This window comes from Aptenodytes patagonicus, chromosome 27 (genome assembly GCF_965638725.1).
Source record: "Aptenodytes patagonicus chromosome 27, bAptPat1.pri.cur, whole genome shotgun sequence".
In the NCBI taxonomy this organism is placed as follows: Eukaryota; Metazoa; Chordata; class Aves; order Sphenisciformes; family Spheniscidae; genus Aptenodytes; species Aptenodytes patagonicus.
In genome coordinates, this window is record NC_134975.1 from 1,238,590 (window position 1) to 1,740,304 (window position 501,715).

At 49.2% G+C, this 501,715-nt stretch overlaps 18 protein-coding genes, 2 long non-coding RNA genes and 1 pseudogene across 49 annotated transcripts; 11 read left to right on the forward strand and 10 right to left on the reverse strand.

Annotated features, from left to right (window-relative positions):
- Positions 1-5,268: 5,268 nt before the first annotated feature.
- LOC143171430 (twist-related protein 2-like) lies at positions 5,269-12,306 on the forward strand. Its single transcript, XM_076360399.1, has 2 exons — positions 5,269-5,773; positions 12,208-12,306. Exon 1 carries the CDS (start codon positions 5,282-5,284, stop codon positions 5,765-5,767), a length of 486 nt encoding a protein of 161 aa, XP_076216514.1. The 5' UTR covers positions 5,269-5,281; the 3' UTR covers positions 5,768-5,773; positions 12,208-12,306.
- A 3,769-nt stretch (positions 12,307-16,075) lies between these two features.
- On the reverse strand, positions 16,076-106,790 carry HDAC7 (histone deacetylase 7). 13 transcript variants are annotated; one of them, XM_076360378.1, is made up of 25 exons: positions 106,727-106,790; positions 32,966-33,162; positions 31,166-31,256; positions 28,974-29,085; positions 28,364-28,479; positions 28,074-28,196; positions 27,456-27,565; positions 26,911-27,027; positions 26,502-26,700; positions 25,395-25,603; positions 24,876-25,085; positions 23,838-24,063; positions 23,377-23,510; positions 22,628-22,748; positions 22,319-22,368; positions 21,051-21,158; positions 20,765-20,820; positions 20,442-20,529; positions 20,015-20,134; positions 19,461-19,558; positions 19,248-19,366; positions 18,917-19,050; positions 18,724-18,808; positions 18,338-18,476; positions 16,076-17,718 (listed from the first exon to the last, which is right to left on the reverse strand). In XM_076360378.1, exons 1-25 carry the CDS (start codon positions 106,743-106,745, stop codon positions 17,673-17,675), a joined length of 3,027 nt encoding a protein of 1,008 aa, XP_076216493.1. In that variant the 5' UTR covers positions 106,746-106,790; the 3' UTR covers positions 16,076-17,672. The 13 variants fall into 13 exon arrangements, with proteins under 13 accessions (XP_076216493.1, XP_076216504.1, XP_076216495.1 ...); XM_076360389.1 differs by lacking the exon at positions 106,727-106,790 and adding an exon at positions 72,681-72,739; XM_076360380.1 differs by lacking the exon at positions 106,727-106,790 and adding an exon at positions 71,134-71,153.
- Positions 106,791-133,984: 27,194 nt separating this feature from the next.
- RACGAP1 (Rac GTPase activating protein 1) lies at positions 133,985-143,827 on the reverse strand. 2 transcript variants are annotated; one of them, XM_076360394.1, is made up of 17 exons: positions 143,683-143,827; positions 141,117-141,201; positions 140,466-140,668; positions 139,956-140,092; positions 139,681-139,750; positions 139,408-139,461; positions 138,627-138,704; positions 138,373-138,490; positions 138,047-138,177; positions 137,649-137,813; positions 137,126-137,221; positions 136,690-136,888; positions 136,240-136,345; positions 135,895-136,027; positions 135,623-135,758; positions 135,254-135,362; positions 133,985-134,933 (listed from the first exon to the last, which is right to left on the reverse strand). In XM_076360394.1, exons 1-17 carry the CDS (start codon positions 143,713-143,715, stop codon positions 134,858-134,860), a joined length of 1,929 nt encoding a protein of 642 aa, XP_076216509.1. In that variant the 5' UTR covers positions 143,716-143,827; the 3' UTR covers positions 133,985-134,857. The 2 variants fall into 2 exon arrangements, with proteins under 2 accessions (XP_076216509.1, XP_076216508.1); XM_076360393.1 differs by having other exon boundaries at positions 135,623-135,754; positions 135,891-136,027.
- Positions 143,828-156,409: 12,582 nt separating this feature from the next.
- ASIC1 (acid sensing ion channel subunit 1) lies at positions 156,410-177,415 on the forward strand. Its single transcript, XM_076360396.1, has 12 exons — positions 156,410-157,025; positions 157,472-157,866; positions 158,986-159,181; positions 172,769-172,919; positions 173,404-173,531; positions 173,756-173,906; positions 173,998-174,054; positions 174,135-174,288; positions 174,375-174,466; positions 174,715-174,794; positions 174,922-175,026; positions 175,234-177,415. The coding sequence occupies exons 2-12, from the start codon at positions 157,502-157,504 to the stop codon at positions 175,336-175,338; spliced, it is 1,584 nt and encodes a 527-aa protein (XP_076216511.1). The 5' UTR covers positions 156,410-157,025; positions 157,472-157,501; the 3' UTR covers positions 175,339-177,415.
- On the forward strand, positions 170,414-172,443 carry LOC143171461 (uncharacterized; annotated as a pseudogene).
- A 346-nt stretch (positions 177,416-177,761) lies between the features above and the next one.
- LOC143171432 (uncharacterized) lies at positions 177,762-181,127 on the reverse strand. The gene is made up of 3 exons (XR_012997191.1): positions 181,098-181,127; positions 180,348-180,493; positions 177,762-178,920 (listed from the first exon to the last, which is right to left on the reverse strand). It is a non-coding gene; the product is annotated as an uncharacterized LOC143171432 (long non-coding RNA).
- Positions 181,128-181,233: 106 nt separating this feature from the next.
- SMARCD1 (SWI/SNF related BAF chromatin remodeling complex subunit D1) lies at positions 181,234-188,161 on the forward strand. The gene is made up of 13 exons (XM_076360397.1): positions 181,234-181,395; positions 181,522-181,709; positions 182,671-182,713; positions 182,808-182,930; positions 183,234-183,356; positions 183,834-183,950; positions 184,274-184,375; positions 184,460-184,621; positions 184,732-184,829; positions 185,262-185,397; positions 185,756-185,878; positions 186,117-186,218; positions 186,448-188,161. Exons 1-13 carry the CDS (start codon positions 181,234-181,236, stop codon positions 186,499-186,501), a joined length of 1,533 nt encoding a protein of 510 aa, XP_076216512.1. The 3' UTR covers positions 186,502-188,161.
- Positions 188,162-188,878: 717 nt separating this feature from the next.
- Positions 188,879-194,703, forward strand: GPD1 (glycerol-3-phosphate dehydrogenase 1). Its single transcript, XM_076360287.1, is given in 9 exon segments — positions 188,879-189,037; positions 189,039-189,259; positions 189,453-189,630; positions 190,273-190,413; positions 190,798-190,936; positions 191,892-192,004; positions 192,328-192,561; positions 192,752-192,858; positions 193,144-194,703. Coding segments are annotated over 9 exon segments (1,389 nt in total). The 3' UTR covers positions 193,241-194,703.
- A 1,818-nt stretch (positions 194,704-196,521) lies between these two features.
- COX14 (cytochrome c oxidase assembly factor COX14) lies at positions 196,522-196,969 on the forward strand. The gene is made up of 2 exons (XM_076360306.1): positions 196,522-196,577; positions 196,679-196,969. Exon 2 carries the CDS (start codon positions 196,687-196,689, stop codon positions 196,843-196,845), a length of 159 nt encoding a protein of 52 aa, XP_076216421.1. The 5' UTR covers positions 196,522-196,577; positions 196,679-196,686; the 3' UTR covers positions 196,846-196,969.
- A 172-nt stretch (positions 196,970-197,141) lies between these two features.
- CERS5 (ceramide synthase 5) lies at positions 197,142-217,170 on the reverse strand. 5 transcript variants are annotated; one of them, XM_076360305.1, is made up of 11 exons: positions 216,965-217,165; positions 210,880-210,985; positions 208,615-208,745; positions 206,755-206,812; positions 206,092-206,142; positions 205,295-205,387; positions 203,785-203,913; positions 203,393-203,499; positions 201,361-201,517; positions 200,177-200,206; positions 197,142-198,438 (listed from the first exon to the last, which is right to left on the reverse strand). In XM_076360305.1, the coding sequence occupies exons 1-11, from the start codon at positions 217,162-217,164 to the stop codon at positions 198,286-198,288; spliced, it is 1,215 nt and encodes a 404-aa protein (XP_076216420.1). In that variant the 5' UTR covers position 217,165; the 3' UTR covers positions 197,142-198,285. The 5 variants fall into 5 exon arrangements, with proteins under 5 accessions (XP_076216420.1, XP_076216419.1, XP_076216418.1 ...); XM_076360304.1 differs by lacking the exon at positions 200,177-200,206 and having other exon boundaries at positions 216,965-217,170; XM_076360303.1 differs by lacking the exons at positions 200,177-200,206; positions 216,965-217,165 and adding an exon at positions 207,947-207,974 and having other exon boundaries at positions 210,880-210,948.
- Positions 217,171-219,297: 2,127 nt separating this feature from the next.
- On the reverse strand, positions 219,298-247,002 carry LIMA1 (LIM domain and actin binding 1). 2 transcript variants are annotated; one of them, XM_076360294.1, is made up of 11 exons: positions 246,948-247,002; positions 243,013-243,148; positions 240,311-240,356; positions 237,810-238,268; positions 232,314-232,422; positions 230,766-230,926; positions 228,286-228,393; positions 225,894-225,951; positions 225,037-225,152; positions 221,943-222,076; positions 219,298-221,521 (listed from the first exon to the last, which is right to left on the reverse strand). In XM_076360294.1, exons 2-11 carry the CDS (start codon positions 243,129-243,131, stop codon positions 220,519-220,521), a joined length of 2,313 nt encoding a protein of 770 aa, XP_076216409.1. In that variant the 5' UTR covers positions 243,132-243,148; positions 246,948-247,002; the 3' UTR covers positions 219,298-220,518. The 2 variants fall into 2 exon arrangements, with proteins under 2 accessions (XP_076216409.1, XP_076216408.1); XM_076360293.1 differs by having other exon boundaries at positions 230,766-230,938.
- A 142-nt stretch (positions 247,003-247,144) lies between these two features.
- On the forward strand, positions 247,145-257,291 carry LOC143171377 (uncharacterized). Of its 4 annotated transcripts, none has more exons than XR_012997184.1 (6): positions 247,145-247,284; positions 251,235-251,445; positions 251,527-251,624; positions 254,986-255,185; positions 255,471-255,651; positions 257,036-257,291. It is a non-coding gene; the product is annotated as an uncharacterized LOC143171377 (long non-coding RNA). The 4 variants fall into 4 exon arrangements; XR_012997185.1 differs by lacking the exon at positions 247,145-247,284 and adding an exon at positions 250,676-250,771; XR_012997183.1 differs by lacking the exons at positions 251,235-251,445; positions 251,527-251,624 and having other exon boundaries at positions 247,145-247,301.
- Positions 257,292-258,306: 1,015 nt separating this feature from the next.
- On the forward strand, positions 258,307-282,708 carry LARP4 (La ribonucleoprotein 4). The gene is given in 18 exon segments (XM_076360346.1): positions 258,307-258,369; positions 264,175-264,319; positions 265,931-266,089; positions 266,425-266,500; positions 267,049-267,185; positions 267,965-268,068; positions 269,115-269,225; positions 269,612-269,665; positions 270,319-270,528; positions 271,018-271,121; positions 274,860-275,093; positions 275,903-275,951; positions 276,152-276,310; positions 276,903-277,024; positions 277,307-277,475; positions 277,703-277,931; positions 277,934-278,055; positions 278,058-282,708. Coding segments are annotated over 18 exon segments (2,337 nt in total). The 5' UTR covers positions 258,307-258,351; the 3' UTR covers positions 278,193-282,708.
- A 905-nt stretch (positions 282,709-283,613) lies between these two features.
- DIP2B (disco interacting protein 2 homolog B) lies at positions 283,614-355,202 on the forward strand. 3 transcript variants are annotated; one of them, XM_076360596.1, is made up of 38 exons: positions 283,614-283,799; positions 314,059-314,130; positions 321,232-321,369; positions 322,771-322,896; positions 324,667-324,879; positions 327,223-327,366; positions 328,193-328,312; positions 328,916-329,113; positions 329,359-329,450; positions 329,954-330,064; positions 331,545-331,668; positions 332,199-332,308; positions 333,052-333,154; positions 334,203-334,267; positions 334,529-334,622; positions 335,208-335,327; positions 336,055-336,169; positions 336,802-336,941; positions 337,161-337,297; positions 337,612-337,692; positions 338,173-338,300; positions 339,080-339,194; positions 340,170-340,371; positions 340,788-340,897; positions 341,038-341,118; positions 341,657-341,780; positions 342,838-342,959; positions 343,583-343,694; positions 344,167-344,276; positions 344,928-345,058; positions 345,634-345,802; positions 346,842-347,012; positions 347,533-347,594; positions 347,721-347,778; positions 349,557-349,631; positions 350,224-350,401; positions 350,587-350,710; positions 351,196-355,202. In XM_076360596.1, exons 1-38 carry the CDS (start codon positions 283,712-283,714, stop codon positions 351,446-351,448), a joined length of 4,716 nt encoding a protein of 1,571 aa, XP_076216711.1. In that variant the 5' UTR covers positions 283,614-283,711; the 3' UTR covers positions 351,449-355,202. The 3 variants fall into 3 exon arrangements, with proteins under 3 accessions (XP_076216711.1, XP_076216712.1, XP_076216713.1); XM_076360597.1 differs by having other exon boundaries at positions 329,954-330,046; XM_076360598.1 differs by lacking the exon at positions 324,667-324,879.
- Positions 355,203-357,344: 2,142 nt separating this feature from the next.
- Positions 357,345-373,287, forward strand: ATF1 (activating transcription factor 1). Of its 4 annotated transcripts, none has more exons than XM_076360424.1 (8): positions 357,345-357,569; positions 362,676-362,792; positions 364,757-364,885; positions 366,735-366,835; positions 368,422-368,552; positions 369,420-369,599; positions 369,702-369,861; positions 370,272-373,287. In XM_076360424.1, the coding sequence occupies exons 2-8, from the start codon at positions 362,682-362,684 to the stop codon at positions 370,414-370,416; spliced, it is 957 nt and encodes a 318-aa protein (XP_076216539.1). In that variant the 5' UTR covers positions 357,345-357,569; positions 362,676-362,681; the 3' UTR covers positions 370,417-373,287. The 4 variants fall into 4 exon arrangements, with proteins under 4 accessions (XP_076216539.1, XP_076216537.1, XP_076216538.1 ...); XM_076360422.1 differs by lacking the exon at positions 357,345-357,569 and adding an exon at positions 357,753-357,950; XM_076360423.1 differs by lacking the exon at positions 357,345-357,569 and adding an exon at positions 358,363-358,395.
- On the reverse strand, positions 373,288-378,758 carry TMPRSS12 (transmembrane serine protease 12). The gene is made up of 5 exons (XM_076360427.1): positions 378,662-378,758; positions 377,986-378,184; positions 376,217-376,488; positions 375,268-375,410; positions 373,288-374,199 (listed from the first exon to the last, which is right to left on the reverse strand). The coding sequence occupies exons 1-5, from the start codon at positions 378,756-378,758 to the stop codon at positions 373,963-373,965; spliced, it is 948 nt and encodes a 315-aa protein (XP_076216542.1). The 3' UTR covers positions 373,288-373,962.
- A 126-nt stretch (positions 378,759-378,884) lies between these two features.
- Positions 378,885-381,569, reverse strand: TMT1A (thiol methyltransferase 1A). Its single transcript, XM_076360280.1, has 2 exons — positions 380,800-381,569; positions 378,885-379,834 (listed from the first exon to the last, which is right to left on the reverse strand). The coding sequence occupies exons 1-2, from the start codon at positions 381,301-381,303 to the stop codon at positions 379,598-379,600; spliced, it is 741 nt and encodes a 246-aa protein (XP_076216395.1). The 5' UTR covers positions 381,304-381,569; the 3' UTR covers positions 378,885-379,597.
- A 2,037-nt stretch (positions 381,570-383,606) lies between these two features.
- LOC143171337 (uncharacterized) lies at positions 383,607-386,473 on the reverse strand. Its single transcript, XM_076360266.1, has 3 exons — positions 385,870-386,473; positions 385,467-385,743; positions 383,607-383,810 (listed from the first exon to the last, which is right to left on the reverse strand). The coding sequence occupies exons 1-3, from the start codon at positions 386,471-386,473 to the stop codon at positions 383,696-383,698; spliced, it is 996 nt and encodes a 331-aa protein (XP_076216381.1). The 3' UTR covers positions 383,607-383,695.
- Positions 386,474-389,582: 3,109 nt separating this feature from the next.
- SCN8A (sodium voltage-gated channel alpha subunit 8) lies at positions 389,583-450,148 on the forward strand. Of its 4 annotated transcripts, XM_076360507.1 has the most exons (27): positions 389,583-389,681; positions 400,939-401,268; positions 409,442-409,560; positions 411,049-411,138; positions 411,355-411,483; positions 413,724-413,815; positions 417,706-417,927; positions 418,687-418,750; positions 419,405-419,546; positions 420,247-420,453; positions 421,018-421,305; positions 421,698-422,057; positions 423,866-424,001; positions 425,956-426,194; positions 426,620-426,793; positions 427,744-428,100; positions 429,230-429,700; positions 430,084-430,201; positions 430,889-431,043; positions 432,001-432,174; positions 436,276-436,398; positions 439,752-440,036; positions 441,282-441,335; positions 442,309-442,446; positions 443,161-443,265; positions 444,059-444,329; positions 445,263-450,148. In XM_076360507.1, exons 2-27 carry the CDS (start codon positions 400,993-400,995, stop codon positions 446,408-446,410), a joined length of 5,937 nt encoding a protein of 1,978 aa, XP_076216622.1. In that variant the 5' UTR covers positions 389,583-389,681; positions 400,939-400,992; the 3' UTR covers positions 446,411-450,148. The 4 variants fall into 4 exon arrangements, with proteins under 4 accessions (XP_076216622.1, XP_076216619.1, XP_076216621.1 ...); XM_076360504.1 differs by lacking the exons at positions 389,583-389,681; positions 400,939-401,268; positions 409,442-409,560 and adding an exon at positions 413,495-413,586 and having other exon boundaries at positions 410,940-411,138; positions 413,735-413,815; XM_076360506.1 differs by lacking the exons at positions 389,583-389,681; positions 400,939-401,268; positions 409,442-409,560; positions 413,724-413,815 and adding an exon at positions 413,495-413,586 and having other exon boundaries at positions 410,940-411,138.
- A 3,915-nt stretch (positions 450,149-454,063) lies between these two features.
- Positions 454,064-454,768, reverse strand: TMDD1 (transmembrane and death domain 1). The gene has a single exon (XM_076360315.1). The coding sequence runs from the start codon at positions 454,766-454,768 to the stop codon at positions 454,064-454,066; it is 705 nt and encodes a 234-aa protein (XP_076216430.1).
- A 7,008-nt stretch (positions 454,769-461,776) lies between these two features.
- FIGNL2 (fidgetin like 2) lies at positions 461,777-463,978 on the reverse strand. Its single transcript, XM_076360411.1, has one exon. The coding sequence runs from the start codon at positions 463,976-463,978 to the stop codon at positions 461,777-461,779; it is 2,202 nt and encodes a 733-aa protein (XP_076216526.1).
- Between the last annotated feature and the right edge of the window lie 37,737 nt (positions 463,979-501,715).

Below are 501,715 nucleotides of genomic sequence, written 5' to 3' on the forward strand. Positions count from 1 at the left end.
CCTTTAATGTTCTCAATTTATTAGCGTTATCCTCCTTTTTTTCACGCAGGATGAAATAGAGATTATTTTTGTCCTTTCTAACAAAGAAAAGGAGCTTGCAAAAAAAAAACCCCACCACCAAACCCTCTGCATCGAGGCTGGGCCTCTGATTTTGTGCCCAGAATTATTTGCAGGCGTAATCAGGTCCTCGGCCATCAAAGCGATGCTATCGACGGCACCGGGCTCACACATGGACCGTGTTATCCCTGCGCAGCCCCAGCTCTTCGCAGCGGCGGGCAGGTTTGCAGCCCCGTTTTACCAGCGAGCAAACTGAGGGTGGAGCTGGGGGGTGGCACTTTCTCAGCTTCTCTGGCCCGAAACGGCATTTGCACACAGACCGTGATGTATGTCCTGTCCCAGCCCCACTCTGCCCACCAAGGGCAAGTCGTTGCATCTGTGGAGGTTGTTCGGGTTGAGCCCAGCTCTCTCAGCCACTCCTCTTTACACTGTTAGAGCAGATGCAGCCCTGGTTTACGCCACACAACACAAGAAAAATCATGGGTTCAACCTCCCCACCAGAACCCAAGGATGCAGAAACCTTCTGTCCACCATCCTTATACCCATGGTGGTGGAGCATCAGCTCCATACCGAGCTCTTCCCCAGCGTGCATTAACGCAAAGACCCCGTCTACCCCGTGAGACCTCCTCCCATCACAGCCACCCAGCTCGGTGTGTCTGACAAGGTCAGGGCAGGTCCTCATACTCCAGATCCAACTCAGAAAAGCCAAAAGATGTGACATCACCAGTGAATAAGAAGCAAATTGCTAAAATAAATGTTTTCTATTTGAGATATTAAGTGGTTCCTCTGCGCTCCCGTGGGGTGTCCTGAGTGGGACGGAGCTGGACCTGGAGGCATGGCAGTGCCACACTGTCCTTCAGACCATGCAGAGAGGTCCACCTCTTGCTCTGGTGGACCATCCCTGCAGACCTGTGGCAGACGGAGAGAGGCCAGGACGTCCCAGGACAACAGTCTGACGTTTGTGAGAGCCGGTGAGTTGTCCTGAAAGGAGGTGAGTAAGGATTTGTGCCAACGCTCAGCTCTCCTGGGACTGAGACGAAAGCCTGGTCCCCCACGGGGACAGCACGGAGTGGAGCTGGGGTCACCAGGGGTTTTGGAGACCTGCTTACGGTGAAGAGACCAAAAGGGCTTGGCTTGTTTTGCAGCCAAGCAGATGGCAGAGGGGGGTCAGACAGATCCAGGACTGAAGGCTCGTGACGAGCACCTACAGGCGGTGTGAGGCTCAGAGACAGAAATGGGCTCAGGTTGACCAAGATGTGCTTTCAGCCCACCAAAGGATGCGGTTTGGTTTTTGAGGGGGACACCTCAACCCCTTTCTAAAGAAACCTTGGCTCCCACCTCAACCCCACAAAAGAACTCCCATTTGAGGTCCTACAGCCTCTGTGAAGTTGTTGGTGTGCCTCAGCCCTGGTTTTCCGGGCGACGGGCTCCCTGCTCCCTCGCTCTCTGCCCGTGTGTGGTTTGGTAGTGTCCTTGCTTTCTTTTTTCACCTTTTCTTTCTTTCCAAAGCGCTAACTGGCCCCGCAGGAGCCCTGCAAACCATCTTCCAGGCTCAGATCTGCTGAGGACACCCCAACGCCGGGGACATTTCCTACCTAAACCAAAAAAAACCCTGCTCAGGAAAGATGGATGTGAGTGGTGAGAGGGCAGAGGAGGACCAGGAGGAGAGGTGGGCAGAGGGGCTGGGACACGGTGGGAATTCAAATCTTCCATCTGGTGGCTTCTCACTGAATTAAGCGAGCTAGGCTTTTTTTTTTTTTTCCCTCTGCATATTTAAGGTCTGAAATTTTCACTGATCTGTCAAAACGAGCGCTATAAAATCCCCAGCTAGCTGGAAAAGCAACGTTATTGAAACCAGTTTGGTGACTCGTGACCTTTCCATGAAAAGTTTATATTAATATTCCTCCAAAAAACACTCACTGAAAGAACAAATTGAAATGTTTAAAGGCAAATAGTCTTGCCACAAAACATCCAGATCTGGGTAAAAAAGCCCGCTTGAGCAGTTCGGGGTGCTTAGCTGATCCTTCCCGCAGATCAAAGCTCATTGTATTTCTCCTTTTGCTCAAGGATATCAGCAACAATACCGAACTTCACTTCCTTCGTCCAAAACCATTCGCCAGCGAAATTGAATTAAACGTATTTTTTTTAAAAAGGAAAACAATAATAAAAAAAAATTAATAAAAAAATAAAAGCCAGGCACAAGCCCGTGCCCCAGCTGGTGTTAATTGGCAGCTCCCCAGCCCTCGGCAGCGCTGAGCCAGCTCCTCCAAGCGCGGGATCAGAGGACCCTGGCTCCTGCCTAAATCCTGCCCTCCCTGGGGTATTTTTTCCTCGCCCTTTGTTTTCTCTCGCTTTCCCAGGCCCCTGTGATCTATTGTCTTTCCGCATTATGAACATCTGATATTAGTCGCTGTCTTGACAACGCTCGCGTGTGAGTAATGCGTTGAGCCGATGCCCTGCCGGCACCGCGGGCTTCGGTGAGGAGGAAGGAGGAAAGTCACTGGGCTCCATCCCAGCAGGTCTGAGTATCAACCTGTTTCTGAGCATCTTTTACTTCCTTAAGCAATCTTCGGCATTTTTCAAACGTTGGCTCTCTGCTAGCTCCCATCCGTGGCCACTGCCATCCCTGACAAGTTGACGCGAGCGCAGGGAGGATGGGGCTGAGCCAAAGCCCTCTCAGATCCAAAATCATTGTCCTGCGTCGCTCAGGTCTCCCTGGGACAGGGGCCGAGGTGGCTCTTTGAGGTTGCTATTTCACTTGGGCCCCCGCCCAGCGTGAAGGATGTTCGAGAGAAACCCGTGGAAGAATGTGAAAACACACAATGTCCTTAAAATAGAGAAAAGCATCTGTACGGTGCCTGCCTCCCGAGTGGAAAAGCAGCATCTGGGCGGGTGTAATGAGGAAGGCAAAGGGGTTGGAAAGGGTTTTGCTGTGAGCGCTGATGGACAACGGGGTGCGTGTCTGGTCAGCAAGGCTACAGATGCTTGGCAGGTCTATGGAGCTTGTTTTTACGAAATACCTTGTCGCTGAGCTTGAATTGAGGGGTTTTTTTTCTACTGGAAACGGGTGTAGCTTGCTTGAGCAAAGTTGGCCAAGTCGCTTGCTTTTATTCAGCCCCACCTCAAAGAGCAGAGAGGACATCCTCCTCCTCCTCCTCCTCCTCTTCAGGCTGTAGGGAGCGGGTCAGAGGTTCAGGAGAAGACTGCAGTACAACAGTACAGGTTATTCAGGATGAAGATAATACTGACAAGATGAGAATATTAATTTGTTATATGCAGCAAGACAAAAAAAAAAAAAAAGGTTGTTGTCTTTTAAAGGACTTTCTCCTGCAGCCTCCTGGTCGTGCTCAGCCTGAGTTGCCGCATCCCCATCACCGCCAGTCTGGGGGTAGGTGGGAATCCCGCTACGGCACGGTGCAGGCTCATCAGCGTAGGAGAACTCTGTACTACGTTATATATTTCTGTTAGTAAAATATATTATATATGGAAACTTGTTGTGTGTTATAAAAAGGAGCTAATTTTAAAAATACCTATACAGATACAGGCATGCCAACTCAACCATTTATGTTTTATTGATATTATTTTAATTACTTTGATGAATCACTGACGCTGTTTTAAACTATATTGTTCCCATAATACCCCTTTGTGCTCTCATTATCAGACAGAGCAGCAAAGCAAGATTTCAGCAAGGGTTATGGAGCTCTGCTGGGGGTAGACTCCAATATCCCCAAGAAACGTCGTGCCAGGACTTCAGTGTCCCCCCAAAGAGACTCAGGGTGAGAGCTCCCGATGACCAGGAGCAGGGAGCAATGCCGGGAGAGCGTGATGAGCAGAGACAGCTTGGACGGGGTCAACAGGCACTGGAGAAGAAACACCTTGGAGAGGCAGAGAGGGCACAGGCAGGAGACGGGAAGGTTATAGGGGTTCCCAAAGGTGTAGGACTTTTTTGGGAGCGGGTGGCTGGGCATAGGAGGATGGTGGGTCACCAGTGGCCTCCAGTTTCATGTGTTGATTCTACTGGTGTGATAACAGAGGGTTGAAAACTATTCAATGTAAGGAGGGACCTGGGCAGAATATTTTATGCCTTGGTGGGCTGAATCCGGACCTCCAACCTTGGCTAAAAGAGGATGCAACGCTCCCAGCATTTCTGCAGGGAGGAGAAAGAGGGTTTATTTGTAGGCAAGCTCAGGAGCGGAGTAAGGAAGCAATACTGCTTATAGTGCTTGATTTCCTGGGGAAATCAGGGGCAGAACTGGCTGTGGATCCAGCCAGGAACTGGACCTGGACCTGTTCCACCCTCTCTATCTGCAATAGCAGCCATATTTATTTGAAAAGACTTTTGATGGTGGAGGAGTATTGGCTTCCATCTGTATAATAAAGGCTATCGTAGCCTGCCAGAAACGTAGACAGAGGAAGGGAGATGGATGGATGGATGGATGGATGGATGGATGGATGGATGGATGGATGGATGGATGACTGAGTGGATGAGCGGGTGGATGGATGAACGGATGCAAACTCAAGTTCATTTTGTATTATGCCATTTCTCGAGAGCAGTATGGATGCCTATCACTGTTGCTTCTTCCTTTGGACTCAGAGAATACCCTGTATTGCTCATTGAAACATCCATTGCTCCACATTTCCACTTGAATCTCTCATAGATAAAAGTCTCCTATTCCAAACTGGGCAAGTGAATATTTCTGGCTGGCTTTTGCAGGGTCAACTGGGCTTAAAAAAGAAAAAAAAAAAAAGACTAAAACCCAAAAGAGCCTCCCCTGAACTCCCTGGCTGGTGCTGACATTAGCATAGGCAATGTCCCCTGACATCCGGGCAGCAGGCAGGAGCATCTGTGCCGGAGGGCTTGGGGGTGTCGGTGGAGGAGGGAGGGAGGAAATCTGGAACCCATAAGCTCCACTGATGTTTGCATTACCTTGCACGGCTGCATTGGTCTGTGTCTGGTCCGCCCACGGTCCCCCTCGCCCTATCAGCAAGAGCCATTCCCCAAAGTTATTCGAACGCCCTCCTCTCTGTAGCCCAAAGGAAAAACCAACCGAGCTCCTTGGAGGGCTCCGCAAGGCTTGGGAAGTCCGGGGAGGCTGAAGGGTTGATGCTCCAGGCTGCACTTCTTGAGTGGGCGCTGGCTGCTCTCCAGGCCGCCTCGCCGATGTGCTGTGGCCGTCGCATCTCGTGAGACCCCAGAGCCCTTCGCCTGCAAGGTGCCGAGAAGATGAAAGAGGAAAGCATGTGCCCGGACTCCCCCGAAGGCAGCCTGGTCACCAGCGAGGAGGAAGGCGAGCGGCTGCACAAGAAATGCCTCCGCAAGCGTGGCCAGGGGGGCAAGCCGGCAGAGGACTGCGGTGCTCCCTCACCGCAGGGCAAGCGGAGCAAGCGCAGCCCCGTCCCGCAGTCCTTTGAGGACGTGCACACGCAGCGCGTGATCGCCAACGTGCGTGAACGCCAGCGGACCCAGTCGCTCAACGACGCCTTCGCGGAGCTGCGGAAGATCATCCCGACGCTGCCCTCCGACAAGCTGAGCAAGATCCAAACCCTCAAGCTGGCCGCCCGCTACATAGACTTCTTGTACCAGGTCCTGCAGAGCGATGAGCTGGACCACAAGATCACCAGCTGCAACTACCTGGCCCACGAGAGGCTCAGCTACGCCTTCTCCGTCTGGAGGATGGAAGGGGCTTGGTCCATGTCTGCATCCCACTGAGCCGGGGTATGTATCGCCACCTCCCCGCCGACACCTCCGCACATCCCTCGTTCCTGCATCCTCCATGCATCTCCCCAGCTCGGTCCTGCGGGGGAAACGCACAGCAGCCGCCCCCTCCTCACGCTCCACGTGCAAGCGATTTGCTTTAACAAACCCCAGAAGCTGCCAAGGCTGGCGGTCGGAGGAGGTGGTGATTCCCAACCTCGCCGGGGCCGGTAGGACGTTGCAGGGAGCCGAGCAGCGGAGCCCTAAAGCAACTGATCTCATTTAGCGGGGTCTGGTCCGGGGCAGGCTAGTGAAAGGTTTAAAACGAGGGCTTAAAAAATCTGATTTATCCTCCCACGGTAACCCAGGAGGGCGCGTAAATCAGCAGACACCCTCCTGAATGTGCTTGGGTTACCGAGGTGTCAAAACTGCACGAGCAAGACCAGCGGCCGCCCCGCAGCCATCGGCCGACGGCTGCTGTTGCTCCCACTGCGCGAAGAGCCCAGCCTTGTCCTCGCCGCCCGGGCAAAACCTGGCAGCCGTTTCCTGAAGCCGTTGGGTGGCCCTGGGGCCTCCAGCCTGCCGGGCTTTCTCCTACCCCTCTCCTAAAGCGCTGAAGATAAGACGGGATCCGTAATCCCTTCGGATCTGTAGGCATCCTACACTGCAGGGAATAAAATATCGAGTGAGGATGCTGGGGCAGCGAGGTTTGCCCACTCGTTGCACCGCACCTCTTGTTTGATGTGCTCAGCACCATCCAGCCACCGCCTGAGCATCCTTTCAATCACTGGCAAAGCTGCTGAGAGGAGAGGGGAATAATCCTGTTTTCAGTGCTTTAGGTCTCATTGGGCTGGGAGAAAGGGGGAACGGGGGGAGAAGGCTCAGCTACGTGCTAACGTTTCCTGCAGCTCATGAGCAGGAGCAGAAAGCTCCGGAGGACATTCCCAAGCCATGGACTTTGGGGACACTTCATGGGAGCCCAGCCCAGCTCCCGAGAGTCCCCTTTGTCCCCTAAACAGGATCAGGGCTTCTGACTTTCCTCGAGCACTGACTCATTAACCCCTGTCTTGTGTCGGCCCCGGCGCTGGGGGTTAGAGACCGCCGGGCCCTCTGGGGAAGCCAACTGCAAAAGGACTCTTATTTTTCCTGCACCCACCACTAAGGGCTGCAACGTGGAAAACCCTTTTATTCTGATTTTCTGCCAGCTATTGGGGTCAGCCTTGTGCAACCTCCTTACGTGCCATTTCTCCTCCTGGCTGGTCTTACTGAAGCCCCAGTTCAGTGCAGGGACCCACGTGCCCAGCCGTGGTCTCCCTGCGGGCAGAAGCAGCATATCTATAACGTGAGACAATCCAGACCCTGTGACGAGAAGTGCCGAGCGGGTGCAAGACCCTAATTAAAGCCGTGCTGACCCCCAGCTGGGGCAGGGAGCTGGTGCGATGCTGCAGCCCGATGTGAGACCGCCGGTGCCCGCCTCGTCATGGGTGCAGCCTGGTGAGGACGACGGGCTCCCCGGTGCCTTCGCCTTTAGGGTATGTCTGGGGGAAGCCACAGTGCAAAAAAAAAGTAATCCGCTCTCCACCCTGGTCTTGCGTTCCGAAAGGCCGGAGGGAGTGGGAAAGGGAGGAAAGCGGCCTTTCTGAGACAAAATAAATCATAGCAAATTCCTGCAAAGTGGCCCAAATGATGCCCGGGCGGTCAGGAACCTTCTGCCACGGCCGGTGTCCCCCCCCATGAGCACCGCTGACCCTCCTGCCTTTGGGTTTTGCCACGTAACAGCCCTGAATTTCAGGCCAGATCAGCAGATATAGGTGCAGCCACTGGCTAAAGATGTTGACCGGCTCCCAGGGGGATTTCATTTAAGGGTGTGCCACATTTAAACTCTCGTTTTCCTGCAAACCTTGCTAAGATCGCTTCTAACCAACAGAAAAACTGCCAGTTTTCTAAATCCGTGTATAGATTTCAATTATTTGGGGCAGACCTGGTTGTTTAAAAACTGATGAGAAAGACTGTCCTTGCTGGAAGCAGGATAGCTGCCCCTTAGCCGTGGCTGGGTGCCGCCGGGGACACCTTCCCCTTCGGGACAGCCAGAAGCGAAGCGTGTGGTTACTTGTTCTTACTTTGAGAAGCCAAAAAGCTGCCAGGGACTGTCTGGATGCTGAGCCCCCTGAGCAGATCAAGCCCGTATCCCGCCCAGCGCCTCCCTCACCCTCTTCCGGGCATCACATTTTTGCAGCCCTGTGAGTTTTGCAGTTTGCAGCGGGGTTATCCTCTTTCGGAGGATGCGGGGTGCTCCGTGCATGCTCCCAAAAGACGGGGGCTGCCCGTCGCGGCTTTGCCCTGCTCCTAGGTTCTCAAGAGAGGTGGAATCAGCAGGAGCGTGGGTTTCTTTGGTGGATGGTTTTTCAGAGCTTCAGCACTGTGCTGACGAAGCCCGCGCTGACGAGCTGCGCGCTTTGTTAAAGCCCAGCTAAAGGCGTTTTCGCTCTGGGGAGGCGTGGGGTTTTTGAGTCCCCTCGCCATCGCCCCCAGACCCGGGGCCGTTGCTCTCGGCACACGCGTGTCTGCTCCCTGTTGCGTGTGTGGGCTGACGTGCAGCTCTGCGTCCGGTCATTGACTTGTAGACCTGTTTATTTAAGCTGAGTGCTTGGCAGGAATTGTGCTCCCATGATAAACAGAGGAATTAAAGACACTTAGTGATCTTAAAGACGTCTCTGCTAAATGACAAAGCCTCCGTGTAAAACCCCTCATGTCCTGTGAGCGTGGTACTCTCAGTGTGCTTATCATTGCTGGTTAATATTCATCCCAAGCGGCTCCGGTGCTTGCCTTGAGGCGAAGCATCCTTCAGCTGAATAGATAATAATCTGCTTTGTGCCGACCTGCAGCGGTATTCGGGTACCAATTAGCAACTCCCAGCTGGGCAGGGAAGTAACGGGAGGAGGATTTGCTAAGCAAAGACCAAAAAGAGGGAACAGCCACAGGGGAAGCGATGCTGGCGTTGGAAAGGCTGCGTCTCTTTCCTGTAAGTGAATTAACCCAGCACTTGCAATGGGACTGTAATTTTATAATGTAAAGCAGCTAATGGCTGCTGCGCGCCCCGGCATACTGGTCTCCACTGGAACTCAGCCTATTAAATATCAAAGGGCGCTGGAATAGCTGGATGTGGATATGCCCTTGTTAACCAGGAGACATCATCCGGGGAAAGAGGGATTGAGCCCTCAGGCAAGAAAAATAATGTTTGAAGTCCCCCAAGCTCACGGTTTTTCAGCACAGTCTTGAGCACATTAAAATGGTTTCTTTTCCTGCTGGAGGAGAAAATGAGGCTGGAAGCTGAAACTGCTGGGGGGGAAAGACTGGTGGAGTTGTAAGGGGTGATATTTCTTGCCCTTCATTTGTCTCCCTGGATTTATTGTCTTTCTCGCGTTGCCCTCACTTAATTGTCTATCCTGAAAGACCTTGGATAAATCTTCCCTTTGGGGACTGTTGCTCTTGCTTGGAGTCTGCTTTGTTGGGTGGATGTTTCATTTTCTTTTATTTATAAATATGTCTCATTGCACAGTATTAAAGCACCAGGGTATTAAAGGAGCTTGGGGAGAGCTCTCTTCCCTATTCAGATCTGCTCAGAAAATGCATTTAAAGCAGCATCTGCTTCAAAAAGCTGAGATCCCTCTGCAGCCTGGCAAGAAAGCACAATCCCCGCTGGCTGAGCTGTCTTGCCACCCTGGATCAGTCCTTTAAAAGCAGCGAGAAGTGGGTCCATTCACCCACTGCTGGTTAAACTGGCCAAGGTGGCCCAGGAGCCCCGGGCTGGGTTAGAGCAAGCCCAGGCGCTGGGCTCCTCCTTAGCCAGGTCCAGCGTGCGAGGAGTCGCGCTGGCAGGAACCACCTCGCTTTCACTTTTGGTTTGAGCTCCCAGAAGAGACGAAGAGTTCCCCAAATCCTGGCAAATCTGTGCCTGGGTGATTTTTTTCCTCCTTCCATTCGGTGAAGGGCTATGTTAAGCACCAGCCGTGCTCTGTGCTCCTATCCACGCGCTCTGGCAGGATGCTTCTGGGGTTTGCTCCTTGCTCTGGCGTGGAGCGGGTTTAGAGGTCAGAATTTTCCCCCAAAGGCTGCTGTCTTCTCCCACGAGCGCAGAGCTGGGGGTAGAAGAGATGTTTGGTGCCTTGAAGGCTCCAGCTTTGGTGCCCCGAGGCAGGAGGAGCTGCCCTAGATGAGGGATGTGGGACATCCCCCAAAATCCCAGGGCTGATCTCACGCGTTGGCTCTGGGTAAGGATGCAGGACCAGATGGGGCTGGGGATGCTCAGTCTGACCACAACCAGCCCACACCGTGCCGGGGCTGTCGGGGGACGCCCCGACTGCTGTGTAGCAGCAAGGGATGGCATCACCTTGATGTCCCGGAGCTGCTCTGCTGCAGTTCCTGGAGCCCAGCCCGGAGCAGGGAGAGCTGCAGGCTGTCCGGCCATCCCTCTCCAGGTCCCTTGGCATGAGAGCATCCAGCACAAGGACATGTCAAAGGGCGGCTGGGGCTGCCATTAATTTCACTGTTAGAAAAGCCTTTTTCCAGCAAAAACTTCCACTTTTCTATTAAAGATGGAAGAACTCAACACCAAACCTGCCTGGGGGGGGCCGGGCTCTTCTCCATCGCAGGAAGGCAGGTTCTCAGCACTACTCAGGATTAGTTAAAATTAAAACAGAGATAAAATTACAGAGCCAGCCCTCACGAGCATTAAAATGTCTGCCGGTTTACGATCCCCGCGAGGAGATGGGCTCGCTAGATCTCAGCTGCGTTCGCTTAGCCCAGAGGAATGCCTTTGAAACGAGCCTGTATTTCATTGCCGAATGTCACGGGAATGCACCTGGGATCTGAGGGGGAACGAAGGAGATGCGTTAACGAGACGGGCTTTGCATTTAATTTCCTTTTATAGGGCTGTACCTGAGCAGAGACGAGGGTGCTAATGCAGTGGAGGGAGGGAAGGACAGTCGTCAGCCGGGGCGTTGAGGACAGGCTCGCAGAGCGATGTGTCTCCCTGGCTCTGTGGTCTGGTCCATGCCAGCCCCGTGAACGTCCGTCCCCAAGCCCTGCACGCTCAGAGCAGGGCTGGTCTCCTCTGGAGGGTCCCGCAGTCCTTCGGCAGCCTTCAAAATCGTGCCGTGAATGCGTTATTTGGCGTTAGACCTTGTTGGCTTGAGACATGGCTGTGCCGCGAGGCAAGCGGAGATTATTAACGTTTATATGGGCTGGGTTGAGATGCTCGTGCCTGTGCTTCCCACAACCCAGGACATCCCTGTGCCGTGCCGGTTGGACGCCAGCCTTTTTGGCTGCCTATTGTGCCAGGCACCGTTGCCCTTGAGCGCCGTGGATGCGCACAGCGCCCATCACAGACCTTTCGGACCACGGTCCCAAAGGGACAGCAATGGGACACATGGGGCTTTGGGGATTTTTTCTCTCTCTGCCACCTGGCTCGGGCAGGCTCTGTCCTGTCTGCAAGCCCCGAGGGCAGCCCTGCCTGCAGAGAGGGTGGGCAGGGGCTGCCCCCAGCAGCCTGCTGGCCCCCGTCTGCATTATCTCAGCTGGTGCCCAGGGGTGAATTACTGGAGGGTTTGATTTATTCCTCTCCAGGCTCCTCTCCAGAGAGTTAAAGGTCTCAGCTATTGTGCAAGGAGGGACTAGAAAAGCAGGAGGCAAAGGGCGGAGGGGATGAAATAAAACCAGAGACCTAGGGGCGATGGGGAGGAAGCCCAGAGAGCACCAGGGCCAGCAAAATGAAGCCATTGCCCCACGGGGCTTGAGTCCCCTTGCACCCCCATGCCCGGGCCCTCAAGACCTGCTGGAGCCATTCCTAATCTCCTCCAGCCCTTGCAGGAGACGTTTCCCCCTGCCCAAGGTCCAGATCAGGCTGCCGGCTCGGCTTGCCCTGCTTTTGCTCTCGGTTCACCCACACCGCGGCCCCTGGCTCCAGGCTGGCGTCCGGCGTCGGCTGGAGGCGCCCGGCAGCTCCGCGGGGTCCCCTCCAATGTCACCCACCCTGGGAACAGCCTGTCATCTTCCGGGCTGGAGAGGGAACAGTTCATCACGGGATAACGCCGGTCCTCCTCACGGAGGGGAGGGAAGGGGAGATGAGCGGTTCGGCTGCTTTCCTTCTCCATCCTCCCAGAGAAGCATATGTGGGGTAAAAGCTGTGATTTTTTTTTTTTGGAACGCTCACGGTCCTGGGCTCAGGTGCGGGGGCATTTCCCAGCGCGTCCCATGCAAACGCTTGTGGCTATGGGAAAGTCTGCGAATGTGAAGCACGAAGGCTCAGGAGCCAGCAACCGAACGCGGCTCTTCCCCCCGCTGGCTTCCCAGCCAAGCGCCGGATTTTGCATGATTTTGGGAAGCCTGGGCTGGCCGTGCCGAGCCAAAACCTCGGTGACTTGGCAGCCAGGCTGACCCTGCCTGTCTCCCCTTAGGTCTTACGCCTCCGCCTCGATGGAAACAAGCAGCAGCTCGCCAGCACCCGGGCACCCAGACCCAGCCACCCCACTCTCCTCCACCACCCGAAAAACGACAGCAGCCTCCCCAGCGAGCAGGAGAGGACGTGCCCTGTCCCGCCCCACCAGCCCCCTCACCCGGGGCTGCTCTGACCCCCTCCAAACCCCAGGGCTGGGGCAGAGGGACCTGAACCAGGACCCAGGTGGTTTTGCTTGGAACGAGCTTGGTTGGATGCTGCGTATGCAACTCTTTAGGGTGTAATTTATTTTTGACTCGCAGGTAAGAAATAGTCGAGTTACCTACTCCAGTACTAGCCGCCTGCTTCCCGAGCCTGCAGGGAAGCCGATGTCCCCGGCTCAGCGGCATCTGTCCTCCCCGCATCCCCCCACCGCCTGCAGCCAGCCTGGGCAGCCCCGCAGCCAGGACGTGCAGGCAGCTGCCTTCTGCCAGGACCAGGCAGGACAACAACTCCACTCGGGATGATGGGAAGGGCTCGAGCTGTCCCTCGCTGGTCTGGTCCTCACTGCTTTCCCCCCCCCAGGGACGTGAAAATGCAGCGACCGAGGGTTTGACCAAGGACCGAGCAGGGAGCCCAGCACGGCTCCACTTTTATCCTGCTCTGGAGGTCTGCACCGTAATGACACCACGGTCTGTACCGCTGCCTGGCATGCCGAGCGGATTTTGGGGGGGCTGCTGAACCCCTCAACGAACCCCGAGGCTCGCCACGCCCTCCGCTCACTCGTACCCCGTGGACGTGTCTCAAAATCCCCCGCTCTGTTGGAACAACCCAATTTCTTTGAAATTATCGGAAAACAAGGCTGGAGACGTTGCGCACAGCCCTTCCCTCTTCCCCGCAAGAGTGGGAGAGTTTGGGGACATCTCGGGAGCGGTGCTGCTCTGGGGGGGGGATTCAGGCTCTTTTGGGGGGATGCAGAGATGCTGGGGGGGGTGTGTGTGTGACAAAGGGGTGTCGGGGTTTCCGGACGATCCCAATAAAGTCCAGGGGGAATTTTCCAGGGTTCAATCTTCCTGGTTCCTAAGGAAATGGTGCTGTCGTAAGCACGAGGCGGCACGGCCGCATGCCCACCCCTGCACCCTCCATCAGCGCTGGTGCTCCGCCAGCTTTATTTAAATTGGGCAAAAGAGAATCAGGTATTTTTGCTCGTTGTAGCAGAGAAAGGGGGAAAAAAAGTCCCCGTAAGTGAGGCTGCAACGAGCGTGCAACCCAAAATAATCCATGTGGGAGAGAGGTGTTACGAATGACTCAACAGCAGAGTTTCAATTAGTGATCACACTTTATTACACGCCAGAGAATCCAACGAGAAGCGACAGCAAGGCTCAGACTACCTTTTTCTATATAATCCTCAATTTTTATGTACACTGTGAGTGGATTCCCTGCTCCGGGGAGCTGACCACAGCCTTTAAAAAGATCTGAATGTGCTTAAAAAAATAAAAATTCCATTAAAAATAGGGTTGTGGATGGCTCCGTTAACTGCATCAGAGGAAGTACTTTACACATGAAAAATGAAACCACCTTTAGAAATATAAACTTTCTTTCAAAAAAATAAAATGTGCTTTAAAAATAAAGGGGAAATACCTCTTTGTGAAGCAGAGACTCAGGCTTCCAACCCTAATTTTTTAAAAATAGGGTAAAGTATCTTTTAAAAAATTATTTTAAAAGTAACATTTTGTTGAGCCTTTTAAAAAAAAAATCCTTATATTGACTTGTTTTAAAATGAGCAAAACATCAGCCCTAAGGAAAGAACAGTCATTTGAACCAAGGTCTTGGGGTTTTTCAGTGCTCGCAGTCACGACCCTGGCGGTTGTCACCAAAGACACAGAAAGTTTGGGGGGGGAAAAGGTGTTTGTTTGGGGCAAGGAGGGGCGGACCTGGAGATGTTCCGGCCCTTTGCATCGTCACGAGCCTTGGAGGAAAACCCCCAACAAACCCTGTCCCCGAGGGGTGGCCGCCCCGGCACGGCGCCGGCCGTCCCACAGCACCCCCTGCGCAGGCAGCCACGATGCCGCATGGCTTTTCTTGCCACGCCAACAAACCATCCCGCCAGCTGGGAAGTGCGAGGGACTTTTGTGGGACCCGGTGCCCGTTTTGGAGGTCCCGTTCGCCGCTTGCAATGGGATGGAGCGCGCTCATCTGGGATGCATGGGCGCGGCAACAGGGATGGCTGCAGAGGGGAACTCCTCCCTGGAGCTAAAGGAGATGTCCGCCGTCGGCTTCACGGTGGGACTCCTCTGCCTGATGTTCAGCTGTTAAAAATCAGGCAGACGGGAGCTCGGCGAGGTCCCTCCCTCCATCCTAACCGAGAAGCGGTGGGAGCACCCAGGCAGTGACGCACCCACCCAGACCTGGGCTTCAGCATCACCATGGCAGGACCTCCACCCATGGGACCCCCACCACCACCTCCTCCAGCCTCCACGCTCAGCGGACACCACTGAAAGGGGTGTTTAGGGGGGGGACCTGGGGATGAGGAGGTGCCACCCCACAGGGAGGGGGGGCCCTTCCAAGCAAGCATGTAAGTCTGCTAGAAAAAAAAAAAAATAATGTACTTGCACGAACGCCCGCGCTTCGCCGCCACGTTATTTGGCCCCGTCTTCGGGGTTGAAACCACAAGCGACGGGTTGGCAGATGGGGCCGGCGTTTCCCGTGAGCCGTTTGGCGTATCGGCCGGGGTGACACAACAGGGGAGCGAATGCAGAGGGGCTGCTCGGGGTTTCGGCTCCAGTTTGGGGTGACCTACCACGTAGGGTGCAAAGGATGAATCACTTCTTGGCCACCCACCCCAGTCCAGGCTGGGTGAGGCTCATGAAGGTCTTGCTGGGTGCTCCTAGCCAGACCTGCCAGGCTGGAGGCTGGGAAGGGCCAGCCCTTGAATTCATGAGCTTAATTAATCACAGCTTTTTTTCCTTTGGTGTCTTGCCCTGATAGACCCAGAGGAAACCTGAAAACGTTAAATACTAAAGAAGGTAAGAAGTGAGGAAAGAGGCCACCTGCTTGGGGCATGTCCCTCTGTAACAGCTTCCACAGCTGAGCTCACGCAGTCGCAACCACAGCTTTCTCCTGGAGGAAACTGGGGCACCAACTCTCCCTCGATGTTGAGCTTTGGGCTTCCTCGGAGGCGAGGAGCGGCCGTGGGCCACGTCGCATCAGGTCTCCTCCTGCATGGCACAAGCCCAGCTGGGACACACTGGGAGAAACGGGAGCGAGGTTGGGACTGAGCAGGGAAGGGAAACTGAGACCGACGGAGGGAAAGGTGGTGGCACCGGAGGAGCCACGACATGGGGGCTGTGGGGTGCCCAGCTCAGCCGAGGGGATGGAGCAGTGTGGGGGGGGGGCAGTGGTTGGCACTGGGGGAGAGGGGTGGCAGCACCAGCCTTAGCTCGGGGACACCAGAAACGTTCAAGTGTCCCAAGGCTGGAGAAGCAGCCGGTCCTTCCCACCACCCCACAGCCCACCTGTGTGTGTGTGTGGGAGACCCACAGGGTGGAGGGACAGCATTTACAAATGCCAGGCTCTGGAGAAGACACAGAGAGGTTTTGGGGTGTTCTTTTAACCCCTTCCTGCCCAAGCTGTCACACTGCAATGTGACGCCCTCTCTCCTGTCCAAGCAAGAGGCTGCGGTGGAGGGGCCCCATCCCAGGACCACCTTGCAGCGTAAGCACAGGTACCCAAGCCCTGGCAGCAAGGAGGCAGCCGTCAGGGAGGTATGGGCAGTGCTGCAGTGTGGCCACGATGACTTCTCTGCGTGTCACCCGGCCGTAAGGGAACTCACACCCTCCCTGGTGTCTGTGCCACGGGACGGCGCTGCTGGACCCCAGCTTTGGGCAGTCTGAGACACAGAAATGTTTTATTCTTCCAAGGTCCTTTTTTTTTTTTGTTTTCTTTCTCCTTCTTTGTTACTTTTTTGGGGGTTTTTTTTGGTGGTTTTTTTTTGGTTTTTTTTTTTTACAAAATCTCTTCCTTGTGCCTGCAGACAGACCTGGCCACCCCCCGAGCTCAGCCAGGTCTCAGTGTCCCGTCCACCCCCTCCGCCCCAGCCCAGCTGTCCCCCAAACCCCGCTGCAGCCCAGCACCATGACACCCGAGCGGTGACCTGTCCTTGTGGGGCAACCCATGGGACACAGGGAAGACATGGGGAAGGCTCTCGGAGTGAGGAGCCACACGATGCCCTATTGCAGTACGAGATGGGAAGAAGGCAAATCTAAACGGACACCTCATTTTAGGGGGCCTGACCCTGCCTCTGTCACCCCAAGATAGCCTGGACAGAGACAGGCGCTGTATTGCTGGGGCTTCGGGCATCCCTGGGGGAGCTGAGCACCAAGCAGAGGGCGACAGGACTCGATTTGATCTCAGCTGGAGAAGAGGAGCCCATCGGGGTGCTGGGGCTGGGCTGGGGTGCAGCTGCAGGGTGGGCTCGGGGGGGTGACTGGAAGACAGCTGGGCTGCCCCTGCTTTAGGGATTACAGGGGTCTACGTTGATACAGATCCTCAGGTCAGCGGGTTGCTGAAAAGGGCTCAAGGCACCTTGGTAATGTCCACACGAAGAGGTGTTTGTTCCCAAAATTCCCATGGAAAGAAGAGTACGTAAGGTTCACATTAGCACACGTCAATTGTATATAGTGCAAATCAGAGCCCCAGCACCAGAGGGTTCACGCTCTGGTTAGTGGTTAGGATGTCCCACGGGTGCAATCCTGGGCACTGCAGACACTCCAGCCCTTGCTCTTCCCCAGCTGCAAGGCGATCAGCGCATCACGCACGGCTGTCCAAAACCTTCTCATGCAGAACGAGGTCATACCCCATCTCACCGTCACACTCGCTTCCTCCTTGTGCCCTACCAGAGGAAGGGGAGCCAGGAAGCCTTCGCGAGAAGACACGGAGAGCCTGTCCCTCCCGAGCAAAACACAGAGCTGCTTCTCAAAGGCATCGCTGCCCGGCCGGAGAGGAGCTCTGGGTGCAGTCCCGAAGGCAGCTCCAACCACCCGCAGCACTGCCACAACATCCATCCCAACACCCACCCCTTCCCCAAAGGTGAGGAAGATCCCAGGAGAAGGGCAGGTCTGCGTCCGGCTGCCACCGCAGCCAGAGGGGTGGAGGCCTCTCACACATGTCCCCAGAGGGGTTTCAGGTCCCAAAGGTTGGGGACTGATTGCAGGCACGGTCTAGGTTTGCAAGGCCACGCCGTGCAGAGGGAGTTTGTGGTTTTTTCCATCGGTCCCAAGCAGGAGGACGTCTTCCAGGTAGCTGCAGGAGCATCCTTTCTGGGAGACCTGCAGAGGCGGCAGCCAAAGGTCCAGGCCATTTCAGGACCGTGACTCGGGGAGTGAGGATGACGTGGCAAACGGGAAGCCAGGAGTGAAGAGCGAGCGCTGGGCTCAGGAGAGTCCAGCCACATCCTGGAAGCAGGGGAGCAGAGAACGTCACCGCTCATCACTGGTTCATGGGCTCCTCTTCCTCCATCGGCTCATCTTGTGGCCTGAAATGGAGAAATACAACACATGAGATGAGGAGGAGACCTGTGTGACGACGCATCCCTCTCAGCATCGAGCAGCCTTCTGGCAAGTCCAGCATCTACACAACAAGCCTCCGAGAGCTTCCAGCTCCACTGAGACCTACATAGACTCTGGCTGAGTCCTGGTGAGGATGAGAAAAGGTGGTGGGCAGGTCGGGACCGTGCTGAAAGGAGGTGATGAACCCCCACACCTCCAGCCTCCAAGGAAGGAAAGAGGATTTGGTCTCGGTTTCATCTTGTTTGGGAAGAGCCCAGCACTGAATCCCCCAGAAGCCAATCCAGGTCCTGACCACGTGGATGCAGCACCTCACCCCACCACCCACCGATGCTGAACGCTGGGGCCAAATCTGCCGGGACGTGAGGGCTGCAGGATCAGAGCCCTCGGTGGGGAGGACGGTTATAATTTCTATCTCCCACAGCCCAAGACCTGCTTAAAGCCAGCAATGTCCTGACCTCCCAGAAGCCCATCTGGCTGTAGGACATGGCCCTTCTCTGCTGCCACCCCTGTGACAGCGAGGCTTAGACCCAGGCACACAGGGAGTGAGGGGCACCCACATCTCCCAGGATCAATTAAGAGCATCACCTCTTCTCCACCATCACGGCCACCGAGAGGGAGGCCAAGGCTGTGACTGTCTCCACCTCTTCTGCCTCGTGGTGCTGCGCCTCCAGGAAGGAGCAGCCCAGCTTGGAGGCAAAGCGCTGCACGGCCACCCAATATTTACCTGCAGGAGAAGCAAAAATCAGGAGGTGCCAGGACAGGGGTGTCCAAGGTCTCTGGCCTTCCCTTGCAGTGAGTGCACACATGGGGCATCACTCTCCCATGAGGAGGATGATGACGGAGGGCTCCACTGGGGTCTTTTATGCCAAGTGTCCCTTTGGAGGTCATGGGGTTTACTGGAGAGGGGAGGAAATGCTAACACTTGGCCCTTCCACGTTAACTAACTGAGCCCCCGGCCCTGGGACACTCACTCTGGACCTGGATCACTGTTTCCAAGGAGCGCACAGCATTGGGGTTTGGTTTCTGCCTCATGCTTTCTTCTGGGAGAGGGTCCAGCTGCCGAAGGAAGACATGGGGGGTCAACAGGAGGGAGCTGTGCCCAGGGCTCGGCTCGCAGCATCAGTACAGCCCCACAGCCACAACTCGCTGACCCCAAGCTCTCACCTCGTTGCCCAGCAAAGCTGACACGCAGGCCTCGGATGCATCGCAGATGGCCGTAAGGTCATGGCCACCTTCTAGCGCGAGGACGATGGCTCCGCCAGCCAGGCTCATCAGCTGCTTTGTCATATAGCCAAAGCCTGGAGAAGAAGTCCGAGGGGTGGTTGTCAGCCTTCCTGCCCGAAACGCTGGGGCCCTGGCCCTTGATGGGCTGGTACAACCCCAAAGATCTTCCCCAGCTCCCTGGAGAGCTGCCACCCCTATGCCACAGTCCCAGCCTGGGTGGGCAGCGAGAACAACCTGCCCTGAGCTAGCGGCGCTGCTTCCACCTCCTTACATTTAGCAGAGACTTTGTAGCCGCCCAGGGGCGGTGGGTGGCCGTCAGCCGCATCGAAGCCAGCTGACACCAGCACCACGTCGGGGGAGAATTCGTGTGCAATTGGCATCACCACCGTCCTGCGTGGGTAAAAAACAAATAAGAGGTGTTAAGTGCTGGCTCATCCCGACACTGAAGGAAAGGGGAGATGAGCAGAAACACAAGGCACAGTACCTGAAAGCAGCCAGATACTCAGGGTCACCCATGGGGGGGTCGAGCCCTCCAGTCCAGGCTACGTTGACATTAAATCCCTCGCCAGGGCCAGCACCAACCTGTGAGAGAGTAAGGACAGCAGTGAAAGCCTGGATGTGGCCTGCAGGGATGCTGGGGCAGTGCCCTGAGCAGGCTCCATCGCTGCCAGGCTCCGGGGAGGCAGGGCTGGGTGTCCCGGCCCCCCTGCCCTGTGTCAGGGCCATGGGAGCCAGCTGGGTTTGCAATGCTTGCTGAAGAACAGCAGAAGCTGTGGCGTTTTCCTGACATTTCCCAGAACCTCGCAGTCATCAGTCACCATCCCCGCGACGCTGGCTGCAGGCTGGGACAAAGCCTCGGCTCTGCAGCCAGCTGGGTGAACTACGCAGGATCAGGCATCAACGGGCAAGACGCTGACACAAAACTACCCTCTCCTCAAACCCGGCAGCGCCCTGTTCTGCTGGCTGGCACCTTCGCCACCAGCGCTGCCGTCCCTGGGCAGAGCTGCACAGACCTCGCAGCCTGTTGGTGCTTTTTACCTCATCAGCGGCCCCACTACCGGGGAAGAAGTTGCCATCATCGTGACGATGCAGAGAGATGTAAAGAACGTCAGGGTCTCTGTAGAAGACCTGCTGGGTCCCATTGCCATGGTGAACATCCTAGAGGGAGAGAGAGATTGGGAGAGCACTCTTTTATTCAGCCTTGAGGGTGGCCCAATAGCCTAACGGAGCTAAAAGCAACTGGATCTCTACCCTGCTCCAGGGCTTGGTCCCCCATCCCCAGGATCTGCTCCTGCTCCCCCATCCTGACACGCCGGGGGGTTCCCAGCCATGCTCCTGCAGCTGGTCCCCGAAGGAGGAGGTTTCGCTGCTCTCAGGTCTAGCTCCAAACCAGAGCTGGGAGGAGGTGCAGACACCCGCTCCTGGGGACGTCCTGGGGAGGAGCTGGGGGACAGAGGGGACTTACCCAGTCCACAATGAGGATCTTGCTGAGTTTCCCTTTCTGCTGCAGCTGCCTGGCGGCAATGGCCACCGAGTTAAAGAAGCAGAATCCCCTGCAAAGAGGGAGTTGGAGCTGGTTAACGCTCAGGCCCTTCCTGAGCACCCTTTCCTCCTGGCTCATGTGCTCCCCAAAGGGTGGGCTCTCCCTCCCCTCTCCCTCCGGCCTGAATACGGATGGGTCCCGGGGGAGGTTAGTCTGGAGCGATCAGTGATTTTGAGCCAAGGAGATGTTTTTTGGGGCTTCCCATGTGCCAGCCCAAAGCCCTGTGGCTTGGGAAGGGCCCTTACATGGCGGTGGAAGGATCCGCGTGATGTCCGGGTGGCCGCACCACAGCGAAGCCGTTCTGGGGACAAAACAGAGGCAAGGTGGTCAGAGCTGCTGCCCCCCAGCATCACGCACCACCTCCACAGCCCGGCTGGCCGGTCCTGCCGCATGGGGACAGCCAGGGACAGAGCCCGCAGCAGCGCAGGGCTGGGAGCACCCAGTGCCAGCTTGGCGAGACCCCACAGCCCCCCTCTTGCCCGGCCATGGGGCAATGCACAGCTCTGGGACCTCCACACGAAGCCAGCCTACCTTCAGCTCCCTGGTGGCCACCTTGAAGGCCAGCTCGGTGACGCTGCCCGCGGCCCAGCGGGCAGCGTTAGAGGAATGCAGCTCGTTCCAGATGGTATCACTGTCCACCTGGAAGGAAGGGGATCGGTCAGACAGGGACAAGGCACCGGTGGAGGAGATCTCAGTCACGGGACCCACGCTCTCTGCCAGCCGCCCTGCTCGGGGCCAGAGGTTGAAGTCCTGTGCAGGCTGAAGGGCTGGGCACCATGAAGCCGGACCACCTCGCACGCAATGGGGCAAGCTCCCCAGCGGCTCCCTGGTGCTGCTGGCCAGGATGGCAGCTCCCTCTGCCTGCTGTCAGCCCCAGCCCCCAGCTGAGCTCTGCGCAGAGCATCTCACCCTGCATTCAGGGGCTGGAAGGAGTGACTGAGAAAACGCTCGTTACCTTCTTTATCTTATTTTATTGTTTAACCAAACATCTTGGTTTGATCAGGATCACGTCAAGGGCCGAGCCAGAGCCGGAAAACTCAAGTCTCTTCTGATCAACGCCATGTGTGCAACTCAAAGGCTCCCCTCTGCCCACAGAGAGGGGCAGCTCCAGCCCCCCCGCCTTCGGGGCACGGGCGAGAGGAGGGCAGGGAGGGGGAGGCAGAGCGGGGAAAGTAGATGCAAACGGGGCTGAGAAGAGCTGGTGCCCAGCAGCAGGGGCAAGGAGAGGAGAAGAACCAGAAGAGGCAGCAGGAAGGCATGGAGTGAGACCCTTCCTGAAAGAGAGAGAGAAGGACAGAGACAGGGGAGAGAGAGGAAGAGAGGAGAACGCAATGAATGGAGAGAAACCAGGACGGCAAGCTGTGAAAGGAGAGGCCACAGAAGTGTCTGGAGAGAAGTGGCGAGCTGCTGTCCCCACGACACCGCTCCCCTCCCTCAACGAAGACCACAGCTTGCAGCTTCCCCCGGCCGTCCCGCCAGCTTGCTCCCTTCTAATTCCCCGGGCTCTTAGAAATGGCTGTGAGGGGCTTCTGGTTCCTGGGCCCCTTAGAGTAAGGAGGCATAAAGGATCCCCTTTCAAGGGTGGGATGCTTAGGACCATCCCAAGGACAGGGGGAAGCTCTGATACAATGACATCTTGCCCACAGATGGAGTGCTCCCACCTGAGGCTACCCAACCTTGGCAGCCCAAAGGCTTCGGGAACTCCCTCTCCACTCAAGCCCATGAGGAGGCCCTCGCTGGGGACAGAAGAAAGGAACAACCCCGTCCAAAACCAGCCAGAGCAGAGATCGAGCACTTACCCCCACCCCTCCACAGGGCAGCATGACGAACGTCCGCTGTGACAGGATCCCTGCAGAGAGAGGGGACAGCGAGGACTTCAGAGCTGAGAAACTGGGGAATAGTGGGGGACAGGGTGCATGGCACAGGGGTACCAAGGAGGGAGGTTTGGCCTGGCTGCTTGGCCAGAATTAGGACCAGCCTCCAGGGGAGCTGCTTGGTGCGGTCCCCACGGCTGAGGGTGCTCCAAGACCTGGTGTGGATGTGCGGGCAGGGACGGGCAGAAAGCAAGGGCACGGCCGCCCAAGGGAGCGGTGTGGATGTGGACTCACCTGCCAGCTTCCCGTTGTCCAGTTTCAGGCGGTTGAGGGGATTGGTGCCATAGAGGAAGACGTGGCGCTCGATATGGACACACTGCAGCTCTTCCAGGGTGGCCTTGCGTCCCCGCAGACACTGTGGCAGACAGGGCCTGTGACCAAGCTGCTCCAGGTGGGAGACGCGGGCTCTCCCACCCACGCACACCAGCCTCCAAGGGTGGAGGTGGCACGTCTTGATGCACGAGTACAGCCACACCTCATGTCACCACAGCTGGGAAGGCAGCTGCAAGGCTGAGTGCCGTGCTTCTTGCATTGCATTTGAACTTGAGCACCCCCCATTTGCAGAGATCAGGCAGGAAATGCCAGCACCACCTTCCTACCACTGCAGAGCCCTGCGTGGACCAGTCAGCCCAGGGCAAGGTTTCTAACAGGCTGGAACTGACACTGATGTTCCCTGAGTTAGCAAAACACCCTGTTTCAGTAGGGATCACGCCTCTCCCTACGCCCATCTTCCAGCACAGCAGACTCCTGCTGCCGTCCGAAGCTGGAGATGGTCAGAGCAGCATGCTCCAACTTGGCACTGCCAGCAATGGACAAGTCCAAGCCCTCTGGATAATGGTGGTAAACAGGCTGAGAAGATCTGGGAGCAAAAGGGATGGAGGTGGGAGCAGGATACCCTAGCACACCATTAGCACGAGATCTGCTCGTACCAGCATCCCCCTCCTGGATAGGTGTCCGGCTCCCACCCTGCCGCTCGCGCTCACCTCGCACTGGCTGCGCAGCCCTCTCTCCTGCAGACGGGACCAGATGCTCTGGATCCTGCCCGCATGCTCTGGGTGGTTGCTGTTGTCGCCGCAGGAGCACTGGTGTTTGAGCATCACCGAGTCGTAAACCAGCCCTGCAATGCACAAGGAGAGCTGCTGTCCCGAGACAGAATGTAAGAGAGCTGAACCTTGCCAGCATCGCTGGACCAGGATGGCAGTCAAGGGGCCAGATGGGCAAGTCCTGCTTGGAGAAGCCACCTTAGATAAGAAGAAGGGGCCCCTCATGGCTTGCTCTGCTGTTTTTGCAGCCAGCCAGAGCACTCCCAAGCATTTATCAATCCGGGAGTGACTGGGACTGATGCTAAGCTGCCCCTGGGCATCCTCACCTCCCTTTTAGTTCTTGTCCCCAGCCCCTGCTGCTGCTCCAGCTGTGACAGCCCCACACAGGGGCCAGGCCATACCTGTTGTGAAGTGCGGCTTGGCTGGCTGCTCCTGCACAGGCAGGGAGAGCGTCTTGGAGGCCGTGTCCTGGGCAGGAAGGGAGACAGTCGCGGTGGCAGGAGATGACTGGGCCCTGGAGAGGGGCCTGTGCCCTGCATGGATGGTGGGGACCATGGGGGAGTCAGCCAAGGGCTGCCGCTTGAGGAGCTGCTGCTGCACGCGCTGGTAGGAATCCCAGAGATAGGCCTGATGGAGAGAGGCGGCGGTGAGCACGGCATCCAGAGCAAGGCACCAGAGCGGTGAGAGCAGTATCACCCAGCCCAGGGAAGGGAGCCCTGCACTGTGCACCCTCCCAGGGTCTGGATACGACAGTCCCCTCCATGCTGGGAGGCTCAGTGCCGGTTTGCAGGAGCTGGGACACGTCACACAGCATCTGCTGCTCTCTGCTGGCTCAGCCCCGCAGTGCTGGGCAGCCCTGCTGCAAGGCGCAGCAATTTGGGGACGATACCCAGCGATCTGGGGACAATGCCCAGCCTTGCTGACACCAGGGGTGGCTGCAGATCTCGTCCCTGTCCTAGCAAACTGCCCCAGGCTCGAGGAAGGTACAGACGTGGTGCCTGTGTCCTTACCCACACAGCACCCATTTACGGAGGTGGCTCTCAGGGTCTGATCTGAATCTTCCCAGGCTCAGGATGCTACCAGCTTTGCTGCGTTTGTGCAAAGCCTCAAACAGGAGACACCAAGGGATGAATTAAAAATTGCTCCGAATAGCAGGGCAGGGATCTCTGCACACTGCCTGCACAGGACTAACGCTCAAAGCAATTAAGCCACGACTGGAGACAGGGACAAGGCTGGGAACTCCACCTCTTACAGCCCACTCCTGAGCCTGTGTGAAGGCTTCAAACCACCCCATGGGCTCCAGGCAGCTTGAGACAGCCAGAGGAGCCATCGTCCCTTTTCCCCATGGGCTCCTTGTGCCCAGAAGGGAGAGGGCTGCTTCAGGCTGGCAGCCCACACCCCTCCCCAGGGCTCTCCCATCCCTGCCAGCCCTTGGGTACCTGCTGTAGGATAAGCTCCTCTTGAGGCTGCATCATCTTCTGCATCCTCTCGGGCTCCTTCACGCTGCTCCCCGGCCGTGTGGGCTCCACGCGTGCCCTTGCCGGGTCGCTGCTCTCAGCCCCGGCCTCTGGGAGCGTCCCCTCGGCCTCCATGTCCTCCGAGGAGGGGATCTGCCGCAGACGGGGCTTCTCGCTGGATTTAGCCATGCGCTGCGGCAGGAGGGGTCACGAATGAGCACAGAGAGGTGGCAGGGGACAGGCCAGGCTGAGGAGGTCATGGGGAGTGGCAGGGCATCTCGGAGCAGGAGCACCGATGGATGTGGGAGCCAAGGAAGCTGAGCAGGTATCCTCAGCTTGCTGCTACGAGTCTGGGCAAGGCAGCGTCTCGCATGCCTGCCTCTGGCTTGGCCCTGGACATCTGGTACTTACTGCCCAGCAGGTAGGGTTGCCATCTTGCACCCTTCTAGCGTCTGTCTCCCACTGCCTCCTACACACCTGGGCTGGGCCTCCATAACTTACCTTGCCCAGATGCGTCTGCTGCTTGAGTCTCTCCAGGAACTGGGTGTGATGCTGCTGGTACACCAGTTGCTGCTGGATAGCCTTGGGGTTCTGGGGCAGGGGCTCCGAGCGGGTCCTGCCCAGTGGTTTATGGTGGCCTGGGAGCGACAGACGCTCTGCTGAGATGAGTGAGGGGGCGAAGGAGAAGGGGACCGTTCCCAGACCTGGCACTGCAGGGGAGACGAAGGAGAGGTGAGGGGTGGCACTGTCTGCTGGGCAGACACGACACCCTGCAGAGCTGGGCATGGCAAGCAGCAGTGCTGTCTGTACCCATGCAGACTATCTCCAGACAGCCCTAAAAAATGACACTGATCCAGCCCTGGAGCCCAGTATCTGGCAGGCTAGGATGGATGAGCTGTGTCTTTATGGCTCCCCTCCTTCTGTCCCCATCGCTTTGGCATCACACAGCCCACAGGGGTCTGGGGACAGGATCTGGCTGACCTCAATCATCTCAGTCCCCCCTCAGCTTCATCCTCAATGGGAGAAGCTTCCTTCACTGCAGGTATCACAGGGCAGGGAGAGATGGAACCAGGAACCAGCACAAAGGAGACAGTTCTCCTTCTGCTACAATTAGCGGATTACCTAGAGGGACTGGGGGAAATAAGGCAGCTAGAGGCACAGCCAAGAGGTCTGAGCTGCCCTGCTCAACGCAGGGTCTGTAGTGAAATCTGCTGCCACAATCAGCCTAGGAAGAGGCAGGAAAGACCCCTCGGAGGGGGGCTTCTGGGCTGCAGGAAAGGTGAACGGCTCCACACCAGCCCAGCTCAGGCCGAGCAAGGGGCAGCCGGAGGGGAGAGCCAAAGCTATGGCACTCTCTGCATTGTTGAGGCCATGGTGCATGCAGAACTCCGGTTTCATCCATGGCAAGGACATGCTTGCTGGCTAGCCAGAACCAGGGTCAACATCTTCCATTCCCTTGGCCCCAGCTCCCAAAAGAGTAATGGAAAAAATCAAGGCCACTGGGCTTTCCTGGCACCCAAAAAACCTGCCTGCCCCGAGCGAAGCTCCATGCTGAGCCCTGCCAGCGCTGACACGGCCTCAGTGCCTGTCACCGAGCTCGACACTTACCCGCCACCAGCGGAGTGTGGGTGACCGAGGGCTCGAGGATGATGACAGGCTGGAGCCGAGGGGATAAGGGGCTCCCAGCCTCGTGCTGCTCCAAGCCAGCTGGTATGAACATGGGCGAGTGCGTGCCCGTGAGGACAGGTCCATTCAGCACAGGCACCCGGTGTGCCAGGCTGGAGAGGGGGCGGCGATCTCCCTCTCCCTGCAGAGAGGAGGAGGACTGGGTTAGCAACCCACCAGGACACAGCACGGCGAGGGGATGGCATATCCTCACCGTGCCCACGGGCAGCGCCTGTGAATACTCAGAGCCAGTGCACGCCTGCCATTACCCCAGGCCCAAGGGAAAGGGCTTCCCCTGCCCCGCGGGGACCCTCTGCCCAGTTCTGGGACTACCTACAACCTGGCCACCTACCCTGGCACTAGTGGTAGCCGGCAATCCCAGCGTGATGGCCGGAAGGGAGGCTGCACTCTGCAGGGCAAACTGGGCCAGTGAGCTCTCCTGCATCATCAAGCGCTGGGCCAGGGGCGTCTGCACCAAACACAATTCATTAGTCTCCTGCTCTGGCAGTGGCAGAGCTCAGTGTGGGACAAGCAGCTTGGGCACGGGCAGCAGAAGAGGGTGGCTGAGCCCCAGCTGCCTGGAGGAAAGCTCGGGCCAGGGCAAGGGGCACTGGGGCCCAGTGAGGAGAGTACATACACTAGGAGACAAGAAATGCACACTGCGAAGGAGGGCAGTGTGTCAGGAGCAGCACTGGGCCGGACAGAAGATCCCACCATGCAGGGAGAGCAGGGCTAAGGGCAGTTCCTGGCCAGCGGGGTTCAGGGCTGGGGTCCCCGGGGGGTGGATGCTACCTTTGCCTGAGCCTAGGATGGGAGTGGGAGATCAGGGCACCAAACCCTGGGGTCAGGAAGCCCCAACCCGCAAGATCTCTGGGCTCCGAGGCCGTGGGAGCTCACCTCGTGGGCCATGCCAGAGGCAGCGGGGAGGGCTCCATGCTCGGCGGGGAGGCTGTCATTGGGAGAGCTGCAGCCGGACACAGGGGTGCTGCTACTGCTCGGGGAGGAGTCTGCACAAGGAAGAGAAATGGGGTTGATGGGCACAAGCACCCAGAGAAGGTCTGCACAGCCCCAGCCCTTCATAGCCCTCCCTCCCTCCCTCTAACAGCTGCCCACCGCCCTCCGAGGGCCAAACCTCCCTTTGACTGCACGGCACAGAGGAGACAGAGCCGCCCTGCCAGCATGGGAGGCACCACATCACAGCGAGGAAGCCTGATCAGCCACATTTGCTCATGGCCTTGGACCCTTTCAGCCTTGTAGGTCCATCCTGGGGCCGAAAAGCAGCAGGGTACAGCTGCAGCAACATCCTCTCCTGGCTCATCTATCCCTGCACCATCATGGCAGAGAGCTCCCTCCATGGGCTGTCCCTCAAGGAGGGCACCAAGAACATGCCGAGCCCTGGAGACACGAACCCCAAGCAGATATGGCACAGGATCCCGGGCAGACTGCAGCTGCTCCAGCCTGGCCCCAAGGTCTCTCCAAACCCCCGAGGTATCACCGTCCAGGCAAAGCCCTCACCGATTGCCTCGGGCGGCCGCCTCTTCAACGAGGGGGGAGCACTCTCCTTCCGCGTCAAGGGATTCTTGCGTCGGTCAAGGCACTTCCTGGGCTTGCAACGCACCTTCAGGTTGGGCTCAGATGCTGCGAACAGACAAGGTGGTTAGTCCCAGCCTCACTGCCGATACGGGCAAAGCTGGACTGGCTTCGTGGGGCCAGGCCACCCCGCTTCTTGGCTCCAGCCACCCCCTGCAAACGGGCCACGAGGGTGTCATGGCGGGAGGGAGATGCCATTGTCCCCAAGGCCTTACCTGTCTTCCGAAGCGGAAAATGCTCTGGGGGGTCAAGAGAAGTGCTGGGGACAGGGGGCAGGAAGGTGCTGAGCACAGGAGGGGAAGGGCCCTCGGGATCCAGAGGCTCCAGAGACCTATGGGGAGAAGCCACCTTGTTAGAGACCTTTCCCAGTTGGCAGCCACGTGCCACCCATACTATGCCCTCCAACGCAAGGGTGGCCCATGGGGCATTGCCTTTCCTGGGCGTGTGCTAGCTCTTCTGCCAGTGGCCAGAAAGGCTTGTCCTGTCCACTACCACAAGCACCTACAGAAGGGATCCAGCTGCTGGTTTTGCCTTGTCTTGGGACAAAAGACAAGAAGCCTGACAGTACTTTTTGGGTTAGGAGTGGGACAAGCCATCAAAGTCCAACAAGGTCAGGGAAAACAACGTGGGAGCTTCATCCATCTCCTGCAAGCACTTAACACAGAACCAAGCTACCTCACCCCAACAGACGTTAGCTAAACAATATCTCTAAAGACCAGGAAGCAGAAGATAATGGCAAGATCTTGCCCAAGATAAACAGCCACCTTTTCTGGGTCCTGAGCAGATGTCCTGCTCAGAGCAGGCCAGAGGATACCCTTGTTTTACCTGTACGGCATGGCTGAAGAGTTGGGGTTGCTGGTCCTCTCCAAAGCCGCCTGCTGCTTCTTCAGGATGACCTCAGCCAGCTTCTGCTTCACCACCGTGCTGGCCACAGCACCTGCAGAAAGACCACACAGGGCTGAGAGCCGACACAGAGCACTTCAAAGGATCCCTGCAGATATGAGCGTGGCCCCACGGCTCCGCAAGTAATGCCAGGATGGCTGGAGACCCCCTACAAGCACACAGACGCTGAGAAAACCCTGCGGAGATGCTTGGTGCAGTTCTCAGGTCAAGGTTGGCTCAGGGAGAGAAAGGCCAGCTGGGGCAACCGGAGTTTCCCAGACGGTCAGGGAAGCATCCCTGTCCCACCCTCAGCTCTCCCACATCATCTCGGGAGCCTGATCTTTTTGAGTGCGCATCGCTGAGCACTGGGAGCGCGGCTGTTGAGAGGCAGAGCATCGCTAGAGGCGAGTCTCAGCTGCAGATCTGCCTGTTTCATCCGAGCCAGAGAAAGCAGGTATAAGCTGACACCCACAGAATAAAGAGGGCATGAAAGCACAACGTGGCTCGTACAGCAGTGACAAAACTCCCACGGGTGCATGGCAACCTTCTGAAGCCTCTCCAGAGACACTGTGCCCTGGGGCTCTTTGAGCCTGTGTTACACGCTGATAATTTCCAGTTGATGGCATATCAGCCTGACCTGCATCTCAGCCCCCCACGCAGCCATACTCTGCCCCTCAAAACGGGGACAGCTTGTATGAGAGACAGCAAGAAAAAGAAAGCACCTCCAAACAGTTCAGGGGATAGCTTTAAGGCTCCTGAATCTCTTGGTGGAGCTGCACTCTTCCAGAAGAGCACGAGACTTACCACAACCTGCTGGCAAACAGACAGCAGCGACCCACGTTCAACACCTGGCTCCACTGCGGTGGTGAAACACCCCCACGCAGAGGTCTGACTGCTGCAGGGTGCTGCAATCGCCAGTCCCCGGCTGCCGTGAGCCTCCCATGTGGTTTCTCACCTTGGACTAGGGCCCGTTCCCATGCTCCTACCCGTGCCAGGCCATATCCCCATCTGTCCGTTCCGGCAGGAACGCTCTGTGGTTACAACGGGGATGCTCCACGCTTCTGTGCCAGCATTTGGCACCTCCGAGCACAAGTTAATTAATTAATTTGTATGATTAACTCCCAGATTGCATAAAGGGGCTGTGTGTAGGCTGTCACACTCAGCCATGCCGAGCTGACCGCGTTCGCAGCAGCTGTTTGCTCAGGAATGGCACAGAAAGGGCAGGCACTGTGTTTTCAGCATCGCAATTAGCCCCGTCAACCCTGTGAACCGCGGCAGAGAAGCCTGTGCTCTGCAGCCACGTGGGAGCTAAGGGAAGGTATCAGTATCCCGACAGAGCTCAGACTGGACGGGCAGGTGGACAGTAGGCTCACGGACACTGGGACGGGCGCAGTGGATCCGATGCATGCTGCAGCTGCATCTTTGGGTTGCGATGCAGAGCTCTGCACATCCAAAAGCTCAGAGCAAGCTCCCTGCAGCGACTGGCACTAGATGGCGCAGGGAGATCGCAGCCAGACAGGGTTTGCAAACCTTTCTGCCCAGCACAGGGTTTAACCTCTCCCCACTGCCACGGGTGCTCCAGCCTGGGGCTTGCAAGTTCAAGAGGCAAATTCACGCCCTGCCTAGCGCAGTCACAAGCACCGTCAGCTCGGGTAGCACCGCTGCAGTGGCCGTAGGGCACGATGCAACGTTAGCATGGAGATCTGTTATGACCACCTGGTTGGCATCGCTAGGAAGGACATGAAGGACAAACACCAGCCAGGCCAGGGCTAAAACCAATCTCTTGCCAGTTGCTAAGTGCAACCTGCTGGCATCACTGCTTGCTGCTCAGAAGGATCACACTTCCCCGCGGACACTAAGTTGTTCTCTTGGCCCCAGGCAGGCACAGAGCACGGCTCAGTTTGATGCACAGGACAGAGGTGCTCAGGGGCATGGACGCTATCACACGCCTTTAGACCAAGAGAAGGCAGAGCTCGGTCTGGGTAAGGGCAGAACCACCTGCTGCGCCCCCTTCTAAAAGCCACTCTGATCTCACTCCTTCTGTGAGCCAAGTCCCCCGGTTTTGGGGGCACGGCTCCTCGGGCAGAGATGCGGTGCCCAGTGCCGCGTGCCAGCAGACACGCGGAGGCTCTTACTTCGCTTGCTCTTGTCCTTATTGAGGATCTGCCGCAGCTCCTGCTCCTGCTGCCCAGGCTCGGCTTCGCGGTGTGGGGACTCCATGGTCACCTGCGAGAGGAGCAACACATCAGCACCAGGAGACCCCAGCCTTGCCCAGTGCAGACCAAAGCCCTCTCACCCCCTCCCCAAGCCCAAGGCACAACTACACGGTAATGGAGCATGTCTGAAACGGTCCGTTATGTCATTTTTGGAAACCTGATGGGCCGACCTGGCCAACAAGAACGTGTTAAGTTGTTTCATCACAGCAAACCGGATGCATCTTTGTCTCCAGGGACGCTCTCCCCAGGGACATCGTAAAACTCAAACCAGTCTGTTTCAACTTGCTGCCTTTCATGGTGTTTTGACATATCTGTAGCTAGTGCATGTTGTAATACAACAAAAAATAAAAATCATAGTTGACTAAAAAGGGGAAAAAAGAAAAAAACCCTATTCTACTAGTCTTAAAAGTTTGGATCTTGGTGTTTTCCAGAGCTGAGGTTTTCAGAGATGAGCCCATTTCACAGGGAGGTCAAAAAGCATCACGTCTGCACAAATGCCTCTAAGCACCCATCAGTCGTGGCAGCAGCAGCATCTCAAACTCTCCTTGTATGGACCAAGCTGATGCTCAGCCGCTCCCAGAAAGCCTCAGTGTGATTTCCCCAGGGCTTCCAGACAAGGTTACAGGGACCAGCGAGCCCGTGCCAGCCACCGAGAGTGGGGCTGGTGCTCAGGGGCAGAGCACATGGCATGTAAGAGAAGCAGATGAGGCTGGGCTTGTTCAGTCCAGAGCACAGGGGGTACAACTGCATCCTCCACCACCCAAAGCGCATTACACAGCAGATGGAGCCAGGGTCCTCCGAGGAGCTCAGCAAAAGGATGAGCAGCAACAGGACAGACGTGCCATGAGGGAAATCCCATCTGGACATATGGAACTGATTCCTGCCATGAGCACGGTGCAGCCCTGTGACGGGGACATGCAGGGGGTGATCTCTGTGCTTAGAGATGGTCACAACTCGCCTGGATGTGGTCCTCCGCAACCTGCCCTACCTCTGAAGTTGGCCCTGCTCTCAGCAGGGGCCTCCAGAGGAACCATCCAAGCTAAATCTTGCTGTAATTTTGTGACAATGCAGAGTCTGGCAAAGAGGCTGTGCAGGGCAGGGGTGCTATTCCGGGTGACACTAGAGAATTTCAGTGAAGACTTCCCAGAAAAGCAAATTAGCTTGTAAAGTGAGTAAGCCGTGCCTTTAGGGCAGAGAAACAGCGGTGGCCAAGCGGAGTGGCAGATCACAGACACCAGGCATCCTGTCCAGTCGCTCTGGCTCCTCGCTCAGCACACATGGTATGCAGCTGAAAACATTTCCCTGCTTCGCACATCCCAGGAGGCCCCAGCCCTCCCGCTGGCCTTGGCAGGACAGAGATTTGGCCTGAAAGTAAGACACGAAAACCCCCCACCTGACTCCCTAACTGGCCTCCTTGTGTCAGAGAGGTCTCCGTGCTGGCTAAAAAGCACTATAGACTCTCCAGCTCAGGGGAAAGAAGGAATTCACCTGGGAAGGTTATTTTGGGGTTGGGATTTCCAGCCTCTTCCTCTTAATCCCTGCCAGAGACGGGAGCTCAGACAAAGCCAGCCCCGACGCAGGGCACTGCTGGCAGACACGCATGGCGCCATGAGCTACATGCTTTGGGGGCAAAATTAATTCTTCAAAGTGCCCAGTCCTCACCCAGCCGCTACCGAAAGCGGGTGCAGGTCCCCCCCCTGCACCCCGGGGTGCCCGTACCCTCACGTGCTGGTGGGCGAGCTGCTCCACTTGCTGCTGGTGCAGGCTGGCGAGGAAGAGCTGGTGCTGCAGCTGCTGCGTGTGCTTCAGGGCCAGCAAGGTGGTGTCAGAGCCGGGCTTGACGACGCGCTGCCCGATCCGCAGGTCCATGGGGGCGGTCTGGGGCACCCGTGGGGAGGTGCACGGGTTCACAGCAGCTGTTGAGACACAAAGAGGGGCACAGCTCAGTCCCTGTCTGGCTCAGACCACCCTGCTAGGTAGGCAGGGAAAGCATCAGGACGGGGCCCGGGTATACCCCAATGCACGGGTGGGCACTGCGAGGAACATGCCCTGCCATTGAGAAGGGCTTGCCACACACCATCTACTGCCTGCAAAAGCCTCTTCCATCATCTGGGAAAAAAAATTCAGTAAATCATACACCCTTGGAGAGTCTCCAAGGTGCTGCAGGCATCTCCCCTTGACACCACGGCTGAGAATTGCTTTGCAAATATAAGACACTCCCGCCCTGCCTGGATACAGAGTCTTTCCGCGTGGTGAATCCCCCATCCTCATGGGAACACCTAAAATAGTCCCAATTACACAGAGCATTGGAGCACCCACTGCAGCAGGCAATTTTCACCAACCAGCTCCTAAAGCCTTGCTTAATTTATCCTGCATGTGCCACGGGCCAGTGCAAAGCAGAGCCGGTCGCCTCCAGCTGCAACAAACAGAAGACAAACCTGCAGAAGAGCCACCCAGCCAAGGGATGCCCGCAGCTGCAGCGCTCCTCCTGCATCTCTGCAGTGGGATGCTCCAAACAGCACAGCGAGAAGGCAGCGAGCCAGCCAGGCGCAGGCAGAAAGGGGATGAGCGAGCACGACAGCAACTGAAGGACGCACGGACAAGCCCCGTGATGTCCCACAAACCAAACGCAGCCAGGTGCAAGGCAGCCATGGCCGCTGCAGCTTCGCGCTTCGACACGGGCATTGCAGCACGGGGGAAGCTGGAAACAGGCAGGTGGACAGAAAATTCAGCATGAGAAGACGCTGCAAGGGGGAAGCTCTTGCAGGATGCAGGGCCAAGGCCACTGCAGCCTGAGCGCTAATTGTTTTCCAAAAGCAGTTTCAATTAAAAAAAAAAAATGCAAATGTTGTTTTCTAGACAGAGAACCACACCCTGCGTTGTTCAAACCTCAGCCTGAACGGCATCAGGGAGCTTGTGCTGACGACTGCAATATTGCAGGAGAAATCTCTGCAGGCTCCTGCCCCGTAATGCAGCATTTACACAGCAATTCCAGGGGGAAACCCAGCAAGCTCCCGCCCCAGCCCGCACCTCCCTGCAAGGCAAAGGAGCACGAGCATGTTCACCCAAAGAGGGCACAGGGACTATTAATAACCGCAGGCGCACATCTGTGCAGACGATGGGGTGCGTGGCCCTGCTGAAATGGGGCCAGGTCTGGCTTTCCTGCATGGCCCAGGCAGGAAAAATTCCCTCTGGTCAAGGGCAAACACTTCTCGGCACCAGCTCAATTCTCCAGGACAGAAATGTCCCTGACCTCAGCCCATGTCGGAAAAGGACCTGATGTTCCCACGAAACCCCATCGCAGGGTTTATCCCGTTCTCTCTCCATCTCACTGATAACTGCCTGGGATTTAATTTGTCTCTGGCTAATTGGCTCTAATTGCTACACCCTGCCTGCCCCACCATAACCGGCATGATCCGGAGGTTGAGGAAGATTAACAGCCACAGCCTAAAAGCCGCTGAGCTCCTCTGCCCCATTATCACTGAGGCCTCGGGGCTGGACATGGCGCGATGCCACAGGATGGGCAGGATGAGCCCCACAGCCCCCTTTGAGGGTCAGGCACGGCAAAAGCACACGAGCACCTTTCAGCTGCATTTTTATGAGCAAACAAGAGTCCAAGTAAAGTTACCCTAAGCAAGAAGATCTCAAGTCTTCTCTCTATGTGCCCTTCACACCCGCAAGAAGCCAGTGGTCCCAAAAAGGCTGACGTCCGCCACAGGGCTGACAATTCACCCCAGCGCTACCCAAGCGGCTGCAGCGCTTGGTCCCGTCTCCTTGCTGCATGGTGCCAGCACCAGCGCCTTGGGAGGCCGTACCTGCCTGCTGCTCCAGAAACCTCCTGGCTTCAGCAATCCCCAAAGGGCCTCGGATCTTGCTAAACATCAGTGATTTTGAAGGATGCAAGCGATAAGCTGGGCTGTCACCTCCCTCTTCCCAGCTCATGTGTGTTCCCACCTCCCACTGAGGAGGAGGAGGATGCCAGAGGGACGGGTGCTGGCCAAGCCCCTTGGGGATGCTCAGCGGGAGGAAGGCTGGAGGGAGGCAGCGGCACAGCGTGCGTAGTGCTACCCGATGTGCCGGGCTGTTGGCAGCCAGACAAGGACAGACTGTAACGAGCAAATCTCAGGATGGGAAACGGGGACTTCTGACAGCTCCCAACCAAGCCAAATCCCCACCACGTGACGCTGTCTATCTGCAGGAACTTGCTAAAGCTCAGCCATCCCTCGGTCCCCTCCAGGCAAATGTCACTGTCCTGCTATATACCACGAAGGAGCAGGAGCTGGGAAACGCAGTGGGGCTGCCGGGGGACCACAGCCATCGGGCTCAGCTTTGAGACACTGAGAAGGGCTGCTTAGACACAGAAGCATCATTCGGAGGGGAAAGCGGGGGTACGAGGAGGAAGGGACCAGCCCACCAAGCCACAGCCTCCATCCTCAGAGCTGACGGCATCCAGAGAAGAGTTGTCACAGCCTTCCTCTGCTTGCAATGCTAAAAATGCCCACGGGGAGCTCCCACCAGCCAACGCTCAGCAGCAGCTGTCTTGTTCTCACCTCCCCATCAGCAGCATCCTCAAGCCCGAGGCTGCCCCTCCAGCACCTCCCCGGGGCAAAAAGGGGCGAGAAGGTCTTGGGGGCAACCGCAGGCGGAGGAGGAGGTATTACAGGCACCTCTGGGGACGGAGGGGGAGACACAGACGGCGGCACAGAGCCGAGGGGGAAAGACGCTGGCGGGGTCTCTGGGAATCTCTCTACCTCATTTGTTTTAGTCTTTTTAAAAACAAACCCCAAAGCAGCGGAAGAGGAGAAGTGGGAGGGAACGCGTGTGCTGGGGGAGAGGGAGGACGGGCAGGCCAGCAGCCAGCAGCCAGAAAAACAACTCCTCACTGCTCGCCCAGAGCCAGGAAAAAGGCTGTCGAGCATCCCCGCGGCCAAAAGGCACCAGAGCCAGGGAGAGTGGCCGCCGGCAGAGGCTGCGCGGACCCTCCTCCCACCGCGGCCCCCCAGCTCTGCCCACGGATGGCGCATGGAGCACCCCGCTCACCAGGCCCTGCTCAGCTGGGGACGTTTTGGCAAAACGGGGCTGTTCAGGAGGTGGGAGAGAGGGAAGACGGGATGGAAAAAAAGTACCATGGGAGCACGGACTGGCCTGAAGTGCCCCAGGGCGACACGGGCATCCCAGCCTGTGCAAAGCCCCAACTTACAGCTTCGCACCCGGCCAGCACGGGCTAAAGCCACAAAACTCAGGGCGGTTTTCCAGAGCTTAGAAACACGATGCTTTACATCCCGAGTGCCAGGGAGGTGAGGGACGAGGACCAGCCGGGGGCAGCAACGTTGGGAGTGAAGCCCAGCCCCTGGGCAGGAGCCTCGAACACTGTTGCCATGCCGGGACCCCTCCGGCGCGTGGCAGCTCCCCGGGGATGCCCCGCATCCCTCCCTCCCTGGACCCCTTCGCAAAGCCCTTCCTGCCCTGGGAGCTGTTTGTTTCAGCCGTGACCTCCTGCTGCAGCTTGAATTCATTTGGGGTTTCATGCCGGGACCTCCGCCAAGAGTTACAGTAAACAACTCCCCTCCCCGGCAGCCTCCGATGCTCACACATGATTCAGGGGGCAGGCAGCCAGGCGAGCAGCTCCTCCTCTTCCCCTCACCCGAAGAAGGCCAAAAGCACAGCCCCATGACGGCTCCTGGGGGGTCTGCCCCTTTCCCCAACCCAGTCCGGGTCCCGCCGGTTCCTAGTGGACCCTCGTAAGCCACCAGCACTGCGACACGTGGCCACAGAGGGGCTGGGACAGGGATGCACAGGCTGAGACGGGGATGCTCCGCTGGCCCCATGCAGCCTCAGGGGGCCGAATCCATCATCCTTCCCTCCTCACCCGCATGACCAGGAGCAGGGCCGAGTGCCGGGACAGGGAGAAGCAAGCTGGGTGCACCTACCCAGGGAAGAGGCGGAAGGTTTCTGGGACAGGCTCCTCTCCCGGCTGGATGTCCGGCTGCCAACATTTTTGCAAATTATTTTTAGTTCGCAAGAACATTCGCACGGGAAGGCCGGCGCTGGTGGCAAGCTCGTCTTCACACAAGTGCTGGGGCTGGCAGGGGCTCAGCAGCCGCCATGTCACCAGCAGCAGCATGGTGGGACCAGGGCAGCACTCACAGGGCAAATGGCTTTGCAAACGACCCTGCCATTAAAACACAGCAAAACTCAGCCTCTTTGCAAAGACATCCCTCTCCTCCCTGCTTCTGCCAAATAAATCATGAACTGCAAAGCTTATCTGCTCAGCCCAAACAACTCAGGATGTATTTGGGGTGTGAAGCAAGGCAGCATCAGCCCCTCTCCTGGACAGGGGGTGAAGGTGGCCGCGGGGATCACTTGCTGCCTTGTCCCCACTTGCACCATGTGGCCCGGCAGTAAAGCAGAAGCACGGGGGCCGTCACGTCACTGTGTCACCAAGCGGTTGTTTTTCTGGGTCACCTTGTGCAGCCAGATCACCGGTAGGAAAACACACCGCTACGCCAGCGTGCCAGGAGGAAGCCGAGGGGAACCGTGCCGCGGTCCCGGCGCATGGAGGCAACTGCCCAGGGCTGCCGAGCTCATTGCACAAACCATTGCACCTGGGCAGGTAGCAGCCGCTGCAGCTCCACCCTTCCTCCACAGGAAGGGGAGATTGCAACACAGCGAGAGGAGCTTCGGTGCAGAGTCTCTCCCCGGCGTGCCCCGGGAAAGCCTTCGGCGGTACGAGCATGAATGCAAGCTCTGTGCTCAACAACCCGGCATGGGTTACCAGCATTTTCCAGGCTGCCGGCACGGCACAGCGCAAGGAAAACAGCCGAAGCGCTCCAAGGGCCTGCGTGCTCGCCGGCGAGGCGGGGAGAGACACGGAGCAAGCGTGCAGACGGTGACGGGCTCCCCACTTTGCAAACAGTCAAGCACCTCTCGGGCTCCTGCTAAGCTTTTGGCCAGGGTGAAATCTGGTGGCAGCGAGTTTCCCAGGCTGGTGATGGTAATCCGGTGCTTGTGTCGCTCACTCCCCAAGGGGGAAATCACTGGTCACGCTGCTGCTCTCAGACAGACAGCCGTGTCCCCCCCAAAAAAAAGCAGCACAGAAATCTTTGCTTTGGCATTTCCTGATTTTTTTTTTTTTTTTAAAGAGGCAAGATCAGCCGTCAGCAAAGAGCTGCACTTATATAAGAGGGAAATAAAGCAAGAAGCAAACAAACCAGGGCAGGCAGATTATTAAGGAGCAAACCAGTCGCATCTGAGCTACGCCTTTCCGTGCATCCCTGCCTTCAGCCCTGCCTGCCATGAAGGGCAGGCTGCCGGGCTTTGTGGCGCGGTGCAGCCGAGCCGTGTGCCAGCACTGCCCGCGAGGCGATCGCACACAGCGAAGAGCTTTGTCTGAGGCTGAGCAGCAGGTAAAGGCAGGTTTTTTTAAAAACTGTTTCCCATCTTATGTTGATTAGCTGTGAAAGGTTCAGAGTTCAGCCGGGTTGAAGAATGCATGTGATTAAAAACATTCTTCTTTAATAAAAGGAAAAGGTCTTCTCCAGAGCCACGCACAAGTAACAAAAATTAGCTGGAGGGAATTTGTTCAAATTAAAAACACTTAAATAAGAAACCACACAAAAAGGACTATGTTGAAATAACATTAAGATCACAAAGCCAGAACTCGAGAAATAGGAAATCCCGGAGTCGGGGTACCTCACATAACCTTACCCTGGCCCCTGGGGTGTGTGCACCAAGATGCTGGTTTTAATTATGGGACCAAACACTATGCTCCCCTCAAGGACAAGCAAAAAGTGACAAAACCAGAATCACCCCAGTATCAGGAGATACAGATCAGGAGAGGGGACACAGGCACTGCTGTTGGGTCTCGCAGCTCTTGGGGGGGATAACGGGAACCCCGAGCCGGTGCTCCACGCGCCCCTCTGCTCCCCCTACCTCCATCTGCTCCTGCGTCCCCGGGGGGCTTCCTCGCAGGACCCCGTGAAATCTGAGCGTTTGGGGCATTTTCCTCCTTCCTCGCCTTGCCGGGCGGCAGCCGGGGGAGCGCAGGGGAGCCGCTGCGCAGCTCCGGGGAAGGCAGCTCCGGGGAAAGCCCTGCGCCGCCGCAGCTGTCCCCGAGCGGAGAGGCCGTACGCAGCGTCCCGCATGAGCCATAAGAGAACAGATGATGCTCAGGGAAGATGTAATGTTTGGAGCGGTCGGTTGCCAAATTCTGATAACTCTTTATGGAGCATGTTAACTGCGAGTTTCAAGGGCTTTATGAATTGGCCAGATGTGGGTGGATCCCTCTCCTCCCTACCAGACATCAAATTCCTGCTCCAAAACAAGAAGAGGCTGATGCTTCTCTGTGAAAAGCCCCCGAGAGTTTTTCCACAAGGGTAAAACCATATTTTTCTACTCTGACTCTTGTGAACTTTCTTCTGTAGAAAGTTTCCAGAAAAAATTTGAGACAGATGATGATTAAAGCTCGGCAAAGTCACACATGCATCACAAAACCCTTCCCGCAACCAAAGTCACAAACCAGGATTAAAAGCAACACACCTGAAACCACCCAGACTACGCACATACACCTGTGAGCAAAGCACATTATTTAGGTATTTCAAGCACATAAATCAGAAAATTCTCTGTTCGAGCCTGTAAACGAGATCCACATCAGGCCTCGGGAAGCGGATCAGGGCGAGATACTTCCCCTGATTACTCTCGCTGGTTATTTGCGGCTCGTGACCTTTGAGTCAGACATTTAATAGCCCTCCCTGGAATTTTCTCCCCACAAATGTGCGTAGTTACATGTTGAAACTCATGACTCTGGGACCCAAAAATCTCACGGTGCACTGAGGCCAGCCTGCGCTACAGGGACACGGAGCAAAAAGCTTTGTACCTGGATTGCTGCTATTTTTAATGCTCTGTGTTTCAACCCACACCCCAATATCGGTGTTCCCATCCAGGCTCATCAGAGACACGGGACCACGCTATACATTCCCACAGCACCCATACAGAGCAGAAGGCAGGACTCCACTGCCGAAGGAAGAGGTATGGTGAACCCTTCAGGACTAAATAAAACATTCACGGAAGCGGTCCAGCTTCATCCGCAGTGGAAATACGGGTGCTTGTGCTCTCCCTGAACAGCAAGCCCTTCCTTGCTGGCCCAGGTCTGCGTGCGGGCCCTGGGCTGCCCCGCGGATGCCGTCGGTGGGGCGAGCAGATCCACACAGGTGTGTTTAGGTGCCTGTTTCAAGGCAGGTCTTCCACGTGCTCTCAAATCCACATGTTCAGATTGGCCTTGCAAGCATTTTGCCTGCAGGGCAAAGCTGGTCAAGAGGATCCCAAAGCAACCCTGCATCACGCTAAATTACCCCAAAGCCCCGAACCTTAATACCGGACCCGAACTTCACCACAAGCGGTACTTAAACCACCAAACAACTTCCTTCATGCACACGTACAGCTCCCGGAGGAGCTGGAGCAACTTGCAAACGTGCCAGGGGCTGAGCTCCCTGGATGCTGCCCCTCTCCCAGAGATGAGTTTTTAAAGCCTTAAAGGCACCCAACCGAGAATGTGCAGAGGCAAAACCTGGCGATAGGTTTCGAGTCTAAATTTGAGATCGTTCGGTCACAGGGAGACACAGGTATTAAGCCACAGAAAGAGCTGGGCACAGGCAGGACTGAATCACGCCACAGGCAGGCAACACAGCGGCTGCGGTTTCACAAATAGCTGCTTACAATTCCAGTGTAAGGCATCCCCGTCCCTGCCGGCTGTTCCTCAGTCGTGCCCTGATATGTGGCACCATCAGCCATGCCTACGTGGGCAGGTATATGTGTGCTTGTGCGCGTCTAAAGCAAGTAAGTAAATAAACAGTGTTTTTACCAGTTTCTTTGCAGAAGGATCAGGTCCCCGCACCACACAGTTTGAGCGTGGGCAGCACGAGGCGCAAGGTGGGACCAAAGAGCTCATCTCCTGCAACCGCAGCCAGGACACAGGACCAGAGGAACAGCAAGTGGGCTCCATCCCCACCACGGCTCTGGCACAGCTGGAAACCTCTGGCAGTCATTTCCTGCCAACAGTTGCATCCTGCCACCCCCGCCGGTCGTAAACCCCATCCCAAATAGCAGCACAAGGCCCCTGGGGGAGGATGCTGTGCGGAGGAGTGCAAGGTATCCCCAGGAAACCTCGCAACAACCGCCGTTTCCTCTAAACAGAGGGAAATTCATGACCAAAGGGCTCTGTTGAAGGAAAGCCAAGGTTGCCTGGCGGCACCTTGTGCTCCCCAGAACAGCGTAGGCAGCTTCTGCTCCTGGAAACTCCCAAGATTCAGGAAAAGTCCTCCCCTCCCAGAAGGGAAACATCCCCCATAGCACAGCCCACCCTGTTGGATTCCTTCCCCTCCAACCACCCTCACCTGGTCGCACAGCCCGGACGGGGTCTGCCGGCTACTCCCTGCTCAAGAGCCACCAGGGGCAGGTCGGCATAGCCCCGCACATCGTGCTATCCCGAGTCATGCGATGGAGAGCCAGTGCCGTTCCTCCTGGTCCTCCCCCGAAGCCTTTCTCCGCAGCGGGCTGACGCTGAGCTCCACCGCTCCTCCTGCCCCACCAGCCCTGCAAATGCACCCCGCGGAGGGCTGCTACGCATCTTCACCGCCCATGTCCTCTCCTTGCGGACACAGCTACAGGAGCAGCTGGAGAAGGGGCGAGGGTTTGCGGTGTGCGCCTGAAAGCGTAAATAATGCCAAGGCCCACAGGCAAAGACGAATGTGGATGATAGGCAGCACCTCCATGCAAGCAAATCCCCTAGCTCTGCCTGCACTGGAGCAGCCCGGTGTCTTCTAACAGCCCCATCTTCTCCCTCGACCAGGCTTCTGGCAAGAGGCAAACAATCCAGCCTAGAGCCTCAGCATCATCTCCCTCCCTACAGCCAACACAGATCTTCTTTAGAGAGGCTTTGGCACTGGTCCTGGCAAGATAAGCTCCTCCGGGTCTCTGTTCTCCAAGCAGGTAGATGCCAACAGACACAGAACCGTGCGGCAGCCCTGCAGACACAGCCAAGCGCTCCCGGGAAGCGAGCGAGCACCTTCTCGGCGCAGGACGCCTCGTCTTCCCGCACTGGGTTTGATTACATCAGCACGAGAGGATGCAGCCTCCGTGCCAAGGGAAGCAGAGGAGAGATCAAACGATTATACGAACCTCTCCTCAATTACCAGCCGTTTGCATAAGCGCAGGACAGCGTTCCCAACTGGTTTGGACAGCACACCGATGGGCTCATCAGCACCTCTGCCCTGCACCACGCTGCTGCCCGCAGCCCGTCCGGGAGCCGTTGCAAAGGCGTCCTCGCTGCTGTCACCCCCTGCACGCACGAAGCCGCTGTTGGGAGCATCCCGCTGTGGCACGGAACACCTCACGGGCACGGCACGGAGCAATGCCTCCATCCACTTGCCTCAAACCCACAACTTGCTTCGCCTCGCGCCGCCTGCGAAGGGTCACCAGTGCACAGGGGCTGCTGTCACCAGCACTACAGCTCAGCCTACATATTTATTTTTTTAATTGCTGCGTGCAACACAGCAAGAGCCCAGCTTGACTCATAAGCCCCCGGGGAAGAGCTCAGGGCTCCAAAGCGGTGTCTTGCTTGATCTGGAAGTGCTGAGACAAAAAGCCTAGACTCCCACAATACCCACTCTCAGCAAGTGACTACTCAAGGGGACCTGCCCATTAATTGGAGCCTTTCTGCGTGCTGCAGAGAAGGAAATCCCTTTGGCAAATGCTGGCTGAGGTCCAAGGCTGGGCTGGAAGGCAGATTCGGTCATGAAAAGAAAATGAAAAAAAAACCAAAACAAAAACCTCAGGCCCAATACAATGCAGAGAGCAGGAGGACAAGGAGCTGGGAGAAACACCGGCAGCCTCAGCTCTGTGGGAGTAAGATGCATCCCAGGGAAAGAGGCACAAATGAAATTCCCCGTGCAGATCTACAGACTGCTCAACCACCATCAGCAAGGGCACAACCGGAGTTCACCCCAAGCCTTGCTCCAGTGCCAACCGTCAGCTGTTTGAGCAAGGAGACTTTCGGACAAAGCCGGGGAGACCCAGCTTTGCCCTGCGAGGCCAGGGGACAGCACGTGGCAGTCCCCGACCACTGCCCACCCCGTCTCAGCATCCCCTTGAGCCAGTGCCGGAGATTACCAGCACGCAGAGCGGAGACTCGGGTTTTAGGGCGAGAGCTATTTATGTCAGAGGAAGGAAGCCGCAACATTTTCAGTTTCCTGCACAAGCACACTTCTGGTATCCTTCGCTGTGGGGCTGTCTGGCACTGCCTCCCATACCTGGGTGCTCATGAAGAAGCTAGGAAAGCACAGCCTTTGGTTCAAAGTTGGCATCTGTGCAGCTGGGCGAGGCGCAGGCATCAAATCCTTAATGCAGAGGAGGCTGAAACGTGCCTGGATCCAACAAGCCCTTCTGCCACACCATGGGGACACCAGTGACAGCAGCCCTGGGGGGTAAATCTGGGTTAGCGCTGGTGCGTGCAAGCATCTGGGGGAGATGCTGGGAAGAGATCCACAATGCTGAAGCCGGGGAATGCCACCAGGGCTGGAAAAGCTACAAGAAACGGCACGGCCAAGCGTTCAGGCAGGATTTCTGGGTCTCCACAAGAGCTTTACTGGGGGTAAAGAAATGCAAGGACCCGGTGTCCTACACACAGCCGGAGCCTGCCCAGGGAAAAGCGGGAGCAAACAGCAGTCGGCAGGGAGAAACCCTGGAAGAGGACGCAGGCTAGCTCCCAGCTGATGGCTGCAGAACGTGGGTGCCCCGAGGCAGCCAAAGCGCCTGGCGGGGACGGAGGGTGTGGTGGGGTGTGTGTGCTCCGCACTCATGTAGCAACACTGCCCAGGGTGTTTAACCCAGAAAGCAGGGCTAATCGGGCCGCTGAGCCGCTCAAGCATGGGGGAAAAGAGGAAAATAAGCAAACAAACAAACAAACAAACCGGTGAGCCCAGTGCAGCAGCGTTAACCTCAGACACTGAGGAATCAGTGCACGTCTTGGGATTTGAGCCCTCGGCACCTCTCAAGATCAGACCTGGTGTCAACTCAGCAAAATCACATACCCAACCAGGACCCTAAAACTCACTTGACAATCAAACAAGCAACGGCGCCTGGCTGGGTGCACACTGCGGAGCTGAACTGGACCCAGCTCCAGGTGAAAGGGTGCTCAAGGTGCAGCTGATACAAACCCATCTTTACAAGACCCCTGTAATGTCTGCAAGGGATATTTCCCACCCGCTTGGCACACTCACCTATAGATGTCATCGTTTTCCTCCGAGTCCTTGGGGGTCAACGCGTGCATAGAGCTGAGCCCTGCAACGCGGGCTGGGCTGATGGCATCGGACGAGAGGCACAACGAATGCGGCGAAGGGTGGCGGGAGCTCTCAGATCTTTTCTCCCAGCGGTTGCAAAGCCAGGCGCGGCCGCGCACCACACCCTTGCAGTTCTCACGGGCAAGTACGAACCTTGGCAAAGCCCTCGGCTTGCTGGCAGCCAGCCCCATCAGACTCATTAAATGCAATTAAGCCAGAGTGGGCATGTCCCCCCCCCCCCTGCTTTGGGGGATACTGCTTTTAGACAAAATAAACAGGGCGGCTTTGCGTGGGCTCGGGCAGGTGGCTGGCACCCAGGCCCCACGCAGCAGCAGGTGGAAACACAGAGGTCTTTGTCGGGGAAGCAAAAGCCACAGTGGAGCGGAGAGGATGGTCCACGATGCCAGCGCTGCTCCTGCTCCCGCGCGTGCCCACTCCAACTCCCTTCGCCGTGGCAGCCGCTGGAGATGAACACAAGACCCTCTCTGCTTTGCAAACGGGAACACGCAGCAGTTTGAACATGCAAGAGTTCATTATGATAGACCATAATGAAGCTTACAGCCCATCTTGCTCATATTTTTAAAAAACAGGGAAAAACTTCTGCCTCAGCCTAAAGGGATATTTTATTGCATCAGCTCCTCCAGCATCATTTCTAAGCTGGTTTACAGAAGAACTGCTATTCTGCTGCGTTCTCCATGCTCACAGCCTCCCTACAACCACAAAACCACGGAGGAGGAAGGAGACAAACTGAACTGTGCGTCTCCTCCTCCTTCCACGCAACCTCTCCTCCCTCGCGTACCCCACCGCAGGGCGGCCAAGGCCAACACACGCAACGGGACATGCGTGGCCAAAACGTCAGGAAGGCTTAAACCGCTGAGGACACGCAGGCGAGGTCGTTACCCCGACCCCCCGGGGACAAACAGTACTTTCACAAGCCTGCAGATCGTTCACATTTTTCGCTAATGCAAAGAGCTGGCTCTGACAGCCGCCAAGTAATTGCTCCATCGCCCTGGCACTGCCGGACACCTCCTGTCAGCAGCGAAATCCGGGAGCTCCCGGTATTCCTGGCAGGTTACGCGGGCTGGCCCCAACCCTGGGCTTTGTCAGAAACATTTGGCAGCTCCAAAGTGGGGTATGGAGGGTGTCCCTAAGAATGGCACGTGATGGGTACCACGCACGGCGGATGCTGTTTGAGGAGCACAAAACAGTCGCGCTGCGTCCCGATCCACTTTGGAACGAGCAAGTAAAAAAAAAGGGATAATGGAATCCTTAAAGCTTTCTGCTCCCCTATGGAAAAAATCAGCAGTGCTGCTAAGCCCTGGGGCTGTCCCAGGACAGATTCAACGCCAGCACACGTGAGATTTGAATTTGGACTCTTCTGGCTGTCCTGGGGTGATCCTAGCTGAGCTGGGATCCAGTTCAGTAAGAGATGGGCTTTTCCCAGTTTGGCTGCTACCAGGAAGCGACAATCACCCCAGTAAAACTGGTAAAACTCTCCCATACAGTCAAACCCTCAGACATGTGTCACGGGCGATTTCTCCACCTCTAAATGACGGGAGAGGTGTGGTCGCATTCTAACCAAGATCTTTGCTTCAAATGTTTGGGGTTTACTGGTGCTAAAGGGATTTAGCCAGAGCAAATTAAGATCATTTCCCATCTTAATTAATTCTGCTTTCACTTCCTGGCACGTGGGAGCCCGGCCTCCTCCAGCGCAGCGAGGAGCCTCAACTTTGCATGGCCACAGCAGTTGGAGCTGTGCAAAAACACAGGAAGGACTTTGCAGCGTTTCTTTGTCATCATCAGAGCCCTCTCCACAAGATGAAGAACTAAAAACATCCCCAAAAAAGCCAGAACCCCCTTTCATGGCCATATTTCTCCATCACAAGCAAAGAGGTGACCTTCCCCATTCCCTTTCCCCACCGCACGCTTCTTCTAATGCTTTCAGAGGCACCTGAAACCATCCCCACCGAGGGGCCAGGGGATTATCCTCCCACCCCCTGCAGCCCCACCACGACACCTCCACGCACACATCCCCACCACGACACGGCGCTCAAGGCATTTATAACATTAGGATCCCACTTTGCCTTCCCAAAATACCTTACGTTGAACGCCAGCAACCTCACGACAGCCTCGCGCCACTGCTGGGAGTAAGGGATGTGGAGGCAGCAGCATCTCCCCTGGCATTGCTGAGCACCACGAGTCTGACCACGTCTGCGTGTCCACTAAAAGCCACGTTGCAGAAGCATCTCCTCCGATGGAGCTCCGAGCCCCCACCTTGCACAAAAGGACGCGCCTGAGCCCACTGGCTGCCAGCGGGGACGCGGGACGAGATGCATCTCCACTGCCAAGACTGTGCGGAGGAGGGGGGACCTCGGGGACGTCTCAGACCAAGATGCATCACCCCCTTGACCTGGGCGGAGCAGGACGGTGCTTCAAATAGCAGTAATTGTGCCTATTACACAACTGCCAGCGAGAAAAATCCTCTCCCCTCCCCTCCCCGCCCACCCCACATCCCTTTGAGGCAAAAAGGAAGAAGGCTGGAAACATCCTTCCTCTCCTCCGGACAATGAGATGGAAATAGCAAGGGAGGAGCGGCGGCGGAGGCAGCCTCGGCTCCGCGAGGATGCGGTGCCTGGCCAGCGGCGAGGAGCTGCGCGCGGCTCCCGGCTTCCTGCCATTGTCCCAGCCGGGGGCCGAGCCCCACGCAGCTGCACGCCCAGTCCGGCAAAACCAAAATTGCCTCTTTGCCCCAAAGGACCAGCCCCAAAATGCAAACCTGCTGCGTTGTCCAGGAGGGGCGGCCGCAGGCACAGACTCCACCTTCACCCGGATCCCCCAGGCACAACGGCCAGGTCTCGGATTTAATCCGAAATCCACTGGCAGCCACCAGCTGCCGTGGAAACACGGCGATTGCTGTGCATGGTCCCGCAGAGGGGCTGGAAACCAGAGTCTTTGCAACAGGCGCAAACACCGCGATAAAATCCACTCCTGAGACCGGTGGGATTTTCCACTGCAGGGAAAAAAAACCACCAAGACGGCAGAAGACACTTTCTCTGGACCCAGCCCGGAGGGCGAAACAAAGCCCCCAGGGAGCAAGTTCCACCCTAAATTCCTATTTTCTCCTCCAAATGGGAGGTGCACGTGTTCAGGCTCCTCCAGCACGCACGTCAGCAGTCAGAAAACCCTGCAAGGACCAACGCAAGCCCGTCCTGCCGGAGGGCGGCTGCTGACGGCAGCCTGAGCAGATGAGGGTGGCAGAAGGACCTGGCCAGGGCAGAACCACTCAAAGTTAAGAATCAGTCCCCAAACTTGGGATTGCGACTCAAGTCGGTGCCAGTTTTGTTATTCACCTCCCGTTTTGGAGGGCTTTGCAGGTTATCGCTTGCAGCCCTTTTTCACGATCAAGGTGGTAACAGAAACTCTTTTTCTCAAAAAAACCAAAAACCCCCCAAAACCCCAAACTAACTCTCTCTCTCAAAGGCTTGAGATGCTTTCAGGACCTGAGCCGGGATTTCAGGACTGGCACCACCCAAACAAGCGTGTCGGAGTCAGTGACAGAGCCAGACCCACAAACCCGTCAGTGCTCCCCACCACCTCCGCAGCCTCGAAGGGCCTCTGCAGGGAGAGAAACAGGAGGAAGAGAAGGACGGATGATGCCACATGTCCCTGCTCCTCCCTACCACTGCCCAGCCCTGTGACCCTGAAGCACAGGCTCCTCTGAGCCCACCGGAGCAGGGAGACAAGCCCTGTGCAGACTGGCTTCTCTTTACCTGCCAAAAAGTGGGGCCAGGCACTCTTAAAGCCCAGGCTGCTCGCTGAGCTGCTGGCGTCGCTCCCGAAGCCCGGCCGTGCAGGCAGCACTATGAGCAGAGCTGCTCTGCTCCCTGAAAGTTCCCAAGTGCATTTTTGCCCCGCTGATGTGTTAAAAATAGAAAGCATCAGCAGCATTGTCCTGCAAGCAAATATAGAAGGATTACATGCTCGCTGTTAAAAATCTATGCAACAGAGACTTATTCTAATACAGACACATAGGAAAGCTCTATTTCTGGAGCAAGTAACTTGGGAAGTTAGCGCAACATCCTTAAAGAGTATTCGTTATATTGACGCACTGCGGCATTAAACACCAGTGGTAAACTTGCCTTCCCCCCTCCTCTCCTCACTTCCCTGGGATTTTTTTTCCAGGCTTTTACTCATCTGCCACAGGCCGCCTGCCTGTGCTGGCCTCCGAGAAGGGTGCACAGGCTTGCACGACACTCCCACAGAAGAACATACTGCCCCGGTGCTGCCCTCGCAGATGAGAAAGCAAGCGTGATCCAATTTGGGAGTGGTCTTGTCACCGTCCTCACTTAACACTTTCCAGCTCTAGAGGAAGCATTGCTGCAGGAAAGCGGGGAACGCCGTCCCTACGGCACGGGGAGAGGGGCTCCGCAGAGCGGGGAGCCGGAGGCAGCCAGACTCTCCATCCCAACTCTGGTTCCCAACAGGTAAAAGCAGTTTGCGTGCTCCTTTTGCAAAAGCAGTCTGCACGCTTCCCCCTAAAGGGAAAAGCCACCGGTGACCTCGGTGGCAGCAGACCTGCTGAGCTTCCCCGTCCCCCCCTTCCCCGCTCCCATCTGTCATTCCTGCTGACTCCGGAGGGAGAGGGGCCTCAGCCTGAACCTCATTCTTGGAAAGGGAAGATTTCTACGCAAGCTCGGCCTTTCCATGAGTGTTTGTGCTAACGCACTGGACCACTCCCACCCAGCTGGGACTGGGCTCTAGATCCAATTTCGTTTCTCAGGAAATCACACGGGAGATGAGAGGAATGTGTCGGGTCACTTCCAGCTCCAGGCGGGAACCCTGGCTTCTGCAAAAGCAGCCCTAGGAGAGAAAAAAAGCAGCCCTAGGAGAGAAAAAAACCCCCATCGGCAAGGGCATGTCTGTCCTTCCAGCAGCTCCCTGGAGAGGTGCCTAACGTGGAGACGCACCACCAGGACCCACCATCCAACACCAAGCCGGCTCTGCAGGCCACCACGCTCCGGACTCGGCAGGCAGGAGCCACATCCAGCAGTGCTCGCCCCACAGGCGCCCAGATGCTGACCCACGTGCAGCGCTGCAGGCATTGCTCAAGGGACCGCTCAACTCCCAAACAAAACAGCCTCCGGCTTCCAGCCTTTACCCACCTCGCCGGGGGCAGCAGCACCCCGCGGGAGGGCCTGGGAGAAGGCTGGGGTTGAGAGGTCACACCATCATCCCCAACACACGGCAAATGTGTCCCACTCATCACCGCTGAGGCAGCGAGGCTGTAAATACACTCCTGCAGACGCAGCGAATAGAGCAAGCATAACTCACTTCACCCCCCTCCCCTACTCCCCAAAACAAAACACACACCCAGAAACAGAAGGAAACCAGTCAGGAAAAACCCGACAGTAATTCAACAACTATTTCAAGCGTTTCCATTCCCAGGAGGAGGCTGCTCTGCCCTCTGCCACATCCCCCCTGCCTTACCGGAGCAGCCCGGCACCCCTTTGCGACCCTGTGCCAGGTGCCAGTGGGCCAGCCTGCCGGGGCCATTCTCTCCTCATTTAACACTGTGCGCATCTCAGCTGGCATTTCAGCGCGAAGGCAATGCCAGATTTCTCTCTGCTGAGCCAATGCACTTGGAAATGCATGACGACTTCAGCAGATTAATTGGAAACACAGCCTGGGTGTTGCAATCCCAGGAATGACTCCAATTTCAGGAACAAATGTTTTCATCTCTAACTGGGAGCAGTCACCCAAGTGGAAGGGCGCATTTTTGTTGCTGTAGCTCACTCCTCCCCTGGTGCGCGGGCGGGGGGAAGAGCGCTGCATCTCACCCCGACGGGGCTGCTGCGCTGGCGCTTGCGTCACCAGGGAGCTGCTGCTGCAGGGATTCCTTATGCTCCCAGCCGGCACCAGAGAGGGAGAGCCCGAGGTTTTCCTACATCGATCTCCTTTTGCAGCACTGCGTCATTCCTGCATTCCTGACGGGGTCTGCAGCCTCCTCTGCCAACAGCAAGAGGTGGGAGAACAGGAGGGGACATGGGGGTCCCCTGCTGCAAGTCATCAGCTCCCCAGGGATGGCCGTGGGGCCAGCGGAGCCAGCACTGCAGCTCTAGAGATCAGTGGCTAGCTATTCCGCAAGGTCCCGCTGCAAATCCACACACATCACGACGGCAATATTTCCAGCTCTTGCACAGGTGGTTTCCCAAAAGGCTACTGCCCCTACCCAAAGCCCCAGGAGGACCAGCTCCACTGCTCCCTCCATCAAGGCTGGAAAAGATGTCCTTTCACTGCATGACTCTTGCATCTTCCATACTCACACATGGAAACTCTCACCCCAAAGAGTCCCAAACTTTGCTTCTGCTGAAGGACATGGGCTTCGAGAGCTCAAGGATTCAATTTCTGTGCCCGCAATATCTGGAGGTGACTCTTCCGCTCTACGTCCAATGGGTGGTGACAGCCCAGACCACCGCGCCACACACACCTCAGCAGTGCTGGAGGAGATGCTGATGGCCAGCTCAACTCAGCTCCCCAAAGTCAAGTCCAGCAGTTTGAGGAAGAAGGGACCTATTCCCACAGCAAAGGTCCCGGACTGAACTTGCCAGAGGCTGAAGATAAATCCCCGTAAGACCATTCGCTCCATCTAGTGGCAAGCCATTCCCATGCTTCCATATTATTTCCCCCCCCTGTACAGCAACAACTCTTCCCTTTCCAGGAGTTTCAACATCAGCTGCCATTTCTTTGCTCAGCCGTGTTTGCTGCCAACCTCCCATGCGCTCTTAGGTGGTCTCTCTGCAGCCATCACAACTCTTGATGTTCTCCCTTTGCTGCCAAAACCAAAAAGCTCTTCCACGGCTCGGCAGCTGTGCAGCAGCTTCCCCGCTCCCGAAGCTTAAGGTGATAAGGGAAGGAGAAAAGCTGGTCTATCTACCCTCAGAGCCCTGGCAGGGAAGTCTGCTCTGATATCCTGCTGCCAGGGCTCCTGCAACCCAAGAAAAACTGCGTGGGCTGTGGAAAGGGCATGTGGCTGCTGCTGGAGGAAAAAAAACCGGCAAGCTGGGAGCCAAGGGACAGGCTCAGGGAGCCGCCAGCTCGCTCGGCTCCGGCAAGCCTGCACATGTGGGTCAGCAAGCACCCAAAAGGGAAGGAGGGACTGGCTCCGGAGGTGCTGCGGCTGCTTTTACCGATCCCCGTCTCTGCTGCAGACAGACATGGAGCAATGCCTGGGTAAATTCCTGATTTGGCAGAGCTGCAGCAGGAGACTCTCTCCTACAGCGAGCGGCAGGGATCTGGAGCTAACAGCGAGCAAGCACAGCCCCTGCCTTGCAGAGCCTAGACGGAGGCCATGATTTCAGCTAGATAAAAAGTATTTTAATCTTCCCAGATAAATCGGCTCCTGCAGGCCTCATTTCTGCCAGCTTCACCTCCTCTCCCAGCTGTTTGGCCTCCCCTTTCAGCAAAGCCCTGCCAGAGCTGAAGCCTGACCCAGGAGTGGGTGCATCCAGCGGCACAGACAGCCCTGAGCTGCGCAAACCCTTCCTGCAACCCCCCTGCCCTGCTCCAGGCTTAAATCCATCAACCCCAGCCCCAAATCCAACTCCCTTCTTAGTCTGTGCCTCGCAGAGCTCTTTTTTTCTGCATGAAAGCCACAACTCCCAGGCAGGCCTTTGGGTTGTGATTTCTATTCCCAGCCATAAAGTTCCTAACCCTTTCCTTATTCAGTGAAATAAGAATTTCTAGACACGGAGGAGCGGCAAACACCACCTCTCACTAAGACACCGCCGTTTGCTGCTCGTGACCGTACGCACTGTGCGGTGCCGCTCGCTGCTCTCACCCAGGTCTCCTGCTTCCCACGTCAGCCACGGCAATTTCAGCGCACTCTTCAATCAAGACTCTTGAAGACGACATGTCAAATGGCTTCCTAAAACACAAATCTGCTGGAAACTATTCACCCGTGACCAAACCCTTGCCTCACAGTCACGTAAGTCATAGCCTTTCTGCCATTAATTTAGATATTCTGACAAAATAAAACCACCAGGTTTTGTAATGAGATGCCACTTAGGGAGCTTTGCTCATCCCAGAGCCTGCTGTGAGATCTTTATTTGGGGTATCCCTATCTCTCCAACCAGGAGATCTGTATGCTAATGCTAAGTACATCAGAAAAGCAACCAGCGGCATGCAACTGGGAACCTCTCTTCTGAACGGGGCTATCGGTATCAGACTGGTCGGTAGGTGGGTGAGCTCTGGCAAAGTCTCATCTCTCATTCCAGGGTCAGGAATGCGCAAGAGCTGCTGCGAAGAGATGAACAAGGCAGCCACATGGACAGAGGGGAAAGCCGTGGGGTTTTGCAAGGATCTCCTCTAGCAGGCAGCACTGTTGGGAGGCCTCCCCCACCGAGCCAGAAGATAAGACAGCAGAAGGGAGGACATGCAGATTTGTGCAGATACAGCACACGCCCAAGCTCAGACCAGGCCTAACCCACAAATCCTTCCGCAAGTTTCTCTGTCCCACCTCCAGATGTGCCAGCACCCCATCCTACACCCTGCACCCCTCCCAGGCTTCTCCTCAGACACACCCTCCACCTTCTTTGCTCGCTTGGCACATTGTCCCAGACACGTCCGCACGGTGTGAAACGGCCTCTCCGTGCCAGCTTCCCAACCTCTCCAGCAGGGAAGCAGCCAAGCGCTATCACTTGTTCCCATCGCCGTCACAGGCTCTCATCCAGTCTGGGCTCCTGCAGAAGAGAGAGTGAACCTCCACCCAACCAGCACAGTTACTCATGAGTAAGCTAGACCCAACAAGACATCACAACCTGACAGCAAGGTCCCACCAAGGAAAAAAAAAAAAAGTCCTCCCAGTTCCTTGATCTTGACAGATCTTTCAAGGGTTCGTCATCATCACTGTTACAAATCCACACCTCAAAACACAAACAAAGAAGGCAGCTAATAAAACTGACAGGAACTGCAAACAAGACTTGTAGATCTTTGGCCAGGGAAGGAGCAGACTCCAGACATTTCCCCAAGGACTCCTTTCTGCTGTGATTTGACGTGAGAAGAGATCAGATGTGGCATTGCTAGGGTTGTTCACAGAAGATGGACAGGGCCAACACAGAAACCGCAAGCTAACCCCTGCCTCCAACAGATCATTGTTTTGGTCCATCAGCCAAAGGAGCTGATGCCTCGAGTCTCCTTTGCTGAGGTAACCAACCTGAACTTCATCATCATCTCTCCCTGCAAGGCAGATCCTACATTTTTGTAGTTTTGAGCATTTTCCGTTGAGTCACTGCCCTTTCTGAAGTCGACAGCACAGTGCTGGCCACAGCATTAAGACCACTCAAGAGTCACGAGCTACAGAGGCGATGACATCTCCTTACTCCTACTTGATGCTTCTTGGCATCACTCAAGAAACACAGACTCGGTGGAGCCTTCAACCCTGTTCAGTTATTTTTGAGGACTTGGAGCACAGCCACCATGGCATTGCCTGAGTGGGACCAGCATCATCTCTCTCCTGACAGCTCAGTTCCTACTCATGGATATGGATGCTGTTGATCCATGACAAATAAACCTCTGCCAGCAAAACCAGCAAAAAGTACACACAGTCCCGCACGCGTAGGGAGACAGGGAGCAAAGGATGCCCAGTAGAGACAAGCTGCAGGCACATCTTTACTGCTCGGTTGCATCCACATCAGGAGCACTTTGCAGCTACAGACCACCAATACAGTGCTCCTAGTCTTCAAAGTCTAAAGACTAGTTTATCCTCCCAAGGAAGAAGGTTAACATTCACCTGCAGTATTTACCAAGATAACAAGAAGCACAGAGCTGATGTCTAGCTCCCCGACTCTCTGCAAGGCTCCTACCTGTCAGTACAGGGTTCCTCAGGTTGCTGCTTGCCCCAGAATTGGGGGTGCATTGCAGCAAGCTCTCTCAGTGACAGATGAGACACAGAACCACCACCCCCTGCTTGGTTACAACCCACTACTGGTATTTATTTTAATCAGAGTAACCACATGGTGCGACCGGAGTGCCAAAGCATGTCTCAAGAGCCCCTCAATTAGCACGGCAAGCTGGGCGGGGGCAGAAACGGCCTCTGCAGGATATGCTGGGAGGTGTCTGCAGACAGCACGCGCAGGGCTGACCACCACCAGAACTCCCCAGCCCCCTTATCTCATCTGGGATATACGTGACGGTGCCCTCACTACTTCCCAGTCAGTCCTGAAAAATAAAACGCTGGAGTCTGACTTCGGGGTAAGATCCAAATCCACCAGCTACAGCTGTGATTCATCTGCCAGAGTCGACATTTCAAGCGCAGACGTCTGAGCTGGCTGCAGAGACACCAGCAATAATCCCGTCATGGACATCCTAAAACGGTGCGGTTTGTCTGCCCCAGCAGCTCTTCCGCCTGTCCGGAGTGCGGCAACATGTGGTTCAGGCTCAGATGTAAATGCCATCACTGCAGACACCTAAAACTCAGGGAGTTAAACCCATCCCACGTGCTGCTCCCAAGAAGCGAGCTGCAGCTCTCTCAGCTGCGCGGATCTGCTCTTCCCCGAATCTAAGTGAAGCCCAGACAACCGGTTCAGCTCCCTGTACAGGAGCCAGAAAGCAGGGTCCCCGAAACGTGTGTTGAAATCCCCCGCGAAGCATTCCCACAGCGGTGAGGCTGCGCCAGTGACGCTTTCATTTGTGCCAATTTCACTTCTCTGAGACACGAGGAGTTTAACAAACACCCTTCCCGCAATTTAAAGGAACTTTTTAAGGCTCCGCGTTGCGCATGGAGGCTACCCGAGAGCTACTGGAAAACTGAACTCATAGCCTAAAGATGACAGCATCCTCCAGGCACGCAAAACCCTGGGGTGTAACAGCACTTTGGGGTCTGAGCAGAAAGATGCTCTGACCATCTTTGAAAGCTGCAGCCAACTCAACCTACAGACGACACCAAGCTCCGCCTGTTCTCTCTCCCTGAGCATCCCCAGATTTTGGGGCACTGCACAGCCCTACGCGTGATTTTCTAGCACAAAACCAGGTCCGGTGCTGGTCCGGCAAGTGCCAAACACCCGCCTGGCTCAGCTGTACCACCCCGGCAGGACAGGCACAGCCACGAGGCGGGTGTTTGCAGGTGCTCCGTGTCCGTACAGGTGTATGACTTGGACGTTTGCCTTCCTGGGTGTTTATCTCCGGGCTGTGTCTGCACACAAACTTATCTCCGAGGGGAGGGGTGTGTTGCTCCTGCACACACTTATCTCGAGGGATGTGGGCCTTCCTCCAAGGTGAACGCCGCATGGGTGAGCTTACCCGCAGGCCCCGTGGCTTGGTACCCATGCCGGCCTCGGCTCCCCGGCTGCTGTCAGCGGTGTTGGGGCCTGCAGGAGCGCTCCTGCTCCTCTCCATCCCTCCTGCCCTCTCCCCAGCTCAGCTCCAGTCCCCTTTTTACCACCCAAGCAGGTGGCACTGGAAAATGCAGCAGCTTTTACAAGGAGGGGAAGGGAGGGAGACATGGGAAGGGCAGAGCAGGGAGGAAGGAGGGATGGTGGGGTCTTAACGGAGGAGCGCTGATCCCATCTGGATGCATTTGGGGTCTCCCCACAACTTCTCTTGACAGAACAACCTCAGGAAGAGCCCCATTTCTATGCAAATGCCTCATCTCTTCATCACCTCCAGTTCACAGAGGGGACAATTAACTCAACCGTTCCTAACCTTCATCTGATGTGGCCAAACCCCCCAGAGAAACCTCCCAGCACGTCCTCACCGCTGGACCTGTCCGGGCCCAGAGGTCTGCCTGCTGCAGTCCAAGGCCATCACCTGTCCTGGGAAGGGAATAACTTGCTCTCACATCACCGCAGCATCATTTGGAGTCTCCTGTGCATGCACTGGCACTGCTTGGCTTCACAGGGTCCAGCCCTACCACACGTGCTCTGTGGTCCCTCTGGCACTTCTCAATCACTCCACAACTTTCCAAAACGCCCAGAACAAGCTGTGGCAGAGGCTCCTGCAGCACAGTGGGGGGAAGGATGGCTCCGAGCCTCTCAGACAGCCCTCTCGGCGGTGCCCCGGGACGTTTGGTTTTTTCACAACACCAGGATATTGAGTCACGGTCAGCCTCCCTGTAGCCTGCGCTCGCCCATGCAATCGCCCAGCTGCTGGGGCACGCGTCAGCGCTCATCTTACCCAGAACACGGCTCCGTCTCCAGGCTCCCCCTGCGCACACTCGACCCTCTCCCTGGGCTCAGTGGCTCTGAACCTGCCGAAACAGGGAAGCTGGGAAACTCCTCTTCTGGCAGAGCTCCCGAGCAAACACTGCTTGTGTATTCATTGCCTCAGATCTACCCGGACTCCTCTAATTTGCCCAAGAGCCCTTGGCCTCTTACGCCCGCAAGTTCAGCTGTCACGGGCTGTGGGAAACCTCAGCTTTGGAAATGCTGCATTTACAGTGATGCAACTTGGGAGACATTCATCATCTGAAGTTGTTTTTAAGGGGGTGAGGTAGATTAACCAGCCTGGTTTAGGAATTGACCCTTGATGCAGACGGCGGTGGCCAACGGCCCGCGTTGCAGCCTACAGGAGTTGTAACCCTACCTCCCTTCCTCTCCCTCCCCCACTGCCCCGGTCCCTTTGCTCACACAGTTCCTGCAATTCCTGGCCCTCGGCTTCGATGTGTTGCACAGCTTCCGCCACCATCTGGGCTCCATTTAGGGGAGCTGATGTTTTTCACAGGGCTGTAATCTAAACTTTGGTATTGAGTTTACATCTTGCATACCAGCGTCTCACCACTGAGCCTGGCCACGCAGAAGGGGCGTCTCGGCTACCAGGCTCTGTCCTACCACAGGAGGATGCGGCATGTCAGCAGCTCCGTGTACCTGGGAATCACGCTGCCATGAATGCAGAAGACAGACTGAGAACCGGGGATCCATATGCGCAGACTGCCTACAGATCCAGTGAGGCACTGACCCTGCCGGTAGGCGTGAGCTGGGAGATCCCAGCAAGCTGGGAATCAGGTCAGCTTCCCCTGGGAGCCTGGGGAGGCTACAGATGGGAGTCAAAGCCCTAAATCAGCATTATCCAGGCTCCATCTCTAGCAGCAGGAAATTCTCCTAATTTTTGGCCTTAAACCCTACCCTTATCTCCATCCAGACACTGCAGAGTCTTTCAGAAGTGTCAGGTCCTGCAAGCGGTGATGGAGGTTGCTCTTTGGAGGAGGGCTTCTTTTGTGGAGGCAGGGAACGGACACCAAGAGCCATTGGGAGCAGACAAGTGTCCAGTGTAGCACCACAGGCCTGCTGCTGCTCTGCTTGACCCAGACCGAGCAGATAAAGCCTTGGAAGCCAAGTTCTACCTCTATCTCCACCAGCAGCAATCCCAGACTGCCCACAGGCTGCTGCGCGAGCCCCTGCAAGCCATGCCTGTGGAGCGGGCAAGGAAGATGAGACGCAAAGGGACGGTCCATTCCCACCACCATCTCTGACCAGATGGCAAACGGACAACCCAGAGCATGGCTCCCAACCTCTTTTGAAGCAAAGTTTGATTATAAACTTGGCCAAGTTAAAGAGGTTTGAAAAACCACGTGTGTCCCCCAGTTATGCATCACATCAGATCACGCTATGAGCAAGTCAGTTGTGTTAAAGCAAACAACACATCACCTACCTCTTCACTGGGAGATGGGGGTTGGACATCCCCTTGCTACTGCCACCTCCCTAGCACCCTGCCTCCTCTCCCCATCACGATTTCTCGCCTCCCATACCATAGGTTCCTCAGCTTTGTCCCTACAGCCCTAGCCAGACAGCAGGAGTCCAGGCTCGTGCTGAGCTCCTGTGGGTCCCAAGTCTCACTTGCCGAGACAGCTGGACCCATGCACCATCTCTAAGGGCTGGAGCTTATGGAGGAAGAGAGCAGATATCCATTTTATGTTATCTCTGCTGGCCAACTGGGAAACCAAGTCTTGCAAGGGCTATTCTGGGTGGAGAAGAAGAGAAGTACACTTGGGAAAGCCTGGGGAGCTGGAGATGGGAGCATAGGAAGCAGAGCAAGGGCAGGGATGTGCAGTGGCTTCTGCATTGCCCGGTCCATCACTGCTTGCATTCAAAGCGCAGCACAGATGCAATCAGACCAAGCAAGCCACAAGCTGCTGTGCTGTTTAGAGAAGGAAGTGGTCTCTGCTGGGCCAGGGCCCAGAGCCAGGGGTCTTTCAGCAGCACCGCTGAGTTTGTAGGCACCTGCTCCCACAGGAGGATATACTGCAGAGGTGAGACATGTTGGATGTTTCGGGCAGCAAGATCTACACTCCCAGGAGTGCTCTAGGACACCTAGTTAGAGTGGGCTACTACTAGACTGCTCTCCACCCTCTTAGGCTCCTGCTCCAGCATATATTAAACAGACATCAAAATGCACAAAGAGTCTTTAGCACCGAGCTGCTCAAAGCTCTCCTTTCCCAGACCAGTGCCCTATTAAACATTAGCGTCTCGCATCTCATATCCACCTATTCCCTATGAACTGATAGCAGAGTCAATCAGCCAGGTTGTGACAGGATGACGGTCCTACCACGCAGTTCAACAAGGCTCCTGACCCAGCTCCAGGCAGGCAGGGCTGCCTGCAAGCAGGCGATGACCGGCTACCGTCCCAACACGGGATGCTGGAGCTGCGAGCAAACGAGGGCAGCACACAGAAACCCCAGCTGCACACAGGCCCCCGCCGTGGAAGCTCACAGGAGAGAAAAGCCAGCTTAAAAAGCCAAAACACGCAGGCAAGGTGCTGCATTTGCACAGGGGCTGGCACAACAGCTCCTCTACGAGACACCGGCCCGGCTCTCCAGCCCCCACAGTTATTTATGAACTGCGAGGGCTTGCAGCCACAGCACCGCCCTCCAGCCCTCCTGCCAACACACTTTGCCAATGGGCACAATCATTTTTGCAAGAGCGCTGCTAGCAGATCCTGGGCTGTAAGGCTGGTCCAAGCGCCACTGGGGCAGCAGCAGCCCCCAGGCACCTCCCCGCACCCCAGGCCCCCGCCTGCCCCCCGACACGTCCGCACCAGCCTTCCTCCACCCTCCTCCGCCAGCTGCAAGGTGGGCAGAGCCCCAGCCAGCATCCACAGGGGCGGCTCTGCTATCCCGCCAGGCAGCCAAGATGGCTCGATCCCAGCAATCCACGAGGCTCAGCCAAAACCAAAAAATAATGTTTTCATACTTTGACTTTTCAGGCAGGATTTAGTCATTTGTGGACACGAGGGCTTGGCAGGACCACGCTGCCTCCACTTACCTACTCCAGTAAGCAGCTGTTTGTGACGGCAGAGCCTTGAAGATGGAAGGAGTGAGAAGACTTGTGATTTAATCCAGGTGAATTATTCCTGCTCTCTTTATGGAGCGTCTAGCTGATGAGAAAGGGGGGGATTCAGCACCCGTGTACGCTCATTCGGCACCCGGTGCATGGCCAGGGACGGACCCGCCGCACAAGACAAGGCGTCGCAACACAACCAACCTCCAATGGCTTCGCAATGAGCTGCCTGGACAAATCCAGCAGGGACTTTTACCCCGTCTACCTAATGGCTAAAAAATTAGTTACAGGCAGAAAAGCCAAACCCTCTCTGAGTACACTTGCTTTAAAGAGGCAGAGTGGCTGAGACCGGGTCTGTCATACTAGAAAAGCAGGTTCCAGCCCTGGCTTTGTAAGGGTTGTACAAGCCCTGTTTGCTTACCCCCACACTGGGGCACTCAGGAGTCTGCCCGACACGGGCAGGGAGACCAGAAGTTAAGCGGTAATCGATACAGGCTCATGGTGGCTAGCTGGGGGTATCCCTCAGAAATCCTCCGTGCAATGGATCCCAGGGTTTGGCCCCAAACTGCCCCAGCCCGGGCCTGACGGGCAGGTTACAGAGCCAGCCTAATGCACACGAAGCTTTCAGAAAGGCTGAGAAAATTCAGGTTTAAACAGAAACTGCGTTGGCTGAGGAGTCGGTGCTGCTGTGTCCCCCTGCCCTGGCTTTCCCCTCTCTAGCACCACGTGCTCGGTGCTACCTTTGTGCTCTCCTCCTCCAGGCCGTAGCTCTTCGGGCTCAGAGCAAGACCTCCCCATGTCTCGGGAGCCAGTCTTTGTGTTCGCAATAGCGAGGTTTGCCTCCCTACCCCCGCTTTCAAGACCCCTCTCCCACCAAGTCCCTGGGTCCACCCATCCCGTGCTGGAAACCGAAGCATGGAAGAAGAGCCTCCTGCCGATGACCGAGCTTGATGTGCCACCTCCACGCCAGACGAAGATACAGATAATAGCCAAGCTCACCATGCACGCCATGGCTGTCCCATCTCAGCGTCCTGCGGCCCCCCTCTGAAATTCCGTATTTAAGGTGGAAAGGGTCTCTGGGTTATTCTCCCCAACCCCAGATACACAGCCCTGCATGTCCCCACTCTACTTGAGCTCCCAGGCTAGGTCACAAGCGCAGCCAGGTGCCTCCAAGCTCCGGAGAAGAAAGGGATGCAGTTTATCCATCGGGGTTTGCAGGAAAGAACTCGTGGAACTAAGGAGACAGTTTCTGCCATGATGTAACCTTATTCTGCCACCACTGTTACGAGCACCTGTTTGGTTCCTCACCCAGGACCTTACCTTAGTCCTAAAATCACCTTCCAAGCATCCCAAGAGCCTTGGCCATCACTGCTTCAGAGCAAGTCCAGCTCCAAGGAGCGCTAGGGAAGTCACTGCCAAGGCAGGAGACCTTGCTGACAACCCACAATCCTCTGTACACCTCAATACACTCTGCTGGGGCTACAAGCCCAGCTCTGAGCAGCCAGGACAGCCTACAGATCTTCTATAGAGGAGTCAAAGTGCCAAGAGCCCTTGCACTCAGGAGCCAAGGTCTGCTTTAATCTCCTAATTCTTCTTATTGAGTCAACAGTAAGGCGTGCAACTGGTACCATGCAAAGGGCAGAGCCATCTTCACCTTCCAAGGCCTGGCCCACTGGAAAGGATGGACTTCTGTCTCGCAAACATGTCTTCAATGCCTTGCAGGACCAAAGCCACCAAGACACCACGTCTCTCTCTCGGTGTCAACACACGGCCTTGGGCGTGGGATGAGACAAACTGGGAAGGCAGCTTACAAACGCACGAAGGAACCTCCACCAACGGCTCCAGTTTGCAAGAGTGCGGTGGCTCCCAGCATCGCAACAGGCAAATGGTTTATCCAGCTGCAGAGCCAAACCACTCTGCAGCGTCTGTGGAGGGTGCAGAGATGGGCAGGCTCTGCAGCACATATTCTCTGAAGAATTTAAAAAAAAAAAAAAAGGGAAATTGCAAGAAGCTACAAGGAGTTTGCCACCACTGTGTCACATGTCTAAGCCTGCTTCTTCTTCTGATGAGCTCTGACGACAGGAGGACACGAGCTGGGAGAAGGACTAGGCTGCAGGAGGGCGGGCAAGGCTCACCACGCGCCGGCACTTCCTCCAAACCCCTAAACAACGCCAGATCTGTTGACGAGACCTTCATTACGGTTAGACAGGGTGCCTCTCTTAAAGAAGATAAACCAAGTCTAATCTAGAGTGCCAGAAGATGCGACAGCAGGAGGAGGAGGGAAAGGGAGAAAAAACTGTCCTGTTCATCTCAGCAAAATATTAGCTCTGGTGCAACTCCCCACCTTAGTGTCAGATTAAAACTTTTCAGGCACGAGCCCAAGGCTTATCTGCTGCTCCCCTCCCTTCTCCCACATTTCTGTTATTAAACCAACTAACACTGCTTATCTACAAATCCTGCCTCTTACACCAGCGAAGCCACACCACGGTTCCTGCAGTGTTGACACTCCGCCGTGTCCCTTTGCTTAAGTAGAGAGCCCAAGGGGATGCCAACAGCTCGCTCCCCACGAACCACGCACTGTCTCTCTTCAAAGCTTATACACTACGCGGGTCCCACCACACGAGCAGCCAGCATCCGCATTTTCACGCGGTGATCAAACCACTCAAAGCATCCCAAAGGGCGAATTTCCGCAGGAGCCTATAGCAAAGCCAGCATGGAGCAAGTCTTCAAGGAAAGGGAGTTATTCCAGAATTGTGCTTCATAACCGAGCGTGGGATAAAGCTTGGAGAGGCACGCAGAATTCACCCAGGCAGCGCACAGATCAGCAACAAACCCATTAAGCCCTGGCCACTGGCAAGAGAAGTTCTTCGCCGAGGAGCCTCTGTGCCCTCCAGGCAGACTCCACACAGCAGTTGTACAGCTGTCCCGAATTTGAAAGACAGATAAGGCTCAAATGATTCATTCAGCGTAAACCTTTATTTGTTCTTGCTTACCCAGAAGGAGCCAGCAGCTGCTAATGCTAAACTGGGCCAGCTCCCAAGCGCAGACAAAGGCCTGCAAAAATGGGTTTAAGGAGGAACTGATTGTTCAAAAAGCAATCCTAGAAGAGGGAGTTAGAAAGAGGGAGTGCAGTACAGCACAAGAGGAAGAGGAAGCCAGAGAGCACCTAAAAATAAATTTTAAAAAAAGCAGTCAGGCACAGGACAAAGGCCTCGTCTGCACGTGACCGTTACCCACAGTGTAGGCAGGATGTGAACTTGGTACACAACACTCACTCCCCAGCAACCCCACGTACAGAGCCTCAACCACCTCGCAGCACACAGCAAAAGCCACGGCCAGCACCTTTCGCCCCCAGGACGGGCTCATTTCTCCTGTGCCATAAATCCCTCAGGTGCAGGATGCTGCTCCTGCCCATGCCCTAACCCCAGCACGCTGTGCCTGATCCACTCCTGGGTGGAAATCCGTCTAAGCCCAGCAGAGCTGGCATCAGACAGCTTCAACAATAGTTTGAAAAAGTTAAAGGAATTTAAATGAAGTCTGGAAAACAAGATCTCTTCCCAAACACACTGTCAAAAATAGCTGAGTCCTGCTGAAGGACTAGCGAGGGGCCCCTCTGCATCCATCTAGGCAGCACCTTCATCAGATCTGAGCAAGAGCGGGTGGGTAAATGGTGAGTTCCCAATGAAACAGCCAGAAATGGCTGAGCAGATAACAGATGAACCTGCCCTGTGCTTGCCGGTACAACGGGGACTGATGCTGTCTGCTCCTCTCCTGTGGCTACGAGCTGGGACCCTGCGTACAGGCGGATCAAAACCACAAAGCCCTTAACCTGCCCCAGTGGTGGCTGTGTCCACCAGACGCAGATTAGAGCTTCGGTTCAGGCCCATGTGCGAACCATTCTCCATGTGCCGTACAGAGGGATGCTCTCGTGTACACCTTTAGCCAGACCACCCGACTAGTCAGGATTCACCCGTGCAAGGAAGGAAAAAGTCCCACAGGGATGGGAAAGGCACTTACAGGACGGGCTGAACATCAGCGCAGCAGGTATCTTCAGCCTCAGTGCAACACTCTGAGAACATCCAGCTAGTTCCACTCCCAGGAAGCCACCGCTCCGCATCCCACATTCACTTCTACTTCACTCCTGCCATGCACGTATCTGGTCATCAGTGCAGCAGTAAGATGCATCTGATAAGGCTGCTCATAGATGGGTCAGATGCAATACGCCACTTAACAGACTCTCTTATACTGAGTCATCCCGTCTCCTGAGCCGTCTGCCTCCTCCGGAGTACGTACCAGCTCCGGCAACTCTTACTTCGTACTCACAGACATGTGGCTCTCTTTTTGTGCACACAAGTCTGAGGCTGCTGGGTAGGGCTCTGCCCAAGCCGTCCCTTCAAAGCTGCCATGAAACGCAAACAAAACTCCTGCATGGCATAAGTTTGCTAGTCTTTACCCTACGGTCCTTGAACTCATGACTACTGAGTAACGCGGCTTGCTCAGCTAACCAGCAAGCTAAGAATAGAGACCTTGAAGTGAAACCTACTGGGATTGGCAGCTATTTTGAGCGCACTCAGCCGGCGGGGCAGCGTGACATAAGAGGATATAAAGAGGAAACTCTGCACAACAACTCTCACCTCACCAAGAAAGATTTGGGTAACAGAAGGTAGAGCCACCGCGCGTGCTTTTGAGGCAAAGTAAACGCTGTGATAAATCCCCAAGTCCATCTCCACACCGCTGTGCCAGCTCATTCCTCCAGTTCCTCCAAAACCCAAGACACAGCATCGGTGTTTGCAGCAGCATGATACCAAGCGGGTCGTCCCCGGCACAGCACCAGCTCCGCGGTGCCCCGAGCATCCCCAGGACCAGCTGAACACCCCAAGAACCGTACAGCTGGACCCCAACGGGCACCAGCCCAGCATGGCCATTGCTTCTGCCCGCCTGGGATCCGGCAAAACCCCAGCAGACCGCCTCCCGTGCTGCCCGCACCTCTGCCACGCAGCCCACGTTGAGCAGAGCGTGTTGCCACAGGTTCAGCCTGCCCAGGCACCTTTGTGGAGCAGGGCTGCCGGAGATACTGCTGCGACCAAGCACTCACACGTGGCCGAGCCGAGCCTTAAAGGAAGCCAACACGACCAAAGCCAACAGAGAGCACCCACAAACCCCAAACCTTGTCTTTGCTTTCTAACCTCAAGCAGACCCTTGCAGCTCTTCAGTGTAGCACACCCTTAGAAGAAAGGGTTGCGATCGTGCCCATTCGCCAAATGTGTTTAGGAAAGATCTGGTCTCAGTTAGCAACCAACATTAAGGTTAATGTAGGGAAATTTAAATGGCAATACTTGGAGTGTATTTGATTTCAACCCTTAAATACTGGGAAAACAAACATACAAGCTACGGTTTCTGGAAATCAAACTCACCACCTGAAACCGGTCCCTGCAGCAGCTCTCTGCCAGTTCATAGTGCACCCACCTCATCAGCATGTGCATTTGAATACTCATGATGCCAGTATATTCTGCCAGCTTACTCAAACCCTAAAAATATATTTTTTACTGTTTTTTGGACAGGAGTAAGTCATAAGCAGGGACTGACAGTCTACAGTGCTACATAACTGAATTCCCCAAACCCACCAGCTTAGTCTGTTATAAAAACATCCTCCAAAACTTACACAGGGCATCCGAGGGAAAACGGCACCTCCAATTCCAGTCGCCATCCAGACAGCAACTGCTTATTAAGGCCTCTGTCAGACCGCCTGTATTAAACCACTGTTTCAAAGAGGCTGAGCACTCTGAATAAAGATCACAAGCCGCAGATTTGCTTAACGCTGCAGTTCAATTATTACAGTGGCGTGAGCCAGCGCTGCTGTCCTCTCTGCCCACCCCATGCCAGCAGGTGACAGCCACGTGGCTGCAGGGACCCAGACAAAACCCAACCACCCTGACACTGTGGCAGGGACTGTCCCCCAGCGTGGGGAACCCCTCTTCTGGGACACTGCCACCTCCAGCTGGTGGCAGCTCTGTTCTGCAACCGTGTTGTGGGGACAGAAGTGCCACCAACAAGGGCAGGGAGGATCCAGCCTGTCTCAGCCCCAGCGCAGAGGGAAGTGGCAAGGCCACGAAGGAGGGCAGAGCGCAGGCTCACGAGGAGTGCCCAGTAGTTTCATCAGGCTTCGGTGCATCCCTGAGCCATGGAGAACTGCATCTGCTCTCAGGCTTGGTCTCTGTGGAAGCAATTGTCAAGGGAAATGGACCATACTGCAAGTCTGCCCACCAGCACCTCCACACCTTCACTTGGGGACCCCTCTACTGCTGCAGCGAGGTGTTGGTGCTGTCTTGGAAGAAGGAAAAGAAGGAGGCAGGCATGATCCTGAGCTCAGCAGAAGCCAGGAGATGACCCCCAAGAGAAGCGGAGGTTCCTGCATCCAGGTGCTCTGTAGTGTCTGCAGAAACAGTCAACCCTCCATCCTCAACAGCCCTGGGGCAGCAAGGAGCCATGTGCCAGTCCCTGCCTCAGCCCTGGGACAAGGACAGCGAGGCCAGAGGACCAAGGGTGAGCCCACACGGATGGCAGAAAGGACATGGCAAAACCTGGGTCTGAGCAAAGCAAGGGAAGTGGTAGAATGGAGCTTCTCCTCTGCTCTGGGCTGTCAAGGGGAGGGAAGGAGCAGGGACACACTCCCACCCCAGAGACAGCCTCTCTGCTGTGAGTATTCCCACCCTACAGCCACTAGAAGATAATACTGGAAAGCGGACACTTTCACTGGCCTCTTAAGTGTTGCTGAAGGCAGCTAGATGAAGAAAAGAGTCTATGGCAGGAACAGAAGAGACTGTTTTCACTTGGTAGTTGCACCCTCAGGCTACGTATGGAAACATATCCTCTGCAACGTAAGCGCATCAAGCCGTGAGCAAACCTGGAGAATTTACATAAGCCTTGAAGTTTAGGATACGCATAAAGGAAGAAATTCAGAGAGCAATCCTCACTTTGTCTTGAGCGATCGCTAGGAAGTGACATTCTCCACATTTTCTGTGCTGCCCAAGGCTTTGCTCTTACACAACAGCGGCTTTTGAAAAAGCAGCCTCAGCATCAACTCTGTTTTCCCCTCCCTTGCTTAAGAGATTCGACTTCCGTGAAGGCTCAAGAACATCCCCCAGTGAACCGCTCCCAGCACCACATCCCAACTCCTTCCTGCAGCCCTGCAGCATCAGGGAGTCCACTCCTCCCCAGAGGCTGCCCCGGTGCCCCGCTTCCACCCTCCGTGGAGCTGAACTCCAAGGCACTTGCAGGACTGCAGGATGCTCCGGAGGCTCTTTGGACACGCTGCTCTCTTTTGGAGAAGCAGATGACCCAAGCGACAGGCTGATATCCTTCCAGCTACAACTGGAACACAAACCCGATCAGGACACCTTCCTATTTTATTTCTGTCAACGCCTACCACACTCCTTGCAGAGGGGGAGTTGCGGGAGAACTGGGTGTACTCGAGTAAAAGGGAAGGTGGAGAAAAGAAATAAAAGAGGCAAAGCAGGAGAGGAAGGTGGGAGAGCAGATGGATGAAAAGTCCAGGATCACCTAACGTGACCCAATGAATCAGTAGAGGCGAGAGCAATCTTGTCAAGAAGCCCAAATGCACCGGGAAGCCCTACCTGCTTATTTCGTGCCTTATAACATCAACTGAGTCATTTCTAAAATAAGCAAAGGTTTGGGTCTTGGTTTTGAGGTATTACTTTAGGATAGCTGCAGTAAACCAGTAGGGCTTTTTTGATCCTAAGTTACACACTGCGATGCACAAACAGCCCAGAAGAGCAATCAGCTAACAGTGCCAAAAGCTAGGAGCCACGTACGGCCGGCAGCGACTCCCGCTGCTGTCCCACTCGCCGGGTAAATGCTGGGAGGATGCTCCAGGCAGGCACCACTGACGGAGACACCCTGCACATGTGAAAAATTTCTCCATCAAGAGAAATGAGTTTCTTCTGGAGGCCAGTGTGAGAGACTCTCAGTTTCCAGCTCTTCCCCCAACTACTTTATCTCCTTCCTCCTGCTCCCTACCTTTGGCACCCACCTTTCCGGCGCAGAGCCTCCGTCCCCCTGAAACACACGCCGTCATTTACTGTGGCACAGAGAGGCCACGGGGTGAGCGTGACCACGCGCCAGGCCAGGAGCAGTGTTTGTTTTGCACTGATGCGAGCAGTATTTTGATCCAACTGTGCGATGCAACCCCATGGAAGAGCTAATTCTCCTGCTGGCATGCGTTCCTACTCCTGCATACAAACACCTCATGGGATGAAGCCTAACGTATCCGCCTGTGAGCGAGCGGTGCGGTTTGCTACTGTGCTGAGGTGCAAAAATCCAGCCAGCCACCAAGGAAGACTCCATCCTTAGAGACACCTTCATAATTCTTGCACTGACAATAGAGAGCACCATCCACCACACTTAGCCTCGAACGTGGATGGACTAAACTTTTAGGATGAGGGAAGACAGAGATACACACGATGGATGTGCTAAGGTGTTGAAGTGTAACAGGTAACCGCTATCTTGCTCCAGCCCCTCCTGGGGGCCAGGACCTCCGTGGAGATCCTCACTTAGGACATTCCCTCCCTGCTTAAGACCTCTCTGGGTGACAGCGTAGCACTGACTCAAGGCTCTTTCCTCAGCATCCTCAGATATTGCCCAACAGGGATCACAGTGACATGGACATATGGCACTCATACGAACTCTGCCACCTCATCGACTCGCTTACGGGCACTTCTGCATCATGCTGAGCATTCACTGCCTTCAGCCCCTCTCTGCCAAGGGCTGATGTGCCTTGGCACGGATTCCTCCTCCAAGGTGAGTCTGGGGAATTTCCAAAGTCAGTTCAACAAGCGCTTGGGCTCCGTTTGCTATTTATAGTTTGACAACTGGGACAATGCCACCCAAGCATACCAGCTTCGCTTGCTCTGGCTAAACTCAAACCCAAACGATGGAATCCTGCACAACATACAGCAGCCTCAGAGCTGCCTAAATTCAGCACGCATTCATTCAGTGTTAGCAACTGCTGCTATATCTGGAAGACAGTTTCAAGGGAAGACAGAGCTCTCCAAGGCAGAGAAAGAAAACAAATCCTTTGCATACATTCTGCAGGACAGCACTGCTCTCCTAAACTTCCTCGGCTTGGTTTAACAAGACCCAAGTTTTTCTGCTAAAAAGTCAACATTAGCAGCGCTAGCAACTCACACCGCACCCCACCAGCCCTTGCACGCCTCCTGAACACTGTACATCCCCACGAAAGCTTCACGACACCGTCACGTCGTACAGCAAATGTACCAACTCAGACCTTCTTTGATTGACAAAATTACCCCTAACACACGTCAGGCCCAGCCCTGCTCTTCGAGGGAAGGCAATTCAGCAGAGCAGCCCGTATATGTCCAAAGAGGTGGGAGCGGGGTGGCCAGAAACAAACCACATATATTAAGGCACTAACAAAGGCAGGAAAACATTCCAGCCATTCAGCAAGGCTGCTAGGTTGCAAGCAGCAGGGGTTTCTGCAGTATTTTTAGGGCAGTCTCACAGTCAGAGCGGCAGACGAGAGACCAGCCGTGCCAGCCGGGAGCTGAACCGCGCGGGGCTCTCAAAGCCTCAGTCACAGAGGGCTGCTCAAGTCTGACACAAGCCAACCCAGCTGCAACCAGACCGTTCAAACTCAGCAAGGCCAGGACACGCTTCTCCGGCCGTCTGTCATCTCCCCCATTTTACCAACGACACAAAAGTCAGCGAAGAAGCTGCTAATAGGAAGCCGGCAAAGCCTGAACCAGGGAAGGATGCATTCATGCCTTCAGGGAGCATAGCAAGGCAATGAGACACAGACATCGGGGAGGACTCAGCAGCTCACAGGACTGACTCACCTACCCATCCTGTGCTGTCCCGTCCCTCTGTAGCAGAGAGCAGCTATGGGGCTGGATGGAGATCAAAAGGTAATAAATCAGATCAGAAGAACTAAGGTCTTGATGTTTGAACCAGAGATCGAGGAGGAGATTTGCGCACCTCCCCTGCGAGAGTCAGGCAACAGGGCAGAAGGAGCTGCCTTGTTTCGGAGCATTGCCAACACACTTGTTTGTTTTTTTCCCTGCCCAAGGTCCCAGCTGTTAAATACATGACTGCAGGATCTCCCAGACTCTCTTAAAAGAGCACGTATGCTATTGTGTCCCACTATTTGAACAGGAAAAAGCCTGAAAATCTGAGCCACAGACTCCAAATACACAAAAACTCCTTACTACTGACATTTTCTAACCTCATTTTTCTTTCAACGGTTTCTAAACAGCTAGGGTTTTGCAGCACTGGCTTTCAGCTTCCCAAGTTGTTCCTACCCCAGTGCCCCATGGTGGGAGAACTGTTTGGCTTAAGCCGTGTATCCCAAAGCCACTGGTGCGGCCACACGCATCCCTGGAGCCACCTGCCTCAAAAGACTTTAAGCAACCAGCCTCCCTTCCCAGCGCCAGATAAAACCTCGGTCTTTACTCCAATCCACAGCCCAGTGAAGTGTGAACACAGAAACCAGGGCCAGAGTTGACACACGCATGCTCCAGCCGCCGCAGGCCTGAATTCCCCATCTCTGCCAGAGGCACAAGACAAACCCAGACCCACAATCTCATGAGGACACGAAGTTTATCACTTTGCTAGCCCAGGTATAACACTGTGTCGCATTGAAACGCCTCTACCGGATCAGAACTGCACTGGACAGCACCCAGCACAAACCCAAAGCACAAGCCTCTCCCTGCCCTGGGGAGGTTCCCGTCTGAGCCCTAGCAGGATGCCCCAAAACTGTTTAATAAACTACAGGAAAAGACACACTCACATGCACTCGTGCAGCACCTCCACCTTCCTGCTGTCCCAGGACAAGATACGTGCCTGCAAAGACTGGTCCTAGCACTGGGACTTGTCCATTACCAAATGACGTGTCCACAAGGTTTAGGACCCTGTTCAGGACAGGTCTAACCTCATTACCACCCCACACGCTTACGCCTGCTGAGCTTCCAGCCTCGCTGCAAGCACTTTTGCTGCCATTTTCATGCTCCCACTTCCTGCTCACATCAGGCAGCCGAGTAGGAAGTGCTGAAATCCTCCGATCCTCACTGCAAACCAGGAAGCGCTGGAGATCTCCTGAGAAAGGCTGTGATTTCCAGGCTGCAAATCCTCTGCAAACATCTGGTCAGAGGTATCGCATCCGGACCCTCAGAGAGCGGGGCCCAACCTCCCCATCCTCCCAGAGCGTGCTGCTTTGACCGTCTGCTAGAACAAACACGGGGCAGAAACCACTTACAGATCATCCAGTTGGGCAAAAAATACTGCACAGTCCAAATCCTCGGGCCATTCTCTTCCCTTCCTCTCCCACGGCAAGCGACACCTCATCTCTCCTGCACACCCGCCACCGAGCCAAGTCCAGCGCGGGTGCGTATCTCAGCACCGCCTCTGCAGGAGCCTCCTGACGTCCCATTACTCGGCAGAGCCTCATAACATGCCCAAACCCCGGATAATACCTTTACCATGGAAAAAGGTGTGGGAAGATCTGCTTTTTGGGAGCCTGGGGATTGCCAGCAAAGGGCAAATCTTGGACGACTCACAGATCTGTGGGCTGCATTGGCTCATATGCTCAGTCTCAGACAGATCCAGGCTACTTGGGGTATTGACAGCTCTTTTCCCAGCACAGCTGCTCACATCCTTTCTCAACAAGGTATTTAGCAAGAAAGAGAGATGCCGTTTCAGTAAATACACCCAAGGAGGATGCAACCCAGCAGAGCTGTTAGTGCCGTTGCTCCTCTGCCCTTAAAGCCTCGCTTCCTGCAGGCGCCAGCTGGCCTTCAGAAGGGAAAGGCGACAGGATTAGAACAAAAACGTTCCAGCAAACAACAGGCTCGGGTTTACCATATCTAAACACCCGCTCTCGAAGGCGGCCACAGGTCTGCGGACCTTGTTTGACCCGCCGAATTGGGGACTCATGAGCCTGAAGTCTCTCTCTCGGCTCCAGCAGCTTGTCCGGGCTCACACCCACAGCCACACTCACACATTCGCGTGGGACACTGTTTCCTCCTGGGGTGGATCAGCTGCTCTCGAAGCCACCGGCACCTGATGCTTCCCTAGGCACCGGCACCAGCTCAGGCTCTCCGCTGTGGCCGGGGCCACCTGTGTGCCGGGCCATCGGATGCTCCCTCGCCCGGAACCTGGCACGCCACACGCCAGCTTGTGCTACATATGCCAATACCGAGGGCGAAAGCACTGCCAGCATCTCTCCATCGATACGGGGTGCACCACCACCCCCAGCCCAGCCCTGGCTGGAGGCTGTACACCCTGAGGCAGGTGCTGCAGGGCTCCAACACCCCCAGGAGTGAAACCACCACCACCCCCCCTGATCCAGACCAGCTAGCTCCCTGCTGCGGAGGGGGCTCGTCGATCCCGGTGCAACGCAGGGCCTGGCTTCAGGGCACCCCTTCACAGGAGCCTGCCAGCCCCAGGGGGCTTTGGGGAGCAGGGGACGCAAGGCCTGGGGAGGGGGGCGAGCAGAGCCCTTCGGGGGCTTGGCCGGGGCTGCCCCGGGGGTAGGCATCTTCCCCCTGCGAGCGTGGGGGAAATGGGGCCAGGCCTGGCCCAGGGGAGGCCCCTCCTGCACGGGGATGGGGGGTTCGGCCCGGGGGAGGTCTCTAACCCCCGCCGGCGAAGCGGGATCCGGCCCGAGGGAGGCCTCTTACCCCCCCGGGGATGGGGGGGCCCAGCCCGGGGGAGGCCTCTTACCCCCGCCGGGGGTGACAGACCCGCGCCCGCCCCAGGCCGCGGTGGAAACGTCCCCGCCGCCGCCGCCGCTCCGGTGCCTACCTCGGGCGGGGGCCGGGCTGAGGCCGGCGGCGGGGCCAGGCGGGGACAAAGGCGAGGCCGGTGCGTCCGCGGGTTCAGGCGGCGGCGGAGGCGGCGGAGCGGGGGGCGGCCCCCGGCCGGGCCGCGCTGGGCGGCGGGGCGCGGGGCGCCATGGGCTGGGCGGCGGGCGCGGGGCTCCGCTGGCGGCTCGGCTCCACCTGCGCCGCCGCCGCCGCACCGGAACCGGGCGGGGAGGAGCGGCCCGGCCCGGCCCGGCCCACGGCGCGTTGTCTGCGGGCGGCGCCGCCCCGCGGCCGCGGCCAATGGCGCCGCCGCCGCCCCCCGGGCTGGGCCGGGCCGGGCCGGGCCGAACCCGCGCCCGCCGCCGGCATCGCCCCCCGGGGCCGCCGAGCTGCGCCCGCGGGGCCGAACCGGGGCCGGAGCGGGTCCGCAGAGCTGGGAACCGGGGTGCACGCGTGGGGCAAGGGGGGGGGGGGTGCGTGCGCTTAGGACCAGCCTGGGTTCAAACCCTTAGGACCAGACTGGGGATTCAAGCACTTGGACCAACTTGGGGATCCTGCACCCGGGACCAGCCTGGGGCTCCCGCACTTCTGGGCGGAACCGGGATTCACCTGCTTGAGCCAAAACGGGGCTCCTTGAGCTGTCCTGCGCAGCCTGGCGTGGGTGTGCAGAGCTCCTCAGCCGGTCCCGTTGCACAGCTGGGCTGGGAGAGCACCTCCTGTGCACTGAGATCCCCACGGCCTCAGCCTTGCGCCAGATCCGGCCACTGCCGCTCATGGCGGTGCTGTGGGATGCTCCGTGGTGCCCGGCCACCGCTGCTCCCGCGGCCATCCAGGCCCCCCCAACAGCCTTCCCCGGTGCTCCTCCTGCGGTACCTGAGGCGCACACGTGCACGGGGCAGGTGCCATCGCAGAGTGCAGCAAGCTGATGCAGGGCAAAGAGAAAAGCATAATCTGTGCCACGAGGAAGAGCGGTGCAGAGCCCCAGCGATAGCACCCACCACCGAAATGCCTAAAAGCATTTGCAGGTGGCGGCTTTAGCTGCTGGGGCTGCTGCCCTTGGAGGGTGACTCAGTCTGAGCTGTGTTTTGCTTGGGCATGCGATGCCATCCATGGTTTACATGCTTGCTTCAAATGGAGACTATTTCAGTTTTGTCTTAACATCTTTTTTTTGTTTTTTTTAAACATCGCAAAGAGGTCACACAGCAAGGCGCTTGCTGAATTTAACCTCTGCGGGTTGAACGGCTCCTCCTCACCAACCATACCGTGTTTGGTCCTACCAAACTGATCCCGCTGAGATCAGTGAGCCGCAAGAGAAGCTTTGCTACATCTTATAAATCCCAGATACATAAGATGTAAGGGTCAGGCTGGTGACATGCGGGAACTTAAGAAACTCGCCTCTTGCAGCAAGAGCTCTTCGGTAAGAAGCTCTGCCGTTACCGCAGTTTTTTATCTCGCTTCCCAAACCTGCCGGCTTGGGCAGGGTGCTGCTCTTTGCTAAAGAGAGTTGCGTATGATTCACAGACACATTTAGAGAGGAAAACTAGGAATTGCACATTTAAAATCTCTTGCAGCTGGACCCTGAGCCCAGACTTACTCACTTAATTAAGTTTTGGAAAAGACTTTTCCACCGCGGATTTACTTACAAAATCTGAAATCCAGCAAAGTCTGCAGCGAGAGCGGTATGGCAGCGCGGAGGACGCAAAGCCGAGAACACAGGGCTGTCTTTGGCAGATTGGTGCCGTTTCCTGCCCATTTCCTTAGGACTCGGTCGCCAACGACAAGTTCTTTCAAGTGGCCGCATCATTTGGATTTGATGCATCCGGCTGGTAAAAATAAGGGTGGCTCCAGAAAGATATGGGATGTGCAAGCAGGAAGGAACCATGAAGCTTGCCAGCCTTTTCTAATGCTATTTATATTAGTCTTAAGTGTATTCTCTTTGAAAATTAAATGCTATTAATCCAGACTATTACGTGGATCACAGTCTGCCTTAAATTTAAGGAGCGTAGCAGCTCTTTAATTGAAGTTGAGCCAAACATTCCTTTTCAGAGCAGTACTTTCAGGTGCTCTAAAATCCGCATGAATATTTAGGTTGTCTTTCAAACATCCAGCATGTAGCATCCCGGTCAGGCTTCAGTACCTCCCACCTCTACGTCCCATTGGGACTGGGTGATGTTTTCTTTTTAAAAACGCCAGTCCTACAGCCACCCTGGGACAGGCAGATGTCTCAGGGCTTGGCGTGCTGGTGGGAAGGGGCCTCTGGATGCTCCAGTCCAGCCTTCTCCTCAGAGCAGCACCCTCCCCACCACCACAGCAGGGTGGTCATGGCTTTGCCTCGCTCAGGCTGGTCATCTCCAAGGATGGAGACCTTCCACCTCTCCGCCTGCCCACCCCAGGGCTGCGAAACATCTCCGCTTGTCCAGCCTGTACCAGCCAACCGCAAACTGTCCCAGCTGCCTTCTGTTGTATCCTGTGGCACCCCTGGGAATAGGCTGACTCTGCTGTCTTGTACTTGCCCTCAGGTTGCTGTAGGCTGTGGTCAGACCTCTCCTTCATCTCCTCTTCCCCACCCTAAAAGCAACCAGCTCCCCTCACCTGTCCTTGTAGCCCCCATGCTCTCGACCCTGACCATCTCAGCAGCTGTACTGCAAATGCAGTGACCATTAGAGCAAGACCCAAAACTCAGGTTGCTCACCCATGGGAGCACCCTCATCTCCAGGAGGAGGGAGCCGCATTCTCTCCTACCCAATAAATAACAGTATTATACAGAGCAGACCTGCTTCAGCAGGAGGGACCGCGAGCAGCTTGTTCCAGCAATTCCTCAGCTGTGGTTAGAAAGACCCAGGGCAGGTGGGAATACGGTTCAAATCCTTGTCGCTAGTAGCCAAACTTGACCCTGAGTCCCCTCCATCCTGGGTGAATGTCCAAGCCACCAAACTGCTGAGAAAAGGGGCAGCAAGGCCCTAACCTGAGGAGAGCTTTGCAATCCTAACTGGAGATAGGCGCTTCCGCATAGCCCCGAGTAAAACTCCTAAATTACATAAAATTGCAGGCTTGAGACACACCTTTCTCCTGCGTGTTTCCCAGTGACTCGCTCTGCTGTCGGGGCTCTCCCGTCACCCCGCTGTGGGAGCTCACCCACAGACCCTCCCAGGGAGGATCGGGGCCGGGCCGGGGCAGCTCCCGTTGCAGTCGGACACAACGGGATGAGGAGGGGATGAGCTGAGGGCAGGACAGCGGAAGCATCCCCACGCAATGCACGGTGGAGACCTAGCACCTCAAAGAAAGAAAACGAGCCAAATTCAGAGCAAAGGAGGTGGTGCTCAGGGGCTTCAAATCCCGCTCAAAGGCAGGGCGATATCACCCGAGATTTCCTTACTGACTGTGGGGTGAGCAGCCTGCGACAGCGGTTATTTGGCCGCAGCTCCTCTGCAAGAGGACAGCTGCACTTCCAGGAAATCCAGTGCGTGGGGGATTCTCTGACCACCGAATTACACTTCTCTTTTCCAAAGAAGAAATCACTTCAGATGCAGAGCAAAGCCCTGCCTTGTCCCAGAGCGAGGAGACCTGGAGGAGCCGCCGCTCAGCTGCAGCGCCCTGCATCTCCGGAGGTCAATCAGTGCAGATGCAGCGAGATATAAACACTGAAACACGAGTGGGCAGTGGCTGTGTTTTTGCTGAGCTATTTTGCTCACTCTTACAATACCAGAACAGAATATGGGAAGTTACATATCAAGCATGCATGCACGCACACAGGCTGGCACACGGTTGTAAGCCCCAGTTACCAAGCGGTTATTTTTGGCACTCTCTGAAGCTGGGAGGCTCAAACTGCAGCCGCTTACGGTGCATCTCACCTTTGGGGCTTTTTCTTTCCCTTTCATTTATGCCGGTTTTCTTCTGCATCGGCCTTTCCCTCCCTTTCATTTCCAAACTTTCAAAACCTCGTTGATCCACAGTTTCATCTTGGAAATACTTGGCGAAAGCTCCTCTGAGAAGATGCATGACCCTCAAACAGCACCTGATAGAGGTTCAGTCGGTAGTAAAGACAGAGGGAGGAGACAAAGGCTTTTTTACTAACTCATAATTACGGGGGTTACACTTAATGCCTCTCTGGTTTGGAAAGTAACACCGGAACAGAAGTGCTAGTCATTTAAGATGGTTGCAAATGAATCCCAAACTGAAGCCGGGGGAGATAACAGGGAAACCTCAGCGTCGGTGTCAGTGGAGGAAGCGAACCGGTGGGGGAAGAAGCATTGATATCCTCGATTTCGTGAGCTGCAAAAGCGCTGGCCATTTCCCAGGCTGATGAAGAAGCCAGCGCATGGCTGGGGGCTGCTGGAGGCTCAGAACCCCGCCGGGAAGGGGGTCCACGTGTGCGCCAGCCTGAGCTGCGCTTTGGGACCACGGGAGGACCACGCCGCAAAGCAAAGCGGGGACAAGAGGGACACAATGAGGAGTAAAGCCTCTCCGGCTGCGTGAGCAACGGGAAAGCAGGAATATGGGGTGGGTGAGCTGCCTTGACCCCGCTGGCGAGCACCAAGTGGACCCACAGACATCCCAGGGCTGCAAGGGCTCGCCTGAGCATCGCCCGCCCGGCTGGGGCGTCCGCATTTCGAGCCCACCCTGTCCTTGCCTCAGGCAGCCTCGTGGGGTGGGACGTTGATGTGCTCCCAGAGCCCCAACACCACCAGAATTGCCATGGCAATGTTTTTATGACTAACTGCTCATTCTGAGAACAGTCAATAACTTCACAACGTGAGTCCCAGCAGGCCCAACTCTGCATAAATTTGCATATTAGTCAGTGGAGCCAACCAAAGGTGTGATTGGTGGGGACCGTTCTCTATGGTTTGTGTTGGGCAGCAGCAGGAAAAAGGGTTTCATTCTCCCCATCTAGCTCTTTCCCCTGTTCAGTGCTCTAAATTCCCCTAAGTTCATCCTTCAAAAAGGCTCAAACACACTGGGAAGGGCGAGCTGGGGGTTGGTCCTCCCGAGCTCAGCCAGCCCCTTCGTTCCTGCAGATCGCTCCCCATTCCGGTGTAACCCATGGAAATCTACCCCGGGGCATCCTGGAGGAAGCTGGTGGTTTTTCTCTTACAAAATAACAGCTCAAATAAAAGGTTCGATTTGGGATGGGCTGGAAAACCAGCGTTTCTTTGGTCTTTGTATTCAGCTTCGAAATTTGTGATTTTTTTTTCCATGTTCACATTTTGAAAAAGCAGCAGCAGCAGCCTGGCTTCTCCCGTTAAAACCCCATTCAGAAATTACCGGCACACAAAGACTAAAACCCATCTCCAACAGCAAAGAGATCCCACCGAGACCTTCCTCCATCCAGATGGCCAAAGCTCAGACTGAAGTTATTGGGGAATTGAACCAGCCTTGGAGCCTGGGGTCAACTGAGATCATTCAACCAAGATTATTTTGGAAGTGCAGCCAGTATTTTTAGCCTGGAAAGCAAGGTGCCGCTTCCCTTTCTTAAGTCTCTCCTCCCTTACAGACCATTGCCAGCAAGGCTGTGGCTCTGCTGTGGCCGGGCGGGGGGACATGTGCAGAACCCGCTGCCGGTTGTGAAAGAAACGTGCTATTTTGATCGGCAGAGATGAATGCGCTTCACCCCCACGGGTTGTGCAACCCTCAGACTGCCGCTGAAGGAGACAAAGACGCCCAAGGCTGCCCGGGCTCGTCCGAGCTCCCCAGCAACCGGCTCACGGCAAGCAGGGAGGCTTCCCGCAGCATCCCCGCGCTGGCTCAGCCCCGATGCTCGGGGTGGAGGAAAGCCAGAAGACGGTTCTGGTCTGCCTGGGAGGGGGAAGGAGGGTGGGCAACGGTGGCGGTTCCCCACTGAAGCCCTTCCTCAGCAGCCGGGCGTGCTTTTCTAGTTCCCACCCATCACACCATACTCCCAAGTCACGCAGCAAGCCAGAGAGCTGGAAAACGCGAGGGTAAGGCTGGGAACGTCTCCAGGGCTGGGGGTGCACTCCTGGCCCCCCAAATGGCAGGAGCCACAAGGCTGGGCATATGCCCCGGGAAGACCTGTGCGTGGGGGGCACAGGCAGCCCTATTCTCGGCAGCTCTCCCAGCCTCCGTCCCCCATACAGGGGCATCTCGGAGACCCCCGGCTGCCACCTCCTGCCCGCCCGAGCTCAGGACCGCCACGCTCCCCTTCCCACGCCTGCTGCCTCTCTGCCCGCTGCAAGCGGGAACATCTGGAACAGCAAGAGGCCGTGTAGGTGGTGGCTGCGGCAGGTGATGAGTGACTGCGGTTTCGATCAGACGAGAGCAACGCTCCCCGGAGGAGAGCGTCCTCTGACGTGCACTCAGCTCCCCGGCCCGCCCCGGTTTATGGAGCCACGCTGGGAACCTGGGCTGCAGCCAGCTTTCTCCTGGCACAGGGCTGCCCTAACTGGAGCCCTGGGAACAGAAAGCTCCCTGGTGTCTCCGTGGTGGTGTGCAGTGGCGACCGGGCAAACACCTGGCTGTTGCTGGCATCGGGAGGGCTGTGTTCAAGCGTGGGGATCCTGCTGATCGTTCAGAAGAACCTGGTAAAGTTAGGGACACAGCAGTCAGCATTCCCCCCCTGGGACTGATTGCATCCTCATGGCTCCATAATTACCTGAGCAGAACAAGGGTTGAGTGAGCATAAGAGGGGAGTGCACAGAGCTGCAGGTGGGACCCACAGCCCAGCCTCCTCTCCCCCTGGCTTTGTGCTGATCTGCGTCCTCCTCCTTCCATCCACAAACTTGCCATCCCAAAAACATAGCTCCTTCCACCTGCCTGTCCTGCAACCACAAAGCTCTGCTCTCATTAGGGCTGGTCCAGGGCTGTGCATGGTCTGGGCCTCCTGGGTCGCCTGTGGGCCTCACAAAATACGAAAAAAAAAAATAAAAAATGAAGGTTTCTCCTCCTTTCCAGAGGAAAATGGGGTTGTGCTTGTTTCAGATATATTTTGGCCTCCCTGGGCTGCAGCAGGAACTCACAGTCTGGCAGTAGGATGCTTTAGCCTCATTATAAAATGCTGAAAATCACCGTTTGCTCCCACTCAGTAGCTGCTGATCTCCTGCTAATGCTCCAGCACGCAGCATCTGCTCCAAGCATGCCCTTATCTTCCACCTACCAACCAAGGCAGGGACATTACCTACCCCACCGGGGTGCGCGGCAGGGGAGATAAAGCTGCCTCTGCTCCCCAAATCTGCACGAGCCCTGTCATGCCAGAGCGGGGCCACGGCTAACACGGCACCCAAGGCAGCATGTCTCGGCCCTGGTAGGTTTGGAGATGCGATTGAAAAGGAAACCTGCTCCGTTTCCTCAAATCCTATCTAAAAACCTCCCTCCTGCTGGCCTCAGCTCCAGCCTCACGCCAGTGACACCGGAGAGCCCTGCACGGCGCTACCCGGCATCCCTCTGCAAACGGCTTGACCAAAGCCACCCGCAGCTGCAAATGCAGCGGGGAGCCTGCTTGGTGCACAAGCAGGGATTAAAGCATTCCTCCCAACCCCTACCTTTCAATCACAGGCTTTCTCTTTCCCCCCATCCCATTTCTTCTCTGCTGGGGATTGAATTTGGGATGCTTGGGAGGGTTTGAGGCCAACCCGTTGAGCCTGCCAGCAGCAGCGGGACTGGCTGACCCAGCAAGCAGGTGGGTGAGTTGCTGACTCGGGCACAAGAGTGCTTGATGCCTTTTTTATTTGCTGATGTAGGATACGAGAGCAGCAGCTCACACCCTGCGTTGGGCAACGCGCAGCTGGGCTGGGAAGGAGGCGGCGAGCGGGGCTTTGGGTAAACAGGCGGTGGGCGATCGATCGGGTCTTCGGGATGCGTCCTGGGCACCGAAGGGTTTGCGTTTCGTATCTCAGGGTCTTAGCTATACAAGTGAAGGAAGCGGGGCCAGACCAGGGGCTGAGCAGGTCCTGGCCACACTGGGCAAGTGTTAGCCCACTCCCAGTGCAATTTTGGCCCCAGTTGCATCCTGCCTGGAAACGCCGGGCACGGCTGGAGCAGCTCGGCAGAGCTGCTGCTCAGCATTTAAACTTCTTGACTTCCATTCAGTAAATGTAAAACTATTCATATTTAAATGCAAAATGCTGGGAGCGTGCAGACACTCTACATACAGGAACTTGTATAATAAATAGTTTTTTTCCTCCACAGGCTCTTGTCTTGCACCACCGTGGTGGGTGCACCCTCTGTACAGATTCAACTGGGACTCGGGCTCCGAGGACCGTCAGAGACCTCACAGCACCCATCAGACAGCCGAAGTGGCAGAAGCCCTCAAAGTCGGCCACCAGCCAACCCCTTTCCCCACAAGCCCCGTCCTCTGCCTGTGCTTTTAACTGAACAATGACATTTGCTTGGCAGCCCAGAAGTTTGTTTTAAATAGACACTCCTTGAATAAGACCGACAAAAATACCTTCACCGTCCTGCTGCTGAGCATGAAACCACAGCGCAGTAAAGAGGAACCATCGACTTTAAAAAAAAAAAATTAAAAAACGAAAAATAATCACACTTCTGCCTGCCTGTTCCACCCTCCCGTTGTTGTTAGCGCTGCCGCGCATTGCGCAAAGCGAACGGCAATTAGAGGGAAGGGGCGATGCCGGTGGGTGGGTTTGCTCCAGGTCTGCAGCCCCGGGGCGCAGCACAGTCCTGCGGCCACCTTCCCCTGCTGCTCTTGTGGGGCTTTCGTACAGCCCCAGGGAAGAGAAAAACATTTGTTTTAAAAACAGGAAAATGTGATTGTAAAACCACAACAATGGGCTGGGGAAGGAGCCGGAGCAGCTCTGAATTTAGCTTTCGAAACAGCCTTCGAGTTGACTAAATGTTTCTGTAGCAAACCCCGTCCGCAGCCCTGCGCCGCACGCCCTCTCCTGACTCTGGGAACAAACGCAGTAACTCGGTGCCTTCGTTGTTCCCCTTATAGCCGGGTGCCAAATCCGCACCTCCAATTTCAAGCCTCTCCGATGGGATTTGCAGGCACAGAGACAACCTGGTGGGTTCCTCACTGCACGTTCCCCGTGAAGCAAGGCACAGCCCAACTTATACGGGAGTTTCTATAGACCTCTGCCTTTTTAATATATCCTTAAAAGCAACTCCAATGGGGCAATCACATGAAAGCCCATCGCATGTATACGTCGACCGCTACCTGCTCTTCCTTGCCTTTTTCATTAGAGAAGCTCAGGCCAAACAGTTTCACAGAAAGGGGCCACATAAGTTTACAGCAGTTTGCAAATGTCACCACCTGAGTGACTGGAAATTGTTTATTTCCCTTTAAAATGCCCAGAGGATTTGTATCCAGATAAAGAAATAATAGCCGGCAAAGCTGTGTTTTCCTAAACGCCAGGAGAATGAACAAAAGCCTCTGGCACGCTCAGCGCGCTGAGCTGCTGGGCACGTTGGCATCAGAGGCTGTAACCCCCCCGTTACGGCACAACCTCCTTGGCCACCGGTCCAGAGTCCGCCCTGGGTCCCCACTGCCAGCCTGTCCCGCACCTACAGCAAAAAAATGGCTCCTCTTCTACCCTCGGGGTGGGTTTGGGGACCACCCGAGCATCCTGCGCTCTAAAGGTTAAAGCCTTAAAGGCTTGCTCGGGGGTTAAAGCCAGCCGGGAAGGGTTCGGGGTCCTACTGCTGCGGGTCCTGCCCTTCCCACCTCCCCTGGCCCCTGCCACCCACGTGCCCCCTGCAAAAGGCTGGGGCCAGGGGGTTCCCCAGCAGAGAGGGGGTTTGGGTGGCTCACTGGGCTCTGCGGGTGCCTTTTCTTCTCCAAACCCTTCAGGCATATAAAGCAGATCTTTGACTATCGGGGCACAAAAAAAAAAAAAAAAGACAGTTGCACCTCATCTTAAAGCTCTTCAGAGCCAGCCTGGGCACAGGAACCACCCGAGTTTACTTAAACTTGGCAGCGACTGCTAAAAGAGAAGTGGCAGGTTCTTAACCTGGCCCAGGCAGTTGTGATTTTCTCATCAAACCAGTTAGAAAAAGGAAATATTGATCTGAAGCTAGCAGCTTGCCATAGGGTGGCTGATAGAAAACACAACCAAACTGACCTAGGAAGGCAACTTTCCATGGGCACCGTATCAGTCACACAAGTGAAAAACCACACGTGAAATCCCTGGGCAGAGCAGGTACACTTCATCTCCAAAATAGCCCAGATGACTCATGCCCTAGAAAAGCTGTTCCCCTCCATCGACTTTGAAGTGATGCTCAGGTGAAGACATCTAAAGGTAGGTGAGATGAATTCACTCCTTCAGGAAAGTCCCACTGTCAAATCTACATGCTCGGCTTCTCCAAAGCCTAACACACCTCTGAAGGCACAAGGACGGACCCTGGCTCTGGCACATGCCCTCGAAGAAGGGTGGTAAAACATCACAGCAGGTCAGTAAATATTCAGAGTCCGTATCTCCTGCCGTGTAATGAGAGGCTGAAGAGCATTGTGTGCATCCAGGGGAAGGTTACGGGATGAAGGAACTGCTGTCAGAGGATAGCAGTTGCCCCCCCTGCAAGGGGCAATATTTCTCAGTGCAGAAGGCTCTTTCTTGTCCAACAGCAGAGCAAGATCCAAATGGAGATAAACAGATTTCAATGAGAAATAAGGAGCATTTAAGGGATGTTATAATCCATCCGGGGGCAAGGTAGTTTCTCCACCAGTTCAACAGCTTGAATCAATACCTGCTCTCTTATTAATAAGAATGCGGAGCTCGCCCAAGCACTCCAGTCCTGGGATAGGAAAGACTGTGAGATTGGATTGGACTAGAAAGGAAAGACCAATATGTTTTAAAGCTTCATGACAGCAACCGCACCGTCCCCTTCCTGGACAGGGTCTACCTGAATGGCCAGAGAGCCGTCTCCAGACTTAGCAAAGCAGCCGCGCCACCAGACTAGGCGGGTCTGCAGGGGAAGGTGGATTCCTGCCTTTCAAAAGGGCTCAGAAAACACACCAGGAACGACTGTGCTGGTAAATCTTTCCATCCAGCAAGCTATGACCTCAGCTCCCAGCCTGCCTGCAGAGGCCGGAGGCAACGCTCAAGTCCTTGGTGCCGATTCACCAGCGAACACGTCGGCAGCGCAAACAGACGACGTGGAACAGATTGTATCATGCTCAGAGCTTGCTGGGAGAGACACACTGAGAAAGCCAGGAGCTGGACACCCTGATGGTCAAGGAGGTAGGTGGGAGGAGGACGTGCCAGCTGCTGCCAGCAGATGGGTTGAGATGCGAGAGCATAAGCAGCAAAGTTCCTACTATGGCCAGAAGAGTTGTCAGGGGATCATAGGATAATTCAAGTTGGAAGGGACTTCTGGAAGTCTCTAGTTCAACCTCCTGCTTGAAACATGGACAGCTATGAGATCAGAGTAGGTTGCTTGGGGCTTTGGTCTTGAAAGGCTCAAGGATGGAGCCCACACAACCTATTCCAATGCTCGGCCATCCTCACAGGGAAAAAGTTCCTCCTCGTATCCAGCCAGAACCGCTCTTATTTCAATTCATGCTCATTGCTCCTCCTGCCACGCACCATGGCGAAGAGCCTGGCTGCAGCCACGCAGCGCAGGGACCCAGAGCATCACTGCTACGACTGACACCGGGTCACTCCCTGTAGCATAACCTAATCCGAGGATCTGAAAGCATCTTCCAAAAGCGGGTCAGGCGCCTCACCTGCAGGACCCAAGGCAGACACAGTGCCACCAAGTGGACACAGATGCCCTTGCAAGTGGCTCAGAAACATCCAGAGCTCACGGTCCCTGTCAGAGAACGTGAAGAGAAGTGCCTGATCCAAGATTAATTCAGCAAGGCAGATAAACCCAGCAGCTCCTGACAGCCTGGGTACCCCAGGGGTTGCTTTCGCCCAACCAGTCCACCTTCTGAAGCCCGTTTGGCCACCAGCTCTCCTCCTCTTCTCCCCCAAGTCCCACAAGGTCTGACAGCAAAACTTCTGTCAGTGCTTCAGCACCTCTGAAAGCCACAGTGGAGCCCAAACTGGCCTCTGACAACTGCAGAACGAGCACATTCGGAGAACTAAAGAGACCAAAAAGAGGCAAATATAAAGAGTTGTGAGGATGGAGATGTCTAAAGCCCCTGGGAAAGGATGCGTCCAAAGGCTGCTGAGCAGCCACATCCTACCCACAGCCTGGCCAGTCCTGGTGGCTTCTGCTTTTACCTGACCCAGATGTCCCTTGTGAGGGAGACTGTTGAGAAGAACAGCTCAGGCTGGCCAACACGGCACTGCCAGCGAGCCTCCTGGCATCACGAGCTCCCCGGGACCGCCACAAGTGGGGCCGAGGTGGCAGCCCCACCAGCAGCCTCACTGCAGAAGTGGCCAGACCTCCAAGCAAAGGGGAGTTTTCCTCTCAGGCTGAGGTCATGTTTCCATTTAATGCTCAGCAGCACTGCTGGCAGCCTTTCCACGGCCTCCCAGCCCTCTGGATGCCACGGCAGATGGGCCAGGTCTGCCAGGGACTCCCCAGCCGGCTCACAGCCTGCTCCAGGCTGCCTCCTTGGCTCAGCCCTCCCTTCTTCCAAGACAAGCCCATGTCACTGCCATCCCAAAGGAGACCTTCTCTGCTGTGGCATTGCTCAAAGTCGCTTCCAGCAGTGGTGGAAAGTGGGTGCGAAGGCAAAATCTCTGAGCGTGGGGACATCTCTTATGGCTTGGTTTTCCTCCTGGAGCTGGCACCTGGACCAGCCGTGGTAGGATCAGGGAGGATTTCTGGGTGCAGCTACACAAAGTGCTCTGGAGGTGCCGGTGAAACCCCCCTGTGATGGGGTAGGATGGAGGCAGATGCCAGCAGGTCCAAGGATGTCTAGATGAGCAACCCAGTGTTGCTCATACCACAGATCACAGAAATCCCAAGAGAGTGAGGGGACAACCCAAGACGTGCGTGTCCCCTGGCCCAGGGCTGGCAGGGAAGGTGGCCAGGAGACAGCTGAGGCTGCTCTGCAGCGGCTGGCAGGGACCCAAGCCTGCCTCTGGCCAGCTCCCTTCCTCCAGAGAGTTTCCGGGACAGACATTAACACTTTGCTGGCTAAGCCGTGGCTTCGGTTGTGGTCGATGGCATCTTTGAAACGGAGCTAATAACTCTGATGGGTTTTTATCTTACAAGAGGGGTACATAAAAGTTGGAGGAAGGAGGCTCTGGGAGAGGCATCACAGCCAAACGCCTATGAATTTTTCTTGGGAGAGACATCAGCTGGATCCCACCAAAGAGCTCCTCATCATTCACATCAGCCTCTTCAAGGGCCACCTTCCCTTACGAGACAAACCACTGAGGTCTCAGCCCAGCTCAGAGTTGCTCGCCTTGGGAGCAGCTCCTGGGCTACAGCCCCACGCTGCCTACTCACCCTTCCCACCGCTGCTGCCCGCACCCTGAGCCCTTTGTAGCCTCTTCAGCTTTGACTCAGGGTCCGTTTCCTCTCCACCTCCTCTCGCCGAGAACCGAAGGTTTCTTTTCCTCTCCTACAGAGCTATCCCAAAAACAAGGAGCAGAAAACCCTGCCCATGCACGCTCCCATTTCCAGCACACATCCCTGTAGCTGCCTGGATTTTCTCTCCCAAACTTCTCTGCTGCAGTTGCCCACGATGGATATGAACATTTCCAACAGAGCTATTTTTAAAAGCCAATGCTTATACAATAAGCAGTCTAGTTTGAGGTTTCATTGAGCAACGTTTCAGCACATTGTGGTCCCCATTACACGGGTGCTGCCCTCGCGTGAGCTTTGAACATGACACTTGACAATTTTTAAGGCTTCCTTTTAACAATTGTAACCTCACCATCCCCATGACTGCACGATTACTCATCCTTCAGATTCAAAGTAATCGGTTGGTAATCATCCTGTTTTGGTTTAAAAAAAGGCCCCCCCCCCCCTCCTCCCAACCTCCTAATAATAAGATGTGGCTCATTCTTTGCCATTGCCACAGGGGTTTGGCTCTGCCTGCGATTGCAGGGCGAGGAGCTGGGTTCGCCAGTGAGGCTTTTTCTAAACACCAAGAACAGTTTATCCAAACCCATCATTTCCCAGGAAACACGGAGAAAGACCAGGTGAACGCGGGCTGGGCATAAAGTTCTGAAATTACCGCCAAAAGAGCTTTTATTTGTCAAGTCTGCACCTTTTCAGGTTTTCTTTGCCCAATGTCAGCTCAAAGCTCTAAGCTCATGCTTGGCCCTAGAAGGGCTTTCTCTGACACGTGGGATATCAGCCCGTCAAGAAACAGTAAGAGAGACCTTTTATCCTTTTTATCCTACCAGTTAGGATCTCTCAGGTTTTCGATACAGAGCTCACAAACACCCATGGTAAGAATGACCCCATCCGTGTGGTGTAAGCTTTAACCACCGGGCTTCCTCGCTTTACTTCTGTAAGTCAAGTGGTTTAAACAACACTAAGTACAACAGCCTAGCCACTGTGCATGGCTCTGCCTTCAACTGCCCTGTGACTTAACCCTCTTCAGCATGCAGAATAGGTAAATTCCGCTTCTTTTAGGTATTTTCAGTCATTAGTTAAAGGCATTTGCAGTTTTCCTCCCTGAGGAGGCAGCAGCTCTGCCGTGGGTGCCTGTGCTCTCTCCTGCTGCGTGAAGCCTTCCCGGCCGCTTCTTATCAGCTCCCCGTTTGCATTTTCACAGTCCCATCCCTGGACTTCTCATTTTTTCCTTATTTTTCTCATCTCAGGCTGTCACTCATGGGCTGCTCGCCCAGTGGCATTGCCTCAATTCCCCACCAAAGCCCAAGACCCGGCCAGTTCTCTCTTGTCCCCGCTCAGAGTTTTACTGCTTGAATCAAGACACACACCCCCAAGGGTTTTTTCCCGCCAAGGTCTCATCTCTGGTCCCCATTACAGTCTGGCCATGAACTACAGAGTCCACAAGGCCTCCAGAATTGCCCATCGGGCTCAGCACAATCCAAACTGTTATAAATGCCACAAAAGAGCCTCATTTTTGAGTTCTTACCTGAAACTAATATCCTTCAAAAGTTTCAGTCCTTCTAGGACTGCGCTGTTATCTAAGAGTTTGCACCAGCATCCGATAACTCAAGTGCAGCCTGTTAAAAAAGCTTATGACCTCTAATACAAAAGGATTTTAAGCAGCTACCTCTCGCTCATTTTGTCCCTGCAGCTTTCCTTGAAGCCTTCAATTACCCTGGAGCATCCTCAGTGGCTTGGTGCACTTTGGCACCTGCCTTGCAAGCATCTCCAGCTGCTTTTCTCACTCAGTTCCTTCCCTCTCTCCTCCAAAGAAGCATTCGGCCTCACTGCCGTAGGCGGGGAACAAAGACAACCCTGAACCAGAGCTCGTAACTGATGAAGCTTTAATACAAGAGGAAAGCAACAGAGGAAAGAGTGGGTGAAAGAGGAGAGGGTCTGCTGCATCTCTCTCCTGCTCCTTGCTAACCGACTCCAATTGGCTCTAATTAGCACTAATTGTTGACCACAATCAGGTGGTGCCACCTCCAGCTGCAGAGAACAGCCCTGAAGGTGCTGCCTTGGCCTGGAAGTGGTTGTAGGAAGCCTGGGATTGAAACCCCTCCTGCTGCACGGGGTCTATGAAGTTCCTTCACTTTCTTCCCCACTTCTCAACAACGTCCCATCACGTGTAGGGCTCAATTTTCCTTAGTGCTGTGTCCTCTCGCTCTTCTTTCTTTCTCACTATCCCCTGCTGTCCTGGTTTCGGCTGGGATAGAGTTAATTTTCTTCCTCGTAGCTGGTACAGTGCTGTGTGTTGGATTTAGCATGAGAATAATGTGATAACACACCGATGTTTTAGTTGTTGCTGAGCAGTGCTTACACTAAGTCAAGGAGTTTTCAGCTTCCCATGCTCTGCCAGCGAGGAGGTGCACAAGAAGCTGGGAGGGGGCACAGCCAGGACAGCTGACCCAAACTGGCCAAAGGGACATTCCATACCATGGGACGTCATGCTCAGTACATAAACTGGGGGGACTTGGCTGGGGGGCGGTGACCGCCGCTCGGGGACTGGCTGGGCATCAGTCGGCACGTGGTAAGCGGTTGCATCACTTATTTTTCCTGGGTTTTGTTCCTCTCTTTCTCTCATTGTTTTCCTTTTCATTACAATTTATTATTATTATTATTATTATTATTATTATTATTATTATTATTATTATTATTCAATTATTAAACTGTTCTTATCTCAATCCATGAGTTTTCTCACTTTTGCTCTTCCAATTCTCTCCCCCATCCCACCAGGGGAGGAGAGTGAGCAAGCGGCTGGGTGGTGCTTGGTTGCTGACTGGGGTTAAACCACGACACCCTCAAAGCCAGGGGACAGGGTGCTTGAAACACACTTGCTGTGCTGCCAAGCTCAACCATCCAAAAGTCACGTCAGATGCCTATAGATCGTGAGATTTAGCTTTAAGGGGCCTGATGCTTTAAAAGTGCCAGCTCTTCCAATTTGCGTCCTGTTTTCTGAAACATCTAGGGCACCCTGAGCACGTGCTCGGCTTTCTTTACAGCCCAGAGAAGCAAAACCAGTTGGTTTTAGTTGGAAATTCCCAGGCTGGAGTGTGGGAGCGTTACACCAATTTCAGCACTTTTGAGGTAAGACAAAGCTCAACAAGTTCTTCCATCACAGCTTCCCTCCTCCTAACCATGGCGTCATGACCTGCACATTTCTATCTTGATGCAATTTCCCAACCTATTCACAGAAAGAGAGCAAGAAAGTACCAGGGGGTGGCAAGAGAAGAGAGAAGAGCTGTAATACCTGTCTTGGGATGAAGAAAGTGGAGAGATGCTCCCCATGTCCTGGCTCCAGTCACTTGGTCCAGGCCAGGGCTCTGCAAGGCGAATACTGATGTATGGAGAATAAGTCATTCATGTAATGTAAGCAAATGCTGCAGCTATCGTATATCATCGTGGTTCAGCACCACAGAGCTAGAGTCCCAGGTTAGCTCATGTCCAATAAAGCCATCCACGCCGTGGGTCACACAGCAACGCGGTGTCCACAGTGCAGCGCACACAGGAGGGTCCTGAGGAGCAGCAATGACAACTTCATGCTTTGAAGGTGAAAACCTGTAACTGAGCATCTAGCCTGGAAGAAGGAGAGCTCTGGTGTCCCACAAGAGCCAGTGCTGCTTTTTAGCATGCTAAACCTAACGCAATGCCTGCCTTTCTCGCCTGAAAGAGGGGACCTATCCCCACCTGCTAGGAGATTTTCGTGTGCTGTATGGTGAGCAACCGATGGTGAACATGAGCAAGAACTACCCGTGATGGCCCTTCCCTTCCTGGCTGATGTCCACCAGGAGATGCTCTGTATTAAGCCCTTTACTACGGCCCATCCATCAGAGCATCTCTCAGCTACTTAAGATACAAGAGGCTGTACCAGCTGAGGGGATGGAGATGCTGACCGAGGGCTATCCAGGCAAGAGCAGTCAGGAATAACACAGCACGCACCACACCAAAACGGGTCAACCGGACTAAAAATCCCTAACTCCCTGCGTGCTCTTGGGCAGGGTACGGTCTGGGTCACAAGGCGCCAGAGCTACGAACACCGTACGCACCGACTGTATTTCCTCATAAACACTACCCAGGCTCTTGAGCAGGCTGGCAGCTCGCTCAGCAGTAACCAAGATGCAAACGCACGCTTTAACAACCGATCGGAGCCTCCTCTTCTCCGTGCCTCGCCATTCACTCGCCTCCACCTCCACGTCTCCTCGTCCTCCCGAGCAGCTCAGGCCAGGGGGTGCCTAAAACCACCCATGCAGCGATGGTGGCAATCACAGCAACACGACAGGGATGTTCAGCAAAGAGCAGAGGATAAAGAAAGCCCAAAGACACATTTAAACACAAAAGATGGGTGGGATGAGAGTAGCCCGGAAAGGACGAGAGTACCTTTGTTGTCAGTGCTCATCTGCCCGGTCAGAGCTGCCTGCTGCCCTTTAGGTTTCTGTCTCTCTTTTGCCCCAGTGCATGTGACAGTCCCTAGGCAGAGCAGCTCTTTAGTGTGGTCTGCACCGTGTGTGGCGAGGAGCCCGAGCCCTGCTCTCTAGCTTTCTTCTCGGTGCAGTTTCCATGCTCGGTTTCAGAATGACGACCTCTGATGCTGCGCTGCCTCGGGCAGCAGCTCACTCTCTCGCACAAGTGGGTTTATCTCGCATCCTTTCATTTTAGTCTCACACCCAGCTGGGGGCCAACCGGTTTCAAAATAAAATGAAGCTGCCAGAAGCTCTTGGGACTCTATCAACCTTTTGCAAACACTTTGAGCCGTCGCAGAAAATGGCCTGTTTCCATGAATGCTCCTGCTGGCATAATTGGTCACCCGGGGATTCCCGGACAATGAATATCCCAGGACCAGATGCAGCAAGATGCCCAGTTTTATATCTGGGTGGTGCGGGGAGACTAAAATTGGAGCAGCTTCAGAGCCACCCACACTCACCCCGGAAGGGAAAAATTCCTCCCTTTGAGAATTTACAACCTAAAGCTCAGATTTCCAAATGGCAGCAGACACCCACGCGAACGAAGGGCCTGTCCCAATTAACAAGGCAGACGAAAAGAGAAAGGAGACGCTGTCTCCTCCTGTCCCCCGTTCTGCAAGCAGGGCGAGCCGATGCCCAGGCAGGTAATGGGCTTGCTCAAGGGCACCAGGGGAGTCTGTAACAAAAGCAGGAATTGCCCCAACCCTCCGTTCAGCATCTCAGAGCACCAATATCGTCCTCCCTGTGCTTGGCAGCCTCCGAGTGCAATATTTGCTCTGAGCCGGCTGTTTCCGCAGTCATCCCTGCCGGGCTACGGCTCTGCTTCTGCACTGGTCGAGAGCAGATGGAGGAGCCTGGTCCTCCACTGAGCAAATGAAGCTTTTTACATGGGCGGTTGTCGATGGGAAGGCCTGGAGGTATTGCTGCTGCCGTAGCAGCGAGACAGCCCGTGGTGGGACTCCAAGAAGGAGGCCAAGAACAAGAGGACGAGTTCACAAACTATCGTCATTTGAAATAGCTGGAGGCAGAGAACCTGGACTGGTTCTTCTGCTGGGAAGGACACCGTGGCTCAGACAATGTAACAGTGTCTTTCCCCCACCATGCTGGTGGAAATTAGTTTTCTCCCTGTAATTGTCCTTCTGTTCACAAATCGCTAATGTGCGCTTTTAGTCTAAATAACTTTTATTTTAGGTTAAAGGCAAATGGCAAATCAGGAGAGAGCCCGAGTGAAGTTTCCATGAGGCAGAAGACTTCTGTCTGTCTCCCCTGCCATGAAATGAATTGACTCCCACTAAGTGATAGCTCTTACCTAGGAAGGACCACGGGACTGGAAGTGGTCCCCAGGGCCATTAAGTCCAGGGCCAACGTCTACATGAGCTAAGTAACATGGTGCAAAATTGTCCACAGCAGTCCGCTCCCTCCGTCTGCACTCCTGGAATATTCCCCACTGCTGTATTTATTGCTTAAGATCAAAAGCCACCAACTATAACTCGGTACACGAAGAGAGCAGGAGAAATTGAGGGCACACGCAGCACTGTAGACACCATTATTTTGAGAGGGGCTACAACTAGCAAGGAAAAGTGGGCAGCCCCCTGGGTAAAGCTCAGGAAGACCCAAATCCCACACTGCCTCTGAGAGAACTCAGGGATTCACTCTCATGACTAAGGTAACCTGAGCCATATAATTTTCCTTCGCTTTACATCGTCAAGGTATCAGGCATGCAAGAGGCAGATAAAAGAGTAGATGTTCCCCAACAGAAAAAGTTTATAAGAAATATAGGGTCAAATTATCTTCTTATGCAACACCCCTGCAACTTATAAAATCTAAAGCTGTAGGACATAAATCAACCACTAACTGCCTGGGGTTAAAGAGAAACTTCCTCTTGTAGCAACCTGTTGCGTAAGTGCCTTTTAACGGGAGCTCCTATCTTCTGAAATCTCTGGTAGAGGGAGGTTGACTGGACTGTAGGGCTGTTGGGCGTAGTCTTCACGATCCTTTCTGTGCCCTTTTGCTCTGATCCATCTTATTGTCTCTTCCTCAAGCCGGCGAGCGTCGAGGATGAGGTGCAAAGCCTCTGCTTTTCGCTGGGGCTACCGCAACCCGCAGCTCAGCTCAAGCTGAGGTTGGTCCCACCACCATCGCGTCCCCATTTTCTGAGCCCCGCTCTAAGGACCAGGCACTTTAGCACCTTCCCCTTCCCTAACTCTGACTCAGGTCCTGGAAAATTTCATAAGGGATTAGTGAGCGCCGTTGACTCTTTTTCACGTGCAATCTGTTCCTGCCGGCCACTTTGTTGGTGCTGTGCTGGAGAAAGGCTGGAAAAAGGCTCTCGGGTCAGGCACTTGCTTACCCTGGGGGTGCAAGTGAGAAACCACAGCGGGACCCCACTTGGAAACGCACAACAGCGTTACTGAGACCACCCTGCGGCTGCCACCGCTCCACTGTCCATGGGGAGCTGAGCGGTGCCGCAGGGGCTGGTTCCCCCCAGCTATTGTGAGCGTTTGCTAGTGGGGGGTCCCAGTGGGAGACGTCTTCCCAGTACAGGCTTGAGATGAGAAGTAGCAGCTTGTGCCGCTCCCTGAGGCTGTTCAGCATCCCCTGGAGCCGGCCGCGATGACACATGCCCACCCAGCTGCTGAACACCGGCTCCAGGTCCAGAGCCGGCCAGCAAAGTCCCCATCCTCATGGAGGCTGTTCCTGCTTTGCTCCCCATCCTCCGTGGCTTCCCCCAGCCCATCAGCAGGCTAAACTGATTTCCACCAGCCATTTCTGGCTGAAATTTGGTTTGTTTGTATTTTAACCCTTGCCTTACTCCCCTCTCCCACTAAATAATCCAGAAACAAAGAGAAATCACTGCAAGTGGCAGCCATCAGCCTTTGTGGCACCATGTTACGCCAGAAAAACCCCGCGGGGGTAGGGGAAGCTGGTGCTTTCAGTGCCCCTCCGCCTGCTGCTCCCCCCGTGCCATGGGATGTGTGAGAGCTCGGTGCCGGGTCTGGTGTTAACACGCTGTTTGTTTGGTGACTGTTCTGCTACGGTTATTTTTAGCCGGTGACGCCTGGGGTATTTCGCTTCAGGATGTCCGGTCTGAGCCTCTTTCTGGGAATCCCATGTTCTCTAATTGTAAACAGCCCCATTCAGTTGCTCGCAAGCGCGAGAGGCCCCGACTTATGCAGCGGGGCTGTCAGGTGTGAGTCAAACAGGAAGCCGCTGCTGCGCAGGCAAGCGAGGTATTAGCCATGAAAAAGTGCCCTCGATTAACTCGTGGGTCCTGGTCCCACAGCCCACCCCTGGCCAAGCCGATTTAGCCGGGCGGTGCGAGGCTGGGGCGTTCAGGATACTGCCCGTGGGATGCTGCCCGCGCTGGGTTTTGGCTCTGCACCTCCTCCACATCAAGGTTTATTTGGAGGCTCGGTGTTGCCTGTGCCATCCCTTCTGAAAAACGAGGCTTGGGTAATTTTGAGGCCCCAGCCGCTGGTTTTGAAAATGTTGTCACTGTGGGAAAAGGGCTCCAGAGCATCGGAAACCTCCTTGTGCGCAGACGCGTCGCTTCAGGGACACGAAGGCATTGGGGTCTGGATGGTGCCGGGAGTCTCTGGGTGCCTGGGATGGGACTCAGGAGGGGAAAGGCTGGAGCCAGTGGATGGTTTCAGTCCTGTCCCCCTCCCCGTGGGGCTGAGACAAGGCACTCCATCAACCTAACCTCAGAAACCCTGCAACCGAGTGATTTGATCTTTTGCTAAAAGCAGCAGCATGCTGCTGCCCTTGTGCACTATAACCAGCCTGGGGTGACTCAAACACATCTCCCATGTGTCTCAATGCCAGGGCAGAGGCTGCAGCTAAGTCTCCATCACCCCCAGTGAAGCTGGTACCGGGCAGAGGGCAACACAGGGTCTGGGTGACCAAGATGAGCCTCTAACCCTGTGAAAACCTGGGCCGGTGCCTTGATGATTGTCAAGAGACAGTGGAAAGGCAAAGGACATAAAGACAGTGTCCCATGCCTTTATGTTCAGGCATCACTGGATGATGCACATCAACAGAGGTCCTAAAAGCGGCACCAAAAAGGTACCGTTTCTGTTCCCAGCGGCGTGGGTCAGCCCTCCCCGCCGCATGGTGCCGGCGGGCTCCGAGCACCCAGGTTGGACACATGGGTCCAAACAGCGGTAATGACACAGTAACTCCCACTCTCCTCCCTTTACAGCTGCTATAAAGGTCACAAATGTTAGCGATGTAACGGCAGTCACAAGCGCTCTGTTTATCCCATTAGCAGTTTATCCCTATTTTCCACCCCCTTACGTTTGGGAACCCAAAAAAACCTTGCACCAGTAGTTTTGTTCATACAATCAAACTTTACCAGTGCTTGTTCAGCTGAAAGAACCTGGGACCCCTCCGGCATTTCCAGAGCATGGACTTTGCTACCTGCAACCCCCCCTGCACGTGGGAGCCCAGCTGCCTGGAGAACAGGGACAGCGAAATCCTCGGGGACAGCGAAATCCTCACTTGTGCTTCTCTAAAATCCAAGGATTACAGAGCTTAAGTTATGCAACCTCTGCATCAGAAGCAATTTTTTTGCATGTGGTAGAAAAGTTGGGGCGACGCCTGACCGGCCCTGCGAGGTGCAGTTGCATCCCAGGCAGCTGGGATGCCAGCAGAGGCTGGTGCCTTGCAGCCACGCAGGTCCGCTCAGGACACCCGTGCTCCGCTGCCATCCCCACCGCTCACTCCTCCCCTGCTACCCCTTCGCGTGAGCTCAAAATACGAGTAGGAATTGAGCCAGGTTAGAAAATAACTCCTTCATGGCCGAGGCACGATGGATTAATGGCAGAGAGTAATGTTTTCAAAAGGGGCTGAGGGTAGGATGCTGCAAAGTATCTAAATCTGGTAGGAACATGAGTCATATTGAGCATCCATAGGGACTGCGGCTTCCAAGGCACCTCGGCACGTAGAAAAAGTTCCCCAGAACGGCCCGTGCGTGGAGCAGCGTTGCCAGCACCAGTGAAGTAGGGCATGTGCATAGTTGTGCCCATCTCTTATCTGACTCATTTCAGTGTCTCAGGGGAAACCCTGGCATTGATAAACAGCTCTCTGCTCCCTGCCTCCGCATTTACTAACCGAAATCTGGAGTCTATTTTTAACCCCGAAACACCCACTGCAAGCAGGGGGGAGCCTGCAGCGTGGTGCAGTGGCCGGCCGGCACCATCAGGTCGGGACCGTGTCACTGCCAGCCCGTCTCTGAGTCTGAGCTGGCTCGTGCTGTTGTTTACCAGGGTAATTTGACTGTGGCATTGGCAAGTTATCAAGCAAAGTGAGACCAAAACAAGTCACGCAGGCAATTTCCATGCTCGGTGCCGGCACCGTGCCCCCGGATGGGGTATGCAAAACCAAAAGGCTCCAACTTTTTATTTTCCAGCACATCCCCTGAATGAGCGTGCCGTTTAACCGGCTCATCACCGCTGTTTTCTGGGGGACTGGTTCAAGGGGACAGCGCGGCAGAGGGGCGAGCGAGCTGGAAAAAGCCCCCAGGTTCGCGATGAGCTTGCACTAGGGAGCGGAAACCAGATTCAGGCCGTGCCGCTGTTTGAGGGTCATTTTCTTCTTGGTATTTACTTCCCTTGTGCTCAGGGCTGCGATGTACGTGGGCACACACCAATCAGGACTACTGCAAACATGCACAGCGGTGCACGTGTGTGCAGACAAACACATGCCCGCGTGCACCGCCCGGCGCAGCAACATGAAATGGCGAGACCTTGAGGCTCTTTGGGTCTCAGACTCTCACGTTACAGCTCGTCTGCCCGGAGACGCTCAGCCGCTCTGTCTGGAAACAGCAAGAGAAGCAGCATTTTCGTTTCCCAGCCAAAGTGAGAGCAGGAAGGGCAGGGGAAAGACAAACCGTGTCAAAGCCCAAGCTGCTGCAGAGCCGTTGCATCTGAGGTGACGCACGTCCGAGCCCGGGTGACGATCTGAGGGCTGGCCCTGCCGCAAATTTGGAAGGGAAGTTGAAGCCGGGGTTGGCAAAGCCACTGGCTGCTTCAGGTGTTCATGGGAGCTTTTTACGGTCCTTCTGCCTGGAGGGAGCGGATCCAGCCTGGCTTTGTGGTCAGGGCAGGACACTTTGTGCTTTCTCTGGCCTGGTTTTGGAGGATCCGGGGGTAAGGCTTCCAGCTCTCCCTCGGGGAAACACCTCCACTCCCAAACATTGCAGGAGAGAAGAGAGTCTGGTTGTAATTCCTGCCTAAACAAAGGCTGCCTTTAACAGCAGCGTCCCATCCCTGCCACGGGACGACACCTGACGTTTCCTTTCCAAAGCCCCCACACCGTCTGCGAGGTCTTTGGTAATCATCAATTCAGGGGCAGTTTTTCCTGGCTTTAGGAAAATTTCTGTGGCCAAGACTCCCAAATGCCTTTGCTTTTCTCCCTGCACATCGCAGCCCCTCCAAAGGCAGCATGAGCCTGCAGCTCAGGTGGGAGATGCATTTGATCACCTCTGACTACTCCACCTGACCAGGAGCCCCTAGGGACCATTTTCTCCCATTTTCCCCCTCTGCTCAGAGCCTCATCCAGACTTTCTGCCTTCTCTCCGGGCACTGGCTTAAATGCTTCAGGTTGCCTCTCCTCCGGGGCATTTCAGACCAAAGCAGAAAGCTCAGCAGCCCAGAAATAACTCAGGAGACATAAATCAGCCTTGCAACCCCAAGAAATAGGTCCCCATTTCCCCATCGGAGAGGCCACCGGGGAGTCACACGCCAGGCGGCCCGCAGTGAGGGTGGGTTGTGCGCCCTGTCCCCAGGCTGCGGTTCCTGCTCCGGCTGTTTCTGCTCCATTGCAGAGATGTACTATAAAACCTTCATTTCCTGACACACATGGGATGAGGCCAAGGGGTCGTGTTTTGGACAACCTGGCTTTTCCATGGCAACCGGCAATGATGTCACCGACATGCAATGATCGGAAGGGGCCTGGGGAATGGAGAGCTCTCCAGGAACGGGGCGGGAGAGGAGGCTGAGATGGCGGGGGACGCGCTCGCCGAGGGCCGGGGCCGTGTGAGAGCAGCCCGGGCAGTGTTTTCCTTGGATGGCCCCGAGCACAAGCCGTGGCCAAAGTGCACAGAGGCTGGAGCCCGGCGCAGTGGCTGTAGCAGAGACCATCCTGCCCTCTCCTTCCTCCAGCTCCCATCCCTCTGTGCATCCCCCCAGCGTTTCATATCCCTGCGGCCAAACGGCCCCAGCCAGCTGCTCTTACACAACACTGGCTAAAACATCTGACCATCTTCTCTCCCGTGCACGGGCATTTGCAGGATTAATCCCCCCCTGCCCTTCGCCTCCGGGGCTCTGAGCTGTCCTGCTCCTCCTTCCCCTGCCATTTCTCTCCCCGCTTTGTTCCGACAGCCGCTCTTCTTCCCGTCACAAATTCCCTCCCTGCAGGGGAGCCCCTTTACGACAGCAAAATAATTAAAAACTTGGCCAGACAAGTATGCGCGGCCCTGACGGTCGGCATCTGTCGCCGTGGGGCAGTTTGAAAGCTCTCATGCAGCGGTGTCCGTCTGTCTGTCCGGGCTTCCCGTGGCTGAAGCCATCTGATACCGCAGTGCTTCACCTCTGGGCATCGTGCTGCAGTGAAGCCCTCTCTGGGTTAGCTCCTAGATGCTACCAGGATAAACACACTGAGTAAAAACATCCCCGTGTGCATAGAGCTACCAAGGAACCGCTGTTCTGCCTGTTTGTGATATGACAGAAAATCCTAAGCATCTCTTTTCCACCCCAGAAGCACCGACGCAGGTATGACGCATCGGCTCTAACCCCATCCCTGACTCCTGCTTCATGGGACTGACCCGGACACGCCGTTGTAGCCAAGGAGGGAACAAGGCCGGTGGGGTATTGCAGAGAGGAGAAATGAGCTGCCTGCACTTACAGAGCAGCTGGGAAATGCCATCCATTTCAGCCACGGTGGGCAGAGACGGAGAAGAGCAATCTATCACAGATTTAATTGGTAATAAAATTTTCACCTGCGGCATCCTCAGAGTATTCATCTGCCCAAAGGTCCTTCTAGCACAGCAAGCACATAAGCAGGCAAACCCGGCAGATTTGATCCAGGTCTCAGTTTTAACTCCTTGCTCTTGTGCTGAGTCTTTATGTGATACTGGACAAGTCATTTAAATGACCCGTTACAAATACACCTTCCTCAACAGTAAATGAAATAGTGTCCCGTAAAAAAACCCAAAAAAACCAAACCCACAAACATTTCACTGCAAGGCACACGTCAACAAAACAGCAGTTAGAGACCAGTGAGACCTGCAAAGAAATCGGGTGCTTGTGGACGTGGATCTGCACTGAGTGGGGTCCACAAAAGCACGAGGAAGAGACACTTGTGCTGCCCGTGGTAACACATGCTATTGTCAAATAACTGCCAAAACAAAACATGTTCAGTAGCGGGAGGCTTGGCGGCGGCGTGAAGACAGCACAGCAACTGTCTTCCCTGTGTTTTGGAGCTCACCAAAAGATTTCAGCCTAAACGGAACCATTTTCAGCAAATAGCATCATCCAGCACGCTCAGCCCGGCGCGTGTTGACTCAGGGCTGTCTCTACACATCCTTCCTACGGAGACCCAACACCACCAGCACCACTTGGGGGGGGGGGGGGGGAAGAAAAGAGAAAACAAAACAACAACACGAAAGACTTTCCAAAAGTGTTGCATGAAAAGTGAACACTCAGCAGAGCGAGGTTTCCTGCGCAGTGAGAGTTGGCCAGCGAACGAACAGGAAATCACTGCTTCCTGCCTGCAGAGGAAGCGCCTATCTAATGCCTGCGATCAAAAACAAACAGCACTTCAATTAAACAAACAAAGGACCTAAAACTTCAACAGCTCACAGCCTGGGTCAGCTCCAGCGGCAGGGAAACGCATCCAAAAATAAGAGGCTTGTAACCTTGAACAAGGCCCTCATCCTCTTCCCCTTGCAGCGCGCGCGCGCTGCATGGGCAGAAAGCAGAAGGGATTAGGCAACCTCCTGGCCACAGCCCTGGGAGGGGGCTGCCATCCCAGGAACCGGCCGCGCCGCCCCGGGGAAGGGGGAACGGTGGCCTCCAGAGACGTCCCCGACTCCTGGGTTTGGTGAAGGACCACTGCCAACAGCCAGAGCTGCGTCTGAGCTCAGCCCCACACATCCCCAGCGCCCGATGCCGCAGGTGAGGCAGGAATCCCAACGTCATTAAAAAAACCTTCTGCTCCAGCCTTACGGCTCCGAAGAGAAGTTTGAGAAGCATTTGCACAAGGACAGCAGCAGTAGCCCTGTGTCTTCTGACCCTCTGCAGATGGGAACCGACCTCGCATCTCCCGCAGCATTAGGGGCCGTTTAAATCACTAAGCTGGCAGATAGCACCTCAGTCCTGCCCCAGACTCATCTCAGATGCCTGTGACTTCGTATGGCTTTAAGCCAGGTCCCTGCGTCTGGTCTCTGCTTGTCTCAGTTTTGGTTTGAGATTTAGTTTCATGTATAGGAATGTTTCCTTTCTGATCTGCTACAGAGGGTTTTTTTGTTGTTGTTCTAACACAGATTCACTTGTCTTAAAAATAACGAATTCAGGAAGCGTGAAGAGGGATCCTTTCTTATTACATCTGAACAGAGCAGGATTTATAGTCCCTGGACTATAAATCATTCCCAGGAGTCGCACAGAACTATGATCTTGAGCCTCTCATGATTTCAGGGCTTCACCTCCAGTAAAGGGGCCAGAGGATGCTGAGGGCTGTGGAATGCCCAGGAATCTCGCAGTGTTTTCCAACTTGCTCAACACCTTTTGTCTAGACAAATCACAGTGAAGAGAGAGAGAGATCCGAAATGTCAGCAGGATTCCACAGCCAGGTCCTCCCCGTCCCGGTGTGTGCTGTCAGCGCTCAGATCAGCCACTGCGCCTGGGAGAAGCGGAGTCTGCTGCAGAATTTATCGAGTGAGCTATAGGGCCTGGGTCTCACCGAATGAATGACCAACACTGAACACGTGCCGTTTACCAGATTTAAAGCACAGGCACAAAGAGATGGAGGAAGTAGTTTTGCTTCAAACCCAAAGCCTCAGGATGTCTTCAACTCAAAATCCATCTCTGGAAAGCTGTATTCCCTTCAAAGCCGCGCTCTCTCCCCAAAACCCAGAACGAGCCCTTTCCTCCCCTGTGAGACTACCCGCCTGCTTACAGGTCCTCCAGCCTGGTGCCCAACCGCCCAGCCTGCTGTCCCTCCAGCCCGGGGTCCTCCAGGCTGAGCCCCAACGCTCCGGCATTGCTCATTCTGCACATGTCCGGTGCTCTGGGCTTTTCCAAAGCCAGGCTGGCTGGAAAAACTGCTCTCCCAGCATGAAAGCGAGCACAGAAAAAAAAAGAGAAACAAAAAGGCCAGGGCTGTCCTGGGACTTTGTGTTTGAAAGGGAGCGCTTTTCTCCGTCTCACTGAGCGTGCTTGACGACGTGGTGAGAAATATGGTTCAAGAACAAAGGACAGCAAGCAGTTACCAGGGAGGAGCAGGCTGGCGTGAAAAAAAAAAAGGCTGAAGCAGGCTGAACCGCAGTGTTACCTGTCTCCCAGCCTGCTGGGGACTAGCAGAAGCCACAGACTGGCAGCCCAGGGTTGCAGCAGCGCCAGAGGGACCTGGTGACCTTAGAGAGAGGCTCCGTCTCCTCCTATTCCACCCTCCCTTCCAGGGGTGGAAGCTGCAGCACCTCGAGTCCCGTCACACTCGCTCTGCTGTAGGTTTGCACCAGTGCTGCAGAGCTCAGGATGGGTTTTACAGACCCGCACGTCTGTGAAGACACGTGCCAGACACGGCACAAAGCAGAGCACAATGATGATTATTTTTTTTTCTTCTCCAGTGCATTTTGCATTTGAAGGATGCCAAGGCAGCAGCAAACTAGATCTGACTACGGGCTGATGGAATAACTATTCCAGAGTCACCGATAGCCCTGCAATGGTCTTGGACAGCAGATTTCAAGGATGGGAGAATGTGTGTGGCCACAAGGGTCTTCCTGTGTGGCCACCACACAAAACCCCATTCTTCAGCAGTTTGTCTGGTGATATCGTAACCATCAGGTGCAGCCATCACAAATTTGCTAAATGCTTGCAGCTCAGGCAAGATTTTTTTTTGCCTCACCCGCCTGGTTTGTTCGGGGGGGGGGGGGGGGGGGGGGGGGGAAGGTTTACCTGTTTCCTGGCATTATAGCTGCTCACTGGTTTTATTTGCTTTTAAAGTAAACTTCTTGATGAATTAACCAAGCCCAATTAATACATATTTAAAGCGCATCTTCCTGATGACACAAACAATGCATGGCTGTGTCTGTCCGGGAGAGATAGCAAGGGGTAAGTGTCACTGGAAATAAGGTCACAGCGGGGTACCTGTCACTTCCTATCCCTGCGCGCCATGAGGGTGGTCAAACACATCGTATCACCTCAATCCCAATTTCCCAACTGTTCCAGGTGGCCATTTCCAAGCGCTTTGTCCCAGTTTCCCTCCACTGTGTGACAGCCCCCACCGAGCGACCCCAAGCTCAGCTTCACCAAGGGAACGGGGCCATAAAGCCAGGACGATGGGTGCCAAAAAAAAGTCTCTTACAGTCTGTCAAGATGCCAAGAAGGTACCTCAAGTGGGACAAGTGCCTACAGAGCAGCGCTGCCGCCCCACCGGTCCCTCCCGCCTTTGCCCAGTCGCCTGCTGCTGTGACACTGGGGCTGTCAGAGGGAACGGCTGGGGCAGGGCGCAGCGCCGGTGATGGCAGCAGCCGCCGCGCCTTGCCAAAACATCCCAGCGGGGACAATAAGTGAGGGCCAAGCACCAGGACACGGTCTGAATACAGAGCTCCTGTGCTGAAGGAACGGCCTCCCTGGACGTTTGCACTCTGAAAGCTCTCGTCTGAGTCTTTTTAAACAATGTCTGGTCCTTTCTACTGCAGAATTGCAGCCCTGGCCTGGCGGATAAAAGGGTTGCTGATGCTGTTCCATCCCTTGCTGGAAAATACATGCAACATCCCTGGAAAGTTGATTGCTAATATGGAAATGCTGGCCAATTTCCTCATTGTGTAAGTGCCAAGAACACAGATGAGCTCCTGGAGGCTGCTACGGAGGGGACTATGGGCACAGAGGTGGGGAAGACTTTCAGTGGCAGAAGTGGCAGTAAAGTTCTCATCTCCTCCTGAAAAATCAAGGGAACACAATTATGCATCCGAAAAGCTCCATTAAATCTGAAGGTTTCATCTCATTTATATTAACACATGTCAGCTCCTGCTGGAAAAGTGCCTGTCCCAGGCAGTAGCACAACAGCTTTGGAGGTTTCCTCCTGCCGCAGATCTGAGATCTGTTCAATATCAAGTCTGGAGATGCTCATTTCACCTCCCTCATTCTGCTACTTTAAAGCCCAATTTTATCCAAACTCCTTCAACTTAGTCAACGGGATTTAAGGTGAACGTGACTGCTTCCCTAATGTTGATAGGCTCTGATCCTCCCTGGAGTAATCCTGTTCACGTCCATCTAGCCTAGTGTCCGTTCCTGAGCCATCTCTAACTGCAACTCCTAGTCCATTTTCAGAGATACCAGAGTGCCGCCCAAAGTTGCTGGATTTAGTAGAGGTCTCTGGCTAAGAGCAAATGGCACAAATACAGCTGCACTGGGATGAAGGGAAAACACCTGATGTTGTGTTGGACTAGAAATGTGATTTTAAGGAGAGAAAAGCTCAAAAAAAAAATATATCTAGCCTACTCTGACTTTCTGCACAACGGACTACACAGGCTCTCTAGATGATTTTTGCACAAGTTACAAGTTCTGCAGGTCTCCTAGAAAACTTCCAGCCATGTTTTGAACAGTTTATATGTTGCAGAATACAGGACAACTTTTACGTTGTTTATAGCATAAGAACACACCATGCTGCAACAGCTACCTGAACCGATGCAGAACCCCAGATGGTCTCAGTAATGCTTTAATGAGTAATAAAAGTGTTCTTTTATACCTTCTTTGATCGTTCCCCGTTTATAAGGCCCAAGATCACGCTTGGTTTTTCAACTGCCATATTATACCAGAAACAGTACCAGCAGGTTTCTTCCTTCAAAGCCTCCTATAGCCTCTTCAAGCGTTGCTTCCTAAAATACAGCTCCCCATTGCAACTATGCCCTATTTCCATGCCGGGCAGCATCAACATTCCTGTTTTCCAGAAGAATCAACTCCAGTCAGATTAAAACATAGTAAGGACACAGCTGTTAATTTTATCTGCCTAGGTATCACATTGGGCCTTATGGGAGAAGTGGGGCACGTCCTCCTGATTGCCCAGATGGTGGCCAAATCCCGTCCAGAGTCCGTTTCCTAGAATAGATCCAGCAGTCAGCACCTGACCTACTTTCTCTGTTCTCAGCTGTAGTCTTCCAGTGTTTTCTAACACAAAAATCACATTGTTTACACGTGCCCAGGTTTACCCTGTTAATCTGAATTTCCCTTTATCAGCTGTCTTTCCTCTGTCTGTTTTTCCTGTCTTTTCCATGCGCAAGTCATCAGCTGCTTCTCCTAAAGCCCCTACCGGAAGGATTCAACTTATCCAGATTAGAAGCGCACATCAAATATCTACTTTTAGCTGAGATGAACAGTGCCCAGAAGAGCTGCCTCCTGCCCTCTGCCTGCAAAGGGAGCCAAGCCTGAGCAGCTCAGCTGGGCTCGTCCACCTTAACTTGCATGAATTCCACCTGACAAGCCCATACATGGGATGAAGGAGACCAATAAAGCCATTGGAAACCTTCCTAATGGTAGTTATCCCAGACTTTCTTTCCTGCTCTAGGGCAGAAGACAGAAATTTGGGAAACTCACCTGAAATAAAGCTTTTAGGAGAATTTATCTGAGGATCAGTCATTATGGCGTGGAGGCTTGCTGGGGACTTTCAGGGACCAATCTTCTCCATGCCCCATCCCAAGGACCTCAGATACCCTGTGGTATTTCCTAGACTAGGATACTATTTCCTATGAATCGTATTTCAGCGCAGACAGCAGATACTGGAGACAGATGGAAATGAAGAGGAGAAACTCCAAGGGGGGGTACCGAGACATGGGGTCATCAGATAACAGCATCTGGGCTGTATTTAGTTGCATGCAATCGACTCCTCAACCTGGGAGTCATCCCACTTCACGGTGTCTTTGGCAGTGAAGCCTCAAGGACTTCCCACCAAGGCCATTTGATCCCACCAGCACGTCGCAGCTCACGGCCCCTCTCAGTGGCAGCACTACTGTCGCTTGTGGCCTTGTATTGTTAACCAGATCACTGAGCTAACACCGAGCAACTGAGGTTAAAAATAAACCCTTAGGGCCCGGTTTAACGACACTGACGTTGAACTCGTGCGATTACAGAAGTGAAGGGGCAGCTGAGAGATGGGAAAAGCGGCAGAACTACTGGAGCACCTTCCCTCCCCAAAGCAGCTACTGCTACATCTCGCCAGTTTTCCCTCCTCTGCTTTTTCAAACTCGGGTGGTTACCAGTCTAAGGAACATGCCGTAACACAGCAACGTTTCTCTTAAGCACGCAGCATTTCCCGTTTGCCGAAGTACATCTAGTACCACTGTCCTCAGCCCATATCGTACTGCAGGTTCCCGCACCGCCATGCGGCCCATATGCACCACCTATACCATGCATCACCAGCAGTTTTCCCCCAGTTCCCCTAAGTAACATGAAGGTAGGGAACGCATTGCAAGTTATTCAGCAAATAGAGGAGCCGATACAAGTGAGAGAGGGGACTTTTTGACCTCGGACATCCTTCAGAGTCACGGGCCCTTCTCCTTTGTTCCCATTGTCACCTCGGCACTGCAAGCAAAATAAGTTTGCATCAACGGTGGGGGCAAAGAGAGGGACTGCTACACCAGTGAGTACATCAGAGCATGCGAAAGCTCAGGGAATGCAAACACCTTGAAAGGAAGATTTCATGAGATGAGCGTATTTTAGCTGTTTGCAAAGGCCTGCCAGAAAGAGCAGCGGGGAAGTGCCAGGAACACAGAGCTGTTTTGGTGCACATCGAACGGAGCAAGTGTCCTGGGAAGCTGCTCTGGAGGAGGAGCTGGCAGGTTTACAATGTGCTTTTTTGCAGCGTGCAATCCCTTGGGAAGATCTTAAAGATTTATCTGGGATAGGCCTTCTTGTCCATCACAGTCTCCCACATGAATCGGTTACAGTTTCCTGGCAGGGTAAGACTGGGACCCCGTATTGGAAGTTGCACGTTAGGCAGCAGCTTCGTCACTTGTCCTGAATTCCATTAATTAATGCACATCACACCGCTGCTGAGATGTCCTGGATTTTGCCTCCTGCTTTTTGTGCACGAAACAATTTAAAACAGATCACTCAGGCAAAACTAGACTCCAGATAACACTCTTTACAAGAACACCACACACTGCGCCTCTGCCTGCTTTCTGCGGTCCCCAGCACGGACCGCAGTGAGCCCCACCGGCCACTCTCTGCCTGGGACGCAGCGGTTGCGAGTCATCAATCCCCTGCGCTGAGCAGAAGTTCCCCTGTGCTCCAGCCCATCTCTCGCTTCGCCATTTAAAACAGACTGGAAAATTCCTACGAGGCTGTTGAAGGCAAGAGAGCAGAAATGCCAGGGGCACCGGCAGGAAGGTCTGCAGCATCGGCACGACGCAGCCCTCGCCTCTGAAACCAAGCGCCCCTGGATCGTGGAGGTGTCTCCCACCCGGTGCCTTTACAAGCTTCTCTTTTAGTGTCACCCCTGGACTGCACAGCCCCAAAGCTGCGGGGGAGATCTCCCTCCCGCAGCCCAGCTCAGAGTCATGCTTGATTGCATCATATTTATTTTTCTTTGCCTTTGAGATCAGGATTCCTCCCACCTTGCTGAGAGCCAGGTTTTGCCCAGTCTCACAAGGAGGGGAGCCAGCGGGTGACCCACACCCAGGCACACAGCTGGGTGGCAAAGCCTTCTCCAGTGCGCGTGTCCGATGGGGACAGCGTTAGCGCTTTCTCGGGCGGCGCTGGTTGGGTTTCGAAAGTTTTAACATTTACAGCATCTGCTCTTGTGCTATTTGATACCTCCGCAGCCCGAGAGCGGCGAGCGGAGGACCCCGGCGCTGCGGGGACGGACACGAGCACCCACCGGGAACGGCCGCATTTGCAGATGCAGTGACCGGCAGAGTCACTAGCAGGCTACTCACCCTGGCTTTGTCCTTGCATCCAGAGGAATTAAAGCCCTTGGAGATGAGGTCTCATTGTTCAAGATGTGCTTGAGGGAGGCAGCTGCTTTCTTTATATCTCAAGATTCACTAAAGTTCAGGAAGAGAGAGAGAAAGAGAGGGGACGGCAAAAGGGGAGGGACTGAGAGAAGGGCCCAGAGGCCGTATAGAATGACAATGGAAGGAAATGCTTTATCAAACCTAGAAAGCCAACCCTGTCCTGGGAACACAGAGGGAGAAAAAAAAAAAACTTGCAGAAGAAAAGCGAGTTCAGCTGCCCTGGGTTCCTCCCTTGGCAGCACAAGCCCTCCTCCCCCAGCCCCTCTCTCCCAAACACAATGCAAGCCGGTGAAAGCCGTCAGGCTCAAACACTTTTTTTTTCATTAAACAGAGAGAAGTTTCAGTTCTTTTGGGGGGGGGGGGGGGGGGGGGGGAACCAAAAATTCCAACAACCAAACCCTGCCCGGGAATGGGAATGTGACGCTCTTCCCCCTCCCCCGGCTCCAGCCTTCCAAGTTTCTATGAGTCAAACGTTTGCAATGTGTTACCGAAATGTTACCAAGCTGGAATGCAGCATCTGAGAGGGTTTAGCTAATAAAACTTTTGTTTGTTGGCTGGGAGAAAGTGTCACCGGCAGAGAATTCGGTGGTTGTTCTTCTTCTTCCTTTTGTTTTTCCCATCTATGTCTTATCCGGCGAGGGTTAACTGGTTGTGCAATGCTGACACCCTACGAGGGTGGCATTAACCCAGCGCTCCTGTCCCAAATGGAAAGGGAAATTGCACTGTTAAGCAAGAGACCAACGGAAAGAGTCAATCTGATAGAGCAGGTGGGAAACAGAGGGCCAGAGAAATTAAATTGTACAGACAACCTAGGGCACAGCTAGGGACAGACCTCAGCTACCGAAGCACGACTTCGCAGACACAGGCTTTGAGATTTTGGGGGTCAGAAAAGCACTATTTCCTCATCTGACAGTCCTCAGGTTTGTCCCAAGGAGCTTTCATCCGAGACAACCAGTTACTGGGCCCAAAGTCTACAGTGTTTTCTAGAAGCATCTGCTCCGGATTTGCACACATCGAGCTTCTCAATTTTTTCCTCAATAATTTAACAGCCTAACAAGGAACACTTTCTCAATGATGTTAAGTCACCACCAAAACCAGTGTCTTTTTTTCTTGTTTGCGCCTGGCTTTAACCCCTGGAAATTGATTATTGTTATGCATTTTATCACTTTCAAATCTAGTCGAATCCAGTATTTTCTAGTGTCGCTAAACACAGCGGAATAACGGATTGAGAGGCTGTTGAGTTTTGATGTACTGAACAGATTAAGTCCCTTCAATAGCTTGCTGCAAGCCATGCTCCCTCCTGTTCCCACTCCTGTGGGACGAGCTGATCTCTGCCCTGCCCGAAGCCATCCTTCCTTTCAAGGATTTGTCTAGGGAAAAACATACAGATCTCGAACACGAAGTCAGCTGCAATCAGGAAAAAAGGTCCAATCTGAGGATTTTATTCTGAATTTGTTCAGAAAAGTTAAGCCAGCTGCACTCTAAGGTGCTAAACACTGTTATAATGCTGGGTAAAAGTTTCAGAAGCACAGAACTCATTTAGGTGGCTATATCTAATTTTCACTAAAAAGTTTTTGGCACTTACAAAGAAAAGTTATGGGAGCTGAAGAGAGAGCTTCCTCTCCGGTCACTCGAGAGAAGCTCTCCAGGGTGAGATTCCGTTGTATGCCTGTTCTTAGCTCCATTCCCACTGCTGTCTCCCCAGTCCTCGAGGATCTTGGCCACATCATTACCTGCCCTTCACTCCTCAGTCCTCCTCCTTGAGGAGGAGCCACTGGTGTTTGTGCAGGAGGCCAGTGAGGCCTCCTACATGCTGAGGGACACAGATGTGGCATCTTCCAGTAGGTCCGTAGGGGAATTCGGGCCATAGCACAGTAGTTTTGCAGCTCTGAGCTTTTGAGCATCTCACTCTCATGGTGGGAGCACAGCCTAGTCCAAGAAGAGTGCATGAGGATGACGAGTGCAAGAAGGAAAGCAGGAGAGTAGGGGAGAAGCTGAGGGACTGTCCCTCTTCAGTGCTTGCAAGCCTTAGTCTTTCCAGGAGGTGGCTCCTTCCACCTGGGATTCCTAGCCCCAAACCACTTCCAAGGCTTGTAGCCTTCACCCTTCTGAAGGACCTTGTTTTCAGGGTTCAGGCTCCAGGAGGAAGATAGTAACGCTCTTCCTGCCTCACCCATTGCCACCCCAAGTGTCCCTTTCAATAATAGCAGTTGGCCTAACATAAGGAGGCCTGGCTTCAGGTTTTGCCTCTGTCTGAGGGAAGGAAAATCTCCATCAGCCAGGAGAATCCTCCCAGGAGCCTTGCAAAGGGATGGACTCCACCTCTTCCGCTGAAGTTGCCCTGCTTTGTGCAAGACACCACACAAAGCACGCAAATTCTCCCGAGAGTGGAGTTTGGGCTCCCTGCCCTGCTCCTGGATTGGAGAATCATAGTCAACCTGTCCTGGCTATTTCCAGCCCAAGCACAAATTATCCTTTAACGCCAACTGGAGCAGTGTCAGTAGAAAAGAGGGAGCATGGTGGCCCTTCTCCCACCTCTAAAAAATCAAGCGATGCCAGTCCTGCGCGAGCAGGTAGATGTGAATTTCTGAGACTAGAAACAGCTGAAGTCTTCTCAAAAGCAAAAGTTTAGTTTCGCTGTCACAAAGATGAGAGAGAAAAATCGCTTATTTGTCCTCACAATTGGCAGCAGCAAAAATTCACATTCATGGCAACAGCAGGGCAAGTTCTGGAAGGGGGCTGGGAGGGATCCATCAGACTGCAGAAAGCCACGACTGAGGGCTGCTTTCTCCCCCAAGTGACAAGTCACATCCTGGGGTGTCCCAGGCAGTCCCGTCCAGGTAAAAAACTGTTCTTGGGATTTTTCTGTTCTCAGATAAAAGAACCTGATATCCCGACAGAGGAAAAAAGGAAAAATAAAAATAAAGATCATGGGGAAAGCTCTGAGGGGAAAGGAAATGGCGGTGGTAGAGATGTGCTTAGGAGAGAGTTTGACAATCGGCCACGCAGAATGGAGTGCCCCCAAACAGGGTCACTCCTGCTCCGGGTCTGAGCCAAGTTGTTATAACAAGTTACAAACTTTTACCTAGTTGGACATTTGCATCATTTGCACGTTAGGTGTAAGGACACAGAAGGAACTGCCAAAAGCAGAGTTGTTTAAAGGCCAGGCAGAGATAAGAGATACTGCCTTGTTTAACAAAGAGACATTTCCATATCTAAGGAAGTGAGGCAATCCTGTCTAATTAAGAAGACTGACCAAAGTCTCCCAGGAGGAAGAAAGAGGGTGAAAGATTAAAATCTTTGTGTTTCAAAGGCGGAGGAGACCAGCCAGGAAAGCTCATGTTCTGCCAACTGGAGAACCCAAAAGATGTTGTGTGGCAGCTTGAGCACTGGAAGTGGTTATGATGGTGGATCTAAGGAGGTTCCTGAAGGTGTTCATGATGGGAGGTGTGTCTGAAGGGTTTGGGATGGCCACCCAAAAGAAGTTCTGTCTCTATCAGAGGCACCTGAGGCCAAAGGCAAGCTCTGAACACTACCCTGCAGGACAGTCAGACAGTCAGCTGGATAGGAGAGAGAAGGATTTTGTGCACGTCTGCACCCCAGCAGCCAGAGGGAGCATTTCCCACAGTTGCTGGTTGGAAGGACCCTCGTCCGAGGACCTGAGGTGCACGTAGCTGCTTTGGCACAGGAGCAGTTGGAGTTTCCTGGAAGGGTCAGTTCTGCCCTGAAAGAAGAACACGGGCAGTCAAGGAGAGCAGGAGGAAACAGAGGCCTTATAGAGCTTTTGGGGTAGACCAGCTGCGGTACGCGTGTGCACATGGGGACTGTGAGCACATATAGACACCCCCTTATGGCAAGCGTGGGTGGTGGGTTCATGCTGTAGAAGGAGTTGGAAAGTGGCACCCAGTGGACTTCGAGGTGGGAATGCAGAGACCCAGGAATGGAGCAGGCAGTGAGCAGGGCTTTCAGAACCCATGCCGTGACCCATCTTCTGAAGGAAAGCATATGCCTAGCTCCTTTGAACTTCCGCAGTTGTGCAAATGCTAAGCCCCAGTGCTCTAATCTGTGCTGGCATTTTCCAAGAGCACTTCTTCAAGGCTTTATCATGAAAAAAACCAAACCTCTACGCATTCCAGTGGGCTCCTGAAATCCCTAGCTATGTACATAGCTCCCTCAAAGGAAAGCCTTCACGTAGTCCACAAGCGCTTATTCGCCATTCACGCAGCTGCCTTGTGGGTACGCCCTGCTGCATTTAAAGATGTACACGGAGAGGAGGAATTTCAAAATTTCAGGGGAACTGTAGGCTAGCACAGAGGAATGTAAAGACATACATGGAGAATGCTCACACCATGTGGGAACGATGTTCCAGGACACTCCCAGAAGATGCTGTGCCCATGCACAGGCATCCTGCAAGCTTTCTGCAAACTTGCAATCTGCACAGCAGATTGCTTTGGGGCCGGGAATGAAATAGCTCTGGCAGACCTACTTTGGCCTTGTTCTGTGCTATCCCTCTTTTCTGCAGAAGATGGTCCCAGTTAAGCCTCCTCTCAGACTGTACCTGACATTGACAGTCCCCTTCCTGAGCCCTGTGTGGCCCAGCACACCACATGCGGTGGCTCAGCATGGACTAACCTGTGCAGTTCTCCTACAGTGCAAGATTTCCCCTTGCTGCCATCCCCCGGTGCTGGTACAGCAGCCCAGTAAAGAAGTCCCAATGTCCTCATCAGTGGGAGATTTGGGGGCACGGCAGAAAGGCGTGGTGGCATGGCCATGCCACATTGCCCTCTGGGGTTGTGTGGCAGAAGACCTGAGCAGCTCCAGGGGCAGTGTTTGTTGGCAGATGCCGTGACATCTGCCAGCACTGGCTTCTCCCCTGCTGTCCTCTCAAGTGCGGCATGGTCACATCAGTGTGGATATGTGGAGTTCGTTTAGGGTTGGGAAAGCTGAGGCAGCGTAGAGAGGAGAGGAGGGGTTCTTTAAATTGCATAGATACAGCCAGGTATTTCAGCAGCCTTGTCGGCTAGAAACTACTCAAAGGATGAATAGTATTCTGTTCATATGCTGGAAAACTACAGGCTGCTATTTCTGTAACTAATGAGGCTGGAGCAGGTCTGAGATGGTGTTTAGGAGCATAAAGAAGCAGATAGATTTTCAAAAATCTTTGGGTAATAAGCAGTATGAGCTTTGCTGAAAATCCTGCTAGGTGCCTGTCACTCTGTGTTGAACATGCCTTCAGCACCTCGTCTTTTCCAGTCAAAGCACGAAGACCTAAGCTGTGCTGCTGGGTCCCAGGGTCTTGAGCTAAGTCAGATGCACCCCACCAGCCCTGGCATGCTTACGAGAGCTCGGCCTTTGCTTCCAGCAGCCACGAGCCTGCTCTCGCATCACCCAAGATCCACCTCCCTGCCTGAAAGGTGAGTGGAGAGCGGGACTGCCAGAATTGTCCTTGGACGCTAAGCAGGCCATCAGTGGCTTAAAAGCTGGAGGAGCAGCAGCGTGGGTGCAGGCGGTGGATGTGCGAGGCAGGGGGAGGAGAGCTGCCTGGAGCCACATCTCTCCATAGAAGGCAGGAAACGAGCAGGTTTGTTTCTTCAGGAGGAGAAGAGTTATGTCTGCAAGGCACGCCGGCTAAAAATACTCCGAGCTGTTGAGGACCAGGGCGTACGAGAGAGGTTGCTTGGGAGAGCATGCCACAGGGTGCTGGTGCCCTGGGTCTGAAGGAAAGGCGGCGATGCCACATGTGTGGCACTGTGGCCTTCCTTACAGCCTCTGCAGGGGAGACCCTGGGGTGATGTTCAGCAAACCCAAGGGGCAGGATTGGGGCATCCGAGACCCACAAAACTGGATGCTCTCCGAATCCTGCCCAGGTACTTTGGCCCTTGTTTTAGGCTCTGAAGTGAACACAGCAGCCTGGCTCAGCCTATTTGTTAATAGTTAGTACACAAAGCAATCTGAACCCCAGCTACGCTCTGCAGGTTCTTCACATCAATATTGTGATTGTGCAGGGAACAGAGACATGAGCCGCCCCCAGGCGGGTCACCCCAGGGGGACTCGGTGCCCCTGCACAGCACAGAGCAGCACTCAACACAGGGACACCAATGAGGCTAAAACCCCTCAGGAAAGGGGACAGCTGTACCCAGTCTCTGTCCACGTGACAAACAGGCAAGACATCCAACACCAAGAACATTTTGGACACCTGGCATGAAATAGGTAGGGGACACAGACTGACAGACCCTCACACCTCTAACCCCAGAGTAGACCTTCCCACCGGGATGCACTTCTTGACTGAGAGCAACTCTAACAACTGTATTCCTCCTGGGGTGTTTCTGTTAGCAACTGTTCAGCCACCACAAGCCCCGGTGAAGAACAAGGGCCAGGTTAAACTCACCCATTCTCCTGGCTCTGAGCTTCTAAGGATGGAGACGGTGGCACATCAGCATGCACGATGCCCCTCCACGGCACACCAGCATCTCCCTGGAGACCTCATCCAACAGCAGACCTGCTTGAATCATTTCACATCTTCTTGAGCTTCAGCTAGCAAAAAGGCATTTCAAATAATTTTTCCCCTTTTGAAAAGGCTGGTCCCTTGTGGACGACTCCACAGCAAGGGCGTGAGGAGGAACTTGCCTGGCCTCAGTCCCAGTAAATCACAGTTCAAAGACAGCTGAACTCCATTTTGTGATTATTAACCCCAGCCCTGCTCCATTTGTTTGGCCTGTCTGAGGCTATATATAGTGATGGGAGCAGGCATGGCTAGCGGAGAATTGTGTGCAGCTGTTAAGCACAGCCCCCACCTTTCCAAAAAAATTATAAAAAAAAAAAAAAAAAAAAAAATATCCAGCAAAACAGGAAGACTATGGCTGGGAAATGAGAAGCAGCTGTGAAGAGGAGGGATGAGATGTCATACAGGGAGGCCTGACTTCAAAACTTGCAGGAAATGTATGAGAAATTTCACAGCCACTTTTCTAATCCATCATCCCACCCGTGTCCCGCAGTGGCCCTTGGCTGCGGTAGCAGGCTGTGAGTGCCAGAGGTAGGAGCATCTCCAGGGTGGACTCAGCAGGAAGACCTACGAAAATGGCTGTTTGTTCTCATATTGCCATCAACAATGTCTTGCTGTGCCTTCGTGACAGATCCTAATCACTACAGATAGATTGAATGCCAAGAACAGGCAGGTGCTGAACCAAGGGAGCTCCAGTATTGATTCTGTGCATACCTGGTAATGAAACGCTTAGAACAGTAGTGGTGAAAAACTCTGAACATAACACATATCTAATATGCAACCTAGGTGCTAAGGGAGTGAAGGAGAGGACCAGGATGAAAAAGGAGAGGTGGAGAAACGCGGAGGTGCCTTGCTGAGACCACTGTCCTCTTCCCGCACTCTCACGAGCCAGAGGCCTCTCGGCATAGATCAGCAGAAGATGCTGCTGTTCCTCATCGTGCTTCATTTTGGAGCTGCCAAAGAGGTATACACCAGGCCAGGTGATGCTGCATTAGCAGTCTGCACACAAAAGCTTCCCTTTGGCCTCTGCATCGGCCTGAAAAAACACCTAATGATTAAAAAGAAATGCTTATAATAGCATCCAGGGCTCTGAACTTTTCGTGTCGGGCATAGGAAGGTTGCTTCTCAGTGTGCACATGCAGCAAAAACCTGCTGGAGCTGTAGATGCATTTAGTTTGGATAGACCCTGCTCTTACATCGGTGCTGGCATTTTTACAGAAGTATAACCTGCCTGGCTTTCGCTGGGTGCATGTTTCCTGAGGCATTTGTACCATTTAATATCAATTTATTTAAACTGATCGTTTTCCCCTCTGGACTTTCCCTAGGCAGATATTTCCACAGTCAAGCGTATCTCACTGCAAAACAGCTTTTATCTGACTCAGTCATGTTTCCCCGGGCACATGCTTGCTCCTGTCCTCTTTCCATCAACGTACAGATAGACAATCCCTGTCTCCTGTGACAACAAATTGCAATAAAGGAGCCTCACAGACTTGAGCCTGAACCCCCTTAGCCGGGGGCACGACGAGGTGGCCATCCCTCCTAGATGGACTTATTCCACGTTCATGGAGGAGTTCAGAGGTGGAAAGAGCATCGTGGGGGAGGAAAGACCCTCCCTCTCCAAGGGAGGCTGACTTGCTCTGAAGACCTGGTACCAGCTAGCGTGGTACTGGCACGGAGGAGACTCATTGCTGGCCACTAATCTCTTGGCTCTTCATCAGTTTTTTTTCCCTGGCTATAACGGCAGCTCTGGCAACAGCCCCTTGCACCTGAACTGCTGCTCTGGCAGATGGTGCATCAGTTTAACGTTTCATCTGAAGACAAAGCTCAGGGAGGGGAATGCAAATGCTCAACTCATCCCCTATTTTGGATACAGATGTCAGTGTATCAGCTGGTCAGGTGAACCCAGATGCGTGTGTTTACCTGGAAAGCTTTTCTTTCACTTCACGGCAGGTGGTGTCTGGGGTATGTTCCTGGTGTTACCCAAGAGCCTGTAAACTTGCTCTTCCACCCTTGCTCGTAGCTTCCTGTTTGCCAGGAGAGTTTAGGGTGAGAACAGCCTGATTCAGTCTGTTGTCGTGCAGCACAGCCTCCTCTTGAGCAAGGGAGAGGAAGGCTGCCTTCATTCAAGCTGTGGTTTCAGCAGCTGCTGGCACCAGGCACCCCGCAGTCAGGTGTGCTGCTCTCGAGCGACCGCACAGGGCTGATTCGGTGAGAAGGAGAAGACGGGGGAGCTGAGATCAAGGTGTTCATCTGCAAAGGAAGGAGCTTCCAACCGAAGTGCTGCCTGTGTGGTAGGCTTGTGGCTAGCTAGTTCACCCCTCCCTGTCAAGGCTCAGAGAGCTTCAAACTCGACCTGACGCTCTTGTTCTGCACCTGCGGCCGCTGAACCACTCACCCGATGGAGGGGTCTCTTTTTCTTCTTTTCAGTGAAACCCAGGCAAAGGTCTGGGATGAAAACGGGAGACCGGTATCTCTCTTTAGAACACGTCTCAGGCTTACCATATATTTCACTCTTCCAGGATGATAGGAAGTGTCCGTCTCCCTCCCATGGGCCCTAGGGAAAGGGTGCTGCAGTGTGCAGCAGATGTGCAGCCCACATCTCTAGCCAGGACCCCAGTGACCTGCTTCGAGTCTCCAAGTCCAGGTGATTTTCCTAAAGAGGAAGGGATGAGCAGAACACTCAGAAAAGCCACCCACCCCAGGCAAGCATGTTTCATGCTCTTTGAGCTGTTCACTCCATCCCTCTTAATGTGCTGCTCAGACACAGCACAGAGCAGTTCATTGGAAAACAACCCAGAGAAGCTAATTCAGGCATGAGAGCTGCCAGGAATTCCTGAAAATTACCCCCTTCACACTCAGTTTTGCCCCTGGCTTTGTTGTGCCAGCTTTAAGCCAAGTGCTGTGTCCCATCGGAGCTGCTCAGTCCAACATGCCGGAGAACAATGCTTCTCAAGCTTTCTTCTACCAGCAACCTCTGCTCTCACCAAACCATTGTGCCAACCCCATCATAAATTACTGCTCCAAAAATGACTAATTCCTCTTGTGAAACCGGGATAATGGGGACTCTCCCGAGCATCTTCATCACCCACAGGGGAAGCTTCATGCCTGTAGGGTCACTGGATGGCTTGGTAATGGGACGTTTCTCTTTTGAAACCTCAAGTCCTGTACCATGTACTCTCTGCAGAGGGGGCATTAAAACTTCTCTCCCTGTTCTGCCTGCTTCAGTAACGGGCGTTTTTCCGGCTTCCTCTGAGTCCTGAGAGCTGCCACATGGGCACAGGCATCTAGTGGGATGCAGAAAATATAGGACAAAACCTGGGTGGTAACAGGATTGTGGACACAACAGAAGGAGTGAGAGGGCAGAGAAAGGGAAGGCTCTCGGGAGAGGCCTCCATGAGGTCCTGCTGGACCCGCTGTCCCCTGAGAGACACTGGTTTTGATCACTCACAGATTGAAATCTGACCATTAATAGCTCATATTTTCCCTATCAACCACCACTTCTTCAGGGCTCATTTTCTGCCAGCTGCTCTTCACCCATCTCAGGCCCTTGGAGAGCCGGGACAGTGGCACAGACCTTGAGAAACTCTGGCTCTGTGCAAATGCATTTGAAACCCAGAACTTCTTTTCCGGTCCCCAATTTGCACCAGCCAGTAGGGATTTAACCCCTTGTTGTTTTGTCGCTTCCACCTCCATCCTGTGTGCAGGCAGGAGAGGGAGAATGGGGGGAGAGCGTCTTGATTGATTGTGCAAATCCCTAGTCAGGAGAAGAAGTCTGATTTACTGAGGCCAGAGGTACTAAAGAGCCCGGACAGGAATTTGCACTAAACCTTTGACACACAAGACATTTCCCTTTCTGGCCAAGACAAACAAAGGAAGGAAGTGTCTGGGACTTTTAAAGCGACCTAGTGGAGACAGGTAAGGGCAGATAAGGGCTGAAGGAAGAGTGGGTTGGGTAAGGGAAGTATCTAGTTTTAAAGATTTGTTTGAGTCCTTAGTATTCTGCAAATCAGACTTCGAGGAGGCGAAGCTGCCTGGGGAAGAACTGCTTGCAGTGGGAGAAACAGGCTAAACATCCCTGAAGTGCTGAGCACAGGGTTTCTATTCGCCCTCCACTTTTTCTCTTTTTCCACATACTTTGCAAAGTTCTCTGTGTCCAATGCTTATCCCATGACTAAGGCTTACAGGATTTCGATACTCTTTAGCTGACCACCATCAGGCTCTGTAAAGTCTCCTGTCAAACGATGCTGGGCTCAGGTGTCTGGGTGATGTCTGCCTGTACCGTTCCTGTCGGATCCTACAATTTCTCAGCCTTATTGCTCGGTGTAAAAGATTATTTGCCCCTTTCCAGCACCTGTTCAGATCCTCTAATAAAAAGAACAGCTGGAGCTGTTCCTGCCCTGCAAAAGGGAGAAAAACACTATGTGATGGAGGGATTGAAAAAAAAAAACCACCACATGATTAATGGAAGGATCAGCTCTTCGTTAATGCTGTTCTCTGTCCCCCTGCCACTTGTATGGGGGACGCAGAGGATCCTCATGTTTCTAGTGCTGGGAATGGGACCAGCAAGGAGTCTCCTGTGGGGCAGCAGTCAGGATGAGGCCTGGCTCCTCCTTCGCCACGGCATCTCTGCCTGACTCCGAGAGGGCATCCTGCACCATCGGCTGCTATGGGAAGCCAGGCATCTCTCCAGCCTGGAAGCAAAAAATCAGTACCTTTCCCAATTTAACGTCACTGATTCCTCATCTCTGCAGCAAACGATTGCTAGAAGACTGTCCCTGCTGGCAGACTTAAAATGCAAGGGTTAACCTTGCCTGTATAGGGTTAGTTTTCCTCTCAGGGTTCCAGTTTCTCCTTGGAGTCACCTGTGTGGTGACTCCACAGGTCCCCTGCATGAATCCTTCCATTAACATTTCGCTCTTTGACCTCAACTCTTTCCATTCTCCACAAAATTGCTCCAGTTTCTTTTTAACCCTTTTTCTCACTCAGGATGCAACACAGCAATATCGAGTCGCAGCATGGGGAGGCTGCTGACGTTTCTCTCCACAGTACCGCAAAACACAGTATGGATGGAGGATATATTTTGGCAAGATCCAGGGGCCAGAGGGAGCAGGAAGGTCCTCAGTGCTGTGCCCACAGCAATCCCATGCCACAGAGTCACAGATCCTGCTCCTTGGTCTTATTCTGTTGGGGTATTTTGCATGCGGTGAGTCATTAAATAAAATGCCTGTCCAGGGACCCCAGGGCTGCCAGGGTTGGGACAGGCACTCTGCTGAGGTTCCTCCGCATGTCCAGTCCAAGATCATGAAAACAAAGCTGCTGCTTTCTGGGTTATTTATAAAGCAAGCTGGACAAATAAACTTTTCCTACCCAGAATGGTCAAGGTTATGAATCCATAGTTCTCCTTTCCTATGGGGACCTTGTTTGTGACTCATTCCCAGCAGCCGCTTGGGGGCTTCCAGTCCATGAGCTGGAAGCGATGAGCCTTTCAAAGCGAGGAATGGCTTGGCAGAGGCAGCTGAAGGCTCCCTGCAAGGACTGAGCCCGGTCCACCGTCGTTTGTTGCTATTAAGCAAAGACCTGCACAGAAAAGCCATCTGTAATGCAAGCAAATTCTTTTAAAACCCCAGAAAATTGGTTGGAGCACCATCTTGAGGCAGTTTCTGGAAGCTGTGGGCAGACCATCTCTTGTAACACATTTCACTGGGCTGGGGAGGATGAAGATGTGGGTGTCCCTCTGTGAGCAGTGCTTGAGGTGACACGCACACATCATCGGGGAGCACCGCGCAGCCTCCGGACTGCAGCTGGATCCAGCCCGGCTGAAGAGCTCCCATCCCACCAATAACAACCAGGATACAGCATGACCTTGCGATTGAAGGTCTTTGAATAGCAGGTCATTATCCTATTCTCCCCTTCTTCAGCCGGGTACCTTTGGACAAAGTCTCTGTTACTGGATACTCTGCCATGTCATCAGCTAATCTGGCAGGTGGCCCCGACATGAGGTTTTGCCACAGTCAGTCTCTCCTCTGTCCCTAGAAGCCAGGAGGGAGTCCCTTGAGTCATACTTTTTTCCTCTGCTGACTCTAATCTGTGCATTTATGTCATCTGTGTCCATGGTGTAACTTCTTGCCTATGTTTCTCTGCTCTTCATTAGTGCTTGTCGCTGGAGCGCAGGTGGGTCCACCTGAGATTAGGAAATGCTTCTCCGTCACTTTTCCAGAAATACTTGGTTTGTTATTACTGTGCTTGAGTTGTTATCGATTGTTGTAAGATTTTCTTTCAAGAACCAGGCTGCCTAAGAGTCTGCCTGTATCTTCTGCTGGTTTTGACCACAACTTTGTTATCCCACTATATCTTTTTGATAGTATTTGGATAGTGCAGAGTGCTGCTTCTGTTTGCTCTCTGAAAGTGGAGACTATTATATTTTTTAATTCTGCTGATGCTGAAAAGAGCTGCGATTTCTAAAAAGTGATCTTGTGCCGGCCCTGACATGTTTCACAACTCAACACCAAGCAAACTGGGCTCTGCAGCCTTCAGTGAAGAGGCTGGAATTGGTTTTTTTTGCAGGGATTTACTTTCTGTAATCTGACCATTTGGGTTGTTCACAAAGATGACTTGATTTTTCAATACGCGCAAGTCCGTGATCAGCTTTCTCCACGGCTGATCAAGGTTTCCTGCACAATGAGTCAACTCTTTGTTGCCAATTCCTGAGGAATTCTTACCAAACACTGCACAGGCTTAGAAAACCTTTAGCCTCGCTGCGTGTGTCCTAAGCTCCAAGGCCGCTTTGGGGATGCTCACCCTTGGCAGCAGTGGGTTAACAGCTCAGGGCGTATGTTTAAGGGTGATGCATCTTGAAGTGTTGTTTTTCTCTAGATGTCCTACGCTCACAATATTAAATAGTTCCTTCCCCTTTGGCCCTGGAGGCTGTTCTGAAAGCTGGAAGCCCAGTGTCTGTTTGAGCAGGGCCCCTCTATCACCAGAATCTGCTTATCTGCAGCTCAAAGGAAATTCTGCTTGGCTGATGTGTTCCAGCTCCGGATGAAACGCCTCCTGCCTGCACACGCGGAGAGTTTCATAAGCGAGGGGCTGAGATGCTGTGAGCTGCTGCGAGGCTGCTTCTCAGGAACTCCGTCTGTGAAAATAATCAGGGGTTCTCATTTCACGCCGTCAGCAATTGCGGGGCCAAAGTCGCCGCTGGGATCATCCGAGCGCCACGGGACTCGTTCAAAGCCTTTAGGGCAAGAGGTTTCAGGACTTCAGCGCTTTAGAGAGAGGGGGTTGAGGGACTCGATAAATACTTACATGGGGAGCAATGTCTCGAAAATGAAACATCAAATAAAATCCCATCGAATGAAATCTGATCACAAGGACCGAATTAAGCCACTAGAAAGTCTGGGCAGGTTTAAGAGCTCACGTCTGTTGAAAAGGGGGTGTTTTGTATTTTCAAGTGTCTTCGCATCACCTAACGGCATGCCTCAGGGCACAGAGTGTGCTCTTGATGCCGTGCTAAAAATAAACCACTCGGGAAGGCTCTGACAGCCTTCTCCGTACTTCAGGTACTTTGAACTGAAAAAGGAAAAAAACACGTAAGAGAAAGTCTTTGTGGGCCACCTGGGTGCCACGTGACCCTGGAGAAGAGTTTGGCCAAGCAGCAGACAGCAGATACAAAGCCAGTGTCCACCGTGGCTGTATCAAGTTGTGTCCCCAAATGTGGGCTACAAAGATGCTATAAACAACACGAGTACCACACGTTTCTTCTTGTTTAATTCAACATGTATTTGAAGCCACTAAAACAGCCGGTGGGATGGTACTGGCAGATATACGGAGCACCGCGTCTTTGCCATGCACCAGTGACAGTTGTTGGCTGAGATATGTCCTGGATGAGAACGAGCGGAGGAAGCAGCAGCGAAGCTTCCAGGAGATGCTGTTGTGAGCGGCTGAAAGCACGTGGGAAAACCTGCCGTCCTGGTGAGATGTCTCATACCGGATTAGGCCATTGGACTTGTCTGGGTGAGAAACGGCCAACTTCAGCTCCACTGGATAGAGAAGTGAGCAGGGAGCTGTCTTCTCACTGGGTGGAAATTATAGCTTATATAAAACAATTTCACCTCTGTCACTTGGTTTCCTGAAAGCTGATGGAGGAAGAGTCAGAATTAGGGAGCGATAGAGTTTGTTTTCTTTTTCTAGATGACACTGTATATTTTTATTCTCCCCCTTCTTTTTTTTTGTGGTTAGATAAAAGTTAGGACAAAAAGACTTTGCTGAATTGGCTCCAAGTTAAAGCCCAAGAAAACAAGCTTCAACCTTCAAGGCTGAGAGGTTCAGTGGGTTGTCAAACCCAGTTTTTCTCGCACAGGAAATCACATCATGTAACATCTTGTTTGTGACTTTGGCCAAGGGTAAAATCCTTCTCAGCAAGGGTGTACTGACATTTCAGAGAGTTAAGTCCCAAGAGAAACACAGCGTTTGAAGGCACAGAGATTTTTGAGGAACAAACAATACAGCGGAGATCTGTTTGCAGAAATATCCAGGCTCCGTTTGAGCTATTTCTTCATGAATTAACAGTTTTAGAAGCAGCTTTCTGTCTGTAGCCACTTTGCACTACATTTTTCTTATCTTTAATTAGTTAAAATTCCTGACAGCTTCTTGTTTCAAGGTGTATTTTAGTTTCCTGCTTGCAAAAAAAAAAAAAAAGTAGTAATTTTTTTAGTTTCACAGCAATTAAAATTACATTCTTTTCCAAAATATCTACAGAAGCCTCCATCAGTAGAGGTGAGAGAGAAATATCCTCCTGCCCAATCAAGGACCAGTTACATCCTTCCCGACCCATTTCTTTAACCTGCTCTTAAAAACTTGCTTTACTTCTATCCTTCCACTTTGCAAGGAAACCACTGAAATTTCTCCTCTGCACAGGGCTCGTCACTCAGTCTTGGATCCACCCTGGAGTGATTTTATCTGAACTGTGTTTCTTTAGCTTGCTCATGTACCATGTGGAACAGTGTCAAAAGCCATAAAACTCTATTTACTGCCTCTTCTTGGAGTGCAGCACTCATAACATCATTGTCGAAGTAAATTATCTTAGCTTGGGATGGTTGGATCTTGCCAAATTAGTATTGCCTGTTACTCATTTTCTTTGGTGTTCTTCTTTAGGTGCTGACAAATAACGTGTTTAACTGCTTGTTCCACTGTTTTCCCAGATCCCAACACCACATAATTCTCTCCTGATCTTCACTCTCCTTTTTAAGAGAAACCTTTGGCATTTTTCTTGACCGTTTTCCATCCTCCCCAGGTTAGTGGAGGCTCCCTTCTCAGCTTTTTCCCACCTGTTGAGTGAATTTAATCTTGCCCAGATAACCTGAAAGTATATAATGTACGTAAGTGCTTTCTAGCCTGTTCTTTCCTTACTGTATTAAGATTCCTTCCCTCTTTACCACTCACGTCAATTATGATGCTTATCTGATCAATCACCCTTTGAAGTTAGACTGACATATTTCGACCTTCTTGGCATTACCCGCTATTAGCTTCTTCTCTTGAGAAAGACTTAGATCTGCTGTTTCCTTGGTCTCTCCTCTCCACGTACAGAAATTTCTTTGTTACTTACCAGTGAAATAATCTCCTACCCAAGGAAGAATCCAAGGAATTGTAGAATCAGCTATGGTTCATCTCGGATACACCCGGAATAATAGCTTGTCCTGAACTGATTAGTCACAGATGTCCGACGGCCCTTTTATTTTGTTTCCGTAGGACTTTCTATAAGCTCAGCCACATTTTGGAACTTTTACATTCTTTAAACCCATGCAAAGCACCTAAACATTTCACTGGGGAGGATCTTCTCGCCTACTCTTACCCACAGCTGCTGTTAACTAGTCTAAGTGTACCATGTTCTAGTTGTTTCTAAATTGTGCAGGAAACAGATTCGTCCTTCAATATCTATATTATTTTAATTAACACATTGTTTAAATCATCCACTGACTATTATTCATTCTTTCTACACGTTATGTTGGGTTGTCATCACTTCAGCTTCTCTTCTTTTCCCATTGCTCTCTGAGAGTTTGGCTCAGAACTTTGCATATTACTGCTGCAATCTTATCAAAATCTTAACACCACGATTTCTCGTTACTTTTACGCCACGATAGTAGGACCACGTGCCTTTGGACCAGCAGTTGGCTGCTGGAATCAGAGGATCTGATTTTCTCTCATGCTCTGGCTTTCATTAGTTAACAACCCTGCACATCCCACGGATCCTCTTGTACCCCTTCCTGTGGTCTGGAACTGGGATTCAGCCCCAGCCCTTTTGCCAGAGTTAGGGCCATTTGCTGCCTCCTTCGGCAGCCACGAACGCTCTCAACACAGGAGGCTGCCAGTCCTGGTCATCTCAAATGCAAGTCACTGCTCACCTCAGCAGCTCTGCTGTCCCACTCCCTCTGCTGACCTGCAACGCACTCCAAATCCAGAAAACAAGGAGAGACACCCCCCACCATAGCCACAGAAGACAGATTCCAAATCCAGTGAGAGAAATACAGAATTAGAAAAATAGTTGGTTTGGAATAAAGAAGGCTGGAACATTGTGTCCCCTGCCCCAGGCGGTCCTTGCTGTGGGAAGAGTTAGGACCCGATAGGAACTGAGATTTCTGCAATGCCTCGGCTTCTGAGAAGTGTAGGATTTGGTCTTACTTCTGAGCTATTGCAGCCAGCTGTCTTCCCCACATGTCCTTCTCCCACCTCCTCATCAATCGTTTCTAAAGAACGAACCAGACACACTCTCCATGCCCCTATTACACTCCCAGCTGAACCATCCTCAGTCCCCTTGAACGATACGAGTGGGTCCTGGCCATTCCCACCCCTGGAAAAACCTCTGCTCCCCAAAGCTCACATTCTTCACTAGCATTGAGCCATCTGAATTAAGCGCCAGCTACTGCACGCAGCACAAGGAGCACGTCAGTAAAAGCCACTTTCGGCTTTTACTGCCCGTGCTTGCAAGGTAGCTCTGCACTACCCTGTCCTGGGAGATGGCACGAAGGCTACAGCCCCTTGCGGGGAACGAGCTGGGTCAAAATGGAGGAGGAATTGTTAATAGCTCTCTGGATCTGAACTATTCTGCGTGCTTACAGCGGGGCAGGGTTTTTGCTGCTCTCCGTTGCCAAGCTGCCTGCCCTAGATCAGACCCTGGTGCTCTGGAGTTTCCCAGCCTTGCTGAGTAGCAAATGCTCTGGGCTTATCACAGCATCAGAGCAGTTGGAAGACAGTTGAGTGTCTCTCTAAGTGCCGATGGAAGGGAAGGCTTTGCTCTTGGAGATAAGAAGCCCTCCCTGAGGAGCCAGGGGAGTTCGTTGGTATCAGAGCGTCTTCCAGCACTTTGCAGATGTACCCTTTGTACGTGCGAGATGGTGAGGCGGTCACGTAGACAGCAGACATTGAGGGCTGTGTTTTTGAGGTCAGTTAACTGAACCCCTCACTATCATCTATTTTCTTTTCCCTAGAATTATTTTTCTCTTGTTGATCAAGCCTTTGCGGTGACCTCATTGGCTCACCAAGCTGTAAACAGACAGTCAAATCCTCGTATTTTTGGAGATAGATTAATTCAGGAGAGATAGGCACTTCAGGAAGGTATTTCAGCCTAAGATTTTGAAATGCTTAACAGCTCCCTTTTTCTGCTCTCTGTGCATGCTTGAGAAGCTGCCCAGCTCTTGCTGCAGGTTATAGAAGACACAGTTTCGTAAGCATCCCCTGTCCAGTTTGGGGAGAACCAGGAGCGTCTGGAGTGAAACTACTCACTGCCATCTCCAGATGACGCATCCCTGCATCATCCCATGGCAGCAAATCCAGTCTCTGGTGGTTACATCTCATCTGACGCGCATGTATCAGTAAAGCAGAATGTCTAGGCCGCCTTTATCTGGAGGAATTCAATAGATCTAATTTCCAGTATCAAGTAATTCGGGTGAGTGTAAGAATCAGGGCATGCACGGAGAGGCTGTTCTCTGCTGTACATTCAAAGCACTTGAAAACAAGGAAGTCAAATATTTTGGTGAGGCAGAGGCTGTTTTTACACAATGTTGCTCTCACAGTTTCAGTATATATTATATGGAAAACATATTTCCTTTTTCATTTTAAACTGGCTGCCCAGTCATTTTCTTGGGCCTTTCATAGCTCAATTGTGCAGAAGGATGAATGCCCTCCCCAGGCAGCCCACGCTCTCTAAGGTCCTGGTCTGTTTTCCCTCCCTGTTTACACCCAAGGGAAACTGCCACGTTTCCAAATATAGGTCTTTTCATCCAAATAAGGGGGCGGGGAGGGAAATCGGAATATTGTTAAAAAATAATCCAGCTGCAAAGCAGAAATCTAAAAGTGGTGCAAAAGCATAGCTGCTTACTCACAGGCTGGAGAGAGAATGGCAATGCAGACACCCCCACCTCCTGTCTTACAGCTCATTGATGGAAATCCTCTGCCATCTGCTGGTACAAATTACTAACGCAAAGTCTGTGTTTAGAAGCAATTGCCTTATACCGTAGGAGAAAATAGGCATCTTTGAAGTATGTAAGCCCTTGTCTAGGAGAAAGGTTACCTATTTTGGTCTAGTAAAAGATACTGCAAACCTCTGCCTATCCTCTAGCTTCTGAGCAGGTGGGGGACCACAGGCTTTTGGCTGCATAGCTCTTGGCCGGGGATTTGTCCAGTGACCAAAGCTGTATGAATCAAATGCCTCTGTGCAAGTACTGACACACTGGCAAAACTCTGCTTTTGCCACCGTCTTTCCCTGGAGGAGCGTGTACATCCACATGCAGAACTGCAAGTAGCGCAGCCTGGAGCAGCAGAGTCAATACGATCTGAAAAGGTGCAACAGAAACTAAAACGACCTTTTTATTGCCTGTCTTCTTACTCATAGAAGCCTCACCTGTATTTCAATGCCAATAAGGAAGTTAAGTGCTATTAACAAGAGAAAGGTTTTAAATATTCAGCTAGGACTCAAACTTTGTCAGGGAAATCCTGCTGCCACACTTCAATGTATTTTTAGTTTCGGCCTTTGCTACGCAGCTGAATCTCCTTGAAATGTCCTAACCCCGCAGGCACTGTTTTCAGGAGAACAGCATTTCCAGGCCCTGTCTTTCCTGCTTCATGTTGCAGACCACTGTGGGGGCTCAGAGCCCCCCCGTTGTGTCCAAGAAGAATCAGGCTAAGAGTCTGGATTTTTGTTCTTCCTTTTCCGGCTTGATGAAGGACTCTGAACCTGCTGGCCTGTCTGCATTTCCTAACCAGTTCATTTGGTCCTATAAAGATTATTTATTCCTACAGACCATGCCACATCTCTAACTCGTAGAATATCACAAGTACAATAGCTATTACAAAGGAAGACAGCCAGGGCTCAGCCGTAGTCTTGCCCCGTGACAGCAGCAGACTGCTGTGGGTAAAGGAACAAACAAGAGAAAGAAAAGCAGATTCATTTCCAAGGCATGGAGGGGGTTAGAGTAGCAAGCAGGTTCAAGCCTTCTCCGTTCCTGAGTAGGCAGCAGAGGAACTTTATGACAGACGAGTGTTTTTCCAAACTCAGGAAATGTCTGGGCCAATAAACCAGGATTTCCTTTCAATCAGCTCAGAGAATTCGATCAGCGTTATTTCATAGAATGATTTGGGTTGGAAGAGACCTTAAAGATCATCTAGTTCCAACCCCCCCTGCCACGGGCAGGGACACCTTCCGCTAGACCAGGTTGCTCAAAGCCCCATCCAACCTGGGCTCGGAACACTTCCAGGGATGGGGCATCCACAACTTCTCTGGGCAACCTGTGCCAGTGCCTCACCACCCTCACAGGGAAGAATTTCTTCCTTATATCTAATCTAAATCTCCCCTCCTTCAGTTTAAAGCCGTTACCCCTTGTCCTATCGCTACAGGCCCCTGTAAAAAGTCCCTCTCCAGCTTTCTTGTAGGCCCCTTCAGGTACTGGAAGGCTGCTGTAAGGTCTCCCCGGAGCCTTCTCTTCTCCAGGCTGAACAACCCCGGCTCTCTCAGCCTGTCTTCAGAGGAGAGGTGCTCCAGCCCTCTGATCACCTTTGTGGCCCTCCTCTGAACCCCCTCCCAACAGGCCCATGTCCTTCTTATGTTGGGGGCCCCAGAGCTGAACGCAGTACCTCCAGGTGGGGTCTCAAGAGAGCAGAGTAGAGGGGGAGAATCACCTCCCTCGACCTGCTGGCCACGCTTCTTTTGATGCGGCCCAGGATATGGTTGGCCTTCTGGGCTGCAAGCGCACATTGCCAGGTCATGTTGAGCTTCTCGTCAACCAACGCCCCCAAGTCCTTCTCCTCGGGGCTGCTCTCAATCCATTCTCCACCCAGCCTGTATTTGGGCTTGGGATTGTCCCGACCCAGGTGCAGGACCTTGCACTTGGCCTTGTTGAACTTCATGAGGTTCGCACGGGCCCACCTCTCAAGCCTGTCAAGGTCCCTCTGGATGGCATCGCTTCCCTCCAGCGCGTCGACCGCACCACACAGCTTGGTGTCATTGGCAAACTTGCCAAGGGTGCACTCAATCCCATTGTCCATGTCGCCAACAAAGATGTTAAACAGCGCTGGTCCCAGTACCGACCCCTGAGGAACACCACTTGTCACTGGTCTCCGCTTGGACGTCGAGCCGTTGACTGCAACTCTGAGTGCGACCAGCCAGCCAATTCCTTATCCACCGAGTGGTCCGTCAAATCCATATCTCTGCAGTTTAGAGATAAGGATGTCATGTGGGATAGCGCCAAATGCTTTACACAAGTCCAGGTAGATACCATCAGTTGCTCTTCCCTTATCCACCAATGCTGTAACCCCGTCATAGAAGGCCACCAAATTTGTAAGGCACGATTTGCCCTCAGTGAAGCCATGTTGGCTGTCACCAATCACCTCCTTATTTTCCATGTGCCTGAGCATAGTTTCCAGGAGGATCTGCTCCATGATCTTGCTGGGCACAGAGGTGAGACTGACTGGCCTGTAGTTCCCCGGGTCTTCCTTTTTTCCCTTTTTAAAAATGGGGGTTATGTTTCCCCTTTTCCAGTCAGTGGGAACTTCACCGGACTGCCACGACTTCTCAAATATGATGGATAGTGGCTTAGCAACTTCATCCATCAGTTCCTTCAGGACCCGTGGATGCATCTCATCAGGTACCATGGACTTGTGCACCTTCAGGTTCTTTAGATAGTCTCAAACTTGATCTTCTCCTGCAGTGGGTGGTTCTTCATTCTGCCAGTCCCCGCCTTTGCCTTCTGTGACTTGGGTGGTGAGGCTCGAGCGCTTGCCGGTGAAGACTGAAACAAAAAATTCATTGAGTGCCTCAGCTTTCTCCATATCCCAGGTAACCGTGTCTCCCATTTCCCTCCAGAGAGGGCCCACATTTTCCCTAGTCTTCCTTTTGTCGTCAATGTACCTGTAGAAGCTTTTCTTATTGCCCTTAACGTTCCTGGCCAGATTTAATTCTGTCAGGGCTTTAGCTTTCCTAACCTGATCCCTGGCTGCTCGGACAATTTCTCTGTGTTCCTCCCAGGCTCCCTGCCCTTGCTTCCACCCTCTGTAGGCTTCCTTTTTGTGTTTGAGTGTGTCCAGGAGCTCCTTGTTCATCCACGCAGGCCTCCTGGCGGTTTTGCCTGACTTCCTCTTTGTTGGGATGCATCGCTCCTGAGCTTGGAGGAGGTGATCCTTGAATATTACCCGACTTTCTTGGGCCCCTCTTCCCTCCAGGGCTTTGTCCCATGGCACTCTGCCAAGCAGATCCCTGAAGAGGCCAAAGTCTGCTCTCCTGAAGCCCAGGGTAGTGAGCTTGCTGCGCGCCCTCCTCGGTGCCCTAAGGATCTTGAACTCCACCATTTCATGGTCACTACAGCCCAGGCTGCCCTTGAGCTTCACTTTCCCCACCAGCCCCTCCTTGTTGGTGAGAACAAGGTCCAGCATAGCACCTCACCTCGTTGGCTCCTTTACCACTTGGGGAAGGAATTCATCATCAATGCATTCCAGGAAGCTCCCGGATTGCTTATGCCCTGCTGTGTTGTCCCTCCAGCAGGTATCAGGGTGGTTGAAGTCCCCCGTGAGGACCAGGGCTTGTGAGCGTGAGGCTGCTCTTATCTATCTATAGAGGGCCTCATCCGCTTGGTCTTCCTGGTCAGGTGGAAGCCAACAGACAGGGTCTTCTGTAGCAGACCCCCACCGTAATGTCACCTGTCCCCGCCTTCCCTTTAATCCTGACCCATAAGCTCTCAGTCGGCTCCTCATCCATCCCTGGGCAGAGCTCTGTGCACTCCAGCTGGTCATTGACATAGAGGGTGACACCCCCTCCTCATCTCCCCTGCCTGTCCTTCCTAAAGAGCCTGTATCCCTCCATCCCAGCACTCCAGTCACAGGAGCCATCCCACCACGTCTCCGTGATGCCAGTAAGTTCAGAGGCGTGCGCACGTCTCTAAGTCCTCTTGTTTATTCCCCATGCTACGTGCGTTTGCATAGAGGCATTTAAGTTGGGCCCCCGATGAAGCTGACACTGGCTGGAGTTCCTTTGTGCTGCTCTTCGGGTGCTCTCCTGCTGACCTGTGATCCTTCTCCGGGCTCTGGGCATCTATTGATGTAAAACCTATTTCCATCTATTTGGTGTAAAATAACTATTTTCAAGCTATCTCCAAAGCTATTTGTATTTTTCTTCTCTGCATCTTATTGCACCCTTTTTGCTGTTCCTTCCCACCGTTTCTCTTTCACAACCCCAAGCCTTGCCTGCACTTCCTGTTTGGCTGGGTGGTTAGCAATTTTCTCATTTGCTGTTATTTTTGACGTCCATCCAAGGTTTGTATGATATTAATAGCTATTTCACAGAACCGTAATCTTCCTCAAACCAGTCCTAATATTAGCAGGAGAAAGAGCCAAGAACCACTGCCGGGGCCCGAGGGATTTGAGCTCTGAATTTCTCCTCCGTTCTGCCAGCGCTGCCCACAGCCCAGCTCAGCCCCTGCTCCAGGGAGCCAAAACATCTGTCCGTCACCCAACTCACACAGCCCCGTCCTGGCCACGGAGAAGCAGCTTGTGCAAGCCAAAGCACACAGAAAGAAGATGCTTACGTGAGGATTCAAGAATTAGAACTTGTTGGTAGTCTAATTAATGCCTCAGTCTAATCAAGAAAGAGCAATCACTCACCATTCATCCAGTTACAGCAGTGCTAACAACTAATATCCAAATCACTCCCTTTCTATTAAAGGTTGTCAGTAATAGGAAAAAAAATAAACGCAGTAGACAAAAGTATCTACCCCATTCCTCTAATGACAAATTCTCCCTGCTTCCTTTGCGTTGCTGCGGTGACTCATCAGCGTCCTGAGGGGGGAAAGTGGCATTGATAGGTTTTTCCTTTCTTCTTGGCTGGGAGGAATATGATGAGGTCGATGGTTTCTTCCTCCTCAAGTTTAGGGTCTACTTGGTGCTATTTTTTTTTGTTTTTAAATGAATTTTCTATTACTCTCTATACTTGAATCTGTCTTCACAGAGCTGCAACTCCATATTACAGCCAGATATACTATGCATCCTGTGTTTTACCTATATTTTTTCTGTTGCCCCCAAGACCGGTTTCTGTCACCTGCCAAAACTGTGTTTTTCATTGATCAGTAATGGATCACTGATGAGTTGCCAATAGCCCTGGGGCCATCCTCTGCTCGGTGACTGCAGGCTGACCCTTTGTTAGCACTACCCGCTCCTTAAGGAAATACATCAGCTTTATCACGGGCACAGCCATCATCCCTCAGTTACACAAAACTATGCAAATTCAATCACTAAAAATCAATCAGGTAACAGCCGCCTTGTTGCTGGGCAGTTGCCGTTACAGGTAAACGAGCTAAAACTACAGCAAAGTTTCAGGCAGGTCAGGGCAGATCCAGACAAAACCAAACCGACAAGCCCCAGTGCCAAGGTCTGACAGTCACACGGAGCCTTTGGCCTTTTAACGACAACGGCAACGCCGTATTTACATTCTGTAGCCCAGTATCTTTCTCTGTCACCTTAGCCCTGTTGCTTTCTAAAAGCTCTAATGCTAACAAAGCCCTTTTCAGTGGGGAGAAGGTCTCCAGGGGCGAGATCAGATCCTGCTGCTCTGACCGCTGGGTTTCCTTTCTTGTTTATCCAGACCCCAGTCCCATTTTGTGAAGGGAAGGCAGTGGCTTCAAGACAGGGAGACCAGGACACTTTCTTTCCTGATTTAAGCTTTTCTTTTTCAGTTTTGCTTCCTCTGAGACAAATTGTTTAATCAGACCCTGCCCAGAAGGAAGTCCTTTCTCTGTTTAAGGACCAGGCAGTAAATTAGACTGTACTGCCCAGTGTATCTGCTGCAGTGTGGAAGAGGCACAGCCTGAGCCATTGCTCCCTGACGGTGACACTACACCCACAGCAAAAGCTAGTAAGTGCACAGCATCCATTCTTGTAGCGGCTCCCAGAAAGAGTGGCTTTGGGTTGACAAGGCTCAGCACAGTGTCCTTGCTCAGAACCCCAGAATGGTTGAGGTTGGACGGGATCCAGCCTCCACCTTCTCTGCCAAGCCTTGGCCAAGTGCTATAAGATACAGTGGCTTAACGCAAAGAAGGAAGACAAGAATAATATATTGGAGGCAGCCATCAAAGACCTCAAGCGAATTCTTCAGAAACATCCAGACCTTGACCTTGTCTTTGTAAAGCTGCAATTAGCAGAGTTCTATGGCGCAAAAGACCCAGCACAGGAAGAGAAGGTCTACAAAGAGCTGCAGGAGAGAAAGGACACTGTGAGCCCCAAAGGTCATCAAACCCTTAGTCTCTACTGGGGAAAGTTCTTCCTCTACAAGAAGAAATCACTTCATGAAGCAGAAGCAAAAGCAAGGTTTATGGATGGTTACAAAATTCCCATGCTGACAGAAGAGAGGAAGGAGTGCGCACAAAGGCCGACAGAGATGCCACAGTGGCAATGCTGATGCTATCCACCGCTTCATCCAAGAGACCAACTGCCACTTGGCCACAGAATTTGCTGGTGGTGGGAGCCCCAGTCTGGAGAAAGCAGGGTATCCTTTTTGCAAAGCTAGAAGGCATCAAGGGCTAGTGTCTGTCTTCCAACAGCAGGCCCATCACCTCATATAGATACGAGGGTTCTGTCAGCTTCTCGGACCATCCCCATTGCTCATCCCTTAAATACAGGCCTACCCACAGATAATTGACTGCCCAAAATGTACACACCCTGCCCTCAGTCCTGCTTCTCCGAGCAGAGGGAATGAAAACAGAAGGTGAAGAATCTGGCTTACGGGGTCTAAGCACAGTCCTTTGCAGGTGTAGACTTGTGTCATGCCCCTGGAGTTGCTGTAGATCAGAACTAAGTGCTGATTAGGGTAGCGTGAGAAATTAACTCCCTCCAATTATCAGAATTCTATCATTTGCAACAAATAAGAAGGTGGCCTCCTCCATAAGATCACTAACTGCTGAGGGGTCTTGATGAGGGTGAAGCACTTGCATACAAGACAGATGTGGTCTCTGGCCTGTCCAATTGCATTAAATGCAAACAGAGCAAGAGCTGGCTGCTGATTAAGGAGCATATAGTTGTGACTGTATCTGCGTTAATCCTTTGAAGTGTGTGTGCACTTGCCCCTGCCTGAACATAAACAGGGGTTTGCTTTCCTGCACTGGTACCCACTCAAGTATGTTGTTCCTAGTAATTCCTCTTATCGCTGTTTCTGGGGCCAGTGAGGCTTTTAATGTTCTTTGATCAATAAATATTTCAAATTCTTTTCCACATGATTTCTCCTGTGCAACAGCTGGTGTCTCCTTGCAGCCTAAAGCAACCAGAGCATGGACTGCCAGAGACACGCCCTTTCTTCAGTTTTCACTATCCATTCCCCGCAGGCTCATGTTAGGTACGGCTCTTTCTCTGCCGTGTCCTATCTACTTGCATCATCCCACTGTGGAACTTGTGTCCTTCCCTGCAGGAACGGGTGGGCACACACCACCCCCCCCCATCCCAGCACTGCAGCCACGTTTCCAAGCACTGGCAGGGCCACCTCTGTGCCCAGCAGTAAGCAAGTGGTGGCTTGCTAGGGCGTCCCCAAGCCCCATCTGTCCCCACAGAGTGGAGCCATGGGGACCAGGGTAGATGTCCCCCAGTTTCTGCTCCAACAAGGCACAGGCAAGGACCCAGTGTGGGAGAGGATGCTCCAGAAAAGGACCAAGCCAAGTGTGTCCGAGACACAGGATTTGGGGAACATACCTTAGTGCCCCCCACACACACATCTGGTGTGCATGAAAACACCAGAGGCCAGAAACACCCACCTGCCCTGGGGCCCCAGCCCCACTGAAGCAGCAGCCCCCAGATGCCCCATCTCCTGCAGTGGGTCAGAGCTAGGGTGCAGACACAGCAGGAGAGGACTTCACCCTCCAGACCCTGCAACCAAGGGGAAGAGAGACAACCCAGGCCACCACGTTCAGCCCAGGCTATTTCACCTCCCGATACAATGTTGGGGACCAAAACTGTTCTTCTCCTTCCTCCTCTGGACCCATGAGCCACAGCCCAGTGCATGATCCCACACCCCAGCAGCAAAGCCTGCCAGGTTCATTAATGCTTGGGGCAGGAGCTCCTCGAGCACAGCACCTCAGCATCACAACCTCCTGTAATGCTACACAGGCCCTGGTTAAAATTCTATAGCACAAGTAGAAAGCATTAGCCAGAGTACAGAATCATAGGTCACATAAACATCATGATTTACTTAACTGCACAGATCAGGACAGTTTTCCAGAGCTCAATAAAAACAGCCACTTTTTAAACTTCTGTACGTGTTCCACAAGTCTTTTCACACAGCACTGAGCAAGGTCACCATATCCCAATTTGGGAAAGCAGGGACTCCCAAAAGCAAGGGTGCTATTAAGCTACCCTCATTCCCCTCACCAGTATGAGCAGCACTAGTAATTCATTTAGACTACCCAGGAATCCTTTGGGTTTGCATCTACGGACAGTCCTCTACAAAGTTTTCCCCTTGGAAACACAGTTCTCGGGAAACATTTCTTTAGAAAAAAGTCACAGTCCCTCCGGCAGTTAAACAGAGCTGTTTTGCCCACGAGACAAATGCAACACTGCCATCCTCAGGATTACAGGCTGCACGACCACAGCGCAAGTCAAGAGTTACAGACCCGCGTGCGGATTCTGACAGAGTTCAACTGGGGTGTCACTGCTGTGTGAAGAACAACCTATGGAGTTTTTCAAAAAACACAAACAAACCCTTACGATCCTTGTATGACTGTTCCACTTCATAGGGGTAGAAGACTGGATGCTATTGAGAAGTGTCACTGAGTTCCTCTAGCAGTTTTTTTTTTATTAACACTTTGAACAAATCCTGCTAGTTACTGTCTTCACCAATACTAAATTCAGCACAGCATTAGCTAATAAAAATACATTGCACAATAAAATCCCATTAAAAGTCTCAGTTAAGCTGAAAGTTAAAAGGAAAAAAGATCTTATTACATAAGCTGCCAAGGGCCACGGAGAGGACTTGCTTTTACTGTACTTATGCATGTTGGTGTGCAAATGCTAGGATGATGCTAACTCCCAGGTCCACTTCACTTCAGCATAGGAGAGGCAAAGAAGTTGCCCTGATGCCCAAGCTGGGTTGTTGACTTGCTTTTGCTCCCAAATCTAGTTCAAGAGAAGTAGAAAATATCAGTTTTGGATTTGGGATATAGAGGTCTAACACCATCCCCTTCCCAGGGGTCATTCACCCGAATTTTACCCACCTCCCAAACAAAGCGTTTCTCTCCCTACCGTAAGATGACACTCGTTTAACCATTATGCAGCTTGCGCTGTTACTACAGCACTGATTAAGTGAGAGCTGACTGAGTAGTGAGTCCAGGCTGTTCCCAGAACTGGGTCCAAAAGTCTATTTTTAGTTCTCCTTGAACACCCGAACCACCTGCAGTCAACCCAACATCTCCATGATAACCCCCATTGGCACTTACTTGGGGGTGGTTTTGCTGAAGGTAGACCGGACCCTCTGGGACAGGGAGCTAGATGATGGCGTCTTGGAGAGCTGCTGTTCCGGAGTAGTGAGGGGGCCAAGCATGCTCACTGTCAAAAAAGAGGCAGCGAAGTGAGCAACATGAGGACAGCTGAAGTTTTCATTGCCATGTAAGGAACATTAGACATTCCCTAGCATCTGTCAAAAATACTAGACAAATCTGGTATTTCCTGGCACGCTTTTCTTCCCTCTTCCTCCATAAAGCGTGCAGGAATGGCTAGCTCCAACAGTCTCACAAGCAGCTTTGATTAAGGGTCGTTATTTTTAATACAGCAGCTGCACAGCCAGTGGAGCAGAACCCAGGGGTTACCTTTAACATCTGGTGTCTGTGGAGTGGAGTAGGCATTGACGTTCTCAATTATGTGCGCTGGGTCAATGTTTTCTTGATCCACCATCATCAGCTGGCTCCAGTAGTCCATAGGCAGCAGCAGAAGGCGCTCCACTACCTACAGAGACACCCAGCACACAGCTTTGACACAGTGACACCAGACAGGCATCGCCTCAGCTCCCTCCAGCAATTCATTTGAATTCTTTAAGTGGGATGGATACATTCACCCAAGTCAGACCTTTCTGCTGACCTACCTTGGGCTGCCGCTTAGTGTCTTGTAGGAGTGTCATAGGGTCAGGATCAGGTACCGCATGGGCAACAATTGTGGGGCCAAAGACTTTGGCCAAGTTGGTAATGTCCATTTTAGTCTCCGGGCTCTGAGCCACCCTGTATTAAAAAAATTATTAAGAAAGAGAGAATGTAGCTTCTCCCCTTCACTTGTCATGCAACTCCCTCATCCCACACACACTTCAGCCTCTGAATAAGCAGGTTTTTTCCAGAATGAAGATTTTATGCTCACAAGCAGTAACAAGAGCCAATTAGAGAAAGCGCCAGTGGCGACATCCCCCTTTCAGAACTACCAGTCCATCTGAACATACCTCTGCAGGTGGATCATGAGGAAAGCTAGGGTGTCCCTATTGGCCTGAGGAAGTTCACCAACTGCTTGGTACATAGCAGCGACACTGTTGTCCTCATCCAAGATTTCTTGGGGGGGGCAAAATAAAAATTAAAAAATACGTTTAGACCTCAGAAAGTGGTCCCAGAGGCACAGCTGTAACAGTCCCCTCACAGTAAGAGCTAGCCTGAGAAACAAGGAAGCCATAAACTTCACATGCCGTTGTAATAATTTTGTATCCCGCCCAAGCACTAGAACTTGTTTATTTCTTCTTCCAAAACAGTACAGCAGAAGAGAGATCTTCCCATCACCAACACAGCTGCAAGCATGAGGGCTCCACAGAGCACTGCAGTCTGCCAGTTCACGCGACAGCTAAACCTGTGACCATCAAGCCTAGGGAAAGAGTTGGAGATGTCATTTAGTAACTCCTTACCTGCAGCTTCCATAAAAGTCTTGTTTAACCGGAAAGTGAGAAGGGGTTCTTTCAGGCTGCGTAGAAAGTCCTTGAGAAGGCCACAGATAGCATGGATATCATCCACTTTACTGAGCAAAGGAATATTTTTTGCTCTAAGAAACTTCTCTTTCAGTTCCCTCACTGTCTTGTCACAGCCAGATATCCTGTAAAGGCCCGTCTGTTAACAGAAACCATTGCTTAGAAGCAAAATATCAACTGCAGGCATAAAGCTGACGTTCTTCCGCTCCCACTTTCTCTCCACACCTGAGCACTGTACGCAGACACCATTGCTCAGAGTCACCCACTGAGCAACACTATACACACCATGAATAAGAGGTATTTGGGTTAACAATTTGTTTCCCTAACACCACGACCCATTTCATTAGCGCTGTTCCACACCTCATTTTCTTTTTACCTCATGCAGCCCTCGCTGCTCGATCTCATTAACGCAGTGCACTATGATGGAAGGGATCATTGGCGGAGTAGAAGGGACAAAGTCCATCAAGGTGCCCTAAGAGGCAGAAAGGGGGAGGGGAAAAAAAAGTATTGAAAAAGAGATACCCAGTCTTCAAGACACGGAAAATACTCTCTCAGGAATTCACAGTGATGTCTGGGCTTAAAATACAAGCATTGTTTCTTCTTCATCAGCCCAGAGAAGAGCAGCACTACATCCATCAGCACAATGCTGCAGGATTGCTTACCCAGAGCTGCCATGTTCACAACTCAACACCCTCCTAACATTGCATCTCTACCACCCACTACCCTGGTTACTGAATGATAGATTAGCAAGCTCGTTTGCATTTTATTATGCAGCTCTGAGCAACAGCTCTTCTGTAGAAGGCAGACTTGTTGGAGCCTAAGCACATTCTAACTCTAACCAAATGTTAGCTCACTCGCGTTGGCAGCTGTACTGCCCCGAGCTCGCCCTACAGGCTTACCTCTCCAATTCTGACAGGAGTCCCTGTCAAGGTGGGGATACAGGGAAGAGGACAGCGGTCCCGACACTCTGGATGAGTGACCACACGGCAGTCTCTGCACTTCAGAGAGATTTTTCCAAATTTTACTCTCTTTCCACATGGAACACATGATTCTGGCTTGATAACCTAATGATTCAGAGCATACAGATGGGAAGAGATTAGTGCAATGTAGTAACTCAGGAGGACTTAAACTGGATAACCATATAGGATAACATATTCCCTGATCCATGCAGGTAACCGGTACAGTTAATATTGACTTGAGACATAATGGCTGGTAGCCTCTTACCAATAGCTTGACAACACACACATTTAAAATGGAAGGAGATGCTTTTTCAAGTTCTTCCTGTCTGTAGGCCTACCGTCTTTGAAACAAATTCATGCAGCCTCACTCCCCCATTGTTCTGCGGGGTGCCAGAGCCATCAGTCTCCGATTTGGATTCCAGCTGCTTACTGCCCACGCTTGACTCGCTGCTCCAAGGCTGCAAAGGACCTGAAAGACAGAAGAGGAGGAGTGTTGACTGAATGGAATCACACCCCTGCGTAACCTTTGCTTCAAAGCAAGTGCATTATAAACCACAGGCAGCTGCCTGGGTCCTGGGGGGAGGTAAATGTTACATTTCAGGATAGCCTCCGGCCTACAGAGTAGTTGCTTCAGGACTAGGACAAGCAGAGACGTGACACCTACCACTCTTCCTCCGGCTTCTCAGACTATAAGGCACAGTCTGGATAGTAGAGATAGCTTCAATTGGGCCGCCATCGTTGGGGACCATGAGAGTTGTCTTTGCTACTATGGATTCATTTCCCTGTAATAAGAAATATACAGTTAGTGACAGCGATACTGACAGGACATGGGATTTTCTAGTTTGTTGGCCCTAGAAACAGGTGTGCAATATGACCAGCTACAATGCACACAAACCCAGCTGGAACCAACCACCATACCTGATCCACTGTGGAGCCAATTGATCTGGTTTTCTTCTGAGGACCTGGTGGGCCTTCAATGAACTGCCTGGAAGACCGCTGGAAAGATACAGTATACTTTTGTCTGAGGCAGGTATGCTGTTAACTTGGCGTTATATTTGTTCAGTATAACTAGAAGGACTGAACAATTGTACACACACACCGTAGATACATTAAGTTCTTCCACGGTACCTGTTCTTTATGGCAACCCTGAAGAGCATCAGGCGGCCTCAATATACTGCTCTTTCAAATAATTTTCCTAGCCAGCTTTATAATCCAATTCAGAGAAAAGAAAAAAAGAAAAAAGGGACAACTAAGTGAATCCCAGACTCTTCCCAACTCTGCTAGTGATGATTTCAGGCTGTCCTTTCCCACCTGTGCCCACTGCATACTAACAGCAGACCAGAACAAGCACAAGCTCCTTTACAGAACAGAAATATATTAACTTCCTACACTATTTTCCCTAATCTGGTAGCTGTCAATAATCTTCAAGTGCTTTCTTGCAAACTCTAGGCCATAACAGAACAAGATATGCGGAACTCCACTCCAGTCATTTTCAGTAGACAAACAACGACATCAGAATTAACTTTCAATCTAAATCCACACAGCAGGTCTGAATTATAGTAGAAGCACATTCATCTGAAGTTTGATTGTGATTAGTAGCTCAGACATCATTATAGGTGGCTGTGAGACGACAGATGGTGACATTGTGTCAGCTAAGGCTAACAATGGAATCTATTTGAAGGGGAAGAATTGAACATACCCGCTTCTCTCTCCTTTTCAGTCTGACAGCTTTCACCACAGAGGAATCCCAGTCCTGTGGGAAATACACAACGCTGGTTAGCTCAGTGTAAATACCATACAGCCTCTGGCCAGGACTTTCATTAAGTTTTAGCCAATAGCACATCAGAGAAATGCAAATCAGCTCTACCAGTTTAATACCAGAGTAATCTAAACACAAGGGGTCTCTAGAGATTACCCCACACCCCTAAGGTTTTACAGTGGAAGAAAACTTTAGAACTTGGTGTTACATTACCAGTGACTCATCAGTCTTGTCAAAGCTGATGTCTGACAGAATTGAGCCAGATTCATCTATTGTAGACAGCCTAAAAATCAAAAATTAGAAGAAACTCATATCAGTTTGGCTTTCAGTCAGCAATGGTTCCAGAACAATCTTACTGACTCAGAAGAGCTGTATTTCAAACTGGAATAAGAAGTAAGACTCTGTTGATATGGGTGCAGCAGGTATCACAGAGGTACACGGCTAGATTGATATCTGACACTTACGTTGCTCAGACATATGGTGCCTACCTTTTGTTGCCTGAACCCCCTAGAGAAACCTGTGGCCTGTTAAGAAAGGCGAGGGCAGACTTCTGTTCTTCACTCAGCTGAATACTCCCAGATGCATCACACATGAGCAGCTCTCGAATCAGTTGTATTTGCCGCTCCTGAAAAGGTAGATAATATCAGAAGCTGCCACAGGACAAACTGCATTTAATTACTGTATGAACCAATCTGAAGTGTTCGAGATACCACACAGATAGGCTCTCAGAACTTGTGTCAATAGACTGCTAATGGCTGCAAAGCCCCTGCTCTGACAGGTAATGGCAGCTCAGCTCCAAACAGCAGCCCGTCGCCTTTTTCCAGATCAAAGCAGAAGGCTACTACAAGGAGCCAAGCCAATCTGTTGTTGTTGAGATTTTTCCTCCCCAGGAAAAAAGTTATCATGAGTGCCAGTCCTTATTTTCCATAGATCAATGCAGTTTAATCACCTTGTCTCCACACTCTAAAGAGCTAACTAGTAATAAAGGAATTACTCACCAGCTTTTCACAGTCCGTTTCAGCTTTTTGCCTTCGTTTGATCTCCACATCCACTTGATTGCGAGCATGTTTCAGCTTGACATCCAAAGCACTACGTTCAGCTTCAGTTTTCATGAGAAGATCTTTGTACCTGCCAAGCTCATGCTCCGTTTTCTGCAATTTTCTCCGATACTCTTCAAAGTTCTTTGCTAACTGAATAAACTCTGGAGAGAAGACATACACACCTTTAGCTACCCAGGCAAGCAGACGAGACGCAGCAGCCCTCCTTTCACCGACAGTAGATATCTATTAATATAACCTGCTCCTGACTGAAGAGTGGAGAAGCCGGCCTTTCGGCAAACCCACCTACACTCTAGATGTTCATGAGATCTTGCAGTTTTTCAGACCAAGTCGCTCATGTCAGCATCAACCAGAAGGGCTAGAACATGAGACCCTGTGTGGATGAAATCAGCTTGCTACAAGCAGAATGTGGCCCTGCCTGTGACCTCATATTTCTTGACAATGAAAAAACCCTCAAATCTGACTACCCGTAGCAGTCTTATTACCTATAACATCATCGACAGATTCTTCAATAACAACTAATAATGTTTGTTTGCATGTTTATATTCTTACAGCAAACACAGCACAACCCACTTCAGAAACAGAACTTACGGCATTCATTTCCTTCACTTAAAACTTCAGCCTGGCGCATAAGCTGATCATACAGACTCCGTAAGTTCAGCATTGCAGTTTCCATCTTCCTGCCAAGAAACCAGAGCTAAATAAACAGCCCAGCCCTTTCTTCCCACCTCCAAACAGAAAATGTGTTACCAGCCCAAAGAAAAGAGAATCCGCTTCAGAATTAATGATTTTTTTTTTTTAAGGCGAGTTTTAGAAGCTGCACAAACAAAAATACGTTAAGAGTTATGTTCTATGGAGATATATGCATCTAAGTTCTTTCCTAGGGAATGAAGATCCTCACCCCTCCACAGTTTATGGATAGCAGAGCCATAAAGAGAGGCAGTATAGCTCCCCACCTTATTGCTTCAAATAATCTCCAGTATACTACAGAGGCTCAGAATCCAAGGGAAGACAAGGGATCCCAAATCATTCTCCTTCTGGAAGGCTGCAGAACACGGCTCATGCCCTGTCTACAAATAACTTGGTACTATATAGGCCACTAAAAATCTGCAAGTTTTCAGAGCTTTGTAAGATAAAAATAGGAGCAACGTTCTGGGGAATTTTAATACAGTTTTAAATTTAGCTGCATTTTAAGTTACAGCTCCTACTGCAAATAGCTATTAAAATTCAGACAGTCAGCACATTTTCCTCAAACAGTAGCAACAATGGCATAAACAGAAGCAATGAAGAGGAAAGTCTCCAACTCAGCAACACAGAAATTACTTCGCTAATGCAAGAGGTTGCTGGGGCACACAGGACAGCCTTGACTAATAAATTAGCACTAGAAGCAGGTGCAGACATAGTTGGGAGAGGTGCCAGGAGACAGTACAACACACCAGCTTAACCCTTAGGAGGCGACCGTGGAAAGCTTTGAAGTACTCTATTCACAGTTACAGACTCCACAGACACACAGGTATCTCGGAACTTTCTATATTACGTGGACTACAAGGTGTTGAAAAGCTCGCTACTAAGACCCTCCTCTCTTCCTTGTAGTCTGCTTAATTCACGGCAAGGGGCACTTCAATAGCTTCGCGCCTTGATTACCAGCACCACGATCATTAGCCCCGCGCCCAACTCGACGGCAGAAGCTGGGGAAGGCCAAGGACCAAGGCCAGCCCGTAAAGCGCCCGCCGCCGCCGCCCCCCGAGGCGCGACCCCTGCCTGGGTGGCAGCGAGGGAAAAGGCCTCTGAGGAAACCGGCGCCGGGCCCGCCCAGGGCGCCGGCCCGCGCTGCGCCAGGAAGGCTGCTCCCCTCGGCCGGTGAGGGGGGCCCCGCGGCCTGGGCGAGATCCGGTAGCGAGGGCCCGCGGCCTAGGCCCGGTACCGGGGGGGCCCGGTACCGGGGGGGCCCCACCGCTTTCCCTCAGCCACCCTCACGCTCCCGCGCACTCACCTGGGCCGCCGGCCCGGCGCGAGCTCCGGCTCCGACTCCAACCGCCCAGCCTAACCGCCCCGCACTCCGGTTTGAATCCCTGCTGCCAGCCAATCCCAGCGTGCTCCCCACCCTCCCGGCCTCTCATTGGCTCTGTTCACTGAGCGTCTGAAGCCAAGCTGGCGCCATGTCTGTTGAGGGCGTGGCCTCTCTGCTCCACTCCCCGGCGCGAGGGCGGCCGGGGGCCCGAACGGCCGCGTGCTGAAGCCGGCCGGGCGCCATATTTACTGTTGGTTGCTGGCTCCAGCCCGTGTTGCTTAGCAACAGAGCGGGCCGGCGACGCCGGCAGGGCCTAGGCCCCCCCGAAACCGAGGGCAGCTTCTTCCCTGAGGGCCCAAGCGCAGCCGTTGGCACCGGAGGGGCTGTTTTGGGGAGAAAAAACTGCTCTCAGGCCGAGCCCCGGTTGCGATTTTAAGCAACGCCTAAGCCCACCCCCGCACTGGTTCTGCAGAGCGCAGTAAGGCCCGTGCAAGGTGCTGGGTGCGACCCACAGCAGGTTCAGAGCGGTGATACTTCACCGGGAGGCCGTTTATTACGTGTTCTCGCTTGAGAAATGATGCCTCGACTGATTTTTGTCTTTGAAACCTTGCTCTGAGTAACAGCCGGCAATCTGTCCCCCGTGCCAAAAGGCGAAACCCCATTGCAAGCCACGTACAAGCCTTCCATTCGCAGACATTTAACATGCAAACCGATAAAGCACAAACCAAAACCCAACAATTACAAGAAGCGAAATCACATAATCATAAAATAACAATGCGTTTTAATCTTTTAAATCTGAAACAAAACAGCGGGTAATTGAAGAATGGATATTAGCAATTAGAAAGCGGAACTAAATGCTTAAAATTGCTAAGTGGAAAAGTGAGTTCGTAAAGCAGATTGCTCTCTCACATCCAGCTGCTTTTCAGAACTGCTTTATTTAGGTTATATAGTCTGCTTTAACTTAATTAATAATAATTAATTCATAATAGATTGTAAAAAGCCTCAAGGTCCTCTGAAAAGTAAACATTAATGAGGCTTCCTTGAGGAAGACAGTCAAAATTTTATACATTTTATAGGGGAACGGAGGCCCAGAAGAGACACGACTCACCCTCTGAGTCAGTGGTGAAGCAAAAGAAAGGCACTGACCTCGATATTTGACCTCGTGGCACGGAAAATCATCCACAAGCCCAGTTTGCCCCAGTCTGGAAAGCAAGTTGAAGGCTGATGGTTACGCCTGGCTCTGCTGAGAGCCTCCTGTGCGTGCACATCCCATCCTGGCACCTCTTGCACACCCATTTCTGAGGAGGTTCAGCTGTTTCGCTGTCAGCCCCCGGGCCTCCTGCAGCTCCTGCCTGTAATTAAATCTTCACAGCTAAGATGTCTCTATCGGCAGATCATATTTATAGGCAGGCGAGTTGTTTTAGTGTCATTCTTAAGAATTAAGGAGGCTTTTGCTCATAAGCAAATTCTCTTCTCTTTTAAATTGTCATCCGCAATCTCGTGCCCATAAAAAGGCACATTATTTTAGATTATTGCCCCCATGGTGCTTGTAGTGAGTTACTGCGTTAGGTACTGGGTTTCAGTGTTAAGCAAATTAGATTTCTTCCATATGCGTTCAGATGTCGTACTTCCAAATCCTCCTCTGAAACATGATGGGTGAGAGCTCCAAGGGCATCAGGAACCAAAAAAAGTCACCAGTACCCCAAAAAAGCTTCTCGGAAACCCCCTCGCCTGCTGCTACGATGTGGACATGGCAAATGGGCCATGTCCTACGGCACACGCCACTTGCTTGGTCCCAGCCCCGGTCCCTAAAAGCTTTGTAGTTTTTCTTCCTCCTTCTTGACTGATGCATGATGAGAGCAGAGAGGTCAGAAGTACCTTTCATATATAGCTTTATTTCAAGGGAGAAGAAAAGGCGAAAGGATTGAGGGCCTTTTCAGGAGCTGCCTTATTGCAAAGTAATTATATTCTCTTTTGTTTGTGTCGGGGAGGGGAGGGAGAAGCCTTGAAATGTCTCATCTGGGAAACCGTTAATAGAATTTATGCTAATTTGATGATTCCGGCGATTACTGGCGGAAGCACTTCACATTTTCAGGCAGCAGAAGTTCTCCTCCAGTTCCTCCTGGAGTCTCGCTCCGTTTGGTCTTTAGCCCGTTTGCCTCCTCTAGCCGCCGGAGACTCCCTTGCTGGGCAGGGCTTGCGGACCCCATGATGTGGCCGGGATTTTTGCTCATGATGATGCTGATGGGCTCACTGGTGACCCCATGCCTTGATCTTTTTGGGGCAGGATGCAAAGAAATCTGCCCTGGTGCCTTGCTGTGCTAGCAAGCAGCCCTGCAGTTACAAACCTTTCCCTCCCAGCCTCATCCTCTGGTGGAGCTTCGCAAACACAAATCTCTGCCTGGCTCCTGCCTAATTAACTCCAGAATTGCAAACCCATTTGTGCAGCTTTGTGCTCAGGGAAAACCTTTATTAAGTTCCTTTTAATCCAAAACCAGTTAGAACATGATGATCTTCATGAACAGTCATTCAAAAAAAAAGGGGGAAAGACAGCGGAACTAGAACCTTTAAGACAGAAACCTTTCTCCAGGGGGAGAAAAAAAACCCCGAAAAAATTCTCTTAGGTGCATTTCTCTTGCTGCGCTAATACAGCACTGGTTTCAAAACGGAATGATTCAGTAGCGTGAGGAAAATACCTGGCAGGCTGAGCGGGGAGGGCAGCCTGGGTTTAGCCGGACGAAGCTGGACATTTTGGGGAATTAATTTCTAATTTCTCACGCCTGGCCCGAGCCGCAGGCCGGCAGATGGCATCACGCTCATGCCGTTGGGTGGGAGCAGGAGCTGCGAGGCCTCAGCCATCACTCGGCTGTGCAAAATACTGCTCAGCGTGTCGCCCGTGCGGTCTGCGAGGAGGGTACCAAAGGAGCCGCGTTTGCGCCGTCGGCCCGAACGACGAACCAGGTTTATCTGTGATCTCCTGCCTGTGTGAACCCCGGATAATTCCTCCAGCGGTGACTGGCATCAGGGTAAAGAGCACTTGGATGGGATCAGCCAAGCCTGTCTGCAGCGACATGCGGTCCATCCTCTCTGCTCCTCGTAGCGAAACGGTGCATTAGCGTCAGCAGAGAAGCCACGGCCTTATCTTGAACTCGTTAAAAAACAATGGGAGTCTCTATTGCCTTCATCTGGCTTTTAATGAATGACCTCTTGTCACCGGGAGCTGCGTGCAGTGACAAAGGACCTTTGTGGGCTGATATTTATGATTTCACTTAAGTCAGGGAGTAAGCTAAGGGAGAGGGCTGGAAAATAAGAGCTGAGCTGATGTTTCCTGCTTTAAACTCAAGGGATCTTTATCTAGTTTTTGTATTAATACAGTTGTCATCTCTTAAATATTTAAGCAACTCGCAGCCGTGAATGCTCCCATGCTGGAAGGACACGCAGGTCACGCTCGGTGGCAGGGCAGGGAACGACTCCTGCTCTCGAGACCCACACATTCCTCTGGGCCCTAACACTGCAGCGAGGGGAAGGTTTTGCATTTTCCTAGTGCCCCCCCAAAATTGCACACACATCAAGCATGCCGAGCCCTGCTGTGAGAGCCCGCGACCTGCTTGCAGGGGGCCGGTGTGCAGCCCCAGGCTCAGCGCAGCCACTGGGTCCGAACACCCCTCCCCGCACCAGCAACTTGCCAACACTGATAAATTTTTCCTTTTCCTTCGGCAGGCCTCGGCGGCGGATTAAGCAGCTGGGAGTCTAGAGTGAGAGTGCATCCCCTCTCCTTTGCCATGCAAACAGAGAAAATTAATCTTCCAGCTTTCTCTGATATTTGGGCTGAATTACAAGCTGGGAGTGGAGATAAAGCGCGGGCAAAAGGAAGGTACAGGTACAGCGGAGAGCCGGGCTGCCTGGCATAGGCCTTTGTCCATGCAGATAACGGCTCTCCTCCCTGTGTCATGCATAATTCACCAGCACTGCCTCCCTCCGTCCCGGTCATCCCACTCTCTGCTTTCACTGCTCTTCTCCTACAGAAACTGGAAGTCTTCCGTCCAAGCGAGCCTGTGCGTGATGGCTGCATGTGTGGGTGCAGAAGCACACTCATGCATGGGGAGCAAGCACACATCTGCCCAGAGACACAGCAGCAACGTGCAAATCTCAGCTGCAGCGTAGCTCTCTTTGCAGGTTTGCCCTGGGACGAGGCACGGGGACATTGTCCCCTCTGCCCGGAGGCTGACGGAGCCGGGGTACAACGCTGCTGCAGCCTGTGCTGGGACGGGGACCGGTGTCCTGCACGCAGCCCGGCAATACCCGACACCAATCCAGCCAAGCCAAACCAAACCAGCACATCAACTTCTGCAAGGAAGGATGTGCTTTTGTATGCCCATCACATTTCAGCTTCGCTAACCATGCTATCTGCCTAAATCCATCTGATGTTATAGTTGGATAGAGGTTACATCCTTTGGGATACCAACCCCAGCATTAACAGACACCAGCTGCATTTTATTTGGTCGATCCGGCGGCTTCTCTCTACTGTTCTTGACAGAACTGTGCCACACAGAGCGGAAAAGCCATGGAGGTTTTCCATAGCCGCCAAGAGTTTCTTTCCCAGAACAAAGCAGAAATAACCCCGGTCACTCCCAGCCAAACAGAGAACATAGACACCTGCTTAATTATTTTTGCTTTGTAAATGAAAGCAGTGCCGTGAGTTTAATAACCACTGCTCGGGAGTAATTGGGGCGATTATTGTATGGCCCAGGGGGAAAATTGCAGCTTGTTATCTCCAGGGAGTAGCATTAGGATCCAGCAGATAATCAGAGGGTTATTTGTTGCACTTTAGATGACATTTCTTACGGATTTAGAAGTGATAGTGATCAAACTGTGTTGTCACAGCCACCCTCGAACTGGGGAATCCAGAGACCTGTGAGGTAAATAGCATCCGAAGCTGCCTGGGACGGCTGCTCTTCCAGCAGGACAGCACAAATAACAGACATACGTGCCACATTTGAGCTCAAATACTTCCAGATCTGAGCGTCACTCATCTCTTTTTTAATTTGATCTTCTCATAAGAGAGATGACACTCAGGATGCTGCATGAGAGGATGCAAAGGGGGGATATCAGCTCTAACAGATGCTGCCAACCAGATCTATATGCAGCGATAAGGTTGCCTGAGACCTTCCCTCCTCTGTTTCTCCCTCGTCACTCCAATCGATAGCCTCTGCCTGTCCTCTCGCCTACAGCAGCCCTGAAATTTGAGGCTCGGTCAGGAGCAACGCTCACACATTGCTGCAGCATCAGGACTTTTGTCTGCGTGGTCTCACGGAGACCACCAGCGCTGGGCATCCTCCCCATGCATTCCACAATCGCTCCCCATCGCACAGCTGAGCAGCTCTCATCGGTGTTGCACTCTCTACAAGACATTTGTGCACCGTCAGGTAGCACCTTTCAGCTTCTGGAAGGTTTCTGGGCCTGGGGAGCCAGTTCCAGCAAACCCAGACACAGTGGGTGGGCAAGATGCAGCACAGCTCCCAGCGATGCCTCTCAAACACTAGCCCTTCTCTTGGCACCCCAAATTGTGCTCATCCAGCCTGGCCACAGGGGTAGAAGGAGGATTTTTAGCAAGGCTAAGCCCAGTCAGAGCTTCTGGTGGTCTCTCTTTTGTAGGTTTGCTGCACAGGAGTGTCCCCAAATCCTGGTTTGGGCTCTGCTCCCAGGGACGGGCTCGTGGATGACACAGTGGCACCTCAGCACCCGCACGACACCAGCGAAGAGGATCCTGCCAGGCCCGGGAGAGCGCTGAGCCAAGGCAGGCTCCGCTGTTGATCCCCCAGTCAATGACAATTCAAGGCCTGGAAATGACAGTGTCCTTTCTTAGTCCTCAGTTCCCACCCAAGGCTGGGCACGGGGAGGAGGGAGCTCACTCAGAGGTTTAGCAATAATCTGAAGCAGGAGCAGAGGCGGGAAGAGCCTCTCTTGCAGCAGGTGGGTTGTTTAACAAATTGGAGACATAACGAGACAAAAGGTACAGAGGAAGGAGATCTGGCGGGACTGGACCTTTATCTCCAGCATGTTGGCAGCCAAATCTTTGTGCAATATTTATCAAGGGTGAACGGGCAGGAGAATTGGCAGTCAATGCATAAGTGAGGAATTAAAGCCACTGCCATCCTTATCTTCCAGGCAGATACGCAAGGGGAGGGGTGGATGGGGGCTGTGAGCCAGCCCAGGGCAATCGAGTTTGAAACCGTTTGAGGATTTAACGAGTCCAAACTTTATTAGCTCAGCTGGTGGGGAGCAGAGCAGAAGCACCAAGGAGGGCAAACCAGCACATCCACATCCTCCGGCTGCCAGAGCCGAGCACGCTGTCTCCAGGCAGGCATTTCGGCTGGAAAGTCCCTCACATCACTGGGCAGGCATTGCACGGCCAGGGGCACATGGCAAAGCTGCCCCAAAGGCACCAGCGGTCTTTCAAGCCCAGTTAAAGTTCACTTTTAAACCAGGGAGTTTAGGAGCTGCTACTCTTTCTCTCCCAACTTTGCTCCGCAGTGAGACAAAGGTAAAAGATGCTCTGCCCTGGGGTATATTTGTATTTTCACAGTCAGAGCCACAACTGTCTTGTGGAGAGCAGACACTGCCTGGCACTTTGCAGCCACCCCATGAATACACCTCATGAGACACAGCCAGGAAAACCACAGGGGAAGGGACAGGTACGACCTCGATAATATCTGCAGAGCTCTGAGTCAGTCCACCGAGTGTTTTTGCAGGCGAGCTGTCCCCAGGGAGAGCAGCTCGGCTCCCTTGGTGGCCAGCCAGGTCCCCTGGCCCCTCCGGCACGCGCGGCTCCCGCAGCTGCGGATGGCGAGCGAAGGGCTGCTTCATCTCCACAATCCCCTGGGAATCCCCAGCTCTCACATAACACGCTGGTAATTAACTCGCTTATTGGCTTTGCTTTCGCTGAGATTGCACGTTCAAGATGGGCTCCATCTGCTCCTTGCATGGGCTTGGCTGCCAGGGGGAGGATAGCAAACCCCCCGTTTATAATGAGAGAAACATGTCATTTCTGTAAACGGGGGACAACGATAAGGCCATGCCAGGGTCCGGCAGCAGCCCTCCCACAACGGCTGCAGGTCCAGGCTGCCCAACTCCACCAGCCCTTTCACCACACACCAAACTTGTGCCAACCAGCCTCCTCCCCCAGGTACCACCAACCCTGGACCTGGCTCTCCCAGGGCCACCGCAGCCACCGGCTTCATTAAATTGTTTTAGGGGATTTGCATCTCTCCGTTTAATTTCTCTTCAAGCTATATAAGGGCACAAGAAGCCAAGTGGGACCTCATTCTTGGAGATGCTGGACTGCTGTGTGTCAGGAGGCTGCTGGGAAGAAGATGCACTGATCTATACGCCTGGAGCATATAGTGCTATATTCCCTCCCTGCACAACACGGTTCCTCCTGGAGAAATGGGACACGAACACTGAGGAGCAGCAATACTGGAATATCTCCCAGCTACAGCCCTCCCCAGGCAGGTTCCCCCTTTGGCCCTGATGTGGTTCCCATAAATCCTCCCCAGGTTATTCCAGCCGCTGTCACGGAGCTGTAGCAGCAAATCTCAGCTTAGCTCCAAGCAAAGCAGCGCAGAGCACGTGGCGCTCGCCGGGTCCCCCAGCACCCATCTGCACTGCCTTTGTCTCCTCAGCCTTTGAGCGGTGCTTTTCCTCCTCTCTGCTGCAAAGAAACGCATTAGTTGCAACATTGCTCTAATTTGTTTGCCAGCTTTCGGAGAGCGGAGAGGCTCGCTGTTCCCATCGGTGCTGTTTGGAGGATGTTTGCACACCAGCAGTGTTAACCCTTTGGCTCCTGCGTGATCGCTCAGGCTGCTGGAGCGTGTTTCCATGCCCAAGACGCATGAGCTGCCTTCATCACGGCTCCGCAGTGCTCGGGGCCACAGCAAGCATGTGCCGCTGGCCCGACCTGGCACTTACCAGATGGGGGGATCCATTTCCCCTTCCAGCTATCCTCAGCGTTTCCTTAATGACATGAGTTTTGTTGTGACCACAACCGGTGTCAGAGGGAATAAAAGAAAATGTGATCTGAACGGGCTCTATGGCAGCGACAAGGACATGGGGACAAGAAGCCGCTAGCAAAGCCAGGGTAGCACAGGCAGCGAAATGGTATCGGATGAGCGGGGCAGCACAGGGGGACAGGCTGGATCTGCACCCGGGGACGAGCTGGGGGATCCTGTTGCCCTGCGCTGCACATTGCACATCCCAGCATCTCACCTCCACGCGCACACACACAATGCCTGTACCCGTGTGCGTCCTGGGACTGCAGCAAGGTGTTTGCCTTTGCTGGACACATCTGCAGGAACACCAGCGCGGCCACCGACAGCACGGCGTGTTTCTTCTCATGTAGCTCCAAAACAGCTTCAGCTTCTGATATGGAAATCAGAGTGGCAAAGAGAGCAAGGAGCCAGGAGGGATGGCCTCGGGCAGCGCTGCAGGACCGCAGGCAACTGCACAGATCCCTGCTTGACCCAGCCATGGCCCCAGCATCCTGTGATGTGAGTTTGTTTGGTCTCTGCCCCACACTTCCAGATATGGGTCCTGTCCAGCCTGAGTATCTTCAGACCCTCCGGTCCAGTGGAAGAGCTGCTGGGCTGTGTGTGTCCCAGGTGAGAGGCTTTTTCTGGACACAGGGTAAAACAAGTGAGGATGGCAGGGGCCAGCCAAGGTGGAGCTGGTGCATGGGGAAAGTGTTTCAGGACAGTCATTGAGCAGTAGCCAGTGGTTTTGCGTTGCCTTACGCTAATTGCTAGAGCTAATGAAGCTGCACGCTCAGCTCAGTGACTTTCTGCAGGGTTTCCATCCGCCTTCGGTTTGCGATGTGCTGTTCACAACTCTGGAAAAGCTGTGGCTGATCAATCGCAAGATTTCCAGGATGGCAAAAGAGTAGAAACAGCCCTGAAGGGACTGTAAAAAACCCAGCAGATCCGAGGGCGACGAGCAGCAAGAGGAGGAAATCCCAGATATTCGGACCCAGGTGTGCAATGTCGGTGCAACATAGATGCAGCGATACGGTTCTCCCCGAGGCTGCTGGTGAGGAGGTGTACCTGCCTTCCTGCAGGAGACGGGCCCCGTGGAGTTTGTCTCCTGGCCCTTGGGGATGGTTCCTGCTGCCAAAATCCCAGGGCAGCCCGAGCCACCTTCCCCATCGCTCTCTGTGTCTCCAGGTCCTCCGCACCCGCGCTGCAAGATGCCTGGTTGTTAAGCTATTCAGCCTCCTTTTTATCCTGAGCGCTGTTCTGAAGGTTTAAATAGAAAGATATCAAAATAAAAGATAATTGTTGAGAAAGATGAATAGGGGGGAGGAAAAAAAAAAGCCATCAGCACGGAGGAACTCTTGTCTAATTTCTCACCCACGCAGAGCACAGCGATATTAGTGCCTTCAACTCTTGCTTTCATGGCTTTATTACCAGCTCCACGAACAGCTTGTCCTTTTAATAAGCCAAGGCCTCCAGATAGCATATCTGCCCACGGGAGATCCCATCAGGATGTGGGTAATCTGGGCAGAAATAGCACAGAGCATCATTGCACTCACCTGACCAAGGAAGCCCTTGTCTGAGGCAGGAAAAGGTTAAAAAACACCCCAAAATGCAAGGGGGAGAGGGGATGGCGGGAGAGAGGAGCCACCTCTCTGCTGGGGCCTCGCAGCCGTGGCAGTGGCACCCGATTAATCGGTGCTGCCGGGTGTCCTCGCCTTCCCCATCAGCCCTGCTCTCCACAGCCACTGGCTTTGGCCACGGAGGCCTTTAATTATCCAAACTGCTGCCCCTCACAAAATTAAATGCCGCTGAGGATGACTCAGTGTTTAATGGACTGGCTGCTCCTCGCGCCGGGAGAGCCAAGCGGGTGCAAGCGAGAGCACAGCACAACACAGCATAAATCAGACAGAGACACTCTGCACAGGGGCGAGTGACCCAGCAGCTCGGAGCAGGGAGGCAGGCAAACTGCTGATTTTAAACAGTTGCATTTTTACTCAGGATAACCCCATTGGTAACTCCTGCAGGCAGCAGCTCCGGGTGCTGCGGCTTGACCCTCCGCCCAGGCTGTCTTTGACCCTTAGCATCTACTGCCACTTGGGTGACGGAGATGTGCTTGATTTAGAAATCCCACGGTATCACCGAGCTGCTCGTGCTGGGTTCTCTTTTCTCAGGATTTAGATACGGGGGTTTCCTTTGGAAAGGTCTCAGAAATGGTCAGGCGTGGTTTAAACGGCAAGAGCAAATAGGAGCCAAAAGATGCAACACAAGGTTTATCTCTTCCTCTGTTTGCCGACCCAGGATGGCAACGTGCTCCAGGCCAGCCAGAGCCAGCAGTGGCAAGAAGCAGCTCTGCTAATAGCCTCGTTAGTCTCACCGAGATGCTGAGGCTTTGGCTTCCAGCAGATAATTAACGATGTGCTCATGAATTAGGAAGCCCTGGACCTCTACCAGGGCCTATGTGGAGGCAACCGAGCTGCTCTTGGTTCAGAGCTGGAGCAAAGCGATGCCTCGAGGAGCAGCCCGGAGCGATGGGGACAGCCGATGGGGACTGGCTCTTGGGGCTGGGAGAAGTGATATCCAGCCCCGTGCGGATGCAACAGCCCCCTAATGCTGGAGCTACCCCACCAGTGAGGAAGGCACATGTAAAAAGTCCTAGTAAGGCCCCACGGTGCCTCAATTTGAATACAATTTACTGTTGCTAATGATGCTGATGGTTATTTCCCCAAGCTAGGAAGTGTTTGGCCCCAAAATGGGCTCCTGGAAGCAATTTCAGATGAGCAATCTGTAATACCGGAGCTGATGGAAGCAATTTGCAACCCATTAGCAGGGATCGGCTGTGAAGATATTTTACATGTCACTCAGCGCACCTTCGAGGGGGGCTTGAATTTTTCCCACTCTCCCCTGGAATTTCTGGCGTGGATGGGATGGGGTGGCAGGAAGGGCTGCGAGGCTGGACACCGCACCAGCCTTGCAACACCCACCGACATCAAGGGTTAGAGCAACACCAGGCACACAGCACAGGGCAGACAACGGCACCGTCCTCCCAACGAGCACCTGAACACCAAAGCACTGCCTCCGTGGCCCCGGCAGCGAGCAGAAAGGGCTTTGTGGCATGCCACGTTGGTGGCCTTTCAATTAAAACTCTCACCTTAAATACACGATGCAATCCTGGAGGTTGCAGGGCCAGTCACCCCCAGAGCCATCACACCCTGGAAAGGGAAGCAGCAGTGCCCGGCACCTCCAGCGCCCACAGTACTTGATAGACCATTATGAATTAAATTGCCTCCTGTACAGCAGCTGGGCGGCGGGTGCAGATAAAGAAGCAATTTGCAAGCCAGGGCTGCCTTGACGGAGGGAGCGATAACAGGGCATAACCCCCAAAAAAGCATAGAAAAGCATCTCTTACCCGTCCTTGCAAACCCATCCCTGCCCTGGGGATGCTCCTGCCCTGCGGATGCTCTTCCAAGAAGCAGATTGGAAGTTTGTTCTCGTAACAAAGGTGTGCATGGCGGAACAGAGACAAACATTGCTCGGAAGGCAAGAAAAATAGCCCCGGGGCTTGAGTTATCCTTTGGCCCAAGCTCCCGGGGTGTTCCCAAGACAGTGCCTGTCTGCTGAAGCCTGCGCTGGGAGCCTCAGCACTGCAGCACCTTCCCTTAATTACTTTTTCATGCTAATTGGATCTGTGGGCATGCCTGAGGGGAGCCCTGGCTACTGGATCCGAGCTGGGACTGAGCACCCATTTTGCACAGGAAGGATATGGCCACAGCAGCTCACCTCCTCTTCTTCACACCCCACTGCCCATCACTCTCAGGTCCCAGTCCACCCCTTGGCTACCGGCCTTTAAGCCTTTGTGCCTGGTGTCTTGCTGTTATCAATTATCATCTGGGGCTAATTGTTAGCTCCTCACCCATCCCACAGCCCTCAGCTGGTCCCGCTGCCTCTCTCGGCAGGAATTAATACAACCCTCACGTGGCTCCCCCGAAAAATAACGCGGAAATGCTCGCGCTCCCCGTGCTCCACTCGACTCCAAGGATGCAGCTGCATCCTTCCTGGCCGGGGGCCAGCGGTGAGGAAGTTTCCTCCGACCGCTCGCCTCCTCCCCGGCTCCCACAGGAAGGGGTTCCGGGGCGTTTGGGAGGCCCCGCCGGCCCCGCGAGGCCCCCCAGGAAACGCGCTTTCCAGCCAGGGTGGCTTGGAGATGCAGAGCTTCTTCACTGGGGTTTTCCACTGGGTGGAAAGCAAGGGCTTGCACGTACGTCCACGTGCGCCTCTGCTCTGGCCTGAAACCCCATCCCTCCCTGCATGCAGCCCTGCCGCTGCTGGTGGATTTACTGTCAATAAAACCACTGCAGAGAATGACTTGTCATCTTGAAGAAAAAAAAGGAGGGGGGGGGAACAACAACCCCTTTTTAAATGTTCTTATCCCTTATCCAAGCAGCACATCCTTCTCCGGGCTTCTATCAGGAGCCCTAATGGAGAGACGGCTATCAGCAGGCAGTTGTCGTCCAGGCAAGGAGCAATGCCGACTCGCTGCAGAATGGAGTGGGGAAGGGAAAGGCAGAGCTGGTGCCAACTGGAAACGCTAATGCCGTTCTCCCGGCCTTGCAGCCGCGTTTCCAAGCACTGGAGGGGTCGTCCCTGTGCCCAGCGGTGAGCAAGGCAGGACACTGGCTCACGGGGGTGTCCCTGGGCCCCATCTCTGTCCCCCCCAGATGTCCCTGAGCAGGTCCCACTGCAAAACTCCGGGTTCCTGCTCGGGCAAGGACCCAGTTTGGGAGAGGATGCTCCAGAAAAGGACCAAACCAAGTGTGTCCAAGACACGGGATTTGGGGACAGGGTACCCATGCCTGACCCTGCTGTACCCCAAACTGCCCATGCTCCCATTAGCCGCAGTTCAGGCAGGGACAGCGTGCTGGGAAGGCACCTTTGGGCAGGGACACAGCTTGTTGGGATGACCCTGAGGTCTGGCTGTCCCTTTCCAACATCACACTTGTAAAGGACATTGAAACCTATTTTCCATTTGACTGCAGTCACCTTACTGGGAGCAGTGGGCAGGCGCCTGCTGCAGCCTCTGCTCCCTGCACTGCTGCCGGGCGGAGGTCTGCAGCGGGGTGTGCGTCCCTCAGCTCGGCTCGGGTGATGAGGGCACCCCGCTCTCCGGGGCAGTCATGGGGAGCAGATGGAGGTGAGGCAGGGCTGGAGATGCAGTGGTGCTGGGGGGAAGCTGGGCAGCACTGCGCAACCCTCTTACTCTGCCCTGGGAGGAGGAGAGTACCCAGCACCCAGTGCCTTCTGCCCCGGGGAGCGGGGAGCACCCTGGGGACAACGGCACCTTTCTGATTACTCTGTAAATGGCAGAAGGCGAATAGCTGGGAAAGGGGCAGCACGTCTTGCGCGGGGCAGGGGCAGGAGCCCAGCACCTCCGGCAGAGTCTTGTCCCCATCACAGCAAGCATCATACCGGGGACCATGCCGGCAGGCAGCGAGGAGCAGGGCTGCACCAGGCAAGCCCGGGACAGATGCTCGAGGCACCGTGGTGCCCTGCTGCCGCCCCGAGCAGGCAGCCGGAAAGGGCTGGAAGGCGCCCACCTTCAGTCCTCCCGAAAAGGACCAACCCAAGCATGTCCGAGCACCCACCCCGGTGCTGGGGCCGCCCGTGGGTGAAGCCTGTGAGGGCGGTGGAGGCCGTGGCAGGGAGAGCCGGGTCAGGGCTGCATGGGGGGGGCCGGGGGGGGCTCCAGCAGAGCGAGAAGCCGGAGCATCGCTGGCAGGCGCTGGGGGATGGGAGCGGCACACGCACGCACACGCACACACACATTACCCACATGCACACGCCAGCAGCACCAACAGCCCCTGCCAGCAGCCTGCAATCGCTGGAGCGCCCCGCTCCTCCGCCTCTCCCTCCTCCTCCTCCTCCTCCTTCTCCTCCTCCTCCTCCTCCTCGCTGCCCACCGGCCTGCGGCACCCCTTCGCGGCCTCCAGCCCCACCAGCGCACAGACAATGACTTCATGCGGATTATGCATCTGAAGAAATCACCAGCTCCCAGATAGCCACAGGGGGAGGTATCCATGTGTTTGGCAGGGAAGCAGCCTCCTGCTCTCCTTCCTTCTCCCCCTCTTTTCTCCTCGCACCCGGCAGCTGCCTCCTCTCCGGCGATGGTCCCCTCCGGTCCCCCTGCACCGTGCTGAGGCCCCGGCGCATCCCCGCTCCCACGCTTGCACCAAGGTACCGCCGAGGCTATTTTTATTCCCCCCCTTCTTTTCCGGTTCGCCTGCCACTGCCGGGCTCGGTGCCTCTCGCACCCTCCGTGCCTGCTCGTCTCCCGCTCCCGTCTTCCCACCCAACGGCGAGAGGTGGAGGGAGGCTCGTCCCAGCCCCGGCACCCGCGTCGCAGCGGCAGCCGCCGTCGCGGAGCAGAACGAGCCCAGCTCCGGCTGCGGCCGCCAGCCCTGATTCCAGGTTTGCATCCTCGATTCCTTCATCTATTTGTCGATGCGCCGGTGCCATTTGGGGGAGGCAGAGGGGGACCGGGGGGTGGGGGGCAGGTGGGAGGGGTGGATATGACGGGGTGCTGGGGGGGCACGGCACCCCAGTCCTGCCATGGAATGGGGAGGACAGAGACGAGGTGGGAGGGGAGGAAATGCAAGAGGCTGCACCGAAATAAATATATATATATATATATATATATATATATATATATACGCGCACACACACGTATATGTGTGTGTGTGTGTATATATATATAGGCTTGGGGGGAAGAGCAGGGCACAGCAAAGCATCTGCCCCATGCGAGGGCTGCTGGGTGCATCCCCAGCATCCCTGTGTGGGGATGCCGCGGGCCGGGCAGCAGCAGCACCCACGAGGCTGCCGCGGCACTGAGCACCCACTGGCTCCCCTCTCGGCAGAGTGGCCACCCCAGGGTGCCGGCGCGGACCATGATGGACCTGAAGGTGGACGAGGAGGAGGTGGACAGCGGGCAGCCGGTGAGCATCCAGGCCTTCGCCAGCAGCTCCACCCTCCACGGGCTCTCGCACATCTTCTCGTACGAGCGGCTGTCGCTGAAGCGCGTGGTCTGGGCTCTGTGCTTCCTGGGCTCGCTGGCGCTGCTCGCCCTCGTCTGCACCAACCGCATCCAGTACTACTTCCTCTACCCCCACGTCACCAAGCTGGACGAGGTGGCAGCCACCAGGCTCACCTTCCCCGCCGTCACCTTCTGCAACCTCAACGAGTTTCGTTTCAGCCGGGTGACCAAGAATGACCTGTACCACGCCGGCGAGCTCCTCGCCCTGCTCAATAACAGGTGGGTGCTGGTGCTTTGAGGTGGCCCCAGGTGATGTCTCTGTGTGCCAGGGCAGGCCACCGCGCGTGGCTCCAGCCACCACACCAGCCCCGCACCACGTGGGGCAGCGAGTGCTGGAGAGGTGCACTCCATGACTGGCATGGGCGGCATCTCCTTAGTCTCCGTGAGGAAGCGGATCCTGAGTTAGTTTGGCTCTGCAGCTGGATGCGGCCACTATGTGGTAACACCGGCAGCTGAGAGCCGCCAGGTCCTGCTACTGCTCCTGGGTATGTGGCTCCCACGCTGGGCTGCCCTGGATGGATCCGGCACGCATGGCGCCCATCCCCGGTGCGCGGCACATGCAGCAAGGCCAGGGCCACCCTGGGATGCCTGCGGGGCGGATCCAGCATGCATGGCTCCGACATCATGTCCTGGGTGTCTGACACATGCAGTGAGGCCAGGGATGCCAGCAGGTGAAGCCACTGAGCATCACCCATGCACCAGGACTGGAGGTCGGTGCCATTCCTTGGGCCGCGGGACTCTGCGGTGGCAGGGTTCACAGGGAAGCCCCTCGCCCACCCTTCCCGGCCCATCTCCATGGCTGTAGTGGCTCCTTGGTGCTGCCAAGCCACTGCCGTGAGTCTGGTGCCGGCAGCAAGGCGCACTCCCTGCCTGTGCCGTTTGCCAAGGGGCTTCACCGCTGCCTTGACTCGTGCCCTGGGGAGGGGTTTGCAGCCATGAGACCGGGGGCTGAGACCCAGCACACTCAGCCCACGTCCCGGCCAGGCCACCACCTGCAGCCGTGATGCCACCAAAGACACAGGGCAGGCGGCTGGGCTGGCCTCAACCAGGGCCGGTGCTGCGGGACCAGCTCTGGGGCAAGTGGGACGGGTTTGGTACGTGGCCGCTGCCGCTGCCCAGCTTATCCTCCTTGCCCATCCTCCTGCCGCCTCTCATGTGCCTCTGGGCCACTTTGTGCTGTTGAATGCTCTGAAAATGCCACATGCAAAGTGCCTGGGACTTTGCTGAGCCCACGCCGGGGTCGGGACAGAAGTAGCTCATGTGAAGCCCAAATGGCTTTCGCTGGCGGGAGCAGCTGCCGTGGTCAGGCCTGAGCTTCTGCCTGCTCTTTCCCCTAAGATATGAGATCCCAGACACCCAGACCGCCGACGAAAAGCAGCTGGAAATCCTGCAGGACAAGGCGAACTTCCGAAACTTCAAGCCCAAACCTTTTAACATGCTGGAGTTTTATGACCGGGCTGGCCACGACATCCGGGAGATGCTGCTGTCCTGCTTCTTCCGTGGGGAGCAATGCACCCCCGAAGACTTCAAAGTGGTGAGTGCCCCCGCGGCCCCGGCCCAATGCCACGTTCCCCCCCCCCATGCAAGGAGGGGGTTTGTCCGTCTATAGCTGCTCCTGCCTCCTTTCAGCTTGGAAAGGACCGGCAGCATCTTCATTAAGGGGATGCCAGGGGATGCCGGTGGGTTTTAGAGGTCCAGGTGCTCCCCAGGAGCGCGTGCTGCTCAGTGCAGCTACACGGGGTGCTCCCGCATGGGCAAAGATCCCCAGGATCACCTGGGCTCTGCAAAGCTGGGTTGTGCATGGCGGGCTGGAAACCTCGCACTGGAAACTGCTGTGTGGTGAGGAGGCACCAGTGGAAAAGCAGGGAGAGCCACAGCGATGGCCGGCGGGGACCCGAGGGAGCCCCGCAATCCCTCGGGAAAAGCAGGTCCCTGTGGCATGGCACAGCGTTGTGCCCCACCACAGAGGTTGCGTCTCGCACTGGTGCACGGATCCAACACACAATAAAGCCTTTATCCCCCTGCGGCTGCCTCTCCCCGGTCCAGCTGGGAATTAAACAGTGCCGGCTATTCGGGTGCTGCCTAATAAATTCGGCAGCCGGCGTGGCTGTTCCTGAGCCGGCTCCAGCGTGGAGCATGCAGCTCAGTGCTGTTCAGGGTCCCCGTCCTCGTCCCCAGCCTAGGGATGTCCCACTCGCATCCCATGCCGAGCGAGGACGAAGCCGCCGAGCACGCCAAGGCACCGGCTGGGCATCCGCGGAGCTGCTGCCCAGGTCCCAGCACAATTCGGGTGATTTTAATCATCTGCATTAAATTCCCTTGACAGGCTCTTTACATAGAACAGTTCTCTGTTGTCAACCATCAGGCGTTTTATTTGTTAAATGGAGGCAAGTTGCAGCCCGGAGGGGGCTGGATCCTCTCCAGCGGGGCTGGCGAGCGGGGCTGGGTCCCAGCCTGCGTGTGGCCACCGGCCGGTTTTGGCGCCGGGCTCTTCCCAGTGCACGGTCGTGTTTTCTGCACCAAAGCATCCTCAGGGACCCTCGTCCCGGTTCCCTGCCTTCATCTGTTGGGGTCCAAATCCATGCTTTCTGCATCCCCTCCAACCAGCAAAAGCAAAATAGACTCGCAGCTGGTTTGTTATTCCTGTCTGGATTATTCCTTGCAAGCAGGTTGGGATGATTTAATGGATTTGATTAGAAAAAGCTGGCTCTGTGCTATATTTATGTTGCTCTTTGGATTCCCCTTGCAGCCTTGCACAGGCAGGTCTGCGTGTGGCGGGGCTGGGGGTGGTGGTGCCCGCACGCGGGGTCCCGGCAGCCGCCCCGTCTTGCTGAGCTGTTTAGGAAACCTTTGCCCCGTCCCTGCGCAGGGGTCCCAGGGCTCGCAGAAGCTTTTAGAGGGGTTTGTCTGACAGGTTAATTCCTGCCGCCTCGCTGCTCCCTCCTCCCAGCTCGGACCGCGTTCGCCCAGGCTGAGCCAGGCTCGGTGCTGCTCTGGGCCTGGTGGCACCGGTCAAGGCTGGTGGGTGCCAGGGACCATCACCCAGTGATGCACCATCATTCTCTCCAGCCCATGCCGCCCCGATGGGGCTCCCACCGCCCCGTGCAGGGGCTGTGTTCACCTCATTTCGGGAAGCCCCTTGCACCGTCCAGGCTAGTGGGATGCACCGAGCGGGTGCTTTTGCAGCCGGCGCTGCCCCTCTCCTCTCGCTGATACAGAGATGCTGTGTCCGGAGAGGGGCCTCGCCAGGGAGGATTTCTGGGCTGCCCAGACACCACAGGCTGGGGGGAGCTGCCTGCATGCAGGCAGGGATGCATGTCGGTCCTCTCCCTGCGCCTGTCCCCTTTGCAACCGTTTAACTTCGGTGCTGTGGGCCGGTGGGGAGAGCCGGGGGGCCGATGGGGACAGCTGGGGGGTGAGTGGCCGCCCGGGTGATGCTGGCTGCATGCCGATGCTGGCCGACGCAGGAGGCGATGGGAAGAACCACAGCTCTGCCGCCAGCGCCGCGGCCCCAACATGCCGCGGCCGCTGCGTTATCTGTCCCCGGCAGAAGGGAGGGCTCGGGGGAGACGCGGCGAATGCAAATGAGGGGCTGCTTGTAACCGAAACATCCGGGGTGACAATAAGGTGGCAGGAGCTGCCTCCTGCCTGCGTTCCCCCTCGCACTGCCAGACGGTGGGAGAGCATCGCTGGGGGGCAGGCACAGCAGCCCAGGGTCCCCCCCAGTGCTGAGAGCACTGCCCGTGTGCCCCTGTGATGCACCCACCCAGGAGCATCCCAGGGGGGCTGTGGGCTGGGTCTCAGCCCGCCCGCCCCAGCCCACGGCATCGCCCTGCAGCCAGGACAGGATCCCCCAGCACACAGGGCTCGTGCCGGATGCCGTGGGGAAGCCCATCCTGGGATTACACGGGCTTTTCCCACCTCCTCTTTCATCCTGGATCATCACCAGGCCACATCAGAGGGTCCCTGGCATTGTTCATCCCCCTCCACCTCCACCCACCCTGGCCAGTGCACCATGGGGGCTGGGTGCTCCCCAGCAGCAGCAGCAGCAGCGTGCAGGATGCAGGGATGCTTCAGGGACAGAGGTGGAGCTGACCGGGCTTGGACTCATTCCATACAGGGGTTTGAACCCTCCAAGAAGACCCAGGGGGAAACAATTGGCCCACCCCAGCTCTGCCCTGGCTCTTCACAGCCCCTCCAGCACCACGGAGGTGTCTGGCATCCACCAAAGCTCCCCCACTGCAGCGGTCCAGGGTGGGGAGAAGGACGCACACAGGGAGGTGCAGCCATCTCCTCTCCCCAGCCCCAAAATCCTGGCATGGCCTTAAAGCCCAGAGGGGCAAACACAAGGCTGAGGGGCAAGTCCTGACCCCCCTCAGGGCACAGCCCTGAGAGACACAGGCTGAGGATGGCCCCATCACCGGGGCTGTGCCCAGACCCTCGCACCCACAGGGCCGTGCATGGGGTGGGCAGGGGGCGGCTGCCCGGTTCCCCTTTGCAGGGAAGGGTGAATTGCCCTCGCTGTTGCCTCCATTTCGGGACTGTGCTCCCCAATGTGCTCATTAGCAGCAGAGATCAATGTTTCACACTTGCTACTTCATTATTTATAAGTTCGAGCCCTCACTCCTCTGCGGGAACGCACGGCCCCGCCAGCTCCCAGCTTGCGTTTCCTCTCCCTCCCCGCGCTGGCAAAGGGCCCCCGGAGCCCTGCTCATCTCCCATGGATCTGCTCCTCGCCCAGCAAGGGAAAGGCCCAGGATTCCTGTCTCTGGGCTCTAAACCCCATTAATTTTCTCTCCATCCCAGAGAAAAAGGAGAAACCCGGAGGATAAGCTTCCTCTCCACGCCCCAGTATGGCCCGTGGGACGGGAATTGGGGCTGCCCCATGTAAAACCAGCATTAAATCTCGGGACGGTGCCCCATGCTCGTGAAGCCCCTTTTTGGGGGTCGGTGCAGCCTGGGGTGATGCGAGCAGCCGTGCCTGGCACGGTGCAATGTGCATTTGCAGCTTTTCCTTCTCACACCCCGTGAGTGAGCCATGTCCTCAACTCCTCGTCATCGCCCTGCTTCAGGGCACAGTGGCTGAGCCTGGCATGGGAGCTGGGAGCCCTGGGGCAGAGCGCACGGGACATTCTCGATAAACTGCAGAGGATTAAGTCCTCTGGACCATTTCCATGAGGCTCCGGGGCTGAGCTGGCACTTGGGAGAATTGAGTTTGACACAGAGATCATGCTGCTGCCTTTTTCATTGGATTCTGCATCTTCTGCCCTGGAAATATTGAGTGCACGGAGGAAGAGCAAGGGAGGTAACAGGAAAGGTCTGGAGCAGCCCCGGCAAACCCCAGCCACACTCCTCCTCTCCTTCCTCCCATCTCCGGAGCAATGCAGGGGCTGCTGTGATGGAGAACGAATCCAGTGGCATCTTATTCTACCCCACTGCACCCCGTTGCACCCTGCTGAGCCTCCCCATTGCCCTTCTGAACTCCACTCCACCTTGGTGAACCCCACTGGACCCCACCAGATCCCGCTGTGCCCCTCTGCACCCCGCTGTGCCCCCCGTACCCTGCTAAACCCCAATGCATGCCCCACTGCACCCCCAAAGCCTCTCTGCACCCCCCTGAACCCCCTGCTTAGCCCACCTCACTTCAGCTGGTGTGCGTTGGGGGTCAGCTCCCGCCACCCCAGGAGCACCGTGGCTTTTCCTCCTGCAAGAAAACCCTTGTGTCGTTCAAACCTGCCCCATCGGTGGGTGCCGGGATGTCCTCCAGCACCTGTGGGAGCTCGGAGGGAGGGGTGCAATGGGGCACGCTCAGGCTGCTGGTCTCAGGGTACTCAACCAGAAGATGCTGCTGGTCTCCCTGCTCTACCTCGACCCTCAGCCCCACAGGACCCGCGGCCCAGCACCCACCGGGGGACCCAGGCATCTGGCCCACAGCACCCCATGGCCCCACATAGAGCTGCAGCAGTCACAAGCCCGGGAGCCACACGGTGAGCGGAGCTCCCCCACAGCGCAGCATTAGTGGATAATCATAGAGCCGGAGTGAAAAGCATCTCCAACACAGCTGGAGAGACCGGGCACGGGAATTACTGATACCCAGATATTTCCTGGAGCTTTAGGCAGTTAATAAACAAACCGCATGGGCCAATCTGGCTCTGGAAAAACAAGTTGGGGGCCACATGTGGGCAGCAGGGACGGCCACTGGCCCGAAATAGCACCGTCGTCCTGGTTTGGGGCCGGTCCCCGGCGGCACGCTGAGCTCCGGCAGCTCCCACCACAGTGCCCGATGGACCCGGCACGTTTACAAATTCTGTAAGACTTTCAAGTGATTTACGTAAATCACTTTTTAAAGCAGCACATGGTTCTTCTAAATAACTTACAAGCATTTGAAACTGCTCGCGTGTATCCGTTATTTCTGAGTGGCGATTCACCTCCGGCATCCTGGCGGTTCTCCCCGGGGCCCGGCCGTGCCATCCCCACCTGCATGCATCATCTGCAAACTCCCGGCCAGGCTCACCCTCCGCATCGGCCTCTGCTGTCAAACAGCAGCATCATTAGACCCCAGAGGTTGCATCATTTTCCAGACAAACGAAGGAAACCCAGTGGGACGTGGGCTGCCTGGTGCAAGATAATTGGAGGTGATGGAGCAGAGGAGCAGCCACGCATGGGACCGCGGACGGGACCGCAGCCGTTTGCTGGTGGTGACTCGGCTCTCCCGGGAAGCACAGCAGGTCAGGAGTGCCCCGACTCTGTTGGCTCATCTGCAGCTCGGAGACTTTCAAGTATCATGGTATTTCGCTCAAAGCAAATCCTCCAGAAAGCAGCCGTGAGCTGTTTAGCCCTCAGGCGCGGAGCAGAAACGCCGGCGAGCGTTGCTCCTCAGCTGCCTCCTTTCCCCAGCTTCATCCAAGCTTTTCCAGACACGGCTGCTCGTGGGGTGCAGGCAGGAGGATTGGGGATCCCTCGGCTGCTTGTGGCTTTGCTCACCCCATGCTGACGCTAACGTGGAGATGGCAACTCTTGTTCGAAGCCAGTTGCATTTCACACTCATTCTGCAGCGGGACAGTGATGCCGCGGTGCAACCCCGGCGACGTTGCTGCAGGGGAGCAGTGCCACTGAACCCACCATGATCTTGGCCGAGCCGGCGCAGAAGAGAGTCAGGAACAAGTGGACTGAGGACATCGGCGCTGGGCACGGCACGGCGGGAGGCCGACACGTGCCTGTGCCTCACAGCCGCTTCATTAGCAGCTCTGCAACAGAGCAGGTAAATCATTTAGCGCCTTGAACCTCTAAGCAGTGAACAACATCACTCCCACCTGCCCCGGCAGGTGATTAGGAAAGGAGAGAGAAGGACACGCAGGATCAGGATCAGGCCCAGCCAGGGGTCATTTAGTCCCTGGCCCTGCCCAGGGGCAACGTCCAGCCCCAGCAGCATGCACAGCCATGCCTAGAGCCACGGTGCACAGCAGCGCACCCCGCACAGGAGCGCTGTGCACATTCGGAGGTGTCATGCCCACCCAGATATACCATGCACACACGGAGGTGTCACGCACACCCAAAGCACTTTGCACACCCGGAGGCGTCATGCACACCTGGGAGCACCATGCACACGCAGAAGTGTCATGCCACGAGCTCGGAGCAACTCAGATGCACCTCAGGCCATTCCTGCTCCTCTTGCGATGCCTTTGCACATAAAGAATCATTAATAAATGAATTATTAATTATTATTAACAAGCTTTAATGGCATCTGTGGCTGCTGGAAGAGATGAGTAAGCTTTCAAGTGCTATCGGGCCGCAAAGGAGGCAAGGATGTCTCAGCCGCGGATGGGGTACCCTGGGCACATATGCCCCATGGGTGCCGGCCTCCAAGGGAGCCGCAGGCTGGAAACGCAGCCCTGGACCACCACCAGCTTATGGTATTTTTCCAAATTGTTCCCCCTTAATCTCCCTTCGGTCTTTATCTGAGGCCCAGGCTGAGCGGCAGCGAGGCACGTGGCGCCTTTGCCGACTGTGGGTATTTCAAACAATCTGCCCAGGAAACCTCCTGGTGCCATTTTCCCTCTCTCCCCCCAATGTCAGGTGGGGAGAAGCCAGGACAGAGGAGGGCAGGTCTCCTGAGCACACGGAGCTGCGCAGAAGGCAGAGATCTCCACAGGGAGGTCCAGGAAATTAACTGTCTCACAGCCTTTTGCCTTGGTTTTAATTTATCTGGCTTTTTATAGATGCCTTTGTTTTATCGCCTGCAGAGTTTGGCCTGAGCCAGGGCTTCTCTAAGCAGCAGACATCACTGCAATTCCTGCAACAACCATGACTGGAGAAGCTCCTCACCATCTCAGGCTCTTATTTATTTATACATGCCCCAAAATTTGGATATTATAACCTTTTATTTATTTTTGGGGAATTTTTTTTTTTCCTGTATGGTGGGTTTGGTGCATTTGGTGCATTTGCATCCAGGCTTTTATCATAAGGACAGAGATGGGGCACAGGATGGTGCTGGGGCAGGGTGCTTCCCACTCACCCTCCAGTTTGTCAGGGATTTTAAGCCCCCTGCTCCTTGCTCTCCCGGCAGCCTCATGGCCCAGTAAAGCAACAGGGAGACCCATCCAGAGCAGCCGCACGCCGGGGCTGCGTAACCACCCTGCTCGGATTAGATTAGATTTGAAAACCATGATGTGTGCAGAGCCAGAGCGAGTGAGCACAGCAAGAAAACCAGATAGGAATACAATTTTTTTTTCTCCCCACGAATGAAACCAGCGGCTTGAATCTGCTTGCACGAACTGTTTAAGCAATTGTGAAGGATGTCGGAAAAAATTGCAACCTGCTTATGGGCAATTTGTGATGGGCAGGAAACACGGAAAGGCATTGGGATAAGCGTCCACACAGAACAATCCCAGCCGCCCAGGAATTAGTGGCACCTCGACAGCATCCTCCGCATCCCGCCAGGGCAGGAGCCGGCAGTCTCGGTGACCCCTCCATGGCACAAAGGGACACCACCAACGGGTAAATCACCCGGGAAGCTCTCAGCATTACAAACTGTTTCAATTATAGGAGCGTAAATAGATCCCCGGCAAGAAGGATAAGGTGGCTGTGGGAGCCGTCACATCAGATACATGGCGAAGGGCCTGGCCACAAGTACATGCTCGACTGCCTGCAGAGCTGCAGGGGGTCCCAGCTGAGCCCCCAAGAGACCCCGAGCCAGCGGGGCTGCAAGTGGCCTCTGCCTGGGGCAGCAGCACTGGCACCCAGCTGGGCTGGCTGGGAAGCGCTCAGCAGCGCTGGCCCAGGGAAGCTTTGAAAGATTAATGGAGTTTAAATGGAGGTGTTTGGAGAGGAGATAAGGCTCATCTGATATGAAATCATATGGAACAACGGGAGCCAGGGAGGCCCCGGGTCCATAATGAAGTCCACTTAGTGCTTTACTCACCATAATGTGCTTTTTATTAAAGTCCTGTGCTGCAGAGGCTGGGTCTGCAGCCAATAACACGGGGTAGGATGGCACAGGGACCTGGAGCACCCGGCCCCTCCACCAAAAGCAGCTGGGACGGAGTGCGCCAGCCCTGCACAGTCCCACAAAGGGACCTTTGGTTTCCCATTCCCTGTGCGAGCCAGGGACAGGGCTCCCGCATCACCCAGCGCCGCAGCATCACCAGTCCCTACGGCTGGGGCTGGGCTGCCTGGGCCCGCGGGGACGGGGTGGAGAGGAGGCGGAGGTGGGGAATAATACAGAGGAAAAACTCCTTTTTAATCATCAATTTTTCTGCATTAGAATGTGACATGCTAATCCACTGTGAAGCGTCTAATCTGGGGGATAAAGGGCTGGATAACACGAGCTGCGCCCGGCTTGGCTGGTGGAGCGAGCGGAGGCAAGGTGGCAGCATCTGATAAGGGGCAGCAGGATTAATCCCAGCAGAGATCCTGGCTGCCCAGGCAATCCCACCTTGCTTGGCTGCCCCGACTCTGCCTCTCACCAGGGTCGGGGAGGGGATCTGCAGCCACGAAGCCATCCCAAAGCAGCTCATCCTGCCCAGACCAGCGATGGAGGCACTGCGGGTGCCACCACCAACATCTTGGCAGCTCTGGGAGCTGCAAAGCACCTTCATGGTCCAAAGCACATTGCAAACCTGATTCTTCTCCCCTCCAATGCAATGTACCCAGCTGTGTCACGGGAGCAGGATAGCCCAGCTGCAGGGTGCCCATCTGCCCCATCAAATATCCATCCCCCATCAAATATCCATCCCCCAAATCCTGCTCCCAGCTGCTGTGGGGTTGCACCCTGTCTCATCCCTTCCCACCAGTCAGTTCTGACCTCCAGGCACCCTCAGGGATGATGCAGGCAGCTCGGCCCCGGCTCAGCCGGTCCTTGGCAGGGACAGGCAGCACCCCGTTACAAAACCAAGTGGGTCCAGCTCCCGGGGTGCTTTCTGCGACAACCTCCCCAGGGCTGGGCTGCCTCTTGCAGGCCTGGGATAACAGAGCTTGCAATGTTGTTTTCTCCTCGCCTCCTCGGGGATTGGTTTATCTCTATGAATAACTCCATCCCAGCTTTGATCTCCTCTGCCATTAAAGCATGACAGGCTGTGAAATGTGCGGTTGCTGCCGTCAGATCCCCCTCCCGCTTCCCCCCTCCCGCCGCCTCCGTGCTCCCCCGCTCCGGGGAACCTCCTTTCCCAGGCCCGTGACAAGCTGCAAAGCAGCAAGTGGGGCTGAACTGCCCCAGGACAGTGGCCAAACACTATGCCAGAGCCAGGAAAAAACAGGCTACTTCCACCATCCCGCGTCCCTCGCTGCGGCAGGGAGGAGGGCATCGAGCATCCCTGGTCCCCAGCGGTGGGTCGGGGTGTGGCAGCATCATCCCAGCACGCGCCGCCACGGGGGCTGATGTCACGACTAATTATAGCATCCCCCGTCCCTCTCCCCCACCAAAGCTTTACCTGAGAGAGGGTAAAAATAACTCCTGGCGAGGGAGGAGCTGGAACGAGCCCAAGGACTCCTCCAGCATCTCCAAAACTTGCACAAACCAGGACAGCACCCCCCTGCCTGTATCATGGGGACACAGCCACAGTTTGTCCCCAATCATGGAGTCAGGACACACTCCCCTGAGCGCCAGCGCCACCGTGCTCCTGGCTGTGACCATCCCCGGTCACCTTCACCCCGGCTCGAGTGTCAGCTCTGGGACAGGCGATGGTAACCGGAGCCGGGGCAGCGCTCATCCTCACCGCCCCACACGGCTGCTGGGAACCAGCCCTGGCACTCTCCGCAAGCTGTTTAAGCCAAGCAAGGCAGGTTAATGGCCCCAGCTGATGATGGAGTGTTTTCATTACAGCATCTCCCTCTCCCTGCTGCAATTGCTCCCAGGAAGACACGTTAAACCTCCCCATGCCATAGGATCGGATCAGCCCCTCACTCACACCATCAGGGACTGTCCCACAGGGTCCCAGGCAGCACCACTCACCTGTCAGTGCCCTGCCAGGGCTAAACAAACCCCCTCAGGCTTCTCTTCCATCTTTCTTCTTCTCCTCTCCCTCCTACAGACATTGCACAGAAACTCCCTGTCCCAGAGCTGGGGAACACCAGAAATCCCACCCCAACCTCAGCCAGTACCTGCTTGCTCTCTGCCAAAAGCATCCTCTAGCACCGGTCTGTGTGTGATCCTCCCAGCTTGCTCCCACCGGGCTAAGCCAGCCCAATGCCCCCAAACCCCCACCCAGGTGAAGCCCTGATGCCTTTATAGCCCAGCCCTGCCCACGGTGCAGCTGCAGCTCGTCTCCATCAAAGGCAAAGGGCCGGGATGTGACCTGGTCCCCATGGCATGGTGGCTCCCAGCCACCCAATCCGCCTCCCTGGTCCCATTTCCCAGGACGAGTTTCCAGCTCAGACTCTCTGGGTTGCTCCCAAAAGGCACGACCTTGCTCTCAGCTTTATGAAATTTCATCCTGTGGCTCTGGTGCTCGTCCCCAAGGTCACCCACCCTTTCTCCCAGGTGCTGACAGCGTCCCCAGCTTTGTGGCAACTGCCAGCATCCCTCTTACACAAGAGCTCTATTGGGAATATTGAGCTTGGGGAACCCCAGGATGGCCTCTCAAGGGACAACCCCCTGTCACGTCATCGGTCATCATCTTGGCTGAGTCTGCCCTGGCAGGGATCCCCAGTGCCCACCCTGCCCATTACACCGGCGTCACTTGCTCAGGAAGAGCAGATAACTTTGCACGGTATCAGATCAGATTTGTACAATTTTCCTGGTTGCATTTGTTCGCCTGGTTTGGTGGTGCCCATATCCGTGAGCCGGGATGTGGTCAGGGACCGGGGCCCTGCACTGCATGCGGGGAGGGAGCCACAGCAGCCAAAGCAGCAGGCTAGGGCATGCTCATCGCACCCGGGCATTGGCCAAAACCTCCCATCCAGCTCTTGTGCATCAAAGTGCTGCCATATTTAGATGCTCCCTGTCCCCTTGGGCCGGCGATGGCGGCTGCGGTGCTGGGATGGGGCTGGAGATTGCTCTGTGGTCGCATCAGATGCTTTTATGAAGTGCTGAGTGCAGGAAAATAGCAAACCGCAAGAAGGGGCTGTGCTGCTGCAGGGCTGCAGGGAGGAGACGCCTTTGCTCCCGGCAGCCAGTCTGGCCGCCGGCTCCATCCCACCACCCTGCATCAGGGCTGCCTCCCCAGGACCCCCAACCCCAGCCAGCTCAGCAGCACGAGGCCTGGACGCCATCCCCTGGGGGAAGCGGTGGCTCCCTGTGCCCCACAGGGATCGGAAGCACGAGGTGACACACCGCACAGTGGCTGGGTTCTGCAGAAAGAATCATCACCTGAGCCATGGCAGCGCCCAAATCCTGCCAAAAGCAGCCCTGGCTTGGAGGAGGACGGACCTCGCACCACGCAGGACATAGCCTTCGCCGGGTGCCCCTGTGCACATGCTCCTGCCCCGCGGCACGGGGAGATGAGCCTGCAGGGACGGGTGCTGCCAGGGCAGGATGAGCACCGTGAGAGCTTGGGGACATCACAGAATCCTTCCGCCCTCACTGGCACCGCCTGGGCGGGCGCTGCAGCAGGACGGTGTCACAAGCATTTTGGGAAAACCTCTGGCTCCAGCTGCCCTGATGAAGAGCCCAGAGAGCCCGGCATATGGTGGCTCCGGAAACAGCCTGGCACCCGGCGGGGAGGGCCTGGCTGGAGCAGCCAGTCGGGCTGCCAGGGCCGTGCTGCCCCACAGTGAGGATGGAGGATGCGGTGTGGGTATGCAGCACACCGAGTGCCTGCACACACACCCGTGCACACCCGTGTTCGCCAGACCCGGCAGCCCCTCAGGCCCCCCAGGCAGCACCAGGAGCTCCCAACGCATCGGTGCTTCTGGAGCCGGCGACGTCTCTGCTCCGTCCTGCCAGCAGCAGCTGGCTGGTCCCGGGGGACCTGGGGAGCCCGCAGAACCGCCCCTCGCTCCTCCTCTCTTCCTCCCTGCTCCTGATATACCCTCCTCTCTCCGTCCCCTCTGAGCATCCCTCTGCTCTTCTCCCTCACTCCCGCTTGCCTCTCGCTCCTTTTCCCTTCTCCGTTTCTCTTCTCTGAACTTGCCCCTTCCTCCTTCCCTGCTCTCCCCCAGCCCCTCTCACTCACACCCCGAGGAACCGACCCACCGTCGAAGACCCCCAGGCTGTGGCAGGGTGGGGGTCAGGACCCCCACGCCAGAGCTGGGACCCCCACGCTGGACAATGCCTCTCCAGATATTCTGCACCATCTCCTTCTCCAGCGAGGAAGGACCAAGAGATGCTGCAGCCACTGGGAGGGGAGAGGATGGAGCAGATGAGTTTCTGTATGGGCAGGAGGAGGATGAAGAGGAGGAAGAGGATGCGGGGGCAGCCACGGACTTTGTGGCCTTTGCCAGCAGCTGCACGCTGCACGGGCTGAGCCACATCTTTGTGGAGGGCAGCCTGGGCGCTCGGCAGGCGCTCTGGGCGCTGGCCTTCCTCCTCTCCCTCTCCGTCTTCCTCTACCAGGTGGCTGACCGCATTGTCTACTACCTGGAGTACCACCACATCACGCTGCTCAGCGAGGAGGACAGCCCCAAGATGACCTTCCCCGCTATCACCTTCTGCAACATCAACCGTGTGCGGGTCTCACAGCTTAGCCACGAGGACCTGCTCTACCTGGCCCCCCTGGTCGACTACGAGCCTGGGATGGAGCTGGGCTTCATCCCAGCCCAGCCCAGCCCCGGGGATGAGGACAAGCCCCTAAATTTGTACAGGTTTTTTAACCGCACTTGCCACCAGCTGGAGGACATGCTGCTGAGCTGCAGCTACCGGGGCGAGCAGTGTGGCCCCGGCGACTTCGCGGCGGTGAGTAGCCCCAAGGTGGCCAGGCATGGGGAGCAGCTCCGGCCGGCATCGTGTCAGATCAGGCATGGTGGGCGATGCTGTCCTTGCCCGCTCGCTCAGGGACAAGCTGATATTTCAGCCCTGTCCACCGGCACCTGGGCGTCTCGCTGGCGTTGGGGACGGCACCGGCTGCGGAGACCCGCTGGCAGGACATGGAGAACAGCCCCAGGGCTGTGCTTGCAGAGGAGGTGCCTGGCTCCTCCATCCCAGCATCACCACCGCCCGCGGGGCACCGTGCAGTCTGCAGCCCACTGGCCTCACATGCCCCTTGCCCAGGCTGGCAGCAGCTCAGCGGCGTGGAGACATGCCAGCTGCCGGAGGCGTTAGCTGGAATGGCCGAGGAGCGACGGGGGGGTTCAGGATCCCATCCAGCCCCGTCCTCTGCAGGGATGGAGGGGGGCTTGGAGGAGGCGCTGGTGCAGGCGTAGGGCTGAGCGCCACCGTCTCAGGGAACTGGGGCTGCCACGGGGTCTGTGGGGTCGAGGTGCTGTAAATCTGCGAAGTGTCTCCTCCGAGTCCATGCCATCCCTGTGCCTTCGTGGGGAACATTTCCTCCTCTACTGGAGCAAAGATGGGCAGTTCCAACAGTGAGAGACACCCCGAAGGACAGGAGCCTGGGTCGGATCGTACCCCCAGGCTGGGGACGGCTGTGTTTGGGGCTGGTGATGCCGTCCTGGCTCCATGCTGTGGCGCTGGCAGCAGTTTGGTGCCGGCAGAGGGGCCCCAGTCTCAGCCCCATGTCCTCTCCTGCAGGTCTTCACCCGCTATGGGAAGTGCTACACCTTCAATGCGGGGCAGGACGGGAAGCCCCGGCTCATCACCATGAAGGGGGGCACCGGCAACGGCCTGGAGATCATGCTGGACATTCAGCAGGACGAGTACCTGCCAGTGTGGGGGGAAACAGGTAACCCGCTGCCCCAGCGGCTCTGCCAGCAGGTCCGCTTGGTCACCAGCAGCTCCCAGGGTGCTTCCCAGCCCCTTCCCAGCTCCCCACCCCACGGGTCCACATCCCTCAGGCTCCCTCCTCTTCCCTCCTTCCATTTCTCATTACTTCGGGTCCTTTTCTTTCCTTTTTCCTCCTTGTCTTTGCTCTTTGCCATGGCAACTCCCCATCGGTTTAGACAAGCAGCCATCACTTGTTTATAAATAGAGGCAAACACTTTCCCTGCTGCTCTCCCCGGGTGCTGGAGCAGGAGGGTCAGAGGCGGAGGGGACAAGGACATGGCGTAGCAAACAGATGGATGGATGGATGGACATGTGAACAAATGAATTTGCCCAGGGGAAGGGTGGGAGACAGGAGAAGTTTTGGTCCCTCTTGCAGCAGGGCTCGGCGCAGCCCTGCAGAGCAGGGTACAGCACCATGCTCACCCCGCTTCTCTCTGCCGCAGACGAGACCTCGTTCGAAGCCGGGATCAAGGTGCAGATCCACAGCCAGGACGAGCCCCCGCTGATTGACCAGCTGGGCTTCGGAGTGGCTCCCGGCTTCCAGACCTTCGTGTCCTGCCAGGAGCAGCGGGTAGGGACTGGGGGGGGTCTGGGGTGCTCCCTCCCACCCTGCGCTGTGGGCTAGACCCGCTGTGGGACGCTGAGCCTCCTCCTCGTGCCCCTGTCCCCTGCCCCCATGTCAGATGGAGAGGGGGACCCGGCCCTGGGGACCAGTGCAGCGAGGGTGTTTGTCCCCCCGCCATGCCGGGGGCCGGTGAGCTTCTCTTCTCACTCCTGGCTTCTGCCCCCTCCTAGCTCATCTACCTGCCGCCTCCCTGGGGTGACTGCAAGGCCGTGGCGGGCGACTCGGAGTTTTACGACACCTACAGCATCACTGCCTGCCGCATCGACTGCGAGACCCGCTACCTGGTGGAGAACTGCAACTGCCGCATGGTGCACATGCCGGGTGAGCCCCACGCGTGGCAGGGTCCGGCCCCTGCCAGGCTCAGCCTGCCGAGACAGTCCCACGGGGAAAACCTGCTTTCTCTCTCCTCCAGGCGATGCCCCTTACTGCACCCCGGAGCAGTACAAGGAGTGCGCGGATCCAGCCTTAGGTGAGGCTGCCCGGCTCTGTGGATCTGAGCTGTGGGTCTTGGGTTTCTCCATCTCTCCATCTCCCTCTCTCCCTGCCCAGATTTCCTGGTGGAGAAGGACAATGAGTACTGCGTCTGCGAGATGCCCTGCAACGTGACCCGCTACGGCAAAGAGCTCTCCATGGTGAAGATCCCCAGCAAGGCCTCTGCCAAGTACTTGGCCAAGAAGTACAACAAGTCGGAGCAGTACATTGGGTAATGTGCTGCGGCCACGGTGATGGGGCGGTATCTTGTCCCTCCATCCCAAATCTCAGCCTGACACCATTTATGTCCTTGCACAGGGAGAACATCCTGGTGCTGGATATCTTCTTTGAAGCCCTGAACTACGAGACAATTGAGCAGAAGAAGGCATACGAGGTGGCCGGCTTGCTGGGTGAGTGTTGGTGGCTGTGCCGGGGGCCCTGCAGCAGCGCCCAGCCGGCATCCTCCAACAGGGTGGTCTCATGCTGGCCCCGTGCACCATGGCCCTGTTCCTGAGGCACCGGGGTGTGCCAACTGCGTGGATGCAGAGCGGGGCACCCTGCTGGTGACACCAGCGGTGACAAGTTCTGCCCTTTCTCTGCTCCCTCTGCCACTGGACGCCGACTCGCGCCACCCTGATGGCTTCCCTCTCCTCTGCAGGTGACATTGGAGGGCAGATGGGGCTGTTCATTGGGGCCAGTATCCTCACAGTACTGGAGCTGTTCGACTACGCCTACGAGGTGAGTGTCTCTGCCGTCCCACGGCTGCCAGGGGTCCCAGGTTATCCTGGAGCACTGAAATGCTCATGTGGGACACAGGGAAGAGTCGCCCATGAGCCCCCACGGTACTGAAATCTGGCTCTCGCAGGTGATAAAGCACCGGCTGTGCCGGCGGGGCAAGTGCCGCAAGAACCACAAGAGGAACAACACGGACAAGGGCGTCGCGCTGAGCATGGACGACGTGAAACGCCATGTAAGTGCCGAGCATGCCATGGGAGCTGCTGGTCCCCTCTTGCAGCTCGGAGGCTGCCCCAGATGTGTCGTGGGGTGAGGGGGGTCACCATTTCGGGGACCACTTGGGAAAGGAGCAGAGGCACCTGCGGGGAGACAGGGCTCACTCTCTGCGGGGGTCTGGGTGAAACCAGTGACCCCAGCATCCCATCCATCCTCTGCCCCGCAGAATCCCTGTGAAAGCATACGGGGCCACCCGGCAGGCATGACGTACGCAGCCAACATCCTACCTCATCACCCAGCCCGGGGCACCTTTGAGGACTTCACCTGCTAACCGACGTCTGGATGTACAACCTGAGCTACCAAAGCCCTCCAGAGAGCTGCCCTTCTCCCTGCGAGCGCCAGCAGAGAGACACATCTAGGGGACCTCGCTCCTCGCCACGGTGGGACACGGACAAGAGCGACGGCCTCGGATTTCGGGGCAGGTCGTCGGGTCGGGTCATGCTCGAACCCGGCGCGCAGCCCCCGCGGCAGCTGCTCCGCGCCTGCCCCGCTAGTTCAGAGACTCGAGGACGCTCCAGCCCGGCCATCCTCGCGGCGCGGGGAGCAAGACGCACAGCGGGCTGGGGCACGGGCCTGCCCCGTCTCCTCCCCTCGGCTCCCCTCGGCCTTTTTAACTAGAAACCCAGAAGCCAAGAAGAAGCAGCCGTTCGGCCGCAGAGTCTCCATCCACAGCCCTGTTCGTCTGTCTGTCCATTGTCTCCATGCCCATCCTGCTCCAACACCTTGGCCGGTGCTTGCTGGGACCCCCGTGCCTGGCAGGAGGGATCATCGAGGAGCCCCATGGCGTGCCCAGCAGGCATGGCAGCGGGTTCAGCAGTCCCAAGAGAGCCTCGCTGTCCCCTGGGACCACGGTGGCCCGCAGCCCACCCTTGCCTGGGCACTCCTGGCCACTCCATGCGCATGAAGACGGGGCACCTGCACCTCTCCAAAACGTCTTCCTCGGTACCCTGCCCCAGGAACAGTGGTGCCCAGCCACCGAGCTCGCTGGCCGGCTGCGAGCACCAGAGGGGACTCAGCTGGGGGGTGCCACCTCGTCATTGAAGACCCCGCCACCCGGCACTCTCCCTTGGCCACGTTGGGTCAGGCGACGGTGTGGTCTCCCTGCCCGTCTCTCCTGGGGTCCACGCAGCCTGGCCAGTGCCAGCCTTGCCCCACAGTCCCTCCTGTTCCCAGGGAACCTGGGGCTACCCCGTGCGGCCCCCAAAAACAGCCATCCTTGGGGAGAAAGGTAGAAGGAAAACTCCTGGCCCCCATTTCAGCTGCAGCCACCGGCCCAGCTCGGCCAGGGGCACCATGAGGGACAGCCCCTTGGCACCACTTCGGCCAGGCGGGCATAGGAGCCCCAACACCAACAGGGTTCATAGGTTGAGGGACACCCCATGGCACAGGGTGCTCTGGTCCACGGGACCGCAGGCTCCCACCCCGCTGAACCCCCCGACAGCAGCTGTCCCCGGGCACTTCGAGCTCTGGGCATCTTTGGGGTGCCTGCCGGCTCGCTGCCCCAGGACCGCCGCTGCTCCTCCCGTCGCTGCCCTCTCCCCGGCACGCAGAGACCTGCCCTGGCAGCCGGGGTCCGGCTGTCCAGCACTGGCCGAGCCTCTGCTCCCCGGGCCCGCAAGCGCACCGCCGTTTCCCTCTAGGGTCAGTGGAAATTGGCCTCCCCCAGCCCCTGCCAGCCCCCAGGCCCCACACATCAAGCAAGAGCCCTCCCAGGGCCGAAGTGCTACTTATCTTTAAGAGCTTTTGCAATAAGTCTTTTCAGTAATTATTATTTCTAAACTGCAGTTTTGTTTTTATTGTTGTCATTATTATAACTATTTGCTTCCTGACCAAAATTAGGAACTGGGGGTCAGTCCTTTGTATCCAGCGATCGCCCAAAGATGACGGGTCGGCCACATCCATAAATTTTCTTATGGATTTTTCCTAATGTTTCATTGCATTTCACTTATTTATTTTCTTTCTTTCTCTTTCCCATTAAAGCTTTTAAAGATGGGGCTGGGATTTGACCTTGACGCTCACCTGTCGAAGCATACACTTTTTTGTTTGTTTCTATTATGTCATCTGCATTTTATATTTCTTATATATAATATATATGACTATATATATGTGTACATATATATATATCTATATATGCATCATATCAGTGTAGATACCCATCTAGTAGCATTTAGGCCTTGTTCTTGTGCCATTTTTTTTTCTGTTACTGATCTCTGAATGCCTTCAAGTGTATAAAGTGTTGAATTCTCTCTGGTATCTGTACTATGTACACACATTTTCATAGGAAGCACAATAAGATGACAGATGCATTGTACATCAATACCTGCTACTCTTAACGATGATATAAAGAATGATATAACTCATGAACACTGAGCCTTTCTCTCTTGCTGAGCTGCTGGAAATGCTCCCCAAGGAGGCAGGTGGGGACGGCATCATCCCAGGATGTTCTTGAAGGCATCACTGAAATCCTGGAGCCAAGACCAAAAGGAAGGGAGGGAGGATAAAGCTTTGGTCCAGACTTCCAGTACCGTCTTTAAATGCGCACACGAATACCAGCAACATCAGAGCTGAAGTTGAACAGAGTCACATTAAAGCGTCCCTTTGCTAAGTGCTATGCTAATGTGGCGATTGCTCTGGGTACCTAAGCGAGCTCCAGCATCGCTGCCTGGTCCTGCACTGCCATGTGAACACACCCTGAAGGACGCTGACTTTTGCTCTCAAGCAGGGGGAGGAGAATTAACACATGCATAGCCGCTAATCTTTGACAACTCTAACACTTCTGTGGTGTGGGACAGACAGCTGAGATTCAGCAGAAATGAGTCACTAGCTTGAATATCACCTGGTTTTAATTTCACCAAGTTAGTAGCAGTTGCAGCACAAGCCATATGCAAACACACTTTTTGTCCTAAAGATTTCCAGCTACAAAGAGCAAAAGTAACGTGCCAGATCCAACAGTGGGCATCCAAAAAAGCCCTCAGGACCCCATGGAGACTGAATAATAGCGAGTGGGCAGGAAATACTGAAATGCCAAACTCCCCCTGGTCACTTGGCTCTGGCCATGTCCCTGTTGCTCCTGGAAATGGCAGACGGGTGTTTTGCATTTAAACTACAACAGTCTTACTGCTATTCTGGTCCTTTTCTGCCAGAGCTGGTGCTACAAAGGCCACAGGGTGGGCTTTGAATAGGAACAAGATAATATAGCTAAGCCCAGAAGGGAGTCAATGAACCTAAATTAATTGCAGCCAGCCACTGTGAGTAGCCAGAGCAGCTGACGATGCCTGCTCCCTCCACAGTGGCATTCAGAGCAGCTCCTGTTGCAAGGTGCAGGCAGTGACCCCGTCTCTGCAAGCTGTAATCTCTTCCACAGCTCCCCATTAACCTGCTGGGCTGTGCTGGGAGCAGGTCACCCCATCCATCTGTCACAGCCTCGCGTCGCATAGGCGCATCCCCAGCCTCAGCACGGCTGTCTGAGGTTTCTGTGGCTGCTGGACATGGTATCTGTGAGCCGTAGCCTGGAATGGACTCGCAGAGGAGGTGCCTGGACCCCAAAGTCAGCACAGCTGATGCAATTCCCCTGGGTGTACAGCGGGTAGCCAGACAGGACACCAACGTGAGCAGCTCTCAGATACGAAGTGGAAAAGCTGCACATTTTCAGACTCAAGGCTCTACCATGCACGCGATCCGTGCACAGCAGGGCAGCATACGCGGGCCGGGGAGCTTCAGCCTGTTTGGGATTACGGCGGCTCACGGATGGGCGCACCGTGTGTAGGCTGCGCAGGGCTGGCAGTCTGCAAGGTGTGTGGTGCAGGCAGCGTGTGTGCATCCGCGTCTGTCACTCGGTGGTGCGAGACTCACGCTGTGCACAAGACAAGGAGTTAATTACATTTCAAGGGAAGCTTCTCCAATGATCCCCGTGAGGATGGGGTGTGACACACCTAGACCTGAGATGCTGGGAAGCACCTGCTTGCACGCTGCTGTGTTTACCTTGCGGATTGTGAGGCTGCTGAAACCCTACAGAGCAAGGATTAATCATGCAACATGCATATAACCATGGCAGAGATAGCATCACCTCTTCTCCTCCCTGGCAATAATTCCCAGTTACCACTTGCTCACTGCTAAAGCTGCCAGCAGAAACAGGCGCTGAGATATAATTACACAGTCCTGGATGCTGTTCGGCTGCCTGGAGCCAGAGCCATACTGGTTGGGGAAGGTGGTTTCAGAGGAGCTGCCTTGTGCCAGCAGGTGCAGTAAAATGAAGGTGCACGGGGTAGCGTTTCGCAAACCATTTCCACTGGGAGGAGTGAACCAACCAAACCCTCAGGGCAGAGGAAAGGAGAAAGGACAAGTGTAAGGAGACACTAAGCCAAGGGAGCTGGGGTTATTTTATCCCTGTGTTTCTTAAAAAATGCAGCTAGTATCAGGAGACAAAGAGGACTGGTCAGAGAGCATCCCTGGGGACAGAGGGCTAGGGTCGCTCTCAGCTCGGCTCATGCAATGTAGGGTCTCTCGAGACCCTGCAGCTCACCTGCTCCCTGTGCCAAGCTGAGCAGCTCTCCGAGTCTCACTTCCCTCCCTCCACTTCTCAGGTTTGCCTGCTTTCTCTCACTCTCACCCCGCCTCACTCTGTGTCTCCCTCCCAGGAGAGCCAGGCAGCTTTCCAGCCTGCCCAAAAGGCTCCTGCCAGGCTTTAAGTCTCAGTCAAAGTTGCATCTGAACAATACGGAACAGATAAGTTCCACTGCTTTTCTTCCCCATAAGAAAAGCCTTTTCATAAGGCTGCTGGGCGCCAAGCCTGTCGGAGGTGGCATTAAATTAACTGCACGGACACATGGATGCTGAGACAACAGTAAATGGCTGTGCTCAAAGCTTCATGTTTTTCATTGAGGATAGGAAATGCCGTATCTGGCAGAAAAGGTGCCAACACATCCCCACTTCTTTGCTCAGTCAACAGTGCCATGCACGGTACAGGACAGCCTCTGAAATGACCCATGATCATCATTAATTGTTTAATAAATACTTGTGGTGTGACTGCTCACTTGGCTTTTTTTCCACAGATTAATGCTGGCTGGATTTGTGTCCCTTTTTCTCCCTGAGCAACCTCAAGGGTAAGTGCTCTGGGGAATAGGGAACTTCATGCTAATACTTGCAGAAAGTGGCCTTTAATTCTAACATCGTGCTTTCTGCAGCAACCCAAGTCACTGTCAAGGGAGATAGGAATCCTCTTCCTGGGTGCTCAGCCTAAACCTGAACAAACTGACTCCATTTATGCCCCCATAAGCTTACTTCTTAAGATGTTAAGGACGGCAGTTCTGGTGAGAGGTGTTACTGCCAGGTCTGCACGTTGGAGTCCTCCGTCCCCAGGGCAGGCAAAGCCGCCTTCCTCTGAGCACATCCCAGAGCAAGGAGGGAGGCTTCAGGACCAGCATCTCCTGCAATAGACACATATTTATAACAGTGAGTGCTACAGTTATGGCCTGGCAAGCGTGGGACTGACACCCCAACCCTCCTCGACTCCAGAGCAGCTCTGACTGTAACAACTCTTGTGCAGCAACTCTGACGGCTGCAGTGAAAATCAGCCAGGCCAAATTAGGACAGGAGAGATCAGAACGAGCGCGATGCCAGCTGAAGTAGGTAGATGAGTCCCTGAGCATGCCTGAAGGGAGCTTGATAGCTGCCAGCCCGAGGATTCAAGGGCTGCAAATTCTCTTAGAGGCGGTTTTGCACAGAGATGAGAGCCCCTAGCACACACCCCGCTGCCTCTCCCACCCTGCTCCTAACACCACAGGACTCCCCACTCCCCCTTGCATCCCCCACAGGCTCCCCATGAACATTGTCCCCTGCACCCCCAAGAGCAACCCTCACGGTGCCTGTACCCTTCCCTAATCCCCCAGCACCCTCCCATACCCCCCAGGACCTTGCCCCAAGACCCTGCACCCTCCCATATAAGCTCAGACCCCCCTGAGGGCCCTGCACTCTCCCATATACCCCCATGGCCCCAGGACCCGGCTCCAGGAACCCCAAAACCCTCCATACCCCCTCCCGCCCCCTAGCGTGGGCCTCCAGCCGGCAGAGGGCGGCGGTTGCGGGCGGCGCCTCTCTAGCGCGGCACCCGCGCGGGCTCTCTATGGCCGGCGTCCGGTTCCGGCCCGCTCCCTTTGTGCTGGAGAAGATGGCGGCGCGGGCGGGATTCCAGTCGGTGACTCCCAGCGGCGGCGGCGGTGGGGCCGCTGCCGGGGCGCTGGGACCGGGCACGCCGGGCGGGCCGGTGCGCATGGGCCCGGCTCCGGGACAGGGCCTGTACCGCTCGCCGCTGCCGGGAGCCGCCTACCCGGTGAGGCGGGGGAGGGGCCGGCGGGGGCGCGCGGATCGGCGCTGCGCGGGGCGGGGCGGGAGGGAGCGGGGGCGACGGGGACGGCCCCTCCCGGTGGGCACTGGACCGGTTTTCTTCTCTCCGCAGCGCCCCGGAATGTTACCGGGTAGCCGGCTGGCGCCACAGGGCCCCTCCATGGGGCCGCCCGGTTACGGCGGGAGCCCGGCGGTGCGGCCCGGGATGGCGCAGGCCAGCCTGGACCAGGCCCGCAAGAGGCCGGCGCCGCAGCAGCTACAGCAGGTGCAGCCGCAGGCCGTGCCCAACCGCAACCACAAGTAAGGGCCGGCATCCCCGGGCAGCGGGGACATCCCCGGGGCATCCCCGGGCAGCGGGGTGTCCCAGGTCATCCCGGGCATCAGGGCATCCCCAGGCGGGAGCACAGACGCATCGCCTCTCTCCCCAAAGGCCCCACGGGGAGAGGCCGGGTTTGGGGGTGCGGGCAGGCACCCCCCGAAATCAGAGAGCGAGCGGTGAGTCCTCGCTGAAGCGGGGACTGTGCCGGGCAGCGGGAAGCGTCAGTCACTGACTTGGTGTAATCGGCTGGCTGCGCTTAGCAGCACAAAGCTTTTCTGTTCGGCTGTGCGCGAGGCGCTCTGCCTTCGTGCTGTGCTTGGGCTTCTCATGGCTGCTGCTCGCCGGGTGGCTGAAAGGGACATCAGCCTTCTCGCGCAGCTCCTTCTCTGGGAGAGGGGAGCTTCCAGCGGACCAAAGACTAACGTGCAGCTGCTAGGCAAGAGCAAGTTTATGTAACATTTCTGGCAGTATAATGTGATTCCCCCATAACACTGGTAATTCATCCCTTGATTTAAAATGCATCTCCTAGAAAAGTCAATCTAATGCTAATTGAGGCTAGAGAGTCACTTTGATTAGGCGTTATGTCAGTACGCCCTTTCCAACTTGATGTCACCCGGCTTTCTAAGCTCTCGTAGGGGATGTGAAACATTCAGGTAATCAGTTAGTCACACTGCTGCAGGGTTCGTCAGCTCTGCAGTGCTGGAGGCCTGGCAGGGGCTGTGGGGAATAAAGAGCCTGACTCTGCGCAGGCGGTAACGATAAGTGCCTCTGAAAATGAGAGCCTGGGCCCGAGACTGGCATCCAGGCTGAGGGCACTGCTAATGCCGCAGTACTAAAACAGAGAATAAGCTGTCGTCTTGCTCCCTTCGTGAATGTCTACAGTTAATTTGCACAAAGTGGTTGCCATTTTAATGCCTGTGTGTGCATCTCCTTCCTTAACAGCGCTAAAAAGAAGAAGATGGCTGACAAAATTCTACCTCAGAGGGTGAGTGGCACATGCAGTTGCAGCATGTTGATACGAAGTAGACCGCAGAAGTGCGGGCGAGCTGACGGTGATTTGCATTCTTGATTGGCTGTAGATTCGTGAGCTTGTACCCGAGTCTCAGGCCTATATGGACTTGCTGGCCTTTGAAAGGAAATTGGACCAGACGATCATGAGGAAACGCTTGGATATCCAGGAGGCTTTGAAGCGACCCATTAAGGTAGCGGAGGGCTGCGTTCGTGGTTGTCATAAGCAAGGTTTGGTTGGAGGCTCTTACTTTAGTTAAGACAGCAGGAGGGCACTGAAGCTTGGGTCATGTCCCTGTAAGCGTGGCGTATCAGGAATCTTAATGCTCCAGACATAACCAAGGAGTGGAACCAGAAATGCCTGTTTCCTTGCTGTCTGCCCTGGGAGAGGGGGAATGAGGCAGCTAAAAACATTAAGCTTAGTTTTAGCAAAACATAAGCAAGATAGTCAGCCCTTTATTTCAGAACTAACACGGAGCTGATGCTTTTTCTCTTAGCAAAAACGAAAGCTACGTATTTTTATCTCCAATACCTTCAATCCAGCCAAGTCGGATGCAGAGGATGGTGAAGGAACAGTCGCCTCCTGGGAGCTTCGGGTGGAAGGACGGCTGCTGGAAGATGTAAGTGTGAAATACCCAACCACAGAGGTGACTTTATGGATCTGGAATTGGCAATGAAACCCGTCTGAGAGCATAGCTAGGGGCTTGATATCCTCCTTCATCTCTGTTTTCCAAGGAGTCTGATGGTGATGAGACCGAGCCCAACTTGGAGACCAATGGGTATTCCCATGGCAGGACACGAGTTACACAAAGTTCTTATAGCTATAAGAATTAATCGTGAGAGCAGATCAGTGGCACTTGTGTACCCTGGCTCTGAGAACCAGGGCACTTGCATTGTATGTAATTGCTGAGTGATTTAATTCCTGCAAGCTCGTCTTTAACTCCAGTCTTTCACTTTCTGACTTGGAACTTGATTTTCAAGCACATGTTGGTGAATGTAGGTATTCAGAACTTAAAGGAACACTGTTGTGCACGGTGGCTGCGCTTGAGTGCTGAGACTTGCTGTCCTAACACTTTTCCTTCCTGTGTTGCTTGCAGTCTGCTTTGTCCAAATATGATGCCACCAAGCAGAAAAGAAAGTTCTCATCCTTCTTTAAATCTCTGGTCATTGAACTTGATAAAGACCTGTATGGCCCTGACAATCACCTAGTAGAGGTGAGCTGCTTTTTGCTGTGTTACCTCTAAAAATGGGTTGGTGTTTCAGCAGACAGAGTTTGTATATCACTTGAGAGGTGGAGATACTTAAGGCTTGAACAAGTGGCTGGGAGCCAGGAGCTCTTGAATTCTTACCTTAGCTTTTCCTCTGACTTGCCGAGGGTCTGGACAAATGTATTAACTCTTGTTTCAAGCTCTAAGTGGGAATAAGGTGATCTTTCTCTAGGTGGGTGGGATTTACTGGCAAGCTTGTTGGGTGCCAAGCAGCAGGAGCAAAGGGAACCAAGTGTGGGGGTGCTTCTAAATGCCCTCTCCTGTTCCAGTGGCACAGGACTGCTACAACTCAGGAGACAGATGGCTTCCAGGTGAAGAGGCCAGGAGATGTAAATGTGCGCTGTACTGTCCTTCTGATGCTGGATTACCAGGTAAGATGTTGGGGGTAACAGTGCTGGGCATGTTCTGTTAGCTGTGTCTGTGGCCATCTCACCTTTCTGTGCTTCTTGTTTCAGCCTCCCCAGTTCAAATTGGATCCCCGCTTGGCTCGTCTCTTGGGGATTCACACTCAGACCCGTCCGGTGATCATCCAGGCATTGTGGCAATATATTAAGACCCACAAGCTCCAGGACCCCCACGAACGGGAGTATGTCATCTGTGACAAATACCTCCAGCAGGTAACGGTGGGGCTGGAACAAATGACTGTTTCAGGTTTTCTTTGTCAGCAGCCAGTGATCGCTGGCACTGAGCTCCCATTCCTTTCCTTAGCCCTGTGTTTCTGTCACAGATATTTGAATCTCAGCGGATGAAGTTCTCTGAAATCCCACAAAGACTTCATGCATTGCTTATGCCCCCAGAACCGATCATCATTAATCATGTGATCAGGTAAGACTGGTCCACTTGACTTCATATTTCTAGGAAGAAGAGTGGAAAGGATGGATGAGGCTGGCACAGGAAGACGATGTAATATGTTCTGATTTTCAGCAGCAGTTCCTGTGTTGCTGTCATTGTTTCTTTGTACAAGAACAGCCGCCTCTTTCGTTTACCACATCCCTCTTTTCCACAAGGCACTCCCACGTTCATGCTGTCCTTTGCATTACACTTTTGCAGATAGAAATCTGCTCGGAGCAATTACTTGATCCTTGTGCTGCAAAGCCGTCAGTGGAGCTTTGCTGCTTGGTGTTAGAACTGAAGCTAACACTAGCATGGCTTGTCCCTGCCTGCAGTCCATATGCTGCGTCATCCTAGAGGAGCTACAATTTGGTGCTTTCTTGAGCTACTCGCTTATTTTGGCTTCTTTCTTGTGGATGCCCCTAGTGTTGACCCAAATGACCAGAAGAAAACAGCTTGCTATGACATTGATGTGGAGGTGGATGATACCTTGAAAACTCAGATGAATTCCTTTCTGCTATCCACAGCCAGTCAACAGGAAATTGCTGCTCTGGATAACAAGGTAGGAAGAGCTCCTTCAGGTCTGCCCTCCTCATTGCTGGGTAGGAATGTGTCTCTGGAGCAGGTGAGCCCTGAACAGGACAGGAGTTCAGCTTTGCTCTGTTGTGCATTTGGAAGCTGGAGTGGGGTCAGCCACGCGTAAAAACAGGTGGCTTTACCTGGAAGCGTAGTTTTAAAGCAAATGGTCAGTGGGAAAATTGGTAATATTTAGAGCAGGAAACGGAATTGAAAATCCTATCTGACAGGTATATGTCAACCAGGGGGTATAAGAATTCGCCTTCATGTGTTGGGTCTCTTGATGTTTCTGTCTGACTTTTTCCCCTGTTCAGCAGTTCAGTTGCTGTGCTTATCTCCTTCAGATTCATGAAACAATAGAGACAATTAACCAGCTGAAGACCCAGCGTGAGTTCATGCTGAGCTTTGCCCGAGATCCTCAGGGCTTCATCAACGACTGGCTACAGTCCCAGTGCCGGGATTTAAAGGTAAAACCTTTGTCTTGTGTGGAAGGTGGATCCAGTCACACGCTTCCCTCGTTATAACCAGCTCCCACAGAGAGAGAGAGGCAATTTCCTGCTCAGAAAGCAAGACTTGGAGTCAAGTGTAAGAACCTGACCTGACTGTACTGAAATGTCTTTGAGGAAAGGGGAGGGGGTGTGGGCTTGCTCAGCACAGCCAGAGCTTTTGCACTCCCTGAACTGTTTTGTCCTTTGTGCTCTCCAGACAATGACTGATGTTGTTGGGAATCCTGAAGAGGAGCGCAGGGCTGAGTTCTACTTCCAGCCGTGGGCTCAGGAAGCCGTGTGCAGATACTTCTACTCCAAGGTGAGCGTCCCCGAGCAGGGGTCCCTCTCCATACCCAGTGGCTCAGAGTACCTGTCACTCCTTACTGAGGGTGGAAAGTGGCAGTGCTAAGCTTCACTTGTAGACACTGCTGATGCATCTTGGTCCCAGTTTGAGCTCACCCTTTTCCAGCTGGGTCCTGTGTTACTCAGATGCTGCGGTGCTGCACTATCCGAGTACGTTAATGCTGCAGTTCTGGCTTCTCTTGCAGGTGCAGCAAAGACGGCAGGAATTGGAGCAGGCCCTGGGAATCCGTAACACATAGGCTGCTCCGCTCCTCCCCAACCAGAAGGCATCACAGCTATTTGTGGAGACAGAGAGCTGCAGAGTACGCTGTTAAGGCTCACATAATCCCACTCCAGCAGCGAGGCCTGCATCATTGTTCATCCTGGTATTGTCCCTGTTGGGGCAACTCCAGGACATCTGGGGTGTGGCAAGCAGACAGGCTCCAATGAGCACACATTTCTACCTGGTTTTCTTCCTGACTGTTGCCTTGTCAGTCCCAAGGCTTCCGAGAGCCTCCCCTTGACTCCGCACTGCCTGTAGCGTCCCCAGTAGCCAGTACGACTGCTGACTTGGAGCCTTTCTCAAGTTCAGAAACCACAGCCCATTCCTCCCCAACTAGCATCTAGTTGTGGCACACGTGAGACCTGGATCTGGGAAGCCTGGACCTGCTGTAAGGGTGGAGTTCTGTGGCTAGTCTCTTCCCTGCCTCGTTTTACAGCAAGGTGCCAGGAGACGTAGTGGGCAGGATGCCATGAGCTGACATACCTCCCTGCCCTTACTCCCTCGCTTGGAGGGTGCTGCTGCACTGGGCTGCCTCATAGGTCACTCTCCTCCTTGAGGAAGTTACTGGACTGCGTAGAGAATTGCTTCTTCCCTTGTCCCTTTTTCCCCGCCCTGTTCCCTTCGTGTTCTTTGACAGACTGTCCTAGGCCAGGATCACAGGGGAGATGAGGCATTGGCTTACTGCAGGGATGTGGAAGCATTGGAGTGGTGAGACTTCTCTGCACTTCAAAAGACCTACACTTGCGGTTCCAGCAAGCCATCTGGTTGCTTGTTTTCCCTGTAGCAGGGAGAGGGGATGCAACTGCCTGGTGGAATTGTGCAGGGGTGCAGTGTTGTAGGCTCATTCCTTTGGGACAGTTATCCTGTGTCACTTGCTGTGGGGACCAGAGGCTCCTTCGTGTGGATCTGAGGGTATAACAGGACAGTCCTTGGGAACGGACGTAGCTCCAAGCATAGGCGAGTTAGCAGGTGTTTCCATGCTGAAGCTCCTGTGGTTTTTAGTCAAGTTTTAGGTTCTGGAGCTGCCATAAGGCCCAGCATGGTTCAGGAATGTACAAGTAGATTTTCTCTACTGTAGGGAGTAGCAGCCCAGATGCCTCTTCATGGAATGAATTACTAGTGAACTAGTGGTCAGGCGTAAGAGAATGGCTTCTCTTAACCCGGATCTTACTTTCTGCTCGGGACTGTAATGCAAACGGACTTGAAAGTTGGTCACGTTCTCTTGGAATAGCTGCAAAATCATGTTACTGACAAACCCCCTTCATCCCCACACCCAGCTTTGGTGTGGTTGGGAAGGTTGCTATGAATTTGGGAGCCTGGGTGGCCCTACTCCTTGTGTCTGTGTTACTACATGTCTGTGAGTAATAGACTCTCGACTTCCCCTCTCCTTTGTCCCCTTATGAAATGGCTCCTCTGTGGTACTGGGGTGAAGGTCTTGGTGCTGATGAAGCAGCCCACTGACTCCTCAGGGTAATCACACATGAAGGATGCCGAGTACTGCGTAGGCAAACATAGCTGTTGCAGAATAACTGCTTTTCTTAACTGAATAATATGGTTTTTTCCATGGACCAAAATTTTTTTTTGTACTGTATCCTTGTAGACGTCACCCAGTTTTAATAAAAGCCTCCGTGAAGGAAGCTGTCCTCCCTCCTTCTGTGCTGACGGCATGCTTTCTCTCAGCAGCTGCCTTGGTGGATGACACTTCATGTACTTGCCTGGGAAGGGACAGGATTATCTCCACTTTTTTTTTCTTTCTTTTTTTTTTTTTTTTTAAACAAAGCCAGTTGGGGTAAGAGACTGGAGAGAAGATGTTCTTCATATTTTGGCCTTTTATAGAGAGCCTTTCATGTAAGGATCTCCTGACTTACAGAGTCTTCTAAGCCTTTGCAAAGTGTTTTTGTGGTAAACAAAGTAACTTGAGCAAAACTGGAAATCCAGTGGCCAAGCTGCTGATAAAATCTAGACAGCCCAGTTCCCACACTGCTGCCTTGCAGAATTGTGACAGCCTGTTACTAGCCCCATGGGAGTCGGGCATAATTTTGAGGAAACTGTTACATACAAGGGTTTAAAACTGCAAAAGGGGCATTACTCTCTTCACTCTGCCTTGTTTATAAAAGTAGAAATGTAATGCTTTACAGGAAACCTGTAAGCCCTTGTTGCAAGGGAAAGAGATCCTCTGTGTATAGAAGAAAGGGCTGTTTGCCTAAGGTCAGGCAGTTAGTGCTGCTGCTTAAGGCTGTGAGACCAGGGCAGGAGTTGTGTCCTGGGTCTGCAACCAGATGGTTCTTATTTCTTACTTAAGGCGGGGGGGGGGATGGCACTTCTTAGGAAGAGGGGGAAAATAAAATGCTTTTATGCAGAAAAAGGGGGAGAGAGGCTCAGCAGTCAGGACTCCCAGTTCTGCTGAGATTTGGGATCTGAGCTATTTCACCTTTGCTTCAGGGGAGCAATTTGCACTTCCAGTGCAGCCCTGCATTGCCGCCCACCGAGCTGCGAGCCCCAGCTGTGGGAAAGTTTCCTGCGGCCTGGGAACGTGGCCGGCTCTGCCGCCCCGGGCCATGGGTGCCCGGTTCCCCTCGGGGGTGAGGCGGGGCCAGAGGCGGGACGGGGCCGCCCCGGGCCGCCCCCGCTCTGGGTGGCCTTGAAATACCAGCAGAGGGCTCAGCACTGCGCAGTGCCCCGGTTCCCTGCACCATGGGTGGCAAGAAAGTCTGCATCGTGGGCTCTGGCAACTGGTGAGCACCTGCTGCCTGGGCACCCGGGTCCCCTCTTCGAGCACAGCGTGGTCCCCGTCCCCCCCGGTGCCCCACGGTACCCGTGCAAGCCGTCCCCGTTTCACCAGGACCCCTAGTGACCTGTGGTGCACTGGGCTCCCTGGTGCCAGCGGCCTCAGTGCCCACTGCCTACAGCTCTGCTCTGCCCACGCAGGGGCTCGGCCATCGCCAAGATCGCTGGCAGCAATGCGGCGCGGCTGAGCACCTTCGAGAACCAGGTGAACATGTGGGTGCTGGAGGAGGAGGTGGGCGGCCAGCGGCTCACCGACATCATCAACAAGGAGCACGAAAATGTCAAGTACCTGCCAGGGCACAAGCTGCCCCCCAACGTGGTGAGTGTGGCCTGCCAGCAGCCTCTCCGCTAAGCGCAAGGTCCGGTGCTGACAGCTGGGCTCTATGGTGAGAGGTAATAAATAGCTGTGCTGGGAGCTCCTGAAGCCCTGGTGTCCTGGACACTGGGTGTGTGAAGGTAGGGGATGCACCGGGCTGCACGGGACTCTGTTACACCCTCCCGGTGACCTTGATCTGTGCTTGGACAAGCTGCAGCCCTGGCTGCTCTTGCTGCCCATCTTTGCCCCCCCCTCTGCCATCCCACAGGCTGGGCTTGAGGCTATGTGGCTGCCTCCGAGCTGGCGTCGGCAGCATGCAGAGAGCCCATGGGGCCTGCTGCCCCATGGCTGTACGCTCAGCCCCTCGGCTGGCACCAGCCTGTTGAGGTTCCCAGAATGACCCCGGCTCTTTGCACCACCTTTGTGGGACCAGCTCAGGCTGCTTTTGCCCTGCTTTGCTCCAGCCCCTCTGCCCTGTCAGCCCTGGAAGGGGACCTCAGGGCAACGACTTTGTGCCCTTCCTTCCCTTACAGGGAAGCCCCCGGCAGTTGCTCTCAAGCCACTGCTCCCGTCGTCCTGGATTCAGGACACGCTCACTGCACAACTACAGACACAAGTCTCTGATGACAGTCACACTCTCTTCAGGTAGCAGAGCCAGACCTGCTGAAAGCCTGTGCTGGGGCTGACATCCTCCTGTTCGTGGTGCCCCATCAGTTTATCGGCAAAGTCTGTGACCAGCTCAAGGGCCATGTGAAGAAAGATGCTGTTGGGGTGTCGCTCATCAAGGTGTGAGCAGGAGGAGCGCTGCCCAGGCAGCTCGCTGGGGCACTGGGCCAAGGGGGCTTAGCTGGAAGCAGCCTGGCTCGGAGAGGCTGCAAAGGGAATCCTGGGATTTTGGAGCAGAAACTGGGCTCCAGGGTTAGGGAGGGCATGGGGAGAGTGGGAAGTGGGGGCAGAGTCTTCATGGGGATTTGGAGGTGTATTGGTGGAGAAGGGTGAGGGCATGTAGGGGATCTCAAGCGCTGTGAGGAGTGGGGTGCAGCTGAGCACCGGGGGGGCTGTTGGGATGAGAGTCAGAGCATTGCAGCACAGGGAATGACAGGATTGGGGCAGGTGGGTCCAGGTCTCCAGGGGGGCAGATGCTCATCTCTGCCCCTGGTTGTCTCCCAGGGGGTGGATGAAGGACCAGGTGGGCTGAGGCTGATCTCGGACATCATCCATGAAAAACTGGGAATAGAGATGAGCGTCCTCATGGGGGCCAACATTGCTAATGAAGTGGCAGAAGAGAAGTTCTGTGAAACAACCATCGGTAAGGAGCCAACATCCCTCCTCATTAGCAGCCCTCATTTCTGATGAGCAGGAAGAGGCAAAGGGGTGAGCATGGTGCAGCTTAAACTACTGCTGCCTCGGGTGAGCTGGCCCTTTTTCCCTGTGGAGACAGTGAGACTCCACAGGAGCTGGATGAACTCATTCACAGGGTTTACAATGTGATTGCTCGCTTCATTAAAAACAGAGTTGTGTGTCTAAAAGTTCCTGCCAGCACGGACTCTGAGCATCAGGCAGTCTGCCTGGCACAAATTAAAGGGGTGGAGACGAAGAAGCCCTTTAGAAATAGAGTTCCTACCTTCACTTCCTTGGGCTTCAAGGGACGCTCACCTGGATCTCATGTTATTGCCAGCCAGGGCTGCTTGAAAATTCATCTGGTGACTGTTCCCAACATCCTCCACGCTGTTTGTGAATCATGCACAGCAGCCAAAACCAACAGAACAGTTTGTTGGGTTAGAAGTTACAGGATTCAAAGTGTCTGTATTTTAAACAAAAGCAAACATGCTGTGCAGGGGGCTGCAGAGACTGGAGAGGTATAAGCAGAGCGTGCTAATGCGGCGAGCACACAGAAACACTCTCGTGCAGGACGCTGCAGGAACAGGGAGAACAGCAGTCTCCAAACCCAAATTTGCAACCTTTGAATATGCCTTTAATCTACTGGGCATGTCATTTCTGTCTTGCTTGACACAGGAGTAGGGATTGTCCCCATCTTCTGGGAATTCCAAGGTTGAACCTTGCTTATCTGCCAGGCAATGTGTGCTTGGCACTTTGTGGACCTGCAAATGTTTAGCAACGTCCATCAGTTGGGCAATAGGTTCCTCTCGCTGCACTAGCTGTAAAGGCTATGCTGCAGGAATGCACCACTGGGCAGGAGAGCAGCACAGTCCCACCTTAGGGTCTCCCCCGTCATCTTCCTCCTTCTCCCTTTGTCTCATCAGGCTGCCAGAACATGCAGCATGGGCAGACACTGAAGGAGCTGATGCAGACACCGAACTTCCGGGTGACGGTGGTGCAGGAAGCTGACACCGTAGAGATCTGCGGGGCTCTCAAGGTGGGTGAGCTGCTCACCGGGGTTTGCAGGTCTTGGTTAGCAGAGCCTGTGGGCTCTGCAGGGAGCTCTGGGGAGGAGGCTGCCAGTTGAATGAACCCCACTGGATATTGCACTGTGGCTCGCTGAGACCTTTGGGTCAAAGGCCAGACTTTGGAGGGAACTGTGGATGTGTCCTGTTCAGCTGCTTGGAGGGATGATGATCACTGGCATAGGCAGGGGCTGGCAGGAGCCTGTGCTTGTGATAACACAGGCAGCTCATGGACACAGCAAAGCCCTGAGCTCCGCTGGGAACAGATCCCTCCACGCTGCTGTTTGTTTTCCAGAACATTGTGGCTGTAGGAGCTGGTTTCTGTGATGGGCTCGGCTATGGAGACAACACAAAGGCTGCCGTAATCCGCCTGGGACTGATGGAGATGATTGGCTTCGCCAAACTCTTCTGTAAAGGCCCCGTCACCTCCTCCACCTTCCTGGAGAGCTGCGGGGTCGCTGACCTCATCACTACCTGCTATGGTGGCCGCAACCGCAAGGTGGCTGAGGCTTTTGCCAAGACTGGGAAGGTAAGTAGAACGGGGAGCAGGCAACATTGATACCTGCATCAAGCTGCTGAGCTGGCAGCAGGATGGACCCAACTAGAACCACGGCAACCTGCCTTCACTTGCCGAGGGCCACAGCATGGCTCCAGGGAAGGAACGTGGGGCAGTGGATGGGGTTGCAGGGTCCAGCTCCCTCACTGTTGGGTTGTTTCAGTCTATTGAGCAGCTGGAGAAGGAGATGTTGAATGGGCAGAAGCTGCAGGGTCCCCAGACGTCTGCTGAGCTGTATCGCATCCTTAAAAGCAAGAACGTAGTGGAGAAGTGAGTGCTCCCATCTCCCTTGCCTGCTCTTTTTGGGGTGGGGCTGGGATCTTTCCTGCAGCTGTGGAGGGGAAACCCACCCATAGTGTCTCTGCTGTTCAGGTCAATCTCTGCACTGCCCACGTCAAACCAGCTGGGCAGGAATGGCCTGTTGGATGAGGCACCATACCACTGTCCTACCTGCTCCTGCCCAGTGGTCCTGCATGTTGCAATAGAAGTTGAGGTGCTGTGACTCTGCCAGCTGTGGTGAGAGGGCAAGGGGTGACTTTGTTCATCTGCCCACAGGTTCCCCCTCTTCACAGCTGTGTATCGGATCTGCTATGAGGGCAAACCTGTTACTGATATCATCAAGTGTCTCCAGAACCACCCTGAGCACATGTAAGTGGGCTCTGCCTGCAAAACCACTGATCCTGCCGAGATGAGCGGAGAGCTCCTGCCCACACCAACTTGCTCTGCTGCTACAGTTTTGTAACGAGTCCGGATTTCCTGGGATCCCTTGCAGAGTGCTGGAAGGGCAGAGGTTCCCTTTCTCAGCCCTGGACACTGCCAGCCTGAGCCTGGCATCTGCACAGAGGTACCTGCTGATCTCCCTGTCTCTTTGAAGGGCTCATTTAGCTTCTGCTGCTGTCTAGGGTCTGCCCTGAGTGGGGCTGAGAGTCTTCCTCCTTTCACTTTCTCTTGCCATGATGGATTCAGTTCTCAGAGCGACTCTGCCAGGTCATCTTGATCGATAAGGGCTGTGCAGGAGGCACTGCCTGGGAGAACAAGCTTTGCTATTAGCCCTGTGGGGCCACTTTGCATGATACCAGCCTTTTCCTGCTTGCTGCTGTTGCTTTCAGCTTAACTGTCTCGTGGAGAGGGCACAGTTCCCTGCCAGGCTCCACCAGGGTGAGTGAAGCTCCTCAGGACTTTCAAAGGGGCTGAGAATCACTCTTCTTTCTGAGAAGCACCAGCACAGAAAATAGCATTCTTTGCCACCCTGCCATGTGCTGCTTCCCCAGCCACCACCAGCTGCTCCTGCCGAACGGTATGGCCAATGCTTTGTGTGTGAGGGCAGCCCCAGAGTGAGACTTCAGAGCTTGTTTATTTTGTTTTTTAGCTCTCGCACTCAAACCTGGCCCCTGCACCTGGGGAACTCCCCTGTTGTCACAGATTTGCCTGTGCTAATTCCATGCCCGCTGACTGTCCCCAGACAGCCTTTCTCCCTCGTATCGGTTTGTCCTCTGGCTGGCTTTGGCGATGCAGGGACCAACTGCCCCACAGTTTTTCTGAGCAGCTGGCAGGCTGTGTAGCCCTTGGCAGTGTACCTGACAAAGCAGTTGGGTCACGTTGCTTTTAGATGAATGATCCACAGCAGCTTTTTGCCTTCTCTCTGGCTTGCTCTAGTCTGTGCCTTAGCCCGGCCTTTGCTTCTACATGGCTTTACAGGAGCTAAGAAAGAAGGTTCCACACTTTCCCTGCTGCCCCTCCTGCGAGGGTGCTGGAAACTGCCCGCTAGCACAAGGGGCAGCAATGGACATGTGATCCACAAGAGGTACAAGGAGACCTCCAACATCACAGGAGAGGACAGAGGTCTCATGTCTCGTGCTGTGCCTTTGAAACTTGCCCCTTGTCCATCTGGGTGCTACGTGCCTCTCTGGTCCTCTGAAGCTGGCTCACTCCGCTCGTGTTTGCTCAGGCCAGCGTGTCCAGCGGTTCACTGATCCCTGTCGGGGCTGGCAAGCCGGAGCTGCTGCAGGTCTCACTGTCCACCCCCATTCTGGGTCCTAGTGCCGCTGGGTCTCTGACTAGCAGTGTACTTTACAAATGTTTAAAATAATAATAAACTTGGGAGAGGAGAGGGGAGACATGCTCTTTGCTCTGTGGCTCCAGTGCATCATTGTCTTTGGGTTGGTGCCTGCTGGACTTGCTAAGAGTGCAGAACAGGGCACTGTCAGTTCCCTCCTGGCTCTGCACCTTTGTGTGCTGTCCCAGAAACAGCAAGAATGCCCCTGCAGGTCACTGTTCAGTCACAACATAACACAGTGTCCCATTTGCTTTTTCTCAGCAGTGGTTCCACTGTTAATGTTTGGCTGTGGGACCGAAGAGGGTTGAGATTGCAATGCTGAACTGGGTACAGAATCCTCTGTATTCTACCTGGGGCCTGCAGGAGCCGGGCCAGGACCCCACTGTGCCCCACTGTACCCCAGGCTTCCCCTTCTCTGATGTCTTGGCTTCTTGGGACATGCTGTGTTGTTTTATTCATCTCTTCCCAACTGCTTTTCCCGGACTTGCCTTGTCCGCCTTTCTTTGAAATGCATCTCGTACTGAGTGACCTTTCCAGGACTGTTAGCCCTCCACTCAGCCTCTTGCTAGGGGAATTTAATCTGCTGGCACTGCAGTTGTTTCTGTGCCTTTTATTAGACACGCTTTCCCACTAGGCGTTCTACGACCTTTAAATTCAACTGAGCTATCGTACAGAAAGTAGCCAGCATCAGCTTCCTCTAATGAGGAACTTTATTGAGGTTGGAGGGAGGATAAAGAAAGTCCAGCGTGTTCCTGCAGGGCTGGCACAACTTCTAGTTCCCTTTGTCTTGAAGTGCTTCAGGAATCCCAGCTCAAGTGTTTGGACATGAGGCTCCATATAGGAGAGAGGGTCTCTGAGCTCTCCCTCCCTCGACACATGGCAGTCTTTCACCTTGGCTTGCTAAACTCTTGCCAGCACCTGCCTGGAGCTGCAGCAGGATCTGGAATTGTGTTTTGGACTTGCATTTAGCTGTTAGCTCCTCAGCCGTGGAAGTGCTTTGTGCGTCCCTCCTTGTGTGGGTTTCTTTGACACTACGTGCTGCTGGCAGGGCCGAGTCCCTGCAGGCCCTCCCAGCATTTGCTGAAGGTCCCAAGTCTCACCTGGGGGTGGCCAGTGCACAAGTCTCTTGCTTTTAAATACCGCATGCCTTGCACTAGTGCTGGAGTTCATGAGCTATAAAAAGTCTTCCCTTTGCCATTTGGAGTTATGTTCTGCAGCCTCAGCACATCCAGGCACTGCAGGACTCCGCAGCCTCGGGAGCTGCTGCTGTGCAGCGGACTGGGGAAAGGACAAGGGAGAGCAGGGGTGGCCTGACTCTTGCAGCCTCAGTGCTGAGCAGAGCAGTGCTGTGACAGCAGCATTCAAATGCTAGCAAGGAGCTCTGGGAAGGGAGCACCCCTCGGTGCCAACAGCGGCCCTACTGCTTTTGGAGGAGCACAGCCTCCTAAAGTGCTCTTGAAGGAGGCTCTCTGGCTGTGAGCACAGGCGGGGCCCTCAGGAAGGGCGGCGAGGCCTCTGAGCGCCCCAGTGCTGGAGGGGGGCTTGCGCGGCCTTTGCTCCGTCCCGTGTGCAGCTGCGGACCGTCCCCTCAGGGCTGCCGGCGCCTCAGCCTCAGGCAGGGCGGCCTGTGGCGTGCCTCATGGCGAAAGGCCGGTATCGAGGGACGTGCTGAGGAGAGCGGGACCTGCGGCGGCTGCGATGGGCGCCGAGCGCCTGAGGCGACGCCTGAGGTGACAGGGCGGCGGCGCCGCCGCCCCCCGCGAGGGGGCGCCGCAGCTCCCGCGTGAGCTTCCCGCTCCCGCGGACCACACTTCCCAGCAGGCAGCGCGGCGGCGGCCCCCGCGCCCCCACGTGACGGGCGGAGGCGGGGCGCTGGCCGGAAGCGCACCGCAGCGGAACCGCGCGCCGGTGGTACCGGAGCCCGACGGCGCAGGTACGGGGCCGGGGGGGGGGGGGGGGGGGGGGGCGATCCCGGCGGGATGGGGCGGGGGAGGGAGCGCTCCCGGCCCCGCTGACCGCCGCCTTGTGTTGCAGGCGCAGCCATGGTGTCCGGCAAGCAGCTGGCCGACTTCGGCTACAAGGCCTTCTCCGGTTCTATGATGCTGCTGACGGTCTACGGCGGATACCTGTGCGGCACCCGCGCCTACCGCCTCCTCCAGCGCCGCCGGGAGCGGCAGGCCGCGGCCGACCCTGACAGCTGAGGGCGGCCTGGGACCCGGTACCGCGTTTCCCGGCTGGGGGGGGGGGAAGCAGGAGAACGGCCCCAACGGCCTCCCCGGGCTGGGGGAGGGAGACGGAGCGTAATAAAAACCTGTGAAAAGGCCAGAGCGCGGCCCTGCGTGGTGTCTGCCCAAAACGGTTCCCCGTTAGTCTTAAAAAGGTGCTTCTCGGAGGCAGCCCCCGGCCTAGCATCAAACAGCGGTCCAGCTGCTCAGAATCCCAGAAAAGGGGCATACAGCGTCCTCGATTTTATTTTCTCGAGATGAAACATGTCAGCCAAGTTTCTGAAGCATCTTTTAATCGGAGATAAGAGTAAACAATGGTATAAAATGGTAACAACTCAAGAAGTTTCCAAAATTCTGCTCACGATTGACACACGGGTCTTCCATTGCCCCCAAGTACCATTGAGTAAAAAAAAGAAGCAAAGCCTGTGGGTGCGGCTGCTTTTCCAGCCTAGTGATTCCTCCACACAGTTGCAAAATCTGAGCAGCAACATTCACTTCTGTCTTGGAGTACAGACAAGCAGGACTGAAACATCTTATTTCGTGGGAAGTTAAACACAGCCCACCAGTACTGGTCCGCCCTCAAGTCCTAGCTTAGCCAACCATACCCAGTAGGTCTAGAAACATCTTCAAAACCACAACTTGCAACAGAAAAAAATTTTAAAAGGCATGTATTGTGATAGTTGTCTCAGGGGCAATAAACAACCCCCCTCCCCCATTTCAGAAGGCCGTAGTCAAGACTTCAGAGGGGCTTGCAGCACCAAAATAGGCAGCAAACGCTGGCCTGGTCCCTCGTAACAGCAGAGATACAAGCTATAACCTCCTTAGCATACAGCACCCCGATGGCAAGTTAGAACACCGTTTCTGTTGTAGCACAGTCCAATTCAAAGCTTGGCTGTAGTCCAGAGCGCTCACAGCAGGACTGAGAAAAGGAGTCTCTGCTACAGCCAGGGTAGCTTGGACGTGGAACCAAGGGACCCTGCGTTCCCCACGCTCTTAAGCGGCTTCTGGAGTGCATCAAGGAGATCTGCTGAACCTGCACTGGAGCAAACCGTCACTGAAATGGCACCGTAACCCTCCTGCGGTCAGCAGCCAGCCTAGTCCAAACTTGTTCTGCCTTGAGTTGATCCTAGTAAAAACCAGTTTGTCACAAAGACACCTCTGCAAATATCGATGGGACTAAGATTTAAGTACAAAATGGCTTAAAGTGAAATCTGCAGCTTTGTTTTTGCCCTAGTCATTGGCTTTATCCCTTCTGTTGTGCAAAGCCTCTGACTGGTCTGGATCGCGCCCATTTCAGATTTGCTGGAGGTTTCTGGGGAAGGGGTATCTTGATTAAAGATCACTTGGGAATGTGGAGCTCAACACATCTAGGTATTTAAAGATAAGTTCGTGTTTGCTCAAGGCCAACCCACAGCCTTACTCCTCTTCTGTCCACTGGCCACTAGCCACGTGGCCATTAATGCGGTTGGAGCCGTTACTCGAAGTGCTGAAAACTCCTTTTGTGCTGTTGGAAGTCACATCCTCCTCTTCAGAGCTGCTCTCTACATCACTGCGGTCATCTTTTGATACCTAAACATTTCAAATGAAATTCGGTGGTGGAAAGGGGAGAAGCGAAGTTGAAAAAAATTCACAGAAAACAGTAGTTAGAAGGTTGTGTCCATGTGATTAAGCAGCTTCAGTCAGTTACATTTACCTTCTACATTTGATCTTGAATCACTTCAAACTCACAAGGAGGAACCTGTCATCACATACAGAATGCAAGACAGACATTGAAAATGACAATTTGGAAATAGGAGTTCCATTTTCCAAATACTCTGTACATCTGTGAAAGCACTACACTTTTTTTTGCTCTCACCAGATCAGAGGACACTATAGATCTTTGGTTGTTCTTGTCTTCCAAGAGCTGCATTCCAAATTGGTTAAAGGCCGCTCTTCCAAACAACAAATTTGTTTTGAATCAAAAAACTTCTCACACCATAATCATCGGTGGGTATGATGACCAAAACACACATACGTATCAGTTTTAGAGAGAACGTTTTGTCCTACAGGGAGTGGCTTTGATATTTTAAAAATTAACCAGCTATATTTATCACATCACTGTCTGCAAAAAGTGCCTCCCGTTTTCACAGCTTATGGTTCATACATGAGAACTCATCTACGAGCAAAAGCCTGTTTGGACAGCGGGCTGTAGAACAACGACAACTATCTAATCCAGCAAACACCCGTTCAGGAACAGAAGGAGCACCTCAGCCCAGAGATCTAGATCTGCTTTACAGAGTCATGCGTTTAGTTAAAAGACTGACTGCAAATCCAGTCATTTGCACGTGGGATTTTGAACCTTTTGAAGCAGATCCAGGCGCACTTTGCTGCCAGCTGCCCTGAGTGCCGCAGGAGGGCACTGTACCAGCACCGCAGAGCCAACCGCACCAGAAGCTGAAGGGAAGAGATCATAAGCCCGGCCCTAACTGCAAACAAGCACCTTGGCTGGTGGCGGGGTGCCAGAGCCATAAACTCACCGGTGCCGAGCAGTGACCGCGTGAACGGCCCGTGCTTTGCATACCCCAAGGCAAGCTCTCCACACTTCTGCCTCTGCAACTAATAGCCCTCATTTACTTCATGTGCAAGCACTTTGCGGCTAGCGCCTTTCCAAGGATTTCAGGATTTCATTCTACTCTGCTTGCTTCGAGTCAGGGTTAGGGCTTTCGAACAGCACCAGGCAGGAAGTTTTGGAACTCAAGGGAAGATCTGGCAGAAAGCCAGGTAAAGTTAATGATCTCCAGGATTGGTTTTGACAGGCCTGTTGGATGTACTGGCTTCTGACTGTTGCCAGAACTTCTGGTATCTTTCCCCACTCTCCTGCTATGTTGGAAGTTCAAAGGGTCACTGGAAGGAAGCAGAAATCCCTTGAAATTTTTCCCATTATTTGGGGGACAAGTGACTGTTCTACTCCTTCTCGCAAAAGGATTTTGCATTGTATTTCTCCTGTCCTCTTCCACTCAGCACAGTGTTAATGAGCACTAAAGACAGGTATCAGAGTCTCTGTGGGCATATAAAAGCAGAAGGGTGAAGGTCATGCACCCAGCTGACAGCAGATAAGAACAAACCCCAGGACACTGCTTTGACCTTTGGAAAAAGCTGAATTTTAGCATACTGTCAGAACCAGCACTGTATCAACCAGGGAGAGAAACATTTTAAGAGAAGGCACCAGCCATCTAAAGCCCCAAGACCATAGCTTTGCTTTTGTCTTAGCCTTGAAACAGACACAGATGTGTTTCAGTGAACAAAGAGAAGCACAGATCACACTTACATGCAAAGGATGAAACTGTCCAGCTCCAATCTGGCACAGAGAAAAGGAGAAAAGAATGAAGAAGACAGAGCTTAGAGTCCTTTCTCTGGCTAGGTCACCTGGACAGGAGAGAACCAAGGAAAGGAAAAAGGTGTAGACCTCAGGATACAGAAACAGCTGCACAGACAGAAAATAAGACATTTGCAGTAGCAGCTGTGGGGAACAGATGAAAAGATCATGTGCATACTCTGAAACATGCCTTCCCCTGACAATCACTGTCACAGACAACTACGATATAAATATTTTTCAAGGTTATGTTCCATGTGTAGGGGCAGCTAAGAAGTCAAACAAAATAAAGTAGAGCCATGAGAGAAACTCAGATCAGAATACCAAATATCTGATTAAAAAAAAAAAAGCATTTGTGCTGTGAAATCAGCTGCTGCTCTCTGGTAGCTGCAAAGGAGGTGGCTTCTCTTGATGGGTAGGCTGGGTGTCAAATTAGTTCCTAGATTGCCTTGCCCTGTCTCATGCCACTTCAGTTGAACTACGCCTTTTTGCTGAAAGTCAGCATTGTTCACTCTTAGGGCAATATCTGTTGCTAACCAGCTGCTGTAGTTTCACCCTCCCTCTCCCTAAGATTCCCAACACAAGTTAGAGTACTCAGGACTGAAACTAGACTGCACCCCATTAACCCAGTGACAACCAGCAAACTCCACCGCATTTCTGATAACCCTTTCTCCTCTGCATGCTGCAGCTCAATGCCTGGCCTGCACTGACAGCCAGAAGCCTGCGTTAGTGTTAACAAGTGGAAGATGCATAACCCCCATCACATCCCAAGAACCAGCTGAAGTTGGAAAACATCCTATATGATTGTTCAAAAAAGAGCCTACTACCACCTTAAACTCCAAACAAAGTATATAACAAGTCTGTCATCACCACTATTATTACAACATCTGAATGTACTGGAAAATGGTGTTATTTCCCCACATGACCAGAACAGAGAGGAAAGCATCCCTGCCTTCGTATACACCTGGCAACTCAAGTCTGCAGAGCGACCAAGGTAAAAAACCTACTGTTCTACAAAGCACTCCTGATGCAAGTCCCTCAAGAACTAGTACCAGCCCTCACTGAAGGGCCCAGTTTCTCATGATTGCTTAATAGGGCTTGTAGGAAAGAGGACCCAAAACAGTCACCAGCAATCTTACCTTTCCCCGCACGAGGGCCTTGTAGGCAGTGCGAATGATGAGATAAGACCAGATGATATGCAAGATCTGCAAGGTTATCAAAAGCCCATTGAATAGCCACCATGAAGGGTAAGGACCAATCAATTCCCAGCTTTCAAATAGGGTTGTATTCAAAATCCTAAAAGAGATCCAGAAACACATTACAGATCGGCTGTGCTGGTAACATGGCTTCCAGCTCTAAATTAAGATAACTGGCCAGATGCACAACAGTTTGTATCTCATTTAAGCATCTGTTGCTTTCTCCTGTCAGAGCAGCGATGCAGCTAGTCTCTTGCCAGAGTTAGGAGACAGACTAAAGCTAATTAGAAACATTTGAACAGAGCAACAAACAGGAGAAGATGTGAATGTTCTGCAGTTTGGTTACACATACAGATCTGCTGCCAATTTCCTTCTCAAAAGCATGAGCATTTATAACAACTTTACAGGAAGTGATGTCAAGCTGCGCTGGTCATCAAAACAGCTGTTAACACATTCATACCCGGGCAGTCTTCACCCATATTTAAAGATCAAGAAGGAATTTTGTTCCCAGTACGCCTCCCTCCCTGTGCGCTACTCTCTTCCCTCAGATTTGTATAGATTCCTCCTGCCAAGCTGGAGGACTAGAAACTGCTTTATGGACCAAGCTTTGTGCTTTCTTTCATTACTGTTTTGCTGTTCTTGTCGCTGGGAGTTATTGCCAGTACTTAAGTAATTTAATAAACACTTTAGATTTTATGAAGTAGAGAGGTATGGAGAGACCTTTGAAGACGTCATTAAGTTCACATAGCTTTTAACATTTCACAAGAAAAGAAAAACAAGCGTTTCAAAGAACCCAAGTCCCCCAGATGCAGCTACAGAAATATCTAACTCACAGCCAGTTTATGGATGAATTAAATGCAATTCCAGAGATCTGCTGATGTTTTATACTGCTAATTAGGGAAGGGAATATATGTGAAGTGAAATAGCATAGGGTCTGCAATACTGCCGCAAGCTTGCCAGATTTCTCCACAAAGTTGAGGAATTACATTACAGCCAGTGGAAAATACATAAAAGATTTACAGGACTGCTGAGCAATAGCATGATGCAAGAGCATCACCTCATGACAGACAGCAGCAATAAGAACAACGACAACTATCTCATCTGTCACCAGAAGGAGCCTATGAAGACATAAGAATGAAAGCTCTTCCTTATTCAGACTCCTTTGATGCATTTACTGGAAAACAAGCAAGAGCTTTAATTGCAACCCTGATAAAGCGTATTGTTTCTGCCTACCGTCAAGGCACCCAAAAAGAATCGGAATGCAAGCTGTCCATTGCCTAGGAAATAAATGTATGAAGTAAAACTGAAATAAACTGAGTAATCATCAGGTGTAACCAAATTTTCACCACACTCTTTCAACAGAAAGAAGAAGTGGAAAACAGCTCATCAACAGAAGAACCTCACCAAGCCTGACCTATTGAGGTGAGATGGAATCTCAGTATAGGATGATTAGCTATAAGCCATTTAGCCAGGGGTTTACCTCCCAAGAAACCTAAGACCTATTTCAGGCTCTGAACAGTCACGACACAAGGACAGGACACGAGCGTCCTAAGAATCAGAAACTGCAACGATGACTAAGCCAGATACTCAAAAATCAAATTTACCTCAAGAGACCATGCCTCATTTGTAACTATTTCCAAAACTTCTTAGGAGAGGCAAACAACCCTTCAAGTCTTTCAGAGCAGATACTGGCTGACTTGGCTCCAGCTAATAAGCACTGTCATCACTTTGCAGTAAGAGGAGAGGGGCCAGCTGTGCATTAGGATTCTAGTCACTTTTCACACTCCCTCAGCTGACTGTTGAGAGGTTTCTTCATATGCCTAGTTGAACGTACTGCTCCAAACAGTACTTGGGTTGTCTGCAACTTCAGGCTGCCTTGAGGGACAGGCTGGAACGCTTGCAAGAAGTCTAAATACAAAGGCTTTGCTTAAAGGATTGGAAGAACAAACAAGACCTTACAGCTCAAGGTGCTTACCAGAAAGGATAAATGCCCAACCGTGTAACAATGAATACGACACCAAAGAGCATGAAGAAAGCATCACATAGACGTTGGTACTTGGCATAATTGGCTAGCTTTGCAGCCTAAAAGAGACAAGAAACATGAGAGTATTATTCCCTTTGTGCACTCATGTGATTACCAGGCTGTAGAGCTTCAAAAACCCTCAAGCCGTCACATTTGTAAGGAGTTTGGAACATTTAGGGATTATTCTCAGCACTAAAGCAGTTATGAGGAAAAGCTGACAAGGCAGGATCAGCAGCACAAGTTTTATGGCGTATTTAATGCAGTTTATCAAGAATAGGAACGTCAGCTTGCTCCCCTGAGACCACACTAGCATTAGGTATGCAAAGATTTGAAAAGAAACTCACCTCTAAAAGGAAATCTGATGCATCATGCAGGCACAGCACCAGAGTTCCAACCCGCACCATATTATTCATATAAGAGAATGTAATGAGTCCAATTGTAGCCAAATGATGGACGAACATGATCAGGAAGTCCTGGAAACAGAAAAAAAAAATGAATGAAGACTCTTTGGCTGTCAAACAAATACAAAGGTTTGGAACAGAGCCACAAAACTGACTAACTGGGGTCATAGGATTACTTCAGTTCAGACTCTGACTCCACTTTATATAAAGCACAGCTCATCACACAACATCAACCATCATCACTAAAGGTTCCAGAAAGGTCTCTCCTAGCATTTGTGCTCCTGCAAAGTCAGAACTCTGCATACACCGGCACAGCACAGTCTCTTTGGCACACACATGCAAAGTAAAGATAAGTATGCCTGCAGACCCCACTGAAAAGACTGACGGGACAACATATGGCCCTTATTTTTGGCTCCTTTTGGTTTTACAGTCATATCGCTAGTCCTTTCAGCTCTTGGCACAAATTTTAAGTACGCTGCTGTGTCGTGGTTTAACCACTGTTGTCAGTGTGCAAAAGCCTGCCAGCGCATAGCAGGCACAGAACACAAGAAAACCCAACAGCAAGAACTAGGCCACTTCATTAAAAAAAAGTTTACAATGCACATACATTCAGGGCTGTTTTCCAGTTTAGCCCCCTGGGTACAACACTTCCACATCAATGTACCTTACCATGCTTGCAGTGGGGAATGTAATCCACTTTGTTAAAGTCAGAGTACAAAATTAAACATTATAAACAGTATCACAGATGCTGTTAATCACTCCCTTTCTGCAGCTCCAAGATATTCTGTAGTGCCTCACCTGCTAATATTTCAGTACAGAAAAAAAATCCCAGGCAAACTTTTCTTTTTGAACAGTCAATGCAAGGATTGGGATAATTTGCTACTTTGCAGTTTGTATAACAGAAGCAATAAACCATGATTTACTATGAACTGTTTTCCAACAGCAACAATAAGCCAAATCCTAGAACGTAGCGCAATGGAATTAGATTTCGGCAATCGCAACCAGTCATCATTCCGCTACACACACAGATGAAAAATTAACTTTCAAAAAACCATTTACTATTGCTTTAGTGTTTGCCATTTTCTCACCCGGCTCAGCAAGGTACTGCTTTGAGCATCTCATTTTCATGTTTTCTTGCAAGCCTTCTAATTAAATCTATTTTTATGCAATGATTTGATAACTTTTTATTGGGAGATATTGAGTGATTCTGTTCTTTCCCCTGGAAGGTGAAAGGGACTCTCAAGTATATATGAGGTTGCATATCAGGCTTGCTCCTCCCTTTTCCCCAGGACTGGGTAGTGATTACAGAAGGAGGTAGGCTACACAAAGATGTGAATGAGGAAGAAAAATACAGTTATTACTATGCTTTAGCTTTACTGGCCAGGCACACTGACATTTTTTGTTAGTCCTATCTACTTAGCAAAGTGGTTAGTGCAATTCTGGTTAATCTCACCTTCCGTTTAATGTCTGTAAACTGAGAAAACATGAGAGACCAATAGAAGGCCAGCTCCAAGATATAGTAATAATAAAGCCTGGATGTTAGAGGCTGGAAAACAAACAAAGATAGCACAGTTAGAAGACAAAGTACTTTAAAATTTACATTAAAATCGACTTCTTCCTTCCTTCCTTCCCATCCCACTCTGTTCCTCCAGAATGCTGAGGCGTAAGTTAAAAGATCCAGAATTAAGGTTTAGTAAAAACAAGCTTAAGCAACAGACATCTTACTCTAGGCTTAGTCACACAAACATACTTGTGTGTTTGAGCTTTATTCAAAAGGAGTAAGATTCCCTTGTCAATATTTACAACTCATACTGCAGCCTCTTGGATTAGGAAAACCAGGCACTGAAACAGACTGGTTGACCTCCATACAATCATACTTGCTGCATAATGAAAACAACACTGTAAAGAAGTTACCGGTATAATTTTATGCATAATTTTTTTTCACTTTTAATAATCTCAGCAGCAAGTAAACATAAAATGAACTGAGGCAGTTCTATCTGAGGAAACACTGCTGTTGACAAATCTAACCAGGATCTGAAGACATGAAGAGTAAATGCCACCTTTGTGCTGTCCAAAAGGGATGGCCATTCGCTCACTAGAAAGCTTACCAGGTTGCAGCCTGTGCAGCATCCACCCCGCAGAATAAGGAGAAGCACTCAAGTCTACTGAGTTTCAATCTGCTATCATTAACAAAAAATAAAAACTGAAATTGTGCAAAAAGTTAGAATCTAGTAAGTGTTTATCTCGTACCTGAAAAGGGTAGTTGTACCAGCACTGTCGTGTGTCCCAAAACCAGGGTGCCTAAAGGGAAAAAGATAAGCCATTATTCTACTGGGTTTTTTCTTCCCTATCATCTAAGGCAGTTGACCACTACAGTACTGTTTCACTGAAGTTTTATCTTGATTCTACCATTCAAGCTAAGTTTATTGTAAAACATCCTAGTGATTTAAAATATTCCCTCTGCAGTCAAAGGCAAGTTATACTGCAATGGAAATTCAAAGAACAATCATACAGTTCTAATAATAATAAAGACCTAAAGAGATGAAACTGTATCCGTTCAAGAAGGAGATGAGGAAAAAAATAAGCAGCTCTTCATAGCAAAAAACCCCAAAATAGTTCTGTCCCATTCTGGGGTAACAGGACAAATAAAGTTTCTAATATTTCCATAATGACAGATCTGTATAGAAGCTTTCCTATAGTGTAAAGAAGGTCCTTAAACAGAAACCCCAGGATCCCAAATAAGGGAACATAAAGACAACTATCACCACTAACCCCCCCTTGTTTTAAGCTAGGTGCAAGGACTGAAGAAGTGACACAAGTAGTTAAACCCCCTATATTTCAGCAGGACAGCCATAACCCAGCTGCATGCCACACAGAACAACAAGGGGGGGGGGGGGTGACACACCAACTCACCGTCCAGAGAAACCTGATTCCATAAAAAAATATACTTAAATAAAATGTAAATCTCCACCTGGAAAAAGAAGCAAAAATTAAACTTATGAAATAGAAATACCTTCTGGTTAACATTTGTAACAAAAACTGCAATAATTGTGAGAAAACCCAATTCTGACACCTGAAAGATTTTCACCCACCAAATGGTAATCCTTCTTTTGTAAACATTTCATGTAAGGATAAACCTATTTAAGAGTTTTCACACCACACACAAGTTTGCATCAACAGCCAAGTTTGAAATAAAGTTCAGAGTGAACATGCGAGAAGTGGGCCCGTGTGAACCTCATGAAGTTCAACGAGGCCAAGTGCAGGGTCCTGCACCTGGGTCGGGGCAACCCCCAGTATCACTACAGGCAGGCAATGAAGGGATGGAGAGCAGCCCTGCCGAGAAGGACCTGGGGGTACTGGTGGATGAAAAGCTGGGCATAAGGCAACAATATGCGCTCGCAGCCCAGAAGGCCAACCGTATCCTGGGCTGCATCCAAAGCAGCGTGGCCAGCAGGTCGAGGGAGGGGATTCTGCCCCTCTACTCCGCTCTGGTGAGACCCCCCTGGAGCACTGCCTCCAGCTCTGGAGCCCTCAGCACAGGAAAGACACGGACCTGTTGGAGCAGGTCCAGAGGAGGGACACAAAAATGATCCGAGGGATGGAACCCCCTTCCTGTGAGGGCAGGCTGGGAGAGTTGGGGTTGTTCAGCCTGGAGAAGAGAAGGCTCCGGGGAGACCTTATTGCGGCCTTTCAGTACTTAAAGGGGGCTTATAAGAAAGATGGGGACAAACTTTTTAGCAGGGCCTGTTGCGACAGGACAAGGGGATATGGCTTTAAACTAAAAGAGGGTAGATTTAGAAGAGATACAAGGAAGAAATGTTTTACACTGAGGGTGGTGAAGCACTGGCACAGGTTGCCCAGAGAGGTGGTGGATGCCCCATCCCTGGAAACTTTCAAGGTCAGGTTGGACGGGGCTCTGAGCAACCTGATCTAGTTGGGGATGTCCCTGCTCATTGCAGGGGGGTTGGACTAGATGGCCTTTAAAGGTGCCTTCCAACCCAAACTATCCTATAGTTCGTATGCTTTAATACACAATAACAAGATAACAAGATAAGTCATTGTTATCCAGAAGGTATCCTAATATATATATATTTGTCCCTCTTACCTTCTGGCTTTAAGTAGACAAAACCATACTGGGGGGAAGAATTAATATGAAGAAAGTTACTGGAAAGGAAAGAAACCAGCACAGAAGAAATAACAAGTCAGGAAAAAATATTCAGATGCTACTACGCTAACAGAGGTAACTGCAAGCATTCAGAAAGAAACAAAGAACAAAAGAATGAACTGAAATGAAAAGAACAGGAATCCAAGAAGTGTTTGTATAAAAGTATATACATCATTGTGTAAGCATAAGGTCATTCTGCCTGGGAACAAACGCTGGTCTGCAACGTAATTCTGCAGACAGCAGGCTTGTCTTCAGTATAATTACTCAAGTTGTGCACATGCATATGCATACATGCACACACATGCACACTTAAGTGCTACATTTGCATTAAGGACCTGGTCCACTATCTAAAGCTGCTCATCATTGACAGGAATAACTCCTGCACATGTGTTCTGGTCTCTCATGCACATATACAAAATATTTTAGAATACTGAATTCTAAAAAGCCCTCCTAACTTTTTTCATTTGCCTATATAAGAATTTATCTTCCACCAGCCAACCCCAAGACACTACTTTAAATTAGCAGCTGACCACAGTTTCAGTTAGAAAAGAGAACATACAGCTGGAGCTTTAAGATGAAGCCACATCTTGGCCTCTGCACAAACATACATGCTCTCACAAAATTTAGTGAGGGTGGTGGGTTTGTCCTGGTTCCTCCGATGACGAAACCAGCGCTGGATCTTTCGAACATCCCAGTCTAGCTGCTTTGACAAGCCTTCTAACCTTTTTCCATCTGGAGACTGAAGGAAAATGAAACAAGCGTCATTTCTCCTACTTCTCAACCTACTTTCAGTCTGAGATCCCCTCTGTACTGTGATAGAAATGATGCATGGATAACAAAAAACACACACTAGGAAAGCACTACGCATAGACTAGAAGCAGGAACCCGTTGCCACAAATGTTCATTCAAGTTTAACCTTCATAAGCCACTAATTACTTAATTATTCAGAATGCTTTTGGTTTAACGTTTCCTCATCTATTTCATCATTTGACAGCACATTATGACAAAGAATGCATTTGTTCTGTTTCTTAATTTGGGGGGAGGCGCTTTTAAAATGTCCTGTCCTACCTGTTAAAACTTGCACATCAATTCAAACAGTCCAGGACTCAGGAAGATCAAAGCTGAACACAGTTAAGGGTTGCTACTCACTGCAAGTTTAGGGAAACTTTAAACTAAGAGTTGGTTTAACACACTAGATATTTGTATATTCCAAAAGGGCATCGTAGAGATAGCGTTATTTCCGTTATCAAAGTTTATAAATAAAATTAAATTTGAAAACTGTAATTATTGTATGATAAAGAATATATCACTGTTCTCTGACTGGAAACTCTACTGGCAATTTATTTGTTTGAATAATGACATAAATGGATTTATAAGAGAAAGTGAACAAAACCTGATAACTACCTCTAAAATGGCCCAGTGGTGAGATAAGCCACGTTAGTTTCAGACCAGTGTCCTTTTAACAAGCTCTGCCAGGGAGCTCTTACAACTGAAAGATGATAAACACATTTTACTACTTCAGCTACATACAAACCCAAAAAACTATGCAGAATGCTGATTTAATAAAGAGTCACCAGACTGTTCAACTGAAAAGCAAAATCATTTGTCATTTGATTTTCAGTATTGAGACCATGACTTTCCTGTAATTCCATCACAACCAGATCTCTCTGCACTTTATTAGGCTTTAATGGTTCGGGCTACCTGACACTTCTGCATTGGAAGTGAACCTGCCTCAAAGGAGAATTTACAGAGCTCCGATTTCAGAACAGCAATGAAATCTTTCCCCTGCATCAGTGCCACCCTACATTCTGATTCTCCAAATCCCAACGGCAGACACAAGCATACTGGTACAGCTAAATGCAGCTCTGTTTTCATAAGCTAGATAAATTTTGCACAGAATGCATCCTCATGGGTTTCCTAAACATTAATTTCAAGGACATCCCCTACATAAAAGTCCTCCCCACAAACGGCATCAAATCATAGGGACTTTTCAGTTCACACGTCATTCCAAATACCTCAGAACTTTAACGTTCCCATGAGGCGAGTTTTAGTAAGGTTTTTATAGAATTTCCCTTCCATTCACCGAGCACTTTATCTGCTCCGCTCATAATGAAGTTCAGCTTCACCAAATCAGAATATAAAACCTTCCATTTCATTATCTTTAATGAAAATCTATCATGCTGTCTGCGCGGATTTCACTGTCAACATTCAATAGAGCACAGACTGTGGAATTCTGTAATTCTGAAGTGAAGGAGCACTGTCAGCTTAAGTGAAAGAAAGGCCATGAAACAATCAAAAGAAACACCTACTGTCAACATTAGATGTCCTACCCTTTATCAGGGCACACTTCCATTAACTGAACGCTTTCCTTAACTAACTGACTTCCACTGTGACAGCTGTTGTCCAATTCCACAGTAAATGGCAAAAATAAGAGGAAGGCATTCAACACAACTGGCCGGTAAAACCAGCAAAGGAACAGATCTCAAGGAAAAGAGTAGTACTTTTCCAATAGAAAGTGAAAGATACTGGGAAAGTTCTTGTTAAACCAAGAATTACCACCTCTTACAGGAGTTACAATTTGGACAAGGGCAGGGAACTAGAAGAAGAAGCCTCGTACCTTTCTAAAAAGAGAGTATTTTTTTATTAAAAAAAAAAAGATTCTTCTGTGCACAAAAGAATAGGTCAGGCATAAAGAGAATTTACTTTGCTACAAGAAGGACGTGCCAGAGGCAAAGCAAAATAAGAAAGAGCACACTCATTGTGCATGCACAGTGTGAAAAGCATTTCTCTCAAATAGAAAAGTGGAAGCAAAAAGCCCCCCCCCCCCTTACTTACAGGACTCCATTTCAAGCAGAATTTGAAGCATGACTCACCTTAGTGATGGATGTAAACACTTTCTCTAAAATTGCATTGGGCTGGGCTCTGTGAGGTCCACTGTCTTGAATGCCAAGGTTTATGGCACATGGCTTGGCAATAAACCTGAAAGAGTGCCGAAGAAAGAGCTAGATTAAAACAAGATATCTATTTCCCTCCTCTGCCTAAATCACAAGGACCCTGACTTGTCACCAGCTGCAAAACCCATCCAAAAAGCTTTTGAAGATCGCCACTCGCTTTGCTTAAAGAAACTTCACAGGTGAAGTAATCTTTTATTAGTCCAAATGGTAATTGCAGACAGCAGCACATACAGTACACACATGTAAAATGAAAAATCAAATCTTAATGTCCTTGGCTTGTAAGGATCAGAATGTGTTTCCCCAGGGTGATTCTCATTACTCGGAAATAAAATAACAGATCACTGATAGGAGTCCTCCGCAAACATAAATGCTAGAGCCCTTGTAGCCCTATAAACAAAATACCTTATTTCCAGAATGCCCCTTGGTGTCACATAGCTCAGAAAAAAGGGAAGTTCAAGTGACACAGTTCCTAAAAGACACAGAGTTTTTTATTTTTCCCCAAAACAAACAAACAAACAAAACCAAAGTGGCTTGTTTCCTTTGAGAGAGTGAGGAAGACGAAAGAAGTCACTCAGTGTGAAAGACCCAAGATCTCAGTATCCCACTCAGTCCTGTATGCACCACGTATTCCAAAAGCTGATCTAACACTTTGTGAATTTTATAGCACAGACACTCTGAAAACAAGCCTGGTTTTGCAACTAAAATGCACAAATACATGTTCAAAAAATTAGGTTTTGCTGTACCTTTGTGTCAAAACAGGCACAGGATTCTAAGGAAAATGCATGTGTTACCTGAACACGTGAATTGTTTTCTCTCCTGTTGGTGGGCAAGAGAGGGGGGTTTCAAGGAGCAATCTTTATTATCTTTTTAATCAATTATTTTGAGAGACAGAGAGAGCACGAGCAAAGAACCTGTTTCTCAAAACTGATTTTGAAAAGGACCCAACGTTTGCATCATTAAATCTATTTTGCTTCAAAACAGAGAGTGTTTCAGAGACAACTGAATTAAGACAACCAATCGCACATATGTATTCCATTTAGCAGACTCAGAGTGCCATCAAGCAGAAAATGCTGCTTTTTCCAACCACTACATTTGTTACCATTTCTCCTTGTGTTTAAAAGGAGAGATTAAAATTCAGGAGAATCACGACTATAAGTGTTCCAACAGCAATCACTCTTGGGAGTACGTTGTTAGTAACAAAGAGCTATGACTGCATTTAAGAACAGACACAGGTTGTGGGGTTTCCCCCTTGAGAAATTACAGATTAGCTCATGACTAATCGTAAAGGAACTCCCCTGCTCTTAGAAAATACTAAAGAAGTAACAGACACTGTGGCCCCAGGTTTCACTGTCCTGCCCCATTTCTTCATAGGTCCTGTTCATTTCAACAGTCACAGCTTTAAAAAAAAAATTAAAAAAAAGGAAAGGGTGATTTCCTTTTAGCTTTGCTCAAAAGGCTCACTGCTTCCTCTATAATCTAGACCACCAGCCAGAAATCATGTTCTGATGTTATGAAACATTTGGCTAGACCCCCATAAAAGTGTACATCTTTATACTCTTCTTTCCTACAGGATATACCACAACAACAGCAAAGAAGTACACATGTGCAATTACAGGATGCCAAATATTTTTATTTCATTTTCTGGGGGACAGTACTAACAGCTCTATAAAAAAATCCTGGCCTGAAGATACTCAGTTTGGGTCAGTTTCCTCACGTAAGAGGAAACCTGAAAGATCTCGAAGTCTGCACATTCAATTAATTTATTATTCAGGAAAGTCTTCTTTTGTTTTAAGAACAAGTAAAGAAGAGAAGGAATGGTTAACAAAGCTCATAGTGATCCATACAAAGTTTTGGCATTATTCTAGAACTCAAAACCTGAAGCATCAAGGAAAGAAGAAACAGCATCTCCTCAGAAAAAAAGATGCAGAAATAATTCACTTTGGGACCTAAAGATTGCAAAAAACCCCCCAAACCTCAAAACTTTGCATGAAACTATTCCTGAGTAGTAGGCTTCCTTAACTAGCAGGCATAGGGAAAAAATACAGATGTTTCCAGAAATCATGGGGGGGGGGGGGGGGGGGAATCAAGAGTAAGCCACAGGCTACAGATACAGTGCAGGACTCAAGTTACTCAGTCAAGCATGCAGGTGACCAAAGAGCAAACCAAAAAAACCCACAAACATTTCTAGGTGCACAGAAGCAGACAGACATCAACACAAGCAAACAGACAAGTCACAGCAATGGAGGCAACGGAGGTAGTCCCAGTCACAGAAACAGGAAGGAAAAAGGATGGCAGCAACGGATTTCATCACTTTTAAGGAAGTCTAACCCAACACCATAACGTAGCTTCTCTAACTCCGCAAGTAGTTCATGCAATGAACTGCAAATGACAACTGTCCTTCTGCAGGGCTTCCTGACTAGCCGTACAAGGTGTTTTTACCTGGGCCGGGGACAACTGGCTCACACTCATGAATCCACTGAACAGCCACGGTCCAATTGCTTTAACCAATTAGTACCTTGCAGGTGGAATATGAAGTGAATGATCAATCCTGTTGTCAGTCAAAAAAATATCAAGATGACACACTATTTCCTTTAGGTGTCCGTTAAGGAAAACTCACACTTAAAACCTCTGTGGTGTTTTATTTTGTATTTTTGGTCCCAGAATAGGCTTTCAGATGTGCAAGTTTTGCACTGTATCCCACAGAGAAAAAGTTCTGCATAGCAATAGCAGTTAAGTACCAAAAAAAAAAAAAAAAAAGGCTGCCCAGACAGTAGGATTTCTATTCTTGGGGATATTCAAAACTGAACAGCACAAGACCATGAGCAACCTGACTTGACTAAAACGTTGGCCTTGCTTTGAGGAGAGGATTGGACAAGGTGACCTCCAGAGGTCCCTTTTAATCTAAATTATTTTATGATTCCACAGAAATCTTAACTGCAGCAACTATTCCCAAGGTCAACTTACTGCCACACCTTCCCAGCAAGGAATTATCATCATTTAATTACTTATATTACACCTTTCTGAACAGGTATCTGCTCATCGGCTTAAGTCATACCTACCAAGCTACCTTTTTCACACTAGTTATTACAATAGACTGATTTTGAAACCAACACCAATTTTCAAGTACACAGACTCATACGTTACAACAAATATTTCTCAGGCATGTTGTACTTCACAAACCCAAAGGCAGAATCCTTCTTTATGGAACATTCAAGTTTGTCTGATGATTCTCTATTACAGCTCTGAAAAGGAAGAACAATCTAGAAAATAGTAAGATTTATAAAGTACGCACTCAAAGTAAGAGTTCATCTTTCCATAATCTCTCAGTTTCACTGTGTTATGATTAAACCACTTCATTCCACAACTGTCCCTAGTTTTCCAGACAGACCTGATGAAGTAGCATCTAAAATCACTTTTTTCTCCCCCCCAGCTTGAGCACAAGCTGTAGATCCTTCCTCAGACCTGTAGAGTAACAAGCATACCTGTTACCGAAGGGCATTCCAGTGTAACTATAAACACATCATATGAATAAAAGGCTCCAGGTTTTCGCAAATACCTGGGAATTTTTTTTGTGCCTGCAGTGGGACAAGATGCGTAAGGAGAAGTAACAGCAAGTATAACTAAGGGAAAAAAAAAAAAACCACCCGAACTTGCGGGCAGAAGTTCTTCTTTGTCTTGCCTGCACAAAAATCCCACCACCGAGTCAGGACTGTACCTTCCTCTATGAGTCTTGCCTCATCTCTATAGTCATATACTTCCCACAGACAGTCAGCCTAATTAATATTTTACCAACACCGTGATGCAAAGGTTTATAGGAGCATTCACTAATAGAAATATGTGTCAGCGTTACACGCGTCAGTGTCACAAAAGCACTTCCTTACACTGAAGAGATTCAGCAAAAGGAGAAAAGAAAGACATTAAAAGAAACTTAAACAAAAGAGCTGCACAAGTATATAATTCAAGTTCTGAGTCATCAAGTGTGATTGCCAATTGTGTGGCAAGGAAGACATTGGACACAGTCATCCCCAAAGCCTGAATCAGGGTATATGCACAATAGGATTTTATTAAGACAAATCTGAACTTTTATGACATGTTCAAAGTGGCAGGAGGAAAGAGAAAAGCATTTCTTAAAAAATACGGTCTTTTAAAATAAACATACTAGAAACTGCCCTGGATGTTGCTCTCACAATCTGCTTTCACTGCAGGATACCACCATTAAGACACACTATAGCAAAGACACAGCTGAAAAAAAAGAACAACCCTCTCAGGAACCAGGCCACAGTCTCTAGGTTTTACTGTGTAGGTGGAGGACTTAATTTGTCATTTGACTCCTCCCTAAATTAACACTGCAAAAGAAATTTCACAAACCAGGTAGATATTATCAGGATAAAGTAATTGCTACCAGGAGGACTGTGTTACTAGGTGTGGTAGGATGCACTGTATCTCTCCTAACATCTCATACTCCAGAGAAAAGAGAATCTTTTGCACTTCTTCCCCAGACTGAGACACCTGGACTAAAGAGGGTTTGGAAAGCGAGAAGACCTTCCTACAATATCCCTTTCTACAATATCCCTTTCAGGGGTATCGTTCTGTCTCACAACTTCCTTTCCTTGTCTGCTGGCAAGTGTGAACATTTGGCCCAGACTAGCAGTAGCATGCCAAGCTGAGATGAGATTTTGGCACTGCCATGTGTGTTGCTGGGTCCTCTGCACTGGTTTGAACTGCCAGTAGTTTTCTCAAGCTTTTTTTTTTTGGAGGGCAGAAAGATAAGATGGAGAAAAAAAGAGCCTCCCAAATTTCTCTTCTACTCTGCTGACCTGCTTCATTTTTCTCCACTGTTCGCCTATCTTTTTACTTCACCCCAGTCTCCTCTTCTTGTTTAATTTCTGAAAGCTCAAGAAAATTCACTTCTTGCAGAAAACCCACAAAACAAAACCAACTCGATTCCCACACACTTTAGTCCTACAGCCCTTTTCATGCCTAGTAATACTTCTGCCCTTTCAATGTAGAAATTTAAGATTAAATCAATCTTTAATGAACTACTTGAACAGGAATACAAGGTGTCTTGGTCTACTTCACCTAACGGTTTTCCTAAATAAGCCACTTTACTAATTAGTATCTATGTCACCCACACAGTCCGCCCCACGTGTAGCTGTAAGAGATGTTCATCGCGGAAAGGATAAACCTCTGCCCCAGGGAAGAGTTAATATCACACGTTTATGGATACTCAAGTAAATGAGAAATGCTGTATTACACCTGTTTATGGGCAGATACGATGAGCTGCACGCACTTACACCATGCCCAAGATGCAGAGGATCCACAAATTGTTTAATAATATGCTAGGCCATGTGAACAAGTCCTATTTCCTCATCCAGGAACTCACAAGGAAAGTACAATAAAGGCAGAGTCCAGCAACACAAGCAAACTAACTGCAAAGCAGCAGCAGCCAGTTGTCTCTCACTCGCCCAGCCGAGGTTCTCCTGGACAGGAGGAGAAATAAAAGTGAATTCCCCAGACTTTTTTCTTGCACCACCTCAGCATAAGGTACCGCTAGCACTGGAGGAGCCTCTCGGGATCCAAAGCCAAGGGAGAGAAGAGCCCCACGGGCTTGTGTGTGTCGTGACAGACACGGAGGAGGTTCCCGGGACAGGTTTTCCAGGGTTACACAATATTCTCTTTCCACACAAAAAGAGCCTCGGAAGACGCGGCGGGCGGAAAGCCCGCCACGGCCTCCGCGGAAGGCCTCCGCGCTCCCGAGAGGCGAGCGGGGAGCCCATCCGAGCTGCCCCGCGGAGCTCGGCCCGCCCCGCCTCGCCGCCGGCCCGGCCCCAGGGCCGCCCGCCGCTCCCCCCGGGGCGCTCCACAGCCCGTTGCTAAGAGACACCAGCGGCCTCGCCGCGAGCTCGCCCCCGAGGCGGGAGCGGGCGGCGTCCCGGCCGCCTCAGCCGCCTGAGGGCCCCGCCGCCCTAGGGGCGCCCCGCGGCGGGGGCGGTCCCGCGCTTACCTCTCGAAGAGCAGCCGCACGGCGAAGATGCCGAGCGCCAACGGGAAGGCGGAGAGGACGTGGCCCGCCCGCGGGTACTGCAGCCCGCTGCCCGGCGGGCCCGGCTCCCCGGCCAGGTCCGCCCACGTCACGTTGTGCGGCAGCCAGAACCGCTCATTCCAGAACCAGGCCCGCAGCGCCGCCGCCGCGGCCGCCGCCATCTTCCGCCGCCGCCTGCCTCCCCCCGCCTCCCTCCCGGCGGCCGCAGCTGAGGCGGCCACCGCAGCCGACAGCGGGGCGGAGCTGGCACGCGGCTCCGCCCCCCCCCCCCCCCCCCTTTCCCGGAGGCGAGGACGCATGCGCAGGCCGGGCACGGGTGAGCGGGGCTTCGCCGGGCCACGCCCCCGCCGCGGACCGTTAGCTCGGAGCAGGCGCAGTGCGGGGCCCGCGCGCCCGCCTCTAGACACGGTGCCGGGCGGGCTCGTGAGGGAGCGGTGCGCGCGCCCGCCCTCCCCTCAGCGCGCGCTGAGGGGACGCGGCGTTAGGGCGGCCTGTGACGCGCTTCCGAGCCCTCGGGGGGTTTTCCACGAACAGAGACGAGTTGTTCTGACTGAAAAAAGTCCTCGAGACAGTCTTTAATGGGGCCCAAAGCACGCGCTCCTGATAGAAGTCCGGCCTCTTCCCCCACGAAGGCCCCAGCTGAGGCAGGCGCGGAGCCCAGCCTGAACACTGTGGAAGCGGTTGGTACTCAGCTCCGGTAGATAAACCACCTCCCACTCACCCCCGAGGGGCAAGGTTCCTCAGACGGGCTCATAGCTCGTTTCACTCACCTCTGAAGGGAAGGGCCCCAGAGCTGCAAGCAGGACAGTGCCACTTCTCATGGGAAGAGTTTATGGTAAGATACCGAGGATTAGTTTTACTAATATTAATAGCAATATGGTTTAACGCTTAAGCACAAACAGAGAGCGAGAGGTACACTGGTTGGCAAAGTTTAAGATACTCCTTATAGCTTTTAAAACATTCAGAAAAATTTGTGTTTTGGCTTGATAGTCTTGGGATGAGGGTTACCAAGTAAAAAAGCCTAGTCTTTGTGTAAGCCTTTCAATTAGGTTCTCAAACTCTCCATAAAGGTGGGCAGCATCAGCTTGCTTGTACATTGTGGCAAATGTTCCATCTTTCATATAATAGCTCTTTTGGCATCTGTCCAGTTGAGAGCAAATTAAATGGCCCATTAAGCACTCAAATACTATGATAACTAATAGATTCAAGGACAGGCTAGTTCATGAGCTGTTCACTTTTTTTTTAATCAATGACTTTATTTAAAAGTACCACTTTGCTAATTTCTCCTTGAGGATGTTCAGCCAGTCTGAGTGAACAATAAGGGTCCTTCTATCTCAGAGACTCACAGATGCCTCAGATTTAACTAGAACTAACGATATATAACATTAAGGTCTCTGGTAACTGCAGCCAGTATTGCTTTAGTATCACGTAACTGGGGATGCATTGTAAAATTTGTGTTTCCTCAGAAATAAATAAATCCAAGTCCACAATAAATATTCTTCCCTTCCTTTTCAAATACACTTAGCATAATTTCCAGTCAGAGATATCTCCAATTGCTTAGTAATTTGAGGAAATCTGATACCAAATGGATTTTGTTAGGAAGCAATAAAGATTACAGAAAGCAGCATGTGCTTGCACATCGACTTTCTTAGTTTTGCAATACCTCTGTCTGTACAAATCAAGTCTTACTTCTCCCTTAAAAAGAAAGAAAAATTAGCAGTAGGTTGTACACCTCATGATGTGCAACTGCTAATACCTTCCAGCTAGATAGCAGGCTGCTTTTCCCTTCTCTCTCTCTCCCCTTCCCCTATATACATGTCATACACACGTGGATTTTCTCATGCTGCTGCAGGACACTGCATTTCTTCTAGGTCTTAGCCCCTGTCTATCCCAACCAAACCCACCTCAGGCTTAAGTGAAGATAACTGCAATACAAAGATGCTTATAGGAAGGGGGGAAAAAAGAAAACCTCTCAGTTGTCCTCAGCTACCATGCCTGAGAACCACCTGAAGCCAGAAATGGAAGTGTAAAATACCTGCACGTCCTCATTTCTTTTGCCCATCCTGTTCTAATCCCTCTTCCACAGGCTCTTGCGTATGAGAGCACAGTCTGCCCATTCGACTGTCAACCAGAAAAAAAGTGGACACACAGTGTCACCTAGTGGCACCAGAAAAATCACTGTCTGGTCTCCAGCTTCCAGTGAGATCACTGGTATTTCACCCATCTTTTCTCATGGTCTTTTTAAAACGCCGCCTCTTTGTGAAACGAGTATGAATCCAGTCTTCAGACCTAAATTTTAACGTAAATGACTGAACTTTATTGAAGGTTTTGTAGTTAACAGGACTGTTAAGAGAGCAGAATATTTTACACCTTATAGTTAAGAGCTAATTCTCATGAGAATACAGTACAATTAAAAGCTAATATAAAAGGGCATCCTCCTTCCACCATTCAAGATTTCATTATTTGTAAAATAAATGAAGTCAAGTTTAAAAATGTACTAAGCTTCAATGCTAGCAATCAGAAAGTTTCACGGTTCAGATGATTTTATTCCAGACATTTTTGCAATGCAGCATAATTTCACAGCCACAATGAAAAGATTTATGGCAGCTTGATACAAGTAGGATTTCAAAGTTGTCAAAAGGCCTTAAAAATATTATCTGCAGTTTAAAATGAATGATGATGAACTCCAAGTAAAAAAAAAAAAAAATACAACAAAAAACACCCACTTCAAATGCATATGAAATGCAAAAGTAATGCCCTGCAGGCTACTGCAAAAGTGTTGACTTGTCCTCAAAGAGATCTGTCAGTCAGCACAGCTTCTGGATAAGCACCAAAATACATATGTTCCAGCAACGGGCACACCATTCCAGTTGCACAGAGGAAAATAAAGAGAGTAGGGAGTCTTCAATTGATCATAGGCAGTTTTGAGAAAGAAAATCATGTTGCACTCAGTTTAAGATGCTTTAGTTGTTGGATACGAAGCACAAACACAAATGTTTTTATTATTAAAAAAAAAAATCCCAGTTGTGCCCTTTACATGTATTAAAGTGCATTAAGTCACCATTTTTAAAGCAGGCCAGAAAGTCCCTTTGAAGTTGGTCCCTAAGCACTGCAGTAGCATTTGTAGTGGTAAAAGTAGTGTATTACAGAAAGCCTGTTTCACACCACTCACACCTGTGAGTATAGTGAAATTCTGTAAATTGTTAGTGAAATATGTATTGAAGCTCAAAAAGGATAAGACAGTAGGAGTACAGAACAGCTTTGTTCTTGTGCTGTGGACAGAGATTACCTGTTGAAACTATCCCGCAGCCAGATACTTGTTTCCATGCACCTAAATATACTCTTTGCAGGCTTCCAGAGTATTTTCTGGTTGAGATAATTTGTACATAGGATTCCCTTAATGTCGATGTGCAGTATAGCATCGCTTTAATGGAGGACAGCTGTTTGTTAAAGCTAAAAACACCAATTTAAAAAGGCCCAGCACCTTGCAGCAAGTTTTCTAGTAAAAGGCCAATTTATTCTTCATCATCTTCTTCATAGTAACGATTCCTTTTGATCTGTTCTTCCACAGATAGATCTTCCATATCTTCACCCTCCCAGAAACCAACATCTTGGGATTTGCGATTCTGGTTAGGAGATGATTCCTTAGCAGTCACAACATTGGCTAAGCTGGAATGCTTAGGAGAATTTGGTTCAAGGAATTCTTCATTTGGAATTTCTTGCTCTTCCATAGCATGTTCTTCCTCATCTGTCTCTGCATTCACCTGGCCATTTTCTACAAAGTTATGCTCTACCGTTTTGATACCAGACAATTCCCGTTCTTCCTCTACATTTCTCTCTTCAGCACTCTGGATGTTTCTATTCTCAACCTTCTTTTCCTTTTGCTTTTTGTCTACCACGATCTCTCTCTCCAGTTCCTCGCTTCTTTTCGACGTGTCTCTCTCTGCCTTAGAAGGAGAAGATGAATTCTCTGTTTTATGGCCTTTAACAGATACTGTTCTAAACGAGGCTGCTACTGTAAAGGGACGACTTCTTTCCTTCAGTGAGGAAGTTCTTCTTAACTTTTTGAGATCCAGATCCACATCCTCCAGCACATCTGGCTTGGAAATCTCTTCTTCCGGGGGCCATTTGGGTTTGAATACTTTGATGCCCTCATCTAAGGCACTTCCTTGAATACCTTGGTCAGATGGAGGCGGCCAGGCAATCCTGAGCTTTTTTGTTTCTGCTGGTCTCTCTTCTCTTTCAGGCAAAGCTGAAGCTTTTGCTTCCATGCTTGCTGCCAGAACTCCTACTTTTGCAATTGGGGCATCCTCCACGCCTGGGCTTTGCGGACTTTCTGTTGCATATACACCGTGGACAGATTTCTCCAGGGATTCTTCACGTTCAGTTTTGCCTGCCCATAATTCCTTATGCTGTTTGTGTCCAAAGCCTTCATCATAATTGCCTTTAGATTTGAAGAGCTGATTGAAGTGAGGCTTGCAGTAAATATTCCCACGCAGAGATGCATATGTCCCAAGACTGTTCAGGAAAATACGAAGTCAAATGTTAGCATTCTGTGTCTCAGCCACCGAGATGGGTGTATATTTTAGTTACGTTACTGAAGAGATTCAATTTCCGTCTTCCAACATGTTTAGAAAAAGACAAGCTTACAGCTTTCATGAGTTTGTATGGCCCTCTTTTCAAATGTCAGGAGTTCTTCACAAAATTTGGACATTACATTTTTCCCCACATAAAATCACATTAAGAGTTTAAAAATAGACTGCATCAAGTGCAAAAGCCACCGGCAGAACTAGGACTATATTACCACTCCTACGCTCCTCTCCAATTCGCCGGATTATGGTTGCCTTCAGCTCAGCTAAGCCTGAACAGCATCCTACTCAGCTGCTGAAGAGGAAAGCTACACTTCCTAGACGGCAGCCAAATGGAGTGGTGTGTTTACCTGAGTTTACTGTTGCAATAGGAACAGCGGAAACAGCTGATGTGAAACACCTGCTGGTTGGCAAAGAGCCTTTCCATTGGGTACACAGTCTTCTGACACCCAACACAGGTTTCCTTCATTGGCAACTGAAATTTCTATGGGAAGAAGAGAAAGCTTGTTAACTGGAAAACTAATCAACTGCTAGGGGACTTGGCTTGCGTTCATGCACGGCTTCCAGAGTTCTCAGAAAAATTGCAGTGATTCACTTTCTGCAACTCAGTGCTAATTATGGCAGAGTGGGTTCTGGTGGGCAACGAGTGAGGAAGAGGCTATGGCAGGCCTACAGGATTGCTGTGGCTTGACAGTGAGCCAAGATTTTGCCCCAGTGAATTCCACAGCTGAAGCATCACAAGTTGAGCAATGGTTGAGAAGGAACAATGAAAATACTAGAACTTAGTTATAACTTTGACTGAGCCAGTTCCCAAAAAGCCATCTAATCTATTTCTGCAACCTCGATTTTTCTTTATAGGAAAATTATGAAGAAATATTCAGGTAGATTGCAGTCAGTATGGACTTACCAAAATAAAAAAAAAGCGTAGAAAAAGAGCTGAAATAACCTCAAAATAAAAGGTAGAGGGTGGGAGAGGAAAGGAGTGAAACAGGCTGCTCAACAGTTTGAAATGATCCACTTTTGCTAAATGCTCTCCTCTTAAAGAGGAGGAAATAGTCTCAGCACAGATGCAGGCAGCAGGAAACACTTCTGACTTCATTTGTAAGCAATTCCAGTTCTATCGCAAAGAAACTATACTCAGGTTTCAAGACACACAGCCCTCAAACTTTCTCAAGACTTAAAGTGAGCAGGGCTTTGAGGTTAAACAGCTAAAATTGTTTATGTGCTCACTAAGAGAATTTCCTGAGCATTTAGTGCAAGGGTAAGCTTAAACGCTAAGGAGTCAAGTGTCACTGCTGCACTGTATGGGAACGATTTCAGATTTTGTTTTCCGACAGCATCAAGGAAGCAAGTACATTGTCCATGAAAAAAGGTCACTTGATGCCATTCACTTCTTGGAATCTATTAAGCTTGGCCAATAGGGAAGACACTTTAAAGGAAAAATTAAATAACTTACAGTTGAAAAATTGGCAGTCTCAGGCTGCATGTTGATTACAACTACTTTAGCGGCAGGGTAAAAGACTGCCTAGGCTCTGTACCGTGGGTCTGCATAGACACATTGATACTGTACCTTTTCTTTGACAAAGAATTACCTGCTACAAACGTACTAAAAAGCTTTAAGGAAAAATATGATGGCTAAAGAAAAAACAGGAAGGTCACAGGAAGACATAATTACAGCAATTTATTTATAACAGACTAGAAACAATGGTCAGGCAATGAAACTTGCAATACGAGAGGGACAGATTGCTGAAGACAGAGCCAGCTGAAGTCAGTGTGTCACAACCATAAAGTTTGCCGCCAATTTAATTCCAGTTTAATAGGTATTTCAATTTTTTTAAGGCATTGCTTGAAGTTATAGTAGATTAAAGTTCTAATTATGATGACAGCTTGACCAACAAAAGTTCAGAGTTCCTTTTGAAAAAAAATCCACAATTTCTAGGTGCTGCCAAAACTGCATATGAATTCTGAATTTTAAGTCACTAAATGAAATATCAAAAAATGAGACTTTACTGATGCAAACAAAAATCTAATCATCCATGCTTGCCACAGGGAGCAAGGCAGCAACAATTTGCTTGCCCATCAAAAAGTAACTCTCCCTGGAAGCTTAGTTTAGCAAGATGACATTACCGTGCTGGCATGTGCTTCTGCAATGCACATCCCCATCTAAGAGGAGGAACTTACTTGCATAACAATGAGCCCTATGTCTGATGGAGAGGCGTTTCAGGGCGTGAAGAGAAAGAAATTCCTTTCCAGGCATACTACAGATAGGAGCTACAGGAGGAAGGTGAGGCCCAATAAATATAAAAAAACTTGAGAGAAAGCTGAGAGTTGAGCTCACATTAGGAGGGAAGCAGAAGGCAGGAGTAGAGGTTAGGAACCAAGAACAGGAAACAGAAGCTGGAAGAGACAAATAGGAACCTTACATGAATAAACAGCATCTGGGTTTCTATCTCAGCAGTACAGCATCTAAAGCAGTAACAAGGCAGAGGACTAAAATGGTTCTAATAATACAGAGAGCACAGAGGACCAAGACACACAGGTTGTGTGTATCTTGTACGCTGCAACAGATTGAGATTACAAAAGTGTTATAGGCAGCTCTAATTTCACATACTGGCATTTATACTCCAGAACACTAGGAAGCCACATCTCACTGGTCTTCGTGAGGCCAGCGCTGTTCCTCTCAAAGATGGGGAAAACAACAAAAGCACAGTTGTTTCCTCAGGAGTGAGCCAGGAAGTCTGTGGCAGCCCAGGGAATAGGCATCCTAACTCCAGACAGCACACGTGACAAGAAAGTACAGTGTAATCAAAATGCTCAGCACTGCCGTTTCTGTGTCTAATAAGATTAGCAAATACATTCCTATCCAAGAAGTTCTCCATCTGCTTTATAGCTCCCGCTAAAGAAAATGTAACATTAAGGACTTGCTATTCAGAATGCCAAACTCAGTCTTTGTAGAGTCAGTCACCGCAGTGCCCTTACTAGAAAGTTGCTACCAACTGCAGTTACCTTGGGAACAGCTGGAAGAGGAGGGTGGAAAGCCAAGTCCCAGCCTACAATCAGGACCGCAGTGCCAGTCTCTAGGAGCAGTGACTTTACAAGAGGCATAGACAAGCCCTGATACGATCCCCTGCTCAAACCCCTTTTCCCACACTGAAGAGAAACTGCCTCTGCCACAGAGGCACGCTGTTGTAACAGCAGCAGGGCAACTCCCAGCAAGCAACTCAAACTTAGTCTTTGAAGAAAACCTGACAGTTTTGAGATGCTTTTCCATTCTGAATTCAAGTTCCCTCATGAACACAGTCTGATGAAGACAGATCAGATATTGATACAGTTACTGCCAGACCCTTTGTGACACATTGGTTGCATTAAGGCTTTTCAATATTAAAGAGAGAAGTTAGTTGTTTTTAACCATCACCATTGTTTGAGAATAAATAGCTGCTTTACCTTCACTCCTTTTGACAGAGATGCATCTGTCTGGCCAGCAGGTTTAGAACCAAAGTTTTGCTGCTTTGTGCTGACAGGTTTCTGAACTTCTGTCTTGCTCTCCAAGTTTTGTCCAACTAAGGGAACACAGGAGGAAGAAAAGGTAATTACAATGACTTTTAAACCATGGAAAGCTTATGCTCATAAGACCGAACAGCAATCCTACCAGCTAAGGGCTAACACATTTTTTTTCTTGAACATCTGCTACTAAACCTTTAGATCTAGATACTTAAACATGATCATTCTACTTTTCTGATTTACCAGGAAAGTTAAGTTGATATGTAAAAGAAACTAATATACGGGGATCCAACATCTAACTTCCAGGAACTGTTCTTCATTTCTGCAAAGTGCTCACGTGTGGGCTTCAATTCAGGTGTAAAGCTAAGGCAACATGAGAACATGCTTACGTCCTTTACTGAATAGGAACTTGTCTATGTCTGGACAACACCAAAGACACTTGGTAATTGTCCTGCATTAACAAGTACTTCAGCCTATTGATTGATGTAGTAGCTGCCAGAGCTCTAAGTTTAAGTCCCAAATGGTGAGGAAGCTACACTTAAATACGTTCAATCAGAGCAAACAAGAGTTACAGATGTCTTAGAATTACAATTGCAAATGAACTGCTAAACCTGAAAGAAATTCTTACAAAGTTTGAGCTAGGCACAGGACGGATTTTTAGTACAAGACAGGTTTTTATTGGGTCAAATTCATCATTTGACAGGACTGATCTTAAGCATCCTACACACAACTGGGCAGAGTTAGTGCTTTTCCTCAGCCATGTGCTTTACTCCCGTTGAGGCAGGAGAACAAGTGCTTACCACTGCCATCCTCTAGAAGACCAGAGTGGAAAGACAAGCTGTTCTCACCTACAGAAGCCTGCAAGAGAATATTAGACCATGAGCACCTTTGACCTTCTGAAGTCTGAATAATCATGGCCTAAGTAACACAACAGGCAGTTTGACACTGTAAGTACTTAAACAGGAAGACACTGGCCACTCTGAGGTGCACATGGAGCTACTTTCTGTTTTGTAGGGCACAAGGCAGAGTCCAGCTGACTGCCAAGAATGTTAGTCCTTGCTACAAGGTAGACATCCTCATAATTTTACAGCTCTTGCAATATTCAGATCATCTGCCATAGTATTCACACACACAAATATCATATTTTTGTCTTCCCAAACACCTGCAGCTTGTACACCTTTATCTGTTAGTCTTCAGAAATCCTTGTTGATTTCGTTGATGTACCTCCCAGGTTTTCTTACTTAGAAATCCCTTGACACCAAGCACTACACATTTACTGGAAATCTCATGGCTTCCTCCAACATTTGATAAATCTATGACATTTAAACATTCAGCAAAGACAGTACTTTTGGGAGAAAAAAAAAAAAGGAAAAAATAACAGCTGAATTTTAAAAAAAGCTTTTGTGGAACTCAAAGTCTGCTGTTCCCAGGTTGGGACAAACATGCCTGGACCTATGCTGTTCATCCTCCTTCAGAAACATTCATATTTAAAAACAAAACAAAACTTTTTAGAAAAGTTGGATATAAACCAGTTTCAGATACTAAACATGTTACAGATAAAGCTCTTGATGTATATTTCTTTATTAAACTTGGCACTATTGCTATTAAATCAAATAGTTGTAAATAGCTACACTGAGAAACTAAAGTACTGTAACAAGATTAACTGCAAATCATCACTAATTCACTTTAATGATTGGAAGGTCCATTGCAAGCAACTGAAGTTTGCAAATTAATAAGGTAATGAGGAAGCAAGTTACATATATTAACATACTCTGGTCTACTGAAAAAAAAAACTATAACACTAGTATACTGGGAAGTGGATCAGCATGTTCTGTGGCTGTTAAAGAGTCACACTTGTCTGGCTACTAGATCTTTCACGGATTCAGTGTGAAAAATGACAGAGAAGGTTAGCAAGTTTCTTTTGTTTCCTTTTTGCCAGAGGATTCCCATTTCTGACATTTACCACTAGTAGTTTTAATTAGGCTTATTTCCAAAGTTCATCATGTCATTTCAAAAGGACAATCCTGGCTCTCAAACAATGTTCTATTCAGGTTCTTTATTGCACCTGGACACCTCAACAAGTAACTTCACAATTACAGCTGAATACAAGAAATTTTATTCAAATCTTCCATTCAACAACAGAGAAGTATTCTGATTTAACAGGTGTTCTTTTAATTAACTCACCTTTTAGCAAAAAGCAGCCTCCACCAGTTAAACATGAAGCTGCTCAGCTGTCAGCGAGGAACAGCTGAAAGCAACAATTTGGCCCCTTGCCCAAGGAAGGCTGGAAAGCTCTAAAAGCCCTCCTGGCATTAGGCTGCCACGTGTTCAAAATGGCTGGAATACACAGTACCCCATTATTATTCAGCTACTTTTATCCTGTGTGCTGTCCCCAGTTTAGTATACAAATGCATGAGCATGCTTTATTATCTCTGATTCCCAGAGTAATTTAGTCTCAATTTACAGCTGAAGCTCAAACCCAGGAACAGACCCAAACTGGCATTTTCAGTTACCTTAATCAAAATTTAGCCACTAAATGCAGAAGAAACAGTGATAAACTCCTTTTACGTGTCTCACACAACTCTTGTCATGGGGTTTTTTCCTGGTGTGGTTTCTTTTTTCTTTTATTTTCTTTTATTAAAAAAGAAACAAAAAACACCAGAACCCACAAACAAGACATATACCTAGCTATGAATCATCTTTTTACAGTTAGGGAACACGACACAAAAAAGTTTAGGTGGCTTCATCATAGTTGTCAAAAACTAATGGCAGAGTAAAAAAAAAAAAAAGAACAAAAAAACCCCACAAAACCATCAGAGGTTTCAGCCCTAGTCAGCTACTGAAGCCATCAGAAAATACACAAGTATGATAGTGAAGGATTGTGCCACACTACAGGCATGTCATTAATGAGAAGACAGGGGAACTCTCCAAGAAAACATAAAATTTGTCTCTAGGTATTCTCTACAACTGCTTAAAAGTCTTCCACAGAGATGTGCTAACTTATAATTCAGATACAGTCTAAGAAAATAATTTAAAAAAAAAAAAATCAGGAATTCTGCAGCATGTAAACAATCTATCAGCTGCTCATATTCAATTTCTAGATGGCATGTGGAACAAGTATATCAGCTGTGCTTCTACAACTAGTTCCACTTAAAGTGAAGTCCTTGATCTTCACCAGCATAAGCATCTTACCTTCTCCCCATCCTGATAGGAAATGGAGTCCTCAAGACTTGGTGGCATATTCTCCTTCTGCTCAGATTTGTAATTCTTGAGTTCACTTTCACTGGCTTGAATCTCATTCTATAGAATAAAGCACTTGAAAGTTGACAGGTTCTTTTCCCCTAGGAAAATACTTGCTTTCTATTTTTCTTAAAATCTTTTTTAAACTGTTTTCCTAGTATATTCAGTGACAATTAAGGGAAGGGGCCTAAAAATCTATACAAACTTGGTAAGTGATACATTCGAATGAAGAAATTACTCTATGGAGGTAATGCCAGCATTTTTCTAAACAACGCCTTTTCTTTACTTCCAGATTCCTGTTTAAAATCAACTCTCACTTCCCCTGCTCAATCCACATCTTCCTTTTCCCGAAATGTTACCTTTTCATTTGAAATTACAAGTATTTCAAGCCAAGCACTATCTAAAGCACTGTGTAATTGAAAAATACAGTTCAACATAAAAGCAAATCCTACCCTTGCTTCAATACTAGTCAAAAACCTAATTCTGTTATTTACCAAGATTTTTGTTCTTGACAAACTGACGTAAGATTTTCACAGAAGAATCTTTCAGACTAAAAAAAAAAAAAAATCCAGTGAAACCTTGTGTTTCTTTCATTGCCACAGGATACAAGACAATTGGAGAAAGACTCGTGCCTTTCACAAGGCATCTTCTCTGTAACATGAAAGAGAAACAGCCAAATGCCAGCACCAGCATCTTACCAGATTTTGTAAACAAGCCTGCACAAAACCAAACATGTCTAATAGGTATGTAATTGAATGTTAGAATTTTAATGTATAGATCTCTAAATATGCTGTCCATCATCTCTCCCTCCCCTTCCTGTATCACTTGCAATGCATAGAAATGATTGCTTCTCACCCTTACTCTAACCAACTGTAAAAGTGTCTATCAGTTTTAATCCAGGCCTAATTACACCACAATGCCTTCAAAATAGTTGTTCCCAAGAGAGATTATGGCTTTTCTTTGTAGCACAGATGTGACACATTTTAAGAGAAGGGAAGTACAAATACCACACTACCATATCAAAAGAGCCCTAGTTGCTTTGTCAGCAGGGAAGGAGAACATCCAAGAGTTACGGCTGCTATTGGAACACAGAAGTACTGCAAACATTGGCCTCAGAAACTGTTGTTTGCTCCATCTTATGTGCTGCCCTTTTTCGATTTTGGTCTGGCACATCGACGAGATTCTGCCAAATGGGACATCCTAAGAGCATCAGGCTGGACCGACACTCAAACTGGTAGCGTTGGGGATTTGCAAACAAGAGTCTCAAGAGACATCTATGGTAAATCTCTTGCCATTAGGACATAGTTTAGTGGATCAGCTACCATTCTGAGCCACAAACTGGAAAAGGCAATCTAGCAAACTGAATCCAGGCGAGAAACAGGATGCAGAAATCAGCAATTAGCAGTTAGTCAGATTTGTTGCACTGGCTGCAATTACTTTCCATTCATGCAGTGAAGTTTACTCGACTTTCCTCCCAAGGGTTGGAGAATTAGACCCACTCTGCATATGAAATTCAGAAATCATTTCAGCTGGGTAGAGACTTGCCTGTCTACAAAGATAGCCAGGAAGCATGCACTCTTCCAAAGCTTAGAACCATCATTTTTGGCTTTTATTTCCAGTGCAAGTTTCCTAACTTAACAAGGCCTATCCTCTTAAAATTTACTACTCTGGTTAATAAAAAAAAAACCCAAAAAAAACCCCATACTTAAGCACTAAAAGTTCCCATCATTAAGCAAAAGTATCTAACAGTTCCAGCAAATGTACTTCAGCACTTTTTAACAAAAGCTTAGATTCTTGCAATCTCTTCAGCTGCAATGCTTTACCATGTTTCATTAATTGCTCATTTCCTGATCAAATATCTGCAAAATTGGCACGGGTTCATTCACTGCAAGAGTCTAATTGGATTCAGATAATGGGTGAGAAGACTTGAAGGGATGTGAAAAGCAAAAGGGAGGAAAGCTGACTGGAGATCCCAAAGCTGCAGGCCAAGAGATCCAGGTTCTGTGCACTGTATGACACAAAGTCACTCCATCTTACTGTGCCTCAGTTTCCCCTAGCTTATAGCTAATGTACAATACAGAATTGAGTTTGGGTTTTTAGTTTTTTAAAAAACAACAACAACAAACATGCAAAGAGCTACAGACACGCAGAAAGAAAAAGAATGTCAGCTATTTTTCAGAAGGACCTCAGTCAGGGTGCCAGCAATTAATTCCTTGGAAAACTTTCAAGATTATTCCAGGAAGATGCAAATACTTATTTCTTTCTGCAGTATGTAGAGGCAACTCTTCATTAGAAATTACTGCTATGGGCACAAAGTTATTTTCAAAAGAAGATGGCATTATCTTCAAAAAGCCTGGTTTCCATAAGATCTTCTTTCCAGTCTCAGGTTGGGACAAAAATTCACTTCTACACAAGCCAAAGAACATACTTACTGTGGTAATGAGGCCTGTGGAACTGCCCTGCTTGGACACAGCTGCCTGATACTTCGCCAGCCTATCCTTTATTGAAGTTTCTGTTAAGCGAGGCATCTCCAGGCTTTTCTTGGTCTCTGCCTTATCTGGGCTGAGTGCTGGACTAGTATCTACAAGATGCCCTGGAAAAAGAACTACATGAATAAAGGGTAACTTTCAGGAACACCAGTAGACCTGTCTACAGAAAGATTTACAAATCCCATCCCTTCACCACTCCCAAGACCACTGAAATTCCAGATCTGAAGAGCGCAGAAATGCTTCAGTCAAAGGTTTATGCTCCAAGTCTCATAATTAATCCAGCTAGTTTCAGAAGTAGCGTATTCACCAGATGCAGCGTCCAGCCAGTGGTCTCAGAAGTAATGAGAGCAAACAGTTTTAACACTGAAGATTGTTTCGCTGTTATTGTCAAATGAAAGCAGCTGCTACAGTGGCTAAATGGAAACATACATCATTCCTGTAGTGGAATAGTTGTCAAAGTCTTTTGGGGAAAACATGGGAAGCGAGGAAGGTAGTCTCACCTGCCACTTCCACCTTCTCCATGAAAATAATTTATCGCATGACATGTTACAGATGAGGATCTCGAGAACAAACATGTTATGAAATAATTCAGTTTAGTCTCGCAGGAACATTTGAAGCATCTGTTTTTATCTCAAGAGGAAAGAAACATTTGGGAGCTTAAGTCTTTGCATAGGTACAGATCTCCTGACTCTCAGAACTATGCCCCATTACTTGCCATCCATCTTTCGCTTTTGCTGTCAGATGTTAGCCAAACAGGTTTAAAAAGCCAGCTCCTGTGACCGTTCTGCTATCTAACTTCCTTGTATAATGGTCAGGTCTTCAGTAATAAGCTTAATTGTTCAATAAAGAATGATAAAAAAACGACCTTTCACTAGCTAGTGGCCTTGAATGACTAGTAAGTTGTATGAATCATTAAGGTGCCTCGTGGGGACAATAAACAAATGTAAGTAGTTCTTGCCATTCTCTCCAGTATTGCTCAAATAAGGACACAATGTGCATCACGAAGTAGTGAGATATATTAGCCATAGGCTGAAAACACAAAAGATTGTAAATGCTTTGTTAGAAAACAGTCTCCAAACATACAAAAAATACCTAATTTTGCTCAAGTCATAAGGCTAGCTGTAGTTACCTGTGTCTGGACAAGGTAGGAGGGATGAGAATTAAAGCAAGAAGGAAGAAGGCATTTTGTCTTGTCTGTTAACTACTTTCTAAATTAGTTTGACTATTAAAAGTAGTTCTAGGATTGTCCTAGAGGGTTCCATTCCTTAACTTGCTAGTTATCGCCTTGGTTTCCCGCACTTAAGAGTATAACGGTTTAAAATTCACAGCAAGACTTAATTCATTAAATGTAATGCTCGCATGGACTTTACAGATGGAAGATGGCTGCACTTCCTTCCATTTCTGAAAGGCAAAAGTTATTTCCATTGTTTTGTATAAAGTAGTTTTATTTTACAAACAAAAACCACAACAGAAAGCATGAGGTTTACTGACCTGATGTACTATGGCTCTTCTCTCCTTGGCCAACATCAAAGTCCTCTGAAGAGAGGCTGTTTTCAGAAATCCTCCTACCGACTGCTGTCTTCCTCTGGTCTCTAGGGACCTGTTAGAGACAAGACCCACCTATCAGCTGCCTGGGCAAACAAAGATTGTTGCGTATAATCCTTTAAGATGCACAGGTGTCACTAGCAAATCTGCTTTACTGGAATAAGCAAGTCTAGCAGGTGACATCTTATTTAACCAATATAAAGTTCGATCACAGAATACCTGATCCTCTGTAACCTGGAAAACACTTTCTTGAAGAGGTCAGTAGATGCCCTTTGACTAGTTATCTTTGTTGAAAAGTCAGAGAACCACAAAGATCAGATTTTTAGGCATTTACGACTGCAAATACAAAAGTTCAGTCTAGATTTTGCATTTCATACAATTTCTTTTGAAGCTAATGTTCAAGGTCATTTTATGAAGATTTAAAATCAGAAAAAGGATTAAAGGAGTGAGCTATCAAAAATTTGCACTGATTTTCAGCAACAGAAAGAAGAATAAATACTACTGTAAATAAAGTTATCTAAAGTTACTTGTTTTGATTTGGATAGCTCATGCCTTTGCTACCAAATAATTCCCTAATTAGGTCTGATAAGGCTTGAAGCTTAAGCAGGAGAGTGCTAGAGATAAATATTCTCAGATATCCAGGATAATCGCTATCGGCAAGGCTGCAGTGCTGGACAGGGTGTTCTGTAGCACTACCACACAGATGCTCTGGCTGGCTCAATCAGATTTGATACTCATTTGTTGAGACCAACTCCCCCAAATATAACACTCAATAAAAGAAATTGTGAAAAGAAATTTCACCAGCTTTGATAAATGCTCATGAAGTGCAGAGTTTAATTTGACTTCATCAAGATAGGATGTTTTCACAGCTGAAAGTCAACCTATAAAATACTAGAAGGTGATAGATCTTTGTTCCCTCCCTAGGAAGAGTTAAATCACAGAGCCAGTTGGAAATTAAGATTGAGACTAACGTAGGGAAAAAGGCAGGTTTGGCAAGATGCTCCAACCACACATTCCCCCCCAACCACCCCCAACTTCCAACAAGTTTCTTACTTGCTGGTCACCAAACTGAAGGAAATTCCAAAGTTTTATTTTAACAGAACTGCACTGTAAGATAATCACTGTGAAAAATCAGGCTGCTTTGGCATACAAAACAGCAACTTTACCAGGAAAGGAAAATGCAGCTGGAAAACCTCTTTTTCCATTAGCATGGGAAATATTTTCTATTTCTGTGGTTTAAGATTGGTAACTTTTCTTAACTGGAAAAGAGCTCAGCTATGACAAGTCTTTTCCTTTCATTGAGTGTGTTGATAGGTTCAGTTTGGGAGTGTCTGCACACTTGTAAGGACTTGCAGATTCCTCATTCTGTGCAAACTATCCTTAGATGATTCTTATTCAGCCTATGTCTGCTTTAATGTCACCTTGAGCCCACAAGTCTGAAGTTCTTACCACTCAGAAATTTGTCGTTCAAAAGGTCTAGCTTTTAACTAGTATACAAAGAAGATCATTATAGACAGAATACACTTGAAGACAAGATCCTTTGAGGACACAGAAGAGAAAACATGTTTATTGGCCCGCTTGAAACCCCTGACTATTTTATCGCTGCCCTGGGTTTGTTTTTTTAATTTTTTAATTTTTTTTGTTTTGTTTTGTTTTTTGTTTTTTAATAATATGGCACCACACACATTTTCTTGCACACAGCAGGAGTGACGAAGCTACAAATGAAAAAACAAGTTTGCAGTATAGACACATGGGAAGTTTAACTGGCAGCAGAATGTATAAGGAAGTTTTCACTACTATGGAACAAAGGTCTTAATTCAAATAATTTAGATCCAGCATCTGGGATCCCAACCTCACTGAACAAAACCATCAGCACTTTTCAGGAGAAAAAGACAGTTAGAAATCAAGATTGGAAACTTGTTTGGGTTGCCTCTTCTCATTGTCCTTTGTTTCAGAATCTCATTTCAATTTATTTTCACTGTAGTCTCTCTCCAGTAACATCATGCTGAACTGCCCTCACGTTGAAAAGAAAGAATTCTCAATTCTCACTGAAATTAATTATTAAATAAATTAAACCTCTAAATAAGAGTTGGCAAGGGGCCAGTGTGTTGTCAAACAATTATGACAAGTGTTCAGTCAGCTACCACCAACAGGAATTCTGGATCATGGTCCAGCATCTCATCTAGACACATGCACAAAATCAAGGTTTTCTTCCAAGCAGCCAAAAACCTCCATATTTTTACCAGCAGCGAAGGATTCAATATCCATCAGAAACAGACTCTTCTGCTTGACTTCATGAAGGCTGGCGAGTTCTGACTTAAGAGCAAAGAGCTTTCCCTCCATTGTACCAGCTTGCTGTGGAGTCCACGGCAGCAGGAAAAGTTCAATCATCAGAGGTAGCCATCTCATAACCAGCTAAAACACACTGACTTAATGAGTACTCCAACTGTCAACTGAATCACCTCCACAGTCCTGCCAGCTCCTCTCCTCCTGTCCTCTTTTCCACCTCAGACATCTACAGGTATTACAATTTCACCTGAAGAACTTTCCTGTAGATAAGTTGTATAACACAATTAGCCTAGGTCTTGAGAGTAAAAATCCAGAACACCAAAATACAAAAGCTTTAGTTAGAGTTCAGAGATACTGCTGTACATGTCCCAGTACTAAAGCCTACAGATATAAAGTCAATGTTGTGTAGATTTTATACCAACATTTTTATATTGTGGGGAAAAAAAGCACAGTAATAGGGGGGAAAAAAAAAGTTTAACAAAGGTAAGATGAGGGGCTTTCCCCATTACAATCAATAGACTGACCAACCATAAGTAAGTAGGGTGATTACGGCTCATGGAAGGTAATACCTTTCACATGAAGGAATCCTTGACTCCCAACCTTACGCCTATGCCACTCAGTTCCTTTTACAGCCCCCTGGGCCACAATTCCCATGCCACAGCTTCTGCTACTCGCAAAATGAGATAAAATGTTCATCATGTCTGGAAAACCTCAAGGTTCTCAGACAAGAGAGGTGAGTGCGAGGTACCACAGAATTAACAGCATTTCGCCTGGGGCATGAAGAGTTGTTGGGCAAAAGACCAAATAAAAGTTACACCTATTTCATTATATACTGTGTCAAATGTGACCCTGCACATAAGGTTAGCTACACAAGACAGTAAGTTTTTGCCTTAAAGAAAAAAACACAAACCAACTTGGAGACAACTTTAAGAAGTATTGCAGATCTGCTTGCTCTTTCTTTTCTTCTGATCTTCCTTGTGTATGCTTTTGCTATCACTTACAGGAAGAATTTTTTGAAATTGATGAAAGACTTGATGTTCAGTCTTTGCTTAGTGCTGAACCAATCTAGACTGACATGCCTGCCTCTAACGTGGTTAGAGCATTTTTTTCCATGAAGATGCAATAAAAAAAGATCTGCTTTGTATCTAAATTGCAGAAGACAGAGCAAGGTCTGAATGGATAAATGAATAAACTAGGAGGTTTTGCTTATAACCCTGAAAATGAGAATAAGTTTGTTTAGAGTGGGTGATTGAGTCAGGAAATCCAGGCTCTAATCTGGATTCTTGCCAGAGACTTGCCCAGCAATCAGGCAAGTCATTTTATCTTTACTGCTATGAAGTTACAGCCATGTTGCTACTTAGCTTATACAGATGTGTTGTCAGCAAAGCTCCAACAGCACTTACACCTTAGGACTGAAGTAAATACCAAGGAAAATTGCCGTGTCTCAGCTGAAGCCTTGCTTGCACTTAAACCAGGGGTTTATCAATGGCCAGTTCAGGAAAAGCATAAATGGAAGAGGCAGTTGCAGAGCTTGCAGTTAGCCAAACTTACACTATTGCTGTAGTTGCTTCCTACCTTAGTGAAAAAGATCTGTGTCCCCATAGCGCCTACTTATCTTCATTGTACGTGACTGCATGACATCATCCTCCAGTCCTCAGATAAATTCCCAGAACCAGAAATCTTACAATAGTGCTTTCTAATTACAAAGACACCCCCTCCCCCCATACACTTAAACTTTAGAGCACTTCGTGCCTTTTCCCTTCTAAAATTAAAAAGTAACCAGATGAACTTGGAATAGGAATACAATGTGAACCTAACCTGAATAGTTTCATACCTACTGTATGGTATTTACTGTGTTCAATCAGTTTTCAACAATATTTGACTTACTAAGCTTGACAGGAGTATCAGTTCCAGATTCAGTCAGCTCCGAAACAATTTATTCCCCAGGCTAAGATAAAGTTACTTGAAGCCCATCTGCAAAACGGTACTTTCCTGTGGAATCCTGACTGATTAATCCTACAGAGGGAGTTCAGAGAAGTGCTATCGGGAGATCACCCTCCGCAGCCCGCCCTTTCAATGGATGGGATAATATGGGCAGCTCTTACATGACAAAGACTACAAAAATCTAAGTTGTGAAATTACTATATACAGACCCAAAACTCACTTTAACACAGAGGTGCTCCTCTGAAGTCCTTAATTGTTACATATTTAAACAACTTTTGTACAAAATTTGTTTGTTTTACTCAATACTGCAAGAAAACCACCCACAGTAAAACAAAGCCAGAAGTATAGGAAACTATGAGAAAACTGGAAAATCCACCAGCATCAAGGCCTCAGGACTGTGTTGCAAGTCACTAGCATATGCAACTCATTTTCTAGTTAAGCAATTCTCCCTGGGGACACACAGTCTGCAGTCCACATGCAGGATCAGATTTCATGAGCAGATGTAGGAAAATGCAAGCCCCGTGCATTTGCAAGTCAAAACTAGTGAAGGCAGGAGCTTGTCTGGCTATCTCTGCTTATTTTTCCCCGTGAGGGCTTTTTTTCGATAAGAAACATTTGTTAAGATACAAAGATGAGAGAACAGCAAGGAAAAGAAGGCAGTGTTTCACAGGACTTCTATATCTCTCTGTAAGTGCATATGTGTGACTCACATACTGATACGTATATAAAAAAAACCTCTTAACTCTGGCAGTACTTCCATCTCAACTGCAACCGCCCGAGACTGTTGAGTTCACTTCAAACAGTTACTTTTTCTTTTATATATATACACATATATTTTTACACAATTCATGTTTGCATAGCTCACCTTAATCTAAAGATATAAACAATCCCAACTTGCTTTAAAAAAAAAAATCTCTTAATAAATTCCATACTTATTTTTCTCTCTTAAGTTGTACCCTTTTCACAAGCAAATTCATTTTACGTCTCCAGTGAGCAATCACAAATAGCTACAAATCCAAGCACTCTGAAGATATTTCTGTAGCTCAAATAAGTTATTAACACCAGCTACGTTATGTTTCAACTAAAACAATGAATACAATTATTTGCAGAGTCAATAGTTCGGAGCCACTCCCTCCAGGGACTTTTCCTGATGCCCAAGAGGCAGCAGAGTTTTAGTTTCTCTTAAGATTTGAAGGGACAGATCCTTACCTTGGTCTGAGTCGCTTCACCCTTTTCAAACATCATCTTGAGCTTGTTCAGCGGAACGCTGTATTTCTCGATCTTCCCCGAAGAGTCCGTGTTTTCGCTGGCTTCAGGCTTTTCCACTTCTCTGGACTCTCTCAGACAGTTTTCCATTTTACCGCTCTCTGGTGAGTGGCTTTTAAACTTTCTGCTGTCACCACCAGGACGCTGCAGCTGGCCAGGGGTGCTGGAAGGGGCCTGGGCGTCAGATGTAGCACCAGCCCCCGGGGTTTGCTCCGCGTCTGGGGAAGAAGCAGGGCTGCTCCCGACTCCGAGCCCAGGGCTGGCGACCTTGTGCCTAACCTCAGCACAGCTGCTTCGTAGCGTTTCCTTCTGAGACTCCGTTCCCAGCACTGGATTCTCCCACTTCTTCTTCAGTATGCTCAGATTCCCCCTTTTAAAATGAGGGGGAAGATTTTCTGTGTTCTACAAAGAACAAGAAGTTAATTCCAGTTATATGCCTGATGAAGCATTAAAGCACTTCCTTTCTATGCAAAAGGAAGCTAAAGGCTCAGGACTGATCTCAGCTCTCTGCTTTTTCAGACAGCTGTGAATAGTTACAACTGTGCCACATGGAGAAAGCATCCAGGATAGGAAAGGAAGGAGGGGGGAGAAAAGTCAGGAGCTAAAGCAGGAAGTGAGCAAACAGGATGGCCTTATAAGGAAAAAGGGAGTCAAGCTCTAATGAGTTAAATGACACACAAAAGGCTTGAATCCACACATGAAGGAAAGGGGACCAAAATCCACACAACAAGGGTCTCTAGTCCTAGAACAAGCAAACAATAGCAAAAGCAGCCATATGAGAGATAGGTGGTGTGCCAAATGTTGCAATGTCTTCCAGCTGGTTCAGAAGACAACAATTAGTAGGCCTTCCAAAAAGCTACAGATTAGCTTTCAGAAACCAATACTTTTTTGGAGTTGTGTATTTCTACTATCAGTTAACCGTAGCGTTTTAGTTACAAGAGATCTGTCTTCAGTATTTTATAACATGCAGTGTAAGGCTCAAGCTAAGCACTGACAACAAACGTCTTTTTGCTCCTATTTATAAATACCAGTTCATTTGCTGGAATTTTTCTTCTATTTCACTCAACACATTGAAAGCTTTCGGATGGAAACATGCACACAAGTCACAAATGCTGCCTTACTACTGTGAGTTAGATGGTAATACATGGAGCAGTAGTACCCCTCATATTCAAGTGCTTTTCAGACTAGTTTTGCTTACAAGTAGTTACCTCTCCCCAGAGTAACAGACCAGCCCTTGTTGATCCATTCAAATCTAATACCTGCCACCACTGCATTTTTGCTGTCTCTCCCTTATGGAGACCACTGTGGATCAAAATCATTGCAAGTGGAACAGGTCTGCAAGGCTTACAGGAATTAAACAGGATTAGCAGCTATATTAGGATTTAAGTCTCTCACCCTATTACTCTTCTGGTCACATTTTGAACACTGCTTTGCAAATTAACTTGAATCCACCTAGACTCAAAAAAGGTCAGCTTGCTTGCTGACTGTGTTTAAAAGAAAGTACTAAAGTTATAAGGCAAATGTTGTAATGTAACAGAAGTACTGAAAATTGCACAGCAGGTTTCCACAGAACACCTCTGGACACGATGCCTACGCAGTCCCAGCATACTTCATAAACACAAGTCATTCTTGCTTGGGACTTGCCTGTTCCCTGATCACACAAGCAATGAAGAAAATTTAAGGCTGGAGAGTAATTTTTGGAATGCTTCTTTTACCACACCTATATCGTGAACAGAAAAAGAATGACTCCCCAAGCATTAAAGAGATCAAGGCAGCATGGTCTAACAAAGACTTACCTATATATCCTGAAAATATTGCCAGTCTTTTTAAATAAAAATTAAACTGAGGATCTGCTTATACAAAGACCTGCAATCTTAGTGCCTGGTATTTCAGCCAGGGTCCCCAGCCCCAGAACGGTAAGTGCAATGTAGTTTACAGGAGGGAATGCGAGGCTGTAACAGAGCCAAAAAGGATGCCTCCCCCTCATCCAGGGGCATTTTGAACCCTGTAAGCCACTTCAGAGAAGATCCCCCTTAATGGATTCTACAGCTATCAAAGATACACACATTAGATTTCAGAGAGGCTGGTAGCTTCTTTTAAGCAGACTTTTAAATTTAGTTAAGAAAGGAAGAGGTACCACACAACTGCCTCCAGCTAAGAACAAAGAGGTGGATATTCATGTGTTGTGGTTTTGCCTTTTGCTTAGGAGGGAATTGGTGATTCAACATATAGCTTTGGGCAAGGCACTTGATTTTCTTTCATTCACACTGGGAAAGGGTAGGGGGAATGAGTCAAAAGCAAACACTATGTCTAAGCCAAGTTTTCTGTAGGACACATGGCAGCAACTTTGATATTCCAAAAATCAACTGTCACAGAAACATTGCATGTAGGTGATCTGTTCTGATTGCAGGCTATTGTTTATTGCCTAGGAAACAAATACTTACACTTCTTTTCTTCTCAGCAGTGGCTTCTTCAGCCGCTTTCTGATACCTTTGAGAAAGAGGAAAGAGAGGGAAAAAAAAACCCCAACAAACGGTTTTTAACCAGAATACTGAATGCTCTTGAAGACAGCTGAGATTTTTTTTCCCCTCCAAGGATTCTGTGCACTTCCCAGACTTATCAAATAAAACCAGAGGCTGGAAAAACAGTAGCAAATAGTACCAGAAAAATGCAAAGTGATAGACACAATTTAAGTCATTCAGTTTACAATAAAAGCATACATTAATATTTTTCATTACCTAAGCACTCTGATTCTCAAATATAAACCGTTTACCTTGGAATAGCTGTATTGTTTCCACCACCCAGCTGTCTGCTGTGCCCCCTTGGAGGAATAACTCAGCTATTTATACAGCAGCTGCTGAACCATAACAAATTACAGCTTGGCATACGCAGAAAATCTACATAAGTGCCAGTTTATTTTACTATGCTGCGTTGTAAACGGCACCAATTCAGCAGTTGCTTCATGAGCAGCTGAACCATCCCAGCAGTGGAAACAGTAATCACAGCCCTCTGAAGATAAGCCACCCTGGATCATGAATCAAAGTCCTTTAAGAAGCTATAGAAAACTCGCAGCAAACTGCACAACTGCACACCACTCCACTGGGCATAAGTACATCCACAGCTAGGAGTGCACAGACCGTGCTGATTACTATACCGCACAAGGTGACTGCGCTTTCCTTTTGAAATGCACAAATGAGTCAGATGTGACAAATTTTGCCATTTTTAAGTAGAGCTCTGCTTTTCAAAGAGAAGAAACGTCACCCAACGTCTGCTTGGGCAAATGATGCTTCTGTCTTTCTTATCTGTGGAATTCTACTTTTGATACAACTGTGAATATGTTACAGGCAGTAAATGAGACACTAATATCATAATAGTCATCAGCCTCAGACTTTAAATAATTGCTGGTATCAAACCAATAACTAATGTATATCACGGGCTCAGTTCCTTCTAAGAAAAAAATTCTTACGTGCAGATACCTGCTCTATTACTCATTTTTTCATTATAACAATTGGGTTTTTTTCCTGCTGTGAATGGTGTGCTCCTATGTAGATTTCTCCTCTTGTTACACTAGAGAATAGACAAATTGTACCCTTACTTATTTCTGCTCTGCAAGCTGCATTTACTGTACAGACTGAAAGCTGCTAAAGGAGTGCAGCCAGCCCTCTTTAATCAATACAAACACACTAACCTATGTCTCTATACTATAAAGGTTCCCAAATTTGAACGAGACATGCTGAGAAAGTAAGTTTATGGACAAAGAGATCAACACTGGAAGAAGCAACAAAGAGAGATATGGGGATGAAAGTCAAGTACCACACTGGAAAACAAACAAGGATTGAAGAGTCCCAGACAGCAGTCGCTCTCTAAGTTAGCCCACCTCAGCACACTGTTGCAATTTGCATGTCTCTGACCTGACAAAACTGATAATCTAAACACTATATGGAATGAAAAAAATGTTTTCACATAGAAATATTTAGGGAACAGCAATTTAGAAAAATTATGCTACTCACTGTGAGTGTCAGTGTTGGCAAAGCCAGGAAGTAGGACTGTGTTTTTCCAAGGAACTGACACTGCTTATGTAGAGGGACCCGACTTAATCTTAAGGAATAGCAGTTTGTATTACTTCCAGTAAGCCCTTTTCAAAGGATTATCAACATTTAGCAAGATGCCCAGGTTTTGTAATCAAGCTTCAATGGGTGAACAGATTACCTGAAAGCAAGCAGCTTCTCCCTAGGACAGAGTACTTAAAGAGTAACTTGAAGAGCTATGTTTGTGTGAAGTCCAGATTGCAATTATCCTTCCCCTACAGACTCCATAAAGTTTCTCCCACACTCAAGATTTAAATACTCCAAAACCTTGCTACGGTATTAATGCAATAGCCTAGGAGACTCGTTTGCCCAAATCCCATTGAAAATCCAAGCTGTAGTCTATGTATTTCCTTAAGGAAATAAAAGCTTTTCCAGAAAACATGTACAGGCTACCACCACTCAGCTTTCTCAGTGTATAAATTACTACTTTAGGATTTGACTGTAATCCATCTCTCGGAGAAAAGGGAAGGGTAACACTCCTTTTCTACACGAGTTTTGTGAGACATCTGGAAGGGGACATCTGTGAAGAACATAGCTACTGTGAAATTCTCTGACAGAACTCTTACTAGGGGGTTACATCTATCACCCGCAGTTGACAGAACTACTGTTTCTAACTGGTCTCCAATTAACTGATAAAGGATTACTGCTACTTTTTATAGTACCAGGCAGGAAATGCCATGTTAGCAGAGAAACCTATGTAGTTCATGCTTAAGCAGTTAAGGACCATTTCTGATGAAGTAAAACCCTAATGGCAACAGCCGCCTACATTCCAATACTCTGCCCTCAAAAACAAATTGCAATTTGTAGTTTGACAGGAAACGTTCTACTTTATTTTCTGGCAGCAGAAAAAAGATATTATAATTCTGATTGCTGAAGCAATATAATGTCAGCAATTAGAAAAACTGTTGCCTGGCACATATTAAACCAGAAACTTAAATGCCTACAGAGCTATACTATTTTTAAGAAGCAAAGCAACTGTCAGCGAAGCAGTCATTGTTCAGGGTACCAGCTGTCAACCTACACACACGGCTTGTGTTCAGCAGCCTCACAGCACTTACTTGGAGAACCTCTCCACAAGAGCTGATGACTTATTCTTGTTGACTAGAGAAAGCTCTTTCGCAGTGATTTTCAGAGACTGTGAAGTCCATTGTCTTCTATTAAACGGGGAAGGCTCCATCTTATCACCACAAATACCTGCTCAGGAAGAAAGTACAGCGTCAGTCAATAGGAATTATGTGAGTAGAAAAGTAGTTTCACAAAGTGATTCGATACTAAGTCACCGTTCAGGTGCTCCCAGCGTACTCGTGCCACTAAGTCCTGATCATTCAGGATCTTGTCCATCAACTGACATAAAAAAAAGGCATCAGATTAAAATTGTAATTTCCTCTGCAGATGCCATTGAGATGGTGCCCTTGATAAAAACCCTAGCCACAATGAAAGGGGTGAGAGATAAGCCATAAGCCAGAACAGGAGTAAGAAGCAAGCTGTGATTGAAGAGGATGCTAATGTGAAGCTCTGTATTTCCTATACGCACACGGGCTCCAGGCAGCCCTAATATGCACTCTCTTGCTCTGGTTTCTAAACCAAACATGCTGGCATTTATGTAAGAAGGCTTGAGTTATGAAACCTAAGAGGATGTAGTTCCTATGCAAACATTTCTCATTCACTTTTGTGGCATTCATTCTTAACGCAGCAGCCGTTTCCTCCGTGAGCTGAAACAAGTCTTCTGTTCACGGAGGCAGCTGTAAACCTCATGTTGCAATAGCTATCAGTTACCTAAAGGAATAGTTTTAACTACCCTGTCCAGCTGTAAACGGGAAGAGATTTTTGTACAGCTTTTCACCACAGAAGCCAACAAGACTATATCAGATTTTTTTTTACATACTTAGTTTTCTTTTGTGGAGGAGGAAAGGAGGGGAGATTAATTTAAAAAGTTCTCTGATAAGACGAAAATAAAGCTTGTAGGGCAACGCCTTTCCTTTTTTCCTCTTTTCTTTTATCCCTGGTCTCATGTCACACAATGCCTGTAGCAAGTGCACTAACTGATCCTACAGTGCTCACATCAGGCAGCCTGATCTCTTTCTCCTATTTTCCATCAGTTTCTTTAACTGATTTGCACCGTTAGGTCACAGAACTCTGGAAGTCTGAGTACAGGTGCGCTTGGCCACTAGTTACGCTGTAAATGGAAGCACCTTAAGACAACTTGATATAAACAGTCAATCAAATGTAGGAAAGAAATCCTCATAGGCATATAATGCAACTGCTTAAAAATGATGAAGACTCTGAATTCTGCAACGCCTCAGTCCAAAAGAATTCAGCTGCAGCAAGCGGAATCTCGCTGATTTTGTGAGTCTCAGCAATTTCCAGCACTGAAAGGGGAGCTCTGGGTCTGTGAAGTGCCAAGTTGGTGCTGGAACCAGAGGAACCTCTCTAGTGCTGCACCCTGCTGCTGCGTAGAGATAAAACAGGCAGCAGATGAACACGTTGCTGTCTTGGATATAGTCAGGAAGAACGGGACTTTCTCTAACATTCCTTAATTCACCTGATGTAATGGAGAGAATGACATACCATGCCAGTACGTGTTTTTTCAGGATAGTGATTTAGATGGTGCTTTTAGATGTACAGGTTGAACTATTGTGGCAAACAAGAAAAGTTACGCTGTTTTTGTTGTGATGTTGAAACACACTGAAACTACTTATCAATGTTACGCTTCCAGTTGCGGCTTACTGCAGCTTCAGACTGGCATCTCCCCGTTAGGCAGTCTCTGAAATGCATCCATTGCCCCTTCCAACTGGCAAGAGAAGCTCGGACTGCAGAGCTACTTTCTGAAATCTGTGCTTTCTTGAAAACATTTTGCATCTCCACGTTACCCTCTATCTGTTAACTTGTCAACTTTTGTCCAGACTGGACTAAGAGAAGGATGCTCTCCGTTTGGCTGGCTTAAAATAGTTACCAGTCTTTGGCAACTGCAGAAACGATCATCCACAAAGAAAAAGGATCTAATTAGAATACAAGAGGAGCACTCAATTTTCTCCCTTTTTAAAAAGCATATTGCATGTGCAAATAAATACGCATTTCTGTGATTACAGGATGTAGTCCCCTGGTGCTGATGCCCAGTAGCAAACATTTAGTGTATAGATTTAATGAAGCCACGGAATACATATGCAGAGATTAGAGATAGAATTTACTCCTGAAAAATATAAGTCCATGTTAAAAAAGAATTCTGAATCAGCCGTGTAATACTACAGTTTAAATTTTGTTTTATGATTAATCTGGAGCCAAAGGAGATCATCTGGAGCCAAAGGAGATCACCTGAAGCCCTGCGTTGCAGTTTAAATCGTCCTTCACAAAGCAGTGAGTTTTGCCCAGGAAACAGTAGCAGGGCATTCATTAGAAGCCTCCCTTGGCAGAGATAACAGGCTGCTCATTGACACGCACCTTACACGGAAGGACAGTTTCAGTAAAATACTAAGAAAACAAAATCCAGTTTAATTGTGCAGAAAATAAGCCCGGTTTTGATGCCCAAGCAATCCATTGCAGCGTGTAGCGATCACTGTTCGTGGATGCATTTTCTCCCCTGTTGTGTTTTTGTTCCGTTTCCCTACCATTTTCCCCATGAAAGCCACAGGTACGGTAAGACAATCAGGCCTGTTTTGGCAAGAATCTCTTTACAAAGGCAGTAGCTGCTGCTAGGGTGTTCAAATGGAAAGTTAAGAAGCATATTTGGAATCTCAGCTGCTAGAAAAGACATAAAGCAGAACACTAAGATGCCCTGAAACTTGCGCTCCCACATTTTTAACGCCATTCCACATTCTTAGCACTTGCCCACACGTTTATAGTTGCATCGTGTTCAAGCGTCTCTGTACTTTTTTTGCTGCTCCTTCTGAGTAATTTATTCCAAGTCATTTCAGGAAATAGTCCTCTATTGTACGTACTAAAGTTTAAACAAGATCGTGAGCGTTCTGCATATTGCAATAGAGACGGGTTATGCTGAAGATAGCGTGGAGTCCAGAGGAGATGGAGGGGGGGACGGGGAATCTAGAGTCATGCAACATGCTGAGGAAGGGAAGGACTGTGATTTAGCCACTGTAATGCACCAAATCTACCTCCAATAACTCCAACTAAGAGTTTAACAATAGAATAAAAATCCATACATCCGGAAAGGTCCTGAAAGAAAACCTTTTTGTTAACACCTGCCCCAAAGTGGAACTGGTTGACTTATTACAGGTGGTTAAAGTGTCTGCAGAACGGGACATCTGCTGAAACAACTCATTACCTAAGAGCAGCTTGGGCATCCGAGCAGGACACAAAACCGCCAACAGCAAGAAGGGGAGAGCAGAGGTGGGCGCGCATCCCTCACCTCAGGATCTTTATAACCGCCCGCACGCCCCTCTGGAGCTGCGCGCCCCTAAAACACCTTTTCCTGACGATAACCTACACCAAGCTGTGAGCAGCAGCGGTGTGGCAGGACCGGGCTCTTCCCGCTTCCCGCACTGCTGCCGCTGCCCTCCCGCTTGAGCGGGGCACCGCTCCCCCGCGCCCCGGAGGCGGCGTTGGGCCGAGCAGCTGAACTCCCGAGGGCCCGCTGCACAACGCCGGCAGCGTGCCGCCGCCAGACCAGCCCGTTCAGCCCCAGACCGTGCGAGCCGACAGAGCCCCGGTGCCTCCCGCGGGCGCTGCCGGCGGGGCCGGGCACCGGAGGGGAAGCCCGAAGGGACGCACTCGAGCCTGCCTCCGAGCCTGCCTCTGGGGCGGCTAACGGGCTCCGGGCACCGACACAGCCCCGCACGGCTCGCACCCCACCGCCGGGCTGCCGCGGCCCAGCGCCCGGCGGGAGCCCCCGGAGCGGGTCCCGCTCCGGGCAGCCCCACGGCGGCCGCCGCCCCCCGCCGGCAGGGCCCCCACCGCCCCGGCCCCGCTGACAGGGCCGCCGGCGGGAGCGCGCCCCCCGCCGGCCCGGTGGTCCTGCCTCCCCCCCCCCCGCCCCACGCACCTGCGGCGGCCGCGAGGCGGGTCCCGCGCGCACACCTGTCGCGGCTGAGGCGGCGACTGCACCTCCGCGCCGGCGGCGGCGCCGGGCAGCCGCGCCGGCCCCGCCCGCGGCCCCGCCCCGTCGCCTCGGGGCACGCCCCCTCTCCGGGGGTCTTCCCCAGCGCATGCGCACCGCCCTCCCCGCCCGGACCCACAGACTCTTTCCTGCGCGCGTGTGCTTCCCGCCTTTCGCCCGGCGGTGCGGAGGGTGCGGGCGGCTGCTCGATGGCCTCCGCCCTTGAGGGAGAACGGGGCTTTTCCGTGTTTCCCGGCCCCCCTTCTGGGCTGCTGTCCACCAGGTGTGTCCCGGTAGCTGGTACGTGCAGTCCTGAGCACCACAAGGGTGGGTTGGGGGGCCCACAGGCTCCTCTCGAGTCTGGCGAGGCGAGGGTGGGACGAAGGGCCTCGGAGCCACGGCTTGTCACCTTCTCTGGAAACGACCCCACGCGCCGTGATTCGCTGGTGTCTGGAAGGTGCTAGGTTGTAAGGAAGGGCTGTGTGCCGAGAGGGAGGGGTGCCTGTGGTAGGTGTTGGGGTCCCCTGCTGACGCGGTTTGTCTGAAAACAAGAAAAAGGGTTTTCAGCAGCCAAACTAGATAACCTGCATTCCTGAGACGCTGGAAAGCTTGTGTATCCTCATTAGCATGACACGAGTGCTCACTCTCCAGCCAGCGCAGTGGCTCCTCAAGATGTTTATCTGAACAATGTACTTTCAGGAATAGCTGTAGCTGTTTCTTTCTCTTTCTCTCCATGTTATTCTTCATAATGTGTAAAGTACCGAATTCCTGAGTTAAAAAAAGAAATAATTGCATGTAGTCAGTGCTATAGCTCTGTCTCCTCCCTGCTGCTGTTAATCAGGCCAAGAGTTTAATGTGGCCTTTGTCATACCCACAGCTCGCTTGTACTTCGAGCTGTCCCATATTCCCAGCCGCCTTGTTCAGTGCTTGCGCAGCAGCTCCTGAGCCTCCGCCAGATCCCTGGCCATTAGGATAGGAAGTGACTAGTTAAAATTAATGTGCTGGTGTTACTTTTACGGCAATCTCAGCACTGACATGTGAAATTTACTCATTCTAGTAAAAAGCCTGAATTATGGCCCAGAAAATACATACATGTTGTAAATTACAGGCTTTCATAGCTTAAACAAACGGCATAGCGATCTGTGCACTGGAGGGTTGGAGGTATGTCCAGGTGGAGCAGATGTGACACTGTTATTAGAGCATGTCAGATAAACTTACACGTGCTGTTATTAAATGTATGACTCGTACAGGAAACTGCATGTTTATCTAGGTTATGTGAGCAGGACATTTCAAGCTTGATTCAGTTGCCTAAGCAGAGGTATTTGCTGCCATTTCAGGCACCCCCAGCTGTCTGAGACATCAACACAGGGCTGGCCAGTACAACACCAGAACACTACAGACTTGCGCCTCTCTGGACTGGCTTGCCCCCTTTTTCTGGTGATGGGAACGCCGTGGGGCATTTCAGATGACACCAGATGCCAATGTTTAGGCACCTTTAGCAAGCCATTTCCGCTTTACCAATGTGCGGCCTCATCCATAGAAATGCTGTAGTGATTTGTTTTGACTAAGGGTTATACAGAAAACAATACTATTTCAATAGACTTAAAGATTTTCAAAGTGAGAAATCATCATCCTTCTCTATGAATATATACTTACAAAAGTGATTATTCTGAGAGTTACATACATATGATGGAGTAATTATTTGGAAATGTTGGGAATACAAAATATACTGCAGTAGTGCCTGTAAGTTTAATTATCCAAGTATCAAGGATAAAACGATGCATCTCACAACTTACATTACAGCAGCTCACAGATTGCTAATCAAAATCAGTGACCAATAATAACATAGGAAAAAAAGAAAATCAAACTGTGCATCAAAGATAGTCTAAAGCCTCAGCCTTGGTGCCTGTGCCACATGTGGAGCTTCCTCTCCCCAGCAGTGTCTGGCTGCGCTGATTTCAGGAGAGCTCCGTGTGGCAAAGGGATCTGCCTGTAGGATTAGTGTCTAAATGAGGCCACGTTGGAACGTGAGGCATTGCACACAACAGCAAAGATGGGCTGAGAAGCAGATGAGAGTAGCAGTTAGAAGATACCACGTTGCCTTAATTAGTTGTGCGAAAGGTTTTCAGGATTTAATTTAGAACGTTAAAAACATCCTCCTGGGTCAGACCAATAACACTTGTAGCCCAGTAGCCTGTCTCCAGTGGTGGCAACAGGAGATGCTGTTTGGGCAAGCATGTGAGCCAGGATACTTGCTGCTGTCCATTTCCCTCTCCGGCATCCTGAATGTAGTAGAGATGTTACAGGGTGCATCTTTGCCCTTTTAGCAGCCGTTAATGGACCTGTTGCTTGTGAATTTATGTAATCCCTTTTAAACTTGTTGATATTGTCTCCAGAGTCTTCTGCGGCACCGGGTTCCAGACTTGTGTCAGAAAATACTTCTGTCTGATTTAGACTAATCTTGTAGTTTCAAAGTGTGCCTCCTTGTTCTTCTATAGCAGGATTCCGTGAATATCAAGTCTGCATTCACTTGTTCTACTGCCTTCATGACTTTGTAGACCTCAATAAGATCCTTCTCAGCCGCCTTCTCTCTTAATTGAAGAGTCCCAGCCTTTTTGATCGTTCCTTATTAAGGCTGCTCATCCCTCCCCTCCTCTGGACCCTCTGTAACTCCATCGCATTCTTCTTGAGCAGTTGAGGCCAGCACTGCACTCCAGATGCGAGTGCTCCCAGGATTTCTGTAACAGCAAACCGAGGGCTTTGGCCTCACCTCAGTATCCTTCCTGAAAGCAGCCAACGTTCAGCTGGCTTTTTTGGCTGCTGTTGCACCCTCAGCCAGTGGCTTCAGAGGACTGTCAATGTCAATGCCGCGATCTGTTTCCTGAGTTGCAGCTCACAGCTCCGAGCTCAGCATTGATTTAAAATGTGTTTTCTAGTGTTTTGGTAAGAGGTGGTTGTGAAGTGCAGGTATAAAGGGTGACAAGTCAGTAAGATATGAACAACCTGTTCCAGGAAAATAGTCTCAGGTGTAATTATTAACATGTTTACGGTGCTTGTTTCTTTCAAGGGATGGCATCTTTCCTAGGGTTACTCTTAGAGCAGTAGAATGCAACTCCACTAGTAGATTTATACCAGAGACGAGAGTCCAAAGAAATATTTTCTGTCTTCTCACTCCTCCCTTTTTGATATTTCATTGAAGTGTCTAGCTTTTGGTGTAGCAGCGCTTTCTGAGGGAGTCTGCATTCTCGGACTGATTCTCTGATTGCAGGGGCTGCCGAACTTCCTACAGAAGAGGCCCAGCACCAGCAGATAGGGTAAGGCAGCTGCTGAAGAAACACCCAGTGCTATGGACAACGCTCGGACACCCACATGGCTTTTTTTTGTTTTTGAGATCTCCACCCAACCAGTGAACTTCATGTGACCCCTCCCAACAGCACCACTGGTTTGTTTAATCAGTGATTAAACTGGAATTTTGCTTCCATTTCCAAACATACTCTGTCAGTCCTTACATTCCCTTTTTGTTTTTTAATAAAGCCAAGGCAATAGAAAAATACAACAATCATTAAAGTACCATGGCATAACTGTACTAAGGAGGCATCATACATCTGTATTAGATGTGGTGACTTTGGGGCTGAAGAACAGAAGCTTTAAGCCCTACGAAAAGCCACTATTCCAGAAAGCGAGAAGATATGGCCTGGTATCTCTTAAACCTAAGTTACTGTGCAAGTGCCCCTGCCAGGTCCCGGAGCCCTTTCTCAGCTCGCATTCAGGTAGGCAGTTTAGGACTCCAGGATTGCTTCTTCGAATAGCACGTGTGTCACCTCGACCAAGAAAAACAAACCTTAGCTCTGAGAGTGAAGTACAATAAAAAACTGTGTGATAGTATCCTACAAGATCAGCACAGGTTTTTTTTCCATGTTGTGTTCCTTTTACAAAAATATTTCTTGTTTTCTAACCATCAGTGAGTGCAGCTGAATAGCCCATAATGATTCCCTGAGCTCTTTCCTGAGCGGGAGTAGCTAACTTGGACCCCATCACTGTGTAATTATAGTTAGGCTTGCTTTGCCCCTGCATCTTTGTATTTGTTAGCATTTTGTTTTGCCAGCAGTTTGAATGCCCAAGTACTTGGTGTCGTGAGATCCTTCACTAGCTCTTCCCACTCAGTTTGAGTATCCTGAATATTTTTGTATCATGGGTAAACTTTGTCACTTAATTGTTTACCTCTTTTTCCAGCTCACTGATGACTATATTGTACAAGTCACCTCTCAGCACAGATGCATGCTTTATTATAGCGGTACACATTGGAGGCTTATAAAGCAAAAGCTGCTCTTCATGATGAAAGAATCCCAACCTCCCTGCAGTCCAGCATCACCGTTTCCTAGCGGTACCGGCAGGACAGCTTCATCTCTCCCCCAGTGTGGTGCAAGCCCCTTTTTGCCTGCAGGTAACTTTAACCACGGGGTTGCTTACTGTGAGCTCTTTCATTCTCAGGCACTCAGAGTTGCTTCTTTTTCTTGAATTACAGAATTCATGCTCACTCAGCCCTCTCGGGGAACTGAGGAAGACATTGGATCTACCTGATGAACACAGTTGTGGATTTCTTCCCTTTTGTACACGTTTCAGGTTATTGCAAAGGCAACAAACAGAAGGGATGAATAGATTCCCTGCAGGATGTATGTTCTCTGTGGGACAAAGCCAGAACCGCTGAATAGTTCTGTAGAGCCCTTTCCTGGCAGCTCATGGCTGTACTTGGCATCAGCGGTTGGAGCTCTAGCCTTTGGAGCATGTAAACCTGGGTTCCCATCCGAGAGGCTCCATTAAGCAGTCCTCTAAACAAGTGAGGTTTTGATAACCACTAATCTAGTGATTTGGTTTTGGATCTTCCTAATTAGCACTCATTAGGTGACTCCTGCATTACTAGAAGTTCAGGAAGCACCATCCCCACTTTACAGTGGGCGAAGTGAGGAACAGGAATCTGAAATGGCTGTTGAGTAACCAGTACCAGAGCTGGGATTAAAGCCTAGGGTCCTAGCCCTACCTTTTAGGCATTATATGCTCTTTCTTACAGAGACAGTCATGTAAAGATTTAAATGCCATTGGGAAGAAGAACGAGAGATGGAGAAAGAGAGGAGAGCAAAAAGGCTGGCGCCTCTGCAATGCTCCTTTGGAGATCATTGATAACAGTATTTCCCAAACAACTAATGAGCTTTTCCTTATTTATGGTGTCAATCTATCTTCCTGAGTTGGTGTTCTCAGCAAAGTGCAGGGCTGGGGAGATGAACTGATTAATGCCATTGGTTTTATCCATCTCTTTCCTGGAGCTTATCGGATGTTGTGAGGCCCTTTGGACTTAATTGCCTTTTGAAAGGCACAGTTGCTGACCTGACCGCTGAGGTACTGTCACCAGCACAGCTCCTGGCGAAGCAAAAGGTCTCCTGCCAGAAGCCAATGAGTCTCGGATGCCTTTTGCTAAATAGGGGACTTTTGGTGGAGTTAAACATTAACATCCTTCACAGCTCCCATCTGTTCAAGGTTCAAGAGGGAAGCCATGCTGACTCAGCCTGGCAGCTGTATTTCCTGCTCCAGCTCTCTCCTCCTTCTGCATGATTCACTCGCTTCTCCTCTCTGCCAGGAAGTCTTAGTCCTGGATGAAACAACAAGAAGGCAGCAGAGGGATACATCAGCTATCTTGCACCACGTCATTGGAGATCAGCTCCTGATAACTTGATACCCTGGTGGGTTTCCTGGCTGGCCTACAAGTAATCTTGGTGCAACAAGAAGGGAAACTCATGGGTACCAAAAGACCCCCCTGAGCTGCAGAAGGATTTCCTTCAGCTGTTAGCAGTGCCATGCTCATGCCACACAGCAGGGCCGTGCTCCTTCCAGGCAGTGCTGCGTAATGGGCTGTGAATTCATAGGGCAGCTTATTCTTGTCTAGCTGTTCCCTGCGTGGCTTGCTTTTATAGGGGCACTTCAAATAAAAAGGTAAATACTTTTAACTGTGGCAGTTTCAAGAAAGTGGCCTGGTAGCAGGGAAGGAGGGCAGGCAGCTGTGAAGAGCTGTTTTATTTAATATTATTGCCACAGTAGATACGCTCCAGCACTGCCAAGTCTTTGGGCGTAGTCAGAGTCTGACATGGGAAATTGATTGTTCAGTGCTGTTGCCTGGCTGCCTCTTGGAGCTGGAGCTCTGTGCTGTTTGCCTCGCGCTGAAGTGTGTTGGAATAAGACCCAGCAATTGCTGCTCATCAGCTCAGAGGCTGCCCAAGGCACCTCTCCCATGCTGGTGGGACTTAGTTTTGCCTGGAAAGCAAATCGTTTACTTCAGCATCGATGGAAGTTTGTGAAAATGCAACTGCACAATCTCTGCTGAGCTCAGACTTAGAAACGGAGCCAAAAGTCTCGCTGGCTTTGGATAAAACTTCGCTGTGGTTACAGGCGTCATGGGATCATGTGATGGTGCAGCTGATCTTTCCAACATCCAGCATTCTTGCTTTAGGCCTCTTCTCCTGCACAATAACACATTTAGAGTTCAAAACATCGTCTCCTTGCTAGGGTTGTTGTTTATTGATACCAGAATTATCGGTCAAGAGTTGTTGAGAAAACTCCTCTACCTCTGCTTGTGTTCCTGATTCTCCCAGGCTTCTTCCCAGCATGCCAGCCCATCCACAAAGCCTTCAGCATCCTCAGCTAAGGGATTTCTAAATAGACACAGCTTCTCCCTCCAGCACACAGGCACTCTCTTTCCTGCTCAGGACAACATGCCACGTCTATCTGTTCCTCAAGTGCTTGAGTTCTCAGTCCAGTGAATTAAGGGGGAAATCAGGTCTAAGCTGGACTCTACGTCCCTTTGAGACATGTTGACAGAGAAATGTATGCCTTGAAACAAGTTGAAAAGAACTCTAGAGAGGGAGAAGAGCAGGAAAGTGTCAGTTGTGAGCTGCCACCCTCTCCCGAGATCTCTCCCCCTGCGAAGAGCACGGCCCTGGCTCTTCTGTGACCTCTTTCTTCCTGCAGGATAATGCAGGGTAATGGCAGGCAGAAAGTCAGCTGCTCTGCCACAGGGTTAGTCCTCCAGATAGATGAAAGGAAAGTGGTTTGATGTCCAAATGAATGTCATGGCTTTAAAGAAGAATTAAAGCCAGATGTTTCCAACAGGCCTGCTGAGACCAGCCTTTTCTGACATATTTACCAAGCCACCAAGGAGGCCCAGCCAGTGTCTGCAGAGCTCCATGTTGGGAACACCCTGTAATCCCAAAGGCTCCACTGTAGTTGCTGGAGGCACCCTGGCTGGCTGCAAGGACAGCACACAAGAGCTGAGGCAGAGATAGTGCTGCCAGCTCAATATTTATTCAGTGTTTGTTTATTCCTTGCTGATAACGGTGATGGTAGCGAGGGTATAGTAACCAGGCCAGATCTGGCACCTTTGGACAAAACACCGGGGCCAAAAGGTGGTCTAGCTGTGCTGGCATCGGCGCTGATTTCAGCGGGGGGCTTGCAGGCACAAGGCAGTGTATCGTGGTTAACGGAGTCCAGAACATATCCCTGTCTCAGGGACTGACCTCAGACCCCCTCGGACAGGCTGATGTTCAGCCGAACAGACAGGTAAAGCTTTTGCTGTGCAGGGACTTCATCAGAATGAGGGAGAATGCATTTTATTCTTGCATCACACATGTGGCATTTGTATTCAGCTGTGACTGAAGCTAACGATCATTCCAGTGTGGGTAGAACAGAGGTAAAATACTAGGAAAAGGGAAACTGAATCCTTGCCTTAGCACAATCAGGGAGAGAGCAGTGTTTCCTACTTTGCTAGGGAGTAACCAAAACCTCAGGACTGCTGGGTGTGCGGTTCCAGCTCACACCCAGAAGTAATTAATCTTTTTGCCAGCATAGCTGCTCCAGGCTTCTGACTACGATAGGTATTGCTCTTTTGCATTCGTCAGTCTGCCCCGTGGTTATAACATTCAACTTCTGGCCTCTTAAGGACAAATTCCTCATGCTGTGCCCTCAGCGCTACCTTGAGGTGGAGTTTCCTCTTGCGAAATCAGCGGGTGCTGAAAATGTCCTGTTGGCTCTGATGACTGGGAAAGGCTTTGCTCGCTGTTTGAGATGTACGTGTCACGGTCTTCATCTTCCTCCTGCCCCATCCCGACTGCTGGGATGCTTACTGCGCTAGAATAGCAGGTAAGATGCCCTTGAGATCCAGCGTGCCACCAGATCGCTGTCTTCTGCTGGGGAATAAATGATAAATTCAGAAGGTGCACCCAAAGCAAGCAAAATTAAGTAGAGCAGAGGAAAGTTAGGTGGCAGGAAATCCCAGTTTTTCCTGGCACCCGCTCATATCAGATAATTTGACCTATAACAAAAAATAAATCCCTCTGTAGTCCAATTCCACAAATGACTGCCATAAAAAAAGGAGCTTTCTGCCACGCCCTTCATTTGTTCTCACAACATGACATCTCATTTCAGTGTGTGCATCAGCTCATTCTGCTCTGTAACATCATGGACAGAAGGCACAATTGTTTCTGCTGTGATTCCAAAACCAACTGTCGAGAGAAGGCCTTTGGGAGAAGAGCAGTGAGCCAGACAGCATGCTCCCTGGCAGCGCTGGATGGAGTTCAAGGAAAATTGTTTGCCTCACCGCCCTCCTGTAAGTTAACAGTAGATGGTGACTAACAGGAAAGAAACTTCCCTATGGTGTAAACACAAAAATGTTTGTATTTGCCTTCCAGATAGGTATTAACATTATCTGATTACAGTGTGTTCTGTTTCTTGAATTGTGTCGCTTCTGCATCGCTCCCTTAGAAGACAGAGAATTATTGTTACAAAGCATGAATTATTTACTAGCTCTATAGACCGGGCCTGTTTTTCCACCCCATCTGCACTTAAAGCCAATGAGGTTGTAAGTGTAAGTGTCTTGACGGACGTCCGTGGCACTGACTGCTTTACCAGCCAGGCATTTCAGTTAAATGGGGAGATCTTGCAGGAGTAGGGCAGACCCAGCTTCCGGAAAATGATCTAATTTGAGCATTAGCGATAATTTGCATCCCGTCAAGGCCTGGTTTCAGAATCCTGAGCTCCTGTAGGATATCCAGGTACTCAGCAGGTTTGAAAATGAGGCTCGGAAGCATTTTGTGCTGCGATTTCTCTGTTGCTTTGATATCTCAGTTTAAAGCGATGAGCACACTAAAAATTAATGAGCAGATTTGGAGATAAAGAGGTCCGTAAAACAGGGATAATACTTAACTGCTTCACAGGGGGCATAAGGATTAATGAGTTAATGTTTGCAAAGTGCTTTGAAGATGAAAAGCGCTAAGTCTGATTACATCTGGTGGGTGAAGTAGATGAGAACGAAGAAGAGGTTCTCAATTCCATGCTGTAACTACCGGGAACAAGGTCTGGCTAAACGTCGTAGTAAATAACGATCTGAAGACGGTTTGCTCTCGCGCTGTCCCTGTGGTTTGTAGTCGGGTAGCCCCTGGCAGAAGATGGGTTTCCAGAACGGATTCCGCAGTCTGTAAATAGTCACTTCTCATTTATTCTGCTCGAAGTTACTTGGTTTCTCCTGCTTTAGCTTGCTTTTCTTTCATTCCTGTGTGCCTCGGAGAGGCTGGTCAGTGCAAAGCCCACAGAACCCGCCAGCTGGACCGTCAGTTTGCGGTACAGCGTGTGCTACCGTTTCTAATCTCTTTGGTGGACCCTGATGATTTCGCTGGCTCTAACTTAAACACCCCCGGTTTGCTAGACCGTAATTGCAGGTAACAGCGTTAAGCGGGGTCTGGGTTCCCTTGCAGGGCAAGCGGCACAGTGATTCATGGTGACATCCTACTGACAGGGACCCCAAGGGCTGAAAACTGTATCCTTCACCCAAACCCAACCCACTACAGCGTGTGTCAGTTCTTTAGTAGAATACTACTTGATCACCTAAGATCCCCAGAACAGCCCTTGTTCCCCTAAATTGCCTGTAATAAGTTTTGTGGGTCTTTCCCTCTTGCTCTAAAGCAAAATGGTTTCAAAGTGTTTTTTCCTTGCAGGAACCCCCTCCGTGGCATCGTTCTCCACTGCTACCCCCCGTGGGTCTGCGTAACGCCAGTCAGCCGAGGCGCACGCGAGCAGGATTCTTGTGCTCGGGGCTTTCCGTAGGTGAGATCTGGCCCTTCCTGGGTCAGTCGGACACTCTCATCTCAGGTGTGTCATCTCTGCAGTGTGAATATTAAATGTGCAACGCACGGAATAAACGATTCGGGCTCCAGTGGGCTCAGCCGGGCCCTTCCCGTGGAGATGAACTGATACTGTGGCCTAGCTTTACAGAGACGCTGCAGTGGACCTCTGCCCTTTCTGCATTGGCGCTGTCTGGAGGAAATCCTGTGTCCTGTGACATTTTCCACCGGAGCCAAGGCTTCTCTCCCCTTCCCAGCGTCTCCCCACCCGTTCCCGGCAGTGGAAGCCCAGGCGGCCGCCCCGGCCCCTTCCCCATCTGTGGCCGCGTTCCCGGGGCAGGGCGGACGTACAGTCTGTAAGCAAGCTGGGGGGTGAAAGGCGCGCTGCGGCTGCTGGGGGGGGACAGTCCCGCCCTGGAGGTGCTGGCAGGGGGCTCGTCCCCAGAAACCTCCTGTGTCCCCGCCTCACCTGCTCGGCTTCGCCAAGCACCCGCCACGGGCCGCGTCCGTGGGCACGGCTAGGGCGGGGAAGGGGAGGTGGGAGGGACGGGATCGGCGCGGGGATCGCCTGGCGTTGGCCGGTTCAGCAGTGACCCCTGCGGGCTGCCGAGGGGCTGGGCCGAAAAGGGGAAAAACCGGGGAAAAAAAACCGCCGGCGCGGTGGGTGCGAAGCCCGGGCGGGTGCTGGGGGTCGGCAGGCTCCGCTGCGGAGAGAGCCGGCCGGGCGGGGGGTCCGCCCTCGTTTTGGGGAAGAAAAAAGTATTTGGGGTTCTTTCATTTAAAAACCAAACCAAACCCCAAACTCTAGAAATTTCTATAATCCGACTCCGTCCGTTCCCCCCCCCCCCCCCCCCGTGCTTCGGCTGTGCGGGGCAGCCCACTCCCGCCCGCGGGGGGGCGCCGGCTCCCCCCCGCGCAGTGGCGCAGCCGCCGCGCCCCCTGGCGGAGTGGTTCCTTCCCCTTCCCGCCCCTGGCGCAGGGAATGGGCCGGCCCGGCGCCGCCCGCGCCCCGGAAGCGCTCGCCGTGCTCCGGAAGAGGCGGTGGGCGGCGGAGGGAGGGAGGGGGCCGGGCCCTGGCGGCAGGAGCCGGAGGCGGAGCCCGAGTGTCCTTATCGCTGGCGCGGCCGCCGCCGGGCAGCGGGGAGCGCGGCGCGGATCGCGGGCCCGCCGGCCTGGGCGCGGGCGGCAGGATGCTGCTGTTCGTGGAGGTGAGGCGCGGCGGGGCGGCGCGGGGCCGGGCCATGTGGCGGGAGGCCGCGCACGTCGCTCCGCGCCGCCGGCCGCGCCGCGCCGGGGGGAGGGGACGGGGCTGACACAGCAAATCCGGGGGCGGCGGCCGCGGGCCCGGCGGGCGGGGAGGGGGGGTGGCGCTCTGGAAGGTTCCGCCGGTGCCGGGGCCTCCGCGTGGGGGCGGCGGGGGGGGCGGGGGAAGGCAGCGCGGTGACCTTCCGGGGGAGCCGCCGCACCGCGGCCTGCCGTGAAGGTTACGCGCGGCGCGGGCCCTGGGGCGGCCGGGGCCGCCGCGCCAGCTCCGCTCGGCGGCGGGCGGGACTCGCGGGGCCTCCCGCGCCTCGGGGGGGGGGCGGCGGGGAGCGGAGCGGCCCCGGTGCTGGCACCGGCACCGGCGGGGTGGGCCCGGCCCGGCGCCCTTCGGTAGCGCACGGCCGCCCCGCGGGGCTGCAGGCCGGCGCTTTCGACTGGGCCCGGGAGCGCTGGGAGCGGCGGCGCGGCCCGGGCCCGGCCCCTGCGTTAAACACGTTAATTAAATACCCGGGGTTGATGGCGGGGAGTGATTTATGGCGGTGGGGGGAGAAGGCTCGGCCGGCGGAGCGGCCCTGCCGTTTCTGAGCGCGCCGGGCCGGGGGCCGTGTGGGGGCGAGGAGCCCGGCTGCGAGCGCGGTCGGCCCGTCCCCAGACGCGGAGGTCACCCGGGGAGGGCGCGGGGGGGCGGACGCGTCCCTCCCTGCGCCACACGGGCGCTCGGCGCGGCAGGAGGGGCGGTGGGCAGCGCGTTGGCCCGGGCCTGGGTCTGCAGCCGCTGCCCGTGTCGGCGCTTCGCCTATTCACAGCGTCTCACGGGGTTCTGGGAAGCAGCTTCGGCGTTTGCTGGACAAATCCAGGCAACTGCGCTGCTGCTCTTAAACTTTGCAATAAGTTTTGTCCAAAAAGTCTATAAGGCAAACAGCTGCTGGGTTAATTAAGAAATAACTGAGGGAAGCCAGTCGATTGCTAATGGTGTATTTGATTCAAGCGTGGTGGTGATGGTCTTTTACATGAATACCAACGTATACTCCACAGTTAAGAACTTCTGAATAAAAAGGTTTGGGCAACACCTTCTCTTTCTTAAACTAATTGCCTCAGTTCTGAACTGAATGTTGCTTGGCTTGCACTGAGAGGAAAAAGAGGTGTCATGAACACAGAATGACAGGTCTGAAGAATTTGGTTTTACAGTATTTAACTTGAAGAGGAACTGTTCAAGCTAATCGGAGCTGCAGCCTGATGACTGCAGCCAGGAGCTGCGAGCAGCCAACCTCATCTGAGGCCGAGCGCGGCGGAGAGGAGCTGAGCCTGCGAGACGGAGGTGGCCCCTCCGAGCAGCGGGCGTGCGAGGCAGGTTCTGGAACCCGCAGCAGTGACATGGAGTGGTTGTGTTGTGGACGGGGCTCGGGCTGCTCAAAGGGAACTGAAGCAAATGAGGAGCCTGCGAAGCCAGGCAGCGCGCGTCTGGGTGTTTAGTGAATCCTTTTAAAGCACAGACTTGACTTTGGTTGCTTTGTTTGATCTCCTCCTTTCTCTTCCGCTGGTAGTGTTGCGAGTTAGTTTCTGTGATCTTCGTTCAGGAAGCATCAATAACATTTAATTTTGAGTTCCTGAGGACAATCCAGACTTTTCTGAAGGTGCCTTTTCGCTGCCAGGACAGGGAACTTGAGCTCCTAACCAGGTGTTCTGAAACACTGTAGTCGAACGCTTGAAAGCAGACAGCAGCTTTTGTCTCGGGATCTTTGGGGTTGCCTGAAAAATAAGGTACAGAACAGGATTGCGTTAGAAGTCCTGAAGCTTTCGAGAGGATTAGCTGACTTGCTTTGGCTGTCAGCGTTGCATTTTAGACTTAACTGAAGTGTGCACGTGGTGATTGTGAATTCATTCCTTCACAGCGTGCGTGGTGGAATTGTGTTTTCCTTGACTATCCTCTAGCTCAAAAAACTTGGCTGCAGTGAGGGAATGGTGTAAGGCTCGTGCTATTTTTCATGCATTAATGTTTGGGGTAGGTCTTGTTTTTCGCTTGCAGCCAGGGCCGGCATGCTGTTAACAATCGATAATTAAAGTGCATTGGGAATATTATTAAATGTATTGGGAAAAATGTAATTGATAATGGCTTGCTGTGCCTGCTTCGGGTTTCAGTCAGTTGGGTGCGTGTTCTTAGTTCAATATATTAGTAATTTATTGGGAAAATTGAAATCTGTGCATTTCAGGTGGGTGAAATGCTGCCCTAATTGTTGCCAGCGATGTTTCCTAGCTAGAGAACCAGGACCGCATGAAGCACTGAGTATTGCTGGCCCTCTTTTTTAGCAGGTGAGGCTTCCTGCTTCCCTCTAGGTGACAAAGCCCCCAAATTGTCCCTGTACACACAGAAGCGATGGACGCCATTGACGCAGGTGAGGGTGGTACCATCTTCATACAGCACAACTGTGCGTTTGCTTTACCGAGGGATAAAGGAGGCTCCCCTAGTCCTGGGGTGCTCGTACTGGCTAATGAAAAAATCCACGCTGCTTCCATTGCAGTGGAAGTAACTCTCTTGTGACCATTAAAGTTAATGCGTGCTTTGAGAATTACCTGGGACGTTCAGAGTACTGAACTGCTGTTACGTGATATCCTGCAGTCAGCTCCAAAGGAGTTCTGCGCGTTGCTTTTGGTGTGACACCAGCGTTCTCTCTTTTTCGGTTTGCTTCACAGCCTGGATAAGCTTTGAAAAGGTGACAGCTAACTACGCTGGCGCGTGTCCGAGTCCACTGCAGATGCGTATTTCCCTACCTGTCATGTTCCCCAGCCAGCACAAGGCTTCTCTTTGCCAGCCTCCCGTAGGTTTGCTGACCTTTGGGTTTTTTCCCTCTGCTTACGTTTCCACTTCTGGAAAATGTTTAGATTCTCACCTCACAAGTTTCATTAAATTCTCTTCTAGATTTTTCACTTAGATTCCCTTTTAGAGAGTCAGTCTGCTCTGGGAAATCTGTCACAAGCTCAGTGTTAATATTTTGGTTGCAGGATAATTTGAATTAATATTAAAATAGAATGCTTTAAAAGAAACTCTGAACACTTTAATTTTTGTTGGCTTAATTGAATCTGTTAAATGTAATTTGGACTGTTACAATAAGAAAAATATTCTTTGCTGTCCTTTCAAAATGAGATGGATGCTTCGATAGTCAATTTTAAGGAATTGCTAGAGGAGAATCTTTGATCCACATTTGCCAAAAGTAATGTAAACTAGAGGGAGGCTCTGCTGAGGAGGACAGCTTTGTCAGCTCATGGATACCAGCGAGTGTTCCTAACCTTTGTAACTCTGTAAAGCTTTAACCTCATCATGAAAGTTCCCGATAGCAGCTGGGAGGATTGTTCTGCAGCCAATCAAATGGGCTCGGTATTTGTTAGCCTCAGTTAAATAAGCAAGAATTGATATTTTGGCCTTCTCTTCAGAAGAGCCGCTTGCCAGAATGGAGCGGTGCTGCTCCTGGAGCATAGCAGACTGTATTTTCAAAAAGCTTATGTAAATTAGGGACTTTTTATCCTCTCGGAGTCCGTGGTGTCTTGCTATTAAGATGCATGACATCAGGACTGGGTCTTACAGAATTGTATTGCGTGTCATTAAGTGTTTCTAGAACAAAGAGGAAGTAGCCCACGCTCCGTTTCAGGGGTATATTTCAGCCGTTGTGTTAATAGGTCCATTCATCACTTTATCAGCCTGAATCTATGTAGTTTCTTAGCCCTTTTCACTTGGACCTCTGATTTCTGAACTGCCGTGTTACCATGTGTGTCTTACGGTGTTTGCTAAAGTGAGTAACATCATCTGCCATACTCAGAGTTGCTTTTTACTTCTGATCACCTCCAGAAGTGTAGTAATCTCCCTAAAGTGTTTCAGTTTCACTTTATCATACTTATTCCTTAAAATTACCGTCACCTTGAGCTAAATGCTAACCTCAGAGACGTAAGGTAGTGAGGCAGTGTTTATTTTTATAAAATAATGAATCATCTCCTGGATGTGTCTTGTCTCTTTTGCTTTGATGAAAAGTAAATTCAAGGAAGTGGGATCTGCCGGCTTTCGGTTCTTGAGCAGGTGCCCACGCTGACAGGTATGCTGCGTCACAGGAGTGACCAGCAGCTGAGCTGAGTTAAGTTTTGAACTTGCTGAACTACATTGACAGTGAGAGTATGCGGGTGCAACAGGTTACCGGGTTTTCCCTCTAAGGTTTTTTTGTTGGAGAACAACTGCTCTGAAAACTAAGAAGGGAAACGTACATATGCCCTTTCACACTGAACTATTTCTGGTTCTTCTTTCTGTTTCCAGCTATATTCTTCTGCGAAGATTAACGAAAGGGGGAAAACTCTGTTGCTGTGTGGATTAGATCAGTTGTGCATGGGGGATTTTGAATCCCAAAGAGGGCCTTGTAAAAACTGTAATCTTTGTTTTTCCTTCTCTCGTGATTGTCTTGAACCTCTCCAGTGTTTGGAAGCTTTTTGTTACTGAATTTGGGCTTGTCCTTGCAGCAAATAGCTCTGGAACTAGGTGTGACCTTGGCAGAGGAATTATCTCTAAAGCTATTGCAACTGCTTCCTTATCCTTTTGCTTTATGTTTGAGGCCTGGTAGTAAGCCGCTCCTTAATTTCAGAATCCAGGAGGCTGGCCTCTGAAATATCAAACTTCCTTCTTTGTGAATTTGTGATACATGAGCTAGGATTAATGGCTTTTGCCTTGCAAATTCAAGCAAGTGGCGTGAGCGGACTATTGTTCAACGTCTGAAGGAACCCGTTTGGAGGAAACTGTTTTAGTTAGTAGGACAATTTTTGCAAAAGCGTAGTTTTCTTGTCTATGTGGAAGGAGTTAGTTTTATCGTGGTAGAGCGAAAGCCACTACAATGCTTATCCTCTGTGCTGTTGCTGGATTATTGGACTCCTTACCCAAACGCCTTTGAGCTTCTGAGCAGCTCTCAGAAAGGGACCTTGGAGGGCGCCATCTTTTGCTGTAGAAATAACTGTCTATCGATGTCAGGTTCCAGGCTGGAATCCAGCAGTTTCTCTTGTCTCATTGTTTACCCTCTTACTCTAATTATGGTCTTTGTTGCGCAGTCTCAAAGTGAGATGATCCTAGTCCCCCTCCCAGCAGGCTGTGATGGCGTATATGTTTGTCTTGGCGCTTCAAAATCTTCAATCTCCTTGGTTACAGGTTTAAGGAAATTATTAGCATACATTGATGTGTATAAGATGTAGGTAAACTCATGGGGAAATCAGGTAGTACTCAGGTAAGTTCATGAGGAATCCTGGCATAGCATAGGTGATGCTTGGTTAGCATAGATGTCGCTAATTCAGTAAGTCATTAGTTTCTTCTCCTTGAAATATTTTTTTTTTTTACCTTCCTTTCTAGGAAGGGGTCTGGAGGAGGGAAAATTTCCCTTTCTGGTGAAAGGGGACTGGAGCATTATGACAGTCAAGTCTTTAAAAGCTTATGAGTTACCAGAGTCCTTGACGGCTAGCCGCTTCCTCTGCTGATGTTGTCGGATGTCAATAAAGAGAGGTTGAAGGCAACACTTCTAATGGAGGTAGAAATGCAATACTTGGAAAATACCAAGGATTTTCCTGTTTTGATTAATGAAAAAAATCACATAGGTGCTTAATAGCTGGTTAGACACTTGAGATGTGGAACTCTATAGAAAATCACTAAATTCACCTATATTGTCTGGCTTGACTTCTAAAGCATCTTTGGATTCTGTTTCCTAATAAAAGTGTTCTGGTCTCTTCAGCAGGTAACATCGAAGGGTGCTGGCTTAAACCCTAACGCAAAAGTGTGGCAAGAAGTACCCCAAGGGAGTGGTGAGGCTGTGCCACCAACAAATGGCGCAGAGCACTCGTGGCAAGAAACAGCGGCTGCACAAGGGACTCATACCGAGGGTGAGATGTCGCGGGCCCATGTTCAAACACTAGCCGTGATACGTCGTCCCTTGCTAGGTAGCGCTGAGCGTTCTCTGTAAGAGTTCAGCAGCGAGAAGAAACCTCTTGCTCTTGTCCTTGAGGTTGTTAGTGCTGATGTAGCAACAAGTATGAAATGAACGTGAGAAAGCAGTAGGCGGTTGATAGAGATTATGGGTCTGACCCGTGAGCTTTGGTTTAGGGATTCAAGAAGGTGTCCAGAGTTGCGCTGGGACAGAATACTTTGGCAGGTAACAGGATCCAAGGGGCCCGGTGATGACTGAGTAACGCGCTAAGAGGGAAACAAGATGCTAAATGTGTAGAAATGGATTAATGACTTGTGTTGTTCGCCATTGCTGCACTTTAGTATACGCTTGACCCTGTGAACGGGAAGATAAGATCTGAGGGCCGCCTACAATCCTGGTGGGTCACTGAGGAGCTGCCGAGAACTGTTAGACAGTAGCGTTTGTACTGGAGTAGAAACTCCAAAGCATCTGTGGTTAGCTCCTTTCGGTTTAGTCTGTATTCCATTTCAGTCCCCATTTTCCACCCTTACCGCATGGTCAGTCCTGTCATCCGGAACTAAATATTCAAATGGTTTAACTCTTCTGATATGGCTAGATAGAGTTGATATGAAGCCAGTTGTATAGCTGAGGTTACTCAAAATACGGCAGAGGCCTGTTAAGCAGAAGATTCCCTGGAAAAAGGTTTGGGAAAAGTTAGGGATAAAGAAGGGAGGATTCGGTTTGTGTGGCCCTGTCAAAAGTTTCTGGTAAGTCAGCAGAAGTGAAGAGAGAGTACTAAGTTTGTGCATTGGCTGAGAGAAACTCATTTGTCTCTTCATAACAAAATGAAGCAATCATGGCAGTGCTACGCTGCTGGAAAATTAAAGGCAATTTTTCCAAATACGTTGTTCTTGCTGTTAAGCAATTTCTAATGTAAGTAGTTGAATAGTATCTCTTCACAAAGTATGTTTTTTAGCAGATTCATCATTAGCATGGAAAAGATCTAGCAGAGCAGTTGATTTTTTTGGACAATTTCCTTTGCCTGACTGTTGGATTAAACTGAAGTTGCACTTGTTTCTATCTCAAGCAGCTGCGGTGAAGACTAAGCTGAGGTGTCCTGAACAAGAGATTGGCCAATTTCAATGTCATTCCACTATGTTTTATAACAATCACTAGATGCTCCTGAGTCCTTTATGTAAATAAGAATCATGTAATGTGTTGAAGTGATGTAAGCTATTTTAGTGCTTTGTTTTTAGGAACCTCATTTAAATTTTTAAATTTCAGGTGGAAAGCCTGTTTTTTAGATCCTCTGCTACTTTTGGGGATCTTACAATTTCATGATCTTGTTATTTACTTATCCCTGAGACCCTAGTGCAAACCTGAAGATCTTTCTGAAATTGGAGAGGTAGAAAGTGCTATCCAATACAAAGTAGATGCTGAAAGTCTAAGAAACATGGACTAAGTCTAGACGCTTTCAGTTACGGCATTCTCGAGTATTCGTTTTAATGTCAGTAGCCAACATTTTTCAAATGGAAAATATTCTGAAGCTTACAGTAGGTTTTCTGTTGATGATGTGTTCTTTTGCCAGGTAACATAGAGATTTCGGAGGATAGCTGCAAGCAGTATGAAGTGATGTATTCCCCATCTTGTGAAGCCACAAGAAATGGCACAGGAGTTGATGAAGCATCTGCAAATGGAATTGTCCTAGCAACTGAAGATCTTGGATACCAAATCTATGAAGTGTCTGGTGAGTATTCAAGTCAGAATATCAGTGTCTGTAATCCTCTGAAGTCTGCCGCAGTTATGATGTGACTTGTAAATCCTGAGTAGGAACTTTGAAATGCTCCATTCAATGCGTATTCAAGAAGATCCAAGCCATAGCACTTGGCCCAGTAGGTGAAAACCGTGGGATCCAAGTCATTTTGAGAACATGTGGTATGGTGGTCTTTAAGCATGCCTCGTGACCCTTTCCTCTTGGTCTTACCCAGAAGGATTCATTCTTTTACTGTTCAATGAAACGTGTTCTTGCGTTGTATTCTTAGCGTGAAACTGAGATCTGATGGTGCATGTGGTAACTTTTAGGTGAAGGCAGCTCCACTGTGTCCACAGAAGACATTAGAGAATGTTTGAAAAAACAACTTGAATTCTGCTTTTCACGGTACAGTACAGTTAGTTCAACTTTGTATAAACCCTTTATTAAAGTCGTTGACAAAATTTTCCCTTTTTTGGCTTGATATGTGCTGTCATCTTCATAAAAAATGTGAACTGTGAGTGAGAGAGTTCGTTGCGATATGAAACAAGATTTGCTAAAATGCTGTAGAAACCCTGTGGTGCCTTTCAGCTGTTTCAGTCCTGTCCATGCACCCTTGTCCTTTAATGAGAATTGAGTATGACAACAGTGCTTCCCAGTTGTAAGATGTTGAGATAATTTAGCAGTGTATTACCAGAAGAGGTCTCTTTGGCAAGATCCTTTTTGCAGACTAACATGCAGAGCGCTGTAACTTATCATTAAGTTTTTAAATTATCTTCTGCTTTGTGTTGATCTGCTAGGATTTTTTCCGGGAGAGAAAATCTGAGTACGCTTTGGCTAGAGTTAGCTGTGAATGGTATTGATGAATATTTAAGCCTGCGGTTATCCTGTTGTTTTGAGGCTTCTGTAAGTAAAGTTCAGAATTTTTATAAAATAGTGAACTTATGTCTTTTTAGTGAGAATCTTTCAAAGGATCTCTACTTGATGTCTCAAATGGATAGTGATCAGTTTGTTCCAATATGGACAATTGCCAACATGGAAGGTATTAAGAAGCTGACAACTGATATGGACCTTATTCTTGAAGTTTTGAGATGTAAGTCTGGCTGTTTGATGTCTGTGTTAGTAGAACAAAGAATCCTTCTTTGCTTTAGAGAAATGTATTAGTCTCTTAGCTGGTTATGGGATATTGCTCTGGTAAATGGTGACGGAAACCTCGTTCTGCTGAGATGTTTGAGTAAGTGGCTGTTCCAGACTCCTGAATTCTAGTTATGCTTTATAATAATCTGCCTAAATCTGCCCCAGTAAGAGGCTACTCTAACCTATTGCTAGCAGCGATAGTCTTATTCTGGGAGTAAACCTAGTCTTCTGATTCAGGGCAAAAGTTTACTAGAAACAATAAAACTAGAAAAAGCTTATTAGAAAAAGTTAGCTAGAATTCTTCCGACATGCTGTCCTGTGCTGATCCTGCACATAGCTTCTCATGGACACGGTTGTAAGTGAACTTTTTAAGTCTTTATTCTGACTTGATTTCCTTCCTCTTATTCGAATTTTTCCTATTAGGGCTCTGTCTAGGAATGTTTTTATATCCTCTTACTTGAATTTGAGCTGGGAGAGAATTGAATTTGGGACTGAGTTTCTTAGCTATCTGAGCTGTAGATGGAGGCAACATCAGACAAACAGCAAAAATGTACTGAAGATCTAACAGACTATAGCTGATAAAACAGTCCTTTACCCTGAATTCAAGGAATCTGGTTTCTTAAGCAGTCTGTCACAGTTCTTTGTTACAAGTTGGATAATGGAGTCTAGTACTGCTGAGATGTTTTGCAGTGCACAATGTCCAATATTAAGCCAACTTTTATATTTTAATTCTAGCTTCTCCTATGGTACAAGTGGATGAGAGAGGGGAGAAAGTTAGACCAAATCACAAGCGATGTATTATCATTCTCCGTGAGATCCCTGAAACAACGCCTATAGAGGTAAATAAATAGAAAAGAAAGAAATAAAAGCCTGTTGATATTTTTGGAAGGTATCTTCAACGGTGCTTCAAACAGCAACAGGAAGTGTTGCTTAAAAGGTCAACTGGTATTTAATTTGATTAAACACAGATATTTTTCTTGTAAACCACGTAAGTAACTTTTTTTTCTGCCTGGATGTATTGTCAAAAAAGCCAAAGCAAAAACTTGTTGTCATTGTTGTCCCTTCCCATTATTTACTAATGTATTAAAATGCTCTTAAGTAAACTTTTTTCCCACCAAAAATTGAGCTAGCTAGGCTTTTCTGGAAGGAAGTTTGAACTGGTCTCTTTTCAGATCCAAAAATAAAATCAGTCCAGGGCATAGCTTGGAATTCAGGCTGAATTTTTGTCACAGTGGTAACTTTACTTGAAGTCAGATGGTTGTTTTGGCAGCAAGAAATGTTGCTAAACATTTCTCATTCATTGTGACCCAGTGTGAGCTGAGCTCATTATGTTCGGAGAAGGGAGGATAATAAAATTCCTACTGATATTTGGCTAACAGAATGATTTAGTTCTTTGTTTTTTAAAGTTGTAACACAGGGTGTTTGTCTACTAGCATTTTTAATTAGTTCTTCTAATGCAAATGCTGAACAGCTGCTTTGCCCTCTCTTCAAAATCTGATTATTGCAAAGCCGTCAGGTTGCCTTGATTTAGAAATATTTCTTAGAATCATTCTTGTCTAGATGACTTTTCTGATCTGAAGCTGTGTTTTTGCTACCTCTTTCATATAGAAATATCAGCAGTTCTACACTGATCTTGATTTTCTTACCAGATGGGCCTGCTGCTTTTTATCTGGGGAGCTCAGTAGGCTGGGCTAGTATTCTTGGGTTCAGAAACAGGTAGAGGATAATTTGGTGTCTGGCAGACCTGTCAAGGGAATAAAAGAACATCCCTGATCAAGGGAAAATTGCAGCTGAGGAGCTGGCGTGTAAACTTTTGTTGGTTTAGTGTTCAATTTACAGCTTAGAGCTAGGTCATCTTAACTGCCTGATGTCTTCTCTCCCCTAGGAGGTTAAGGCTCTGTTTAAAAATGAAAACTGCCCCAAAGTGATAAGCTGTGAGTTTGCTCACAACAACAACTGGTACGTTACATTCCAGTCAGATACAGATGCGCAACAGGTAAGGCTGCCTTCGACTGTTAATGACATCTCAATTTTGTTACTAATACTTCCCCTGCTCAAGAGAATTGCACGTGTGCTTCCTGCAGCTAAAAGAAATGTTTATTTATTGATCCCCCTTTTGTTATTTTAAGAGGTTATTGGCAAATTCTAGTTAATAGAGAAAAAGGCTGAGAGGTGGTAGGGTTATAATTCCCTTGTCTGCCTCTTGCCTCAGTACTCTCTGCCCATAACTGACATCTCCTATCCTGAATTTGAAGTGTTAATGAATTTAGCTGGGCTAACAGGGAACCACATTGCTACATGTTCATGTTAAATCATGTAATATCCTTTGAGAAGTACAATTTTATCAACATACTCTAATGTTAATCTTTTTTGTATCTGCAGGCGTTTAAATACTTAAGGGAAGAAGTGAAAACCTTTCAGGGCAAGCCAGTAATGGTAAGGCTGCTTTATACGAGGCTTCTGTTTGAATTGAATTATATATTGTTTCTATTTGAATGATAGTGTGCATTTGGCGGGGGGAACTAAGGAATTAGCAGTGGGATAGTTCATAACACTTGCTCTGTAGGCTGTTAACTTGAATGAGGTCATGGGTAGCTCTGAAAAATTACAGTTCAGTGGCTGCTGGTTATTCACAGTGCTGCTTCCCATGAGGTGTGAAATACATTCCTGTTTTGTCTTTCCTTTTCCACTTTCCTCAGAATCTGGGTCTGCAGAACTCAGGAGAGGGACTCTTGCCATCATGAGTATCTAGCTTGAGTTAGCTGCTCTACAAATAAGGCTGAAGCAAGCTGTTTGTACTGCGAGAGGAACTGTCAAAATCGGAGTCTGGACAGTTACTGCCGTAGAAAGCAGTGTTTGTCTTAAACTTGGCAGATTCTCTACCTAAAGCCGCATGTGTGTCCTTTCCTTTAGCACACTGTAAGAATGTAATCTGTATTGATTTTTATCAGTTTTTATTTGTCAGCAGTAATCAACCTACTTCCTCTTCGCGTCCCTTCTGTTACCATTTCAGCGGGCAAGAAAGATTCCATGTTCTGCTTCTCCTTTTCTCCCAGCTAACGTACGTGATGTGATCTGATATCTTGCAGGCAAGGATAAAAGCCATCAACACGTTTTTTGCTAAGAATGGTTACCGGGTAGTGGATTCCAGTGTCTATACTCAACCAGTTCAAACACAAGCACAGTTTGCCTCGCCACTGTTTATGCAGCCTGTATATAGTCCTCAGCAGTACTCTATTTACAGCATTGTGCCTCAGACGTGGTCTCCAAATCCTGCACCTTACTTTGAAACACCACTGGTAAGTAACAGCTGATGGAAATGAGGGGAGATAGCCCAAAACGTCAGTAATAACTTGGTTAACAAATCAATAGGGTTAGTGGGCTTTTCAGCTGTAGAATGGGCAGGTTTTCCAGTCAGATCCCTGTTTTATGATACTTCGTGTTATGTCGCGGACCTGATAAAGCAAGACTGTCAGAAAGGCTGTGTCTCGCCATCGGCTGCCATTTATTTCAAGAAATTTTGGTGTGAAACCCCGTTATCCAGTAGCTAGTGTTACTGGAAGGGCTTTGTAGCTCTCCAGGAACAGGAGGACTGATGCTGAAGTAGATGTGCAGACTGTTAACCTGGTGGGGTTTTCTCTTTAGTAGTAAGTTTACAACATGCTAGATACAGTAGCCCAGCGTAAAAGTACAAACAGACTAGACGAATAACTGCCGAAGCTGATCTCATAAAACTGCAATCGTTTTTCTTTTTAGTTCAGCCATTGAGACTGTTCTGTCTGTTGCAGGCCCCCTTTCCTAACGGTGGATTTGTGAATGGCTTTAATACACCAGGATCATATAAAACAAATGCTGCTTCTTTGAGTATAGGTCGCCCATTCCATAGAAATCGGTAAGATAGCTCTGTCAGTTGTTTGCTCTCTGAGAACTTACAGTATTGAGATCCTGACGTGTTCCTTGCACTTGTAAAATGCAGTGCCTTCTGATGGGACTAGGTTGCCTATTTTGTTTATCAAATATGTATGACGTTTTTCAACTTGATTTATAAAATAAAATCAAGGTGGCAGCTTAAGATCCTAAAATAATGGACATAATGTGCTGGAGAGAGCAAAGGTAACTCCTTTAACAGCCTCAGAGGAATTTCTGCAGACAAATAAATGACATCCTCTTAAGGTAATACTTCTAATTATGTTTGTTACACGCAGATTATAAACTCCTGCAGCACAAACGTAAGCTTTTCCTGTTGTGTGATTAGTCTTGCAGAGAGCCATTCAGTTTATGCAGCTGAGAGTTGCATGCCCTGACTGCTGTATGCTAAAACCGCTTGATGCTGAGTCTGTTACTGTAATTTATTTGCTTTATCCCCATCTTTCCTGATAACTGTAAGGACTCAGATATAAACACTGGGGAGGAGGACACAGCTTTATATTTGCTGGAACAGTACTCTGTAAACACAATGGAGTAGTAATCTGTTTGTATGGGTGGAAATTGTTTTATTTGCAAGCTCTTTCACTGTATTCAGCATGCGGGCTGGTAGCATGGGAATTGCTTTTTATACTGTTTGAGAAATCGGTTGACAACTGCCAGTACCATAAGTGGTTTTGTGATGCAGTTAAGGTTTGTGGCTGTTGGCAGAAGGTGAACTTTGGAATTTGGTCTGTGGTGACTCAGCAGAGTCTTAATACAGGCTGTGAAGCTGGTAGTATGACTCTACTTGGAAGACGGGGCAGCTGCTTCAGTTACAGCTGCTCAGCTATCAATTAAGATCTTTTTAAAAAGGGTTGAGGGGGGTTTTTTTGCCTTAAATTGTCCCCAAACTTAAAGCCTTTAAAAGTCTCACGTATATGGATCCTCTCAGAAGTATGGAGGCTGAAACTGTACAAGAATAGTATGTACTCAAATATTAACATCTTGAAATGCCCACGCGGTCACTGCTGCCTTGTAGAAAACACCTGTATAATCCTTAAGCTTTTAAAACTTTTGGTTATGTTAAGACTTTCATTTGTGAAACTTCAGTCATTGTGAAGTTACAGCTTTAGGGTCAAGTGTGTACAGGTTCTGCTGGTCTGTCTTGGTTGTCTTATCTTTCCTGCCAATCTTGCTCAGCCTTTGTGCTAGTACAAAGTTCTGTTTTTGCGGTAATAAATCTTCATATTCTGGAAGCAAATGTTAGTTATGCTTCAGCAGGATTCCTTCGCAAACAGGAGACTGCTAAGGTAACAGCGAGGCACAGCCTGGAAGGTTTGGCCCAGTGATGATCAAGTATCGCGCTAAGAGAGAACAGGTCCAACAATCGATTGTCTGGGCAGCCTGCACTTCATGCTTTTCCTTCTTTTTGCTCTCTTACACCATCTCTCCTTCTCTCTGCTTTTTTCCTTTCTTATCTTTCCTTGTCTTTTCTGCTTTGCTCTTCTGCCCAGACAAGATTGTGGCCTTCTCAATGACGGGTAAGATTATGAGATCTGAGGGCTGAGTAATGACTTGAGAATCTTCCATTTTAAGAATGAATTGAACTAAATGGAAGAATTTAGTTAGCTTACCTCCTCGTCCCTATGGTCTTTGCTGATGGAAAACTTAACCTTATTGGGGCTTTAAAACTGGTTCTTAATGCTTCTTGAAGCTGTGAAGTATGAATTAATCTTTGTTCAGCATATCTTCTCTTGAACTGCAGGAGAGTTCATTCGGAGGGGTTCATCCAGCTGCTGCTTTTGGGTTTCTGGCCTGGCTCATTAAACTTGATTTGTTTTGTCATACAGGCAGTTAATAGTGAAGTATTGGATTTTTCTCTGTAGCTAAACATTTGTTTAAGCCTGTGATATTTATTTTGCCCTGATTTGTTGCAACATCCTTGTGGGAAGGAAGATTGAGTCTTTGTAACAGAGAATCCTCAGTGCTGATGTTGGTTAAATGGATATTTTTCTATCCAGCCATCTAAAAGGTAACTTAAAATGTCTTTGGTAAAGCAGATTAATTTGACCACTCAGAATTGGGCTATTAAAAGGTGCTTTTTGTTCTGCTTTCTGGTTACAAATGAAATGCTGCAAAACTTCCAGCTGTTAATTGCAAGGCTATGGAGAAGTCCATCAGGTAGTGGTGGAGTTGATTTTTAAAATACCACAGGACGACGGCTGAGTAGAGGGAGGAATCTGCTGCTGCTACAGCCACATCACTTGCTGCTCTAGCCACATCACTTACTGCTCTTCTGATTTAGTGCTAACAAATGATAGTTTGTCATTCGGTGAATTCTCCTATTTTGCTTTCTTTTCTTCCCAATTTAAATTCTCTAGCCAAGCAGGAGAGAACAAATTTATTGGTGGAAGCTGGAAGGAAACTACCTCTTTGTTAGGCAGTCTAGGGTCTGTGGCATCCACAACATGCCTTTCCGTATTCACTTAGCTTAGAGAAACCAAAAGCTGCATGATTTATGGTCTGTTGAAAGAAAGGACCCTTATTCAGGCTGCAGGCTGGTCCTGGATAACTCTGTAAGAGATCACGTAGTCAAGTTAACTTCTCCTCCCGGACAGGAATCATACTTCGGCTGGCAGTGGGAGAATTTCTTCTGATTGCATGGAATGTTACAGTGAGATTGTTTAAAAACAATAAGCATGCAAAATCCTCCTTCTGTCCTTAAATTATGAGATGTGCAGGGTTGACCAGAGGAGAAAGATATAGTTTAAGGTCCTTACCTCGCTTGCCGAAGCTGATTGGTGCTGCGTGGAAAAGACAGCGAGGTGCAGAAGTGGAAAATAGTCTAAGGCACCTGAATGCTGCTCCAGAAAACTGTTCCATGTTATGGTAGGTCAGAGTTTTTCTGGGTAATTCTGCATTTAAGACCCTGAGCCTTGACTTGCAGAAACACTGAGCGTGCACAGCTGCATCTGTGTTCAAAGGAAATACAGCTTTAATGCTGAATAATCAATAACTGGGTATGTTACCATCAATATAGTATGTATCAATGTCTGGGGTATTGTAAACTGCAGAGTCAGAGCTGTGGGTGTTTGATAACAGGAACAGTGAGACTAAGATCGTGGCTTTTCAGGCTCTTGGGGAGGTGGGCTCTCAGCTGCCCTAGCCTTATCTCCTCTGTTCTCTTCAGCCTGTTTAGTCATCATCTACTCCTGGCTTCTTGTTTCAGTTCATTTTTTTCTGCTTGTGGCCAGATGAGTTTGTTCCTCAGGCTTGGCTTAGTTCTCCAGATCACTTTCCAATACCCTGTGCCCGTGCTGCAGGCCCAGAGAAACGAAGAATCCCTCTTTGGGTTCTTCTGGCTTTTCTATCTCCCCTAGGTTTTGGGGTTTTTTTGTTGGTTGGTTTGGGTTTTGTTTTCCTACGCACCCCCTCCCCAGCTTTGGTATCTGTTGGGCAGTGATCTCGATGTTTTCTTCAAATGGCAACACTTGACAGGAGGGGAGGTTGCAAGAACACTAGAACCAAAGGAATAGATGGAGGTAAGGAAGAACAATTTCTTTGTTCTTGACACATGTATGTAGGAAGCAACTTCTCTGATGGAGTTCCAGTACTTACTGACCTCCTCCTTTCTTGTCGGCTACGAATTAACTGTAGTTGCTGGTAGTTTTGCATCTTGTTCTTTGAACTCTGGGTTACACAGCTGCTGCTCTGTGCCCTGCAGTGTGAAGCCTCACTTCCGATCATCTAACAGCTCAGAACATGCTGCGGAGGGTCCGGCTGCCGTCAGTACCATGCCAATGGGGGATGGACCACTGAACAGAACCAACTCAAGGAATTTTGTTACGGAGCGACATAACAGTACGTTAACTGGGCACCAAGACCAAGGTTATTCCCAGAAGGATTCTTCTACCGGACAGATGGAGCAGAATGGAGATTATGGCATTGGCAGGGGCAGGTAAAGAACTGTGTGTACTGCTTTTTGCTGTAACTCAACAGTGCAGTTGGGACGTGGTGTTGGAGGTTCAAATGACTTGTGTGAGCCAAGGATCGTCAACCGTTGGCACAATACATATTTCTGTAAAGACTGACCAGGAGAAAATGGATATTTAAATAAAGCAGGCATGATAAATACTTAACTGGGAGCATGAATGCTTCCTGCTTGACTGTACAGCGGTTAGTTATTCTGATAAACACCTTGCAGTAGGATAGCGAGGTGTCTTTATTTCAAAATAGTTATTTTTCCTGATTTGTCCCCAGAATTAAAACAGCCGCTGAAGTAAAGTTGGTATTTGTATTGCTGTAAATAATAAGCAAATCCTTGGCTGGGGAATTTGATGCTCCTAAACACTGTAAGATAACTGATTTTATCTTTTGTCTGTTAACTCAGGGTTTAGACACTTAAAAATAAGTGACCAAGACAGATATGTGAGAAATCAGATGAATAAGTTTATTACTATAAAATTATGGGATACTATTCAATTATACTATAGCCTAATTGTCACTGTGCTTGTTCAGATACAATGCTCTAGGGTACCTCCTCCACGGGGAGAGAAAAGAGAAATTGTTTCCCGTATTGGCTATGTTCCAAGAGTGTTAAGAGCTTTGACCCCTCCTGAAGATGGAGAACATCCCAGAACTGTATCTTGAGAAACATCAGTAGGCTGCTGTAAATCCCCTGCCACAGGCTCCCCTTTGTGCAGATGAGTGTGCACTTTAGCTAGATGAATGCACTTACTGACCTTTTTTTTTTTTTTGCCTTTAAAGGAGGAATGTTTTCCGAGGTCGGAGGAGACGAGAAGATGACCGGGTTTCAGTAAGTTCCTCTTCCCTTATTGCAGGGAGTTGCACAAAGTGCAACGTGTTGGCTTTGCATTTATCGAAGGAATGGCATAGTCCTTAAATTCCCAGGTTACATTGTGGGTATTCAGTGTTTCTAGGAAATTCCCTGACACTTGCTCAATGCTTTTAATGCAAGGTGTTATGGCTTTGTTAACGGGTGTTTTCCTTCTCTAGAGACCTCAGCCTTCAGCAGAAACAAAGACTCAGACACCAAAGTTTGACTTGCTAGCATCGAATTTTCCACCTTTGCCTGGCAGCACAGCAAAAATACCGGGAGAGCCTGTGCTGGAGAGCAGGATGTCCGATATCGTTAAAGGGGTCTGCAAAGAAAAGGTACCCGCTCTTGTCTCTGGCACGCACACGGTAGTATGCATATGCTGTGTCTCCCTTCTCCCCTGCTTAAAGAATCAGTTTATGTTAGAGCTGCACGTTGGAATGCTTTAAGGCCAAACATCATACTATGTTTGTTAATATAATAGTGCATTTTCTGTCTTTCTGTTCTTGGATTTCCTTGGCTTTTTGTGGGTATTTAGCTGAAGCTTCTGTGGTTATGTTGTTGTAAGCTCGGTACTGTTTTGGAATAAAGCAGGCAAATGAGGAGTGTTGGCGGTTGAAGTAGGAACAGTTTGTGTGTAGTGTAGGCAAGGGCTGTTTCCAGGTGAATCTGTTAGTTGAGCTGGTGGGACTAGGCATTGATAATCTGGGTGATAGAGCCTTACTTCGCATTTTATCCGCTATTTGTTTTGCCCATATAAAGGGTGATTGCTTTAGCAGCGATGCTCCAAAAGAAGTAGAATTCCTATAATCGGGACTTGAGCAGCCTTTGAAAATCCCACTTTTCAGATGTCTTGAACTGGCATATTGAGGAGCAATTTAAGCACATCTGCAGTCTTTCCATATTTTGCAACTTATGCTTTCTGTACAGGAAAGCAAAGATTTGCTGCCCAGCTGTTCAGCTCCTGCTCAGGAAGAACAGACGCACAGCACTGTCCAAGAGCCTGTGACAAGTGTGAGTTCACCAAGTGAGACTGAAGCTGTGGTGTTAAGGTATGCAGATTACTTGAATCAAGAATATTAAAATTTGCATGTTCTAGCAAAGACTCTAGCTGGTGTCCAGCAAGGTGGCAGTAATGTTTGTTGTTATTTCTGTCTGTGGTAGGCAGCTTCTCTAGAGGCCACTAGATGGAAATAATAAATTGTGGTGGTAATGGCTGTACCATCTTGTTCTGCAGAAAAACGCAGTTGTGACTTCAAAGAAAGAAAACACTTTCTCAAACATTAATTTCTGTGTTAGTAGGTTTTAATGTTAAATTGTTCTTGATTTAACAGCACAGTTCAGCCAGACAGCAAACCGGAAGAAGTGTCTGCTCAGAAAGACGTTACGAGCCACGCTTCCCCACCGGTGTCTGTCTCTCCTGTCAGTGCTGCAAAGCCGCCGAGGACAAATGCCACTTCACCTTCTACTAATGCAAGTGCAGCTCCTGCTTTGTTGATGCAGGTAAGGCCCAGAGCAGGGAGTGAGCGGGGAGCATGGGGAGCTTTCTCTTGGGTGTGCTGATGTAGCACTTGGGACCTGCTCGTGTGCAGTTTGCCACAGCTGTGGTGTAATTGCTCGCTGTACGTGTTCTTGCTGTTGTGCCTTGACATTGTGCCTGGGATAGTCTGGAAGAGCATAGCGTGGTTATTCTGGCATGTAAACCTTGCTCTTCTCCCTTGGTCCCAAAGGAGCCACGCAAGCTAAGTTATGCTGAAGTTTGCCAGAAGCCCCCAAAGGAGCCTCCTCCAGTTCCTGTTCAGCCTCTTAGGGAACATCGTGCCAACATAGTTCCCCCTGCCAAAAATGAAGAAAATGGCACACCTGAGAAGGCTTCGGAGAAGGCTCATGACAAGGTTGAAGGTCGAATGAAGGATTATTCTGGGTTCCGAGGCAACGGGCCTCCCAGGGGAGCTGCTGGGAAAATCAGGGAACAGAGGCGCCAATTTGGACGCAGATCATCGCCTCAGGGAGCACCTCGACGTATCGGCAAGGAGCAGTATGTGCCACCCCGGTCACCAAAGTAACACTTGTCCAGCCAATTATTCTCTATTTAATTTGAGCTGTGGACTAATAAGCAGCAAAGGAGACTCTGAGAAAGAAGTATTCATGAAGGGGAATACTGAACTGGAGCGTGGCTTGTGTGGAGAAGTTGTGGAGGGTCCCAAAATTCATCTCTAAAAGTGATTTCGCAAATGCTGGAGGATTCCAATCAATATAAATATAGAGATTATAATTTTTGTATTTTTGTTTTTAATTTGCAGAGGGTTTCCTGCTTGAAATCAGTTTTGGGGTTGTGAACTAGCATTTTGACAAAGTGAAAGAATATGAATTGACAAATTAACCTGTCCCTCAGTGTAGGAGGAAAAGGATAAGAGAATATTATTTTTGAAAAATGAGCGTTTCTGTAAAATTAGAACTTTTTTTAACCTATTTAACATTTGGCTTGTCGGATGATGTGTCTGCCATTGATGGCCTTGCATTGCAGAGCACGTCTGCGGCTGAGGTGCTTGGTCGGCGTGTGAGTGGAATGAGTGCAGCCAGATACTGTTGTCATGACTTAGTCACTGATGATAAAAACTGAATGTACTACTGTAGTAAACTTTGTGTTTCCAGCTTGAAGTATAGTCTCTTGACCTTACTAATAATTCATTCAGCAAGCTTTTTAAACTATAATTTTTACAGGATACTGGATTGTAGATCAGAGCACATGGACAGCAAAAATTGTCTTCTAGACGCAATTGGAAGGAGGCAGAAGGGAGCACGTCAGAATTTTTAATTTGCCCTTTTTCCTCGCCTCCTTTTGAGGGCAACTTCTTAGGTTTGTTTGTTTTTTTTCTTGCTTGTTACTTTCTCTAATCTCTTTATTACGGACTTTTGTGCATTTATCTTGGTATGTTTTCCTGAGGCAGGCCCAGTATTGGATTGATGGGTGGCTACACAGTACGTGATGTTAGCCTCACAAGTAGAGAGCCTGGAATTCCGGTTGCAAGATGTGGAATTCTGCCTTGCAGGTGGGAACTCTGGGCCCGGAGTTCTGCGTGCCCCACTGGGGTTAAACTGATGTCTCTTTGAATGGCTAGCAAATCAGAGACGTGGCTGGGTTTTCTATATACTGACCTATCTTTGCATTCTGGAGTAGGGTATTGGATGCTGTATACTAGAAATCAGGGTTTATGTCTACTGGGAACTCATTGTTTACAGCTGATGTAGTAGCAACTGACTTTTTTTAACTTTAAAGTGGAGCTAAAGGTAAAGAGTTAAACAAAACCCCTCATGTTCACAGAAGCTACTTGAAAGGTAGCATCTTGCCTAGCTGTATGCTGACTAAATTTGCAACACTATTGTGTAGTAAGTGGTTAAGTTTAAAGGTGATAACCATAATGACTGAAATAGGAAAATTCAGTGCATTAATCTGCCAAAATCAGCATGCCAGGGTTCAAAGTTCTGTATAAAGTATTAGGGAAAAGTAGCTTCCAGCAGTAAGAATCACACCTTTTTTTTTTTCTTTTTTTTTTCTCTTTTTAGTGAATAGCAAGTGTACAAATTTAAAGTCGTAAGTTGTGAACACTGGAAAACTCAATTGTGATATATACCGTAAACATCTTAGTAATATATGCTAGTGTTGCCATTAGAATGAATGTAAGTGGCAGATAAAATAACTGTGAAAAATTTCATCTTCTGACTTCTTAGCCAGATAACCCGTGGCGACTTCTTACTCGGTAGGCATTCTCTATCAACTGCTTTGAGAACACTCATATCTATTTTTATAAATATATATATAAAGCCAGAGTTGTCATTTCTCTAACTTATTATTCAGCTTGGCAATTGCTTTGATTTGATTCATAACACAATATAGTGTATTTATGCAGTTAACTGTTCATTTCTACGCATGTTATATATATACATATATATATAAAAAAAAACCAAAATCATTATTCACTTTTAAACTACCTGTACTGGGTTTGGGAGGTTTTTTTAATTTCGTAAAAAAAAATCGTGGCTCACGTCTACAGTTTAGGGATGCTTACAGAACCCTTCTCCATTATTTCAATAATGCTACATTTGTTGGAATGATAGAGAAGTTTAAATATTTAAAAGTGTTAAAGTTCTGAAATGAATTGAATTCAAAGTTAATTTTTAATCATTTTAAAGGCTATAAACAATTACTGCAGTCAAACTGGAAAAAACAAACCTGTATGATAGTCACAGATATTTAGGATAGATGTGCACTGTCATCGCAAAGTTGAGTAAGGGTTGGGATGCTAATAGCTGCCGTAAGCTGTTTGCTGTTCAGAGGAAGAGTTGCTTGGGAAGAGGCTTGTGCAGATGTTGATCTCTGGCCTCCGTGGTAAAGGCGGCGTGCTAATTCTGATCCACGCAGGCATCCGCTTTCAGTGCAGTGCATAGAATAACCTTGTAGTGCTGAAAGTATCTGAATTTTTAGCAATTGTGAAATGTAACTTCTTCATTTATTAGATGTGGAAAAAAAAAAAAATAAATAACCGCAGTTCAATCTTTCTTGTAAGGTGATTGGAAAAACTTGACTGTGGAAAGGATGCTTCGTATGTCCTGGGTGTGCATTTTCCAGCAGCAGATTATGGCTCTTGTACAGTGTATGCAAATAAGTCTGTAAACCTGTTGGCTTTTTCCAGCATATTCAAACTTTTATCAGATTAGGGCGCTCATAATTATTTATTGAATACCTGCGTGCAAGGATTTAACATGAGCATTTCCCTTCTCCCCTCTTCCCCGCTGCCATTTATAACTGTGGTTCTGTTTTTTTTCCTTTCTGTTCTTTTTTTGGGGGGAGGGGGGGATAACCAAGTAAATATAAAGGCTGTGAAAACCATAGTTTTGTGTGCGAGTTCTCCTGCAGTACTTGTATTGCATGGCAAACATATAACTTAGACGGGCTAGCTGCTACATTCTCATCCCCTGTAACGGACTCAGGCAAGCTATTCTGTCTCTACCCACCAAGTTTGCCTGTTCTGTCAGACCGGGGGAAACAGGGACGAAGGGGTCGTTTGGGAGCCGGCCTGACTGCTGGTACAGCTCATTGATTTCATTTGAGCTGTGTCATTTTATCAGCAGAGGTGACACTGTCCTTTGTTCAACAGCGATGGTCAGTGTGCACTTGAAGTGACAAATAACAGTTCTCCGTGGTTCCTTCTTGGTAGCTTACCACACGATGGAAAGACAAATTTTCCTACTCTGCTGATATTAAATACCAGAAGGTGCAAATCACATGTAACTTTCAGTTTTACGAACTGTGACTTGTTTTCAGAATTGTTGACTTTTGTTAGCTACAGAATTATACTTCCCCAGTTAAGTTCTTTTCCGAATTACTGTGCATGGAAAAGATTGGGCCACTCTCTTGTACTTCTGCTGGGGAGTGAAAAGAGAAGTATTTGCATGTGATAGTAAAATTAAAAGTGCAAAAAGTTTTTTCTTTTGATTTCTAAAATTAAGTTAGTTTTATAGTATCTTACATTCCTGCTATCTTCGTTTTTTTTAAAAAAAAGTTAGCCTGGCACAGTATGATGGTGCAGTTTTAGCAGTAGGTTTAAAAAAAAAAAAAAAAAGAAAAAAAAAGTAACCCACTCTATTAACCAGAAGAGAAAGATGATACTGTGGCAGATCAGTAGCAAATAAGTGACTTAATCAATGCTTTACTGTAGTTAAATAGCTATGGCCTTACTACTTTGTCAATATCAGCTTAATTGTCTTGAAAATGTCCGCTATTTTTACTGTTACCCAAGTGAATGTTCACCTGGGGTAAAATATCTGGTATGTACAGATGATATTTTAAATTTGTAAAATGCGCCATTGTATTACAGACGATGCAACAGAAATGCACTTCGGGGGGAAATTGCTTCTGATAAGTTTTTTTGTAAATCCTTGATTACTACAGATATGCAATAGAATTTTTGTTTCTAATTTTGATATTTCCTTCTGAAACATAAGATTGTTGCCATTAATCTGAATGATTTATCATGCTCTTCTTTGTGTGTATATATTACATATAGTCTGAGCTTCCTTTAGGATGGTACATAATTTTGGTTTGTTGTAGTTATTTTAGTTGGCTCTTCTCTTAAGTGCCTTTAGCATAGGCACTTCAAGAGGTTAATCGAGTCTGTTTTTAATGTACAGTTGGGAGGACTTGAAATGGAGTTAAAGCAACTTATTTCTGAAAAATCCATCTGCAAACTAACCTGTAACAACTTTAAAATTTTATATTTAAGAACCAGAGGTTTATTTTTATGGAGCTTCAGTTATGGATACAGTTTCCAAAAATGCAACTTCAAATGTAAACAGACTGTGCATAAATGGGTTTTGTTCTAATTTTTATAGAATACAAAATATTCAGATAATATATTGAGCTCAAGTTACTACAGACATCTTGTTCCTCCCGGATGAATCCAGCTTCCCCTTGGCATTTATGATCTCTCTTCAAAGTGGTAGGGCTTCAGTGAAAGGAGAAAAAAGCAACCTATCTGGCTTCTATACTTTGTCTGTTCTGGTATATTCCTGTTGTCAAAACTGTCCAAAACAAAATTTGTGTAAAGTAGGTTCATGCTTTAAATGTTAAAATGATAATACATGTATTTGTATTTGTTTTTGACATTGCCAAGGTGCTATGGGAAATTGAAATAACAGTTAGAAAAATAAAGCTGATTTAAAAGAAAAAAAAAACCACAAAAAAACCCCATCAAAAACTGCCAAGCTCTTAATTGCATGTGTTGCTGTTGTGGTGTTGAACCGGTTCTCTTCTTTTCCTCTAGATACCTCAAATTGTCCTTGTCCAGGGTGCAAGCACTTTAGCAAACACTCATTGCTCTACAGCGACCCTGACCTTTGTGTTTTTGCCCCTGATATTGCCCACCCTAGTGGATGGAGTTAGTAGAGCTGTGGGTGTCCAGGAAGGCGGTTAGAACCTCAATGACAGTGATCCGAGATGCTGTGTAACCTTGCTCTCCTCCTGGAACTGTCGCAGACGCCTACCTTGGCCTTATCCGAGAAGCCCAGTTTGAGGTAAACTTTCTTCTTGAACAGGACAGACAGAAAACGCTTTTGTGGGGTTTTTTTTTGTAAGGTGTTTTCAGCTACGTCTGAGCCAGGTTTTTGGGGTGGCTGTGGGGGACTGCAGCTGTTCTTTGCCCTTCTCTGAGGCCTTTGCCCCTGAAGGAGAGGGGCGGCAGCTGCCGAGGGCAGCGCGGGAAGGGGCAGCCTCCCCTGAGGGGGGCGCAGGTGGCCTCCCCTCCTTTGGAGGCACCTGAGGGGATGCGGCTCGCGCCGAGGGGAGCGCGGGAAGCGGCGGCCTCCCCTGAGGGGCGCAGGGGGGCTCGTGGTCCCGCTGAGGGGGCGTTCCCTAAGGCCGTGCCGCACCGCTGCGGGCGGCGGAGAAGCGGATCTCGGCCGCCGGAGCGGCTCCGGTCCGTTCGGGAGCGGGCGGGGGGCGCGAGGCGAGCGGCGGGGCTGCGGTGCGGGGCCGGGCCGCGGGGGGGCGCGCGGCGGCGAGGCGAGGCGCGGCGCGGCGGGCGCACCGCCCCGTCACGTGACGGCGGCGCTGGGGCTCAGCATGGCGGAGGTGGCGGCCGCTCCCGCTGCGCCCGCGATCCGGAGCCCCCGGCGCTGAGCCGGAGCCGCGCCGAGCCGGCGGCCGGACCTGCTTTCCCTCCTCCTCCCCTCCGCCCGCCATGGCCGAGCCGGCGGCCGCGGGCGTCTCCTCGCTGCCCCGCGAAGTCCGCGAGCAGCTGGCCGAGCTGGAGCTGGAGCTCTCCGAAGGTGAGGAGCGCCGGGCCGCGCCGGGATCCCGTCTGCCCTGCCCTGCCCTGCCCTCGGGGCGCCGGCCCGGCCGCCACGGCCTCCCGCGGCCCGGGCGGGGGAGCCTCCGTGTGGGGGGGGCTGGGGTGGGGGCGGGGGGCAGGAGTGAGGCTCGACTTGGGTTTGTGGGAGAGGAGGCCCGGGGCGAAGGCCGGGGTGTGAGGGGGGCTGTGGGGGAGGCTCCGTGTGAGGAGGCCGGGAATGGGGGGGGGGGCGGGCGAGGGTGAGGGGGCCCGTGTGTGGCGGGGGCCGGCGGTGCGGGGGAAGGAAGGGCCCTGCCTGCGGGTGGGGTTGTGTCTGGGGGGGAACGAGTGCTGGGCGCTTTGTGTGTGCGGGGGGGATCCCCCGCCTGACCCCGGGGGGGGACCCTTTGCTCGTCGGAGGTGATCCCCCTCGGGAGGGTTTTCCTTCTTGGGGGCCTCTTCTCTGTAGTTTCTGAGCTAAGGACGTGGGGGGGGGGGGGAGGAGAAACTCTGGGCACAGCCAGTGGTCCTGGGGTGGGAGAGATGAGGGAACTTTGGGTACATAATGAAGACATACCCGGTGTTCTTTTCACTTTCTGAATAAGTTCTTTTGCGTAGCCATAATCGGGACAGAGCATGCGCCTTTTTTTGTTTCCTTTTTTGCATGGGTATGTCTTTGTTTCCTAGTGCTTAAAATGCTGTTCTCAATATAGCTTTGTTGTAAAGTTCCCTTGTGAAGCCGGAGCGCGAGGGATGGATCTGAGGTGAAAGTTGCAGAGCAGGTAGCTCTGTTTTGCATATCTTTAAACTTCCTCCTTCCATCAGGGTACAGAACTTGGTGCCATGATCAGTGGTTTCTCGGGAGGGCTTACTGCATGGTTGCAATAATCTCCTAGTATTAAAACTTATGGAAAATCAAGTTTCAGTGACATCTTTCTTTACTCTCTTGCTTTGTGCCAGAACATGCAGTGTATAAAGGAGACCTGTTTACTATTTTGAAGATTAGGAATTCATTTACTGACCTGGGTGCTGTCGGCCCCCACTGCCCACACTGGTATACGGTGCTCAATATTTTGCCAGATGGAGAGGCTTTCTTAACAAAACTTGTTTGTAATTAAACTTTTAATGTTAGCTAGGTTGTTTGTTTGGGTTTTTTTTTTAATGTTTTTTAGATATACTTTCTGTAAACATTTAACTAAAGCAATAATACTGTCTGGTGTTTGGTTTTGGGTACTCCGTGATAACAAAGGATTGAAGAACATCTCTCGTGTTGCTCAAAACATAATATGAAATAGCTTTTTTTTTTTCTTTTAAGAATTTGCTGAATGTTTTAAGTATTTGCTTGTATTTTCTGAAACTTGTTTCTTGTGATACTGAAAGACCATTATAGTTTGACCCTGTAATATATTGTACTGCAAACTTTAAAAAAAGTTAAATCCCTTTGCTGGAATGGCTGGCTGTGACATCATGCTAATCTTTAACAAACTTCTCTAATAGTTTAAACTTCAGTGTTATAGAGTGAAATTTTCTATATTATGTAAGTAATTCTCTGATTATAAAATCCACTGCCCCTTTGTGGATTTAATACTCAAGTTTCTTAACATGCATGTTATGAATTTGTTTGTGCAAATCACTTTTTCTATCAAAAAAACATGAGTACAAAGAATTTTGTGTGACTGTGTCCCCAAGCTCTGGGAATCATATTTCACAGTATTTTGTTGCTGAGATAACTGAGGTCTGACCTGTAAGGGAGCCGAGTGAGTCAGTGAGGTAATGTCATTGTATAGTTCTTGAAAAATACGCCCTAGTTTGAGGCTTAAGCTTAAAGACTAAGGCGTATGTGTGCATTGTTCAACTGAATATAACTATGGGCTCTTTATAGTAAACAATATTGAATAGAAGCATTTTATTAAAAATGGCAATAATGCTTCATGTGTAACTGATTAGTTGTTGCTCAGATAAGAACACTTGATCCTTTTTTTCCCACCCCCTTGTTGCAGCTTTATTTGTCTCTAGGCTTGACTGTTGACTATGTAAATGTTTCTGTCGGGTTTTCTGGGTAAGAACACCTCACTTTTGGAACAGGAGAGGAACTGCGCCTGCAGTGAGTTCATACAGGTAGCCCGGGGTCCCTGACAGCAGGAATGGGGAGATTGCTCTGTCCTTGATATATGATCTCACGGTGGGGAGCACATGAGCACTGTTTGGAAGAAGGCTTCAGATGCAGGAGACTGCAGGCTAGGAGCATAAACAAGTTGAGTGCTGAGCTTTATGCGGGGCTGCATTACCATTAACCACCACAGTGTAGAGAATTTATAACAACATGGGGGAAATATAGTATTAAAATCTTATCTGGCGTTATGCTTGTGAAAGGTGCTGTGTCAGCAAGTAGGATGCAAAGCGGAGCAGGATTAGTTTAACGTATGCTTAAAATAGAAGTCATAGTTTGCAGTGATGAGCCATGAGACTTTCTTCAGGAACAATCTGTGCGGACAGAGCAACAGGACTAATTATACCTCTCCCATCCCTGAATTATTCCTTACTGAGCCTTGTGGTCAGCATGGAAGTAACAGTAGCCCCATTCCTGAGTACGCTTAAAACGTTTAAGCAAAATAGTGGAATGTGTTTTGGGAGACAGTAATTGTTTATTAATCAACAGAAATTGCAGTTCTTTTTTTTTAGTCTTAATAAAAGACTAAAGTGTGTCTATATTTGGCCTCAGTGATTGATTTGATTCTTAACTCATTTATTTCTAAGTGTAGATAAGAATTCAGTTGTCTTCTATCAATATGAAGTACATTATACCCAAATCTTAAACATCACACCTTACGGAGACATCTCATTCCCTTACAGAAGGGATCAGTGTTGTTGCCTCTAAGTAAAAATGTTAAAATAACAGTAACTGTATGTAAGCAGTGAATTGGGTCATGGAACTGTGTGAAACCTGGAACCTGCTCATTACTTGTGTTTTCCTTCTTTTTTCACTTTTGGGGTTTTTTTCTTTCTAGTGCTTTTCTTCATCTGTCAGTAACACCCACGTTATGCATCACTAATGATGGGAAGGGCTGTCATTGCATTTGCATCTGCTTCTTTTTCATGAGTAAAAGTGCCAGGGATATTAACTTTAAAGAAGACTTTTACCCCCCTTTTCACATTTCTGTAAGTACGGGAGCTCAGTTTTATGCCTTTGGGGTTGAATTGCAGCTGTGCGTGAAGGTGACTTTGTATCCCCTATATGATGCTGTTTCTTAAAATGTTTGCAGTGTGTGCTGATGAGTTCACAGGACAAGGTAAATGTCTGAATTCATCCCATATTCAGCTGAAAACGTTAGTATTAAAGCACTTTAGCACTCAGCTTGGGGATGTCTAGGTGCTCCTTTACTTTGGGTGAAATTTTCAAGCAGCTCCTCTCACGTTAACCTCATCACAGCTATGTTAATAGAGCTCAGAAACTCTGGAATAGCCAGATTCAAAGGTTCTAATTAAGCACGTTCAGTGGATTTGTTGTATACAGTCCACGTTATGAGCCTATTGTACTGCTTGTGTGGTAAGGTTTGTTCTCTTGGTGCGACGTAGATGGTGGTGCGACAAGAGCTTTTTGCTTTGAAAGTAGGACAGCTGTCTCCCAGGCCGCACTGTATGGGCCAGCTTGTCTGAGAGGGTTAAGCGTGCTCATAAAGAGCTTATTTGGCTGCAGGTTTTTGTTTGACTATGGTTTCTGTCTTGTCTGACGTTTTTAACTAGTAAAGGGATGTTAGTGGAGTGAACTTCAGCTTGTGATATCTATGAAAGTATGAGGTAAGGGGCGGGGGGGGACTCCACCTAGTAATAACAAGGAATTCCCCTCTTAGCAGTTCAGGCCTTGAACGTAATTTCAGTCGATTCTGTGTTATGTGACAGGGTTATCATATCACTGCTCTTGCCTCATGTACAGAAGGAGCTGGTTTCTGTTTACTTTTCTAGTTAAACATACATTTGGCTGTCTGGTTTGTGATTTTGTGTGGGTGTTTCTGTGAATGGCTTCATGCACCTGTGTTTGTTCCTTTTAAAGCTGATTGTCTCTTACTGAAGAATTGAGGCTCAGTCTGCAGAGGAGAGCTTTGTATTAGGATTTTCAGAAGCTGAAGAAATAGCAAGGATGGTGGCATGTGTGGAAAAAGTAGTATCAGCAAAACAGTTGAAACGCAGGACTGAAGGCCGGCCAAATAGGATAGAACCTTAGTGGAAGAAAACATGTTGACTCAAGCAAGTGGGTAGAGTCTTTATTTTGTTTGGCTTGAAAATTTCGTATGAAATCATGGTATTTTTCTGTTCTTTCAAAAATTGTGCGTTTCAGTTTTCATTCTTTTGATTGCCAGACGCCTATCAAAGTAGGTGAGGATCTTTTTTATAGATTAAGTAGCTGAAGCGCAGAATTAAAATAGATTAGAGAAGAGTCAAAGACAGTGATTGTCCGAGTAGGGACTGGCTATGTGGATTTTGCTGAGTGAGCAGAAAGGTTTCACTTAGTTTCTTCCCCACCATTGAGAGGGGAACTGTGGCTATAGCACAGAAAAGGTTGAAGGAGAGCTTATGAACATAGGCAAGTCAGATCTGATCGTCTTGTAGCTAGCAGGACTTACCAGTGGGTTTTGTGCATTTATGCAGCATCTCACCCACAATTCTTGCATTAGGCAAAACTAGTAATGGGAAACCTTTTATGTTGCTTCCTTAATTTACCTGCAGGACTGACAGCTGATGGGTACCAAATCTGCTGAGAAATCTGTGTATGGCTTTGACACAGTCTTCCTGTATGCAGCCAACAAAGGTGCAGTTCTGAGGCAGTGCTTTGAAATGCATAAAAAAACCTTTTGGAGCATGTCACAGGGAGCCGTTTACGCAAATTCAGAGATGATCATTCCTGCCTTGTTTGGCTTTACAAAGATTCTGATAAGAGCCTTCGTTTCAGAGGATACTGTATTTTCTTAAGCCTTACGAACCAGGAAAAAGTGATGCAAGCATGGTAGCGCATGGGTTCCTTGTAATGTCTGTGTCTCACAAGAAAAGGAAATACAGCTCAAGTCATGATCAAGAGGAGCAAAGTAACAAATCTGTCACCAGTGCATCAAACGGAAGGTCCATAAGATGATCACAAATTTCTACTATGCAGATGGTCAAAGCAGAATGATTTAAATGATTAATGGCTTGGAGAAAGTAAGTTAAACGCAAATGCTGACAGAAATATTTTGGCTACTGTGAGTGGGAGTAGATTTTACTGTTGGTGCGTGATTGAAGCATGTAAACATGGTGAAGAAAAGGAAGGGTTTTGGAGCATCCAGGCTGGTATAATAAAGAATAACCAGGAGAGTTAAAGAATGTGCATATTTTTGTGTTGTCCCTTTTATACTTAGGAAATGAGTGAGTTTGGGGCTATTTTTAAAAGCTGCAGCTCTGACCCTTCGCCTTGGGGAGAGGAGGAAATCAGAGGCTTTAAAGAGAGTCCTCCACCTCTTCCCTGATTGCTTCTCTGAAGCTTTGCTGGAGTTAGAACCAGTTTTCCTCAGTTGGGTGGAGGGGACATCTGGTAGCAATGATTCCCAGTTTGTCTTTATGATTCTTACTACTTCTAGTATGGGTGGTATTTGCAGTTTCAGCTGGATCCTTAGGCTGGAAATGTTAATCAGACCTGTTAGCCTGACACATCTGTGCTAAAGCTGCATTTGGTGTTCTTTTTGTGGTGTCCTACATAACTGGTCTTCAGTTTTCTATTCTAAATTCTGTAGCATGAAATACTAAGTAGTAAATGTGATGGATGGCAGCATAACTGCACGGAGCCAGATTGCTGGTCTTTCAAACGTGCATCTAACTAGACAATACTTGGAGCTCCATAGGAAAGTATGTATGCAGAGGACCCCTTGTGTTTCTAGTTCATTGGTAATGTTGTGGAAAGGGTGATGGGTTCCTTCCTGATTCCCTCTATCTGATTAGTTTTTGTCATGAAGCTTTCTATTCATTGGATTTATCATGTTTATTCAGTGGCAAGTTTCAGAAGCCAGAGAGTGAACTAATGGTGAGAAGTCCCAGAGGTGCAAGCAGAAGCTGAATAGTATCCTGTTTTCATTTGTTTCAAATACAATGTTCAGAATATTTCTTAAAATGGTTTTCTTTAAACTGTATGTCTCAAAGTTATAAAAAGCATTTCCTGAATCTCTCAGTGAGTTGCTCAGCTGCTTTTTGGACTGAATTAATAGAGAGAGGAATTGAAGCATTCCTCTGTTGAGGTTGATTCAATCCAAATTTTTTCTTGGAGCTTATGAAATCAGGGAAGAGTCATCAGGCCAGGATGTCTCATTCTATTAATTAGAATGGAAGACTCTTAAATTTGCACCATGTGTTGAGGAAACAGTGATTTATAGCTAACGGATGCTCTGCAGGCAGCAGCATTCCATCTGCTACATGAATTTTCCCATTACATTTTGATGAAAAGTCTTGGGAAAAGCCTCACACCTGTATTTCTCATTCTCAATAACGTTTGCCAATGCTCGATTTTGTTACTGTCGTGGTTTAATCTCAGTCAGCAATTAAGCACCACGCAGCCGCTCGCTCACTCCCCCCCACCCGGTGGGATGGGGGAGAGAATTGGAAGAGCACAAGTTAGAAAGACTCGTGGGTTGAGATAAAAACAGTTTAATAATTGAAATAAAATGATAATAATAATATGATAATAATAATAATAATACACAAAACAAGTGATGCACAGCACAATTGCTCACCACCCGCTGACCGATGCCCAGCCAGTCCCCGAGCAGCGGCCCCCCCGGCCAGCTTTTCCCAGTTTATGTACTGAGCATGACGTCACATGGTATGGAATGTCCCTTTGGCCAGTTTGGCTGTGCCCCCTCCCAGCTTCTTGTGCACCTCCAGCCTCCTCAGTCAGTAGAGCATGGGAAGCTGAAAAGTCCTTGGCTAGTGTAAGCATTACCTAGCAACAACTAAAACACCGGTGTGTTATCAACTTTGTTCTCATCCTAAATCCAAAACACTGTACCAGCTACTAGAAAGGAAATTAACTCTATCCCTGCCGAAACCAGGACAGTTACTCTCGCCTGGATTTTTTTTTGAGTAAAATGCCTATTTCTATCAGCTTGCATTTTTTTCAAACTTCAAAGCTGAGAGTTTCTGAAACTCTACTTAGAATAAACACAGGCAGGAGAGATTATGTTTATAGCGAAGATAGTCAATGTAATAGTACTTAACTTTCCTTGCTGCTCTTGTAAGCAAACACCTTATTTAGTGTAACTTAAGCTGATTAAAAGAAAAAGGAAAAAAAAAAAAGCTTGCTTAAAGTTTTAGCACTTCTCTGCCAACATAAACTTTTTCTAATTCTTGTTGACTTGAGAATTGCTGATACAAACTAAGTCTTTCTAGACTTTGAATTCCATGGGGATGGGAGCCCACAGAGCCTACAGGGCATGCATTACTATATTTTGGGAACCCAGGCTGCAAGTTACTGCCTCAGTGATCAGCAACTGAGCCTCTCAGAATTGTTCCCCAGCAGTCAGGCGACCTGCTTTCACCAGCTCCGTGTCCCTAGGGAGCAAAAACAACCAGGAGAATTGTATCCCTGCCTGATAAAATTAGGTCTTCTGTAATCTCTCTCAGAACAGCCGGATGGCTAGCTGCCTTGAAAAACATATGTTTTAATGCAGGAATAATGCATTCCATTTAGGATGGCTATAGCCGTGGGAGCTGGTTGACTTAGTGGATAAAGCACTCCCATTTTGCCTCTGGGATCAGGACCTGATGTCAAACACCAGATCTAAAGTGCAGCGGTGGAAAAGAATTGTTTGGGATGTTTTTCCTGTCTTTTGCTCTTAACAGGGATGTTGTTCCTGTACGTTAGTCCTAAAGGAGTTTGAGAATTAAACCATCCTATTGTTGGAAATAAAGCATAAATTGCAAAGAGGAGGAGTTAGTGTATGTATTTCTAGGTTGTAGCTCACTTTGCATTAAGAAACTTATTTAGGAATAACAATGTTGGTGTTCCTCTAATACAAGTTTATAATAAATTTCTCTGGGAGGAGCATAGGTAACTTGCTGGAGGAAGTTCTGCTTTACCCCTCTCCTGATAGAGCTCCCCTGCACAGAGGGAAGACACCACTGTCATTGCAGCCACACACATCTCCATTGTGCAGACAAAGCCCATTGTTCTGTTGGGAATTGATTGTCATGTGATACTTCCAGCTTCTCCTTCTGAGCTGCTGAATTTCATTACAGGAAGCTAAGTATAAGTGTTTTCCCACTAATAATTTTCCATATGAGCCATTACTGTGGTTGCCGCAAGGATGGACTGTGGGTGACTGGGTGGGGTGTCGAGCTGTGCTGCTGGGAGTGGGAAGGGGTGACCAGGAAGACAAACTGTTTGTGTGGGGCAAGCCATGGGAGATTACAGAAGTGCTAAGTTTGGAACGTACGGACAAGATAAGTTGTGATGGGGCATTTGGTTGGCCATAAATTGGAAGGGTGTGATCTACAGTGGGAATGATACAGCAGATAAAGCACCAGACTGAGAGCTGAAATACTTGGTTTCAGGTCCTATCCTGCATGCGTGGCTTCATTCCGTAGCTGCACAGCCACCGTTCCAGAAAGGGTAGTCAGATGAGGATGTGTTAAAGAAGGTTTTGTGTTGCCTGCTGTCCCACCTGTACCTTTAATGCATCAACTCTTCATTTAGAGTGCTGATTAATCTTTGACATGAAGAGCCATTTCAATATGAAGCACCTTTTCTGGAAATACTGTAATTTGCTCACTGAGCACAGCAGCAAATGCATGTATGTCAGTATGGATGTCCTGATAAGACTGTTTTCTTTGCCTAGTGGTTGCGTCTTCATCATCACCTTTCGCTGTAATTACCCACTGTGGAAGCTTTGTGTGCTTCTCTGGAAACAGTGAACACATAGATAAGCTGACCAGCCAAAAGAAACCCTGAGGAGGGGAAAAGGCTTTAAAGTTTTCTGCTTGCTTTCTAGAAAGAGGTATGAGCAAAGTTAACACACAGTTGTAAAAGGTCACTCTTTGCCTTTCTGTCAAGAAGGCAAGATGTGCAGCTAGCATGGTTTTGTGCTGCATAGCAGCAGCTGACATTCCTGCTCACAATGTGCATTGTCACTGTGGTAAGGAGAAGGAGAGTTTCTCCGAGGAGCTGGGAAGTGACATGGCAAATTCCAGCCTGTGATTATTCACCATGTGATGGAGAAGCTGAGTCAGGTGATCTGAGCGGGAGATAAAAGGTCCTTAATCCTCAGCAGTTCTGGTAGAGGAATAAACAGATCTGCAGCTTATTAAACTATGCTGTCTTTTTTTTTTCCTTAATTGAATATAAGCAGAAGATGCCTATTAAAGGTGTTCCATTTCTGACATTAAAAAAAAAAAAGATCGTTTCATGTCCCATAGGGGTGGTTCTAGCAAGGTACTGATGGCATTTGGTTGGATAAATGCAGGGCTTCTTGCGGTGCTGTTTGTGTGTGTGAAAGGAGAAGGGTGTTGCTGAAAAGTTTGCTTCAGCTGACTCCTTACTGTGTCTCTAAGCTGGAGAGAAGCATGTATATTCCTATGGCGTGTCATCAAGAACTGCAGTCCTGGTTTCATAACAAAGCCTTTGGCAGCAGCGTTGGCTCAAGATACTCTCACCTCTTAGCACCTTACTCTTTTCCATCTTGGAGGGCGCAGGCGCCTCAGCTCTGCATTTTGTAAAGCTGTGAACTTTGGCAAACTGGAGAGGGCAATTGATTAAACTTTTAGGAATGTAAGCTTTGTTTCTTAAAAAATACTGGACCATTTACTTCATTCATAAGCAGTGAAAGCGTTTGCAGGTAACCAAATTACAAATTATTTTGATACAGCTTTTTAAGCTTCTGTGGCAATCCTGAAAAAAATACTGAACAACACAAGACTCAGCCTGTCTTGTGCTAGCAAAAAGTAGATCTCATAGTAGTAAAGTGCTCATGTAAATGTTTTTTGAGACTAAGACCTGTGTTTATTCTTAGGGCAGGAATTTTAAGTGATCCCTTGTGGATTAAAAAAAACCAATTCTTATTGTAATTGGAATGAAACCATCCATACTTACGCAATTTTGGATTGGAAGTTGCTACAGTGAAAAGGGGGAAGTATTGTTATTTTCAGTTCACAGACAGGAAGCTGAGATGCCCAGAGGTGAGGTGAGCTGCTCAGTCACACAAACCAGCAGCAGAGCCGGGGGCAGATCTGAGATCTTTTGACACTCAGCCCTCTGCTCCGTAGATGAGGGTGCATTATCACTAACAAAGGAAGAGACTTTGAAATACACAGTCTGATAACTAGTAAATGGATGTCTGTACAGTGTGCTGGGAGTTTGCATGTTCTTCTACACATTCAGGTAATCTGAGTTTAGCTATGACAGTGATAGTATGTTTTGTTGAATGCATATTGATGTAAACCAACTGTATTTGTGGAATTTCTTCTCTCTGCTTTAAATTCTTGAGTCCCTCTGGAAAATGTCCTGAATTTAAAAAGTCCTATGGTGCAGAAAAAAGTCAATTATTGAGTCCCAAAGAGGGAGAATAATGGATGAAGACAAAGCAAATGAGTCAGATATAAATAATCCTATTATGTCTTGGCTGCAGCCACACCTAGAAACCGTGAACAAACATTGCTGTTCTGTTTAGTTATTCTTCTGTTTGATACACTTTACTTGTTAAGTCCTGTTTTAAAATTGCAGCATGTAAAAATTGTGTAGGGCTAGTTGCCACTAGTGTTAAAGACTTAGAAACATTGTTTTAGTAATTTTGACCAGAGACATGGATGCCTGTGCTAGAGCATGTTTAATTTGCTCTCATATTTCCCCAAAATCAGAAAAATACAAAACCTTGGAGTTGGTGTTGCCTTGGAAGGCTTTCAAGGCAATTCTTTCTGCAGTAGGCCTTTAAAAAAAAGTCTGGCTAGAACAGCAAACAGGAAGATGAAATTACCCTTTCTTTTGTGTATCAGAATGTCGTTTGTTGTACAACGCTTTGGTAGAACACTTTTAGTAGTAGCCAGTTATAGCATGGAAACCGTAAAGAAAAGCATTTGGATCTAGCAAAATCATACTTGATGATCTACGATTGCTGTCATGTGTCTTACTAGGTAATTACTTACCTAATAGCATGTGTCTTTCTTCCCTCTTTCATGGTGGATAAGCTGATTTTTAATAAATCTGAACAAAGCTTTTTTTCAGATGAGACTTGAAGAAAAAAGAAAATTTCGACCCTTCTCCTGCCTCCCTCCTCTGATTCGGATTCTTCTGTTGTAGCTCCCGTAAAGGGGGGGCCTGAAGCCTTGTCTGTTGAGTGTGGCTGTCACTAATTCCAAGGGCTTCTTAACAGAGGTTAGGGTTTGTTTTTTGGTTCTTGTCCAAACACGTACCATTTGCCTTGCATTGTTCTTTTGTACTGACTGCTATCCTTTGGGCTTTGTATGTGGCCTATGAAATGTGATCCTCTGGCTCGAAAGAGTTTGAGAGATTTGTCTTATGCACACTTACCTGCAGTAATCCTTCTCGGTTTATTGGTGTTGCAGTGTGACAGCTCATGATATTCAATCCATTCATTTCCCTGGGATGTGAAGGTAATTTCTTGTGTTGAACCTGATGGGGAAAGACAAATAGAAATAAAGGTTCATGTACTGGCAGCTCTTCAGGGGCTTATTTATGCAGGCTTGCTCTCATCTACATTGAGTCTGTAGCAAAGGTGATGCTTTCTTTTTTTTTGCGTTCTAGAGATTTAAATGGATTCAGCAAAGCAACAAGGGAGGGGGGCACGCAGTAAGGTAGATGATGGTGACAAAGTTCTCCATGCCATGCAGGATGGCAACTTGGCCTCTTCTCTTAGGAAAATAATTACTACTTATGTTCTCTTGTTTAAAATTACAGAATACCTTCCTGTGAACAATAAAATGGTGTGAAAGACACAGACATGTTGTACAGCACTGCAGGCACACTCCTTTTCCAGCAGAGACAGAACTGTTTGGGCAGAAGGATAAAAGGAAAGACTTGGCATGGAGAACTGGGGAAGGAGTAAATAGTCTTCTATTAGAATTGAGTTTGGCTTCAGATTATGAAAGATCTGGCAACTGTACAGCTTGGAGCGTGTTTGCTACTTTCTGTTGCTCTTGCCGTGCAAAGTGACAACCTCTCGGTTGTGCTGGTACAGCTGCTCATGGGTCTGTCTTGGGGTCTGGATTGAGGAGCTGACAGATTTAAAAAAATTAACAGTATTGCTGTTGAATACTTGACATCATGAGAGGATAGCCTGCAGGTTAGTCCAAGAAAGGAAGAATGAAAGGAACTAGTGAAGTGGAGAGATCTGGGAGATGTAAGAGCTGGCTTTTTTCTGTAATTCTGCTATCAAGAATAGCTTAAATTTTCTGTGGGTGAAATGTGACAAAAAGTCTCCAAGACTTGTTGTCACATTGGAGGAAGCTAGCAGTTGTTGGATTGTTTCCACGTTTTAAAGGGATTGTTTGAACCTGTTTCATAGATTCCTAGTTGAAAGGTAGATTTCTGCTCCTTCAGCGCATTCTGCCCCAAGCAATTGCAGACGGCATCTCTCTTCCTAACTCACTAAACCAGTTAATGTTTGAGCTTTGAACATATTGTCTGCTATTTAAGTGTTACATACTGTTAGATACGTAAATGAAAAAGACTGTGCTGGTTGTTCCAGGGAGTTACCTCATGGAGGGGAAAAGCTGACTTGGGTTTCCTGTGATATCTTTTACTTCTGATTGTGCAGGGTGCAAATTCAAAGCCTCCCTGCGTTATCTATGGATGGAGGCACATATGAAAAGGAAGAAGGCAGCTAGGCTAGGGCAGCTTGCCAATTGCTTAAAGCCTTTGTTAGAGACTAAAGGAAACCTGTGCCCATTTAGGCACTAGTACAGCCCCAGGGGCTTTCTTGGCCTCATATGTAAAGAAGATGAAGGCAGCCGCATGGAAATGATTGCACACTTTTGCACGTCAGTCTACATTAGCTCTTTAGGCCCTGGTTGTTGTGTTTGAATGCTAAGATCTTGTGCTTAATTCTCAGGATTTTCATCCTGTGGGTCTTTCAGTATAGCACTTAACCCATCTGTTGAAACTAAACCATGAGGAAAGTATCTTCTGCGCAAGAACACTTGCAAAACCGGTCTCTTATTGAACTGCTCAGAGCCCGTACGTGACTTCATTCTGATCACAAGGAAGGAGATGTCTCCAGTGGTCAGGCTTTGCTGCATTACCTCTGGGAAAGGTGTCTGCCTCTGTGATGACTGGTTTCTCCATATGATAAATTCCTCATTCTCAGCTTGCTGTGTGTTGAAATAAAAAGGAGAGATGAAATCAAGTATCAAAATAAATGTCAATTTTAAACCAGTGCAAGCAAGCAAATTAGAAACAGGCACGCTTTCACTCTCAAATCTGTGCTGCTCTGCCATTTCCCTTTCCTCTGCGTGAAAAGAAGGTTTTGGAGTGATTTATAGCTGTTACGCCAGTCTCATCAGGACTGCTAGGTACGGTACTGTCTGCTGTAGTTGAGTGGTTGACTTCTGCAGACTACGTTTCTGGACTGTTTGGTTTTTTTTTCCTTTTAGAGCTTTTAATGTGAAATAATCGTAATCTGTGCACAGCACAACTGATACAAGTATCATGCTTCAGAGAACTGTGATGAAGGTGTCAGGTTGTGAGCGCATCCTGCGTTTGTGGCTTCTATGTGTTTGTGTATTTTCATGGAGATGGTAGCTACTCGAGTGCGATTTTGGGGTTTCAGGAGAAATTTTGTTGTGTCTTCCTCCAGCAGAATTAGCTAGGGCTAGAGAGAACATCTCTCCAGAGTTTCTTGAATAGTCTGAGGTACTACAGCCTACAAGGTATTTTTTATGGGTGCTCCAGATCAGCTGTCACTGAAAAGGCAGGTCAGCATTGTATTTGGTAGGAAGATCTAAGCTGGGATACCCCAGGGAATTTATTTTGTTTCTGTATTTTTTTGTACAGTACTGTCTTACGCTTCTAGAATGCCCAATGCTTAAGAAGAAATGATCCTATTGTACAATGGATATTGAAGAGAAGTGGTTGCTTTATTTCCCAAACATCATCATTTCTCTTAAGAGACTGTTATGTAGCATGGCACGAATTTTACTTACATGAAACATGTGGAGTCAGCAGACAAGTCTTACTGAACAAATTGGAGGGCAGCAATCCAAACCGATGCCTGTTGTCTACAGTCCTCCATTTTCAGAGTTTTTCCTTAATTGTAAGCTTTCTATTTGGACTTTAATTCTTTAGTTTCTCTCTCTTGGCAGAATATCTGGTCTTAAATTGTTGCTGTCAACACGTCCTTAGCCATTCCTGCTCCCCCCCCATCCCCCTAAATTGTGTAGTACTGTCTGTGGTGCTTCAGATTGCTATAAAAAGGCCATTATTTTTGGTCTTTTTAGTTGAAAGCAAAGCCTGCTGTGAATATAATACTTTATCAAAAAGATACAAGCATCTCCCTGTTAATATTATTACATTGACACACTGGTTTTATAAACACTTTAGTGCTCTTTGAAATGGTTGATATCTAGTGATTATGACTCCATTAGGCGTAGTAACAGATGGTTCATATACAAGTACTTTTTATGTTGTCATCTATAGCAGAAATACTGACATGAAAGGGAATGTTAAATTCTCATCTCTTCAGTGGTAAGGCTGGGGAAGTTAGCATGTGGTATGGTGGAGGATCTCGTATTAACGTAAGATTGTGTGACCAAGGAGGAAGTAAACTAATATCTAGAATGATGCAGAATAGACTGGAGAGGGATGATGGATCATGCTGGAGCAAGACAGTAGAGAGCACAGATACTGGAATGGATTGTAAGCCAGTGGAGCAAGACTACAATTAGGATGATCTCTGGATGGGTAGACTGCAGTATTCTGTAGGATTTTCAGGTTTTAGAAGAGGTGGGACTCCTGCAGTTACTGAGTTAGAGGGAGAGGCCTGGAAAGTCCCTGCCTCCTTTACCGGCCAAAACAGGGGTGGAATTAGGTCATGGACATCAGATAACTTTGTCAGGGTCATACTGTGGGGCTGAAGCAGCAGCTTTGCCAAACATCTGCAGCTGCCCTATGTACCTGCATTCATTTGTGGCTTCCATCATGTTTTCTTCAGCAGGCAAGATGTGGAATTGGAGACCTCTGTGTCCCCACAAATGACTCTAAGAGAAGTCTAATTTAACACCCTCTTCAATTCTTAGCTTGCTTTTTGAGGTGATGCTCTTGTTAAGTTTTGTCTTGGTTTTTTGGGTTGTTGGTTTGGGTTTTTTCTGGACATTTTAGGGTTGTATATTCTTAAATTTAGCTCTGTCCATGCCTGGAGAGAAATCACCTAGCACTTCAGGGGTTTTTCCTGCGAGAACCAGAGAGTTCGAAGTCTTGGGCTTCTGTTTTAGATGAGTAAGTTGGAGGGCTTACATGTGTTTTTGCAGAGTGTTAAAAACAGGCTAATACTGTTAGAATTAAGTGCTAGTGGGAAATAAAGCAATAAAGGTTAGTTTGTTATTTAAAGTAATTCTGGGAGATTGGCTATTGCTGAGAGAAACTGCACAGTCACCTTTGCAGAATGAAAAATTAAAATATGATCTCACCCTCATTAAAATTAAGTAATTGATGTCATCATTCAATTAAAAGATTTTTTGGGAGCTTTTGGCAAGTCATTCCAGGTTGCTATTAAGACCTGACCAACCAAGCATCCTTAAATTGGAGGGAATGGGGAATAGTTCTCTGTTAAGTAACTGAAAAATAAGGTAGCATCTCAACAAAATACCTAACTATCAAAACCAGCCAAACCAACCAACCCTAAACTACTGTAAGGCAGTGCTACCAGTGTACTACTTCATGGAGATTTCTGTCATGAGGTTAGTTAGAGTCAAAGCACAATTCTGAAGTGAAGTTGAATGTATTGCTCTTAATGTGCTTGTCTCTCCAGGTACCTAGCTTGAAGATGAGTGTTCTGAATATGCACGTGCATCAAAAGTGGGACTTTGAAGGGAGCGATTCTAACTTTATCTTCAGCCCAAGTTTTTCTCATCATGCTAAACCTAACTGTAAGGCCAATGCAGTGTTGATAACCTTTTGTCTCTGCTCTTCATTAGCTGGCATTATAACAATTAACTGTTGTTACTAGTTTACTGTGAATACATTTTGCTGGTTGTTGCTTTTTCAGGCAGCTTGCAGTTCCCAACCTGTACAGCTATAGCTTGGGGTTTTTTCTGTTTTATTCATAATTCCATCTAGGCATCGCTGTTTGCAAGAAATCTTTCATCTCTAGCTCTGGGCTATACAGAACTGGAGTGGCAAAGGAGACGTGTTTTTGTGCTGGCTTCATCGTTTTCAGAGTATTAATATTTAATTTAGGCTTTTTAAAGCTTTTAGCAGATTTGTCAGGCTTTCTTCCCTGTGGTAGTGTATGTGAGGACAACTTGAGAGAGCATTCTGATTAACTTACAATATGGAAAGTGGTTTTATTTATTTTGATTTATGACTGAAATACTTTCAAGAAGCTCATCCTGTTCTGTAAGTAACTTTGCCATAAACTTAACCGTAAAATAGATCCAGCAGTTTTTCCTTTTCTCCAGCTAGAGTCCAGCCAGGCAAATCCTGTATCACATCCAAGTAATACTTTTTCTTGCCCATAAAGACCAGTCTGTATTGTCACTCTCCAGTGAAAAACATGGATGCATTCAGCTGTGCTGTGTGGGGAGTAGCAGGTTTCAAAGAAACCCTCAGTGGCATGTACTCTGCTACTGCTTGTTCTCTCGCTCCGCTCCATACAGAGCGAGACACTGACATTGAACTTCTGAATCTCGACGTGATTTTGCCATGACAGAAATCATTCTGTTCTCAGCTCGAGCCCTGTGTTGCTTTCATGCAAGCAAGCAGTGCCAACATGGGTGTTTTGGTGACAAGGAAGTATTCAACTTTCACTTGGTTAGGGCTGAAATGCGGTTATTTACACTGCTGTTATGTGTTTAGAAGTTTATATAAATGATATTTCGTCATTTTTGACCCATTTTTATGGTAAATTTGATCTTGGAGAGATTGCAGCTTGTTAGCACAAATACGCCATGAATTTTTTACCTGTTACTAGAAATAAAGTTTCTTCTCTTCCACATTCAAAATATTTTGTTCAAGTGAAGAGCACATGATGTGAGGGCAGATCTGGTGCAGGTAGGTTGCCTTTCAGTGCAGGAGATAATTTGGCCTGAAAAACACTTGGAACCAGTTTAGAGATTGATTGGTTTTTTTCGCTCTGACTGTGCAGCTGCCTTCAGTACACAAGCTCATAGTTGTTTTGCATTGTGCTCACTAAATTCTTGATTAGGCCTGCGCAGGAGTTTATGCTTTTCAGCTGACAGCCCTCTGAGCTGTGACCGAGTCCCACTTTGAGCCTCCTGAAATCTGGTGTTCCTGATTCAAGATGGAAACAAAGGGGAAATGCAGTCGGCATTCTGGCCTCTGGCGGAGGCCGTTTTTGTTTACCAGTTAATGTTTCTTTCCAGTTGGCTAGTGTTTGCTGGGTCAGTCAATCTGTTGTTTAAAAGAATTTCTTTACAGCTAACTCTGTCTTTTAATACTTTAATGCTGAATTTGCCAACGGGAGGTTTTCATTTACTTGCTGAAAGCTGTGTCGTTTCTAGAGGAACATGTTTGTTTTTCTTCCCTTTTTATTATAAATAAACCACAATGAGTTTATTTCTCCTGTATCAAATGTCTCTGGCCTTTGTGGGAACAGAGTGCAGAAGCGTCAAAATCAAATAGAACAATTTGGAGAGTAATTGTGTTTAGGTGTTTGCTTATCCAGCAAAGCAGTATTTGCTTGCTGTTCCAACATGCCAGGTGCCAGATGTAAAACTTGCTTCCTTTTTCATTGATATTCAGCTCTTGTGTGTAGTTAGAGGGCTGACTCATTAATATTACAAGTGTCATACGTATTGTGTTAGGGCCAGTCCCTATTTTGCAGTCCTCTAAAGCGGAGACAGTGTTGCTGGAAGCTGTCCAATTTGTTCTTCACGAGGCTTCTGTCAGTGAGATTATTAGGCTTTAATCGGTCTCATGGTGATAGCTTTGCTTTTCCAGAAGGGAGTTACTTTTGTGTGTAGATCAGACCACGCCAGAACTGGTCGTTGGCCTATTGAGAGGATGCTTGCTGTAATGAGAAGAGCTTACCTTTCAGAGAGGAGCGAGTGCTGTCAGATTTTCTGAGCAATTCAGAATACTAAAGCATCTTTACGGAAATACTGGCCTAGGTAGACCGAGGCCAGGGAGGAATTCAGATGAGATGTTTTCTCAGCCTCTCTATCTAGACTGCTGTGGAGATTGTAGTTATTGTGCAAACAAAGCAGCGATTGTCCAAAGCTTTGTGTCATCCTCTGTTTTTTGTTTTACTGGGAGCCTCAATTCCCCACTCACTGAGAATTTCAAGCAAGGTGTTTTGGAGTCATTTGTTGTGATTACTCCGCTGTTATCGTCTGCTTTATTTTTCACTAATGAAAAATTAACAAGATAGAAATTTTCTTACGTAGAGTTTGGTTATGTGAATGTTTGACGAGAAAATGTGACCTCAGAAGCAGCTTTTTAACAAGGTTGCAGTGACAAATTCTGTAATAAACACACAATATTTTGGAAGCATATTGTATTGTAAATAATTCCTATATTAATTTGCTGTCAAATATTTAAGTTTTCAAACTAAATCATGTCTGTAACTGCAATATCTTTTTTGGTAAGCTCTTTTGTTCATTTTGTTTGCATTCTTTCTCTTTTTGTCAAGCTGCTGACTGTGTGCTCTTAAATAATCCTACTGATTTCTCCATACTTCCTTCCCTCTACAAGTAAGACATTTGAGAATTCAGTTTATTTAAATTGGAAAAGGAAGTATTGCACCCTTAGAGGGGCCACAGTAGGAAAATTCACTGTAAGTAGTAATTGTGGTTTTGGAGATAGCTTGTTGAATAAGATCTTTCTTACTTTTAAGCCTGTTTCTTTAGGTTCAAGGTCCACTGGTGTCAATGTAGGAAGGATATTTGTTCTCACGGTTTTGTGAAAATATTTTATGACAGCGGTGATGTACTGATACAAGGCAAGAAAAATCCATGTGTTAGATCTTGCCATTTTGGAATGACAGAAATATCTGTCTGATATTGCAATATCCTGCATAACAAGGCCAGCAAATTGAGATTGACCGTTCCTTCTCTTTATGATAATAACATGTTTTTTCTACTTAAAGGCAGACAGAGCGAGGGCCGCTTTGTACCAAAAATTGAATGTCATTCTCTTTAAAGAGCTATTAGTGTGAGAATTAGGAGGACTTGATGTGCTGGGAGAGGTGCGTATGTTCCCTTGAAGCAGCTAAGTTCAGTAACTTTGTGGTGGATTTGCAACATGCAGCTGGATCGTTGAGCTGTGCTATGAGGGTTCTCATGTTTGCTGCTAGAGTATGTTTTGCCCATTATTTTGATCTTCCGCGCAGCTTAAAGGCTTTCACATAAGAAGGATCTTGCCACATCCTGCTATCCAGCCTCTGAACAAAGTGCTTCTGAAGCAGACATTGACTCTTCTTTAGCATGCTGAAAGAGCCCCGAACAGAAGTTGTTCCTTGCATGATCTTTCTTGTAAAGAGCATTGCAGCTGACAGAATAATGGGTTTTCTTAGGCTTGCTGGTGACATGCCAACATGGTTTCCTTAGCAGTGAAATTCCTCAAGAAGCCACGGTTGCTGATGTAAACATAACTGAAAGCTTAACACAGCCCGTACTGAGCTCAGAGCCTGAAATCTGCTTCTTATGCCATGCTGTACAGTGCATTTTTCTTCCGCTCTTTCTATTTTAATCTGGTTTCCCAAGCTTGTAACCAACTTGAATGGGTTGTACTCTTCAATCCAGAAAAGATGGCCTGGTCTCTGCATAGAGGAGCCTGTACAGACTCCTGGGCTTGTACACAGCAAGGATTGCTCCATCGGGCAGCCTCCCATTAACTTGAATATAGCTCTGGTTTTGTAGAACTGTGTTTGGGATGGAGGTGGGGTTATTTTAAATTACCATATGCAGAGCAGGTTTAAGGTTATTTAACAAAGTGCTTTAGTTCCCACTAGTCGGGTTTGAAAGAAATGAATAGCAAAACCAAGAAGAGTTTCGTAGCTGCTCGCTGAGTCTGCCTCCTGTCTTTTTGTCAGGTATGCTTCTGGAATATGGTGGGAGTTTCTGTAAGTCAAATTACTAGTGTTGCACACTAATTTGAGGCTGGGTAAAAGATTAATAATTGTATTGCTTTAACTTTAAGTAGTGGAATCCTACTATGGTGACTAATACTGTTTAATAGTAACTATCCTAGAGTAAGCACTTGTTAATGCTGTAAAATGACTGGGGGTTGTGTTTCAGATTTCAGTGCTTTGGGAAAACCAAGGTATTTTGCTCTCACTTTCTCTGCTGCTTTTTTCTGTGAAATGGGAGTGACATCCTTACGAATACACACTTGGTACTACCTCTTTGGGAAGGCCAGGGTAGGAAGCGTGTGGGAAAACATGTCGCAATAGATGTCTCGCCTCTTTAGTTTTGAAAAATTCATTCTTATGATTGATTTTTTTTTTTTAATTGATTTTTGTTTGGGGAGTGATCTTTTAAGTGCTAAAGCTGTCATCAAGATATCTTTGTTTCGTCATGCATAGTCATCGAGCTCATTGCACTATGATTTGGAATAGCATTTTCCCGTCTGGAAATACATAATTACTGTGCTACCGTGCAGTACGACATGCCAACTAGGTTAGTGCTCTGTTAACGCTGTGTTTAAAGGAAGGTCAGAGTTGCATTTCCATACCTGAATACTTTGTGTGAACAGCGCTGTGTTTGATCAATAGATAGGGGAATAATTGCTCTTAACTTCTTTCTTCTCCCATTCTTGCATCTTGTTCAAGAATCTAGAATTTAATTACGAAAAGTAGCTTCAGGTACAGTTGGACTGAAATGGGCTGCATATCCAAACTGCTTTTCGGGATGGTTTGGCAAGATGTTGCTATGGTGTCAGATTTGGAGGAGAGTTACCAGCAAGGAGTACCTGTGGCAGTTGGCTTATGTTAGAAAAACTGAAGCCTGTTTCAAGAGAATTATTAAATATTGGCATCCGGGAGCCATGAAAGGGTGGGCGATAGGAATTGCGCACAGGATTAAAACCCATAGGAGCTTCTATTTTAATCTTTTCCCAGGCGGATCCACTGTAGTAATACTCTGATGTTTCTGTGTGGCCATGTTAGCTGCTGAACAAAAGGCTGCAAAAATATCTTGTTTCTGTGCAAGAGAACTGAGAGGAAAACAGCCCTGGCGAGGGCCCGTCCTCCCCTGGAACCGAGGTGCAGGATAAATGCCAGGGACTGTTTGGTTTCATTGAGAACCTCGGACTGGAAACTGTGGTGTCGCCGATGGCTGTGGATTGGGGTAAAAGCTTCGTACATGTGACTTAATCAATCACCACGTTTGTCAGAGCCCCAGACTGTCACTGAATGCTGTTTACTGCAGGTTGTGGTAAACCCAAGGGAAGCTATCATTTGGCTTTCTAGTTGTGGGCAGCTATCTACGTGAGTCTTAAGTATTTTGCAGCAAGATACAAGGTTCTCTTTGGGTGCCTGCGTGGTTTTGTTTTTATTTTTTTATTCCTGGGCTAAAAACAGGCTTTATCTGGAAAATCATCTGTCCACGCTGGTCTGTCTTGTGGAGAAAGTGCATACTGTTTAGAATAGGCAAAGAGTTTACGTGTGTGTAATCTTTTGTAGTTGGGCTGGACGGACAACTCCTAGGAGAAGGTTATCAGCACTCACTGTTCTAATAATTCAGTTTCTACCTTAAGGAAGACAATGATGTACCTACCTACTGAATAAGTGCTGAATCACAGGGTTGTTACTCTTGCATAAAGTTTAGTCATTTCCTGGGAAACTTTTGTGTTCAGTCTAGTGGTAGTGGGCTACATCTGTGCGTTTGTGCTGAGGATTAAATACACGTGAATTTCTGCTAGTGGCTGTGACCAGGAGGTTAGTCAGAAAAGAGTATTATTCAGGGCAGAATTGCTTCATCTGGGTTCTTTAAACGCGTTGTGAGTGGTCTTGCTTTACTCAGCTCAGACTGTGAGTATAGCTTGTTCTTGCATGCGTGTATGTGACACTTTCTGGTTTTCCTCATTTAAATGCATTGTTCTGATGCAGGAGTAAACACTGTTAAGCGCTCCTACATCTAAACTCGCATTCTTCTCATTGACTGCTTATTAAAAATAGATGAAAACGTTTCTCTTGAATAGATTTTGTAAAATCCTATTTGTGACAAATCCTTGGGTTTGTGCCCTTTATAGTGTTCAGAAGGAAAAATGCATTTTTTCCCCATGACAAGTTGTAGCTATTTAAAAGATTCCCCCCCCCCCCCCCCCCGGATGGGGTTACATGCAAGATTTATTATTTGTATATGGAATTAAGCTATTTATGTGCATGTGCTGGTTTTACGGGTAACATGTAAAATTTATATGGCTGCACTTTGCAACATAATATCTTGTATAAAGTTGACTTTGGTGATTGTATTTTGCAGATGTTTGTTAGAGGCAGTGAGCAGAGCCTGTATTTAGTAGGGTTAACAGAATTCAGTGATGTATTTAAAGGTTTTAAGGGGTTATCTTCAAGAGTTTTTGGAACCTTTTTAAAAACATTTTACCTTTTGTAAAGGTAGATGTTACCCGTGCATTGATAGCATGATTTGAGTTGCTGATGCACAAGTGCATCATGCGTCCTTTTGGCACAGGTGAGGATCTGAAAGGCAAAGTATTTCTGGCCTTTTAGTTCTTACATACAAAGGAACTAGAGGTATGGCTTGAAGTTTGGCTTCGTGGTCATTTGAGCAACTTACCTGGGGAAGTCCTTTAAAGAAACTAACTGCTGAGAACACCAGGGTCACGCTGACGCTGTGTAAACCATGCACGCAGTCACATGTAAGAATGTTCTCATGTCTGCTGCGAAGAGAAGAATCAACAAAAGTGTAGTACATCTAGAAGAGACTCTTTTATTTACAGTGGTAAGCTTCCAAGCATTTTTCAGTGTCCCAGTCTTGCGAAGCCTTTGAGAACTCATTTTGCTGACCCTGGGTAGTGCCATTTTCAGCAGAAATGGGAATTATAAGTTACCATATGTGTCTCTTTTTTTTTTTTTGTGGGGAAGGGAGGGTCTTCAGCTGAAGTTGATCTGGTGACACCTCCTTTTCATTGGTCACCCCCTGCCCACACACACAAAGCAAGCTGAACTCTGTCCTTAGCTCACCCGGTTTGGTGATGCATCACATATGGCATCTAAGATTACTACTCGTAATACATGGGCCCAGACGGGTGAATCCAGGACAGTGGATCATCTGGAACTCTGAAATGCTGTTGTAAGATAAAGAAATTCTTCAGTATAGTTTCAGTAGTTGGATTTATTGTTTAAAGGTAAAACAACAACAAAAAAAGAATTAAAAAGACTTAAGGCACATGGTAAGTGCTGTGTGGTGAAGTGCACCTTGTGACCTTAAGTGACACAGAGCCAGACCTCTGCAGTGTGGAAGTCTGGCAATGACCATGTATGCAGGGTAGACCCTGCCGCAAAAAACTAATCTTGAATTGCATTCTTTTGAAATAATAAATGTTGAGATGAAAATAGTTTTAATTTGGTAAAGCAACATTCATAAACCTTTAGAAAAGATTTTTGAAACTGTGGAACAGAGTCCCCACAGTGCTGGAGCCAAGTGGACTTGTACTGCGTATATAAATTAATCTGGAGCTGATCTGTCTGTGAAACTTCTAGTACTGAAACTGTAGCAGTATAATGCTTGTGCTTAACAAACACAGCTTTGTAAGACTTGCTGTTTTTGTCAGTAGCCTATTCATGTTCTTAATGGGAACAGAATGGTGCTGTTAAAGGGAAACTGCAAAGCACAAACCTGTTCTGTTTGTTTTTCTTACTGTGGTTTTGGGGATTTTTTTTTTTTTTATTGGGAGGTGACATATGGAGTGAGTAAGGCTTTATTTCTTTCAAGAAATCAGTGGCTTTTTTCTGGAAGACTGTATAGTTTGCAGACCTTGGTATTGTCTTCAAGGAGGAAACCTGATACACAACTTCACCAGAAGGAAGGAGGAGGGAATCTTTGAAGCTGCAACATCATTTGGCCTCAGACAGAAAGAGGCAATTGTCTAAACTTGTTTCAGACATAGTTTTTGTGCTGAAGTTACAGCCAAAGAGTGTTAGGAGTGCAAGACCATTTAACAGGTATAGTCTTTTGAAAACACAGCCTTAGAAAAAAGGTTTAAATGTTGTCTTTTGGGTTGTTGAAGCCTGGGATTGAGGATGTCCTAGCTTTAAGCCTTGGTAAAACCATCGGGGTGGGGTTGTCTAGAAGTTGCCAGTCCTCCAGGCAATGGAAGAAAGACGATATCTAGCTGCAAAATAAATGAGTGGCATTTATTTCTTACTGAAGTGCTGAACTGATTGGTTTGATACCTATTTTCTGCCTAGGCCGGTAACTGAGACAGTCTTAAGTGCTAAAGTGCATACCTTCCTCATTTTGGATTTCTCAAACATGCCACCTAACAATTCCAAACACACTTGAAAGACCTTATCTGGAAGTGGCATGCAACAAAAGAACATTTTGGACTTTCAGCTACACTTCTGGGTTTCAGTATCTCCAGTTTGTTGTCTACTTCTGGTCAAGGACAGGAAACCCAAAATCAAGCTCTGCAAAACCAGGCTTTATGTTGTATTCTTTTAGAGTAAGTTCGAGATGATAAAACTCCAGGGAGGCATTGCCTGTCACATGTGCCTTGAGATCAAGCAGGGGAGTAGGCAAGAAAGGCAAAGTCATCAAGGTCATTTATAGGGGTGAGACCTGAAAAGCAGATGCAGTGGTGATAATAGAATTTATTTCCTTATTTTTGTTATAATCTTGTTACAGTATTTGCTGTTAAATAAAGAGAGTAGTTATCTGTGTTTTGGGGCTAATTTCAAGGATTCTCTGTTAACGTAAACTGCTAGAAACATCAATGTGTTTTGTTTTGTTTTTTTTAAAGCATACAAACATTTTTTAAAAATGCATACAAACTGCTTTCAAATTTGAATCTTTTGCTTGATACAGTCAAGTGTTTGGAGGCTTTGTTGGGGAGATGCTGTGCACTACGTGATCATTTTCCTTAATTTCTCCACTGTAGTAATTATGGCTTTGTTAGACAGTAAATGATTCAGTGTTCTCATTCCATGGGGGGAAGGCGAGCAAGGATGTTGAAAGAGGAGTATTGTCTGAGTGTAGCAGGATTAGCTGGTGTTACCACCTTGCACTGATTGAGCACCACTGTTTAGAATAGATCATCAACTCTAATTGCTAAAAAGCAGCCTGGCGTCATGGGGTGGTGAGACTCCTGAAGTTTCAGGCTTCTCTGTTGCATGATTTGAATATAGGTGTAACATCTGGGCTGATCAGTTGTAGTTCACTGGACTAACTTCTGCTCTGTGTAAGCCCATACCCCTCTGTCTTCTGTCATTGCTGAGTTTGTCTTTTCTCTTGCACTCTCAATGGTCAGAACATCCAGATTGGATTTGCATGATGAGGATCAATTCTAATTTCCTCTCAAGAAATTAGGAGAATCATGTGAAAAAGGAATATCAGAATCCATTTTTTGCATTTTTCTAGGGAATTCTGCTTCTTAAATGTACACTTGTTTAATCACAAACAAGCAGGGCCTCTTGGATTTCATCATGGAAGTGTCTGCAGTCAGGATTATTGTCCAGGCGTTCCAAGTGAGGAAAAATCGTTGCTCTTTGATTGAACTTGCCTTGTTTCTGCAAACCAGAATCTAGAGTTATTTCCTACTCTGAATCCACAGAAGGGCATCTCTTGTGTATTTGCAGGAGCTGCTGTGTCTTGAAAAGTAGGATTTCTTTAAATTCTTATTTTACAACTGTCAGGAGAGAGAAGAGATTAAATGGGGGGAGGAGAGGGTTGAAAAGGGTGAACAGTATTGTGATATATAACGAGATGAGGAATTACTGAAGCAATGCAATACCAGTGCCGGCCTCCTGCCAGAGAACCTGTTCTGTGAAGCTGGCTGGGGCTGATCCATCAAATGCTCTGCAAATGAGCAGGAAAACTGAGCTGGTGGCTCTGCAGGAGAAAATGTCTCATGTGTTGGGACGAGTTAACCTTTGTGAGTAGTGCAGGTGGTAGCAGAGCTTTGCATTGGTTGGTTTGGAAAAACTGAGTTTGGGAAGCATAGTGAGGAAAATGGTAGTGTGTGGAGCTGATGAACTGGATTGTGGTGGTGGTGGGCTGTATTTACGCTTCAGACTGTTCTAATGTACAGTCTGTTATGTTCACCTTCACAGAAGGTGAAGACATCACTGCACCTGAGCTGGTGGTTGCCGTCACTGCAGCAGAGGTGTCAAGGAAGGAGAGCCTGTTCCTCCACTGCATCAGTGACCAGCAGCTTAGCTCACTCTCATGTGTCCTTTTAAAAAAAAAAACAACAACAACAAAAAATCAAACACCCAAAAACTAAAAACCTAAAGATTCCTGACATCACATTTTGAGACACCAGGAAAGAACACGACGTACAAGAATCTTACGGTTGTTAATGGCAAAAGGTCTTGGCTGAAAAGAAACTGAAGCTTTGCTTTCTTTTGACAATGATCCTATTTCCTTAGCAGGGCCTCCTCAGCATGTGGAGGCACAACCATGACTAGCTTAGGATATAGATAAATATAGACTACAACTGAACAGAAACAGTTGTAGCTGGGAGAGGGCCAAAAGAATGTCTCAGCAGTAAGTGTTTTTGTTTGTAATTTCTTTCCTAGGAATGAACAAACACTAGCACCATTTTAAAGCTAAATTATCAGCTCTCATTTGCTTTCCTAATGCTTTCTTTGTAGTGCTGTGTCTTGCATCTGTGTAGAGAGGGGTTGTGGTTCTTGGGTTGTTTTTTCAGCTAGCTGGAAGAATTTAGCAGACCAAATGTCACAAAAGTGTTGAATGTATGGAAGTGAGGTTGATGATTTACCAGGTTTATGTAGTAGGAGTGAATGGTTCTTGAGATTGCAGTCCTATTGTCTTGGTTCTCTTCCTGTTGCTGTAATTTATGATACTCGGTGAGGAAGTCCGCATTTCTGTTCGTATCTAACCATTTCCATTTCCTGTAGATCAGCAGAAAAGGAATAGGGTGAAAGAAAATTTCTCTCTTAGTGAGTCTTTGGTTTCTATCTCAGTGGATTGATACCAAATTTGGACTATGCATGACCAGAGAGAAGAGGCTTTATACAGTAAATTTGTTCCGCTCATGCTACGTATTAAAGGGACACTTCCCTTCCAAGACTTGAGATGTCAGTTTGGGCATGACTATTGCGGTTGTAGTAATCGGATCATAATTAATTTATTGAGATGACTTTACACCTGCCATCCATGCCTACACACAAGCTTTTTTTCTGAGAGCCTTAGTCCCTGTGTCTTCCTGGAGCTTTATTTCAGATAATTGTATTCTGTTTCTAACCTGCATGGATGGCTATCCTTAAGTAAAGAACTCTAATTTATCTGTTTCTTCTAACCTTTTCAGTCCCTACTGCCTAGTTCCACTTCAGTAGGGCTAGTCTAAAAATTGAAGCATTACGCTTTCTAATCCTGGAGGCAGGTGCTTGACACTGCAACCTGTTTGTCAAAATAATAGTTGGTTGGGGTTGGTTGGTTGTTTTAACAAACTCTACTTGGAAATTCAGCAGTGGGAAGACACAGTGCTGCAGGGCAGTCCCAGGAATTTATCGCCCTTATTTCTGTTGCTTGAATTTTGCTAGTTGGAACTTTCCTGCTCTTGCCAAGTAGCATTAGGCTTTTTATTTTTTTTATTAGCTTATGCTCAGACAATCCTTTTTTCAAGCAATAATGTAAGTGATCTGCATTGCGTGGTAGTTAAGGTTGCAAATAGTGTTTTGGCCTGAGTTACCTTCTTGGTTTTCAGTAGTATCTCACCTCAAGTTCAGATTTCCAAATGCAAATCTGTGAACCATAAGCCTCGCATTCGTGTGAGGATAGGTTTGTTTTATTGGTAGGATACTAGTGTGGAGCAAGTGATTACAGAGAATTCTTTGCTTCCCAGTATGTGAAACAGAATGTGATACTTAAATTGAGAGTGCTGGTATTTGTTCGTAATGTGCTGCTATTCCTTAGTAATTCCAACAATTTTCTGTGGCAAATGTTTCATTATATATAGTGTGTAACCATCAATGTCAAGAGTCCAATTAAATCTTGTGGAGAAATTAATCACAAAATAACAAGCTACAAACAAATCTGTGGCTTGTCTTGTAAGGAAAAATCCCTCCCCTTTCTGTGCAGGTTTGTTTTTCCTGAAGTGGCAGTCACCCTGGTCTATTTGCTACCCAAATGAACAAATGTGGGGAATTAAAACTGCCTCTGAAAATGGAGAGGCAAATCTCAGAAAAGCTGGTGGATTTTGTAGCTCATGCAGTCGATCACAGTGTTACCCTTTTGGCATACAGTCTTTGTATAGCTCTTTTTTTTGAAGGTGTACTTTTCTTACAGTGGCAGCATGCCTTTCTTGTGAGCTGGATTAATTTAACTGAGCTACGTATTGCAATCAAGCATTAAAATTAATGCTTTGGTTGGCATTTCAGTGCTTCATGGACATTCTAATTTTCAGCTACTGGGTTTGTTTGGACTTGTTGGGGCCTGACTCAAACCTAGTGCTAGAGGAGTGAGATAACAACTTTGTGTGCAAATGCACACCCTCCACTAAGCAGTGTAAGTACACATTTCAGCTTCGAAACTCTTAGTCTAGGCATTTCAAGTGACACTTGACATCTGACTGTCCAGCACAAAGGAGTGAAGTCCATTCCCTTTCCAAGCATTTCAGTACTGCAAAATCACCTTTATAACCAAAATGGCCTGTTAGCTGGAATGTTTTAGCAGAGACGCTGGTTGCATTGGGAGGCTTAGAGCCTAAAGCCTTTAATCACCTTTTCTGATGTGACCCTCCAGATCAGGCTGGAAGTGTCTGGCAGAACGATGCTGTAAGGCAGCAGATACAGGGGCCTGTGCTGCTCAGTGTCTAATACTCTGTTGCCTTGCAATAATCAGGCTCACGGTAAAGAAAACATGCCGTTTGTGATCACTAATTTCTTGTTGTAATACAAATGTGGGCTTAATTTTAGCTTGAGAAGTAATACCAAATAATTTTGTTTTCTTATTGCTATGTGCTTGATCGCTTCCAATCTTTCAGCCCCAAGAGATAAGAGGTTACAAGTGCAGGTCAGGCTACAAAAAGGCTTGAAATGCTGCAGGGCTTTTTGTTTTAATCCCTTCAAGGTTTCAGTCTTTCTTGTGGTTCTGATGTAATATGAGAAATTAAAACAAAAGACAGCAGCCAGATGGTACATCTCCGGGATCAGACAGATTAGTTTTTTAAAAAAGGGAAAAGTTTACTAATACTTATTCTCTTCTGGAGTTTTTGCTTCTGTGGAGCTCAAGCATCTATCTTCTGCATGCTTCTACCAGTAGGCAAACAGTGGAATTACAGCTACTACCAGGTTAAAAAACCACAACCCTCTAGCTTGCTTTCACTGAATATCAAACAGACATGATTAAAAGTCTGATTTTCTGGATCATAGGGTGTGCTTGCTGGGCAGTAGTCTAGAAGTTGACTTTGTTCATCCTTGCCTCAGTTTTCGGAGGTGCCCTAAACAGCTCCTGCAGTGGGCTCACTTTATTTGCTAAAAGCTGTTCTCAATTTGATTAGTTTAAGATGAGGCTCTGAATTTGCACTTTCCCTTTGCCCTGTTGTTTGGGAATTATTCCGTTTTGTTAGCCTAAGTTGGCTTTGTGGTTACAGAATATTTTCATGCACTCCGAGTTTCCCTTTTTAGGTTTTCATTGCTTTGATATTCCATTTAGATAGCTGTTCTGATTCAAATTATTGCATTTAAATAGTGTATAGTGTATATCTCTGATCCCAAGGGAAACTACACAAGTTCTGTAATATGGAGGCTTTGAAATCATAATGTACTCACATATACTTGGTTTCAGGTTTTCTTCAGCATGTGCATTGCTGTGTTCCAGTGAAACCTTCATGTCGCTGAAAAGAAAAGCAAACAGACCTCAAACTGAAAAATGAGGATATGGTTAAATGAGTTTTCTTTCCTTGGTTTTAGGGGACATCACACAGAAGGGGTATGAGAAGAAGAGAGCAAAGCTTCTGGCTCCGTATGTTCCACAAACCCAAGGTAGGTACTTGTTTCAGCTGCCATAAGAATTTTGCATAGCCTTGACGTTAAAGGGAACTGCGGAATGGCTGTGGAGCAGAGCACTGAGATGTCATTTGCCAACTCTGAACTATTCTGTTTCATATGTGTTTCCTTAGCTATCTAATAATTACACTGTGGAGGTTGCATGGATGCCATGAAGTCATGGGCAGTATTTTGCCTCTAGTTCGCTTGTTCATATTGAACTCCAGGGGTTCCTGGTAGTTCCAGAGCTGTTTGGTGGGTCTTTGTAGAGTGTTGTGTATTTCAACGCTTTGTATGCCCTGTCTTTATCTCCCACATACATAAATCGCGTCCTACTTCCTTGTCAGCTGAGAACTCAAGGGCTTTGAATCAATCGTGAAGTGTGATGTCCTCAAGAATCATTCTTGAAACCTTCTTAAAAATGGCTTAACTGCAGAGTTGGTCTGTACTGCATCCTTCTTTCAGCCATCTTAATTCCTTGTTGGAGAAACAGTAGAATTTTCATAATTTGTTGGTTTATTTTACCAGAGTAGCTGAGTTCATGTACTTTGTTTGCATCTGTTTCTTTTGGTTCAAAGATCCTTAGCAGTAGAGCTGATTTTATGTAGGATAATTATATATAATTGTAAACTGAAGGACATGGCTGAAAGCATGCCTAATAATTATTATGGGGATGCTTACCCAAAATAATTGTACTACTGATATGCTGAGATGCGTAACCATTAAAAACTAATGTGTCTGGCTCTTAGGAGTTTGGGAAGTGAATGGGTATGACAGGCAGTAAGACTGGACTTACTGTAATTTACTGAGACTGAACTACAGCCAAAAAAATTAAACAAGGAGTGAAGGCTAAAAGTACATTTATTGACCATCAGCACTACGTCCATTGGGAAAAGATCATATAGGGTTTTTTCTGCTGAAATTACAGCAGTTCACTTCAGGCAGTTGCTTGAGGAACATAAAAGGACTCTGCCACTGTCATGTGGTAGCTTCTAGACTCTGCCACTCCAAAACACTTGATGGTTGCATTCCTGCTCTCCTCCATCCCAGTTGTTTCTCAACTTTGTTTTGCTTGCGTATTCAACAAAAGCTGGTGCCCGTTCTCTTGTTCGAGACTTATTGCCCCAGTGGGTGCTTTATACACAAAAGAACAGTGTATTCTGTCTGCACTAACATAGTGGAGGTAGCAAGGCAAGCAAAAATTGTTTTTTAGTCTTCAAATTTGAGATTTTGTTACAAACAGCTCTCTGAGTACTGAGGACTGCCTCCCTGAATCAGGACGTGATAGTAACCGAATAGTCAGAGATTCCTACCTTTGTATCAAATCTGTTTCTGTTATTTAAAGAAACCAAAAAGTAATACACACGATTGATCCCTTTTTATGGTCTTTATAAGTAGATATTTGTTAAGCAGGTTTTACAGTCTCTCAGTCCAACGTGTATACCAGTGGAGATCTTGAGCCTTAGAGGAAATGTGGGCTCCTTTCATATGTTCAGGTGCCTTCTTGGCAGACTTGCTTCTGTCCTGGAGTCCAGTGGAGGCTGAAGCTCTACAAGTTCCTTTTCATCTGACGACATGATCTTGTGCCCCTCATGCCTATCACTTTGCATGCATGTTTGGTTTGCTTCAGAAAATGTTGTTTAATTAGGAGGAAAAAAAAAAAGCGTTTGGCAAGACTGTCTGTGGCTCTGCTATTTTAATTGTTGCGCTTTCAAAAGCTGCAGAATGAGACGAAGTTCAGGAAGGAGACACAGGCTGACAGGAGGTCACCAATTAAGATAGCATTTTGACTGCTGTTCTGGCTCAGCCCTCCAGCTTTTTATATATCTTATCCAGCTCCAGATCCTGGGAATCTCCTGTTGTAAAAATCCTGTTGAAGTCATGCATGAGGGATTTAGAATCAGGTCACCTTGTGGACTAAATTAATTTTCTTCTCATTAACAACAACAACAACAAAATATTTACTCCTGGCATTTAGTGCATGACATTTCTCAAAGCACCTTCCTGATGTTAGCTGATGTATTGTCTCCATTTCATAGATGTGAAATGAGACGAAGGTAGGTATGATGACATGTCAGGGCACGTCAGCGTTATAATTTGGGAGATTCTTATTGCTAAATCTGTGCTCCATTCACATTGCCTCTGGGAGCTTGCCTCATTATTTTAGAGTTAAGGCAACAATGTTAATTACCTAAAGATACATGTTTTCCCAGTGCGACATCCATTTTTGTAAATGGAACTTACTGAGGTGATGGAGCTGTGATACCAGAGTTGTTGCTCCTCTGTTATGTGCTGGCTGCTGCACAAAACGCTTTGAAGAAAGTATTTTGAGCAGCTTCCCAGGTTGTGCATGTTAACTAATGCTGCTGATTTCACTGTTGCCAGAACCAAAACAGGGAGGACAGGCATGCTTATTTCATGTTACACTACCGACTAACCACCTGCAAAAATAAAGAAAGGCCGCCCTGCTGTCATCTTATCCTTAGTGTCTTTCTGAACAGGTATAACTGTAGCTAAACCGTAAGTTCTCTTTTGAAACAGACTGGGGTCTCAGTGCTTTGAGATGTTGGTTTTATTGGAGTAATGCTGACATTTTCAAGTCACCCTCAGAGTCATTTGTGAGGACCGAATATTTTTATGCCTATTTTAAAAGATGCAATACAATGCTATTTTTTGCTATTTTGAAAAATGCTTTTTGGATGGACAGTTGAACTGCTGTGCTACCAAGAGATGGTATAGTAACTCACCACCTCTTGAAACTCGTTTTTGTTGCAGACTACAGGCAAACTTCTGCCTAGGGAAAGAGCTCCTGTCCATATTAGTTGCTGCAAATCTGGAAAAGCATTTACAACTCTTTAGCTCAAACAATGCAGACGCAGGAACGCCTCCTGCCAAAATTAGCAGCCCTTGCACATAGGCTGTTGGCAGAGTACGTTTTCTTGCTATTTAAGATAATGTATTCGGTTCCTTCTGCTAATGTGTAAAGGAAATTATATTCATTAAGCACTGATTCACTGTCAGAACCTTCTTATGTAACTGCTAGAGTGCTCTTGCTTCTGTCTTCTATTCTCATGATGATGAAAAAAAAGAAAAAACTAAAAATTTTAAACAAGCAAAGAGAACGTTGGAGTACTTACTGTTTTTATTGAAAAGGTAAGAAGAATGCGATCCAGTGGTTTTTGTATTCCAGTACCTCAGGGAAAGGTGTTGGAAGACAGGAGTAGTATGCTAAAATTAATATTGTAAACCTGTTGAGATTGATAACATTTGAAGCTAATTTAATTGATCTGTGAATTTTAGCTGTTAATGTATGTTTTGTTGTTTTTTCTGCTTCATGTTATTCATGGATAGCACGAGGTGGGAACATTATAGATTCTGTTACTTTAGTGTTTCATTTCTTTGAAATCGTGGCACTTGGAAGAGAAGCATTTCTTTGCTTCCCAAGAGGGCTGTCATATATTTCCTGTCTCAGAAGAGTTCTTCCTGCCGCCCTGTGTGTTGTGGACTGCCAATAAGCCAGCAGAACTGTACAGTAAAGTTTTGCTTTTCTTCCCCCCCCCCCCCCCCCCTTCAGCATCATGCTATTTCAAATGGGAGCTAATGTGGAATAGTAACAGTGATAAAACAGCTTTGTCTAAACCTGTAAATCATGCACACGCGCTCCAGCTTAGTGTTGTGTAGAGAGTTTCACCCACTTACAAGATCTGACTTGCAGTTACCACAAATGGGGAATTATTTTCTTCCTTATTCAGGCTGAGGGGTATCACAATTTCAAATAAAACTTATCACTTGACTCTAGGAAATATATTTCTTCATCTTTGAAATAATATCCAGGACTAAATCAATGGGGCACCTGAATTCTTCCTTCATGTCTTGTACAAGGCAGAATTAAGATCCATCTAGCTACTAACTCCTGCAGAAGTCTCTGAATCTCCTAAATCTGGTGAGTTCTCAGCCTTCTCAGTGCTGGAAGACAGCAGCAATCACACTAAGCTTGTGCAGCCATGCCTGCCGCTGAGCAAGACTGTCCCCTGTGTTCTGGAAGTGCTGTTCAGGCTGACTTCTATACCCTAGATACTTGAGTTTGTTATTTACATGGTTTTTACAGGCATGTAACTTGAAAAAAAAATCATCTTGTTATAAGGAATAGCCAGTCCAACACTAGCACCTGTTCAATTCTGTATGCAAAACAGCAGAATAACAGGTTTGCCTGCTGCTTTTCTTCTGCCTGATGAATCTAGCGCTTACTGTCCTTGTTATTAATGTAAACACTTATCCTTGTTGATCATACATGATGCTTATAATGATTCTTTTAATCTAAAACTCTTTTTATGAAAAAAATCTGAATCTCTAAATCCTTGAACCTCTTCCTTCAACAAAACGCAGGGATCACAAAGCAGTCAGTTCTGCTTAAAAACTAAGGACAATTAAAAATCCATAGCATCCTTCAAAAGCGAATCTAAAATAATTTATTTTTCATGTCTCTGTAGGTTTGGATCCTGCCAGCAGAAACTGCAGCTATAGCAGGATTATTCTAAAGGGAATGCTAAATAAGTCACCTATCACCTGCCAGGCTTAGCTCACTTACACTGCTTTGTTGTATAACCGTTTGTGATTTACTGTAGCTATACACTTTTTCCCTCCTCTGTGCTTGAATGTTTTCTTCGGCTACTGTAACACCTTATTATGTCATAGCAAAATACTTAAACAAAGAGCTTGCTCTTGGTGCGTCATGTCACTTACAGACACGTTTGATCCCTTTGTAAATGGAATGTCATGTTTGCCTTGTGGTGCCCTGCAGAGCAGATGAGATGCTTTTGCAAGACTTGAGAACTGAATATGAATTTAATAATTCATTTAAAATAGTGTTAAATCTGCTGCTGACATCTAGTGGGTACTTGAATTCGTAAATAACTCGAATGATCAGAAAGCATTAAGCTTTTCTTCTCAGTCTGTGAAGTTGTCTTGTCTTTGGAGCTAAATAAAACTCTCGTTTTTGACGAAGGCAAATAATATGCTACAAAGATGTTAAACTAGTTATCAATGAAATGTGTTCCAGAATGACAGGAAGGGGACACAAACACTGATTCTTTTGGATGTGGGTAAACGGAGATTTTTGAATTGAAAATCTTCCTCTGAAGCCTAGGTCTTCTGATTACCAGATCCTGCACCTAAACCACAGAAGTCTCTTTTCCTTTTCCATTCTACTTTTTGTGCTGCTGGCACCTTTGTATAGGTGACGGTTATGTTTTGATAAGCGAATACAGAACTGTGTTATATGTTATGATATCCAAAAAATACCAGTGAAAATGGGGAATAGTTGTTTGTCCCCGTAATACGGTTTGCGGATTTCTGGCTAGCAGGATATGTTCTTTTTAACTAGAAATAAAGATTCTAAATTTTTGGCATGATAGTTTAAAGAATCATTAATACATCAGCTCAGTAGCTTGCCTCCATTGAATGTTGATATCGCAAACAGAACTACTGAAAATTTGAGTAAGAGATGAAAAGTTTTGAAAAGGTTCCCAGGCCAAATAGTAACACTGGGGGTTAAGAGAGAATTTCTTCCAGGAGCGCGTTGCCCCAGTATTCTTGATTTTTATGCCCCCCCCCCCCAAGCATATAATGCTGGGTTAAGTGGATGGTTAGTTTGCTGTAGCATTCAATTAATATTCTGCTCTTTTTAGGATGTTGGAAGGTATAGGAGATGGTTGAAGACTTCTGTAACTAGTTAGGTGTGATTTGCTGGTATTGTAAGTTCCCTGAGCTTGAGGCGCTTGCCTTAAGTTGTTTACCTAAAACCACACACTAAGAAAGTGGTATAACTGGAATTGGACTCCAGGATTTGTGGTTTCCTCTTTACTTCTCTAATCCTTTGGTAGTTTGTGAGAATTCGTAAGCGGTGCATATTTAGATGACACAATTGCTCTTCTTTTTGCATGACTTCAGGTGACAACCTGAAGGTAATTACAGCTGTATGACCTTGTTTATAAAAAGTTCCCACTGATGCACAATTCATTTTAGAATTGAAACTCCAGTAGCAACGATTCCTAGTGTCCCTTGCTGAATTATGTAAAATGATAATTTCTTATCAGATTATCTATTTAGCTCCCTGTATTCATATGAAAGGCAAACTTTCCAGGATAATAAAGCCGCTCACTTCTTGACACGCTGAAAGGAGCCAGAATCTGGACAACTAGAGGTCTCTTTGGTTTTGTAATCAATGTGAACAGCAAAGGCTCTTGCCGCTGGTATATTATTGGTTTTCCTGTCAATAACACGCGCTGGTCAGTGGAACACTGAGTAACGAACCCAGCTTCTCAACATATTTTTCTATGGGTTTGCTCTTCTTCACAACTCAAACTTAATTTGGGATAATGACTTACTGCATCAGTGAAACCCCGTTACTCGTTGTGCCCATAGCAGCGGTGTCTACAAGGAGACTGGTGTAAAGGACTGTGATCTCTAAAAGCAGTTTACATATATCACTCTACCACAAGTTAAACTGCTAATTCTCTTCCATCTTAATGCATTAATGAGAGTATGGTGCAGTCCTGTTCCCACTGGAAACATGGCAAAATAGGGAGCAAACCATACAGATACTAAATCACAAAACATTGAAGTTCATTCCAAATGGACCTATTAAGTGTGTGGAAGTGTAGGACTTACCTGCCTTATCTACTATTTCATTTATCAAGATTTATCTGAATCTTATCACCTTTGCTTTTGTATTTTGTAATGAATTCTTTAAAAGTGACTTCATCTCATTTTATTACTGATAGGTTACTTAATACACAGTTTCACATAATTTATGTCACCTGCTTCAGTTTTGCTGTAAATTGTCTTTTACTTCAAGTGCCTAACAACCCCTTAAAAAGAAAAAAGCTGGGAAAAACTCTTTAAGAGTAGGGTCAAAGAAGAGACAGGTATATCTTAACTGATTAGGGTATAATTGGACAGATGTATTAATATACTAATTAGATCCACTTCAAAAAAAAAAAAGGGGGGGGGAAATCCTGTAATTATATGGTAAAAAAGTATGGTCAAAAAAGGCTACTTTTATTTCCTTCTCTCAGAGAATTGTGGACTGTTTTCCAGGGGTTGATCCAGCGTTACAGAAGGAATCCAGAACTCAGATGCCTGTTCCATCTGCAACTCCAGCCTCAGCATCATCATCCTCATCCAAATTTCACCGAGCTCGCTCAGGGGGAGCCAGAGATGAACGCTATCGATCTGGTAAGGGCAGGAGCAAGAGTTCACCTGGGATTCCTGTTAGTGAGGAAGACTGTGCTGTGTACTCTCAAGGAGTCAAGCTTATTATTCGTCCACTGATGGAAAGTCCTACCTTGGTGGTTCTGTATAAAGAAACATCCGACTTGTAGGACTGCAGCTGCTGAATCAAAAAGAATGCCAAGTAGAAAAAGCAAATAACTTTTTGCCACCTTGATTTTCTGGCTTGAATGCAACTATTCAATGCAAGTTGTTCACAGAATGGAAAGCCTTTTTTAACCATGTCTGTAGGTAACCAGATTCAGTGAAGTGACAGGTAATAATTTGTTCCTGGAATTGGTGATTGCTGTGCATATCTGCTCTAGGAGCTTGGAAAATGAGAGCTGGCTTTCTCTATCTGTGCTTAAAGTACTTCCAAAGAGCAGCAGAAATGGCTGACTAGCGCCCTGCTGACTTCCTTCTCCACTTAAGGAAAGGAGGAGGTGGCGGCACCTATTTTTTTTTTTTCCCACCTGGTTTTGTTTTTCCCTTTGTATTAACAAGATTTAAGTTTTCTTCTCAACACAGCCAAATAAAGTATACCAAATACACCTTCTCCAGTAACTCTGCTATCGTATACCACCATTTCATAAAGCATTAGAAGAGCCTAGTTTTCTGCTTTTTAGAAAAGCATAATTAAAATACATTAATCTGAGAAATTCATGTAGATGAGCTCTCCCTTGTCATAGTAGTTTTTTAATAAGTTGTCTTCTCACCATCGATGATGTGCCTTCCTTTAAAGAGTTCTGGACATTTGCAGAGGGATGGAAGCCTCATGTCCTCGCCTGTTTCATTTATAATCAGCACATATTTACAGCTGCAGTTAGTATCTTCCAAGACTTACATGAAATCTGCATCCATTCAGGTTTTTGCACATAAGGTTTTTCCTAAATCAGACAACTGGCTCAGAATTAGTCAGTTAATAGACTAGAGTTGCACCTGGGGCTGTAACACTTTAGCTTATGTGCATATTTTAAATTATGCACAAACATATTTTAGGATAATCTTTGGTTGAGGGGAACAATCTGGTGGGGTTGGGGTTTCTATGAAAGTTGCTAGAGACAGAGGAATATGATGACTAATCCAGAAGATTCCAGACTAAAAAAACTGGCCCTGCTATATAGCTCGATCATGTTATAAACCTCAGTTAGTTTCCCTGGGTTTGTGTTTTGGTTTTTGTTTTTTGGGTTTTTTAAAAAGGAAATGTTACTCATGAGATGGCAAAACATAGCTGTTTGGGAAGGTACTGTAAAATGGAGACTTGCATAAATATAGTCGGCTAGCAATAGTTGCGCATGTGTAAGCCTTGTGTGTTTTTCCTCCTCCTCTACTGTTGCAAAACTGAGTATATGAACTTCCATTTTGCAGATATCCACACAGAAGCGGTTCAAGCAGCACTGGCAAAACATAAAGAACAGAAGATGGCCCTGCCCATGCCAACGAAAAGGCGGTCTACATTTGTTCAGTCTCCAGCTGATGCCTGCACTCCCCCAGGTTAGGTTCTTACAGTGTGCGTGTCTGTGTGGATGTTAAGGTATGCATTAGTAACAGTTTCTGAATCAAGAGGCTGCAATTGTCAAAATACTCAAGCTCTTCAGCACATTTGTAGGTAGTCTGTTACTCCTGTAGCTCTCTTGTTACATTTGAGCAGCTGCTTGTTTTCATGGAGCTGCTGTTAGGGCTGTGAAAATGCCTCCTCTTCCGGGAGCTTTTAAAGAATCAATTGGCAAGAGCTGAGCAGGCTTTCTGGACTGAGGCTTCTTCTTTTGCTTCCCTCACACCTATTTCAGTTGAATAATTCATGTTTTGATTTTGTTAAGGTTTAATACTCAACATACAGGAAAAGGATTTGCAGCGATGTACATTTCTGGGCAAGGACCTTGGAGAGGGTCCTGTGGGATTCCATGACTTGCAGGACTTTTCCTTCCTAACCCCTCCCATGTAATGGCTGCGGCAAAATACCTTGGATAACGTGGTGTCTGTTCTGGTGCATGTGCATCAGATATTAATAAACCTCTCTGTTTTCAAGCAGCTATATGCACTGGCTCAAAAATGAGTATGTGTAATTTTCAGCAGTGACTTTTATGTTGTCTCTCATTATGCAGAAGCATCACAGTCATTTGGATTGACGAAGTCGTCTGAATATTATGAATTCATATCTCATTGTGAATTCATATCTCTCTCTGAAACTGCTCTGCTAGGCCACTTCACTCATACCTATTCTTTTACCTTCTTTTTTCTTCATACTTCCTGTTTTCTTTTCCTTTCTACTGGGGGCTAATGCATGTTCCTGGTGTCTGCTTGGGTCTCAGCTTTGTACTAACTTGTCCTGGTGTCTGCTTTGGGCTCAGCTTTGTACTAACTTGTCCAGGACTACAGCCCATTCTGAGCTGTGGGTACTACATAAATAAAGGTTAGTGCTTACAGCGTGTCTGGAATCAGTCTTTTTCTTCAGCTCGTAACTACATTCTACTTTGGCAAGTAGGTAGAACATGATTTAATAGTTTGATTTACAACTAGAGTATAGGCAGGCAATCACTTTGAAGAACACGTAAATTTTAGGCCAAGGCCTAACTGAATGTTTATATGTAGCACTGTACAACTTAAGATATCAAGTAATGAGTGCTTTCTTCATGATAAATAAATAATTAGTTCACAGATTTAGGACAGACAAGGTATCTGTTCTCTCGGAAACACAGGATGCAGTTCCTTGTTGTAGTTTTCTCTTTTTTGTTTTGTTCTGGGGTTGGGTTTTTTTGTTTGTTTTCTGCAATTGAAAGGGACCCATTTAGAATACCAGACAAAAGCATTTTCTGCATGTGGCCTTGGCACATTTGTTTCCCAGGGCCTGCATTCTGCTTTGTTCCTGTGAATTTTCAGTTTTGACAATGATACTGACCCCTCACTTTCCATTTCAGAATTACCAAAGTTAGGCAATACAGCATCTGATATTATAGAATATGAATGGAAAAGTAATGAGAGATTAAACTCGGAGAACCCAGGGGAAGGATACTTGTCTGAGGAGGTGAATCTCTTGCGTGCTTTAAACAGGGGCAAAACACCAGGGGTAAATGCATTCACACTGGAAATGTCTGCTGCTTTAACTTCTGTTTTGGCCGGTGTAACCTTGTTTGACACAGCCCGCGAAAAAAAGATCTTCGTATTACAAGCCTGTACCATTAATATGTGAATTGGAAAGAGAGCATGTTCAGTGCAATGTGCTTTTCCCTAAGCAGCTAGATTTTCTTTTCTGCTTCCACACAGACACGTCTTCCGCATCCGAGGACGAGGGGTCGCTAAGGCGCCAAGCTGCTCTTTCTGCTGCATTGCATCAGAGCTTACAGAATGCTGAGTCTTGGATCAACCGATCTATTCAGGGGTCATCCACATCTTCATCAGCATCTTCTACACTTTCCCATGGAGAAGGCAAAGGGACCAGTGGGTCACTAGCTGATGTATTTGCCAATACTCGAATAGGTAGGAGATGGGTATGAACAGAAAAATTGCTTCAAGTTCAGATTGTATTAATAAAGCTGGAGTTGTCCATGGCATACAGGAAATTTGGATCAAGAGTTTAGTTAGTTTTGATGGAACTTGCTAGGATTTGTTGGAGTTGCACCATCACGACGTGTTTTTTCTTAAGAATTTCAGAATATTGAGTTCGTTGAAAAAGGGGAAGTGGGGAACAGGAGCTTATCAAAGTAAAAAAGACTCCAGGGTGTGATGGCAGTAGTGACAGGATCAGTAGGCACAACTTTCTTTCTGTATACTGTGTTGCTTATGTCTACAGCTATTTGAAGCTACTGTGTGTAAAAAGCTACCGTATGCAAGTAGTATTTGGCATCTGTGTCCTGATGAATACCATAGGGATGTCTTTGCCTATCGAGTGGGGGAAATGCTGTGTTTTAACATTCTCATTTTGCTATAAGCCCTAATGGTTTATTTTTTGCATTAGATTAAAAAAAAAAAAAGAACCAAAACCAGCCATATATGTGAACAAATGAGCACGTCATTAAAAAAAATGGTTTTAGCAGAGTAAAGATTTAGCACAGAACTTTCATGGCTAGTCTGAGAAACAATCAGAGCATCCAGGTATTGAGAAGATGGAGCAAAATCTACAGATCTGGATACCCCAGGCTCAGTTTTTTGAGGCTCTGAGGTGCTCCTTGCTGCTGATGCTTCTGTATGAAATTGCAAAGTTTGTTTTTGCTCTGTGTATGTTTGTCTTTTTTATCTGCTGTTAAGGATATTACTGCATCTTAGGAGGCGTCTGTATTTTGTGTGCTCTCTGCTTTTGCTTAACTGGTTTGGGGCAAGCAGTGCATAGAAGTGCTGGTGGTTTTAACTGTTTCACTTAATTTTTTTTTTTTATTGCTGTTATTTTTGTTTGTTTATTTGCTGGGGTGCAAGTTGTTTTCTGAAACGGAAAGCTGGGGAAATTGCCCATAAAATGTAGTCGATATATTTAATGTGTCTTTGAAGCAGAGAGGCTGTTTTTAATTGGAGCATACAGAAAGCCACGTTACCTTTTGTAATGAATTAAGGTAATACAGCTTTTTACCTACTATCTAATATAATTAGTATTTTATGCAAAATAGAAGTTTTAAATCTCTGTTGGAATTATATTTGCCACGTAGATGCCACATTCATCCTGTGTAAACACCTAATTTAAATGAATAAGAACTCTCACATAGGCAGTTTTATACATCTCTTTGGAGAGAGCAATGAAGTCCTGCAAATGTTTGGAGTTGTATAAAATCTAGGTCCTTCCTAGTGATTGCAGAGTTCAATACATGAGAAATATTCCTTGCCGCCATATCTCCAAAGGTATGCAGAAATGAATTTTTTTTTTTCTCCTTAGAAAGAGGGGCAGAGAATCAACCACAAAAACCTTTCTGTGGGAATTATTCAGTATCTGACTTCCTTCAGACTCTCTCTGTGCAAGCCAACACACAGTTCCAAAATTGTTGGGTTTTTTCCTTTGTAAGCAAGAGTTGCTGGTTCTGTTAAGCTAGAATAGAATATTCTTGCCCTATCAGATGATTGAACCTACTGTGTTGTAGAAAGAAATCCCATGTAAGCAAAAATTGCTTATTTAAGAGAAAGTTAATGAGAGAATTACTGAAGTATGCAGAGTTATTTGCAGTTTTGAAGCTTACAAACTCATCTGAAAAGCAGAACAGTGTCTTGCAATTTAAAGCAAAAGTAAGATCCAGCTTGGTCTCTTAATTAGATTTTAAGTTTATTATTTAACTGCTGGACAGGCTCATACTGTTTAGCCACCCAACTGGAAGAAATTTAAACCCAACATGATTTTTTGCTGATCTGCTTTAGTCAATAGCCTACCGCGTGTTTTGTTTTAGAAAGCCCTTACTAACAAAAAAGTTAAATAGTATAATTCTAGCAAGAGAGATTACTGCATAGGTGATGTAGGTTTTTGTTCTGGGGCTTTGAATATTTCAGAGCTCATATGGATCTCAAACTTTTTTTTTTTACAGTACTGAAATGTCAAGAGATTGAGCTTGATTTGAAGGTTAGAAACCAAGAATAGGAATTCTGTTTTGCTGAACCACTTTCCTGACATGGGCAAAGCCACTCATCTTGTGCCTTTGTTTTCTGTTTTCCAGAACAGATAATGTGCACCTCCTAGAGCTACTTAATGTTTAGGAAGCGGTGTGTTTAGCATTAATAAGAGCTCCCATACATTCAACCCATTAAATTCTTAAGATTGTTGGTAACAGGTAACTAACACTTTGCTTGTTCCATCTCATAATAGAAGGTATATGTTAACTGCCATCTCAATTTTCTCCCTTTTTTTAGAAAATTTCTCAGTTCCCCCAGATGTCACAGCAACTACCTCCTCTTCCTCAGCACGCCCAGCAGCGATTGACCTTCCTCCTTCAGGGATCGTGAAAGGCATGCACAAGGGATCTAATCGGTCTAGTCTCATGGATACTGCTGATGGTACGGAAACTTTCAGAGTACCCAGAAATTAGAATGGTGTTAAGGAAGGACTTAAGTCACATGATTTATTCTCCCAACTCAAGTTGATCCCATTTAAGCACTTCACAAATTTGAAATGGTTATGGCATTAGCATTAACACATTCCTATGCCGCAGTTATGACATTGGCATTAACACATTCCCACGCTGCAGCAATTACCTACGATGTACTGAACTGGAGAAAATCATGGGAGAGATAATAGGCTTTTCTCTCCTCTACCACTTTTTAAGAAAAAAATTACAAATGTGTAGGTGGGCTAATTGTTTTTAAAAGCTTTTGTCCTGGAATCCCCAAAAGGAAAGGTAAGATGAATGAAATAATGTAATTCTTAACTATAATTAAGCTCCCATGAAGCTGATAATACTCTAAGCTGGTTGGCATAAACCTTTGTGCAGAGGGGTAGCATTAACGCTTCTGGTCTTGTTGTGTCCTCCCTCTGCTGGCAGTCTTGCACTGCAGTTGGTGGATGCTGCAGGCAGGCAGAGATCTGTAGGCTGTGTTTCACAGCAAGTACGGTGTGTCAGAGACCAATGGAAATCAGGCTTCGGAAGGGAGTAAATGCTTTAAAAATGAATTTCTATTACTAGCATTTTCTGACCACTGAGTTAATACAGAACTGGTATAATACTTACAAATGTCATCCTGCACTGGCCCAGCCTTTAGTAATGGAAGCCAGTAGTTGAATGAGTGGGCGCGCAAGGAGAAGTATCCTCCGGTGGAAGGAGGTAAGATGTAAATGTTAATAGACATGATGAACACTTTTATTAGACAAAATCTTTCCCTCCAGGTGTTCCTGTGAGTAGTAGAGTCTCCACGAAAATTCAGCAGTTGCTTAACACCTTGAAAAGACCTAAAAGACCACCTCTGAAAGAATTTTTTGTGGATGATTTTGAAGAAATTGTGGAAGGTAATAGCACCAAAAAATGGTTTGTATTAATCATTTGTTGTAAGTACACAGACATGCACAGTGCTGAATTTATTTATGCCATTGTTTTCAAAGTTGACTCTGATTCGCTATTTGCAGCTAGCAGTAGCCTTCATGAGTAGTCTGATACAAAACCAATGTTTGAAGTAATTTACTGTACTGCTGAGCTTTGGGTGGCCTCCTCAACATTAAACTTGTTACGATAACTAAAACTTATTAACAAAAATATTTAAATAGGTTTTTAAAATCCCTTCATTTGCTTAGGCTATTATAATTTCCCCAAAGGGATTGTCTTTACTGGTAATTTCATTACAACCTTATTTTGTAAGATTGTTTTTCTTTTCTCCAATCCTGTGTTACTTTCCTCGCTGTTGTGTTGAATACCTTTTAATAGCACCTTAGGAGAAGACTATGTTCATGATGTTTTGTTTTGTGCAGGTCTTTCTAGGAAATGAAATGTGATAAGGGGTTGTTAAACCTAAATATGATGAGGAAAAGCATTTGTTTTCAGTGCGTCCTTCCAGCTTAACTGTCTGGTAACAAATAGGCAAAGATGAACTGGAAACATTATTGAATTTTCTTCAGTTCCACAGCCTGACCCAAATCAGCCCAAGCCAGAGGGACGCCAGATGACACCTGTGAAGGGAGAACCCCTGGGAGTTGTTTGTAACTGGCCTCCTGCCTTAGAAGCAGCACTGCAGCGCTGGGGAACCACACAAGCTAAATGCCCCTGTCTGACAGCACTGGATGTTACAGGAAAACCGGTTTATACCCTCACGTATGGTGAGTTGAGCCCTGGCTTCCGTTGCTAAACTGCTCCGAAAGAGCAGTAGTGGATAGAACACAGGGTTGTCGGTCTTAGTGTGGTTGCAAATACCTTCCTGGGTTTTGAGAGCTTTGTAGACAAAGCAGTGTTAACTGAAACAGAGGACGTGACTGTAGATGGTAAAAGCAGCCAAGAATTGAAATATTCTCTTGTATGCTGGGTTGATTTAGAGTTGTGCAAGTCTCTCTTCTTTGTGTTCTAGGCAAATTGTGGAGCAGAAGTCTCAAGCTGGCCTACACACTGCTTAATAAACTGGGGACCAAAAATGAACCCGTGTTAAAACCTGGAGATAGGGTAATGAGTTTGAGACTGTCTGGTTCTCCCTCTGAAATAAAAAGAGGGTTTTGGGGGGCTGTAACTTACCACAGACACTATAATCTTATTCTTTTAATAGCGAGACTCTTATCCCAGGGATAGGCTATTTGGGAAAGAACCGTTTGTGATTTTTCAGTCCTGCTGGCTGCTCTGTAAGCAACTTCTCGGCTCTGGACTTTGAAATACGTCTAAGGAAGAGCATTGTACCTCTGAGAGAAATACAGAGTTTTAGACCTCTGTGTTTTGGCTGTGTGTACATCTTCATGTTTATGGGCACACAGGGAATGCTGACATTACTGCGTGAGGAACTCATGCGCATACCAGATATTCTGTGGAAGAAAGAGTGCTTAAAGATGCCCCGTGAAAAATGCTGTGGTAGAATGCGAAATAACTCAAACTTTTCTGACTTTTAGTCACTATAGATCTGAACTTTGCAATTTTTCCTTGTATTTCAACTAACAAAGCATTTTTGTGAATTGTAGGTAGCCCTTGTTTATCCCAACAATGACCCAGTCATGTTTATGGTGGCATTTTACGGCTGTCTCCTAGCAGAAGTCATACCAGTGCCTATAGAGGTACCTCTTACCAGAAAGGTAACGTTGATGGAACTTAGAGGAGTGATAGGCTGATGTGGGATGAAAACCAAGTCAGACCATCAACCTCTGAAAGTGTTTCACAACATCCAGCTGCTGCCTTAGTAGCTCTGTGTCAACGCAATGTGCAAGACCTTTGTGAACCTGGAATAGCTGTTTAAAAATGGAAAAACACATTGACCAGAGAGCTGTGCTGAGTAGCTGGAAATGGTCAATTCACCTAAATGCTGTAATCTTCATTCTATTATTGCAAATAATTTATACGGTACAGATAATATTGAGAATCTGCCCTCTGATCGGGGTGAAGGGGGTCTCATTTCCAGCCATGCTTAGCATCTGCCAGTCTTTTGTCTTTGCTGGAGGCTGAAGGTGCTAAGTATTTCTGAAGACTTCAAGGCACTTTTTGTAAATTATTTGCTCAACGAAGTGTTTTCTTTACCCTTACCAGAATTTTTGCAATATTGCCATATTATTGCCATGTCAAGAACTGTCTAAAACTATAGAATTTCATAAGAGGAAACAAAAGAAACAGGATAATGGCAAACGTATGGCAAGAGAGGTGGTAATGAAATGGTAAGCTAGGCTGGTAATCCTATGGGAGTCACAGAGCTTTGCTGTCATTTGTCTGCAATGTGACAACTGCTATAGCAACCAAATACAAAATTCAAACTTCTCCCAGTATTTGCCCAATCAGATTTCTTAGTGAGGTACCTCATTTCAGTGTTTTTATCATTGTGCAATAGAAATTAGTTCCTGAGGAAAGAAAGGCCTTGTTATTTCAGTGTAATTATACGTTTTGCTTCTTTTGCCTCATGATTCCTCTTTGAAGCATCTGGGATTCCATTAATGAAAATAAATGGTGTATGCTCCATGCCTAGATGCTGGGCATGAGCACTTGTTTTCTGTGGATTTCACATCCAATGCATTTTAGTCTTGCCAATGTAATATTTGTTGTACGTATAAAGAGTTCCCTTTGAGAATCACCAGATTCCTCTGCAGTCTGTCCCCAGTTACATAATCGTTTCATTTTTGAACAAAATGAATTGAAAAGAGCAAACTTGGTATGCAGGAGATTAAGTAGCCCTTCTGCATTTTTGTGATGGCTTATCATTTTCCTGTGGACTTTTATTGGCTTGTAGGTATGTCTCCATTTTCACCCAGCAGGCCTTTGTGCTGGATATATATCATCTTCCAAAATGTGTTGTTATGTAGGCTTAGAAGCGGTTGTATTCATCCCTGCCAGACAGCGGTTGTCATTTGAGTTTCAAACCATTGTCAGACATTGGATGTAGGTGGAGAAGGAGAAACCAAAGGAAAGAGTGTTTGTGGGCATGGGTTGTTTCTTCTTTTTCCTCCCCATGTGATCCATAATGTTACCATCCAGTTACCAGAGCATTACCAAACCTTGGATTTTGGTAAGGGGAAAGTTGGCTTAAGTCATCTGTAAACGGGAATGACGTTTTTCCCCTTCTTCCCTCAGGATGCTGGTGGTCAGCAGATTGGTTTTCTGCTGGGAAGCTGTGGTATTGCTTTGGCCCTCACCACTGAAGTTTGTCTGAAAGGGCTTCCAAAAACCCAAAATGGAGAAATTGTGCAGTTTAAAGGTTAGATCAGTTATATATTTGCTTTTGATTGTACTCTTGATATAGCTGAACTGTCTTAAAGTGGTTGTCAGAAGTCTGAATGCTTTTTGGGGTGGGCAAAGTGAGCAACTTTTCTGATAGCATCACTTAACTGCTGTAGGTTTTATGCATATGGTGTAGATTGATCCATGTGTCTGACAGAATTGCTTTGTTGTTCTGGAAGTCACAATGAATCCACCTTACAAGCCAGGGTTGTCCTCAGATCCCTTCAGTGGCATTTGGCAGGTTCAAAAGCAGTTTTATTAATGATACAATAAGCTATATTTAGAAATACTGCAGGGATCTTTCCTGAGTAGAGGAAGTGCCTTGTTCCCATCTGAACTCCCTGATGAGAAATGAGATGAACCTTCTGGCTAGTAGCTTGGCTTGGCTTGGTATTTTGCTCATGTAACTGAACTTGGACAAATGATGGGGTTTTAGTGTATTCTTGCAGAATATAAATCCCTCAATAAATAAACTGGTATTAATATTCTACTTTAATTTGGCTCTAGGTTGGCCCAGACTCAAATGGGTTGTGACAGATTCAAAATACCTCTCCAAATCTCCTAAGGACTGGCAGCCCAACGTCTCAGCTGCAGGAACTGAGCCAGCATATATTGAGGTAAGTAGTGAATGGGGAATAAAAAGTAGTTTCCATGAGCTGAATTTAATGTTCTAATCCCCAGAGAGATAATACTTTCACCTCACTGCCTTAAACTTCCCAGTTTCTAGCCACTGAAACAAGTCTTTCACTGTGTACAACCTGCTGTGAAGCTTATTTTAGTTTGTAATATCTTTGTGGCCTTGAGCACTGCTCAAAATGAATTGGAGAACACTGTTCTTGTTCCAGAAAGCTAGTAATTGAGACAACTGAGCTCTTGGAGATAGCGTACTTGGCAACACAGATTTCTGAAACTACTTAAGCCGACAGCTTTTCGAATTTTCTGTTCTTCCTAGCAGAGATTATTTTCATTTATATACCTCAGTAAGGCAACTTCTAGGAATTGCAGTGGTTTAAGTAGTAACAGTAATTTGGCTATTCTAATATTGCAACTTGGCTTTTCAGTTTACTTATGGGAGCAGGAGGAGATGTTGTGAGAAGTAGTAACAGTGAAATAAACACAAACACATTCAACTGCCATCTTTATCTCATCTCTCTCTGGAGTTAGCTGAACATGTTTGCTACCTGAATAACTATATTTTCTGTAGTGAACCTTGCTGGTACCTTTCTACAAGCAGGTACTTTTCTGAGTATGTCTCAGCAGCTTTAGAGGAACAAAACTTTATTTAATAACGATTCTGTGATTTAATTTCCTCCACATGTGGGATCCAGAGTCACACCCTGACTTTTTTTCTCTTCTGTAGTACAAGACGAGCAAAGAGGGCAGTGTTATGGGTGTTACAGTGTCTCGGATTGCCATGCTGTCTCACTGTCAAGCCTTGTCTCAGGCCTGCAACTATTCTGAAGGTAGGTGATGTCACAGAAACATCAAAGGAATGAAGGTTCAGCGACATCATTTTCAGTGGTTGCCTCTCATATTCTTAACAGCTGTCTGTGAGTAACCAATACACAATAGTATCTACTTAAGAAAAAAAAAAAGAAAAAGTAAAAGAAAAAAAGTGCAGATTAATTCTCCCCCAAAAGTGAAGACCAGCTGTAATCTTTTCCATCCAAAACTACATCGTTTTCATTGCCATAGTGAAGAGGAATAACAAGTGGGATTTGCATCATGTCTAGAAAGTTAACGAGTGTTCTGATGAATCAAAAGGGGAGCAGATGACTCAAAAGTGGAGCATTTTCTGGTGAGCTTGAGTCTCCCTCTCGCTGTGCTGGTCACCCATTAAAATGTCTTTCCAAACTTTTGTTCTTGATAGTGTGTGTAAATATCAAAGCACCTCTTGCATAAACTGCTTCTGTACTAGTCGCATGAGGCTTTTTGGCTAACCCAGAAATGGAGATTTGAAATGGCTGGTGGGAGTACAGAGAGTTCTGCTGTAGGATATGGTTTTAGTCTAGTCTACCTTGTAAATCAAGCTAATTTATATATCCATGACTGAAACTTTATTTTTAGAGCTGTATGTCATAGTACTTTAAAATGCAGAGTTTGTCTTTTGGAAGCCATCACTTTAATTTCCGTTGCTTCTGGGAGTCAGTGCTTGAATGATGTTCTCTACTCTCTTCCTCTGCTGCTACTCATGCATAATGAGGTTAAGACCCTTTCTGTTCTACTGATGTACGTTACAGGCTGGAATGTAATTTTCTTGCAACTTTCTGGGATGTGTTCCTTCTCTTAAATTGATGTTCAGTTGTGTTATTTTGCATAACAAGGTGCTCTGACTAGTAAAATGTATAATCAGACAAACAAGACGCTGCACTTGCTTGCTACATGTGTACCTCCTGGAGCAGATCTGACAGATTCAAATGACAGATTCAAACGTATGCAGATGCTAGCATAAATAATGGTCACAGCTGTCCTGGCACATTTCACTTCAAAACTACAACTTTCTTTTCCCAGGTGAAACAATAGTGAATGTTTTGGATTTTAAGAAGGATGCAGGGTTGTGGCATGGCATTCTAACGGTGAGTTGAGCCTGTAAGAACTTTCTGAAGCATTTCGTGAGTCTTCATAATTGCAACATTTGAGGACCATTGCCTATTAAGTCAACCATTTCTCTTCCTGCTAGATCTGCAATTCTCTGGAGGGAAGCGTAGAAGCATCCTCAGTAAACTTACGGGAATTCATGGTGGGGTAGGGGTTGATGGGGAGTGAGGGTGACTCCTATTTCTGCTTCATAATACGTTTTGTGAGCCCTTTTCTAAAAATCTTTTTCTACTTTTCAGAATGTAATGAACAAACTGCATACTATCAGTGTGCCCTATTCTGTGATGAAAACCTGTCCACTCTCATGGGTGCAGAGAGTTCATGCCCACAAAGGTACCTGTGTATGTTCCACAACTTTAGCTTGAAGTCCTCAGGATAAATGAGTGAGGGGCATTAAAATCTCAAATGCTTTAGAGCCTGTCTTCTTGCTCTTCCATGACAAATCACAAGGGCCAAAACTCTAATTTATTTCTAAATATGCACAAAGTCCTAATGCCTTGTGAATGTCAGCGAACGTGATGGGGACCTCATGACCTGTTATGACCATTAGTTTTTGAAGCCAACGCCTTTTATGAAACCAAGAAAATAGTTGAACGCAGCAAGATCCATTGATCCCCAGTCCTCACCGAGGACATTCAGATGGTGATAATGATTTATGCATTTTGGAGGAGGGGCTGCAATAGTGACAGACCCTGGCTCAGGTGGTGGGCAAATGGCTTGTATGCCATAGCAGATGCTATTGTATGTGCTATTGTATGTTGGGGTTTGCTGTTACTGCAGGCTCAATTAATTAAGGTTTGCTTGCTTGCTTTAGTGAGAATTTTCTCATTTGGGAGTGTTGGAGTGTGTATTCATATGAAAATGACTCGTGGAAAGCTTTTATTTGTCCTTATATGGTTGTTTTGTGTTGGTTTGCAGCAAAAGTTGCTTTAGTCAAGTGTCGAGACTTGCACTGGGCCATGATGGCCCATCGAGACCAAAGAGACGTCACTTTGAGTTCTCTACGCATGCTGATTGTAACTGATGGTGCAAATCCTTGTGAGTATGCACATCCTGCTGTTTTCAGGAGAGAGGTTTCTCAGCTAGTTGTCTCACAGGCTCAAGCTTAATTCCTTTTGTAGATAATTCCCAGAAGATTTCAGTTAGGGCGGCTGTCTAGTAACACAGAGCTGCGGATTGTGGTACTTGAGTACCAGGGCAAGGGGTTTTCTGTGCTTTCGTCCTTTGAGTATGAGTTGTGAAAGATACTGCAAAGTAAGAAAGAGGAGACTTGAATGGGGAGCTCTTGTGTGTAAAACAGAATTCTGGTAGACACAGTGAGATTGGTTTTAAATTGCTCACAGGGGATAAGGTAAAAGCTTTTAAGAACAACTTTTTCTGGGGATTCTTTCCCTTTCAAATCTGCAAGGAATGCTGTTAGTGAAAAGGCTTAAAGAGTGTTTGTCTAGATGGCACCAACTGGAAGGGAAACTTGGAATACCATTAGACCTGTTCTGATTATGCATGCTGCATGGAAACAGACCCCACATATGTGCGCTAATTGTTGGAGGTTTGGAAAGTATTTTAAGCCTGTTGTTGTACCATGGGCGTGTAACAACTCTGAAGCAAATTGGAGGAGAAAAGCAGACTTGTTCAAGAGAACACGCCTTTTCCCAAGTCACATTCAGTAGGCACTTAAGCTCCTTTGTGGCTGGTATCTTGGAAGATGCTACCTGGAATGTTTAGAAGTGATAAAGTCATAGTGGCGTATTTTCTTTCTTTCCAGGGTCTGTTTCCTCATGTGATGCCTTCCTGAGCTTGTTTCAGAGCCATGGGCTTAAACCAGAGGCAATTTGTCCATGTGCCACGTCTCCAGAAGCGATGACTATTGCAATACGGAGGTAATGGGCGTGCAGCATTGCAGTCTGTTTGCTAGATTAAGTGATCTAGGCTGAGGTTTGTTCACACATCGGTTGGTCATAGTTGACTTAAGTGTGTAATAAGCTCCACTGACATTTACTGTGTGTGCTCAGGTATTCAAGTAGCTAAGTTGTTAAACATTTCTCCTAAGATACGAGTGCTTTTTTTCCTCTAAGATGTGTGACAGCTCAACAGTGCCTGTAAGAACTGTGCATTACTTTCTCCTGCTCTTGATTTACACAGCTAGTGTGGTATTCTTGAATCTGAGAGTAAATTTGATACCGCTTTGGACAGTCATTTTTATAGGCTGTTTCTGTCTATTGCTGCCTTCTGTAATAAATAGCCCTGTAATCATCTGGCCTGGGAGCTGGGGTTTAACATGGGGTAAGCCAAAGAGCTGCAAGAAGAGTTGCACTTGTCCAAGAATATGGTTTCTTACTGATCAGTGTGGCTCTTCTGGGAGGGAGTTTCTACTGCCATCTCACAGCTTTAAATTTGTTATGCAAAGAAGAGACACTGAAATATGCATATTTCTGTTGCTGCGATATCTTCATCCGAGTCTAATAATAGCCTGTATGCCTGATTTAGTGTATTGATTTTGTGTCCTTCAAAGGCCTGGGGTCCCCGGGGCACCTTTGCCTGGAAGAGCCATCCTGTCCATGAACGGGCTGAGTTTTGGTGTGATTCGTGTCAACACTGAAGATAAAAACTCTGCTCTCACTGTCCAGGATGTTGGCCATGTGATGCCAGGAGGTAAAAATGTGCAGGAGTCTTCTATAAGACCTTTTTGCGAATGGTCTGGAATGTTTTAGAAAAAGAACTGGTCAGTGTTCTATCCCGTATTCACCCTCAGCATCGGGGGAGGTTAGGCAGTCCCCATGCTGCGTTGTCATATCTGTCACGGTTACATGTGTCAGTTCTTATACAAGGCAAGTCTTGGGGACTATTTTAACAATGCGTAATTTGTCGTAGGGATGATGTGTATAGTGAAACCTGATGGACCACCTCAGCTCTGTAAAACAGATGAGATCGGTGAAATCTGTGTTAGCTCCAGAGCAGGAGGAATGATGTATTATGGGCTGACAGGGGTGACAAAGAATACATTTGAGGTATGTATAACAGAATGCATCTTTCTTTCCCCGTTTCCTGTGTAGAACTGATAGCCTTGTAGATCTCTTAGGTTTGTAACTTAAGCGTTAATGTTTTTTTAAAAGATACACTGAAGAACTCATTGCAGTTAGATATATTCAGTGTTCCCCTTTCATAAAGGTCTCCCACAGTGCTAAAACGATGACTGTACCAGGGATTCCCTCCCCTTCTCCTCATCACTTCACTCGCATATAGTGCAATTCTTGATGTGGGGAATGTTTTTCTATCCTCAGGCAAATCCGCTTTGCCTCAAATGTCCTCCCTTCTGTTGCAGGTTATCCCTGTGAACTCGGCTGGCTCTCCAGTGGGTGATGTGCCATTTGTCCGTTCTGGCTTGCTGGGGTTTGTTGGACCTGTACGTAATACAGTTTTTGAGCTTGCATTGCTGTATTCTTTTGTTCGTGCTAATAGCTTTGAACGTTTAAAAGAAAAGCATTTGGGTACAGAAGTATGTGTAAGGATAGCTTGCTGTGGATAAGATAGTTGAGAGTTAATGGGTTTGCCTGAGCCAGCAGGAGCCCTTACTTTTCCAGCATGTTGTCATTACGGTGCCTTACTGTGTTGCTTGTTACATTTTTGGATTGCTAATTCTTCTAAAACCAAATGTAAGAAGCTTTTTGTATGGCAGTTCTGCTATGCGTGCTGGAGTGTCTTGTCTCACTGAGTGGCTAGAATGCTTCTCCTGGTTTAGTCGTAAATGATGTAATTTAAAGAGAAAGAAAACGTGTTTTATACAAATTCCATTGATCTAGCCATAGTTATGAAATATGCAAGTCAAAGATATTTGAATATCCGCTTTATGTAAGTTACTCACTGATACCTTTTTATCTTTCAGGGCAGTTTGGTGTTTGTGGTTGGAAAAATGGATGGATTGCTGACAGTTAGCGGACGTAGACACAATGCCGATGACATTGTAGCAACTGGATTGGCAGTAGAGTCAATAAAAACAGTTTACAGAGGAAGGTTAGCAAAATAAACCTTGCCCCTCCCCATAAGCTTCTGCATGTAATACAGTGGAGCAGAATCTTTAGTATGATCTTCAATTTCTCTTCAGTAACTGGTTGGTTTGGGTAGCTCGGTTAAAGTAAATATGTTTTTGGTTTAGACAGTAATTGGCCTGATCCTGCCCAACACAGGTCTGTTTTCCCCACTGTCTTGTCTGGCTTTTCATCAAGTCTGTGTACTTCAAGGGAAGGAATCAAGTAACAATATAAGTCAGTCACGTGGAGAATTTAATTCTCTGTCTCTGTAGAATTTACTTTTAAGTCTCTGTAGTAGTTAGCTGCTGGCTGATGCTCTGCAGCGAGGAAGAGTTTCATTCACGTCCAAAGGTATTTACTTTTATTTAGCAGTTGTGGATATAATTTTCTAGACCGTCAGGCAGGGTTGGAGCTCATGTCTCTAAGACTTAACAGGAGATTTTAAGCCCCCTACATCATGTAGATACTTTTAAAGCTTCTATTGCATTGGTGATTTGCCACAGGTTGGAACAGAAATGTGGTAGCAGGTTGAGAGGACAGGGGACTATGCTATGTAGGAATTTCATCAGAAGGTGGAATTAATCCCTTACGTACTTCACAAAGTCTTTCCTTTTTGACTTGATTTTAATTGTCTGATGTTTTTTCTCTGTCTTTGCCCCATGGGGTTTTTTTGAGTTCTGTCTTTAGTCTGTTTCCTTGGCTTCCTATTCCCAAGGAGTAAAACTGGAATTTGTGCCAATATGGCTCTCCCCTTTTCCTTAGGATTGCTGTGTTCTCAGTATCCGTCTTCTATGATGAGAGGATTGTGGTGGTTGCAGAGCAGAGGCCAGATGCATCTGAAGAGGACAGTTTTCAGTGGATGAGTCGAGTGCTGCAGGTAAGCCCACTTACATACGTGGACGAGGTGAGTTTGTGCAGTTCTTCAGTGTGTGGGCAGATCAGAGGCCATCAGCATGCCCCAGATGGAAAGAGCACAGGCTCATGATCCCTCTTGGCACAAGGTATTTTTACAGTGTCACAAGCTGGGTACATCTGCTGTGTACAAGCTGTTCTGTTATGTCCTGAAGGTCCTGGGAAAGCGGCTGCAACACAGAATAGCGTAGGCTCTGACGAAGTGGTCAGCATTATGCTAGCAAGAGGACTGTGTAGAGAAACACAGTTGCCTCTCAGCACTGCAAAGCAGATCCAGTGCTCAAGCTTAGGAGTTTTGCTTTTAGTCTTGGATCACGCTGGTGCTCAAAGTCATGCTTTAAAGCCGCCCTTATCTTTGGAGATTCATTTTCAGCAGGGAGACAGTAAGCAGAGAAAGGTTAAAACAGCTGAATGAGTGTAGTCCTAAGAAAGTAGAATGAGTAGCAAATACTTTGAGAGCTGCCCGCATCGTGTGTATGTCATTCTTGGGAATGATGTTTCAGGTTGTGAAGTATGCAAACTGGGGAGAAAAATCAGGGAAGTACCTGGTGGTCTGAATAATGTATTAGATGCCTGAATGCTGAGGCGGACAAAAAGGAACAGTGTGATGGTTCAGAGGAGACAGATGGATAAAATCCTGAGATCAAAATCATATGATTCATCGAGCAACTGTATATTTTGGGATTTTGGTCATGAAAGATTTAAAAATGGATTTCTTGTATATGAAATGAACTATAAAGGCAGGGATGCTAACAAGCACTTAACTCTTACATTAGAGCTCACTGATGTTAGAGAGATGAAATGGAATGATAGGGACTGACTTGCTCCCCCATACCTTACAAGTGCAGGGATTTGTCTTGCAGTTTGTCAGTGCAGCGAGTAACAGTAGACTGTATCCAGTGGTACCAAGAATTCAATTGACCATCTTTCCTTTCTCTAGGCAATTGACAGCATTCACCAAGTGGGTGTATATTGCCTTGCTCTTGTGCCAGCCAATACGTTGCCAAAAACTCCGTTGGGAGGGATCCATATCTCTCAAACTAAACAGCACTTTCTGGAGGGCTCTCTGCATCCGTGCAACATCCTCATGTGCCCACACACGTGTGTGACGAACTTGCCAAAACCCAGGCAGAAACAACCAGGTAACACGAGCCCCTTTTGTTTAACGTTAGTAAACTGAAGTTCACAATCTCAGACCTAGGAAGCTGTGTGATGCCTCCGACACTGAGTGTCCTGCTTGCTGGGGACCAGAGCTTGTCTTGTGGCCTGTGGCTGGGGCGTGTTTGAGGCCTCTCTTTGCATGTGTCAGTCAGGAATTTTGATTCCTACCTTTGAATTCATTGGGATTCTCTCTACTGATCAATAGGAGACTATCAATGCCTTCTGAGCTCTATCAGTGAGGTTTCATTACTTACCTTCTTGCACCCATGCCCAGGAGCAGTGGGATCCTACAGAGAATCTTTGTACCTTTGCTGTCCTGTAGATTGTAATTCTAGGCCGGCTCCTTTCCATTTGCATTAAAAGTCCAGATTTCATGCGGCTGTTCTTCCATCAACAGGTGTTGGCCCTGCCTCTGTGATGGTGGGGAACCTGGTTGCTGGGAAGCGTATTGCTCAAGCCTCTGGAAGAGATCTTGGTCAAATAGAAGACAATGATTTAGTTAAAAAGGTAAATCAGTATTTGTTACAGCTAGAGAATGGGAAAAGAATTTACCCTACAGCTGAATGCAAAGCAGCAACGTGAAGTGGACGTAAGTACTGCCTTTGAAGTAGAAGCACTAGTATTTAATTACCGCCTCTTTGTTTCAGCACCAGTTCCTGACAGAGGTATTACAGTGGAGAGCTCAAGCAACTCCTGACCACCCACTCTTCCTTTTATTAAATGCCAAGGTACAGTCAGTACTGAGTTGTTGGGGTTTTTTAAGGTCCACAGCATGTTATTCAGCGCAAGTTTGAGACTGTCTAAAATCTTTTGCCCACTCCAGTGTCCTCTATTTAGTCTCTGTATTGGATTTTGCCCATAGATTTGTAACTTAAAATTTGAACCTTTGAACCTATAGGTCACTTCATCTAAATGACTGTCATGGTTCAATGCTTCATTTTAAAACTGAGCGTGTTTGTAGGTCCCACTGGTTCCTGTATCATTTAATGCTGTATCCCTGTTGAGTATATTCTGGCAAGGTTCTGGTGCAAGAAGACCTGAACTGACTCCCTGGAAGGTAGAATTTTCTAGAGCAGATCTAACTCCATCTCTCTCTTTTTGATATTGTAGTGGATAAATGGCTCATTGAATGCCAGCAGCCTATAGGTATAGATAACTAGTAGCTATAGACTGATGCTAGCAAGCAAGTTTGGGTTTTTGCAGCAGCCATTTTACTGATACATGTTGTGCCAGGCCTTGTTTAGAGCATTTTTGTCTCCTTTCAAGGGAACCACTGTGTGCACAGCCACCTGCCTTCAGTTGCACAAAAAAGCTGAGAGAATTGCATCAGTTCTGTGTGACAAAGGACATCTCAATGCAGGAGACAATGTGGTGCTTCTTTATCCTCCTGGTAAGCAAGTTTTAATAATGACTGCATCCCACTGTGGAAATGCAGCATGGTCATTCTTTGAAATCTCATTGAGATCTGGAAATACAGGAGAGAGAATTGAAACAGCGTACCTTAGGGACTGCATAACTCTCTGATCTGGTTTTGAGTCCAGAGAGGGCTGTCCTAATGTCTTGCCAGTATCAGGACTCAATCTTCGATTCTCTAGAGTTTTGGAAAAGCCAATTTGTACCTTCTCACTCCTGGCTAGATCTTGCTGTGTCATGATGTTTAGAATAAAAACCTCTAAGACTTCTGTGGTTATCAAAGATCCTCTGGTATGATATGTTCACTGCAAAGTTATTAGAAACTTGTGACTGCGCTGCATGTGCTGGAGAATTGCGCTAGTCACCCTAACAGAAACTCCTCAGCTCCTGGTCTATTCAGATCTTGTCTGTCTGAAGTCACATTGCCAGCTGGCAGCTTTTCATCCAGGGAAAGCATGTAGTTTGCTATGAGAAATGGCAGGGTGGCTTCTGGGAGAGACTGGTGCCGTTGCCTTCAGCTGTGCAGAAGATGGACACTTCACGTGAGACTGTTGGGTGCCTTTTCTCCAGCAGCAGGCTGGGAACAGTGGGAAGTGCAGTCTGCCTGCTGTGGCTGGTAGCACACAGCTTAATCACTTGGCATGTGTAAGATGCTCACTGCTAGTGAGAGGTGCTCTCTGGTGTGTGTACTTCTTGCCCTGCCAGACAATTCTGTTTTGTCCTGACTGACTTTTGAGTCATTTGACACTTGGAACATTCTTTTCCTGTAAGATGGATATGGTTTTCTGTGTGGTCAGTCTTCTCTACTTTCCCAGTCCTCTATCCCAAGCTTTCTTAGCTTCCTTGTTGTGCTGCCCTTGGTGTTTGAACTGTTTACGTTGCCCATCTGTGCTGTGGAAGTGACTAGTGTGTGTACCACCTTCTAATGGAAATTGTAACCAATGCTTGGAGAAAAAGTTCTCAGGGGAAAGGCTGATGTCACCGGGGTGGCCATCCACCAGTGTCCTACACTACAGCCTATCGTGTCCTTGCAGGCATTGAGCTAATCACCGCGTTCTATGGCTGTTTGTATGCTGGCTGCATCCCCGTGACCGTGAGACCACCTCATGCTCAGAGCCTCACTGCTACTCTGCCCACTGTGCGAATGATCGTGGAAGTGAGTAACGGGGCTGTAGCTGAGAGCATGGCTGGAGCACTCTTGCTTCGGCCTCTCAGACTCGAGTGGTTAACACAGCTGTCCAGCCTCCCATGCTGTTTACATGACAGCAGTGATTGAAGCACATCTTACAACTGAAGGACAGTATTTTCATTCATGAAGTGCAAGAGAGAACCACCTCTCCTTATGTGGCAAGAGGAATTGCTATGAAACAGGTGGTTTCTGAGAGATACTAACGTGATATTAGCACTCAAAATTTCACATTGACACTCCTTACTGCTGGGCAAGTGCAGATCCTGCTATTAGTTACTTCCCAAGCCCAGTAACCAGGAGAGGATGCCTCCCCATTTATAACCATGGGGAGAAAGCTAGATGTAGACTGTGTAATGTTCTCACCTGCTCTAAAGGTCCTGACGTGGTTATTTGCACTTTAGTCTGCGTTTGGGGTTTTAGTGAAGGATGAGTAGAGAGCAGTGTTGCAAAAGCCAAAGAAATTAATGCAAGTTTGTTAGGGGAAGCTGGCTACAGATGGTAAAATACACTCTCTGAACATCAAATCTTGCAATGACAGTGCCACTGGGACATGCTTTTGTCTTTTTTTTAGTAAGTGTTTATCTTTTTAGGTCAGCAAAGCCGCCTGTATTCTCACAACTCAGACCTTAATGAGACTACTGAAATCCAGAGAGGCAACTGCTGCTGTAGATGTGAAAACCTGGCCAACCATCATTGACACAGGTACGGTCCATGGGCTAAAAGACTTTTTTAAGTTCTGTGTAGGTGTTACCATTGACTTCCGAAGAGACTGTCCCCCATTTCAGATGCTAACTGGATGGCTCTTAAGAATTTGTTTGAATATTTAGAAAAACAATCCAATATATAAGCTAGGTCTGACCTTGTTTACTGACATCTCTTCTGCATTTCTTGAGTTATGCATGGAAAATAATTTTATTGAAAAGCCATGTTGCAGACAACTGTTAATTTCCTTAAGACAAGAGCAAGTTGGTCTCTTCTCCCTTTTCCTGAGAATAAATAATTTTCTACATGGGAACTTTGGCAAGAGTCTTGTCATATACTAGTCTGTCTCTTTTGGAAAGAGAATTAATAGAAAGCTTTATTGTCCATCTCGGGCTTTTTGGAAGTTGTGTTCCCCTTTTAAATACCAGTTCAGGAATCAAAAATTAACCACCTTTGTTCCCTTCTTGTACAGATGACTTGCCCAGGAAGCGGCTGTCTCAGATCTATAAGCCACCTACGCCTGAAATGTTAGCATATCTAGATTTTAGTGTTTCTACAACAGGCATGCTTACAGGAGTAAAGGTACAGTAAAACGGTTTTAGAAGACGGGGGTTTTGTTGTCTTGTCTTTGGCTGACATTCTGAACCACCTCTCCCCTCGACCTCCACCAAAGCTGGCTCTTGTAGCTTAAATAAAGACCATGCTTTTCTCCCAGTAAAGCTATGGATTCGCTGCAGACAATGCAGCGTGACTTTGTGCTGAAGAATTAGTTCTGCAATGTAGGAAGATGGGTCTCTACAGTGGGCATCAGGAATTCTGCTGCTGCCTCCCACTGGAGAGCTGCCTGTTAGGAGAGCAGTGAGCGATGCGAGTAGCATAGCTGTGAGCTTCTGCTTTCCCCCCACCAAGAGCAGAACAGGAACGCGGTTGACATAGAAGAGGTTAAGAAACTAAAAAATGAAAGCCTTAGGCTGTCATTAATGATCAGCCGTGTTTGGAGCCTGAGATGCCTAAAGCTTTTAAGCAATAGCTATTGGTATTGCTATTTCTGGTTTACTGTGGTTCAGAGGGTTCTGCAATGCTCTGCCTCTGCTATGGAGGATAAAGGAAGAAGAAACATAGTTTATGGAGAAGCGTTATCAAGGCAAACCTATCTCTGTTCTTACCTACCTGTCTTGATGAAGTCCTATTTTGATGTCCTTGAATTTCAGCACAGTCTCTCTTGTGTTGCAGATGTCCCACGCAGCCGTGAGTGGCCTTTGCAGGGCAATCAAGCTTCAATGTGAGCTCTACTCCTCTCGGCAGATTGCAATTTGTCTTGACCCCTATTGTGGACTAGGTTTTGTGCTCTGGTGCCTTTGCAGGTATGACTTTTAAGGGGGAAAAGATTAACTCTTGGCTGGTTATAAATGGGAAATGGCAGTCCGCGTCTTTATCTGGTGTAATTACAGACAGATTATGTTGACATTACCAAAATGACTAATCTACAGTAAGGGGAGAATTTGTCTTTGAACTGACAATAATACGTTCCCTTTTCCTGCAGATTAGCAAGATGTTATCCTGTCTTGATTACGCATATTTGTGCTGCCAAATAATACTGGCTCCAGAATGTTTCTCTTGCCTTTCTTCCTTGATTATACGTTGCAGTAAGGGAGTTTTCGTTCTGTAAACTGTGTGGTTGAGCCAGTTCTCTTCCTTCACTCTGTCAGTGTGTGTGCACATTTGTATGTGTATAAATTGTTATTCTTATGCAGTAAGTTGTATTTTTAAAACAATGTTGCTACAGAAGCATTGGAGCTATTATCAGTTTGCCTCAGATGCAGAGTCCCACAACCTGCTTTTGGTCTAGCAGGAACGTAACATGAAAACACAGTAAATAGTAATTTAAAGATAACTCCATGCCACACAAAAATGTTTTCTTCCTTAATGTTCTTTACAGTGTATATTCTGGACACCAGTCAATTTTAATTCCTCCTATGGAGCTGGAATCCAATCTTTTTCTCTGGTTATCTACTGTCAGCCAGTATAAAATAAGGGACACTTTCTGTTCCTATTCAGTCATGGAACTGTGCACAAAGGGACTTGGAAACCAAGTTGAAATGTTAAAGGTAAGAAACATTTCTTGAATGTTATGTTACATAAATGAAGGAAACTGTGGTAGTAAAGCAAAGTGATACGATTGTTAAATACAACAGCTTTCCTGTTGCACAAGTCTCCAGTCCACAGCTTGCTCAAAAAGCAAAAGCACCAAAAAACGTTTGCAGCCCCAGGAAATTAAAAGGATTGAAATTGAGTCGGGTGTACGTATTGCAGTGTAGGTAGCACGTTGCCAGTGAGTGTCAGAGACTGCTGGGCAAACCCTAGAGGGAGGATGCCAGCAGCAGAATGCTATGCAGAAGAATTGCTTATATAACAGTCTGCAGTGAAGGCTGAGGCCAGCACATGATGTAAAGCACACACGTTAGGCAATTTGCTAAATAGAGGTGTTTTCTCCTTGGAGATGAGAGGAAGGAAAAAAATAGCTACATAAAACACTTGAGGTGGCTTTTTGCATGGGGTTTGCTGAAATAGTGTACTCCATCTATATGATTACGGGTCAGTCTTGTTCTGTTGGCGGCAGAGTTCTGAAGGTGTCTGCTTTGTTGTGTGTCACCAGTTAAACAGAATAATGCACAGGTTTGAACATCTGGCTAGTGCTGTTCAGTGCATTCATGATCATGTCTAGAAATAATAATGGATTCTGGTCCCAGTTTTGTTGAAGACTTGGTGTAATCCCAGTAAGTGACTTTACTCTCGCTTGGTTTGGTTTCCATCTATGTAAATAGTGAATAACAGATGTAATCTTAGCTGAAAAGCACTGCAGAAGCATGTGATGCTACGTTCTGTAGCAGAGAAAGAAGCACTGTTAATGCATATTTTGTTCTAGCAGTATTTCTAGGCTCTGGTCAGACACGTTTTACAATGACAAGTAGAAGCTGAAAAGAGGAAATAACTTGAATACAAGAACAGGGTTTGTCCTGCATTTCTTGAGTGGGATTCCAGGGATAAAAAGCAAATGTCACTTCTTGTGAGGGGACAGATGTTGGTGCAGTGTGGCAGAGGTAATTAACATATACAGTCCTTTGCACTCACTTGTGTCTTTTTCAGGCACGAGGAATTAATCTGTCCTGTGTCCGGACTTGTGTGGTAGTTGCAGAGGAACGGCCGCGAGTTTCTCTCACTCATTCCTTCTCCAAACTCTTCAAAGACATTGGCCTGTCATCTCGTGCTGTAAGCACCACCTTTGGATCAAGAGTCAACGTTGCTATCTGTTTACAGGTAACACGAGTGCTTTCTAGTGCATGCGTTGTCACTGGCATCAGATTTCCAGATTCTGTTGTATTCTGAATCGTCAAACTTCCTAATCTGCACACACTTCGGCGTTGTTAGCATAGCCCAACATCTGCTTTGTAGAGAACAGCTGGCACAAGATTTAAGCAGCTTCTCTTGTTTTCAACTGCCAGATTATATACCAGGTGCTCAAAACAACTGAAACATGACATTAGAGAACTGTTTATTTCCATGTAAACAATGACTACTTGCCCCAGGGCTGATAGCTGAGAGTGCTTGGGCTGTCTCCATAGCAGCTCCCCCCTCCCCAAAGATGCATCCTACACTAGAGAGAAAATAGCCTGTTTACTGAAGTGTTCCCCTTAGTGCAACTGTGAAGGTGGGGAAATGTGAATATGAATTTTGCTGCCAGTAAGAAACCCCTGGAAACGTTTATGAGCTCAGGCAGAAGTTACCCTGACTTCTGTAGATACATTAATTTTTTTTTTTTAAAATGTTAACTCTTCAGGGAACATCTGGGCCTGATCCCACCACGGTGTATGTAGATCTGAAATCCTTGAGGCATGACAGGTACAGTAAGTTTACTTAAACTTATTAATAACTCTATATAAAATGTTGTAATGGGTACTGAGCTATTGCACCTCTCAGTAGATTTCAGCTCTTTTTTTCCCCTGACAATGTTTTCTTTACCTTCAGAGTACGTCTGGTGGAAAGGGGAGCTCCACAAAGCCTGCTACTTTCAGAATCTGGGAAGGTAATTTCACGTTATTACCTAGAGGCATGGCACACAGCATCTGATGACCACACATTTCTTTTTATGCCCCTTATGATGTAGATGTGTAGCTAGGAAAGGTAGTCTTGTGGCATGGCGTGAGAAGAGAATCATAGAATCACAGAATGGTTTGGGTTGGAAGAGACCTTAAAGATCATCTAATTCCAACCCCCCCTGCCACGGGCAGGGACACCTTCCGCTAGACCAGGTTGCTCAAAGCCCCATCCAACCTGGGCTCGGAACACTTCCAGGGATGGGGCATCCACAACTTCTCTGGGCAACCTGTGCCAGTGCCTCACCACCCTCACAGGGAAGAATTTCTTCCTTATATCTAATCTAAATCTCCCCTCCTTCAGTTTAAAGCCGTTACCCCTTGTCCTATCGCTACAGGCCCCTGTAAAAAGTCCCTCTCCAGCTTTCTTGTAGGCCCCTTCAGGTACTGGAAGGCTGCTGTAAGGTCTCCCCGGAGCCTTCTCTTCTCCAGGCTGAACAACCCCAGCTCTCTCAGCCTGTCTTCAGAGGAGAGGTGCTCCAGCCCTCTGATCACCTTTGTGGCCCTCCTCTGAACTCCCTCCAACAGGTCCATGTCCTCCTTATGCTGGGGGCCCCAGAGCTGAACGCAGTACCTCCAGGTGGGGTCTCAAGAGAGCGGAGTAGAGGGGGAGAATCACCTCCCTCGACCTGCTGGCCACGCTTCTTTTGGTGCGGCCCAGGATATGGTTGGCCTTCTGGGCTGCAAGCGCACATTGCCAGGTCATGTTGAGCTTCTCGTCAACCAACGCCCCCAAGTCCTTCTCCTCGGGGCTGCTCTCAATCCATTCTCCACCCAGCCTGTGTTTGGGCTTGGGATTGTCCCGACCCAGGTGCAGGACCTTGCACTTGGCCTTGTTGAACTTCATGAGGTTCGCACGGGCCCACCTCTCAAGCCTGTCAAGGTCCCTCTGGATGGCATCGCTTCCCTCCAGCGCATCGACCGCACCACACAGCTTGGTGTCATTGGCAAACTTGCCAAGGGTGCACTCAATCCCATTGTCCATGTCGCCAACAAAGATGTTAAACAGCGCTGGTCCCAGTACCGACCCCTGAGGAACACCACTTGTCACTGGTCTCCGCTTGGACGTCGAGCCGTTGACCGCAACTCTGAGTGTGACCATCCAGCCAATTCCTTATCCACTGAGTGGTCCATCCATCAAATCCATGTCTCTCCAGTTTAGAGACAAGGATGTCGTGCGTGACAGTGTCAAATGCTTTGCACAAGTCCAGGTAGATAGTTAAGTTACACTGTTCCTCTGGAAAGTTAGTTTGATTTATAATAAAGTATCTGCTGATTTAAGAGCATGCTTTGCTGAAGCAATTGGGAGAATTGGTTCTGTTTACAGTAAATGAACCATATCAAAAGTGTCTGCTGTTGTATCCTTGAAATCAGCATGCATTTGAGATTTACTGTAGGTCTTATTCCCTTCTTTAAATGGATTAACAAAAAGATGTTTCCCAGTAGTTTTTAACACTGAATTCTTCAAAATCAAGGTCTGGCAACATTTACAGGCCTAGAACCCCTTACCTATGTGGCTCTTGAGTCGTGAAATACATTCATACCATTAGCGTACTTCAGCGTACGTGTCCAGGCATGTTTTATACCTGTTTGTAATTTCTATGGGTGAAATCATGCCTTTCTGGAGGTAAATGAACAGCCTTTGTATTTTAGTTGTGCGTGAAGATAATTCATGTACAGATAACATATTCCTTCTTGTGATCTTTAGATTTTACCTGGAGTCAAAGTAGTCATTGTTAATCCTGAGACAAAAGGGCCTCTTGGAGATTCTCATCTTGGGGAGGTAAGCACGGATTTTGCTATTTGGGTAGCTTCTCTCTGTTGGGTAGCTATATTCTCTCTGTTCTGTTATGTAAGCTCCTGGATGACAGTTTGTGAGTGGTAATACTTGCAGGCCTTTTTAAGCTGAATTATTGCTGGAGCGTTCAGAATTTGGGTATGTTATCTTACTGTCAAGTTTAAAGAAAAAGCCTACTAGAAAGGAAGGCTTATTCCACTGTAAATCTTGCATAACTGGCTTCTAAATAATCTAATTTACATTTTGGTTTCCTTATCTTGATTACACACCAGTATATTTGATCTGTGTTGATAGATTATTATCAATTTTTGACTTCACATGTTATAAAAATCCGCAGTTTATTTACTGATTTAATCCTCAGCTTACAGTTATTAGGAGAGTAGATCTGCAAGACGCATTTGTAAGATTCTACAGGATATTTGGAGCTTTGAGCTAAATGCAAAACATTATCGAAGATTTTCCAGATCCAAAAAACTGTAACAAGAAGGTTCTTTTTTCATCTGCTTCATTTTAATACTCGGCAGATGCTCTGTTTTTGTAGTGTGTGGATCTGACTGTTTTTCCACTTCCTGTACAGATTTGGGTAAACAGTCCACACACGGCCAGTGGCTACTATACTATCTATGACAATGAAACCCTTCAAGCTGATCATTTCAACACGCGTCTGAGCTTTGGCGACGCTGCTCAGACGCTTTGGGCTCGGACCGGGTACCTTGGTTTTGTTCGTCGGACAGAGCTCACAGCTGCCAGCGGAGGTATGGCAGAAATTAGTCCTTATCTTTTAAATGAAGATGAAGAGTTTTCTTTCATACTATGCAACAAATAAGTCCTGACCCACGTGTCTGGATACAAGAGAGACTTTATCTAAACTGCATTTATTGTCTGCCATTTTCTCTTTCCACGGTATGCACACACTTCATTTCCCATCTCTCCTCTCTAGAGCGCCATGATGCACTGTATGTTGTTGGAGCACTGGATGAAACTTTGGAACTGAGGGGACTGCGTTACCATCCAATTGATATTGAGACTTCTGTATCTCGAACGCACAGAAGCATTGCTGAATGGTAAAACAGCCATGAAAAATGAATTCATCCTAACCTAGCTGAAATGCAGCAAAGTTTATGCAAAGATGCAGGATTTAATAGAAAAAAAAATACAAAGGCTAATTCAGTTACTTTTTTGTGTTACCATCAGCAAGTCATGCACCTCATTTCCCATCTGTAGATCAGAATAATACTGGGCCGACTGACTCAATGTTTTCTCACAAGCCTTAATTCAAAATAGAAATGATGATTTCCTGCTCTGTGGTGTAAAGAACCGTTTATATTTGAGTCAGTGAAAGCAGCGTTTCGTTTGTATGTCACACTAGGTAGTACTGAGATGTGGTTGAACTGATCTTTGACGTGTTGGGAGTTAGGTCGCTTGGAAATGCAGCCCAAAGCAGGTGGTAAACTCCATCTAAGGATAAAGAATTGTAAACTTTGGATCTTTGTGTTTCTGAAAATAACTGGGGGTTCTGATTTTTTTTTTTTTCCTTTTTAACTTTTAGCGCTGTATTCACATGGACCAACTTGCTCGTGGTGGTTGTGGAGCTGTGTGGCTGTGAACAGGAAGCCCTGGATTTAGTTCCTCTAGTTACAAATGTGGTCCTGGAAGAACATTACCTAATTGTGGGAGTGGTGGTGGTAGTGGATCCTGGAGTTATTCCTATCAATTCCAGAGGAGAGAAACAACGAATGCATCTCCGCGACAGTTTTCTAGCTGATCAGTTAGACCCCATATATGTGGCCTATAACATGTAACGAGTATGGGCGAAGCGATGTTCAGAAACTGTGCGGGACCACTAAATGACAAAGGGTGGCTATAGAAATGAAGCTGGTGAAAATTACTAATACTTGATATAAAGTTTGAGATTGCTGCCATATTCCCTTCATCTCATCCTGTGGTATCACGTTAACTACCAATGGACAAGAGGAAATGTGGTAGACAATGGAAAACATTTGTAACAGTTTACTGAAATATTAGCTTTATAGAAAATGCAAAGTTGACAAGTGTGAGCGCTACAAAATTCCTAAGGCCTTTACAGTAGTGTTACTTTTTTCATCCGTTGTACATATTTGTATTTTTATCTAATGCTGTTTTAGGATTCTATAAGGGGAGGGTTTATTTAGTTAAGATAAACTATTAAGAAAAGGGTCATCCGAGTTCTGCAGATCCCTGCTATATAACGTACTTTGCATCTGTACTGTAGCTATTCATTCCATGGGATCACACAACTTATTTAAAATTGTGCCATGACCAAATCAATAACTTACGGAATCTAAGAGTTACTTATTCATATAGATATTTCTTGAATTTAAAAAGAATTTTGCCTATATTTTAAATATGTAAATATTATTATACATAATTCACTTAGATAGAAAATTAACTTGGATAATGATGACAGCTGAAGGTAGAAATTTTTAAGGACGAGTAACTTTTGTGGTCCTTAGCATAATTACATTTGGTTAGACGACTAATGCGATACACACACACACCTTTCACAAGTTTTTTTTATTTCAGTATGTAGTCTTTTGTTCCTGGCCAGAAGTGTGTCATAGCATGCAGAAACCTATGATTTTAAGGCACATCTTTCTCAGAGGCTGAATTTAAACAGTAACATGGAATTTGGTAGAAATCGCAGTGCAAGGCCAAAGTGCTTAACTGAAATGATGCACCTGAGTGACAGCCTCTGCCTCCACCCTCTGTGACACCTTGTGTTCAAAGGAAAGAAAAAAAAAAAAAGTCCTTTAGGTTGACACACCGTTAAATTCACTGGTGGTGCGATTCAGTCATTATTCCATTCAGTTCCCTCTAGGTAGAGCAAGAAATATTGTAAACAGGCTTTAATGTAAACTGGGAGGCACAACCCAGTTTTCCTCGAAGCGTTCACTAGAAAGAATTAGATAATTCTGGGGTTTAAGTTGAATGCAATTTTTCTTGTACAGGAGGAGGCACAAAAATGAGACAGAGCAATTCTGGCAAACGCATTGTTAAATAACTTTGTGAAAATTAATATCCCAGCTTTCAAAATACTGCGTCAGTTTTCACATTAGTAAATGTAAAGAAACGGATGCCTTAGAGTAGCGGGTATAAGCTCTTGCTGTTAGGAAGCAATTGCACACCGGGCTGAGGGAGAGACGGTGTTTAAGCTTTGACTCAAAATTACCTTTCTTTTGTCTAATACTTAACAATCTTTTAAGAACAATTAAATTCCTGTGGGTGTTAAGAAAATAGGATTTTGGAAGCAATGAGAGCTGATACCAGATACTGCAACAGGTTTTTTTGAGTCAAATGTGGTATACAGTGTAAATAAACTTGTTATTAAAATGTTCCAGATTACCTCATTCAAAGTTTTAGGCAGTTTTTAGAAGGTTTATAGTATGAACTCTGAAGATCCTGTGGCAGTTATCAGAGCAGAACCCAGTGTATCTGTAAGCAAACCCCAGTTTTGTCCTTGAAAAACTCCTGATGCGTTGTTAGTTCTTCACTGAAGACGAGTATTAAAATTCAGATAAGAAGTTCCGAATATTTTTGAAAAATATTTGGTGGGGGAATAGATTTAGAAACTGGAAGTTATTATGGCAAGTCTGGACGTAAGAGTTCTTTTGCAAACGCTTCGGTTTACAGGCGCACAGTTTTGAACGATTTCTTTTTCTGTATCTACCGCAGTAGTGAGACAACACCGCAGATGCAGTTTTCATGGTATTGTGCTGCTGCCTGGGTGTGACAGGTTGTTCTGTTAGCAGCAGGGACGCTCTGGTTTCTTCAGATGTGCGTCCTGAAATACCTCTGCGTGAAGTCGTTAATATATTTAGTTTTAACAAATTGGCCACAAAGTGAGGCAAGTGACAGGTCCAACTGTGACGAAGACTGTTGCAACTTACTGAGGGTGTGAAGTGCACAAAAGTTGTTCTCCCTTTTCAGCCAGCAAAGTCTCGTTATTCCATGTTACGCATCACTTTATTTTTTATGTTGTCTTGCACAGCAGTGTGACCTGCAGTACAGCTTCACTTCATTGTTGCCCATTTCAGAAAAAAATTCTGATGGTCTTGACCTTTTTCTTACTCAAATTAAAGCTTTAGATAAAAATTGTTTCAACAAATACTTTATTTGTCCATTGAAGTGGATTTTAAGTACAATTCTAGGATTCTTTTATTTTTACTCACAATTTTTCAGAAATAAAAAAAAGCATGTATTAAATTGATCAAAGAGTCCCAGTATGTGGCAGATTGACTTTCTGAAATGGCGTTTTTGAATGACAGACTGGGTTATTTTGATTTTTTTTTTTCCTTGTTTTTTATTTGGAAGGGTATTGATAGCTCCTCATGGTTTGGGGTTTTATCTTGCAAGTCTACTGTGTACTCTTAATCTTTATTCTGGCGTGTTACATTTCTCTGTGTTAGAGAACTGTAAGTTTACAGTCCTGCCCATAGAATGAGATAACATTCCATTCTTGATCGCCAGTAAGTGACATAGAGCAGCTGGCCAGTTTCGACTTTATTGAATGCTTTTGTCCGTGTTTGGCACAGTGAGAAGCAGCGTGCTGGAGAGGAGGAAGTACGGAGCTGTGAGTCTGGAAACCCCGATTTCTAACGCCAGCTCTGCTAATGACTTGCCACAAGACCTTCATCAGGTCATTTCACTCCTTCAGTTTCTTCATCTGTAGATGAGGATATTATCTAATCCTTACAACATCCCTGTGAGGTAACTAACTGTACAGCACTAAGTGCTAAGTATTTTTCATTGCTAGCCTCTTTGAGGTTGGGGTCAGTTTGTTCTTCCAAACTGATAAATGATTATTTGGTTGTCGTGGGAGGGCTGTGAAAAGATGTGACCGTTCTGCTTTCCAACGGTTGCTTGGTATCATTCCGTACGAGAACAAACTGAGATATTTAACTTCAGAAAATTGGCAGGGCCGCCGATGTTGCGTGTTCAGGTTCAGTGTCGGATGCTTTTCCGTAACTGCTGAATCAAGTGTTGAGTCCCGAGAAGCAGACTCTCCATGCCAGTTTGACTTTGCAGCTTATCCAGTCGCAGAAGGCAAATTATTTCCTACTGTCGTCCATCAGATTCCAAGCTAACAGCTACAGTGAAACTTAAAAACTAGGAATTCTTAACACTTTGAACTAAAATATTTTGTATGTCTTACTGTTTATGAATATTCCCTAAGCAAAACGTGTGGGTACAGGTAATTCCAAGTCCTGTTTTGTTAAAATTTGCACTGCATTTCTGATTTAAATAAATGTAATTAAGATGTCATAATAACTGTCCTAAAAATAAGGTTGTAAAAACGAGATAAATTTTAGCCCTAAATGCAATTTTTCTTTAATTTCTGTCAACCTATTTGCCATTGTCAAATTCAGACCACAGCTTTATGTAATTATGTATAAAGTTTTTATTTATTTAAAATTAGATTAGCTATACATTTTTAAATTTAACATCTGGCTGGACAGTGTTCCATTAACGCATTGATTGTGTTTCCTTTGTCTTGTGTTAATAAATGTTGATGCCTGATGGCTTGCTTAGTTCTTCATCTGCTGTTTTTCCAAAGGAATTTTTTTTTTTTTTAAGGAAGCAAACGTTGGTTAGCGTTTTCCCTGGTGAAAGGGAAAACTTGTAAGTATTTTTGCAAATGTGTTACGTCACTTGTACCTAGAAATGTAGGAGACCTGAAGCTGTGAAGAGCCGAGCTCCCTGCACCGCCGTGGCTGGACAGAGTTGTCCCGTACCCACGGCAGCAGGCCATTTAGCTTTTGAAATCGACTGAGCTCGCTCGCCGAGGATGAACTAGATGCAGTTTTAAGCACGACCGACCTTATTTAAGATTTTACTGTAGTATTAAATATTCTTTATTCAGTTTCTGGTTAGGATTCAGGACTGGTACGTTTCATTTTGAACTGGAATTGGGCGAGACCTGTATAGACTCCTAAACCTTTGCGATTCCCAACAAGATGTGAGGGGTTTTGTCCTCCGGAGGGGTAAAGCAACTGTGTGAGGCTTTGTATGAGCTGATGAAATAGAAACTGTGGTGGCATTTGAGATTTAACACTGGATGATCTCTGCTGTCCAAAACTAACCATGGAGTTTTTGTGAAGATTTATTTTAAATATTCATAAATGTTACGATACAGTTTAGTACCAGTGAGGAGGTAATTAATGTTATCATCTAACGCCAGCTACCGTCTGTGCGTGTACCTACGAATGGTGGTGTGCTTCTGGTGTAGAATACACTTGGACACATCATCTCCTACAGATGATGAGTAGCAATTTTACCGTGGTTTCTTTTGAAAACATTTCATTTTCAGTAAATCTTTCCTGTATTTTAAAATTATTTGCTTAATATTGGGAAAACCTCTTAAAAAAACCCCAAACAACTAACTTCCAATTGTTATATTAACCAAGCAAATTGAAATAGCCAATCAGTCTTTCCAGAAATACATTTAGAATTGAGTGATCAAATTTCCCAGGTGTCTGAAGATTCTTGTTCTCATTGTCACAGCTCCAGCCCAGGCACATTCTCTGGTATCGTAACTTATTATATAGTGTGAGCTTAATACTAATTGGGTAGATAAAACTTTGCGTAATTCTCAGGAAGAAAACCCTTGAGAATGTTGAAGCTTTTCAGCAGTGGCTGCGGAAGGTATTGCCAGGGGAATAGAAAGCATACTCGGGATTTATTGGAAATAAATCATTCGTCTGCTAACGTTGATTAGTTTGAGATGAAGGGCTTGGTAAACCGCATCAGAACTAGGGGGACTTCAGGAAAGTAAAACGAGAAGAAAACAAACATCGAAAACTGCAAATGAAATAATGTAGAGTTCCATGTAGCAGCAAGAAAAAAGTAAATTACACTAAAGCTTTAATCAAAACCCTTTCTAATATAGTCTTTTATGGTTTGCGTTAGGACAACAGCGGGGAGATGCTGAAAGTCACGGGAAAGGTTTCCATTCGTATTGGCGATTACCTGGAGTTTACGTCTTTTACGGGAAATACTGAATTTCCTTACTGTGATCCTAAATGGTGCTGGGAGAACAACCACTGTGGAGAGGGGTTGTCACCCCGTTACTGTGCTGCTCCTTACAAACTTCGTTAACTTCATTAACTTCTGTTAACTTTTAATTCAGAGAAAAAACAATGTCCTGCCCTGCCCTGCCCGCCTGTGAGGAATCGTAGCCAAAATCCTCCCCCCTCCCTTTACACGTTTGACCTTTGTTTAGTCTGAAGCGGTCGCTGTGCAATGCCTGAAATTCCTTTTCAGTAATACAGCTGTTCTAAAGATTAAAAATAAAAGCGAAGCAGCTAGAGATCAGGGAACAACCGTCGCGCCCCTGCGCTGGAAGGCCACTTTTGCCGGGGTAAAGGCCAACCCCGCTGCACTCTCGCTACTGTTCGGCGCTTTACTTTACGCCTGGCTGTGCACCCCCGCGTCCCGGTCGAGGATAAAGGGAAATTCTCTGGTTCTCGTGCAGGCGAGCGCCCCCCTCTCCCGGCCGGGGCCGGGGCCGGGGCCGGGGCCGGGGCCTGCACGCTCGGCGCTGCGCGGGCCGCCGGAGGCACCTTCCCGCCCTCGGGCCGGCAGCGGCGCTCTATCGCCGCCTCTCTATGGTACCCGGGGTTGGAAACCGCCGGGCGGAGGCGGCGCCCAGAGCGGACGCTCTAGCCTCCGCCTCCGGGGCTCTATGCTGCGGGAACTCTATGGTGGGGATTTCTAGGCGAGGCCTCCGCGGGGACTCTATGGTCGCAGCCCGCCCACCCCGAGCGTCCCGCGCGGGCCCGCCGTGTTTACGATGCCGCCGGCGCCGGTTTCCTGAGGCGGAGACGAGCGCGGCGGCGGCGGCTCTCCCCACGCGCGGCCACCGGCGGGGCCTGGCGGGCCTCTGAGGTAAGAGCGGGCGCCGCCGAGGCACGGGCGGGCGGGGGAGGCCGCCCCCTCCCCCTCGGCCGGCCCGCCCGCCCCTTCCCCCCCCCCGCCCCCGCCGGGCCTGGAGCGGCCGCTCCCGCCGCCCCCGCCGGCCGCGGGCCTAGGCCAGGCCCGGCCGGGCCGCGCCGCGCCGCGCCGCTCCGTTCCTCTCAGGGCCCGGCGCCGTCCCTCCCCGCAGCGCGCTCTCCTGCGGGCCGCGAGGGAATGGCTGAGTCCCGCCACAGGCCGGGGACCGGGCTGCGGCGCGGCCGCTCCCCTCAGCCGGGGCCCGCCTCGCCCCTTCCCGGCGGGAGGCCGCTGCGGAGGACCTCCGGGGAGTTCCCGCCCCGCCGCCCCAGCCAGGTGCGCCGGGTCCGAGGCGCCGCGCTCCCCGCGCGGCCTGGGGCCGCTCGCCCCGCACCGGGAGAGGCTGCCGCCGGGCCCGCGCCCCCGCTTCGCCCCGGGTGCTGGTGTCCCGCCGCCCCGAGTCTCGGGGCAGGGCCGGCGCCGCGGAGGAGCCTCCTGGACCGCGGGGAGGGGGTCGCGGGGGGCTGGGGGTGGGGAGAGGGGGGCCCCCCCGGCTCCGGCGCGGAGCTCTCGGGTGGCGACTTCGGCCCTGTTTGACTCGGCCTTCAGTGAAAGGGCAGCGGTGGTCTCTTCTCCAGAGGCCCTTGAGATCGACCGATGAAAAATGGAGTGATTACCTCTTTTTTCCCATTAATTTTGACAGAGTGCCGTTTTCGTGAGCCGTGTCTTCCGACGCTCACGGCAATGAGTACCGGGTTGATTTCAAGGCAGCGGGATGCAGGTTGTTCGTGAATGATCTCACTGATATTTCCTCTCACAAATACCAAGATCGCTTATGTCAATATACCGTATACGGTTTTAGACTGCGGGCTTTTATTTCTGAAGCTGCTTGTCATGGGAATGCTCGCTAAGCTTCGTTTCGCTGTAGAAGGCTGGGGCAGGGGGTGAGTGGAGGAAAACACGGGGAGTACTCCTGAAGTTTTAAGGAGTATCCTTACGTGTGTTTGTAGAATGGAATCCGGAGCCGTAACTGGGTACGGTGACTCAAGTCTCCTCGCTTGCTTTCTGGCATGAGCTGGTAGGATGTGCTGTCCTTTGCCTCCGTCTTTCACTGGCTCCTGGAAAAAACTGGAGTTCTGTCAGTCTTCGGGGTGAAAAAACTTTCCCCAAGTGTCTTAATTGCAAAACTAGGTAAACAGTATTTTAACTGCTGTAGCTGGTGAAGACAGCTTGTTTTGAGACATTAAAAAATCCAAAATTTCACCAGATTACTTGAGTATAATTTCACCAAATGTTTTAATTCACTTTCTGTAATTTGTATAAGTCAGTATTTGACTCGTCACTTAGTATTTGAGAATAAAATTCTGCGTCCAGTATTCTTTGATTTCTGACTTTATAAAGTCTTTAAAAAAAAAATCAATTGCCTCTTACAATATTTCAATACTGAAATATTCGGGCCTTTCCTCTGCTGGATTTAGAAGGACAAAACGGAACTTGGTTTCTTCCTTTGGTGCTCTCACACTACAGCTCACTTCTCCTTGCCTTAACGTACAGCTTTTATATTCCGTTATCTTATTCTTTGCCTCCTGATTATGCTTTGAAGCTTCACCTGAGGCTGGGAACCCATGATTTTAGTCATTTTATGAGCATTTAACTAGAGACAATCACTGTCTCAGATAATCTGCATTGTAAACAGGCAAAAACAAAATAGCAAGGACAAGAGAGCTGTTCATGGGACACTGAAGTAAAGAGTGATTCAGAGTAAAGTCTTGGGAAGCTCGTTACCGCGCAGGCGCAGTATGTCTGTAAGGGGACCGACTCTGCAGCGGTTTAGGATATTTTCCATCAGGATTAGTGAGAGTTGTGGGAACGGGTTTTTCTTGTTTGTTTATTTGTCTCTTTTAATTGATGCTCCTCAGTCATTTAGGGGTTTTTTTTAAGTGGTTCTTGAGTGGTGGTTCAGAGTAAGGAACATGGTGTTAGGAGGGTATATGTGAACTTCAGGATGGTAAATTGAACTTGCCCACAATGAAATGCGATGTTCCCATTTCTGTTTAAAAGGAAGATATGTTTGAGCCTCAAACTCAGGTTTAAAGTGAGATGTGTGTCTTTGGCTGGAGAGCGCCGATTCTCAGAAGTTTAAAAGTCCTTCAAAAGAAACTTCATAATACTGCTATTGCAAAATCCTTTCATTTAAATGAAATTACTTTGGAGATGTAGCTGTGTGGAGGCATTGTTTTTATTCTGAAAAGCATCATCCTTACCTGTCTGATCATAAAAACATGGTTTTCATACGGATCGGAACAGTAATTATTTTCTGGCTGATAAAACATCGGGTGTTGCTTTTATGAATTCCCTCCCCTCAGTACTCTGTGACGTGTAAAACTTCCTTCACCCCAAACTGTGCAGCTGGTTTCAGCTAAATGTATATTCTGTTGCTGGAAGTAGTTTTAACTGTGGTGTAAAAAGCTGAAACCCTGATTATTTTCCGTCTTTGGTACTTCTTTTCAAAGCTTGAGAACTTGCAGGTTGAGGTTTTTCAGTGGAACCGTCTTTCTGAAAGCTGGTAGATGGTAGCTGCTGTTTCATGTGTTCACAGAAGGCCATTCCAATGGAAAATTCGCGTTTTTCCAGCTAAATAAGTTGTTTCAACAAGGTAGAGGCATGTGGGTCGTCTTGTGAGACAGTCGTGCGAGGCCAAATAGCGTGTTGCATCTCCTTTATCCAGTGGAGGATATGAGATGCAGTAGTAACTTTCACCTTGTTAAAATCGCTTGCTAAATCTTTTTTTATTAATATTATTTTACTAAGATTCATTGATGTTGGATGACTATTTAGTTAAATATTGCAGAGCAAGCAGAGATGAAGTGAACTTGAAAAATCATGTTAATAATGGGAAATACTTTATCTTTTATTCCTGTAAGTAGGACTTCACACCTATGAGAGAAAGATCAGCAAAAGCCTTTGTGCTTTCTCCCCGGTTTGTTTATTTTGGGTGGTTTTGTATCTATCAGTTTCATTGTTTCTTGCAGCCTACTTTGCTGCTGTTGTGAGTCTTTCATGGGACAATAAGGCAGAGAAAAACAGTAAAAGAGGGAGGGAGAGACAGAGTGTGGTTTAGCACTACAGAAATGAATTGGGTGTTTCTGTAGCACTGGAAATTTATTTTAATTTTTGCTGTTGACTGGATTTCAGTTTGACGGTGCCCTGTTTACTCGTGACGCTTAGAATGTCTCCCTTTGCAGGGGTACAAAACGTAGATTTTCCTTTTTAAAAAACCTAAAACTACATTAGAGGGTATATAAAGTTGCGTCCCTTATACATGCTTGTCGTTGATTCTGCTCTTCTTTTTTTTTTTTTATCGCTTCAAGATACTTAAATTACTTCCGTTCTCAATTTTCTTTCCTTAAAAAAAAAAAAAAAAAAGCCAAAACAGTCTTTCCGACTTTCAGGCGAGCTCTGCAGCAGTAGCAACTGAAGAAGGAAAATGTTAGAATTGCATTGCTCCGCTGCTGCACCGGGGCTGGTTTCTTGCAGGCGTGAGCGGCGTGAAGTCGAGCAGGGTGTCAGTCGGGATCCTCGACTCCGATTCACGCTCCTGGCGATGCGGAGGGGAAAGCACTCTTGCATTCGCAGCAGCAGCGACGTGATACTCTTAGCAAAGGCAGTCGGGATAGTTTTGATTAGCTGAAGGTTTCCAGAAGCTGGGAACAGCTGAAGCACTGCCCTGCTCCCGTGAGCTTTTTATTCCAGAGTGAAGCCTTCATTGTGCTGCTTCAGCTTAAACTCCGAATGAATCGTTGTATGTTTATAGACATAAGTATGTTGGGAAGCTGTATCATATGTTAGAGAACGTTTGTTCTGTGCCACAAAGGATACGGTTTCACGTATCGCCCAACCATCAGTTTTCTCTCCACAAAGTCCTGTTTTAGTAACTTATTTGGGGAGTTCTGCAGCGGGGCTCCTCAGATGAGTAAGGATTGCAAGAACAAGATTCTGCTCTTGGTGTACATTGACTTTTTACCCTCTAAGTATATGTCAGGCTGCAAGAGCTGTGGTTTATCTCAGTAGGGAAAAATCAATGACTCACATTTCCACAGAAAGAAATGTAATTTCCAGTCTCATAGCAACTGTCCTTTCAACAGTTTCAAACCTTCTGTGACAAAATGTTTAACACTCACCGATCATCTTTTAATGCTCTAGGCTGGTCCGCCCACTCACCCCACCTAAAAGCATGCGTTTTTACATCACTAAATCCCCCAATATTGGAGGGGGGATGCTGTCAAGACATGTTGAACAGTTAAATATAAAATCTTAGAAATGAGAGAAGTGTGACTGACTGTATTATATGGAGACGGAGTGACTTTTGCAGGGTTTAAAATTCAAAACTGTGATCTCTGTGCTTTGATTTTGAGTCCCTGTTTTGTTTTTATACACCTTCAGACGTTTTAAAATAGGTTTGGCTGGTAGCTTGGGTAAAATATTTTGGAAAATTATTTTACTTAGAGCAAGGTATTCTTCAGTATAAATGCTTCACCTTGGTTTTCTTCCTAGATCTCATGACTTGTTTGTTTTCATGAAAAACCAGGAAATTCAGTAAACACATTTGACAGTAAACTTCAGCATGGGGTAGGTCTGAACCGGTGCTGACAGACGGTTGGACTGCAGGTGTTGTCAGGGCGAAACGGGACTTGTCTCCTGTTCCGAAACGGGGGTTCGTGCCGCTCTGGGCTCTGAGGCCTCGAGAGGCGGCGTGCTGGGTGCTGTGCTCGACCTGCCCAAACCCACGGGGCGGGTGGAAAGGCTCCCACCGTGTCTTTCCTCTCTTGTCCCCGTGCGAAGGCGTAACAATGCTCGGGGTATCGTAGGGGAAGTAACAAAAAATGCTGTGCTATTCCATAATAGAAAGTGACATCAAAGGACAAAGAACTAATTAAAAATGTCCAAATAAGGCTAAAAGCATTATGCACTGAGATTCTCTAAAATATCCGTGGAAGTTGGGCACCTATCTGCTGTTCAAATTTATCATTAACTGAATTTAACTCGTTATTTTTCTTGTAGTTGATTATGGAAGAGGTGCACAAGAGCAGCAGTAACAGTTCAGTGACGCCTTCACAAACATCAGCTGTACAAGGTACAACACTACAGGCAGCTCAGCTCTCTCATATTGCTCAACAGGTAAAGCCTGGGCCAAATCTCAGCAAACATTTGAGGTAGTTAAGAGCCGTTTTTTATGTACTACAAACTATATTAATTCTTGAGTTTTAGAAACACACAGAGAAGAAAAAACAAAAGAAGGTTGAGAAAAATGTACTTGTTTGTTGATGGACGACACAAAATTAGTAAAATGGCTTGCGTTCAAAAGACCAAAATTAAATTTCGTGCTCGTACAATGCAAAAATGCAGCCCAGCATTTTTGTTAGGTTGTACGTCCTTTGAAATCGTCATCGACCTGACATACAGGAGCTGCTTAGTAATGAAGCAAAGACCTAATGTTCATTTTTTTTTTTCCAGAAAAAGCATTTACAGCTCCTTTTGTAGTAATGGCAATCCTGGGTGCTCAGCACCATGGAAACACTTGGATTTTAGCCCAACATGAATGTATTTAATGTAATAAATCATATGAAGTTGGAAATTTGACATACTTACTACAAAGTAACATCACTTTCAGAGCTTTGTCCTGGATTTCTCATGATTCAACTTTCTGCCTCTGACAGAGCATCTCTTTCTAGGTAAAGTCTGCTCCCACAGCCACGTAGCCGTCCTGTGAAACAACAAAGTTTTGCAGCTCGTCCACTGTTTGCCCTGTGGAGGCGATGTAGCTTTTGATGCAATATTTAGATAACTGCATGAGGCAAAGACAGGATAGAATATCAGCAAGCATCCTGTTGTTTGTTTACAGGCTGTTTTTCTGATCTGTTTTTATATAAGGTTGCCAGTGTAACTTAATATTATGATGTATGATATGAAAGTAGTATTAAATGAAAAGTTAGCTGTATGAGTTTTAATGTTCCCTTCATCTTTTCGTATATTCCAGAATAATAAAAGTAGTGAAGAAATTTGGTGAGGAAACTGGTTATTTACTTGTGCATCTCTGTGTATAACTTTAATCAATTTTTAAGTGCAAAGGCTCGTGCGAGTTCAACATCAAAAATACAAATCTGCTAGAATGTAAAAAGTATTTTTAATAGGAGTAGCAGTAGTAATTAACTTTTTGCCAATTAAACCTAGATTCCAGCTACAACATTTATTGAAATTGATCATTTTAAAACCTTAAAGAACAGATGCTGTAATTTTTACTTGGAAAACATCTGCTCTTTGTTCTTCTTCCTTGTCCAGAGCTTGCATACCTTGTCTCCTTCAGTTTCCTTCCTGGTCTGGTGTCTTTCGTACGGCCCTTGTGCCTTGAACTTTCTAAGTAGATTGGTCAGCTTTTGCTGTGCTTAACTCTTGTGGTTTCTTCTCTGTGAACTTTTTGAACCGTAGCCTCGTACCGGTTGCTTAAAAAAAAAAAATCCAAGAACACCAAATATGTACATTATTCATGCTACCTTCTGCATCAGTTTAGTATTGTTAGTCTGATCCGTCCTAAGCCCCTAGTCTTGTCAGTGATTTCATCTTGATTTAGATAGGGCGCTAAACTCCTATTAACTTTAGTGAGAATTAAGGCTACTTATTCAGCACTTTTATTTCTGCTCATCAAAGTCTAAGACACTCTTAAAATGGAATCAAAGCTTAAAAAAATGAACCGCCACAAATGTGGGGCTTTATCTGTGCATATGGATGGAGTCACATGAAAGCAATCGTGCTCAGTCTCGATGATTCTCAAGAAGTCTGCTTCGTTGTGGTTCATTTAGAACTGCTTGGTTTTAAGTTGCAGCATTTTAATCTTTTGCACACAATGCTACGTTTGATTTTCCCCCTAACCTAAGTCAAATAAGTAACTGTTTCAGCCTTTTTTGTATGCAGATATGTATCTCAAAAATGTATATCTGTAAAGGATACCTTCTGTGACTTAATTAGGCTTAAAAGAAGCATCTGCTAATGCATGTTCTCCACTAGTTTTCCTACATGTATATACGCTTTCTGAATACTGGAGAACAAACTACAGCTTTTGTTAATGATTCTTTGATTTGTTGTAGATGTCTCTAAGAGGTCCCGCTCCCCTGACAGTTGTTCAGCTTCCTGGAGAACAAGTCCAGGTCCAGGGAGTCATTCAGACAGCGCAGTCCTCTTCTGTAATCCACTCACCCCAGGTGCAAACAGTGCAGGTAACTACAGAATGTCTGTTAAACAACCAAGAATCCTGTGTTATGTACGTGAAAAGACTTGTAACGGCTTGTCAGACTAACTCTGCCACAGTGCAGCCTTTTGGGCCCTGCTGCGAGCCATCCAGTGACGGTATTTTCGGGATACATCGTTCTTAATGTTGAAATTATTTGCAGTGCTAAAGTTGCCTTTGGAGTTGAAATTAAACTATTTGACATTGCTTCCCTTTATAAAAAAAACAAAACAAAACCGCAACTCTTTAGTTGGTGCTCCTAACAGACGTGCAATCAGTGTGTTTCAATACCAAAATGAAGAGAGTATAGAATAACCCAGTGAAGAAGAATGTGTGTTTGGAAAAGGTAGACCTGAACGATGGTGGATGAACTGTTGATTGCTCCCCTCACGTACACTGTAACTCCGTTTCTGTGGTACCTAAGTATTCTCTTACTCATTTGCCATATGATTTTTGTACAAGCCACTTCAGAGGGGTGCCTTGGGGATTTTACAGTCGAGTCTGTAACTACTTCATTCAGTCCTTGGCTGCAGAGAGCTCTCTGGGCAGCATGACATTGGAGTTACACTGTGAAATAACTGCACTAGTCAGCCGAATGACTGGAAGAACCGCGCTTAAACACATTAATTTGTCACTGATCCTTTGTACTGTGCTTATCTATTCATATGACGTTAAATTGATAAACCATGAAAAGTAAACGTATGATGCATTTTCAGCTATCATTGTTCCTGTAACATCAGATCATGGAAAAGAAAACACATTTCTCTCTTCTGAAAACAGTTAAGCATCTGTTTTAGTAGGTTGTCTTTACTTGAGTCTCCACTAATCCCTTCCCTATCATTGCGTTCTAGTTGCAGGGTCCCCGCTGACTGTATTCTTTCCTTTTTTTTTTTTTTCTGTAATTTATGAACGTTGTGGCCTTATTGCTCTAAGGGGGGAAAAAAAGTAATACATGAGCAGCTTTATTTTAAATGTTGGTAGTAGGTTGCTCTTTTTGTCTCTGTAGCAGCAGTTAAGTGAGAAATGCCGGGCTGCATGCATTCTTCTTGACTTTTTGTGGCTGGCACACAGATAAGTACAAATAAATGTTTTGTTAGCTTGTATTTAATAAGGAGCATCAGAGAAAAAAATAACACGTGCCAACTGTATGAGGACACAGTGGAATAAAGAGAAAATTACAGAGAATACTTTGCATATTTACTCCCTGATATGCTGCTGCCTTAAATATTACTTTCCTTTGACTCGTATTCTGACCAACAAAATAGACTGCTTTTCTGTCTACATAAAAGATTTCAAGTATTTTCTATGTTTGTCTTTGTAAATAAATGGTGTTCCTGTTTCCTTTCCCACCAGCTCCTTAGACAAATTTATGTGTGGGAGTGGCTTACCTCTTCAGACCACATCAGCTGTTGAGATAGTTAGGCTTGTATGATTTTTATGAAAATAATAAACCATTTGTATTTCTTCACACTGCTGTTTTAAACATTCTGGATTGATTAATCCTGCAGTTTAATCCAGCTAGAACAGCTAGCTTCAGATGGCGGATGTTTTCCAGCTTTTAATGTGATAAATAGTTTGGGAGAATCTCTTGAGCTTCCTTTTTTTTTGGGGAGGTGTCTGTTTCATTGTGATCTTACTAATGTAACAGTCTTTGATAATTGCTAGAAATAGGAGATAGCACTGAAACTAGAAATCCACCATTTTTTCTTTCTCTTTGTAATTAGCTGCATTTGTGTAGTTTTCATGCAGCTTTAGCTCATACGCAATTAAAATGTGTAATCTCTTCTGGGCATTTCTTCTGAAGTGCACCCGATAACCACATGGAATGTGTTTTTTAGGTATCTTCTTTGTCTGAGAGTGAAGATTCTCAGGATTCATCAGATAGCATAGGCTCTTCACAGAAAGCTCGAGGCATCTTAGCTCGTCGTCCATCTTACCGGTAAGTACTGTATGTAATATATTTTGTAATTTTTTATTTGAAACCAAAATAGCAACTTCTTTCAGTAGCTTCATGTATTCTGTCAACCTCTAAGTTGTTTTCTTTCTCTTGAAACACGCATTGGGTCTGTTCATGCAGTAAATGTTTTGAGGATGCCATGTTAGCTATCATTTGCTACAAGAAAACTTTGACTTAACTGGACATCAGCTTCAACATGATGTGGCATAGGAAAAATTGTTTATCAGCTGTAATTTTACTCAGTTGTAGCATTTTACTGAAATGAGGAGTGTAGTCAAATGCCACATCCTGGCTTTTCAAATAATAAATTTGTTAGAAACTTAACACAAAATTTAGTATTTTTTTACAATAACGTTCTGAAAATTTTAGAAGACAGTTTATGAACCTACCTGGTACTCCTATCTGTGATTATTGTGCCCGCTTCTGCCACTGCTTTTCATTTTTTGAATGTTTTATCCACTCTTCTTAGTACTTTCTGACAGCTTTATCTCATCTTGAATTACGTACCAGAACAAATAATTTAGGAGGGATTTTATTATGTTGCATGTAGTCAAAAACAGTGGTGGAAAAGAGCAATTCTGAATCTTCAGTTAAAGTAGCCAGGATAGGAAAAGACAAGCTGTAAGCAGAGCTTCTGTGGGAGAACTGTTTAGCCGTGCGGGTTTGGGATCAGGAGTCGTCAGTTCTGCTTTTCTCTTCATATAACTGCCACTAATTCATCGTTTGGCCTGGGGTAAGATGCATAAAATTCATGCTTCCGTTGGTTCTTCTTTTAAATAGACATGTGCCTGGTTTCATAGGGTATTGTTACATAGGACATGGGTTGTTTGAGAAGCTGTGCAAGAGTGAAATTAAATGCAGAAAAGAAATGGAAAGTCTTACTGTGTACTGAAAGAGCAAGAGAGCTAATTTTTAAACTTTTCTGTAGTAATCTACTCCTTTGTGGTTTATTCTGACACCAGACAGAGCAAACTGGTTTTAATTGGATATACAAAGCCTATTCTTGAGAGAATTAGAGGATCAAGTTGTAAATCAGAAAAGCCTCTTATTAGGCCAGTTATATATCCCCAGAAAATGTTTATGGTGGAAACTGATGCAGCTTTTACTGAAATGAAATGATGCAGCCGCAGTGCTAGTTTTCAGCGCACCGTTTTTCTGGAGATTACTGAAATCTACTGCAAATGCTGCAGGTTTTCATTGCAGGCTTACCAGTTCAAACATCTAAGGCTTTTAGAGGGTAATGATTGAAAATCTGGAATTTGTGCTGATTTGCACATACGCATACTTTATAAATCAGTAGCTGACTTGAATTGCTCCTAGCTCATAAAATGATTCAAATATTTAACTAAAAAACTGGACTATATAAACTACAGAAGTGTAATTACAGAAGGAGTTTGAGGCAGTCACCTCATACAAAATTTTGTTAATTCCAAAAGGTGTTGTACATCAAAATTTGAGTGTTTATTTCTGTAATACAAAATAGGGATAGCAGTTTGTAACTGTTGTTGCAGTAATTTCTAGTTTTTGCCTACTATTAGAGCTGATAAAGAAACTCTGTTTTTTAATAGGAAAATTTTGAAAGATCTTTCTTCGGAAGATACACGTGATAGAAAAGGAGATGAGGAGAGTCCTGGGGTCTCTACTGTTACATCTATGTCCGTTCCCACGCCTATCTACCAGACGAGCACTGGACAGTACAGTACGTTATACAAAATATGTGCCTAACTGGACACATTTTTTTATTCAACTTGCCTCAAAATACAGATTTTCTTTTTGTTATATATTTGACTAAGATGAAACTCAAAAGGTTTGGCTATTTATCTAACAGTTAATGAAGTTAGTACTGTTATTACATGGCAATAGACCGGTATCTAAAGACTCCAGATAAACTCAATGCTTCATTGTGTTAATTTTTGCATATTAAGACAAGACATTCAAAGGATGTTGTTACGGAATACATAGCAGCCTTCTAGTGTTAGATTTAGTCCAAAACGTAAGATCAGTGAAGATACCATTATATCTATCATAGGGCCACACCAAAAGGTGTTCCTGTGATATCAGGGAGGTAGCAAAAAAAAGGATTCGTTCCTTTGATTTTATCACCTAGTATTCATTGTGCTTGTGAGCCAAAAAGCAGCCTGCTCCGGCACCTGGAGCACCTCCTCTCCATCCCTGTGGTGTTCACACTGCTGTTTCTCACTTCCCCCCGCCCCTCGCTCCTTTGCCTGTCGGATTTTTGCCCTTTCTTAAGGACGTTTCCACCAGCTGTGGCCAGCGTGGGTCCATGTGGAGCTGGTGTCCGGCTCGGGGCAGTCCCAGACCTCTTCTCACAGAGGCCACCCCTGCGGCTCCCCCCGCTACCAACACCTGGCCACTTACACCCAATATGTTTAGTAAGGACCCAGCAGCAAGGTCTGATAGTTGAAAGTGACAGAAGAAAAAAGCCTTCCAAAACTGGCAGTATTTTTCAGCAGTGGAAATAGCTGTACACCTCCAGATTTACCTTCATCTGTATGTTATAACATACAGCTACACACACTGTTGTGCATGTTCCTTTTTCTTTAAGTTGCCATTGCTGCAAATGGATTGCAGCTGGCCAGCCCAGGTACAGATGGTGTGCAAGGTCTGCAGACACTAACGATGACAAATGCTGGCGGTACTCAGCCTGGGACAACGATACTGCAGTACGCGCAAACATCAGATGGTCAACAGATACTTGTACCCAGCAACCAGGTGGTAGTGCAGAGTGAGTACGCCTTCTGGCAACGGTTAGAAATCCCCATCACTAACGCAAGTGTAACTTTCTAACGCTACCACGTTTTGATGTCTTATGCTATTATCGCAACAGCTGCGTCAGGAGACATGCAGACTTACCAGATCCGCACCACACCAACTACCACATCCCTTCCTCAGACTGTGGTGATGACATCTCCTGTCACTCTGACATCACAGACAAGTAAGACAGATGATCCGCAGTTGAAACGAGAAATAAGGCTGATGAAGAACAGGTATGTAAGTGCACGTGGGCTGCTTTGATTTGTTAGTTTAGTGTGCTGAAATGTATCTTCAAAGGAGAAATTACGAGTCTTGCAAGCTAACTTTACTGACTGCGCCATCAGTATGGTATGCTGCATCCAGCGACTGAAAACACTGGAAATTCTGACCAAAACACGCCACGTGTTCCGTCTCACACAGTTTGGCGGAAAGAAACTGTTTTTTCCCTGCAGATTGACTACCATGTGTGTTACCAGATACTGCTGAATTTCATGCTCTGCACCTATGATTGTGTACTTGTCAGTTTGGTTTGTTCACGATGGCAGTGCCGGCTCTCTCCTCTCATATTGGTCAGAATCGTAACAGTCATAAAATAGACACGTCTCAAATCTAAAATAAACAATGACTTCTGCTTGTCTTCCAGAGAAGCTGCTCGAGAATGCCGTAGAAAGAAGAAAGAGTATGTTAAATGTCTGGAAAATCGAGTTGCGGTCCTGGAAAATCAGAACAAAACTCTAATTGAAGAGCTAAAAACTTTGAAAGATCTTTACTGTCATAAAAGTGTGTAAGAAAAGAAGGTAAAACTTTTGTGGACTGTTTAAATTTCAGAGGAGAATTTTTTTTTTATACTGAATTTTTTAAACTAGATGAAAGGTCAAAAATGAAACTTTTCTACCTAGATTTCACAACTTAAAGACTATATAGATTTTATTTACAACATGTTGGTGACAAAGTACAAAAAGGAAACAAGAAAACCTCACCAAAATTCCTGCTGGCACAACTGGAAACTTTATAAAGTCAAGATTGCATCTACAATAAAAGGACAGTCACGTTTTACGAGGCAGGTGATTAGCATTTCTTTGAAAATTTCTACAAATACCTCTTGTAACGGAGGCAATATTTGGTTGCAGTTAAAATGCGGATGAAATGGAATCCTTGCCATAGTTGACATTATTAGTAACATTTATAACCAGTATATGTTTTGATTTCTTACTCTTTTTCAATCCTTACTTTTTCTTTCAGTTATTTGTATGTAAATATTTTTATTTTAACCTGTAAGTTGTTATTTACAGGTGCAGATGATAAAAAAAGCTAATACTTTGCTAGAGGTATAAATTATGTTTACTCTTTCTCAGCTGACAGCTTAAAAAGTTGGGGGTTTTTTTTCGACGTTTGCTGTGTTTATCAAATTTGGAAAGGATCTGCAGAAAGCAGTGAGAGGCCTAGTCCCGAAAATGTCTGAGGCACATGCAATCAGGTGTTGACTTTTCTTAAGAGAATTCAACACATCCAATTATTTTAAAGTACGGTGTGGTAGAACGAGTACTGGTGAACAGAAGTTTCTGAAGAATGATTTCACAATAGTTTGTTCTTAGTTGTTGGGCATGATAAAGATCTATAATTGAAAAATAAATTGTGTGCTGATTATATATCCAATTAAACATGCATTGCTTATTCTGTCTGGAGATTCTACTGTGCTTTGGAACATTTAAACCAAATAGAAGAGGAACGATAAAATAAAAAATGGAAGATATATACCAAAGGGTTAATGAGGTTCTAATATATGGTTTATATGCTGAAAGTAGTGCAAAATTTCCAGACTAATTTTGTAAGGTAGGGGATATTTTGCAAAGTAATGGTATCTTTGTAAGAAAATATTCTATTGAAAACAGGTAGATGGTTGGTATATTTTGTAGCTAAATTGTGATCTTTACAAATTCTGAAATTGAGTTTATATACGTATTTTGACAGTTTATATATTTCATTTTAGTAAACAAATGAAATATTTTGTGAACCAGATTTTCAAGCATATATTTTTATGGATAGTACAAAGTCAAACGAGATCCTCTTTGGTGTAGGAGATATTTGAATTAATTTTGTATGTCTGTAGGCAACTTGCAAAAAAAAAAAAAAGGATCCTAAAGAGTATTGGGAAAAAAAAAAAAGAAAAAAAAAAAGAGATCAGGGCTTTTTATTCCCCACAGTTGATATTATCTGCACATTAGAACTGATTGCTATCAGAGATTCTAGTTTGTATGATTTTAATTTGTTTCAGGTTAAAATTAAATGTTTGACATGATCAGGACTCTTTTGGGTGTGGAATCTCCATTCTTGGAGATACTCAAAAGCCGTCTGGACATGGTCCTGGGCAACCTGCTCTGGGTGACCCCGCTCGAGCAGGGGGTTGGACGAGGTGACCTCCAGAGGTCCCGTCCAACCTCAACCATTCTGTGGTTCTGTGATTCTGTGAAATAGAAAAATGTGTATGCAGTGCTTATTGCATGAATAATAAATACACTATTTTCCATAGTTAGGACTGAATCCTGCTTCCAGTTATGTCAGCGGGAATTGCACTATGGACTATGCTATTAAAAAGGTGTTAGAGCTACGTGTGTGTGTTGTGCTAGCTCAGATCTGAATGAAGTTAAAAGATGTACTCACTCCCTAGATGTGTAATGCTTATCATATGGTCAGTCAGTATTTTTTATTTTACTCATTTTTTAATTAATGGACTTCTTAGCAAGCAGAGCTCTTTGCAAATGGTATGAGAAAGACTGCATTCCACAATCACATTGTTAGTAGGCTATAAAAATGCATTTTTTTCTAAAGTTTCTAAATATATGATCGTTACGGACATGATCCACGATACGTTTCCTTTAGGCCAAACTGGAGTATACGTTTGTGTTTGCGATCATGTCAAAAAGGAGGGCTTTTGTTGCACATCAAAAATAGCGAGCAAGGCTGAGAACATCATTACATTCGGCACCCGCTCCAAAAGCGGGGTTTGGTGCCTCCCATTTCTGTTAGTGGAATTTCAGGAGAAGGGAACGCCTCGGAACGTGCTTAGCACCTCAGAGAATTGGACCTTGTCGCTCTGTCTCCCATCAGGTGTGTGTACGCTCTTTGGCATATGTTTAAGAGGGTTTGACCTACAGTACTGAAACTAATTTGGTAACTCCTCTGTATGGTATTTTGATCCTCGCTGTGTGCTGTTGTTCCTTTACCTTCTTTTGTAATACGGAATAATAATAAAAAAAGCTATCAAGTGTTAAGACTGTAAAAAAAATGGTGGCCAATTCTTTCTGTATTCAGCAAGTGAAACAAGTGTAGTGCTGCCAGACATAACATTAGTAAATTTTTATCCTCTTAAAATAGCGTTTCGGAAAGAGCAGCTTATTTTTCATCATGGAAATATTAAACAGTAACATGAGTTTGCTCTTTAATCACTTACCATGAAATACTTATTTTGGATTTACTTCAAAATCTAGATTGTAAGAGAGTAAAATCTATATCCTGAGAGTAAGAGAGATAGAACCTAATACTGTTCTGCTGGTTATTTCCAAACAAAAGTACATGCTTTATATGAATTGTAAATATTTGTCGAAACAATTAGATGGTTGCAAATTTTGACCTTGGTAAATAAAGTCGCCAAAATATAATTCTGATGTTCCTTATTTATTTTTGATTAACATAGTACTGCAGCGGTGCTGAGCAAATGTGCATACGTTGTGTGGTATCAGGTCCTTTACAGTGGCCGAGAATAAACATTTAGTCTATGAAACAGCAGCCAGAGATCTTTTATCTGACGTGTCCTTTCAGCAGTCAGAGTACGAAGTTATTTGTGCATAAATTTTAGTCATCACTAAAAATAATTAGTGGAGAATACCTTTTGTCTTTCTGCAGGTTTTTTTTTCCTTTTTAGTTTTCAGAAAGCTGAGCCACTGTTAACTAAAGACATTTTGTATGCACCCAGCAGAGGGAGCATCTCTGCCGTCTACAAAATCGTGGTAGTATTGCTAAGTAGTACTTAAGCTTCTGATAGCTGGAAAAGCACAGAAATAGGGTGGGAGAAGAGTATTTTCAGTTGGTAACATTTCTATATTCAATTTCATTCTTAGGGTCAAGGTTGTTACCGTTTCCTCTACTGTTAGTATGGATATCAAAGGCAGAAAACAAAAAAGATAACACAACTGCAAACATGACCTCTAAAAATAAGTGTATGTCCTTTGGCTCTTAGATTTATTCTGAAAGGGGAGTTAGCGCTCTTTTCAAAGTTTTAACGGGCAGGCCAAGCCTCTGCGACGATGACGCGGTGGTTTGTCCCTTTAGAACGTCTACGCAAGTACTGTACGTATCGCAGTCAGAAAGATGGTAAGTGTGCTGCTCACGGGATTCACAGCCTTGTTGCTCAACAGAAGTTCAGATTTTATCCATCTTCTGTATTGAGATAAACGGACATAGATCCCGGGAAATTTTGGTCGGCCACAGCCAACTCCAAAACTAGCAATCCCTATGAGATAGTATTTGTCGGTACTAGGGTGATAGCACGCTAAAGGTCCACCGCTGTCTCCCTGTAAATAAACAATACGAAAAACTAGTAACATACGTTCCCTTCCAGGAGTCAATGTAGAATTAAGGCAGTAATGCATCCACTTCTTCCCCCCCCCCCCTTTTTTTAATCAGCTAAGTTAACTGGACAGTAATAATGACAGTAATACATGGATAGTAGTACACGGACAAATTAAGATAAAATTCAGTGATGCTGGGTGATACTGCCTTGACTGGAATACCGTGCCTGCATTAGTTTGTGTCTTTAGCTGAAGTTTCGTTGTTGTTTTTGGTTTTGCACCTTTTCATTCCAAGGCTTGTCTCCCTAAACTTTCTCACTCATCAGTTAATAGGAGAATATATTGTCCACACAACGTGTAAGTACCAAGAAACACGGCAATGAATACACAACCCTGAATCTTTGCCGTATCACCTACTTAAAGGAAAACTGCTGAGGGAAGCAGGAAGTATATCCGACAAAGTACTTACAAATACGTTATGGCTTTTAATTATAAATGTCTCCGTGTCACAACTGGTGCCCCAGCGTTTGCACACTAGTGCTTTTGACCCGAGAACTGTCTTTTCTGAGAAGGAGATGCTGATTGCTCAGCATTTACATAAAAACTTTGCCGTACCACTGAACCGTATCACTTTCCAATGCTGCTGCTCTCTTTCAAAAGCATAAAACCGGGCAAGACGCTTGTGTGCTTCACACACGCTATGGATGTACAACAGTGATACGCGTGTGTGTAGCCATACGTATGTTTGTGTAATGTTATATCATTTAGTGACATCTCTGTGGCAAGCGGTGTATAAATATGTTTGCGGTCTTTCTCCTTTCACTTATTCTTGTCTTCTGCTGAGTATCGCTGAATTCTTCGTGTATGTTTTTGAGATGTGTTTTTTCTTTGGAATCACCATCTCATCTCTCTTTCTATTTACGATGCTGCTTTTGCAGTTTGACACGTTTTCTCTTTAGTATTTTTGCCATTTTAATTAATTACGCTACAAATGCTGCTCATCATGATGCCCCCGAGACTCTGGCTTGGGGCTTTCCATAGTGGCAGGTCGGGCACGGTGTTCATTCTTACCTGACAGGTATCGGTGCCTCCTGATCGGGAGCCAGCACAAATCATGTTGTTGTTAACCAGACCTCCATACGCATCAGAACTGTTACAGATGCTAGAAGGAATGATTTCCACTTGTGCTTCTTTTAACACAGCCGAAGTTTTACCTTTAATGGAAGACGGCATATAGAAAGGTAAAATATTTATGCTGTTGTGTGTAGCAATTCTTACTGTGCTCTTTTTTTCCCTGTTCAGCTAGCTTAAGCATGTTTCAGTACGTGTTTAGACGTGTGCCTAATGGAGAGATTGTGCCTACTTCTAACAGATTTAAACTTAAGTGGGTTAAGGATTTGCAGACTTTGATTTGATGTCGTTTTTGCAATTCTTATTCTGAAGAAACATTGATGATAACAATACTGCTTACTAGCCTTGCTCAAAACGCTCACCTCAAAATAAGAGGTGACTTACCAAGCAAGCTTATATGATCCCCACAAGATGGGGATTCCACACAAGAAAGATGCACGCCACCAGCTGCCATCATACCAAGTTTGTGCTCATTGTGATGAAAGAGAGAATTTGAGGGAGTGCAGCCATTTGTAAAATCCGTGGGGACCCCTAAGTTCACAATGCACGGCATCAGAATTGTTTTTCAGTAAAAAAGCTATTTCTAGCAGACAACATTGAGTAGCTGTACCATGAATCTGAAAGTCAGGCTAGTTTATTTTCCTTTTTTCATGTTATACGTGGAAGAAAGGCTAGAAAATTTACGCCTTTGGTTACATCTGTGTAGATCTAATCTGCTTTCAGTGGAAAAAACACTGAAAGATAATCAATCGCGGAAGGATTTAATGACGTTGTGTGATGAGACCATAACCTGAACAAATTCAGTTCTCTCTCGGTGAGCTTGAGGGTCTGGAACCCCGTATTAGTTACGTAGCTTAGAACTTGATCAGCACCGCAAGCAAATTTTTACCTTTTTCTGCTGTTCGTCCCCAACCGCTAATAAAGCATTCTGTTTCATTGTCAGTGTATGGGTAACGGTGTGCGGGAGGTAAGCAGATAGGCTGAATGTAGTCACTGTAGCGTACTGCGGAATCAAGTTCAAATAATGCAATATCATTTTCAAATGTTTCTCTCTTGAATTCTGGGTGCACAGTGATGCTTCTAATATTTCTTTTTGCTGCGTGTTCGCCGTGTTCCCAAAGGTTATGCACGCCCAAAAGAGCTCTCCAGGAATGTGGGTCCCTACGAGAGAATTGATGTATTTTTTACAATTACGTTAAAGTCAATGCGTTTCTTGATGGCATTGTTTTAACCGATTGTTTCACTGTTGGCTTATGCGCCTTTAGGAATATACATTGAAAATTCTGTAGTAAATATTTTCTGGAACATATTTGGCTAATTTCATTTTGTCTGTTTTGAACACTCGCTTTGCCTAATGCTGGTTATGGCTGTTCTAAGGTGAATTCAGATTAATGATTTAAGCTGATACTCAGATTTTGCTTCCCACCCCACCTCAGCAGAGGCCTCCCGGGAGATATTCTTTTGAAAAAGATAAAACCACGGATTTATTTTGCAGAAAGGAAGCGGTCTTATACCCAGAATGCTTGTAAAGACTGTGCTTGTACCTAGATTTGGGAAATCCATTAACTAGAAGTTACAAATAATGAGTATCAACTTAATATTAAATTTAGAAATAGTCATTCAGACCTCATTTCTAGTCAAGTATGTTGAAAAAATCTTCACTGACAATAAGTGAGAATTGAATTTGGCCTGTGATGAGCAAAGGGCAGGCTGTAAAATTCAGATTAACCTCCAAAATTCTCCAGAGTGTAAGATAAAAATTAAATTGATTGTTTGCGATATAATGCCTCTCTAAATCAATGTTTGTAAAAGTGCATTTAAAGAAACAAGGAACTGATCTACCAAGGTCCTGATAAATGGTAAAATTCCAAAGTTCAGCGATTTTTACAGTTCAGTTCCCCTCAGGTCATGGTTATGTCAACACAGTCGACATGAACTTGCATGAACTAGTGTGCAGATTTTGCAACTGTGTTAAAGACTAAAGACAACAGTGATCAGATAGCAATTCTGCTGCATTTCAGCTGCAAGTACAGTTAAAAGCCCTGTTCTAAGGCATGTTTTTACCATATTGTCCAAAAAAAAAAAACAGTTAAGTGCTAAATTGTTCATTCTATTAAACAGGAAAAAATGGAAATAGTGTTAAAACTAATGAATTGTAACATTTCTAATCTAAATATTGCAACATTTGCTTTCTGCAGTGAATCTATTAATCAGAAAAATTAGAGCTCCGTGAAAAAAAAAAAAGCCCCCAACCTAACCTAAACATCACCTGGCTCAAAAACAAATGACCCTTTATTAAAATAACAAAGGTTGTTCTGGGCCAAGCCAGAAGCGCGTATCCAAGACTTCCTGATGTTGACTTATAAAGACATAACTTTGCATCCTGTGCTGGGCCGGCGGCCGTCACCACACATGACCATTACGGCAAAGGTGACAAGGGGACGGTGTTTGGTCCTTAGCGCCACGACCAGTCCCTCCTACGGGCCGTATCGGTAAACAGGAGCTGCACAGGTTGGGTCTGCACATCGGTTCTGCACTGTGAGAGCTCAGTCCGTGTGTGTCCCGTTGATTTGTTCAGAGACACCACAGGTGATGCTTTGCTGACCTACTATGCCATCCTCATGCGTAATAGAAAGAGGTACTGGCAGGAATACATACTTCCTTCGTGTAACGCAGTGGCCCGCGGTAAGTACTGAATTCTCATTAGCTAAAGCTCCACCACAAACGTGCGCAAATTGTACACCAGCTTGGTGAATCTGGAGGCTAACTGACCACGGCCACGCTCCGATCTGAGCGTCGTGTCCACCTACGATCCGGGATCCTGAGACGCTGTCTAAGAGCGGCCGTTGTCCGCACTCTGCAAAACAGAAGTCAGTTGTATCGTTCAAACTGGAAAACAGAGCAGCATTGGGTGGGGGGGGGGGGGGGGGGGGGTTGGTTTTTGTTTCAGGTTTTTTTTTTTTTTATAATCTACAGTGTTACTTGCTGCAGGATTGTTGATGTTTGCGGCTGGAGCCCGGCTTCTGCAGATCCCAGGGCTGTTTTCTTGGGTTGTATGAAATGTGTGTATTTCATCTGGTTACATACGGATTTCTTGTGTACATTGAGGGTAAGCAGGTTCCAGTCGCTGCTGCTTTATGAATTCATCAGCTTTAGGTGTGCAAATTGTACACCGGCTGTGTACAATGTCTAGATGAAGTTTTCCCGTGCGTCTGGGGGGAGCCATGGGACACCACAGCCCGTCCCCGTGTCCCCCCCCCCCCCGCCCTTTCAGGCCCTTAAACTGCCCGCCACGGCCCTTCCCACCCTCGCTGCTCCGGTATAGCCACCGTACCCTCAGTGGAAGCCCGCGGGGCCGCCACCCCGGGCGGGGTGCCCGCCAGGACCGGCAGCAGCAGCAGCAGGGCGGCGCCGGGCCGCCCCCGCCGCATCCTCCGTCGAGGGAGACAAAATGGCGGCGCGGCGGGACCGCCCCGGCCCGGCCCGGCCCGGCGCGCGGGGGCGCCGCCAAGGGCGGCTGAGGCGGCGGCGCCTCTCAAAGAAACTTCCCGAGCGCGTCACGTTAAACACGAGTATTTTAATCCTCCAGTGGCACAACAGTGTTAGAACCGATTAACCGCGCAGGGGCGGGCAGGCAGCCAAGTGACCGAGAGGCTTCGGTGTTATGTGGGGAGGCAGGGTGAGTGCCTGCCCTCCCCCATCCCGCCCACCAGCCTTTATGTAAATAAATACTCGCGGCTGAGCAGAAGTTCGGCGCTAAGGGTTTGCATCTGGCCGTTTAGTTCTGTGAGGCTGGAACGTGAACAGCCGTGACGGAGCGTGGGGTGAGGGGAGCAGGTCGAGCCCAGCGCCGGCGTGCAGCGGCTCACCGAGGCCCGGCTGTTTCCCAGCGCGGGGAAGGCCTGAAGGAATCCCTTCCCGGAGTTAACCAGACGTAGGCAGGAGTTCCCTTAATGCGTTTTCTTTCCTTTCTGCCTGCTGGGCTGTTTTGCGCTCTCCTGCAGCCTCCTCCCGGGATCCTCCATGGGCTGCGCTGGGGGCCAGTGAGGCACCGTCAGCAGCACAGGGGCTTCAAAGATGTTTAGAAAACTGACTCTTATCTTCTCATTTGATGCTTGAATCCGAAACTTAATTAAAGTCCTTCACCGTGTTACCTAGATTCGGACGTCTGGATTAGCCTATGCCCTGTTGTTTGCGTTGATTATGTCAAGGAATTTGGGGGGGGGGGGGACACGACGACAGGGGAGAAGGCCCAGCAGGGCGGTGGGAGTTACTTCACGGCGTACCCGATGATGTGAGGCTGAATGGGCGTCCAGGGCAGCGCTACGCTTATGTGTTGTAATTTCAGCTCCGAGAAGCTGGCCTGTTCGAGATTCTTCCATATCTCTCTCGTTAGGCAGCATCCATCAAAGACGAGTTTCCAAGTCGGATAGCAGATCTGCTGCCAAAAATACTTCCAGCTGGAATGATCAGCGGCCACGTGCTCTAAGAAATAGAAAGCGCCTCCCTGGGAAAAACAAGGTCGTCTTACAGAGCTGCAGCAGGCGCTGGGGTTACGCCGAACTTCTCCCTCCATCCCACCTCCTCTCAAATACAGACCAGTGCCTGTGCAGTTTGCTCGCTCATCAGTATTCTCCCACCCCTTCCCTGCCCGCTTTTTGCTTTTGTGGTGTCAGTTGGAACTAATGTAAGCAGGAAGCTTCCAGAGATTCAAAATGCCTATTCAAAAAGCGTGAAGGATGTACTTATTTGATCCCTCTTTTGTTATCACAATAGTTTGTGGTCTTTTTGTTTCAATTACAGTTGCTAGCATGTCATTTTTTCTGAAGGAAACTAAGAGAAATGTGTAAATCCTACTCAAACTCATCAGGTTTTGACAACCCAGAGGGTTGTCTTGAAAACGCCATTTTAAAGGCTGAAAGTCTATTGCAAAAATACCCCAGCAAAACAGCTTTTTTTAATCTTTAGCTTGATTAGTATACCACAGGGAATGAAGGCATTTAATTAGACTGTTTTAGTCATACAGGTCGATCAGCCCCACTTCTAAGAGGCTAAAGCAGCTCATTTAAAATGCAGACTTTCAGTCTTGATCAGAGAGCTTCCCACCCAAAGAAAATCTGGTGTGTGTGGGGAGAGACAACGCCACAGGAACCAGTTCTGCTTTAAATGATATACCGTAATTACTTCTCAAATTAGTGGCAGTTCTAGTTACCAGACTATGTTATTTTTAGGGGTTTACTTTTAAGAATAGGACAGGCTGACCAGTATGTTGCTACTGCTTTGTACCATTTAGCAGTGCAGAGTGGTTATAAATCCGATTTAACTAGGGAAATAAACTGGGTCTGGTCTGTAAGCTCAAAACCAACTTTTTTCTTTTTTTTTTTTTTTCCCTTTTTCTTTTTTTTCTTTTGGGGCAGTGCCTCTGGAATAGCTGATAAAGGTAATAACAAAACTTTTTATTCTGATACTCACTGGTCTGAGCACTCGCAGTACCTCCTTCAGGGTGCCGTTCACACTGTGCACAGAGCAGAGGACCAAGGTGCAGATGACGGCATCCACAGAACCGCTGGGCACCTGGTGCAGGTCTTCTCCTGCAGCTACTAGGAAATGCTCGTAGTGGACGTGCTGGTTCTTGTTCATGCTTCTCGAAAGGCCTCGCTGGAAGTTGGGGTTTATGTCGGTGCACGTGACTTTGCAGCCTGGTGGGTAGAACTGGAAGTTAGCACCGCAGCCGGTCCCGATCTCCAGCAGCTTCAGCTCTCCTGAGGGGCTCGTGAAGTCAGGTAGATTACGAAATAGCTCCTGTTTCTGCTTCTTTGTTTTCCTCTCGTGAACTGCAGAAAACTTCTCTAAGAAATAAGGAAAGAAGATCTTCCTACAGAAAGGCTCCCATATGCCCAGGAACGATAGCAGGTAGATGGGCAAGGCAAGCAGTGCGAGGCAGGCACGGAGGAAGAGGACGCTGGCCTCTGTCATTTCCTGCGTGGGGCAGAGGATCCGTACTGAGCAAAACTAGTTCTTCTGTATATCAAAGCCCTTGAAATTCAGACCGAGCTGCATTCATGTACTTGCCGTGTTCCTCTTGAAGCGTATTCAGCTCCTTGGATTGATCTGGTAGACTTTTCTCTAAGGCTGATTTCAAAGTCCGGTCACAGGCAAGGAAGGAGAAACAGGACTGCATACCCAACAGTTACCGCAGCGTCCCAGCTCCGGCCGAAGAGGCGCTGCCAGTCTGTTACGTAACCGGGATAAACTGGGCAGTACAACTTTGTCTGTAACCACTGGCAAAATGTCATAAGATGCCCTAATTTGGTGTTCAGCAGTTTCAGGTTACAGTTCACATCTCTTAAAGCAACCGTATGTTGTCTTTAGTGAGCCGAAGGAAATTAATCTGACCTTTGGATTTGCTGTAGGCGTTTCGTTAGGAGTTTGATTAACATTGCATTTGTTTAAGAGTTCATTTACCACCCTGTTGTAAGTAGCTGGACGAGCTAGTCAGCTACTTGCTCCCTGCTTTCTCTGTGACAGCAGTTTTCAGTCTTTCCACTTTGTGGAGACCTAAAATACTTTGGTATGCGCATATGGGCTCCTTTGCAGTTAATGAGCTTGCTGTTCTTAGTTGTCTTTCAGACCTTTGATGGGAATCATGGAACAGAGATAAAACAATTTATTAATTCAGTAATCACTGCATACAGTATATGGCTTGGTTTTATTAACTTTATAAGCTTGAGTCAACAATGAACAGTCCATTCTAGGCTAAATGCATTCTGTAAAACTTTTTCAGGTTTGCAGTCGCCAGTGCTTTTTCAAAGGACTTGGTAGCGATGCAGATTAGCCCCCAGCATTCAATTGCCCTGCTCCAGGTGAGCCTGGTATAGGGAAAGGAGGACTTAAGGTCCCTAATGAAGGCAGTTCTATTGCGAATTGCGTTGGGAGAATTTTGTTTTTTCTGTTGAGTGATAGGTAGCCCCGTTGTCTGACGAGTTGCCTTCTCCCTCTAGTGGTAATAAAGCAAATATAAAATCCAGCGTACGGCAGTGTCGTTATTAGATTGCTTTATTAACAAACTGTTGTCATACCTTCATACCTCCACCTTGTGGCAACTACGTTAGAGAAACAAATTTGAACAATGGGAATTACTTTCTGTGTAGACTAGTTGGATGTGTATGGAGTACAAAATAAAGACATTAATGCATTATTTTCTTACAAGTATAATCTGTACCAGGTTTTAATTCCTTACTGCTATACTGCAGGAAATCACAGAAAAGGTTAAACAGCGGCCGAGAGAGCAGCACCTTCTCTCGGCATCGTAGGGGAGTTTAACTGGAAAACATTTCTAATGAAACTCCTGGCTTTTAGAAGAGACCTCTTTAAGGTGTGATCTAGATTTGGAGGGAGCATAGAAGATGAAGAGCTTAAGCATAGGTAAAACACGTTAGTAGAGCATGACAAAAGGGCTCTAAGGACATGGCTGATGTCCTCAGAGCAACAGCATTTGACACAGCAACAGCATTTTACAGCGGAGATGAGATTTCTGCCATCTGATTTAACAAATGCCAATTTTCTCCCAGTGTAAAGAGAAGTTCTGTTTTCTGCTTTGTAGGCGGCTGTTTCAAGTTAAAGCTGCGCCGACAGCATTAGCACCTAATGGCCAGTGAGAACTATGCCTAGTGACCTGGTGGTGTAACGAGCACTTCCCTGAATAAACGAAAGTCCTGGCAGGGAGGACTGTACTGGCTCGGGCAAACAAACGCCTGCTCATAGATACATTTCATAATGGGAAGGCTGAAATGAAAATGGTCGTACTGATGCCGTATCTATTATGCATGTGTCCTGTATCGGAAATGTTAGAAGTTGGGCATTATTCTCTGCCCTTAGAGCCCTCTGTCCTCGCTTGCGTGTATCTTCTGTTCCCTTTCTTCCCTCTCCCCCTTCTCAAGTCTCTAAGATGCTGCCTCCTCCTTTATTTTGTATTGGACCGAAACGTGCTGTCTAGACTTCTTTCCAGTTTGCCCGCTCCCTGTGCGGCAGCTCTATTTCAGAGCTCTATCCAGAAAGCCTGTCTAACAAATGGAAGAACGCGATTCCCAGTCCGAATGCGCTGTGGGTGCTCACGAAGTTCTCCATACTTTTATTCTGGGTAGCCAGCTGCTGTATATGAGCTGACCGTAAGGGTGAAAAACCTTCTATAGAGCACGAAAGGAGTACTGAAGGGAGGTCCTGCGTCCCAGAGTGCTCACGGTCATTTATTTTACTGCATACCCAATGATATGAGGACGAGTAGGAATCCAGGAAGGTGTGACATGAATGCACCTCAAATTCAGTTCTGAGAAATTAGTTTTCTCCAGCTCCTGCTGTGTCTCTCTGCTCAAGGAACATCCATCTCCAAAATACTTCCAGACTGGGTCACAGACCTTTTGCCAAAAGTAGGTCCGACTGGAATGATCTGCAGCCACGTGCTCCAAGAAGTAGAAAGCTCCACCCTGGAAAACAGTGCCATAAAAAAAAAAAATTTAAAAGGACTTAGGGCTGTTCACCTCTGTGTGCAGAGTTTGGTCTTTTGGATATCGGTAAACACACCGCCTTTTATCACCTCTCTGAAGATCAGCCTCCTTTCCTAGATGTTACGCATGCTAGAGTCATGTTTTGAACAGTTTTCGAACTGTGAAGTCTCTAGAAGTGCCTCCCATTCAGTTTTCGCTGAAGGCGGTGGTTATTACCGGAGGCCCACACGTTTACCGACAGGCGCAACGTAGGACTGTGCAAGAGGCAGCACGGCCTGACGGCAGGAACTGCTGCCACCGGGTTTTTGTCTCTGCCTTGGATGAGCTTGGACAAACCACTTTAACTTCCTTGTGTTTCAGTTTTTCCTCATCTGAGAAATGTGAATAAACAATTTGCTTACCCTACATACCAGCAAGGAAGAGTTTATTTCTTAACATTTATAAAACATGTGAGAGAGCTTTAGCAAGCAGAAACGTAGTGTCCCAGGCTACAGTCAGTGTATGTAGCGCCTAATAGTTTTGTCATTGTCGGTCTTGTGAACCCTATCAAAGTTTAATTGTATCTTTGACCACCACATCTGTTCAATGTCTTTCTGTGTTTATAAATAACAGATAAAAAGCAAATGCGGTATTGTAAGCAAACCTTTCCTGCAGAACTTGTTCAGCGGAGCCAAACAGAGAAGTCAAGGGTTCAGAGCCGATCCTTCCTTCCTCCTCTCAGCGGAGCGTGGTGGGTATGATCTCACTCCCTCTTCCCTAGTTTTGCTTTGCAAGAGCGTACAAGATATTGCCTCGAGGAATTAATTAGGTTTTCAGCCACACGCAGGGCTGCAGTCTCCTTTACACATGGAGGCTCTGGCCAGTTACACAGACTCAGCTCACCTGCGTGGGTAGGGTTTGTGTTAGGTTTAATTTAAACTCTTCCCCGGTTACTCTAACTGGAGAAAAAAAGTATTGGAAGAGAGAGACGTGAATGGGGCATTTTACAAGCGTCACTTTAGATTACAATGGAAGTAGCTGCTTAAGTGGACAAGTTTTAAAGATAAAAGAGAGAATCGCGCAGGGAATGCACATGGCAACTATGAACTGAAATTGTTGTTAATAATTTACCCGCGTTACAACGCACATCCCTTCCTGCTTCCCTCCCCTTAGTCCACCATTGTACTGCAGTAATCTCGCTTATCCGGTACTGCTCTGCTCCTCCTAGCTCCCAGCACCTCCTGCACCCGTGATGTTGGGGTTTGGGTGGGTTTTCTTTTGTTTGTTTTTTCTTCTTTTCTTTTTCTTTCTGGAACAGCTTTGGCCTTGGGGTTTTTGCAGGTTGCCCAGCTGCAAGCGCAGGAGCCAGGCTGCCCGGGTTGAGTAGCTGTGTCTCTCACTTGCCCAGGCAATCGGCACCACCTTGCAGGTACTCCAGACCTTGCGCGTGCGTGGCGGCACACCAGCCACGCTGAGGAGGGAGAGGGGAAGGAGGCTGAGCTGGTTCTTTCATCTGCAGGTGAAGCAATGCAAAAAAACCCCAAATAATTACTTGTGAGTGGGTAGGTCGGTGTGATGGCTGATTGCAAACTCTTGGCCTGGTGCAGGTGATTGCATTTATCCTAAATGTAGGTCAGTACACACAACTTGGCTTACCACGACACAAATACGGCATCCCCGATCTCCCTCGCGCTGCCCCAGTTTACCAGCCTGAGCACTCGCAAAACCTCCGTCAGCACTTTCTTGATGTTGGTGACAGAGCACAGCACTAAGGCGCACACCACCGCGTCCACGGCGCCGTCCGGTATTTGATGCAGATCCTCGCCAGAAGCAACCACCAGATGTTCAAGCTTAAGGTGCTGGTTCTCCGAGAGGCTCTCGAGGAGGAACTTTCTGAAGTTGGGATTAGGGTCAGTGCACGTCAGCCGGCAGCCTGGGGGGTAGAACTGGAAATTGGTGCCAGTGCCCGTGCCGATTTCCAGCAACGTGAGCTGGCCCGAAGGGCCTGCAAATTTTCTCCAGTTGCTGAACGGCTTTTGTTTCTGCTGGTAGACCTTACGGTTGCAGATGGGCGCCACCTTGGCCGTGAGATACGGAAAGACTTTCGTACAGAAGGAGTCCCGTAAGCCCAGGCGGGCAAGTAGGCGGACGGGCGAGAGGAGGAGCCGAACGCATCGCCGGAGGAAGGGGGCGAGCGCCGGCCCCGCGGGCGGCTCGGAGCTGGGGCGGCCGGTGGCGGGCGGCGTGTCCGGCCCGGCGGGGCCGCCTCTGAACCGGGTGTGTCCGTCCCTCTGTCCGCCCCGTCCCGTCTGTCGGGCCGGGCGCCCTCTTAAAGCGGCAGCGCAGAACTGCTGGGGACACCGGGGGGGGGGGGGGACACGGGGGACAGGGGACACAGCGAGCCCTGCCGGGCAGCCTGGCCTCACGCAGCGAGCGGGCAGGGCCCGAGTCGTCTTGAATTTATTGCCCGTCCGTAAACCTTTAACCGGATTGAATCTGAAAGCTCGGGTCCTGCCTGCTGGGAGCCTCTTCTCCGGGAGGAACAGCCGCGTCGGCTCCGTGGCCGCCGCGGCGCGGGGGGCTCTCGCCGCGCCTCTCGCCTCTCCCAGCCGGTTGAGGTGCCGGCTCCGCTTATGGGCGGCACGGAGCTCGCTGGAGAGCATCGTACGCTTGGTAGCGGGAGGGTTGCACCCGGCGTGCAGGAGAAGTCCTTCAGACTTCAGCAATCTCCGGCTTATCCACGTGTAACAACCTGTTTAAATTACATAGTCGTCCCAGCTGCTAAACTTCGTTTAGCTTCGGTTGGTTTGCGAGGTGTGGGTCACGGCAGAGGTACGGAGTCACCTGGTTGTTACCACAGAAGCACAAACGCCCTGTGCGCTTTGCGGAGGCTCGTACGCGGCGCATCCCCGTCCGCAAAGCCTGGGAACTGACGAGGCAACTCGGGGGTCACGACGCCGAAGGCGAAGGGAGGAGTGAGGGCTGTAACGATGAAGTAAGGAAAAGGCAGTGTCCTTATCAAGCGATTTTTTATTTTTTTTTGTGTGTACTGAGCAGCTGTGCGCTCCTTAAAGAGACAGCGCGGTGCCAGGTAGTTACTGCTCAGATGGAGAATTACAGAATTATCTTCGTTCTCTTGCCTAAGTTCGGGGTAGTTTTGTTCTCTTTTAACCCAAGGAGGGGTTTTACCGTTTTCATTAGCTTTACTGTTCTGATTACAGGCAAGCAAAAGCATTAGCTGGAGTTGTAATCTTTATCTGCTTTACAAGGCAGCGTTATTTTGGCAATGCTTCCAGACTCTGAGTATGCGCGTTTTCTGAGGATTCCCCTTCGACCTGGAGCTTGCTGGGCTCTGAGGGCTGATCAGAAGGGTGGACGGGGCAGTCTGCCGAAGTGTAACTGTACAGGGACCGTGCGGAACTTCACGCCTCTCACCTGGGACGGAGTCTCTCCTAGGCTGTGCCCGGGTCGCTTAGGTCAATTAGCAACTTTTTTTTGTTTTGTGATCACTCTTCAACCTCTGAGGGCGTTGACCTATTTACTTCTTTAAGCGCCTTGCTTAAAGATACCTTATACAAACTGTAATAGCGCCCTTGGGGCCCCAGAGTGTCCTTGAAGTATTTCTGGTGCGCGGCCCGCCCCGAAGGGCCCCGTGTGCCCCCAGTTCCCGGCAGCTCTGGGGGTGCCCTAGTTGGAAGCCCGGGTGTGCTCCTGCATTTCCAGCCGGGGGTCAGCTTGCCTTGCTGCCTGCCCCGTCCCCTCGGCCAGCGCCGGCAGCCTTGCCTGGGTGCAGCACTGGGTGCTTCGAGCCGCTGGCACCGTTAGCCGTGTAGAGAAGGTATTTTTCCTTATGGTATGTGAGTTAACTTTCATGTTCGGACACTTAAACACTCGGTATTTGGGAGATGCTGTCCTGTTTCTTAGCAGTTTGCTCTCAGTGGATTTTTTCCTCTATTTCAGTGTTTTTATTTCCACTTACTTCACGTCTTCTGGAAATTTAAGCCTTAGTGAGAACCAAGCTACGGAAGGTCCAGCTTGGACTGAAAATTTCTCAGAATCTGTCGCTTTCTGTAGCAGCTTATTTAGCGTGTGTGTAACTGCTGTTTGATTCGTTATGGCTTGAGATAGCTACATTTTTTTAGGTTGCGTCTGCCCTTGTGTTACAGTAGGGTAATCCCGTAAAAGTCAGCGATGTAAAGTGAGGGCAGGTTTAGTTCCTGTGTCATTTCTAAAGCAAGATAAATGAGTTCTCCAGCACAGCGCTGTGTCCTGCTAGCTTGTCTGCTCAGCACACGACTCCTAAAGCTCTGCTCAGAGGACAAAGACTTAAAATTCTGTGAAGGGGATATTTCTGCAAGGTGGATTTTTTTTTTTCTTTTTAAACAGCAACCTAATACAGTGTTTCAGGTTGTTCTTTCAGCAACACAGGCACAGTCTTACCGAGAACAAGAACTACGTAACAATAAAAATTGATCCTAAAATTGCAGTCATAAATTCTAGGTGTAACATTATAGGCATAAATTCTATGTATAAAGGAGGAGGAGTTGTCTCTCTCAGCTGAAGAAGGGTAACTTGGGTCAATTATTAGCACTCTCTTATTCACTATTTCACTGGAAAAAACAGAAATCTGCATATGCGATGGGGTTGTAGCTGCGGGCAGTATTCCATAGTAGCCTTCCACCTCTTTAGTGCGCTGCTGGGCTCCCTGAGAAACCTGCCAGGTGCTGAGGAAGGACTTTCGAGAAGAAATCTGATAGCTCGGGTCGCAGCGAGAAGGAAGGAGCCGATACAGTGCCTAGATCTACCGGACAAAGAACATCGCTGCATATATGACATAAACGTCATTTTGGCACTTTTTAATTTCCTTTGTAAAATCTTACTGTTACCGGACAGTCCAGGGATGAGGTCACGGAGCTCTTCTTGGTGATGCAATCTGTGATGTGCGTGGCCATTTGAAGTTTTAGCTTATCCTGAAACTGTTAAAAAAAAAAAAAAAAAAAAAAAAGAAAAGAAAAAAGTGTTCGGCTGATACAAAGGTTTGCTTTTGCTCTGTTGACGGCATCTGTCGCAGGTCGCACTCTGTGTGTTCCTAACGGGACTTCTGCACTTATTTCTGGAGCCTGCTCCGCGTGGATGGTAGATCAGGCTGCGGTGAAATACTGGCCTAAACAAAGTTTGGCTCTAGGAGTTAGAAATTGTGGTTCTCGAGCCACATTCACCCCCGGGCTGGTTGCACGCCCGCCCGTGCAGGAGCCAGCCGGGTGCTCGGGCGAGCTGAGCGTCTCCAGCAGCGTGGATTCCCCCCCCCCCGAACCCCGATGGTTCCCGGTACCTCGGGTGACGGCGGTGGGGGCTGATGCTGGGAGCTGTGTCTGTGCTCTGGGGTACCGGTACCGGCTGGGCGGGCCCCGCTCGTCCCCGGGCGGACGCGAGCACCGGCGGCTCGCCTCTGAAGCCGGCGGCAGCGCTGGGGCGGGGGGCGCCGGGCCGCCTCGCCCTCCCCCCCCCCCCCCCCCCCCCCCCCCCCCAGGCTGGGGCTCAGCTCCGCGGACGCTCGGGGAAGCGTCTCCTCTTCGGGGCGCGGGCTCCCGCCAGGCTCCCCGCAGCGGAGCGGAGCGGGGGGGGGGGGGGGGGTTTTCCCCGCGCCCCCCCCCCCGGCCGGCAGCCGCGCGGTGCGGGCGCCGGGAGTTTTGCCACGCTCCCTAAGCCCTCTGCCGGCAGGCGGCGGCGGGGCAGGGGGCCGGCGCGCCGCGCGGGGGGGGCAGCGCAGGCAGCGCACCAAGATGGCGACAACCGCAGTTCCTCCTGCAGCTCCCCCACCTCCGCAGTCCAGCAACGCCTTGCGGGAGACGCGCTAGTGCAGCGGCCACAGTAAGTTGCAGCCCCGGCGCGGGGACCCCGCGGGGGGCGCCCGGGGTCTCCCGGCCTTTGCTCCCCCGGATTTTTCCCCCCCCCCCCCCCAAATTCCTGCCCCCCCCAGCAGCACACACTCTTCCCCCTGCCCCCCCCGCCCCCCAGGGGGGGGCTTTGCCGCAGAGCGATTTTCCGGCAGCTCTTGGCTTGCATGGGGAGCGATCTCTGGTGCGGTACGGAGCCGGCTGGGGGGCAGGGATAGCCCCTGCCCCAAATCCGCCTCTTCCAGCGGCGGCGGGCTGCGGTGAGGGGGTGCCCTGGGAGCCTTTCCCCTCTCCACCCTTCGGAGGAGAGGTCGCCCCGATGGATGCCCGTTCACTCTGCGCTCAGGGAGGGGGTACCGGGGTGCCCCCGCTCTCCTCCCCATCCAACACCGCCCTCCACGCCCCAGCAGAAGCCGGGATCCTTGGGGCTCCCGGGGCAGCCCCTGCCCCAGATGGGGGAAGGTCCATCCACCCTCTTCCCCCCCGCTCTCAGCTGCAGCCTGAGGCCCCCGTGCCCGGTGGGGAAGGGAGGATTGCCGGCCCTCCAGCCGGCCGTCTCTGCGGCCTCGGGGTCAGCCTTCCCCCGGCTGGGAGGCTGGTGCTGGGAGGGGGCGATCTCCCTGTACACCCACCCTCGGCCTGGAGCAGCGGGAGCTCCGTTTGGGCCACCTTCTCCATCCATCCCCCAACCCGGGGAGCCCGCGGGGCCCCTCTCCCAGGCCCCTAAAATCGGGGCTGTGCTCTTTGTCTGCATTGTGGGGAGGGAGAGAGGAAGGATAATTGGAGTTCTTCTCGGTATCCCTTCCCCCCCTCGGCCCTAGCTGCAGAGCTGGTACATCCCTCGGCCACCCCCCCTTTTCTCCTGCTGTTCGGCATCCTGAGACTCCCGCTGCCAGGGGAGGGGGAGAAGTTGGAGGACAGAGTTTGGGGGGGGGGGATGCATGGGGCAGCTTTGAGGTACCAACCTGACCCAGATGTTGGCATCATGGTTTGCGCTCTTGCTTCCTTCCACCACACATATTTTGGGGGAATGGTGAGGGCGGGTTTATTTTATTTTATTTTTTCCTTCCTGGGGAGCGGGAATTGCATGTTCACAAGCTTTTTCTGTTAAAAATCTGGGTGTCTTCTTCCCCTCCCCCCCTCCTTTCTGGTGCAAATTATGCCCAGCTGATGTGGGGGTGGGGAAGCTGCTCCACGGCAGTAGCTGCAGATGATCCGAGGTGAAGTCTAAAAGTCTGACGGGAAGGGGAGTGTGTGTGAGCAGAAAGCCCGTGCGTGAGGGCCAGCACAGCTGGAGCTGGTCTTCTGTAAGGGGCCTGAGCTGAATTTTGGCGAGGGATGCCAGGTGTGGTAGGTTCATCCACCGCTGGCTTTCCGTGTGTGCCGTGTTGCAGGGGATCGGCGTGAGATCCTTGAGGAGTTGGACAGGTGGGGTCGGTTTATGGGGCACTGCTTGTATTTCTGCTGTGTGTAGACATGTAACCTGGTCCTTGTAACGCTGCAGCGTTCCACCCCCAATGGGAACCCATGACCCGTACGTCCTCATTTCACACTGGGGAAGATTTAATTATGAGGAACGAGGGTGTTCTAGGAGCCCGATGGCCCCCTCCTACTGGTGTCTTTGGAGGCAAAAAGGGAAGAAAGCATTACATCAGTGGTTTTCTCATGGGTGAGGGCTGGCGGTCCTGTTTTGGAGGGAGGGGGCCTGGAAATATTCTTGCACAGGAGTGCTTGTTTTTCTGTGTTCGTGATGGATGCTCGGCTAAAAAGAGATCACGGTACAGGACAGGCGGTGCGCGGGAGGTAACCCCAATGGCGGCTGCCTCGGAGCGCTTCCTTCCGCGGGGAGCAGCGCTGTGGGGGGCCGGGGGGGGAGGGGGGGGGGGGGCCGAGTTCCCCTCGCCGTTGCCCCGTGTTTCCCCGGGAGAACGTTGTGCGCGATGCTGGAGGTGCCGGTAGAGCCCGTGTTGGCGCCGGTTGGGCCGGGGCCGGGGCCGGGGCCGGGCGCGGCGGGTGCTGAAGCGGACAGCTCCCGGGGGGCGGCGGGGCCGGGCGCGGCGGGTGCTGAAGCGGACAGCTCCCGGGGGGGGGCGGCGGGGCCGGGGCCGGGCGCGGCGGGTGCTGAAGCGGACAGCTCCCGGGGGGGGGGCGGCGGGGCTGGGGCCGGGGCCGGGGCCGCTCCTCCGCCCTCACGGAACCGGGGTCCCTCCTGGGGCCCATCGCCGCCCGTTGGAGCTCGCCGTTTCTCGGGGGCAGGGTGCCGTTATGTAAAGTTCGTGAAGCTGTTTGTAATCTATAAATAGCCCCTGGTGCTGTAAAGCGACGGGAGAGGAGTTAATGCGTTCTAGAGTAATGAGCAAATGGTCAGCGCTCCCAGCAGCGCTCCGTAGTGCAGTTTTCCCTACAAGTGAGATGCAAGGCCTCTCGGAGCTTGGCGAGTTCTGTTTTCCACCTGCGATGTGTTTAGAAAGTCCCCGCTTTTAGCTTCGGGGATGTTTAAATCAAATGATCGACAGTGTGAGTGAAGGGCTACTCGATCCTTTTTTACATGTTTCAACACTTCTACAGTGTCATTCATCCGGGGTGAGAGGACCTGGACCTATTACAAATGATTTAACCAGTTATATAAGCTCATACGTATGGCTTATATCTAGATCGTGGTATAGATATTGTACTGCTCAGTGGAACCAGTATAATTATGTGAATATTTTGCGAACAGAGGTGGAAAGCTAGGTTTCTAACAATGGGAAGAGAGAGCGATTGCGTGTTGCAAGAAATTGAGCATGGATGTACTTTCGTTCGCAGTTAAAGGAGGTGAAATGAAACAGAAACAAAGTCAGTGTTGAGTGAAAATGAAGTAGCTTGAAAATCTAAATCATGGTGTCATCTTCCTCCTTGTTGTTATGTCTGCATTCGTTTGTGGGTTGGCTTGGCTTCTTTAGCGTGCTGTTTCATTAAAATGAACTGACACGGCTTTACATGTCAATTGATCCTTACTATTTTTCAATGACTGGAGCGGCAATTGGCCCCAGAGGCCGTATGTGACTCCGGGGCATGCCGTGTTCATGCGGTCACATGATTTCCATTCACCATCGATTGCCTTCCTCCCGAAGCGGCTGCAACTGCCATTGACATCAACAAATACACTGGAATCAATAATTTATTGTTGTGTTCAAAGAAACGGTTTGGATTAAAGAAGGTGCGGTAAAGTAACAGAACAAAAGCACTAGAGCTGAGAACAAGCACGGGGAAAATAATTTAAGAAACCACAGAGAGGAAATTGCACGTGATGGCTTGTGTCAGTGGTAGGGGGGTAGAGAGCTTGTCATCGTTGGACTATTGGCTTGAATCTAGTGGGGTTCGGAGATAACTCAATGCTCGGGCTTGCCCCCTTATGCCCTATTATTCCACTTCTGTGTGGAGCCGACAGCCGCTAAGCTGGAGAACACCAGTAAAGGCGAGGTAGCTTACTGCTGCAGAGGTGTGTTGAAAATCCTCCTTGACATTAGCTCAGATTCAAGACTGGCTTTTGACACTTCGCGTGAACTTCTGTCTTACGAAAGACTGTCTTTAAATACTGTTCCAAAGTTAGAATAACTTCTGCCTTCTCTTCCCTCAGCCTTGTCCTGTAACAAGGTATTATTCCTGCCTAATGGAGCACATCAGCGTACAGGATATTTTAAGTAGAAAGAGTAGCCGGCAGGGACTGCAGCAAAACTGTGAAATTGCTCCTTTCTGAAAACAGCCATTTCAAAACGCAAAAATCTTGCTATTGAAGACCTCAAAGTCCCATTCCACGTTACTCACACTGCTCCTGTGCTAGCAGAAAGGTGTGAGGAGTTTATAAGTAAAGTATTCCGAGCAGTTAATTCCAGGAGGATTTAAAAAAAAACAAAAAAAAGCAGTAATGTTTTTCATTGTTGAATGGCACATAACGCGTTGAGAACTTTACAGGTAGTGGTCTTAAAGTTACAAAAATAAAACCTTCATTGCTAGAGAGGCAGGGAGCAGAAAATATTGAAAATGGCTGAAAGCCATCTCCTCTCTCTCCTCTCTCTCCTTTCTCTCTTGATATGTTTACGCTGTTACTTATTTTTACTGGAACTCCCCATATGAATTTTAAAACCAAATGAAGCGTGCATGCAGGCAGCTACTCATTTCTGTGTGTTTGGGCATGCTTGGAAACCGTTCAGCTTGACTCCTGAGGGAGGAGGTGGTGCTTGCTTGGGGTCAGAAGCTCCTGCAGCTTGTTGGGGCAAACTCAGCAATATCTAGCTCTCTTTGGCCATTGCGATGACACTTCTGGCATTGGGATTTGAGGAAGGATACTTGAAAAACAGAGCAGTTGAAGCTCATCACAAATCGCTTACGTATCTGTCGCCAGTGCTTCAACTTACCTAATTTTCTTTTCATGGCTAAGGGCATGCCCAGGCATAAACTCAATTGTTTCTGTAACTAATGCTGGACAAGAATATTGTTATTCTGAAGACAAGAATAATGAAAAGTTGTCTTTATTTCCAGGCATGTTGAATTCCCAGCAGTTCTGTGGAAATCTAAGAGGTGTCAATGCTCAATATCGTTACAAATCAGACTGCTTCTAAGGAGCCTAACTCTTAACTAAAGCAGCCTGGCGTTATGAAGGTGCGGAGCCGGATACCTGATCCTCAGGCCGTTTGTGGATTTAATCAACCTTAGTGATTTAACGTGACTCAAGTGATGCATCGGCCCTTCAGTGTGAGATATATTTCACCTGAGTGGGAAAGCACTCCAGAAACCGGAGGTCCAGTGGCGTTTCCAGCAGGAGGTGAACTTTTTATTGACTCTCTGGCAGAATCAGTAGCAGGCTGGTAATGTTAAGACAACTAGGAGCAGCTGACGTTAGGGGGGGGGTGATTTTTGTCTGCTCAGATGAGATATGCACGGGGTGATAAGAAAAGATGAAGACAGCATAACTCAGGCAGCCGTACGGAAACACCGGGCCTGCCTGGGTTGTATTCCAGAACACTGCAGAAATTCCGAGATCTGTGTTGTGTAAGAGCGGAGCACTAGAAGGGGGTCATTTATTCTCCTTCCCTTCATATTTGTCCACATTTGTACCATTTGTAATCATACCGTTGGAGTGCTCCACAACATTAAATGAATTCCTCCAAAATTATTGTATGGAATAACTGTTACCTCGCTCCTATTTTATGGGTCACTGATAGGCTGAATGAATTGAACAAGGAATGAAGTCTGGGTTAGCGTCTTAACTATTGCACCATAACTGTTTTGAAGAATTCTTTGCTCAGAAGTTAGGCTTTAAAAAGGGGAGGTTGAAGTGCTGTCCTTCAGCTTGCTTGGTCTGTATGAATCTCCGGGTTCCTACGGGAGGTTGGTGGTAAATGCACGTCAGCTCTGAGTAAGGGCTAACGCAGGGAACTGGAGAGCTGGGGTTAGCTGGTTTTGGTTCTTGTAACTTACTGAGTGACGTTACAGAAGTCATACAGCTACTGGTAGGGATTGAAAAAGCCCACATCACTAGATCTTCCGTTTCTCAGGTTTTTGTTAAAGCATCTTTAAATATTAGTGTGTTTTCTAATATTTTTCTGTTGCTTTTGGTTGCTACTGTGCTTCTCTCTCCTCCCTGCATTTCTGTTCATTTTTTTACCTTTAGAGGTGTGTGTTCAAGTTCAGTTCTGCCACTGCTCTTTCAAGAGCATAAATAACGGCTTTCTTGCCCTGTCCGGAGTCTGCCCTTGAGCTCTGCTCGGAGGCGAGTGCCTGGGAAACTTCTGCAACGTTTTACATAGGGTGGGGAAAATGACCGGCAGCAAAACAATAAGTATTGCTTGAAAGTGAAAAGATTTCCTTTTCCTGCCGCTTTATAGCATCAAATGTGACACGAGAGCTTTCCGAAGGGAAAGGTTCCTCCTGCATCTCAGCCAGTTGTATTGCTGTACCTTTTCATTGATAAAATTGGCCTGGTCTAGACACGCAGAATTTACTGCAGATGGAGAAGATCGGCGAGTTCTTCCGAAGGCCATTTCCAGCCACGGATTTTCTCATGCACGGATATTTGCTTTGGCTTGGAGCTTTTTCGGCTCTCATGCAGTAGAATTTCAGAGGGCTGCTCGTCTACACTATGTTTTCCTTTCTGCCCCAACCCTGCACGTTCAAATCAAAAGCCACGTGTGTCTGTGTGGGTTATACAAAAATTCACATAGAAGGTCTCTCTCTTGAAGGAACTGAAAGACGTGCTGTGAACGGCTGAATCTTACAAATGAATAAATGAAGAAATGTATTAAAGCAAAGATATTGCCTCAAAAGTGTTTTTTAATTTATTTTGACAATCAGCTTGAATAATTTATTAGAATATTTCATAATGTACCAGTAAATGGACTGCTGGGAGCGTTTAGAAAAAAATAATTAAGTCTTTGCAACTGGGCACCTCAGTACAGCATTTTTTCTGGTGTAAAATCTTCGATCTTTGAAAAATGTGTGTGTAGAGATGCAAGCTGGCCCCAGGGAGGTCTGTGCACCAAACTCCGGGTGACCGGGACAAATTCCTGAGTCCCCCGAAGTCGCTGGGAGCTGCCCTGTTGATCCCCAGCAGCGCGGTGTCGTTCCTGATGCAGTTGTCCATAGCCCGGTAAAGCACGAACCCTCTTCTCCGACTCCGCCTGGATGGTGAGTCTTTGCCGCAATTTTCAAAATGTTTCTCTTGTTAGAGGTTGAAGAATCAAATGTGGAAAGTGCCAAAAGAAATTCTAGCATTTACTCTTACCAGTTTCTGTGTATCCCGACAAGACCGTACTCAGCTGTAAAATAAAATGAACAGGGTTTTTAGCCTGAAGCAGCTGGCCGTGCCGAGCAGCCCAGGCCGTGCTTCAGCAGAGCAGACGTGCCTTCGCTGACAGCGGTGCGGACGAGCCACCCAGCTCTCCCAGAACACGGGTGGGAAACAGGGCAGGTACTTGTGAGACGAAGGAGTTGTCTCGCTCTCAGGTGCAAAGGTGGCTGCACCGGGTGGGTGGCTGGGGACAGTATTGAAGGAGGAGGCCGTTATATACGGCCCGTTGTTAACAGGATTGGAGCCTGGGAGAGGCCCAGTGCTTGTGATCAGCTTCCAGTTCTGCCACTGATTTCCAGGTGACCTTGGATGAATTATTTTCCCTTTCTATGTCTCTCTACCTCTCTCTGCAGAGAAACTTTTCTACTTAAATCCTGAGATCTTCAGGATGAAGGTAGTTTAATATCTGTTCATTCAGTCAACATGTGGGTAAAGACTAATTTTAGTAAAGGTCTTTAAGTAGTAGTTTTATTTTAAAAAATCAAATAATTAGATAATGCCCGATGTTTTTTGAATACCCTCTAGTAACTAGTTTAAATACACAAAAAAGGAAAAGGAATGAAAACCAGCTCGCCCTCTTGGTTGTGCTTCCCACACAGGCCTCTACAGCGGAAAGTTTTACCGAAACGGGCAGACTGGAGCCTGAATTGACCCAGGAGGCAGATGTGCTGGCACCCTCGTTCTGTGTGGCTGGTTTGGGGGGGATTTTTCTGGTTTTTTTTTTTTAGCAGATGTTCGTGCACTCTAAACTCGTTCTGTTCTTCCAGTGAATACTGAAAAACCCCTCCCGTGGTGACTGCTGGCGTCTGTTGAAGAAACAGTATTGCATCCTCATGTGAAATTTTTTTGTTGTTATTGAGGTTTTCTTTTCTTCCTACTGAGAAAAACAGTGAATCTTGAAAGCGGAAGTCCTCGATACTCTCACCATTTTTTGCTCCTGTAACAACTGGAATGCTCCACACGTCCAGTTTTAGCCGCTGCTCCTTGCTGGCAGAAGGGGCCGCAGGTGCGTTGGTCGCGTGGCGCTGTACAGCCTGCCCTGCGCTGTCACGTGAGCCTGGAGAGCTCGGTGGGGCTCCGTAACCGAGGCTTTCCAAGCGATTTCTCTGTAGGTTTTGGGTTTTTTTTTAAATAAAACTAGCTCTCCGAGATATCCGGGGTAGTCATGTCTGTGTAAGCTGAGTAAAGGTAAAGATGAAGGGTTGGCTGTTGGAGCTGCAAAGCACAACCCGTCATCGTAAGAACGTGTGCTATCGAAGATAAAAAAGCTGCTGTATGGGTCTGATTTAAGGAGTTAAAGAAACATTCCATTCCCGTCCTTCCAGTTTACATCCTAGTTTTGTCCATTATCTTAATATGGGATAATTTGCCGGGAAAACAACTGAAGTCAGGACAGGCGAGAACTTCGCAAGAAGTGGAAGCCCCAGGTCACTCTTACGTGTTGCTGTCAAGGAAGTTACAGCCCTACGAGTAAGTGCCAAATGCTGAAACAAAAGCGATTGCTTCTTGCAACTTCAGCAGCCGAACAGTCTGCACCGTGTGTGAACACAATGAGAATAAGTAGCGTGAGGCAAACGTGTCACCTGGTTTATCGGTGTGGCATCAGAGCGTGTCTCGATTTACTAACGGACAGGATCTTTGCAAAGCCACTGTGACGTGCCGGTGTGCACCAGGTCGGGGGGGAGATTGTTCGGTTTTTCGTTGGTTTGGTTTTGTTTCTTAAATGGCCACGTAGCAGATTAGTTGGTTGCTTCCAGTTGCCGGTTGTGTAATTGTGCATACGAATCAGGCATTCATTTGTGCCTTCATTTTTTCCCCTTTTTTATGCTGTGTCCCTGAGCTACTTTGGTTTCTAAATTCAGGCCTTACATATTTATCTGTGCCATTCAATTAGACCACATCCCCAATGCTGCTATATAGTTTCACAGTATGTGGGAAATTTGGTAATTAAATGCATGCAAATGCTGCAAGAATAGAATAAATTAATTTTTCCTTAATATCAGCAAGCTATTCTGTGATGTTTCTAGAGATAATGTGACCAAGATACTGGCTTTTCTTTCCCCCTCTTGCCATCTTTTTTGAGTCTTTGTTGTTATTGCTCTAGAAATACCTGGTCAAGTTTATATGAAAAGAATCCCAGCCCAGGCTACGCTGAGTAGGTACACAAGGAGGGAGATCTATACTTAAGTTTTTTGGATCTCCAAAGAAAACCTGAGATGGAAACAGGGTTTAAGTTCTACACGTGTGGTGCAGCTTCAGATTTGCATGTGAATCGGAGCCTTCAGAAAGCGTGTAAATGGCAGTGTCACAGCTGGAGTGAGGCAGTTGCGAGGAGTAACCTGAAATCACTTGGAAGGATACTTTGCACTAGGTGTTCTGCCTTTTGGAAATACCCCAGGTACTACATTAAAGGCTGGGCTCTCCGGGTATTTTTAAAAGAAAGGACTCTGTTATTTCTGTGCTGTATTTATTCGTGAAGTCCACCGCGATCCATGGAGGGTCGTGGTTCTCGGTTTCGGAGCGTGCCCATTGCGGAGGCTGGGCAAACGTGTCCCAGCTCGTCCGTGCGGATGGGAGCGTGCCGCCGTTTTGGTGATGTCTCTGGCTTCTGTGAACTCTTCCCACATGAATACAGTACAGTCTTCAAAGCCAAGGGCTGTAAAGACCATTGGTGGCTAACATCATGCTAAAATAGCTGAATTTTAATGATTCACTCCTATATCATAGTTTTCAAGGAATTTGAAAGTCATTTTTCTTTCAGAGGTTCCAAATCTTTAATATGTATTTTGATGCTGTGTGCGTGTTAGCTTAAAAGATCTGACCTTACTGGTGATCTTTTTTCCTTACTTAAGGGACCTTATCCCGCCAAGCTTTTGGATTCTTTCTGTGCTGTACTCTCGTAGTTATTTTGCCTTTCCTCTGGAATTCGTTGCCACTTTGGTGTTTGGGTTCCTCCCTGAAGTGCCAAGCCGTGTCAGGGCTGGGTTGTATTCCAGCCTGCAGTACTGCAGTGCTGTTGCATCAGTGCAGGGTTTCTGTAATTCCTCTCCTCTCTCGGCCTCCTCCTGGAGTGTGAAAAGCTTGAGGAGGTACCAGTAGCTCAGAAATGCAATATATTCTTGTCGCTGGTTCTCGAGCCGAGAGCTTGGCAAAAGGTGCAAAGCTGCAGAGGGTTTGTAGGCGGCTGGATTCAGATAAACGAACTTCCTCGCAGCTCTTCTCTTTTGTAGGAGTGGGGGGAAGAGCGAGGTGCTCTTTGCAGGGACAGTGTAAAATCCTGTCGGAGGTCTGTGCTCCCTGGCAGGTTGGAAGCTCTGCGAGGTCTTCCTCAGCCGTGCTTCTGTACCTCGTCCGCTTCCCTTTTCTTCTCTTTTTATCATGGAGAAGTGCTCGTTTGCGTTGCGTCTGATGCAAAGACGACATATTATAGAAATGTAACTTCCAGAAATTACTATTGTACTTGGTGAAAGTCTTTTAAGATTATTTCATTCTTAGGGCTTGAAATGAATAGAAACCTTGATACTTATGTATATGTAAACCGAAAGGGTGAGATTTGACTTCCCGTAGCGGAGATGTGGCGTGCTCCGGAGTAGAAAGAGGTGAGCCCCCTGAAGTCTTGGTCCTACCTAAAGAAGCGTTCAGCGTGCTCCCTGGCACACCTATTCCAACGCATGCTGAAGTCATCAAGGAAACGTCTCCTTAACTGCAATAATGTCTGATAGGGCACGAAGGAGCTTTTTTTTTTTTTTTTTTTTTTTTTTTTTGCAACAGAGCTCAGCATAGTCCGTGCATGTTGATGTTGGCTACTGCGCGCTCTCATAAACCCAGCCCCGAGTTACTCCTCCTCTGTGCTGTGTTGAGGGGAGCGCTTTGCTAAACGCCTTGTTAGCAGGTAAGGAATGTCCTAATACCCAACCCTTTTTAGACAAGGCTGAACACCTTGTCCCGACCCTGGGAATAGAGCTGACTTGGAATTTTTGTCTAGTAATCAGGTTGCTAGAGAGCAATGACTGGTAGGATAATTTTTGCTTTTTTTGATAAAGTTGCTTTTCAGAAGGGTTTCTGTAGTCTAGAATAGCGCTTGTGTTCAGGAGACAGCCAGATCAGGATAGCCGCCAGCGTGGCTGTTGGAGATCCAGGTCTGCGTGCCGTCTCTGCTTGTGTGGTTAAGCCTGGGTGAAGCGGCGCGGCGGGCAGGGACGGGCAGGTTCACCCAGTGTCCAGCACTTGATGTGCATCTGCCTGTAGCTTGTATCGGGACTGAAAAGCAGCAGGTCTGCTTGCCTCACTCTGTGAGGGCTTGAAGACCAGAGTTGCCTTTGGATCTTCAATGCTATATGCTTGTCTGTCTGTTTTTGCAGTGACTGACTTTGTTCTGCCTGTGCTGTTTGCTCTCCTGCAGAGCTGACCTGTCCGGGGTGCAACATAACTAAAGAAGCTGCTGCAGGATGAAAAGATGGCAGCACGGCTGCTCGCACCACCAGGCCCTGATAGTTTTAAACCCTTCACTCCGGAGTCTCTGGCTAACATTGAGAAACACATTGCAGAATTAAAAAAGAAGCAGCGTCCAAAGCAAGACAGCAGCCACCGGGATGACGATGAAGACAGCAAACCAAAACCAAACAGTGACCTTGAGGCGGGGAAGAATTTGCCTTTCATCTACGGGGACATCCCAAAAGGCCTGGTTGCTGTACCACTGGAGGACTTTGACCCTTATTATATGACCCAGAAAGTGAGTCTGCAAGAAAGACGTCGCTAAACCGCCTTTTTCTTAGGAAATTGCAGGTTTGGGTATGGTTTAAGTAGAAGACAAAGAATGGAGTCTTTGGATGGGGCTTGTTTGTTTGTTTTGTTTTGTTATATATTTTTCTTTGAGGTTTAATAGAGATTGTATGATCAATCTTGAAGCAGCTGCTTGGACGGAGTTAGGAGAACAAGGTCTGGAAACTAAAAATAGATGAAGTTGTGCTAATGTGCCAATTTGAACCATGAGGGCAATAAGAAGAATTTAATTGAGGGGTGACGGTAACGGTTTTAAGTGTGTATTTCATTACTTGCATGGAATTCAGTCTGAATTTGATTGTTATGAAGCAGTGGGATATAGAATCATGACAAAAAAGAAGGGAGATAAACTAATTAACTCGCTTTCATCTTCATAATTTTTATTTTTAAAACATTTGTCTGTGTAATTAAGGTGGTATGGCAGGGGGCATTTATGGGTGCCGAGGTGTATTAAGAAATGAAGTGGTGTCGTGAGGGAGGTGGTGAGTAAGCAAACACTATGCTGGAAATGGAGGGGAGGGACCTTCTACTGGTGAAATACGGAAGAGCATGATCACTGATTTTCTTAGAAGGCTAGATGACTTAAAACTGAGGTTCTTTTCTACTGTTTAATTTCATTGCTTTCTTTGATAGAAATTTAATTTGAATAAGCTGAGATAATGACCATCTATAACTCAGGCTTAGCTGTGCCACTTGAGAAGCTGGAGGTTTGACCGTATATGCGACAACAGTTGCGATGTGACCATTCAAAACTTGGGTAGAACGGCTGTCATGTAAAATCAGTAAGTTGTCACGGGTAACAAAATGTTTTATGACTTTGTGTTGGGGCAGACATTTCTTGCCAGACCCAGAAGTGATTCTGTGACTGGCAGGGCATTATTCACATGAAATCAACTGAATTTGCTGCTGACGTTGGGTATCGCTGCTCATTCTTTTCTGCATTTACACTAGTGAATTTAATGCTTATTTGTCGTGTCGGTGGTGCTAGGAGCACGGGTACCAGCTCAGAACAGGGCTTCGAAATACGGTGATTTGTGTATGTGTTGGATACCAGGCAGACTGGTGCTCAGGTGGATGTTGTACTTAAGGAAATGGATTGACAGCTGCCGTTGCTGCTAAGAAGGTAGCTTACGTTAGCCCTCAGAAACATTTTTCTCTTCACTAAACAAATACTTTCTCTTTATTAAACAAACCTGGAGTTGCCTGGCTTTGGTGTGGGCAGGCTGTGGAAGAGAGACGTATAGCTGAAGAGCAGTTCCGAGGATCTCTTTGGCTGTGTGTGGCCACTTGCACCCAACCGAAGTAGGCGTTACGAAATGTCGCTGCAAATCCAAGCAGGAGTGTTTTGTGCCCTCTTTGTGTTCACGTAGTTGAATGGACGGTGTACGTGGGAGAACTGGGCCACGTTCTTTCTAGCTAAAATAGGTGAGCAGTGCTGAAAGGGCAGTGGGCACCGCCATGTCCTGGAGCATTGGGCAAAGGCTTCTTGGTTGTCTCAATGTTCCACCAGAAGTAGGAGGCAGAAGGGAACCCCGTTAGCCCTCACGCTTTATCTGTCTCCATATTTGCCCCCCAACACAATGCTATTAATAAGTCTTTCATTTTTAGAGAAAAATAAGCCGCGTTCCCAACTTTGAAGGCATCTGTCACGTCTCCAGAAGAGAGCCGTACGTTTCTGCATGTAGCCGCTTGCAGAGTTTCTGCTCGCTCGGTGTGCCTGCCGTGCGGAGATGCGAGCTCTCCGCGGAGCTGGAGCAGCTGCAGATGGAGGGGAAGGTTCTGGAGATGGGAGACAAACTCGCGCAGCCCTGCCAACCTCGTACTTGCTGTTCTGTGAAAGGAGCCTTGCTCTTCCCATAAACACTGGATTAACATTCTACTGGCTCTGTTTCTTTTGCATCCACTTCAGTATGGCGATAGCTTAGGTGTGTGCTACTTCTTTGCTGCTTCAAATAGTCGGTGGCTTCCCACAAAGAATTTTTTTAAGGCTATTAAAAAAGGCCCTTCTCTGAATCATCAGGAATTGCGAATCTGCTGGAATCATGGGAAGTTTTCCAAGATTTTTTTCCCCCTCTCCAGCATTTGCCAGAAGGCTTTGCATCATAGGTCTTTTCTTTTAAAGCTAGACGTACAGCCGGCATAGGAACAAATCAGCTAGTTGCTTTTCCTTGCAGTAGGACACAGTGATCTCGGTTTATCTAAGGAAACTGAAACTGCATTTTAACTGAGAAGCTGAACTTTCCAATGGCCTGTTAACTGATATTTAAAGGAGAAACAGTGTGACCTAGAAACAGAACCATGGTACAGGGAGTCAAAACTCCGGGGTTCGGAGCCCAGCCCTGCAAGCGATGGTTTTGTGCGAGCTACTTCTCTTTTCTCTGCTCGGTTTGATTTTGCAAAATGGGAGTGCTGACTCTTAGGAGAACCGGGAAAGTCCCTTTGCTCACAGCTAGCAGATTTGGGAGCTAATTTAACTCCTTTTTGTCTTTATGTAAGTACCAGAGAGAATTTTTTCATGATTCTTTGTTTTGCAAACAGTAATCACCTTCCAATTCCTGGCCTGAAGCACGTGGTAGAGGCAGCACTTGCCCATGATATTTGTTGTGGAAACCTGAAATATTTCAATTAAAAAACCCAAAAGGCAGGTACACGAACTGCCCTGTTTACATGTGCAAACAAAATTCAGGAAAGCCACCTATGGAGCATCCCTAGCAATGAAAGCAAAGCAGCTGACTGCCTCATAGTCTAGTCTTCCTTCAGTGTTTGCTTAAGCAAGAGGTAAGGACCATCATCCTCTTTTATTTCCGCAACCCCATTAGTATTTCTTTTTCTCTTAATGTTGTTCCGTCTTTTAGACCTCTCTTTCTTCCATTTATGGCCTGGGCTATCACTCCTACTAAACAACTCCTCGCCCTGTTCTTTCCCCTTGAACGTGACTTTTGCCAGGTTGTGGTCATTTTCCTCAAGTAACTTCCATTTCACTCAGTATGAATCTCGTACTTGCTACAGAACGAGGTAAAGGTGCTACTGCTCCTGCAGTGGCTCCATTTACGAGGTAGTAGAAGATCCCTGAGTATTCTGGGAATTGAGGCCATATATAAGCTTAGGTGGATTGATTTCAATGGAAAAATCAACCCTGCAGTTGTAGAAGGCTGGCTATACATCCGTGAACATCTGAGGCTGGAGTGGGATTGTCTGAGGTCACCTATAGCTTGCAGATGAGCACCTGAGGATCTTTCTAGTGCGTATGTGCCAATGGAGTGACTTGCAACTTCGTCAAGTCACATGCACGGCTTGGAAATGGGCCCTCCGGTCCAGAATGTCACCTTGACTGCGTGGACCTAGGAAAATTACAGGGAATTACACTTTAAATTACAGGGATGTGAGAGACCAGCTTGCGGGAGGCACGTCTGGCTCTAGCATGTGCTTCAAGGAGCCTTCGCTTATGACTTCTGTAGGGCAAGGTAATGGCCCTAGAAGGTCAAGATACCGTTAATGGGTTTTGCATTTCAGTGAAGTCACTGAAACAGAGGGAAGAATCGGGACCATCTCAAACATCAGCCTTTTATCCTTACTTTCAAGAGCTAATTACCTTTTCTGGGTCTTGCATGTTTAATGGTATTTTTTCTTCCGCTCCATCTCTCCAGCAGGCTTAAAAGGAGCAGGAAAAGTAAGCGTGCCCTTCCTAGCTATCCTCCCTGCTGTCATGGTAGAATGGAGAAGGGAGAGTGTAATCCCCGTCAGGCGTCTTCCCCAGTCCTTTCTGGGTGCTGGATGGAAGGCAAAGCGTAACGGAGTTGTTTGTACGGCTTTCCATGAGACGACAGATAACGGTACTACTTGCATCCCGTCCTAAGCGTTGCCGTAGCAAGTAGAGCTTTCGTGCTGTGATCAGGGTGTGCCGAGTGTGGCACGGACCGGGAGGTGAGAGAACCTCTGCTGCAGTCACCTAAATAGCTGCAACCCACTGGTGATGAGTGGAAAGGAGGAGAATCATTTCCGCTTCTGAGGCAGAATGAATTTCCTTACATGGGCAGATTGCGATGTCGTTAAAACCTAAATCCAGATCGCTTTTTCAATATTGCACGTTGAACAATATTTATTTTTTTAAAATATATCTTTCAGGAATGTTTTATTTGATAAATTTCAAAAAATATCAAGAGTTTTTCCTATGTTGGGCTTGAAACGAGATTAAAGCAAGAGCAAAATGTGGCAGATACTTCTTTCCCCATAAGCTTTTCAGTGGTGAAGAATAAGTGACTAAGAAAGAATAAATTTGTCCCCGCTTGGGGGGGATGGAAAAATAAATATTAAATAATGTGTTTTCTGTATTAAGAAGTACACCTCTATGAGCCAAAACAGACTTGAAAAGTATTTTGCGTTGACGTTTAATTCTGTATATACTTCTTCAGCCTACAGGGTGCCAGAGTTCCCTGCAAATTAATTTTTAAAATAGCTATGTTAAAGTAACTTGCTCAGGGTGTCATCAGAAAGTCGTCGCTCTCTCTTGCTTAACGTTGAGAGTAAGGCAGTCATCAGTTACCACCGTAGGAATATGGTTCCATATGTTCTTAGGCTGTTCATAAAGCTGTTTTCTTCTTAAATCTTCTGCCCACTCCTCCTCACTTTTCAGCCATTACAGAAATGCTTGATGTAAAACCTGCACGAAGCAAGAGTATTTTAAATCTTCATATAACTGGAATGCTTTTTGCCATCACTTGATCCAGTCTGCCACGCTCTCCAGCATAGCTTCTTTAAATGCGCTACTTTGCACATTGATTTAGAGAAGACTCATCTTTTGTGATCTTACTTCTTTTTATATGAGGACTGTTTCTAAGGTTTCTGTAAAGCGTAGATTCCCAGCCAACTTTACGAAAACTAAAGTGGACAGAGGCTTTTTCACAGCTCTTTAACAACAAACTGAGACTTTTGAAAGTTCAACCAAACTTCTTCTCTTAGAAGACGACTGCAAAATGCCTTTCTCCAGGCATCACCTTCCTCTGAGTTTTGAGCTTTGCCTCAGCAGGCCTTAAAAGGGCTTAAGGATGTTCTTGGACCTGAACCAGCAAACGTTTTAAGAGCGTGCAGCCATTTTGAAATTGAGTTTTAATACATCAGCAACATAAAATAAAACTAAGATAAGGTTTTAAATTGCCAAACACTTTTTGGCTTTTGCGCTCTTCTTTCTATTGACAAGGCCAAGCGGAGATTTACCCAGGATTTTATAAGATACACAGCGGAACTGGAGCAGCGGATCTCGGAACCGTCGGAATCGATGAGCGGACTGGAATGTACGGCACCTTATTTGTGTTACGGTTGTACTGAGAGGCCCAGGTACGATGGGCTTTATAGACAGGAGTAAGTTCAACAAGCACTGTGGTCTAAAAAGAGAAAGCTGGGCAGAGCATGGCAGAGAAAACAAGGAGTTGCCTTATGTAAGGTGATGTAATAGATGAAGGACCAAGCCGGCAAGCAGAACGTGGGGTTCACGTTTGGTAGGCGACTGCCCTGATCATTGGATGAAACAGCTTATATTACAAGAGGGAATGCCAAACTTCTGGGTCGATCCTTGTGAAACAGCTATTGAAAATGTATGTTTCCATGTAGTCACTCCAGCGTGCCAAGGCAAACAGTCTCTGACCCTCCGGATAGAGCAGTTTACGTCCACCTTCCCCGACTGAGCCTGGCTTGCTCTTCCAGTACAGGTCTAAAGTCGGTGGGTTGGTTTACGTCTGTGAAGCAGCACGCACGTGCCTGTGTCTCCCCGTGAAGAATGGTTTTACTTCCAGAGAAGGGCAACGAGGCTGGTGAGGGGTCTGGAGAACAAGTCTTATGAGAAGCGGCTGAGAGAACTGGGACTGTTCAGCCTGGAGAAAAGGAGGCTGAGGGGAGACCTCATCGCTCTCTACAACCACCTGAAAGGAGGTTGTAGCGAGGTGGGGGTCGGTCTCTTCTCCCAAGGAACAAGCGACAGGACGAGAGGAAACGGCCTCAAGTTGTGCCAGGGGAGGTTTAGATTGGACGTGAGGAAAAATGTCTTTACTGAAAGAGTGGTGAAACATTGGAACAGGCTGCCCAGGGAAGGGGTTGAGTCCCCATCCCTGGAGGTATTTAAAAGACGAGTAGATGAGGCACTTAGGGACATGGTTTAGTGGGTGGTGGTGTTGGGTCGACGGTTGGACTCGATGATCTTAGAGGTCTTTTCCAACCTCAATGATTCTATGATTCTATGATTCTACTTCTGGCTTGCTGAGCTGTATCTGAGCAAACCACAGGGCTCCTGCACAGTGGTTTGTCCCGGGTAGAAACGGAGGCATAATGAAACCGAGTCACCTCACAGAACCACTGCATGGGGTTTTGGGGGAATTTCTGTCTTTGTCCAGCTCACCTTGTGCCCACGTAATGTTCAGTACAGTCACGTTGGAGATTTCATTGCTTAAAAGTTGTGGTAGAGTTGAGGGCTCAGTGTTGTGCTAGGGACACAACTGAAGCCCGCGAGCATCCCAGTGTGACGGGTATCCTGCTCCGAAGCCTCTGCAGGGGGCAGTGAAAGGAGATTTAAAAATGAATGGTATGTGAGTCTCGGGAAGTTTGTGGTGTCAGGGAAGGAGGGGCAGCTGGTTCTTAAAAGCGGGTGTCCCTTGACCGCTCCGTAATCTGCAATTTTGAAAAACTTAAGGCCTTTTAGAATATTGTTACATGCCAAGGTAATCTGTTCATTAATTCTTGATGCTGCAATTTAAGAGCTGTCCAGGGTTGTTTTTAAAGTGCTTTTGTTGGGAGATACATTAGTGGTTATGCTAACTAATCTTTTGCACTCGGTGCTGAGCCACAATCGGATTTTGATTTCCTTTTCAAATAATTTACTGCTCAATAGTCTAATTTAGCCAAATGAGCTAAAATACGTTGTTTCACTTACTAGGAGGGAAATGACAAATTTCACAAGAGCGAGTCTCCTGGGGAAGCACAGTGACTGCGTTGGCAGAAAGCCCTCGTGGATTCCCTTGTGTTGGACTCCGGGAGGCTCGGGGCTGTGCCAAACGGTGGGCTGGTGCCGGGGACCGAGCCTGCCGCGAGTCCGGCTTTGCTCCCTTCCCCTGCAGCGGTCTGGGGTTCAGCCGGATGCTGCAGCATCCCGGAGGGAATGTGGAATGGGAAAATGGTGCCAGGGAAAGGGCTTTAGCTTTCCAGTGCACACAAATTGCTTTTTTCCCTTCAAGTTGAGTGAGTAGTAGATGCATTGAGTGTGCTGGTATTAAGCAACCACAGTTCTAATTTTGCCTCTCCAGATGGCTGCGTGTGATTCTCCCGGTGCTTTTTGATGTGCATGTTCGCTAGCGGGGAGACGAAATAGCGGGTCTGTATTTTAAGGCTGGTGATGGAGAGATGAGATCGATTCTGCCTCACGTTCACATGATTCATTCCACAGGTTCTGTATAAAGCAGCGAACCTTAACATCTCGCTAATTAGAGGCAATGAGAGCACACGACTGCCTGGAGTTGGTGCACCAGCGTGGAACGTGCTCAGAATTGCCAATGAGTGGGGACGATGGGTACCTGACTCGTGTCTGCTGGGGTGGGGGGCTCTACCATGAGATTTTCTTTCTGCTTACCTGTCAATCTTCCTTTGCAGGTGAGGTGCTGTCTTGTAAAAACACGATTCGTTGTGGTAGCTGTTAGCGAGGTTTGGGAAGGAGGCGCAGGCTACACGAACACTGCCATAAAGATGGTCTTGTGCACTGGGCAATGGCGTGAAGTCTGGGTTCGGCCGCCAGTTCTGCTCCTGAATCTGTGGTCCTTAGCTGCCTTGGGCCTCGGTTCTTACCTGTTAGATAGGGATAATAGTGCTCCTACCCTCGCGTGACGAAAACGTGCGCTCTTGGATGGGAGGTTTTGCTTCTGCTCTGTCTGAGGTGTCTAGTAAAATGGATGGCTTGGAGTAGTTATTCATGATGTACTGGTAGGTATGTAACGCTTCATAAAGGAGATTATTCTTTAAAAAAGCAGAAAATGCTATTTTTTACCATGGAATTTGTTCGTCTTCTTTTGTACAATTCATGCTTTGATTTTCATGCATTAACTCTCTCTCTCTCTCTTTTTCTTTCTTTCTTTGTTTCTCTGCAGACCTTTGTAGTACTAAACAGAGGGAAAACACTCTTCCGATTTAGTGCCACACCTGCCTTGTACATTTTAAGTCCTTTTAATCTGTTTAGAAGAATAGCTATTAAAATTTTGATACATTCATATCCTTTTTATTACTGAGTTATTTTTGCCTTTGTATATTCACTGAAAAATCTCTTACCTATTGTCTTATTGCTCGATTCAAATAGTGTATGTGAATTGCAGTTCTGCACCTGGTGGAGTTGGATTGGCCTCAGAGCATGCACAAAAATGTGCTTTTTTTGAATGAAAAAGCATGGTCCTTTAGACGCATCCAGTCAAGTAAACTTTTCGTTTATTTTCCCTGCTAAATTGTACCTGTCTGTGTCCGTTCTGCCATCCGTGCACAGACATTGATATGTTTTGGAACAGATACGATTTAGGGCTATGCTTCACATAAAGAGGAGTTGAGCTTTAACTAGCTGCTAAAACGGTTAAATAGAATCAGTATCTGGAGAAGGAGCCAAAGATACCGTACGTGTAATTAGACGCTGACTAATTTCTTGCTCTTTTGGCATCTCTCAAACTTCCTTCTAATGGCAAGGCTATTCCAAACCATCCCGCTGCAGGGCTTCAGACGGCTCCGATGGCTTCAGAAACGTCATCTGCATGTGTTATTAGGAGAGAGGAAAAAAAAATAGTAGTATATTGAATGAGCTGCTTTGCCCTGTTGGTTTGTTTATTTTTAGAAAGTGACTCTAAAACGGCAACACGTGCATTTGCTGTTTTAGAGGCTCCTATATCCTTGCTTCCTCCATCTCATACGAAGAAAAAGCTTTTCCATCTTTTCAAAGTCGACTTGGGATCTGAGGCTGGGGACGTTTTCTTTGGCTTGTGTGTTATTTCTCGTAGATTTTCCTCCCCTCTGGATGTGCTGGGACGCAGCTGAGGGACGCAGATCTGTCAGGTTGAGACCGAGATGCTGGCAGTGGGTCTTGGGCCTTGGTCTAAGATCCATTTGGGTCTGCTTGAACAGTTTTGGAAGTCAAACAGCTTTGGATCTGACCCTGGATTTCACCATTCTGCTAATAATTCAGTAGTTAAAATCCACTCAAACTTCTAATCCTGCAATTTGTGCTGTCCCTGCAACGCTCCTCGAATCAGTTAGTCCAGCACCTTCCATCTGCAAACGTGACACACAAGATCCTGAACGCGCAGAGGGAGCAGAGATGTTTGGAAAGATTCGTTTTCTCCAAGCTAAATCCTAGGTGTCCATGGATTGCAGCGCTGCTTTCCTGTTGGGTATATTAGCAGACAATATATTTTGATGTTAATTGAATAGATGGAATTATTTGGGGAGACGTTTTCATTAAGGCATGTGATTTTTGAATTGCTAAGACATGCCAGAAAATACAAAATAAATTGAATGGTGACGTAAAGAGACTATTTATATATAGTCGCCCCTGGTCTTATTTCCCATGACTGCTGGAAGCACCTTGGCTCTTATTTGTAGTCCACAGAGAATAGGCTGGAAATTGTTGAATTTTATTGCAGTACAGTGATCTTTAGGGAGCTGTAAGCTGATGTAAAGAGCCACGCTAGTGTCCCTTTGATCCTTGACTTTGTTCTACAGTATTTAGCATGATCATTATGTGCACTATTTTGACCAACTGTGTATTCATGACTTTTAGTAACCCACCTGAATGGTCGAAGAATGTGGAGTAAGTAACGCTTCTTGTGTTTTTCAGAATCTCGCAGAATGTTGTTTTTCTTCTATTGAGAAATCTGTTCCTACTCGCGTTTACGTTAGCATGAATACAAGTCGTCTTTTGTATCCACTTTGTTTAGACAAAAGTGTTTGTAATTCATCTTTTTTCGTGACTAAAACGACGTTTCTGCAAACTTCTCAGTGCAGCTCTCTTTCTTCCTCATAACAGGTATACATTCACTGGTATTTATACATTTGAATCACTTGTGAAAATTATTGCAAGAGGTTTCTGTATAGATGGCTTTACTTTCCTACGTGATCCGTGGAACTGGCTAGATTTCAGTGTGATCATGATGGCGTAAGTTGTGTTTTCAGATTATTTCAGGTATTTGTGGCACACGGGAGGGGATGAGACCTTAGGAAGAGGGTGGGTGTGTAAGGAAAAAAATAAATCAAGGAAAACTCAAGTGAATCCCCAAAAGATTTCTTTCTTGATTTTTTTCCAAAAGAAAGCTTTAGCCTGACACGGGGTCACAGATCTGAAACGCAGCTCCGTGGAGTTAGTGGGGTTGCTGCTGCAAAAAATACGATTTTCTGAAAACTGCTTTTATTAATATAAGACTTTATAATAGTGCCTAGCGTTCTAGATTGCTCACATGCCAGAGTGGCAGCTTATTCTGTTAAGCATGGGACTAGGAGCCAAACGTCTTTAAATTCTAGTCTCTACTGCTCCTTCCCTCCTTGGGCTTGCATGTTAAAATTTCCCGGGCTGCGACTTAAGGTTGAACAGTTATTAACCCATTTCCGATGAAGGTGCAGTGTCAGAAAAGGAGACGCTTTATTTTCCTTCCTCATTCTTCTCTCTTGTGCCAGATCAGCTTACATTGGTCTGATAATGAGGATTCATGGGGATGTCTGAATTCACAGCTGAACCAGGAGATGCGCGCTAGATTTCTGTTTTTTTCCTTATTGGCCTGCCTTGATTGTTGCTTAGGCTTAGTACCGCTGATGAAAACCGGGTGTATGCCACTGGTAGTCCGAGTCGCCGGTGGAAGAGATTCCCCCCCCCCCCCCTTTTTACATTTGTTTCTGGAATATTGCACGTGTGCATGTTTGGGCTCCCGTAGTCAACAACGGCCGATGAAAACTGAGGGATCATGTAGGAAGGCTCAGGAGCCTAATTTTCAAGGGTTCAGAGCACTTGAATTTAATTGTCGTAAAATGCTTTAATCATATAAAATGCCTTTTTTTGGCTGGATTCTGCACCCAAGGTTGTCGATTTTCCCGAGCTTCTGCTCTTTTTCTACTTGCCTTTTAGTTGTGTATTTAAATTATATGCAAAGAGTCGGACATTGTACACAAAAGGCAAACAACCAGTAGCTCACCGACACTTTTTGGTTTTACTTCAGAATAGACGAATAGACGGGGATCTGCTGTGCGCGGTGTACACACGCCTGTGTGGGTGAGGCTCCCAGTTCTGTGCACACAGATGGGACTCAACCTGCAGATTGGTTATTTCCTTTGTTTCTCGAGAGATTACCAAGTACCAGCATGCCAGCTTGGAAAGGCCCAAGGCGTTGGTCTTAAAGAAACGTGCTAAATCTCGAGCTGATCTAACTCTGTAACCTCCTTATTTCCAGTGAGGTTGCCTGTAGACTTCCACTACAGTCCTTTTTTGTGTCAAGGGCCGGTGCGTGATGTAAATCCCGCTGATGGGGTCTAAGTTTTATGAAGCACTTGAGGCCTTTCTGCACCAGGAAGGATCTTGACTATTGTGCATTTCTTTGCTTTTTCATACCGTGTTTCTCCCCAGACAGCACAGAGGAAATATTCTATCCTAAATTGTGGTAAAATATAACTCCGCTAACGTTGCACTAAGCCTCTTGCCCTCTGTGTATCTCAGGCTTATCCCTCTGTACAATGGGGATAATCATACCTACCTGTGGCTCGCAAACAGGTAGTAAAGCATGAAGGATTAAAAGGAAGGCCACTAATCAAAGCAAAAGATGTTCATGCTTTATTAAAAACATGAAGTGGAGCGAATATACCTGAAACCACTGCACTGAGGTGATGTCACCAAGTCTCCTCGCGTATTTGACAGTTTTACAATTAACAACTTCTGCAGAGATAGCGTTAAATTTTCAAGTCCTATATAGGCGAGAATGCAAGTGTCCAACCGCGCACCTGGACAAGCTGGTTGCAGCGTGGAGAGACTTAAACTGTGTTTTGGCTCTGAAATTTTCTGTCTCTCTCTTTTAAATGCCAGTTCTAAAGCATTTTAAGTTACAAGCTGTTTCCTACAAACAGACAACTAATATGAAAAGGAAGGTGACCCCAACGGTGCCATTAACTCTGGTTTAATTCTGCAGGTATATAACAGAGTTTGTAAACCTAGGCAATGTTTCAGCTCTGCGCACTTTCAGGGTTCTGAGAGCTTTGAAAACTATTTCTGTAATTCCAGGTAAGGCGGCCTCCGGTTGGTGTTAGCTGTTGGGTACAGGCCCCTGTGAGTGATGTATTGCTTTGTCTGTAGTTGTTGTTTTCTTTTGGTGTGTGTATTGTCATTGTGTTTTTTGTGTGTGACCTCCCTCATTGCAGATATGTCACAGAGTTTGTGGACCTTGGGAATGTCTCAGCATTGAGAACTTTCAGAGTTCTCCGAGCTTTGAAAACTATCTCTGTTATTCCAGGTGAGAACCGTTAAGCATTAAAGGCTGGTCTTGCGTGTATCTCTCTTCCATATCTCCCCTCCCGTCCTGCATTGCTTTATTTCTCAGAAATGGCACTAGGATATTTTTGATGGGCTTTGCAGTCTGTATAAACAGAGTAGTTTGAAATTAAGGCTTCTGGGCCATCAAATTTCGGGATGAACAGTCTGCTGTTCCGTACTTCTTTATCCCTGTGTATGCCTGTGGCTGTCTGACCTCTGAAATGAAAGCCAGGCCTAAAGTTTAGTTCCAGATGAATAAAGGATCAGGCACTCCCTTCCTCCTCAGGCTGAGCAGTTTCTTGCTCAGCGAGTCATCCCATTATCGCCAGTGTTTCTAGAGTTGTTCTAGGAATAAGTTTGTAAAGCAAGTGAGCGAACCCCGACCAAGATTAAAACCTTTCTGCATGAGGCTACTTCAGTTGCTCGGAGTCAGATGGGATCTGGGGCAGGTTGTCTTCTAGGTAATGACAGTAAGCTCGCCTCCCCGTCTTCAGAAAGGGTGGGTGCTGCCATTTTGAGAGAGACTAAGCTAAACGGAGCATTGGCACGAACAGCTTTTGCATTTGTATGTTGTAGTGGAACCGGTTGTCAGCTATTAATGCAATAGCGTGTGGCCCAAAGTACTGACCGCGCCCTCGGTAAGCCAGAAGTCCTAATTCATAGACCTGCCCATTTCACGTGCCACCCCCAGAGCTGGACTTTGCAGGACCCTCACTTACAAAGCTACTTCTAGACTCTTAACTCAGTCTGGGTGTCAAAGGGTGAGCAATGGCCCTTCCTTTATTGTAAGAGACCGTGGAGGCATTATGGACTGAGAACGTGATTCCGATCCTGAATTCTTGCACAGAAAAGTCCCGTGCAGACGGTTTCTCAAAAGCGTCCCTAATTTTAAGGTCAAGCTCAATTTTCGTAGGCACTGAGTCATCTGTAGTTTTCCAGTTTTCAGGTGCTTGACCTGTCTCAAGGTAGGCACCCTAAATAATCACTTGATGAGTTTTGGTCTTCTATTTCTTTGTGTTTTGTTTCCTAATGCATTAACTGGTAATGGTTCTTTTGCTTTCTCAGGCTACACTCGCATATACGTTTGCCAGAAAAGAGACTATGGAATTGTAGGGGCCCATCGCTTTTGTCCCCATTCCAGACTGCTAAACCCATCAGATGTACACGGCTGTTGTGCATGATGTTCTTAAGTGGCACCTGCTTTCCCTGCACGGAATGAGAGTATGCTAGAGTCATGTTCTTACTTAGCCTTCCTTAATGTTTGGCCGCGCACATACAAAGCGCAAAAGATATTTGGTAATTGCTGTCAGCAGTGCACTAGACTGGAAGTGCAGCTGCGGTTCTGTCAGCCTGCTGCAGGTATTAACTGGCTTGCTCAAAGAAAAGCATCGACGTTAAAATAAGTTTCGTATGTGTTTTGCTTTCATAACCATGGCAAAGTGAAGATGATGCAACTTTAATGAGCTGGTTCCTAAATGTGTGACAGCATGCCTTGTCTTCCTATGGAAAGGCGCGGAACGGTTCAGTTTTGTATCATTCTCTCCATACTGCTCAAAACTAACGGCGTTTTATTTCAAATGACGGCAAGGGGGGTGGATCTGAGCCCCTCTAAGTTCAGCGCAGCCGTACTTTTTACTAAAGGGATGATTTGCTGCACGCTTTTTTGAAAGGGCTGACGTGCTGCACCCAGCCGAGGGGACGGGCACGCTGCGCACGTCCGCGGCTGGAACCGTAAATGGCAGGACTTTGGTTAGTTGTCCCAGTCAGGCGCTGGGGTGGGACTGCCCCAGCTGTGGCCCTGCAGCGCGTAGGTAAAGCACAAACCTCGCTCCCCTCTCGATTTTGTGACTAACAGTGTGAGGGATGTGAAGCATTTGTGTAATTAGCCTTTTGGGTTATTTAGTATTAACTTAGGCATAGAGTGCTCTTTATGGGGTTTAGTGCTATCATGTCTCAGGGCAGAAATGATTTTTTAGAATATGCTTAATATTAAAATATAAAGGGGTTCCCCTTCTACTTCAGCGCGTGTAATGGAATGGAAATTTTAACACTCTGGTGAGCTAATGAGAAAATTATCTTGCTGTTATGACGAGTGCTAACTACATCTTCTATCAATAATTGGAATTGTCCTCAGTGTAGTTTTTTAGACGAGATAAAAATGGGAAATATTGCCAGAATACTACATGCCGCTGGATAAAATTCCGTGCAGGTAGAGGATCTGTATAGATTTGTGTGACAGGAATAGACTGCGGCACCTATGAGCTAAAATATCAAAATACTGCTTTCATCCTATGGCTCGATAGACCATCTTAAACTCTGTGGTGGTCTAAAGCTTTTTATTGGCACTTGAGTTATCGGTATTTTAATTTACTAGTGCCGTCAGTCTCCACGCATTGCCAGCCTGTGACACACCTACGTTAAATAGGACCCGGGGGTAATCTGGACCTGCCGTACCTGAAGGCGATTGCTTCAGCTGCAGGTTGTGGAGGTTGTATTTGTCCCGTGGCTGGGCTGGGAACACTCTTGCTGCCAGTTTGTCACCTTGGTTCAAAACCCCGTTCTCCTTGTATGCCTGTGAGAGAGCAACATACAAACCAGAAACACGGACGCTGGTGTAAATGGCTGCATGTGCAGAGTGGTGCATATCTGAGCAATGGAGATGAGCATGCGAACGAGTGTTGTCATGGTTATTTGTCTGCCGGAACTAACAGCAAAAAACTGCTTTGTGTTGGAGTAGGGCTTTGGCATTGATTAAAAGTTTTGAAGATTGAAATAAAAGACATTTAAAAAAAAAAAAAAAAATTCCTCCATAAGAATTCCTTTTTATTTATGTATTTTTGAATCTTTTTGTTCCTGATATGGATCAAACTTCTGTTGCTACAGAAAGGTTTCTTGTCAAAGGTTTATTGCAGAATGCTCACGTGGCCTCAGCCAGAGACTTGGATCTGACTAGCCCCAAATTCAGCTGGCTCTGTGATTTCCCCCCCCCCCCTTCAGCCTCCTTCACGACTCATTTATAAATGCAAGATCATCCCAGTTAATATCAGACGAGCTAATTAAAGGGCCCTGATACTGCATTGTTCCTGCATCCCAAATTCTTGCTTGTTCAGATCTGTCTCCCGAAAGCATTAGTGCTGCATTCTTCCCCCAGCTCACGGATGGTTCCTCTCACAGACCAGACTGGTTTGGAAAACCGGCAGGATTCTTGGCTTATGCCTGGGCTTACTTTTATTATTGAGCCTTGCCTATCAATGATCCTGACGGCCTTGGTAAAACCCGAAGAGCCAGCACTCTGGATGAAATCCTGCCCTACCCGTAACAAAACCCATCATCTAAATGAAGGATTCAGCTCCCGCAAGGAAAGGGGAAGTGCTGAAACAGTTTAGTTAAGCAGTAGAAACTTAAGATGTAGGCAGTTCGAAAGGTATTTGATCTTTGTAAGTTGTTGTAGTTTGTGCCAATAAGCCGGGCTTAAACACGACTAAATGTGTCCATGGAGAGGTTTGTAGCAGTGTATCTTAATTTAACGTCTCTGTTCAGACAAGCCCTGCTTTCATGGCAACGACTCCTGAGGACGCTTTGCATCCTCTGCTGCAAGGCTCAGATATTCTCAGGGATGAACGTCGGTATTTCGTTTTGTTCTAACTACTGCTGATTCACCATTGAAAGCGGTGAGCTTGGTTCATTCATCACCCTTATTGTACGGTGTGGAAAAACCGGAATGCGAGTGGTGGTTCCCAGGAACCCGGCCACTTTCTAGCGACGATCTTTTGCCACCATGTAGCGGTTGTAAGGTACTGTACGTATTTGGATTTTCAATGTCTTTTCATTCTACAGGAGTGATTTCTAGTCTTGTTTTCTTCTCCGCAGGCTTGAAGACCATTGTGGGTGCCCTAATTCAGTCTGTGAAGAAGCTGTCAGATGTAATGATCTTGACAGTATTTTGTCTCAGTGTCTTTGCTCTGATCGGGTTGCAGCTGTTTATGGGCAATTTAAGGAACAAGTGTGTGATATGGCCAATTAATGTGAATGAGACTTTCCTGGATAACGGCTCTAGGGGCTTTGACTGGGAGGAATACACCAACAATATGTGTAGGTATTTCTGCAGTGATACTCCCTAAAACCTTCTTATCCGACTTAATGCTGCTGACCAGGATTTCTGACGTGGCTTATAACGTGGTGTGTCCAGCTTTGCGCAGTAAAAACCCCTTGCTCAGATATTTTTCAGTTTTTAGCAACCTGGCCTTGTTAAGGTGTTTCTAGTTGGGTTCATCCTTTAGAAGGTCTTGGCTGTGCTCTTTTAGCTAAATATTTTGTCAAAAATGCATTTTTTTCTGTTTTGTTTCTGATTAAAAACTGTTTAAATATGGTAAAGGGGCAGTAACTCTGCCCGTTTCAGTCCCTGGGCTGAATGTCGGGACCTTCACTTAGTTTTGCTGAGTTCTCCAGAGAATGCACATGAAGTTGCTGGTACCTGTTTCTGCTTTGCAGCATCCTTCCGCGCTGGCAGGATTTCAGAGCTGTAAACGATGCTGCGGATGATCAAGGAACCAGCCTCCAAGTTTTTGTAACTCAATTTCTTCCTCCCTTCTCACTTTGAGCTTCTCTGCTGTGCAGTCAGCTAGTTTTAAATCTTTATTCGAAATGCTGTACTGACTTCCAGAAAGGTGTTTAAACTCCGGCACCGTTAGTGGGGCTAATGTTATTTAAAGCTGAGTTAGTTTACTGATAAATTTATCAGTAGGGGATCTAAAGGGCTCTTCAGGGAAGGTTTTTATAGTGCTGTAGTATGTTAAATCCTCTAACTCCATATGTGTGTGCATGTAATCTTTTCTTTTTCATCTTCTTCAGCAAATTTTTACATAATTCCTGGTGCCCCTGATCCTTTGCTCTGTGGTAACAGCTCAGATGCAGGGTGAGTGTTGAGCTTTATTAAAAGTAGAGACTCTAATTACCATTGATGTTGGCTAACGATGGCAAAACCTTTGGAATATTTCCTGTTGCTTCCTTTGTTGGTTCTGGTGTTGTTTCGCGCGTAAAAGGTTTCACATTTCTTAATCTAATTATTAATCCATTGTTACTATCTGTTTGACTAATATAATGTAAGCTGACATTTTTCATGTCATCTCAGGAGGCAGGTACGTCTAATGATGATTACTAGTGGCATTATTTCCCTCTGAAGCCAACCATAAGAATCATCGGAGAAGTAGGGGATGGAGGTTCAGAAATGGAAACTTTCCATGTGCTGTTGCCTCCAATTGGTTTTTCACCCAGTCCTTCAGCTCTAAAGACACTTAGGGCAAGAGCTAGTCCTTTCGGCTCACGTTGGGTGAAAAGCCTCGCGTTGCCGCATCTTGTTTCCATAGGACAAAGATAACAGGGCTTTTCTGAAATCCTGTCTGTCAGTCTCCTTGTTTGCTATTCGTACGTGACACGGAAAGCAAAATGCATGCCATTTGTTACGAGGGTTATGAAAATCTCCGTCAGCATGGATAATGTGCATGTTGTCAGCCTGCTCTATCCCTTTTACTGCCCTGATGCCCTGAACTGGCTGTTGTCTTCTTCACAGTCAATGTCCGGAGGGTTACACGTGCATGAAAGCAGGACGGAACCCGAACTATGGTTACACGAGCTTTGACACTTTCAGCTGGGCTTTTCTGGCTTTATTTCGCCTTATGACTCAGGACTTCTGGGAAAACTTGTATCAATTAGTAAGTAAACACTTTGCTTCGGTGTTATACAAGATGGGAATTTGGGGACAATACAGGAAAGGCAAATGTGACAAGCTTTATTTTATTCCTCCTATCTGGAAGAATAACGACAAGTAAAGCCGCGCAATGAGATACGGTGTGTTGAGGAGGAAGGGGACGTTACCTGTAAGCGGGTGTTGTACTTTCAAGTCTGGAAGGGATGGTGGGTCCTCAGCGTGCGTGCAGCTGAACTGTGAATTAGTTCTGGAAGAACCTGACCGCCTGCGGCAGAAGACTGTGAGCAGTTCAGCTCCGCTGACAGAAGGTGCCCAGGTGCTTTGGAGGGCAGAGTGTTTCCTTGTAACCTGAGGATGGTTTGGGGACCTTGCTGAAATGGCTTTTCTTCTATGTGGTTTTGTTTTAAGGGAGTCTCAGCATCGAGTTTCACATTGTACTTCTGAATCGTTTTCAGTTTGCATCCGTTGGATGTTCCCTTAAGAGAAGAAGAGGGATGTCACCTTTTGTGTTTATGGCTAACGAACGTGCAGTGTCTCAGTGCTTTGCAGTGGAAGTGCTGAGATGTTAAATATTCAGCACCGCTGTATTTTCTTAGAAGCATTCAGGTCAAGAAACTTGGGATGGGTTCACGTATCGGGTGTCACTCTGAAATTGCTTTCCCCTTTCCTTTTCTCTTCCCTCTACTGTTCTTTTCTACTTCCAGACCTTACGAGCAGCAGGAAAAACCTACATGATCTTCTTTGTCTTGGTGATCTTTGTGGGATCGTTCTATCTGGTTAATCTAATTTTGGCTGTGGTAGCTATGGCTTATGAAGAGCAGAACCAGGCCACGCTGGAGGAGGCAGAGCAGAAGGAGGCAGAATTTAAGGCCATGTTAGAACAATTGAAAAAGCAGCAAGAAGAAGCACAGGTGAGTGTTTTGATCGTGTATTTTTTTTATGCATTTACATATTTTAAGATTTGTTTGCCTGTTATTACAGAGCAGTGATGTATAATCAAAACATGCAGCAATGCCATGGCCGGCTTGCCCTGGCATCACGTCCTGTTGACCGGGGTTGACATTGCGCACTCTCTCTTCCCTGCGGCTGCTGTTTTTTCCTGAATTATAGGCAAGCTTGCTGTGTTTATTTTGTGTTGGAAAACTCCCTCCTATTAAATGTTCCCAGAGTTCCTAGTTAAGTGTGGGAATATCTCTGCAAGACAGACAAGTACATCTTTGTTGGTCCTTTATCAAATGCTTATAAACAAAGCTGAGGGACTGAGAGAGATTTTACTACCTGCAAAAGTAGACTATAAAAATTTTTACAAGTCCTGGCTGCAAGTTTCTTCCAAGAGAAAGAATAAGCATCTCAATCCTGCCCCAAAGGCTTGTGCTCACATGCATTAAGCCACACTCTTTCCTAAAGCAGAAAATGAGAGTATTAATCATGGTAAGATCTGATTTATTTTTCCCTTCTCTTGCCTACACCCTCAGGCTGCTGCTATGGTCACTTCGGCAGGGACAGTCTCTGAAGATGCTGTGGAAGATGATGGGGGGGGGAGGATGTCTCGGAGCTCTTCGGAGATTTCCAAACTCAGTTCCAAGAGCGCCAAGGAGCGTCGAAACAGGAGGAAAAAACGAAAGGACAAGGAACTGTCAGAAGGAGAGGAGAAGTGTGACAATGAAAAGGTGTTCAAGTCTGAATCTGAGGATGGCATGAGGAGGAAAGCGTTCAGGCTACCAGATAACAGGCTAGGAAGGAAATTTTCCATCATGAACCAGGTAGTTTTCATTTCCTTCGCTAATGTTTATGCTTGCTTGGAGTCAGGGTAATACTCTAGTTTAGATCCTGATTAGCATGTCAAAGGAATCTGCCCACCGTCTTAAACTTGCAGTGGATCAGGAGGACGCTTACGGCCCAAGTTTACAGCCCTTGCACACACCCTGGCATAAGTTGTTCCTGACAGCAGTAAATCTAACCAGATAACTTCTTCACCGACGTAGCTCAGCCAGCCAAAAGTGAACAGCTCTTGAAGTATAGCTGACGACTTAGTGTGATGGTTTGCGTAGACCTGGAGAGGGAGCGAAACCACTTTAGCAGCACTTGACGGCACTGCAGTGCTTTGTTTCCATACTATTCACGCTGTTGTCATTCTTTCTTTTCTCCCTCCTAGTCTCTCCTCAGTATCCCAGGCTCCCCTTTTCTCTCCCGACACAACAGCAAGAGCAGCATCTTCAGCTACAAAGGGCGATTTCGTGACCCAGGTTCAGAGAATGAGTTTGCCGATGATGAGCACAGCACAGTGGAGGAAAGCGAAGGCAGGAGAGACTCCCTCTTCATCCCCATCCGCGGTCGTGATCGAAGGAGCAGCTACAGCGGCTACAGCGGCTACAGCCAAGGCAGCCGGTCCTCGCGTATTTTCCCCAACCTCCGCCGAAACGTGAAGAGGAACAGCACGGTGGATTGTAACGGCGTGGTGTCCCTCATCGGTGGCCCACCTTCCAGCATGCCTGGGGGACGCCTTCTGCCTGAGGTGAAAATAGATAAGGCAGCTACCGATGACAGTGTAAGGAAGTCAATGAGTAGACAGCGTAGGCATGGCGGTCTGTCCTCTTCTCCTCTCCCGTATGCCGCCCTTCGAGTGAACCAGACACCCTGGCGGAATGAGAGTCGGTCTGTCTGACCGCAGACGATAAAGTCTGTAATGGATGAAACGCCCTGCGCTTTAACTTCCCCTTTCTTTCCTTCTCAAACTCCGTGACCCACCTCCTTCTCCCCCGGCTCCCTGGGAAAAAAAGGCTTGGAATTGAGTCCTTAATGAAAGGACTGATAATAGTAGGAACCCTTGGTGTCTGTCAGGGCAATTCATAAGGAGCTGTTTAAAGCGTGGGAACGGGGAAACCAACCAAAGTTTGTTGCAAATGTTCTCCACAATAAGATAAAATACTTGGAGATTTAAAGGGAAACACAAACAATCTTTTAGCCCTAAATTTTGCAAGGGAAGCTGTTAGTAAAATAAGGATTTTTAAAAACAATTTTTTTAATTTTTAAATTTTCCCTGACACTGACTTTTTGTAATTAGTCGATTGAATTGGTATTGAGTAACCTTTTTAGTGGATCAACATTTCAGAGTGCAGGAGAGAAACAAAGCTCAAAAAATAGAATATTAGTTAGTAGGGTGTAAAAGAATCTGGATAAGATTGAAACGACATCATTTGAGAGATTCCCAAATCAATTGTTTCTGAGAAAAGTCTGGTTACCGTGCCCATAAATTCCAAGCTATTTTTTTTTTAGTTATTTCAATTCTTGCAACCTGTTTGACCTTAATTAGTTATGTTAAGCATCAGTTGCTATCTGTTTTTTTTTCCTTCCCTAGTTAGCATGTTAATACAATGTTTTCCTTCAGTATTTGATTCTCTTTCTAACACAGCATGAATGTGGTAGGAATAGTAATCTGCATGATGCATGCGTAAAAGCGAAAGTATTACTTAGCAGTTACTTTGCTAACTCTGTATGTAGAGAGAGTTCAACACGCAACAAGCAATTAACTGTCATGGTGGGAGGGCTGCATGGGCTGTGCAGAGACCTTGGCTCACAAGCAGACAGCGGCAAATTCCTGTAATGAGGAAAAAAACCGGTTGTCTGTTAGTACATGAGATTGTCTGTGCCTAAACAGGGACTGGCATTTCCAGAGCAATCTTAGGAGGGAAAGCGTGAGGTGCCTTTAGCAGTGCAAGCTCTTTGACTTGAGGGGAGCGAGGTGATCCTTCGCAAGGGTGAAATCGAGATACGGTTTCATGTCCCTGTTGTGTTAGAAAATCAGCTTCACAGTGGGCTAGAGTGGGAGAAATCCCCGTTAGTTCTCGGACAGTGATGTGGCCGAGCTTCTTTTATCCTAATTTTCAGATGCAGATTTTGAAATAAATGTTGATACTGTCAAGTGCTTGTTTTCTAACCCTCGTTAATTTGGGTGGCTCAAATGAGGCTGGGGTGGAGTTCACACTCTGACCAGACACGTAAAGTCGACCGGTTAAAAGAGTCACTGCCTGTGCTGTTGGTAGTAGTACAGGGTATAAACTCCTTTGTACTATAGCAGTCTTCGTTAGAAATGTTCTTTAAAATGTAGTCCTTAATTTGTCTAAGGCTGCAGAGTACTGGTACTAGCAGAAATGAGGGCTTGAGTTTTGGTTTGGCCACTTACATAACGTAGGAAAGTGAGAAGGATAGCAGTAACAAGGATGTTTCTCTCTCTTGGGCATACGTGCCATATTTCTAGGCTGATAGCATGTAAAATCCTGGGAAGATTAAGAGTTTGTCTTAATCAGCGTATGAATTTTGCAGGGTACTACTGAAATCGAAATTAGAAAGAAACCCGGTGGGTCTCTCTTGGTCTCGATGGATCAGGTGAACGCATCCTATGGAAGAAAGGATCGAACCAACAGTGTAATGACCGGCTTGACGAATACCCTTGTTGAGGGTAGGTACGGCCTGAAGGTGCGCCTTTGGTGTTCTTCAGCGTGTGGGTATCGATTGCCCTCTCGTGGTGTGTTGGAGGAGGACAGCGGACCCATCCACCTGGCAGTTGTAGGATAGTTCCTCACACCGCATCTGCCCTGGGTTCCTTGTGCCAGAGCCGTGCTGGCTGTCCCTCCGCATGGCCAGAGGTGTGGCCGCTCACAAAATAGGGGTACGGACACGCGTGTCCACTCAGTTTGTCCAAGAGGATGCCGAATGGTAATGTTAAACTTCATGAGATGGCTTTGTAGTGGCCGTGGGGATTAGAGCGACGGCTGGTCTATAAGGAGCAGGGTGAGGGGTGCAGGGTGGGGAGTACAGGCTCAGGCCGGGCCCCCTCTGTTCGGGCAAGTGCTGCACAGCAGAGATCGGTTTTGAGCCTTGGGTGCCGGACAGAGGACGTGCGTGTCCTTCAGACATAGAGAATTTAGCTAGCCCTGCTTTCGAGTAGTACGTGTTCATGCATTGGTTTTGCCTAAACCTGCTTCTTTTGGGTCATTATTGACACAGAAGTATTTATTAGACTTTATTTTACTTGCTTTGCACCTGAATTATATAGATACAGAGGTAAAGACAACAGAGAGTTGTAATTTTATAATAATGAATGTGCAGTGTGGAGGTTATAGGAGTAAGACAATGTCTGATACAGGTGTTCTGTCTCCTAAGGAGACATCTCCCAAGGACCGGAGAGACCCTCCTTTGCTTACGGTCCACGGGAGAAAAAGATTTGAGTGACACGAAGAGCTGAAATGTGACAGCTGTCAAAAGAGAAAGGGACTTCTGCATGACGGCAATTCTGAAATGGACAGCACACAGAGATGAGATTTCCAAATATGTTATGCAGGAGCCAGCAAGAATTTATGAACAGCAGCCATATGAGGTTGATGATCTCAAATTCCTGCTGTCTCCTGCAATAAAATTGTATGAAAACTAAATATACTTAGAAACAGAGCAAGGTTCTGCTGCTGCTTCCCTCCTGCGCAAACGCCTACAGGCTACAGTGCTACGGTCCTCTTTTTTAACTTTAGAAATTCCAAGGCAACTAAATACTAAGCAACCAGGGAACCAATGAGAGAGAGAGCGCAGTGGTCCTTTCCCTACCCATAAAAATATAAAACTTCAGCATGAGCAGCTGTATAGCCTGAATGGAACCATTGCAAGTCAAAGAATAGAGGGGGGGAACTTCTGCTTTTTATTTTTTTTTCCCCCTAAGCACTTGAAATAAGCCAGTTGAAAAAAATGGACACAGCATCATGTTTGATTTCTGTAAATGGATGTGGTTTATCTTAATCAGGTTATTCCTGTTTAAAATCCTTTGCAGCATTATGTCATATATTTCCTCTTTTAGACCACGTCTGCATTCAGCACAGAATTCATTTAAGTTATTTAAAAACTAGCACCAAAGACCGCTTCGAATCTGTAACTTTGATTTAAACCGTTTTACCTTGATGAGTTCCGAGTTAAATGTACCCCTTCACTTAGGATAATTTGGATTGAATCGTAAGATCCACACGAGGCTGTTGCTCAGGTTTGGAACTGCGCTTCCTCGTGCGGATGCGATGTAGCTCTTGCGTAAGTACAAAGGAAGAAGTCAGTGAAGTTCAGGACAAAGACGACTCTTCTGTCGTGGCGATCTGCATGATTGGCCATGGTCATAAGGTTCACGGCTTAGTACCTCTTTGTCTTAAGCTATTGCCAAGCATCCTGGAGTTCCTTTGTTCTGAGAGTTGTATGTACATACGGCAAAACATATCTTTGGCCCAAGAATATTGAATTGTTGTGCAAGCAGGGAGACGCAAGAGAGGTTCAGGACAGGCAAAATCAGACGGTATTTTAGCCGTGCTGAGCGTCAGACAGATCCAGCAGCCTTAGAGGTGAAGACTGAACTCTGTTGCTGTTTTGTTTTGTCACTGTAGAGCTGGAAGAGTCCCAGAGGAAGTGTCCCCCTTGCTGGTACAAATTTGCCAACACGTTCTTGATCTGGGAATGCCACCCGTACTGGATCAAGCTGAAGGAGATAGTGAACTTAATTGTCATGGATCCTTTTGTTGACTTGGCCATCACCATCTGTATTGTGCTGAACACTTTGTTCATGGCAATGGAGCACCATCCTATGACCCCAGAGTTTGAACACGTGCTCTCCGTAGGAAATCTGGTAAGATAGTAGTGGCAAATATTCCTTGCAGATCTGCTCCTACGGGGACACATTGCTTGTTAATGTTGACTTAGACTGAAAGAACTGCTGTTCCAGACTCTAGAGGACACTGAGCGGTGTGAGCTTGCCCTCACTGCAGTCTGTGGCCACTCGGAGATGTTTGCTAAGGGTGCACTCCTCTGGCCAGAATTTGTTACTACTTAAAAATCCATCTGTTAATTCCTGGTATGCCTGGGTAGGTGAATGATACTTGTGCTGCATCAGAGGAGAAAAGACTGTTGCTGACAAGCACATGGCATTGCGTAGACTGCATGTTTGAATTGGCGTGACAGATTGCATTGTTTGATATTTAGCCTGAAGATCAGAAGATGAACAAAAGCGAAACTTTGCCTGTTCTTTGTCTGTCTCTCTCCTCACCACTCCAGGTTTTCACTGGAATTTTCACAGCAGAAATGTTCCTGAAGCTCATCGCCATGGATCCCTACTATTATTTCCAAGAAGGCTGGAACATCTTTGATGGATTTATTGTCTCCCTCAGTTTAATGGAACTGGGTCTAGCAGATGTGGAAGGACTTTCTGTGCTGCGATCTTTCCGATTGGTATTCCATATTCCAGTTCTTTTTGAATGCTACTATCTTGGAGCTACTAGAAAACTTTTTACATAAGTAAAGGCGAAACCCACTTTTTTTTTTTGGTTTTGGGGAGGACAGAGATGGAATGGTGTCATTTTTGTGGTCTCTTCTTACTTCACAACTGCTGTTTATGAGATGTGAGCAACAGCTCATTGCATGTAGGCAGCGAAGGATGACTTGGGGAGGTATCTTGGTGTAGAGTACTTAATATGGATGGAGATGGACCATGTTAGAATGTGCCTCTTATTTTATGCGGTCAAATTTGGTAGGTTGTATGTTGCAGTATAATAAAAGTGCTGAATACCTACAGCCTTCACGTGCTGTAACTTGTGCTGTCAGTGGTTAAGCTTTTGAAAATTAAATTATGAAAACCTCAAGGTTAGGTTTTTGGGAGCAGAGAACCACAACTGAGGTCGGATTTTCCAAGGAGCACGGTACTCCGAAGCTCCCGCTTATATCCAGCTTCAGAAAGTCTGTTTCCAAATGAGATTCTCTGGAAATTAAACTTTGATTGTGTGTTCTGGATATGCCAGGAAAACAAGTCCTTTTTTCCAGAGGAAGATGAGAAGCATTCAGGAAAGAAACAGTAAATTTTTATTTACACGCACTGCAAATAAGTCTCCCGAGTTCCTTAATGTTGCAAAGTTTGCAAAGCAAGATAGAAGCGCCATACTTTTCCTTTGTAAAGGGAGATCACCATGTGGGGGATAACTAAGTACAAAATACAAGACGCCAAATTCAAAGAGAAGTTAAGCATTCCCTACTCCCACTGACTTCAGTAGCATAAGCATGGGCAGATGTTTACGTAAAATACAAGACGGTTGATGTTTAGAAAGTTCTACCTGATTTTCCTCTTTGTTTAAGATGAAATTAAATTGTCATTTTTCTGTTTTGTTTTTTGGGTTTATTTTTTGTAGCTGAGAGTCTTCAAACTGGCCAAGTCCTGGCCCACTCTGAACATGCTGATAAAAATCATTGGTAACTCAGTGGGTGCTTTGGGGAACTTGACCTTGGTGCTAGCCATCATCGTGTTCATCTTTGCTGTGGTGGGCATGCAGCTCTTCGGCAAAAGCTACAAGGAGTGTGTCTGCAAGATCAATCCGGAGTGTGAGCTACCCCGCTGGCACATGCACGATTTCTTCCACTCCTTCCTTATTGTCTTCCGTGTGTTGTGTGGGGAATGGATTGAGACCATGTGGGATTGTATGGAAGTAGCAGGACAGGCCATGTGCTTGATTGTCTTCATGATGGTCATGGTCATCGGAAATTTAGTGGTCAGTAAATGGTTACTGATGGTCTTTATTGGTTGCCTCTGGGTGGGGTAGAACACGGGGAGACCACAGGACTAGGGAGTAATGATTTGTGAGTCTGTTCCAGCTCTGTTGGGGTCCTTCGTGGCCTTTGACATACGAACAGTCCTGTTGACTTTGGTAGCACAATATTAAGGATGTGCTTTGCTTGATTAGGGCCTTAAACAGTTGCCCATGAATAAAGCATCCAAGCACTTTGCAATAAAAGCCGGAGGTACGCAACCCTCAGTCAAAGGGGACAGACCCACACCTTGCCTGAGGGGGTAAAAGAAGCTTAAAAGAAGCAAAACCTGGCTTTTCAAATGCCAGGAGAGGAAATAATTTAGTACGCAGGGGAAGGTCCTGAAGTGTTAAAATCAGGTTGGAAGTTCCTTCTGAAGTCTGCCCACTAGCTCAATCATGAGGTATAGTTGTGTGCAAGAATCGGCTGGTGAAATTGCACGGCCTGTTGTGTGGGAGGTTAGACTAGATCATGATGTTTCCTTCTGGTCTTAAATTTTATGAAGAAAAGTCTATGGAGGAAAATGTAAGCAAGAATGAAGTACTGTGAACAGTTGCATGTCTTCAAAGTAGTGTTGTGAGCTCTCTCTGAGAGGACTTGTCTCGCCAAGGGATTTTGACAAAATAAGTCTTGGGGACTATCACTAGGTGTGGGCAAGGAAATAGAGCTGGGAGCGATCACTCAAAATGCTTAGATTTGGCCCATTTCCTTTGAGCCAGAGAGGGGACTAAACCGGTAACACTAAATTTAAATCCCTCTCTTCAACATCTGCTGTCTGGATCCTGCAAGGGGCTCTATGTCAGGGACCCTTTTACCTGCACCGAACCCCTGTGACCCCGGCGGAGTTTTGTGCTGTGCAGGGCTCCCCCGTTCATGGAACGCGTTGCAGGATCAGCATCTTGTTCCTTGAGTCCTGGGTACCTCGATAGGTCTGTGGGACACCAGAGCTGGTTCTCAGCGTGGTGTTTGGAGACTTAGCTCTGCAGCCCCTGTGAACAGCAGCAGGACTTGGGTGGCTAAATACTCATATTCAGCTCTGGAAATATAACCCTTGTGTGTCAGCTCTGCCAAGCGTGACCTCTTCTCTTTCAGGTGCTGAACCTGTTCTTAGCCTTGCTACTGAGCTCCTTCAGCGCAGACAACTTGGCAGCAACAGATGACGATGGGGAGATGAACAACCTGCAGATTTCTGTTATTCGCATCAAGAAGGGCATTGCCTGGACCAAGGCAAAAGTGCGTGAGTTCATGCAGGCTCATTTCAAGCAGAGAGAGGCCGATGAGGTCAAACCCTTGGATGAATTGTATGACAAGAAGGTGAACTGCATCGCTAACCATACAGGGGCTGATATCAACAGAGACATTGATTTTCAGAAGAACGGCAATGGCACGACGAGTGGAATTGGGAGCAGTGTGGAGAAGTACATAATAGATGAAGATCACATGTCCTTCATCAATAACCCCAATCTCACTGTCCGGGTACCTATTGCTGTAGGTGAATCAGATTTTGAAAATCTCAACACAGAAGATTTCAGCAGTGATACAGATCCTGATGGCAGCAAAGAGGTAGGAAGAAATGCTAAAAATTCAGTCTAGTCATTCGACCCTCGTGTGAGTGCCTGGAAGCATCTTGGGAGGGAGAACTAGATCGTTCCAGCACAAAACTTCTGTTTATATTATGATGTTTTCTTTGCGCTCGAGACAGACGTTTCTTGTGCTAGTTGCTCTATGGAGAGCCACAAATACTTATAAATATGTATTATATAAATACTTAATACTGTCTGTCCTGTTAACATGAGATGTAAGCTGGGTCAGGATCTTAATGAGGTGAAGTGAGGAAACAACTTTCGTTACACTAAATCTGGTGAACAAGTTGCTGAGTCATCATGAAGTTTGGTATTTGTTGGGAACTAGTTATAGATTGGATTGGGTTTTATTTTGTGTTCAAGAAACTCGATGATACCAGCTCCTCTGAAGGTAGCACCATTGATATAAAGCCTGAAGTAGAAGAAGTCCCTGTGGAGGCACCAGAGGAGTACCTGGACCCAGATGCATGCTTCACAGAAGGTAAGCTGACTATGAGTGTAGAAAGAAGCCTCCGAGCTGTTTCGGGGACCTGTCTACTGTGAGCTTACCTTAAGGTTAGGTCTCAGTCTGGATCAGGGCTGGCTGTCAGCTTATTTTGAGACCCTTCTTGGACTCTGCATCACGGGTGAACTAGTTTAGAAGAATTTGCAAGGTGAAGGCCTTGGAGGTGTAGTTGCCCATCCAAGGATTTAGATGACCTATAGGTAGGGCAAGTTGATCGTTTGTACAGTTGATGCCTTGAGTACTTAGAAGCAGAAGAATCTGGCTTCTGGTTGAGTTTTTTTCCCTTCTGTCGCTGGCCTCAATGTCTTTCAGTAACTGATCCATTACAGGTATTCCCATGGCAAAGATATTTTAAATGGTTCAAGGTTATTTTATCAGCAAGTTTTCCATTCCTCTTCTGCCAAGTGCATGGATACCTCACCAAATATAACGAGCTTAATCTGTTCACGAATTGATGTTAATTCAGGTGCCCAGATACAGAAGTGGCAAAAGTAATCATAAAATCCTCAAGAAAGCAAGAGTTTTAACTGAAACTCAGCATGTTTAGTATTGTTGGCATCAGAACTGCTTCTAGACAATGACAATTTTATGTTCTTACATTATCTCATCTGTTACCTAACTGAATTTGGGCTCGTGCTCCTTTGTGCACTATCCCCATTCCAGGTTGCATGCAGCGCTGTAAATGTTGTCAGGTCAATATTGAGGAAGGGCTGGGGAAGTCTTGGTGGACCTTGAGGAAGACTTGTTTTCTGATTGTGGAACATAACTGGTTTGAGACTTTCATCATCTTTATGATCCTACTGAGCAGTGGTGCTCTGGTGAGTAAAACGCAGAAAAATGTGTAGCTCAGTTGTGTTAAGCTAGGGGACGTTTAACTGGGAAAGCTGTACATGGGAAATCTGGTGAAAAAGCAAGCTGTGATGATTCTTACTTGGAAAACAACACAGCTCCGTTGTGGTAGGTACTGTACAAAAGCCTTTATTAATGGATTTTGTTTAGTTTAACTTAAGAATGAAGACTGAAAGCCTGCAAATCTGGATTCTGATCATAGAATCAGAATAGAATCATAGAATCATAGAATCAGAAGCCATCTCAGCTTGACTAGAGACGTGAGGATTTGGGACAAAGTCACCCTGTATCTGTCTCATTTTCACATTACTGAACAAGAGTAATTGTATTTGCCTTTCTTCACTTTCCTGTCTTTGCAGACCTTCTTGACCTCCTGGTGTTACATAGACACAAATAATCGCTGTATTTATTTGTTTTCACACAGCACACTGAGTGTTTAGTAGATAGGGTTATACAACAAACAGCTTCAAGCACGCGTTACTCACGAGTTTTAGGACAGAAGTCCACAACAATTCGTATCCCACAGCAGTAGCCTGGTTTTCTTTACAGGCACAGCTTTCGTAGTAATTAGCAGTCTGACTGCCGATGAACCCAGCCCTTTTGGATGTGCTGAGCTGCAGAGAAAACCGGCCTGTGCGTGTTACTGTAGTGACACCAGTTGCTGCGCATTTAGATATAACGGCTGGTACTCAGGTCCCTACAAGGCAGAGAAGTTCTGTGTTATTTATTCGGGACTTTCCTTTTTTTGGGGTTGTGTTTTTGGTTTGGCGTTGCAGCGTTGCAACTACTAGAGCAGATAAGGGGCACGGTGTAAGAAATGCAATTCCACTGCTCATCTCGGTATCGTTTGAATAAGCTTCTGGATAATGACATTGAACTATGGAATAAATCCGATATAATGACTCGAGTACCTGGTTATTTCCCAGGCTTTTGAGGATATTTACATAGAACAGAGAAAAACCATCCGGACCATCCTGGAGTACGCGGACAAGGTCTTCACTTACATCTTCATCCTGGAGATGTTGCTGAAATGGTGTGCTTACGGATTTGTCAAGTTCTTCACCAACGCCTGGTGCTGGCTGGATTTCCTCATTGTGGCTGTATGTATCCTCTCCTCCTTATTTCTGGTTGGAAAAAAATGTTAGTTAGAAGAATGCTGGGGTAATGTTTTCTCCCGAGAAGTGTCCTAACTGAATCGTATATTTAATGAGGATTCAATCCCAGATATCTGTACGTTTCCAAAACGAGGATAAAACCCTTGAGCCCTTGGAGTATTGCTAGCGTTTCCTATGCAACTGTGGAATTTCTGCCCTGCAGGTCCTAATGAGCCTGCAGAGACCAAGGAGGGTTTTCCAGCCCTTGGCTCTTTTGCTCCGCTGAAAATACTGTTTCTAAGAGGCCTGCCTGCATGTTGAGCTACTGGAAGGTGTTAACAGCGGGAGAACTTGTGCAGACATGGTATTCCTTGATGACACCCTCTCTCTGTAATAATTTTCTTGCCTTATTAGCGACAGGGGGATGATGAGGCAGGCAAAATCTTCCCATCCTACCACCTAACGAGGTCTGTTGTTCTGAACATTGGACGCATATATTTGGGAAAATCTGAGTCCTTTGAAAGCTTATTATGCAAAATGAAGTTCAACATCATCCTCCTTCTGTTAAAAAGATCTAATGCCCAGGAGAGAAAAAGCAGGACCATATCAAACAAGAGAGACAGCTCGCTGATAAGAGATCGTAGCATGAACAAGGGAAACGGTCGGTCTGGACGGATCAGCACGTGATCGCCCTGGAATTCCCCTGCAGAACGTCTTGGTAGGGAGAATAAATTTGAGAATTAAAAGAAGAAAGACAATAGAGAGAAGTGTTAGCAATAAATTTGACTCTGAAGCACAGCAAGGGCATTTAAAATAAATGGAATTTATGCTGTCAAAAGTGGCAGAAAATTATGGAATTCAATAGGACTTGAAGTCCAAAGAATTGCAAAAAAAGGAACTTTAGAATCCCAAGTGCTTGGATTATTTTAAAATGTTTAATCACGTCCAGTTGTGAATCAGTGTCCTTAGTGAGTGCCCCAAGAGCAAGCATAAAAAAAAAAATAATTTTTTTCAAGCTTCTCATTTGGAACATTTTGAATATGATTCAGTTATGCCAAGTTGCTGTTCAGTGACATTATCACTCTGGAAATATTTCTGAGTAGGTGGAGGAACTATGCTTGGAATTCAGGGGCAGAAGTGACTCAAGATGTCTACGTTTCCTGTGGAAAACGGAATTATTTTTTTTTTAATTTTAAAAAAAAAAGTCCTCTCTGACACCCTTAACACCTTTCCTTTTAACACACATCTTGAAGTAGTAACTCTTCTTTTCTGAAAATAACGCTGTATCTCTTTCACTGCCTTAAGATGAAGTGCAAGTGCTAACGTGGAAACCAATGCGAGATACCATCTACTCTTCTGTACTGCTCTGAGGAGAGGGTTTCCGCAAATGAAATTCTTTGGGGTACTGTATTAAAAAGACGACCAGCAGCTGAGCACAAAAATAGCATTCACAGTCCTTATGCTTCATGTTGTGAGTTGAATTCCAGCTGCTGGGAACAAGTGCAGTGCAGTTTAATTGACAGATGCGTTACAAGTTTCATTTGCTTCCCAAGTATCTGGCTGCTGGTGGAGTAAAGATAAGGAGCTTCCCAGTCAGGTAACACGTTTACAGGGAGTGAACAAGTGCATGTGTACAAGGAACCTGGATTCACAGTGCTTTAGCAGAAATTCTCTTTTCACGTGGTATCGTAGACAGGAGAGTTGCGCATTTTTGTCTGCAAAAAATCTGAAATGTGAATTCGAGATGCCAAAATATTACTCGACAAAATCTCAGCTATGCATCGTGTCCTGTATCTGTTAAATCACTTTTTCCCCTCCCCCCCCCCCCAAATTATCTAATGTGACGTAGACGGGGTTCGAGTGGAGTCAGGATGGCAGCCGTAACTGATAGAGAATAAGCCTTTGCATCATAACAACGCTCTTGAATGTTATTTTTCAGGTTTGATAGCATTGTCAAATAACCCTCCTCCTCTGATTCCCAAAGCTTGCTGGGTGTATTTGTGAAGACAAAGCCTTTTTCTGGGTAATAACAAAGGCTTCTGCTTTTCAGTCAATCTGGAATTCCTTTTGTCTGACATCGGTGCCTGCTGTGTCTTCTGTCGGAGTGTCCCGAGAGAATAATACTGAAAAGACCCCATGAAAGCTAAAACAGCCTTTAGACGTTTAACCGCCCTCCTGTTAGTTTCCTACTCGGGAGTGAGGCATTATCCCAAGGGGAAGAAGCTCTAAAAGTGAGGATTCAGTGAAGCCCGTACCCTGTATTAGATTTACGGGGTAAAACACGGTAGTTCTCTGTATATGGACCTTATAGCCCATACCTCCAATCCCATCTGTATTTTGAAATGTGGGACCAGGACTTTAATGTACCGGTGCTGCTGTGGGCTTGGTCCTGTCCTGAGCAGGCTGATCACAAAGGCTTTGTTCTAAACCTTTGGGACACCCCTGGCGTGTTTTTAACCAGTGTAATTTTAAAATCAGAAAACCACGTGGAAAAAACGAAGAGCCGTGTTGCCGTATATTGTGGCCACTTATTTTGGGGCAGATATGAAGATATGAAGACAGAAAAAGCGTGAAGCACATGCACAAACAGTAAAATAAGATGAAATCTCTAAGTTTTCCCACACGTTCATGCATTTGAAATCTGGTCCTGAAATTTCCCTGGAATGTGTGTGGAATAAGAATCGTCCTTGTAATTAATTTCACTTTATTATCCTAATATCCCTTTTTTAAAAAAGAATGATAAATAGGAAGTGTCCTATTCTGAGAATTAAGCTAAAAAATCCCCACCTGTTATAGGAGGAGGTCTCATGTTTTTCCATTATTTGTTACTGTATATCGATGTCTCTTTTTTTTCCTTAAAAAAGGTTGACATATCTGTTCGTATCTGTGTCTGTAATGTGGTACTAGCCAAAAATGGAAGATAGTGGGATGCTGATGAAATGGTGTCTGTAGATACTCTTTACATATGGCCACGTCATGCCTGATCTAATCTAAAGAGTTTTCCGTTGGCTCACGTGGGAAATGGACTGCTGCCCTAAACGCACGTGCCAGGTCACAAAGTAGATGGCCCCACGCTTTCAGGCTTTTGGTAATACAGGGCTTAATCCTGCGGGACGCTGAGCTCCTCTCAGTATGGGTTGGTTAAGGATAGTCAATAATTCACAAGCGTAGAGCCCAAATCTGATTCCAAGCTGCTAAAGAAAATAGGTTGTCTTTGTGGTTATGGTGTTGAAAAATGGATATAAGAAACCTGTCCCCAGCTGTGTCCCAGCGTCAGCGTATGAGCCCGAGCAACCACGCAATTGCTGTACACCTCAGGTTGCCCGTCTGTCAGACGGACGTGCCCATCCTCGTCTTCCCGCAGAGATGCTCACAAATGTCATTGCAAGGTCAAGCAGGCAAAAAAAGTGCCCGACAGTTGCTCTGTGTTAGAAGCCGAAAAGACACACCCATCCTTGGGGTTTCAGGCAGCAGAAGTTGGAATCGGCTGCCTCAGCACCGCGTGTGACGGGCTCAGCGTTCACGTTTTTCAGAATTACTTTGGCAGAAGCAAGCTCAGGCACGCGTCCCGTCCCTGAAGGCCATTGCCACGGATGAAGCACCACCACTCAGCGTGAGCACGGTGGCTTGCTGTACAAGTTGAGCGCAGTTTGTGCACTGTGTGTATTTATCTGTATTCTTTCTCATAGGTACCTTTAAAATTTGTCTGGCTTAAATTTAATGGGAGCCGCTGGGATCCTGCAGACAGTAAAGGGCGAGGGTAAGGTTTTTGTCATCGTTTGGGCTCTTCCTTCCGACAGACCCCTTCTCCGTCTGTGTGTCTCTGCCTCTCTCTCACTTATCTTTCCCCTATGTTCTTTTCTTATGCCTTTCTCAACCGCATTATTTCCTTCCAGGTCGTTTCAGTCAAGTGAAGTAGGCAGCTGGTGTCATGTCTTCGGTATTTATTATGGGGGCCGCCCAGGCTGGCAGCCTGGGCTGGGCAATCAGTGCTAGGGGATTCATTCTAACAGTCTGGAACCTTTTTTTTCTTTTTCTTTTTCTTTTTTTCTTTCTTTTTTTCTTTCTTTCTTTCTTTTTTTTTTTTTTTTTCTATTTTCTGTGTAGGTCTCTTTAGTCAGCCTTATAGCTAATGCCCTGGGCTACTCGGAACTAGGTGCCATAAAGTCCCTTAGGACACTAAGAGCTTTGAGGCCTTTAAGAGCGTTGTCCCGATTTGAGGGGATGAGGGTAAGATGCCATTAGCAGCTGATCCTTCTGCATGCCTGTGGAGCGGTTTTTTTTAAGCATGCTAGAACTGATCAAAACTGGTGGAAAGAAAATTCCAAACAGAATCATGATGCAGCTGCTGACTCGATCACCTCTACCGTGGATGTCCCCTCACCCTGCCCACCGCTGCACCCTCCCCTCTTAAGAAAGGGAGATGCATTAAGCTGCCTCATACATTAATTACTGGCCCAAACCACATGCCATTCGTAGACGATGTTAACACTTGGCTGTTCTCATTTAGCCTGGCTTTTACCTCTAGCATCCGAGGGGGCTTCTCAGCTGTAACTTTTTTTATCTAGGGAGAATCACCAGGTGCAAAGAAGCAGAATTTGAACCACCTCAGTGTCTCCAGCCCCTCTAGGTGTTGGCTGCTGGCGGAATTGGATTGAAAGACTATATCTGAGGGGTTTTTAAAAATGCAATCTGCCTGCAAGGGGGTAAAAGGCTGCTTCCTTTCTCGGATCACTCAGGCCTTCAGGAAGGGACTGGCGGGGAGCTCAGCTGTTTGAAAAAAAGGCTTTGGTTTAATTCCTCTTGTTGCACCTTGTTGTTCTCGGTCCAGTCTGGTGGTGACTGGAAGCCTTGTCTGATAGTGAAGCTTTTCCTTTCCACTCCCTCCCTTTTACCATGCTTTACGGTCCCCTGTCCTGTCACTGTGGAACTAGCAACGAAGCACAAGCAAAGCATTGAACTTAACAAGCTTTCCTCAAATTGTTAGACAGCACCACTGTCTTGGGGATTTGAAATTATTGCAGCGTCTCGTTACTTTGCCACTAATATTCTGTATTTTGGTGCTTTTTTTCCATTTGGGATTGAAATAGTCTTATAAGAACATGCAAAAAAAAATTGTATGTTTCTGTTAAGCAAAGGGTATGTTGTATTAATGGGTTTCCCAGTTGCTCTTAGACCAATAATGTAGGTCTTTCGTGCTAAATCCCAGTTAGCTCACAATTAGAGATATTGCAAGAGATAAAATTATGTATTTTAAAAAAAAAGGGAAGGGAATAGCAGTCACAGTTCTACTTCAGGGTCTGACTGGAGCAATTCCACCTGGATCCTTCTGATCTCCTTTGAATTTGCTGTAGTGTAACTGAGCGCAAAATACAGCGCGCGAGAGGCAATGAGCTGATCAGGAGTCCTCAAATTCCACAGGAAGCGACAGAAATACATGATATCGTAACAAATCCAAAGAGGGTTGTTTCTTCCCTAATATGTTGTCCTGCTATTATTTCTTTGTGTCAGTTAGCTTAATTCTAAACTTTATTCTATAATACAGGCACAAAGGACGAAAACTTTTCCATCGACGCAAAGCCAGAGCTTTTGCTGGGCTGGGTTCAGGTCCCACCTAAGAGTCAATGATCACGAAGGAAAAGACCTAGCACTAAACCTGTAGATATTAAAAGCTATTTTTAAGCCGTGCTGGAGAGAAGCTGACATTTCTAATGCACAATCAGGAAATTCTCATGCTTAAAGTGGGGGATTTTCACCACAGCAAAACTGAGAGAGTTACGACTGCAGCCCCGTTAGTTACCTAAACCCAATTATTTTTCCTTTGTTTTGACTTGAAGACAAGTGTTGCTGCCCCATACAACCAGAACAATTCTTCTGAGCCAGAGAATAGAGATTTGAAATGCCTTTGCAAAGGAAACATAAAATGTAGTTCTTTGCTTTTCTCTACTCCATAGTAATCTGCATTTTCAAGAGCTTGCTCTGCTCTTAAATTATTCAGGAGGTTTGACAGTAATGCTATGAAACGTGCATGCGTTTTTGTCAGTCTGCACACAAAAGCCATGTTCCTTCTCTCAGATCTTTTTGAACGCTGTATAAATTTGATGTACTGTAAGTGACCATATTTCAGGAGGATACGACACTTTTTTCGCTTCCCGTGATGGACTGGACTAAAGCAGCAGATTGATATCTGAAGGATCTTAAGGCAAGCAGGCGTACTGCTGTTGTGTTGGTGTTCAGCAGCAGAGCGTCCTGTTTGGATGAAGGGAGGATGAAAGCAAAGGCATTCTGGATAGAGCCTGTCCGGAGGGCCTGACTCTAACCTGTGCCTTTACACCCCGCTGCCTACGCAGTGACGAATTCATGGCGTCATTTAACAGTTCTTGTGATGCTACTTACTGTCTAGATCACCGTTTTCTTCGATTTTCCTTCGTGCTTACTACGATGGAGGACAGGTGCTTGCTGCAGAGCTTGTCGCGTGTGTGGTGGTTGCATCCAGCAAACAGGTGATGCAGGAGGAGAGGGGACACTTGATGGTGGCCGGGAGCAGTTGTGGCTCAGGTGCTACTACCTGAGGACTCGCGAATCACCGTGTATTGAGAAGTCTTTCAAAACTAAGGCAAAGGGGTAAAAACAGTTTAGATTCTGTTCATCTATTAAAGGAATCTAAATTAGGAGATCATAATAAAAGATTTAATATCCTGCTGACCTAACTCTATTAAAAGCCTGATAGCTTACATTTTGTCATGTGTTGGCCAGGGATGCTTAGGGACACGGTGCTCCCAAACTCTGAAAGGCTAAAATTAGGAGACGGTGGAAGATACGAGCTCTGACAAAACCCGTTATCGCTTCCCGCTGTGTTTGCTGCAGTTTGGAGGAAGGAACATGGCTTTTCTGTCTTCTTGAGCCTGCATAGCTGCATGCTCAGCTGTCTGCCTGAGACAACATGATTGGCCTTGCTTAGTCACAAATATGACCTTGATGTTTACAGCGACTCGCTGCTTAGTCTTAACAGAGCAATGCCGGGCTTGGTCCTGTCCCCACCGAAGTCGGTGCCACGCAGTTTGCTGGTGACCTCGGTGGGAGCAGGAGGCAGGCTTTGAAGTGATAACAGCCTTGTTTGAAAGTGGGGAATGGCCGTAAGGGCCACTGGCTGATAAGACCCATCAAATCCATGAGCAAAAGTGTCCTCAAACTTGGCTCTGAGAAAATTTTAGCTAGGAGCCTGTTTGTCGCTAAGAAGAGAGTCTGAGCCTCACTCAGTAATGCCCCCCTCTCCCTTTTGGCAACTAAAATTATTTAAAATAATTGTTGTTTAACTAAAGAAGTAACAATCCAAAATCAAACCCAGTAAATCTAACAACCTGGCCTGTTTTATTTTAAAAACAGAGCTTCAGTAGGTGGCTTTTAAGCAGAATTTTTTACCGCTTGAAATAAGTTCACTGCCAACTTCTGCGTGGAGTAAACGCCACCGATCTGTCAGTGGCCTTACCTCCTATTCCCCCCCCAAAAACAGCTGTATTGATGCTTGCTGTTTCCTGCCTTGTGTTTTATACTGAAACTTTTTCCCACCCCTTCCAACACAGGTGGTTGTCAACGCCTTGGTTGGCGCTATCCCTTCCATTATGAATGTGTTGTTGGTCTGCCTTATCTTCTGGCTGATTTTCAGCATTATGGGGGTTAACCTGTTTGCCGGGAAATATCATTACTGCTTTAATGAAACAGCTGAGGAGCGCTTTGAAATAGATATTGTTAACAACAAGACAGACTGCGAAGCGCTGATGCCACCCAACTCCACTGAGATTCGATGGAAGAATGTGAAAATTAACTTTGACAACGTTGGGGCAGGATATCTGGCTCTTCTGCAAGTTGTAAGTTTTGCTTTCACCATCTCCCTTGTAGTGGTAAATACAAGCTGCTTCTAATGCATTTTGACTGCTTCCCTCTCTCCATGAAATACAGCATCCCGTTAATCCCACCTGGGTTTGGGTCTGGAATAAAATTGCCATTTTATCTTTCATCCCTTTGCCTACTATGGGTCTCCCAGCACAGCAAGTGGCCCCAGCTCTACTCTTCAAAGAGTCTACCAAACCTTCCACGAGACAACAGTGTACCTGTTTAGAGTAATTTATCACAGAATCATAGAATAGTTTGGGTTGGAAGGGACCTTCAAAGGTCATTCAGTCCAACCCCCCTGCAATGAGCAGGGACATCCCCAACTAGATCAGGTTGCTCAGAGCCCCGTCCAACCTGACCTTGAAGGTTTCCAGGGATGGGGCATCCACCACCTCTCTGGGCAACCTGGGCCAGTGCTTCACCACCCTCAGCGTAAAACATTTCTTCCCTATAGCTTGTCTAAATCTACCCTCTTTTAGTTTAAAGCCATATCCCCTTGTCCTGTCGCAACAGGCCCTGCTAAAAAGTTTGTCCCCATCTTTCTTATAAGCCCCCTTTAAGTATGAAAGGCCGCAATAAGGTCTCCCCGGAGCCTTCTCTTCTCCAGGCTGAACAACCCCAACTCTCCCAGCCTGCCCTCACAGGAAGGGGATTCCATCCCTCGGATCATTTTTGTGTCCCTCCTCTGGACCTGCTCCAACAGGTCCGTGTCTTTCCTGTGCTGAGGGCTCCAGAGCTGGAGGCAGTGCTCCAGGGGGGTCTCACCAGAGCAGAGCAGAGGGGCAGAATCCCCTCCCTCGACCTGCTGGCCACGCTGCTTTGGATGCAGCCCAGGATACGGTTGGCCTTCTGGGCTGCGAGCGCATATTGTTGCCTTATGCCCAGCTTTTCATCCACCAGTACCCCCAGGTCCTTCTCGGCAGGGCTGCTCTCCATCCCTTCATTGCCTGCCTGTAGTGATACTGGGGGTTGCCCCGACCCAGGTGCAGGACCCTGCACTTGGCCTCGTTGAACCTCATGAGGTTCACACGGGCCCACTTCTCCAGCTTGATTCATTTCATTTAGATTAAATGAAAAGAGAAATATTTAAGTAATATTAAAGTTCAGTATACAGGGCGATCAAGAGTGCCAGGGAATCCTTGACGTAGCTGGCACAAATCAGACTTGTTCTTTTACTCTGGGTGAATTCTGTCTAAGAGAACGTGTGTTTTCTTTGCTAGGCTACTTTCAAGGGCTGGATGGACATCATGTATGCAGCAGTAGATTCTAGAAAGGTAAAGTACATGACCACAAACTCACCTCCCAGTATTTCACTCTGCTATTTTGCTTTGGTAAAATCAAGAGTAAAAAATGTAGAACTATGCTTATATTATGTATTTAATGCTGTGATTGTTTCATTTGCTCCGTTAGTGTGATAAGTTAAAAGATGCTCAAGAAAATCCCGAAAAGGGCAGGGTTCCTCTGGTTGCTTTAGGGGCAGGGAAGCTCCTGCTGGAGTAGAAATACAGTGAAGAAAGGACTGCAATGAAGTTATACATTTCATCATCAGAATAAATTATGGGGAGGAATTAGCCAGAAGGTCCTCCGTGAACCTTGCATGGGAGCCCAAGTGTTGGTTTGAATCCAGTTTTGAAATTATGTCTGGGTTGGAGCTCTTTCTTCAGGCACTTTTCTTGTTCTTGCATGCTGGAATCATGCAAGTACCATTACTTCCTTTTTGCTTTCTAATTTTTTTTCCTTCTCGTCTCTTGGTTTTATATGAAAAGATTATTAAATGGATTTTCTTGTCCTACGCTGAATGCAGGGTTGGAAACCAGTAGTATGACTGTGTTAGGACAGGGTAAAAAATGTTCTTTTTTTTGATCAGCTGATGGTCTTACACATCCCTCTTCAAAAGAAAGAATGATGTCTTCACTTTGACAGCGCTTGTCATTAAAATGATCATTTCCTTTGTGATTTGCAAATTACTATATATTTTATTGGCACTGACCTCATTTACAATGGAAGTCAGTTTAAACTGTAGCATATTTGTGAAAATTAGATCACCATCCTCCATACAATACACATGCATATACTTTTGCTTTACTTTAAACAGTGTGAGGACACGGTTTTTCCACCTATAACTACAGCTTTATGAAGCATGACTGCCTTACGTGGAGTACTTGGAAACATGGCCAATCTCATTTTAAGTGTATTTGTATGACGTCTTTGAAATGTCATTTATTTCTCTCCTCACCTCCCATTCAGCAAGAAGAGCAACCCAAGTATGAGGACAACATTTACATGTACATATATTTTGTTATCTTCATTATCTTCGGCTCCTTTTTCACCCTGAACTTGTTCATTGGTGTCATCATTGACAACTTCAATCAACAAAAGAAAAAGATAAGTGATCTGTGTTTGCTGGTTAGTAGGGGAGCTGAGACCTGTTAGAGGAATGTTGAGACTGCAGGCTGATGGGTTTCTCTGCAAAATCAAGGCCAAGGACCTTCAGTCTGGGGCACAAGCCTCCCCTCTCGGAGCTGTGGGCTGCAGAACCACTGGGACTCGTCGTGCATCGCTCCCTGCCCAGCCCCAGGGAGACTGGCCGAACAGGCTCAGGGAGAACGAGAGGCAGCCCAAAGCTTTACGTAAAACTCTAGCCAGATGAGACATTTTCCCTAGACTACATTTTCATGCATTTCTAGGTTTTTTTTTTTTGCTTTGACTAAAACACACAGACTGGAAGTAAGATGTCTTCCCTGCCCCTCCCTCCCTCTCTCATACACTGCTTTTCTTCTCTGTAAGTCAAGCTGAGGATTTGCACGCATGCAGTACCTGCTAAATGGCCTGACACCTCTGCTACCTGTTTGTCACAACTGAGATAGAGGGGATGGGGAAGGATGTAGTGCAGTAAAACAGGTTATTCATAGGAGAAACACTCAGTTTTCTTTAAAGGAAAATCAGTACGCCTTGGGTATTAGTGTAAGTTATTTCTGTCTAAAATAGCTGCCACCAACTTCCCATATGGCAGGTATCCTCATGACTTAGCTAGGATGTTATTCCTTTCCCTTCTGGTGTATGAGCTGATCGTAACCAGTTTTCCTTTTGCCCCTTTACTTTGGAGGTCAAGATATTTTCATGACAGAAGAACAAAAGAAGTACTATAACGCCATGAAAAAACTGGGCTCGAAGAAGCCTCAAAAACCTATTCCCCGACCTCTGGTGAGTACGTTATAAAGGGAACTGAAGGAAAAAACCTGCAGAGTAGACTTTCAAAGGAGCTTCGGCTCCAAGAGCATCCTTTGTTCTAACTCAAGCTGGACTCCACATCACCATGTTCTTGTCATTATAATTCAGGTACCATCTGAGAAAGGTTCAAGTGCTACAGCTGTGGTTGACGTTAATCAGTTGGCTCACTTGAATCAACAAAACAATCTGAAAGGCCTGGCTGGCTGAGAGGCTATAGATGGAGAGTAGGAGGCCTCCTGGCATTAGTGAGTGGGGTCTTGGACGATTAGACAGCCTTGTGGGTTGCATTGATCGAGACCTGAGCACGTTTCCCTGCTTTCTGAAAGGCTTTGCATGCGGTATTGGGTGAGTCCCTTAGATACTGCTGTGGATAAGGCATCCTGCTCCTCTGTCTGCTGCCAGGATGCAAGAGAGGTAGTTGAAGTCTAGTTCAAGTACCCTGCAGTCAGTCACCACTGCGAGGTAGACCTGGCTGCTTTCTCCAGTTGTGAATGGAAGCGCATCACCCTGCCTTTGGCCTCAACAAAGAGGAAGATATGCTGGTAACAGGGTTGCGGTAGCGTGTTTGGGGTATAAATAATAGCATTTTCCTACCTTTCCCATAAACAGATTGAATTGTGGCTAGAGTTTGCCTTGAAAGCTTCATAAGATACTGAAAAAAACTACGTCCTCATCCCTGTTTCCACCAACAGTGAAATAATTTGTGGACTAACGGTAGATTTGTGTTCAAACTTGTTTGGTTCATTGTCTCTCTCCTGTTGCACAGAACCGCGTTCAAGGAGCTGTCTTTGACTTTGTCACCCAGCAAGCATTTGATATAGTCATCATGATGCTCATTTGCCTCAACATGGTGACCATGATGGTGGAGACAGACACACAAAGCAAGCAGATGGAGGACATCCTTTACTGGATCAACCTGGTGTTTGTCATCTTCTTCACCTGTGAGTGTGTGCTGAAGATGTTCGCCTTGCGGCACTATTATTTCACCATCGGGTGGAACATTTTTGACTTCGTGGTTGTGATTCTGTCCATCGTGGGTAAGTGCGACACCGGTTAGGTAGAGGTCTGTGAGTGCTGGGCTGTCTTGGTGTTTGCAGAGTAGAGCACGTTCTTGTCTTTGAAGGGGATATATAGGTACCAGGACTTCTAGGTTCTCCTTTTAGCCTGGTGAAGAAACTGTGGCAGAATTTGGCAGCTTGAAGTCCTGACTAATGGACCCTCCCCCCTCTGTTCTGGCATTCATTGCCAGTTGTATGGAGTAAAACACTTGACAATTACTCTCCCTGTCTTTAAAAACAGAAATTTTACTCACCTCATCAAAATGTTATAATGCTTACTAACCACTGAAAATAGCATTGCAGTGCTTCCTACATCAGCATGTGATTTGCAGTCTTGTTTTGAGTTTGGTTGAATGTTGAATCAACCAGTTTCCTCCGACAGGTTTTTGGTTTTTAGCGGCTTATCTGTAAAATATGCATAACCTCACAAATACAACGGGGTCACTCAAAAAGCTTGGCTGGATGCAGCTCTGCCCAGGCATACTGACAAAACACCAACATTTAGAGGCTGTCCTGCAGTATAAAACTCAGATCCAGGTTTGTCTGCTGCTAGAAATAAGATTTATCTTGCATATTTTTAGCACCTTCAAAATAGAGTCCATAACCCGACTCCCATGGCAGAGTTAGGCACCAAGAGCTAGACACCTCCAAGAAACAACTCATCCATCCTTATCCAGGTGGAACGAATCACTCTGCAGCTGTACCTCTCTCCCTCTCCATTTAGGAGAACTACTTAGGGAGCCAGAGCAGCTAGCTACGGCTTAGCTGCCTGAAGGTGAGGCCTCTTCATCGCAGACCCCCTTTGAAAATCTGACCAAGGTGTTTGGTGTTCCCAGTCCCTTGACTAGGTTCGGAAGAAGCAGCAGACTGCACGTCTCCATTGTCATACTTGTCCCTTCTCTTCTTCTTTAGGAATGTTCCTGGCTGAAATCATTGAGAAGTATTTTGTGTCGCCCACTCTCTTCCGAGTCATCCGACTGGCTCGCATTGGACGTATCCTGCGTTTGATCAAAGGAGCCAAAGGAATCCGCACCTTGCTTTTTGCCTTAATGATGTCCTTGCCTGCCTTGTTCAACATTGGCCTCTTGCTGTTCTTGGTCATGTTCATCTTCTCCATCTTCGGCATGTCAAACTTTGCCTACGTCAAGCATGAGGCTGGCATAGATGATATGTTCAACTTTGAGACCTTTGGCAACAGCATGATCTGCTTGTTCCAGATCACCACATCAGCTGGTTGGGATGGCCTGCTGCTGCCAATCCTAAACCGGCCTCCGGACTGCGACCTAGACAAGGAGCACCCGGGGAGTGGTTTTAAGGGGGATTGTGGGAACCCTTCGGTGGGGATATTTTTCTTTGTGAGTTATATCATCATCTCCTTCCTGATCGTGGTCAACATGTACATTGCCATCATCCTGGAGAACTTCAGCGTGGCGACAGAGGAGAGTGCGGATCCACTAAGTGAGGACGACTTTGAGACCTTCTACGAGATCTGGGAGAAATTCGACCCCGATGCCACACAGTTCATAGAGTACAGCAAGCTCGCAGACTTTGCTGATGCTTTGGAGCATCCTCTCCGCGTCCCAAAACCCAACACCATTGAACTCATTGCCATGGACCTGCCTATGGTAAGTGGAGACAGGATCCACTGTTTAGACATCCTGTTTGCCTTCACCAAACGTGTCCTGGGGGACAGTGGAGAGCTGGATATACTGAGACAACAGATGGAGGAAAGATTCGTGGCATCCAACCCTTCCAAAGTGTCTTATGAGCCTATCACAACTACGCTCCGGCGCAAGCAGGAAGAAGTTTCAGCAGTGGTTATCCAGAGGGCTTACAGGGCTCGTTTAGCAAGACGGGGCTTTATCAGCCGAAGGCCTGTCTCCACAAAACTGGAAAACGGAGGAACAAACAGGGAGAAAAAAGAAGGCACCCCGTCTACTGCGTCCCTCCCGTCATATGACAGCGTTACCAAACCCGAGAAGGAGAAACAGCAACGGGCGGAGGAAGGAAGACGAGAAAGAGCGAAAAGACAAAAAGACGTCAGGGAATCCAAGTGTTGAGACAAAATAATAGAATTGTACAAATTAAAATATTTGCAAGTGAAAAGATTGTTTACAAACTTCCTGAAATATATCAATACAGAACAGCTGTGGAGACACTTACCTGAAGATCTTATACCAAACATAGTCTGCTTACTGTGTGACAGCGTTGCATCTAAAGCAGTGACCTACCACCTGTTTAAAGGACCCTTGTAAACAAACATTTAAACACAAAAAAGGAAAAAAAATGGATTTTCTATTGTTTGGGCAGGTGGATACTGCATGTTCCACATCAGTCAATGCAACTTAGGACAAACAAGCAAAATAAAACACACACACACAGAAACAAAACCCGCTGCTGGGATTCATATATTTTCCAAAGCAGCCAAAAATGGATTTTATTTTCCCATTTTGTTGATTATTATTGAAAGAAAACCCAGAAGTCACATTGTTAAAGGGTTTGTTCATGCAAAACTAGATTTGCATTTAGTTAAGCAGCAAAAAAAAAAAAAAAGAAAAAAAGAAAAAAGTTAAAACAAGTAAAACAAAAAAAAGGAAAAAAGAAACAAACCACCCATTTAGCCCATGCCATTTAATTGTCATAGTTTATTTGGTATTTATTATCTGCATTCTACTTTCTACATGGGCTTTACTTGGTTTGGGAGATGGGGTAATCGGGTACCTTCAGCCTGGAGACAGCTCAGGCTGATTCCCCCCCAAAAAAGTGCTCGTTCAATGCATAGAAACGATTTGCATGATGGCATGCCGTGACCGGGAACCATGCATGAGGAACCATTAAACCACAAGACACTCAATAATCTGTCCACAGCAGTGTGTTAAGCCATAAATTCGAGGCACTCCACTGACTACCGTACACTGTATTTGGAGGTAAACCTTAACAATAACCATGCCCTTCACCGGTACTTCCCAGTTCTTAGCGATCTTTCATAGACCCGCCAGTAGGAGAAAAAAAAACAAAAACAACAAAAAAGAAACAAGCAGATGAAATAATTGTGTGTGTATGTGTAACAACTTGTCTCTTTTTTCCATACAGCCATCTTTTTGCACACTGAAATACAACAAAACTAAATGCTGCTCTGGACCTCGTCCGAGGGGAGATGATAAAAACTGAGAACGGCTTGTTATACTATGTCACTGTAAAACCAAAATCTAGGGCTTCAATACCAGTCAGTAAGTTCATTTGTATCCTGCAATATTTACCATTAATATGAATTATTATTCAGCCTCCATCCTGCAGCGTAGACACTTTTTTTTTTTTTTGTAGAGATAAATGCTAAAAGAAGTAGCGTGTTATCTCTACCGGTAGAAAGCTGGGGAGCTTACCCAAAGCGCTCCCGCTAGCGGGTCTGGGGGACGGGGACGTGACTCACAGCGTTCAGTTCTCCCGCGGCCGTCGGGATTCCGGCTCCGGGTGGGATGCTGAGGCGCGGGTGGCTTTCTGAAACCCTGAGCCCTTCCTCCCTTGGTACCAGTCTTTGCAGCTCGGCGCTTTCCTGCTGCGTGGGTTTTCTCGCTTCTGTAGCCACGAGGGTTTTTAACAAGACGCAGCACAGGACTGGCCCCGTCCCGGGGTGGAGAGCCGGCTGGCGGGTGCTTTCACATTCTTCCCATTTCTTACACTTTTCATAGAGTGGCGACTAAAACGGCCCCGCAGGTTGGGTAGGAATCAGAGCTACCTCTTGCCTAGTCTTCTCGCTGCAGCAGTAAATAATGCCACAGGAACACCATGAGCCAAGTCCAAACATTTCTTCTTCTCACTGACCAGACTCAGACATCCCCAGCTCCTGTTTCGTGGTGTCCTCATGGCTAAGCCAGCTCTCAGCCACTGCTCCGGTTGAGATGTTTTTCTTCAGGGCCAGCGTGGGTCTTCTTACAGGGTAGGACAGCAGCGCCGCGGCACGGGTGCTTTTCCGCCGGCAGCTGGAAGGAGAAGCGAGGGGTCGGTGCTGCTGCTCGCCTCGACCGGGAGGCGCTGAGGTTAAAGTGTGGGCGTTTGAATGCGGACCAAATTAAGGGTACCCAGAATAGCGGGGGGAAAAAAAAACCCAAGACAGCAGAACTTGATGGCAGGATGAATCTCGGTTTGCATAATCTCACAACCCAGAAAATTACAGGAGTCACTTAAAAAAACCAAAACCAAGCAGGAAGCCATCCAGCAGCCATCTGCGCCGAGTCCGGCGTCCTCGACGCGCAGCCTAGCCATCGCCAGGTCAGTGGAGCAGTTCTGCTGCACCCAGGAACACAGCAAGGAACCTTTTCTATCCTGTCAGCTCTTGCCCCAGTTGCTCCTAGGATATGATGTACAATAACAGAGAAAAACTACATACATATGTACAGGCTACATTGTAAACAGCACAAAAAAAAAAAAGAAAAAATAGCTGAAAAGTGTGGTTGAACTTTTTAAGAGAATATTATAAATACTGTAATATATCATTTTATTTTATCGGCATGCCTTTTTGTAAATACAAAGAACTACAAAAATAATAGAATGGCTTCTGGCTTATGCCATTGTCCATGTTTATTTTTATTTTTTTAATATTTTTCTGTTTTCCTTAGACTTTAGATAGCCAGTAAACATCCCCCAAAGGAAAAAAAAAAAAAAAAGACAAACAAAACCCTACACCCCCCCCCCCCCCAAACTAGATTTTAAAAAAAGCTTTATTGCAAATGATATTTGCAACAGCAAAAGTATCTATTTTTGGGGTTCCAACGTGCAATAAGTTGACCACTTCTATGCAAGATTTGGCTAAACTTCATAATTGTTCTTAAGCTGGGCTATTGACTCGTAGGTGAAGCTTGGTGCGTTTAGCGTTCGTGCTGGCAATCTCATTAAGCTACTCAATTACTTTACAATAAGAAGTCCCTTCAAACGACGTATATATATTTATTTTTTTAACATTAGATCTGTGTGAAATGCAAGAGGCCGGTGGTATCGTCGCTCAGCATTGCTGAGGAAGAACAGGGACGGATAGTTTCTTCAACTGTTCGTTGGCTGGAGTCAGTCCTTCTGCTCAAAGAAAGGTTTCGGGGGTTGGTTGGTTGGTTTTTCTCTCTTGGTTTCCTCCCTAGGGCAGATATTTCCATCAGCCGCAGCTCGCGGGTGCTGACAGTAACGGGTCTGCATTTCTGTACATCTTCACTGAGTGAAGCCAAGGACAGAGAGGAGACTGTGGTCAAAGAGCATTAGGGACATTCGTGTCATACGCAAATCTCCGACTTCAAATGCGTGCAGGGAATTTATATTCCGGATTCAGGGTTGTGGGAATAAAGCAAGGGTGGTGGTGTCATTCAAACAGACGTAGCCAAAAAATCAAAACTACAGCAAGTAGCTCTCTTCCCTCCCCCGCTTACGAAATCCTCCCTTTTGGGTTAATTTGTGACCGTGTTCTTCAAAGAGCAGAGGGGAAGGGCGATAAAGAGATACCAATTCAAGCTGCTTTATTCACTTTTCCTGTTCACCTTTTTTTAAAATATAGAAGCCAATGTTGAACAAAACAAATTAAAATAAAACCATGATGTTACATAGAGGCCACACCCGAGTTTGAATTATTTAATTTTCCGCCGCAAAAAATAATAAAAAAAAAAAATGTTAAAGCTGTACAAGATCAATAGTGAAGATTAGTGTATTAGAAATTGCATGGTGGCTCATAATGATCTTACCCAACATGATTAACAATTACGTTACTATAAGCCAAAAGAAAATAAAATAAACGTTACCCTTTTCACTGTACAAGGTAAGGTTGTCTTGGTGTCCCAATTATTTGACTGGTTGCATTCTCCTTCCCCTCCATCTCCTCCATACTTCTTTCAAGGCTGTTTTAGCGTGGTTTTATCTAAAGCATGCGGAAGAGAGCAGAGTAAGTCGCAGTAGAAGCTGTTGGAAGGGAATTTGGTGTTGTTTGGTGTTGGGGCTCCACGGGTGCCTGGAGGACACGGCTCAGCCTTGCTCTCCGTCCTGAGCTGCCCGCCCTGGGTCCGTGGGGACCGATGCTGTCGGGGGTCAGTGTCTGCGGGGGGCTCCTGTCTCTGGGTCAGGTAGGTGCCCTTTGGCAGGTCGAGCGGGACCTGCAGCAGCGTGACCTGGACGCGTCCCTTGCTCCACGCACAAAGGACGGCTCTGCTGCTGCTGCTGCCCACGTTGGACCTGCTCTGGCGAGGGAGGACTTCGCTCTGCAGTGCTTAACCCTGCAACCCCTATCCCTTGCACTAAAAGTCACTTAAAAAGACGAGCCAAAGCAGATGTAGAGTCGCCAGCGAGCTGTTCCCCAGCAGCCGCCTGCCCTTGGCCATGCAACGTCAGGGCAGGTCGGGAGCCGGCAGCTCCCGTGCATGGACAGTGCTGGGGGACCTCCGGCTGCAACCCTCGCTTGAGCACATCACTGCAAGGCGGCAACTTCACGTCCCCGTTCTCAGCTTGCTTTCTCCAGAATCGATACGTAGCCAGTGGGGTCCCGTGTGCAGTGGCAAGGACTGGTCAGTGGGGACCTTACCCACGCTTGGGGCACAAGCCCACGTGCTCCCAAAGCACGGGGTCCTGCTGCTCAGTGTTGCTGAAGGGCCCTACATTGGGTGAAGGTGACCTGTACGCCCGCACCCCACCGTCAGCCCATCGTCCTGTCCAGCTTCTCCCACTTTTGACCCAAAGGGCTGAGCAGGACACGAGCTCCAGGTATTGCCTCTGCCTCGCTGGAGGGCAGGATTTAACCTGAAGTTGTTGCAAGTCGAATGGCCAAGGTATCGCTTTGAAATTATTTTTCCTATTAGAGTTTTGGTCCAATTTATTCAACAAACGTGGATTTTGCTGCTCAGTTAAGGCCGGCTGGCTTAGCAAACCGCTGGCACTGCAAGACACGGAGCGTGGCTGTGCTGTCCTGCGCCTCACCGGGTCAATGTGTCACACAAAGACCACAACACTGGTTTGATTTTTTTAAAAATGAGTAAAGTCAAGCAAAAATCATTTCCCCTTTGCCAGTTTGCTGCATGTTGTAATTTTAGAGAGACGTGTGTGTGCATGAGGGTGTCTCCTACGGTAAAAGTGCAGCCTCGTGCTCGGCGCAGGGCACAGGGAAGGAGGACTCCCGCCTGCCGCCTGCCCCAGTTCTACCCATCTGTAAATTGGGTGTCTCGTTCCCTACCTCACAGGGGTGTTGTGAGGCTTAATTAGCGACCGAGTGTAACGCACCGAGAATCGGAGGCACCGAGGCGCGCGCAGCCGGAGCTGGGCACCGGCGGGGAGGGGGGTGCGTGACAAAAATGCTGCTACAAACATCCTGAACCGCACGGCTCCAGCCGCCCACCTTCCCACCGGGGCCAGAGCTGGCTTTCCACTTTCCATAACCTGTTCACAACACTGGTTCTTTTTTCCCCCGTGCTGTACTTGCTCCCCACTTTCACTCCTAGGTTTTATTCTCAGTTCTGTTTTACATGAAGAAAGGAGGGGGCTGAAGCTGGCCGGGGGAGGGAGGGAGGAGGAACGTGACAAAACAGCGGGCTGGGAGTTTGATGGCTGAACTTTGAGTTCCTTTGTACTGTACATCTTTTTACTTTGGAATTTGCAATAAAGAGGTATGTCCATCTTGTTTTAACAACTTCTCCTGGCTGCCCTGTCATTCTGTTACCTTTGCGCAGCAGCAACCACCCTCCCTGCATCCCCGAAGGCCCACCGTCCTCAGCTCAGACGGGTCATCGCTCCCGCAGGAGTAGAAACCAGCAGTGGAGGCAGGACTCCTGCGGTGGCTTTACAAAGTCAGGCTGATCTGAAGCGTGGACGTCCAGATCCAGCCCCTGCCCTGAAGGAGCACCTGGGCTCCTCATCCAGGGGGGGGAAAAGTCACTGCTTCGAAACCCACATGGTCTCGACGCAAAGCTCATACCAGCCCTAGCAGGGCGTATTCAGGCTTTTTTGTGCTTTAGGGAGGCCCAGTGCTAAATTGCGTTAGCGATGTATGCTGCTGCAACCGCTCTGCGTGCGCTTCCTTGCATTAGCCTACCCCTGCAAATGCACACTGCTCCAGGGAGACCTGCAACCCCTGAGCAGCATCTTTGGCTATCAGCGTCCATCCCTCCTTCCGCTCCAGAGTAAACGCCGTTGTCCCTTACAGCTCTAACACCATCAGCCACACAGCAATCCTCCGAGCTCTGATCCCGCCATCCCACCAGCACTGGGCTATGAGCTGCTCATCGGGCTCCCCGTGGCCGAGGCAGACGTGCCGCAGCACGGGAGAACGGCGTGGCAGATGGCAAAACAGCCTTTCCCCCCCCAGGAGCTGCGATTCCCACGCTGGGGCCGGCAGCAGCATGAGTGGGGCGGCCGCTGAGCCCTGACCTTCACATACGGTCAGGAGCCGCCCCGAGAAGAGCATCTCTGTGCCAGGAACTGGCTGCGCTGGTGCTTCAGGAAACAGCACTCTTTAAGGGCAGCGGGTACAGTTTCATTTAGGGAAAAAAAAAAAGTATTTTAACTGTTTTGCTTGTCTTTTAAAGCCACACTCGGACCTATTTGTCCTTCCCTTTCTTCTCCAATACTTGCATGCCACTGCTAGCTGGTTGGATTGATGCAAGCCATTTCTTGATACAAAATACAGGTTTTCGTTCTAATTACAGCAAGGCAGATGGCTATAATCAGATCCAAAGCACTCTGGGTCCCCACACACGCCCCCTTTTCATTGCACTGGTTTGATTTCAGTGGTGGGGAGAGGCCGCAGACACTCCAGGACAGCAGAGATGCTGCAGCGGGGGAGCGGGGATCCCCGCCGGGCACAGCCAGACCTGGCAGCATCACCTGGGGACCTCCAGTTTTTGCGGTTTTAGGACTACGCACACACAAAAAGCCAGCGAGGCATCTCAGTGCCATGTGCAAATGGTCGGATATTTGCAGTTTTACCTGTGCGGCCGCTTTCTCCAGTGGGTCGCATCCTGCCCTCCCCGGCCCCGTCAGCAACACAAACCCCATCCGAGCCTCGCTGTAACACACAGCCTGTGGTTTTTAGTTACTTCACGGGAGTTCCTTGGCTAAGAAATGGAGGGGAAAAACTACACCCGCAGTAAGAGACAGACCAAGAAGGGAGCGAAGCCCCCAGACTGTCAGCAGCTTGGATGGCTCCTCGGCACACCCAGCTCCTGGCTTCAGGAAAGCCAAGGTTGTTGTCCAGGACAACTCCAAGCAGCACAAAACACCTCTACCGCAACACCGAGTCAGGTCACTGGTGTTATAATTAACCTCTCTCCCATGAATAATTAACCCCGGGTGCTGGCTTAGCTAATAACCCAGCAGAGAGTTTTTGTCCCCTTCCAGCTGGGGGGGGGGGGGGCAGGGAGACTGGGAGGTGGGGAGACCCCCACCCTGGGGCATGTGGGGCTGCAGCGAGGACTTGGCCAAGGGGGCTCTGCCCGGCTCCGTCCCTGCCGTAGGGCGCTCTGGCATCCAGCGACAACCGGGGACATCTCCAGCGCAGCCGGGGATGATGGGGATGGCTGGTGGACATCCAGCCCTGGATGCTCCAGCAGGACCTGAGCCAAGGATGGGACCCTCCCTGCCCGGGAGAACACACGGGGTCGGTCTCTGGATCTCAGCCCCTCCATGAGGCTTTATTGAGTCTCGTTTTCCCTCCAGCAGCTTCTGGGAGGTGCTCCAGTTTGGGTGACATCCCAATTTCAGGTGGCGTCCGAGCCCAGCGTCCAGCGGCAGGAGTACACGGCGGCTGCAGCGAAGAGGACGGAGGCGAGGAACCCCCCCAGGACACCCGAGACCACGGGGCCGACCCAGCCCAGGAGGCTGCGGGTGTACGGGGGGGGCAGCCGCCTCTCGAAGCTCAGGTCCCCCAGGTCCCCGGCCAGGGCCCTCCTGCCCCGCACCCCACCATGCTGCTCGCCCTCCAGCAGTAGGGAGGAGGTGAGGTGCTGCACGGTACGGCCGTACTCCTCCACGTTCCTCCGCAGCTCCAGGCTCCTGTCCTGGTTCAGGTTTTTCCCCAGCTCCCGGGCGATATCGGGGCGCCCAATTTGGCGGAGGCCACGGGCCAGCTGGTCCCAGGTCATCACCTCTCCTGCTGTCCCCAGCCAGTCCTGTAGAGCCTCCAAGCATCCCGTGAGGCCACGAAGGTCCCGGCGGCGGCGGGGGCGGATGGGGTTGTTCTCCTCAGAGAGCCTCTCCAGCTCTCGCTCCCCCAGGTCCTCGTTGGGCCCCGCCAGCCGCCCCTGGAGCTGGCGGCACTCAGAGGGAGACAGGAGCTCGGCGATGCGGCTCATGGTGTGACGGCCCACACTGGCCGCCACCGTGTCCTCACACCAGCCGCCCACCACCAGCAAGAGCAGGATGAGTCCCACAGGTGCCAGCATCGCTCGGGAGCCCCTTGGCATCAGGGTGGCCCAGGACTCTCCTCCCCTTCCCCCCAGTCTGACCTCACAAGCCGGTGCATTCCAGGGACGCATCCCTTGTCCGCCCAGCGCATCATCCCATGTCACCCCCCAGGACTGAGTATCTCCTGTCCGCACTGCTGTGCCCCAGCTCAGCCCCTCGCCTCCGGCCTGGCATCCCTCCCCGCATCCCTCCCCTTCCCGGTTCAGCCCATCTGAGCAGTCCATTTGGGCACCGAACGCTCGCAGGACGGGGACATGGGGACAGACTAAATGGTCCCTCGATTCCCAGCAGAGCCAAACCAAAGGGCTGGAAATTTAATGCTGTCTGCGAGGGCCTTCAGGGCACCTTCACCAGTGGCAGCGATGTCTGTCTGTCCGTCCGTCCGTCCATCTATCCATCCATCCAGGCACATCAGCTTTTGCTTCCCGTGTCCTGGCCCGTGGGACTCAGCTCTGTTGGGTCTGTCTGGCCTCGGCAGGTGCCATCATCCCTGCCGGCACTTTTGTGAGAGCGGGGATGGCTGCTGCTCCCCTGGGACATCTCCGCCACCCTCCTCCAATCTCCCGAAGGCCCCAAGGCAAAGGCAGCAGCTCCCCTTTCCCTCCCCAAGGAGCGGGTACGGAACACCCGCACAACCCACTGGGAACCTGCGTTTTCCTCTCCCACCCCAAATCGCTGGAGCAGAGTCAAGTTTAACCGAAGCGGTTTTGCTCGGGGACTGGGCGAGGACCCCATAACCACGAGGTGGCAATGCAGCCCCGGCCACGCACCGCCAGCGCACCCTGGTTTTAATCAGGGTGGTGATAAAGCTGTGATTTCCCCAGATGTCCCCAAAGAGCCGCAGTGCAGAGGCTCAGGCCACGGGGCTGTGCCGGGACCGGGGCCGTGGTCGGTACCCGGGGCTGTACCGGGGCTGGAGGAAGCAGCCAGGACCAAAATGCAGGAGAAGGAGCAATTCCCTGGCCGGGAGGTTTGCATGAGCTCACGTTATGAGGCTCCATCCTCCGTCGCTGCCTTTTGCCTCTCCCGGCTCCGTGTGGCATTTGCTTCCTCCAAGCAGCAAAGCTGCTGGAGGTGTCGGTGCCCGAGGGCTCATCCTGCCACGAGGATATTTAGGACCCTGATCAAGACGCCTGCGATGGACAGGCCTGCTCCAGGGGCGGAAAGCCACAGCACCACAGCTCCAAAAAGCATCCCATCTCCCCAGGATGGCTAACGGGGCTGGTGGGAAGGGGCCCGTGCAGCTCCTTCGGGAGCATAAATACAGAGAAGATGGGGAACCGCAGCTGCGGAGCCCCAAACCCGCCGAGCAAATGCCTCCTGCTGCAGCTGCCTCGCCAGGGTGGGGTTTTGGGGTAAGGACGGGTCCTTCTCCCCCATGCCGAGGTCACAGCTCCCTGCCCTGGCCCTGCGCCACGGGGACTCGCTGGAGGGTTTTCCAGGAGTTTCTGCCTTGTTGAGAGCTGACCTGTGGCATCAAACGGGCTCAGAACTGCCCAGTTTCCCTCATAAACCCCCTGGCTATGAGCCCGGCACCCAGCCCGAAAATGAACAAATTCTGCATGAAAAGACCAAACCCAGCCAGGGACAGCGGCCACGACACAGGCTTTTCTAACAAGACCAGTTTTTTTCCTCGCTACCCTTATTAAATCTTGCTACGGAAGGTAACTCTTAAACATGCAAACCCCTGCTCGCTGCTCCGCTCCTGCTGCCACACGAAGGTGGGTTCCTTCTCCTGCAGCCCTGATGGGAGAAGCGGCGCTGAGCACATGGTCCCGGATGGGTTTTGCCAGCCCCATCCCGGTAACGTTCAATTTTGCACCGATGACGGGGAGGTTTTTTTCCCTAAGGATGCCAGATTCCAGGACTAACACCACTGCTGCCATCATCTTGCTGCTGCCACCCCTGGAAATGCTCCTCCCCATACTCGCTGCCAAAAGATTTGGGAGCGTCTCTTGGGGAGGTCCAGGCAGTGCCGGGAGGGTCCACGGAGGAGCTGGGACCATCCCCTGGGTCTCCCCAGGAGGAAAACGCAGCCAGGGCAGATGCACCAGGCCAACGGGGCAGGAGGAAACACTTGTGTGTGTCCCACCGTGCCGGCAAAGAGGACAGCGGGTGAGCGGCACACGTGGCCGGGCTGGGGAGGAATGCCAGGAATGCCGGCGCCTTTAGCCCAGCATGTCCCACATAGGACTTGGCCTGGATTTGGGGAGAGCAGGCAGGTTTCACGAGTTTTGTGGAATCGAGTCTCTGAAAGGTCAGAGTCCAGCTGCAAATTCATTTTAACAACCTGAGATGCCGGGAAGCATCTGCCTTGCCTCCCTGTGCCGGCAGATCCCAGCTAGGGCCAGCCCACGGCCAAGCCTGGCATTTTCCCCGGCCAGGCAGGATAACCAGCTTGGATGCTGCAGCGCAGCCCTGGCAAGGGGCTCCCCGTCCCCATCTCCCCGTCCCACTGCCGTGGGGCTTTGCTCACGGACGGAGACCCTGTGCCGGCTACCTCCGGGCTTGGCAACAAAAACAACCACCACTGGCCGCGGCTGAGACTGGCCAGACCAGACTGGCCTGGTGCTGCCTGCGATCACCGGCCGAGGCGAACCCCAAACCACGGGGCCGGACGAAGCAAAGTTGCGAAGTGCAAACAGCGTCTGCAAGGCTCGGGAGCGGGGCAGGGATGCACACAGCGTCCCTTGCAGCAGGTGGAGAGGAGCTGAGCCTCCCTTTGCTGGAGGAGGAGGAGGAGGAGGAGGAGGAGGTAGGAGCCTTCCTCATGTTTTCCCAGCTCGTGACTCCGCAGCCCATCCACCAAGTAATTTATTCATAGCGCAGTAACCTCAGGGGTCCTGATAAAAGGCCGGAGCTGTCGCATTGTTCTGGATGTGCCAGCACCAGCACAAAGGCTCCGGGCACCTCCCGGCCACTGGCCAGGGATGCCACCAGGTCCCCTCCCGTACGGGGGGGGGCTACGGCACCCAATTCCTCGCCCTCCCACCCACTGAAACACCCTGAAGCCACCGCACTAATTGCCACAATTATTTCTGCTCTGGGCCACAGGGCCCCTCTCCAGCGGGCTGCGTGCCTGCTATTGCTAATGAGCTTGACTCCTGAGCTGGGTGCAGAGGCAGAACCCGGGGGGAGCGGGGGGGGGGTACGTTTATTAGCCTGGCCGAGGTGCTTGAGAAAACAAACAAACAAGCAGCAGCGGGCTGGGAGACGCTTTTCCCCTTACCGCCATTAATAACTGCAGCAAAGGGTGAAAAATCCATCCCTGCGGCACGGCCAGGGTCCCGCAGGGATGGAGGGAGCCGGGTCCGGTCCCACGCAGCCACCAGGGATGAGTGTCCCCTCCTTTGGGGTCACAGCGACGCTGGGGGATGGGGACGACGCGTGGGGCTCGGGTCAGGGCTGCTGGCTTTCCACGGCTGGCGTGCACGGAGCTGTGCTGCCGGCCGGAGCTCGCGGCGAAATGTTTCTGGTTATTGACACACAGAGCCCGGCCATCAGCCGGACGCTGGGATCCACGCCTGCGGCGGAGCTAGAGGGGCCGCGAGCGCGCTTGGATTGCTGGGAACACGTGGGAACATCGACGTGGGAAACCCTCCCCACGGCACCTGGGGAAAGGTGCAGCCACGGAGATCGGCAGGGCAGTGCCGGCATCCGCAACGGGGGGCATCCGCAACGGGGGGCATCCGCAACGGGGGGCATCCGCAGGGATCCCCCATTGCACACTCACAGCGGCGACAAAGTCGCAGCCTTCGCCACAGCTCCCACCGCAGCCGCGCTGGTCCCGACCGGAGCGAAGCACCTCTCCGCTCGCTCAGCATCGCTCCTACAACTCGGAAGCTGCACCGGCCATGGGGGGACTCATTAACTGAATTAACTGATTTCAGGATACAAAGTTGTCCAAGCGTATAGCTTAACACATAAAAAAAAGAAACCAGGATGAGGATGCACGAGCCTCCAGATAAATGAATACCGTGTAATTCATGAGTTATATGAAACTTTGAGAAATAAACGGCGGGGGAGCAGCAGTGCTCGATGCAAGTAATTCAGCTTAAAAAAGCTAAAAATTCAACCCAACTGACAAAATTAACCCAGTACCAAACCCGAGCCAGCCCAGACACTACAGAGCAAAGCTCGCAGCCCAGCAGCGCAGGCAAACCCCCTCCTCGCATCCCCCAGTCCCCCCTTCAGCCCCCGCAGCCGCCCCTCGTACCTGCAGGTGCTGGATGGGTCCTCGCTGGCAGCAGCCAAACCTGCCTCAGCCCCCCCTGAGCCCCCAGGAGCCGGGGGGGCCTTTCCAGCAGGGACCCCTCCTCAGCGGGACCCCAGTGCCCACTGCCCCCAGGCAGCTCCTCCCGGTGCCTCTGCCCTAACAAGGGGAGGGGGCACACCCGGACCCCCACCCAACACCCCTGACGAGGGCAGGGGAGGGGAGGGGAGGGGCACACCCGGACCCCCACCCAACACCCCTGACGAGGGGAGGGGCACACTCAAATCCCCACCCACCCACCCAACACCCCTGATGAGGGGAGGGGCACCCTCAGGCCCCCACCCAACACCCCTGATGAGGGGAGGGGAGGGCTGAGGCTCTGCCCTTCCCCTGGCTGCAATACCCCTCCCCGCACCCCCCATCCCTGCAATATCCCCCCATGTCCCTCCTGTCCCCTGCAACACCCCCCCCAAAGCCCCCCCCCCAATGTACCAGCTCCCCCCCAGGGGCTAAAAAAGCCGGGGGGGGGGCGAGGGCTGGGAGGAGGCACCGCAGGCTCTCAGCCGGGCGTTCATGTAATCTCTTTAATACTGTGTAATACTTTTCTTTTTAAAATACAGCATTTCTTGAGGTAGACCATTACAGTTCAAAAGCATTTCTTTTTCAGACATTAATAAGACATGAATTAAATACTTTCATGTACAATATGTTGCAAAATGAGGTAGAAATGGTTACAGAGCGTGTACAAAGTCAAATATGATAATAATAATAATTAAAAGTCTTCAGGAACCCAGTACCACTTTTTGGAGGAAGGGGGGGAAGGCGTCTGCCCCGGTAATGCCCTTGGCACGCAGGCAGCTGCCCGCACGCGCCCGTGCACGCTTAAATGGGAACCTGCAAAAAAACCTGGGAAAACATCCCAAACCTGGCAGACGCCTTCGCTCCTGCGATATGGGGGGGGTGGGGGGGAAGCCCCCAGGAGGGGGTGCGTCCCCTCTGCGTGCGCAGACCCTGAGGTTATGGGGGGGCTGCTCTGAGCAGCGACCGGTGCCGGTGGGCGGCTGGGCGGCCCCGGAGCAGCTGCCTCCCCCAGTACAATATAGAGCTCTAAAAAAAAAAAAAACCAAACAAAAAAATTAATATTTTTTTTTAATTGGAAAAAAGACCCCCCACCTGGCGAGGCGAGGCGGACGGGGGGGGGCAGGTGGACGTGCAGTAGGTTCACGCTCTGTGCAACGCAGCTTTGCATCCGACGGTGGTCAGCAAGAGGAGGGGAGCTGGGCTGTGTCCCGACCCCAGCACCGCCGCAGCCCGGCCCCCCCCGGGGATGGAGCGGGGGCAAACAGCACCCGGGGCAAAGCCCGCGGCCCGCGCTCAGCCCTGCTAGACTGGGGTTTTTTGGGGGGAAAAGTGATTTCCCCAAACTTTGCGGCCACCGCCAGCTTCTGCCGGGGCTTCTCAGCGCTCAAAGGTGGCGACTGGGGTGGGAAGCCAAAAATCCCTTATTTCGGGTGAAAAGGGAGCGCCGCGCCCTCGCAGCGGCATCGTCACCAGTGTCCTCCCCAGCAAAGCCTGGACGGCCCCCGCGGCCCCATCCCCAGTGCAAGAATGACACCGGGAGGAGGATCCCCCCCGGCCCCAGCCTGCACAGGGGCGGGTGCCCCCCCCCCCGCACCCCCGGTCCCCGGCCCCGAGCCCTGGGATGCGGTGGGAGACGCTGGAGGATGACGGACCCAGCCTGATCCAAAAAGTGGTGCTAGCGACAGCTTCCAAACTACGGCACTAATACTCTTTCCGTTGAAGACACGTTACTCCACCAAACGCTACAATAACAGTGTTAAAAAAAAAAAAATTAAAATAAAATTATGGCATAATATATGTGAAAAGCACCCAAAATACATTCAACTTTCATCTTTGTAACAGCTTCAAGTTTTTTTACTTTTCTTTCTTCCTTCTTTCTGTCACCCTTTTTGGAAGCAAACGCACGAGGCAGCTTTGTCCCAGGTCTGAAAACTCTTAAAAATCTCTTTTTCCTTTTCTGAGAAGATAAAAAGAGTTTTTAAAAACACATTCTTTTTTTTTTTTCTGAGGTAATTCTTTTCCTGAGTAGTTAAAAAGAAAAAACAAAAAAATACTACATACCTTACAAAAATAAAAAACCAAGTCTAGTATATTAAACAATCTACAGCATTTTACTCCAAAACCCCCTGGTTTTGTGTCCCACCCCCCCCGCTCCCCCCCTCCCCGATCAAGGACATCGCCGCCGGGCTGCTCGCGCCACGTGCGAGGGGGCTGCTTTGCTCAGAAGATGCCCGAGGTATTTCTGTTAGGAACAATAAAAGCAATCAAAAAAAAAAAAAAATAATCGAGCCTCTGGATCGACGGGGGAGCTCGTGCATCCGACGCCGGAAAGCCGGATCCCGAGGCGCCTCCGGCCCCGCTCGCTGCATCGCTGGTCCGGGGACGGATGGACGGGAAAATAATAAATAGGTTATCCTGAGTTCAGTGGGCGACGGCTTCCGAAAAACCAAGGAGAGGAAAAGCCCGGCCGAGTCCAAAATAGTAAAGAAGAGGTATGTCGTGCTGCCGTTGGGGCTCTCCGGGGGTCTCCTGCACTTTGGGAGGAAGGGGTCTGGCCCCGGCGCGGCTCTGGGGGAGAACCGGAGCCCCCGCAGACCCCAGCCCAGCCCCTCCAAACCCTGCGTTCGTCGGCCAAATCCCCAAACCGCCCCCGGAGTCTCGGGCTGGGGCGAAGGGTCCGTCCCCGCGCCCCCGTCCCCCCGATGCCGCGCCGTCAGTGCCTGGTGCCGTACATTTTATCCCACTCCAGGAACAAGTCCAGCTCCTTCTGGGAGGCGGCGGGGCGGACCTTGCAGAACGCCTTCTCAAAGTCCTGGTAGGAGGTGGGCTGGATCTGGCCCGGCAAACCGTGCAGCGTGGTGGCCCCGGCGTGCTGGCAGAGCTGGACCAGCTCACTGCCCGAGAAGCTCTCCGTGTGCTGCACCAGGGAGGCCATCTCCCGCTCGCTCAGGCAGGAGCTCTGCTGAGCCAGGGCGTGATGGAGGATCTGCCGCCGGGCGATGCTGTCCGGCGGGGAGATATAGAACCGCTTGGCGAAGCGCCGGTGGGAAGCTTCGTCCATGCTGCCAGGCCGGGAGGTGGTCCCGATGATGACCACGTTCTGCTCGGATGAGGTAGCCACGTTGTCCAGGTAGGAGAGGAGCTGGGACTTGAGGTTGCTCACCTGGCTGCCATCCTCGCCAGCCCGGGCCACCAGCAAGGACTCGGCCTCGGTGATGAGCACCACCGCGGGCTGCCGGCAGCTGGCCACGAAGAAGACGGTCTGCAGGATCTTCTCAGCTTCGGCTTTCCAGGTGGAGAGCAGGGTTGTCCCACTGAGCTTCAGCAAGGTGGAGCCCAGCTGGGTGGAGATGCACCGGCTCAGCAGGGTCTTCCCCGTGCCACGGGGACCGAACAGCAGGATGGTGCGGGGCGGCCGGCTCACCCCGGTGTAGGCACCGGGACGCAGGATAGGCCACACCAGCTCCTCCTCGATGGTGGCCTTCACAGAGACCTGCCCAGCAATGTCCGTCCACTGCACGGGCGGCCCCCGCTCCACGATCTTGGTGTTCACCAGCTCCAAGACCAGGGGGTCAACATTCTTGGGTTGCTCCTCCACCGGCGGGCTGCCGAAGACTGGTGCTTTGGGAGGCAGCCGCAGCGGGAAGGGGGGTCCCGGCTCGGCTGCCCGCTCCCCGTTGGCGAGGGGGGGGCTGAACTTCTCAAAGGGCTCTGCCGGCCGCAGTGGAGCATCCCCGGTGCCGTAGGATGGCGAGACCATACTCTTCATTGGCTGCCCGCCATACTTGCCGGCATGCTCCTCGGCGTTCCCGGCTCCCGCCGGCCGCTTCCCAGGCTTGAAGGCCACCTGGGGGGACTCGGTGCTGCCACTGAACCCATTGCCCCGGCACTCGCCGTTGTCCGACATGGGGTAGGGGGACTTTGGCTGCTCGTAGCTGTATTTCCTATACCTGCCCTCCCCCTCATCCTCCCCGCTGGAGATGTCGAAAGCCTTCCTCTTCAGGGTGCCCGCTGCCTCGGTGCCAAGGGGCGGCACGGCCAGGGGGGCCAAGCCGGCTCCCTGGTAGCCGTAGCCGGGGACCCCGGGTGGGCGGGTGGTGGGCGGTGGGGCCGGGATGGGGGTGGGTGCCGCGATGCCAGAGGGCAGGTAGGAGGCGGAGGGATGAGGAGGGTGGATGGTCCCATAGCCCGGCTGCGGCGGGTAGCTGCCAGCGGCGTAGTTGTACATGGGGCCGGAGGAGCCGTAGCCCGGCACCAGGGCGGGCGAGGGGTGTGGGGGCTGCAGGAGCCCCGAGCCGTGGAGGGTGGGGGGGTGCGGGGGGGGGAGCGCTGCCGCCGGCTGGGTGCAATAGCCGGAGGGCAAGTAGGTGCCACCGTAGCCTGAGGGGTACTCCTGAGATGACCCGAGCCCGCCGGAGCCGGCAGCGGCTCCTCCGCAGGAGTTACCGGGGTACATGGGATCGGCGAGGTTGGCGGACACCACGGGGGAGCCGCCGAGCCCGATGGCCCCGCCGCTGGGGGGGACGGCAGGCGGCACCACCCCCTTGGCGCCGGGGAGGCCATCATGGATGGGGGTCAGGGGGTAGGCGCTGTCGGAGCCGTGCGCCACCGGCCAGGGCTCCCCGTCCCCCTTCTGCCCGTTAACCGGCCCGAAGGCTCCATCCCCGTAGCTGCTCAGCGCCGGGCGCTCGTAGGGCGCGTCCAGCACCCCCGAGTACTTCTCGGCGTACCTCTTGAGGAGGTTGGAGGCAGTGAGTGCGGAGATGTCGTCGTTGGCCCAGGCGTAGTTGAAGCGCTGGCGGGTGCTGGGGTAGAGGTCGGACTTGTGGGCTGGCGAGGAGGTGGTGGAGGAGACGTCAAGGTGCTGCTCCGGCCACTGGTTCAGGGACTGGGCATGCTCTGGTGACCAGTGCATCTTCGACAGACCTGCGGGGGACAGGACAGCGCAGGGTGAGACCAGCGAAACAGGGACGAGCACCTCTGTGCATTGAGTATCTCCAAAAACCGCCGCACTGCCCTGTCCTTCTGGACCACGCTGCACCTCCGGACTGCGAACACATGCTCTCAATTCTGCTCATGCTTTAAATTTCCCACGCAAAGATCCCCTTGACCACCATCGGTGCAAATATCCCCCAGGAACAGCAACCACGAGCACTTCAGAGAACGCCGCCAGCTCAAGTTTTGATGGTCACAACATCCAAGAGAATAAAATATTCAGGTTATCAAGCCACGGCAAGCCAAGGCGAAACAAACGGTGCAGCCTCCAGTGCTGTCAGCAGCGCCGCAGTGCCGAGCATCGGCACACATAGCCAGAGGACAGCCCTGCCCTGAGATGCCCCACCTGGAGCAGAGTATAATTATAATTATAATGCATATAATATTAATAGCATATTAATAGCGTGTAGCCAGGTGGCTGGGGAAATAGGGGCTGCATTGCGCACACACACACGCCCGCACATGGGAAGCAGCCCTTCACCACGGGCTGAGAGCAAACCTTTGCCGGCATCCCTGCGCTCACCCCCTGGCATCGGTGCCGGTGCCGATGGGCTGTGCGTGGCCCCACCAAAACAATTTCTCCAGCAAAGGGGAAGACAGAAACGCCACGGCCGTGTCCAGACCCACCCCTGCACCAGGGCTGCAAGGGTGGTGGGTGGGAAACGCATCCCAGGGGGCTCTGCAGGACCTGCCGGGGGTGCCCACTCACCCCACTGACCCTGCGTCACCGTCCCCACCATGTCCCTGTCACCGCATGGGGATGCCGAGGCCGGCGTCACCCTCTCTTGCTCCAGCCCCCGAATACCGGGCGGCCCCCGAGCGCCCGCAGAGGGTGCTGGCAGTGTCCCCCATCACCACCCCCGGTGCGGGTCCCCCCCCCCGTTCCCCCTTGCCCAAAGCCTCGGGGGACAGCTAAAGTAGGAGCCGGGAGGGGACCTCGTGCACCATTCACTCGCCTCTCTCAGCCTTTAAGCCACTTTGTGACCACAGCACAATTAGATTACTTAATGCTTTAATTGACTTATAATGGCATTTGTACTTCCACTTTGGATATCAAACTTACACAAGAGGATTTAAATGGCGGCTTTGCGTGGCTTTATCCGGCATCCTCCCTGCATTTACTGGCCATTATTAAAGTGCTCCCGATAGATAAACATTCAGAGAGAGACAGCCACGACAGCCTGCGGGAAAGGGCCCTTCTTCATGAACACAAAGGAGAACGCTGCCCAATAAACCTGCGCTCCTGCAGCAGATTTTCCCCAAGCCGTACGCGGGGTCTGGCTGGGCAGAGAAGGGCAGAGGGGGCCCTTCCTTGCCTGCGAGCCAAAGGCATTGAGAAGCTATTAAAGGGAAAAATGAGGGTTTGGACGACTCCATGAGGAATAAGGCATTTTTTAAAAATTTTTTTTTGGAAGGAAGGAACTAAAGCACCAGGAGTTTCCACCCTTGCTCAGACCACTGTGCAGCGGTGCACGGTGTGCTGCAGGTGCAGACCGCAGCTGCTTCTGCCCCCCCAAAAAATACAGTCTGCAAACGGCCGGGGCTCGGGGGAGGAGGAGAGGGGTTTGGGAGGTGTCTGGGAGGCGGCCGATTGCTCCAGCAGCCGTCATGGCACGGGGCTCGGTGTGGAGCAGCACGGCAGGAACAAGGTGCCACCACCACGACCGGCAAATCCCGGTGGCGTTTCCAGGCTGTTTCTTCTGAAGCCAGGGAGTAGCCGCCCTCAACGGCGGCACGGACACCCTCACCCATTCCTCCTGGAGAAGGGAGGACCTGGCAGCCCACAGCTCCAGCAACTCTACGTCTGTCTTCTCCTGTGATACAGCAGCTTGATTTCCGAGGACAACGCACCCCGAGGACAGACACAAATCCCACACGACAACGGCCATTTCTCCGAGGAGCACCCAGCTTTTCCCCGTAGCAGGGATCAATACCAGCGCCCGAAGCCCGCTGCTCCGACGCCAGCTAAAAACTGGTGTCTACAAATAAGCACGGTGATGGGAATTGCTTTTCTAAGAGCCTGCAAGAGGGTGGCCAACGCCGCAGTGTGCGGCTGGAAGCCCACCATCATGGCGCGGGCCGGGGCTGCTCCTCCAGCCCCGTCCCCGAGCACCGGGTCCCGTGGAAAACAGCAAAGCCGCTGCGAGAAAAGGGGCAGGGGGGATGCACGGGCACGGGTTTGCACAAGCGCTGCTGCCACCAAAGCAAACCCGAGCGCAAAAGGACCGAGAAGCGAACCCGCCTCCATCCGACCCCTTTAAAGACGAGATGCATTTGGGAGAAGAAAAGCCAAAACCCCGGGAAAGCCCGGTCGCACCCTGGAAAACCAGGCGGAGGGGGAGGGCCGGCGGGCAGGGAGAAGTTGTCAGGGGTTTGAAATGGGACGTGAATGAGGCGGCGGAGCGGGACAGATGTTTCAATGCTCCCCTTGGCAGTGTGAGAAAATTACTGTCCAGTGACCAAATGGCCGGGCCGGTTCCCACCCTCGCTGCTGCCCATTATCCCCAGCACAAGACAAAGGCGGGCAGGGGGGGCTGGGCAGGGGAGAATCCTATTGTTCCCGCCCGCCCTAATTATGGAAATCTTGTTAATCTATTCAGCAGCGACTCTGAACTGGGCTTTTGTTCGGGGGCTTTTTAGCGGGGCGCACCGCCGAGGGTGTCCAACAGCTCAGCGTTGGGGATGGGGTACACTCCCTCCCGCCACCGCCCCCCCCCCCCCGGGAAAAGCTCTCGCCGGGGGATTTCAGGCGCAGCCACGAGGCTGCGGGGACACAGGGCTGCCCCGAGCAGCATCCCGGCGCAGGCCGTCTTTGTTGGAGCACAAATATCTCATCCACAGCCCTTGTACACAGAGCATGCCACGTATGCATGCATGCACACACACGCATTTTTATATGCTCCTGTCCCAGCCACGTGTACATGCACCCATCGCTAATGCTGGTGCATAAAAACTCACGGCAAAACCTACGCAGGCGAATACAGAGATGACCCGCAGGCAGCATATGCTGATGGCTGCAGCAATCCAGCATCCCTAGGGGGATCAGGAGAGGGTTGGAATGGATTTGGAGGGCAAAGAAGGAGAGGGAGCGCGCAAGAGCAAACACGCTCAAGCTGAGGATGCACTAAAGCCAGGGCTTAAATCCAGCCGAGCACCCAGGACCCTGCAGGAGATCACCCCAGATGCAGCACACTGGAGCACACCAGCAATCCGCTGCCCCGCAGTGCAAGCACTGGATGTGTCTCGATGTCCCCTTCGACAGCCCTTGCTGCTCTGCAGAAGCATCCCAGCCCTTGGGAGGGAGCAGACGCTGCCGCCCTTCGGCTCCCGGTGCAGGAACGAGCTGATGAGCCGCCTCTGCGACGCTTTGCTTGTACCGCTGCTGTCTTGCTGGTTTAAATGCTGACGGCTCCTTTTTCTGCAGAGCTGCCAGCTTGGAGGATTTATGCTGTTTTCAAAAGACGTTGAGCAGTTTCATTATCCCTGCAATTACCTGCAAGAGCGTGGCCCGATGCGATCGGCTTCCCGGGCAGGGAGAGCCCGTCCTGGTTCCAGGGGCTGCCCAAGTTCCCAGGTTTTTAATTCTCTGACATGCAAACTTTGGGCCCAGAGGGAGCAAACCTGGATGCTGGGAGTCCCGTTTCACAGCCCAGCCTTCACCGAGACTTCTCATATCAGGGATGTTGTGCGTGATGGATCTTCTGTGCTACCAGCACCTGAAGGTGGGTCCAGACAAGGACCTGGACCAAGCACCCACAGCACGAATGCAGCCTCACATCAATGCAACTCCTGCGCCAAAGCTTTGCTGCTGCAGCTGGATTCACAGAATTGAGAGGTGTCTGCATCCGTGTGGAGATGCTCCAGCTCCTGCCGCAGTCACAGCAATGTCTTCAAGGCTAAAGGCAAGCTAGGAAAAAAACGCAGGAGGGGAGAAGAGACTTTCCCAAGTCTGCCCTGTGAACGGGAGGCAGGGGAATGACTTTTTCTTCTTTTAAATGAGACATTTCTTGATGATCTTTTTGGCTTCTGCTGCCAGGAGCTTGTCCTGGGCTGGGGTTTGTCCCTGTCTCCTAAGAGCGGCGTAGGCAAAGTGCAACAGCAAGTCAAATCACAGCTATAAATGAGAGTTATAACCCATGCAGATACTCCATTTACACTCACTGTGGACCTGAGGGTTGTGGCAATGTTTCTGAAATGTTTCAGCATTAATCCTGTAGATTATAGCAACATTTCTACACTTTGATACACACATTTAAGCTAGATACCGGTCATCTCTAGTAAATCCCTACATGGCGGGTCCAGAACAGGCAAGACAGCCCAGCAGCGATTTACACCGGTGGCAGAGCTGGTCCCAAAGCCAGGACCAGGGCAAGGAGAGCCCAAAGCCACACTTAGACGTGATATAACCCAAGTGCAATACCTGGCAGCATTTGCAAAGGGTGAGGCGTTTAAATCCCCCAGCCCTCCCCTGCAGACCGAGGACGGGCAGCCAACTTCTTGGCAAGCCGCTGGAGCACAAACATCAAGTTTTCCAAGGCAAATTTGGGCTGTTCAGCAAATCCATCGGGGAGCTACATTTCTTTGTCCGCCACATTCCCAGTCCCCTCCTAACCAGTGCCGACAAAGCGAAGGATGGTATTGCAATCAGAGCAGGGTCAATGTACATATGTTAAAAGGATTTAGGCTAACTCCCACCGTGCCCTCTCCCCACCCCCAGGAGAAACAACCCCCACCCCAGCCGGCGCGAGCCGAAGGCTCCAGCGTCCGCTCTGTCCACTCATATATCAAGTGCAGAGCAGCTGGACACCAGCACGAACCGGGAGTGACCAACGGGCCATCGCCCATCTGTGCTGCTCCAGCACCCGTCCAGCAAATGAAAAATTAATATGGATCCGCTCAGCCTGGCAGCAGCTGAGCACCACCCATCTGTCACGGCGAGAGGAGAAACTCTCAGCTAAATGTCACCTGGAGGAAACTGTACGTGGCAGTGGCCCCGGGAATCCCCAGGTCGAGGGGCTATGGCAATAAAATCCAGATATTATTAATAACGAGCTGATGCAATTAGTGGATTTGAGGAATCTTGCTCCACCTTTCCATATAAGATGGATGGGAGAAAAAGAAGCAATAAAAGGGACCTTAAAGAAAAGTAAAAAAAACCCCAAAACCAGCCTCTTCCTTGCTATTTATATTTTTCTTAACATCACTTGTCTCCAGGTCTCGCGGACCACTCAGGCCTGCTGAGATCTGGGCGTCAGCCTTGCACCCGCCCCCAGGAACACGGGACAAACCTGCTGAACTATTTGTTTGGGTCTAGAAACCACTGAAAGGCGGGACTGCCCCAACCCTCCCTGCTCCTGCCACACCACCAGCACACTCCCTCCAGTGCTTCGAAGAGGAACATTAATCACGAAAGATTAATTATCGCATTAATCCATCGCCGTCTCGCCCACTCCCTGCCACGGGTGTGCTTTAGCGCGGGCAAAACGCAGCTCCCTCCAACAACATTCCCACGCCCGGCCACGCCGTCGCTTCTCCTCCAGCAGACGCTCTCCTGCCCTGGCCAACCTCGTCTGCTGTGGGACGTTCCTTGGGGGTGACATTCCAGCTGTGATCTCCACCAGACCGCTGCTTGAAGGACGGTTCTCAGGTAGGAAGGAGGTTTTTAGCAAGAGCATCACTGAGCATTCAGGTCATCGAAGTCCACCGCCCCTCAAGGTCAACTCAGGGCAGATGCTCAAGGTGCAGGAGAAACCTCAGCGTGCCCCAGAGAAAGGTGCCACGGCCCATGGGTGCTGCTCAGATCCCTGTCGGGAGTGAAGCCCTTCACTGAAACGTCATTCCTTGACGCCGGACGAGCTCCCCGGGGCCTGGGGTTGGACCCAGCCCATTTTCGGAGGATTACATTAGAGAGGAAAATCCATTTCTAATCAGCAGAACCATTTCCCCAAACAGACGTGGCCCCATAAAAAGGTCAGGAGGTCAAACGGACCCAATTTCCATGCAATCTGCATAACAACGGCCGAGCCAGCAAGGGTGGCGAGCGTACCCCGAAGCTCCCGGTCCCACCACCCGGTCCCACACGGGACTTTGCCTCCTGCTTCTGCCCCCCGACCTGTGGCGAGGCTGGAGGACGCAGCGAGGTGAGGACGTTGCTTCTCCCATCTGGGCTGTAAGTCTGCGCTTGGCACGGATGTGACCACGGCCGTCTCCTCCTCAAGCCCATCTAGAAACATGCCACGTGAAACCACCTGCGGAGATTTCGGCCGTGTGTATGCATATTCACGTGGTCTATAGAGAGATGCAGAGAAATAGTTTGAAGGCATCTTTATACCATCTCCATCTCTGCTCCTACAGAAGCCACTTAGCAAAGGACGTGCTGTCAGCAAACAGACGGAAGCTGCCCTGAAAAACTTCTTGTCCTGACCTCGCTCCATTCAAAACCACTTGTTGAAACCCACCAGGACTCACCACGTCCCCCCTGAGAGGGACTGTCTGACCTCGCCTGAACCCGCAGAAGGAAGATCTGGGGGGCCATGCTCTTCTGACGGCCCCCACCAGACCCCAGCCAGCGCTGAGCTGGTGGCCGGGCGGCCCGTGATGCTGTGCAGTAGGATGTCGGTGGTGGTGGTATGCCTGGAGGATGCAACCTCTGGGTTCTGCGCTACAACGGCATGAGAAGAAGCAAAGCCAAAGTGTTACGGGGCCGGACACTGAGCCCGGCTGCCGGACCGCTGCTGCACCGTGGGGAGCCGCGGTCTGATCCGCACCCAGCGCTGTGCACGCCCGGGGCAGACCCTATAGATGGGGAGTCTACGAACCCTGATACACACATAAACCCCAGGAGGCTGAAAATCATTTTAAGTGACTTATTTTTCCAAGAAGAAAGCACTGCCGTTACGTTTCATCTTCCCACAAGCACTTGGATGAAGGTCATTAAATGCAGTAGATGCTCTGCAGCTCCGGAAGGGGCCCAGGGACCGGGCACCCCCCACCCCTGCCCAAGCCCTCTCCTCCCAGGGTGTTTTTCCCGATGAAGCTCCAATAACGAACTCCCCCGGGGGCAAAAGCCAAGGCAGGAGCCACCAGCCCCTGGTCTATCTTCTCCAATATCTGGCCTTGGGCCGGGGTCAGTGCCGGGGGCTGCGGCGGATGCAGGAACCGGGCTGCAGCAGGGAGATAATTTGCCCCGTGCACTAGAGCCTGTCCGCGGCGGCAGCAGCAGCACTCCAGCTCATCTCCTCCACGGAACGAATCAATCTTAATTAACTCTAATTCTGGGGAGCCTCCCAGCCCCATCCAGCACCGCACAACGCGGTTGTATTTTCCGCCTCGGTGCCCTGCCAGGCAGCATGCTCCACAGGGAACTGAGCAAAAACTCCTCTTTTCCATCATTTCTGCATCTCCTTTCCCGCGGTCCCCGTGTGTTCCCCGTCACACACCCTGCGGGATGACGGACCCCATCCCCGTCCCCTGTGGACCACCTTCCCTGCCCTCGGCACCCGCAGCTTCACCATCTCCCGGCCAGCCCCGCCGGAGCTGGGCTGGGGGAGGCCTCTCTCGGTGGCTTTTGTTTTCACAAGCCTTTTGACTCGCGGATTCTTTTTTAAACACCGCCTCAGCAGCCTGAAAAGCCGAGCTCCCTCCTGCACTCCATTCACTAATGGATTTTCCAGAAGTTCCCTTTTTTTGGCTTCTTTCTTTGCTGACGCTGCTGCCCCCATCCACGCCCGAGGCTGCGGCTCCCCTCTGCCGTACGCCTGTGCTTGCACGGACGGACGGGCTCTGTCTTTGGGGACCCGCGTGCCACGCTCGGAGCAGCCACCCCTACGGCTCCCACCTTCTGCACCCTGGGAGTCTGCAGATACGCGGCTATTATAAGCCAATTATAATTATACATCATTATAGAGCACAGGGTGCAAACGTCTCAACCTGCCACGACAGGGTTGCTGCTCAAAAAAAAAAAAAAAAAAGGGTTAAAGAATAATAAGGTGGCAGCAGCGTCAGGGTGAAGGTATCGCCGGGAAATCGGGGAGAAGTTTGGTGCCGGGCTGGCTCCGTGCAAGAGCCTATCGATCGGGGCAGCGCCGCTCCTCTCTCCTAGAGCTAATCCTACAGCAGAAATAATTCATTTTCCTCCCTTTTCAGCAGCCACTCATTAAAAAGTAATCACCTTGTAGGAGGAGGATATGAACAGCCCAAGGTCAGATCCATAACGACGTTATTTCTGGAGCGTGTACCTGGCTCGTGCCAAACAGCAGCCACGCTGCGACCCCAGCCCTGCCCGTGCGGAGCCGGCAGCTTCGGCCCCATGGCTGGGCCCTGCCTCGCTGCTCGGGTTGGTGGCGATTAAGATGCAAATGGAAATATCTCTATATTAGCAGATATTCACTTCTGTGAGCGCTGCCCGCCAGCATCTGTGGCCGAGCACCCAGGTCGCGCTGCATGGATGTTGCTCTCATCAACCCCAAGCACCCGCAACGCCTAAGGTGGAAAATAGGAACAACGCTTCAAAAGGTATCTTTTAAATCTCATTATTTGGTGGCATCTCCAATAAATCTCCAAATCTCCAGCTCCCGATTTATTTTTACATTGCTGGGACTTCACTGCAGCTGCTAAAACCTGTTTTTCTAAGAGTGTGAAGCTGCGAAGCGTAACATAAAGAGGTGTCACCATGTCCCCATCAGCGGCACACGCAGAGCTGGGACCGTGGCACCTCGGCGTGCTCTCAGGTTGCCATAAACCCATCCCGGGTGCAACGTCCTGCCCATCGCCGTTATTGATTCACCCGGGGGATCGGGGTGCAGCCCCAGGGGGTTCCCAGGAGGGAGAGTGCGGGCTCAGAGCGATCGCCCCATCCCCGCGGCACAGCCAAGGGCTGCCAGGTCTAGCAAAGTCCAACCTGCTCGCAGCGTGCCGGCATTTTAGCAGATTTACGTTTGCAACACGTGGCCTGATTCAGCGTTTGGAGAGAGGAGGAGGCGATGCCCTGGGAACCGGCCAGAGCGCAGGGCTGGGACGGGGACGTAGCACAGGGGACGGGAAGCAGGATGGGGACGGTCCCAGGGATTTGGCAATTCCAGATCCAGCCAAACTATGGCAAGACAGCTACAGCGATGCCAGAATGGGTAAGAAGACTCCCACACCTAAACTCTTCCCCGCTATATCCGCAGTGGGGATGCCGCTGCGTGCACAGCTTTCTGCTGCCTCACCCTGCGGGGCTGGGTCAGCTGGGGAGCCCGGTGTCCCCCCTGTTGACACAAGGTGCCGGGCACGTGGGACACCCCGAGCAGGGCGACCTGCCCTTTCAAGGCGGGACGTGCAGGACAAGCCCTTCAAAACACACTCAACCTCTCTAACCTCCCGTGCACAGCACAGCCTCACAGCACGTCACCCCTGGCCTTTAATTACACATTTCTGTAGCCATTAGTCCTCTCGCCATCAATTACACCCACATTATCCTGCTCCGGGAGGCAGCAGGACGCGGGGAGCAGAGTCAAGTGCTTTGCAGACTCTTTCCAAAGGAAAGAAACAGCCTCCGATGGGAACATCCCTTCGCCGTGGCAGAGCCGAGGCAGCAGACAAAGCAGCCCGGCAGCCGGTCCCGCTGCTCTTCAGAGGCCTAAAGCAACACCGAGAAAGATTAATCACAGGGAGAGGACCCGGGCTCCAGCGTCCCCTGATGCCACGAGTCCCCTCCAGCTCGGTGCCGCCGCTGCACCTCTCATCTATTTACACAGCAAAGTCTTTGTGAGGAGCAGGCTCCTCTTCTGAGAGCGGCCGGGGCAGGGAAAGGGGTACTTATTCAGCTATTATTCAGCTTTTTTTTTGTAGGCAAGACAAGTGTGGGTTAAAGTGCAATTTGTCTTGACATTAGTTTTCACTTTCTTGGGGGGTGGGGGGAAAAAAAAGGTGGCTTTTTTCTCGTTTGAGGGAAAACACTTGCCCGGGTACCACACCTCCATCAGCCGAGCATCCCACCCGGGAGCGCACCCGAGCAGCCCGCCCCGGGAGCACACCCCAGCATCCCGGTCCAGGGCGAGGGGCCCCGGGCACCACCACGACACAGGCCATGATGGCATCACTGTCATTAAACAAACATGCCCGGTTTTTCCATGACTGAGTTGTCTGTCCTCGGGAGAAAGGAGCTAGGAAGAAAACCTTTAATTTGCGTCCTCCCCTGCTCTCAACTGTAAGTCAGCAGCATCTGTGAGGCCTTGGCTGGGTTTATTAGGGCCCCCATAAAGATCAGGGGTTGCTGATAAGCGACCCGAGGCATGCACCACTGGAGGAAAAATTGTGCTAGCGATCTGTACAATTTAACCAACATTAACTTCAGCTGATGACAGGCCACAAGGCCAGGAGAGAGATTTTACAACACCCTCGTTACACAGCAAAATAAACTTTGCTGCGGAGAGCCGGTGCTGACTCTAAACTCTTGCTCCCATTAAGAGGAGACCCGAGCCCAGAGCTGCCGAGGCACCGCCGTCCCCGGGGCAGGTCTGCTGGGCAGCACCCGCGCGTGCAGCAGCATCCTCTGCAAATCAAGACTGGGGTTCACGGGGCAGAAAAAGCACCACGATCCTGCTCAGGGCTCAGAGTGCGAGGGAGAAAAGGGGGGAGAGCCCTTCTCACCACCCCGGAGCATGAGAACAAGCCAAGCCCAAAGGAAAAACGAAGAGGAAAATATACCAGAATTAATCACGGCAACGAACTCGCGGCGGCAGGACCTTGCAAGGGGATAAACTGTTTCTCAGGACTGGGAATTGCCAGGGCTAGCACTGGGAAGAACTGGTTTATTCCCTGCTCGGCTGCTGATCCAGCAATGGGAATTTTCCTGCTTAACGCTAATAAAGTCTGGTTTAGTCCCAACGGCTCCCTTCGATCGGGAGCTGGGTGCCACCGCTGGCACGTGTGTCCCCTGGGACGAGAGTGCCGGACACCGGGGACATCCGCGAGTGACCAAACACCAGCAGCACCAGCAGCACCAGCAGCACCAGCAGCACCAGGGACAAGCTTTCTGGAGCCAGAGCACCACAGAGTTGCTGAACACGTGCATTAACCAGCACGCCCCTCCACGCCCCAAAAGGAAGAAAAACATCTTTACTTTGCTAAAAAGCTACAAGAGAAGGACCTTCCTCACCGGCGCCCGAGCTGGGGCTGTTTGCTGGAGCAGGGAGCAGAGGAAGGGAGCATGCCGAGCAAATGAAATGCTCGGAGCCACGAACCTCAAGCTTTCCTGCACGCTGCAAAATTCCAGCTGACATTTGGCCAGATGCGACGGGATCTGCCCCAGGACGACAAAGGGAGCTTCCCCGACGGCCCTGTCAAACAGCAAAGCTTCGCTTCCAGCCATATAATCACTGGAGCTCAAAAAATATAACTGAAAAGTGTTTACAATGGCATAAACGCAAGGGTCAGCGTCGCGCAAGGGTCACTGTCGCTTCTCTAGATGCATTAATGTCATCTGCAAGGAAATTCCCTTTAGGAATCCTCGCTCCTGCATCTGCTACCATAAACTGTGGATTGAGGGATTTCTCCTTCCCTACACGCAACCCATCTCCTTCCAGCTGTAGGGACGAAAGCAGGGAGGTGCAGAAACCCCAAACCATTAGAAAAGCAGAGGCAGAAGGGAAGAAAGGAGAATATTCGGCTGTTTGCAGAAAAATCTGGAGGTGGCATTTCTACCCTCAGGAATATCTCCTCGACTAGGAGGATGCAAAAATAATACGAATAAAGTCCGCAGCATCTGCAAACGCCAGCAAGACATGGCACACGCTTCCAGACTCCTTCCAGGAATTTTTTTAATGACGCTAGAGATGCCGTCGTTACGGAGGTGATGATGTGCCGTGCAGAATCGTTTTATTCCTTCTAATCCGCCGGCGCTGTCGCAGGATTCGATACCGGCTTTGGAGGCGAATGCTCCCGGAGGCTTTTGTGTTTACCTTTTCCGCGGGGGAAGGAGGAGGTGAATTGAGTGACCCGATGGCCACTCCCTTGGCCTAAGGTTAGGCCCTCGCATCTGTATTTGGGCACCCAAAATAACAGCCTTCTCTTTTTTCCAGCGGCTACTGAAATGCCCTGGAGCGGAGGATGGATGCGGGGTGAGTGCTCAAAACTTTCAGCCCACTCCGGCGCCTCGATACAGGTCTGGGAGCGGCCTGAAGGGGGGATTTGGGAAAACCACGGCCCCTGCTTACATCGGTCTGTACAAACACGCAAAGCAGCATCAGGATCATCTCCTGGCCATCGACCTCCTCCCCAAATAAAGGCAAACGGAGCCTCAGCTGCACCGGGGGAGAAGCCCACTGCTGGCCAGAGGCGTGAATCTATGAATGCAGACACACTGGTTTCTTCAACAACTGTTTTCTGTATTTCAGAGCAGCCAGGGAAAGCCGCTTTGGAGGTTTCTCAGCGTTTATCCCATGTTTTAACTTGGGGAATTAGCTCTGACGGGATGCAAGAGGAGAGGTTTGGGTTACGGGACCGCGTCGAACCGGCACCACCAAACCCAAGATGCTGTTAAAGCCCCAACCTGGACCTCAGAAGGGAGAAAAAGGCCGGGGAAAAGGCAGGGAGGAGAAAACACCGGCTCCAGATAAGCAATTGTTAACATGATCCATATGGTACACAACTTGCCTTTCTGTTTAACCAAAATGATAATGGCAAAAGGGAAGAATGCGGCGGGGGCTCTGCGGGAGAACAAAGGCGGCTGCGAAACCCTTCCCCGCTCCAGAGAAAACGAATTGTGAGCAGGGAGAGCCCGCGAGTGCTCCTCCCCGGGCCCAGCCGCCCCAAAACCCACCCGGCTCGCTCCTTCTCCTCTGCGAAAGCTTTACAACTAAAACACGGAGCGGGGAGTGAAACTGCAGCTGTCAGCAATAAAATAAAAAAAAAAAAACCTGACAAGTATTAACAGGGACATTTTCATAATCAATAATAAACTTTAAATGTGAGCTGCGGCTCAGGACCGGCATTGATATAAACACCGAGCCCATTCCTCTCAGATCTGGATGAATTCAGCCCTGGGTGTTTATGTTATTGCAGGACCCCGCGGCTTTCCGAGGAACACAATACAGTACGTGCCATTCATTATCCCCGGCAGTCCCCCAAGAGAAAATGTCAACACACTTCTGCTAAAGAGAGCTAAAACAAATGTTTAATGTGATAAACAACTCCTGGGCCTCAGACCCTGCAGAAATGTTTAATTCAGAACCACCTCTAAGAACAAACAGGCGCCGGAGCCGCACGCTGGCATCCAGGAACGGCAAACCCGGCTCCCTGTCATCACTGGCCGCGCGCCGGAGCAGCGACCCAGGCAGCTCCCGGCCGTCGGCGCTGGTGGGGAGCACGTTGGAAGGAAACCAGGGAAAAAAACCTCGGCAATTCCCATGCATGGAATCAGTAAATCAATTCTGAGCCGTTATTATTGTATTCACACACCCTCCACAGAGACCAGGCATCCAAATTAAACACGACGCGCGCTCAAGTTCTCTTATGAATTCAGTTCAGCACATTCGCAGCCCTGAAATCTGTTTGCCACAAAACCGGGATCCAATTAATGATAATGTTCATTTTTGTGATCCCAGAGTGAAACTAGGAGTGGTGTAAACCAGCACACGGTGTCTCCAAAACCAGGAGAATTTACGCTGGAAGACACAGTACGAAGCTCTTTAAAAACCCTTCTGATTTTTTTCCCAAGTGCCTTTTGTCCCCCAAGTGGAAAAAGCACACTTAAAAAAAAAAGAAAAAGAAAAAGAAAAGGACCTTTCAGGCAAAGCTCCTAATTAAAAAACGCCATCGGCTCCTCACCGCCACGACTGTTTTGAAGGCGAGCGCTCCAGCGTGCGCTTGACGTGCGACAGCGGCCGAGGGGAGCGCGCATTGTTCCTGGGTGGTGGATGGCATGGATGGATGGATGGATGGAGGGATGGATGGATGGATGGATGGATGGATGGAGGGATGGATGGATGGATGGATGGAGGGATGGAGGGATGGATGGAGGGACGCCCCCCCCCCCCCCCGCCGTGCGCATCCCTCCGGGCGTGGGAGCCGCCGGAGCGGCCGGGGCCGGGCGCCCCCCGGGGCCGCCCGCTGCGCTGCCCCCGCCGGTGGGGCTCCCGGCCGAGCAGGCTCATGTCACGAGCACGTTTGCCCAGGGCTCCCCGCACCCTTTTCGGGGGAAGGAGGGAGGGGAGAAGCGAAGGCCAAGGCGGCGGGGGATGCCCCGTCCCCCGGGAGGGGTTGGGTTACCGGGAGCACCAGCCCCCCGCGCCCCCTCCGCTGCGCCCGGCGCCCCGCAGCCCGTAACCCGGCTGTTTTCTCCCTAAAACCCGGGCTGGGAGGATACCGGGCGGGCGGGAGCCGCCTCCGCCCGGAGCGGGGCATCCCCGGCAGCGCGGGGGATGCTCCGCCGGCAGCGCGGGGGGCCGCCCCATCCCTCCCTCCCTCCCTCCCTGCCTGCCCCCCCGCCTGCCTCCCGGCGGGACGCCCCGGCGGCGCTGCCCCCCCCCCCCCGGCCCCCCACTCACCTCCTCATGCCGGCGGGCCCTAGCGCAGCCCGGCGGCGGGCGGCCGTGCGGGGCGCCGCATCCTGCCGCTGCCGCCCGGACAATGCGGGGCGGCGCGGCGGCCCGCGGGCGGCGGGGGCTGGGGCCGGCGCTGGGGCTGGGGCCGGCGCTGGGCTGGGGCTGGGGCTGGGGCTGGGGCTGGGGCCGGGGCCGGGGCCGGGGCCGGCCCCCGCCCGCCGCCCACGGCCCGCCCCTGCGCCGCGGCGGGGCGGAGCGGAGCGGAGCGCGGCGGAGCGGAGCGGCCCCTCGGCCGCAGCGGGGGCGGGAGGCGCCGCGGCCGCGGGGGGCGGGAGGAGGCGGGGGCGGCCCCGCTGCGAGCGCGGGGCTGGGGCCGGCCCGGGCTCCGCTCCGGCCCCGCAGCCCGGCCGGGGCCGGCCCGGCCCAAAGGCAGAGCGGAGGTGCGGGCAGAGAGCGGAGGAGCGGGCGGCCGAGACCCCGGCGTCGCGGCACCCCGGCAGCCGTGCACCCCGACCCCCTGCGCCCCAGCATCCCAGCGCCCACGCATCCGTGCATCCCAGCACCCACGCACCCCGACCCCCTGCGCCCCAGCATCCCAGCGCCCACGCATCCGTGCATCCGTGCATCCCAGCACCCACGCACCCCGACCCCCTGTGCCCCAGCATCCCAGCGCCCACGCACCCCAGCCCCCACGCACCCCAGCCCTCAGCATCCCAGCCCCCATGCACCCCGACCCCCTGCACCCCGGCACCCATGCGCTCCAGCCTCCTACATCCTAGCACCCATGCACTCCAGCACCTGGCATCCTGCTACCCCAGTATCCTTGCACCCCAGCCCCTTGCACCCTGTACCCCTGTCCCCCTCTACACCAGCCTCCAATATCCCTGCACCCTGGCCCCCAGCCCCCCAGCACCCTGACCCCTGCACCCCGGCTCTGGCCCTGCCCATACCCCCGAGGACCCAGCTGCGGCCTGCGGGGAGCCGTGGGCTGGGTCCTCAGCTGCTGAACTGTGCTCAGAGGAATCCCAAATACCTGGAATACTTTCCTACTATTAGTTTACCGTGCAAAAATAAAACAGTTGCCCCAAGGATACTGTGTCAATGGGAGGTGTCCACAGGACAACCCGTTTATTAAGGCGTTATCCACCCCACCGAAAACTCTCTGGACCCGTATAGACTTCGCTCAGCCCGGGATCAGCCGGTCTGGGGCGGCAGGCGACACGCTCCCTTCTCCAGGCCCAAAAATTCACCTTCTTCGGGTCGGTTTGCACCAAGAACGCCCCGCAGCCACCTCGCCTTTGCTCTCTGAACCCCCGCTTCATTTTATTTAACCAGCTCAGGCTCTTCCCTGATGTAATCACATTACGGCGTTATTTCCCTCACACGAATGTTGTGTCATATCCCTCAGGGATTATGACACATTTTTCTTTTCAGGAGCAGGCGAGCGTTGCCTGTTCTTGGGCAGATGTTAGAGCTGCAGGCAGCCTTTGCCTGCACCAGCCCGGATCCACAAGCAATGCAACTCAGCAGCGAAACCCAAAGGCCGGTGCGGAGCGGGTGCGCTGTTGGTTTTAACCCAGCTGCAATCCACGCACGGGAATACCGCTCCTCCGGCTGGCCTGAGAAAAGCCCGGAGAGGACAAATTAATCAGATTTTGAAGCTGAGAGCCGTGCAGCCCTGCTCGGGCAGAGCATGGCGAGGGGACGGGGTGGGCAGGGCTCCATGCCCCATCGTCCCGTGGCAGTCGTCCTCACCCCGGCCCCGTGATGGGAGCGCTTCCAGACACTGCTGGCTCGGGGCACAATGTGGGACATTTGCAGGGATGGCTCCGGAAAGGGCCTTGTGTTGGCCTGAGCGATTTGACGCAATTTCACTAATTGGGGTTCTCCCACGGAGATGAACTGGGGCAGCTTGTCGGTCCTTTCCCGCCAGCCACTTCCAGGCATCACCCCATCTGCGAGCACGTTTTGCTCCCACCTTGAATTCTCTTAGTGCGGCTTATAAAAAAGTGCAAAAAAAAATCCTATTTTTTTTCCCTCCCAGCTGCAACAATGCACCATTGTGCTTTTTAATTTGGGTGTGACAAAGAAGAAGCCGTTATTTAACACGTGCAGAGCCCCGCTCAGCGCTGGGAGCGCGTGTGGACGTGGCACTTAAACACTGGAGGCTCAGTTCTTCCCCGGCTTAGCTTTAGGAGAGGGATTATGTGTCACGGCTTCCTGCAGAAGCTGCTCAGCAACCTGGCAGGGGCTTCCCGCTCTTCCCATGTTGGTAGAAAACCACCGGGCGCTGGAGGTTCCCATTTTATCTCCACCACTAAATTTTTTACCAGGGGAAAATGCCTAAAAACTGCCTGAACCCACCGCTGGTTTTTCCTGGAAACCCGGTGCTCCGGGAGGGACATCCAGGGCTCTTCTACATTCAACAGGAAAAGGAATGAACTTGGCTTCTTGCTGCGTCCCCGAGGGGTGCCTGGATGAGTCCCTTATCTTCACCCACCAGTGGAGGGAGCAGCCCAAATGACAGCACCAGGAATGAATTTTTTTGTTTGTGATTGCAGTGAGAGACCGAAAACCTGCAAACGCGTGAGCCCAGCCACGGCCGTGGGGCTGCCGGACGTGCCGGGACCTGCACCATGCACCCGATGCCCCAGGCCAGCTCACCCGAGGGCAGCTCCAGCTGAGCCTCCCCCTCCCAGCGCTCTCAGGGTTTTACCATCCCAGTCTGGCACCCGACGAAGCTCAGCGTGGCTCTGGGGAGCCGCTGCCGGAACGAAAACGCCGCCTTCCCCACTCACTGCCCGGATCTCGCCCGCATCCTCTCCCTGCAACACAGCGGGATGCTGCGGTGCTCACCGCAGGCTTCGGGCACCGGGGAGCAGAGACCATGCACATCATTTCACCATCGCCTTAGCATAGCGCTGAAACCCTTCGGGCAACGGGTGCTTGGGTAAAGGCACGTGGCTCGGAGCCGGCACGGGCACACTCGGTGCGATGCACGGCCAGACGGTTGGAGCGGCTGTTAGTGGATAGAGGCAGGGAGATGCAAAGCAGGACTGGAAATTTGCCGACGGGATCAAGCTTGGCTTGTTCTGGGACTATCTCACAGTACCCAGGATCCCATGAAGGTGCTGCTGAGAGGCAGCTTGTCGAGGTGATACCAACCATCTACCTCTCTCGACCACGTTGATTGATTTGCCCATGGTCACCCATCAGGCTCCAGCAGCGGGTCCTCCAGGGCAGGGGCTTTCCAGCATCACAGGACCGTGACTTTGGTGTGTGCATCTGGATGCTGCTGTCCTGAAAACAGTATCTAATGATACTAATCCTAGCAAGCTATAAAATGAGCCTGACATTTACTGTGGTTCCGGTTTCACTAGGTATAAGCTGCCTTTTATTAAACTGGGAAGCCGGATTTCTAGCCCTGCTTGCAGAGTTCAAACTCACCTCATTAGCCAAGGAAACGCTGGATGGGAACCGCGGGGTCACGCAATTTATTTTCACTAATCACTCCCCATGATTCCTTTAAAAAATAAACTCCTAATCAAAAGTCCGAATTCGTTAATTATTTCTCTGTTTGATCAGCAATAGAAACCATCAGCAAAAATCCATGCTGACACCTTCTTCTTAAAAACACTGGGGTTTCTCTTCTCCCACAGGGAAGCTGGCATTCCACAGCTCACATTAGGGTTTAACAACAAAATATGATAATCCGAGGGCCGTGGGTTTTGGACATGTGATGCCTGATATTTTCTGCCAGTTCACGGAGGGGTGACATCTCCCTGCCTCGGCTTGCGCTTCCCTCGGTGGGAGCAGCTGTGCCGAGAGCGGGGCTGAGGCACTCAAAGTGCCCAACGCCAAGCGAGAGGCATTAATTGAAGAGGCCTCTAATTATTTAATGTCCTCGTTCCCTAGGGATTGGGAAGAGCTATAAATTCCCACTACAAAGGGTTTAAAATCTGGCCACGAATCTGTGAGAGGGTGAGCTGAAATGCTCATGGCGCATCCCTGGATGGTGGGACGGGGTTTAGATCTGCTTTGGCTGGAAGGGAGATGCCGGAGATGGGACGCCGGACCGGGACCTGCCTCAATGCTCCATTTCGGGGAGCAGCTCATTTCAGCTCTTAAAAACGAGCACACCGACAGCTTACGGCCCGGCAGCGCTGGCAGCAACGTGGCAGGCGGCTGCATCCCTGTGAATCATCACATTGGGATGAAGAGTGTTGTAGAGACTTTAATCCCAGCCCTGCTTTGCAGGCAGAGCATCACCCTGCGGTGCTGGAGACTTTGTGTCGTGCTCGGGGCTGGGGTCTGGTTGAAAACCGTGGGGACCCTGAGAAAGTGGCTGCTTTTCGGCAAAGGGGACCCCTCACTGGGACGGCCGGGAAATGCGCCGCTGCTTTCGGGGGGTCTCAGACCTGCCGAGCGCCCGGGATCCCGCTGGAAGCCCCATGCACAAGAATAAAACCCGCAGGCAGAGCGGATTATCCTGCTGGAACATGCTGCCTTCGTGTCAGGGAGCAATTACCCTGATCCGCCGCCCTCCAGCCGAGCACTTAACTCTTCACACCTCCAAAAGCAGTAAAACACGCAGCACCGCAAAAAAAACTTGTGCAAACCCCGCGCTCGATCTCTCCTGGGGCAGAGGCGGCTGGATGGGCAAGAGCCGAGGGGTCCGTGGTGGGGAGAGCAGCTTTCTGCTGGGCACCGACCGCGTGCCTGCAAAAACTAGCTGCAAAGGGGGCTGAGCATGGTCGGGTACCGGCACAGATTCAGGCAGGTTTGAGATGTCCACCGGTGACATCCAGCTCGGACTGGTGGCAAGCATCAAGCCTGCGAATGCGGGTGAAGGATACCAGTTGTGCCAGTATAACCGGTTACAGAATCTGGGTATAGGCCAGGTCTAATTGCAAACCGCAGTTAATGGAGTCAGTGCCCTTAGGAAGGAATATTATTTTCAGTGCACAGATGGGGAAAATGAGGCCAAGAAGCGTTAAACGGTTGCCCCCCAGCAAGCGGTAAGGACGGGGACAGACCCGGGAGCCCTGACCCCACGCTAACGCTCATGGCACCGGCCCTGAAACCCCAAGGGACCTGCCAGGGCGGGAAGCACAGCAATGCAGAGCCCAGAAATCAAAACCAGGATAGAAATGAATAACAGAAACAGGCCGGAAAAAGGAATATTTTCCCCTAGGTTTGATGCCAACATTGTCCTGGGATTGCTGCTAAGGCAAGAGCGAGGCCCTTGCTCCTGGGACACTTTGTGCCCAACCTGCTCTGAACACATTCCTGGAGACCAAATGCATCACGGTGCTTCACGCCACACAGAGACATTTGCCAGAGCCGTCACCATGCCTGCGGTGGCAGCAGCCAGCAGCATGGCAATGCCAGTGCGTCCCTGGAGCGGCCACGTCGCGGTGAGCCCGCGGGAGCTGCGAGGGAGGGCAGGGAAGGACAAGGGGGTGGAATTATTGGAAGCAGCTTTGGTGGGTCCCTTGTACTCCGGCCAGTGATGCTTTCGGAGGGTGCATGAGACACTCTGCCAAGCTGCGCATCTCCTGCTGCTTTTTCCTCTTCCAAAACCCTCGAAGCCCTCCGTGATGGGGGCACGGACCCTGTGCCAGCAGCGATGTCATCCCAAGACCGGCAGGAGGAAGGTGACCTGGTCCCACCGAGTTTGCACCCAGAGCCCGGGGGACCTCAGCTTCATCGCACCAGAAAAGCCGCCATTCCCAACGACGGGCACCCAGGGCGAGGGGCACCCAGGACCCACGGGCTGCATGTCCGGCAGTGCCGGGGCGGCCGGCTTGGACGTCTCCCCCTGCTCCCTGTGCTGCAGCCATCCCCCAGCTTCTTCCGAGCCGCTTCTGGCAAACTGGGAAGGGGGGAGGAGCTGGGACTCTGCCCGGGGAGACATTGCACCGCAGCGGTCATTAAAAATCTTCCCAGGCCCCCAACTCCCTCATTCAGCCAGACAACCATCAATCTACAAATTATTTTAAAGCACCATGCCAGAGCAGAAGGTTGATTTATGCCTTACAAGGCTCGAGCTATTTTCATTTGTCTGATTTATTAAGGTTACATAAAATTACAGAGAGCTGCTGATTTATTAGCGGCGGGGCTGCTGGATCCTCGCTGCTCGTGCTCTCTCCCGGGATTCAGGGATACCTGCTCCCGGTGACAAGATCAAAAGCACACCAACTCCTAACAGGGACAAGCTTTCTGCTCATGTGCTCTTGGAAAGCAAAGTCCTTCAGCTTCCAGAAATTGCAGTTTGCCTCTTGGAAATGGGTCTCCCGTTTATAAAGAGCTTGCACCGCATTTCTGGAGGAGACGATGCTTGTAAAGAAGCAGAAATTGGGGAAGGAGCTCGTGGCACAAGCCTTAGTCTTGGTTTTAGCAATGAGAGACTCCCTGAATTGTCACATGCGAAATAGCTGAGCTGCACCGTCCCCTCCCTGGCCCGAGTGAAGCCTCTGGTTTCAGTAACCGCAGCGGAGGGGGCGCGGGGCGGGGGCCCGGGATCCCCCCCTCAGCCTCCACCGAGAGCACAAAAGGAGTTTAACAGCTTCATCTCCCACATCTGGTTGTGCTTAAAATTCGTGTAGCTAATAGGGCTTTTTCCAGCCCAGCGCAAGCAGAAGGCTGGAGCCGGGGGCTGCACTGCTGGCGGCTGGGGAGCGTCCCCGTCCCGAGCATCCCCGCTCCCGTTTGCAATTAAACCTGGCTCCTCCTCTCCGGCGAGAGGTGAAGCTGCCTCAGTTCCCTTCCCTTTCTCCACGGAGGAGAAGAAATAACCGCGGGCCATCTGCTTTGCTCCCGCAGAGGTTCAAGATCTCCAGTCCCCACTTTGCAGAAGGGGAGCAGCACGACGGGCGAGCCACGAGCCCCAGAGCATCACCCCCAGCCCGGGGACCCCGTTCACACCAAACTGTGCAAAGATGGAGAAGGCAGAGGGTCCATTAGCAGCTTTATTTACTTAAAGCGGCCCCCGGGGATAAACACGGCGGCTCAAGGATCCCAGTCCATCCCGAGGAGGGTCCTCGTGGGCTTATCTCTGCTGCGAGGCAGAGGAGGGGAGCAGGGAGAGGACTTCCAGGAGCTCTTTGTTTAGTCCATTTGTGTAAGGAAAATCGTAATTCAGCCCTAAGATCTTACCCCAGGGCAAACATGTCCCCTTAATTAAAAAAAAGAAGAAAGTCCCATGACTATGGGAACAATTTGGGGATGAGCCGCTGGCACAGACCCAGCAGAGCGGCTGCTGCCACCGGGCTCGGCGCTGCCACCGATGCCGGCTTCAGCCGGGGGTCCAGCTGCGGGGTTTAATCCCCCCGAATGTCCGATTTAGCAACAGTGGCTGCAGAACCGGGGCCGCGCTCTGCACGCACAAAGGGAAAAGATTTATCTTGAGAGGCTAAATCCACTTAGAGGAGCTTTAGGGGCCATAAATTGATTGCTCAGGGGACACCGCAACGGCAACAGGAAGCAGCTCCATATTTACTGAGGTTTCTGTGTTTTTTCTGCGTCACGAACCACGCGCTCACGGAGCAGGCGCATGGGTCTGAAACCGCAATCAAAGCCCATGCTCACGGGGTGGGATTAAAAGGAGGCAGCTGGACCCTCTGCAAAGGGGGATCCAACATCCCCGTGGCCGTGGCAGCCCCCATCCACGCTGCCAACAACCGCCAGAGTTTCGGGCCAAGACGTGAAATGAAACCCTCATCAAAGGCAGGGAAGATCACAGCTCTCCCTGCAGGTTGTTAACGACCCAGGACCACTTCCAGCACCCCGGCGAGCTGCGTGTCCCGTGGCCGCTACTGCACCAGCACCGGGCGCTTGGAAGTAGGAATGGGGAGTGCAGAACCAAGATGCAACAAAGCTGCACCAGGCGCAGGGAAGTAACACTCAGAGTCAAACCCCCTTGTGAAGAACTGCATCCTAACCAAAAATAGTGGAGCAAAACAGCAAATAACAAGCAAATCTGACTTTTTCTGCTCCTTTCATCCATCTGACTCCTATCTTCTTTCTAACCCTGTTCCTTATTTTCAGCCAACGAGACATTTGCATCTGAAGTGAGAAACAGGGAGAGTTTCTCCTGAAGGATTTGGTTCCGCGTAGCTGCCGGGCAGGACTCACCAGGACGGGGCTTCCCTCAGGACTGCCGTAGCACAGGGAAGCCCGGAGGGTCAAACGACAACCGTGCATCCCCAGTGCAATGTCAGCACAATCCCACCCTGACCCATTTTCCACTTCTTTGCAGAGTATAAAGTATCATTAAAAAAAAAAAAAAAAAAGACACTCATTTCCCCTGCACCAATTCTTTCCAGGGGCCAGAAATTCCTCTGCGCAAGTGGCCTCATTGCCAGCAAACACCAGCCGAGCATCTCTGGCTGCGCGTGTTAAACAGAGCGGAGCGACATGAGCAATGGCTGCGTTTAAGGGGCGCGGACGGGGCCAAGCACAGGGACGGGGGTTCGCAGCACGTTCCTCCCTGAGACACGGGCATGAGGTGTGAGTTAACACTGAGTCTCAGAGGGACTTAATTTAAGCGTGTGCTTAAAGATGGGGAGAGCCGAGGCAGAAGAAGGGGACAAGACACCAGAGCATCCCACACGGATGATAGAAAAGCCCCTGGAAAATGCTGCAAAACTCCGGAGCATCCTCTGCACGTTGTACCCAGCGCCTGGTGGGGCACCCTGCCCTCCAAAGCAGCAGTCGGGGGAGTGTTCAACTTAAGATATGTATCAAAATTTTGTAATTAAAGGCTAGTTCACCCCTTGCATTTAACCCAGGCGGTTTCTAAACACTCACAGTCCACTTCCCTGCACCAAGGCGAAGCCCCAACGGGAGCACAATGGAGTCTTGTTTCTGGTAACCCGAGATGCCTTCGTCCCAGCTCTTTAATTTTAGACTCCAACACGCTTGCATTCCTCAGCACTACAATGGCAGATATTTATACTCTGGAATGCAGAGCCCAGTGCTAATTTAACAGGGCTGGGTAACCCAGGGCTGCTCTCCAAACCGGGCTCTCGCGGAGATAAAATTGGACCAGGCAGAGTTTTACGGGTTTACAAAACTTTGCGTTTGTTCACTGGCCCCCTCGGATCCCCATAAAAGTTAAATGATGCTCCCCATGAAGGCACCGGCCACCGCGCCGAGCAGATGGACAAGCCAGCTGCGTTGGATGGGAGAGGGTGGCATGGCCACGGCCGGCCGCTGCCTGAGGAACAGGCTTCTGCCTCTAACAAGGGGCCATACGGAGAGGTTTAAAACCCCCAATGGTTCATCTGGACGTGAGCCTGTCTTCTGGACACAGGAGAGAGCTGCCCAGGCGTGCAGAGAAGGAGGGACCTGCAGAGGCTGTTTTAGCTCATGACACAGGACCTCTTGCTCGAGCTGATGTGATTGTGGAGGGTCCCGTGTCCCAGGTCTGCTGCAAAGCCAAAAAATCTCTTTTGCAACCCTCAGCATGACATGACTCTCCTAGCGAGTGTTTTCCACTATCGTCCTTGGGAAGGACTTTCTGGCTGGGCCACAGCAGCAGCTGGTCCGAGGGGTTCACCTCCCTCGGTTCACCAGGGCGGGTGGGATCTCAAGCTGTTCCTCTTGATGACCTATAATGTCTGGGGAAATGAGGCAAGTGCTCTTGAATTCTCCTCAACGTGGTTGACGAGGCTGGAGCTGCTACAGGACCCTCACAGCAGCTTCAGCTTTGCTTTTCCCTCTGCCATGCCTCAGTTCTCCCCATCAGCAAAAGACGAGGATGAAGCTTTCTTTGGGTGCTGGTGCACTGGTGGACATCCCTGCCTGGAGGCCTGTCCCTGAAGAAGGATGCTGTAAGGCAGTGACAGCAAACCCCAAGGAAACGTCAATGATCTCCGTTTCAGAGCCACGGAGGTGGGCGCTGCGCGGCGTTACCCACTCGTGCATGGAGGAAGCCACACTGATGCCTGCGAAGTGGTCCCAACTTCACCGGGTCGGGGGGACGGCAGCTAATTGAGAGAGGAGCAGTATTAGCAGATAAGGGAAGAGGTCAGCGCTGCAAAGCTAAATCCTTGACCTGTTATTTAAAAGGTCAGGCAGAGTTCAATAGACTACTCCAGGTCAATTCACTCAATTAAAATATTAAAAGTCCGAGGCAGGAGCACAGAGATGGAGGTTATTCCCCACCTCCTCACAGGGGGAGAGAGATTAGGGATTATGTTGGGGGGTTCTGGTGGGCAAGGGGACATGCAACGAGAGGCAAGGAGCAGAGATTTATTCCCAAATCAGATGATAGTAAGACAAAAATCTCTGGCCATATCCAATGCCACAGAATCCAGCATTTATCAGAGCTTGCCCCGGACCCGGGAGCCCAGACTCTGTAGATGGCATTAGGGATAAGAGAGGGGAATCCATGACACCACGTGTCCTCAGCCTTATGCTGCTGGGAGGCAGCGGCCATCTCCAGCCAACGTGTCCCACCGCCAGCCCTCGGGACGGGAAGACCCCGCTCCCATTGCTACCGCCGCTCAGCGCTATTGAAGAAACAGAAATCTCATCCCGGCCAGGCTCCTCCTCGGTCCCACGCTGGCTAAAAGAGGGCTGGGGTTTGGGCTGCGCTGGCAGAAAATTGGTGCAAAAGGTGATGGGGTGGTGGTTCTGCTTCTGAACCGAAGGGCCAGCGCTGCCCACATGGCACCGCCGTGGACGAGCATCGACCGGAGAGTGGCTGTACCCAACTGTGTCAGTGTCTGGGCGGAGAAGGATTCCCAGGAGCTACGGGTTACGTTTTGTGCCTCCATGGGTTTTGGGGCTTTTCTGCTGACGGTGGCCAGGACACTCAGCCACGGCACAGCCGGAGCACGCAGGAGGAGTTCAGGCCCACTCACAACCCACATTGAAAGTGCTTCTCGCACCCTCCCCACACCCGCAGCCTCCTACAGCAACTCCAATTAATCTTTGTCATGGGGGTAATCAAAAGGAGAGGGGACAGGGGCATATAGACGCATCAGCAATTAATCTAATTCCATTTAATGGAAAGAAGGGAAGGGCAGGCTCTCGGGGCAGAGGCATCACCTGGGAGGACCCCCGGACCCCCGCGGTGGCCAAGGCTGAGGGCACGATGGGGTGCTCCTGCCTCCGCGGACAGAAGTGGGGAATGATTTAGACCCCAGTGCTGCTGTACTCAGAAGAGAGGATTATTCAGACCATGAAAATAGCATCTTTAAAATCACGACTCCCTCATCCATCCCTATCACAGACAGGTCTCCTCCATTAGGAGCGGGGTCATGAGAACGGCACCCACGAGCTGCCTGTGAAGCTCAAGGACCAAGCAGCAAAGCAGGGTTGACACCCTCAAGAGCTGGCCTCTCTTTCCATAAATATCTGAGGATAAGCTGTGATTCTTCTTCCTCCTGCCCCAATATTTGACCAGCTCCAAGCCTGGCTGGCAGGAACACGTGGTCTTCTCAGCAGCCAGGCTGTGGTCCCAGCAAAGCAGTCCGCCCCATCATAAAATCCAGCATTGCTGATGATCGAAAATTGGCCGGATCTCATCGGCTGGATGAAAGCAAGCAGTGTCCTGCCTCGCCTGGAGTGACGCCAACCACGGTTTGTGTCCGTGATGTCCCACATGAGCCATCGTAGAGAGAAGCAAAAGCTTTGTCCGTAGTTGATAAACAAAGGTTGCTCCACTCCAAGCGGGCCTTGTGCCAAGCGAGCACGCTTTATAAGAATAAATAAAAGCTTTCAGCAAAATTAGCAACAGAAGGAATAGATAAACACTAAGGAGATATTGACTTCTGTTGAGGTGAACGTCAAGATTTATTGACCTGGGGAGGTAAATATTGACCAAGGCAAAGCTAAGGTCAATAATTAACTCAAGGGATGATAAATCAACACGCAATGAAACATGAACTCTGGGCAGGCGTTGTTACAGACATTTTGAATGTCTCCATTGAGGAACCTCTTGACTTTCTGCAAGACTTTTGGTTAGGTAGCAGGACTTCAAACACATCGTGGATGTGCCTACTGACCTCCAGAAACCAGGAAAGAACAACAGGATTTTGATGAAGAAAGTCCTAAATCTGAAGACTCTACAGCTCTGTGCCCTAAAATTGGTTCAGTTTTGGAAGAAGAAAGCCATGGGTCTAGGGTGGATTTATACCAGTCCAATGTTGCTTGAATTTAGGACAAAGCACCAATCATATGGATATTTCCAGGCTTATGCAAGTCCAGATTTGGTCCTTGTTGCTTATGAACCCAGCGAGATGAAGCTTTTCTTCTGAGTTGAGGCTGTGGTGGAGGCAGAAGAGGGCTGAGGAGGCGATCGCTGGTCTGATACCAGGGACGGCGGCATTTACCATCCAATACAGTTTGATACCAGCTCCTCAAACCAAAGGGGTCAGAGGGAGGAGAAGCCGCAGGTCTGCTCCAGGTGGCAGGAACACCAGGGGGTGTATTTCAGAAGGCAGATGCAGGACCTCAAGCCTCTCTTCCCTCCGCAGGGCAAAGAGGGCGAGTGGGGTCAAAAGCCGGTTCATACGCATGTGCGAAGGGGGAGGGAGGAACGTGCCCGGGCAGCTTGGCCGGCACGGAGCAGCCATGCCTCAGCGGTTCCATCGCTTCCTCGCATCCCCAAGGTCTCCCATCCATCCAGCCGCATCCCGCCGCTCCGGCCGGTTTGACTCCTCCTGTCCCCAATGTCTGGGGACACAAAATGAACTTCTTGGTCTCCCCTGCACAGTAAAAGCCGGGCGACCGCAGTGCGTGCAGCAGCTCTCTCCTTTCCCCTTTGCTATTTTTCATGCTTCACCTGGATCTGCTTTTCCCACAACAAGCCCCCGCAAGCAGCTGCCTCCTAAAAATCTCTTTACTATTATTTTCCCTGCCTGCTCCGGGCAGTCCTGCTGGCTCACCACAGCCCAGGAGCCGGCACCTCGAGTGGCCGTGGCACCGGACGAGTTCTGCCCGCTCCCATGGCTCTGCTTGGACAGGCAAGACCAAACCTTACCATAACATGGCTATGGCACACACAGGCAGCCGGTCCCCAGCACCACTCCCCGGTGAATCCGTGCCAGCGGCAGGGAGGTGCCGTGTGCCCGGCCAGCGGCTCGGCTCCGACACCAAAGGGAAACACTGATGGCAGCGGGGCTGACGCTTGACGGAAAGCAGAGCAAGATCTCCGTTGTCAAGAGCTTTTCTCACTCCGGTTGCAGTGCCCTGCACCCTGGCTGACCTCGATGTATACGAGAATAAATTAGTTAAGATAGAAGAAACACCCTCGTTAAGCTCTTCAGCATGAAACTGCAGCACGGGGATTGTGCTGGGAGCGGGGAGCTCATGGACCGACACCGGTGGACGGTGGCACGCAGCACATCAACCCCCGGCTGATGGCCCGGAGATGGGGAGGTGGAGGAGATCTCCACCAGCAGGTAGAGCATCCTTAATGAAACACTTAGTGCCGCCCAGCTCAACTTCCAGACCCTTTTGCACTGGAAATTGCTAATAAACTAATTCTGGCGCTGCATCTTTCTCAGCAAAGCCTGGTCGCGGCCAAGCTGGGATGAGGGTGAGTTTTTCCAGGAGAGCCTGGGCAGCCCAGCCTGCCCCTGCCCGGTTCTCCACGTGTGCAGCCACATCCCTGGGGAGCGCGGGGACGGGGCTGAGCAATCTGGCAGTAATTAGGCAGGGAAAGTCAAAACCCTGCTGGGTTGCTTCAACCATCAATGTGTCACAACTCAGAAGGGAGGTATTCCAAATGCCAAATTCAGATGTCATCAGCAATAACCTGATATACGTACAAGGGGCAAGAGGCCCATCGATGGCATCGGCATCACCGCCCCTGCCCTGACTGCTCCCCGGTTCCTATCCGAAAAACGGCAAAAAAGGGGAAATGCGAACAGGGCGCTGGGGTACGGGAGGGCAGGCGGCACAGGGAACCCTCGCAGACCCAGCGCAGCAAGGGACAGCCCAGACGCTCTCCTCTGAACTGCTCACAGCTGTAAAAAGATATTGAAAAGCTTCGTTGCCATTGATGATGGTGGGCATCAGGCATTTAACCAGGGCCAGGGAAGCACCCAGCCACCCCAAACCCACCCCCGAGACACTGCCGTGGATGTCCACGCATGCCTGTGCGTGGAGCCAAGCTTGACGGCAAGTTTCCTCTCCCCCTGAAGCTGCCGATGCCGGCGCTCATTGACAACGTTATTAGAAAGGCAAGGGTGAGGAATGGAAGTGGTTTGACCTTGGAGAGACAAGCTTCGCTGTCATCCCTCCCCTTCCCCCCGCGCCGTAACGAGGGGCTTTGCAATCTGTCAGCGCTCCTGACGTGCGAGCAGAAAGCACTTTTTATCAAAGTAATTAATTTAAAACCTATTAAATAATTTTAGAAAGACGCTTGTGGACGTCTCGAGGTGAGCAGCATTGCAGAAGAGCACCAGGAGATAACCTGGGGTACAAACACCCTCGGGATGTTCAACGCAACCCACCCGGGAAGGCTGCAAGCCCTAACAGGACAGGGCAGATCGCTCAGTCCATATAGCAACTATAGGGCCTGGCGGGGGGAATCAGGTGCCCGGGAAGCTCTGGCTTCCCATCTCAAACCCAAAAGCGAGCACAGGGGCTGCTTTCACCTTGTGCAAACCAAGCAGGGGCATTTCAAACCCCCCCGGGGTTCGTCCCCGCGGCGCTGGGGCTGGGCGAAGGGGTCTCCCCTCTGGACCGGGGGAGAGCGCGGAGGGTCTGCATTGTTTTTTCCGCGTTCATAAATCACTGCTCTTTGTGGCCCCTTCCCCATGCATTGCACAATTCAGGTTAGGTTATAAATAGGATCCTGGGCTCTTTCAGGTTAATAAAGGCCGAGGGGGGTGGAGCAGCAGGGAGGCGTCACGACTACATAACACTTTCATTGCCCTGTCAAAATAAAGAATACCGGCGCTGCCGACCCCTTTTTTTGCAGCATATATCAGCCAGGCTTCTGACACCACATTTCAGGCCAAAACAGGGATTAAAAAAAAAAACCACAACAACCCCTCCCCCTGTTTCCCAACGGGGCAGAGGCGTTGGTTGCCCAGCCCCACAGCCGGTAACCCAGTTGCCGCCGGGCTTTGATGGGGAGCTCAGCTTTGTGCAGGCCATGCCCAGAGCACGGTCCACGCAGGCGCCCTCCGTGTGCGGCGTGGCATCGGGATGGAGATGCTGGAGCTGCAGGAGCACAACCAGACCTTCATCTCCGGGCAGTGGAAGGGGCAGAAGCCCCCGGGGAGGATGCAGTGGCAGGAGGAGGATGCTGCAGCTCTGGGGCGACGAGACGGAGCTGCCATCCCGCAGGCAGCCGCAGTGCGAGCCCCGTCCCTGCAGGAGCGTCCAAGGCTGGAAAGGTTTAAAACGGAGCCCCCTGCCCCACCGGGGTCTCTTAGGATGAATTTTGCACAGTGACAACGTACGGTGATGCTCACACCTGACACGCAGAGCTTTTGGGAAGACCCAGACCCACAGTAACCTTGCCTGTATCCAACACCCTTCTGACATAGCACACATCCATCTCAGCTCCGTCACATGAGCGCCCTTGTCACAGGCTGTTAATGCACCAGACCACACTCAGACCTCGTCCCCAAACGTCCCAGGACGCAGGGACTTACTCTGCAGACACCCCAGGCCATCTCCTCCCGCAGAGAGGGGTGGGGCTGATACTCCAGCCACAACCCAGCTCCCCCAGGGACCCCCCGTCAGGGCTGAGCACCCCAAAGCCTCGCGTGCTGCCAGCATCACCGGCAGCAGCAGTACCCGCTGCAGGGGACAGGGACTGACCCATGAACTTGATGGAGGAGGTGCCCCGAGCCGGGGGGGGGGGGGGGTGTGCTCCATCCTTGGGCGACAATGATAATCAGAGAGATTTATATCAGTGAAAGGGCAGGGGGGAACTACAGGGAGATTAAGAAGGTATTTGTGAGCAGGTGAGGTGGGTCTCATCCTAACATCTCAGTGAAATAATATTAACGAAAAGAGGGGAGGTCCTCGCTTCTGGGCTGCTCCTCATGGAGGGACGCTGGGTGCATTCCCTGCACACCCTTTGGCCGTCGCATCATTTAAGCTACAAAATTAGGGGTTGGGGGAAAAAAAAAAAAAAGAGATGCCTGAGATCACCCCCAAGGAGCCCGGGCTTCCTGCTTGCCTGCAAGAAAGGCTGAAAAGAAACGTGAGCGAGCAGCACTTCTGGAGAGGCCAGGCTGCGAGGGGGAGCCCCAGGCAGGCAGGCAAAGCCTTGAGGGTCCCCGGGGCCGTGGTGGACCCAGCACAGGGTTCAGCCCCAGCAGACGCGGGATCAGCATCCGGGCAGCATCCCATTCCCCTGGGAGCATCGTGCCGTACCCGAGAGAGGTGCCATCGCTGCAGCGGCCGCATCCCCTCCCAGCCCCGCACCCCCGTTCCCAGATACAATGAGCCCCTTTACGAGGGCAGGGAGGTTATCCCCAGCGAACCCCCGGCCGAGCCCAGGGACAAATCTGACACAGATCTGCCTTTAACAGCTCCAGTGATAAAAATGCCAGTTTATTGGAAACACATGGAGTATTTATAGGGGACATCAAAGAGGGAAAGGAGGTTTACATAGCAACAGGCCAGATTAAGCAGAAGGCATCTGCTTTTTCGGCAGCCATGGGGCTCTCGGGAGGCACAATAAATTGGCGGCACACTGGCCCTTTCATTCCCTCCTTTGGGGAAAGCAAAGGTTGGCAAAACAAAATATAACCACATGCCCGGCCATGTAAAACATGACAGGAATGGGAGCGTCGGGTTACCGGCTGCGCGGCTGCACCCCGACACACACACGGGGCTTGCAGGGGATAAATAGCCATGGCTGTTTGGTATCGCAGCCCCGAACGGCACCTCGGCTCCGGTTCAGCTTTGTTTGCCCCTCACTTCCCCCATCCCTGTGCTGGGGATGGCACCCAGCATCTCCCACCACAGCTGCTCCTGCACGGTGATGCTGAAGGAGACCCTGCCGCTGCCGAGCTGCCAGGCGCAGGATTGTCCTCTAAACGCAGTTTACGTTGAAGGAAAAACCTTGGCGCTGCCCAAAGTGCACCGTAAGGAGCTGTTTCTGGGTTTATTTGATCCTTGGGGCTCACGTGGGACGAGAAGCAGCACCCAGGCACGGGGACAAGGTGGATTCTTGCTGGTGAGCAGCAACATCTGCCGAGTACAGGCAGAGCCCCAGCCCAGCTCTCCTACGCGAGGCAGCCAGCTCCCCTCGCAGCTTCATTCCTCGGTTTCCCCACAGATGAAGCAGGTCCCCTATATGCCTGGTACCTGTATGGTCAGGATGACGGGGAAGCATTGCATCGGGGATGCCCTGAGGGTTGCATGCCCTGATGCTGCACCGTCAGCAGCGGGAAGGACTGGACGGTGCCAGGTCTAATCCTGCACAGAGCAGACCGTGCGACTGTAAAAAGGCACCGGGTGGTCCTGGGCGCATCGTGCTGGGGCAGGTTTTATTTCAGCTCGACAGCCTGAACTCGGCTGGCCGAGGGCTAACCCATCGGTGACGCCGGGTTCCCATGCTGCAGTGCCTTGCGTTAATTAACCTTCCAAACACTCCCGTAATATTTTGCCAAATCTAATAAGGCAGCGCTGGCCGAGGAGCTGCGGGAGGGATCGGCAACGCCTGAGGTCCAGGGGGGTTCCCTGTGGCTCCAGCTGCCGTTCACTGTTTTCTGCTACCCCCCCCCCCCCATTGCCTGCCCTCCCTGCGCGGGCGATGCTGGGGCTCATCACCCCCACTACTGTGATGAGCTGCCGACCTCAGCCTGCCTGGTGCTGCCCACCCGGCCTGCCCACAGGCGCTCCCCCCACTGCACCCCAGGCGCAAAATAAAACCTGGAAAAAGGGAAAGACTCTGTTTTCCATCTGGGAACCAGCCCAGCCAGCCCCTGCCTGCTTCTTCCGGAGCGGCAGCATCCCACCCATCTGCGGGTGCTTTGGGGCAGAAACAGAGAACAAGAGCAAAAACGCATCCTCCTGCTGTAGCCAGGATACAGGCGGCAGAGACTTACCCCCCGGCATCCTCGGAAAGGGTTAACCCACCCAGCGTGTGCTGGATACTGGGTGTTCACAGTCCTAGAGGGGCCTGGGGAAAGATGATAAATAGCTGGGGACGTCCTCTCCCCTCCGCTAACACCAACGGAGCCCAGCTGGGGAGCGGCATTACCCACCTCCTATCCATCATTTTCAGCTGGCCTTGTCACATCTTGTAAATCACCAAACCCGGCTCCATCCCCAGTCCCTCCCGCGCGTCCCTTCCCCGGGCTCGGGGCATCCCACCCTTCCCATCCATGCAGTGACGCTCCGGGCGGATGCAGCTCCTATCGCCGTGCTCTCCTGTTTCTATTTATTGCCTGCGTGATCAGATAACTTGACATTTATTTACATAGCCAGGGACCCGGCTTCTCTTTTAGCTCTCCGCGCTCGGCCGCCCCGGGGCAGTTATTAGGTTTCCTCTGGCCCCTGTTTTTCCCTGGGCTCCAAAAGCAGGAGACCTCGGCACGGCTGGGTTAAGCACCATGGAGGTGGGGGAGTTTCTGAGTTTTTTTTTTTTCTCAGCCCCAGGAGCTGCTTTTCCCCCATCCAAGGATCGTGCGGAGCTGCTGGAAAACCCCTCTCGAGCAGCAGCAGCTGCGTTTGGTGGGGAGGGACCCAGCGTGAGGAAGAGGATGGCTGTGCGAGCATGGCTGTGCACGCTCGTGCTGCGAGGAGATATCCAGACAGCTGCTCAGGAAACAATGTTTTATAAATACGGGGAAATACCTGCAAATGACACAGCCGTTTTCCCTGCCACAAGCGTCAAAAAAAAAAAAAAAAAAAAAAAAAATCAATTACTTCATTCCTGGTCACCACCACCAGCCCATGGGACCTTCACTGCTGCACGCGGGCTCCTTGCCAGGCTTTTCTCTGCAGCCCTGCTGGCCGGGCTCTTCCTCAGCCCCCTTCCAGACACCTGTGACCTAACGGGTCTTCCAAGATCGCGGTTTCAAGAGATATCCTGACTATCAGGCGAATACTGGGCACAGAGACACGTGTGACCGTGCAGCCACCACGGTTAAGCATCACCCTTAGGGAAGCCCTGGACCTCACTCCTCCTCATTTTTATGGAGGTTTGGGAAGGCTGAGGGATACGGCGACAACCAAGAAGATGGGCTGGAAATAAACCCGGACGGAGGCACGGACACTGGCTGGGGACAGGGACACTGGACACTGGATGTGGTGGCCTTTACCTGCCAGGCAATTCCTTATTGTCCCGGCTCCCACTGGCTTGTAAAGGGCCTGATGGATAATGCTCATCATGAAGGCGAGAGAGCGATGCCGTCACCTCGCCTCCCTCCGCGTGCTGCGATCCATCTTCTTTATAGCAAGTATCCGGAGCCAGCACCATCTGCGGCACCAGAAATACAATTACCGGGGGCGGGGGGAGCCCCTCTCCTTCCAAATTTCATAGGGGCCTCGCAAAGCAACCCTAAATTACTCCTCGCACACCAGGGACCTCACGCGGCACCGTTTCTCTTTAGGTATAATTACAGGGGGAAATTAGCAAGTCTGATTTTCTCCCCCCTCTTCTGTGCCATCCCCGGCGCTTCCCCCACTCCAAAAAAAAAAAAAGGGAGAAATTGAAATTGATCTCCGGCTCCGTCGCCGGCCAGCTGTAATTTAATCAGAAAAGCCTCTCTCTTGGCATTTATTTATTTTTTTTAACCCCAAGGTCCTAAATTAAAAAGGACGGCGGCAGGGTGGGAATCGGAGCAGCCAGAGCCTCGGCTGCGGTTTTGGGGAGCCACGGTGGTTGCCGAAGCATCTCGCCAGCCCCTGCACATGGAGACTCACTCGGGCTTTGCCAACCGGCAACCGGCAGTGCCGAGGAGCCGTGCCCGGCCGCACGCGGGGCTGGTTTGATAACCTGGTCCCCAGGGCCCAATCCTGCACACTGCTCCCGCAGACACCCTCGATCCAGCAGCTCTTCTCTGGTTTGGGCTCAGGGCTGTTTGTCGTGCTGGCCTCAAGCTGGACTCCAAAAAAAAGGCAAATGACAGAACTGTAATGCAAAAGCCTCGTAAAAACCCTTTGACCTGATGCTGCTGTTACAGGAGCAGAAATGAGAAAGAAATCGCTTATAACAAACACGCCCAAGTCCTTAATTGCCTTTTCAGGCAGCGAAGCAGGGCTGTGCCAGGGCTGGATCCCCCTCTGCCTGCGCTGGCTTTGTGAAACTCTGTGTAAAATAAGGGAACAATATCCAGATTTCCATTTTATTTTGTATTTTTTTACTGCCAAAGTTAAGTTCTCCTTGCAACCCTTGTTAGCCTGCGTGCCATAGCGCTGCCTGCTCGCTTTGGACCGGGAGGCAGGAGATAACATCCCTGCCAGAGCGCCTGCCCGCAGCCTCGGATAAGGCGGTTTATGGTCTTAATGTGTATTCGAGGTAAATCCCAGTGAAATCTCCCAGTTTCAAGCACGTGCGGGCAGGCGTGCTGCTTCCCTGCTCAACATGTGTCACCTCCGGGGATGTCCTGGCATGGTACCAGGCAGGCACAAGACAAGGGGTTATTGTCCCGCCGCCCCGAGCCCCACAGGCAGCAGCTTCCCAAGGTGGTCGGCCGAGTGTGACGGATGCACGGACTGCTTTGTCCTCGCCAGTGGCAGGGGGTGACATTCCTCTGCACGGCAAGACCCGCCGCGGGAGGCAATCCCCCCTCCGCAGTGTTTTGGATAAGGAAAAGGGATGCAGGCAGGGACGAAGGCGGATGCTTCGGTCTCCGGCCACGCGGCCGATGGGAAAGGCAGAGGATGGGATTTTGCACCATGATATAGAAACCCTCGGGTCACGCTTCACGTGCAAACCCTGCTGCTGCCCCCGCCAAGCCCCAGCAAACTCCTGCTTGCACCAGGTTTTGCTGCATGTGCGGGAACCGCACCGGTAACAGCCGCCTGCCGGCATGACCGCCGCACTCGCACAGCCGCGGTGTTGTAAATCATGGTTTGACCCCAGGTTTGCACCGGCTGCCGGCCCTCTGCGAAGGGTTGGCCTTGTCATCTCGTACGGTGACACCCGCCACTGATTTACGACCGGGTTGGGAGCAGGGCTGTGACACACCAGACACCTCCTCACCCTCCCGCAGACGGCTGCGGCAGCACCCGGCCCTTTCCCTGCCGCTCCGCTCCTTCCCTGGGCATCGCCCAAGTGCGGAGGCAGCAGGGCTGGATGCGGCCGTGCGGCAAAGCTTGTTACCGTGTCCCCACAGCCCTCTCCTGCGAACGGGGCAGGAGCTGCACTCGGCCATGACCCGGCCCTGACCGCGGTGAGGAGGGCCAGGGTTAGGAGAGCCCGTCCGCGGGTTTAAATCAACGCCCTCCACTTCCCTTCCATGCTGAGTTATTGCACCCTGGTTTTGTGATGGAGATGACCAGGCAGTGAGGGATGAGTGACCTGGGCCAGACCACCGGGCTCGGCGCTCCCAGCCGGACCCTGGGCAAGGGGTGAAAGATCAGGGCTGTCCTTTAGCCCCTTCCCAGCCCCCCCACCTGCGTGGATGCTCCTGAGCGTCAGCTGTGATTTAGTGCGTTGCGGGTTCACCGGGAGAGCGGGCGATGCTCTGCCGCTGGAGGAGCCGCTCTCAGCAGCACATCCCCGCAGCAAAGCAGCCGGCTCCGGTGCTCTGGGCAGGGGCGTCCTTCTCCCCGCAATCGTTTCCATGTGTCAGCTGGGTTATTCACCTCCGAGCTGCGCTTCCCTCCCTCCCTCTGTCCAGGATGTCCTTAAGGAACAGGTTCCCAGGCAGTGAGGCTCAGGTATGTACAATGAAGCCTGAGAGGATGCCATCGCATCTGGGAGGATGCTATGACATCTGGGAGGACGCCATCACATCTGGGAAGATGCTATCAGATCTGGGAGGACACTATGACGTCTGGGAGGATGACATCACATCTGGAAGGATGCCATCACATCTGGGAGGATGCCATCACATCTGGGAGGATGCCATGACATCTGGGAGGATGCCATGACTCTATGTACAAACTTCTTTTAAAAATTATTACTAGTAAGAGTAATAATTTAAGACCTAAACCCAGCCTGCCCGCTGCCTTCTAAGAAGCCATATGAGTCTTTCCAGCCCGGTGGGAGGACAAGGGTGTGCTGGAGGCAGCGAGCCGCGATGCGACACTGGCCCGGAGCCGCCCGGCCGCCCCAGCGCGGCCCTTCCCGGCAGGAGCGGCCGGGACCGGCCGGGGCTCAGCCTCCTCCCGCGGCCTCCGGCATCCCCTTGTGGCAGCCGGAGGCTTTGCAAAGTCCCACCAGCAGCAAAAGGCTCTGCCAGAAATGTCCCCCGCTGCCATCCTGCCCGTCCCCTCCGTGGCCTGGCCGCCCCGAGGCTGCGGTGCAGCGTACGGGACCGCACCGTGCTGGGGGAAACCCCCATCCCCACCATCCCCCACGGGCGGGCTGAGACCGTGGCACCCCCCAGACCTCGTCCTTACACAACCGGCTCAGAGCCTCCTGCTTGCGGCAGGCGAGCCGTCACGGAGCTCCCCGGATAACTCCCTAAGCCCTAAATCTGCTCCTGGCCCTCTCCTGAGAAAAGGCAACGTGGGAGGGTGGCTATGGGGCAGGAGGTGTCACACCGGGATGGCGCCGTGCTGACCACGCCATCCTGCTGATGCAGCGGGAGCAGAGGGCTCAGCCCCGAAGCGAGGGGCAAGGGCTGGTTCTCGGCGCTGCAATAGGGGACCCGGCACTGCGGAGGTTCCCCCGTGGCGTTCACCGGCTTTGGGGGCTTTCCCAGGCAAAGCAGCCCGGAGGGGGCCGGCAGCCCAGCTACACGCGGTGCTGAAGGGCTCAGAGCATGTCCTGGCTGGGGTGGACACCAGGGTTGGGAGGACACTGCAGGCGCAGAGCCCAGCTCCGGCTCCGCAGCGTTCAGCATCGGGATCCTCAGCTCGCGCTTCCCAGCAGGATGCGCCCAGCACAGAGGAAACAGCTGGGATCCTTCATCTGCTCAGCATTTGCATGTTCAAGGATGCAAGCATCGTGACCTTTGGGACTCTGCCTTAATGGTTGCTTTAAATGGAGAACGTGGCCTCCCACAATCTGCTTTGGGACCAAACTC

What these genes read in the sequence shown, in the direction of transcription:
- LOC143171430 (XM_076360399.1), top strand. Translation starts at nt 5,282, where the DNA reads ATGAAAGAGGAAAGCATGTGCCCGGACTCCCCCGAAGGCAGCCTGGTC.
- HDAC7 (XM_076360376.1), bottom strand. Translation starts at nt 63,963, where the DNA reads ATGCGGAGCGGTGGCTTCCTGGGAGTGGAACTAGCTGGATGTTCTCAG. An exon ending in CAAGCCGCACTTCACAACAG is followed by an intron (nt 23,511 to 23,837) that starts GTATGGCCTGGC and finishes TGTGCATTGCAG; the next exon opens with GGCTGGTTTACGACTCGGTG. An exon ending in GTAGTGGGGCCGCTGATGAG is followed by an intron (nt 19,559 to 20,014) that starts GTAAAAAGCACC and finishes ACTCTCTCACAG; the next exon opens with GTTGGTGCTGGCCCTGGCGA.
- RACGAP1 (XM_076360394.1), bottom strand. Translation starts at nt 143,715, where the DNA reads ATGATTTTCCGTGCCACGAGGTCAAATATCGAG. An exon ending in TGAAAAGGAGAGAGAAGCGG is followed by an intron (nt 138,705 to 139,407) that starts GTATGTTCAATT and finishes GTATCTTTCCAG; the next exon opens with CGGTCTTCCAGGCAGTTCAT. An exon ending in ATGAATTTGTTTCAAAGACG is followed by an intron (nt 137,814 to 138,046) that starts GTAGGCCTACAG and finishes CTGAATCATTAG; the next exon opens with GTTATCAAGCCAGAATCATG.
- ASIC1 (XM_076360396.1), top strand. Translation starts at nt 157,502, where the DNA reads ATGATGGACCTGAAGGTGGACGAGGAGGAGGTGGACAGCGGGCAGCCG. An exon ending in CCCCCGAAGACTTCAAAGTG is followed by an intron (nt 159,182 to 172,768) that starts GTGAGTGCCCCC and finishes CCTCTCCTGCAG; the next exon opens with GTCTTCACCCGCTATGGGAA. An exon ending in TGTTCGACTACGCCTACGAG is followed by an intron (nt 174,795 to 174,921) that starts GTGAGTGTCTCT and finishes TGGCTCTCGCAG; the next exon opens with GTGATAAAGCACCGGCTGTG.
- SMARCD1 (XM_076360397.1), top strand. Translation starts at nt 181,234, where the DNA reads ATGGCGGCGCGGGCGGGATTCCAGTCGGTGACTCCCAGCGGCGGCGGC. An exon ending in TGCCGGGAGCCGCCTACCCG is followed by an intron (nt 181,396 to 181,521) that starts GTGAGGCGGGGG and finishes TTCTCTCCGCAG; the next exon opens with CGCCCCGGAATGTTACCGGG. An exon ending in ATCATTAATCATGTGATCAG is followed by an intron (nt 184,830 to 185,261) that starts GTAAGACTGGTC and finishes GGATGCCCCTAG; the next exon opens with TGTTGACCCAAATGACCAGA.
- COX14 (XM_076360306.1), top strand. Translation starts at nt 196,687, where the DNA reads ATGGTGTCCGGCAAGCAGCTGGCCGACTTCGGCTACAAGGCCTTCTCC.
- CERS5 (XM_076360305.1), bottom strand. Translation starts at nt 217,164, where the DNA reads ATGGCGGCGGCCGCGGCGGCGGCGCTGCGGGCCTGGTTCTGGAATGAG. An exon ending in ACTAAATTTTGTGAGAGCAT is followed by an intron (nt 206,813 to 208,614) that starts GTATGTTTGTGC and finishes TTCTTTTTCCAG; the next exon opens with GTGGAGATTTACATTTTATT. An exon ending in GACAGTTTCATCCTTTGCAT is followed by an intron (nt 198,439 to 200,176) that starts GTAAGTGTGATC and finishes TGAAATGTTTAG; the next exon opens with GTATCAAAAGATGACCGCAG.
- LIMA1 (XM_076360293.1), bottom strand. Translation starts at nt 243,131, where the DNA reads ATGGAGCCTTCCCCGTTTAATAGAAGACAATGGACTTCACAGTCTCTG. An exon ending in CCTATCAGGATGGGGAGAAG is followed by an intron (nt 225,952 to 228,285) that starts GTAAGATGCTTA and finishes ATTCTCTTGCAG; the next exon opens with GCTTCTGTAGGTGAGAACAG. An exon ending in TATTGCAACAGTAAACTCAG is followed by an intron (nt 221,522 to 221,942) that starts GTAAACACACCA and finishes TTTCCTGAACAG; the next exon opens with TCTTGGGACATATGCATCTC.
- DIP2B (XM_076360596.1), top strand. Translation starts at nt 283,712, where the DNA reads ATGGCCGAGCCGGCGGCCGCGGGCGTCTCCTCGCTGCCCCGCGAAGTC. An exon ending in CTGAGCCAGCATATATTGAG is followed by an intron (nt 332,309 to 333,051) that starts GTAAGTAGTGAA and finishes TCTCTTCTGTAG; the next exon opens with TACAAGACGAGCAAAGAGGG. An exon ending in ATGACTATTGCAATACGGAG is followed by an intron (nt 336,170 to 336,801) that starts GTAATGGGCGTG and finishes TGTCCTTCAAAG; the next exon opens with GCCTGGGGTCCCCGGGGCAC.
- ATF1 (XM_076360422.1), top strand. Translation starts at nt 357,813, where the DNA reads ATGGCTGAGTCCCGCCACAGGCCGGGGACCGGGCTGCGGCGCGGCCGC. An exon ending in CAACCAGGTGGTAGTGCAGA is followed by an intron (nt 369,600 to 369,701) that starts GTGAGTACGCCT and finishes TTATCGCAACAG; the next exon opens with CTGCGTCAGGAGACATGCAG. An exon ending in ATAAGGCTGATGAAGAACAG is followed by an intron (nt 369,862 to 370,271) that starts GTATGTAAGTGC and finishes CTTGTCTTCCAG; the next exon opens with AGAAGCTGCTCGAGAATGCC.
- TMPRSS12 (XM_076360427.1), bottom strand. Translation starts at nt 378,758, where the DNA reads ATGCGGCGGGGGCGGCCCGGCGCCGCCCTGCTGCTGCTGCTGCCGGTC. An exon ending in GGGACGAACAGCAGAAAAAG is followed by an intron (nt 375,411 to 376,216) that starts GTAAAAATTTGC and finishes CTTCCATTAAAG; the next exon opens with GTAAAACTTCGGCTGTGTTA. An exon ending in GAGGCACCGATACCTGTCAG is followed by an intron (nt 374,200 to 375,267) that starts GTAAGAATGAAC and finishes GTTTATTTACAG; the next exon opens with GGAGACAGCGGTGGACCTTT.
- TMT1A (XM_076360280.1), bottom strand. Translation starts at nt 381,303, where the DNA reads ATGACAGAGGCCAGCGTCCTCTTCCTCCGTGCCTGCCTCGCACTGCTT. An exon ending in TACTGCGAGTGCTCAGACCA is followed by an intron (nt 379,835 to 380,799) that starts GTGAGTATCAGA and finishes TGTTTTTCCCAG; the next exon opens with GGAGGCGCTTTCTATTTCTT.
- LOC143171337 (XM_076360266.1), bottom strand. Translation starts at nt 386,473, where the DNA reads ATGCTCTCCAGCGAGCTCCGTGCCGCCCATAAGCGGAGCCGGCACCTC. An exon ending in GGTGGCGCCCATCTGCAACC is followed by an intron (nt 385,744 to 385,869) that starts GTAAGGTCTACC and finishes TCTACCCCCCAG; the next exon opens with GCTGCCGGCTGACGTGCACT. An exon ending in GATGCCGTATTTGTGTCGTG is followed by an intron (nt 383,811 to 385,466) that starts GTAAGCCAAGTT and finishes ACTGTTTTCCAG; the next exon opens with GGTGGAGCTTTCTACTTCTT.
- SCN8A (XM_076360507.1), top strand. Translation starts at nt 400,993, where the DNA reads ATGGCAGCACGGCTGCTCGCACCACCAGGCCCTGATAGTTTTAAACCC. An exon ending in GACGAATACCCTTGTTGAGG is followed by an intron (nt 424,002 to 425,955) that starts GTAGGTACGGCC and finishes TTGTCACTGTAG; the next exon opens with AGCTGGAAGAGTCCCAGAGG. An exon ending in CAGCAGTAGATTCTAGAAAG is followed by an intron (nt 441,336 to 442,308) that starts GTAAAGTACATG and finishes CCTCCCATTCAG; the next exon opens with CAAGAAGAGCAACCCAAGTA.
- TMDD1 (XM_076360315.1), bottom strand. Translation starts at nt 454,768, where the DNA reads ATGCCAAGGGGCTCCCGAGCGATGCTGGCACCTGTGGGACTCATCCTG.
- FIGNL2 (XM_076360411.1), bottom strand. Translation starts at nt 463,978, where the DNA reads ATGCACTGGTCACCAGAGCATGCCCAGTCCCTGAACCAGTGGCCGGAG.